The sequence below is a fragment of the Salvelinus alpinus genome, chromosome 7, assembly GCF_045679555.1.
Source record: "Salvelinus alpinus chromosome 7, SLU_Salpinus.1, whole genome shotgun sequence".
Classification (NCBI taxonomy): domain Eukaryota; kingdom Metazoa; phylum Chordata; class Actinopteri; order Salmoniformes; family Salmonidae; genus Salvelinus; species Salvelinus alpinus.
Window position 1 is genome coordinate 78,978,759 of NC_092092.1, and position 549,721 is coordinate 79,528,479.

The following is a 549,721-nucleotide window of genomic DNA, read 5'->3' on the forward strand; positions in this document are numbered from 1 at the left end:
AAGGGTATAAGGAAGGGAGTAACTTTCTGAAATTAATTGCAGCCTACAAATAACAGCAAACCTACAAATAACAGCCAACCTACAAATAGCAGCCAACAAATAACAGCCAACCTACAAATAGCAGCCAACAAATAACAGCCAGCCTACAAATACAGCCAACAAATAACAGCCAACCTACAAATAACAGTCAACCTACAAATAGCAGCCAACAAATAACAGCCAGCCTACAAATACAGCCAACAAATAACAGCCATCCTACAAATACAGCCAACAAATAACAGCCAACCTACAAATAACAGCCAACAAATAACAGCCAACTGTATAATGTGTTTTCCAGGCAATGTGTGCGTCCACCCTGGACTGTACTCTTGAAGAGGTGAGGCAGTATGGAGGTCCAGGGGACCACAGCCCCTCCATCGGCCTGGTGATTGATGGGCATACCCTGGGCATGGCTCTGGAGTCAGACCTGGTGGAGCGGTTTGTGGAGCTAGCTCGGCGCTGCCGCTCTGTGCTATGCTGCAGGGTCACGCCTTTACAGAAGAGCACCGTGGTTAAGGTGGTTAGGGAGAGACTGAAGGTCATGACCCTGGCTATAGGTAAGAGATCCCCAGGATTGATCCACGAGAAGTCAAGATAAGAAAGTGTAATGTATTGTAAACTAAAACAGTTCTGTGACCAAATGTTCCCCTTGAATGGTTTAGGTTTAGGAAGGGAATGTCTGTAGATATCCCCTTTAGTGTCTATAGTTTTGCGGTTTTAAAGTCAATCTAAGTGTAGCTGATCCTTTCTGTCTATCACCACTGGATTACTTCAGGAGACGGTGCGAATGACGTGAACATGATCCAAGTAGCTGATGTCGGCATCGGTATATCGGGACAGGAGGGCATGCAGGTTTGTGTCAGGGATTTTACTCTGAAGATTCTCTGACATAGCCTGGTCCCAGATCTGTTTGTGCTGTCTTGACAATGACCATATGATTTGACAAGACAGCACAAACACAACTGGGACCAGGATATGAAAGATTTTGATTCTCTGTCATTCTAAACTTAACCAAACACATATTGAAGGAGCTGTGTGCGTTTGATTCTCTCTCATTCTTAACTCAACCAAACACATATTGAAGGAGCTGTGTGTGTTTGATTCTCTCTCATTCATAACTCAACCAAACACATATTGAAGGAGCTGTGTGTGTTTAATTTGATGTAGGTTTTATTTGGATACATTCTAGTCCTCATTTGGACTAATCTTCCAAGAGTCCTTAACAAATTTTAACATTTAATTTAAAAATACAATCATGTTTTTCTGTTTATCTTCTGTCTCCAGGCTGTCATGGCCAGTGACTTCTCCATCTCCTGTTTTAAACACGTGAAGAAGCTTCTCCTGGTCCACGGTCACTGGTGTTACAGCAGACTGGCTAACATGGCCATTTCACCCCGTCCGTCCACCGCCAATGCATAACACCAATCTAAACACTCGTGTTGATAGGCGCCTGGTGTTGATAGGCGCCTTACAATCTCTTCCAAGTCATATATTCTTCTTCTTATTGGTTCAAGGCCCAGTAAGGACTTTGTGCCATTTCTAATCTGTCCCCCAGACCTATGTCAACTTCAACTTCTGGTACCAGTTCTACTGTGGTTTCTCTGGCATGGCCCTGATCCAAACCCTAACCCTTAACCCTATCCCTAACTCTAACCTTAACTCTATGTTCTATCCCCAGACCTATGTGAACATCCTCTTCTTGTACCAGTTCTACTGTGGTTTCTCGGGGACGTCCATGATTGACATCTGGCTGATAATCTTCTTCAACCTCTTCTTCACCTCCGCCCCGCCCATCATGTTCGGAGTGATGGACAGGAACTTTGCCACGGAGACGCTGCTGGGCCTCCCAGAGCTGTACAGGAGTGGCCAAGGGTCAGAGGTCAGTGTTTAAGGGGTTAGGGGTCAGAGGTCAGGGTGTCACAACTCATTTCTATTGGTGAGAAGATGCTTGCTGTGTCGATATTTGTGTCGGTGGTGAGACCCCAATGTGTAATATCTGTAAATAGATGAGTACTTTATTGCGTATCTCTTAAATGTGTGTCTCTGATTTCAGGGATATACAGTGATCCCTCGCCACTTCGCGGTTCACTTATCGCGGATTCGCTATTTCGCGGATTTTCATAATGCATTTTTTTTTTTTTTTGGTGCATTGTGCTCTGCATTCTGATTCGCTAAAAACTCACTCCCGCTTCTTGTATCAAAACATGCTACGAATTGTGCTATCATTTTGTCGTCTCGTGCAGTTATGTGTACGTACATAAAACAGCTTGGCAAATTTACATTAAGTTGGCCAAATTATCTTGTAATTTCGAACATCTCCTAAACCCATAATGTCGACGAAACGGCCTACACGTGAGTCACTGTATTTGTATACATGTAATAGTTGCTAATTGTAAAAAAAAAAAAAGTTTTCTATTTCGCGGATTTCACTTATCGCGGGTCATTTTCGGAACGTAACCCCCGCGATAAACGAGGGATTACTGTAATCACTTTACATTTTGGATCGCCATGCTGGACGCCTTCAATCAAAGTCTGGTTTGCTTCTTCATTCCATTTTGGGTAAGAATGACACTTGAAGAACTGTACAGTCACCTCTGATAGCTAGTATAATATGTCAATTTCAGTGGACAAAAACGTTTTCAAATATAATGAGTTAATAGTCATTTTTCCAGACCTACCATGGATCAGACATAGACATCTATACGTTTGGAACTCCTATTAACACCGTGTCTTTATTCACAATCCTTCTGCATCTGGCCATAGAGATCAACACCTGGGTGAGTCACATCTGGTTTTAGTGAGCGAGCAACATCTCTCAGCTATGGTCAAAATACTGTTTAATACACTCTATCTAACTTTTCATTCAGAACCCCATTCATATCTGTTATATCTATTCATACCCATTCATATCTGTTATATCTCTTCATAACCACCCATACCTGTTATATCTCTTCATAACCATACATTCATATCTGTTATAGCTGTTCATAACCACCCATACCTGTTATATCTATTCATAACCATACATTCATATCTGTTATAGCTGTTCATAACCACCCATACCTGTTATATCTATTCATAACCATACATTCATATCTGTTATAGCTGTTCATAACCATTCATATCTGTTATGTATATTCATAACCATGAATATCTGTTATATCTGTTCATAACCATCAATTCATATCTGTTATATCTATTCATAACCATCCATACCTGTTATGTCTATTCATAACCATCCATTAATATCTGTTATATCTATTCATAACCGTTCATATTTGTTTGTTGATCTTGTCTTGTTTACTTCTCTACCCATGTGTTATTGATAATCTATTAACCCATGTGTTATTGATAATGTATTAACCCATGTGTTATTGATAATGTATTAACCCATGTGTTATTGATAATCTATTAACCCATGTGTTATTGATAATCTATTAACCCCTATGTTATTGATAATGTATTAACCCATGTGTTATTGATAATATATTAACCCATGTGTTATTGATAATGTATTAACCCATGTGTTATTGATAATGTATTAACCCATGTGTTATTGATAAGGTATTAACCCATGTGTTATTGATAATGTATTAACCCATGTGTTATTGACAATGTATTAACCCATGTGTTATTGATAATGTATTAACCCATGTGTTATTGATAATGTATTAACCCATGTGTTATTGATAATGTATTAACCCATGTGTTATTGATAATGTATTAACCCATGTGTTATTGACAATGTATTAACCCATGTGTTATTGATAATGTATTAACCCGTGTGTTATTGATAATATATTAACCCATGTGTTATTTATCATGTATTAACCCCTATGTTATTGATAATATATTAACCCATGTGTTATTGATAATCTATTAACCCATGTGTTATTGATAATCTATTAACCCATGTGTTATTGATCATGTATTAACCCATGTATTATTGATAATCTATTAACCCATGTGTTATTGATCATGTATTAACCCATGTGTTATTGATCATGTATTAACCCATGTGTTATTGATAATCTATTAACCCATGTGTTATTGATAATATATTAACCCATGTGTTATTGACAATGTATTAACCCATGTGTTATTGATCATGTATTAACCCATGTGTTATTGATAATGTATTAACCCATGTGTTATTGATAATGTAATAACCCATGTGTTATTGATCATGTATTAACCCATGTGTTATTGATCATGTATTAACCCCTATGTTATTGTCTTATTGCTGCTCTAGACTGTAGTCCACTGGGTGATCATGCTGGGTAGTGTATCTCTGTACTTCGTGGTGACCCTGGTCTACAGTGCTGTGTGTATCAGCTGTAATCCACCATCAGACGCCTACTGGATCTTGCAGCAGTAAATGACTGACCCCATGTTTTACCTGGTCTGTGTCATCACTGCTGTGGTCGCCCTGCTGCCCAGTTAAACATAACATTACTGTAGTACTATATAGCATCTATATGTTAAACTGTACATCTACAACTGGTCATGCAGCAATAACAGATGGTCTACCTGGTCTGTGTCATCACTGCTGTGGTCCCCCTGTACATAGTAATGTACATTAAACTGTATATTACTATATAATTACTTTAGCATATATAGCTGTATTTAAATAGAAACCCTGAAGGGAGCTAGACTCTAGAAGGAAGTCGTACTAATTTGCACCATGAGTTCTGTGGTGGCACTGTTACTGCTACCTGGCTAGCAGACGGTTATGTTGGGATTCTAGCTATGCATTTATTTATTTACAAATGTATTTGTCTTGGATCCTCCCTGGACTCCCTAAACAAGTGTTGGCTAAGAGAGAGAGAGAGCGAGAGAGAATTGGCCTGAGATTAAATTAACTGAGTTGATCATGAAGAGCCCTTGATGACAATAATTTAGGGTCTCATTTCATTAGTTAAATTAACCCTTAGTGACAGTAATTCAGGGCCTCATTTCATTAGTTAAATTAGGCCTTAATAACAGTAATTCAGGGACAGGCCTCATTTCATTAGTTAAATTAGTCTTTAATGACAGTAATTCAGGGCCTCATTTAATTAGTTAAATTAGTCCTTAATGACAGTAATTCAGGGACAGGCCTCATTTCATTAGTTCAATTAGGCCTTAATAACAGTAATTCAGGGCCTCATTTCCTTAGTTAAATTAGAATATTGATATGTCTACATTTCTCTGTAGTCGGTGCAGATGCTGAAAAGATCAGGGGTGTGTCGCGGCTCAGTCAGCCTCTCTTCTCTCTCTTAGTCGAGGCCATGCCCCTGAACGAGCTTCATATTCAGTCTTGACACACACACACACACTAGTGCGGAGGCACACACACACACACACACACACACACACACACACACACACACACACACACACACACACACACACACACACACACACACACACACACACACACACACACACACACACACACACACACGCACGCACGCACACAGAACTCAGAACGAGCGTCATATTCACAGTGTTCACAATGCTCTGATTTACATCAAATGGGCACATATTTTATACTGGCCTGCTTTCCCTCCACCACCACCATTACCACACCATCTCTCTCTCAATTCAATTTCAATTCAATTCAATTTCAATTCAAGGGGCTTTTTTGGCATGGGAAACATGTGTTAACATTGCCAAAGCAAGTGAGGTAGGTAATATACAAAAGTCAAATAAACAATAAAAATGAACAGTAAACATTACACATACAGAAGTTTCAAAACAATAAAGACATTACAAATGTCATATTATATATATGCAGTGTTGTAACAATGTACAAATGGTTAAAGCACACAAGTTAAAATAAATAAACATAAATATGGGTTGTATTTACAGTGGTGTTTGTTCTTCACTGGTTGCCCTTTTCTTGTGGCAACAGGTCACAAATCTTGCTGCTGTGATGGCACACTGTGGAATTTCACCCAGTAGATATGGGAGTTTATCAAAATTGGATTTGTTTTCGAATTCTTTGTGGATCTGTGTAATCTGAGGGAAATATGTCTCTCTAATATGGTCATACATTGGGCAGGAGGTTAGGAAGTGCAGCTCAGTTTCCACCTCATTTTGTGGGCAGTGTGCACATAGCCTGTCTTCTCTTGAGAGCCATGTCTGCCTACGGCGGCCTTTCTCAATAGCAAGGCTATGCTCACTGAGTCTGTACATAGTCAAAGCTTTCCTTAAGTTTGGGTCAGTCACAGTGGTCAGGTATTCTGCCACTGTGTACTCTCTGTTTAGGGCCAAATAGCATTCTAGTTTGCTCTGTTTTTTTGTTAATTCTTTCCAATGTGTCAAGTAATTATCTTTTTGTTTTCTCATGATTTGGTTGGGTCTAATTGTGCTGTTGTCCTGGGGCTCTGTGGGGTGTGTTTGTGTTTGTGAACAGAGCCCTAGGACCAGCTTGCTTAGGGGACTCTTCTCCAGGTTAATCTCTCTGTAGGTGATGGCTTTGTTATGGAAGGTTTGGGAATCGCTTCCTTTTAGGTGGTTGTAGAATTTAACGGCTCTTTTCTGGATTTTGATAATTAGTGGGTATCGGCCTAATTCTGCTCTGCATCTCTCTCTCTCTCTCTCCCCCAGGTACACATACCGTGTGCTGATTAACACAGTAGCCCCCTCCCCCATCGTACGGGCTAGGCATCTGGAGCGACTGGACCCCACCACCAAGGAACAGTGGATCAGGAAGTGGAGGGGGCTCAGGGGAGAGAGCACATGGGGGGTGGGCCCAGGAACAGACCCAGAAATAGGAGCCTTCTCTGGGCAGTCAAAGTCACCACTGCCCCCACCATCATCCACCTTGGAACCTTTTTCCTCTGAGCACCATCCGGTTTGAGCTCCAACAACAACGAATTGAGACATCCCAGAAAGTGACATCATTATGAACGTCATCACCAAGAGATCGCTCAACCCCTTTCTGTCTTGAGAACCTGGGGGATCCTGGGAGAACCTGGGGGATTCTGGGAGAACCTGGGGGATCCTGGGAGAACCTGGGGGATTCTGGGAGAACCTGGGGGATCCTGTGAGAACCTGGGGGATCCTGTGAGAACCTGGGGGATCCTGGGAGAACGTGGGGGATCCTGGGAGACCTTGGGGGATCCTAGGAGAACCTGGGGGATCCTAGGAGAACCTGGGGGATTCTGGGAGAACCTGGGGGGTCCTGGGAGAACCTGGGGGATTCTGGGAGATCCAGGGGGATCCTGTGAGAACCTGGGGGATCCTGGGAGAACCTGGGGGATTCTGGGAGAACCTGGGGGGTCCTGGGAGAACCTGGGGGATTCTGGGAGAACCTGGGGGGTCCTGGGGGATCCAAGGGGAACCTTTAGTACATCACACACAGGAGCCTTGAAGAATGAATTATATTTATTACAATGTCATTTTGACAAAGATGGGACTGATTATCTATATATTGTTGAACTGGCTCATATCTGGATATGTGCTCCAGTGTGCAATAAGGATGATTAATGAAGTAATGTCCAAAAAGCTATATTTGTATAATGACGCAAAGTATCACCGCTTCTGTATATCTTCTGGTGTCAAATGACGTGTCAAGTTTCCATTGTAATTGAATACTAAAGTATACCACAGACAGAGAGGCACCTCTCATCACTCTCCACTTCCCCTCAGAACAAGGGAGGCACCACTCTCCTCTCTCCACTTCCCCTCAGAACAAGGGAGGCACCTCTCTCCTCTCTCCACTTCCCCTCAGAACAAGGGAGGCACCTCTCTCCTCTCTCCACTTCCCCTCAGAACAGGGAGGCACCACTCTTCACACTCTACTTCCCCTCAGAACAAGGGAGGCACCACTCTCCTCTCTCCTCTTCCCCTCAGAACAGGGAGGCACCACTCTCCTCTCTCCTCTTCCCCTCAGAACAAGGAGTCTCACTCTCCTCTCTCCACTTCCCCTCAGAACAAGGGAGTCTCCACTCTCCTCTCTCCACTTCCCCTTGGAACAAGCCTCCTTAGGAAACACATTAGCCTGTTACTCGACTGATGGTTTTCAGAGCACACTGATAACCCAATCAGTCTCGCCTCTCTCCCCACCCTGCACCTCCCACCCCATCCTTACGCTCCTCTCCAAAAAACCAACCTCCACTTTTCCAGAACAAAGCACTTAGTATGTTTTATTTAAAATTCCCCTGCCTCACCTAGGCTGCTCTGCGTCATTAATGGCTCCTTATTCCCTATATAGTGCACTACTTTTGGCACAGTATGGTCCCTGGTCAAAAGTAGTGGACTATATAGGGAATAGGGAGCTATTTGGGACACAGACAGACCTAGACAGCTGAGAGTAATTTGCTCAATGGATGGACGCTCCAAATCCCATCACCTCTCGCTCTGTGGCCACAGACACACCGTACCTTAACTCATGTGTCCCTGTCCAACTCCCAAGCTACCCATCATGACGTAGTTTGTTTATCATGATGTAGTTTGTTTGTAGTTTGTTGTAGTAGTTTGTTGTGTCCTCCTCCCAGAGTGCTAAGAACCTTGGCGTGATCCTAGACAACACCCTGTCGTTCTCAACTAACATCAAGGCGGTGACCCGTTCCTGTAGGTTCATGCTCTACAACATTCGCAGAGTACGACCCTGCCTCACGCAGGAAGCGGCGCAGGTCCTAATCCAGGCACTTGTCATCTCCCGTCTGGATTACTGCAACTCGCTGTTGGCTGGGCTCTCTGCCTGTGCCATTAAACCCCTACAACTCATCCAGAACGCCGCAGCCCGTCTGGTGTTCAACTTTCCCAAGTTCTCTCACGTCACCCCGCTCCTCCGCTCTCTCCACTGGCTTCCAGTTGAAGCTCGCATCCGCTACAAGACCATGGTGCTTGCCTACGGAGCTGTGAGGGGAACGGCACCTCCGTACCTTCAGGCTCTGATCAGGCCCTACACCCAAACAAGGGCACTGCGTTCATCCACCTCTGGCCTGCTCGCCTCCCTACCTCTGAGGAAGTACAGTTCCCGCTCAGCCCAGTCAAAACTGTTCGCTGCTCTGGCACCCCAATGGTGGAACAAACTCCCTCACGACGCCAGGTCAGCGGAGTCAATCACCACCTTCCGGAGACACCTGAAACCCCACCTCTTTAAGGAATACCTAGGATAGGATAAAGTAATCCTTCTAACCCCCCCCCCCTTAAAAGAGTTAGATGCACTATTGTAAAGTGGTTGTTCCACTGGATATCATAAGGTGAATGCACCAATTTGTAAGTCGCTCTGGATAAGAGCGTCTGCTAAATGACTTAAATGTAAATGTAAATGTAGTTGGTACACTGCAGATGGTGCATCATGTAGTGGCGTTTTCAGTTCACAGACATCGGTCCAAATGGCACCCTACTACTTTTGACCAGGGCCCTATCTGGTCAGAAGCAGTGGACTGTGTATGCATTAGGGTAACATTTGGAACACAGTTCATGTGTCTAGAATTTAGAACATTTAGGACACAGTTCATGTGTCTAGAATTTAGAACATTTAGAACACAGTTCATGTGTCTAGAATTTAGAACATTTAGAACACAGTTCATGTGTCTAGAATTTAGAACATTTAGAACACAGTTCATGTGTCTAGAATTTAGAACATTTAGGACACAGTTCATGTGTCTAGAATTTAGAACATTTAGGACACAGTTCATGTGTCTAGAATTTAGAACATTTAGGACACAGTTCATGTGTCTAGAATTTAGAACATTTAGAACACAGTTCATGTGTCTAGAATTTAGAACATTTAGGACACAGTTCATGTGTCTAGAATTTAGAACATTTAGAACACAGTTCATGTGTCTAGAATTTAGAACATTTAGGACACAGTTCACGTGTCTAGAATTTAGAACATTTAGAACAGTTATGTATAAAGGTGTCAGGATGAGAACACCAAATCGTAATAAGGCTGGCCTGTCTGAAATTCAATGTCAATTAATCTATATAGATTATTTTATAATTTACAAAAATAAACCCACATATATCAACAGATAGAATAAATATGACATTTTTACATTTGAGATTTGTACATGGGATGTGATCACCTGTATATGTAAAAATCAAAGCCAGAGAAACGTCATGGGAAGGAACATAGAAATGATCAAGTTCATGCTCAGCATTTGTGTAATTCAAGTGGCTTCTGGTGAAAAGGTCTAGCTGTGATTCCATTGGTCAAATTCATTATATTGCCTGTTTATATAACGTCCTGGCCTTCTCTACTGCTTCCTTCATAGAACGGCTCTGCTCTCTAGTGGCTGATGTGGGAATTGCAATAAGGTTATTTGAGAATTGGGACAATGTCACGGATGTTACATCTCATGTTTACTGATGGGGGTGTTACAATACTATACATAGCCCACAAACAACACACACCATGATTCATTCATTAACATTGTTGTGCATGGAGGCCGTTGCCATGGTAAAACTGACAAACGTGAAATCTCTGATCTGAGTGTATTTGATGCCATAGATCTACTACTGTAGCCTTTGTGTGGAATTGCTCAAATGTCTTATAATTACAATTAAACAGTCAACATTACAGTTCTCACTGAAAGAATTACAGGACCCATAGTAAATGGAAAATATTTAATTTATTTTTCATAACATCTTGAAAAGGTGAAATCCCCAGGAAATACAATATGAGGGAAACTAGGCCACATACGGTAGTATTGTATGGTGTAGCCAGACCATCACATTCCTTTATAAGCTCACATAAAACGCAGCTGCACAGGAGTTCTACATGCTGGTGTTGTTTTACATTTTCAGGAAGAATCAACAGATGCCAGGCCTCTAGGATCCCTTTTAGGTCAACATGGGGCCACACCTTACCATTAGATACGTTTGGTAATACAGTCATCATATAATACACCTGAATATTAGACAATTGTTGATAAAGCCTCCCCTTTTAATCAGATAAATATAAAACATATTTTCATTTGCAGACTTTTACATGCAAATATTATGATAATATTTGAGCCAGCAATATGTAGATGCACAAAGTAACTCAGTCCACAATGAACGTATTAAAAAACAGATGTATTTCAATTTGGTTGAATCAGAGCAACGAATTCCTAATAAACATGTTATAAAAAACCATGACTAATTTGTAATCATCCCCTCCTCCAGATCATCCCCAGGCTGGCCTCATCCCCTCCTCCAGATCATCCCCAGGTGGTCTGGCCTCATCCCCTCCTCCAGATCATCACCAGGCTGGCCTCATCCCCTCCTCCAGATCATCACCAGGTGGTCTGGCCTCATCCCCTCCTCCAGATCATCACCAGGCTGGCCTCATCCCCTCCTCCAGATCATCACCAGGCTGGCCTCATCCCCTCCTCCAGATCATCCCCAGGTGGTCTGGCCTCATCCCCTCCTCCAGATCATCACCAGGCTGGCCTCATCCCCTCCTCCAGATCATCACCAGGTGGTCTGGCCTCATCCCCTCCTCCAGATCATCACCAGGCTGGCCTCATCCCCTCCTCCAGATCATCACCAGGCTGGCCGGCCTCATCCCCTCCTCCAGATCATCCCCAGGTGGTCTGGCCTCATCCCCTCCTCCAGATCATCACCAGGCTGGCCGGCCTCCTCCCCTCCTCCAGATCATCCCCAGGTGGTCTGCCTCATCCCCTCCTCCAGATTCTCCCCAGGCTGGCCTCATCCCCTCCTCCAGATCATTACCAGGTGGTCTGGCCTCATCCCCTCCTCCAGATCATTACTAGGTAGTCTGGCCTCACCCCCTCCTCCAGATCATCCCCAGGCTGGCCTCATCCCCTCCTCCAGATCATCACCAGGCTGGCCTCATCCCCTCCTCCAGATCATCACCAGGTGGTCTGGCCTCATCCCCTCCACCAGATCATTACTAGGTAGTCTGGCCACACTAGAGAGGTGATAAAGCACAGACTGGAGAACACCACTCTGTGTTGTGCTGTGACACTGACCTACATACAGTAGTATTCCTGAAACCCAGACTGCAGAACATAACACCTAACAGGAAGAGGTTCGGTTATACACCCACCTCTCTTTGAAGCTGTATTATTGTGAATTGGGGACTTTTCTAGACATTTTCCAGAAATTAACCGAAACAACACAATAACTGTAAAGTAACACTGAGAAGGAACAACGTATCATTCCTTTTCCCTTTCCTATCATTTCTCCTGGAATGATGACACAAAGTTACAGTTAGAGACAAGGGGTTCTATTCAATCTGGAACGCTGAAGCATTAACCGCGTGATAGGACATTTAAAGGTCATTTCCCGACTGAGCCGACATATGCAGTGTTTACAGTGAATGCAGTCTACGCAACAACAAAAAGGAACATTGCCTTTTGAATTTCAATCACCTTGTGAAGCTGAACTTCCACGATGCGGATTGAATAAACCCCAAGTATAAACTGTTTGTCCTGGAACAGACGGACCCGGTTAAAGGACTCCCTCTTCGGATAGCCTTTAACATCTCTCTGTCGTCCAGGAGAGCATTATATCAGGACCCATGATGACATACAATCACATATAGAAGTTTCTGTCAATTGGTCTCTGTGGGTCTCTCTCTCCATCTCTCCATCTCTCCATCTCTCCATCTCTCCATCTATCTCAATTCAATTCAATGTAAGGGCTTTATTGGCATGGGAATCATATGTTAACATTCCCAAAGCAAGTGAAGTAGAGAATAAACAAAAGTGAAATAAACTATACAAATTAACAGTAAACGTTACACTCACAGAAGTTCCAAAATAATAAATGTCATGTTATGTCTATATACAGTGTTGTAACGTTGTGCAAATAGTTAAAGTACAAAAGGGAAAATAAATAAACATAAATATGGGTTGTATTTATGTATTTATAATGGTGTTTGTTCTTCACTGGTTGCCCTTTTCTTGTGGCAACAAACAGGTCACAAATCTTGCTGCTGTGATGGCACACTGTGGTATTTCACCCAGTAGATATGGGAGTTTATCAAAATTGGATTTGTTTTCAAATTCTTTGTGGGTCTGTGTAATCTGAAGGAAATATGTGTCTCTAATATGGTCATACATATGGCAGGAGGTTAGGAAGTGCAGCTCAGTTTCCACCTCATTTTGTAGGCAGTGTGCACATAGCCTGTCTTCTTTTGAGAGCCAGGTCTGCCTACGGCAGCCTTTCTCAATAGCAAGGCTATGCTCACTGAGTCTGTACGTAGTCAAAGCTTTCCTTAATCTCTGTCTCTCCATCCATCCATCTCTCTCTCTCTCTCTACCAGGTAGGCATCATAACAGGGTACCACATGCGTCCCAGGTGCTTGGACACCTCTGTGTGTATCTGTTCTATGTCACTAGAATTATAATCAGGCACCAGGACCTCCTCCATGATGGACAGCTGAGTTAGTCTCTTCCCACACATCTTCACAAACTCCACAAGCCTCTACAGGTGACCTCACACTCCCCGAGGCCAATGGCTTACAGGCTGTTATAGCGCTCAGCAATCCTGATCAGCTCCTCTTTACAGGAGGGGGGGGGGTGGGGGGGGATAAATGATATGCGCTACAATACCAGAAGATATCACTTGAAACCATTTTGTCAGGGATCGCGGGTTGTCGACAACGTGCCTTTTAAAGGCAATGTTACCACGTTCGCAAAGAACGCATTCACGGTAAACACCGCATATGTTGGCTTAAATATAAAACACTTTTTCCAAAGTGGTAAAACAAATAACATCTAATGGCGAAAGGTCCATTTTTAATCTCTATCAAATCATTTCCGGGTGACAATTAAGTACTTTACTGTGATTGTTTTCAGTAAAATTTATCAAAAAGAACAGCCTGGTCTCAGAGCAAAACATATTATATTTAACAATAATCTTTGCCACTCCTATTAGTGTGCTATGTTACTTTACATTACGCAACATTACATTGCCCTACATAAATCCGTGACACTCAAATTAGTATGATATGTTAAGTTTGGTATGACAGTAGGATACTTAAGGCATAAATTAAAGGAGGGCAGTAGGTTGGAGTGGATGGGAGGGCGTAAAATGCAAACGTTTAGCAACCCTAAGTTTGCGTGTTCGAATCTCATCACAGACTTTAGCATTTTAGCTAATTAACAACGTTGCAACTACTTCCTACATTTTAGCTACCTTGTCACTACTTAGCATGCTAACTAACCCTTCCCCTAACCCTAACCTTAACCCTTTAACGCGTTAACCCCTATGATCACTCGGCTACGCATGCCTCTCTCCCAAATGTCAATATGCAATGTCCATTGCTGTTTTGGTTAGTAATTATTGCCTTATTTCAATGTAGAGCCTCTAGCCCTGCTCAATACGCCTTAGTTAACCCTTTAGTTCCACCTCCCACACATGCGGAACCACCTCACGTGGTTTAAATTATGTTTCTAGAGACAATATCTCTCTCATCGTCACTCAGTGCATAGGTTTACCTCCACTGTATTCACATCCTACCATACCTTTGTCTGTACATTATGCCTTGAATATATTCTACCGTGCCAAGAAACCTGCTCCTTTTACTCTCTGTTCCGAACGTACTAGACGACCAGTTCTTATAGCCTTTAGCCGTACCCTTATCCTACTCATCCTCTGTTCATCTGGTGATGTAGAGGTTAATCCAGGCCCTGCAGTGCCTATCTCCACTCCCATTCCCCAGGCGCTCTCATTTGTTGACTTCTGTAACCGTAAAAGCCTTGGTTTCATGCATGTTAACATTAGAAGCCTCCTCCCTAAGTTTGTTTTAATCACTGCCTTAGCACACTCTGCCAACCCGGATGTCCTAGCCGTGTCTGAATCCTGGCTAAGGAAGACCACCAAAACCCCTGAAATTTCCATCCCTAACTTTAACATTTCCCGACAAGATAGAACTGCCAAAGGGGGCGGAGTGGCAATCTACTGAAGAGATAGCCTGCAGAGTTCTGTCATACTATCCAGGTCTGTGCCAAAATAATTTGAGCTTCTACTTCTAAAAATCCACCTTTCCAGAAACAAGTCTCTCACCGTTGCCATTTGCTATAGACCACCTTCTGCCCCCAGCTGTGTCTTGGACACCATATGTGAATTGATTGCCCCCCATCTATCTTCAGAGCTCGTGCTGTTAGGTGACCTAAACTGGGACATGCTTAACACCCCGGCCATCCTACAATCTAAGCTTGATGTCCTCAATCTCACACAAATTGTCAATGAACCTACCAGGTACAACCCCAAATTCATAAACACGGGCACCCTCATAGATATCATCCTAACCAACCTGCCCTCCAAATACACCTCTGCTGTCTTCAACCAGGATCTCAGCAATCACTGCCTCATTGCCTGCGTCCGTAATGGGTCTGCGGTCAAACGAGCACCCCTCATCACTGTCAAACGCTCCCTAAAACACTTCAGCGAGCAGGCCTTTCTAATTGACCTGGCCCAGGTATCCTGGAAGGATATTGACCTCATTCCGTCAGTAATGTAGAACCAGGAACAGATATAGCCCTTGGTTCACTCCAGACCTGACTGCCCTTGACCAGCACAAAAACATCCTGTGGCGTACTGCATTAGCATCGAATAGCCCCCGCGATATGCAACTTTTCATGGAAGTTAGGAACCAATATACACAGGCAGTTAGGAAAGCAAAGGCTAGCTTTTTCAAACAGAAATTTGTATCCTGTAGCACAAACTCCAAAAAGTTCTTGGACACTGTAAAGTCCATGGAGAATAAGAGAACCTCCTCCCAGCTGCCCACTGCACTGAGACTAGAAAACACTGTCACCACAGATAAATCCGTGATAATCAAGAATTTCAATAAGCATTTTTCTACAGCTGGCCATGCTTTCCACCTGGCTACCCCTACCCCGGTCAACAGTCCTGCAAACCCCACAGCAACTTGCCCAAGCCTCCCCCATTTATCCTTCACCCAAATCCAGATAGCTGATGTTCTGAAAGAGCTGCAAAATCTGGTCCCCTACAAATCATCCGGGCTAGACAATCTGGACCCTCTCTTTATAAAATGATCAGCCGAAATTGTTGCAACCCCTATTACTAGACTGTTCAACCTCTCTTTCGTATCGTCTGAGATCCCCAAAGATTGGAACGCTGCCACGGTCATCCCCCTCTTCAAAGGGTGAGACACTCTAGACCCAAACTGCTACAGACCTATATCTATTCAATCCCTGCCTTTCTAAGATCTTCGAAAGCCAAGTTAACAAACAGATCACCGACCATTTCGAATCCCACCGTACCTTCTCCGCTATACAATCTGGTTTCCGAGCTGGTCATGGTCAACGATATCATAACTGCAACCGATAAGAGACATTACTGTGCAGCCGTATTCATCGACCTGGCCAAGGCTTTCGACTCTGTCAATCACCACATTCTTATCGGCAGACTCAACAGCCTTGATTTCTCAAATGACTGCCTCGCCTGGTTCACCAACTACTTCTTAGTTCAGTGTGTCAAATTGGAGGGCCTGTTGTCGGGACCTCTGGCAGTCTCTATGGGGGTGCCACAGGGTTCAATCCTCAGGCCGACTCTTTTCTCTGTATACATCAATGATGTCGCTCTTCCTGCTGGTGATTCTCTGATCCACCTCTATGCAGACAACACCATTCTGTATACTTCGGGCCCTTCTTTGGACACTGTGTTAACTAACCTCCAGACAAGCTTCAATGCTTCAACCGATCGCTGCCCACACCTGCCCGCCCGTCCAGCATCACTACTCTGGACGGTTCTGACTTAGAATATGTGGACAACTACAAATACCTAGGTGTCTGGTTAGACTGTAAACTCTCCTTCCAGACTCACATTAAGCATCTCCAATCCAAAATTAAATCTAGAATCAGCTTCCTATTTCGCAACAAAGCATCCTTCACTTATGCTGCCAAACATTCCCTCGTAAAACTTACTATCCTACCGATCCTTGACTTCGGCGATGTAATTTACAAAATAGCCTCCAACACTCTACTCAGCAAATTGGATGCAGTCTATCAGAGTGCCATCCGTTTTGTCACCAAATCCCCATATACTACCCACCACTGTGACCTGTATGCTCTCGTTGGATGGCCCTCGCTTCATATTTGTCGCCAAACCCACTGGCTCCAGGTCATCTATAAGTCTTTGCTAGGTAAAGCCCCGCCTTATCTCAGCTCACTGGTCACCATAGCAGCACCCGTAGCACGCGCTCCAGCAAATATATTTCACTGGCACCCCCAAAGCCAATTCCTCCTTCGGCCGCCTTTCCTTCCAGTTCTCTGCTGCCAATGACTGGAACGAACTGCAAAAATCACTTAAGCTGGAGACTCATATCTCCCTCACTAGCTTTAAGCACCAGCTGTCAGTGCAGCTCACAGATCACTACACCTGTACATAGCCCATCAGTAAATAGCCCATCCAACTACCTCATCCCCATACTGTTATTTATTTTATTTATTTTGCTGCTTTGCACCCCAGTATCTCTACTTGCACACTCATCTTCTGCCCATCTATCACTCTAGTGTTTAATTGCTATATTGTAATTATTTCGCCACTATGGCCTATTTATTGCCTTATCTCCGTTAACCTACCTCATTTGCACACACTGTATATAGACTTTTTCTATTGTACTATTGACTGTATGTTTGTTTATTCCATGTGTAACTCTGTGTTGTTGTTTGTGTCGCACTGCTTTGCTTTATCTTGGCCAGGTCGCAGTTGTAAATGAGAACTTGTTCTCAACTAGCCTACCTGGTTAAATAAAGGTGAAATAAAATAAATAAAACCTTAACCCTAACCCCTAACCTAACAAAACATATCATTCTAAAGCAGTCGAATGTAATATTTTATACTTAACAGGTCAAAGTAAACTGGTGCGATCAAGAGGTAGGATACTATACGTCCTACAATTCAGATTGTACTGTACGACCACGATTACATTGGTAGATCAATGTAATGTAACCTAACGTAAAGTAACATACTTTAACATAGTAAATGGAGTGTCATTATTTTTGTAAAATATAATATTTATTGCTCTGAGACCAGGTTGCAAAGAAAGAAAAAATAGCTTTTTAGCAAAGAACAATTTTTCAAGCAGAATTTTGCTAGGACTTTCTAGGAGTGGTTTGAGTGGGGAGTGTAAAATTGAAAATGAGCTGTTACTGGCAGAGAAGTTTGGAATTCTCTTTCTTATTGGTCTATTAACTCATTTACCCCATGGTGATGTCACCATGGAAGGACAAAACTCCTCCCACCAAAACAGGCAGACATTTTCAAACAGCTCTTACACTTAAAGGGCATTATCATAATTTTCACCATTTGACAGCATTATTCCAACCTCATAGTGTTGATATACTGTATATCTAAAAAAAGAAAAGCACAGGAAATATAGTGTTTTACTGCACTGGCCCTTTAAAGACAAGATAAAGTGCCAAAACAAATAGCATCTAATGAGTAAAGACAATACAAGGTTACTAGACAAAAACATTATAAACATCATCTTTGCTCACGTTCCTGCCAAAGTACAGGTGTGTGACTGGAGTCTCTTCTCTGAAGAAGGGCTTGAACTCAACGTCATTAAACAGGAAGAAGTAAATAACGATGTTGACCTGAGGGGAGCTTTTATTTATCTTTATCATAAGTGGGGTTACAGGTACAAAAACAATCAAATAAATAAATGCATACAAAGATAACCTCCGACCCATGAATCCCCCCCCCCCCCCCCCCCGTGTCCCCATCAACCCACCCACCAGCCTACCCACCCACATCCTCCCTCCCCACCCAGAAACCATGCTATTTCGGTAGTTGGGTTTCCCAAGGGACTCCATAGGCCAGCATAGCTGACCTATATTGTGAATATAGAAAGAAGGAGTTGCCTGGTAATGTGATTGTATCTATCAAATCTTAGAATGTTCCATAGCCATTACTGTCCATGATATCGGTAAGGGGTAAGGGTATGGATTCCACATTTAGACCATTGGGGGGAGGCAAAAGGCCGCTCTCCAGATTCCAAGGCGTTATTGTGAAATATTGTAGTATGGGCATTCCGTTTTGATTCCCAGTTACATTGTTTTTTCAATTTTGAGCCGAATAGAAGTTGTGTGAGCAATAATAGGATCAAAGCGTAGTTTACATTGTTTAAGGGATATATCAATGGAGACCATCTCTTCCAGGACAATAGGAGACAGCATATTACATTGTTTAAGGGATATATCAGTGGAGACCACCTCTTCCAGGACAATAGGAGACACCATATTACATTGTTTAAGGGATATATCAGTGGAGACCACCTCTTCCAGGGCAATAGGAGACAGCATATTAGATTGTTTAAGGGATATATCAGTGGAGATCACCTCTTCCAGGGTAATAGGAGACACCATATTACATTGTTTTTGGGATATATCAGTGGAGACCACCTCTTCCAGGGCAATAGGAGACAGCATATTACATTGTTTAAGGGATATATCAGTGGAGACCACCTCATCCAGGGCAATAGGAGACAGCATATTACATTGTTTAAGGGATATATCAGTGGAGACCACCTCTTCCAGGGCAATAGGAGACAGCATATTACATTGTTTAAGGGATATATCAGTGGAGACCACCTCTTCCAGGGCAATAGGAGACAGCATATTACATTGTTTAAGGGATATATCAGTGGAGACCACCTCTTCCAGGGCAATAGGAGACAGCATATTTCTCTCTATACTCAGCCAGGGGGTAGAATAATCATGTCTAAACCAATTAAGGATGGGGCGAAATAGTAGAACCTGGAAATACAATTTAAAGTTTGGTACGAAGAGTCTTCCCAGGTCTTTCCCTCTTTGTAAATGTATTCACTTTATCTGGGATCGTTTACTTTGTCATATACATTTTTAAAGCGCACTATGGATTTTATCCCAATAGCTAAACGGGGAGACATGAGAAACAGTGAACTACAGAAATTCAACCCTGACAATATATTCGTTTTGACAATAGATATTCTGCCAGTTAAAGCAACTGGGATGTTAGTCCACCTACTGAGGTCGGATTGAATCGATTTCAGCATTTCTGGCAATGATTTCATCTAAAGAAGGAAATATCTCTACTCCCAAATATTAAAAATAGGAAATGATTGTGATTCCATAAGTAGAGATGGAGTCCTCCATCGGGGTCCTGAGAGGCAGTATGGCTGATTTGGTTAGAAGGAACTTTATAACTTAAGATGAATCTGAGTTTATCTATGATCGTTTGGAAGCGACAGAGATACATTGTCCTAGATGTAGTAAAATATCATCTGCGTATAAGGAGATGAAGTGATCAGTAGATTTGAGAGAAATCTGTGTTATTTCCTTCGATTGATGAATTGCCTGTGCCCGAGATTCCATCGATAATAATAATAGCAGCTTTATGCAAGTCAACCATCCTTAATCTGAGGTCTTCTGAGGTCTCTTTTGTTCCAGGCACGGTTCACATCAGGCAATGTTTTGTATAGGGCAGGGCAGCTCTAACCAACATCTCCAATCTCGTCTCATTGATTGTACTCCAGGTTAGCGGACTCCTGAACTCCAATTAGCTTTTGGAGAAGTCATTAGCCTAGGGGTTCACATACTTTTTCCAACTTACACTGTAAATGTTTAAGAAAAAATACAATAATTTGTGTGTTATTAATTTAAGCACACTATGTGTGTCTATTGTTGTGACTTAGATGAAGATCAGATCAAATTTGATGACCAATTTACACAGAAATCCAGGTCATTCCAAAGGGTTCACATACTTTTTCTTGCCGCTGTATATAACATGTAATATTGGGATGCAAACTTCAAATTGAATACATGGTATCTGACATGGGACAGTTGTCTTCTTTTTTTTAAGCCCATAACTATGTGTGTCAGGTAAACATCTGTCGTTCTGCCCCTGAACAAGGCAGTTATCCCACTGTTCCTAGGCCGTCATTGTAAATAAGAATTTGTTCTTAACTGACTTGCCTAGTTAAATAAAGGTTCAAAAAAGATAAATATTGTCACGTTCCTGACCTGTTTTCTGTTAGTTTTTGTATGTGTTAGTTGGTCAGGACGTGAGTTTGGGTGGGCAGTCTATGTTTTCTGTTTCTATGTTGGTTAATGGGTGACCTGATATGGTTCTCAATTAGAGGCAGGTGGTTTTCATCTCCTCTGATTGAGAATCATATTAAGGTAGGTGGTTTCACAGTGTTTGTTTGTGGGTGGTTGTCTCCTGTGTCAGTGTCTGTCTATGTTGCACCATACAGGACTGTTTCGGTTTGTTTGTTCATTTTGTTCGTTCGGTTTTTATGTAGTCATTTCCCTGTTCGTGCGTTCTTCGTGTTACATGTAAGTTCTTACGTCCAGGTCTGTCTACATCGTTTGTTGTTTTGTTAGTTATATCAAGTATAGTTCGTTTTCGTCTTCGTCTGTTTTGTTTAATAAATTATCATGTCTTATCACAACGCTGCGCCTTGGTTCAATCCATGCTCCTCCTCTTCGGATGAAGAGGAGAACCGTTACAAATATATATATATTCAAAGTAGATTTGTTTAAGGCTATCAAGAAACACACAATTAGTCAGCTGCAGTAAAAGGTTTATCATATTAATGAAATGTCAATATGTTCCAATACAGACCAGAGATATTACCCTTCTAGTCTATCAAACGCTAATACAGCCCAAGGAACAGTTGTTTCTGATGAAGCATCTAAGATACAGATGCAGGATTTTTTATTTATTTATCCATTATTTTACCAGGTAAGTTGACTGAAAACACATTCTCATTTACAGTAACAACCTGGGGAATAGTTACAGGGGAGAGGAGGGGGATGAAAGAGCCAATTGTAAACTGGGGATTATTAGGTGACCGTGATGGTTTGAGGGACAGATTGGGAATTTAGCCAGGACACCGGGGTTAACACCCCTACTCTTACAATAAGTGCCATGGGATCTTTAATGACCCCAGAGTCAGGACACCTGTTTAACATCCCATCCGAAAGATGGCACCCTACCCTGGCATTGGGATATTTTTTAGACCAGAGGAAAGAGTGCCTCCTACTGGCCCTCCAACACCACTTCCAGCAGCATCTGGTCTCCCATCCAGGGACTGACCAGGGCATCCCAGCTGCTCTTCTTGATGGAGTAGAAGAGTGTCTGACCAGGGCATCCCAGCTGCTCTTCTTGATGGAGTAGAAGAGTGTCTGACCAGGGCATCCCAGCTGTTCTTCTTGATGGAGTAGAAGAGTGTCTGACCAGGGCATCCCAGCTGTTCTTCTTGATGGAGTAGAAGAGTGTCTGACCAGGGCATCCCAGCTGCTCTTCTTGATGGAGTAGAAGAGTGTCTGACCAGGGCATCCCAGCTGCTCTTCTTGATGGAGTAGAAGAGTGTCTGACCAGGGCATCCCAGCTGCTCTTCTTGATGGAGTAGAAGAGTGTCTGACCAGGGCATCCCAGCTGCTCTTCTTGATGTTAAGACACTAGACAGATGTGAAAGCTAACTGTCTAACTGTCTCTGTGTTAGGACACTAGGCAGCTGTGACGTAGGGAGTAATTCCCTGGCTGTGACGTAGGGTGTAATTCCCTGGGTGTAATTCCCTGGCTGTGACGTAGGGTGTAATTCCCTGGCTGTGACGTAGGGTATAATTCCCTGGCTGTGACGTAGGGTATAATTCCCTGGCTGTAGTGTCACGTAGTGTCATGTTGTATAATGATCAGAGACAGGCGCAGGAATACGTAATAGGAGGTTTTATTATTCCACCCAAAAAGACAACATGTCATGAAAAAGGCATGGGGACGAAGCCCAAAAAGAACACGTATATAAAATACACAGGAATGTAACTGAACAAAAGAGCAGGTATAAACCTCGAATAATTACACAGGAGACCTACACGAGACCCGTAATAACACTACATGGGACGAGACCCGAAATAACAAGTGAACAATATACGTAGCATGAAAGCCGAAACAACAAAGCACAAGTACTCACAAGACCAACGGACATGGAACAATAACCAACAAGGACAATGGGGAACAGAGGGCACATATATACAATTACTAATCAGGGGAAATAGGAACCAGGTGTGTGTAATGAGACGAGACAGTCCGGGGTTGGTGGTATTGATCCAGTTCAGTGACACCTATAAGGCCGGTGACGTAGACCTCCGGAACTGGTGCACGGAATGAGCAGCAGTACTGGGGGGATCCATGACAGTACATGGGCCTCAGTCTGGCTCGGATGCCAAGGTGCCAGGGCCGGCTGATACCCCAACACACACTGGAAAGGAGTGAGGTTAGTGGAGGAGTGGCGGAGGGAGTTCTGCGCTTACTCAGCCCAAGGAAGAAAATCTGCCCACTCCCCTGGCCGATCCTGACAGTAACACCTCAGGAACCTGCCCACTTCCTGATTGACCCTCTCCACCTGCCTAATTAGCTTGAGGACGGTACCCGGAGGTGAGACTGACCGTGACCCCCAGGCGTTCCATGAATGCTTTCCATACATGTGAGGTGAACTGAGGACCACGATCTGACACAATGTCCTCTGGGATCCCGTAGTGCTGGAAGACTTGCGTAAAAAGTGCCTCCGCGGTTTGCATGGCCGACGGGAGCCCAGGCAGAGGAAGGAGGCGACAAGCTTTGGAACACCGATCCACAACGACGAGAACGGTGGTGTTCCCCTGGGAGGGGGGAAGGTGAGTGACAAAGTCCACCGAGAGGTGAGACCAGGGTCGTTGTAGAACCGGCATGGGAAGGAGCTTTCAATAAGGGAGGTGTCTGGGTGTCTTTGACTGAGCACAGATGAAGCAGGAAGAGACGTAAACCCGGGCGTCCCTAGACAAGGTGGGCCACCAGTACTTCTCAGACAGGCAGGCGATGGTACAGCTTATACCAGGATGACCCGACACAGGTGCCGTGTGCGTCCAGGTAAGAAGGCTCCATGTGCAGGGCCTGCCGTATGTCGGCGTCCACGTCCCACACCACTGGCGCAATGATGCGGAACGGAGGGATGATGGGGGTCTCCTCTCCCTGCCTCTCCTCTGCGTCATAGAGGCGAGACAGGGTATCCTCCTTCACATTCTTCGAGCCTGGCCTATGGGAAAGCGTGCACTGCCCCGACTCCTACTTCGGAGGCATCCACCTCAACGATAAAGGGGAGTGAGGGGTCAGGATATGCCAGCACGGGAGCAGTGGTGAAGCGTGCCTTCAGTGTCTCGAACGGCCTCTCCGCCTCCGCCGTCCAACGAAGCCGCTGGGGACCTCCTCTCAAACTGGGAGGTAAGAGGTGCGACCACCACTCTGAAGCCCTGGATGATCCTCCGGAAATAGTTGGCGAACACCAGGAATCGCTGGACTGCTTTCATGGAGTTTGGGATGGGCCATGACCTGACTGATGCGTTGCTCCTCCATCTCCACTCCCTCCGTGGATATGAGGTAGCCCAAAAAGGACACGGACCGCTGGAAAAGCAAACACTTCTCTTGTTTGACATATAGATCATGCTCCAACAGTCTTCCCAGCACAGGACCTGACTAATGAGAAATGCTGGACGCGGTCAGCAGAATAGACCAAAATGTGGTCTACATAAACCACTACGCCCCATCCCAGCATGTCCCGAAACACTCCGTTAACCTGTCTGGGAACCACTAGCCAACAGCCAATGAAATTGCAGGGCGCCAAATTCAATCAACAGAAATCTCATAATTCAAATTTCTCAAAAATACAAGTATTAGACACCATTTTAAAGATAAACTTTTCGTTAATCCAACCACAGTGTCCGATTTCAAAAAGGCTTTTCGGCGAAAGCACAACATATCATTATGTTAGGTCAGCAACTAGTCACAGAAAGCATACAGCCATTTTCCAACCAAAGAGAGGAGTCACAAAAAGCAGATAGAGATAAAATGAATCACTAACCTTTGATATTCTTCATCAGATGACACTCCCGGGACAACATGTTACACAATACATGTATGTTTTGTTCGATCAAGTTCATATTTATATCCAAAAACCTCAGTTTACATTTGGCTTTGCCTCCAAAACATCCCGTAATAAACTTTGATAAAAGATACAGGTATTATGCACAGAATTATAGATATACTTCTCCATAATGCAACCGCTTTGTCAGATTTCAAAAAAGTTTTACGGAAAAAGCAAACACTGCACTATTCTGAGTACGGCGCTCAGAGACCAAAACAAGCCAAACATATACCCGTTATGTTGCGGAGTCAACAGAAGTCAGAAATAGCATTATAAATATTCACTTACCTTTGATGATCTTCATCAGAATGCTCCCAGGAATCCCAGTTCCACAATAAATGTTTGTGTAGTTCGATAAAGTCCATCATTTATGTCCAAATACCTCCTTGTTGTTCACGCCTTGAGTTCATAAATCCAAATTCATGACGCGCGATCACTAGGTCCAGACGAAAAGTCAAAAAGTTACGTTACAGTCCGTAGAAACATGTCAAACGATATATAGAATCAATCTTTAGGAGGTTTTTAATAAAGGCCTGGAAGACTGAAGGAGCATTAGACAGGCCAAAAGGCATTACGAGATACTTGTAATGGCCCGTTGTCGTGGAAAAGGCCGTTTTCCATCCGTCGCCTGCACGAATGCGCACCAGATTGTAGGCGCTTCTCAAGTCCAGTTTTGTGAAGTACTGCACCCCGTGCATTTGTTCGATGATGGTTGGGGTGAGAGGTAAAGGATAGCTGAACTTAACTGTGGCTTTATGCAGTGTTCGATAATCAATGCAGGGGCGCAGTCTCCCATCTTTCTTCTTAACAAAAAAGAAGCTTGAGGAGAATGGTGACGTAGAGGGGCAGATAAAACCCTGCTGGAGGCTGTCCTGTATGTAGATCTCCATGACCTCGGTCTCTGCATAGGAGAGAGGATAGACTGTCACATGGGATGACGCTGGAGAGACGAAGCAGGTAAGGTGGGTCAAACATTTCATAAAGGACGGACATGGAACGAGACAGGAACAGCGTTAGCAAACAGGTAACACAAACAAAAGACAATCCATGCAGAAGCGAGGAACAGAGCTGGGGAACTGACAAATATAGGGGAGGTAATTAACAGATGATAAGTGAGTCCAGGTGAGTCCAATATCGCTGAAGCACGTGACGAGGGAAGGCAGGTGTGCGTAATTGATGGTAGGAGTGCGTGATGCAGGGCAGCCTGGCGCCCTCAAGCGCCAGGGGAGGGAAGAGTGATAGCAAACGTGACATAGACGTGTCCTCTCGGGAGGGCTGCGTCAGACAGCAGGTCAATGGCACAGTCCCAGGGGCGATGAGGAACAGTGCAGCCTGGGTCTTAGAGAAGATCCGGGTGTTCCTCCAGTGAATCCATTTGAGGGGCGTGGTCCGGACGTTCCATCGTAATGGTGTTGACAGACACCGCTAGACACATTGTCACGGATCCCCCCCAGTACTGCTGCTCATTCTGTTCACCAGTTCCAGAGGTCTACGTCACCGGCCTTCTAGGATTCACTGAACGGGATTCATTATCATCAACCCCGGACTGTCGTGTCTGATTACACACACCTGGTTCCCATTTCCCCTGATTAGTTTGTTATAAACTGTCCTCTCACTGTCAACTGCATTTATTTTCAGCAAACTTAACATGTGTAAATATTTGTTTGAACTTAAGATTCAACAACTGAGACATAAACTGAACAAGTTCCACAGACATGTAACTAACAGAAATGGAATAATGTGTCCCTGAACAAAGGGGGGGGGGGGGGGTCAATATCAAAAGTAACAGTCAGTATCTGGTGTGGCCACCAGCTGCATTAAGTACTGCAGTGCATCTCCTCCTCATGGACTGCACCAGATTTGCCAGTTCTTGCTGTGAGATTTTACCCCACTCTTCCACCAAGGCACCTGCAAGTTCCCGGACATTTCTGGGGGGAATGGGCCTAGCCCTCACCCTCCATTCCAACAGGTCCCAGACATGCTCAATGGTATTGAGATCCGGGCTCTTCGCTGGCCATGGCAGAACACTGACATTCCTGTCTTGCAGGAAATCATGCACAGAACGAGCAGTATGGCTGGTGGCATTGTCATGCTGCAGGGTCATGTCAGGATGAGCCTGCAGTAAGGGTACCACATGAGGGAGGAGGATGTCTTCCCTGTAACTCACAGCGTTGAGATTGCCTGCAATGACAAGAAGCTCAGTCCGATGACGCTGTGACACACCACCCCAGACCATGACGGACCCTTCACCTCCAAATTGATCCCGCTCCAGAGTACAGGCCTCGGTGTAAGGCTCATTCCTTCGACGATAAAAGCGAATCCGACCATCACCCCTGGTGAGACAAAACTGTGACTCGTCAGTGAAGAGCACTTTTTGCCAGTCCTGTCTGGTCCAGCGAAGGTGGGTTTGTGCCCATAGGCGACGTTGTAGCCGGTGATGTCTGGTGAGGACCTGCCTTACAACAGGCCTTCAAGCCCTCAGTCCAGCCTCTCTCAGCCTATTGCGGACAGTCTGAGCACTGATGGAGGGATTGTGCTTTCCTGGTGTAACTCAGACAGTTGTTGTTGCCATCCTGTACCTGTCCCGCAGGTGTGATGTTCGGATGTACCAATCCTGTGCAGGTGTTGTTACACGTGGTCTGCCACTGCGAGGACGATCAGCTGTCCGTCCTGTCTCCCTGTAGCGCTTTCTTAGGCATCTCACAGTACGGACATTGCAATTTACTGCCCTGGCCACATTTGCAGTCCTCATGCCTCCTTGCAGCATGCCTAAAGCACGTTCACGCAGATGAGCAGGGACCCTGGGCATCTTTCTTTTGGTGTTTTTCAGAGTCAGTAGAAATGCCTCTTTAGTGTCCTAAGTTTTCATAACTGTGACCTTAGTTGCCTACCATCTGTAAGCTGTTAGTGTCTTAACGACCGTTCCACAGGTGCATGTTCATTCATTGTTTATGGTTCATTAAACAAGCATGGGAAACAGTGTTTAAACCCTTTACAATGAAGATATGAGAAATTTTAGGGTTTTTGAAAAACAGGGTCCTGAAAAAGGGACGTTTCTTTTTTTGCTGAGTTTACATCCATCCACAAACTCTGAGGTTTCTTTATTCTTCAATTTTGAAACCTTTTTTTCTTAAATGGCATTAATCAAATGCATTAAAAGTGCTGTGACAACATGGCAACAGATGTTGTTCATGTGGCATGTTAAGAGTGTGTGAATAGAGTCTGAGGGTGGTCCGAGGGTGTGTGTGTTGCGGGAGGGGGGATGACTGGGATGGATTAAATGGGGTTCATCTTGTTAATAACATAATATTTTATATTTTAGCTAGCTATTTGTGTAGGTACCTATCAACGAAAAAAAAAATATTGAGAAAAAGCAAAATAATCGAGAAAGAGCTTTCAATCTGTCAATCCTTTCCGTATCTTTTTATTAAATATTTTTTTATGTTTAACTCACTTCTAGGTGTATTTGCCTGCAGATTTTTAGGGCTGTGCATTTTATTTTATTTTTGAAACTTGCATATAACTGTTTTGCAGCCACCACGCAGCCATTTTGTTACTCCATTGTAAAACTGAAAGCGCGAACCACCGCAATTCAACAAGGAAAGATGACTGGGAATATGGCAGAATATAAACAGTGTAGTTATTCCCTACGCAAGGCAATCAAACAAGCGAAATGCCGGTACAGGGACAAAGTGGAGTCGCAATTCAACGGCTCAGACACGAGACGTATGTGGCAGTGTCTACAGGCAATCACAGACTACAAAAAGAAAACAAGCCACGTCACGGACACCGACGTCTTGCTTCCAGACAAACTAAACACCTTCTTTACCCGCTTTGAGGATAATACAGTGTCACTGACGCAGCCCGATGCCTAGGACTGTGGGCCCCCCCTCTCCTTCTCCAGGGGCGATGTGAGTAAGACATTTAAACGCATTAACCCTCGCAAGGCTGCCGGCCCAGACGGCATCCCTAGCCGCGTCCTCAGAGCATACGCAGACCAGCTGGCTGGTGTATTTACGGACATATTCAAGTGCTCCCTATCCCAGACTGCTTTCCCCACATGCTTCAAGATGGCCACCATTGTTCCTGTACCCAAGAAGGCAAAGATAACTGAACTACATGACTTTCGCCCCGTAGCACTCACTTCTGTCATCATGAAGTGCTTTGAGAGACTAGTCAAGGATCATATCACCTCCACCTTACCTGCCAACCTAGACCCACTTTAATTTGCATACCGCCGCAATAGGTCCACAGAGGATGCAATCGCCATCACACTGCACACTGCCCTATCCCATCTGCACAAGAGGAATAGCTATGTAAGAATGCTGTTCATTGACTACAGCTCAGCATTCAACACCATAGTACCCTCCGAGCTCATCATTAAGCTTGAGGCCTTGGGTCGAAACCTCGCCTTGTGCAACTAGGTCCTGGACTTTCTGATAAGCCGCCTCCAGGTGGTGAAGGTAGGAAACAACATCTCCACTTCGCTGATCCTCAACACTGGGGCCCCACAAGAGTGCGTTCTCAGCCCCCTCCTGTACTTCCTGTTCACCCATGACTGCGTGGCCATGCACGCCTCCAACTCAATCATCAACTTTGCAGACGACACAACAGTAGTGGGCTTGATTACCAACAATGACGAGACAGCCTACAGGGAGGAGGTGACGTCACTCGTAGTGTGGTGTCGGAAAAAAACAAAGGAGATGATCATGGACTTCAGGAAACAGCAGATGGAGCACCCCCCTATCCACATCGACGGGACAGTAGTGGAGAGGGTGGAAAGTTTTATGTTCCTCTGCTTACATGTCACAGACAAACTGAAATGGTCCACCCACACAGACAGTGTGGTGAAGAAGTCGCAACAGCACCTTTTCAACCTCAGGAGGCTTGTCACCTAAAACCCTCACAAACTTTTACAGATGCAAAATTGAGAGCATCCCGTCAGGGCTGTGTCACCGCCTGGTACGGCAAATGCACCGCTCACAACCGCAAGGCTCTCCAGAGGGTGGTGCATTATGCACAACTTATCACCGGGAGCAAACTACCTGCCCTCCAGGACCTACAGCACCCGATGTCACAGGAAGGCAAAAAAGATCATCAAGGAGACCAACCACCCGAGCCACTGCCTGTTCAACCCTCTACCATCCAGAAGGCGAGGTCAGTACAGGTGCATCAAAGCTGGGACCGAGAGACTGAAAAAAAGCTTCTATCTCAAGGCCATCAGACTGTTAAACAGCCATCCCTAACACAGAGAGGCTGCTGCCTACATACAGACTCGAAATCATTGGCCACTTAATAAATGGATCATTAGTCACTTTAATAATGCCACTTAAATAATGTTTACATATCTTACATTACTCATCTCATATGTTTATATACTGTATTTTATACCATCTTGCCTATGCCGCTCGGTCATCGCTCATCCATATATTTATATGTACATATTCTTATTTCATCCCTTTAGATTTGTGTGTATAAGGTAGTTGTTGTGGAATTGTTAGATTACTTGTTAGATATTACTGCACTGTCGGAACTAGAACCGCAAGCATTTCACTACACTCGCATTAACATCTGCTAACCATGTGTGTGTGACCGATAACATTTGATTTGATTTGATATGAAGATGCCGCTGTAAGAGATGACATTCCTTTCCCATCACGGTTAGCAGAGTTGTATGCGGACTTTTGCTTCCTTTTTGTCCAGACCGGTAGCTATCTCATAGTTTTCCCATTGACAGAAATGTCCAGTTGTTGTATGTATCGCCCTTCATGTCCATAGGTTCTGGTACTGGAATTACTGGGTAAGCCATTGTTGTCCTTATTCTTATCTTTTGTGGCTGGTTAGCTAGTTGGCACGTCCCTTCCTACTTTTCATTTATCCATGTGTCATGTTGATGAGTCAAGGATTTACCTATTTGGTTCTGACTTCTGACTCCATGTTTTGTGTGGTGTTTGTTCTATACCAAACCAAGGTAATGTTGATTAGAAAGTCTGTACTTAAACATCACTCAATAGCGTGCATACAGCTCCATTCAGTGCATGGTAAGTCATGCCTAACTTGGAAAAGAATAGAATGGAATAGGAAAAAAAACATGTCTAAACCTAATTGCCACAATGTAATTTGCTTTTGTACAGCTGTGAACAACGTAGGCTACAAAATATGAACTATGCTAAAGGTATTCCCAGATCAGTGCAAATGAAGCGAAGGAGACAAGGATAGGAAACCAATGGATGAAACCAGTTTAGAATATTTAGAGGAACCAGTGGTGTAAAGTACTTCAGTAAAAATACTTAAAAGTACTACTTAAGTAGCTGTTGTGGGTATCTGTACTTTACTTTACTATTTATATATTAGACAACTTTGACTTTTACTCCACTACATTCCTAAAGAAAATAATGTACTTTCTACTCCATACATTTTCCCTGACACCCAAAAGTACTTGTTACATTTTGAATGCTTAGCAGGACAGGGAAATGGTCTAACTTACGCACTTAGAGAAAATCCCTAGTCAAGCGCTGTGAAATATCGTTTCAATAACCAAAATTGTTGTATTTACATGTATTTGTTGACTGTGAGTAAGTCCATCCCGATCTTGGACCATGGGAGGGGAGGGATTTGTTGGGGGGATGAGCGTCTCCTTTTGTCCTCCGTAATCCTTGGCCAGAAAAAAGCATCACGTACCTTTCTGAGACTGGCCTCTATGCCTGAGCGGCCAGAGTGTATTTTGTGTAGAAAGTCAGCACGTAACATGTCAGGGATGAAGACCCTGTTTCCTTTAAATATTGTAATATTTGTGTTGTGGGGAAATGATCAGGCAGGAGACGGGAGTACAGTTAGTTTCGTTTAGTCAAAACCTCTCGTGCTCTACAGCCCCCGGCCCAATAGTGTGCATGTGCATTTCCTTTTAGGTGTAGGAACATAACACTGCCGTAATACATTACTGCTTAGTAACAGCATGGAAACTAATATAAACAGATATAGATCCCAGATACTACAAATATCAGTCCATTTTCTGTGGTGAGCTCCTCTTTGTACGTCCAGAAATCTTTCCGTGTTTGACTCACAGCCTGTTTGGTTCCAGGCCATCCGTTGTTGATTTGTGTGTACAGAGCCTGAAACAGTGGGTCCTGGCAACAGTGTGCTTTGATTGACTCCATTGTCTTAGGTGAGATGAGGACATCACTGGTGTGATCCACCTGTTCCAGGTCAGTTGTGGCCAGGCCCATAGCGTAGACCGTGGCTGGTGTTTGCATTTGTCTGTGCTCTGTGGTTGATTGAGCTGTTCTGGACAGGAAGTCAGCTACATGTAGTTCTTGGCCTTGTTTCTATCGCACGTGGAGTTGGTATCTTTGTAGCCTTATCAACATTCTCTGCAATCGCTTGGGTGCTGTGAGTAGGGATTTCTTGAAGATTGTCTCAAGCGGTTTGTGGTGGCTGTGTATTGTGATAAACTCTCTGCCATGCAGATACTGGTCAAACTTGTCACATGCAAAAACAATGTATGGACATTCTTTCTCAATCTGTGCATATCTTTTTTGTTCTGTCTGAGTCAATATTCTGGAGGCAAATGCAACAGGTTGTCCTTTCTGCGCCCAAACCTGTCTCACTGGTATCACACTGCAGTGTGACTTCCTCATTCAGGTCATAGTATTCGAGCACTGGGAGTTGTGTGACTAACTGTTTGATAGTCTCAACTGCTGCATCATGCTATGTTATCCATGTCCAGTCATTGTCCTTGTAAGTCAGTCTTCTGAGCGGCTCACACACATCAGATAGTCGGGGCATGAATTTTGCAAGAGAGTTCACAAGCCCCAACAGCCGCTGTAGGGACTTGACGTCAGTCGGAGGACCCATGTTCTGAATGGCTGTTATTTTCTCTGGGTCAGGGTGAAGGCTCTTTGTGGTGAGAAGATGACCCATGTTCTGAATGGCTGTTATTTTCTCTGGGTCAGGGTGAAGGCTCTTTGTGGTGAGAAGATGACCCATGTGTGTCACACTCGGCAGCTTTAACCAGAGTTTATTTTTGTTGACATCTCTTGCTCTCTGCAGGAGAGCTGTGAGGTTTCTGTCATGATCTGCCATCGTCCTTTTCGGGTGTGTCACCACATCGACACAATAGAATGTCATCCGCGATCACACTCCTTTTAGTCCCTGTTCCTTCACACTGTTCAGCTGTGGGCTTGATTCCAAGTGGCATTCTCAGCCATCTATATCCACCTACAGGTGTCCAGGAACTTGTTAGATTGCTGCTCACTTCATCAAATTTGACTTGCCAATATCCATATTTGGCATCGAGTACTGAGAATACCTCTGCATTGGATATCTCTGGTAGCCGGGTGGCGCCTCTAAAGGGGGGGGTCTCCGGCGTCGGTCCTCACAGAATGCTGAAGCCATCATACGAAGCATCGGGGAGTGCTGACATTTCGGTTGGTGGGAACGTCATGTCCGGGGCCCGACACCGATGGAACCGGGGGTGCCTAAGTCAGCTCGTCAGGTTGTCACGCCCTAGCTGGCTCGAGAGGTTTCTTGCCCCGGTTGGCTTGGAAGGCGCCCATCCCACGTCAGGCCTCAGCCGGATCGTCAGGTTTTTACGTCCAGCCAGCTCGTCAGGCTGCTACGTCTCCGCCGGATCATCGGACTCCCACGCCTCAGCGGGATCAACAGGCCTTCATTCCTCAGCCGGATCGTCAGGCTCTCACGCCTCTGCCGGTTCGTTGGGGTTTCAAGCCCCCATCGGATTGTCCAGTGCACATGCCTCGGCCGGCCGTCAGGCTCGCCAAGGTGGGACGCCAGGTGCCACCCTAGAGGGGGTGGGGGGGGGGGGTGGTACTGTCATGCCTGCTCCCGCTCTTCCCCCCTGGCGCTCAAGGGCGTTAATTGTTAATTGTTGTTAATTGTTGTTTGTCTTTGTCTACCCGTGTGCTGAAGCTTTTCCTGTCCTGTTACCTGTCTGTTCCTTATTAAATGTTCAACTCCCGTACCAGCTTTTCATCTCTGGCGTCGGTCCTTACAGCATCTGGAAGTATGATCTCAGTAAGGCTTTGTTGAGTGCACTGGGGTCCATGTATAGTCATGGTTTATCAGGTTTTTCAATGACAACAATGTTGTTAATCCAGGGTGTAGGCTCTGTGACTTTCGTGATAATGTCTGCATTGTCCATTGAATGTACGGCCTTTGTGATCCTTCCCTTCAGGTATCTGTCTTGGTAGCTGCTGCACAGGCCTGGCTGCATTGTCTGCTTCTAGGTGTGGCTCTCCAGAAAGGCAGCCAAGCCCATCCAACACATCCTTGTACTTGGAGATGATCTCCTCACTTGTCATGATGACCTCAGTGGATGTGGTGCTTTGGGATGTTGACGTGATGTAACACATGGCTGGGGTTCACATGTAGTAGTCTGGGTCGTTCATATGTGTCAGCTGACAGCAGAGGAAGCTGGAATGTCTCCATGACCTGAAATTTGATAAGAAACATTTTTCCATCACGATCTGTTTTGAGATTGCATTCTCCTGTTGTCTTTATCAGTGTGTCGTCACATAGCTTGAGTGGAGCTTCGCTGGGTAGGAGAACTGGATTGACGTCTTGCATGACTTGCTGTAGGTCCCCATAGCTTATGACATTCACTGTTGATCCTGTGTCTAGTTGACATGTAATTGTATGGCTGGGGTCGTATGTCAATGGCTCATCACTGAGTGGAGCTAGCTTAAGGTTAATGAACCATTTTTTCCCCTTGCTTTCTACATATTTAACCTGTGAGATGTATCACATTGCCTCTGTTGTTTGGTCATTTGACTCATTATCTTCCTCTACTAGATTGAGTTGAGGTTTGTGTTGTGCTGGTTTACAAACTCTGGCAAAGTGGTTTGGTTTGCCACATGCTTTACAGGTGACACCGTATGCTGGGCATTTGGCTTTGGCAAGTACTGAACCACAGTAATGACAGGGTCAGTCGTTTGGCATTCTATGTTTGTTATTATCCCCTGTAAACTCTGTCTGTTTACTAAAATATGTTTTGTGTTTTGATTCTGAACATCGCTCACGGGAGGTATAATGAACAGTTTCGGGTCCACCTCCATACATTTTTCTGATTTGCCTTTGTGCTTGTTCACTTGAACGACACATCAATAGCTTTGTTCAGTGTGAGGTGAGGTTCTCTGAGAATGCTCTCTCAGCTATATTTTTGGGGCCTATGACAAGCCTGTCACGGACTAGTTCCTCTCGTAATGCGCCAAATTCACATGTCTGCTAGCTTCCTCAGATTTGCAATGTACTGCTCTGTTGTTTCACATTGACTTTGTTGACAAATATTAAACACGTACCTGTCATAGATCACGTTCCTGGATGGCTCAAACTGTTTCTGTAGCGCCTGAGTCAGTTCTCTCTGCTTCAGGCAAGATGGAGCCGACAGAGATGGTCGCCTCGCTTCTATTCCTTAGGAAACTATAATGTTTTTTATAATGTATTATTTCTTACATTGTTAGACCAGAAAAGCTTAAGTGTTGTTACATACAGCTGGGAAGATCTACTGGATATCAGAGCGATGTCAACTTACCAACATTACGACCAGGAATACGACTTTCCCGAAGAGGATCCTTTGTTCGCACCACCACCCAGGACATTGGATCTAATCCCAGAGGCCGACCCAAAACAACATAGCTGCAAAAGAGTTAAACGGAGCGGCCTCCTGGTCAGACATCAAAGGTGTACACACCACCCACCGCTTCCGAGTATATTACTCGCCAATGTCCAGTCTCTAGACAACAAGGTAGACTAAATTAGGGCAAGGGTTGCCTTCCAGAGAGACATCAGAGATTGTAACATTTTCTGTTTCACGGAAACATGGCTCTCTCGGGACATGTTGTCGGAGTCGGTAGAGCCCCCGCGTTTCATCATGCATCGCACCGACAGAAATAAACATCTCTCTGGGAAGAAGAAGGGCGGAGGTGTATGCCTCATGATTAACGACTCATGGTGTAATCGTAAAAATATAAAATGGCGCAGTAAAATAGCGCAGGGAGAAATGGCAGCAGTTTTACGGGCGCCCAACCAACTGTGCTATTATGTGGGGGTTTTTTGCGTTATTTGTAACTTATTTTGTATATAACCGTATCTTACGCGGAAAAAAGAGCTTCTGTATATCAGGATAGCGATCACTCACCTCGGATTAGACAAAGATTTTTTTCTACAACAGACGATGCACAAGACATTCTCCAAACACCCCACACAACCGACATCCCCGTTATTTGCAAGAGGAAGTGACGCAGGTACAGAGGACAAAGATCTGGATGCCTGGTCAGAACCCGGAGAAGGCGACTGGGAAATACTACTCACCAACGTGCAATCGTTGGACAATAAATTAGACGAGGTACGATCATGAATATCCTACCAATGGGACATCAAAACTGTAATATCCTATGTTTCACGGAATTGTGACTGAATGACTGAATGGATATTCAGCTAGCGGGATATACACTGCACCGGCAAGATAGAACAGCACACTCTGGTAAGACGAGGGGGGGCGGTCTGTGCATATTTGTAAACAACAGCTGGTGCACGAAATCTAAGGAAGTCTCTAGATTTTTCTCACCTGAAGTAGAGTATATTGTGATAAATTGCAGGCCACACTACTTGCTTAGAGAGTTTTCAGCTATACTTTTCGTGGCTGTTTATTTACCACCACAGACACATGCTGGCACTAAGACTCAGTCAGCTGTATAAGAAAAAAAGCTAACAGGAAACCACTCACCCAGAGGCGGCGCTCCTAGTGGCCGAAGACTTTAATGCAGGGACACTTAAATCAGTTCTACCAAATTTCTATCAACATGTTAAATGTGCAACCAGAGGGAAAACAATTCTAGATCACCTGTAGTCCACACACAGAGATATGTACAAAGCTCTCCCTCGCCCTCCATTTGGTAAATCCGACCACAACTCTATCCTCCTGATTCCTGCTGACAAACAAAAATTAAAGCAGGAAGCACCAGTGACTCGGTCCATAAAAAAGTGGTCAGATGAAGCAGATGCTAAACTACAGGACTGTTGCGCTATCACAGACTGGAACATGTTCCGGGATTCTTCCAATGGCATTGAGGAGTACACCACATCAGTCACTGGCTTTATCAATAAGTGCATCGAGGACGTCGTCCCCACAGTGACTGTACGTACATACCCCAACCAGAAGCCATGGATTACAGGCAACATTCGCACTGAGCTAAAGGGTAGAACTGCCGCTTTCAAGGTGCGGGACTCTAACCCGGAAGCTTACAAGAAATCCTGCTATGCCCTGCGACGAACCATCAAATAGGCAAAGCGTCAATACAGTGCTAAGATTAAATCATACTACACCGGCTCCGACGCTCATCTTATGTGGCAGGGCTTGCAAACTATTACAGACTACAAAGGGAAGCACAGCTGTGAGCTGCCCAGTGACTAGAGCCTACCAGATGAGCTAAATCACTTCTATGCTCGCTTCGAGGCAAGCAACACTGAGGCATGCATGAGAGCATCAGCTGTTCCTGACGACTGTGTGATCACGCTCTCCGTAGCCGACGTGAGTAAGACCTTTAAACAGGTCAACATTCACAAGGCTGCAGGGCCAGACGGATTACCAGGATGTGTGCTCCACTGACACTTTCAACATGTCCCTGATTGAGTCTGTAATACCAACATGTTTCAAGCAGACCACTATGGTCCCTGTGCCCAAGAACACAAAGGCAACCTGCCTAAATGACTACAGACCCGTAGCACTCACGTCCGTAGCCATGAAGTGCTTTGAAAGGTTGGTAATGGCTCACATCAACATCATTATCCCAGAAACCCTAGACCCAATCCAATTTGCATACCGCCCAAACAGATCCACAGATGATGCAATCTCTATTGCACTCCACACTGCCCTTTCCCACCTGAACAAAAGGAACACATGTGAGAATGCTATTCATTGACTACAGCTCAGCGTTCAACACCATAGTACCCTCAAAGCTCATCACTAAGCTAATGATCCTGGGACTAAACACCTCCCTCTGCAACTAGATCTTGGATTTCCTGACGGGCCGCCCCCAGGTGGTGAGGGTAGGTAGCAACACATCTGCCACGCTGATCCTCAACACTGGAGCTCCACAGGGGTGCGTGCTCAGACCCCTCGGGTACTCCCTGTTCACCCACGACTGCATGGCCAGGCATGACTCCAACACCATCATTAAGTTTGCAGACGACACAACAGTGGTAGGCCTGATCACAGACAACAACGAGACAGCCTATAGGGAGGAGGTCAGAGACCTGGCCATGTGGTGCCAGAAAAACAACCTATCCCTCAATGTAACCAAGACCAAGGAGATGATTGTGGACTACAAGAAAAGGAGGACCGAGCACACCCCCATTCTCATCGACGGGGCTGTAGTGGGGCAGGTTGAGAGCTTCAAGTTCCTCGGTGTACACATCACCAACAAACTAGAATGGTCCAAACACACCAAGACAGTCGTGAAGAGGGCACGACAAAGCCTATTCCCCCTCGGGAAACTAAAAAGATTTGGCATGGGTCCTGAGATCCTCAAAAGGTTCTACAGCTGCAACATCGAGAGCATCCTGACTGGTTGCATCACTGCCTGGTATGGCAATTGCTCGGCCTCTGACCGCAAGGCACTACAGAGGGTAGTGCGTACGGCCCAGTACATCACTGGGGCTAAGCTGCATGCCATCCAGGACCTCTACACCAGGCGGTGTCAGGGGGAGGCCCTAAAAATTGTCAAATACCCCAGACACCCCAGTCATAGACTGTTCTCTCTACTACCGCATGGCAAGCGCTACCGGAGTGCCAAGTCTCGGACAAAAAGGCTTCTCAACAGTTTTTACCCCCAAGCAGTGGTAGGACTGCTGCTACTCTCTGTTTGTCATATATGCATAGTCACTTTAACTATACATTCATGTACATACTACCTCAATTGGGCCAACCAGTGCTCCCGCACATTGGCTAACCGGGCTATCTGCATTGTGTCCCGCCACCCACCACCCGCCAACCCCTCTTTTTACGCTGCTACTACTCTCTGTTTGTCATATATGCATAGTCACTTTAACTATACATTCATGTACATACTACCTCAATTGGGCCAACCAGTGCTCCCGCACATTGGCTAACCGGGCTATCTGCATTGTGTCCCGCCACCCACCACCCGCCAACCCCTCTTTTATGCTACTGCTACTCTCTGTTCATCATATATGCATAGTCACTTTTTAACCATATCTACATGTACATACTACCTCAATCAACCTGACTAACCGGTGTCTGTATGTAGCCTCGCTACTGTATATAGCCTGTCTTTTTACTGTTGTTTTATTTCTTTACTTACCTATTGTTCACCTAACACCTTTTTTGAACTATTGGTTAGAGCCTGTAAGTAAACATTTCACTGTAAGGTCTACACCTTTGATATTCGGCGCACGTGACAAATATACTTTGATTTGATTTGAACTCAAGTCAAATGCGACCATATTATCTCCCAAGAGAATTCTCGTCGGTGATTGTAACTGCCGTGTATATCCCACCTCAAGCCAATTCCACATCGGCACTCAAGGAACTTCACTGGACTCTATGAAAACTAGAAACCATACATCCTGAGGCTGCATTTATTGTAGATGGAGATTTTAACAAAGCAAATTTGAGAACAAGGATACCTAAATTCTATCAGCATATTGATTGTAGCACTCGTGCAGGCAATACACTGGATCACTGCTACTCTAACTTCCGTGATGCATACAAGTGATCCATTCCCCGCTCTCCCTTCGGCAAATCCGACGACGACTCCATTTTGCTCCTACCGTCCTCTAGGCAGAAACTAAAACAGGATTTTCCCATGACAAGAACTATTCAACGCTGGTCTGACCAATCGGAATCCACGCTTCAAGATTTTTTTGATCAAGCGAACTGGGAAATGTTCCTGGCAGCCTCAGAGAATATTATTGATTTATATGCTGATTCGGTGACTGAGTTTATAAGTGCATTGGAGATGTTGTACCCACTGTGACTATTACAACCTACCCTAACCAGAAACTGTGGATAGATGGTGGCATTCGAGCAAAACTAAAAGCGGAAACAATCACATTCAACCATGGAAAGATGACTGGGAATATGGCCGAATATAAACAGTGTAGTTATTCTCTCCGCAAGGCAATCAAACAAGCAAAATGTCGATAAAGGGACAAAGTGGAGTCGCGATTCAACGGCTCAGACACGAGACAGAAATTACGGACTACAAAAAGAAAACCAGCCACGTCACGAACACTGACGTCTTGCTTCCAGACAAACTAAACACCTTCTTTGCCCGCTTTGAGGATAATACAGTGCCACCGACATGGCCCGCTACCATGTACTACTGGGCCCCCCTCTCCTACTCTGTGGCCGACGTAAATAAGACATTTAAACGCATTAACCCTCGCAAGGCTGCCGGCCCAGACGGCATCCATAGCCTTGTCCTCAGAGCATGCGCAGACCAGCTGGCTGGTGTATATTGTCAGACATATTCAATCGCTCCCTATCCCAGTCTGCTGTCCCCATGTGCTTCAAGATGGCCACCATTGTTCCTGTACCCAAGAAGGCAAAGATAACTGAACTAAATGACTATCGCCCAGTAGCACTCACTTCTGTCATCATGAAGTGCTTTGAGAGACTAGTCAAGGATAATATCACCTCCACCATACGTGCCACCTTAGACCCACTTCAATATGCATACCGCCCCAATAAGTCCACAGACGATGCAATCGCCATCACACTGCACACTGCCCTATCCCATCTGGACAAGAGTAATACCTGTGTAAGAATGCTGTTCATTGACTACAGCTCAGCATTCAACACCATAGTACCCTCCGAGCTCATCATTAAGCTTGAGGCCCTGGGTCGAAACCTCGCCTTGTGCAACTAGGTCCTGGACTTTCTGATAAGCCGCCTCCAGGTGGTGGAGGTAGGAAACAACATCTCCACTTCGCTGATCCTCAACACTGGGGCCCCACAAGGGTGCATTCTCAGCCCCCTCCTGTACTTCCTGTTCACCCATGACTGCGTGGCCATGCACGCCTCCAACTCAATCATCAAGTTTGCAGACGACACAACGGTAGTGGGCTTGATTACCAACAATGACGAGACAGCCTACAGGGAGGAGGTGAGAGCACTCGGAGTGTGTTGTTGGGAAAACAACCTCTCACTCAACGTCAACAAAACAAAGGAGATGATCATGGACTTCAGGAAACAGCAGAGGGAGCACCCCCCCCCCCCCCCACCCCCTATCCACATCGATGGGACAGCAGTGGAGAAGGTGGAAAGTTTTAAGTTCCTCTGCTTACCCATCACAGACCAATTGAAATGGTCCACCCACACAGACAGTGTGGCGAAGAAGTCGCAACAGCACCTTTTCAACCTCAGGAGGCTGAAGGAATATGGCTTGGCATCTAAAACCCTCACAAACATTTACAAATGCACAATTGAGAGCATCCTGTCGGGGCTGTATCACCGCCTGGTAGGGCAACTGCAACTGCACCGCCCACAACCGCAAGGCTCTCCAGAGGGTGGTGCATTATGCACAATGCATCACTGGGGGCAAATTACCTGCCCTCCAGGACATGTCACAGGAAGACCAAAAAGATCATCAAGGACAACAACCACCCGAGCCACTGCCTGTTCACCCCTCTATCATCCAGAAGGCAAGGTCAGTACAAGTGCATCAAAGCTGGGACCGAGAGACTGAAAAACAGCTTCTATCTCAAATCAAATCAAATCAAATTGTATTAGTCACATACACATGGTTAGCAGATGTTAATGCGAGTGTAGCGAAATGCTTGTGCTTCTAGTTCCGACAATGCAGTAATAACCAATAAGTAATCTAACCTAACAATTCCACAACTACTACCTTATACACACACACAAGTGTAAAGGGATAAAGAATATGTACATAAAGATATTTGAATGAGTGGTGGTACAGAACGGCATGGCAAGATGCAGTAGATGGTATAGAGTACGGTATATACATATGAGATGAGTACTGTAGGGTATGTAAATATAAAGTGGCATAGTTTAAAGTGGCTAGTGGTACATGTATTACATAAAGATGGCAAGATGCAGTAGATGATATAGAGTACAGTATATACATATGAGATGGGTAATGTAGGGTATGTAAACATTATATTAAGTGGCATTGTTTAAAGTGGCTAGTGGTACATTTTTACATAATTTCCATCAATTCCCATTTTTAAAGTGGCTGGAGTTGAGTCAGTATGTTGGCAGCGGCCGCTAAATGTTAGTGGTGGCTGTTTAACAGTCTGATGGCCTTGAGATAGAAGCTGTTTTTCAGTCTCTCGGTCCCTGCTTTGATGCACCTGTACTGACCTCGCCTTCTGGATGATAGCGGGGTGAACAGGCAGTGGCTTGGGTGGTTGTTGTCCTTGATGATCTTTATGGCCTTCCTGTGACATCGGGTGGTGTAGGTGTCCTGGAGGGCAGGTAGTTTGCCCCCGGTGGTGCGTTCTGCAGACCTCACTACCCTCTGGAGAGCCTTACGGTTGTGGGCGGAGCAGTTGCCGTACCAGGCGGTGATACAGCCCGACAGGATGCTCTCGATTGTGCATCTGTAGAAGTTTGTGAGTGCTTTTGGTGACAAGCCGAATTTCTTCAGCCTCCTGAGGTTGAAGAGGCGCTGCTGCGCCTTCTTCACAACGCTGTCTGTGTGGGTGGACCAATTCAGTTTGTCCGTGATGTGTACACCGAGGAACTTAAAACTTTCCACCTTCTCCACTACTGACCCGTCGATGTGGATAGGGGGGTGCTCCCTCTGCTGTTTCCTGAAGTCCACAATCATCTCCTTTGTTTTGTTGACGTTGAGTGTGAGGTTATTTTCCTGACACCACACTCCAAGGGCCCTCACCTCCTCCCTGTAGGCCGTCTCGTCGTTGTTGGTAATCAAGCCTACCACTGTAGTGTCATCCGCAAACTTGATGATTGAGTTGGAGGCGTGCATGGCCACGCAGTCGTGGGTGAACAGGGAGTACAGGAGAGGGCTCAAAACGCAACCTTGTGGGGCCCCAGTGTTGAGGATCAGCGGGGTGGAGATGTTGTTACCTACCCTCACCACCTGGGGACGGCCCGTCAGGAAGTCCAGGACCCAGTTGCACAGGGCGGGGTCGAGACCCAGGGTCTCGAGCTTGATGACGAGTTTGGAGGGTACTATGGTGTTAAATGCTGAGCTGTAATCGATGAACAGCATTCTCACATGGGTATTCCTCTTGTCCAGATGGGTTAGGGCAGTGTGCAGTGTGGTTGCGATTGCGTCGTCTGTGGACCTATTGGGTCGGTAAGCAAATTGGAGTGGGTCTAGGGTGTCCGGTAGGGTGGAGGTGATATGGTCCTTGACTAGTCTCTCAAAGCACTTCATGATGACGGGAGTGAGTGCTACGGGGCGGTAGTCGTTTAGCTCAGTTACCTTAGCTTTCTTGGGAACAGGAACAATGGTGGCCCTCTTGAAGCATGTGGGAACAGCAGACTGGGATAAGGATTGATTGAATATGTCCGTAAACACACCAGCCAGCTGGTCTGCGCATGCTCTGAGGACGCGGCTGGGAATGCCGTCTGGGCCTGCAGCCTTGCGAGGGTTAACACGTTTAAATGTTTTACTCACCTCGGCTGCAGTGAAGGAGAGCCCGCAGGTTTTGGTAGGGGGCCGTGTCAGTGGCACTGTATTGTCCTCAAAGCGGGCAAAAAAGTTGTTTAGCCTGTCTGGGAGCAAGACATCCTGGTCCGCGACGGGGCTGGTTTTCTTTTTGTAATCCGTGATTGACTGTAGACCCTGCCACATACCTCTTGTGTCTGAGCTGTTGAATTGCGACTCGATTTTGTCTCTGTACTGGGACTTAGCCTGTTTGATTGCCTTGCGGAGAGAATAGCTACACTGTTTGTATTCGGTCATGCTTCCGGTCACCTTGCCCTGGTTAAAAGCAGTGGTTCGCGCTTTCAGTTTCACGCGAATGCTGCCGTCAATCCACGGTTTCTGGTTTGGGAATGTTTTAATCGTTGCTGTGGGTACGACATCGTCAATGCACTTCCTAATGAACTCGCTCACCGAATCAGCATATTCGTCAATATTGTTGTTGGACGCAATGCGGAACATATTCCAATCCGCGTGATCGAAGCAGTCTTGAAGCGTGGATTCAGATTGGTCGGACCAGCGTTGAACAGACCTGAGCGCGGGAGCTTGTTGTTTTAGTTTCTGTTTGTAGGCTGGAATCAACAAAATGGAGTCGTGGTCAGCTTTTCCGAAAGGGGGGCGGGGGAGGGCCTTATATGCGTCGCGGAAATTAGTATAACAATGATCTAGGGTTTTTCCAGCCCTGGTAGCACAATCGATATGCTGATAGAATTTAGGGAGTTTTGTTTTTAGATTAGCCTTGTTAAAATCCCCAGCTACGATGAATGCAGCCTCAGGGTGTGTGGTTTCCAGTTTACAAAGAGTCAGATAAAGTTCGTTCAGGGCCATCGATGTGTCTGCTTGGGGGGGAATATATACGGCTGTGATTATGATTGAAGAGAATTCCCTTGGTAGATAATGCGGTCGACATTTGATTGTGAGGAGTTCTAGATCAGGTGAACAGAATGACTTGAGTTCCTGTGTGTTGTTATGATCACACCACGTCTCGTTAATCATAAGGCATACCCCCCCGCCCCTCTTCTTACCAGAAAGATGTTTGTTTCTGTCGGCGCGATGCATGAAGAAACCAGCTGGCTGCACCGACTCCGTTAGCGTCTCTTGAGTTAGCCATGTTTCCGTGAAGCAGAGCACGTTGCAATCCCTGATGTCTCTCTGGAATGCTACCCGTGCTCGGATTTCATCAACCTTATTGTCAAGAGACTGGACATTGGCGAGTAGTATGCTAGGGAGTGGAGCGCGATGTGCCCGTCTCCGAAGCCTGACCACGAGACCGCCTCGTTTGCCCCTTTTACGGCGTCGCACAGGGTCGCCGGCTGGGATCAGATCCATTGTATTGGGTGGAAGGCAAAACACTGGATCCGTTTCGGGAAAGTCATATTCCTGGTAGGAACGATGATGAGTTGACGTTAATCGTATATTCAGTAGTTCCTCCCGACTGTATGTAATGAAACCTAAGATTACCTGGGGTACCGATGTAAGAAATAACACATAAAAAAACAAAATACTGCATATTTTCCAAGGAACGCGAAGCGAGGCGGCCATCTCTTTTCGGCGCCGGAAGGCCATCAGACTGTTGAACAGCCATCCCTAACACAGAGAGGCTTCTGCCTACATACAGACTCGAAATTATTGGCCACTTAATAAATGGAACACCAGTCACTTTAATAATGCTACTTTAATAATGTTTACATATATATACTGTATTTTATACCATTTATTGCATCTTGCCTATGCCGCTCAGTCATCGCTTATCCACATATTTATATGTATGTAACAGTATAACTTTAAACCGTCCCCTCGCCCCGACACGGGCGCGAACCAGGGACCCTCTGCACACATCAACAACAGTCGCCCACGAAGCGTCGTTATCCATCGCTCCACAAAAGCCGCGGCCCTTGCAGAGCAAGGGGAAACCCTACTTAAGTCTCAGAGCAAGTGACGTAACTGATTGAAATGCTAGTAGCGCGTACCCGCTAACTAGCTAGCCATTTCACATCCGTTACACTCACCCCCCTTTCAACCTCCTCCTTTTCCGCAGCAACCAGTGATCCGGGTCAACAGCATCAATGTAACAGTATAACTTTACGTCGTCCCCTCGCCCCGACACGGGCGCGAACCAGGGACCCTCTGCACACATCAACAACGGTCGCCCACGAAGCATCGTTACCCATCGCTCCACAAAGGCCACGGCCCTTGCAGAGCAAGGGGAAACCCTACTTAAGTCTCAGAGCAAGTGACGTAACTGATTGAAATGCTAGTAGCGCGTACCCGCTAACTAGCTAGCCATTTCACATCCGTTACATGTACATATTCTTATTTCATCCCTTTAGATTTGTGTGTATTAGGTAGTTGTTGTGGAATTGTTAGATTACTTGTTATATATTACTGCACTGTCGGACCTCGAAGCGCAAGCATTTCACTACACTCGCATTAACATCTGCTAACCATGTGTATGTGACCGATAACATTTGATTTGATTTGATATGAAGATGCCGCTGTAAGAGATGACATTCCTTTCCCATCAGAGTTGCTATGCAGACTTTTGCTTCCTTTTTGTCCAGACCGGTAGCTATCTCATAGTTTTCCCATTGACAGAAATGTCCAGTTGTGGTATGTATCGCCCTTCATGTCCATAGGTTCTGGTACTGGAATTACCGGGTAAGCCATTGTTGTCCTTATTCTTATTTTTTGTGGCTGGTTAGCTAGTTGGCACGTCCCTTCCTACTGTGCATTTATCCATGTGTCATGTTGATGAGTCAAGGATTTACCTATTTGGTTCTGACTTCTGACTCCATGTTTTGTGCGGTGTTTGTTCTATACCAAACCAAGGTAATGTTGATTAGAAAGTCTGTACTTAAGCAGTACTGTGTAGCATGCATACAGCTCCATTCAGTGCATGGTAAGTCATGCCTAACTTGGAAAAGAATAGAATGGAATAGAAAAAAAACATGTCTAAGCCTATTCGCCACAATGTAATTTACTTTTGTACAGCTGTGAACAACGTAGGCTAAAAAATATGACCTATGCTAAAGGTATTCCCAGATCAGTGCAAATGAAGCGAAGGAGACAAGGATAGGAAACCAATGGATGAAACCAGTTTAGAATAGAGGCACCAGTGGTGTAAAGTATTTAAGTAAAAAATACTTAAAAGTACTACTTAAGTAGCTGTTGTGGGTATCTGTACTTTACTTTACTATTTATATATTAGACAACTTTGACTTTTACTCCACTACATTCCTAAAGAAAATAATGTACTTTTTACTCCATACAGGAAAATGGTCTAATTCACACAATTAAAAAGAAAATCCCTAGTCATCCCTCCTGCCTCTGATCTGGCGAACACACTAAACACAAAATGCTTTGTTTGTAAATGATGTCTGAGTGTTGGAGTGTGCCCCTGGCTACATTTAGAAAACAATTAGCTTAATATAAGGAATTTGAAATGATTTATACTTTTACTTTTGAGACTCAAGTATATTTTAGCATTACATGTACTTTTGATACTTAAGTATATTTAAAACCAAATACTTTTAGACTTTTACTCAAGTATGATTTTACTGGGTGACTTTCACTTTTACTTAAGTTATTTATATTAAGGTTTCTTTACTTTTACTCAAGTATGACGATGAGGTACATTTTCCACCACTGAGATGTACCCCTCAAGTTCATCACATGCAGCGGGCAGCTCATCCTCCTCTCTCTAGCGCAGGTCCCCCGCAATTTGAACCGTGTGACGTCACCATGAAAAACCATACACCGACACCCTAAACAAGGCATGTCAATGTTCTTGTATTTAGATACAAGCTGTAGTACAGCACTTGTTGCGGCTATAAGGAGACCACTAACTTGCTAGCAAGGAAACAAGCCAGGAAAGCCAACTTTCTCCACCCTTAACAACTCCGAATATCGGTTTTGCAACGTCAACAAGTTAGCTACATGGTTGTCTTCTAGTTAAACAGGTAAATATCTGAAAATGTTTTGTCTTGAAAATAACGTTTGTTTTAGCTACTTATAGCTATCTAGGTTTAGTAGCTAACAGCAGTTTGTTGGTGCTTGATTGGAAAGCAGATCCAAAGAATTAAAAGCTAGCTAGCCCTTGATCATGACATTTAGTGCAATTACATTACACATAGGAGTCATTGGATGAAGGCGTCTTCTTTATGGGGGAGTTTAGCCCCGAGGAAAAATCAAATCGGCTGCAACTGTGTTAAAACAGTGTACACGGTGTATTTTGCATTTGTGAAATTCTTTTTGATGTGATTTTAAAGTAGAGGGATTTAGCTATATTTCTAGAGCAGTACCGCAATTGAGAATCCATTCACGTTTAAATGGAATATTGGCTGTTTTGGCTTCCAGAGCCAATGCATCTTTAAAATGAACATGTAACAAACAAGCAATGTGAAATATATATTTAAATAACTAAAGTTGTTAGCTATGGTCCGAGTATTTTTATTTAACCACCTTTCGGTTACTAGTCCAACGCTCTAACCACTAGGCTACCCTGCCGCCCCGAGTAACGTAGGCTCCTTTAGTCCATTATTGGGCTAGCTATGCTAATATAATATAGCTATGATTAAAATACATATTGCACCTCATACGAAAATAAATTACTGAGCATTTGCTGTGGTGTCATAGTTTTCTATTAAGCCAATGTCAGTAGAAATGTAACTTATAGAAATGTAATTTTAATTTAAAGCAATTCTAAGAAGTTGTAGATCTGTTCTATGTGCGCTATTTCTTTACTGCCCGTCTTTAAAGTTAGGTTTTGCGTCTTTTGCTTTCGGTTTTGTACACCAGCTTCAAACAGCTGAAAATACAACAATTTTGGTTATTGAAAATATATTTCACAGTGCTTGTTTTGTCACAGAAACTATTATTTTAGTAACCAGGAAATCAAATCAAAAATCAAATAAAATCATACTTTATTTGTCACATGCGCCGAATACAACAAGTGTAGACCTTACGGTGAAATGCTTACTTACAAGCCCATAACCAACAGCGCAGTTCAAGAAGAGTTAAGAAAATATTTACCAAATAACCTAAAGTTAAAAGTAACACAATAACAATAACGAGGCTATTTACCGGTACCTTACAGGTTTAGGTCATTTGTACCTGGGTGATTCTGCAACTTCGGGCACTTTGGCCCGGCAAGCTTTCAGAAATTAAAATGTATTGAAACACCATTTTACCAGTATTATAATCGTGTTTGATTTGTCTATAAATAATATCTGATAATGGCTGCGATCGTACTATTCAGGAATTGATATATTTTCGTCATTTTTCTCAAACAGCCATAGACGAATGTCATTTCCATCACATCATTAAACATCCATTTTAGTTGAAAATGAAATATCACACAATTATTTTATAACACATTTTTTATACATTTGTACATTAACTTGCATTGAATATTATTTGAAGTGCTTTTTAAGGTTTTCCTAAAATGAAAAATCCAACACAACGCCTGACTGTATAACCTTGCCTTTGTGACAGCTGAAAATATTTATTTATCATAAAAAAAATAAGATATTTCCACCCAACCTTTTTGTCAGATTATGATAACAACCATATTATTTCCCTATCTAAAACAAATCAATCAATGTAAATTATACATAATATAATAATTTACCTAAAAATATGGGTGTGGTGGAAATGACATCTATGTAAAAAATAAAAAAAATGTATGAAAATAATATTTTATTGCCAACATTTTGAACAACAACCATTGTGGAACATGTAATTAATTTAAGAAAAAGTAATATTCCAAAAGTGGGCAGAGCTCAAGGAAGTAGGCCAGTGTTTTTGAGAGATACGCCCAGATTGCAGAGGGGTCATCCGCATAGAAGAGCTCAGTGAGCAAAGTGAAACGGTATTTTGAAACAATAAAATCCTTTTAAAGTTCTTCAGAGTTCCTTTCATTTTCTGTTTTGTCTTTGGGGAATCTTGTCTGTCTATTTTCTTCATCAGTTGATCATTCCTTTTTTTGTATTTCTCAGTTTTCCGTTAAGCTTTACCAGGTTTGGCATTTGTCATGCAAAGATCTCTATGTTTTTGAGCGACCTGTTCCAACCGTTTTCCTTCCAGCGAGTATTAGACTTCTCCTTCCTGCTGCAGATGATGAGGAAGGGGTTTCAGGGTGTTCATCAGGGCAGGTAAGTTAGGGGCAGGTATGAAGGCCTCATGTTCTGACTGCAAGTCATCTGGTGACTGAGGTGATGTGTTGCCTGATAGGTAGGTCTCCATTGCAACTGTTCTCTTTAAAGTCTGTCTTCTATTCCGTTGGTTACATTTCCATTGCCATCTCTTGCTTCTTTGTTCTCGCTTTGTAAGCTCAGAGATAGATATCACTTCTCCATTTTCTTTTTTCTTCCAGTATCTCTCCCTGTCTTTTTGCAGATGTTCCTGGTATCGTATAGGATCATTTTTTATTTTGTTTCTATATGTCTGTGACCTCTGTGCTGTTTTATGTGGCATCTTCTAAAAACAAATAAATACTACTTAAGTTTTCCAATTGTGCACACCTTGGAGCATTTTCTGGATTAAAGTAATTTAAAACATGATTAAATAAGCCTAAATAAAAAGTAAAAAGTAATAACATAATGGATTTTTGTCATTTCTACCACGTTCTGTCATTTCTACCACGTTCTGTCATTTCCAGCACAGTTAAGTTTGCGATGGAAATGACTGTGATGGAAATTATGCATATTTTTTTCTAAAATCCCCAAAATTGAGCCTGAGGACATAGAAGTTCTTGTAGTTGCAGAATTACCCACCTGTAGGTAGGGGTGAAGTGACTATGCATAGATAATAAACAGCGAGTAGCAGCAGTGTACAAAACAAATTGAGGAGGGGGGAGGGGTGTCAATGTAAATAGTCCGGTGGCCATTTGATTAATTGTTCAGCAGTCTTATGGCTTGGGGGTAGAAGCTGTTAAGGAGTCTTTTGGTCTTAGACTTGGCGCTCTGTTATCGTTCGGTAGCAGAGAAAACGCTTGGGTGACTGGTGTCTCTGACAATTTTATGCGCCTTCCTCTGACAAGCCTATTATATAGGTACTGGATGGCAGGAAGCTTGTTCCCAGTGATGTAGTGGGCCATATGTACTACCCTCTGTAGCGCCTTACGATCAGATGCCGAGCAGTTGCTATACCAGGCGGTGATGCAACCGGTCAGGATGCTCTCGATGGTGCAGATTTTGAATGTTTTGAGGATCTGGGGACCCATGACAAATCTTTTCAGTCTCCTGAGTATAGGAATAGGTTTTGTCATGCGCTCTTCACAACTGTCTTGGTGATGTGGACACCAAGGAACTTGAAACTCTCGACCTGCTCCACTACAGCCCCGTCGATGTTAATGAGGGCCTGTTCGGCCCACCTTTTCCTGTAGTCCACGATCAGCTCCTTTGTCTTGCTCACATTGAGGGAGAGGTTGTGGCAGAGCGATTTCAGCATATTGCAGCTTTAACGTTAGAAATGCCAATCCCAAAAATACTATTAAGCTACGTTACGCAAAGCTAATCAAAGGACTTTCATGCCATGGCTAGCTAACCTAGAGGAGTCCTATGATGTAACTTGTCTGAGGTCGATGTAGCTAGTCCTGAGAGCCATAGAGGTGTCCAAATTGTGCACACAGTGACCCACCTGTCTTGTCAGTGTCAGTCATGATCATCTATTATGGCTTGGGGGTACGGCTAGGATTCCATTCACTATATAAACATCCTTTATGTCATTATATGAATTATAACAAGAGATAGCTAACTAGGTATGTTCCTTGTAGCCAATGTTCCCTCTAAGCTGCATACGGGCATGCCGCTCCCCCGGGACTGCCGCACAGAAGAAATATCAGCATGCTCAGAGAAGCACGGGATTGAATTTCACTCAGTTGCACCCTTTAGTTAACACTATCAACGTTTCCCTTTACTGTGGAAATTGTGATCGAATCAACGTATTATTAGCCACTTTCAATGTAACATACCGAAAGAAACCAAACTATGCAAGACTTAGTATGCAAAACTAACTATGCAAGAGATTTTGTTGTAGGCAGAATGCATCGGCGTAGGATTCTATTGCATTGACAGGCACGACTCAGGCCTGTACTGTAAACAGACCAGTGCACCATAACCAATCAGAGCTGCGGTAGGCCTATATGTAAATAGACCATTGCTATATATGGATCTGTGCCATTCACTTTGAACTGGACTGTGTTTACAGCATGAGCGGCCGTCAGTAGATGCACTTGTTTTGAGATCAAAGCCAGAGTGTGTACATGTGTTCATATCTTTCGTATTAGCCCAGTTATAGATCATGTGTAGTCAACAATGGGGGGAGTGATTGCTTCCTACAAAATTTGTGCAATTCTAGACATCTTTGAAAAACAAGTCAGTGAAGGAGTTTTTTTTATGTCTTAAAGGGGTGTGGCTGCAGGGGCAGTATTGAGTAGCTTGGATGAAAGGTGCACAGCGGTGCCGAGAGTAAACGGCCTGCTCCTCAGTCATAGTTGCTAATATATGCATATTATTATTAGTATTGGATAGAAAGCACTCTGAAGTTTCTAAAACTGTTTGAATTATGTCTGTGAGTATAACAGAACTCATGGCGGGCAAAAACCTGAGAAAAAATCCAAAACGGAAGTGGAAATTATTAGGCTGGTCGATTTTCAACCAAGATCCCATTGAAATCACAGCAAGATATGAATGAGTTTTCACTTCCTACGGCTTCCACTAGATGTCAACAGTCTGTGGAACTTTGTCTGATGCCTCTACTGTGAAGGGGGGCCGAATGAGAGAGGAATTAGTTAAGTCTGCCATGACCTGACCATGCTTTCACCATGCGCCTTCACATAAGACGGAGCTCTGTTCCATCGCTCATCTGAAGTCAATGTAATTCTCCGGTTGGAACGTTATTCAAGATTTATGTTAACAACATTCTAAAGATTGATTCAATACATCGTTTGACATGTTTCTACTGACTGTTACTGAACTTTTGGACATTTCGTCAGCTTTTAGGGAATGCGTTTCGTGACTTTGGAATTGTTTACCAAACGCGCTAACAAATAATACTGGAGGCTGAGACAGGAGGGGTCGGGAGACACTGTGGCCCTGTCCGACGACAGGGCCAAGATACCCCCGGACAGGGCCAAGCAGGCAGGATTTAACCCCACTCACTTTGCCAAAGCACAGCCCCCACACCACTAGAGGGATATCTTCAATCACCAACTTACCATCCTGAGACAAGGCCGAGAATAGCCCACAAAGATCTCCACCACGGCACAACCCAAGGGGGAGCAGTAGACTACTTGACCACTGTTAAAACTAACTTAAAACCTCTTTGGGATAGGGGGCAGCATTGGGAAGTTTGGATGAAAAGCGTGCCCAGAGTAAACAACCTGTTACTCAGGCCCAGAAGCTAGAATATGCATATAACTAGTAGATTTGGATAGAAAACACTCAAGTTTCCAAAACTGTTACAATAATGTCTGTGAGTATAACAGAACTCATATGGCAGGTGAAAACCTGAGAAAAATCCAACCAGGAAGTGGGAATTCTGAGGTTTGTAGTTTAAGTGAATGCCTATTGAATATCCAGTGTCTGTGGGGTCAGATTGCACTTCCCAAGGCTTCAAGTAGATGTCAACAGTCTTTAGAAGTTGTTTCAGGCTTCTATTGTGAAAGGGGAGAGAATAAGAGCACTCAAAGCAAGTGGCTCAGCTGAAAGCCATGAGTTGTTTATCGCACGTGGCCGTGCGTGCGACATTCGTTCCCTTTCCTTTCTAATAAACGGTATTGTCCGGTTGAAACATTATTGAATATTTATGATAAAAACACCCTAAGGATTGATTAGGAACATCGTTTGACATGTTTCTATGAACTTTAATGGAACTTTTTTTGACTTTTCGTCTGGATGTGGTGCCCGCGCTTTGTGCATTTGGATTACTGGACTAAACGTGCAAACAAAAAGGAGGTATTTGGATATAAAGATGAACTTTATCGAACAAAACGAACATTTATTGTCTAACATGGAGACCTGGGAGTGCCATCAGATGAAGATCATCAAAGGTAAGTGATTAATTTTAACACTATTTCTGACTTTTGTGACACCTCTCCTTGGCTGGAAAATGTCTGTATGGTTTTGTGGCTAGGTGCTGTCCTAACATAATCGCATGGTGTGCTTTCGCCGTAAAGCCTTCTTGAAATCGGACACTGTGGTTGGATTAACAAGAAGTTTATCTTTAAAATGGTGTATAAGACTTGTATGTTTGAGGAATTTTAATTATGAGATTTCTGTTTGAATTTGGCGCCCTGCAATTTCACTGGCTGTAGGCCAGGTGTTCCGCTTGCAGAACCCCCTTCCCAGAAAGGTTAAAGCAGTGTTCACAGTAAACCCGTGCCAGAAGTTGCACATAATTTTAATCTAGTTCAGGTTTGTGCTCAGCAGTGCTAAAATTTGCTCAGTGATGAAAAACATTAGAGGGAACATTGCTTGTAGCTGCTTTTAGCAACGCTAGTATTTACAGCGCCTTCAGAAAGTATTCATACCCCTTGATTTATCCCACATTTTGTTGTTACAGCCTGAATTCAAAATAGATTATATTTTCTGGGGGAAAGGCACACACCTGTTTATATAAGGTCCCACAGTTGACAGTGCATGTCAAAGCCAAAACCAAGCCATGAGGTTGAAGGAATTGTCCGTAGAGACAGGATTATGTAGAGGCACAGATCTCGAGAAGGGTACCAAAACATTTTTGCAGCATTGAAGGCCCACAAAAACACAGTGGCCTCCATTTTTAAATGGAAAAAGTTGGCACCGTACACAACCCAAGGACATACCAAACACAGAACAGGCTTGGAGCAGAACAGGGTCAGCCTTGCCCTTGAAGCAGTTAGGTGGCAAAGTGCCTTACTCATGGCCACCAAGGCAGTAGGTGGATGGAGCCTGACGGGCAGTAGGGGATAGAGCCTGACGGGCAGTAGGGGGATGGAGCCTGACGGGCAGTAGGGGGATGGAGCCTGACGGGCAGTAGGGGATAGAGCCTGACGGGCAGTAGGGGATAGAGCCTGACGGGCAGTAGGGGGATAGAGCCTGATGGGCAGTAGGGGGGTGGAGCCTGACGGGCAGTAGGGGGATGGAGCCTGACGGGCAGTAGGGGGATAGAGCCTGACGGACAGTAGGGGGATGGAGCCTGATGGGCAGTAGGGGGATAGAGCCTGAAACCAAGGCAGTAGGGGATAGAGCCTGACGGGCAGTAGGGGGATGGAGCCTGACGGGCAGTAGGGGGATAGAGCCTGAAACCAAGGCAGTAGGGGATAGAGCCTGAAACCAAGGCAGTAGGGGATAGAGCCTGACGGGCAGTAGGGGGATGGAGCCTGACGGGCAGTAGGGGGATAGAGCCTGAAACCAAGGCAGTAGGGGGATAGAGCCTGAAACCAAGGCAGTAGGGGATAGAGCCTGACGGGCAGTAGGGGGATAGAGCCTGAAACCAAGGCAGTAGGGGGATAGAGCCTGACGGGCAGTAGGGGGATGGAGCCTGACGGGCAGTAGGGGGATGGAGCCTGACGGGCAGTAGGGGGATAGAGCCTGAAACCAAGGCAGTAGGGGGATAGAGCCTGACGGGCAGTAGGGGGATAGAGCCTGAAACCAAGGCAGTAGGGGGATAGAGCCTGACGGGCAGTAGGGGGATAGAGCCTGAAACCAAGGCAGTAGGGGAATAGAGCCTGAAACCAAGGCAGTAGGGGGATAGAGCCTGAAACCAAGGCAGTAGGGGATAGAGCCTGAAACCAAGGCAGTAGGGGGATAGAGCCTGAAACCAAGGCAGTAGGGGATAGAGCCTGACGGGCAGTAGGGGGATAGAGCCTGAAACCAAGGCAGTAGGGGGATAGAGCCTGACGGGCAGTAGGGGGATGGAGCCTGACGGGCAGTAGGGGGATGGAGCCTGACGGGCAGTAGGGGGATAGAGCCTGAAACCAAGGCAGTAGGGGGATAGAGCCTGACGGGCAGTAGGGGGATAGAGCCTGAAACCAAGGCAGTAGGGGGATAGAGCCTGACGGGCAGTAGGGGGATAGAGCCTGAAACCAAGGCAGTAGGGGATAGAGCCTGAAACCAAGGCAGTAGGGGGTGGCTCCTGAAAAAAAAGAAATTGTCTGCTCTTTCGACCAATCGATTGGTCGTAATGTTCAAACGCATATTGTTCCATGTGTAGACACATCCCACGTGTTTTAATCAAATCAACTAATCAACTGGTGCTTTAAGGACACTGTTTGATTAAATAATTAAGACACAAATGACTAGAGGGAGTACGATCGCAATTGATCTGATTGTGCAGAGCCGGGCTCAGACTTGCTGTGTAAAACATAAAAAATACTTCCAGTGACTGTGTGACTGGCACCCATTGTGTCTCTCCTCCCTGCTGCAGCGACCACCACTGAACATCAACAGTGTTTATGGCCGTGTTGCTGAAGCTGCAACATAATTACAGCCAAACTCCGAACACCGTAACACAAGGTAGAGGACGTGTCAATGGTTATCAATTTTTACTAAAGGGAGTACGACCGCAATTGATTTGATTGTGCAGAGCCGGGCTCACCTCTGTCTCCTAGAGATGAACGTACTTTGGTGCGAAAAGTGCAAATCAATCCCAGAACAACAGCAAAGGCAGTATGGGAAGATTCTGGAGGGAACGGGTACAAAAGTATGTATTTCCACAGTAAAACGAGTCCTATATCGACATAACCTGAAAGGCCGCTTAGCAAGGAAGAAGCCACTGCTCCAAAACGGCCATTAAAAAGCCAGACTACGGTTTGCAACTGCACATGGGGACAAAGGTTGTACTTTTTTGGAGAAATGTCCTCTGGTCTGATGAAACAAAAATAGAACTGTTTGGCCATAATGACCATCGTTATGTTTGGAGGAAAAAGGGGGAGGCTTGCAAGCCGAAGAACACCATCCCAAACGTGAAGCACGGGGGTGGCTGCACCATGTTGTGGGGGTGCTTTGCTGCAGGAGGGACTGGTGCACTTCACAAAATAGATGGCATTGTGAGGAAGAAAAATTATGTGGATATATATTGAAGCAACATCTCAAGACATCAGTCAGGAAGTTAAAGCTTGGTTGCAAATGGGTCTTCCAAATGGACAATGACCCTAAGCATACTTCCAAAGTTGTGGCAAAATGGCTTAAGGACAACAAAGTCAAGGTATTGGAGTGGCCGTTACAAAGCCCTGACCTCTATCCCAATAGAATATTTGTGGGCAGAACTGAAAAAGTGTGTGCGAGCAAGGAGGCCTACAAACCTGACTCAGTTACATCAGCTCTGTCAGGAGGAATGGGCCAAAATTCACCCAACTTATTGTGGGAAGCCTGTGGAAGGCTACCCGAAACATTTGACCCAAGCTAAACAATTTAAAGGCAATGCTACCAAATACTAATTGAGTGTATGTAAACTTCTGACCCACTGGGAATGTGATGAAAGAAATAAAAGCTGAAATAAATCACTCTCTACTATTATTCTGACATTTCACATTCTTAAAATAAAGTGGTGATCCTAACTGACCTAACACAGGGAATTTTTACTAGGATTAAATGTCAGGAATTGTGAAACTGAGTTTTTAAATGTATTTGGCTAAGGTGTATGTAAACTTCAGACTGTATAAAGCACAAGAAAAACATGTTTTTTTTAATCCACTGGACCTGTAACTGGCTTGGCATTCTATAGCAATGAATGATTATGGGAGGTTGTAGTAGTCTAGCATTCTCACTTAACATTAACCTGTAGTCAGAAATAATCTTGAAACAAACTCAGAATCTCCTGTTAGTCTGTCCTCACCGCTCTGTGATACTAGGATTGTTGGAGATTAGAAATGTTTCCCCTGTGTCTTCTCCACCCAGTGGTTCTAGACTCCCAGGAGGCCACGGTTCTCTACCTGCCATACCTCATCACCATCGACGACATCATCACCCAGATCGCCAAGGCCGGCTTCAAGGCCAAGCCCAAGTCCAAGTCCCGCCCCCTGCAGCTGTCCGTCAGCGAGATGGAGCGGTTGCTAAGCGCTGCCTCATTACCCACAGCGCCGGTGGATACTTCCACCAAGGATTCTGAGGAGTCCACAGACTCGGCCCAGACTACCCTCAGGGTGACGGGCATGCACTGCCGCTCCTGTGTGGTAAACATCCAGGATAACATCTCCAAGCTGGCTGGGGTGACCTCCATAGAGGTATTGTTGGAGAGAGAGAGCGCCTCCATCCACTACGACCCAGGGAGGGTGACTGTGTCTGGGCTACAGCAAGCCATCGAGGCCCTGCCACCAGGGACGTTTAAAACCCAACCCTGGAGCGCTACCTCTGGAGGTGTAAGCCCTACATCCACCACACCACCACCGTCGTCCCAGGCCGGCCTCTCCTCCACCCAGCCCTGCTACAGCCAGCCTCTGACGGCCACGGCCCTAATCCATATAGAGGGGATGACCTGTGGGTCCTGTGTTCAGTCCATCGAGGGGATGCTGTCTCAGAGGAAGGGGGTGCGGTCAGCCAAGGTGTCTCTGGCCAATCACAGAGGGGTGTTTGAGTACGACCCTCTCCTCACCCAACCAGAAGAGCTCAGGGAGGCCATAGAGGACATGGGATTTGATGCCTTCCTGCCTGGTGAGTTGATGGGCGGATTATATTCTTTTATCCTCCTTAACTAGGGTTTCAAATTTCAGTAAACATTCCATATGTTCCCAGGTTTTTCAGAGATCCTGGTTGGAGGATTCCCTCCTGATTCTAGGAATCCTACAACAGGAATTTCTGTCTTCAGTGAAGTTTCCGGAGTTTAGCAACACGACCCCTAATAATATCTCTAGCTGTGAAGGGAACAAATGAATCTGTCTCTGTTTGTAATAATATCTCTAGCTGTGAAGCGAAACAAATGAATCTGTCTCTGTTTGTAATATCTCTGTAACTCATGGAAACTTTCCAGAACAGTAGCTGGAGAACAGCCATAGAAAGCAGAATGCGAAATTGAAATGGTTATGAAACTCATTGTTGCTATGTTGTCCTTTTAGAAACCAACTCCCTGTTGACCGTCCCAGTTATCAGTCCCCCCTCGTCCTGCTCCCTGTCCCCTGAGCTGGACGCAGCACAGGGTGTTAAGGAGCCCCCGGACACCCTCGCTAAATGCTTCATCCAGATTGGTGGAATGACCTGTGCGTCCTGTGTGGCCAACATCGAGAGGAACCTGAGGAATAAACACGGTGAGAGGAGATGTGGGAATCAGGGTTATGTTCATTAGGGCATGATGTTTTTTGCAAATATTTTACTCTCTGTTTCAGTCCGTTTTATTTGGTAATAAACACAACTTGGTACTAACTACTGATGGGAACTATGGTGTAGTTGTATTAGGGACACTCGTTCTTTACAGTAGCTATCTGTCTTTCTGGGACAAACGTGTCATAAACAGTTGTAAACTGTGTCACTTTAAGATTTACGATGGCTGTTTTTAAGTAACATACTGTAGGAGGAATGTGGAACGTATTTAGGATGTTATGAAGACTTTGTACTTTTACCTGGTCATGAAACCCCTGGCATTTTTTAAAGGCATTTATCACGTGTATATATATATTAACTGTTGTCTCCACTGAGCATCAAACTCATGTATCAGTTTGGTAGGAAGGTGAATAAAATGTTCCATTTGTCTAACATTGTCCTGCGTTGTTCTGTGCAGGTATCTACTCTGTGCTGGTGGCCCTGATGGCTAGTAAGGCTGAGGTCCGTTATAACCCTGAGGTGATGGACCCTCTGAAGATAGCAGAGTATGTCAGAGAGTTGGGGTTCACTGCTTCTGTCATGGAGAACTATGAGGGTTCTGATGGAAGCCTGGAACTTGTGGTGAGTGTTCTGATTCTCATCAACACACCATAATGGTGAGGTCTTCTGTATGGTGTTCTGATTCTAATCAACACACCATAATGGTGAGGTCTTCTGTTTGGTGTTCTGATTCTAATCAACACACCATAATGGTGTCATCTTCTGTATGGTGTTCTGATTCTAATCAACACACCATAATGGTGTGGTCTTCTGTATGGTGTTCTGATTCTAATCAACGCACCATAATGGTGTCATCTTCTGTATGGTGTTCTGATTCTAATCAACACACCATAATGGTGAGGTCTTCTGTTTGGTGTTCTGATTCTAATCAACACACCATAATGGTGTCATCTTCTGTATGGTGTTCTGGATGAATCTCACAATCATGATGTTTATAAGGCTGGTGATATTTCCACTGGCATAAGCACTGCTTCTGTTAACTATTCCATAATCAAAGATCTCTTTATGTCTACACCATCCTAACTGGTCCTCGTCAAATCTAATTGTATTGGTCGCACACTTTTTATTTATTTTTTATTTTATTTAACTAGGCAAGTCAGTTAAGAACAAGTTCTTATTTGCAATGATGGCCAAACCCGGACGAGGCTGGGCCAATTGTGCGCCACCCAATGGGACTCGCAATCACTGCCGGTTGTGATACAGCCTGATACAGCCTGGAATCGAATCAGGGTCTGTAGTGACGCCTGTAGCACTGAGATGCAGTGCCTCAGACCGCTGCGCCACTCTTTAGCCCTGTTTACACATGTTTAGCGAAATGCTTGTTTTTCTTGGCTCCAACAGTGCAGTAGTATCTAATAATTCACAACAATACACACAAACCTAAAAGTAAAATAATGGAATTAAGAAATATATAAATATTAGTATGAGCAATGTCAGAGTAGCATTGACTAAAATACTGTAGAATAGAATACGGTATATACATATGAAATGGGTAAAGCAGTATGTAAACATTATTAAAGTGGCCAGTGATTCCATGTATATAGGGCAGTAAGGTGCAGGGCTGTGTTTTCCTCTAAACTGTGTGTTAACAGTACATTCTCCTCTCCGCCTCTCTCCAGGTCAGGGGAATGACGTGTGCCTCCTGCGTTCACAAAATAGAGTCCAGCCTGATGAAAGAGAACGGTATCGTCCACGCCTCTGTTGCCCTGGCAACCAACAAAGCCCACATCAAGTACGACCCGGAGGTGACGGGACCGAGAGACGTCATCAAACTCATAGAGGTACTTCATTTTGTTTTTCAATCATTCATTTATTTGTTTGTCCATTCGTTTGCCCATTCGTTTGTTCATCCAACACCCTCTCCTCTGCCCCAGGTTGTTGCTTTAAATGACAATGGGATATCAGTTTGCCCAGTCAGATTTGTTCATTCATTTTGTCTGTTTATCAGAACCTGGGTTTCGAGGCATCTCTGGTGAAGAGGGATCGCACAGGCAGTCACCTGGACCACAGCAGAGAGATCACACAGTAATGGAAGGGAATGGGAGGTGTGGGATAATGGGCTGTTTGGGATTTTACTCACTGGTTATTTAGACATCTCTTCTTCTTCATCTCTTCTCTTTTTTCTTCATCTCTTCTCCTCTTCATCTCTTCATCTCTTCTCCTCTTCTCTTAACACATATGGACCCAGAACTTAATGGAGCATCTGACCAATTACACAATACTTTAGTTCTGGGTTAACCGAGATGACTCTTTATCTCTGTCTGTGTCTGACTTACTGTCTGTCTCTGTCTGTCTGTTTCCATTTCCCTACCTCTCTCTTCTCCCAGATGGAGGAAGTCGTTCCTGGTCAGCCTGATCTTCTGTTACTCGTCTGTCTCCATGTCCGTACCACCTCCTCTCTCTCTCTTCTCCCAGATGGAGGAAGTCGTTCCTGGTCAGTCTGATCTTCTGTTACTCGTCTGCCTCCATGTCCGTACCACCTCCTCTCTTTCTCTTCTCCCAGATGGAGGAAGTCGTTCCTGGTCAGCCTGATCTTCTGTTACTCGTCTGCCTCCATGTCCGTACCACCTCCTCTCTTTCTCTTCTCCCAGATGGAGGAAGTCGTTCCTGGTCAGCCTGATCTTCTGTTACTCGTCTGTCTCCATGTCCGTACCACCTCCTCTCTCTCTCTCCTCCCAGATGGAGGAAGTCGTTCCTGGTCAGCCTGATCTTCTGTTACTCGTCTGCCTCCATGTCCGTACCACCTCCTCTCTCTCTCTTCTCCCAGATGGAGGAAGTCGTTCCTGGTCAGCCTGATCTTCTGTTACTCGTCTGTCTCCATGTCCGTACCACCTCCTCTCTCTCTCTTCTCCCAGATGGAGGAAGTCGTTCCTGGTCAGCCTGATCTTCTGCGCCCCAGTCATGGGGATGATGATCTACATGATCATAGTAGACCACCAGATCAGCACGTCTCACCAGCACAACGCCACCGCACAGGACCGGGAACACTACCACTCCACCATGTTCCTGGAAAGACAGTGGCTCCCAGGCCTCTCCATCATGAACCTGATCTCATTCATCTTCTGTGTCCCTGTTCAGGTAGGAGAGAAAGACAGAGAGGGAGAGAGAAATAGACAGAGGGAAGGCGATGTAGAGGGAGAGAAACACTATACTGTATATACAAAAGTAAGTGGACACCCCTTCAAATTAGTGGATTCGGCGATTTCATCCACACCCATTGCTGACAGGTGTATAAAATCGAGCACACAGCCATGCAATCTCCATAGACAAACATTGGCAGTAGAATGGCCTTACTGAAGAGCTCAGTGACTTTCAATGTGGCACCGTCATAGGATGCCACCTTTCCAACAAGTCAGTTCGTCAAATGTATGCCCTGTTAGAGCTGCCCCGGTCAACTGTAAGTGCTGTTATTGTGAAGTGGAAACATCTAGGGGCAACAATGGCTCAGCCGCGAAGTGGTAGGCCACACAAGCTCACAGAACGGGACCAACAAGTGCTGTAGCATGTAAAAATCGTCTGTCCTCGGTTACAACACTCACTACCGAGTTCCAAACTGCCTCTGGAAGCAACGTCAGCACAAGAACTGTTCGTTGGGAGCTTCATGAAATGGGTTTCCATGGCCGAGCAGCCGCACACAAGCTTAAGATCACCATGTGCAATGCCAACGTCGGCTGGAGTGGTGTAAAGCTCGCCGCTATTGGACTCTGGAGCAGTGGAAACGTGTTCTTTGGAGTGATGAATCACGCTTCACCATCTGGCAGTCCGACGAATGAATCTGGGTTTGGCTGATGCCAGGAGAACGCTACCTGCCCCAATGCATAGTGTCGACAGTAAAGTTTGGTGGAGGAGATATAATTGTCTGTGGCTGTTGTTCGTGGTTTGAGCTAGACCCCTTAGATCCAGTGAAGGGAAATCTTAACGCTACAGCATACAATTACATTCTAGATGTTTCTGTGCTTCCAAATTTATGGCAACAGTTTGGGGAAGGCCCTTCCTGTTTCAGCATGACAATGACCCTGAGCACAAAGCGAGGTCCATACAGAAATGGTTTGTCGAGATCATTGTGGAAACACTTGACTGGCCTGCAAGGAGCCCTGACCTCAACCCCGTCGAACACTTTTGGGATGAATTGGAATGCCGACTGCGAGCCAGGCCTAATCGCCCAACATCAGTGCCTGACCTCACTAATGCTCTTGTGGCTGAATGGAGGCAAGTCCCTGCAGCAACGTTCCAACTAGAGGTCGGCCGATAACCGATAATTGGAGGACCAAAAAAAGCCGATACCAATTAATCGGACTATTTCATCACATTCCCAGTGGGTCAGAAGGTAACATACACTCAATTAGTATTTGGTAGCGTTGCCGTTAAATTGTTTAACTTGGGTCAAACGTGTCGTATAGCCTTCCACAAGCTTCCCACAATAAGTTGGGTGAATTTTGGCCCATTCCTCCTGACAGAGCTGGTGTAACTGAGTCAGGTTTGTAGGCCTCCTTGCTCGCACACACTTCTTCAGTTCTGCCCACAAATGTTCTATAGGATTGAGGTCAGGGCTTTGTGATGGACACTCCAATACCTTGACATTGTTGTCCTTAAGCCATTTTGCCACAATTTTGGAAGTATGCTTGGTTTCATTGTCCATTTGGAAGACCCATTTGCGGCCAAGCTTTAACTTCCTGACTGATGTCTTGATGTTGCTTCAATATATCCAGATCATTTTCCATCATGATGCCATCTATTTTGTGAAGTGCACCAGTCCCTCCTGCAGCAAAGCACCCCCACAACATGATGCTGCCACCCCCGTGCTTCACGGTTGGGATGGTGTTCTTCGGCTTGCAAGCCTCCCCCGTTTTCCTTCAAACATTACGATGGTCATTATGGCCAAACAGTTCTATTTTTGTTTCATCAGACCAGAGGACATTTCTCCAAAAATCTAATCAAATCAAAGTTTATTTGTCACGTGCGCCGAATACAACAGGTGTAGACCTTACAGTGAAATGCTTACTTACAGGCTCTACCCAATAGTGCAACAAAGGTATTAGGTGAACAATGGGTAAGTAAAGAATTAAAAACAACAGTATAAAAGACAGTGAAAAATAACAGTAGCTAGGCTATATATAGTAGCGAGGCTATAAAAGTAGCGAGGCTACATACAGACACCAGTTAGTGAGGCTGATTGAGGTAGTATGTACATGTAGATATGGTTAAAGTGACTATGCATATATAATGAACAGAGAGTAGCAGTAGCGTAAAAGAGGGGTTGGTGGGTGGTGGGTGGCAGGAGACAATGCAGATAGCCCGGTTAGCCAATGTGCGGGAGCACTGGTTGGTCGGGCCAATTGAGGTAGTATGTACATATGTACATGAATGTATAGTTAAAGTGACTATGCATATATAATAAACCGAGAGTAGCAGCAGCGTAAAAGAGGGGTTGGGGGGGGGGGGGGGGGGGGCACACAATGCAAATAGTCCGGGTAACCAATCAGGAGTCTTATGGCTTGGGGGTAAAAACTGTTGAGAAGCCTTTTTGTCCTAGACTTGGCACTCCGGTACTGCTTGCCATGCGGTAGTAGAGAGAACAGTCTATGACTGGGGTGGCTGGGGTCCTTGACAATTTTTAGGGCCTTCCTCTGACACCGCCTGGTATAGACGTCCTGGATGGCAGGCAGCTTAGCCCCAGTGATGTCCTGGGCCGTACGCACTACCCTCTGTAGTGCCTTGCGGTCAGAGGCCGAGCAATTGCCGTACCAGGCAGTGATGCAACCAGTCAGGATGCTCTCGATGTTGCGGCTGTAGAACCTTTTGAGGATCTCAGGACCCATGCCAAATCATGCCCTCTTCACGACTGTCTTGGTGTGTTTGGACCATTCTAGTTTGTTGGTGATGTGAACACCAAGGAACTTGAAGATCTCAACCTGCTCCACTGCAGCCTCGTCGATGAGAATGGGGGCGTGCTCGGTCCTCCTTTTCCTGTAGTCCACAATCATCTCCTTAGTCTTGGATACGTTGAGGGACAGGTTGTTATTCTGGCACCACCCGGCCAGGTCTCTGACCACCTCCCTATAGGCTGTCTTGTCGGTGATCAGGCCTACCACTGTTGTGTCTCCACGTGCAGTTGACTTGACTACAATTGACTCAAATTATGTCAATTAGCCTATCAGAAGCTTCTAAAGCCATGACATAATTTTCTGTATTTTTCCAAGCTGTTTAAAGGCACAGTCAACTTAGTGTATGTAAACTTCTGACCCACTGGATTTGTGATACAGTGAAATAATCTGTCTGTAAACAATTGTTGGAAAAATGACTTGTGTCATGCACAAAGTAGATGTCCTAACTGACGTGCCAAAACTATGGTTTGTTCACAAGAAATGTGTGGAATTGCTGAAACACTTAGGTTGGAGTCATTAAAACTAGTTTATGTAAACTTCCGACTTCAACAGTAAGTATATGGATGAGCGATGGCCGAGCGGCATAGACAAGACATGGTATAAAATACAGTATATACACGTGATGAGTAACGTAAGATATGTAAACATTATTAAAGTGGCATTGTTTAAAGTGACAAGTGATACATTTATTACATCCAATTTTTAATTATTAAAGTGGCTAGAGATTTGAGTCAGTATGTTGGCAGCAGCCACTCAATGTTAGTGATGGCTGTTTAACAGTCTGACGGCCTTGAGATAGAAGCTGTTTTTCAGTCTCTCAGTCCCTGCTTTGATGCACCTGTACTGACCTCGCCTTCTGGATGATAGCGGGGTGAACAGGCAGTGGCTCGGGTGGTTGTTGTCCTTGATGATCTTTATGGCCTTCCTGTGACATCGGGTGGTGTAGGTGTCCTGGAGGGCAGGTAGTTTGTCCCCGGTGATGCGTTGTGCAGACCTCACTACCCTCTGGAGAGCCTTGCGGTTGAGGGCGGTGCAGTTGCCGTACCAGGCGGTGATACAGCCCGACAGGATGCTCTCGATTGTGCATCTGTAAAAGTGTGTCAAGGTTTTGGGTAACAAGCCAAATGTCTTCAGCCTCCTCTGAGGTTGAAGAGGCACTGTTGCGCTTTCTTCACCACACTGTCTGTATGTGTGGACCATTTCAGTTTGTCTGTGATGTGTACGACCAGGAACTTAACCTTCCACCTTCTCCACTGCTGTCCCATCGATGTGGATAGGGGGGTGCTCCCTCTGCTGTTTCCTGAAGTCCATGATCATCTCCTTTGTTTTGTTGACGTTGAGTGAGAGGTTGTTTTCCTGACACCATACTCCGAGTGCCGTCACCTCCTCCCTGTAGGCTGTCTCGCCATTGTTGGTAATCAGGCCCACTACTGTTGTGTTGTCTGCAAACTTGATGATTCAGTTGGAGGCGTGCATGGCCACGCAGTCATGGATGAACAGGGAGTACAAGATAGGGCTGAGTACACACCCCAGTGTTGAGGATCAGCTGAATGGAGACGTTGTTTCCTGCCTCCACCACCTGGGGGCGGCCCGTCAGAAAGTCCAGGACCCAGTTGCACAGAGCGGGGTTGAGACCCAGGGCCTCCAGCTTGATGATGAGCTTGGAGGGTACTATGGTGTTGAATGCTGAGCTAGAATCAATGAACAGCATTCTTACTAGAGGTCGACCGTTTATGATTTTTCAACGCCGATACCGATTATTGGGGGTCCAAAAAAAGCCGATACCGATTAATCGGCCGATTTAATAAAAATAAAGTATTTGTAATAATGACAATTACAACAATACTGAATGAACACTTATTTTAACTTAATATAATACATCAATAAAATCAATTTAGCCTCAAATAAATAATGAAACATGTTCAATTTGGTTTAAATAATGCAAAAACAAAGTGTTGGAGAAGAAAGTAAAAGTGCAATATGTGCCATGTAAGAAAGCTAACGTTTAAGTTCCTTGCTCAGAACATGAGAACATATGAAAGCTGGTGGTTTCTTTTAACATGAGTCTTCAATATTCCCAAGTAAGAAGTTTTAGGTTCTAGTTATTATAGGAATTATAGGACTATTTCTCTCTATACGATGTGTATTTCATATACCTTTGACTATTGGATGTTCTTATAGGCACTTTAGTATTGCCAGTGTAACAGTATAGCTTCCGTCCCTCCTCGCTCCTACCTGGGCTCGAACCAGGAACACATTGACAACAGCCACCCTCGAAGCAGCGTTACCCATGCAGAGCAAGGGGAACAACTACTCCAAGTCTCAGAGCGAGTGACGTTTGAAACGCTATTAGCGCGCACCCCGCTAACTAGCTAGCCATTTCACATCAGTAACACCAGCCTAATGCTTGAAGCATTGCGAAGAGCTGCTGGCAAAACACACGAAAGTGCTGTTTGAATGAATGCTTACGAGCCTGCTGGTGCCTACCACCGCTCAGTCAGACTGCTCTATCAAATCATAGACTTAATTATAACATAATAACACACATAAATACAAGCCTTAGGTCATTAATATGGTCGAATCCGGAAACTATCATCTCGAAAACAAAACGTTTATTCTTTCAGTGAAATACTGAACCGTTCCGTATTTTATCTAACGGGTGGCATCCATAAGTCTAAATATTCCTGTTACATTGCACAACCTTCAATGTTAAGTCATAATTACGTAAAATTCTGGCAAATTAGTTCGCAACGAGCCAGGCGGCCCAAACTGCTGCATATACCCTGACTCTGTTGCAAGAGAAGTGACACATTTTCCCTAGTTAAAAGAGAGGGAGGGAGAGAGAGAGATATCGACTGACAGGGAGGGAGAGACATATCGACTGAGTGGGAGGGAGGGAGGGAGAGACATATCGACTGACAGGGAGGGAGGAAGGGAGAGACATATCGACTGACAGGGAGGGAGGGAGGGAGAGACATATCGACTGACAGGGAGGGAGGGAGAGAGAGACATATCGACTGACAGGGAGGGAGAGAGAGACATATCGACTGACAGGGAGGGAGAGACATATCGACTGACAGGGAGGGAGAGACATATCGACTGACAGGGAGGGAGAGACATATCGACTGAGAGAGAGGGAGGTAGAGAGAGACATATCGACTGACAGGGAGGGAGGGAGAGACATATCGACTGAGTGAGGGGGGGGAGAGAGGGAGGGAGAGAGAGACATATCGACTGACAGGGAGGGAGAGACATATAGACGGAGAGAGAGACATATCAACTGAGAGAGAGGGAGGGAGGGAGAGACATATCGACAGAGAGAGGGAGGGAGAGACATATCGACTGACAGGGAGGGAGGGAGAGACATATCGACTGAGTGAGAGGGGGGGAGAGAGGGAGGGAGGGAGAGAGAGACATATCGACTGACAGGGAGGGAGAGACATATAGACAGGGAGAGAGAGACATATCAACTGAGAGAGAGGGAGGGAGGGAGAGACATATCGACTGACAGGGAGGGAGAGACATATCGACTGAGTGAGAGGGGGGGAGAGAGAGACACATCGACTGACAGGGAGGGAGAGACATATAGACAGGGAGAGAGAGACATATCGACAGAGGGAGGGAGGGAGAGACATATCGACTGACAGGGAGGGAGAGACATATCGACAGAGAGAGGGAGGGAGGGAGAGACATATCGACTGACAGGGAGGGAGAGACATATCGACTGAGTGAGAGGGAGGGAGGGAGAGACATATCGACTGACAGGGAGGGAGAGACATATCGACTGAGTGAGAGGGAGGGAGAGAGGGAGACATATCGACTGACAGGGAGGGAGAGACATATTGACTGAGAGAGGGAGGGAGGGAGAGACATATCGACTGACAGGGAGGGAGAGACATATCGACAGAGAGGGAGGGAGAGAGAGACATATCGACTGACAGGGAGGGAGAGACATATAGACGGGGGGAGGGACATATGGAGAGGGAGAGAGAAAGCAGTCACTAGGGCCGTATTCAAAGAGAGAGGGAGAGACATATCGATTAACAGGGAGGGAGGGAGAGACATATCGACTGAGCGAGAGGGAGGGAGAAAGCAGTCACTAGGGCCGTATTCAAAAGAGTGCAAGGTTATAGAACATTCAGATAGAAATATATTATGTAGAACAACAAGATTCTGTTGAATAGAATAGGTCACATCAGACTAAATAAGCCTGATTTTTAAAACAACACCCATCTTTCAAGTAACACAATACTTACTTAGATAATTATCACCATTTGTGACCCATGTGTGGAAGCCATTTTCAAATCAAACCTGAAATTAATATTTTTCCTGCTCTAACATTCCTCTCATTAGTTTTATGGCGGGCGCTACTTCTACACCCATGCCTACAAGGCCCTGAAACACAAAACAACCAACATGGACGTGCTCATCATGCTGGCCACCTCCGTAGCCTTCACCTACTCCGTGGTCATCCTCATGGTCGCCATGATAGAGGGGGCAAAGGTCAACCCCATCACCTTCTTTGACACGCCCCCCCTGCTCTTTGTCTTCATCTCACTCGGGCGCTGGCTGGAGCAGATCGCCAAGGTACTGGACCGCTATATCTTCTAGAAGATATGCTTCTACGTCTTTATAGTAACATACAGTTGTACTGGACCTATATATCTTCTAGAAGATATGCTTCTACGTCTTTATAGTAACATAACAGTTGTATTAGACCTATATATCTTCTAGAAGATATGCTTCTACGTCTTTATAGTAACATAACAGTTGTAGCTATAAAGCATGGTGTTAGTTCTGTAGCTAGAGTACGTCTCTTTAATGCTAAGTTATCCGTCTGTGTCATAGCTAAAGTTTTCTTTAATATAGCTATTGCAGCCTGCTCTGTCTCTCTCCTCCAGAGTAAGACGTCAGAAGCTTTGTCCAAGCTGATGTCCCTCCAGGCCAGCGAGGCCACAGTGGTCACTCTCAACATGGACATGTCTGTACTCAGGTACTTCACTGAAGATCTCCTGTTTCTAGACCTGGAATTGAATAGCCTGGGTGTTTCTGTTCTTAAACAAAACAGTTTCTGGCACTGAGATTAGGAATTGGATAGCCTGGGTGTTTCTGCTCTTAAACAAAACAGTTTCTGGCCCTGAGATTAGGAATTGGATAGCCTGGGTGTTTCTGCTCTTAAACAAAACAGTTTCTGGCCCTGAGATTAGGGATTGGATAGCCTGGGTGTTTCTGCTCTTAAACAAAACAGTTTCTGGCCCTGAGATTAGGAATTGGATAGCCTGGGTGTTTCTGCTCTTAAACAAAACAGTTTCTGGCCCTGAGATTAGGGATTGGATAGCCTGGGTGTTTCTGCTCTTAAACAAAACAGTTTCTGGCCCTGAGATTAGGAATTGGATAGCCTGGGTGTTTCTGCTCTTAAACAAAACAGTTTCTGGCCCTGAGATTAGGGATTGGATAGCCTGGGTGTTTCTGCTCTTAAACAAAACAGTTTCATGGACCTGAGATTTTGGATTGGAATAGCCTGGATGTTTCTGCTCTTAAACAAAACAGTTTCTGGCCCTGAGATTAGGAATTGGATAGCCTGGGTGTTTCTGCTCTTAAACAAAACAGTTTCTGGCCCTGAGATTAGGAATTGGATAAGGCAAGTTGTAGATATTTGTTACTATTTCAAGTGTTTTTAAGTTTAATTTCAATGTTTAATCAGAATGGACCCCAGGCTGACATTGAACAGCAAACCCTTTGAGACTTGGATACGGCATATAACCAGTGTATTATAAATCCGACTACATGCGGATCTCTCTGTCCATGTCAGTGAGGAGCAGCTAGATGTTGAGCTGGTCCAGAGAGGAGACGTGGTCAGGGTGGTGCCTGGAGGGAAGTTCCCCGTAGATGGGAGGGTCATCGAGGGACACAGCATGGCTGACGAGTCTCTCATCACAGGTGGGTTACAGTGGAGGATCAACTCTGACGATACTGGAGAAGATGCTTCTGAAGCTTCCTTTCCTCATTTCCTTAACACTACTTTGAAATGACTGTTTCTTCATGCACGGTTACTATTTCTCTGTGAAACTGTATTATTTATGTTGTGTTCCTGGCTAATGTCTCATCTCTGACGTGTTTTGTGTTCCTGGCTAATGTCTCGTCTCTGACGTGTTTTGTGTTCCTGGCTAATGTCTCGTCTCTGATGTGTTTTGTGTTCCTGGCTAATGTCTCATCTCTGACGTGTTTTGTGGTCCTGACTAATGTCTCGTCTCTGACGTGTTTTGTGTTCCTGGCTAATGTCTCATCTCTGACGTGTTTTGTGGTCCTGACTAATGTCTCGTCTCTGACGTGTTTTGTGTTCCTGGCTAATGTCTCGTCTCTGACGTGTTTTGTGGTCCTGACTAATGTCTCATCTCTGACGTGTTTTGTGTTCCTGGCTAATGTCTCGTCTCTGACGTGTTTTGTGTTCCTGGCTAATGTCTCGTCTCTGACGTGTTTTGTGTTCCTGGCTAATGTCTCGTCTCTGACGTGTTTTGTGTTCCTGGCTAATGTCTCGTCTCTGACGTGTTTTGTCTCAGGTGAGGCCATGCCAGTGACTAAGAAGCCAGGCAGCTCAGTGATAGCTGGCTCTATCAACCAGAACGGTTCTCTGCTCGTCAGTGCTACACACGTGGGCCTGGACACAAGCCTGTCTCAGATAGTTAAACTAGTGGAGGAGGCTCAGACATCTAAGGTGAGGGAGGTGGTGGTAATATGTTCATTTTGTGTAAATTATCTTCTGTTTCCTGGAGTTTTCGTTGGATAAGATATGTAGGTATTTGTCAATATGTGCTGTTTACAGAACTGACCCTGGCCAACACATGATAGAGGATTCTCCTCAGAATACAATTTTAACTGGTTCTGAGCTGGAAGAGCTTTACCTCTGTGACCTCTGACCTCTGCTTTAACATTTGACCTCTGACCTCTCCGCTGCAGGCTCCCATCCAGCAGTTTGCAGATAAGATCAGTGGTTACTTTGTCCCGTTCATCGTTGGGGTCTCTCTCCTCACTCTATTCGCCTGGATCCTCATTGGCTTTGTTGACTTTCCGCTGGTGGAGAAATACTTCCCTGTGAGTAACATGTACTATACTGATATCTGTGTAAAACCTTTACTATACAGATATCTATGTAAAACCTTTTCTATACTGATATCTGTGTAAAACCTTTACTATACTGATATCTGTGTAAAACCTTTACTATACAGATATCTGTGTAAAGCATTTACTATACTGATATCTGTGTAAAAACATTTACTATACAGATATCTGTGTAAAACCTTTACTAAACAGATATCTGTGTAAAGCATTTACTAAACAGATATCTGTGTAAAGCATTTACTATACTGATATCTATGTAAAACCTTTACTATACTGATATCTGTGTAAAACCTTTACTATACTGATATCTGTGTAAAACCTTTACTATACAGATATCTGTGTAAAACCTTTACTATACAGATATCTGTGTAAAACCTTTACTATACAGATATCTGTGTAAAACCTTTACTATACAGATATCTGTGTAAAGCATTTACTATACAGATATCTGTGTAAAGCATTTACTATACAGATATCTGTGTAAAGCATTTACTATACAGATATCTGTGTAAAGCATTTACTATATAGATATCTATGTAAAACTTTTACTATACAGATATCTGTGTAAAGTCTTTACAGAGGGTGTATTTCGCTAAATCATTCCACTTAAATCAGGTATTTACATCATTTTAATTGAAATCCTGTCTCCTCTTCGTGAGCGCAGTATGGGAAAGGCCTAGAGGGGAATCTGCCGACACCTGTCCACTTCCTGTTTAAACAATGGAGTCTGATCTAGTGGGGAATCTGCTGTCACCTGTCCACTTCCTGTTTAAACAATGGAGTCTGATCTAGTGGGGAATCTGCTGTCACCTGTCCACTTCCTGTTTAAACAATGGAGTCTGATCTAGTGGGGAATCTGCTGTCACCTGTCCACTTCCTGTTTAAACAATGGAGTCTGATCTAGTGGGGAATCTGCTGGTTCCTGTCCACTTCCTGTTTAAACAATGGAGTCTGATCTAGAGGGGAATCTGCTGTCACCTGTCCACTTCCTGTTTAAACAATGGAGTCTGATCTAGAGGGGAATCTGCTGTCAGCTGTCCACTTCCTGTTTAAACAATGGAGTCTGATCTAGTGGGGAATCTGCTGTCACCTGTCCACTTCCTGTTTAAACAATGGAGTCTGATCTAGTGGGGAATCTGCTGTCACCTGTCCACTTCCTGTTTAAACAATGTAGTCTGATCTAGAGGGGAATCTGCTGTCACCTGTCCACTTCCTGTTTAAACAATGGAGTCTGATCTAGTGGGGAATCTGCTGTCACCTGTCCACTTCCTGTTTAAACAATGGAGTCTGATCTAGTGGGGAATCTGCTGTCACCTGTCCACTTCCTGTTTAAACAATGGAGTCTGATCTAGTGGGGAATCTGCTGTCACCTGTCCACTTCCTGTTTAAACAGTTGAGGCTGATCAAAGGAAGGAAGCAAGGAGAGGAAATCAACATTAGACTATTGAAATGTAACCGAGACTGTTCCCCTGTTTCACTGTCTCTCTGTCTCCCTCTACAGGGCAATGATAAGAGCATCTCAAAGGCAGAAGCTGTGATCAGGTTTGCCTTCCAGGTCTCCATCACAGTGCTGTGTATCGCCTGCCCCTGCTCTCTGGGCCTGGCAACCCCGACAGCTGTGATGGTGGGCACGGGGGTGGGCGCTCAGAACGGTATCCTCATCAAGGGTGGGGAACCACTAGAGATGGCAAGCAAGGTGAGGGGGGAAGATACTACCAATCAGACCATAGTCGATCACTAATAATATCATATTGATAGTAAAAATCATTAGTTATGTTTGATAGTTGTGCCTCATGTTTGTAATCAGAACCTCTACTGCTTCTCGATCCGGGATCCTCCTCATCAAAAAAGCTGACTAGCATAGCCTAGCCTAACGCGACAGGGATATCATATAATATAATTTTCATGAAATCACAAGTCCAATACAGCAAATGAAAGATAAACATCTTGTGAATCCAGCCATCATTTCCAATTTTTTAAATGTTTTACAGCGAAAACACAATATGCATTTCTATTAGCTAACCACAACAGCCAAAGACTCAACCGCATATTTTCAACATGTTTCTACCGCATAGGTAGCTATCACAAAACCGACCAAATAGAGATATAATTAGTCACTAACCAAGAAACAACTTCATCAGATGACAGTCTTATAACATGTTATACAATAAATGTATGTTTTGTTCGAAAATGTGCATATTTGAGGTATAAATCATAATTTTACATTGCAGCTACCATCAAAAATATCACCAAAGCAGCCAGAATAATTAGAGAGCAACGTGAAATACCTAAATACTCATCATAAAACATTTATGAAAAATACATGGTGTACAGCAAATGAAAGATAAACATCTTGTGAATCCAGCCAATATTTCAGATTTTTTTTAAAGTGTTTTACAGCGAAAACACAATATAGCATTATATTAGCTTACAACAATAGCCAAACACACAACTGCATTTATTCACCGCATAGATAGCATTCGCAAAAACCAGCAAAATATATAAAATTAATCACTAACCTTGACCAACTTCATCAGATGACAGTCTTATAACATCAGTTTATACAATACATTTATGTTTTGTTCGAAAATGTGCATATTTAGAGCTGCAAACCGTGGTTATACATTGTGAATATGTAGCATCGATTCACCAGAATGTCCGGAGCTATTTTGGACACTCACCTAATCTGACCAAAGAACTCATCATAAACTTTACTAAAAAATACATGTTGGACAGCAAATGAAAGATACACTGGTTCATAATGCAACCGCCGTGTTAGATTTTTAAAAATAACTTTACCATAACAAACAGCTTGCGTTATAGCGAGACAGCGCCCGCCAAAATGGCGGAGAATAGGACTCAACATTTTACACAGAAATACGAAATAACATCATAAATTGTTCTTACTTTTGCTGAGCTTCCATCAGAATCTTGTACAAGGAGTCCTTGGTCAAGAATAAATCGTTGTTTGGTTTTAGAATGTCCTTTTCTCCTGTCGAATTCGTGCCACAATGCTTGCCAATGTTGATGACGTTCCCAGTTTCTCTCGACGCAAAGAACGTTGAATAAACTGATAGAACTTGGTTGAAAAACCTGCTTTACGATGTTATTATCACATGTATCAAATAAAATCATAGCCGGAGATATTAGCCGTGTATACCGAACGCTTATCATAAGACAATATGGAGGTGCTTCCCGCGCCTAGGTAGAGAAAGGAAATTCTGGACACGTCATTCCAAAAGCTCTTGTTCGACCTCAGATCAAGCTAGACACCCCATTCCACCTTCCACTGCCTGTTGACATCTAGTGGAAGGCGTATGCAGTGCATGCATATCCATAAATATAAGGCAATTCAATAGGCAGGCCCTGAAACAGAGCCTCGTTTTCAGATTTTTCACTTCCTGTCTGGAAGTTTGCTGCCAAATGAGTTCTGTTTTACTCACAGATATAATTCAAACAGTTTTAGAAACTTGAGTGTTTTCTATCCAATAGTAATAATAATATGCATATTGTATGATCTAGAATAGAGTACGAGGCCGTTTAAATTGGGCACAATTTTTCCCCAAAGTGAAAACAGCGCCCCCTATTAAGTTAACTGAGTGTATGTTTGTAAATCATCTGAGAATCGCTTTACAAATACTTCCCTTATTCCTACCTTGTTACAAAAAACGGTGTATTTTCCAGATCCAGACAGTGGTGTTTGATAAGACGGGTACCATCACCTACGGAGCTCCTAAAGTCATCCAGGTGAAGATTGTAGTGGAGGGGAACAGGATTCCTCGCTCCCGTCTGCTGGCCATCGTAGGGACTGCAGAGAACAACAGTGAACACCCGCTGGGAGCTGCCATCACCAAGTACTGTAAACAGGTGAGTCTGATTCCATTACCAATAACTGTAAACAGGTGAGTCTGATTCCATCACCAAGTACTGTAAACAGGTGGGTCTGATTCCATCACCAAGTACTGCCAACAGGTGAGTCTGATTCCATCACCAAGTACTGTAAACAGGTGAGTCTGATTCCATCACCAAGTACTCCAAACAGGTGAGTCTGATTCCATCACCAAGTACTGTAAACAGGTGAGTCTGATTCCATCACCAAGTACTGTAAACAGGTGAGTCTGATTCCATCACCAAGTACTCCAAACAGGTGAGTCTGATTCCATCACCAAGTACTCCAAACAGGTGAGTCTGATTCCATCACCAAGTACTGCAAACAGGTGAGTCTGATTCCATTACCAAGTACTGCCAACAGGTGAGTCTGATTCCATTACCAAGTACTGCCAACAGGTGAGTCTGATTCCATTACCAAGTACTGCCAACAGGTGAGTCTGATTCCATCACCAAGTACTGTAAACAGGTGAGTCTGATTCCATCACCAAGTACTGTAAACAGGTGAGTCTGATTCCATCACCAAGTACTGCAAACAGGTGGGTCTGATTCCATCACCAAGTACTGTAAACAGGTGAGTCTGATTCCATCACCAAGTACTGTAAACAGGTGGGTCTGATTCCATCACCAAGTACTGTAAACAGGTGAGTCTGATTCCATCACCAAGTACTGTAAACAGGTGAGTCTGATTCCATCACCAAGTACTGCAAACAGGTGAGTCTGATTCCATCACCAAGTACTGTAAACAGGTGAGTCTGATTCCATCACCAAGTACTGCAAACAGGTGAGTCTGATTCCATCACCAAGTACTGCAAACAGGTGGGTCTGATTCCATCACCAAGTACTGCAAACAGGTGAGTCCACCTGAACCTCAGTCCAACACCTGACAGGTAGGAGACTGGTTGTGAGTTGTCGTGAGTTGATCATTCCAAGTGTCTGGAAGACCTCCAAAATATTTGGGTCCTATCGGTCATTGTGGGTCCAGATAAAGTGTACTAATCTGTCTCTGTGTCTCTGTATTAGGAGCTGGGTACAGAGTCCCTTGGTGTGTGTGCTGAGTTCCAGACTGTACCAGGCTGTGGTATACGCTGCCAGGTCAGTAACACAGAGACCCTGCTGAGACAACATCAGGAGGACGGTGAAGACAACAACCAGGGAAACAGTATTCTGGTCCAGATCAGTGACTGCAGAACCAGGCCAGGATCACACCCCCTCATCATGGACGCGCCGCCTCTCCGTACGTACTGGGATATGTAGTCTAAGTGGAATAAGTACACAACCCTGAGTTACCCCTTATTGTCAGTTATTATTCAACATAAGGCCTTAAGATTCCCCTGTGTTTTCACTGCATTGATGAAATGCATACTATACATTCTGCCTACATTCTAGTCTACCCCCTTTTCCCCTTTCTGTTCCTCTATAGCCCTGGTGCAGACAGCATCCTACATGGTGTTGATGGAGAACCAGTAACCTCTCTCTGTGTTCCTCTATAGCCCTGGTGCAGACAGCATCCTACGTGGTGTTGATAGGGAACCAGTAACCTCTCTCTGTGTTCCTCTATAGCCCTGGTGCAGACAGCGTCCTACATGGTGTTGATGGAGAACCAGTAACCTCTCTGTGTTCCTCTATAGCCCTGGTGCAGACAGCATCCTACGTGGTGTTGATAGGGAACCAGTAACCTCTCTCTGTGTTCCTCTATAGCCCTGGTGCAGACAGCGTCCTACATGGTGTTGATGGAGAACCAGTAACCTCTCTGTGTTCCTCTATAGCCCTGGTGCAGACAGCATCCTACGTGGTGTTGATAGGGAACCAGTAACCTCTCTGTGTTCCTCTATAGCCCTGGTGCAGACAGCATCCTACGTGGTGTTGATGGGGGACCAGTAACCTCTCTGTGTTCCTCTATAGCCTGGTGCAGACAGCGTCCTACGTGGTGTTGATAGAGAACCAGTAACCTCTCTCTGTGTTCCTCTATAGCCCTGGTGCAGACAGCGTCCTACGCGGTGTTGATGGAGAACCAGTAACCTCTCTCTGTGTTCCTCTATAGCCCTGGTGCAGACAGCGTCCTACGTGGTGTTGATAGAGAACCAGTAACCTCTCTCTGTGTTCCTCTATAGCCCTGGTGCAGACAGCATCCTACGCGGTGTTGATAGGGAACCAGTAACCTCTCTGTGTGTTCCTCTATAGCCCTGGTGCAGACAGCATCCTACGTGGTGTTGATAGGGAACCAGTAACCTCTCTGTGTTCCTCTATAGCCCTGGTGCAGACAGCGTCCTACGCGGTGTTGATAGGGAACAGGGAGTGGATGAGGAGGAACGGACTAGAGATCAGACCTGATATAGACGAGACCATGGCTGAACATGAACGCAGGGGACGCACTGCTGTACTGGTGGCTGTCGACAGTGAGTTGTGTGTGTGTGTGTAGGACGCACATTAAGAACGACAGTGGCTCCCTATTTTCTACTGTCCTTGACCCCTAGGCACTAATACATCTACAAAGTTTGGATGGGTATTAGAAAAATTATAATAGCTTTGAGTACCGTCTAGTAGACTTCTAATATTATCAACACTAGCATAACATTCAGAATGCACGCCCAATATATTATCAACACTAGCATAACACTTAGAATACACGCCCAATATATTATCAACACTAGCATAACACTTAGAATACACGCCCAATATATTATCAACACTAGAATACACGCCCAATATATTATCAACACTAGAATGCACGCCCAATATATTATCAACACTAGAATACACGCCCAATATATTATCAACACTAGAATGCACGCCCAATATATTATCAACACTAGAATGCACGCCCAATATATTATCAACACTAGAATGCACGCCCAATATATTATCAACACTAGAATACACGCCCAATATATTATCAACACTAGAATACACGCCCAATATATTATCAACACTAGAATGCACGCCCAATATATTATCAACACTAGAATGCAGGCCCAATATATTATCAACACTAGAATGCACGCCCAATATATTATCAACACTAGAATGCACGCCCAATATATTATCAACACTAGAATACACGCCCAATATATTATCAACACTAGAATACACGCCCAATATATTATCAACACTAGCATAACACTTAGAATATACGCCCAGTATATTATCAACACTAGAATAACACTTAGAATACACGCCCAATATATTTTTAACGCTAGCATAACACTTAGAATACACGCCCAATATATTATCAACACTAGCATATAAACCCAATATATTATCAACACTAGAATACACGCCCAGTATATTATCAACACTAGCATAACACTTAGAATACACGCCCAATATATTATCAACACTAGCATATACGCCCAATATATTATCAACACTAGAATACACGCCCAATATATTATCAACACTAGAATACACGCCCAATATATTATCAACACTAGAATACACGCCCAATATATTATCAACACTAGCATAACACTTTGAATGGTAGTGTATATTGGGCGTGTATTCTAAGTTTGGGGTCACTTAGAAATGTCCTTGTTTTTGAAAGAAAAGCAAATTTTTTGTCCATTTAAAATAACATCAAATTGATCAGAAATACAGTGTAGACATTGTTAATGTTGTAATTGACTATTGTAGCTGGAAACAGCAGATTTTTTTATGGAATATCTACATAGGCGTGCAGAGGCCCATTATCAGAAACCATCACTCCTGTGTTCCAATGGCACATTGTGTTAGCTAATCCCGGTTTATCATTTTAGAAGGCTAAGCACAGCTGAAAATGGTTGTCCTGATTTAAAGAAGCAATAAAACTGGCCTTCTTTAGACTAGTTGAGTATCTGGAGCCTCACAAGTCCTCAACTGGCAGCTTCATTAAATAGTTCTCGCAAAACACCAGTCTCAGCGTCAACAGTGAAGAAGCGACTCTGGGATGCTGGCCTTCTAGGCAGAGTTCCTCCATCCAGTGTCTGTGTTCTTTTGCCCATCTTAATCTTTTCTTTTTATTGGCCAGTCTGAGATATGGCTTTTTCTTTGCAACTCTGCCTAGAAGGCCAGCATCCCGGAGTCGCCTCTTCACTGTTGACGTTGAGACTGGTGTTTTGCAGGTACTATTTAATGAATTTGCCATTTAAGGACTTGTGAGGCATCTGTTTCTCAAACTAGACACTCTAAAGTACTTGTCCTCTTGCTCAGTTGTGCACCGGGGCCTCCCACTCCTCTTTCTATTCTAGTTAAATATCTACGCCTATGTAGATATTCCATATAAAATCAGCCGTTTCCAGCTACAATAGTCATTTACAACATTAACAATGTCTATACTGTATTTATGATCAATTTGATGTTATTTTAATGGACAAAAAATTAGCTTTTCTTTCAATAATAAGGACATTTCTAAGTGACCCCAAACTTTTGAATGGTAGTGTATTGCTTCATTTTAAATTCTGGTATGGATATTGGAACATATCCTTAGGAGTTTCCAACGATTTAATCCATTGTGTAGCTGAATCTATAATCCACCTCTGTCTATAACCATTGTCTATCTGTCTATAACCACCCTCTCTCTCTCGGTCCCTCCCTCTCTCTCTCACCTACCTCTCTCGCTCTCTCTCTCGCACTTTCTCTCTCTCTCGCACTCTCTCTCTCTCGCTCTCTCGCTCTTCCTGTCTCTCGCTCTTCCTGTCTCTCGCTCTTCCTGCCTCTCGCTCTTCCTGCCTCTCGCTCTTCCTGCCTCTCGCTCTTCCTGCCTCTCGCTCTACCTGCCTCTCTCTTCCTCGATCTCTGCCTCTCTCTTCCTGTTTCTCTCTATCCCTCTCTCTCTGCGTAGGTCTGCTATGTGCCATGATAGCCATAGCAGACACGGTGAAGCCAGAGGCAGGTTTAGCGGTTCACACCCTGCAGGCCATGGGTCTGGAGGTGATTCTGATGACTGGAGACAACAGCAAGACAGCACGGGCCATCGCTGATCAGGTAGGGGACAGGACTGGATTGGCTTGGGATTGTTATGAATGTATGTATATAAACCAGGATATTCTTTAAAGATGAAAAGGAATGTTGTTTTGTAAGTCACTCTGGATAAGAGCCTCTGCTAAAGAACCCAAATGTGGTTTTATTGTGGCTTGTGAACTGTCATTTAGCTGTCTCTATCTCTCCTCCAGGTGAGAATCAGGAAGGTGTAAATGTGGTTTTATTGTGGCTTGTGAACTGTCATTTAGCTGTCTCTATTTCTCCTCCAGGTGAGAATCAGGAAGGTGTAAATGTGGTTTTATTGTGGCTTGTGAACTGTCATTTAGCTGTCTCTATTTCTCCTCCAGGTGAGAATCAGGAAGGTGTAAATGTGGTTTTATTGTGGCTTGTGAACTGTCATTTAGCTGTCTCTATTTCTCCTCCAGGTGAGAATCAGGAAGGTGTAAATGTGGTTTTATTGTGGCTTGTGAACTGTCATTTAGCTGTCTCTGTCTCCTCCAGGTGGGAATCAGGAAGGTGTAAATGTGGTTTTATTGTGGCTTGTGAACTGTCATTTAGCTGTCTCTTTCTCCTCCAGGTGAGAATCAGGAAGGTGTAAATGTGGTTTTATTGTGGCTTGTGAACTGTCATTTAGCTGTCTATCTCTCCTCCAGGTGGGAATCAGGAAGGTGTAAATGTGGTTTGATTGTAGGTTGTGAACTGTCATTTAGCTGTCTATCTCTCCTCCAGGTGGGAATCAGGAAGGTGTAAATGTGGTTTGATTGTAGGTTGTGAACTGTCATTTAGCTGTCTATCTCTCCTCCAGGTGGGAATCAGGAAGGTGTAAATGTGGTTTTATTGTGGCTTGTGAACTGTCATTTAGCTGTCTCTTTCTCCTCCAGGTGAGAATCAGGAAGGTGTAAATGTGGTTTTATTGTAGGTTGTGAACTGTCATTTAGCTGTCTCTCTGTCTCCTCCAGGTGGGAATCAGGAAGGTGTAAATGTGGTTTTATTGTAGGTTGTGAACTGTCATTTAGCTGTCTCTGTCTCCTCCAGGTGGGCATCAAGAAGGTGTTTGCAGAGTTGCTGCCGTCCCACAAGGTGGCCATGGTAGAGCAGCTGCAGCAGGCAGGGAAGAGGGTGGCAATGGTGGGTGACGGGGTCAACGACTCACCCGCTCTGGCCATGGCAGATGTTGGCATCGCCATAGGAACGGGCTCTGACGTGGCCATAGAGGCAGCTGACGTGGTGCTGATCAGGGTGAGGAGAAGAGGGCAAGACTGGGTGTATGGATGGATGTTTACCTGTCTGTCTGGTTAAATGTTAATATGTCTGTCTGATAATCTATACATGTTAATATGTCTGTCTGTCTCAGGGTTTCTGTTATCTGGTAATAGCTGGTTTTTGGCCAAAAAAATGAAATGAAAAATGAATAGCTGATGAATGAAATATTAATTGCCCGGGACGAAAGAAAAAAATCCCATTGCAAAATGATGCTTTTTAGCCTATTCATTGATGGAAATACCAATCGATGGAAATACATTTGACCGGGCATGCTTATTGGTCTATAGGTTCATTTGCATAATTTAGTAGAATTAAATTGGAGCTTCGTTAGTCGTTGTGTATCATATTCATCACAGCATGATGAGCGTAAATCTGTCAGACAGAGCGAGAGCAGCTGCTGCAGCTTCTCAAACAGCCCGTTCGTTGCTGCTGGAGTCAAACATGCTTTTTTATAAGTGCACAACAATTGGAAATGCAAATGTGTGTTAACCTGTTTATTTCTCAACTGGTAATTGAAGCTCGCTTTAAAGACCCTTGTTCCCTTCGGTCTCAACGTAGACTTTGATCTGAAGCCATTCTTGTGATTATTGTGCCATTGTAATTGTTTGTAAGCTTGTGTAGTCTAAAATGAATCTATCATCTATCATCTGAGCTCCTAGAGTGTGCGGCTCTCCTTTGTTTTCAAATTGAAGCTCGCTTGCCATTTAAAGTGTATAGACAACGGTAGGCAGACAGCAGTATACATTTTGAAAACATATACCTAATTGTTTGAAACCTGAACATTTTACTTCATATTATCCGGTATGTCTTACCTTGCTTCAAAGTAGCTTAGCCAAAATCCTACCATTATATATCATGGAGGAAATGATTTTATAAAGACTTCCATATGCCATTGAAGCCAGTAGCATTTTTCTCTCATGTTCTATTGGTTTTCAAATCAACTTTCTTTCATTGTCCGGTAGCCAAAGGCACAATCCTAGTCATATTAGCAACCCAGGCTAGTTGTTGCATCCTTAGATCTCCCTTCTTTCTAAGTTTCTCAGTCACATGAAACCGCTCACATGTAGAGGGCCTTTTTGACAACAGTGTTTTCCTGCTAACTGCATTATAGAATGCACATTCGCGTGTTGCCTACTGCCTTGTGTGCATTGCTGTGCTTATAATGTGAAGAAATAATAGTTGATGAACATTTTGATAATATAAACGTTCTGATCTGTTGCATCAGACTCGTTGCTTTTAAGCGTTTTATTTATGTAGTCTAGGCCTACTGGTTGTATGAATTTGGGATCTATCGTCCCACAACTGTCCCAGTCTGTTTGGAATAGGCTATTTATTTCTAGCACAGAACAACATGCTGACCAACAAAAATAGGTAAATGTTTCTACTATGGGGGATAGTAGATTGACAGGCTGGTGATTTAGCTGTTTGTTACTCGTCTTGTTGGCTGACAGTTGTTCTAACATCTTTAAAGTGCACATCAGAAATCAGTAAGAAGGAACGCATCCTGTTGGAATTCGGTAAGAAGGAACGCATCCTGTTGGAATTCGGTAAGAAGGAACGTATCCTGTTGGAATTCAGTAAGAAGGAACGCATCCTGTTGGAATTCAGTAAGAAGGGACGCATCCTGTTGGAATTCAGTAAGAAGGGACGCATCCTGTTGGAATTCAGTAAGAAGGGACGCATCCTGTTGGAATTCAGTAAGAAGGGACGCATCCTGTTGGAATTCAGTAAGAAGGAACGCATCCTGTTGGAATTCAGTAAGAAGGGACGCATCCTGTTGGAATTCAGTAAGAAGGGACGCATCCTGTTGGAATTCAGTAAGAAGGGACGCATCCTGTTGGAATTCAGTAAGAAGGAACGCATCCTGTTGGAATTCAGTAAGAAGGGACGCATCCTGTTGGAATTCAGTAAGAAGGAACGCATCCTGTTGGAATTCAGTAAGAAGGAACGCATCCTGTTGGAATTCAGTAAGAAGGGACGCATCCTGTTGCATCCTCAAATACAATCCTCAAATTGTTCTGTTAAAATGAATTACCATAATGTAAATGTGATTTCTGTCATTCTGAACACCGTGGGTAGACGCCCTAATCAGGTTAATTATTCTGAACACCGTGGGTGGACGCCCTAATCGGGTTAATTATTCTGAGCACCGTGGGTGGACGCCCTAATCAGGTTAATTATTATGAACACCGTGGGTGGACGCCCTAATCAGGTTAATTATTCTGAACACCGTGGGTGGACGCCCTAATCAGGTTAATTATTCTGAACACCGTGGGTGGACACCCTAATCAGGTTAATTATTCTGAACACCGTGGGTGGACGCCCTAATCAGGGTCAGGTACATTTCTCAAATGTCCGGTGAATAAAAAAGTTTTATTTTCCTAACGGAAACCGTGGTATGTCTGTCTGATAATCTCTACATGTCAACATGTCTGTTTCATCTCTACGTGTTAAGAAACGTACTCTCACTGTCAACTGCGTTTATTTTCAGCAAACTTAACATGTGTAAATATTTGTATGAACATAACAAGATTCAACAATTGAGACATAAACTGAACAAGTTCCACAGACATGTAACTAACAGAAATGGAATAATGTGTCCCTGAACAAAGGGAGGGTCAAAATCAAAAGTAACAGTCAGTATCTGGTGTGGCCACCAGCTGCATTAAGTACTGCAGTGCATCTCCTCATGGACTGCACCAGATTTGCCAGTTATTGCTTTGAGATGTTACCCCACTCTCCCACCAATGCACTTGCAAGTTCCCAGACATTTCTGGAGGGCATGGCCCTTGCCCTCACCCTCCGATCCAGCAGGTCCCAGACGTGGTCAATGCGATTGAGATCCGGGCTCTTCGCTGGCTAAGGCAGAACACTGACATTCCTGTCTTGCAGGAAATCATGCACAGAACGAGCAGTATGGCTGGTGGCATTGTCATGTTGGAGGGTCGTGTCAGGATGAGCCTACAGGAAGGATACCACATGAGGGAGGAGGATGTCTTCCCTGTAACGCACAGCGTTGAGATTGCCTGCAATGACAACAAGCTCAGTCCGATGATGCTGTGACACACCGCCCCAGACCTTGACAGACCCTCCACCTCCAAATCGATCCCGCTCCAGAGTACAGGCCTCGGTGTAACACTCATTCCTTCAACGATAAACACAAATCCGACTATCACCCCTGGTGAGACTAAACCGCAACTCGTCAGTGAAGAGCACTTTTTTCCAGTCCTGACTGGTCCAGCACCGGTGGGTGTGTGCCCATAGGCGACGTTGTTGCCGGTGATGTCTGGTGAGAACCTGCCTTACAACAGGCCTACAAGCCCTCAGTCCAGCCTCTCTCAGCCTATTGCGGACAGTCTGAGCACTGATGGAGGGATTGTGCGTTCCTGGTGTAACTCGGGCAGTTGTCGTTGCCATCCTGTACCTGTCCTGCAGGTGTGATGTTCGGATGTACCGATCCTGTCCAGGTGTTGTTACACGTGGTCTGCCACTGCGAGGACGATCAGCTGTCCGTCCTGTCTCCCTGCAGCGCTGTCTTAGAAGTCTCACAGTACGGACATTGCAATTTATTGCCCGGGCCACATCTGCAGTCCTCATACCTCCTTGCAGCATGCCTAAGGCACGTTCATGCAGATGAGCAGGGACCCTGGTCATCTTTCTTTTGGTGTCAGTAGAAAGGCCTAGGTTTTCATAACTGTGACCTTAATTACCTACCGTCTGTAAGCTGTTAGTGTCTTAATGACCGTTCCACAGGTGCATGTTCATTAATTGTTTATTGAACATGGGAAAGCATGGGAAACAGTGTTTAAACCCTTTACAATGAAGATCTGTGAAGTTATTTGGATTTTTACAAATTATCTTTGAAAGACAGGGTCCTGAAAAAAGGAAGTTTCATTTTTTGCTGAGTTTGTCTGCTAGTCTCTACACGTTAATGTGTCTGTCTGCCTCCCTGTCCTCTGTCTGCCTCCCTGTCCTCTGTCTGCCTCCAAAATTAGTTTTTATGAATTGCAAGATGTTATAGTAATGGTAAAGCTCACTCTATCATATACTACGTTTTTTTTCATCTCCCCCATCTCTCTTTCTCGCTCTTTCTCTTTCTTTCTCTCTCTCCCCATCTCTCTTTCTCCCCCATCACACGCTCTCTCTCTTTCCCACTGTCTCTCTACCCCCATCACTCTCTCTACCTCTCTCCACTGTCCACAGAATGACCTGCTGGATGTGGTGAGGAGTATTGACCTTTCCAAGGAGACCGTCAAGAGAATCAGGATCAACTTTGGGTTTGCTCTGGTCTATAACCTGTTCGGGATCCCTGTCGCTGCTGGTGTGTGCATGCCTTTTGGTCTGGTTCTGCAGCCATGGATGGGTTCTGCTGCCATGGCCCTGTCCTCTGTCTCGGTGGTGCTGTCCTCTCTACTACTCAGATGGTGAGTTACCAGACCAGGTGCCAGTTTACCAGCAAGCTGTTGTGTGTGTGTGTGTGTGTGTGTGTGTGTGTGTGTGTGTGTGTGTGTGTGTGTGTGTGTGTGTGTGTGTGTGTGTGTGTGTGTGTGTGTGTGTGTGTGTGTGTGTGTGTGTGTGTGTGTGTGTGTGTGTGTGTGTGTGTGGTGGGGGGGGGGAGTGGCTCTCCTAACCACCCTCTTCTTGCAGTTACTCTAAATCCAGAACTGATCTACAACTTGTAGTGTCTTAGTGTGTTATGGTTTCTGTTTGTATCTAACTCTCCTCTCTCTGTTTGTATCTAACTCTCCTGTTTCTGTGTGTATCTAACTCTCCTCTCTCTGTTTGTATCTAACTCTCCTGTTTCTGTGTGTATCTAACTCTCCTCTCTCTGTTTGTATCTAACTCTCCTCTCTCTGTGTGTATCTAACTCTCCTCTCTCCTCTCTCTGTTTGTATCTAACTCTTCTCTCTCTGTTTGTATCTAACTCTCCTCTCTCTGTGTGTATCTAACTCTCCTCTCTCTGTGTGTATCTAACTCTCCTCTCTCTCTGTTTGTATCTAACTCTCCTCTCTCTGTGTGTATCTAACTCTCCTCTCTCCTCTCTCTGTTTGTATCTAACTCTTCTCTCTCTGTTTGTATCTAACTCTCCTCTCTCTGTGTGTATCTAACTCTCCTCTCTCTGTGTGTATCTAACTCTCCTCTCTCTGTGTGTATCTAACTCTCCTCTCTCCTCTCTCTGTGTGTATCTAACTCTCCTCTCTCCTCTCTCTGTTTGTAGTTACACTAACTCTCCTCTCTCTGTTTGTAGTTACACTAACTCTCCTCTCTCTGTTTGTAGTTACACTAACTCTCTCCTCTCTCTGTTTGTAGTTACACTAACTCTCTCCTCTCTCTGTTTGTAGTTACACTAACTCTCCTCTCTCTGTTTGTAGTTACACTAACTCTCTCCTCTCTCTCTCTGTTTGTAGTTACACTAACTCTCTCCTCTCTCTCTCTGTTTGTAGTTACACTAACTCTCCTGTCTCTCTCTGTTTGTAGTTACACTAACTCTCTCTGTTTGTAGTTACACTAACTCTCCTGTCTCTCTCTGTTTGTAGTTACACTAACTCTCCTCTCTCTCTCTGTTTGTAGTTACACTAACTCTCTCCTCTCTCTCTCTGTTTGTAGTTACACTAACTCTCCTGTCTCTCTCTGTTTGTAGTTACACTAACTCTCCTCTCTCTCTCTGTTTGTAGTTTCACTAACTCTCCTCTCTCTCTCTGTTTGTAGTTACACTAACTCTCCTCTCTCTGTTTGTAGTTACACTAACTCTCCTCTCTCTGTTTGTAGTTACACTAACTCTCCTGTCTCTCTCTGTTTGTAGTTACACTAACTCTCCTCTCTCTCTCTGTTTGTAGTTACACTAACTCTCCTCTCTCTCTCTGTTTGTAGTTACACTAACTCTCCTCTCTCTCTCTGTTTGTAGTTACACTAACTCTCCTCTCTCTCTCTGTTTGTAGTTACACTAACTCTCCTCTCTCTGTTTGTAGTTACACTAACTCTCCTCTCTCTCTCTGTTTGTAGTTACACTAACTCTCCTCTCTCTCTCTGTTTGTAGTTACACTAACTCTCCTCTCTCTCTCTGTTTGTAGTTACACTAACTCTCCTCTCTCTCTCTGTTTGTAGTTACACTAACTCTCCTCTCTCTGTTTGTAGTTACACTAACTCTCTCCTCTCTCTCTCTGTTTGTAGTTACACTAACTCTCTCCTCTCTCTGTTTGTAGTTACACTAACTCTCTCCTGTCTCTCTCTGTTTGTAGTTACACTAACTCTCCTCTCTCTCTCTGTTTGTAGTTTCACTAACTCTCCTCTCTCTCTCTCTGTTTGTAGTTACACTAACTCTCTCCTCTCTCTGTTTGTAGTTACACTAACTCTCTCCTGTCTCTCTCTGTTTGTAGTTTCACTAACTCTCCTCTCTCTCTCTCTGTTTGTAGTTACACTAACTCTCCTGTCTCTCTCTGTTTGTAGTTACACTAACTCTCCTGTCTCTCTCTGTTTGTAGTTTCACTAACTCTCCTGTCTCTCTCTGTTTGTAGTTACACTAACTCTCCTGTCTCTCTCTGTTTGTAGTTACACTAACTCTCTCCTGTCTCTCTCTGTTTGTAGTTACACTAACTCTCCTGTCTCTCTCTGTTTGTAGTTACACTAACTCTCTCCTGTCTCTCTCTGTTTGTAGTTACACTAACTCTCCTGTCTCTCTCTGTTTGTAGTTACACTAACTCTCCTGTCTCTCTCTGTTTGTAGTTACACTAACTCTCTTCTCCCTCTCTCTGTTTGTAGTTACACTAACTCTCTCCTGTCTCTCTCTGTTTGTAGTTACACTAACTCTCCTGTCTCTCTCTGTTTGTAGTTACACTAACTCTCCTGTCTCTCTCTGTTTGTAGTTACACGAACTCTCCTGTCTCTCTGTTTGTAGTTACACTAACTCTCCTCTCTCTCTCTGTTTGTAGTTACACTAACTCTCCTCTCTCTCTCTGTTTGTAGTTACACTAACTCTCCTCTCTCTCTCTGTTTGTAGTTACACTAACTCTCCTCTCTCTCTCTGTTTGTAGTTACACTAACTCTCCTCTCTCTGTTTGTAGTTACACTAACTCTCCTCTCTCTGTTTGTAGTTACACTAACTCTCTCCTCTCTCTCTCTCTTTGTAGTTACACTAACTCTCTCCTGTCTCTCTCTGTTTGTAGTTACACTAACTCTCCTGTCTCTCTCTGTTTGTAGTTACACTAACTCTCTCCTCTCTCTCTCTGTTTGTAGTTACACTAACTCTCCTGTCTCTCTCTGTTTGTAGTTACACTAACTCTCCTGTCTCTCCCTGTTTGTAGTTACACTAACTCTCCTCTCTCTCTCTGTTTGTAGTTACACTAACTCTCTTCTCCCTCTCTCTGTTTGTAGTTACACTAACTCTCTCCTGTCTCTCTCTGTTTGTAGTTACACTAACTCTCTCCTGTCTCTCTCTGTTTGTAGTTACACTAACTCTCCTGTCTCTCTCTGTTTGTAGTTACACTAACTCTCCTGTCTCTCTCTGTTTGTAGTTACACTAACTCTCTTCTCCCTCTCTCTGTTTGTAGTTACAGTAACTCTCTCCTGTCTCTCTCTGTTTGTAGTTACACTAACTCTCCTGTCTCTCTCTGTTTGTAGTTACACTAACTCTCTCCTGTCTCTCTCTGTTTGTAGTTACACTAACTCTCCTGTCTCTCTCTGTTTGTAGTTACACTAACTCTCCTCTCTCTGTTTGTAGTTACACTAACTCTCCTGTCTCTCTCTGTTTGTAGTTACACTAACTCTCCTCTCTCTCTCTGTTTGTAGTTACACTAACTCTCTCCTGTCTCTCTCTGTTTGTAGTTACACTAACTCTCCTCTCTCTCTCTGTTTGTAGTTACACTAACTCTCCTCTCTCTGTTTGTAGTTACACTAACTCTCCTCTCTCTGTTTGTAGTTACACTAACTCTCCTGTCTCTCTCTGTTTGTAGTTTCACTAACTCTCCTGTCTCTCTCTGTTTGTAGTTACACTAACTCTCCTGTCTCTCTCTGTTTGTAGTTACACTAACTCTCCTGTCTCTCTCTGTTTGTAGTTACACTAACTCTCCTGTCTCTCTCTGTTTGTAGTTACACTAACTCTCCTCTCTCTCTCTGTTTGTAGTTACACTAACTCTCTCCTGTCTCTCTCTGTTTGTAGTTACACTAACTCTCCTCTCTCTCTCTGTTTGTAGTTTCACTAACTCTCCTGTCTCTCTCTGTTTGTAGTTACACTAACTCTCCTGTCTCTCTCTGTTTGTAGTTACACTAACTCTCTCCTGTCTCTCTCTGTTTGTAGTTACACTAACTCTCTCCTGTCTCTCTCTGTTTGTAGTTACACTAACTCTCCTGTCTCTCTCTGTTTGTAGTTACACTAACTCTCCTGTCTCTCTCTGTTTGTAGTTTCACTAACTCTCCTGTCTCTCTCTGTTTGTAGTTACACTAACTCTCCTGTCTCTCTCTGTTTGTAGTTACACTAACTCTCCTCTCTCTGTTTGTAGTTACACTAACTCTCCTGTCTCTCTCTGTTTGTAGTTACACTAACTCTCCTCTCTCTCTCTGTTTGTAGTTACACTAACTCTCTCCTGTCTCTCTCTGTTTGTAGTTACACTAACTCTCCTGTCTCTCTCTGTTTGTAGTTTCACTAACTCTCCTGTCTCTCTCTGTTTGTAGTTACACTAACTCTCCTGTCTCTCTCTGTTTGTAGTTTCACTAACTCTCCTGTCTCTCTCTGTTTGTAGTTACACTAACTCTCCTGTCTCTCTCTGTTTGTAGTTACACTAACTCTCCTGTCTCTCTCTGTTTGTAGTTACACTAACTCTCCTCTCTCTCTCTGTTTGTAGTTACACTAACTCTCCTATCTCTCTCTGTTTGTAGTTACACTAACTCTCCTCTCTCTGTTTGTAGTTACACTAACTCTCCTCTCTCTCTGTTTGTAGTTACACTAACTCTCCTCTCTCTCTCTGTTTGTAGTTACACTAACTCTCTCCTCTCTCTCTCTGTTTGTAGTTACACTAACTCTCCTCTCTCTGTTTGTAGTTACACTAACTCTCCTGTCTCTCTCTGTTTGTAGTTTCACTAACTCTCCTCTCTCTCTCTGTTTGTAGATACACTAACTCTCCTGTCTCTCTCTGTTTGTAGTTACACTAACTCTCCTGTCTCTCTCTGTTTGTAGTTTCACTAACTCTCCTGTCTCTCTCTGTTTGTAGTTACACTAACTCTCCTGTCTCTCTCTGTTTGTAGTTACACTAACTCTCCTGTCTCTCTCTGTTTGTAGTTACACTAACTCTCCTCTCTCTCTCTGTTTGTAGTTACACTAACTCTCTCCTATCTCTCTCTGTTTGTAGTTACACTAACTCTCCTCTCTCTGTTTGTAGTTACACTAACTCTCCTCTCTCTGTTTGTAGTTACACTAACTCTCCTCTCTCTCTCTGTTTGTAGTTACACTAACTCTCTCCTCTCTCTCTCTGTTTGTAGTTACACTAACTCTCTCCTCTCTCTCTCTGTTTGTAGTTACACTAACTCTCCTGTCTCTCTCTGTTTGTAGTTTCACTAACTCTCCTCTCTCTCTCTGTTTGTAGATACACTAACTCTCCTCTCTCTCTCTGTTTGTAGTTTCACTAACTCTCCTGTCTCTCTCTGTTTGTAGTTACACTAACTCTCCTCTCTCTCTCTGTTTGTAGTTACACTAACTCTCCTGTCTCTCTCTGTTTGTAGTTACACTAACTCTCCTGTCTCTGTCTTTGTAGTTACACTAACTCTCCTCTCTCTCTCTGTTTGTAGTTTCACTAACTCTCCTCTCTCTATCTGTTTGTAGCTACACTAACTCTCTCTCTCTCTGTTTTGTAGCTACACTCGGCCCAGCGCCGAGCTACTGAAGTCTCGTCTGGGCAGTCAGAAGAGACATGATGCAAGCCTATCAGATGTCAGCGTCCACATCGGCATGAGCGAGCTTAGCCGCCCCTCCCCCAAGTTGAGCTTATTTGACCGCGTCGCCAACTTCCAATCAAAGCACTCCCTCAACTGCATGGCCCTCAGCGAACGCGACAAATACTCATTGTTGGTGGGGGAGGCCCACTGCGAGGAGGAGTTTCTGAGGCTAGGTTAGTCTATGCTAACTTAAGCTTGGTTTAGCCATTATATGCTAAGCTAACTTAAGGTAGCGAAAGCTAGCCCATGCTAACTAAGTGGGTTACATAGGTTAATTTTCCCATCCATCTTTACAGGTGCCCCCAGGGCAGCATCTTTTGACTTGAAAAAGCCTTTCTGTTGCCCCTCGCCCTCTGTCTGACTGACAGTGTGCACTGCAATGGATGCCTGGGAGGGCTTCATGTTCACTACCGCTGCCAACATGTCTTTTGTCAATGGCTACAGAGGAAGGGATCTTACACTAGGGTTTATAGGATCTCTGGCTCTCTTTGTCCAGGGGTTTGAGAGTGTCTGTTGAAAGACGATGCAGGTGTAAGCCGCTAGGAAGATGAGCTGTCTTTTTCTATGTGTTTATAATATGAAGGTTTGCAGAGACTATCTTTGACATCTATCCAAAGACACTCTAAAATGGTGCCCCATGTTAAAGTGTACTTAATGTGAGTGCCTTTTTCAAAACCTTTTTCCTTCTGAGGGAGCAGAAGTGTAATAATTATTGCTGTTGTATATTATGATTATATAAGAGTATTTATATCAGCCTTATTTCAAAACTAAAAACAATTATCACAGTACTTATTTGTACTTATTTGTCATATATTTTCCTTGGAAAAGAAAGGAATGTTGTGGAGCATATACTAATGTCATTTGTCGTCTATATGTTTCCAACGTAAACATTGTTTTCGCAAATCAGGAAATATATACTGTATGTGAGCAATCATTTTAAGAATGTACAGTATGAAGTTTAAACTCTAAGGATCTCTTACTACAGAACACTTATGGAACCATGTGTACCAGTAAATGTTACTCCAAGTGTAGTCTCGCTCGCTCGCTCGCTCTCTCTCGCTCTCTCTCTCGCTCTCTCTCTCGCTCTCTCTCTCGCTCTCTCTCTCGCTCTCAAAGTCCAATGCCGCACTGAGCAGGCGTCTGCAGGAGGACCAGGGTTATTTGTACTGAATGTGTACGGTGATAAGGACACTGATTGGTAGACTACTATGCTGAAGTGGTCCAAATCCTGCCTGTACAATCACTGACAGTCTGCTCTACCAGTGCTGATCTAGCAGTGGTGTAAAGTACTTAAGTAAAAATACTTTAAAGTACTACTTAAGTAGTTATTTGGGTTACATATTTTATATTTTGGACAACTTTTACTCCACTTCATTCCTGAAGAAAATATTGTACTTTTTACTCCATACATTTTCCCTGACAACCCAAAGTACTCGTTACATTTTGAATAGTTATCAAAACAGAAAACTTGTGAAATTAGCACACTTATCAAGAGAACACGTGGTCATGCCTACTGCCTCTGATCTGGCGGACTCACTAAACAAGTGTGATCTTTTGTAAATAATGTCTGAGTGTCGGGGTGTCTGAGTGTCGGGGTGTCTGAGTGTCGGGGTGTCGGAATATCGGGGTGTCGGAATATCGGGGTGTCGGGGTGTTGGAATATCGGGGTGTCGGAATATCGGGGTGTCGGAGTGTCGGAGTGTCGGAGTGTCGGAATGTGCCCCTGGCTATCCGGACATTTTAAAAACAAGAACATGGTGTTGTCCTCTTTGCTTAATAATATAAGGAATTTGAAATTATTAATACTTTTACTTTTGATACTTAAGTATATTTTAGCAATTAAATGTACTTTTGATACTTAAGTATATTTAAAACCAAATACTTTTAGACTTTTACTCAAGTAGTATTTTACTGGGTGACTTTCACTTTTACTGGACTCATTTTCTATTAAGGATATCTTTACTTTTACTCAAGTATGACATTTGGGTCCTTTTTCCACCACTGTGATCTAGGGTCAGCCCCCCCCCCCCCCCCATCCATATCTGATTCATTATAATCTGAAAGGTTAAACTGATCCTAGATCACCACTCCAACTCTGAGACTTGTCTAGTTGATTGACAAGTCTGATTTACCACAGTCATGTATTGACTGAGTTTCTCATAGAACAGCAACGAAGAAGAATGGGAATTTCAGTTGAACTCCGTAATTGACTGGATTAGTAACAGCGGCTGAGTTAAACAGCCAATGGTCAGTTATTAAAAGTACGTTCTTCACTGTGAAGGAAACAACATGTGTTACATGGTGGAAGCAGTATATGATTGTGTGTGTGTGATGGGACATTTTGAAAACGTTTGTCAAATAATAAAATCTGCAAGTTGGCAAGAAAGCAGAGCCATTCTCCTTGTCTGGAGCATATTTCCTGCAACACAATCCTTCCTTCCTCTTGGTTATTTCTATGTGATGGATGTCATGGTACTGGGTCTCAGAGGGCACCAGGAAGACTTGGGTCAGTAACAACTGGGTCTCAGAGGGCACCAGGAAGACTTGGGTCAGTAACACCTGGGTCTGAGGGCACCAGGAAGACTTGGGTCAGTAACAACTGGGTCTGAGGGCACCAGGAAGACTTGGGTCAGTAACAACTGGGTCTGAGGGCACCAGGAAGACTTGGGTCAGTAACAACTGGGTCTGAGGGCACCAGGAAGACTTGGGTCAGTAACAACTGGGTCTCAGAGGGCACCAAGAAGACTTGGGTCAGTAACAACTGGGTCTGAGGGCACCAGGAAGACTTGGGTCAGTAACAACTGGGTCTGAGGGCACCAGGAAGACTTGGGTCAGTAACACCTGGGTCTGAGGGCACCAGGAAGACTTGGGTCAGTAACAACTGGGTCTGAGGGCACCAGGAAGACTTGGGTCAGTAACAACTGGGTCTGAGGGCACCAGGAAGACTTGGGTCAGTAACAACTGGGTCTGAGGGCACCAGGAAGACTTGGGTCAGTAACAACTGGGTCTCAGAGGGCACCAAGAAGACTTGGGTCAGTAACAACTGGGTCTGAGGGCACCAGGAAGACTTGGGTCAGTAACAACTGGGTCTGAGGGCACCAGGAAGACTTGGGTCAGTAACAACTGGGTCTGAGGGCACCAGGAAGACTTGGGTCAGTAACAACTGGGTCTCAGAGGGCACCAGGAAGACTTGGGTCAGTAACACCTGGGTCTCAGAGGGCACCAGGAAGACTTGGGTCAGTAACACCTGGGTCTCAGAGGGCACCAGGAAGACTTGCTAGAGACACTATGAAACACCCAAATGTGAAGCTAGCAGGACTAGAAGGATAGTAGATTGTAAGTCCTCTTCATTCATATGGCGGTCATGTTTGATCATGCCAGAAGGCTGCTTGTTAGTTGAACTAGTAGTGGCTTGTCATGTGTTTCATTCATCTGAGTTGCTGCACTTTCACTGTGAATGATGTCATCATGCAACACGATGTAGACACATACTGGTTCCTTCCTCATTAGATGCCAGTTTCATTGTGCTCTTATATGCATACCATAGTGTCAGTCAGCACATACAGTGGGGAGAACAAGTATTTGATACACTGCCGATTTTGCAGGTTTTCCTACTTACAAAGCATGTAGAGGTCTGTAATTTTTATCATAGGTACACTTCAACTGTGAGAGACGGAATCTAAAACAAAAATCCAGAAAATCACATTGTATGATTTTTAAGTAATTCATTTGCATTTTATTGCATGACATAAGTATTTGATCACCTACCAACCAGTAAGAATTCCGGCTCTCACAGACCTGTTAGTTTTTCTTTAAGAAGCCCTCCTGTTCTCCACTCATTACCTGTATTAACTGCACCTGTTTGAACTCGTTACCTGTATAAAAGACACCTGTCCACACACTCAATCAAACAGACTCCAACCTCTCCACAATGGCCAAGACCAGAGAGCTGTGTAAGGACATCAGGGATAAAATTGTAGACCTGCACAAGGCTGGGATGGGCTACAGGACAATAGGCAAGCAGCTTGGTGAGAAGGCAACAACTGTTGGCGCAATTATTAGAAAATAGAAGAAAATAGAAGAAGTTCAAGATGATGGTCAATCACCCTCGGTCTGGGGCTCCATGCAAGATCTCACCTCGTGGGGCATCAATGATCATGAGGAAGGTGAGGGATCAGCCCAGAACTACACGGCAGGACCTGGTCAATGACCTGAAGAGAGCTGGGACCACAGTCTCAAAGAAAACCATTAGTAACACACTACGCCGTCATGGATTAAAATCCTGCAGCGCACACAAGGTCCCCCTGCTCAAGCAGGCGCATGTCCAGGCCCGTCTGAAGTTTGCCAATGACCATCTGGATGATCCAGAGGAGGAATGGGAGAAGGTCATGTGGTCTGATGATTCAAAAATAGAGCTTTTTGGTCTAAACTCCACTCGCCGTGTTTGGAGGAAGAAGAAGGATGAGTACAACCCCAAGAACACCATCCCAACCGTGAAGCATGGAGGTGGAAACATCATTCTTTGGGGATGCTTTTCTGCAAAGGGGACAGGACGACTGCACCGTATTGAGGGGAGGATGGATGGGGCCATGTATTGCGAGATCTTAGCCAACAACCTCCTTCCCTCAGTAAGAGCATTGATGATGGGTCGTGGCTGGGTCTTCCAGCATGACAACGACCCGAAACACACAGCCAGGGCAACTAAGGAGTGGCTCCGTAAGAAGTATCTCAAGGTCCTGGAGTGGCCTAGCCAGTCTCCAGACCTGAACCCAATAGAAAATCTTTGGAGGGAGCTGAAAGTCCGTATTGCCCAGCGACAGCCCCGAAACCTGAAGGATCTGGAGAAGGTCTGTATGGAGGAGTGGGCCAAAATCCCTGCTGCAGTGTGTGCAAACCTGGTCAAGAACTACAGGAAACGTATGATCTCTGTAATTGCAAACAAAGGATTCTGTACCAAATATTAAGTTCTGCTTTTCTGATGTATCAAATACTTATGTCATGCAATAAAATGCGAATTAATTACTTAAAAATCATACAATGTGATTTTCGGGATTTTTGTTTTAGATTCCGTCTCTCACAGTTGAAGTGTACCTATGATAAAAATTACAGACCTCTACATGCTTTGTAAGTAGGAAAATCGGCAAAATCGGCAGTGTATCAAATACTTGTTCTCCCCACTGTACATCTAGCCATCCGGGAGGGGGTTGTGTGAGGAAGCCATCCGGGAGAGGGTTGTGTGAGGGAAGCCATCCGGGAGAGGGTTGTGTGAGGGAAGCCATCCGGGAGAGGGTTGTGTGAGGGAAGCCATCCGGGAGAGGGTTGTGTGAGGGAAGCCATCCGGGAGAGGGTTGTGTGAGGGAAGCCATCCGGGAGAGGGTTGTGTGAGGGAAGCCATCCGGGAGAGGGTTGTGTGAGGGAAGCCATCCGGGAGAGGGTTGTGTGAGGGAAGCCATCCGGGAGAGGGTTGTGTGAGGGAAGCCATCCGGGAGAGGGTTGTGTGAGGGAAGCCATCCGGGAGAGGGTTGTGTGAGGGAAGCCATCCGGGAGAGGGTTGTGTGAGGGAAGCCATCCGGGAGAGGGTTGTGTGAGGGAAGCCATCCGGGAGAGGGTTGTGTGAGGGAAGCCATCCGGGAGAGGGTTGTGTGAGGGAAGCCATCCGGGAGAGGGTTGTGTGAGGGAAGCCATCCGGGAGAGGGTTGTGTGAGGGAAGCCATCCGGGAGAGGGTTGTGTGAGGGAAGCCACCCGGGAGAGGGTTGTGTGAGGGAAGCCACCCGGGAGAGGGTTGTGTGAGGGAAGCCACCCGGGAGAGGGTTGTGTGAGGGAAGCCACCCGGGAGAGGGTTGTGTGAGGGAAGCCACCCGGGAGAGGGTTGTGTGAGGGAAGCCACCCGGGAGAGGGTTGTGTGAGGGAAGCCATCCGGGAGAGGGTTGTGTGTGGAAGCCATCCGGGAGAGGGTTGTGTGAGGGAAGCCATCCGGGAGAGAGGGTTGTGTATGGAAGCCATTAGTGATTGTATTTATATAAGTTGTATAATTCTTCTTGGAATAAACTGCTTTGACATTGGTTTTCTGTTTTATTATTTTTAGTTGAGAAACACAGGATCATTTTGTCACGTCACACCCAGTTGATTAGCTTTTTAAATGGTTAAAACATTCTTATTGTAGTAAAATTCACTGTGGTGGAAAAAGGCCTCTGCTGTGTCCAACCTTGACCAGTAGATGGCTGTAGGCAAGCAGTGGTTCTGCCTGTCTGGGTTTGAATGAGAGCAACGATTAAAGCTGAGGAAAATGTTATATTTATAGACTATTTCATATTTGATTATTTTGTTACATGGAGATGGAATAAACCATGTGATCTGACCAGGGGAAAAGCTAGTAAGGCTCTAGTCCTGCAGGACATCTACAGCACCCAGTGTCACAGGAAGGCCAAGAAGATCATCAAGGACCGCAGCCACCCGAGTCCCGATCTGTTCACCCTGCTTTCATCCAGAAGATCATCAAGGACCTCAGCCACCCGAGCCACGGCCTGTTCACCCTGCTACCATCCAGAAGATCATCAAGGACCTCAGCCACCCGAGCCACGGCCTGTTCACCCTGCTACCATCCAGAAGATCATCAAGGACCTCAGCCACCCGAGCCACGGCCTGTTCACCCTGCTACCATCTAGAAGATAATCAAGGACCTAGGCCACCCGAGCCACAGCCTGTTCACCCTGCTACCATCCAGAAGATAATCAAGGACCTCAGTCACCCGAGACACGACCTGTTCACCCCGCTATCATCCAGAAGGAGGAGACAGTACAGGTGCATCAAAGCTGGGACCGAGAGACTGATAAACAGCTTCTATCTCCAGGCCATTAGACTGTTAAACAGTCCCCACTAGCCGGCCTTCACACAGTACCCTGCCCTGAACCTTAGGCACTGTTACTAGCCGGCTACCACCCGGTACTCAACCCTGCACCTTAGAGACATTGAACACTGGTTACTTTAATAATGTTTACGTACTGTTTTACCCACTTCATATGTACACTGATTGTACAAAATATTATGAACACCTGTTCTTTCCATGACAGACTAACCAGGTGAATCCAGGGGAAAGCTATGATCCCTTATTGATGTCACTTGTTAAATCCACTTCAATCAATGTAGATGAAGGGGAGGAGACAGGTTGAAGAAGGATTTTTAAGCCTTGCGACAATTGAGACACGGATTGTGTATGTCTGCCATTCAGAGGGTGAATTGGCAAGACAAAAGATTGAAGTGCCTTTGAACGTAGTATGGTAGCAGGTGCCAGGTGCACCGGTTTGTGCCAAGAACTGAAACGCTGCTGGGTTTTTCACGCTCAACAGTTTCCTGTGTGTATCAGGAATGGTCCACCACTCAAAGGACATTCAGCCAACTTGACACAGCATTGGAGTCAACATGGGCCAGCATCCCTGTGGAACGCTTGACACATTGTAGAGTTCATGCCCCAACGGATTGAGGCTAGTTCTGACGTCAGAGGGGGGGGGTGCAACTCAATATTAGGAAGGTGCTTTTAAGGTTTTCTACACTCGGTGTATTATAAACTGGGTGGTTCGAGCCCTAAATGCTGATTGGCTAACAGCCGTGGTATACGACAAAACATGTATTTTTAATGTTCTAATTACGTTGGTAACCAGTTTATAATAGCAATACGGCACCTCGGGGGTTCGTGGTATAAGGCCAATATACCACGGCTAAGGGCTATGTCCAGGCACTCCCCGTTGTGTCGTGCGAAAGAACAGTCCTTATCCTTATACTGTCTATGCACACCATTTATAAAGATATTTCTTCATTTCATGTTTATTTTATTTGTTGTACTCTGTGTGTATTGTTGTGTTGCTAGATTAACGAATGGATGATGTATTGTTATTGTGTTGCTAGATATTAACGTATGGATGATGTATTGTTATTGTGTTGCTAGATATTAACGTATGGATGATGTATTGTTATTGTGTTGCTAGATATTAACGTATGGATGATGTATTGTTATTGTGTTCCTAGATATTGACGTATGGATGATGTATTGTTATTGTGTTCCTAGATATTAACGTATGAATGATGTATTGTTATTGTGTTGCTAGATATTAACGTATGGATGATGTGTTGCTAGATATTAACGTGCGGATGATGTATTGTTATTGTGTTGCTAGATATTAACGTATGGATGATGTATTGTTATTTTGTTCCTAGATATTGACGTATGGATGATGTATTGTTATTGTGTTCCTAGATATTAACGTATGAATGATGTATTGTTATTGTGTTGCTAGATATTAACGTATGGATGATGTGTTGCTAGATATTAACGTGCGGATTATGTATTGTTATTGTGTTGCTAGATATTAACGTATGGATGATGTATTGTTATTGTGTTGCTAGATATTAACGTATGGATGATGTGTTGCTAGATATTAACGTATGAATGATGTATTGTTATTGTGTTGCTAGATATTAACGTGTGGATGATGTATTGTTATTGTGTTGCTAGATATTAACGTGTGGATGATGTTATTGTGTTGCTAGATATTAACGTGTGGATGATGTATTATTGTGTTGCTAGATATTAACGTATGGATGATGTATTGTTATTGTGTTGCTAGATATTAACGTATGGATGATGTGTTGCTAGATATTAACGTGCGGATGATGTATTGTTATTGTGTTGCTAGATATTAACGTATGGATGATGTATTGTTATTGTGTTGCTAGATATTAACGTATGGATGATGTGTTGCTAGATATTAATGTATGAATGATATATTGTTATTGTGTTGCTAGATATTAACGTGTGGATGATGTATTGTTATTGTGTTGCTAGATATTGTCGTATGGATGATGTGTTGCTAGATATTAACGTATGGATGATGTATTGTTATTGTGTTGCTAGATATTAACGTATGGATGATGTATTGTTATTGTGTTGCTAGATATTAACGTATGGATGATGTATTGTTATTGTGTTGCTAGATATTAACGTATGGATGACGTATTGTTGTGTTGCTAGATATTAACGTATGGATGATGTATTGTTATTGTGTTGCTAGATATTAGCGTATGGATGATGTGTTGCTAGATATTAACGTATGGATGATGTATTGTTATTGTGTTGCTAGATATTAACGTATGGATGATGTATTGTTATTGTGTTGCTAGATATTAACGTATGGATGATGTATTGTTATTGTGTTGCTAGATATTAACGTATGGATGACGTATTGTTGTGTTGCTAGATATTAACGTATGGATGATGTATTGTTATTGTGTTGCTAGATATTAGCGTATGGATGATGTGTTGCTAGATATTAACGTATGGATGATGTATTGTTATTGTGTTGCTAGATATTAACGTGTGGATGATGTATTGTTATTGTGTTGCTAGATATTAACGTATGAATGATGTATTGTTATTGTGTTGCTAGATATTAGCGTATGGATGATGTGTTGCTAGATATTAACGTATGGATGATGTATTGTTATTGTGTTGCTAGATATTAACGTGTGGATGATGTATTGTTATTGTGTTGCTAGATATTAACGTGTGGATGATGTATTGTTATTGTGTTGCTAGATATTAACGTATGGATGACGTATTGTTGTGTTGCTAGATATTAACGTATGGATGATGTATTGTTATTGTGTTGCTAGATATTAGCGTATGGATGATGTGTTGCTAGATATTAACGTATGGATGATGTATTGTTATTGTGTTGCTAGATATTAACGTATGGATGACGTATTGTTGTGTTGCTAGATATTAACGTATGGATGATGTATTGTTATTGTGTTGCTAGATATTAGCGTATGGATGATGTGTTGCTAGATATTAACGTATGGATGACGTATTGTTGTGTTGCTAGATATTAACGTATGGATGACGTATTGTTGTGTTGCTAGATATTAACGTATGGATGACGTATTGTTGTGTTGCTAGATATTAACGTATGGATGACGTATTGTTGTGTTGCTAGATATTACTGCACTGTTTTTATTTATTATATTTCACCTTTATTTAACCAGGTAGGCTAGTTGAGAATAAGTTCTCATTTACAACTGCGACCTGGCCAAGATAAAGCAAAGCAGTGCGACACAAACAACCTCACAGAGTTACACATGGAATTAACAAGAGTACAGTCAATAACACAATAGAACAAATAGAGTCTATATACAGTGTGTGCAAAGGGCGTGAGGAGGTAAGGCAATAAATAGACCACAGTAGCGAAGTGTTGGAGATAGCAAAATGCTTATGTTTCTGCGATAAAATCTGCAAATCTGTACGCGACCAATTATCTTAGTTTTACTAATAAAAAACACAGTACAACTCTTTTGAGATTTAATTTGTTTTATTTCATCCAGTTTTGTCTAGACATTACAACATCCCAAATTTATCGCAAAAAAAACAACAATGAACTACTATTAACAGTATTTCATAATACCCTTTCTTAAAAATCCCCATTTAATTTATATTACAGTAAACTGTCATGACTTATTCCTTCCAGTGGATTTGTATCACTTTGGCTAGATTGACATTAAAGCAGATTGATTTGGCAGATAGGTAAATAACAATAAATGGCCTTCAGTCTAATAATTGTATTTTGTAATAATTAAGGTTTGTTCTTGAGGTTTAATACGTCAAGTTAAAGACTAAGGTGAAGAGACACGCGTGGTTGAAAAATATTCAGCTATTAGAATCCATTGTGCTTATCTCTCGCTAATTGTTGCTTTTTAAAGTTACATTCATCTATTTGATTAATGAATGTGCTTAAATAAATGTATAGGACTTTAAGTTTGAAATACTGAGAATTAGAAATGTGCAGTAGCTCAGATCAACCATCAAGCACAATATTGTGCTTTTTCCATGTTGTATTTTCCCAAACATAGCATTCAATGTTTTACATATGAGAAACACCAAGCAATGAACAACAGATGGTGAGACCGTGATTCAATCCGAGGCGTGTTATAGAGCAGCACACTTTAACGTCCTTTACACTTGAGCCAACGTGTGCAGTGTTTTAATGTGATCTCGGTGGAACGTCAGAGAAATTGCTTTTTTTTTTTTATATACCTAAAAAAGGTGCATTGTCAGTCCAATGCCACTGGCTCTATAACACGGCTTAGGTTGAATCACGGCCTAGATCTGCCGATGATACGTTCAACTACTGAAATACACAGAAACATCCATCGCTTCCTACTATCTGAAAGAACTTCTATAGCAGGATTCTCTTTGAAAAGACTTATATATATATAGAACCATATTAAGTCAATACTGTAGATATATATTTTTCCATACTTAAAACATTTAAAAACACCTTACAAAAACCACATAATGCGATGAACCAAGGACGATACTTTTATCAACCAAACGGAATGTTCACAATAATTATTTAAAACATTTTTTCAAAAAATTATATACTTCTATTTTATTTTCGGACAAACTCTGGAATAAACGGCATTGAAACTATCAATTTCTCTATTGTTTCTGTGTATACATCACTTTATTTTTTAATTTTTTAAAGGTACTGCTATTATCCAGAGTTGGTTTTGTCTGACGGTACCGCCACCAGTAGGGTTTTGCTACACTGATGTGTCTGTAGTCCAGAGTTTAACATCATTTGAGTGAATCTTCCAGCAGATCACATCATTCACTATTCCTTAAAATGTCACTGTCATATAGATTTTTTAAATGAGGGATTGACAAATATGCACAAGACATGCTGTGCTTGTATCTAGCCTGAGAGATGGTCTAGCTAGCCTGAGAGATGGTCTAGCTAGCCTGAGAGATGGTCTACCTAGCCTGAGAGATGGTCTAGCTAGCCTGAGACAGCAGAGTATCACCATAAAACATTTCATCAGCTCTTTGGCACATCGTTCAGCAAGGTCTGTGGGAGCCTCGTGACCGGGTTGCATTCAGAGCCGCAAGGTTTTGCTCTTTAACAAAGCGATTTGCCCCCCCTCCCTCACATATCAAACTGTAGACAGTATCTGTTGAACATAAGATTTTGTCATCGTTTTTTAAAACACAGCTGCTGTGGATGCCACCCCGAATGTAGCCCTGAAGTGACTATACAGACTAGTTGACTCGGGTCTGAAACGCACCTGTAACCAGCCATATGCCGTACTATCACACTGATGAGGAGTGGTTTGTTCATGCATGGTTTGGGAAGCAGAGTAAATAGTCTGGAATGAACATCAATTATATGAAGATATTGCCTCAAAAGCACCAGTAATATACGGAACAATGGCCATTGTAAACCAATATAAGATCTCACATTGTTAGAGGGAGTAAACCCTCGTCATGGAACCAATAGACACCATCCCAAACGGCACCCTATTATTCCCTACATAGTGCACTACTTTTTGCACCCTATTATTCCCTACATAGTGCACTACTTTTGGCACCCTATTATTCCCTACATAGTGCACTACTTTTGGCACCCTATTATTCCCTACATAGTGCACTACTTTTGGCCAGAGGATTTATGGGAATCGGATGCCATTTGGGACGCAGACCTGGCGAAGTTCACTCATTTGGCAAAATATGAATTCGTTCAAATGAACTGGACGTCATATTGTTATCCTCTGAAATGACACTAATATATTACTAGAGGTTGTGTATTGTTGAGATTTGGCAAATACTTGAACTGAATATTGGAGTAGGCATTATAGTTAGATTAAGAGTGACTAATACTGATTACTGCTATAGTTACTAATACAGGAATACAGACCCTGTTATTTTACCTGGTTCTCCACTGAACACAAACAACTGTTTTTAATATGAAAATGTTCTGGCAGCTAAATACAATCGCCCCCCCCAAAAAAAAAAATCTGACAAAAAAACTGTGGGAATAGAAAAACAAACAAATATCTATCTTAGAAGCCTCTCCTCTTACTGTACACAGACCCACTATAAACCACCATCATCACAGCTCCACAATATCTTTCATAACATAACAGTGACAAGGCAAACATCTCAAAAAGACTGAGGGAGACAGAGGGGAGGAGGGGGAGAGAGAGGGAGAGAGCAGAGAGAAGAGGGGGAGACAGAGGAGACAGAAGAAAGAGAGACAGAGACAGAAGAAAGAGGGAGAGAGAAGAAAGAGAGAGGGAGACAGAAGAGGGAGAGAGAAGAAAGAGAGAGGGAAAGAGAAGAGGGAAGGAGGGAGAGGAGACGGAGAGGGGAGATGGAACGAGAGAGCAGGCGGAGGGAGACAGAGAGGGGAGAGAATCAAGGGATTCTGTCTGAGGAGCAGAGGAGAGAAAAGAGGAGAGGATGAGAAGCAGAAGTGAACTTTGGCACACAGAATGAGGAGGGTTGTGGTGTCTGCCAGTAGAGCTGCTCTGAGGAAGGCTACTGTTGGGCTGGACACTCATAGTCCTTTATTGAAGTAGACCCTCTCCACACCGGGGTGGCTCACCCGGATCTTCTCCTGAAGCTCTGGCTCCAATCGGCTTACTGACATAGAGCTGGAGGAGAGAGAGAGGGACAAGAGAGATGAGAGAGAGAGCGAGCGATGGCCAGAGAGAAAAAGAGAGATGGGGAGACAATACAAAGTTATGCACCATTCCTGATCAACACAGCTGATCAACACAGCTAGCAATGATGGTTCACTCACCTCTTCTGGGGGAACAGTGCACAGCACAGTGGAGTGGCGAACACCAGGCTGAAAGACAAGCACACATAAGGGTCAGCAACACATCTACTATATAGAGCTAGACAGTAGATTAGATACCATAGCTATAATTCCTGACCCTTTCCAAGACACAATGTTGCTTTAAAACAGCTGTTGTGATATCTAAACGACACTGTACTTATGTTTACTTGATAGTTATGTCACGGTTGCTTCACAGCGTTTGTTTATCAACAGCCCAAATGGCGGTTTATCAACAGCCCAAATGGCGGTTTATCAACAGCCCAAATGGCGGTTTATCAACAGCCCAAATGGCGGTTTATCAACAGCCCAAATGGCGGTTTATCAACAGCCCAAATGGCGGTTTATCAACAGCCCAAAAGGCGGTTTATCAACAGTCCAAATGGCGGTTTATCAACAGCCCAAATGGCGGTTTATCAACAGTCCATTGCTGGCCACTTACCAGAATCCCACCAAGACCACTTGAATAGGTGCACTCATCCACGGGAACTTCTGAAAAGACCAGAAAACAATGAGACAAACAAAGGGATTACATTCCACTTCTCTGAAATAGCTTCCTCTGTTCTGTCCTATTTCCTCACACTCACTGATCACTGAAAGGGCTGGAGTGCTATAGGCAATATGCCTGAAGGCTATAGCTTAGTAGGCACCATTTTGTTTCTACCTATCCAGTTAGTTTGAATCAGGATGAGGAAATAGAGCGTTTGGATTTAGCCTGCTGACCGTGTCTAGAAGACTGCTACGGAGGGACTCGAAGGCTCACACAACACAGCGACAGGCCATTATATATACAGTGAGGGAAAAAAGTATTTGATCCCCTGCTGATTTTGTACGTTTGCCCACTGACAAAGAAATGATCAGTCTATCATTTTAATGGTAGGTTTATTTGAACAGTGAGAGACAGAATAACAACAAAAATATCCAGAAAAACGCATGTCAAAAATGTTATAAATGTATTTGCATTTTAATGAGGGAAATAAGTATTTGACGCCCTCTCAATCAGAAAGATTTCTGGCTCCCCGGTGTCTTTTATACAGGTAACGAGCTGAGATTAGGAGCACACTCTTAAAGGGAGTGCTCCTAATCTCAGTTTGTTACCTGTATAAAAGACACCTGTCCACAGAAGCAATCAATCAATCAGATTCCAAACTCTCCACCATGGCCAAGACCAAAGAGCTCTCCAAGGATGTCAGGGACAAGATTGTAGACCTACACAAGGCTGGAATGGGCTACAAGACCATCGCCAAGCAGCTTGGTGAGAAGGTGACAACAGTTGGTGTGATTATTCGCAAATGGAAGAAACACAAAAGAACTGTCAATCTCCCTCGGCCTGGGGCTCCATGCAAGATCTCACCTCGTGGAGTTGCAATGATCATGAGAACGGTGAGGAATCAGCCCAGAACTACACGGGAGGATCTTGTCAATGATCTCAAGGCAGCTGGGACCATAGTCACCAAAAAAACTATTGGTAATACACTACGCCGTGAAGGACTGAAAACCTGCAGCGCCCGCAAGGTCCCCCTGCTCAAGAAATCACATATACATGCCCGTCTGAAGTTTGCCAATAAACATCTGAATGATTCAGAGGACAACTGGGTGACAGTGTTGTGGTCAGATGAGACCAAAATGGAGCCCTCTGGCATCAACTCAACTCACCCTGTTTGGAGGAGGAGAAATGCTGCCTATGACCCCAAGAACACCATCCCCACCGTCAAACATGGAGGTGGAAACATTATGCTTTGGGGGTGTTTTTCTGCTACGGGGACAGGACAACTTCACCGCATCAAAGGGACGATGGACGGGGCCATGTACCATCAAATCTTGGGTGAGAACCTCCTTCCCTCAGCCAGGGCATTGAAAATGGGTCGTGGATGGGTATTCCAGCATGACAATGGCCCAAAACACACGGCCAAGGCAACAAAGGAGTGGCTCAAGAAGAAGCACATTAAGGTCCTGGAGTGGCCTAGCAAGTCTCCAGACCTTAATCCCATAGAAAATCTGTGAAGGGAGCTGAAGGTTAGAGTTGCCAAACGTCAGCCTCGAAACCTTAACGACTTGGAGAAGATCTGCAAAGAGAGTGGGACAAAATCCATCCTGAGATGTGTGCAAAGCTGGTGGCCAACTACAAGAAACGTCTGACCTCTGTGATTGCCAACAAGGGTTTTGCCACCAAGTACTAAGTCATGTTTTGCAGAGGGGTCAAATACGTATTTCCCTCATTAAAATGCAAATCAATTTATAACATTTTTGACATGCGTTTTCTGGATTTTTTTGTTGTTATTCTGTCTCTCACTGTTCAAATAAACCTACCATTAAAATTATAGACTGATCATTTCTTTGTCAGTGGGCAAACGTACAAAATCAGCAGGGGATCAAATACTTTTTCCCTAACTGTACACTGTCTCTAGTATAGCCACTTATCAAAAGGCTGACTGCCATCACAGATATGAGAAGGTAAGGCTGACTGCCATCACAGATACGAGAAGGTAAGGCTGACTGCCATCACAGATATGAGAAGGTAAGGCTGACTGCCATCACAGATACGAGAAGGTAAGGCTGACTGCCATCACAGATACGAGAAGGTAAGGCTGACTGCCATCACAGATATGAGAAGGTAAGGCTGACTGCCATCACAGATATGAGAAGGTAAGGCTGACTGCCATCACAGATACGAGAAGGTAAGGCTGACTGCCATCACAGATACGAGAAAGTAAGGCTGACTGCCATCACAGATACGAGAAGGTAAGGCTGACTGCCATCACAGATACGAGAAGGTAAGGCTGACTGCCATCACAGATATGAGAAGGTAAGGCTGACTGCCATCACAGATACGAGAAGGTAAGGCTGACTGCCATCACAGATACGAGAAGGTAAGGCTGACTGCCATCACAGATACGAGAAGGTAAGGCTGACTGCCATCACAGATACGAGAAGGTAAGGCTGACTGCCATCACATATGAGAAAGTATGGCTGACTGCCATCACAGATACGAGAAGGTAAGGCTGACTGCCATCACAGATACGAGAAGGTAAGGCTGACTGCCATCACAGATACGAGAAGGTAAGGCTGACTGCCATCACAGATACGAGAAGGTAAGGCTGACTGCCATCACAGATACGAGAAGGTAAGGCTGACTGCCATCACAGATACGAGAAGGTAAGGCTGACTGCCATCACAGATACGAGAAGGTAAGGCTGACTGCCATCACAGATATGAGAAAGTAGGTAAATATGCAATATGTGATCATACGTGAACAAACAAAATGCTAAATGATGTGAATAATACCTTCAGGAAGGCTTTCTTTTCCAAGGTGTTCATTAAAAATGGAGGGATAGCTGAAAAACAAAATAGTGAAATAAAATGTTAATCTTTTATAAATGTTTATTCATACATCATAATCAACCTATACAAACATTATCCTTCACCTGATAACATGGTGGATTTCAAGCTTTTATCATTTCCAGTGTATCATATGGAGTTGCCCGGTTGGAGTCACAGATCGCATGGGTTGCCAGATTGGTCCTAAAGCCTATTACGTAATACGTACCCATTCCAGGAGAGGCCATGAGGATTCTAGACACCACCACCTGGGAGATAGCCTGCTTAGCGGCGGTCGTTGACTCTCCTAACCGGTTATCGTTCTCGTCGGTTATCGGAATGCCATGTTTCAGTTCCCTGGACAAAAGTAGAAGAGAAGTAAATGTCTATTAAACTATTATCTTTCTGTTGAAAGACCTTATAGAAACTGACATTGATGATAAAGACCCTTTCTGTTGAAAGACCTTATAGAAACTGGCGTTGATGATAAAGACCCTTTCTGTTGAAAGACCTTATAGAAACTGGCGTTGATGATAAAGACCCTTTCTGTTGAAAGACCTTATAGAAACTGGCGTTGATGATAAAGACCCTTTCTGTTGAAAGACCTTATAGAAACTGGCGTTGATGATAAAGACCCTTTCTGTTGAAAGACCTTATAGAAACTGGCGTTGATGATAAAGACCCTTTCTGTTGAAAGACCTTATAGAAACTGGCATTGATGATAAAGACCCTTTCTGTTGAAAGACCTTATAGAAACTGGCGTTGATGATAAAGACCCTTTCTGTTGAAAGACCTTATAGAAACTGGCGTTGATGATAAAGACCCTTTCTGTTGAAAGACCTTATAGAAACTGGCATTGATGATAAAGACCCTTTCTGTTGAAAGACCTTATAGAAACTGGCGTTGATGATAAAGACCCTTTCTGTTGAAAGACCTTATAGAAACTGGCATTGATGATAAAGACCCTTTCTGTTGAAAGACCTTATAGAAACTGGCGTTGATGATAAAGACCCTTTCTGTTGAAAGACCTTATAGAAACGGGCGTTGATGATGAAGACCCTTTCTGTTGAAAGACCTTATAGAAACTGGCATTGATGATAAAGACCCTTTCTGTTGAAAGACCTTATAGAAACTGGCATTGATGATAAAGACCCTTTCTGTTGAAAGACCTCGTCCAAGTTGTGGAAAGAAAAATGTAAATAAGCGGTGAGTGATATATGCTTTAAAAAAAATAAAAATTTAAAGGAGAGAATTGAGCATTATAGAGATACCTAATCAACATTTCAAACATTTAACACGACATATTAGTAGAGAATTTAGAAGAAAAAACACTTTAAAACGCTGAATGCATATTTGCAAAGCCGTATTTTCAAACAGAAGGAGGTACAGGCTGGTTGGTCTTACCGTTGCCTCATGAGAGGGATGTTGATGCAGTTAGCAGCAGCAACAGCGGCGAAGGGAACTAACCTCCCTACGAGGGGAGATATGTGCTGCACAACGACAACAAAGGGGTGGAGTTAAACAGACAGACAGGAGTTGAATTGATCTATACGTTCTAATATCTTGCCGAAGCTTTAAAGCTCTTTGTGCATGTCACGATGGTTATGATGAGTGGCATCTGTTTCCACAATGGGAATACCGTATGAAATGCACAACATTTTCTCTCTCTTTCGACACATTGACTAACCAGCAAAGCAGGCAGCAGGCAAAATATGCAGACGACTTCTATTCGTGGTTACTATTCACTACTATTCACCACTATTCACTATTATTCACTACTATTCACTATTATTCACTGTTATTCACTGTTATTCACTATTATTCACTGTTATTCACTATTATTCACTACTATTCACTACTATTCCCTATTATTCACTGTTATTCACTACTATTCACTATTATTCACTACTATTCCCTATTATTCCCTATTATTCACTGTTATTCACTACTATTCACTGTTATTCACTATTATTCACTACTATTCCCTATTATTCACTACTATTCACTGTTATTCACTACTATTCACTGTTATTCACTACTATCCACTACTATCCACTACTATTCACTGTTATTCACTACTATTCACTATTATTCACTACTATTCACTATTATTCACTACTATTCACTATTATTCACTACTATTCCCTATTATTCACTATTATTCGTGGTTACTATGTACCTCTATTCACTATTTTGGACATGATAACTACTCATGATATGACTTGTGAGTAGCTTGTGAGTAGCTACGTTTAATAACACTCCCATGCGATGTGGTTGATGGTAAATGAATGACTGAGAACAGTGTTTCAGTGGGTTAATACCTTTGTTAGTGCATTTAGTCCTAGAGCCGTGGCTACTGCCCCTGTGGTAGCAGACACATAGGCTGTGCCAAGCTGACTGCAAACGAGAGATGCATTCATAAATTCACATAGGCATATTATCCAAACCACAAAATGTTACAGGGTTAAATAGGTATCAGAAACACACCAGACAAAAAACTTCCAGAGCAACATCAGCTAAAAAATGATATAGAACAGGCCAGATCCGGCCCGTTTATTCATTTAGACTGGCAGCCGTGGGCCAGATCCGGCCCGTTTATTAATTTAGACTGGCGGCCGTGGACCAGATCCGGCCCGTTTATTCATTTAGACTGGCAGCCGTGGGCCAGATCCGGCCCGTTTATTCATTTAGACTGGCGGCCGTGGACCAGATCCGGCCCGTTTATTCATTTAGACTGGCGGCCGTGGACCAGATCCGGCCCGTTTATTCATTTAGACTGGCGGCCGTGGACCAGATCCGGCCCGTTTATTCATTTAGACTGGCGGCCGTGGGCCAGATCCGGCCCGTTTATTCATTTAGACTGGCGGCCGTGGACCAGATCCGGCCCGTTTATTCATTTAGACTGGCGGCCTTGGGCCAGATCCGGCCCGTTTATTCATTTAGACTGGCGGCCTTGGGCCAGATCCGGCCCGTTTATTCATTTAGACTGGCGGCCTTGGGCCAGATCCAGCCTGTTTATACATTTACACTGGCCCTTTGATCAATCCTGATCATTAGTAAAAGATCTGAAAATAAATCCCCGTCAGAATCCGACGTTCTGTTCCAAAATGACAAGCACTACGGTGGATGTCTATAGTCTATAGTGTGGTTTCTATCACTACGGTGGATGTCTATAATGTGGTTTCTATCACTACGGTGGATGTCTATAGTGTGGTTTCTATCACTACGATGGATGTCTATAGTGTGGTTTCTATCACTACGGTGGATGTCTATAATGTGGTTTCTATCACTACGGTGGATGTCTATAATGTGGTTTCTATCACTACGGTGGATGTCTATAGTGTGGTTTCTATCACTACGGTGGATGTCTATAGTGTGGTTTCTAACACTACGGTGGATGTCTATAGTGTGGTTTCTATCACTACGGTGGATGTCTATAATGTGGTTTCTAACACTACGGTGGATGTCTATAGTGTGGTTTCTAACACTATGGTGGATGTCTATAGTGTGGTTTCTAACACTACGGTGGATGTCTATAGTGTGGTTTCTAACACTACGGTGGATGTCTATAGTGTGGTTTCTATCACTACGGTGGATGTCTATAGTGTGGTTTCTAACACTACGGTGGATGTCTATAGTGTGGTTTCTATCACTACGGTGGATGTCTATAATGTGGTTTCTAACACTACGGTGGATGTCTATAGTGTGGTTTCTAACACTATGGTGGATGTCTATAGTGTGGTTTCTAACACTACGGTGGATGTCTATAGTGTGGTTTCTAACACTACGGTGGATGTCTATAGTGTGGTTTCTAACACTACGGTGGATGTCTATAGTGTGGTTTCTATCACTATGGTGGATGTCTATAGTGTGGTTTCTATCACTACGGTGGATGTCTATAGTGTGGTTTCTAACACTACGGTGGATGTCTATAGTGTGGTTTCTAACACTATGGTGGATGTCTATAGTGTGGTTTCTATCACTACGGTGGATGTCTATAGTGTGGTTTCTATCACTACGGTGGATGTCTATAGTGTGGTTTCTAACACTATGGTGGATGTCTATAGTGTGGTTTCTATCACTACGGTGGATGTCTATAGTGTGGTTTCTAACACTACGGTGGATGTCTATAATGTGGTTTCTAGCACAATGTCGTATGTTGATTTTTTCTTCATATGAATTTGGCTCTAATGTTTGAACAATTTAAGCTACAAAAGTATGTGGACACCCCTTCAAATTAGTTGAGTCGGTTGACGGATGTATAAAATCAAGCACCCAGCAATGCAATCTCCATAGACAAACATTGGCAGTAGAATGAAGAGCTCAATGACTTTCAACATGGCACTGTCATAGGAGGCCAACTTTCCAAAAAGTCAGTTCGTAAAATTTCTGCCCTGCTAGAGCTGCCCCGGTCAACTGTGAGTGCTGTTATTGTGAAGTGGAAACATCTAGGAGCAACAACTTCTCAGCCGCTAAGTGGTAGGCCACACAAGCTCACAGAACGGGACCGCCGAGTGCTGAAGCCCGTAGCTCATAAAAAATGTCTGTCCTCGGTTGCAACACTCACTACCGAGTTCCAAACTCCCTCTGGAAGCAACGTCAGCACAAGAACTGTTCGTTAGGAGCTTCATGAAATGAGTTTCCACGGGTAAGCAGCCGCACACAAGCCTAAGATCACCATGCGCAATGACCACAACCCCCATCGAACACCATTGTGATGAATTGGATCGCCGACTGCGAGCCAGGCCTAAATCGCCCAACATCAGTGCCCGATCTCACAAATGCTCGAGGCTGAATGGAAGAAAGTACCCGCAGAGATGTTCCAATATCTAGTGGAAACCCTTCACAGAAGAGTCGATGCTGTTTAAGCAACAAAAGGGGGGGGCAACTCCATAAACAAAGGGGGGGAACAACTCCATATTGATGCAAATGTTCAACGAGCAGGTGTCCATATACTTTTGGTCATGTAGTGTATCGTTGTATTAAATTACTGAGATGCTCAGTTTTCAGATGATTTTCAAATGACCTAATTACTTTTAAGAGACATTTAATAAATAAATAAAAGGTGACCGGCGTTGTTTCCTTTTCAAATGTTCTGGTTGCCACCTCGACTCCAGCTGGTTGAGAACCCTCCAACTCTTTACTAATTACTTTTAGCAACATTTCATTTTAAGACAAGTTATGTATTGGTGTGTGCTTGGCTTTTTATATATATACAGAAGAATAATCACACATGGAAAATGTCCAGCCCCCTTGCAATCAAACTCTGTTTTTTTTTTACACACATCTGGCCCCTGTAAGAATATAAAAGTAGTTGAATATCCCTGATTTAGAAACTATAAAACCAACTTACTTGACTGAGAGAGGAGCATCTCCACTCCTATTGGTGTAGTTGACTATTGCATTGAAGGACTGATTGATCCACTGCCATAAGACTACAGCTGGAGTTGTCCTGAGAGGAGAGAGAGAGACTTCAATTAGACTACAGCTGGAGTTGTCCTGAGAGGAGAGAGACTTCAATTAGACTACAGCTGGAGTTGTACTGAGAGGGGGGGAGAGGAAGAGACACTATGGAACACAAAGCGTTTACTATCTCATCCTGGAATATACAAGGTCTGAGGTCATCTGCCTTTGGCCTAAAGAGCAGGAATCCAGACTTCATCAAAGAAATTAGAAATACAGACATTGTCATCCTACAAGAAAGATGGTATAAAGGAGATGGACCCACTGGTTGCCCTCTAGGTTATAGAGAGCTGGTAGTCACATCCACCAAACTACCAGGTGTGACACAGGGAAGAGACTCAGGGGGTATGCTAACTTAGTATAGAGCAGACCTAACTCACTGTATTAAATTCATCAAAACAGGAACATTTTACATCTGGCAAGAAATGAATAAGGAAATGATCTCAGATAAAAAATGTCCTCATGTGTGCTACCTATATCCCCCCAATAGAATCCCCATACTTTAATGAAGACAGCTTCTCCATCCTAGAGGGGGAGAGCAACAATTTCCAGGCCCAGGGACATGTACTAGTCTGTGGCGACCTAAATGCCAGAACTGGACAAGAACCTGACACCCTCAGCACACAGGGGGACAAACACCTACCTGGAGGTGACAGCATTACCCCCCCCCCCCCCCTCCCCCATATGCCCCCCTAGACACAACTATGACAACATAACCAACAAAAATGGGTCACAACTCCTGCAGCTCTGTCGCACGCTGGGTATGTATATAGTCAATGGTAGGCTTCGAGGAGACTCCTATGGTAACTACACCTACAGCTCATCCCTTGGCAGTAGTACTGGGCTCCCGAGTGGCGCAGCGGTCTAAGGCACTGCATCTCAGTGCTTGAGGCGTCACTACAGACACTCTGGTTAGATTCCAGGCTGTATCACAACCGGCAGTGATTGGGAGTCCCATAGGGTGGCGCACAATTGGCCCAGCGTCGTCCGGGTTTGGCCGGTGTAGGCCGTCATTGTAAATAATAATTTGATCTTAACTGACTTGCTTAGTTAAATAAAGGTTAAAAAATATGTATATAAAAAATACTGTAGATTACTTAATCGCTAACCTCAACCGAGTCTCTTACAGCGTTCACAGTCAGTCCTCTGACACCCCTATCAGACCACAGCAAAATCACACTCTACTTGAACAGAGCTATGCTCAATCATGAGGCATCAAAGCCAGAGGAACTTCACAGTATTAAGAAATGCTATAGATAGAAGGAAAGTAGTGTAGAAACTTACCAAAAAACTATTAGGCAAATTAAATCCCTTTTAGACAACTTCCTGGACAAAACATTTCACTGTAATAGTGAAAGTGTAAACTTGAAGTAGAAAACCTAAACAGTATATTTGACCTCTCAGCTTCCCTATCAAATCTAAAAATATCAAGCAGAGAACCTAAGAAAATTAACAATAATAACAAATGGTTTGATGAAGAATGCAAAAACCTAAGAAAGAAATTGAGAAACCTATCCAATCAAAAACAGAGACCCAGAAAACCTGAGTCAACGCCTTCACTATGGTGAATCACTAAAACAATACAGAAATACACTACGGAAAAATAAGGAACAGCACGTCAGAAATTAGCTCAATGTAACTGAAGAATCCATAGAGGAATCAAACCACTTCTGGGAAAATAGGAAAACTCTAAACAAACACGAAGAGTTATCTATCCAAATGGAGATGTATGGATAAACCACTTCTCCAATCTTTTCGGCTCTATAACAAAGAACAAACAGCAAAAACATACACATGATGAATTACAAATCTTATAATTGTCTATAAAAGACTACCAGAACCCACTGGATTCTCCAATTACATTGAATGAACTACAGCACGTCAGAAATTAGCTCAATGTAACTGAAGAATCCATAGAGGAATCAAACCACTTCTGGGAAAATAGGAAAACTCTAAACAAACACGAAGAGTTATCTATCCAAATGGAGATGTATGGATAAACCACTTCTCCAATCTTTTCGGCTCTATAACAAAGAACAAACAGCAAAAACATACACATGATGAATTACAAATCTTATAATTGTCTATAAAAGACTACCAGAACCCACTGGATTCTCCAATTACATTGAATGAACTACAGCACGTCAGAAATTAGCTCAATGTAACTGAAGAATCCATAGAGGAATCAAACCACTTCTGGGAAAATAGGAAAACTCTAAACAAACACGAAGAGTTATCTATCCAAATGGAGATGTATGGATAAACCACTTCTCCAATCTTTTCGGCTCTATAACAAAGAACAAACAGCAAAAACATACACATGATGAATTACAAATCTTATAATTGTCTATAAAAGACTACCAGAACCCACTGGATTCTCCAATTACATTGAATGAACTACAGGACAAAACACAAACCCTCCAACCCAAAAAGGCCTGTGGTGTTGATGGTATCCTATATGAAATGATAAAATATACAGACCACAAATTCCAATTGGCTATACTAAAACTCTTTAACATCATCCTTAGCTCTGGCATCTTCCCCAGACTTGTACATTTCCTCAGTGAAAACAATGTACTGTGTCAAATTGGCATTTTACCAAATGACCATACGACAGACCACGTATTCACCCTGCACACCCTTAAACAAACAAACCAAAACAAAGTCTTCTCATGCTTTGCTGACTCAATTTGGCATGAGGGTCTGCTATACAAATTGATAGAAAGTGGTGTTGGGGGAAAAAACATACAACATTATAAAATACATGTATACAAAAAAACAAGTGTGCAGTTAAAATTGGCAAAAAACACATTTCCTTCCGCAGGGCCATGGAGTGAGACAGGGATGCAGCTTAAGCCCCACCCTCTTCAACATATTTATCAACGAATTAGCAAGGACACTAGAACAGTCTGCAGCACCCGGCCTCACCCTACTAGAATCTGAAGTGAAATGTCTACTGTTTGCTGATGATCTGGTTCTTCTGTCCACAACCAAGAGGGGCCTACAGCAGCACCTAGATCTTCTGCACAGATTCTGTCAGACCTGGGCCCTGACAGTAAATCTCAATAAGACAAAATAATGGGTGTTAAAAAAAGGTCCAGTTGCCAGGACCACGAATACAAATTCCATCTAGACACCGTTGCCCTAGAGCACACAAAAAACTATACATATCTCTGCCTAAACATCAGTGCCACAGGTAACTTCCACAAAGCTGTGAACGATCTGAGACAAGGTAAGAAGGGCCTTCTATGCCATCAAAAGGAACATAAAATTTGACATACAAATTAGGATCTGGCAAAAAATACTTGAATCAGTTAGAGCCCATTGCCCTTTATGGTTGTGAGGTCTGGGGTCCGCTCACCAACCAAGAATTCACAAAATGGGACAAACATCAAATTGAGACTCTGCATGCAGAATTCTGCAAGAAATAACCTCTGTATAGAACGTAAAACCCCAAACATCTAAAAGGAAGTGATTTCCAAACCTTCCATAACAAAGCCATCACCTACAGAGAGATTAACCTGGAAAAGTCCCCTAAGCAAGCTGGTCCTGGGGTTCTGTTCACAAACACAAACAGAATCGACAGAGCCCCAGGACAGCAACACAATTAGACCCAAACAAATCATGAGAAAACTAAATTATAATTACTTGACACATTGGAAAGAATTAACAAGAAAACAGAGAAAACTAGAATGCTATTTGGCCCTAAACAGAGAGTACACAGTGGCAGAATACCTAACCACTGTGACTGACCAAAAATTAAGGAAAGACTATGTACAGACTCAGTGAGCATAGCCTTGCTATTGAGAAAGGCCACCTTAGGAAGACCTGGCTCTCAAGAGAAGGCTATGTGACAGGCTATGTGCACATTGCCCACAAATGAGGTGGAAACTGAGCTACACTTCCTAACCTCCTGCCAAATGTATGACCATATTAAAGACACATATTTCCCTCAGATTACACAGACCCACAAAGAATTCAAATACAAATCCAATTTTGATAAACTCCCATATCTATTGGGTGAAATATCACAGTGTTCCATCACAGCAGCAAGATTTGTGACCTGTTGCCACAAGAAAAGGGCAACCAGTGAAGAACAAACACCATTGTAAATACAACGCATATTTATGTTTATATATTTTCCCTTTTGTACTTTAACTATTTGCACATTGTTACAACACTGTATATAGACATATGGCATTTGAAGTGTCTTGTTATAACACTGTCATTCTAATAGAACAGTCTGGCAACACTGTCATTCTAATAGAACAGTCGCGTAACACTGTCATTCTAATAGAACAGTCTGGCAACACTGTCATTCTAATAGAACAGTCGCGTAACACTGTCATTCTAATAGAACAGTCGCGTAACACCGTCATTCTAATAGAACAGTCGGAAACACTGTCATTCTAATAGAACAGTCGCGTAACACAGTCATTCTAATAGAACAGTCGTATAACACTGTCATTCTAATAGAACGGTCGCGTAACACCGTCATTCTAATAGAACAGTCGGAAACACCGTCATTCTAATAGAACAGTCGTATAACACTGTCATTCTAATAGAACAGTCGTATAACACTGTCATTCTAATAGAACAGTCGTATAACACTGTCATTCTAATAGAACAGTCGTATTACACTGTCATTCTAATAGAACAGTCGTATAACACTGTCATTCTAATAGAACAGTCGCAGGAATCCAAGATGGCGTAGCAGTCGGACGTGTGTTTGTATTGTCCTGTATTGTCCTGTCGCGTGTAAATAGTAAATAGTAAATAGTCTTCGTATTTTTCGTATACATTTCGTATATATTTTAATTTCACTTTCCATCTAGGAACTGAATATACATTCCTACATTCCGCCTCACCCAATGTGGTACGGACCTGCTATTTTTTTTATACTTCAGAACCGTAACCCCAAGCAGAAGCTAGCCAGATAACTAGCTACTAGCTAGTAGTCAGTTAGCCACTGCTGCGGTCTTCACCCTCAACTCGGACACAGCCAGCTTCAATACCGGGCCAATACCTGCCAGTCTGCAAGCGCGATATCAACCCAGAGCATATAGGACTGCTTTTTCTCTACCACATCACCGGATTCCTGACGCAAGCTCTGGACAATTACACCGTATTATCACAGCTAGCTAGCTGCAACCGAGTGGCTACTACTGGCTAACACCTCTGTCCCGAAGCAAGCACCAGTTAGCCTTGAGCTAGCCTGGAGCTAGGCCCATCTGCCGGCTAGCTGAAGAGGTCTGCCAGCGAATTCTTGGGCTACAATACCAGCTACAAGCTAATTTAGCCATTTTTTTTTTGCCGCTGCTAGTAGCTTTTACCTTCTGCACAGACACCAGCCCTGTTATTAGCCTGGATATTACTCACCAATTTACCAGCATCGGACTGTCTCTCGACAACAACGCCGGATTCCTGCCGTAATCCCTGAGCCACTGCTTCTGATCCTCACAGCTAGCTTGCGGCTAGCGCAGCTAGCGCCACTGCCACGAAGCTAGCACCAGTTAGCAAACACAATTCTACAATTCACAACCTCTCTTTCGCCATCGCCATCTGGCTTGGATTCTCTGTCGACACAACCACGTCTGAGCAGACCCCCTCCGTCTGAGCAGACCACCCCCCGGGCTACTAACTTTAAACGCCGCGTGCTAGCTTAGTGGAGGCCTCCTCTGCTCCATCTACGGCTGCCCCCTGGACACTATGATCACTTGGCTACATAGCTGATGCATGCTTGACTGTCCATTAATTCACGGTACTCCATTCTGTTTATTTGTGTTTTATCTGTCGGCTCTGTGCTTTAACTCAGGATCTGTGTGTAGTTAATCCGACCCTCTCTGCCTAGTCGTCGCCATTTTTACCTGTTGTTGCTGTGTTAGACTAGCACCCTGTTATTGCTGCTGTTATCTTACCTGTTGTTTTAGCTAGCTCTCCCAATCAAGACCTGCAATCACTTTATGCCTTATTGTATGTCTCTCTCAAATATCAATATGCCTTGCATACTGTTGTTCAGGCTAGTTTTCATTATCATTGTTTTGGTTTGCAATGGACCCTGTAGTTCCACTCTCCGTACCTCTGATACCCCCTTTGTCCCACCCCCCACACATGCGGTGACCTCACCCATTGAGACCAGCATGTCCAGAGATACTACCTCTCTTATCATCACCCAGTGCCTGGGCTTGCCTCCGCTGTACCCGCGCCCCTCCATACCCCTGTCTGCACATTATGCCCAGAATCTATTCTACCACGCCCATAAATCTGCTCCTTTTATTCTTTGTCCCCAACGCTCTAGGCGACCAGTTTTGATAGCCTTTAGCCGCACCCTCATCCTACTACTCCTCTGTTCCTCGGGTGATGTGGAGGTAAACCCAGGCCCTGCATGTCCCCAGTCACCCTTATTTGTTGACTTCTGCGATCGAAAAAGCCTTGGCCTCATGCATGTCAACATCAGAAGCCTCCTCCCTAAGTTTGCCTTACTCACCGCTTTAGCACACTCTGCCAATCCTGATGTCCTTGCCGTGTCCGAATCCTGGCTTAGGAAGGCCACCAAAAATTCTGAGATTTCCATACCCAACTATAACACTTTCCGTCAAGATAGAACTGCAAAAGGGGGAGGAGTTGCAATCTACTGCAGAGATAGCCTGCAAAGTTCTGTCATACTTTCCAGGTCTATGCCCAAACAGTTCGAACTTCTAATTTTAAAAATGAATCTCTCCAGAAATAAGTCTCTCACTGTTGCCGCCTGCTACCGACCCCCCTCAGCTCCCAGCTGTGCCCTGGACACCATCTGTGAATTGATCGCTCCCCATCTAGCTTCAGAGTTTGTTCTGTTAGGTGACCTAAACTGGGATATGCTTAACACCCCGGCAGTCCTACAATCCAAGCTTGATGCCCTCAATCTCACACAAATCATCAAGGAACCCACCAGGTACAACCCTAAATCCGTAAACATGGGCACCCTAATAGACATTATCCTGACCAACCTGCCCTCCAAATACACCTCTGCTGTCTTCAATCATGATCTCAGCGATCACTGCCTCATTGCCTGTATCCGCCACGGGTCCGCGGTCAAACGACCACCCCTCATCACTGTCAAACGCTCCCTAAAACACTTCTGCGAGCAGGCCTTTCTAATCGACCTGGCCCGGGTACCCTGGAAGGATATTGACCTCATCCCGTCAGTTGAGGATGCCTGGTCATTCTTTAAATGTTACTTCCTCACCATATTAGACAAGCATGCTCCGTTCAAAAAATGCAGAACCAAGAACAGATATAGCCCTTGGTTCACTCCAGACCTGACTGCCCTCGACCAGCACAAAAACATCCTGTGGCGAACTGCAATAGCATCGAAGAGCCCCCGCGATATGCAACTGTTCAGGGAAGTCAGGAACCAATACACGCAGTCAGTCAGGAAAGCAAAGGCCAGCTTTTTCAAGCAGAAATTCGCATCCTGTAGCTCTAACTCCAAAAAGTTCTGGGATACTGTAAAGTCCATGGAGAACAAGAGCACCTCCTCCCAGCTGCCCACTGCACTGAGGCTAGGTAACACGGTCACCACTGATAAATCCGTGATAATCGAAGACTTCAACAAGCATTTCTCAATGGCTGGCCATGCCTTCCTCCTGGCGACTCCAACCTTGGCCAACAGCCCCGCCCCCCCCGCTGCTACTCGCCCAAGCCTCCCCAGCTTCTCCTTTACCCAAATCCAGATAGCAGATGTTCTGAAAGAGCTGGAAAACCTGGACCCATACAAATCAGCTGGGCTTGACAATCTGGACCCCCTATTTCTGAAACTGTCCGCCGCCATTGTCGCACCCCCTATTACCAGCCTGTTCAACCTCTCCTTCGTATCATCTGAGATCCCCAAGGATTGGAAAGCTGCCGCGGTCATCCCCCTCTTCAAAGGGGGAGACACCCTGGACCCAAACTGTTACAGACCTATATCCATCCTGCCCTGCCTATCTAAGGTCTTCGAAAGCCAAGTCAACAAACAGATCACTGACCATCTCGAATCCCACCGTACCTTCTCCGCTGTGCAATCCGGTTTCCGAGCCGGTCACGGGTGCACCTCAGCCACGCTCAAGGTACTAAACGACATCATAACCGCCATCGATAAAAGACATTACTGTGCAGCCGTCTTCATCGACCTGGCCAAGGCTTTCGACTCTGTCAATCACCATATTCTTATCGGCAGACTCAGTAGCCTCGGTTTTTCTAATGACTGCCTTGCCTGGTTCACCAACTACTTTGCAGACAGAGTTCAGTGTGTCAAATCGGAGGGCATGTTGTCCGGTCCTCTGGCAGTCTCTATGGGGGTACCACGGGGTTCAATTCTCGGGCCGACTCTTTTCTCTGTATACATCAATGATGTTGCTCTTGCTGCGGGCGATTCCCTGATCCACCTCTACGCAGACGACACCATTCTATATACTTCCGGCCCTTCCTTGGACACTGTGCTATCTAACCTCCAAACGAGCTTCAATGCCATACAACACTCCTTCCGTGGCCTCCAACTGCTCTTAAACGCTAGTAAAACCAAATGCATGCTTTTCAACCGTTCGCTGCCTGCACCCGCACGCCCGACTAGCATCACCACCCTGGACGGTTCCGACCTAGAATATGTGGACATCTATAAGTACCTAGGTGTCTGGCTAGACTGCAAACTCTCCTTCCAGACTCATATCAAACATCTCCAATCCAAAATCAAATCAAGAATCGGCTTTCTATTCCGCAACAAAGCCTCCTTCACTCACGCCGCCAAACTTACCCTAGTAAAACTGACTATCCTACCGATCCTCGACTTCGGCGATGTCATCTACAAAATAGCTTCCAACACTCTACTCAGCAAACTGGATGCAGTTTATCACAGTGCCATTCGTTTTGTTACTAAAGCACCTTATACGACCCACCACTGCGACCTGTATGCCCTAGTCGGCTGGCCCTCGCTACATGTTCGTCGTCAGACCCACTGGCTCCAGGTCATCTACAAGGCTATGCTAGGTAAAGTGCCGCCTTATCTCAGTTCACTGGTCACGATGGCTACACCCACCCGCAGCACGCGCTCCAGCAGGTGTATCTCACTGATCATCCCTAAAGCTAAAACCTCATTTGGACGCCTTTCCTTCCAGTTCTCTGCTGCCTGCGACTGGAACGAATTGCAAAAATCTCTGAAGTTGGAGACTTTTATCTCCCTCAACAACTTTAAAAATCTGCTATCCGAGCAGCTAACCGATCGCTGCAGCTGTACATAGTCCATCTGTAAACTACCCACCCAATTTACCTACCTCACCCCCCATACTGCTTTTATTTATTTACTTTTCTGCTCTTTTGCACACCAGTATCTCTTCTTGCACATGATCATCTGATGATTTATCACTCCAGTGTTAATCTGCTAAATTGTAATTATTCGATTTATTGCCTACCTCATGCCTTTTGCACACATTGTATATAGATTCTCTTTTTTTCTACCATGTTATTGACTTGTTTATTGTTTACTCCATGTGTAACTCTGTGTTGTCTGTTCACACTGCTATGCTTTATCTTGGCCAGGTCGCAGTTGCAAATGAGAACTTGTTCTCAACTAGCCTACCTGGTTAAATAAAGGTGAAATAAAAATAAATAAAAAATAACACTGTCATTCTAATAGAACAGTCGTATAACACTGTCATTCTAATAGAACAGTCGTATAACACCGCCATTCTAATAGAACAGTCGTGTAACACCGTCATTCTAATAGAACAGTCTGGCAACACTGTCATTCTAATAGAACAGTCGTATAACACCGCCATTCTAATAGAACAGTCGTATAACACTGTCATTCTAATAGAACAGTCGTATAACACTGCCATTCTAATAGAACACTCGTATAACACTGACATTCTAATAGAACAGTCGTATAACACTGACATTCTAATAGAACAGTCGTATAACACTGTCATTCTAATAGAACAGTCGTATAACACTGTCATTCTAATAGAACGGTCGTATAACACTGTCATTCTAATAGAACAGTCGTATAACACTGTCATTCTAATAGAACAGTCGTATAACACTGTCATTCTAATAGAATGGTCGTATAATACTGTCATTCTAATAGAACAGTCGTATAACACTGTCATTCTAATAGAACAGTCGTATAACACTGTCATTCTAATAGAACAGTCGCGTAACACTGTCATTCTAATAGAACAGTCGTATAACACTGTCATTCTAATAGAACAGTCGTATAACACTGTCATTCTAATAGAACAGTCGTATAACACTGTCGTTCTAATAGAACAGTCGCGTAACACTGTCATTCTAATAGAACAGTCGTATAACACTGTCATTCTAATAGAACAGTCGTATAACACTGTCATTCTAATAGAACAGTCGTATAACACTGTCATTCTAATAGAACAGTCGCGTAACACTGTCATTCTAATAGAACAGTCGTTTAACACTGTCATTCTAATAGAACAGTCGTATAACACTGTCATTCTAATAGAACAGTCGTATAACACTGTCATTCTAATAGAACAGTCGTATAACACTGTCATTCTAATAGAACAGTCGCGTAACACTGTCATTCTAATAGAACAGTCGTATAACACTGTCATTCTAATAGAACAGTCGTATAACACTGTCATTCTAATAGAACAGTCGCGTAACACTGTCATTCTAATAGAACAGTCGTATAACACTGTCATTCTAATAGAACAGTCGTATAACACTGTCATTCTAATAGAACAGTCGTATAACACTGACATTCTAATAGAACAGTCGTATAACACTGACATTCTAATAGAACAGTCGTATAACACTGTCATTCTAATAGAACGGTCGTATAACACTGTCATTCTAATAGAACAGTCGCGTAACACTGTCATTCTAATAGAACAGTCGTATAACACTGTCATTCTAATAGAACAGTCGCATAACACTGTCATTCTAATAGAACAGTCGCGTAACACTGTCATTCTAATAGAACAGTCGCGTAACACTGTCATTCTAATAGAACGGTCGTATAACACTGTCATTCTAATAGAACGGTCGTATAACACTGTCATTCTAATAGAACAGTCGTATAACACTGTCATTCTAATAGAACGGTCGTATAACACTGTCATTCTAATAGAACAGTCGCGTAACACTGTCATTCTAATAGAACAGTCGCGTAACACTGTCATTCTAATAGAACAGTCGTATAACACTGTCATTCTAATAGAACAGTCGCGTAACACTGTCATTCTAATAGAACGGTCGTATAACACCGTCATTCTAATAGAACAGTCGCGTAACACCGTCATTCTAATAGAACAGTCGCGTAACACTGTCATTCTAATAGAACAGTCGCGTAACACCGTCATTCTAATAGAACAGTCGCGTAACGCCGTCATTCTAATAGAACAGTCGCGTAACGCCGTCATTCTAATAGAACAGTCGCGTAACGCCGTCATTCTAATAGAACAGTCGCGTAACACCGTCATTCTAATAGAACAGTCACGTAACACCGTCATTCTAATAGAACAGTCGCGTAACGCCGTCATTCTAATAGAACAGTCACGTAACGCCGTCATTCTAATAGAACAGTCGCGTAACACCGTCATTCTAATAGAACAGTCGCGTAACACCGTCATTCTAATAGAACGGTCGCGTAACGCCGTCATTCTAATAGAACAGTCGTATAACCCCTTCATTATAATAGAACAGTCGGAAACACCGTCATTCTAATAGAACAGTCGTATAACACTGTCATTCTAATAGAACAGTCGTATAACACTGTCATTCTAATAGAACAGTCGGAAACACCGTCATTCTAATAGAACAGTCGTATAACACTGTCATTCTAATAGAACAGTCGGAAACACCGTCATTCTAATAGAACAGTCGTATAACACTGTCATTCTAATAGAACAGTCGTATAACACTGTCATTCTAATAGAACAGTCGTATAACACCGTCATTCTAATAGAACAGTCGGAAACACCGTCATTCTAATAGAACAGTCGTATAACACTGTCATTCTAATAGAACAGTCGTATAACACCGCCATTCTAATAGAACGGTCGTATAACACTGTCATTCTAATAGAACAGTCGTATAACACTGACATTCTAATAGAACACTCGTATAACACTGACATTCTAATAGAACAGTCGTATAACACTGACATTCTAATAGAACAGTCGTATAACACTGTCATTCTAATAGAACAGTCGTATAACACTGTCATTCTAATAGAACGGTCGTATAACACTGTCATTCTAATAGAACAGTCGTATAACACTGTCATTCTAATAGAACAGTCGTATAACACTGTCATTCTAATAGAATGGTCGTATAATACTGTCATTCTAATAGAACAGTCGTATAACACTGTCATTCTAATAGAATGGTCGTATAATACTGTCATTCTAATAGAACAGTCGTATAACACTGTCATTCTAATAGAACAGTCGTATAACACTGTCATTCTAATAGAACAGTCGCGTAACACTGTCATTCTAATAGAACAGTCGTATAACACTGTCATTCTAATAGAACAGTCGTATAACACTGTCATTCTAATAGAACAGTCGTATAACACTGTCGTTCTAATAGAACAGTCGCGTAACACTGTCATTCTAATAGAACAGTCGTATAACACTGTCATTCTAATAGAACAGTCGTATAACACTGTCATTCTAATAGAACAGTCGTATAACACTGTCATTCTAATAGAACAGTCGCGTAACACTGTCATTCTAATAGAACAGTCGTTTAACACTGTCATTCTAATAGAACAGTCGTATAACACTGTCATTCTAATAGAACAGTCGTATAACACTGTCATTCTAATAGAACAGTCGTATAACACTGTCATTCTAATAGAACAGTCGCGTAACACTGTCATTCTAATAGAACAGTCGTATAACACTGTCATTCTAATAGAACAGTCGTATAACACTGTCATTCTAATAGAACAGTCGCGTAACACTGTCATTCTAATAGAACAGTCGTATAACACTGTCATTCTAATAGAACAGTCGTATAACACTGTCATTCTAATAGAACAGTCGTATAACACTGACATTCTAATAGAACAGTCGTATAACACTGACATTCTAATAGAACAGTCGTATAACACTGTCATTCTAATAGAACGGTCGTATAACACTGTCATTCTAATAGAACAGTCGCGTAACACTGTCATTCTAATAGAACAGTCGTATAACACTGTCATTCTAATAGAACAGTCGCATAACACTGTCATTCTAATAGAACAGTCGCGTAACACTGTCATTCTAATAGAACAGTCGCGTAACACTGTCATTCTAATAGAACGGTCGTATAACACTGTCATTCTAATAGAACGGTCGTATAACACTGTCATTCTAATAGAACAGTCGTATAACACTGTCATTCTAATAGAACGGTCGTATAACACTGTCATTCTAATAGAACAGTCGCGTAACACTGTCATTCTAATAGAACAGTCGCGTAACACCGTCATTCTAATAGAACAGTCGTATAACACTGTCATTCTAATAGAACAGTCGCGTAACACTGTCATTCTAATAGAACGGTCGTATAACACCGTCATTCTAATAGAACAGTCGCGTAACACCGTCATTCTAATAGAACAGTCGCGTAACACTGTCATTCTAATAGAACAGTCGCGTAACACCGTCATTCTAATAGAACAGTCGCGTAACGCCGTCATTCTAATAGAACAGTCGCGTAACGCCGTCATTCTAATAGAACAGTCGCGTAACACCGTCATTCTAATAGAACAGTCACGTAACACCGTCATTCTAATAGAACAGTCGCGTAACGCCGTCATTCTAATAGAACAGTCACGTAACGCCGTCATTCTAATAGAACAGTCGCGTAACACCGTCATTCTAATAGAACAGTCGCGTAACACCGTCATTCTAATAGAACGGTCGCGTAACGCCGTCATTCTAATAGAACAGTCGTATAACCCCTTCATTATAATAGAACAGTCGGAAACACCGTCATTCTAATAGAACAGTCGTATAACACTGTCATTCTAATAGAACAGTCGTATAACACTGTCATTCTAATAGAACAGTCGGAAACACCGTCATTCTAATAGAACAGTCGTATAACACTGTCATTCTAATAGAACAGTCGGAAACACCGTCATTCTAATAGAACAGTCGTATAACACTGTCATTCTAATAGAACAGTCGTATAACACTGTCATTCTAATAGAACAGTCGTATAACACCGTCATTCTAATAGAACAGTCGGAAACACCGTCATTCTAATAGAACAGTCGTATAACACTGTCATTCTAATAGAACAGTCGTATAACACCGCCATTCTAATAGAACGGTCGTATAACACTGTCATTCTAATAGAACAGTCGTATAACACTGACATTCTAATAGAACAGTCGGAAACACCGTCATTCTAATAGAACAGTCGTATAACACTGTCATTCTAATAGAACAGTCGGAAACACCGTCATTCTAATAGAACAGTCGTATAACACCGTCATTCTAATAGAACAGTCCGTTACACTGTCATTCTAATAGAACAGTCGTATAACACTGTCATTCTAATAGAACAGTCGGAAACACCGTCATTCTAATAGAACAGTCGTATAACACTGTCATTCTAATAGAACAGTCGGAAACACCGTCATTCTAATAGAACAGTCGTATAACACTGTCATTCTAATAGAACAGTCGTATAACACTGACATTCTAATAGAACAGTCGTATAACACTGTCATTCTAATAGAACGGTCGTATAACACTGTCATTCTAATAGAACAGTCGCGTAACACTGTCATTCTAATAGAACAGTCCGTTACACTGTCATTCTAATAGAACGGTCGTATAACACTGTCATTCTAATAGAACAGTCGTATAACACTGTCATTCTAATAGAACAGTCGCGTAACACTGTCATTCTAATAGAACAGTCCGTTACACTGTCATTCTAATAGAACAGTCGTATAACACTGTCATTCTAATAGAACAGTCGGAAACACTGTCATTCTAATAGAACAGTCGTATAACACTGTCATTCTAATAGAACAGTCGCGAAACACCGTCATTCTAATAGAACAGTCGGAAACACTGTCATTCTAATAGAACAGTCGTATAACACTGTCATTCTAATAGAACGGTCGTATAACACTGTCATTCTAATAGAACAGTCGCGTAACACTGTCATTCTAATAGAACAGTCGGAAACACTGTCATTCTAATAGAACAGTCGTATAACACTGTCATTCTAATAGAACAGTTGTATAACACTGTCATTCTAATAGAACAGTCCGTTACACTGTCATTCTAATAGAACGGTCGTATGACACTGTCATTCTAATAGAACAGTCGGAAACACTGTCATTCTAATAGAACAGTCGTATAACACTGTCATTCTAATAGAACAGTCGGAAACACTGTCATTCTAATAGAACAGTCGTATAACACTGTCATTCTAATAGAACAGTCGTATAACACTGTCATTCTAATAGAACAGTCGTATAACACCGTCATTCTAATAGAACAGTCGGAAACACTGTCATTCTAATAGAACGGTCGTATAACACTGTCATTCTAATAGAACGGTCGTATAACACTGTCATTCTAATAGAACAGTCGTATAACACCGTCATTCTAATAGAACAGTCGGAAACACTGTCATTCTAATAGAACAGTCGTATAACACTGTCATTCTAATAGAACGGTCGTATAACACCGTCATTCTAATAGAACAGTCGGAAACACTGTCATTCTAATAGAACAGTCGTATAACACTGTCATTCTAATAGAACAGTTGTATAACACCGTCATTCTAATAGAACAGTCGGAAACACTGACATTCTAATAGAACGGTCGTATAACACTGACATTCTAATAGAACGGTCGTATAACACTGTCATTCTAATAGAACGGTCGTATAACACTGTCATTCTAATAGAACAGTCGTATAACACTGTCATTCTAATAGAACAGTCGTATAACACCGTCATTCTAATAGAACAGTCGGAAACACTGTCATTCTAATAGAACAGTCCGTTACACTGTCATTCTAATAGAACGGTCGTATGACACTGTCATTCTAATAGAACAGTCGGAAACACTGTCATTCTAATAGAACAGTCGTATAACACTGTCATTCTAATAGAACAGTCGGAAACACTGTCATTCTAATAGAACAGTCGTATAACACTGTCATTCTAATAGAACAGTCGTATAACACTGTCATTCTAATAGAACAGTCGTATAACACTGTCATTCTAATAGAACGGTCGTATAACACTGTCATTCTAATAGAACAGTCGTATAACACTGTCATTCTAATAGAACAGTCGTATAACACTGTCATTCTAATAGAACAGTCGTATAACACTGTCATTCTAATAGAACAGTCGTATAACACTGTCATTCTAATAGAACAGTCGTATAACACTGTCATTCTAATAGAACAGTCGTATAACACCGTCATTCTAATAGAACAGTCGGAAACACTGTCATTCTAATAGAACAGTCGTATAACACTGTCATTCTAATAGAACGGTCGTATAACACCGTCATTCTAATAGAACAGTCGGAAACACTGTCATTCTAATAGAACAGTCGTATAACACTGTCATTCTAATAGAACAGTCGTATAACACTGTCATTCTAATAGAACAGTCGTATAACACCGTCATTCTAATAGAACAGTCGGAAACACTGACATTCTAATAGAACGGTCGTATAACACTGACATTCTAATAGAACGGTCGTATAACACTGTCATTCTAATAGAACGGTCGTATAACACTGTCATTCTAATAGAACAGTCGTATAACACCGTCATTCTAATAGAACAGTCGGAAACACTGTCATTCTAATAGAACGGTCGTATAACACTGTCATTCTAATAGAACGGTCGTATAACACTGTCATTCTAATAGAACAGTCGGAAACACCGTCATTCTAATAGAACAGTCGTATAACACTGTCATTCTAATAGAACAGTCGTATAACACTGTCATTCTAATAGAACAGTCGTATAACACTGTCATTCTAATAGAACAGTCGTATAACACTGTCATTCTAATAGAACAGTCGTATAACACCGTCATTCTAATAGAACAGTCGGAAACACTGTCATTCTAATAGAACAGTCGTATAACACTGTCATTCTAATAGAACGGTCGTATAACACTGTCATTCTAATAGAACAGTCGGAAACACTGTCATTCTAATAGAACAGTCGTATAACACTGTCATTCTAATAGAACGGTCGTATAACACTGTCATTCTAATAGAACGGTCGTATAACACCGTCATTCTAATAGAACAGTCGGAAACACTGTCATTCTAATAGAACAGTCGTATAACACTGTCATTCTAATAGAACAGTCGTATAACACCGTCATTCTAATAGAACAGTCGTATAACACTGTCATTCTAATAGAACGGTCGTATAACACCGTCATTCTAATAGAACAGTCGTATAACACTGTCATTCTAATAGAACAGTCGTATAACACTGTCATTCTAATAGAACAGTCGTATAACACTGTCATTCTAATAGAACAGTCGTATAACACTGTCATTCTAATAGAACAGTCGTATAACACCGTCATTCTAATAGAACAGTCGGAAACACTGTCATTCTAATAGAACAGTCGTATAACACTGTCATTCTAATAGAACGGTCGTATAACACTGTCATTCTAATAGAACAGTCGGAAACACTGTCATTCTAATAGAACAGTCGTATAACACTGTCATTCTAATAGAACGGTCGTATAACACTGTCATTCTAATAGAACGGTCGTATAACACCGTCATTCTAATAGAACAGTCGGAAACACTGTCATTCTAATAGAACAGTCGTATAACACTGTCATTCTAATAGAACAGTCGTATAACACCGTCATTCTAATAGAACAGTCGTATAACACTGTCATTCTAATAGAACGGTCGTATAACACCGTCATTCTAATAGAACGGTCGTATAACACCGTCATTCTAATAGAACAGTCGTATAACACCGTCATTCTAATAGAACAGTCGTATAACACTGTCATTCTAATAGAACAGTCGTATAACACTGTCATTCTAATAGAACAGTCGTATAACACTGTCATTCTAATAGAACAGTCGTATAACACTGTCATTCTAATAGAACGGTCGTATAACACTGTCATTCTAATAGAACGGTCGTATAATACTGTCATTCTAATAGAACGGTCGTATAACACTGTCATTCTAATAGAACAGTCATATAACACTGTCATTCTAATAGAACAGTCATATAACACTGTCATTCTAATAGAACAGTCGTATAACACTGTCATTCTAATAGAACAGTCGTATAACACTGTCATTCTAATAGAACAGTCGTATAACACTGTCATTCTAATAGAACAGTCGCGTAACACTGTCATTCTAATAGAACGGTCGTATAACACTGTCATTCTAATAGAACAGTCGTATAACACTGTCATTCTAATAGAACGGTCGTATAACACTGTCATTCTAATAGAACGGTCGTATAACACTGTCATTCTAATAGAACAGTCGTATAACACTGTCATTCTAATAGAACAGTCGTATAACACTGTCATTCTAATAGAACGGTCGTATAACACTGTCATTCTAATAGAACGGTCGTATAACACTGTCATTCTAATAGAACAGTCGTATAACACTGTCATTCTAATAGAACAGTCGTATAACACTGTCATTCTAATAGAACGGTCGTATAACACTGTCATTCTAATAGAACAGTCGTATAACACTGTCATTCTAATAGAACAGTCGTATAACACTGTCATTCTAATAGAACAGTCGTATAACACTGTCATTCTAATAGAACGGTCGTATAACACTAACATTCTAATAGAACGGTCGTATAACACTTTCATTCTAATAGAACAGTCGTATAACACTGACATTCTAATAGAACAGTCGTATAACACTGTCATTCTAATAGAACAGTCGTATAACACTGTCATTCTAATAGAACGGTCGTATAACGCTGTCATTCTAATAGAACAGTCGCGTAACACTGTCATTCTAATAGAACAGTCGTATAACACTGTCATTCTAATAGAACAGTCGTATAACACTGTCATTCTAATAGAACAGTCGTATAACACTGTCATTCTAATAGAACGGTCGTATAACACTGTCATTCTAATAGAACAGTCGCGTAACACTGTCATTCTAATAGAACAGTCGTATAACACTGTCATTCTAATAGAACAGTCGTATAACACTGTCATTCTAATAGAACAGTCGTATAACACTGTCATTCTAATAGAACGGTCGTATAACACTGTCATTCTAATAGAACGGTCGTATAACACTGTCATTCTAATAGAACAGTCGCGTAACACTGTCATTCTAATAGAACAGTCGTATAACACTGTCATTCTAATAGAACAGTCGTATAACACTGTCATTCTAATAGAACAGTCGTATAACACTGTCATTCTAATAGAACGGTCGCGTAACACTGTCATTCTAATAGAACAGTCGCGTAACACTGTCATTCTAATAGAACAGTCGTATAACACTGTCATTCTAATAGAACAGTCGTATAACACTGTCATTCTAATAGAACAGTCGTATAACACTGTCATTCTAATAGAACAGTCCGTTACACTGTCATTCTAATAGAACAGTCGTATAACACTGACATTCTAATAGAACGGTCGTATAACACTGTCATTCTAATAGAACAGTCGTATAACACTGTCATTCTAATAGAACAGTCGTATAACACTGTCATTCTAATAGAACAGTCGTATAACACTGTCATTCTAATAGAACAGTCGTATAACACTGTCATTCTAATAGAACAGTCGTATAACACTGTCATTCTAATAGAACAGTCGTATAACACTGTCATTCTAATAGAACAGTCGTATAACACTGACATTCTAATAGAACGGTCGTATAACACTGTCATTCTAATAGAACGGTCGTATAACACTGTCATTCTAATAGAACGGTCGTATAATACTGTCATTCTAATAGAACGGTCGTATAACACTGTCATTCTAATAGAACGGTCGTATAACACTGTCATTCTAATAGAACAGTCGTATAACACTGTCATTCTAATAGAACAGTCGTATAACACTGTCATTCTAATAGAACAGTCGTATAACACTGTCATTCTAATAGAACAGTCGCGTAACACTGTCATTCTAATAGAACGGTCGTATAACACTGTCATTCTAATAGAACAGTCGTATAACACTGTCATTCTAATAGAACGGTCGTATAACACTGTCATTCTAATAGAACAGTCGTATAACACTGTCATTCTAATAGAACAGTCGTATAACACTGTCATTCTAATAGAACGGTCGTATAACACTGTCATTCTAATAGAACGGTCGTATAACACTGTCATTCTAATAGAACAGTCGTATAACACTGTCATTCTAATAGAACAGTCGTATAACACTGTCATTCTAATAGAACGGTCGTATAACACTGTCATTCTAATAGAACGGTCGTATAACACTGTCATTCTAATAGAACAGTCGTATAACACTGTCATTCTAATAGAACAGTCGTATAACACTGTCATTCTAATAGAACGGTCGTATAACACTGTCATTCTAATAGAACAGTCGTATAACACTGTCATTCTAATAGAACGGTCGTATAACACTGTCATTCTAATAGAACAGTCGTATAACACTGTCATTCTAATAGAACGGTCGTATAACACTGTCATTCTAATAGAACGGTCGTATAACACTGACATTCTAATAGAACGGTCGTATAACACTGTCATTCTAATAGAACAGTCGTATAACACTGACATTCTAATAGAACAGTCGTATAACACTGTCATTCTAATAGAACAGTCGTATAACACTGTCATTCTAATAGAACGGTCGTATAACACTGTCATTCTAATAGAACAGTCGCGTAACACTGTCATTCTAATAGAACAGTCGTATAACACTGTCATTCTAATAGAACAGTCGTATAACACTGTCATTCTAATAGAACAGTCGTATAACACTGTCATTCTAATAGAACGGTCGTATAACACTGTCATTCTAATAGAACAGTCGCGTAACACTGTCATTCTAATAGAACAGTCGTATAACACTGTCATTCTAATAGAACAGTCGTATAACACTGTCATTCTAATAGAACAGTCGTATAACACTGCCATTCTAATAGAACGGTCGCGTAACACTGTCATTCTAATATAACAGTCGCGTAACACTGTCATTCTAATAGAACAGTCGTATAACACTGTCATTCTAATAGAACAGTCGTATAACACTGTCATTCTAATAGAACAGTCGTATAACACTGTCATTCTAATAGAACAGTCCGTTACACTGTCATTCTAATAGAACAGTCGTATAACACTGACATTCTAATAGAACGGTCGTATAACACTGTCATTCTAATAGAACAGTCGTATAACACTGTCATTCTAATAGAACGGTCGTATAACACTGTCATTCTAATAGAACGGTCGTATAACACTGTCATTCTAATAGAACGGTCGTATAACACTGTCATTCTAATAGAACGGTCGTATAACACTGTCATTCTAATAGAACGGTCGTATAACACTGTCATTCTAATAGAACAGTCGTATAACACTGTCATTCTAATAGAACAGTCGTATAACACTGTCATTCTAATAGAACAGTCGTATAACACTGTCATTCTAATAGAACAGTCGTATAACACTGTCATTCTAATAGAACAGTCGTATAACACTGTCATTCTAATAGAACAGTCGTATAACACTGTCATTCTAATAGAACAGTCGTATAACACTGTCATTCTAATAGAACAGTCGTATAACACTGTCATTCTAATAGAACAGTCGTATAACACTGTCATTCTAATAGAACAGTCGTATAACACTGTCATTCTAATAGAACAGTCCGTTACACTGTCATTCTAATAGAACAGTCGTATAACACTGACATTCTAATAGAACGGTCGTATAACACTGACATTCTAATAGAACAGTCGTATAACACTGTCATTCTAATAGAACAGTCGTATAACACTGTCATTCTAATAGAACAGTCGCGTAACACTGTCATTCTAATAGAACAGTCCGTTACACTGTCATTCTAATAGAACAGTCGTATAACACTGTCATTCTAATAGAACAGTCGGAAACACTGTCATTCTAATAGAACAGTCGTATAACACTGTCATTCTAATAGAACAGTCGCGAAACACCGTCATTCTAATAGAACAGTCGGAAACACTGTCATTCTAATAGAACAGTCGTATAACACTGTCATTCTAATAGAACGGTCGTATAACACTGTCATTCTAATAGAACAGTCGCGTAACACTGTCATTCTAATAGAACAGTCGGAAACACTGTCATTCTAGGCAGGGTAGCCTAGTGGTTAGAGCGTTGGACTAGTAATCGAAAGGTTGCAAGTTCAAATCCCCGAGCTGACAAGGTACAAATCTGTCGTTCTGCCCCTGAACAGGCAGTTAACCCACTGTTCCTAGGCCGTCATTGAAAATAAGAATTTGTTCTTAACTGACTTGCCTAGTTAAATAAAGGTAAAATAAAAAAATAAAATAAAAATTCTAATAGAACAGTCGTATAACACTGTCATTCTAATAGAACAGTCGTATAACACTGTCATTCTAATAGAACAGTCCGTTACACTGTCATTCTAATAGAACGGTCGTATGACACTGTCATTCTAATAGAACAGTCGGAAACACTGTCATTCTAATAGAACAGTCGTATAACACTGTCATTCTAATAGAACAGTCGGAAACACTGTCATTCTAATAGAACAGTCGTATAACACTGTCATTCTAATAGAACAGTCGTATAACACTGTCATTCTAATAGAACAGTCGTATAACACCGTCATTCTAATAGAACAGTCGGAAACACTGTCATTATAATAGAACGGTCGTATAACACTGTCATTCTAATAGAACGGTCGTATAACACTGTCATTCTAATAGAACAGTCGTATAACACCGTCATTCTAATAGAACAGTCGGAAACACTGTCATTCTAATAGAACAGTCGTATAACACTGTCATTCTAATAGAACGGTCGTATAACACCGTCATTCTAATAGAACAGTCGGAAACACTGTCATTCTAATAGAACAGTCGTATAACACTGTCATTCTAATAGAACAGTCGTATAACACTGTCATTCTAATAGAACAGTCGTATAACACCGTCATTCTAATAGAACAGTCGGAAACACTGACATTCTAATAGAACGGTCGTATAACACTGACATTCTAATAGAACGGTCGTATAACACTGTCATTCTAATAGAACAGTCGTATAACACTGTCATTCTAATAGAACAGTCGTATAACACCGTCATTCTAATAGAACAGTCGTATAACACCGTCATTCTAATAGAACAGTCGGAAACACTGTCATTCTAATAGAACAGTCGTATAACACTGTCATTCTAATAGAACAGTCGTATAACACTGTCATTCTAATAGAACAGTCGTATAACACTGTCATTCTAATAGAACAGTCGTATAACACTGTCATTCTAATAGAACAGTCGGAAACACTGACATTCTAATAGAACGGTCGTATAACACTGACATTCTAATAGAACGGTCGTATAACACTGTCATTCTAATAGAACAGTCGTATAACACTGTCATTCTAATAGAACAGTCGTATAACACTGTCATTCTAATAGAACAGTCGTATAACACCGTCATTCTAATAGAACAGTCGGAAACACTGTCATTCTAATAGAACAGTCGTATAACACTGTCATTCTAATAGAACAGTCGTATAACACTGTCATTCTAATAGAACAGTCGTATAACACTGTCATTCTAATAGAACAGTCGTATAACACTGTCATTCTAATAGAACAGTCGTATAACACTGTCATTCTAATAGAACAGTCGTATAACACTGTCATTCTAATAGAACGGTCGTATAACACTGTCATTCTAATAGAACGGTCGTATAACACTGTCATTCTAATAGAACGGTCGTATAACACTGTCATTCTAATAGAACAGTCGTATAACACTGTCATTCTAATAGAACGGTCGTATAACACTGTCATTCTAATAGAACGGTCGTATAACACTGTCATTCTAATAGAACAGTCGTATAACACTGTCATTCTAATAGAACAGTCGTATAACACTGTCATTCTAATAGAACAGTCGTATAACACTGTCATTCTAATAGAACAGTCGTATAACACTGTCATTCTAATAGAACAGTCGTATAACACCGTCATTCTAATAGAACAGTCGGAAACACTGACATTCTAATAGAACGGTCGTATAACACTGACATTCTAATAGAACGGTCGTATAACACTGTCATTCTAATAGAACAGTCGTATAACACTGTCATTCTAATAGAACAGTCGTATAACACTGTCATTCTAATAGAACAGTCGTATAAAACCGTCATTCTAATAGAACAGTCGGAAACACTGTCATTCTAATAGAACAGTCGTATAACACTGTCATTCTAATAGAACAGTCGTATAACACTGTCATTCTAATAGAACAGTCGTATAACACTGTCATTCTAATAGAACAGTCGTATAACACTGTCATTCTAATAGAACAGTCGGAAACACTGACATTCTAATAGAACGGTCGTATAACACTGACATTCTAATAGAACGGTCGTATAACACTGTCATTCTAATAGAACAGTCGTATAACACTGTCATTCTAATAGAACAGTCGTATAACACTGTCATTCTAATAGAACAGTCGTATAACACCGTCATTCTAATAGAACAGTCGGAAACACTGTCATTCTAATAGAACAGTCGTATAACACTGTCATTCTAATAGAACAGTCGTATAACACTGTCATTCTAATAGAACAGTCGTATAACACTGTCATTCTAATAGAACAGTCGTATAACACTGTCATTCTAATAGAACAGTCGTATAACACTGTCATTCTAATAGAACAGTCGTATAACACTGTCATTCTAATAGAACGGTCGTATAACACTGTCATTCTAATAGAACGGTCGTATAACACTGTCATTCTAATAGAACGGTCGTATAACACTGTCATTCTAATAGAACAGTCGTATAACACTGTCATTCTAATAGAACGGTCGTATAACACTGTCATTCTAATAGAACGGTCGTATAACACTGTCATTCTAATAGAACAGTCGTATAACACTGTCATTCTAATAGAACAGTCGTATAACACTGTCATTCTAATAGAACAGTCGTATAACACTGTCATTCTAATAGAACAGTCGTATAACACTGTCATTCTAATAGAACAGTCGTATAACACCGTCATTCTAATAGAACAGTCGGAAACACTGTCATTCTAATAAAACAGTCGTATAACACTGTCATTCTAATAGAACAGTCGGAAACACTGTCATTCTAATAGAACAGTCGGAAACACTGTCATTCTAATAGAACAGTCGTATAACACTGTCATTCTAATAGAACAGTCGTATAACACCGTCATTCTAATAGAACAGTCGTATAACACCGTCATTCTAATAGAACAGTCGGAAACACTGACATTCTAATAGAACGGTCGTATAACACTGACATTCTAATAGAACGGTCGTATAACACTGTCATTCTAATAGAACGGTCGTATAACACTGTCATTCTAATAGAACAGTCGTATAACACCGTCATTCTAATAGAACAGTCGTATAACACCGTCATTCTAATAGAACAGTCGGAAACACTGTCATTCTAATAGAACAGTCGTATAACACTGTCATTCTAATAGAACGGTCGTATAACACCGTCATTCTAATAGAACAGTCGGAAACACCGTCATTCTAATAGAACAGTCGTATAACACTGTCATTCTAATAGAACAGTCGTATAACACTGTCATTCTAATAGAACAGTCGTATAACACTGTCATTCTAATAGAACAGTCGTATAACACCGTCATTCTAATAGAACAGTCGGAAACACTGTCATTCTAATAGAACAGTCGTATAACACTGTCATTCTAATAGAACGGTCGTATAACACTGTCATTCTAATAGAACAGTCGGAAACACTGTCATTCTAATAGAACAGTCGTATAACACTGTCATTCTAATAGAACGGTCGTATAACACCGTCATTCTAATAGAACGGTCGTATAACACCGTCATTCTAATAGAACAGTCGGAAACACTGTCATTCTAATAGAACAGTCGTATAACACCGTCATTCTAATAGAACAGTCGTATAACACTGTCATTCTAATAGAACGGTCGTATAACACTGTCATTCTAATAGAACGGTCGTATAACACCGTCATTCTAATAGAACGGTCGTATAACACCGTCATTCTAATAGAACAGTCGTATAACACTGTCATTCTAATAGAACAGTCGTATAACACTGTCATTCTAATAGAACAGTCGTATAACACTGTCATTCTAATAGAACAGTCGTATAACACTGTCATTCTAATAGAACAGTCGTATAACACTGTCATTCTAATAGAACGGTCGTATAACACTGTCATTCTAATAGAACGGTCGTATAATACTGTCATTCTAATAGAACAGTCGTATAACACTGTCATTCTAATAGAACAGTCGTATAACACTGTCATTCTAATAGAACAGTCGTATAACACTGTCATTCTAATAGAACAGTCGTATAACACTGTCATTCTAATAGAACAGTCGTATAACACTGTCATTCTAATAGAACAGTCGCGTAACACTGTCATTCTAATAGAACGGTCGTATAACACTGTCATTCTAATAGAACAGTCGTATAACACTGTCATTCTAATAGAACGGTCGTATAACACTGTCATTCTAATAGAACAGTCGTATAACACTGTCATTCTAATAGAACGGTCGTATAACACTGTCATTCTAATAGAACAGTCGTATAACACTGTCATTCTAATAGAACAGTCGTATAACACTGTCATTCTAATAGAACGGTCGTATAACACTGTCATTCTAATAGAACAGTCGTATAACACTGTCATTCTAATAGAACAGTCGTATAACACTGTCATTCTAATAGAACAGTCGTATAACACTGTCATTCTAATAGAACGGTCGTATAACACTGTCATTCTAATAGAACGGTCGTATAACACTGTCATTCTAATAGAACAGTCGTATAACACTGTCATTCTAATAGAACAGTCGTATAACACTGTCATTCTAATAGAACGGTCGTATAACACTGTCATTCTAATAGAACAGTCGTATAACACTGTCATTCTAATAGAACAGTCGTATAACACTGTCATTCTAATAGAACAGTCGTATAACACTGTCATTCTAATAGAACGGTCGTATAACACTGACATTCTAATAGAACGGTCGCGTAACACTGTCATTCTAATAGAACAGTCGTATAACACTGTCATTCTAATAGAACAGTCGTATAACACTGTCATTCTAATAGAACAGTCGTATAACACTGTCATTCTAATAGAACGGTCGCGTAACACTGTCATTCTAATATAACAGTCGCGTAACACTGTCATTCTAATAGAACAGTCGTATAACACTGTCATTCTAATAGAACAGTCGTATAACACTGTCATTCTAATAGAACAGTCGTATAACACTGTCATTCTAATAGAACAGTCCGTTACACTGTCATTCTAATAGAACAGTCGTATAACACTGACATTCTAATAGAACGGTCGTATAACACTGTCATTCTAATAGAACAGTCGTATAACACTGTCATTCTAATAGAACGGTCGTATAACACTGTCATTCTAATAGAACAGTCGTATAACACTGTCATTCTAATAGAACAGTCGTATAACACTGTCATTCTAATAGAACAGTCGTATAACACTGTCATTCTAATAGAACAGTCGTATAACACTGTCATTCTAATAGAACAGTCGTATAACACTGTCATTCTAATAGAACAGTCGTATAACACTGTCATTCTAATAGAACAGTCGTATAACACTGTCATTCTAATAGAACGGTCGTATAACACTGTCATTCTAATAGAACAGTCGCGTAACACTGTCATTCTAATAGAACAGTCGTATAACACTGTCATTCTAATAGAACAGTCGTATAACACTGTCATTCTAATAGAACGGTCGTATAACACTGTCATTCTAATAGAACAGTCGCGTAACACTGTCATTCTAATAGAACAGTCGTATAACACTGTCATTCTAATAGAACAGTCGTATAACACTGTCATTCTAATAGAACAGTCGTATAACACTGTCATTCTAATAGAACGGTCGTATAACACTGTCATTCTAATAGAACAGTCGCGTAACACTGTCATTCTAATAGAACAGTCGTATAACACTGTCATTCTAATAGAACAGTCGTATAACACTGTCATTCTAATAGAACAGTCGTATAACACTGTCATTCTAATAGAACGGTCGCGTAACACTGTCATTCTAATAGAACAGTCGCGTAACACTGTCATTCTAATAGAACAGTCGTGTAACACTGTCATTCTAATAGAACAGTCGTATAACACTGTCATTCTAATAGAACAGTCGTATAACACTGTCATTCTAATAGAACAGTCCGTTACACTGTCATTCTAATAGAACAGTCGTATAACACTGTCATTCTAATAGAACAGTCGTATAACACTGTCATTCTAATAGAACAGTCGTATAACACTGTCATTCTAATAGAACAGTCGTATAACACTGTCATTCTAATAGAACGGTCGTATAACACTGTCATTCTAATAGAACGGTCGTATAATACTGTCATTCTAATAGAACAGTCGTATAACACTGTCATTCTAATAGAACAGTCGTATAACACTGTCATTCTAATAGAACAGTCGTATAACACTGTCATTCTAATAGAACAGTCGTATAACACTGTCATTCTAATAGAACAGTCGTATAACACTGTCATTCTAATAGAACAGTCGCGTAACACTGTCATTCTAATAGAACGGTCGTATAACACTGTCATTCTAATAGAACAGTCGTATAACACTGTCATTCTAATAGAACGGTCGTATAACACTGTCATTCTAATAGAACAGTCGTATAACACTGTCATTCTAATAGAACGGTCGTATAACACTGTCATTCTAATAGAACAGTCGTATAACACTGTCATTCTAATAGAACAGTCGTATAACACTGTCATTCTAATAGAACGGTCGTATAACACTGTCATTCTAATAGAACAGTCGTATAACACTGTCATTCTAATAGAACAGTCGTATAACACTGTCATTCTAATAGAACAGTCGTATAACACTGTCATTCTAATAGAACGGTCGTATAACACTGTCATTCTAATAGAACGGTCGTATAACACTGTCATTCTAATAGAACAGTCGTATAACACTGTCATTCTAATAGAACAGTCGTATAACACTGTCATTCTAATAGAACGGTCGTATAACACTGTCATTCTAATAGAACAGTCGTATAACACTGTCATTCTAATAGAACAGTCGTATAACACTGTCATTCTAATAGAACAGTCGTATAACACTGTCATTCTAATAGAACGGTCGTATAACACTGACATTCTAATAGAACGGTCGCGTAACACTGTCATTCTAATAGAACAGTCGTATAACACTGTCATTCTAATAGAACAGTCGTATAACACTGTCATTCTAATAGAACAGTCGTATAACACTGTCATTCTAATAGAACGGTCGCGTAACACTGTCATTCTAATATAACAGTCGCGTAACACTGTCATTCTAATAGAACAGTCGTATAACACTGTCATTCTAATAGAACAGTCGTATAACACTGTCATTCTAATAGAACAGTCGTATAACACTGTCATTCTAATAGAACAGTCCGTTACACTGTCATTCTAATAGAACAGTCGTATAACACTGACATTCTAATAGAACGGTCGTATAACACTGTCATTCTAATAGAACAGTCGTATAACACTGTCATTCTAATAGAACGGTCGTATAACACTGTCATTCTAATAGAACAGTCGTATAACACTGTCATTCTAATAGAACAGTCGTATAACACTGTCATTCTAATAGAACAGTCGTATAACACTGTCATTCTAATAGAACAGTCGTATAACACTGTCATTCTAATAGAACAGTCGTATAACACTGTCATTCTAATAGAACAGTCGTATAACACTGTCATTCTAATAGAACAGTCGTATAACACTGTCATTCTAATAGAACGGTCGTATAACACTGTCATTCTAATAGAACAGTCGCGTAACACTGTCATTCTAATAGAACAGTCGTATAACACTGTCATTCTAATAGAACAGTCGTATAACACTGTCATTCTAATAGAACGGTCGTATAACACTGTCATTCTAATAGAACAGTCGCGTAACACTGTCATTCTAATAGAACAGTCGTATAACACTGTCATTCTAATAGAACAGTCGTATAACACTGTCATTCTAATAGAACAGTCGTATAACACTGTCATTCTAATAGAACGGTCGTATAACACTGTCATTCTAATAGAACAGTCGCGTAACACTGTCATTCTAATAGAACAGTCGTATAACACTGTCATTCTAATAGAACAGTCGTATAACACTGTCATTCTAATAGAACAGTCGTATAACACTGTCATTCTAATAGAACGGTCGCGTAACACTGTCATTCTAATAGAACAGTCGCGTAACACTGTCATTCTAATAGAACAGTCGTGTAACACTGTCATTCTAATAGAACAGTCGTATAACACTGTCATTCTAATAGAACAGTCGTATAACACTGTCATTCTAATAGAACAGTCCGTTACACTGTCATTCTAATAGAACAGTCGTATAACACTGACATTCTAATAGAACGGTCGTATAACACTGTCATTCTAATAGAACAGTCGTATAACACTGTCATTCTAATAGAACAGTCGTATAACACTGTCATTCTAATAGAACAGTCGTATAACACTGACATTCTAATAGAACAGTCGTATAACACTGTCATTCTAATAGAACAGTCGTATAACACTGTCATTCTAATAGAACAGTCGTATAACACTGTCATTCTAATAGAACAGTCGTATAACACTGTCATTCTAATAGAACAGTCGTATAACACTGTCATTCTAATAGAACAGTCGTATAACACTGTCATTCTAATAGAACAGTCGTATAACACTGTCATTCTAATAGAACGGTCGTATAATACTGTCATTCTAATAGAACAGTCGTATAACACTGTCATTCTAATAGAACAGTCGTATAACACTGTCATTCTAATAGAACAGTCGTATAACACTGTCATTCTAATAGAACAGTCGTATAACACTGTCATTCTAATAGAACAGTCGTATAACACTGTCATTCTAATAGAACAGTCGCGTAACACTGTCATTCTAATAGAACGGTCGTATAACACTGTCATTCTAATAGAACAGTCGTATAACACTGTCATTCTAATAGAACGGTCGTATAACACTGTCATTCTAATAGAACAGTCGTATAACACTGTCATTCTAATAGAACAGTCGTATAACACTGTCATTCTAATAGAACGGTCGTATAACACTGTCATTCTAATAGAACAATCGTATAACACTGTCATTCTAATAGAACAGTCGTATAACACTGTCATTCTAATAGAACGGTCGTATAACACTGTCATTCTAATAGAACGGTCGTATAACACTGTCATTCTAATAGAACAGTCGTATAACACTGTCATTCTAATAGAACAGTCGTATAACACTGTCATTCTAATAGAACGGTCGTATAACACTGTCATTCTAATAGAACAGTCGTATAACACTGTCATTCTAATAGAACAGTCGTATAACACTGTCATTCTAATAGAACAGTCGTATAACACTGTCATTCTAATAGAACGGTCGTATAACACTGACATTCTAATAGAACGGTCGTATAACACTGTCATTCTAATAGAACAGTCGTATAACACTGACATTCTAATAGAACAGTCGTATAACACTGTCATTCTAATAGAACAGTCGTATAACACTGTCATTCTAATAGAACGGTCGTATAACACTGTCATTCTAATAGAACGGTCGTATAACACTGTCATTCTAATAGAACAGTCGCGTAACACTGTCATTCTAATAGAACAGTCGTGTAACACTGTCATTCTAATAGAACAGTCGTATAACACTGTCATTCTAATAGAACAGTCGTATAACACTGTCATTCTAATAGAACAGTCCGTTACACTGTCATTCTAATAGAACAGTCGTATAACACTGACATTCTAATAGAACGGTCGTATAACACTGACATTCTAATAGAACGGTCGTATAACACTGTCATTCTAATAGAACAGTCGTATAACACTGTCATTCTAATAGAACAGTCGTATAACACTGTCATTCTAATAGAACGGTCGTATAACACTGTCATTCTAATAGAACAGTCGTATAACACTGTCATTCTAATAGAACAGTCGTATAACACTGTCATTCTAATAGAACAGTCGTATAACACTGTCATTCTAATAGAACAGTCGTATAACACTGTCATTCTAATAGAACAGTCGTATAACACTGTCATTCTAATAGAACAGTCGTATAACACTGTCATTCTAATAGAACAGTCGTATAACACTGTCATTCTAATAGAACAGTCGTATAACACTGTCATTCTAATAGAACAGTCGTATAACACTGTCATTCTAATAGAACAGTCGTATAACACTGTCATTCTAATAGAACAGTCGTATAACACTGTCATTCTAATAGAACAGTCCGTTACACTGTCATTCTAATAGAACAGTCGTATAACACTGACATTCTAATAGAACGGTCGTATAACACTGACATTCTAATAGAACAGTCGTATAACACTGTCATTCTAATAGAACAGTCGTATAACACTGATATTCTAATAGAACAGTCGTATAACACTGTCATTCTAATAGAACAGTCGTATAACACTGTCATTCTAATAGAACAGTCGTATAACACTGTCATTCTAATAGAACGGTCGTATAACACTGTCATTCTAATAGAACAGTCGCGTAACACTGTCATTCTAATAGAACGGTCGTATAACACTGTCATTCTAATAGAACAGTCGTATAACACTGTCATTCTAATAGAACAGTCGTATAACACTGTCATTCTAATAGAACAGTCGTATAACACTGTCATTCTAATAGAACACTGCTGCTCACTTGTAGAAGGTCATCATACAGCCAGTGATGGTCATGTTCATGGGGACCTGAGCCGACATGCGGCCAATCAGGATCATCTTCTCTCCGGTGTCTGGGTGGAAGGCTGAGTCAAAGATATACTTGGCTCGCCATAGCTCGTCCTCTGTCAGCCCGGGGGACATCACACCTTGCCTGGGGGAGAAGGGGGGGTTCAAAGACAAATAACAAGTGATTAGCTGAGCCTGTTTACTTAGTAGCTACACAAGTTTAAACAAAACCCTGTTGGTTGCACACAACCTATATTTGATCAACATTGTCCCAAATGTAACAGTGTAGAAGCCTTCAATCTCTTACCTAGCATCACTGCTCTGTGTATTCAATGTTGCATCATAGAATGCAACTATCTGTTGCCTTTCTGGTTAATCAATTGTTAATTAAGGGTAAACTGATCCTAGATCTATGCCAATAAGCCTGAGGTCAATTCTATCAGGAGCTCTCAGCTCAGTTATAGGTTGTTTCTATACAGCAGAACCAGGAGGAACCAGATCCCAGGAGAAACCATAACCCAGGAGAACCAAGAGGAACCAGAACCAAGGACAACTAGGGAGAACCAGAACCAAGGACAACTAGGGAGAACCAGAACCAAGGACAACTAGGGAGAACCAGAACAAAGGACAACTATGGAGAACCAGAACCAAGGGCAACTATGGAGAACCAGGAGGAACCAGAACCAATGACAACTATGGAGAACCAGAACCAAGGACAACTATGGAGAACCAGGAGGAACCAGAACCAAGGACAACTATGGAGAACCAGAACCAAGGACAACTATGGAGAACCAGAACCAAGGGCAACTATGGAGAACCAGAACCAAGGACAACTATGGAGAACCAGAACCAAGGACAACTAGGGAGAACCAGAACCAAGGACAACTAGGGAGAACCAGGAGGAACCAGAAGCAAGGACAACTAAGGAGAACCAGGAGAACCCATAACCCAGGAGAACTAGGCCCAACCAAGAGGAACCAGAACCAACATGAACTAAGGAGAACCAGGAGGAGCCAGAACCAATGAGAACTAGGGACAGCCAGGAGGAACCAGAACCAACGAGAACTAGGGATAGCCAGGAGGAACCAGAACCAACGAGAACTAGGGACAACCAGGAGGAACCAGAACCAAGGACAACTATGGAGAACCAGAACCAAGGACAACTAGGGAGAACCAGAACCAAGGACAACTAGGGAGAACCAGAACCAAGGACAACTAGGGAGAACCAGAACCAAGGACAACTAGGGAGAACCAGGAGGAACCAGAACCAAGGACAACTAAGGAGAACCAGGAAGAACCAGAACCAATGTGAACTAGGGAGAGCCAGAACCAAAGACAACTAAGGAGAACCAGGAGGAACCAGAACCAAGGACAACTAAGGAGAACGAGGAGGAACCAGAACCAAGGACAAATAAGATGAACCAGGTCGAACCGGAACCAATGTGAACCAGGAGGAACCGGAACCAATGACAACTAGGGAGAACCAGGAGGAACCAGAACCAAGGACAACTAAGGAGAACCAGGAAGAACCAGAACCAATGTGAACTAGGGAGAGCCAGAACCAAAGACAACTAAGGAGAACCAGGAGGAACCAGAACCAAGGACAACTAAGGAGAACGAGGAGGAACCAGAACCAAGGACAAATAAGATGAACCAGGTCGAACCGGAACCAATGTGAACCAGGAGGAACCGGAACCAATGACAACTAGGGAGAACCAAGAGGAACCAGAACCAATGTTAACTAGGGTGAACCAGGAAGAACCAGAACCAAGGACAACTAGGGAGAACCAGGCTCAGAATAAACTACCGGTAGTCACTGATGACTTTGTGTGCATTCTCTAGTTGTTCGTTGGTGAGCAGGACGTTGCGGGGGTCGGTAACGGTGAAGAAGTGTTTGGCCCGGCCCATAAACGTCCCTTGGTCCCATCGAGGCTCCTTGATGTTTATGGAGGTGGAGATTTCTGTCGTCATGGTTATCTGAAAGAACACAACAACATTGCAATAGCAAATATCAATTATTTTTTCCACCTTGTAAAACATTCACAACACAGACAAGTTTTATTGTCCCAGATGAGTTATCTACCGGCGCTCGACTAAAATTCATAAATTAGCCTAGCTACTGTCAGAGGTGGTGAAATTCATAACATCCTCCTGAATAAAAGCTTTGGAAAAACTGTAATAAGGTGTCCCTGTGTTAAGTTTCTTCCCACAAGATTAGTTCCTACAAGATTAGTTCCCACAAAGTGTGGCACTCACAGGAACAGTTCTAAACACCATTAAGTCAATGGCATCTGGGTCCCCAGTCCCAGACTTCCCCAGTCCCAGACTTCCCCAGTCTCAGACTTCCCCAGTCCCAGACTTCCCCAGTCCCAGACTTCCCCAGACTTCCTCAGTCCCAGACTTCCCCAGTCCCAGACTTCCCCAGACTTCCCCAGTCCCAGACTTCCCCAGTCTCAGACTTCCCCAGTCCCAGACTTCCCCAGTCCCAGACTTCCCCAGACTTCCTCAGTCCCAGACTTCCCCAGTCCCAGACTTCCCCAGTCCCAGACTTCCCCAGTCTCAGACTTCCCCAGTCCCAGACTTCCCCAGTCCCAGACTTCCCCAGACTTCCCCAGTCCCAGACTTCCCCAGTCCCAGACTTCCCCAGTCCCAGACTTCCCCAGACTTCCCCAGTCCCAGACTTCCCCAGTCCCAGACTTCCCCAGACTTCCCCAGTCCTAGACTTCCCCAGACTTCCCCAGTCCCAGACTTAGAGACAAGGGGAATAATGCAACACAAATCACAAAAAGCTCAACAAAAGGCCTTGACTATTGTATAACCTGGGACAAAACTAACCCTGAAACAGCATTACAGTTACTCTATTTCATTCTGAGACTAGAGTTGAGGAAAAACAGGTTTTTAGACATTTCTACAGAAAAAGGGAAAAGGGTCTGAATACTTTCCGAATGCACTGTATATTACTTACACATCAGCCAGAAATCACTCCTTTCTAGGTAACGTCTCTTATGTTACCACAAAATCATGTCACAATTGCCTGAGAGGAATGAAAAACCCAGAACACACCGTGATAAGTTCTTCTCAGGATTAATTTAGCAGGACAACAGTATATACAGTGATCCCTCGCCACTTCGCGGTTCACTTATCGCGGATTCGCTATTTCGCGGATTTTCATAATGCATTTTTTTTTTTTTTTTGGTGCATTGTGCTCTGCATTCTGATTCGCTAAAAACTCACTCCCGCTTCTTGTATCAAAACATGCTACGAATTGTGCTATCATTTTGTCGTCTCGTGCAGTTATGTGTACGTACATAAAACAGCTTGGCAAATTTACATTAAGTTGGCCAAATTATCTTGTAATTTCGAACATCTCCTAAACCCATAATGTCGACGAAACGGCCTACACGTGAGTCACTGTATTTGTATACATGTAATAGTTGCTAATTGTAAAAAAAAAAAAAGTTTTCTATTTCGCGGATTTCACTTATCGCGGGTCATTTTCGGAACGTAACCCCCGCAATAAACGAGGGATTACTGTATATCAGACAACTGATCCAGTATAATGTTCCTATAGAAACAGGCCTGGCTGACCTGACCCGGGTTTTGAAGAGCTAAATTTTACTGAACCTCACAATGGATGTTCTATTGATTCTATTAACCCGTTGTTACAATGTAACCCAGTCTGAACTAGATTCTATTAACCTGTTGTTACAATGTAACCCAGTCTGAACTAGATTCTATTAACCCGTTGTTACAATGTAACCCAGTCTGAACTGGATTCTATTAACCCGTTGTTACAATGTAACCCAGTCTGAACTAGATTCTATTAACCCGTTGTTACAATGTAACCCAGTCTGAACTGGATTCTATTAACCCGTTGTTACAATGTAACCCAGTCTGAACTGGATTCTATTAACCCGTTGTTACAATGTAACCCAGTCTGAACTGGATTCTATTAACCCGTTGTTACAATGTAACCCAGTCTGAACTGGATTCTATTAACCCGTTGTTACAATGTAACCCAGTCTGAACTAGATTCTATTAACCCGTTGTTACAATGTAACCCAGTCTGAACTGGATTCTATTAACCCGTTGTTACAATGTAACCCAGTCTGAACTAGATTCTATTAACCCGTTGTTACAATGTAACCCAGTCTGAACTGGATTCTATTAACCCGTTGTTACAATGTAACCCAGTCTGAACTGGATTCTATTTAACCCAGTCTGAACTGGATTCTATTAACCCGTCTGAACTGGATTCTATTAACCCGTTTTTACAATGTAACCCAGTCTGAACTGGATTCTATTAACCCGTTGTTACAATGTAACCAAGTCTGAACTGGATTCTATTAACCCGTTGTTACAATGTAACCCAGTCTGAACTGGATTCTATTAACCCGTTGTTACAATGTAACCCAGTCTGAACTGGATTCTATTAACCCGTTGTTACAATGTAACCCAGTCTGAACTGGATTCTATGAACCCGTTGCTACAATGTAACCCAGTCTGAACTGGATTCTATTTACCCGTTGTTACAATGTAACCCAGTCTGAACTGCATTCTATGTAACCCAGTCTGAACTGGATTCTATTAACCCGTTGTTACAATGTAACCCAGTCTGAACTGGATTCTATTAACCCGTTGTTACAATGTAACCCAGTCTGAACTGGATTCTATTAACCCGTTGTTACAATGTAACCCAGTCTGAACTAGAATCTATTAACCCGTTGTTACAATGTAACCCAGTCTGAACTGGATTCTATTAACCCATTGTTACAATGTAACCCAGTCTGAACTAGATTCTATTAACCCGTTGTTACAATGTAACCCAGTCTGAACTGGATTCTATTAACCCGTTGTTACAATGTAACCCAGTCTGAACTGGATTCTATTAACCCGTTGTTACAATGTAACCCAGTCTGAACTGGATTCTATTTACCCGTTGTTACAATGTAACCCAGTCTGAACTGGATTCTATGTAACCCAGTCTGAACTGGATTCTATTAACCCGTTGTTACAATGTAACCCAGTCTGAACTAGAATCTATTAACCCGTTGTTACAATGTAACCCAGTCTGAACTGGATTCTATTAACCCGTTGTTACAATGTAACCCAGTCTGAACTGGATTCTATTAACCCGTTGTTACAATGTAACCCAGTCTGAACTGGATTCTATTAACCCGTTGTTACAATGTAACCCAGTCTGAACTGGATTCTATTAACCCGTTGTTACAATGTAACCCAGTCTGAACTGGATTCTATTAACCCGTTGTTACAATGTAACCCAGTCTGAACTGGATTCTATTAACCCGCTGTTACAATGTAACCCAGTCTGAACTGGATTCTATTAACCCGTTGTTACAATGTAACCCAGTCTGAACTGGATTCTATTAACCCGTTGTTACAATGTAACCCAGTCTGAACTGGATTCTATTAACCCGTTGTTACAATGTAACCCAGTCTGAACTGGATTGTATTAACCCGTTGTTACAATGTAACCCAGTCTGAACTGGATTCTATTAACCCGTTGTTATAATGTAACCCAGTCTGAACTGGATTCTATTAACCCGTTGTTACAATGTAACCCAGTCTGAACTGGATTCTATTAACCCGTTGTTACAATGTAACCCAGTCTGAACTGGATTCTATGTAACCCAGTCTGAACTGGATTCTATTAACCCGTTGTTACAATGTAACCCAGTCTGAACTGGATTCTATTAACCCGTTGTTACAATGTAACCCAGTCTGAACTGGATTCTATTAACCCGTTGTTACAATGTAACCCAGTCTGAACTGGATTCTATTAACCCGCTGTTACAATGTAACCCAGTCTGAACTGGATTCTATTAACCCGTTGTTACAATGTAACCCAGTCTGAACTGGATTCTATTAACCCGTTGTTACAATGTAACCCAGTCTGAACTGGATTCTATTAACCCGTTGTTACAATGTAACCCAGTCTGAACTGGATTGTATTAACCCGTTGTTACAATGTAACCCAGTCTGAACTGGATTCTATTAACCCGTTGTTATAATGTAACCCAGTCTGAACTGGATTCTATTAACCCGTTGTTACAATGTAACCCAGTCTGAACTGGATTCTATTAACCCGTTGTTACAATGTAACCCAGTCTGAACTGGATTCTATTAACCCGTTGTTACAATGTAACCCAGTCTGAACTAGATTCTATTAACCCGTTGTTACAATGTAGCCCAGTCTGAACTGGATTCTATTAACCCGTTGTTACAATGTAACCCAGTCTGAACTGGATTCTATTAACCCGTTGTTACAATGTAACCCAGTCTGAACTGGATTCTATTAACCCGTTGTTACAATGTAACCCAGTCTGAACTAGATTCTATTAACCCGTTGTTACAATGTAACCCAGTCTGAGCTGGATTCTATTAACCCGTTGTTACAATGTAACCCAGTCTGAACTAGATTCTATTAACCCGTTGTTACAATGTAACTTAGTCTGAACTAGATTCTATTAACCCGTTGTTACAATGTAACCCAGTCTGAACTGGATTCTATTAACCCGTTGTTACAATTTAACCCAGTCTGAACTGGATTCTATTAACCCGTTGTTACAATGTAACACAGTCTGAACTAGAATCTATTAACCCGTTGTTACAATGTATCAGGTGTTGTATCCATCCAGTTCCAGCTTGCTGCAGATGTAACAGGGGACATTTTGAAACGCATGTCTCTGTCTGTAACCCGTTACACACACACACACACATCAGTCTGTTGCAAATATGACTTGTCGGTCACTCACAAACAACAAACAGTTGTTATAAATCTAACTTCCTCTGACAAATGTCAACCAGTCAGACTTCCTGTGGGTCAAATCCTATGCAACAATAGGCTGAAGGCCTAATACAAAGGCCGTGTTGATTTGATCATATTTGTTATGCCACTGTAAAATCTGAACTCTGAAAAGGGGCGGTTTCTCTTAACGCCTGCTGCGTTAGGTGGCCTTTGATCTAAAGACCTCTCTTCCAGCGCCACGTTTTAACCAAATCACTGGCCTTCATGGCTACATGTTAACCTATATTAGCTACATTGTAACGTTTTTCTTATGCTACAATGGTTGTTCCCAAAGCATAGACAGCCACACAGCTGCATAACATTGTGCAAGAACCAGCCAGCTCTGGTTTGAGAGAGGCTCCGTGAAATATAGCCTACAATATTTCTCACCATTTTGTCAGATGAACCGACCGTGCAAATGGATCCGGGCGAACAATATTACCATTGGCTGGATCGGATAAATTGATCAACCGAAGCAGACCAGCTTGATCTGTAGCTAATCACTGCATGTAGACCGTTACATCTGGATACCAAGTCAACGTCCAAAACCGTGCAAACGCCAAAATAAATGTAATATCTCCGCTAATAGCCTATTATTCAAAGCATATGTTTCAACTACAGCCCTAGATTTCTGCCTGCCACATCCTCAGATTCAGTCGTCTAGTTGCCCACTAGGCAGGCAGGCAGTAGAGCTATCCCTCTATCCCCTGTTAACCATCCAAACCAGATGCACGACTATAAAATAAGTGGTATCAAATTCCAACATGTGGAAACACGTGTTATGAAGGTATCCAGCCACTTACTGGACTAAAGCTCCGATCCTCGTCTGCCACAGTCACAGCAGTCTTCTGCCAGAGACGTCCCTGAATAGCGAGCTAGCTCAACGAAGCTAATTTGACAAGTATGCAGCGGCTACTCAGCACCAAAAGATACACAGCAGCGGGCACGAAGTTCCTTTCACAATAAAATCCCAACATTAAATAAATGCAAATAAACAGACCAAAATAATATAAATATCTCGATTTTTATTGGAGTCCAAATCATATAAATATAATATATTCTTGATCTAACCCCAAACATTTTCATGGCCAGATTTATCATAAATTAAAAGTCAATGTCAGCTAATACTTTTCTTCCTCAGACAAAGACTTTTATTAGCAAATTATTTTTGAGGTTTTTCTGTCTGCTGCGCCCCTGCCCAGTCATGTGAAATCCATAGATTATGGCCTAATTCATTTATTTCAATTGACTGTTTTCCTTATATAAACTGTAACTCACGAAAATCTTTGAAATTGTTGCATTTATACTTTTGTTCGGTATAATTGATGACAATAATACAATATAACTTTGAAAGTCATTCGCCTTTTTCCCTTTGAATTGTTTAGGCCTATCTCCATAAGCTTGCTTTAGTGGATATCAGAAGCAGAATCACTGTATTAAACACATCATCAATAGCCTTCCTATATATGAAGCAATATAAAAGTGCACTGATTACACAAGACTGTGGCTTGCTCCTTCTGTAGAAGAGGAAACACTACAAAGCCAACAAAAAGCTCTCAGGCTGCGTTTACACAGGTAGCCCAATTCTGATATTTGTTCCACTAATTGGTCTTTTGACCAATCACATCAGATCATTTCACATCAGCTCTTTTTCAGAGCTGATCTGATTGGTCAAAATACAAACGAGTGAAAAAATGATCAGAGGTGAAAAAATGATCAGAGTTGAGCTGCCTGTCTAAACGCATCCTTATATGGCCCATAACGGTCTGATACGGTTTGCTAGAGCTCATGGCTGCTTGTATTACTTGGCTTGTAGGTGAAATTTGCCATGAATGTTTCACTTTTGTCTCAGACAATGAGGGGAGGGGTAATGTTCAACTTCAAGGGCAGCGGAAGGAAAGCTGGTTTTCCAATAGTCAGCTCTTTTAACTCATAGCTAATGGATTGTGCAGTTGTAAATCAGTTGTAGCCTGGGCCTTTGATTTGACAAAATACAAATGAAATGGAACCATAGAGAAACATGAACTAACATATTATCAATCATATGTAAAATGCCCTCTAATAAACCTATCCACATTGTAATTTATCCACCCAATTTTTTACAGCCATTCAAATCGTAGGCCTATCTACTGGATATTAGACTATAGTGTAAAGGTAGTGCAATACAAAACAGTTCAAGAATTTAAGGACTTTTACTGCCATCTAGTGGTCCGTTTTGGGAGTACATGTGACTCATTCTCACTCAGAAGTAGAACAAAGCGTCAGCTGGTTAGTCATTTGTAATAGAGCCTCACAGTGGAGGTGTCATGATACCCATAAAACCTAGCGGTCAAACAGGGAAATTAGAATTTTAGAAATTCTTAAAATAAGGGCTGTGTTTCGTGTAGGCTTATCCTGGCGTCCCGTTTTGATAACCTTATAAATCTCTCTCGGACAAGGTGACTTTTATCAGTATATTCGGCTGTATATACTCTCAGATTCGAAAATGCTAATTAGCATCAAAGTAGACATCATGCAAGACTACAAATCCCTGCAAGCTCCTGCACATCATCTCTAGCTGACACCTTTGTTAACAGCTATTGTGCCAATTTAAAACTTGCACATGACAGTTCAGAATTGTCCATTTAAGGAAATTAAGCCAATTTATTAATTACTAAATTTAGCTAACATTAGAATCCAGAGATTCTTACCTTTGCTTCGATTCGCAGTCTCATCCAGATCATGGTATTTGTAGTTCTTTATGATAGCCACATTAGTAGCTAATTAGCGTTTCATTTTGGGGGGGTTAAATACAGGCGAATATATTGATATTTGTTGATAAGTCACCTTGTCCTAGAGAGATTTACACAGTTATCAAAACATCACCCCAGGGTAAGCCTACATGTAACACAGCCCTTATTTAAGGTGATTCTAAAATCCCCTATGGGAAAAATGAATGGTGGAAAAACAATTGGAACCATTTCCTTGTTTGTATGCTAGGTTTGATGGGTATTATGACTCATACTGTGGTACTCTATAGAAGTGACATTAGATGCCTGACCAGACCTCTCGCGCACGTCTGTCCACCTCGCGTGCATGTTGATTTTGTCCACCCAAACCAGACGCAATCAGGACACGCAGGTTGAAATATCAAAACTCACTCTGAACCAACTATATTAATTTGAGGACAGGTCGAAAAAGCAGTAAACATTTGATTTATTAATCCACAGATAAAAGGGTCAACTGAGTTTGTTTCTAGTAATCTCTCCTACTTCAGGGTTCTTCTTCTTTGGACTTTATATGGCGGTTGGCAACCAACTTTAAGGTGCATTACCACCACCAACTGGACTGGAGTGTGGACAACCGAGATCCAAGTTGTCTTGAAAGCACAATTATACAAATTAGTGCAACATTTATGGAACATCACAGGGCAGACAATTTTGCATGAGAGAATCTGGGCCCTGTTCAAATACACAAAAACATGTATTCTCTCTTCCCCTGCATTCCTAGGGACTCCTAAGTGGCGTAGTGGTTTAGAACACTGCATCTCAGTGCAAGAGGCGTCACTGCCGTACCTGGTTCATAATGCAGGCCGCATCACATCCAGCCGTGATTGTGAGTCCAATAGGGAGGCGCACAAATTGGCCCAGCGTTGTCTGGGTTTGGCCGGAGTAGGCCATCATTGTAAATAAGATTTTGTTCTTAACTGACCTGCCTAGTTAAATAAAAAACCTAGGGATCAAGGGACAACTTCTGAGAGTCGAGGGTCACAGTTTCAGCCATGCAGAAGTCAGATCAAAAATAATGCCTGTAAATCAGGAAATAAAACCACACAGGACAAAGCAAAGGAGCAACTTCAAACTTTATTGTATAGCAGAGACGTATCTATACTAAACAAATATATAAAGGCAACATGCAACAATTTTAAAGATTTCACTGAGTTACAGTTCATATAAGGAAATCAGTTGATTGAAATAATTAATTAGGCCTTAATCTATGGATTTCACGACTGTTCAGGGATGCAGACATGAGTGGGCCTGGGAGGGCATAGGTCCACCCACTTGGGAGCCATGTTCAGCCTATCAGAGTATTTTCCCCCCACAAAAGTGATTTATTACAGACAGAAATACTCCTCAGCACCCATCCCACCTCAGACAATCCCACAGGTGAAGAAGCCGGATGCGGAGGTCCTGGCCCGGAGTGGTTACACGTGGTTTGTGGTTGTAGGCCGGTTGGACGTACTGCCAAATTCGAGACGTCTGTGGCATTGTGATGTGTGACAAAACTGCCCATTTTAGAGTGGCCTTCTATTGTCCCCAGCACAAGGTACATCTGTGTAGTGATCATGCTGTTTAATCAGCTTCTTGATATGCCAGACCTGTCAGGTGGATGGATGGATAAAATGCTCACAGATTTTTGCACAACATTTTTGAGAAAAGGTTTTTGTGCATATGGAACATTTCTGGTATAATTTATTTAAACTCATGAAACATGGGACCAGCACTTTACATGTTGCGTTTATATTTTTGTTCAGTGTATAACAAGGGATATCATTTTGTACAGGTGTTCCTAACTGAAATAGATGTCAGACAGGTGAGTGACAGAAAAGCTATTTTTCTGGGGGTGAAATATAAAACAGAATGTAGTAGTTTGTCAGTGTCATGTGATAAAAATTAAATACAAAAGTGCAAACAGAAGAATTCAATTCCACCCAACGCCCAACCAACCCTGAAAACAACGATTTCAATTCACACGCACAAAAAAAAGCCATTGAATTTGTTCCAAAAAAATGTTGCAACATGTTTTACCGCAACCTTCCAGTTTGAGGTCATGATGAGTTTAGTTCTGGCGAACCATTCTATATCTTAATTACAGTCCTAACACAAGGGTTACATTTAAGCATTAATCTCAGCAGATGTATTCATTCAAAGTAGATCTTTTACCTGACAAAACCAGCAGGTACTGTGAGACTGTCTCCTTCCAAAATGGCACCCTTTTAACTATATATAGTGCACTACACAGCCACTGTAGTCTTTATAATGAAGAATCATTTTCAGAGACATAAATACAACATGCAGAGAGTAGGAAGTGGACTGTGGTGGGTGTAGGTTGTGTGGTCTTCTTTAAAGTTGAATCAGATTCCCCCCCCCCTCTCCATTTTTGCATTGTGAAATTATGGCACACATTTTGGTCCATGGATGCTTAATTTGTCACAACTCTATACCGATGGTCAGTTGCTCCCTTTTCCCCACCTTCTCCTTCACGTTGACTAAGAAGATTCTACAGCAATGCTTTACAAGCATTGTGATCTTTTACAGGAAGTAGTCAGGAGTGCGGCGGGTCACATGGGGCTCTCCTCTGCGAGGGGCGGGATCAAACTGAAGGCTGGACCGGAAACAAAGACAGTCACATTTATATCTGATATGACGCCTTGGAGCAATTTTAGATCTAATAGAGGGTTCGTTTTTATTATTTCAAGACAAGGAAGCTTCCTAACTCATTTATATACGCATAATAATTTCCAATGTTTGGAGTTTAACAATAAAGCTACAAGTAAAGCATTTTTTATTCTGAAGTGAATCGTTTTATTCTGAAGTGAATACTTACAAAGAGTACTTGAGTGTGTCATCCAGCTCCATGATGGCGGCCTGGTTTCCACAGCGATAGCAGTAATTGGGTGCACTGAAGATAGTCACTACGTTACGATCATGGCACCAGTTATAACCCTGTCAAAAACAAACACTCAGTAAACCAGAGGTACATCACGACACCAGTTATAACCCTGTCAAAAACAAACACTCAGTAAACCAGAGGTACATCCTGACACCAGTTATAACCCTGTCAAAAACAAACACTCAGTAAACCAGAGGTACATCACGACACCAGTTATAACCCTGTCAAAAACAAACACTCAGTAAACCAGAGGTACATCCTGACACCAGTTATAACCCTGTCAAAAACAAACACTCAGTAAACCAGAGGTACATCCTGACACCAGTTATAACCCTGTCAAAAACAAACACTCAGTAAACCAGAGGTACATCCTGACACCAGTTATAACCCTGTCAAAAACAAACACTCAGTAAACCAGAGGTACATCCTGACACCAGTTATAACCCTGTCAAAAACAAACACTCAGTAAACCAGAGGTACATCCTGACACCAGTTATAACCCTGTCAAAAACAAACACTCAGTAAACCAGAGGTACATCACGACACCAGTTATAACCCTGTCAAAAACAAACACTCAGTAAACCAGAGGTACATCCTGACACCAGTTATAACCCTGTCAAAAACAAACACTCAGTAAACCAGAGGTACATCCTGACACCAGTTATAACCCTGTCAAAAACAAACACTCAGTAAACCAGAGGTACATCACGACACCAGTTATAACCCTGTCAAAAACAAAGGAACAAGACAAAGTGCAAGTCTTGCGAAACTAAAACACATTACATCATGCAAACAGGACAAAGTATGCATTTTGGTTAAACATTTTATATAGAATTCGCAGTATTTTAAAGTAGAATAGACATCTTGGGACAAGGCTAGTCAAAACAGTTACGCTGTGGATCTTTGTGAATGCACGGCTTGATAAATTACCTTGCACTTTGCACTGAAGGGATTGGACATATTGTCACAATTCATTATGAAGAAACAGGAGAATACCAGCACGCTGTTTTTTCTGTTTAAACGTAGCAATGAGTCGACGACGGACCATCCTCATCAGACAAACTGGTGTACATTTTACATGGCATTTAATAAGTCCTTACAGGATGAAATGTGCCACTGTACCTCCATGACGAGCTGGTGAGCTCTGGAGACCAGGGTGAGTCCGTTAGCATGGTTGAAAGTCTCTGAGATGTCCTGTCCAAAGGTGTAGCCGGCACCGCGGGGAGAGATGCCCCAGCCACCACGGTCATCAGGGTCTGACCACAGCAGGTCACACATCGGACCCTGGAGGAGGGAGACGGTGGCCATGTTAGTAAGGTCAACAATACTGTGAACACTACATGATGTGAATAAGGTGGCCATATTGGTGAGGTCAGGCTGCAACAGAGTCACTACATGATGTGAATAAGGTGGCCATATTGGTGAGGTCAGGCTGCAAAACAGAGTCACTACATGATGTGAATAAGGTGGCCATATTGGTGAGGTCAGGCTGCAACACAGTCACTACATGATGTGAATAAGGTGGCCATATTGGTGAGGTCAGGCTGCAACACTTGGAGCGTCACCGCACGATGTGATGTCGTCGAAGGCGTTTTGTGTGTGCATATTACAACTGAGATGAGTAGTGACTGGTTGGCTGGTTGATAGATGAACTATCTGATATACAATGGTCAGGGCTTACAGACTCCAGTGGATGATCAATATCCACACTAGCATACTATGACACGCTACACAACTGGAAACGCTTCTCTCAACATGAACAAAACAGGGATCTCCTGGCCAGAGGCAAAAGCCCTCACACAGCAGTGAGTGAGGTGGAGAGCAGGGTGGAGAGCAGGGTGGAGACCCCTATGCTCCCAAGGGACCAAGAGGTTGAAGTCAAGTCAATACTATGAAACAACATATTGGGCATGCATTCTAACTAGCATGGTAGTATGAAGATTGGACGTCGTTTCTAGGAACGTGGAAGTGAGCTGACCTCATGAGGAACTTCCTGTAAGCGATCCAGCGCTCTGATGTGTTCCAATGTGTCTATTGAGGGGGACAGTCCACCGTGGAGACAGAAGATCTGCAGAGGAACAACATGTCAATTAGGACATTTCCATCTAAAAACGTGTGTGATTGGTAGAAACAAAGCAATCATTTAGGTTTACATGTCCATCTAACATCTTGGCCAGGTCGCAGTTGTAAATGAGAACTCGTTCTCAACTAGCCTACCTGGTTAAATAAAGGTTAAATAAAAAATTAAATAAATTGTGTTATTGTTATAAACTAAATCAGTAACAGATGCACGTGAACATTGTGTTGGGTTGTAAATGTCAAAATCAAATTACTTTTAAGACCTGTACAGCACATGGTTGCTGAATTGAATGGTTATGTAATAACATATAGTGGTAAAGAGTTCACTGCCACTACCTCGCTTTCCAATTGAGGAGCAAACTGAAGGAGAGAGAAGATTCAGCAACACTTGGGAGAACAACAGAATTCAATAAAAAAAAAAAAAGATTTTATTGCAAAAAGTAGAACCAACACGTTTCAGCTTTTGGCCTTCGCCAGGGCCTTCGTCAGGGCCTTCGCCAGGGCCTTCGCCAGGGCCTTCGCCAGGGTTTTGATGAAGGTCAAAAGCCTACAAGTGTTGGTTCTACTTTTCGCAATAAATAAGCTTTTTTTTAATTTATTTTTTAAATTCTGTTGTCCTCCCAAGTGTTGCTGAATCTCCTCTCTCCTTTATAACAGTGATACTAATAATACATTAGTTTTATATAGCGCTCTTCAAGGACACAAACAAAGACACTTGTGTAACATTTCCACTAATAAGTAAATATGTGATACATTAAAGCTGCAACATAACTTCTGGGGCGACCCGACCAAATTCACATAGAAATGTGAGTTATAGATCTCATTGAAACCAAGTCTAAGTGGTAGATTTGTTATATGTGCTCAATTTCTATGTTTCCTGTTCTTAAGTTTCCCTTTAGTGTCTTTTACTACTGACCGGCCGGGATTGGGAGTCACATAGGGCGGCGCACAATTGGCCCAGCGTCGTCCGGGTTTGGCCGTCATTGTAAATAAGAATTTGCTCCTAAATTTACTTGCCTAGTTAAATAAATTTAAAAAACTTTGGTTTTGTACACCAGCATCAAACAGCTGAAAATAAAATGTTTTTGGTTATGGAAAATATATTTCACAGTGGTTTAGATGGTACAATGATTCTCTACACAATGACTGCTGGTTGTGTCAAATAAACTGAAATTATAAACTGAAACTACTAGAATTTTAGCAACCAGGAAATGACGGAGCTATTTCTGCATAATGCACCTTTAACAACTAATATCTCACCTGGTTATCTACCAGGGCAGTGAGGGGCAGATAGTCAAATAAGTCTGTGAAGTACTTCCAGACGTTGGCGTTTCCGTATTTCCTTAAACACTCGTCGTAGAAGCCGTACACCTGGGTGATCTGTCTGCTCTCGTGGTTCCCTCGAAGGATTGTGATTCGCTCACGGTACCTAACCTGAGAAACAAAAATGATTAACACATCTCTGGATGGGACAACAAGCGCATAACACACATTACATTCACAGTGACTGCACATTCTGTTTTCGAGTCAACCAGAGATGGTTTAAGGTTGATAATGGCATTTACAGTAGCAGCAATAAATCTTATCCTGTGTTATATCAGTAGGCTGTCCTGTCCTCCATGTAAACCTACTGACCTCCTCTACCCGTTTGAGTTTAACCTTGCTGCTGTTTTTCCACTCGCAAAATAAAATAATTAAGCAATATCAGAGAGGAATCGGCCAAAGCTACTTCAAAGAGTATACTCTAACACAGGGATGGGCAGCTGGCGGCCTACGGGCATTTTGTTAGCCCGTTGATCAATCCCCCCCCATAAAATGTAAACACTTTTTTTTATTTTTTATTTAATGTTTTTTAAAGGAACTGATTCGGGGTCTCAACTTACTGTTGAGAATTACAAATGGTAAAATAAACAAGGTGTCTCTTCTAAATGTGGTTGTGCATCAGCAGTTTCTCTCTAGTTAGGTCAGTCACTGACAGTCACTCAATTAACCCACGTCAGCTACAAATGTTTAGATCGATAAGTTAGCTGGCTAGGCTATCTAAACTTGCAGTAATCACGGGTAACATTGATTTTGTTAGTCACTATCACTCAGATATAGCGAAGACAGAAATGTTTGCAGTTCACCCTATGGCAAAATGTGTAGATTTGCAGGAAGTTGGCTGCAAAAATGCTAATGATTCTCTCTGCCTCATGGCAAACTGAATAGAATTGCATGAAATGAATTATACAATTGCTAAATCTTTTCTCCACCCCATGGGAAAATGTGTAGAATTGCAGCAAACTTAGTTTAAAACGGCAACATTTTCTCTACACGTAAAGTGTAGAATTGCAGGAAATGTCTCTCCATTGTCAAGAGGGGAGCCGCTAAAATGTTTTGCTCGCAACATGTTACTTAGGGTCTCCGGAAGGCTAGGGCCACCTCTGACTGCATGTGTGGCTATGGATGTGGGTATACAAAGACCTGCAAACCACTGCTTGCCTGGCTAACCAAACGCTATGCCCACGGATGAGAGTTTTCCTCTGCAATGGGTCCGAGTACCTATACAACGATTTCTAGAACGGACAAAACCTTCTAACTGTTCTAATTGGTCCCAGAAACCGATGGGTTGGGCCAGAACCAGAACACAAGTGGGTAAAGTGGAGGTTTGAAAATTCATCATTGGTTTTGCTACTTTGATTGGTTAGAGATGATCCAATCGCTGATTACTTAGTTTTATACAACACTTCTCATTTTGACCTCACCACAAACGACTTCAATTATGGCAGCGAAATAATTCTGTTTGAGTCGTCAGGCAAGGCCACTGCGGCCCCTCGTGATGAATTTGGATTGTCCATCCCTGCTCTAAAACATTTGGCTATGTTTACCTTGAGAGATACCAGGAGGCTGACTGTCTCTACAGAGTAGTAGCCCCTGTCCACGTAGTCTCCCATGAAGAGGTAGTTGGTGTCCGGAGACTTCCCTCCGATTTTAAACAGCTCCACCAAGTCATGGAACTGGCCATGGACATCCCCGCACACGGTGACCGGACATCTCACCTCCTGCACATTAGACTCCTTCGTCAGGATCTCTTTGGCCTGGAAAGGAGGAGACGAGAAAAGAGTTTGGGGTTAGGGATTTAGAGTTAGAGGATGGGGGAAATCTGGGATACGGAGCGGGAGTTCAGATATTATTTCTGTGTTTGAGGATTTATAATTTTCAACCTCTACGGATTCGGTGACCCCCCCACGGGACGGTTGAGCTAACGTGTGCTAATGTGATTAGCATGAGGTTGTAAGTATAATGAACATGTTCCAGGACATAGACATGTCTGATATGGGCAGAAAGCTTAAATTCTTGTTACTCTAAATTGCACTGTCCAATTTACAGTAGCTATTACAGTGAAATAATACCATGCTATTGTTTGAGAGTGCAGTTATGAACTTGAAAATGTATCAATAAACCAATTAGGCACATTTGGGCAGACTTGATACAACTATTTTGAAGAGGAATGCAATGGTTCATTGGATCAGTATAAAATGTTGCACATACACTGCTCCCATCTAGTGGCCAAAATGTAAATTGCGCCAAAACTAGAATAATACATTGTGGCTTTTCTATAGCATTTCAAAAGATGGAACAAAACACGCATGTTTTTTTATTTGTATTATCTTTTACCAGATCTAATGTTATATTCTCCTATATTAATTTCCCATTTCCACAAACTTCAAAGTGTTTCCTTTCAAATTATATCAAGAATATGCATATCATTGCTTCAAGGTCCTGAGCTACAGGCAGTTAGATTTGGGTATGTCATTTTAGGCGAAAATTGAAAATCAGAGTCCGATCCTCAATTATAGTGGCTGATACCCAAGCGGCACACTTTGGAATTCAACTGCAACAAGCCAGAGCGGAATGTAAGAACAGCAAGGATATCAAACTGACATTTCCAAAAACATTTCTATAAAACATCATCAATACTCCTTACATCCTGCAATTAAACTACAGCACTGTCAATGTATGTCTGACAACTCCACAGTGAATGCAATGGCAATATGTAGCTTCGCCGCCATTTTCAGAATAATGTAGCTAGCTAGAGCATACAACAGTCAGTGGAGAAATTTACCGTGCTCGGACCAATGATAAAATTAAAATAGTTGTTTAACAGTTAGCTAATGCTCGCTGTCTAACATAGCTGGCAAACTAGCTTAACTAAGGGCTTGCAGGATCACACAAATTAAATGTGTTAAAATTACCTTCTCGCAAAGGGCTTTGACTTGATTTTCCGAGAGCTGCTTGCATTCGCCGAGTTGCTCAATCCACCCATCCAATTCCTTAGTGAATGACTTGTCGTCCATGTCTGGTTATATTTCAGCTAGCTAGTTAGGTTGAAAACCTATCGAAAACTAGTTTAGCGAATGCGTTCTCGTCATTCGCACTCGTTTTGCTTTCGTCGAAAATGAATGCACGATCTTGCTAGGTTACCGACTCTGTTTTAAATTGGTTCAAACCCTCGGCACTAGCTAACTACTTGTTAAGAATAAGCGATGCATGTACCTCAAGCTTATGTTAATATGAAAAAGCTAAAGAAATGCGTGGTGCAGTTGCAGAAAACTGGCTCTGTATGAAATTCCGTGGACCCAACCCAGCTTCTTTCCCGAGCAACAATCAATGAGGGAGTTCTATTACACTGGCCCGGGTTGAACCGGGCAATGGTCCCTCACGTTATCGGGAGGAGCGCCCAACTCAAATCAAACTGTAATCTGGGCCGCTTTGTCATGTTGCCAGAATCGTCCAGAAACATACATTTATTTTCCATAAATACATGTTTGAATTTTCAAACTAGGATTGGGACGTCAGATAAAGCTTTTTTAATCAAAACCAATCACCTTTGCATGTGGAAACACGGAATCCTACTCATCACATTTATTTAACTAGGCAAGTCAGTTAAGTCTTATTTTACAATGACGGCCTACACCGCCAAACCCTCCCCTAACCCGAACAACGCTGGGCAAATAGTGCGCCGCCCTATTGGATTCCCGCTCACGACCGGTTGTGACACACCCCGGGATCGAACCACTGAGATGCAGTGCCTTAGACCGCTGCGCCACTCGGGAGAGTAGTTAATTACGTCACTTTTGTTTTGATCCGACTTCTCCGTCGGCCAGAGCTGGGCACCTACCTGGCTCACGTTCGGGAGGCAGCACAGTTCTAAAACAATGCAATCACTTTTCACCCGATTAAAATTTCTCCCACCGGGGTAACCCGAGTCAGATAAACGAACCACCCTGGTTTTGCTGCGTTTACTTCATTGGCCGACCGACTTTACTGGCCCCCTTAATCTGGGTTTTTCTGCCACCGTGTGGTTGCGAATGGGAACTACATAGTGCTCTCGGTATCAAAATAATAAACCTATCAAAATAAATCCCATGAATATTGTGGAAAATAATGTAAATAGATATACTGCTAATCAAATGCTTAGGACTAATGTGCATTCACAGTGAATAAATACAATGGACTGGCTGGATTCAAGAACAACTATACAGAATTTGAGGCAGCGCCTCAGGTTTAAGACACACGCATGCGCATTGAGTTTCATCCCAGACAGCAGTAGGAGATCATGGTTTGTGCAATATTGGTTCCTTGGGACATCCCAACCCTGACGTTACCTTATTGAAGTTGACATTTAAAATGGTTAAGGTAAGGTTTAAGGTAAGTGTATGGGTTAAGGTTTATGGTATGGACGTCCCAAGGATTCCATATACCACTAACCATGAGAAAATGGCAGCATCTTCGAGGCATGGATGACATCAGGTAAGACATTAAGTATTTAACGTTTATTTTCTGTTGTAAAATAACATAGTTAGCTGAACCTCTTCACCTAAACCCTAGGTACATAGGCACTGAGTGCAGTTCGCGTCCACGATTACTTGTGTTTTGACCAGTCATTAGTTTTGACAGACGTGTCTGATACAATGTAGCAGTACCAACATTAATTGAATGAATGATGAAACTTGATGCAATGTAACAACCAGTGTTAGGGAAGTTACTCTGAAAATATAGTTTACTAACCCATCAATTACTTCAAACTGGAAGAAGTTAAGTTACCCTTAAGAAAATATAGTTTACTGCAATAAGTTACTTTAAGTTACTATCCTACAGCACAATACACAAAGGTTTTGTCTTGTCTTCCTCAGTGTTTGTATGACTTCCTACCAGTATTAAAATCTAGTTTACCAAGCTACCAATTACTTCACACTGGAAGAAGTTCAGCTACACTGAAGAAACAGAACTAAAGTTACTTTGAAACAGCAGTTCACTACATCCAAACTAACTTCGTGAAAAATGATCAAATCTAAAATGTAATTAACTACAAATTGCAAGAACATATCGCTCAGGAGTCGGATGTTTACACAATGTGTATTGTAGCCTATTAAAAATGACAACTATGTCTGATGTGTTAGTAAAACGTTTACTGTTGACAGGAGAACAAGAGGAGACAATAGGACGAGGTGGATAATTTTATAATAAGGCCGTTTAATCACATGTAAAGATATCTTAGTAAAATCTTGCAGCAAGGCTCTTTCAGTCTGACTCCTAGTGAATCGTCCGGGAAAGAGGCCAGTTTCCAGAAATGTACAGTACTATATAGACAACAAGCAAAGTAGGTAGATCTGCGAGTCCGGCCTTCCGATTGGTCGATCTGGGTCTTGGGTAGTCCTGATCAGGCCTGGTGTCCACGTTCCATTGGTTCCTGAGAGTTCTTTGTCCTGAGGTCCAACCATGGGTTGGGTGTGTCTGTGTGATTGTCATGGGGGAGGGGAATTGTGGGTGCCGTGTATATGTCCTATGTGTCCAGCATATGTCCAAGAGAAAGAGGGGGTGTGTATGTTGTGTCAACTTATAGGTAATGTTGAGAAGTTGTTAAAACAAGTTACCAATATCTAATACAATTTCTTACAGATGCCGGTGTTGTGCCGAAAATCCCCCCCTGACAGAATTCTCCCCTCTACATTTCATTGATCTTAGAAGCAGAAAGCATTGTTTATTTGTGTCCGTCAAGGCAGCTGTCAATGATCACGTTAGGCTGCGTTTCATATTTTTTTTTTATGGCGGTTTGATCGCGGGGGAGGTGCTAGTAATGTCTGCAGTTTTTGGTTTGGCTATTTGTTTCAAGTGTATTAGTCTATAAATAAATCTCTGCCAAAATTCGTCATCTCTCCCATGTCTTATTCGACTAGTAGTTGTTCTGAAATGTGTATTGCTTGCCTACATTTTACTCCCTCCTCTATGTTTTAATATAACACACATTTATTCATTTCATTTGCTTATCCTGACGTGAAGTTTGTTCTATAGAAAGTATTTGACTCTGATGTGTGCCAAAGAAAGTATGACTCGTGACAAAATTTAAGGACATTAGAAGGGGGGGGGAATTTCGGCTCTCAAGAAATTGGCCTTGCTGAAATGAAACGCAGCCTAACGTGATCGTTGACAGCTGCCTTGAAGGAAACAAATTAAAAAAATCTTTCTGCTTCTAAGATCAGTCAGTTGTAGGTTAAACTGACAATGGAGTGAAGAGCAGAAATCCCAACTAGCAAGCAAGTTGCAGCAATTAAGTATTGAGTGTGTGCGAGTTCACGCGAAGGGGGGTGAGAATTCTTGCCTACTTCACCCATATTTGATTTGATTTTAGCAAAAAAAGTAGTGTGTAGTTCCAGTAGTTAGCTACACTGCTACATTGCAAAAAAAAAGTAATTAACTACTGAAAACACTACCAAGATTTGAATTTGGTTCAACTACCACCAAGCTACTGCAAAATGTAATGATATTACTAGTTGAAATATTTGTAGTTCACTACTCGCCCACACTGGTAACAACCAACACTTCTACAGTTACTTGGTTTCTACGCCTAGTTTCTCACTCGCTGTCACCGGTAGCTAAATCAACGGCAGTTTTATCCAAGCAATGCTCTCTCTCTTCTCCCAGGGCCGTCAGTTCAGCACTTCACTGACCAGACAAGTTCTGGTCACGGTAAGCAAAGCAGAACATACAAGCTATTGGAAGGGCTCAACATTCCACAACAATTATGCAATGACGACTGACGACTTGAGAACAATGTTATGAAACACAGGCGTCTAGTCTAAAGATGTAGCCGTCACAGTCAAAAATAAGCAAAATATCTCAATATAATCCTGAAACTTCTAATGGGTACAATGATTTACCCTCTCTGCAACCTGTTTATCCCTCTTTATTTGGCCTCCCATCCAGGTGTATGGAGATGAGTGGCGCTATGCTCTCTTCTCAGCAGCCAGCCAGCAGGGCAGACCGTAGCAAGTGGAGAAAGAGCTGGTCACAGTGTCTGTAAGTCAGTCCCATTCATTTCCAACACACACACACACGGGAACCCCTGACTGTCATCTGTCCCATGAACCTGGATGCCTTTCTCTTTCAGACGACCCGGTTTCAGACTGGTATCCAGCTACTGCCCCATAGCTATACTAAACAGGCATTATTTCTGTTCCTCCGGGCCCTAGTCAAGGACCCCAAGCTATCTGGCATCATGGTGAATCCCCATGTTAAACGCGGTATCAAAGAGCACACCTTCACTGATGTCATGACCATCATCATCATCAACCTCCTCAGTGGGTAGCCAGCCTTATGTCACCTGTCTCGACAGACAGGTGAAAGAAAGATGGTGTTACAAAAGTTGTGTGTAATAACCGCGTAATGTGTAATAGTTGTCTTGTGTGGTGTTTATGTGCCTGTGTCTGAGGCCCTGATGTAGCCCTAACAGTAATTGCCCTAAGTAGTGTCGTGGAAATTCTACACAGGGACACTCAAAGTCAATTTTAAATGAATCATTGTTTATTAACAGCAAGCTGGAGAGGTTCCAACCAACTCAATGCACCATGTACACATGTCGATCAGGAGCTCCACCGGGTTAGTCCCGTTAGTTCTCTTATATACAGACAAGTTATATTTGCATGATTTAGCTTATTCATCATTCAGAATTAATTCATCACTAACATTTGGTTCATGCATGTGACAGACCAATACCTCACTAGGCTTCTTCTCTCCAAGCTGAGACCTTGAAACTGAGATATCCTTTCGTTCTGGGCGTACTGCCCAATTGCAGATACTGATAGTGAGGATTCGTTCAATCAGTCACTTGCATGAACACAGAAATAGGTTATTAGATAAGCACAAACATAAAATGTCCCATCGCAGGAGATAACTACATTTGTATTGAATTGAATTGAATATCTTTACTTCCATTCCTCAGATGTTATGGCTGATAACGACAGTCTGACGCTGATCTCTGACATCATCTCAGCCTTCAGCAAGATGATGAGTGCTCACCGTGGAGAGGTCCTCTGTACTGTCACCACCACACAGGTAGGAACTGACACACACACACACACACACACACCATCATTACACATATTTAATCTAATCCCAGATCAGCCAACTCAAGATGTACATTAATCCACACTAAAATGTAATTGACATGTTGTTTACATTTACAGAACTTAATAATTTGCAGATGAATTGTTTTCATTTATTTGACATGTTCCTAATCCTGTGTATCTTTCACAGCCTCTGGATGCTGCCAACCTCATAGACCTGAGAGTTGCTCTGAATGGTTTCCTGGCCAAAGGAGAGATGCTCAAGCTGGAGACTAAGGTAGGAACTAGGAACTCACAGAGGAGGCTACTGAATAGCTAATACTGAATAGACATAATAAGCCACAGTGGATGAAAGAATAATGGAATCAGTGTCCACCTACAGAATCAGAAACGTTGACATTTTAGGCTTACGTTTCCATTACCCCTGACTAAAATCCTCACCATAAAGTCTGCGAAATAAAGAGATGAATAGTGATTATGAGCTGGTTTGTACATGCTGCTACAAGTCTGAATGTCTTTTCTGTTCTCTTTCTGCCCAGTCTGACCCCTCCATCCTGGGTGGAATGACAGTCAGCATCAGGGACAAGTATGTGTACATGTCTACCGAGACTAAGATCCAGAAACTGACCAAGATCAGTAGGGAGACCTAAGAATTGGCATGGCTTGCATCCCAAATGGCACCCTATTCCCTATGTAGTGCACTACTTTTGACCAGGGCCCTATGTAGGGCAGGTAGCCTACCTGTAAGGGTGTTTAACTGGTGGCTGAGAAGTAAGACGCAGGAGAGACATAACTGTGTTTCCAACGGCGCAGTTTATTACAAAAACCCACCGGAAAACATAATAATACAAATCAATGGGTAACATAACCCGACGCACACCAGTACAGACGTACACACACACTACAATAAACAATCACCGACAAGGACAAGAGGGGAAACAGAGGGTTAAATACACACCAGTACAGACGTACACACACACTACAATAAACAATCACAGACAAGGACAAGAGGGGAAACAGAGGGTTAAATACACACCAGTACAGACGTACACACACACTACAATAAACAATCACCGACAAGGACAAGAGGGGAAACAGAGGGTTAAATACACACCAGTACAGACGTACACACACACTACAATAAACAATCACAGACAAGGACAAGAGGGGAAACAGAGGGTTAAATACACACCAGTACAGACGTACACATACACTTACAATAAACAATCACCGACAAGGACAAGAGGGGAAACAGAGGGTTAAATACACACCAGTACAGACGTACACACACACTACAATAAACAATCACAGACAAGGACAAGAGGGGAAACAGAGGGTTAAATACACACCAGTACAGACGTACACACACACTACAATAAACAATCACCGACAAGGACAAGAGGGGAAACAGAGGGTTAAATACACACCAGTACAGACGTACACATACACTTACAATAAACAATCACCGACAAGGACAAGAGGGGAAACAGAGGGTTAAATACACACCAGTACAGACGTACACATACACTTACAATAAACAATCACCGACAAGGACAAGAGGGGAAACAGAGGGTTAAATACACACCAGTACAGACGTACACATACACTACAATAAACAATCACCGACAAGGACAAGAGGGGAAACAGAGGGTTAAATACACACCAGTACAGACGTACACATACACTACAATAAACAATCACCGACAAGGACATGAGGGGAAACAGAGGGTTAAATACACACCAGTACAGACGTACACATACACTACAATAAACAATCACCGACAAGGACAAGAGGGGAAACAGAGGGTTAAATACACAACATGTAATTGATGGGATTGGAACCAGGTGTGATGGAAGACAAGACAAAACCAATGGAAAATGGAAAATGAAAAATGGATCAGCGATGGCTAGAAGGTCGGTGACGTCGACCGCCGAACACCGCCCGAACAAGGAGAGTGAACAACTTCGGCGGAGGTCGTGACACTAGCGGATAAGAGCATTGGGCCAATAACGGAAAGGTCGCTGGTTCGAATCCCCGAGCCGAATAGGTGATCAATCTGTCAATGTGCCCTTAAGCAATGCACGTAACCCTAATTGCACCTGTAAATCGCTCTGGATTAGAGGGTCTGCTAAATGACCAAAATGTAAATGTCTGAGACCAGGCTGAGGGAATAGAATAAATTTTGGATTTTTTTTTTTTTTTTTTTTTACATTTATGCATACTCAACTGGAACTAAGTTCTATGGACTCAATAGGGAATGAATGGGTAGTGGAACAATGTTAATGGGAAATGCTTATGTACAGTGCATTCGGAAAGTATTCAGACCCCTCGACTTTTTCCAAATTTTGTTACATTACAGTCTTATTCTAAAATAGATTAAATAAAACATGTTCCTCATCAATCTACACACAATATCCCATAATGACAAAGCGGAAACAGGTTTTTAGATATTTTTGCAAATGTATTAAAAATACAAAACATACCTTATTTACATAAGTATTCAGACCCTTTGTTATGAGACTAAATTGAGATCAGGTGCATCCTGTTTCCATTGATCGTCCTTGAGATGTTTCTACAACTTGATTGGAGTCCACCTGTGGTAAATTCAATTGATTGGTTATGATTTGGAAAGGCACACACCTGTCTATATAAGGTCCCACAGTTGACAGTGCATGTCAGAGCAAAAACCAAGCCATGAGGTAGAAGGAATTGTCTACAGCTCCGAGACAGAATTGCGTCGAGGCACAGATCTGGGGAAGGGTACCAAAAAATGTCTGCAGCATTGAAGGTCCCCAAGAACACAGTGGCCTCCATCATTCTTAAATGGAAGAAGTTTGGAACCGCCAAGACTCTTCCTAGAGCTGGCCGCCCAGCCAAACTGAGCAATCGGGGGAAAAGAGCCTTGGTCAGGGAGGTGACCAAGAACCCAATGGTCACTCTGATAGAGCTCCAGAGTTCCTTTGTGGAGATCAATCAATCAAATGTATTTATAGAGCCCTTCTTACATCAGCTAATGTACAAAGTGTTGTACAGAAACCCAGCCTAAACCCCCAAACAGCAAGCAATGCAGGTGTAGAAGCATGGGAGAACCTCCCAGAAGGAAAACCATCTCTGCAGCACTCCACCAATCAGGCCTTTATGGTAGAGTGGCCAGACAGAAGCCACTCCTCAGTAAAAGGCACATGACAGCCCTCTTGGAGGCAACTACCATGAGAAACAAGATTCTCTGGTCTGATGAAACCAAGAATGATCTCTTTGGACTCAAGTGTCACGTCTGGAGGAAACCTGGCACCATCCCTACTGTGAACCATGGTGGTGGCAGCATCATGCTGTGGGGATGTTTTTCAGCGGCAGGGACTGGGAGACCAGTCAGGGTCAAGGGAAAGATGAACGGAGCAAAGTACAGAGAGATCCTTGATGACACCTGATCCAGAGCGCTCAGGACCTCAGACTGGGGCGAGGTTCACCTTCCAACAGGACAATGACCCTAAGCACATAGCCAAGACAACGCAGGAGTGGCTTTGGGACAAGTCTTTGAATGTCCTTGAGTGGCCCAGCCAGAGGCCGAACTTGAACCCGATCGAACATCTCTGGAGAGACCTGAAAATAGCTGTGCAGCAACACTCCCCATGCAACCTGACAGAGCTTGAGAGGATCTGCGAAGAAGAATGGGAGAAACTCCCCAAATACAGGTGTGCCAAGCTTGTAGCATCATACCCAAGAAGACTTGAGGCTGTAATCGCTGTCAAAGTTGCTTCAACAAAGTACTGAGCAAATGGTCTGAATACTTATGTAAATGTGATATTTCTGTTTTTTATCTTTAAAACATTTGCAAAACTTTCTAAAAACCTGTTTTTGCTATGTCATTATGGGGTATTATGATGTCATTATGGGGTGTTGTGATGTCATTATAGGGTGTTGTGTATAGATTGAAGAGGGGAAGAATTTAAAAAAATCAATTTCAGAATAAATCTGTAACGTAACAAAATGTGGAAAAATCAAGGGGTCTGAATACTTTCCGAATGCACTGTATGTTATTGCTTGCCACCTTTGATCTTAACAGTACAAATTATTATTATAAAGCCAGTCTTTCTGTTGTCATGTTCATATTAAATATGATGTATTATAAAAATCGCTGGATTTGTTTGCTTGTTTGGTGTTGATTTGCAAAGCCAGAGTGAGGCTAGTTGAATTGTAGCCTCGTAAAGCCAGAGTGGTCGCATACACATGTTTAGCGACATTATTGCGAAATGCTTGTGTTCCTAGCTCCAACAGTGCAGTAATATCTAACATACACATTTAAAAGTAAAATAATGGAATTAAAAAATGTATAAATATTTAGAAGAGCAATGTCGAAGTCCAGATATCCAAAAGTTATTTCCGGCTGTATGTAATAATGCAAAGAACATTCTGGGCTAATAACGTGAGAAATAACGTACAAAATATAAAATACTTCAAAGTTGCTTAGGAGCCTGAAACAAGGCAGCCATGTCTATCAGCACCATCTTGACTTCTTGAATATTTGTATTTTATTTCACCTTTATTTAACTAGGCAAGTCAGTTAAGAACAAATTCTTATTTACAATGACGTCCTACCAAAAGGCAACAAAATGCCTTCTACTGGGGCTGGGATTAAAAAATTAAATATAGGACAAAACACACATCACGACAGAGACACCACTACACTGCATAAAGAGAGAACTAAGACAACAACAACAGCATGGCAACAAAACATGACAACAACATGGTAGCAACATGTCAACAACATGGCAGCAACACAACATGGCAGCGCAACAACAAGCTGGGGTGAAAGAGGAGCGATTTCGATAGAGGAAACCAAGTCTAGATTTAACTTTAGCCTGCAGCTTTGATATGTGCTGAGAGAAGGACAGTGTACTGTCTAGCCATACTCCCAAGTACTTGTATGAGGTGACTACCTCAAGCTCTAAACCCTCAGAGGTAGTAATCACACCGGTGGAGAGAGGGGCATTCTTCTTACCAAACCACATGACCTTTCTTTTGGAGGTGTTCAGAACAAGGTTATAAGGGCAGAGAAAGCTTGTTGGACACTAAGAAAGCTTTGTTGTAGAGCATTTAACACAAAATCCAGGGAGGGGCCAGCTGAGTATAAGACTGTATCATCTGCATATAAATGGATGAGAGAGCTTCCTACTGCCTGAGCTATATTGTTGAGCATGGGGCCTAGGATCGAGCCTTGGGGTTCTCCCTTGGTGACAGGCAGTCGCTGAGATAGCAGATGTTCTGACTTTATACACTGCAGTCTTTGAGAGAGGTAGTTAGCAAACCAGGCCAAAGACCCCTCAGAGACACCAATACTCCCACAAGAATGGAATGGTCTACCGTATCAAAAGCTTTGGCCAAGTTATTAAAAATAGCAGCATAACATTGCTTAGAATCAATGGCAATGGTGACATCATTTAGGACCTTTAAGGTTGCAGTGACACATCCATAACCTGAGCGGAAACCAGATTGTATACCAGAGAGAATACTATAGACATCAAGAAATCCAATCAGTTGATTATTGACACGTTTTCCCAACACTTTTGATAAACAGGGCAAAATAGAAATAGGCCTAGAACAGTTAGGATCAGCTTGATCTCCCCTTTTAAAGAAAGGTCCCACCGTGGCTGCCTTCCAACCAATGGGAACTTCCCCAGAGAGGAGAGACAGGCTAAAAAGGTCAGAGATGGGCTTGGCCATGATAGGGGCTGCAACCTTAAAGAAGAAAGGGTCTAAACCAAGGGTCTGACCCAGATGGTTTTTTGGGGTCAAGTTTAAGGACCTCCTTTAGCACCTCGGACTCAGTGACCACTTGCAGGGAGAAACTTTGTAGCAGGGCAGGGGAAATAGAGGGAGGAGCATCGGGTCTAGTCGCATTAGAAGGGATGGGAGATGAGGAAATGTTGGACGGGCAAGAAGGCATGGCGGAGTCAAATAGGAATCCGGACTTAATGAAGTAGTGATTAAAGAGCTCCGCCATGTGCTCCTTGTCAGTAACAACCACATCATCAACATTAAGGGACATGGGCAGCTGTGCGGAGGAGTTTTTTTTCTCCGGGTCTTTAACCATTTTCCAGAATTTCTTGGGGTTAAACTTTAAATGAACTAACTTTGGCCTTCTGGATAGCCTGAGTGCACTTATTTTTCATTTGCCTGAACGAGAGCCAGTCAGCCTGAGTATGGATGTGTCGAGCCTTTCGCCAAATGCAATACTTGAGGTGGTGTAACTCTGCCAGATCACGGTCGAACCAGGGGCTGAACCTGTTTTTAATTCTCATTTTCTTTATGTTTCTTAACATTACCACTGAAAATATTTAAAAAAAAAAAGAAGGTCCAGGTGTTTTCGACAGAGGAGATCAAGCTGATTCTAAACCAATTTACAGAGGCCAGTTCATGAAGGAAGGCTTACTCATTAAAGTTTTTTAGCAAGCGTCTATGACAAATCCGCACAGGTCATTTCACTGAGCAGCCATTACGAACACACGCTGTAAAGCAGTGATCACTAAGGTCATTACAGAAAACACCAGACTGATACCTCTCAGGATTATTTGTGTGGATAACATCAAGAAGAGTAGCATTTTCTGGGTGTTTGGAGTCATACCTTGTGGGATTGGTAATAATCTGAGAAAGATTTAGGGAGTCCCAATGCTTTAGGACTTGGTCAGGTGGTTTAAGCATGTCCCAGTTTAGGTCACCTAGCAGGACAAATTCAGACTTAGTGTAAGGGGCATGGAGAGAGCTTCAGGTAGGTAGGGTATGATGGTGGTGCTGATGGTGGTAACACACAGAAACAGTCAACAAAGAGCTATTTGAAAGTTTAATGCTTTAAACCAGCAAATCAAATTGTTTGGGGACAGACTTGGCGGAGACAACTGAGCACTGAAGGTGATCCTTGGTAAAGATTGCCACTCCACCAGCTTTGGCCGATCTATCTTGCCGAAAAAGGTTATAACCAGAAAGGTTAACATCAGTGTTCAAAACACTCTTCCTTCACCACGTCTCAGTAATTAGATTTTTTATTTAACCTTTATTTAACTAGGCAAGTCAGTTAAGAACAAATAATTTTTTACAATGACGGCCTAGGAACAGTGGGTTCGCTGCCTTGTTCAGGGGCAGAACAGCTCGGGTATTCAATCTGCCAACCTTTCGGTTACTGGCCCGATGCTCTAACCACTAGGCTACCTGCCGCCCCGGCAGTAATGGCCAACACATCTGGATTGGAGCTGTGAACCCACACTATCAATTGATCAATTTGAGGTAATAAACGTCTAGTGTTAACGTGTAGAAACCCCAGGCTTTTACTAGAGCAGAAATCAGTGAAGTAGATATCAGTGCACAAGTCAGAATTGGGGCTAGCAACAGTAGATGGGCCAGGGTGTACATGCACATTACATGCACACAAACATAGTCTGTTCCACGGTTGGGTAAACAAGCAAGTTCATAGTCAACAAAGCACGCAGGAGTCATGAGACAAATAGAATAAAGCACAAGAAAAAAATATAATGACTTGGGGCTAGCAATTGTAAATTCAAAGAGTCACCCACGCCAACAAGATATCTTGAGAGAGTAGCACTCTATGAGTCCAGTAGGCTGTAAAAGTCTGAGATAAAATCAATAAATAGTAGGTCTATACTAGCTTATTAAAGTGTTTCTGAGTAAGCTCACATAATAAACTTCACACGTTAATTAGCCTACCTAAAATTATGATCAGTCCAAATGTATGATACTTTACAGGAAAAACTGATCTGAGTTCTGTAAATTAGATTGCTTTCCCACTAACGTCAGGTCAATTCTAGTTAGATTACACGGTTTAGTAGATTAAGCAAGTTTTTAATCCTGTATTTAAATTAATCATTGTTATGCTATCACCTACTGAAAGTACAGTATTCATAAACCTCTGTTTCTAAAGGTTTCCACTAGTTACCACCACCACAAAGTCAAAATGGCCTATATCGTAAAAATTCATGAAAACACAAATTTGCTTTTTGGTCTTAATATAAGGTTGGGGTTAGGCATAAAGTTAATGTTAAGCAATGTGGTTAACATTTTAAGAAGATAAATTGTAGAAATAGGCGGGGTTTATGACTGTAGCTGTGGTAACTAGTGACGACCGTTTCTTAAACATCTGCGTTCATTTCCTGGACACAATGTCCACGATTTCAAAACCAGGATTACGAACGAAATGCATAATATTCCATATTTTTGATCACATTATGGCAGGATTACATGTTTTGTGTATTATTATTATTATTGTGAATGCCTTTATAGGGCTTCGTTTCCTTGAAGTCCCGCGCGCATGCGCTTTGATTCCCTTCTTTTTTATAAAAAAAATAAAATCGGACGAAAATGGCTACCTTTCTCATTTAAACCTCTGTCCTGGAAGATTAAATAAAGATGAAATACCCGACGCATAATGTAAACCAGGATCAAGTCAATATCCATGGACTATAGGTCGTAGAATGCATCCGTTTGTATCATGATGTTGTGGCGGTCAAGAATGGAAAATCTATCCGTTTCATATTTAACCCATTGCATTCTATGATCCGCCTACAAATTAGGTTTGTGATTTTCTCGTTTTTATGTTCTCAAAATGTACTTGCAAATGCAGCAGTCTTATTCGTGTATTGCATTGTAGTAGCGCCCATTGCCTCATTATACAGCTGTTGTATTTTGGGGTTTGTAAACGCATAATAGCGAGACACTACTTACTGTATGTTGCATATTGCATTAGCACCGGATATGGTTTTGCAACACAATAGCCTGTTCGAATTGCACTAGATGTTAGCAAATAGAATAGATACTTTATAACATTTATCACTTAGTGTTGTGATGTGCATCACCAAATTAGGTTGTTATTTTGTTTATGTATGTGTGTGTGTGTGTGTGTGTGTGCGATTATGTGTGTGTTTATGTGCATGCACGTAATTCTGTGTCACACATACCAATGCTGAACCTGTTTACCTTTCATGTGTACCCCCTCAACAGAAAATGATGCACCAAGTCACTAGCAGCAGCAATGACTATTGCATGAGTGGCCTTGCAGAGGAATGTCAACACCCAACCAGCCACTTTGACTTATGCAGCTCGCAATCCAACAAATTCTACCCTTCGCCCCCACCCCCTACTCTACAGCTGCCTCGCCCTAACCTACCCCCTCTTCCACAGGGCATGCACAAACCCATGCCGTGTCAAATGCAACAAGAGACCCAGAATGAGTTCCACGCTCAGACAGTGAGGATCCGAGGGCCCGGTGAGGCTCCAACTGGGCCAGAGAGCTCCAAGAAAAAGAAAGGAAGTGTCGTCAAGTCCGGCCGTAGAGGGAGACCCTCGGGGACCACTAAGTCAGCCGGTTACCGGACAAGCACCGGACGTCCGTTGGGGACCACGAAAGCTGCGGGGTTCAAGACCAGTCCCGGCAGGCCTCTGGGTACGACCAAAGCGGCGGGCTACAAGGTTAGCCCTGGCAGGCCTCCTGGTAGCATCAAGACTCTGGCTCGGCTGAAGAAACTGGAGTATGGGAGCTGTGATGGTACCAAGAAACTAGACTTCAGTAACTGCGGCGGCGGAGCCAAGAAACTGGACTATGCCAGCTGCGAAGTGGCACCTTTCCCTTACACCCTGATGCAGAAACGAGGCTTGCGTGAGCCTACTGGCAAAGTGGAGGAAACTAACGAGTAGTTATGCCTGCGTCTCTTATCTATTGCCTAGAGCTCATATTTGAGTGCTTGTCCTAAAGGATGTTGATGACCAGAAGGGACTCGTGTAGCCAAAATATGGGTTGACTTTTGGATAGGTCTGGCACTGGCTACCTACGAATGGCTCCTCCTCTCTTCCATGTACTCTGCTGACATCTTCACCATTTAATCTGTCCCTATCCAAAGACTGAAATCACTCTCTTTTTTTTTCTCAATAAGTTTGTTATCTTATTTTACAGAGATTGCATGATGAGACATATAATAAATACAATCAATATACTTTAACTAAACAGGAATGAGAGAAATATCCTACTATTGTCATAATCTGTTCAGATTGCTAGCTGTCTGGAGAAGGGTTGTTGTTTTGTTCAAATGTTTAAATATCTGATTTGTTTTATTCATCTTTTTACGTTACGCTCTGGTATAATGTGCTTTATTATTAGTAGTCTTCTTGTCCTTCTGATGTTTTCCACATTGAAAATGCATCGGAGTAGAAAACAACACAAAACAAACTAGCAAAACGTGAATCTTAAGCTTCTCCCAGAGTGCATGTGGCTGTGTTGTCTGGTATGACATGTATTTCATTTGTGTTTATATGCAGCATTATGAGACATGGGGCTGGATTCAATGCGATATATAACATTGTTATAACACCGTTTCTGTCATTTCGCTTGAACTGTGCATCTGAAAACCTCTCATCATACTTCTTTGACGACATGTTATTTCTACCACTTTGTGAATATCAATAGTTTTGTCTTCTCAAATTAATGTATTATTCTTTGTTCTTACACGGTAACTATCACTTGATAAAAGCAAACCCAGAATGAAATGTTGTTATGCTGTTGAGTAGGAGCTATAATTTTTGAGAGAAAATGCTATGTGGTGGAGTATGTGTAACGATATTGTAATGTATGTATGACCCCCCCCAAAAAAAATAATAATAATGAAATGGTCATTCCAAAATGATCATATTGTCTTGACTGATATTTTAATGGTGTATAGTGTATTGACAATAGTATAGACAATTGTGTTTGTAAATTACAGACAAAGACCTATGTACATCTTATCATATCATGGGATCCAGGTCCCACTATGGGCCAGTGGACCCCACCTTTATAAAACACTGATTGCATGTCCAACTACCCTTCAAGATAAATATAAGGAATTCTGTTTTAATCCTGACATTCACATCCTATAATGTTTCTTAGAAGACATATGTACATAAACATGGGTATAGTGTATTACATGGGCCTAGAATTACATATGGCCTGTATTGTGAATCTCATAGAACTGAGAAACCAATATTGAATGAGGAAAAAAAGAACAAGACATTTCATATAATTTCAACATAAAAACATTGGGCCACTTTGGGGGAAAAAATCCAATCAAATGTTCTTATTGTCTGGGCCCCTGACATTGCATGTGCCTTTTCTTCGCTCTACGGTCTCCTGAGTGACGGCCTCGCAAGGTTACAAATCGGCAGATTGGTCATCAATGAAGAGCAGCTTGCCTATCAGGTAATATGATTAATTAGAATTGGCTATAAAATAATGTCTGTAGCCTATTTGACAACTGTCATTTCGATGTAGCAGTTGTGTGCATTGTGCAAAGCGAGTTTATTACAGTTGCGGTAGGCCACCACTGCAAGTATGGCGAGCCTTTTGTGTGGCACTATGCAAGGCGCATTCTCCTTATATGCTGCTGTTATTTCAATGCGAATTTATTGCAGGATACGTGGGGAAAACTGATAGACATTTAGCCTAAATAACAATATTCTATTACATTGCACCTTATTGACAGCATGATGTCAAGGGGTTCGACTTAATTTGGGGCTTTGCCCCCACCATTGACATGTTTATTGCCGCCGACATGTTTTCTCTGCTGTCAGGCAATATGGCGCATAGTCTATTTTAAAACGTTGACCAGGCCTCATCCGCGTGCGCCGTTTTCCCGTCGAGCACATTCGAACTATTGATCCGTATTCGTTGTGGCCACAGATTCGTCTCTATCTTTCTGCTATCCAAAATGGAGGAAACAAGTTACGCCTTTGTTGGGATAAGGAAACCAATAGCGCAATGGTTTATCAGTGTGGCATACCCTCCCCTCACATAAACCCATAATAAATCATCTTATATTATCTAGCCGAGGGTTTCATGTATGTTGGCTAAAACACATGAGGGGATATAGTAGCCTACATCATAGCCCCCGCTTTTATTTGAGATGGTGCACCTGGATTTGTCAGCGTGACTGTAGAGTAGTGTGCTCTAGTGACTGAGGACTGATAGGGTGAGAGAGTACCCGGCCCGATGTGCTGTGAGCTGTGATCGGATCCGCGGCTACGCGGACGGGGGGGTTGGGTGGCTGTGCCCATTGGTTGCTCAGCTCTGCTCGCCAACACAGCCAGTTAGTCGAACAGGGTTTGTTTTAACATAACCAGAGGCACAATTCGACAGCCCGCAAAACAATCATGTAGTAAATATGAAATTGTAATTGCTAGGTACCAAGGTGGTATAGGCTACACTGACTTTTGATACACAAAATGGAAGGCTTTAATTCTATTTTGTCCATTGGTGAGTCTGTTTTGTTAAGGCCGACGCTGATGAGATAGTACAGGAGGTGAAGGGGAGAGAATGAGAGCTGTGGGTCTTTCTTGGCCTACTACTGCTGGGATTGTGCAGATCCGCTTTCACAAATCGAAAAAAACATACGCTTCATGCCCCAATCTGAAAGACCCGCAGTTGGTTTTATTGTGACCGACCTCCAAATGGTAAGATTCTTGCGTTTTTTAATTCAGACGATGTTTTTAAACGTTTTGAACCGCCCTTTTGTGAGTTAGAATGGATGCTTCCTATGTCGGTTTATAGGCTCTGTGTAGACTACTTGTGTGAACCATTCTGTATGATGGCTTTGACTGTATTGACTCCCCTACAGTGAGGCAGGCTGTCAGCGTGAGCAATGTTGCACACTTCTATCATTTTTGTGTTCGCGATCGTTCTATTTTGATAACAAAAACAGAACGAGTAGATATGATTCGATTTTGTGAACGGGGCAGAGCACACCGGTCGCTCGCTGTGTTTTCCTGATCTTTTTGTCTTCTCTGCTGCAACTACGGACGGCCTTCAGAGGGGAAGCCATGCAATGTCGTCTTATTAGTGTAGGCTATGCGGTGCATGGCGGTAGTCTTTCTTTCTGTTATTGTCGCGTGGAATGTGAGTTGTTATTTACAGACAGACAGTATGGTTTATGTAAATTCTTGCGTTTTTTAACACTTGTTTTGTAACATTGTAGCAATTTCAAACAGTGCATGAGCCTGAATCATATGAATTGACCACACTGTAGCTGGATAGGAAAAACGTGGTTGTTTACTAGAAGACTTACCTTTTTGTAACCTCGACCACCCTAACGTGCATTTCCTTTTACTATGACAGGAAGGAGCCATGACAACATGAATCGGTCATACAGACGGGCTGTTCGGGGCTGCTCAGGCTCAGCATCAGCCACAGTGTACAGCTCAGGCCAGCCAGAGCTGAGGCCCCCCAATGGCCTCTCAGTTTCTGCCACTTCCTATGGAAACCACTGTAACAGCAGCACCAAACATGGTTCAACAGACCAACCGTCGGTGGCCATGCAACTGTCAACCTCCTCCCTCAAACAGGCACCTAGCTACTTGTATAACCAGGCAGAGAAGGAGAGGCCCCACTGCTACAGTCCTCTGCTGAGGCTCCAGGACCTCTCCACTATGGTACACAGACCTGGGTCTGATCTGGGACCCGGGCCCCAGCCTAAGGATCTCGACACCAGGAACCATTTGCACTCTCACAGCCCAGTGGGAGGCTCTAGTTTTGGGGCTCCCCTGGTCCGACTGCCCCCCTCTCCCGGTAACGAGGAGACAGAACCCTACGAGGATTCCATGCGGGATCAGAACGGTTTCTCTCCTGTTAGTTCTGATAGTTTGGAGCGCTGCTCTCCTATCCCCAATGGATACCTGCATTTCGAGTCCACCTTGTTTGACAGTGGGGACAGGGAGGATGAGGACGAGGAGGAAGAGTTGGTACCTTTTCAACAACACTCTTCTAAGTCTGCCAGAGACAGAACGGTCACAGACTCTAACACCACTTCTGGTTCAGGGGTAGGCCATAACAGCACATACAAACCCTCTGTTCTCAACCTGATGTCTAAGAGTCTATCTGAACTGGACCCTACTCTGAGCCCCAGTGCCCTGCCTGACATGTCCATGGGGGATGGCTGGAGTATGGACCAGGACTCTGACAGTGACAGTGAGATGACAGGAGACACACTTGACAATGGTCTCATCTCACCTGTTGGAACCAACTCTAATGTGAGTTCCCTCTCTTACTGATAATCGTAATAATAATAATAATAACCCTTGGGGCAGATGCATCCTGGGTAGCTCTCAAAAGATATCTGATCTTATCTGACGTTATCTACAGTTCTGTATACTGTGTAATCTTCCGGAACAGTATTTGTCAAGGAGCCATTCTTATTTTATCGTTTAGATTTTGCATACACTATATGCCGATCGACCATGTTTGACATTTGGAATTTTAGATTCTAAAAAGTTTTGAACTGTCAAAGGGATGATCCTATACATGTAGTAACGTCTTTGTTTTTGTTCAGCCCAACAGCCCAAAGAAGAAGCCCCTCCCAGCAGTGCAGTACTTGGAGGGAGATCTGGTCTGGGCCAAGTTCAACCGCCGCCCCTGGTGGCCTTGTAGAGTTACCATAGATCCACTGGAGGGGATATACACACACATGAAAGGTGGGAAGTTGTATTATTGGTGTTGGATCTAAACGCATCACAAGGTTGTCAGGGCATAAAGCCTTGATTTAAAAGTGGGAAGGAAGGGAAGCTGTCCTCTGGGTTCTGTGGGGGAAGGAAGGGAAGCTCTCCTCTGGATCTGTGGGGGAAGGAAGGGAAGCTCTCCTCTGGGTTGTGTGGGGGAAGGAAGGGAAGCTCTCCTCTGGATCTGTGGGGGAAGAAAGGGAAGCTCTCCTCTGGGTTGTGTGGGGGAAGGATAGGATGCTCTCCTCTGGGTTCTGTGGGGGAAGGAAGGGAAGCTCTCCTCTGGATCTGTGGGGGAAGGAAGGGAAGATCTCCTCTGGATCTGTGGGGGAAGGAAGGGAAGCTCTCCTCTGGGTTATGTGGGGGAAAGAAGGGAAGCTCTCCTCTGGGTTATGTGGGGGAAAGAAGGGAAGCTCTCCTCTGGGTTCTGTGGGGGAAAGAAGGGAAGCTCTCCTCTGGGTTCTGTGGGGGAAAGAAGGGAAGCTCTCCTCTGGGTTCTGTGGGGGAAAGAAGGGAAGCTCTCCTCTGGGTTCTGTGGGGGAAAGAAGGGAAGCTCTCCTCTGGGTTCTGTGGGGGGAAGAAGGGAAGCTCTCCTCTGGGTTCTGTGGGGGAAAGAAGGGAAGCTCTCCTCTGGGTTCTGTGGGGGGAAGAAGGGAAGCTCTCCTCTGGGTTCTGTGGGGGGAAGAAGGGAAGCTCTCCTCTGGGTTCTGTGGGGATATAACAGCAAGAAAGATCCACCTTGATCGGATACATGTTGTTGATTTTCACTCCAAAGTTGACATAGCTTGTGGTATATAGCATGGGGAGCCATCCTCAGACAGTTATCTATAAACTCCTTCAACTCAATGTATCAGCTCTCAGCTCTCAGCCTGACAGCTTACTTCATCTTTGTGTAATGGCCAGCAGAATCTTAGAATCTTTTGAGCCCTGTTCTTTTGATCTAGTTAATATCATCATTTACCATTCATAATATTTATATCAATGTTGAAACAAGTTGTCCTTTGTGTTTTCTGTTGTTCCAGTCCTCAGTCGTCCGTGTCGTATGTATTACGTGGAGACTCTGGGGGAGATGGCAGAACATGCCTGGGTACCTGGGACAGTTACCTACCCCTTCACAGGAGGAGAGCAGTTTACAGACCTGCCTGTGCTGAGACGGAGAGGGAAACAGAGGGAAAAGGACTACAAATACACAGTAACTAACTACAGACAACTGTCAACTTCTGTTGCTTTTCATTTAGATCGCATTGTGTGTTGCTGTTAATAGTGACATGTTTCAAGTCCCAAATCGCTTTTGTTGTTGTTAAGGTGCAGAATAGTTTCATTGCATGTCTCACAAAACATATCTGGAAGATTATACTCTAATACTGTCTATTCCACAAACTCCGTATAATTTAGAAATAACTGTCTGTGACAGTTGGTCGCTTTTCTCCTGATGGCAATCATCTCTCCCCTGTAGATACCCAAGCGTCTGTTTGAGTCGTGGAAAGTCGGTGTGCTGGAAGCTGAGTTTCTCCTACCTGACCTGCTGAAGAATACTGCTGTCTCTTCTTCCATGCCCTCTAACAGTGAAGAGCGGGTGTCCTTTCCACTGCCTGATGAAAAACCATCCGAGGCACCCTCTTGTTCCTCCTCTATGCTCACTGCACCCCCCTCCCTCAGCCCTACCCCCAACAGAAACAAACATCCCCCTGCTGCCAACCTGACCGTAGCGAACGACAGTAGCAGCAAAAAGAAACCCTGCCAGAAGAAGAAGAGGAAGAGGAAGGGTCTGGCGGAGATCTTTGGTCATATAACTAGAAGTCCCACAGAGTCACTAAGCATCCTAGACCTGGCCAACCAAATGCCTGCTGCCTCAGCTGATCCACTGAAAGAAGAAGATCCCAAGGACTCTCCATACGCAGACCTGGATTCTGTACCAACCATTGTGCGTCCCAAACGGTCTGAGAAACCTGCTAAAGAAGACACAGAGAAACCGTCTGAACCCTCAAAAGAGGAGGCAGAGAAAGGGGGCAATAAGGAGCGGGGTACTTCTCCTGAAAAGGCCAAAGACAGGCATGTGGTCATGGTGGTTCCTAGGCATGTAGTTCCCGTCTCCCCATCCTCATCCCCAAACATTTTAGTAAACAAATCCCTTTTCAATCACAGAACTACAAAAACCACAAATGTTTTACAGTCAAAACAGAAGTTGGGCAGCTCTTCTGAACTGAAGAATAAAAATGCTCTTGATAAGCCCTCTCTGCAACTCCCTTCCAGCAGACGTCTGATGACCAGGGCCCTGAAAGCAGAGGAAGAGACAGATCTCAAAGAGGCTCTGCTGGCCTCAAGCCAAAACTTGACAAAGGATAGGCTTAATGTGCATTCTTCTGATGATGATGATGTGAGCGATATTGTTCAGATCAGAACAGAGTCATCTACTAGCAGGGATTCTTCACCAGACAAAACCAGATCCTCTGCTAGCTCTCCTAAAAAACAGCCCGAGTCTGATTGGAAGCAGCACCTCCACAACGGCTCGTGGAAAAACTCAGAAGATGTGACTCCAGGGTCCAGTAAGCCTGTCATAACCCCTATTAAGGTCAAGGAAGAGAACATTGTCTCAGACATATCCTCCTGTTCTTCCCCCAGCTCCTCTCTCTCTCCCATGGACACTTTCCAGGATATCAAGGAGCTGTCGTTCAAATCCCTAGTGAAGGAGGAGAGCGACTCTGGGGACTCTAACACTAATTTTAAACCTGAGCCTAATTACAAGTTCAGTACTTTCCTGATGCTCCTGAAGGACATGCATGATACCAGGGAGAAAGAGGGCAAGCCCCTGACCATGCCTCCCTCGCCAGACCTCATCCAGGAGGAACCCATGGTCATAGCCACTGTCCAAGCACCAGACGACACCTTGAACACTGCTGCTGGCGGGGACTGGACACCAACAGGGACCAAAATCCAAAACGGCCAGCATGCGAGCTCGCCAACACCCAAGAGCACACCGGCCAAACCCAAGTCCAAAACTAAACCCATCATGAAAAACGACACATACAAACTTGAAGGGAAAACGGTGCTGGCTCAGATGGTGGCGAACGCAGTGGTGAAGCAGCAGCGGAGGAAGCAGAGGCCACCAGCCAAGCTCAGGGCAATCATCGGTGGTCTCTCTCCCGAGTTGGCCGACCTAGCCTCGGGGAGGGAGTTTGTCTCTGGGCACACTGACCTGGCTGAGCCTGGCCTCAGCCCCCCTCCTCTTCCTTCTGTCCCCTCCGCTGCTGACTCCTCATCCTACCTCGACAAGAGCCCGGGTACCAAAGTGGCCCCTAAGAAGCGCTGGCAGACGTTTGCGCAGCAGGGGCCAGTGAAGCCTGGGCAGGATCCAGGGATCCTGGGTGGGGTGGCCTCACCGCAGGGGCTTGCGGAAGTGAATGGGGACAGCCAGGGAGGCACACCAGACCCCATCAGCTCCCCTGGTCTAAACCTGGGGATGGAGAAGCAAGATGACACATCAGGTAAGACTTGAATGGGTTTCAGTACCAGCAGTGTTTTATGTTAGCTTTTTATTTTATTTTTAGAGATTTATTTGATTTATCGATTATTTATTCCCACAGCACATTCTGAAAACAAACGGCTGAGGAAACCCAGCAAAAGACTGCTGGAATCCACAGAGGAGGAACAATTCTTTTCCCCGAATAAAAAAATAAAGAAACCTCTGGAATCTTCCAAAACCCCTCTGAGACATTCTTCAGCCCCAGCACTGCTAATGTTCACCTCTACACCCAGCCCCACCCCTGGCCCTACCTCTGGTGAGCCAGCCAGCCCCACCCCTGGCCCTACCTCTGGGAAGCCAGCCAGCCCCACCCCTGGCCCTACCTCTGGGGAGCCAGCCAGCCCCACCCCTGGCCCTACCTCTGGGGAGCCAGCCAGCCCCACCCCTGGCCCTACCTCTGGGGAGCCAGCCAGCCCCACCCCCGGCTCTACCTCTGGGAAGCCAGCCAGCCCCACCCCTGACCCTACCTCTGGGGAGCCAGCCAGCCTCACCACTGGCCCTACCTCTGGGGAGCCAGCCAGCCCCACCCCTGGCCCTACCTCTGGGGAGCCAGCCAGCCCCACCCCTGGCCCTACCTCTGGGGAGCCAGCCAGCCCCACCCCTGACCCTACCTCTGGGGAGCCAGCCAAAACCAAGGCCCTAGCAGGGCTGAAACATAGTCTGTCTCAAGATGTCCTCCACCGTGTTATAGAATCATTATCCAAACAACCCCCAGCAGTGACCTCTTTCTCTACTGACTCATCATCCGATGGGACAAACCCTCCTCTGCCCTCTGGTAAGCAGACAGTCAAATGTTTTTTTTCTCCAAAAACATCTCTCATACGGCAGTGCTGTCTTATGTAAAGCAAGAGGCAGATATATTATATTGGGGAAAGTAGTTATGATAATGAAAACAAATCCTCCTCATATTTTCAGATACAGTAGATTTGGGGTATTTAAATGTCTGGTCATTCCCCAGCCCCAGTATCCCTGGAGAGGAAGAGGCCGAGGAAGCCGTCTCACAAGGTCCTGGAATGCACCATAGAAGAAGTGTCAGTCAGTCCTCCAAAGAAGAAGGAGTTTAAGAACCAGAGTGTACAGACAGAGGTGAAACCAGAAGTCAGGGACACTCAGGTAAGGCTGAATGAACTAATCAACAGCCATATTAACAGATCTATACTGCTACAGTACCACTCTGAAACTGGTCTAATTACAGTACCAGTCAAATGTTTGGACACACCTACTCATTCCAGGGTTTTTCTTTGTTTTTACTATTTTCTACATTGTAGAATAATAGTGAAGACATCAACACTATGAAATAACACATGTAGTAACCAAGAAAGTGTTAAACAAATCAAAATATATGTTATATTTGAGGTTCTTCAAAGTAGCCACCCTTTGCCTTGATGACAGCTTTACACACTCTTGGCATTCTCTGAACCAGCTTCATGAGGTAGTCACCTGTAATGCATTTCAATTAACAGGTGTGCCTTGTTAAAAGTTAATTTGTGGAATTTCTTTCCTTCGAATTGCATTTGAGCCAATCTGTTGTGACAAGGTAAAGGTGGTATACAGAAGATAGCCCTATTTGGTAAAAGACCAAGTCCATATTCTGTCAAGAAAAAGCTCAAATAAGCAAAGAGAAACAACAGTCCATCACTACTTTAAGACATGAAGGTCAGTCAATCCAGAAAATTTCATGAACTTTGGCACTTCAAGTGCCATCCCAAAAACCATCAAGCGCTATGATGAAACTAGCTCTCCTGAGGACCGCCACAGGAAAGGAAAACACAGAGTTACAGTGCCTTGCAAAAGTATTCACCCCCCTTGGTGAATACTTGGAAAAAATGGAAAAGTGGTGTGTGCATATTTATTCACCTCCTTTGCTACGAAGCCCCTAAATAAGATCTGGTGCAACCAATTACCTTCAGAAGTCACATAATTAGTTAAATAAAGTCCACCTGTGTGCAGTCTAAGTGTCACATGATCTGTCACGTGATCTCAATATATATACACCTGTTCTTAAAGGCCCCAGAGTCTGCAACACCACCAAGCAAGGGGCACTATGAAGACCAAGGAGCTCTCCAAACAGGTCAAGGACAAGGATGTGGAGAAGTACAGATCAGGGTTGGGTTATAAAAAAAATATCAGAAACTTTGAACATCCCACGGAGAACCATTAAATCCATTATTAAAAAATGGAAAGAATATGGCACCACAACAAACCTGCCAAGAGAGAGCCGCCCAACAAAACTCACGGACCAGGCAAGGAGGGCGGTAATCAGAGAGACCAAAGATAACCCTGAAGGAGCTGCAAAGCTCCACAGCGGAGATTGGAGTATCTGTCCATAGGACCACTTTAAGCCGTACACTCCACAGAGCTGGGCTTTATGGAAGAGTGGCCAGAAAAAAATAAGCAAACATGTTTGGTGCTCGCCAAAAGGCATGTGGGGGACTCCCCAAACATATGGAAGAAGGTACTCTGGTCAGATGAGACTAAAATTTAGCTTTTTGTCCGTCAAGGTAAACGCTATGTCTGGCGCAAACCCACCTCTCATCACCCCGAGAACACCATCCCCACAGTGAAGCGTGGTGGCAGCATCATGCTGTGGGGACGTTTTTCATCGGCAGGGACTGGGAAACTGGTCAGAATCGAAGGAATGATGGAGGGGGCTAAATACAGGGAAATTCTTGAGGGAAACCTGTTTCAGTCTTCCAGAGATTTGAGACTGGGACGGAGGTTCACTTTAAGGCAGGACAATGACCCTAAGCATACTGCTAAAGCAACACTCGAGTGGTTTAAGGGGAAACATTTAAATGTCTTGGAATGGCCTAGTCAAAGCCCAGACCTTAATACAATTGAGAATCTGTGGTATGACTTAAAGATTGCAGTACACCAGCGGAACCCATCCAACTTGAAGGAGCTGGAGCAGTTTTGCCTTGATTAAAGGGCAAAAATCCCTGTGTCTAGATGTGCCAAGCTTATAGAGACATACCCCATGAGACTTGCAGCTGTAATTGCTGCAAAAGGTGGCTCTACAAAGTATTGACTTTGGGGGGTAAATAGTTATGCACGCTCAAGTTCTGTTTTTTTGTCTTATTTCTTGTTTGTTTCACAAATAATATTTTGCATCTTCTAAGTGGTAGGCATGTTGTGTAAATCAAGTGATACAACCCCCCCCCAAAATATATTTTAATTCCAGGTTGTAAGGCTACAAAATAGGAAAAATACCAAGGGGTGTGAATACTTTCGCAAGCCACTGTACCTCTGCTGCAGAGGATAAGTTAATTCGAGTTAACTGCACCTCAGATATTGCAGCCCAAATAAATACTTCACAGAGTTCAAGTAACAGACACATCTCAACATCCACTGTTCAGAGACTGCATGAATCAGGCCTTTATGGTCAAATTGCTGCAACGAAACCACTACTAAAGGACACCAATAATAAGAAGAGACTTGCTTGGGCCAAGAAACACGAGCAATGGACATTGGACCTGTGGAAATCTGTCCTTTGGTCTGATGAGTCCAAATTTGAGATTTTTGGTTCCAACCGCCATATTTTTGTGAGACGCAGAGTAGGTGAACGGATCTCTGCATGTGTGGTTCCCACCGTGAAGCATGGAGGAGGAAGTGTGATGGTATGGGGGTGCTTTGCTGGTGACACTGTCAGTGATTTATTTAGAGTTCATGGCACACTTAACCAGCATGGCTACCACAGCATTCTGCAGCAATACACCATCCCATCTGGTTTGGGCTTATTGGGACTATCATTTGTTTTTCAACAGGACAATAACCCAAAACAAACCTCCAGGCTGTTTGGGCTATTTGACCAAGCAGGAGAGTGATGGAGTGCTGCATCAGATGACCTGGTCTTCACAATCACCCGACCTCAACCCAATTGACATGGTTTGGGATGAGTTGGAACGCAGAGTGGAAAAGCAGCCAACAAGTGCTCAGCATATGTGGGAACTCCTTCAAGACAGTTGGAAAGCATTCCAGATGAAGCTGGTTGAAAGAATGCCAAGAGTGTGCAAAGCTGTCATTAAGGCAAAGGGTAGCTACTTTGAAGAATCTCAAATATAAAATATATTTTGATTTAACACCTTATTTGGTGACTACATGATTCCATATGTGTTATTTCATAGTTTTGATGTCTTCACTATTATTCTACATTGTAGAAAATAGTAAAAATAAAGAAAAACCCTTGAATCAGTAGGTGTGTCCAAACTTTTGACTGGTACTCTATGTCATTTCTATAACAGGTTAAGTCTGTGAAGAAAGACGTGCCTGTATCCAGCTTGACAACTCCAGAGAGCATGGTTTCTCTGCAGGCATCCTCCCCTGCCTGGCCCTCTAGCCCTACGGTGCTCCTCACCCCCAAGGAAGAGACCGAGAAGATCAGTCCTGGGGTGGGAGGAGAGAGCCACACCAACGGAGAGAGAACACCCAAACCTGAGGTCAGCATTAACACCTTTTTCAACCTGTGTGAAAAGATGACTAGTTTCATTCTATGATGTCAGCATTCACCTGAGGTACAATTGTACCAGTGCTGTAAAACAGGGTGCTAAACCCCTACACCTTAACCAATATTTTGTGTAATAACACCTCTCCTCCAGGTGTTCTCTCCTGGTCTGAATGTCAGTTTCTCCCTACCTGGCGAAGGGTCCCTGGTCTCCAGCACTAAGAGGAACACAGGAGAGAAAGGAGGAGCTGCGTCCATGAAGGAGAATGTCTGTCAGGTAGGTCAACCAACAACATGCCACAACCTTTCTATTTTGTAGAGGCAGGAACAGTCAAAATAGCTCTCACGTTTTATTTCCAGGCTTTCTCACATTAGTTCAGAAATAACTGTTCCCAATAGCCGAGTGATGAATTAGATTTGGGAGTATCGTAACACAAGACTAAAATGTGTGTGTGTGTGTGTCTTGCAGGTGTGTGAGAGGACAGGTGAGCTGCTGCTGTGTGAGGGCCAGTGCTGTGGGGCGTTCCACCTGCAGTGTATCGGCCTATCAGAAACCCCTAGAGGGAAGTTCATCTGTTGTGAATGCACTAAAGGTGAGTCTCTACCTATCCCTGTACACATGTCTGTCCATTTCCATTTGACTCATTTAGCAGACGCTCTTATCCAAAACAACCTACAGGAGCGGTTTACGGTTTAGTGCCTTGCTCAAGGGCACATCGACAAATTTTTCACCTATTCGGCTCGGGGATTCGAACCAGCAACTTTTCGGTTACTGGTCTAACGCTCTTCACCGCTAGACTACCTGGCACCATTCTAATCTTACAGGAGCCATGTACACCTGGTGCAGCCTCACCTATACACATATTCACCTTGGCTTAACACTGCTATTGAGTTCTTACACCTGTGACTTGATACTGCCATGCTCATAGACGTTATCTCTGCATCTGACAGAGGTATTCTGTTTCTATACCCACAATGTACAGTTGAAGTCAGAAGTTTACATATACTTAGGTTGGAGTCATTAAAACTCGTTTTTCAACCACACCACAAATTTCTTGTTAACAAACTATGGTTTTGGCAAGTCGGTTAGGACATCTACTTTGTGCATGACACAAGTAATTTTTCCAACAACTGTTTACAGACAGATTATTTCACTTATAATTCACTGTATCACAATTCCAGGGGGTCAGAAGTTTACATACACTAAGTTGACTGTGCCTTTAAACAGCTTGGAAAATTCCAGAAAATTCTGTCATGGCTTTAGAAGCTTATGATAGGCTAATTGACATAATTTGAGTCAATTGGAGGTGTACCTGTGGATGTATTTCAAGGCCTACCTTCAAACTCATGCTTGACATCATGGGTAAAACAAAAGAAATCAGCCAAGACCCCAGAAAAAAAACTTGTAGAACTTCGCAAGTCTGGTTCATCCTTGGGAGCAATTTCCAAACGCCTGAAGGTACCACGTTCATCTGTACAAACAATAGTACGCAAGTATAAACACCATGGGACCACGCAGCTGTCATACCGCTCAGGAAGGAGATGCGTTCTGTCTCCTAGAGATTAACGTACTTTGGTGCGAAAAGTGCAAATTAATCCCAGAACAACAGCAAAGGACCTTGTGAAGATGCTGGAGGAAACGGGTACAAAAGTATCTATATCCACAGTAAAACGAGTCCTATATTGACATAATCTGAAAGGCCGCTCAGCAAGGAAGAAGCCACTGCTCCAAAACCGCCATAAAAATGTCAGACTACGGTTTGCAACTGCACATGGGGACAAAGATCGTACTTTTTTGGAGAAATGTCCTCTGGTCTGATGAAACAAAAATAGAACTGTTTGGCCATAATGACCATCGTTATGTTTGGAGGAAAAGGGGGATGCTTGCAAGCCGAAGAACACCATCCCAACCGTGAAGTATGGGGGTGGCAGCATCATGTTGTGGGGGTGCTTTGCTGCAGGAAGGACTGGTGCACTTCACAAAATAGATGGCATCATGAGGAAGGAAAATTATGTGCATATATTGAAGCAACATCTCAAGACATCAGTCAGGAAGTTAAAACTTGGTTGCAAATGGGTCTTCCAAATGGACAATGACCCCAAGCATACTTCCAAAGTTGTGGCAAAATGGCTTAAGGACAACAAAGTCAAGGTATTGGAGTGGCCATCACAAAGCTCTGACTTCAGTCCTATAGAACATTTGTGGGCAGAACTGAAAAAGCGTGAGCGAGCAAGGAGGCCTACAAACCTGACTCAGTTACACCAGCTCTGTCAGGAGGAATGGGCCAAAATTCACCCAACTTAAAGTGTGATGCTTGTGGAAGGCTACACGACACGTTTGACCCAAGTTAAACAATTTAACGGCAATGCTACCAAATACTAATTGAGTGTATGTAAACTTTTGACCCACTGGGAATGTGATGAAAGAAATAAAAGCTGAAATAAATCGTTCTCTCTTCTATTATTCTGACATTTCACGTTCTTAAAATGAAATGGTGATCCAAACTGACATAAGACAGTGAATTTTTACTTGGATTAAATTTCAGGAATTGTGAAAAACTGAGTTTAAATGTATTTGGCTAAGGTGTATGTAAACTTCCAACTTCAACTGTATGTAAGCTGCTTTGGTGTATCACAAAGCTAAGAGTGTATCTTTTCCATTGCAGGTGTCCACACATGCTTTGTGTGTAAGAAGTCTGGCGACAGTGTGAAGAGGTGCATGGTGCCTGTATGTGGGAAGTTCTACCACAACAAGTGTATCCTGAAACACACACCCACCCAGCCCCAGAATAAAGGGGTTCGCTGCTCCCTCCATGTCTGTCTGCCCTGCCACATCACCAACCCCCTCAAACCCTGCAGTTCCAAAAGTAGGTTCCAGTTCCACTCTGTTTGATAGAACCAGGGGTAAAGTAGAATTAATTTCTACCCGGTACGAGACCTCCTATATGTGCATGCTTGCACCAACATTTGTGCACTAACTCAATAGGATTTCTGTGGGCGTAGTCGTAAAGATATGTCATTTAACTTTTAAAATGTATTACCCTTTTATTGTGGCATAAACACAACCAATCATGAGGTTTTCATCTGATTGTCAAACAATCACTTCAAAGGTCTCCTTTACTAGGCTACCCCCACATGTTCATCCACTCGCAACATTCAGTGTTTCCAGCCTCCAAACTGCCGTGAGTGGAAATACACATCTGTTACACAAATATATTTGGCGATTGTCATTAGGCCGGAATTTATGTTTGTACTGCTGTCCGCGTGTCTCTGTGTCGGCCACTCATTTCTTGCCTTGGCATAATGTGAGTGTTCTCGTCGAACCACATCGCGTTTTGGAGCGTAGGCTCTACCTCCCGTTTTCTAGTCCATTTGCTCGTTTTTTTTTATGCCTCTGACATGAGGTAATGATCACGTGGTGTAATAGCCTACAGTTTTCTTGACATTTTCTTTGACTATTGTGATTGGCTCATGTTTTACTGGTACGGCGTACCCACTATTTATTTTCCCGGGACACAACACCGGACCGCCTTACCTTCACCCCTGGACACAATAGAAATAGACCTAGGCTATAGGTTTAGAATTGGATGTGACACAATTTAGATTTGTGTGATTTATTATCATGTTTTTTTATGGGATGGAAAACCGATTGCTACAGTAGAATTGAAACATATCAAGTGGGCTGAAAATCTTGGTCCTCCAATCACATTACAGGTTATCTACAAACATTACTGCAGATTGTCTGTTTGTCTTGGATGGGATCCTAGATTCGAATCAAATTTTATTTGTCACATGCGCCGAATACAACAAGTGTAGACCTTACCGTGAAATGCTTACTTACAAGCCCTTAACCAACAATGCAGTTCAATAAAGTTAAGGAAATATTAACTCAATAAATTAAAGTGGGAAAAAATATATATGTAGAGAAAAAGTAACACAAGAAAATACCAAACAATAACGAGGCTATATACATGGGGTACCGTGTCAATGTGCGGGGGTACAGTTTAGTCAAAGTAATTTGTATAGTTCTGTTGGGGGAAAGTAGTTATGATAATGAAAACAAATCCTCCTCATATTTTCAGATACAGTAGATTTGGGGTATTTAAATGTCTGGTCATTCCCCAGCCACAGTATCCCTGGAGAGGAAGAGGCCGAGGAAGCCGTCTCACAAGGTCCTGGAATGCACCATAGAAGAAGTGTCAGTCAGTCCTCCAAAGAAGAAGGAGTTTAAGAACCAGAGTGTACAGACAGAGGTGAAACCAGAAGTCAGGGACACTCAGGTAAGGCTGAATGAACTAATCAACAGCCATATTAACAGATCTATACTGCTACAGTACCACTCTGAAACTGGTCTAATGACAGTACCAGACAAATGTTTGGACACACCTACTGATTCCAGGGTTTTTCTTTATTTTTACTATTTTCTACATTGTAGAATAATAGTGAAGACATCAAAACTATGAAATAACACATATGGAATCATGTAGTAACCAAGAAAGTGTTAAACAAATCAAAATATATGTTATATTTGAGGTTTTTAAAAGTAGCCACCCTTTGCCTTGATGACAGCTTTGCACACTCTGTCATTTTTATAACAGGTTAAGTCTGTGAAGAAAGATGTGCCTGTATCCAGCTTGACAACTCCAGAGAGCATGGTTTCTCTGCAGGCATCCTCCCCTGCCTGGCCCTCTAGCCCTACGGTGCTCCTCACCCCCAAGGAAGAGACCAAGAAGATCAGTCCTGGGGTGGGAGGAGAGAGCCACACCAACGGAGAGAGAACACCCAAACCTGAGGTCAGCATTAACACCTTTTTCAACCTGTGTGAAAAGATGACTAGTTTCATTCTATGATGTCAGCGTTCACCTGAGGTACAATTGTACCAGTGCTGTAAAACAGGGTGCTAAACCCCTACACCTTAACCAATATTTTGTGTAATAACACCTCTCCTCCAGGTGTTCTCTCCTGGTCTGAATGTCAGTTTCTCCCTACCTGGCGAAGGGTCCCTGGTCTCCAGCACTAAGAGGAACACAGGAGAGAAAGGAGGAGCTGCGTCCATGAAGGAGAATGTCTGTCAGGTAGGTCAACCAACAACATGCCACAACCTTTCTATTTTGTAGAGGCAGGAACAGTCAAAATAGCTCTCACGTTTTATTTCCAGGCTTTCTCACATTAGTTCAGAAATAACTGTCCCCAATAGCCGAGTGATGAATTAGATTTGGGAGTATCGTAACACAAGACTAAAATGTGTGTGTGTGTCTTGCAGGTGTGTGAGAGGACAGGTGAGCTGCTGCTGTGTGAGGGCCAGTGCTGTGGGGCGTTCCACCTGCAGTGTATCGGCCTATCAGAAACCCCTAGAGGGAAGTTCATCTGTTGTGAATGCACTAAAGGTGAGTCTCTACCTATCCCTGTACACATGTCTGTACATTTCCATTTGACTCATTTAGCAGACGCTCTTATCCAAAACAACCTACAGGAGCGGTTTACGGTTTAGTGCCTTGCTCAAGGGCACATCGACAAATTTTTCACCTATTCGGCTCGGGGATTCGAACCAGCAACTTTTCGGTTACTGGTCTAACGCTCTTCACCGCTAGACTACCTGGCACCATTCTAATCTTACAGGAGCCATGTACACCTGGTGCAGCCTCACCTATACACATATTCAGCTTGGCTTAACACTGCTACTGAGTTCTTACACCTGTGACTTGATACTGCCATGCTCATAGACGTTATCTCTGAAATCTGACAGAGGTATTCTGTTTCTATACCCACAATGTATGTAAGCTGCTTTGGTGTATCACAAAGCTAAGATTGTATCTTTTCCATTGCAGGGATCCACACATGCTTTGCGTGTAAGAAGTCTGGCGACGATGTGAAGAGATGCATGGTGCCTGTATGTGGGAAGTTCTACCACAACGAGTGTATCCTGAAACACACACCCACCCAGCCCCAGAGTAAAGGGGTTCGCTGCTCCCTCCACGTCTGTCTGTCCTGCCACATCACCAACCCCCTCAACCCCTGCAGTTCCAAAAGTAGGTTCCAGTTCTACTCTGTTTGATAAAACCAGGGGTAAAGTAGAATTCATTTCTACCCGGTACGAGACCTTCTATATGTGCATGCTTGCACCAACATTTGTGCACTATTAACTCAATAGGATCTCTGTGGGCGTAGTCGTAAAGATATGTCATTTAACTTTAAGGAGCAGTTCTCTCTCTGTGGGTCTAACCCCAAGAAGTTCTGGAAAACGGTTAAAGACCTGGAGAATAAATCCTCCTCCTCACAGCTGCCCATGTCCCTTCATGATGATGATGTGGTTGTTACTGACAAGAAGCACATGGCTGAGCTCTTTAAATCACCACTTCATTAAATCGGGATTCCTATTTGACTCCGCCATGCCTCCTTGCAGGTCCAACATGTCCTCATCTCCAACCCCTTCTAATGCGACTAGTCGCGATGCTTCTCCCTTTTTTCCCCCTGCAACAAAGTTTCTCCTTGCAGGCAGTCACTGAGTCCGAGGTGCTAGAGGAGCTCCTTAAACTTGACACGAAAAAAACATCTGGGTCAGATGGTTTAGACCCTTTCTTCCTAAAGGTTGCAGCCCCTATCATCGCCAAGCCCATCTCTGACCTTTTTAGCCTGTCTCTCCTTTCTGGGGAGGTTCCCATTGCTTGGAAGGCAGCCACGGTTTGTCCTTAATTTAAAGGGGGAGATCAAGCTGATCCTAATTGTTATAGCCTATTTCTGTTTTGCGCTGTTTCTCCAAAGTGTTGGGAAAACGTGTCAATAATCAACTGACTTGCTTTCTTGATGTCTATAGTATTCTCTCTGGTATGCAATCTGGTTTCCGCTCAGATTATTGGTGTGTCACTGCAACCTAAAAGGTCCTAAATGATGTCACCATTGCCCTTCATTCTAAGCAATGTTGTCCTGCTATTTTTATTGACTTGGCCAAAGCTTTTGATACGGTAGACCATTCCATTCTTGTGGGCTGGCTAAGGAGTATTGGTGTCTCTGAGGAGCCTTTGGCCTGGTTTGCTAACTACCTCTCCCAAACAGTGCAGTGTATAACGTCAGAAAATCTGCTGTCTCAGTCACTGCCGGTCACCAAGGGAGTACCCCAAGGCTCGATCCTAGACCCCACGCTCTTCTCAATTTACATCAACAACATAGCTCAGGCAGTAGGAAGCTCTCTCATCCATTTATATGCAGATCTTGGTCTTATACTCAGTTTGCCCCTCTGCGAATTATGTGTTAAATGCTCTATAACAAAGCTTTCTTAGTGTCCAACAAGCTTTCTCTACCTTTAACCTTTAACCTGTTCTGAACACCTCCAAAACCTACTGCAGCCCTCATCCTCCACATACAACTCACATTCTGTTAAAGGTCCCCAAAGCACACACATCCTTGGGTCTCTGTTATTTTCAGTTCGCTGCAGCTAGAGACTGGAACGAGCTGTGAAAAACACTCAAACTGGACAGTTTTATCTCAATCTCTTCATTCAAAGACTCAATCATGGACACTCTTACTGACAGTTGTGGCTGCTGTGTGTGATGTATTGTTCTCTACCTTCTTGTCCTTTGTGCTGTTGTCTGTGCCCAATAATGTTTGTACCATGTTTTGTGCTGCTACTGTGACAGGTTAAAGGAAATACTAATAGCCTGTTATACATTAAAAAGTATTAGTAAGTTCATAGTATGTGAGGATCTTAAAACATCTAAGGTTAAGAAGATCATGCATTCAGTATTAGTTGATAGATTGATAACATTTATATAATTGTGTTAAAATCCGTCAAGCATACAAAGGGTACGAATTGTGAGAGGAATGTGTAAACGTTATGTTGATTACTTTATGTTGTCGTGGGTAAAAGTGTTAATCTGTGATCTACTAAATGCTCTTAATCTATGAGCCTGAGATCGATTGCTCTGGTCTCCACTCAAGTTCACGGAGAAATCGCGGTCTTTTTCTCATTGCACTAAAAGTTTTAATGAGTAAACATTCCATATCACACTCGTGATTTTTTCCCCCCCTTTTTCAGGGGTGTAACACTACCGTGTTGTGTTACCATGTTGTTGTTATATTGTGTTGCTACCATGCTGTGTTATGTGTTGCTGCTATGCAATGTTGTTGTCTTAGGTCTCTCTTTATGTAGTGTTGTCTCTCTTGTCATGATGTGTGTTTTGTCCTATAATTATTCAACAACAACTTTTTTGGTCCCAGCCCCCGTCCCCACAGGTGACCTTTTTGCGTTTTGGTAGGCCATCATTGTAAATAAGAATGTGTTCTTAACTGCCTAGCCTAGTTAAATAAAGGTGAAATAATAAATAAAACCGTTGTTCAGCCACGACACATTGAAACATAAAATATTACAGTTTTTAATGTTCCGTTGGTAGGATCGTCTTAATCGTAGATCGTCCAGTTTGTTTTCCAATGATTGCGCGTTGGCAAATAATACGGAGCGAAGTGGTGGTTTACCTCCTCGTCTGCAATTCTTACCAGGCACTGCGCCCTCCTCCCCCTTTTCCTACGCCTTTTGAGGGGGATTTGTGCCATGTCTTGACAAAGGAGTATATCCTTAAAGGAAAATAGCTTCGCCCAGTTCAAGGTGAGTTATCGCTGTTCTGATGTCCAGAAGATCTTTTCGATCATAAGACGGTAGAGACGGTAGCAGCAACATTATGTACAAAATTAGTTACAAACAATGCAAACGAACACAATGGCGCAGTTGGTTAGGAGCCCGTAAAACGTCAGCCATCCCCTCCGTTTCCATTATATACAGATCTAACATGGCTGTAGAGATGCTTGGTGTGTGTGTGTGTGTGTGTGTGTGTGTGTGTGTGTGTGTGTGTGTGTGTGTGTGTGTGTGTGTGTGTGTGTGTGTGTGTGTGTGTGTGTGTGTGTGTGTGTGTGTGTGTGTGTGTGTGTGTGTGTGTGTGTGTGTGTGTGTGTGTGTGTGGTTTTTGACCTGTGTTCCACTTCTAGGTCGTCTGACCCGCTGCGTGCGCTGCCCTGTTGCGTACCACGCAAACGACTACTGCATGGCGGCAGGCAGCATTGCCCTGGCCAACAACAGCTTCCTTTGTCCAAACCACTTCACCCCCCGCAAGAACTACAAGAACCACGAACACATCAACGTCAGCTGGTGCTTCGTCTGCTCAGAAGGTTGGTGACTGGTTGGGTTGCTTTTGGATGGTTGATTGATTGGTTGGGTGTTTTCAGTGTTGAAGAGTCCATTATGCAAGGGTTGGTGGTATTATTAGAGGTAGAGTAATAATTTGAGTGGGAGTGTGGTGGAAATCATATGTGGATGACTTATGCTCCTCACAGAGTAAAAAAGGTTGAAGTGAAATAAAGCATTGTGCCTCCCCATCCTGAGGTCATTGGGTCACATCTGGGTGACTTGTTGTCTGAGCTGCACCTCCTCCTTTCTCCCTGCAGGGGGCAGTCTGCTGTGTTGCGAGGCCTGTCCTGCTGCCTTCCATCAAGAGTGTCTGAACATCGAGATGCCCGAGGGGAGCTGGTTCTGCAACGACTGCAAGGCCGGGAAGAAACCACACTTCAAGGACATCCTCTGGGTTAAAGTGGTAAGATTCAGGTAAGAATCACTGTTCTCTAGAAACAATATCCATGCTTTTGGTCAGAACCAACTGAGTGACACTTTTCTCCCGTGTCAACGTATAAAATAATATCTTGATCAGTTCCTGAAATCCAGTCATATTGTTATTGATCAGAATCTCTGTGTGTATAATCCTCATCTACACTGAGTACACCAAACATTAGGAACACTTTCTAATATTCAAATCAAATCAAATCAAATTTTATTAGTCACATACACATGGTTAGCAGATGTTAATGCGAGTGTAGCGAAATGCTTGTGCTTCTAGTTCCGACAATGCAGTAATAACCAACAGTAATCTAACCTAACAATTCCACACTACTACCTTACACACACACACAAGTGTAAAGGGATAAAGAATATGTACATAAAGATATATGAATGAGTGGTGGTACAGAATGGCATGGCAGATGCAGTAGATGGTATAGAGTACGGTATATACGTATGAGATGAGTACTGTAGGGTATGTAAACATAAAGTGGCATAGTTTAAAGTGGCTAGTGGTACATGTATTGCATAAAGATGGCAAGATGCAGTAGATGATATAGAGTACAGTATATACATATGAGATGGGTAATGTAGGGTATGTAAACATTGTATTAAGTGGCATTGCTTAAAGTGGCTAGTGGTACATTTTTACATAATTTCCATCAATTCCCATTTTTAAAGTGGCTGGAGTTGAGTCAGTATGTTGGCAGCGGCCGCTAAATGTTAGTGGTGGCTGTTTAACAGTCTGATGGCCTTGAGATAGAAGCTGTTTTTCAGTCTCTCGGTCCCTGCTTTGATGCACCTGTACTGACCTCGCCTTCTGGATGATAGCGGGGTGAACAGGCAGTGGCTTGGGTGGTTGTTGTCCTTGATGATCTTTATGGCCTTCCTGTGACATCGGGTGGTGTAGGTGTCCTGGAGGGCAGGTAGTTTGCCCCTGGTGATGCGTTCTGCAGACCTCACTACCCTCTGGAGAGCCTTACGGTTGTGGGCGGAGCAGTTGCCGTACCAGGCGGTGATACAGCCCGACAGGATGCTCTCGATTGTGCATCTGTAGAAGTTTGTGAGTGCTTTTGGTGACAAGCCGAATTTCTTCAGCCTCCTGAGGTTGAAGAGGCGCTGCTGCGCCTTCTTCACAACGCTGTCTGTGTGGGTGGACCAATTCAGTTTGTCCGTGATGTGTACACCGAGGAACTTAAAACTTTCCACCTTCTCCACTACTGACCCGTCGATGTGGATAGGGGGGTAGGGGGGTGCTCCCTCTGCTGTTTCCTGAAGTCCACAATCATCTCCTTTGTTTTGTTGACGTTGAGTATGAGGTTATTTTCCTGACACCACACTCCGAGGGCCCTCACCTCCTCCCTGTAGGCCGTCTCGTCGTTGTTGGTAATCAAGCCTACCACTGTAGTGTCATCCGCAAACTTGATGATTGAGTTGGAGGCGTGCATGGCCACGCAGTCGTGGGTGAACAGGGAGTACAGGAGAGGGCTCAGAACGCACCCTTGTGGGGCCCCAGTGTTGAGGATCAGCGGGGTGGAGATGTTGTTACCTACCCTCACCACCTGGGGGCGGCCCGTCAGGAAGTCCAGGACCCAGTTGCACAGGGCGGGGTCGAGACCCAGGGTCTCGAGCTTGATGACGAGTTTGGAGGGTACTATGGTGTTAAATGCTGAGCTGTAATCGATGAACAGCATTCTCACATGGGTATTCCTCTTGTCCAGATGGGTTAGGGCAGTGTGCAGTGTGGTTGCGATTGCGTCGTCTGTGGACCTATTGGGTCGGTAAGCAAATTGGAGTGGGTCTAGGGTGTCCGGTAGGGTGGAGGTGATATGGTCCTTGACTAGTCTCTCAAAGCACTTCATGATGACGGAAGTGAGTGCTACGGGGCGGTAGTCGTTTAGCTCAGTTACCTTAGCTTTCTTGGGAACAGGAACAATGGTGGCCCTCTTGAAGCATGTGGGAACAGCAGACTGGGATAAGGATTGATTGAATATGTCCGTAAACACACCAGCCAGCTGGTCTGCGCATGCTCTGAGGACGCGGCTGGGAATGCCGTCTGGGCCTGCAGCCTTGCGAGGGTTAACACGTTTAAATGTTTTACTCACCTCGGCTGCAGTGAAGGAGAGCCCACAGGTTTTGGTAGGGGGCCGTGTCAGTGGCACTGTATTGTCCTCAAAGCGGGCAAAAAAGTTGTTTAGCCTGTCTGGGAGCAAGACATCCTGGTCCTCGACGGGGCTGGTTTTCTTTTTGTAATCCGTGATTGACTGTAGACCCTGCCACATACCTCTTGTGTCTGAGCTGTTGAATTTCGACTCGATTTTGTCTCTGTACTGAGACTTAGCCTGTTTGATTGCCTTGCGGAGAGAATAGCTACACTGTTTGTATTCGGTCATGCTTCCGGTCACCTTGCCCTGGTTAAAAGCAGTGGTTCGCGCTTTCAGTTTCACGCGAATGCTGCCGTCAATCCACGGTTTCTGGTTTGGGAATGTTTTTATCGTTGCTGTGGGTACGACATCGTCAATGCACTTCCTAATGAACTCGCTCACCGAATCAGCATATTCGTCAATATTGTTGTTGGACGCGATGCGGAACATATTCCAATCCGCGTGATCGAAGCAGTCTTGAAGCGTGGATTCAGATTGGTCGGACCAGCGTTGAACAGACCTGAGCGCGGGAGCTTGTTGTTTTAGTTTCTGTTTGTAGGCTGGAATCAACAAAATGGAGTCGTGGTCAGCTTTTCCGAAAGGGGGGCGGGGGAGGGCCTTATATGCGTCGCGGAAATTAGTATAACAATGATCTAGGGTTTTTCCAGCCCTGGTAGCACAATCGATATGCTGATAGAATTTAGGGAGTTTTGTTTTTAGATTAGCCTTGTTAAAATCCCCAGCTACGATGAATGCAGCCTCAGGGTGTGTGGTTTCCAGTTTACAAAGAGTCAGATAAAGTTCGTTCAGGGCCATCGATGTGTCTGCTTGGGGGGGAATGTATACGGCTGTGATTATGATTGACGAGAATTCCCTTGGTAGATAATGCGGTCGACATTTGATTGTGAGGAGTTCTAGATCAGGTGAACAGAACCACTTGTGTTCTTGTGTGTTGTTATGATGATCACACCACTTCTCGTTAATCATAAGGCATACCCCCCCGCCCCTCTTCTTACCGGAAAGATGTTTGTTTCTGTCGGCGCGATGCATGAAGAAACCAGCTGGCTGCACCGACTCCGTTAGCGTCCCTTGAGTTAGCCATGTTTCCGTGAAGCAGAGCACGTTGCAATCCCTGATGTCTCTCTGGAATGCTACCCGTGCTCGGATTTCATCAACCTTATTGTCAAGAGACTGGACATTGGCGAGTAGTATGCTAGGGAGTGGAGCGCGATGTGCCCGTCTCCGAAGCCTGACCACGAGACCGCCACGTTTTCCCCTTTTTCGGCGTCGCACAGGGTCGCCGGCTGGGATCAGATCCATTGTATTGGGTGAAAGGCAAAACACTGGATCCGTTTCGGGAAAGTCATATTCCTGGTAGGAACGATGATGAGTTGACGTTAATCGTATATTCAGTAGTTCCTCCCGACTGTATGTAATGAAACCTAAGATTACCCGGGGTACCGATGTAAGAAATAACACGTAAAAAAACAAAATACTGCATATTTTCCAAGGAACACGAAGCGAGGCGGCCATCTCTTTTCGGCGCCGGAAAGAACTATTGAGTTGCCGCTAGTGTTTTTATTGTGGCCGTATTACCCCGACACTGATTGGAGCTCCCAGAGTGTTCTGACAGAACACAGCACACTGATTGGCACTCCCAGAATGTTCTGACAGAACAGGGCACACTGATTGGCGCTCCCAGAGTGTTCTGACAGAACACAGCACACTGATTGGAGCACCCAGAGTGTTCTGACAGAACACAGCACACTGATTGGAGCTCCCAGAGTGTTCTGACAGAACACAGCACACTGATTGGAGCTCCCAGAGTGTTCTGACAGAACACAGCACACTGATTGGAGCTCCCAGAGTGTTCTGACAGAACACAGCACACTGATTGGAGCACCCAGAGTGTTTTGACAGAACACAGCACACTGATTGGAGCTCCCAGAGTGATCTGACAGAACACAGCACACTGATTGGAGCTCCCAGAGTGATCTGACAGAACACAGCACACTGATTGGAGCTCCCAGAGTGTTCTGACAGAACACAGCACACTGATTGGAGCTCCCAGAGTGATCTGACAGAACACAGCACACTGATTGGAGCTCCCAGAGTGTTTTGACAGAACACAGCACACTAATTGGAGCTCCCAGAGTGATCTGACAGAACACAGCACACTGATTGGAGCACCCAGAGTGTTCTGACAGAACACAGCACACTGATTGGAGCTCCCAGAGTGTTTTGACAGAACACAGCACACTGATTGGAGCTCCCAGAGTGATCTGACAGAACACAGCACACTGATTGGAGCACCCAGAGTGTTCTGACAGAACACAGCACACTGATTGGAGCTCCCAGAGTGTTTTGACAGAACACAGCACACTGATTGGAGCACCCAGAGTGTTCTGACAGAACACAGCACACTGATTGGAGCTCCCAGAGTGTTCTGACAGAACACAGCACACTGATTGGAGCACCCAGAGTGTTCTGACAGAACACAGCACACTGATTGGAGCACCCAGAGTGTTCTGACAGAACACAGCACACTGATTGGAGCACCCAGAGTGTTCTGACAGAACACAGCACACTGATTGGAGCACCCAGAGTGTTCTGACAGAACACAGCACACTGATTGGAGCTCCCAGAGTGTTCTGACAGAACACAGCACACTGATTGGAGCTCCCAGAGTGTTCTGACAGAACACAGCACACTGATTGGAGCACCCAGAGTGTTCTGACAGAACACAGCACACTGATTGGAGCTCCCAGAGTGTTCTGACAGAACACAGCACACTGATTGGAGCACCCAGAGTGTTCTGACAGAACACAGCACACTGATTGGAGCTCCCAGAGTGTTCTGACAGAACACAGCTTGGGCTGTTTTGGTGACCCTATTACCACCACACCGGCGGTCCCGAGTGTCATGAAGTCAGTCAAATTCCACGTGACTGTTGAGTCACGGTAATTAGGCTTCTCCAAGCTCTGATGCAGCTGATGGTCATTAGTAGCCTACCAAACTTGCTAACTGCCAGGTACTCAGCATTAGTGTCCCTCTAATCACTCTGACATCAATGCAAATGTAACCGAAAATCTAATCAAACACCATGAGAGCCAATGAGCTCTTGTTGCTCAACATTTCTATAGGCTATGCAATTGCGTGAGAAAACAAAGTGATGGCCTCTATTAAAAAGAGGAGGATCCTATAAGCTTTCTATAGGCTAGGCCTACTATATTTATTTTTCAACTTTACTAATATTAAGCACATTGCTTCTCTTTACAACAGGAGTATAGCCTACCTGGCTGGCATGAAAATGAACCACGGGAGAAACGCCCTCCATTCGCTATTTAAATGCGTAGATGACATCTATTTTTCCCCTGCCCCTGTTTCGAGACAGGTGCATGATAATGGTCCATTCTAGGTCAAAATAATTTTCACACATACAGTACCAGTCAAAAGTTTAGACGCACTTACTCATTCAAGGGTTTTTCATAATTTAACTTTTTTCTACATTGTAGAATAATAGTGAAGACGTCAAAACTATGAAATAACACATTTGGAATCATCTCGTAACCAAAAAAGTGTTAATCAAAATATATTTGAGATTCTTCAAAGTAGCCACCCTTTGCCTTGATGACAACTTTGCACAATCTTGGCATTCTCTTAATTTTCACCATAAAAATGCCCCTTTATAATAAAAGCATTACATGCATAATTGCATTTGCTTTCACTTTTGATAATGGTGTTTTCGCGCTAATGAAACATTTGTGCTTATAGCCTACTGCCGTGTGCACATTGCTGCGCTTATAATGTGAAGTAGCCTAATTGTTAATCAACATTGCGTAAAAAAAGTTTTTTGATGCTAGTGGTTGTATTAATTTGGGATCTATCGCATCCCACAACTGTCCCAGACTATTTTTGGAATATGTATTTCTCGCACAGTATAGAATGGGTCGACTTTTGTACTATGGAGCATAGTAGATTGACATAGGTTCGTGCTTTTGCTGTTCGTTAGGTCACTCATCTTGTTGGCTGACGAAAAGTAAATGTGGACAGTTCTTCCAATATCTTCAATATGCACCTCGGAATTGGATAACGACGTGCACAGTTGCGTCCCCAATGTGTCGGTCTTAACTTGTAGCCTGTGAGAAAGACCTGATCACCTGATGGAGAGATGTGAGTGAGAGATGATTTGGAGCGCGCATCACTCAGGGAGAAGGGAATTATAATTATTATATTCAGCCCAAGGGCTCAACGGCCACTAGCCGCAAAAGGCATGGATTTTCTTTAGGGGGCATTAACTGTATTATTGTGATGGTGTATATTAAATAGATTTATTAGACTTGAAAAAAACAAAAAACATTATTTAACCTTTTATTTAAATGTAGATGTTCCAAAGGTGCGCATCAGAGGCTTGTATGCATGGAGGCCTGGAGATGCTAAACATGTTTGTTAATTAACGGTAAATTACAGTGAGATCGGTAGTCTTTAGCATGACAATAACCGGCGTACAAAATGTCATGACTTCCACAGCCCTTGTAGCACCCCCTTCTTTTGCCCTCAGAACTGCCTCAATTTGTCGGGGCATGGACTCTACAAGGAGTTGAAAGTGTTCCACAGGGATGTTGGCCCTTGTTGACTCCAATGCTTCCCACAATTGTGTCAAGTTGGCTGGATGTCCTTTGGGTGGTGAACCATTCTTGATAAACACAGGAAACTGTTGAGTGTGAAACCCAGCAGTGTTGCAGTTCTTGATACAAACCGGTGCGCTTGGCACCTGCTACCATACCCTGTTCAAAGGAACTTAACTTTTGTCTTGCCCAGTCACCCTCTGAATTGCAGACATACACAATCCATGTCTCAAGGCTTAAAAATCCTTCTTTGACCTGTCTCCTCCCCTTCATCTGCACTGATTGAAGTGGATTTAACAAGTGACATCAATAATGGATCATAGCTTTCACCTTGATTCACCTGGTCAGTCTATGTTATGGAAGAGCAGGTGTTCCTAATGTTTTGTATTCACAATATATCATGTAAAATCTCCTTTCCTTTGTTCAGGTGGTGGCCTGCGGAGGTGTGTCTTCCTAAGAACATCCCAGAGAAGATCCTCCGTATGAAACACGAGGTGGGGGAGTTCCCTGTTCAGTTCTTTGGTTCTAAGGACTACGCCTGGACCTATCAGGCCAGAGTCTTCCCTTACATGGAGGGAGATGCCAACAACAAGGACAAGATGGGGAAGGGTTGTGACGCCATCTACAAGAAAGGTTAGAAAGAAACCTCCTTTACCTGGTTATAATAGAATATATAACAAACAATAGACTTCATTTTAGAAAGAAATGCCAAAGAGCCTTTCCTAAGTCTTAAACAACAGAGATGTTTCCAGGTACCACATGGCAGGGCTGAAAGCTTACCATTTGAGATATATTAGCTAGCTGATAAATCTAACTTCCGTTTCCTTTCAGCTCTGAATGAAACAGCTGAGCGGTTTATAGCGCTTCAGGCTGAGAAGGAGATGAGACAGCTTCAGGAGGACAAGAGGAATGACAAGAAACCTCCTCCCTACAGACACATCAAGGTACCGCCCCTTTAAACCTTCTCCCTACAGACACATCAAGGTACCGCCCCTTTAAACCTTCTCCCTACAGACACATCAAGGTACCGCCCCTTTAAACCTCCTCCCTACAGACACATCAAGGTACCGCCCCTTTAAACCTTCTCCCTACAGACACATCAAGGTACCGCCCCTTTAAACCTCCTCCCTACAGACACATCAAGGTACCGCCCCTTTAAACCTCCTCCCTACAGACACATCAAGGTACCGCCCCTTTAAACCTCCTCCCTACAGACACATCAAGGTACCGCCCCTTTAAACCTCCTCCCTACAGACACATCAAGGTACCGCCCCTTTAAACCTCCTCCCTACAGACACATCAAGGTACCGCCCCTTTAAACCTTCTCCCTACAGACACATCAAGGTACCGCCCCTTTAAACCTCCTCCCTACAGACACATCAAGGTACCGCCCCTTTAAATCTTCGCCCTACAGACACATCAAGGTCCCGCCCCTTTAAACCTCCTCCCTACAGACACATCAAGGTACCGCCCCTTTAAACCTCCTCCCTACAGACACATCAAGGTACCGCCCCTTTAAACCTCTTCCCTACAGACACATCAAGGTACCGCCCCTTTAAACCTCCTCCCTACAGACACATCAAGGTACCGCCTCTTTAAACCTTCTCCCTACAGACACATCAAGGTACCGCCCCTTTAAACCTTCTCCCTACAGACACATCAAGGTACCGCCCCTTTAAACCTTCTCCCTACAGACACATCAAGGTACCGCCCCTTTAAACCTTCTCCCTACAGACACATCAAGGTACCGCCCCTTTAAACCTTCACCATGCATAATTCACACACAAGTTTGAATTGCATCCGCTTATCTCAAGTGCTTATTCTTCTCAGGTGAACCGACCAATTGGCAAGGTCCAGATCATCACGGCGGACCTATCGGATGTGCCGCGCTGTAACTGCAAGGCGTCTGATGAGAACCCGTGTGGCATTGACTCAGAGTGTATCAACCGCATGTTGATGTATGAGTGCAACCCTCAGGTGTGTTTGGCAGGGGAGAGGTGTCTGAACCAGAGTTACACCAAGAGACAGTACACCCAGGTGGAGATCTTCAGGACCTTGTCACGAGGCTGGGGGCTACGGGGCGTCTCCGACATCAAGAAGGTACAGACTAGGGCATCAAACTACAACACAAAACAGTTCCCCTTGTGTTTGTTTTGTTTAGAGAACCTTGTCCCACTACAGTTGTGCATGGCTGCCTACATAATTATCCCCTTGTGGGATAAATCAAGTATTTTCAATTCAATTCCAAGGCTCTTTTTACCTGCTTATCCTTGAATATCCTGTTTTAAGATGTGGACATACAGTAGTATATTTAGCCTCCATACCGCTGTGTCTGGTGTAAAAGGGGTTGTGTATCAACTGGATTATAACCTGAGTCTGTGCTCTCCTCCCTCTCTCTCAGGGTGCATTTGTGAATGAGTACGTGGGGGAGGTGATAGACGAGGAGGAGTGCAGAGCCAGGATCAAACATGCTCAAGAGAATGACATCTGTAACTTCTACATGCTCACTCTGGACAAGGACCGGATCATAGACGCTGGACCCAAGGGGAACCAGGCGAGGTTCATGAATCACTGCTGCCAGCCCAACTGTGAGACCCAGAAGTGGACGGTAAACGGAGACACCAGGGTGGGGCTCTTTGCCCTGGAGGACATCCCCAAAGGTCAGAGGAAGTACTAACAAACCTACTGGAGCCCGGTTCCATTTCTGTAACTAACTCCTGGGGCCCGGTTCCATTTCTGTAACTAACTCCTGGAGCCCGGTTCCATTTCTGTAACTAACTCCTGGGGCCCGGTTCCATTTCTGTAACTAACTCCTGGGGCCCGGTTCCATTTCTGTTACTAACTCCTGGAGCCCGGTTCCATTTCTGTAACTAACTCCTGGAGCCCGGTTCCATTACTGTAACTAACTCCTGGGGCCCGGTTCCATTTCTGTAACTAACTCCTGGGGCCCGGTTCCATTTCTGTTACTAACTCCTGGAGCCCGGTTCCATTACTGTAACTAACTCCTGGGGCCCGGTTCCATTTCTGTAACTAACTCCTGGAGCCCGGTTCCATTTCTGTTACTAACTCCTGGAGCCCGGTTCCATTTCTGTTACTAACTCCTGGAGCCCGGTTCCATTTCTGTAACTAACTCCTGGAGCCCGGTTCCATTACTGTAACTAACTCCTGGAGCCCGGTTCCATTACTGTAACTAACTCCTGGGGCCCGGTTCCACTTCTGTAACTAACTCCTGGAGCCCGGTTCCACTTCTGTAACTAACTCCTGGAGGCCGGTTCCATTACTGTAACTAACTCCTGGGGCCCGGTTCCATTTCTGTAACTAACTCCTGGAGCCCGGTTCCATTTCTGTTACTAACTCCTGGAGCCCGGTTCCATTTCTGTTACTAACTCCTGGAGCCCGGTTCCATTTCTGTAACTAACTCCTGGAGCCCGGTTCCATTACTGTAACTAACTCCTGGAGCCCGGTTCCATTACTGTAACTAACTCCTGGGGCCCGGTTCCACTTCTGTAACTAACTCCTGGAGCCCGGTTCCACTTCTGTAACTAACTCCTGGAGGCCGGTTCCACTACTGTAACTAACTCCTGGAGCCCGGTTCCATTTCTGTAACTAACTCCTGGGGCCCGGTTCCATTTCCATTCCTCAGGCACTAGGGCTTGTGACCAAAAGTATCTTTGTAATTTGTAAAGCTACCTGTACAGAACCTGGCAGTGTGTTTTTATTTGTGTGCAGGTGTGGAGCTGACCTTCAACTACAACCTGGAGTGTCTTGGTAACGGGAAGACGGTGTGTAAATGTGGAGCGCCCAACTGTTCCGGGTTCCTGGGGGTCCGACCAAAGGTAAGGCTCTGAGACTGACAAATGTCAACATACAAAACATTTGAATTTATCTAAAAAGATCTACAGTAAGTGCTTTTAGTTGTTTACTGTGTGATGATGAGTTATACCATAAAAAGTAAAGGTAGACTGGTGAATATAGCAGTCTAAAGGTAGACTGGTGAATATAGCAGCCTAAAGGTAGACTGGTGAATATAGCAGCCTAAAGGTAGACTGGTGAATATAGCAGCCTAAAGGTAGACTGGTGAATATAGCAGCCTAAAGGCAGACTGGTGAATATAGCAGCCTGAAGGTAGACTGGTGAATATAGCAGCCTAAAGGCAGACTGGTGAATATAGCAGCCTAAAGGTAGACTGGTGAATATAGCAGCCTAAAGGTAGACTGGTGAATATAGCAGCCTAAAGGCAGACTGGTGAATATAGCAGCCTAAAGGCAGACTGGTGAATATAGCAGCCTAAAGGCAGACTGGTGAATATAGCAGCCTAAAGGTAGACTGGTGAATATAGCAGCCTAAAGGTAGACTGGTGAATATAGCAGCCTAAAGGTAGACTGGTGAATATAGCAGCCTAAAGGTAGACTGGTGAATATAGCAGCCTAAAGGTAGACTGGTGAATATAGCAGCCTAAAGGTAGACTGGTGAATATAGCAGCCTAAAGGTAGACTGGTGAATATAGCAGCCTAAAGGTAGACTGGTGAATATAGCAGCCTAAAGGTAGACTGGTGAATATAGCAGCCTAAAGGTAGACTGGTGAATATAGCAGCCTAAAGGTAGACTGGTGAATATAGCAGCCTAAAGGTAGACTGGTGAATATAGCAGCCTAAAGGTAGACTGGGGAATATAGCAGCCTAAAGGTAGACTGGGGAATATAGCAGCCTAAAGGTAGACTGGGGAATATAGCAGCCTAAAGGTAGACTGGTGAATATAGCAGTCTAAAGTAATGGCCTGTGTGTACGTGTGTCTGTCTCCCAGAACCAGCTGTCTAAAGCACGGGAAGGAAGGGAACTAAAGGAGGGCAAGAAGAAGGTTCTGGTGAAGAAGAAGCCTCAGCTGGAGGTGACGAAGGAGAGGGAGGACGGGTGTTTCAGCTGTGGGGACGGAGGACAAATCGTGTCCTGTAAGAAGCCAGGATGTCCCAAGGTCTACCATGCAGACTGTCTCAACCTGGCCAAGAGACCTGCAGGTGAGTGAAGGGGCGAGAAACCACCTCCCCCATGGAAAGTCTTTGACACAAAATGGCTGTTATATTGTGTGTGATTTTGTATGGGACTTGCCTGTAGATTTTTGTGTCATTAGAACTCATCAGCAAGGGATTTGGACATGGGGTGGGGTGTGTAACTTCCCACTGGGCACTCAACGACATTTCAATGTGGATATTTACGTCATATTTGGTTGAGACGTTGATCAATGAGATTAAAACCTATATTCACCCACTCAAAAATAATGTAGTTGAATTTCCTATGTGTTTATCACTATGCTTTCAACCATCTCAAAGCACAACCAGCTTTATATGATTACATAAGAATAAATATGTAGTTACAGTATTCTCAAAATGTGGCCATAAATGTTTTACTCATTTTAAGGTCGAATTTTACATTAGTTTGTAAGATAGCCATAAAGATATTCTCTGGTACTTTTGTATACTGTTTAGCCAGTAGTTCTGAAAGTCCAGCATGTCATTGCTCTCTCGCTCTACTGTCATTGCTCTCTCGCTCTACTGTGCCATTGCTCTCTCGCTCTACTGTGCCATTGCTCTCTCGCTCTACTGTCATTGCTCTCTCGCTCTACTGTGCCATTGCTCTCTCGCTCTACTGTGCCATTGCTCTCTCGCTCTACTGTCATTGCTCTCTCGCTCTACTGTGCCATTGCTCTCTCGCTCTACTGTGCCATTGCTCTCTCGCTCTACTGTGCCATTGCTCTCTCGCTCTACTGTGCCATTGCTCTCTCGCTCTACTGTGCCATTGCTCTCTCGCTCTACTGTGCCATTGCTCTCTCGCTCTACTGTGTCATTGCTCTCTCGCTCTACTGTGTCATTGCTCTCTCGCTCTACTGTGTCATTGCTCTCTCGCTCTACTGTGTGTGCGTCTTGCTAGCTGTCACTCAAATGGTGAGGGGCTGGAGCTAATTGGCTGAAACTCAAAATGCTAGGGTGTTGGTCCACTTGAGGGTAAATGTAGGGAGAATTTCAGAAAACAGTCGCATTCAAACTAGGGATTTCGTGGCTAATTCAGGTAAAACAGTAATTTTGCTAATAGATTATGCATGTATAAACTACACATTGACACATCCAGCTCAAAGCGTGAGGTTAAAAAAAAAATAAAAAAAATACTTACTAGTCGCCAAAGTACCGGAGCATGTCTTTAACTAATATTGAATTGTGTTTGGTTGACAATGCAACCAAATATCAACATTTTAAAGGACATATATCTACGTTTTGGAAAGTTTTATCTGAGCCGCTGGCTTAATCCCATTCATGATTGAGTTGGAGACATGAATCCAACATATAATCTGGTAACTTGTTGAGAAGTTAATTAATAGGCTATTTATTGTATTTTTAAAAGTGAATTTGAAATGTGTTGAGTTGTGAACACAACCAAATATCAACATTTTGAAGGACATGTCTCTTCTGCTTGGATAGTTCCATCTGTACCACTGATTTAGTCTGGCCTTTAATTCTTTCAACTTTGATTTTTGGTTGAGATGGAAACGTGAATCCAACATATCATTTATTCATTTGTAGACCAACTGGAATTAAAGCCAGACTGTCAGTGGCACAGATGGAATTATACAAACAGAAGATGCATCTCCTTTAAATGTTCATATTTGGTTGCTTTGACAACCAAACACAATTCAATATCATTAAATATGAAATCAACCAGAGCTTGAAACCCTAGGCCTATTGTATTGTCTATTTGTAGTTGATTTAGTACATCGGAGAAGGAAAGAAGTCATTTTAGTAGTTTTTGCTTTTTGTTCAAGCCTCAAAGCTGGAGTTTCCTGAAGGACTGTAAGGATCTGTGGTACAGGAATGTGTCTGATGATCTCTGTTGTAACACTGATTCTGTGTCTACTCTAAGGCCGTTGGGAGTGCCCCTGGCACCAGTGTGACATCTGCGGTCATGAGGCGGCCTCCTTCTGTGAGATGTGTCCCAGCTCCTTTTGCACGCAGCACCGTGAGGGCTTGCTCTTCATCTCTAAGATAGATGGGCGGCTCGCCTGCAACGATCACGACCCCTGTGGACCCGAGCCCCTGGAACCAGGGGAGATCAGGGAGTACGTACCTCCTGGGGGCATGCCTCTCCCCCACCCCCTGGGTCTGGTCCCACCCAGGCCTGGTTCCACCACTGCTGGTTCTATCCCCTCCACAGCTGCCCCAGATCTGACCCAGGACTCGCTACTGCCCCCTACAGGGAGCTTGTTCCTCAACACCTCCCAGAACTCCAATACCTCCTCCTACGGACCCCCTAGCAGTCCCTACATGTCTGATAGTCAAATACTGCACTTCTCCCTTCCTTCTCCCCCCTCCTACAAGGACGTGAAAGAGGAGGAGGAGAATGGAGAGCTGGAAGACGGACAGGTGGGTGGATTAGAAGAGGATGCAGAGGAGGATGAAGAAGAGGACGAGGAGGAAGGAGAGGCGATGGAGGTAGTTGAGGAGGAAGATGAGCAGTATGAGGGCAGACTAGGAGAGGAGGAAGGGGGAGATGTGTATGACACCTGGGGGGACTACATGGAGGAGGAGCCAGACGATGAGGGGGAGGTAGAGGAGGAGGATTGGGGAAGGGTGGAGGATGAAGAGAAATGAACTCTGTTTACATCCCTCCCCCTTGTCTTCCATTCCTTCTTCCATCTCTACGAAAATACTTTTTCTCTAGCTCTCATCTCTCTAGTGACATTCTGATGGACTGACAATGAGAAAGAGATTGTCCTGGTGGTGCCAAGCGAAATACGAAGCTGCCTTTGTGTTCGCACTGCATTGCCTTCCTATGCCCAGCATAGCACAGTGTGGGATATAAACTGCTGTGCTAAGGGGCTGGGAGGACTGCTCTGGTCAGCCTCTGGTCCATCTGTTGTATGTTATTAGTATCTGCTCTGGTCAGCCTCTGGTCCATCTGTTGTATGTTATTAGTATCTGCTCTGGTCAGCCTCTGGTCCATCTGTTGTATGTTATTAGTATCTGCTCTGGTCAGCCTCTGGTCCATCTGTTGATATGTTATTAGTATCTGCTCTGGTCAGCCTCTGGTCCATCTGTCGTATGTTATTAGTATCTGCTCTGGTCAGCCTCTGGTCCATCTGTTGTATGTTATTAGTATCTGCTCTGGTCAGCCTCTGGTCCATCTGTCGTATGTTATTAGTATCTGCTCTGGTCAGCCTCTGGTCCATCTGTCGTATGTTATTAGTATCTGCTCTGGTCAGCCTCTGGTCCATCTGTTGATATGTTATTAGTATCTGCTCTGGTCAGCCTCTGGTCCATCTGTCGTATGTTATTAGTGACTGGTGCTGTTTTTCTTCTCTTAAAAGTTTACATTTTAGTTTTATTTTACAATTGGAAAACAAAAAAGGATCGGCAGCCTCACTCAGCCACACCCTGACTATACCGGACATGTTGCGTGTGTGACCATTGCAAAATAAATGTACAAATTCAATATTTTCATCCACACTGCTTGCGCGCGTCAACTAACGTCTTTGATGCCAAGCGCTGAAATAGAACTTGGTTCTATTTGAGACACGCTGTAAATCTCACGTCTCCTGTCTCCTTATTGATTTACATGATGATACAACCCCACGTGTTTGCTTGAAAGGAGAAACCTGGAGATATTAATCAAAGATAACTTACTAGGTTTTCCTTTTTATTTGTGGATTATACGCCGGAATGGAGATACACACAATTGTTGTATGACCTGGGTCAAGGTTCTCCAAAGGACCACCTAAGAATGGGAACACACATGCATGAGAAGGTAAAATAACAACCCACTGTTCATCTTCCAGGACAAACTAGCTAACAACAGCTATCCAACTTATTGTCCATGAACGTTTCATGTGTATTTTGACCTGTCCCAAAATGAATATAGTTGGATCACAGTTGGTTTTGTTATTTTAACCTGCATGTCATGTTCGCGTCTATCAAATGAGGAGAGACAAACTTATCACACAAGTCAGAGTTATACTTAAACTACATCTTTAATAATAAGAGCTTTGCAATGACTTTCAACAATTCACAATTTCTAATGATCCATTGAGGGTGATAAAACAAAAGTGCAAAGATTTTTTATTGCCAAGATACACCCCTTTCAACCTATATGACGAACAACAGATACATAGAATGGTCACAAGGTTAAGATTTGTATGAAAGATATCTATAATACATAGCAGACAGCATCTGCTGTGTCAACAGTTTTCATTGTATAGACCAGTGTCTGGCCCTCCTACTCCAAACTGGAACCATCTCTTCCTGATACGGTATAGAGCACAAACATTAACTCATGTTATCTGGAATGCTCTTTAGGTTTTATCACCCAAAGACATCGTAAATCTCCTCCGTCAGTGTTATCTCATAGAGGCCCTCCTCAGTATAACACACACACAATAGTTCACAGAACACTCTATTCTGTCGAATAAAACAACCATTATAATGCAATACAAGCATTATAACATAATCTTGCAATTTCCCTGACACCAGTTATCAAGAATAATGAACGATATGCTCTCAATGATCACTGATTATAAAACGGCATAACCAACTTCTGGTTTGGATATATAACTGTGTTACAAATCAACTCAATCTTGAAATCTAAAGTGCATCTCTTGTAAACGGTAAAGAAAACACTTTTTGTCTACAGCGAAAGATTATGATGATAAAACTCTCAATCCATAATTAAGATCCCAGATTGTTCATTATGTTAAGATGGTTATGGCTGGACAAACAGAAACATTCCAAGAGTTCAGAACATCACTCCTGTTAGTTGTGTGTACATCAATGTTTTGACCTTACTTTATGGCTTTAGGTTACCGTTCCATCCACAGAATTAGAACAAATTCTAGTTCTTTGATTCCATCACCATGTTCCATCATCATAGGTCATTCAATGATCACATCTGGTAGAAAAATGTGTTGTCTGTTTGGGAGATGATGCGAAAGTTTATATCGTGAGTGAACGTGGTGTATGTTTGAGTGCACGCACTTGTCTGCTGTTGTAGAATAAAGAACAGTGTTTTTGAGTTTTAAAAAGTAGAGTTTTATACTTCTGAATTGACTGTTGTGGTGCTGTAAACATTTAACACAAACCCCTTAGTATATAGACTGCATCGTCTCGCTGAAGGCTGGTTGTCTGCATCACTAAAATACATGGTTTATCATCTCTGTTGGTTAACTGAAGAGCCAAGCAGAATGTGTCATGTTTTCTGTCATAACTAATGTTGATTCATCGGGCAGCTTTTCCAACAAGATGGTTTATCATCACAATGAAGCTGTGAAGCGTTCTGAAACTTCTCCACATTCTAGAAAGGTTGTTCCCGAGACCTTCAGTTCATACATTTTGTGTAATGTTCTGCTGTATATGTTCGGCATTCGAACATGTAGCAGCACACTTCCAACGCACAAAACACACGGGTCCAGTTTGTTTGGTTGCTGGTTATGGTTAAATTCCATGAAATAACAAACCTTCCCATGAGTCTCATCTAATGCTTTTTAAATGAAATTAGAACATTTTCATGAATTTTACAATTTGGTTAAATTGATGTTTAGAATTTAGAATGTCAACATGAGAATCACTGGACAATTGGCCTTAAAATTCTGAATATTCAGCCTTTTAATACAATCAATTGGGTCCAACACCAACTAAATGACAACATGATGTACTGAATTCCCTAACAGAAGCACTACCATTTTTACATGGCTTGCCTAATAATGTGTCAACAAATATTTCTGCCTCACTCTTGACTTGACATCCAGGCAGAGAAATATATATATATGTTTTGGTTGGCTAGTTTTGTATGTATCAAACCTATATTATTTTTTTTCCCTTTTTTTTTTCTTTCCGTTTTGTGATGATGATGTTTGCCAACGGGTCTACTTCGAAGAGTTCTCTGGACCCTCCTGTTTTTTTTTTTGAGAGAGATGAAACACAGAAATAGATTTTCTGAAGAAACATGGGATATGTTTATTGCTGCCATGTTGAGAAGACTCATGAACTGAACTGTACTCCTTTGTGTATAAAAAAATATTGTAAGTAAAGTTTCACAATAGAACATTTTGTTTTTGTAATTTTTTTAAGGCTCACTTTTTCTTCCCTTTTGAAAAAAGAAAAGCAGATAAGCTGAAAATATTTGCTGATTTACTTATTTTTTAATTATTAAATTAATCATTATTAAAAGGACAAATGTGTCATTATAAACTTTCGACTCAGTGGCGAACACTTCATACAACTATCTGGCTCAGCGCAACCGCAACGGTTTGGAGAAGTCTTATGCAAAGAGTATGGATATACTGACAAGATACATGTCTCTCCGCCCTAACAATGGGAGTTGTTGTCCACAAAGCGACACGACGTGCTGTCTCCTTTTTTTATGAATATTTGATGAAGGTTGTTGACGTCAACCGCCTGTATTCAATGGCGACATACGCTATCCCACGAGCCTAATGACATGAATATGCATAGCCATCCAGACAACGCCGATATAAAGTGTTTTTTATCAAAGTTGCCGGGATGTCACGTGTCCTACTTATATCAATACACTCGTAAGATCTTAAGCCTTACGAAACTTCTATTCGATCAAATAAACCTTACGTAGCAAATAATCCATATTTTTTTTGTTGTTGACCTAATTCTACCTCTACCGTACAAAAACCCTTGCATGGTGGGCGAAACAACGAAAAAACGCCAACTGATGGAGGGAGACCGATTTTGCACCGAGTTGGCACTCTCTTCCGCTTTCTGTCTGCCTGAAGTTGAAATTAATATGACGTCACTTCCTGGTTTGTGAAATAGGGACGTTCATGTTGGAAACACAAGTCGATAGCCAGGAAATCTAGTCTAGGTCTCTAAAGTTCTCTAATTTTGGTGATCCTGTCAAGGTAAGCAAAACATGCATTTTATCTAGAGTGAGTTGTACGGTCTAGTTTTGTCGTCATACCTTCGTCGCCAAAGTTAGCTAACCAGCCTGCCAACAACCTTTTTGTTTTTGTCAATAACTTCAAGCCAGCTAGTTCCACCATCAACCACATATCCCTACAAGGATATGTAGCACTTAATGAAATCCACGTATTCGTTTAATGGTAGCTAGGTGACTCATCCAGCTATGTGGGTTTAGAGCTTGAGGCAGTCACATCATACACGTACTTGGGAGTATGGCAAGACGGTGCACTGTCCTTATCTCAGCACATATCAAAGCTGCAGGCTTAAGTTAAATCTAGACTTGGTTTCCTATTTTTATTGACTTGGCCGAAGCTTTTAATACAGTAGACCATTCCATTCTTGTGGGCTAAGGAGTAATGGTGTCTCTGAGGGGTCTTTGGCCTGGTTTGCTAACTACCTCTCCCAAACAGTGCAGTGTATAAAGTCAGAAAATCTGCTGTCTCAGCCACTGCCTGTCACCAAGGGAGTACCCCAAGGCTCAATCCTAGGCCCCACGCTCTTCTCAATTTACATCAACAATATAGCTCAAGCAGTAGGAAGCTCTCTCTCATCCATTTATATGCAGATGATACAGTCTTATACTCAGCTGCCCCCTCTGCTAATTCTGTGTTAAATGCTCTACAACAAAGCTTTCTTAGTGTCCAACAAGCTTTCTCTACCCTTAACCTTGTTCTGAACACCTCCTGCATATCAGAGAAGACATCGCTAAGCTGAGTCCAGTCATACATGTTACAGTTGAAGTTGGACGTTTACATACACCTTAGCCAAATACATTTAACCTAAGTTTTTCACAATTCCTGACAATTAATCCTAGTAAAAATGCCCTGTGTTAGGTCAGTTAGGATCACCACTTTATTTTAAGAATGTGAAACGTCAGAATAATAGTAATAGATTTATTTCAGCTTTTATTTCTTTCATCACATTCCCAGTGGGTCAGAAGTTTACATACACTCAATTAGTATTTGGTAGCATTGCCTTTTAAATTGTTTAGCTTGGGTCAAATGTTTTGGGTAGCCTTCCACAAGCTTCCCACAATAAGTTGGGTGAATTTTGGCCCATTCCTCCTGACAGAGCTGGTGTAACTGAGTCAGGTTTGTAGGCCTCGTTGCTCGCACACACTTTTTCAGTTCTGCCCACAAATGTTCTATAGGATCAATACCTTGACTTTGTTGTCTTTAAGCCATTGTTCCACAACTTTGGAAGTATGCTTGGGGTCATTGTCCATTTGGAAGACCCATTTGCGACCAAGCTTTACCTTCCTGACTGATGTCTTGAGATGTTGCTTCAAAATATCCACATAATTTTCCTTCCTCATGATGCCATCTATTTTGTGAAGTGCACCAGTCCCTCCTGCAGCAAAGCACCCCCACAACATGATGCTGCCACCCCTGTGCTTCACGGTTGGGATGGTGTTCTTCGGCTTGCAAGCCTCCCTCTTTTTCCTCCAAACATAACGATGTTCATTATGGCCAAACAGTTCTATTTTTGTTTCATCAGACCAGAGGACATTTCTCAAAAAAGTACGATCTTTGTCCCCATGTGCTGTTGCAAACCGTAGTCTGGCTTTTTTATGGCGGTTTTGGAGCAGTGGCTGCTTCCTGGCTGAGCGGCCTTTCAGGTTATGTCGATATAGGACTCGTTTTACTGTTTCCTCCAGCATCTTTACAAGGTCCTTTGCTGTTGTTCTGGGATTGATTTGCACTTTTCGTAGCAAAGTATGTTAATCTCTAGGAGACAGAACGCGTCTCCTTCCTGAGGGGTATGACGGCTGCGTGGTCCCATGGTGTTTATACTTGCGTACTATTGTTTGTACAGATGAACGTGGTACCTTCAGGCGTTTGGAAATTGCTCCCAAGGATGAACCAGACTTGTGGAGGTCTACAATTTTATTTTCTGAGGTCTTGGCTGATTTCTTTTGGTTTTCCCATGATGTCAGGCAAAGAGGCACTGAGTTTGAAGGTAGGCCTTGAAATACATCCACAGTTTGACATGTTTCTACGACCTTTACGGATACTATATGGAATTTTCGTCAAGCCTTGATGACTTGCCTAAGGCTGTGGAATACTGAACATAACGCCCCAAACAAATTGAGTTTTTTTTATATAAAAAAAATCTTTATCAACAAAAGGAACATTTATTGTGTAATTGGGAGTCTCGTGAGTGCAAACATCCGAAGATCATCAAAGGTAAGCGATTAATTTTATTGCTTTTCTGGCTTTCGTGACCAATCTACATGGCTGCTAGGTGTTCTTAATGTTTTGTCTAGTGATCGATAAACTCGGATTGCTTTCGCTGTTAAGCATATTTTCAAAATCTGACACGATAGGTGGATTAACAACAAGCTAAGCTGTGTTTTGCACTTATTGCACTTGTGATTTCATGAATATAAATATTCTTAGCAATTTTTTTTAAATTTGGCGCTCTGCAATTAAGCGGTTGTTGTTGATAAATGATCCCGCTAAAGGGATCCGTGCATCAAGAATTGCAACTTCCACAAGTTAATCTGATCAAGGGCTTCATTGCCAAAATCCCGAAGTATCCCTTTAAGTATGTGAACATGTTTTTACTCCAACCTCGTGAAAGTGACAAACGGACACGTTTTCATTTTCGTCAACAACGCTTTTTTTATTGAAGTAGTGCCTTGTTTTAACGGCGCAGTTCAGTGCGACACGACCGTTAGACCCGATATGATGTGTTTCTGCACATGACCTTAGCAAGCTAACGTCGCCATGACATCGCCTACAAGTGTGATCTGGGAATTCTATTGGAGAACAAGTTTCTACATGTCTTCATACTAAACCATATTTGTTCATTTATTTCTCAATATCTCCCAGGAGAATTAGTGGTATACCCCAACTTCTCCCCATGTTTTAGGCTCATAAAATGGTATCCATAAAGCTGGCATCCTAATGCCAATGTTCTTCATAGTTAGTTTAGGAAAGTGATTGTATGGAACTAAACACACGTCCTCTCCTCCCCTCATCTCCTCCATCTCTCCAGTCTTTGTGTGGGTTGGCCAATGATAAGGGCTCTGAGGTGCACCTCCAGGCCGACCCCACCAAGCTGGAGCTGCTGCACCAGTCCTTCCAGGTCAGAAGGATGTTTTCAAGGACAAACGGAAGTAGACTATCCTGGATAAGGTACAGAATAAATACACTGCACTCCATCCTCGCCAGCCTCTTTTTGTCATTAGAGACCAAAGATTTCAATTCACATTTTCAATGTAAATAAACAAGAAAGTTGTGTAGCCCATAAAAGTGTCATCAATGTACTAAACATGAATTCAAATTCCTCATACAGCAGGGTTTGGATTAATTCCACCAATTCAGTTCCCTCTCCCTGTAAAATTATATTTAATTCCATTCTAATTCCAGGTCAGTCTATGAATTCAATCTCTCAATTCCAATGTTAGGTAAAATTCCAAGAATTCAGTTCCCAATTCAATATTATCCCAAACAGAAATTCAATTCCCTCACGGTTCAGTCACTGTTTAGACAGCCTAGCCATACTAGAAAAATAGAAATACAAATAGAAATATTTTTATTAAAATCCTGCCATCTATTTCATTAATTCCTTTTAACTGGGAAATGTACAAATATTGCATTTCAATTCCAAAGATTAAATGTTTTTAATATTCAAACTAAAACAAGTCTAATTTATATTTGGATTCTCCAAATCCATTACTTAAAGATTGAATTCAATTTGAATTTCAACAATGTAAATTATTCACTTTGAATTGACCCCCCCCCCCCAACCCTGTCATACATTAGTTAATGGTATAACTGAATAACTGTTTCATTCTTGTTAGTTGAGGGTCCTACTGAATACCTGTTACTCCTGTGTGTTCTGTGTCTCAGTATGGGGGTGAGGAGCACCTGGATGCCCCTCCCCCAGAAAGCTGCTGCTGGCCCAGACTGAGAACTACGTGGAGTACAGTCGTCACGGTGCCATGCTGAAGGGACCGGAGAAGGCTGTGGCACGCTCCAAATACGAAGAGGACGTACTCCTCCAGAACCACGCGGTGAGGCGTCTAGAACCGACTAACCCCGTAGAGATGAGCACAGTCAGAACGGTCTTCGGTTAGACAGGAACCTTTTGGAGTGTTCTTGAACAGCCCCCTCGTGGAGGAGCACAGTCCGAACGGTCTCCGGTTAGACAGGAACCTTTTGGAGTGTTCTTGAACAGCCCCCTCGTGGAGGAGCATAGTCCGAACGGTCTCCGGGTAGACAGGAACCTTTTGGAGTGTTCTTGAACAGCCCCCTCGTGGAGGAGTCTAAAAATAAAGTCTAAAAATAGTAAAGGACAGTATTAATACTGTACAGTAGCATCTATTCAGATAAGCATACTTAAAGTGGTTTCTGTTTTGTTTTTTTGTTGCCTTGCAGTGTATTTGGGGGTCATAATGGAGAGAGAACTGCTGGGGCTTCAAGTGCTGCCACTCCATGGTCAAACAGAGCTACTGCACCGGAGAGGCTGGCATCAAAACTACGCTCCGTATTCTACTATTCATCAGTCATGTTTGAGCCGATTATCAACACTGTTTTTTGTGGGGGATGAGATGATTGACAGGTGTCTCCCCGTATAGAGCTCCTCAGCCTGTGTTCCGTTTGAGGAGGAGGAGCCGAAGACTCTACTGGAAGACGCTAAAAGAAAAGAAGAAGCAGAAGAAGAAGCAGGGCTCAGCCAGCAGCGACTCGGATGAGGAGGAGAAGAAGAAACAGAAACTGAACCAGGTGAACTTTGACTTGCGTGCATGCCCATGTGTTTATGTACATGATATTAGGTAGTCAGACCCCTTGGCCTGCGTGTATTCCTACCTGACTATATCTCTCTCTCTCCCCGGCTCGCTCGCTCGCTCTCTCTCTCTCCCCGGCTCGCTCGCTCGCTCTCTCTCTCTCTCTCCCCGGCTCGCTCGCTCGCTCTCTCTCTCTCTCCCCGGCTCGCTCGCTCGCTCTCTCTCCCCGGCTCGCTCGCTCTCTCTCTCTCCCCGGCTCGCTCGCTCGCTCTCTCTCCCCGGCTCGCTCGCTCGCTCTCTCTCCCCGGCTCGCTCGCTCGCTCTCTCTCCCCGGCTCGCTCGCTCGCTCTCTCTCTCTCCCCTTCTCGCTCGCTCGCTCTCTCTCTCTCCCCGGCTCACTCGCTTTCACCCTCTCTCGCTCGCTCACCCTCTCTCGCTCGCTCACCCTCTCTCGCTCGCTCGCCCTCTCTCGCTCGCTCGCCCTCTCTCGCTCGCTCGCCCTCTCTCTCTCGCTCGCCCTCTCTCTCTCTCTCTCTCTCGCTCGCCGTCTCTCTCTCGCTCGCCCTCTCTCTCTCGCTCGCCCTCTCTCTCTCGCTCGCCCTCGCTCGCCCTCTCTCTCTCGCTCTCTCTCTCGCTCGCCCTCTCTCTCTCGCTCGCCCTCTCTCGCTCGCTCGCCCTCTCTCTCTCGCTCGCCCTCTCTCTCTCGCTCGCCCTCTCTCTCTCGCTCGCCCTCTCTCTCTCGCTCGCCCTCTCTCTCTCGCTCTCTCGCCCTCTCTCTCTCGCTCGCGCCTCTCTCTCTCGCTCGCCCTCTCTCGCTCTCCCGCTCGCCCTCTCTCGCTCGCCCTCTCGCCCTCTCTCGCTCGCCCTCTCGCTCTCTCGCCCTCTCGCTCGCCCTCTCTATCTCTCTCTCTCTCGCCCTTCTCTCTCTCGCCCTCTCTCCCTCTCTCTCTCGCCCCCTCTCTCTCTCGCCCTCTCTCTCTCGCCCTCTCTCTCTCTCTCTCGCCCTCTCTCCCTCTCGCCCTCTCTCTCTCGCCCTCTCTCCCTCTCTCTCTCGCCCTCTCTCTCTCTCTCGCTCGCCCTCTCTCTCTCTCTCGCTCGCTCTCTCTCTCTCGCCCTCCCTCTCTCGCCCTCCCTCTCTCGCCCTCCCTCTCTCGCCCTCCCTCTCTCGCCCACCCTCTCTCGCCCTCCCTCTCGCTCGCCCTCCCTCTCGCTCGCCCTCCCTCTCGCTCGCCCTCTCTCTCGCTCGCTCTCTCTCTCGCTCGCCCTCTCTCTCTCTCGCCCTCTCTCTCTCTCGCCCTCTCTCTCTCTCGCCCTCTCTCTCTCGCCCTCTCTCGCTCGCCCTCTCTCGCTCGCCCTCTCTCTCGCTCGCCCTCTCTCTCTCGCTCGCCCTCTCTCTCTCTCGCTCGCTCTCTCTCTCTCGCTCGCCCTCTCTCTCTCGCTCGCCCTCTCTCTCTCGCTCGCCCTCTCTCTCTCGCTCGCTCTCTCTCTCGCTCGCCCTCTCTCTCGCTCGCCCTCTCTCTCGCTCGCCCTCTCTCTCTCGCTCGCCCTCTCTCTCTCGCTCGCCCTCTCTCTCTCGCTCGCCCTCTCGCTCGCACCCTCTCTCTCTCTCGCACCCTCTCTCTCTCTCGCACCCTCTCTCTCTCTCTCACCCTCTCTCTCTCTCGCTCACCCTCTCTCTCTCTCTCTCTCGCTCTCCCTCCCTCCCTCTCTCTCTCTCGCTCACCCTCTCTCTCTCTCTCTCGCTCACCCTCTCTCTCTCTCTCTCTCTCGCCCTCCCTCTCTCTCTCTCTCGCTCACCCTCCCTCTCTCTCTCTCTCGCTCACCCTCCCTCTCTCTCTCTCGCTCACCCTCCCTCTCTCTCTCTCGCTCACCCTCCCTCTCTCTCTCTCTGTCTCGCTCGCCCTCTCTCGCTCGCCCTCCCTCTCGCTCGCCCTCCCTGCCTCTCTCACTCACCCTCCCTCGCTCACCCACCCTTCCTCTCGCTCTCCCTCTCTCTCTCTGTCTCGCTCTCCCTCTCTCTCTCTGTCTCTCTCTCTGTCTCTCTCTCTGTCTCACCCTCCCTCGCTCTCTCTCTCTCGCTCACCCTCCCTCTCTCTCTCTCTCTCGCTCACCCTCCCTCTCTCTCTCTCGCTCACCCTCCCTCTCTCTCTCTCTGTCTCGCTCGCCCTCTCTCGCTCGCCCTCCCTCTCGCTCGCCCTCCCTGCCTCTTTCACTCACCCTCGCTCACCCACCCTTCCTCTCGCTCTCCCTCTCTCTCTCTGTCTCGCTCTCCCTCTCTCTCTCTGTCTCACCCTCCCTCGCTCTCTCGCTCGCCCTCCCACTCGCTCTCCCTCCCTCTCGCTTTCACTCTCCCTCTCTCACCCGCCCCCCTTCCTCTCTCGCTCATCCTCCCTCTCGCTTTCACTCTCCCTCTCTCGCCCTCCCCCTTCCTCTCTCGCTCACCCTCCCTCTCGCTTTCACTCTCCCTCTCTCACCCGCCCCCCTTCCTCTCTCGCTCATCCTCCCTCTCGCTTTCACTCTCCCTCTCTCGCCCTCCCCCTTCCTCTCTCGCTCACCCTCCCTCTCGCTTTCACTCTCTCCCTCTCTCGCCCGCCCCCTTCCTCTCTCGCTCACCCTCCCTCCCTCTCTCGCCCTCCCCCTTCCTCTCTTGCTCACCCTCTCTCTCGCTTTCACTCTCTCCCTCTCTCGCATTGCCTCCTGCTCTCGCTCCCCCCTCGCTCGCTCGCTCGCTCCCCTCTCTCTCTCTCTCTCCGCAGGTTCTGGCTGCAGAGGACGTGCGTCTGAAGCAGGTAGAGGAGATGATGAAGGTGGATGAGAGGAAGAGGAAGTACAACAGCCTGCAGGAGATCAAGGAGCCCACGGAGGAGGAGATGGAGGCCTTCAGGATGAAACGCTCCAGGGAAGACGACCCCATGGCCAACTTCCTGGAGCTGGGACAGTGATGAGGACGACCCCATGGCCAACTTCCTGGAGCTGGGACAGTGATGAGGACGACCCCATGGCCAACTTCCTGGAGCTGGGACAGTGATGAGGACGACCCCATGGCCAACTTCCTGGAGCTGGGACAGTGATGAGGACGACCCCATGGCCAACTTCCTGGAGCTGGGACAGTGATGAGGACGACCCCATGGCCAACTTCCTGGAGCTGGGACAGTGATGAGGACGACCCCATGGCCAACTTCCTGGAGCTGGGACAGTGATGAGGACGACCCCATGGCCAACTTCCTGGAGCTGGGACAGTGATGAGGACGACCCCATGGCCAACTTCCTGGAGCTGGGACAGTGATGAGGACGACCCCATGGCCAACTTCCTGGAGCTGGGACAGTGATGAGGACGACCCCATGGCCAACTTCCTGGAGCTGGGACAGTGATGAGGACGACCCCATGGCCAACTTCCTGGAGCTGGGACAGTGATGAGGACGACCCCATGGCCAACTTCCTGGAGCTGGGACAGTGATGAGGACGACCCCATGGCCAACTTCCTGGAGCAGGGACAGTGATGAGGACGACCCCATGGCCAACTTCCTGGAGCTGGGACAGTGATGAGGACGACCCCATGGCCAACTTCCTGGAGCTGGGACAGTGATGAGGACGACCCCATGGCCAACTTCCTGGAGCTGGGACAGTGATGAGGACGACCCCATGGCCAACTTCCTGGAGCTGGGACAGTGATGAGGACGACCCCATGGCCAACTTCCTGGAGCTGGGACAGTGATGGAGACGACCCCATGGCCAACTTCCTGGAGCTGGGACAGTGATAGGGACAACCCCATACTCTATGCTCGCCCCGACCTACAGTATACCCTCCACTCTCTCATCCCACCCCTATACCCTCTCCTCTCACCCTCTACCCTACCCTCTCCTCCCAGCCCTGTACCCCCTACCCTCTCCTCTCCTTCCAGCCCTGTACCCTCTACCATCTCCTCTTTTACCCTACCCTCTGCTCCCAGCCCTGTACCCCCTACCTTCTCATCCCAGCCCCGTGCCCTCTACCATCTCCTCCTTTACCCTACCCTCTGCTCCCAGGCCTGTACCCCCTACCCTCTCATCCCAGCCCTGTACCACCTACCCTCTCCTCCCAGCCCTGTACCCTCTACCGTCTCCTCCTCTACCCTACCCTCTGCTCCCAGCCCTGTACCTCCTACCTTCTCATCCCAGCCCCGTGCCCTCTACCATCTCCTCCTTTACCCTACCCTCTGCTCCCAGGCCTGTACCCCCTACCCTCTCATCCCAGCCCTGTACCACCTACCCTCTCATCCCAGCCCTGTACCCTCTACCGTCTCCTCCTCTACCCTACCCTCTGCTCCCAGCCCTGTACCCCCTACCCTCTCATCCCAGCCCTGTACCCCCTACCCTCTCATCCCAGCCCTGTACCCCCTATTGTCTCCTCTCAACTCAACTTGGAGCCAACCATCTCTCTTCATTTCATGTTTAACCCTCAAGTCTACTTTTCCTCAGAAGATCATTGTAGTCAGTTTATATTATTAAGTCTATTCATGTGGTAAAAATGTTGTTTTCTTTCATATTTGTAAATATAGAATGAACTTTCAAAGGAGCGTATATTCAATAAACAGCCTGACTTCTCTTGGTTATCTCAGACATTTGGTGTAATAAAGACATTTTGTAGAAAACCAAATTGTATTCCCATTTGGTTTGTGAATTATTTTCTCAGTATGCACTGAAAAATAAAGAAGACTTGTCATATCACTGAAAGTATGGGTGATGTAAGAGCTGCATAAAGAAAATAAGTTGGCTAACACTTTTGGTACCTAAGAAGTGCCAAGCACTGCAGACAAATGGTTGCTATTAAAATATTTAGCTTGGCCCATTTATTTATTTAACTAGGCAAATCAGTTAAGAACACGGGTTTGTGCTTGTCTCCTCAGTGAAACCTAAAACAGAACAGGGGGGCTCCTCTACATGCATAATCATCCGATTCACAAACCACAATACATGTCAACGGTCCCCATCTCTCTAGAAGAGTTCTACATTAACTGGTTCTTTGCATGCCCATTATTATGAGGGCTCAATCACAACTTTAGCATGTGTTTTAGTTTGTCATGCATTTATTCTGTGAAGCATTGCACACCGTGCTTCCACCCTTGTCTTCCAGCTGTGAGATCTTGATGGCTTTTCTCCGGTTCTTGGCACGGTGTCTGGACACATCTGGTAATCCTAAATAGTGCACTTATACTTAATTCAACTCACTTTTTTGCATGGGGCTGCCTTGTATGATGTTTGTTTTCCTATTTCTCAGTTTATGTTGATAACCTGTGAAATTGACGGTATACCGCCGATCAAAACATCCCATAATGCAAGTTGGCCCCTTGGCACAACTGTCAGTTGAGATTTCACATAATAACTGGTGGGGAAAAAGAAGCAAAACCAATACATTCAGCTTCATCTTAGACTTAGATTACATTATTTATTGACATTACTGGGGTTGTCAGAGAGTAAGGTTGTTGAGTTGGTTGAAATGAATTACCTCATGGTGAAAGTATTTTTTGGCAGAGAGAGAGCTATTGCTGCAACAGGGTGGATGTTCATGTTTTGCGTTTGGGGTTCAAATACGCACAGGATTTCTTTACAATACTGTACGTCAAAGATGGTATTTCGATCTGATATTGGAGTATTATGTAGGCGGTAAGGTTGTGCTTCCGTTCTGTGGAACTGAAAGGGTTGGGCAACGCATAAAAATGCTGCTATTTATCAAGTTTATCTCTTCAGTTGGTGAGTAGCCTACATGTTTTCTCTGCATGTTCCCTAACGATGGCATAACGTGTGAGAGATGTTCCCTAACGATGGCATAACGTGTGAGAGATGTTCCCTAACGATGACATAACGTGTGAGAGATGTTCCCTAACGATGGCATAATGTGTGAGACATCGAGAGAAACTCTCCATTACGCACAACACTTTGTTTTATAGTTGAACGGCAATGATATACACATTTAATTAAGACACAGCTAACATACTTTGTTGTTTAACTGTATTTTTCAGCAATGTTTACTCTGTGTTTTGATTTGTAGACGTCATTTGAATGTACGTCAATTAACATAGCCTTATCGGCACACTGCCTCATAAATATTTATGAAATCTCCGTTTTGGTCAGCGTACCTCTGGCTGATGACAGCAGTGTGTTTGGGCTATAAGCCAGCCGTGTAATGCATCGGTGCTGTTTTGGTCAGCGTACCTCTGGCTGATGACAGCGGTGTGTTTGGGCTATAAGCCAGCCGTGTAATGCATCGGTGCTGTTTTGGTCAGCGTACCTCTGGCTCATGACAGCAGTGTGTTTGGGCTATAAGCCAGCTGTGTAATGCATCGGTGCTGTTTTGGTCAGCGTACCTCTGGCTGATGACAGCGGTGTGTTTGGGCTATAAGCCAGCTGTGCAATGCCTCGGTTCTGATGATCTCTACAACCACAACTTTCCAACGGATGATTCCTAAATGCCTCCCTTATCTTTTCAGCTACTACCATGCTCCAGCTGTCTCTGATGGTGTGTTTACTATCCATCACTACCTCCCAGTCCCAGTTCCAGACTACACACCCCTTGTACAAGAAGGGCCACAACATCACCATCCATTCCTCCCAGCTGGTGTGTAGTCTACCCGGCCCTCAGGGGCCCGGTGGCAACCCAGGGGCCCCCGGATCTCCAGGGACTATGGGTCCCATGGGTACCCCAGGGAAGGATGGCCTGGATGGGGAGGATGGAGAGAAGGGGAAGAGGGGTGACAGAGGTAAGCAGGGATGGAGAGAAGGGGAGAGTGGTGACAGAGGTAAGCAGGGATGGAGAGAAGGGGAGAGTGGTGACAGAGGTAAGCAGGGATGGAGAGAAGGGGAGAGTGGTGACAGAGGTAAGCAGGGATGGAGAGAAGGGGAGAGTGGTGACAGAGGTAAGCAGGGATGGAGAGAAGGGGAGAGTGGTGACAGAGGTAAGCAGGGATGGAGAGAAGGGGAGAGTGGTGACAGAGGTAAGCAGGGATGGAGAGAAGGGGAGAGTGGTGACAGAGGTAAGCAGGGATGGAGAGAAGGGGAGAGTGGTGACAGAGGTAAGAAGCATAATGGAAGCATCCCAGGTAGTAGCCTGGCCTGGGTCTGAAACCGAGTACTGTAGTACAACTCAAGGCTGAGTTAGTTAGCCCACTGAGCTGAATCCTACAATATAGGCATTACCTGTTAGCCCACTGAGCTGAAGCCTAGAGGCATTACATTTAGGAGCTAACATGAGTCTTTATGTCTCAGGCAAAGTTTCTCGTCACGCTAACCACTTTACCAATCTAAAAGTCCTTGATATTGCTTCCTGTGTTAGCTATAATGTTGTGTTACAATGCAGTACACTGTATTGTGAGCTGTCTGGTGTAAATATATGAATGTAAAATAACCATGACCTGTCTGTCTCTTTCTGATCTTTAGGTGAACAGGGGAGGTCTGGGAACCCAGGTAAACCCGGGGTTAAAGGTCGTGAGGGCGTGGTGGGCAAGCATGGACCCCGAGGGCTGAAGGGCGCGCGTGGGGCCCCAGGTCTGGCCGGGCTGGGGGGCACCAAGGGGGAGATGGGGGATGCAGGTGAGACAGGGGCTCCTGGGGGCTGTAACTGTGGCACCAACTCAGCCCGCTCCGCCTTCTCTGTTGCCATGACCAAGAGTTACCCCAAAGAGCGTCTCCCAATCCGGTTCAAACGTATTCTACTCAACGAAGGGAACCACTACAATGCCACGACTGGGAAGTTTGTCTGCTCTGTCCCTGGAGTCTACTACTTCACTTATGACATCACATTGGCCAATAAGCACTTGGCGATCGGGCTGGTGCACAACGGGCAGTACAAGATCAAGACGTTTGACGCCAACACTGGGAACAATGATGTGGCGTCCGGTTCCACGGTTCTCCGGTTAGAGCGTCAAGACCAGGTTTGGCTGCAGATCTTCTACTCTGAACAGAATGGTCTGTTCTATGACCCGTTCTGGACAGATAGTCTGTTTACCGGGTTCCTGATCTATGCAGACCAGGAGTATCTGAACGAAGTGGACAGGAAAGCCAATGAGGATTCATCACCTTCATCCTGATGGGATGAACTACAATGGCACCAGTTTTGCTTCCTTGCCCATTTGGGTAGAAAATTCTGTCTGTCATCATTGAAATCATAGCTCAGTCTATTTATACTCAGTTTGGGTCAATGATACAATTCACTTTTTTTTAGAGAACATTTTAATAGGCCTACTATTATCTTTGCATATTATTGAAAAAGCTATTCCCTATATTGACACCAGGTGGCACTGAAGTCGTCTGTTGCCCAGTAAATACTCATTGCTTATTGTTTATGAACAGAATTGCATTGCATGTTATGATTTATTGGATTGTTAATGGTGGAGGGAAATGAGGGAAAGGATTTTATTTTCACATTCAATCATTTTTGGTGCTGTTTATATTCAGCAATAAGGAGATGTTCCTACCTGCAACTAACCCTCTCTGTCTAAATTACATGAGAATGCACTGTTAGTGTTACATGTTATTAAAAATAGTTTATTTTGTGTTATAAATCATATTATAGTAAATTTTACAATGTGTTAAAGGAAAAAAAAATGTTCACACGTACCTAGAGAAAGTTGATAAAGTTATTTGCAATAAAACTTGATTTAATCATCTCTACAGTACTATCCGTTTTTAAAATGCCAGATTTTGTGAAGTTTTTCATATCTAAGAGAGACATGTTCAGTTTAACTGAAATCAATTAGAGAAAGAGTTATTGCCGTAGTTTTAGTCACGGGTTTTTGGACTACATTTCCCATCTCACACTCGGTGTTTCGCGTACGCAGGTTCACTAGCTCCGTATCGACCCCAACAGCAGCTGGGGCAGCCAACCACTTTGTTGAACGGGAACTCGTTAGAAAGAGACGATCGTGGAAAAATCGTTGGAAAAGTGTAAACAGACTAGAAAACAGCGGAATTAAACTGTTCTGAAGCATTGTTACTTTGTCACCCGAATAACGGAAACCGTCGTCGCTTTTCGCCGGTACCGAGGATAACACAAAACTTCCCAAAGAGGAATTCTCTCATTCAGGATGTCGGAGTGAAACAAAGAGGTCTGAGTGTATTCCTGTCGGAAAGGGTGAGCGGCACATGCGATCATGGAAATGTCGCGAATTTAGAAGTTGATTAAATGTGTGTGTCAAGGATTTAATGCGGTCAATATTCACGTGCGATCTTTGTTAAGTTTGAGTTATAGGCCTATAAATAAAAGAGTATTAGAAACGAAAGACCGGTACACTTTTCTGTTAAAAAAACACTGTTGGAGAAACCGTCTCGTCTCGTGGTGTTGACACCGCTGAATGACAGTCTTGACAATTTTTCCCATGATCAAAGTATTGTTTTCTTTTCTCATAAGGAAATTTGTGACAAAGTAGTAATTTGTTGTTTGTTGTTAGGACTACAACCAAAAGTTACTTTGTTAACCTAGCGCTATAATTCCCATCCATTTCGTTTTTTTCCACTGCAGGGGGGCATTTAAATCACACCCACATGCACGGGGGAATGCAGTGCAGTACCATAGTCCAATATTGTACTAAAGGAGCCTAACGTTACTCCTTAGTCCAAGGACCTTACATACTCTGTTTAAAGGGCGAATTGGCTCTGACAGCCAAAACAGTTAACACTGCATCTAAATGTAAATCAATTGCGGTACGGTTCTAGAAACATAAATCCCTATACTTTAATATCACATCAAAATAATTTGACAAACGCTAAATACACACTTAGTGTACACGGTTTTTAACACAGTTGCAGCCAACCGTATTTTTCAGTGACAAGTTTATGGCGCATGTCTTCCGTTTACAAACAGGTTCGGAGATGCAGATAGCTATTTAGCACAGGTAGTCCACTCTGTCTTCCGTAAACAAGCGCTGTAACATGGAAATATGGCCGTGTGGGAACCCTAACCCTATAAAGGTGTGTATCAATTTAACATTTAAAAAATGTATATATTTCTCGCAGATCTGAAAAAAAATGATCCTTATGCTTCCAGAACCGTACAGCAAGCGAAGCGTGTTAATGTTCAGACGTCACGGCTTTTAACAACCCCCCCCCCCTTCCTGCATAATGTAGTGGAACCGAGAGTCATGATCAAGGGCGATGCAGTGCCAGTGACATGTCTAAGCTTACCAAAGAGCAGCCGACTATTTTGAATAGTTTTCCAGAATTTTGCTTTGTAAACATTTCGGAAGGCTATATGGTGTGTTTTATTTGATCAAATGCTGATCTTTAACTGCAATCGATTTTCAATTGATTCCTTAATGTATATAAAGGGCATGTCACCCCGCACAACCCACTCACCTCTAGGATTTGATTTGTTATTACTTCATAGTGCAAGTTACATTGAAAAGATGAAATGTATTTTTTCCTAGAAATCAACAAATTTGTTGCTTTGCTGGAACTTCCTCTCTCTTATAAAAATAGATGTTTTAAGAGTTGTGATCAGACACCAACAACCATAACATACAGCCAGGATGTCTCTTGACTTAGCCCACATTGCTGTGTGTCTGCAGGGTTGAACTTCATCCTTGTGGCCTTCTCTGAATGGGAAAGATGGAAAGGGAATTACAATGGTGGAAAGGACAGCTAGCAGAGGATATCCATCAGTCCCTTCGCATCAAGGTAAGACCAGTCAGTCATAGAATCAGAATGAATAGACTATAGAATTTAGAATGAATAGAATTCTGAATTCCGATTCTATGAATCCAGTTCGCTGGGTCTCCTTGGTTCATTCCCTGAGTTCCACTTTCCTCTTATCATCGCCACATGTGATAAGAATCTCAACTGCATGTTGAAATAGGTATTATGGGGATGTTCTTAATGCCAGGGAGAAAGTTTTGAGTTTGGTGGCCTGCAGATCACCTGTGCTTAAATGCAGTTTAACCTAAACAAGACGGCAACTAATCTAGGTAGCCTAGCGGTTAAGAGCATTGGGCCAGTAACGGAAAGGTAGCTGGTTCGAATCCCCGAGCCGACCTTGTAAACCAAATCTGCCGGTGTGCTCTTTGTGCAAGGCACTTAACCATAATAGCTCATCTATGTCGTTCTGGATAAGAGGTAAAATGTATGTTTTCTTGTTCACCTAGTGTTGTGCATTTATAAAAATAAAGATCCAAGCCATAAGTGCCTTGATAGCCACTCAACTCATACATTTAGCTATATTACACTGTGTAGTTAATGTTGGCAGATATAATTACATGACTGTCATCTATTTGGAAGTGATCTAATTTAGATTACATAGAAGGGCTGAGACTCATTAATTGGCTGATACAGTAATTAGGCAAACCTCCAGCATGATTATATTTTTTACTGTGTGTCCCTTTTAATGGCAGCATCTGTCACTGGACTGCAGTCTTCTTGTAGGGAGTAAGATTATCACAGCTAATTTGATTCTATGTAGGAGGGACAATATGAAGTAGGGGTTTGTGTGTGTGTGTGTCTACGCACACGTCACGTGTAGGGGGAGTATTTGGATAGTAGATGGCACTGTTGCAGGCAGCTGCCCCCGCTCTGTTACAATCGGGCAGTCTCATTACAAGTCATTCACTTAGCCTACCACAGTCATTTTATTTACTCATGTCTGACTCACTATGAGTTGGAAGTCTGTAACCAGGGGGTATGACGTCTGTAACCAGGGGGTATGACGTCTGTAACCAGGGGGTATGACGTCTGTAACCAGGGGGTATGTAGATTAGGGCCTCCCTTCTGATTTATTCTGACTACCCCAACCCTTCAACCAATCAGCAGACCAAGGACAAAAAGTCTGTGTAAATAAGCATTTATGCTGAATGTAACTTGTCCAGTGTCTTTGAAAGCCAAAACAACGCCCCAGACATAAACCCTATTTCTAAATACTTGTAGCCCATCAGCAGGCTAGTCTGCTCCTCTCTGCATCCAGAGTCCCCTGCCTTCCACTGCGGTTCCCCACAATGCTCCTGAACCCCCAGACAGACAGATGGACCAGAGGCAAGGCACGCAATGAGGGGGGCGGAGAAGAGAGGAGAACTCAAGGCGGGGGTGGTGTTTTACGGGGGTTTCTGTGTCTAACACTTTTTAATGTTTTGTCCTTCAGATTCCTTTAGCTGCCTATCACCTTAGTGATCACCATTGTTTCTGTATCGCCTACATAGAACAAACTCAACAGATAATTGATGAAACTCACAGATTAAATATGTGTGAGGCACACGTGTGCCATAGATTGTGGTCCTCAGTACGTTGGTCATGCTGACAGACGCTACGGCGTCAGTGTCCAGTAAAGATTAGGTTTACGGGTGGGGTAGTGTTTGTTGTTTGGACAACCCTTAGGGAAGGGAAGTAGGCTCTCTGTCTCTGAAGTAGACAACAATAGTAACCTGTATTTTTAGTATGGGTGGATGTTTTTCGTGTGCCTTTAACAGCAAACTACAAACTGGTACAGCACTACGTAAAAAGATTAATCCATCCCTTATTTAATATGATATTAAATAAATCCACATTATAAAGCCCTTGTTTGTTTTGTTTTTTTAGATCAAATATCCATCTATGTGTGGTATGAAGAAGAAACAACGCTTTTATTGAAAAACCAAAGCAACTCTAATTTTCTAAGCCTGTTTTAGGATAGAGACAGACTCATAAAGCATTAAAGGCAGTACATTTGAGGGAGAAGAAGTCTGTTTTTAGCTCTCCCCTTGTCAAATGCATCTTTAAGCAGAAGGCTCCACCCCAAGGACACTCCTCTATTCCCCTATGCTACAGTATATGGTTGACTAGGAGGACACTGGGTGCGTCCTTGGGGTGTGTTTTAAAACAAACAAACAAAGAAAGGAACCCTGTTCACAAAATAGTGCACTACTTTTGACCAGAGCCCGATTCCCTATATAGTGCACTACTTTTGACCAGAGCCCGATTCCCTATATAGTGCACTACTTTTGACCAGAGCCCTGTAGTTCAATAGTAATGTCTTCTCTTCTAATTTTGTCCTTTGAAACACCAGCTGCTAATTGAACATGAATGGGAGATGTGCTAGGGGTTTAACATAACCCCTACTGCTGAACCCCCATGCCTCCTTACCACCCCTCCCCTTGGGGAACCCTGTCTCCAGGGACATTCCGGTTTCACGTCTGTACAACATTATCGGAATCCATGCTCCATGACTGTTTTGATCAATTGGACTGGAATATGTTGGGAATAACATCAATAAACATGCCAACTTAGTCACCGGATTCATGACAAAAAAATGTGTAGATTATGTGATACCAATGGTGTCTTTCAAAATGTACCCAAATCGAAAACTATGGATTGATGGCAGCCTTGTCAGGAAACTGAAGGAGAGAGATGCTGCTTATGAACACGGCAAGGTGACCAGGGGACAATTGTATGGTTAATTAAACAGTACAAATACGACCTACACAGATCGATCAAGATGACGAGACACAAGTATAGAGACAAAGTGGAGGAGCAATTCAGCGGGTTGGATACAAGGTGCATGTGAAATGGTCAAACTACACAGACACCACGGTGAAAAAGACAGCGACTCTTTAACCTCAGGAGGCTGAAGAAAATCAGCCTGTCCCCTGTCCTCCGTGTTCTACAGAAGCACCATCAAGAACATACTGTCTGGCTGCATCACATGTTCTACAGGAGCACCATCAAGAGCATACTGTCTGGCTGCATCACGTTCTACAGGAGCACCATCAAGAGCATACTGTCTGGCTGCATCACATGTTCTACAGGAGCACCATCAAGAACATACTGTCTGGCTGCATCACATGTTCTACAGGAGCACCATCAAGAGCATACTGTCTGGCTGCATCATATGTTCTACAGGAGCACCATCAAGAGCATACTGTCTGGCTGCATCACGTTCTACAGGAGCACCATCGAGCATACAGTCTGGCTGCATCAAAGCCTGGTACGGCAACTCCACCGCCGCTGACCGCAAGGCACTACAAAGGGTGGTACGCTCAGCTGAACGCCCCATTGGGTGCACACTGCCTTCCCTCCAGGACACCAACAACACCAGGTGTCGCAGGAAGGCCGTGAAGATCATCAGGGACACCAGCCCCCCGAGCCACAGCCTGTTCTCCCCGCTTCCATCACTCAGACACGGGCAGTACAGGAGCGTCATGGCAAAACTGACTGGCCAATAGCTTCTACCCCCCCAGACCATTAGGCTTCTGAATAGCCACCACTAGTCAGCTACCCCCCCCCCCCCCCCCCTTCCCGCTCTGCTCCCCCAACAGGCTTCTACCCTGCCCCCACCGCAATGGACATTTATCATGCTGAATAGCCACCACTACTTCTTACAGCCACCACTACTTCCTGTTCTCCTCCCCATGGGGAACCCTGTCCCCTATATTAATGTTATAACCCATATTAATGTATTGGAACATGTGTTAGAACCTCTGTTAGGACCTATATTCATGTGTTAGAACCCATAGTAATGTGTTAGAACCTATATTATGTTAGAACCTATATTAATGTGTTGGAACCTGTGTTAGAACCTATATTAATGTGTTAGAACCTATATTAATGTGTTAGAACCTATATTAATGTGTTAGAACCTGTGTTAGAACCTATATTAATGTGTTAGAACCTATATTAATGTGTTAGAACCTCTATTAGTGTGTTAGAACCTGTGTTAGAACCTATATTAATGTGTTAGAACCTATATTAATGTTAGAACCTGTGTTAGAACTTATATTAATGTGTTAGAACATGTTAGAACCTGTATTAATGTGTTAGAACCTGTATTAATGTGTTAGAACCTATATTAATCAAATCAAATCAAATCAAATTTTATTAGTCACATACACATGGTTAGCAGATGTTAATGCGAGTGTAGCGAAATGCTTGTGCTTCTAGTTCCGACAATGCAGTAATAACCAACAAGTAATCTAACCTAACAATTCCACAACTACTACCTTACACACACACACAAGTGTAAAGGGATAAAGAATATGTACATAAAGATATATGAATGAGTGGTGGTACAGAACGGCATGGCAAGATGCAGTAGATGGTATAGAGTACGGTATATACATATGAGGTGAGTACTGTAGGGTATGTAAACATAAAGTGGCATAGTTTAAAGTGGCTAGTGGTACATGTATTACATAAAGATGGCAAGATGCAGTAGATGATATAGAGTACAGTATATACATATGAGATGGGTAATGTAGGGTATGTAAACATTATATTAAGTGGCATTGTTTAAAGTGGCTAGTGGTACATTTTTACATAATTTCCATCAATTCCCATTTTTAAAGTGGCTGGAGTTGAGTCAGTATGTTGGCAGCGGCCGCTAAATGTTAGTGGTGGCTGTTTAACAGTCTGATGGCCTTGAGATAGAAGCTGTTTTTCAGTCTCTCGGTCCCTGCTTTGATGCACCTGTACTGACCTCGCCTTCTGGATGATAGCGGGGTGAACAGGCAGTGGCTTGGGTGGTTGTTGTCCTTGATGATCTTTATGGCCTTCCTGTGACATCGGGTGGTGTAGGTGTCCTGGAGGGCAGGTAGTTTGCCCCCGGTGGTGCGTTCTGCAGACCTCACTACCCTCTGGAGAGCCTTACGGTTGTGGGCGGAGCAGTTGCCGTACCAGGCGGTGATACAGCCCGACAGGATGCTCTCGATTGTGCATCTGTAGAAGTTTGTGAGTGCTTTATGTGACAAGCCGAATTTCTTCAGCCTCCTGAGGTTGAAGAGGCGCTGCTGCGCCTTCTTCACAACGCTGTCTGTGTGGGTGGACCAATTCAGTTTGTCCGTGATGTGTACACCGAGGAACTTAAAACTTTCCACCTTCTCCACTACTGACCCGTCGATGTGGATAGGGGGGTGCTCCCTCTGCTGTTTCCTGAAGTCCACAATCATCTCCTTTGTTTTGTTGACGTTGAGTGTGAGGTTATTTTCCTGACACCACACTCCGAGGGCCCTCACCTCCTCCCTGTAGGCCGTCTCGTCGTTGTTGGTAATCAAGCCTACCACTGTAGTGTCATCCGCAAACTTGATGATTGAGTTGGAGGCGTGCATGGCCACGCAGTCGTGGGTGAACAGGGAGTACAGGAGAGGGCTCAGAACGCACCCTTGTGGGGCCCCAGTGTTGAGGATCAGCGGGGTGGAGATGTTGTTACCTACCCTCACCACCTGGGGGCGGCCCGTCAGGAAGTCCAGGACCCAGTTGCACAGGGCGGGGTCGAGACCCAGGGTCTCGAGCTTGATGACGAGTTTGGAGGGTACTATGGTGTTAAATGCTGAGCTGTAATCGATGAACAGCATTCTCACATGGGTATTCCTCTTGTCCAGATGGGTTAGGGCAGTGTGCAGTGTGGTTGCGATTGCGTCGTCTGTGGACCTATTGGGTCGGTAAGCAAATTGGAGTGGGTCTAGGGTGTCCGGTAGGGTGGAGGTGATATGGTCCTTGACTAGTCTCTCAAAGCACTTCATGATGACGGAAGTGAGTGCTACGGGGCGGTAGTCGTTTAGCTCAGTTACCTTAGCTTTCTTGGGAACAGGAACAATGGTGGCCCTCTTGAAGCATGTGGGAACAGCAGACTGGGATAAGGATTGATTGAATATGTCCGTAAACACACCAGCCAGCTGGTCTGCGCATGCTCTGAGGACGCGGCTGGGAATGCCGTCTGGGCCTGCAGCCTTGCGAGGGTTAACACGTTTAAATGTTTTACTCACCTCGGCTGCAGTGAAGGAGAGCCCGCAGGTTTTGGTAGGGGGCCGTGTCAGTGGCACTGTATTGTCCTCAAAGCGGGCAAAAAAGTTGTTTAGCCTGTCTGGGAGCAAGACATCCTGGTCCGCGACGGGGCTGGTTTTCTTTTTGTAATCCGTGATTGACTGTAGACCCTGCCACATACCTCTTGTGTCTGAGCTGTTGAATTGCGACTCGATTTTGTCTCTGTACTGAGACTTAGCCTGTTTGATTGCCTTGCGGAGAGAATAGCTACACTGTTTGTATTCGGTCATGCTTCCGGTCACCTTGCCCTGGTTAAAAGCAGTGGTTCGCGCTTTCAGTTTCACGCGAATGCTGCCGTCAATCCACGGTTTCTGGTTTGGGAATGTTTTAATCGTTGCTGTGGGTACGACATCGTCAATGCACTTCCTAATGAACTCGCTCACCGAATCAGCATATTCGTCAATATTGTTGTTGGACGCGATGCGGAACATATTCCAATCCGCGTGATCGAAGCAGTCTTGAAGCGTGGATTCAGATTGGTCGGACCAGCGTTGAACAGACCTGAGCGCGGGAGCTTGTTGTTTGAGTTTCTGTTTGTAGGCTGGAATCAACAAAATGGAGTCGTGGTCAGCTTTTCCGAAAGGGGGGCGGGGGAGGGCCTTATATGCGTCGCGGAAATTAGTATAACAATGATCTAGGGTTTTCCCAGCCCTGGTAGCACAATCGATATGCTGATAGAATTTAGGGAGTTTTGTTTTTAGATTAGCCTTGTTAAAATCCCCAGCTACGATGAATGCAGCCTCAGGGTGTGTGGTTTCCAGTTTACAAAGAGTCAGATAAAGTTCGTTCAGGGCCATCGATGTGTCTGCTTGGGGGGGAATATATACGGCTGTGATTATGATTGAAGAGAATTCCCTTGGTAGATAATGCGGTCGACATTTGATTGTGAGGAGTTCTAGATCAGGTGAACAGAATGACTTGAGTTCCTGTGTGTTGTTATGATGATCACACCACTTCTCGTTAATCATAAGGCATACCCCCCCGCCCCTCTTCTTACCGGAAAGATGTTTGTTTCTGTCGGCGCGATGCATGAAGAAACCAGCTGGCTGCACCGACTCCGTTAGCGTCCCTTGAGTTAGCCATGTTTCCGTGAAGCAGAGCACGTTGCAATCCCTGATGTCTCTCTGGAATGCTACCCGTGCTCGGATTTCATCAACCTTATTGTCAAGAGACTGGACATTGGCGAGTAGTATGCTAGGGAGTGGAGCGCGATGTGCCCGTCTCCGAAGCCTGACCACGAGACCGCCTCGTTTTCCCCTTTTTCGGCGTCGCACAGGGTCGCCGGCTGGGATCAGATCCATTGTATTGGGTGGAAGGCAAAACACTGGATCCGTTTCGGGAAAGTCATATTCCTGGTAGGAACGATGATGAGTTGACGTTAATCGTATATTCAGTAGTTCCTCCCGACTGTATGTAATGAAACCTAAGATTACCTGGGGTACCGATGTAAGAAATAACACATAAAAAAACAAAATACTGCATATTTTCCAAGGAACGCGAAGCGAGGCGGCCATCTCTTTTCGGCGCCGGAAGTTAATGTGTTAGAACCTCTATTAGAACCTGTGTTAGAACCCATATTAATGTGTTAGAACCCATATTGTGTTAGAACCTGTGTTAGAACCCATATTAATGTCTTAGAACCTATATTAATTCTCTCTCTCCACCTACCTTCTCCTCCTCTCCTTCCTTTTCTCTCCATCTTCCTCATCCTCTCCCTCTAGGAGTTAAAGCTGCCTGTGTACCGGGCCCACTCCCCTCAGATAGGGATGCGTCGGTACTTTGCGGACCTGCTGGCCATACTGTCGAACCGCTACCAGCTGTGTCCTACAGCCAGACACCTCTCTGTCTACCTACTGGACCTGTTCATGGACCACTACGATGTAGCCGTCAAACAGCTCTACGTCATCGCTCTGTCCTGCCTGCTCCTTGCCAGTAAGTACCATGAGTCTTTACAGAATAATGCTCTGTCAGTTTCCTTCAGCTGACAGTGGAATTCAAGTCAAATCTAATGTTATTGGTCACATACACATGTTTAGCAGATGTTATTGCGGGTGTCGTGAAATGGTTGTGTGCCTAGCTCCAACAGTGCAGTAGTATCTAACAATACACACAAATCTAAAAGTAAAATAATGGAATTAATAAATATTAGGACGAACAATGTCGGAGTGGCATTGACTAAAATACAGTAGAATAGAATACAGTATATACATATGAAATGAGTAAAGCAATTTGTAAACTAATATGTGACGAGTGTTCCGTTATTAAAGTGGCCAGTAATTCCATGTCTGTATATAGGGCAGCAGCCTCTAAGGTGCAGGGTTGAGTAACCAGGTGGTGGCTATTTAACAGTCTGATGGCCTTGAGATAGAAGCTGTTTATCAGTCTCTCGGTCCCAGCTTTGATGCACCTGTACTGACCTTGCCTTCTGGATGATAGAGGGGTGAACAGGCAGTGGCTCTGGTGGTTGTTGTCCTTGATGATCTTCTTGGCCTTCCTGTGACATCGGCTGCTATAGGTGTCCTAGAGGGAAAGTAGTTTTCCCCCGGTGATGCGTTGTGCAGACTGCACCACCCTTTGGAGATCCCTGTGGTTGTGGGCGGTGCAGTTGCCCTACCAAGCGGTGGTACAGCCCGACAAGATGCTCTCAATTGTGCATCTGTAAAAGTTTGTGAGGGTTTTAGGTGACAAGCCAAATTTCTTCAGCCTCCTGAGGTTGAAGAGGCGTTATTGCACGTTCTTCACCACACTGTGTGGGTGGACCGTTTCAGGTTCAGTGACGTGTACGCTGAGGAACTTGAAGCTTTTCCCCTTCTCCAAATTTCCTTTGTTAAAATCCGCAGTTACAATAAATGCTGCCTCCAGGATATGTGATTTCCAATTTGCATAAAGTCCAGTGTAGTTCCTTGAGGGCCATCGTAGTATCGGCTTGAGTGGGAATATACACGTCTGTGACTACAACCAAAGAGAATTCTCTTGGGAGGTAATACGGTCGACATTTGATTGTGAGGTATTCTAGGTTGGTTGAATCAAAAGGACTTGAGTTTCTGTACGTTGTCACAATCAAACCATGAGTAGTTAATCATGAAACATACACCACAACCTTTCTTCTTCCTGGAGAGTTCTTTATTCCTGTCTGCATGATGTACTGAGCCCAACTGGCTGAATGGACAGGGACAGTATATCTGGAGAGAGCCATGAGTCTGTGAAACAAAGTATGTTACTGTCCCTGATGTCTCTCTGGAAGGAGATCCTCGCGCTGAGCCTTTGTCTACTTTATTGTCCAGAGACTGAACATTAGCGGGTAATATACTCGGAAGTGGAGGATGGTGTGCACACTTCCTGAGTTGGACTAGAAGTCCACTCCGAATACCTCTTCTCCGCCGGTGGCGTCTTGGAGCAGCCTCTGGGATGAGTTCAATTGCCCTGGGTGTGTACGAACAAAGGATCCAATTCAGAAAAGTCGTAATGCTGGTGACTGACCGCTGCTCTGATATCCAAAAGATATTTCCTGCTCTATGTATTAACGCAAAAAAAACATTCTGGTCTAAGAAATAACAGACAAAACAACAAAATACTGCAAAGTTGCTTAGGATCTAGAAGCGGAGCTGCCATGTCTGTCAGCGCCATCTTGTTCTCGCAGCACATTTCTTAAACTGTTGAATGGTTATATGAAGTTATAACACACTCTGTTCCCATCCAGTACCTTCAGTGATCATTTACTCCAGTTTCCAGACGATGGATGGCTGCAAAACCCTATATCGTTTGTGGTGCTGTGCCTTTTCACATTGTTTAGCTAGAAGCCCAGTCTGTCTGTGACTTGGTGAGGATTAGCCTACACCTGTGTCGGTACGTCTTCATGCACATAGCTTTGATCCTACCTTTGATAACGTGTCTGGGGGGGGTTTTGTCTTTAGTCGTTCCTGATGGCACCTCGTCTAAATGAATGTCCTACGCAGCAAAGCGTATGAAACCCACTAGAGCAGGAATAACGACATAAAGGAACCTTGGACCTGGGCTTTGTCAGATAGCTGATTGTGATCTTGGAGTCAGATTATATACCATGATCTAGGCTTCTACTGCTGTTACTATGTGTAGGTGTAGTTGCTGTAAGTGGGTCTGTGTGTGTGTGTGTGTGTGTGTGTGTGTGTGTGTGTGTGTGTGTGTGTGTGTGTGTGTGTGTGTGTGTGTGTGTGTGTGTGTGTGTGTGTGTGTGTGTGTGTGTGTGTGTGTGTGTGTGTGTGGTGATTAACGGCTAGTCTGTGAGTCTGTACATTAACACAGCTCACAGAGCATCATGGGTAATTACACTAATGATGCCATCAAACTGTGAGTCTGGGACGGGGCCCGCTCACTGGGGAGACGTGTGTGTGTGAGGCTTCGGGGAGCTCGTAGAGTTTACTGGAAGACTAAATGAAAAGATGAAAATATATCGACCAAAAATCCTGTTAGAGGATTCTCTTACTAGACGAATGAATGGAATCTTTTGATTGCTTCTTTCAGTGAGAGAACAGAGTCAGACTCTAGGGAGCAGCTCTGTGTGATTGATGAAGGCTTGAAAGGGCTGTTTGATTCAAGGTTGTCCTGATTGAGTTTGCTGTTTAATCTCCTGAGGTGCTGGAATCTGGCCTAATTAATTAACTCAACTTCTCTGACTGGTTGGTTGTTCAGTACTCCGGTCCTGCTGGGTTTCAGGTCTGATGCCAGCTTTGCTCTGGGCTCGTTCTGTGTGTCCCAAATGGCACCCTATTCCCTATGTAATGCACTACTTTTGACCTGCGTCCTATGGGCCCTGGTCCAAAATAGTGCACTATATAGGGAATAGGGTTGTTGTTTGGTACATAGACTTTTGAAAGGAACACATTGTCTTTGTTAAAATTCCACGGGCTTCTGCGCTAGGTTAATTAATCACACTCTCCATTGTACCTCTCAACAGTCAGCACTTAATCCTGTTAGCCTATTGGAAGTATTTCTCCATCTCTCTATCGCTCTCTGGTCTCTCTCCTCCACCTCTCTCTCTCTCCCTGTGTTTGAACGATGTGTGTGTTTTCATAGACATTCACAGAAAGCAAGGTAAAGAAAATTGTGGTTCCATGGTATTTGTGTGTGTGGTTTTGTATTTGTCCGTGTTCCATTTGCGAGAGGAAGGAAATGGAGTGTCCCAACTTCTTCTTCCCAGTCACAACCACAGGGTCAGGAGACCTATTGTATAAAGTCCTTCTGCGCATTTAACATCCTTTCATCAAAGCCTTTTTCCTAAAGGAATTCTTACCCTTCGAATTGTCGGATCATTTCAATGGTGCTCGTAGATGCCAAAAGTCTAGACACCCCATTGGCCCCAGTCAACTATTTGGTGTTCACATCAACCAACAAACTATCAGCCTGATCACCAACAACAATGAGAGAGCTTATAGGTGGTGTGGTGCCAGGATAACAACCTCTCCCTCAATGTGAGCAAGACAAATGAGCTGATCATGGACTACAGGAAAAGGAGGGCCGAACACGCCCCGTTAACATCGGCGGGGCTGTAGTGGAACGGGTCGAGAGTTTTTCAAGTTCCTTGGTGTCCACATCACCAACAAACTATCATGGTCCAAACACGTCAAGACACACCTCAGGAGACTGAAAAGATTTGGCATGGGTCCCCAGATCCTCAAAGTTCCACAGCTGCACCATCGTGAGAATCCTGACCGGTTGCATCACCGCCTGGTATGGACACTGCTCGGCTGTAAGGCGCTACAGAGGTTAATGCGTACATCACTGGGGCCAATTATCCTGCCATCCAGGAGCTAGATACCAGGCGGTATCAGAGGAAGGCCCCAAAAAGTTGTCAAAGACTGTTCTCTTTGCTACCGCACGGCAAGCGCTATCGGAGCACAAAGTCTAGGTCCAGAAGACTCCTTAACAGCTTCTACCCCCAAGCCTGCTCAACAATTAATCAATTGGCCACCTGGACTATTTGCATTGACCCCCCCCCCATGCACAGTGGCCCAGTGACTTCCAACATGACTCTTCTTGGCATCCCTCTCTTCTGTCCCTGAAGTCAGACCACTCAGCTCTGCTCTGCATAGCAGCTATTTGTTCTCACTAATGAAATCATAGACTTGTGACTTGCTCTCTCTCACACACACACACACACACAATTCAAGGGCTTTATTGGCATGGGAAACATTGCCAAAGCAAGTGAAATAATTAAATAAAGATTACACTCACAAAAGTTCTAGTACAAAAGGGAAAATAAATAACCCTAAATATGGGTTGTATTTACAATGGTGTTTGTTCTTCACTGGTTGCCCTTTCCTTGTTGCAACAGGTCACAAATCGTGCTGCTGTGATGGCACACTGGTATTTCACCCAATAAATATGGGAGTTTATCAAAATTGGATTTGTTTTTGAATTATTTGTGGGTCTGTGTAATCTGAGGGAAATATGTGTCTCTAATATGGTCATACATTTGTCAGGAGGTTAGGAAGTGCAGCTCAGTTTCCACCTCATTTTGTGGGCAGTGTGCACATAGCCTGTCTTCTCTTGTGAGCCAGGTCTGCCTACAGTGGCCTTTCTCAGTAGCAAGGCTATACTCACTGAGTCTGTACGTAGGCAAAGCTTTCCTTCATTTTGGGTCAGTCACAGTGGTCAGGTATTCTGCCACTGTGTACTCTCTGTTTAGGGCCGAATAGCATTCTAGTTTGCTATTTTTTTGTTCATTCTTTCCAATGTGTCAAGTAATTTATCTTTTTGTTTTCTCATGATTTGGTTGGGTCTAATTTATGTTTCTGTCCTGTGGCTCTGTGGGGTTTGTTTGTTTGTTGATGGCATAGAGGACCCTCCTTGCCTTGTCTCTCAGATCGTTCACAGCTTTGTGGAAGTTACCTGTGGCGCTGAAGTTTAGGCCGAAGTATGTATAGTTTTTTTTTTTGTGTGCTCTAGGGCAACGGTGTCTAGATGGAATTTGTGGTCCTGGCAACTGGACCTTTTTTGTCTCTCTCTCTGCAGTCAGTGAGTTTGGCTATTTGTATTTATTTTTTCACAGTGTAGTGGCATCTACATTTAAACATTGTTGCCTGATGAGATCAGAAGTGGTGTCTTTCCAATAGATATACAGCACTATGTTCATGCAATCTCAATGAGGTCAGATCATGTTGTATTGTAATATCTCTGTCTGTTCCCTCAATGAGGTCAGATGGCAGTTGACAGTTAGTTCTAAGCTGTGTATTATTCAGGATGTCTCCCATGCTGCTGTCCTGCTACATGGAGCCTAGTAGCTGTAACCCTGTGGTATGCTGCTGGTGCATTGGTTGAATGGGTTCAGTGGGTGGGTTTGAATGTTTTCTAATGGTTGTCTGGATGGTGTGTGTGTGCCGGCTGTGGATGACCTGCAATAAGTTGGCTAACGGTTTGTGTTACAGAGAAGGGGCTTTAAAAAGAGCAGCTACATCCCATCCAACCCACACACACTGCAGCAGGCCTGCCTGGGGGCACGAGGGTTGGGAGGGACTGTGTGTGTGTGGAGGGAGAGGGCCACCTGCCATATGCTCCCTGAGTCAGGCCCAAACAAAAGCCCGTCAACAGGAGCAGCCGGCCAGCCAGCCCTGGCCCAGGGTGGGGGAGGGGTGCAGCGACATGGGGGTGGAGGTTGTCGTGTGTTTTGTCTGTGCAATTGTGTATTTATGTGACTGGCTGCAAGCGAGGTTGACATGTAGAGGCTTCTACTTAGTATCTTATCTGACTAGAACTCCATTCAGATGGCTTTATCCCCGACCATAGCCCCTCTGCTAGGATCAAATCAAGTTTATTTTATATAGCCCTTCGTACATCAGCTAATATCTCTAAGTGCTGTACAGAAACCCAGCCTAAAACCCCAAACAGCAAGCAATGCAGGTGTAGAAGCATGGTGGCTAGGAAAAACTCCCTAGAAAGGCCAAAACCTAGGAAGAAACCTAGAGAGGAACCAGGCTATGAGGGGTGGCCAGTCCTCTTCTGGCTGTGCCGGGTGGAGATTATAACAGAACATGGCCAAGATGTTCAAAATGTTCATAAGTGACAAGCATGGTCAAATAGTAATCAGGAATAAATGTCAGTTGGCTTTTCATAGCCGATCATTAAGAGTTGAAAACAGCAGGTCTGGGACAGGTAGGGGTTCCATAACCGCAGGCAGAACAGTTGAAACTGGAATAGCAGCAAGGCCAGGTGGACTGGGGACAGCAAGGAGTCATCATGCCCGGTAGTCCTGACGTATGGTCCTAGGGCTCAGGTCCTCCAAGAGAGAAGGAGAGAATTAGAGAGAGCCAAGAGGTTGGAGTGTTTCAGATGGCCTTATCCTCCACCGTAGCCTCACTGCTAGGAGTGTTTCAGATGGCCTTATCCTCCACCATAGCCTCACTGCTAGGAGTGTTTCAGATGGCCTTATCCTCCACCATAGCCTCTCTGCTAGGAGTGTTTCAGATGGCCTTATCCTCCACCATAGCCTCTCTGCTAGGAGTGTTTCAGATGGCCTTATCCTCCACCATAGCCTCTCTGCTAGGAGTGTTTCAGATGGCTTTATCCTCCACCATAGCCTCACTGCTAGGAGTGTTTCAGATGGCTTTATCCTCCACCATAGCCTCTCTGCTAGGAGTGTTTCAGATGGCCTTATCCTCCACCATAGCCTCACTGCTAGGAGTGTTTCAGATGGCCTTATCCTCCACCATAGCCTCACTGCTAGGAGTGTTTCAGATGGCCTTATCCTCCACCATAGCCTCACTGCTAGGAGTGTTTCAGATGGCTTTATCCTCCACCATAGCCTCTCTGCTAGGAGTGTTTCAGAATGCATTATCCTCCACCATAGCCTCTCTGCTAGGAGTGTTTCAGATGGCCTTATCCTCCACCATAGCCTCACTGCTAGGAGTGTTTCAGATGGCCTTATCCTCCACCATAGCCTCACTGCTAGGAGTGTTTCAGATGGCCTTATCCTCCACCATAGCCTCTCTGCTAGGAGTGTTTCAGATGGCCTTATCCTCCACCATAGCCTCACTGCTAGGAGTGTTTCAGATGGCCTTATCCTCCACCATAGCCTCACTGCTAGGAGTGTTTCAGATGGCCTTATCCTCCACCGTAGCCTCACTGCTAGGAGTGTTTCAGATGGCCTTATCCTCCACCGTAGCCTCACTGCTAGGAGTGTTTCAGATGGCTTTATCCTCCACCATAGCCTCACTGCTAGGAGTGTTTCAGATGGCTTTATCCTCCACCGTAGCCTCACTGCTAGGAGTGTTTCCTCTGAGTCTCATTCACCTCGTCAGGGCCCAGGCAGAGACTGGGCAGGGGCCCCTAAAGCACCTCTACCCCCCCCCCCCCCTTCCACCTCCACCCCTGGGGGCGCAGAAAAGAGCTGAGCGGTGCTTCAAAGAGATGCCGACCGCTGATGTTTAACAGGGAGGAATTGGAAGGGGGGGCATGCAGAACGGGACATGTTTGAATTGAACCTCTCGATATGTAGATTAACAGGGGGACTCCCGCAGTTTCTCCTCCCCTCTCTTTCTGTCTGTCTCTCTGATGCTTGATTGTAATTATGAGATAATTAATCTGTGGTCTGATAATTAATGGAATTATGAGTTGACGGTAAAATGGCTGTGATCTACGACAGTGATTTCTTCAATGCTGCTTTTTTTCCCTTCCCACGAAATGTAGGCTAGTTTTATTATTTAATGTCATTAGATTTTGATTTAATGCCATTGATGTATTATTTAAGGACTTTGTGTTCTGGTTCTATAGAGGTCTTTTGTTTCTTACACAAATACCAGGCTAGGACTGAAATGTCATGATGCCATTTGTTATTGATTAGTGTTTCACTTTGGGGGGGGGGGGGCTATGATTGCCAGAGGCAAAGTATGAAGGGGGGGTCACCATTTCCCCCACAACCCCTCCTTTCTTCCCCTCTTCCTCGCCACAAAAGTGTTCCAGACCCCTAGGCCTTGGACAGGAGATCAGAGGGCCGAGGATTCTTCCTGGTCACACAAGCGTTAGGCACTTGAGGTCAGAGGTCAGTATGCGTCTACATTGTGTTAACCGGCAGAGCCTATAGGACGAACACACTCATTGGGGGGGGGAGTTTGTGGTGGAGCTGTGACCAATTTCATCTGAATGAAAGACGAGCCGGCAAATTAGAGGGAGGGGGAGGGAGAGATGGACTTCAGAATAATTTTGTTGTGTTACAGCCTGAATTTAAAATGAATTCAATCGCAGTTTCATGTCACTGGCCTACACACAATACCCCATAAGTGTAGTTATGTTTATCAACATTTTTACAAACTAGCAAATGAAAAGCTGAAATGTCTTGAGTCAATAAGTATTCAAGCCCTTTGTTATGGCAAGCCTAAATAAGTTCAGGAGTAAACAGGTGGTTAACAAATTGCATGCATTCACTCTGTGCGCAATAATAGTGTTTAACAAAGACAATGTTGAACCCCACACACACACAATTATCTGTAAGGTCCCTCTGTCGAGCAGGGATTTAAAAACACATTCAATCACAAAGACCAGGGAGATTTTCCAATGCCTCGCAAAGAAGGGAACCTATTGGTAGATGGGTAAAAAATTATAAAGCAGACCTTGAATATCCCTTTGATCATGGTGAAGTTATTAATTACACTTTGGATGATGTATCAATACACCCAGTCGCTACAAAGATACAGGTGTCCTTCCTAACTCAGTTACCGGAGAGGAAGGAAACCGCTCAGGGATTTCACCATGAGGCCAATGTTGACTTTACAACAGATGCAGAGTTTAATGGTTGTGATAGGAGAACACTGAGTATGGATCAACAACATAGTCGTTACTCTACAATACTAACCTAAATGACAGAGTGAAAAGAAGGAAACCTGTACAGAATAAAACCTATTCCAGAACATGCATCCTGTTTGCAACAAGGTACTGGAGGAATACTGCAAAAAAAAATGGCAAAGCAATTCGATTTTTGGCCTGAATACAAAGTGTTATGGGTATGCTTGTAGGACTGGGGAGTTTTTCAGGATAAATAAAGACACGAAATGGAGCAAAGCACAGGCCAAATCCTAGAGGAAAACCTGGTTGTCTGCTTCCCACCAGACACTGGGAGATGAATTCATCTTTCAGCAGGACAATAACCTAAAACACAAGGCCAAATATACACTGGAGTTGCTTACCAAGAAGACTGTGAATGTTCCTGAGTGGCCGAGTTAGATTTTCAAGTAAATTAAAGTGAAAACTGTATGTCAAGACCTGCAAATGATTAATACACTTCAGTGAGCTCTTTTCAGGATAATCTATAAGAATTTGAGTCTTATTACCAATTCATTCTGAAAGGCAAAGTGCATTGTAAGTATAGGAATGTTTGTCCACAATAAGCGTAAGGTTGTTATGTGTGATTCTTGTGTTTTGGTTCTGTTATGGTCCTAAATGACCGAGAAGGATTCTGAAAAGAATAATGGGCACATGTTGTACAATCCAGGTGTGAAACGCTTAGATTTACCCAGAAAGACTCACAGCTGTAATCACGGCCAAAGGTGTTTCTACCAAGTATTACTCGGGTGTGAATACTTATGTAAAATATAAATCTAAACTTATTTTCACTTTGTCATTATGTGGTATTGTGTGTAGATGGTTGATGAAAAAAGTATATATAATATATTCTGAATTCAGCCTGTAACAAAACGTGGATTAAGTCGAGGGGTATGAATACTTTCTGAAGGCACTGTACCTATTAGGCTTGAGAAATGGGGTTGGTGGATGTTGAGTAGGTATTTGTAGTTTGATCCAGGCTGTATCACATCCGGCTGTGATTGGGAGTCCCATAGTGCGGCGCACAATTGGCACAGCGCTGTCCGTGTTTGGCCAGGGTAGACCGTCATTATAAATAAGAATTTTTTTCTTAACTGACTTGTCTAGTTAAATAAAAAAACACTTGAGTGTTGAAGTGTGTTCTTTTTAGATTGAATCATCTACGTCTAGTTTTTATAGGCAAGCAGCGCTAAAATAGTTTCCCCACTTCTCATAAACTCCTTCAGAAGAGGTGATTTGTTTTAATGAAGAGTGCAGTGACCGGATCTAGCAGTGTGGTCATTCATAGAAATCAATAAAGTCTGTCTCGGGGGGTGAGGTAGAAACACCATAAGAGTAGTCTCCTTTCTGTGACTTTAATGAAGACCGGAACTGTAGTCTCCTCTCTGTGACTTTAGTGAAGAGCATTTTCAGGTTTCTACACTCCTTTAGCAGTAGTCTAATACCCCCCCCCCAGCAGGTTCTCAGGTTTATTCACTCCTTTAACAGTAGTCTAATACCCCCCAGCAGGTTCTCAGGTTTCTACACTCCTTTAGCAGTAGTCTAATACCCCCCCCCAGCAGGTTCTCAGGTTTATACACTCCTTTAACAGTAGTCTAATACCCCCCAGCAGGTTCTCAGGTCTCTACACTCCTTTAGCAGTAGTCTAATACCCCCCCCCCCCCCAGCAGGTTCTCAGGTTTCTACACTCCTTCAGCAGTAGTCTAATACCCCCCAGCAGGTTCTCAGGTCTCTACACTCCTTTAGCAGTAGTCTAATACCCCCCCCCCCCCCAGCAGGTTCTCAGGTTTCTACACTCCTTCAGCAGTAGTCTAATACACCCCCCAGCAGGTTCTCAGGTTTCTTCACTCCTTTAGCAGTAGTCTAATACCCCCCCCCCCCAGCAGGTTCTCAGGTCTCTACACTCCTTTAGCAGTAGTCTAATACCCCCCCCCCCCCCCAGCAGGTTCTCAGGTCTCTACACTCCTTCAGCAGTAGTCTAACCCCCCCAGCAGGTTCTCAGGTTTCTACACTCCTTTAACAGTAGTCTAATACCCCCCAGCAGGTTCTCAGGTCTCTACACTCCTTTAGCAGTAGTCTAATACCCCCCAGCAGGTTCTCAGGTCTCTACACTCCTTCAGCAGTAGTCTAATACCCCCCAGCAGGTTCTCAGGTTTCTACACTCCTTTAACAGTAGTCTAATACCCCCCCCCCCCCCCAGCAGGTTCTCAGGTTTATACACTCCTTTAACAGTAGTCTTAATACCCCCCAGCAGGTTCTCAGGTTTCTACACTCCTTTAGCAGTAGTCTAATACCCCCCAGCAGGTTCTCAGGTTTCTACACTCCTTTAACAGTAGTCTAATACCCCCCAGCAGGTTCTCAGGTTTCTACACTCCTTTAACAGTAGTCTAATACCCCCCAGCAGGTTCTCAGGTTTCTACACTCCTTTAACAGTAGTCTAATACCCCCCCCCCCCCCCCAGCAGGTTCTCAGGTTTATACACTCCTTTAACAGTAGTCTAATACCCCCCAGCAGGTTCTCAGGTCTCTACACTCCTTTAACAGTAGTCTAATACCCCCAGCAGGTTCTCAGGTTTATACACTCCTTTAACAGTAGTCTTAATACCCCCCAGCAGGTTCTCAGGTTTCTACACTCCTTTAGCAGTAGTCTAATACCCCCCAGCAGGTTCTCAGGTTTCTACACTCCTTTAACAGTAGTCTAATACACCCCCCAGCAGGTTCTCAGGTTTCTACACTCCTTTAACAGTAGTCTAATACCCCCCCCCCCCAGCAGGTTCTCAGGTTTCTACACTCATTCAGCAGTAGTCTAATACCCCCCAGCAGGTTCTCAGGTTTATACACTCCTTTAACAGTAGTCTAATACACCCCCAGCAGGTTCTCAGGTTTCTACACTCCTTTAACAGTAGTCTAATACCCCCCCCCCCAGCAGGTTCTCAGGTTTCTACACTCATTCAGCAGTAGTCTAATACCCCCCCCCCCCCCCCCCAGCAGGTTCTCAGGTTTCTACACTCATTCAGCAGTAGTCTAATACCCCCCAGCAGGTTCTCAGGTTTCTACACTCCTTTAACAGTAGTCTAATACCCCCCAGCAGGTTCTCAGGTTTCTACACTCCTTTAACAGTAGTCTAATACCCCCCCCCCCAGCAGGTTCTCAGGTTTCTACACTCCTTTAACAGTAGTCTAATACCCCCCCCCCCCCAGCAGGTTCTCAGGTTTCTACACTCCTTTAACAGTAGTCTAATACCCCCCCCCCCCCAGCAGGTTCTCAGGTTTCTACACTCCTTTAACAGTAGTCTAATACCCCCCAGCAGGTTCTCAGGTTTATACACTCCTTTAGCAGTAGTCTAATACCCCCCAGCAGGTTCTCAGGTCTCTACACTCCTTTAACAGTAGTCTAATACCCCCCCCCCCCAGCAGGTTCTCAGGTTTCTACACTCCTTTAACAGTAGTCTAATACCCCCCCCCCCAGCAGGTTCTCAGGTTTCTACACTCCTTTAACAGTAGTCTAATACCCCCCCCAGCAGGTTCTCAGGTTTCTACACTCCTTTAACAGTAGTCTATAACCCCCCCCCCAGCAGGTTCTCAGGTTTCTACACTCCTTTAACAGTAGTCTAATCCCCCCCAGCAGGTTCTCAGGTCTCTACACTCCTTTAACAGTAGTCTAATACCCCCCAGCAGGTTCTCAGGTTTCTACACTCCTTTAGCAGTAGTCTAATACCCCCCCCCCCAGCAGGTTCTCAGGTTTATACTCTCCTTTAACAGTAGTCTAATACCCCCCCAGCAGGTTCTCAGGTTTATACACTCCTTTAACAGTAGTCTAATACCCCCCCCCCCCCAGCAGGTTCTCAGGTTTCTACACTCCTTTAGCAGTAGTCTAATACCCCCCAGCAGGTTCTCAGGTTTCTACACTCCTTTAACAGTAGTCTAATACCCCCCAGCAGGTTCTCAGGTTTCTACACTCCTTTAACAGTAGTCTAATACCCCCCCCCCCCCCCCAGCAGGTTCTCAGGTTTATACACTCCTTTAGCAGTAGTCTAATACCCCCCAGCAGGTTCTCAGGTCTCTACACTCCTTTAACAGTAGTCTAATACCCCCCCCCCCCAGCAGGTTCTCAGGTTTCTACACTCCTTTAACAGTAGTCTAATACCCCCCCCCCCCAGCAGGTTCTCAGGTTTCTACACTCCTTTAACAGTAGTCTAATACCCCCCCCCCCCAGCAGGTTCTCAGGTTTCTACACTCCTTTAACAGTAGTCTAATACCCCCCAGCAGGTTCTCAGGTTTATTCACTCCTTTAGCAGTAGTCTAATCCCCCCCAGCAGGTTCTCAGGTCTCTACACTCCTTTAACAGTAGTCTAATACCCCCCCCAGCAGGTTCTCAGGTTTCTACACTCCTTTAACAGTAGTCTATAACCCCCCCCCCAGCAGGTTCTCAGGTTTCTACACTCCTTTAACAGTAGTCTAATCCCCCCCAGCAGGTTCTCAGGTCTCTACACTCCTTTAACAGTAGTCTAATACCCCCCAGCAGGTTCTCAGGTTTCTACACTCCTTTAGCAGTAGTCTAATACCCCCCCCCCCCCCCCAGCAGGTTCTCAGGTTTATACTCTCCTTTAACAGTAGTCTAATACCCCCCCCAGCAGGTTCTCAGGTTTATACACTCCTTTAACAGTAGTCTAATACCCCCCCCCCCCCAGCAGGTTCTCAGGTTTCTACACTCCTTTAACAGTAGTCTAATACCCCCCCCAGCAGGTTCTCAGGTTTCTACACTCCTTTAACAGTAGTCTATAACCCCCCCCCCAGCAGGTTCTCAGGTTTCTACACTCCTTTAACAGTAGTCTAATACCCCCCAGCAGGTTCTCAGGTTTCTACACTCCTTTAGCAGTAGTCTAATACCCCCCCCCCCCCAGCAGGTTCTCAGGTTTATACTCTCCTTTAACAGTAGTCTAATACCCCCCCAGCAGGTTCTCAGGTTTATACACTCCTTTAACAGTAGTCTAATACCCCCCCCCCCCCCAGCAGGTTCTCAGGTTTCTACACTCCTTTAACAGTAGTCTAATACCCCCCAGCAGGTTCTCAGGTTTATTCACTCCTTTAGCAGTAGTCTAATCCCCCCCAGCAGGTTCTCAGGTCTCTACACTCCTTTAACAGTAGTCTAATACCCCCCCCAGCAGGTTGTCAGGTTTCTACACTCCTTTAACAGTAGTCTATAACCCCCCCCCCAGCAGGTTCTCAGGTTTCTACACTCCTTTAACAGTAGTCTAATCCCCCCCAGCAGGTTCTCAGGTCTCTACACTCCTTTAACAGTAGTCTAATACCCCCCAGCAGGTTCTCAGGTTTCTACACTCCTTTAGCAGTAGTCTAATACCCCCCCCCCCCCAGCAGGTTCTCAGGTTTATACTCTCCTTTAACAGTAGTCTTATACCCCCCCAGCAGGTTCTCAGGTTTATACACTCCTTTAACAGTAGTCTAATACCCCCCCCCCCCCCAGCAGGTTCTCAGGTTTCTACACTCCTTTAACAGTAGTCTATAACCCCCCCCCCAGCAGGTTCTCAGGTTTCTACACTCCTTTAACAGTAGTCTAATCCCCCCCAGCAGGTTCTCAGGTCTCTACACTCCTTTAACAGTAGTCTAACCCGCCCCCCAGCAGGTTCTCAGGTTTATACACTCCTTTAGCAGTAGTCTAATACCCCCCCCAGCAGGTTCTCAGGTTTCTACACTCATTTAGCAGTAGTCTAATACCCCCCAGCAGGTTCTCAGGTTTCTACACTCCTTTAACAGTAGTCTAACCCCCCCCCCCCAGCAGGTTCTCAGGTTTATTCACTCATTCAGCAGTAGTCTAATACCCCCCCCCCCCCCCCAGCAGGTTCTCAGGTTTATACACTCCTTTAGCAGTAGTCTAATACCCCCCAGCAGGTTCTCAGGTCTCTACACTCCTTTAACAGTAGTCTAATACCCCCCCCCCCCCCAGCAGGTTCTCAGGTTTCTACACTCCTTTAACAGTAGTCTAATACCCCCCCCCCCCCCCAGCAGGTTCTCAGGTTTCTACACTCCTTTAACAGTAGTCTAATACCCCCCCCCCCCAGCAGGTTCTCAGGTTTCTACACTCCTTTAACAGTAGTCTAATACCCCCCAGCAGGTTCTCAGGTTTATTCACTCGTTTAGCAGTAGTCTAATCCCCCCCAGCAGGTTCTCAGTTCTCTACACTCCTTTAACAGTAGTCTAATACCCCCCCCCCCCCCCAGCAGGTTCTCAGGTTTCTACACTCCTTTAACAGTAGTCTAATACCCCCCAGCAGGTTCTCAGGTTTATTCACTCCTTTAGCAGTAGTCTAATCCCCCCCAGCAGGTTCTCAGGTCTCTACACTCCTTTAACAGTAGTCTAATACCCCCCCCAGCAGGTTCTCAGGTTTCTACACTCCTTTAACAGTAGTCTATAACCCCCCCCCCCAGCAGGTTCTCAGGTTTCTACACTCCTTTAACAGTAGTCTAATCCCCCCCAGCAGGTTCTCAGGTCTCTACACTCCTTTAACAGTAGTCTAATACCCCCCAGCAGGTTCTCAGGTTTCTACACTCCTTTAGCAGTAGTCTAATACCCCCCCCCCCCAGCAGGTTCTCAGGTTTATACTCTCCTTTAACAGTAGTCTAATACCCCCCCAGCAGGTTCTCAGGTTTATACACTCCTTTAACAGTAGTCTAATACCCCCCCCCCCCCAGCAGGTTCTCAGGTTTCTACACTCCTTTAGCAGTAGTCTAATACCCCCCAGCAGGTTCTCAGGTTTCTACACTCCTTTAACAGTAGTTTAATACCCCCCAGCAGGTTCTCAGGTTTCTACACTCCTTTAACAGTAGTCTAATACCCCCCCCCCCCCCCCCAGCAGGTTCTCAGGTTTATACACTCCTTTAACAGTAGTCTAATACCCCCAGCAGGTTCTCAGGTTTCTACACTCCTTTAACAGTAGTCTAATACCCCCCAGCAGGTTCTCAGGTTTATTCACTCCTTTAGCAGTAGTCTAATCCCCCCCCCAGCAGGTTCTCAGGTTTCTACACTCCTTTAACAGTAGTCTAACCCGCCCCCCAGCAGGTTCTCAGGTTTATACACTCCTTTAGCAGTAGTCTAATACCCCCCCCAGCAGGTTCTCAGGTTTCTACACTCATTTAGCAGTAGTCTAATACCCCCCAGCAGGTTCTCAGGTTTCTACACTCCTTTAACAGTAGTCTAACCCCCCCCCCCCCAGCAGGTTCTCAGGTTTATTCACTCCTTTAGCAGTAGTCTAATACCCCCCCCCCCCCCCCAGCAGGTTCTCAGGTTTATACACTCCTTTAACAGTAGTCTAATACCCCCCAGCAGGTTCTCAGGTTTATACACTCCTTTAGCAGTAGTCTAATACCCCCCCCCCCCCCCCAGCAGGTTCTCAGGTTTATACACTCCTTCAACAGTAGTCTAATACCCCCCAGCAGGTTCTCAGGTTTATTCACTCCTTTAACAGTAGTCTAATTCCCCCAGCAGGTTCTCAGGTTTATTCACTCCTTTAACAGTAGTCTAATACCCCCCCCCCAGCAGGTTCTCAGGTTTATACACTCCTTTAACAGTAGTCTAATACCCCCCAGCAGGTTCTCAGGTTTATACACTCCTTTAGCAGTAGTCTAATACCCCCCAGCAGGTTCTCAGGTCTCTACACTCCTTTAACAGTAGTGTAATACCCCCCAGCAGGTTCTCAGGTTTCTACACTCCTTTAACAGTAGTGTAATACCCCCCAGCAGGTTCTCAGGTCTCTACACTCCTTTAACAGTAGTGTAATACCCCCCCAGCAGGTTCTCAGGTTTCTACACTCCTTTAGCAGTAGTCTAATACCCCCCAGCAGGTTCTCAGGTTTCTACACTCCTTTAGCAGTAGTCTAATACCCCCCAGCAGGTTCTCAGGTTTATACTCTCCTTTAACAGGAGTCTAATACCCCCCAGCAGGTTCTCAGGTTTATACTCTCCTTTAACAGTAGTCTAATACCCCCCAGCAGGTTCTCAGGTTTCTACACTCCTTTAACAGTAGTCTAATACCCCCCAGCAGGTTCTCAGGTTTATACTCTCCTTTAACAGTAGTCTAATACCCCCCAGCAGGTTCTCAGGTTTATACACTCCTTTAACAGTAGTCTAATACCCCCCAGCAGGTTCTCAGGTCTCTACACTCCTTTAACAGTAGTCTAATACCCCCCCCCCCCCAGCAGGTTCTCAGGTTTCTACACTCCTTTAACAGTAGTCTAATACCCCCCCCCCCCCCCCAGCAGGTTCTCAGGTTTCTACACTCCTTTAACAGTAGTCTAATACCCCCCCCCCCCCCAGCAGGTTCTCAGGTTTCTACACTCCTTTAACAGTAGTCTAATACCCCCCAGCAGGTTCTCAGGTTTATTCACTCCTTTAGCAGTAGTCTAATCCCCCCCAGCAGGTTCTCAGGTCTCTACACTCCTTTAACAGTAGTCTAATACCCCCCAGCAGGTTCTCAGGTTTCTACACTCATTCAGCAGTAGTCTAATACCCCCCCCCCCCCCCCCAGCAGGTTCTCAGGTCTCTACACTCCTTCAGCAGTAGTCTAATACCCCCCAGCAGGTTCTCAGGTTTCTACACTCCTTTAGCAGTAGTCTAATACCCCCCAGCAGGTTCTCAGGTTTCTACACTCCTTTAACAGTAGTCTAATCCCCCCCAGCAGGTTCTCAGGTCTCTACACTCCTTTAGCAGTAGTCTAATACCCCCCAGCAGGTTCTCAGGTTTCTACACTCCTTTAACAGTAGTCTAATACCCCCCAGCAGGTTCTCAGGTTTCTACACTCCTTTAACAGTAGTCTAACCCCCCCCCCCCCCAGCAGGTTCTCAGGTTTATACACTCCTTTAGCAGTAGTCTAATACCCCCCAGCAGGTTCTCAGGTCTCTACACTCCTTTAACAGTAGTCTAATACCCCCCCCCCCAGCAGGTTCTCAGGTTTCTACACTCCTTTAACAGTAGTCTAATACCCCCCCCCCCCCCCCCCAGCAGGTTCTCAGGTTTCTACACTCCTTTAACAGTAGTCTAATACCCCCTCCCCCCAGCAGGTTCTCAGGTTTCTACACTCCTTTAACAGTAGTCTAATACCCCCCCCCCCCCCCAGCAGGTTCTCAGGTTTCTACACTCCTTTAACAGTAGTCTAATACCCCCCCCCAGCAGGTTCTCAGGTTTCTACACTCCTTTAACAGTAGTCTAATACCCCCCCAGCAGGTTCTCAGGTTTATTCACTCCTTTAGCAGTAGTCTAATACCCCCCCCCAGCAGGTTCTCAGGTTTCTACACTCCTTTAACAGTAGTCTAATACCCCCCAGCAGGTTCTCAGGTTTCTACACTCCTTTAACAGTAGTCTAATATCCCCCCCCCCCCCCCCAGCAGGTTCTCAGGTCTCTACACTCCTTTAGCAGTAGTCTAATACCCCCCAGCAGGTTCTCAGGTTTCTACACTCCTTTAACAGTAGTCTAATACCCCCCAGCAGGTTCTCAGGTTTCTACACTCCTTTAACAGTAGTCTAATACCCCCCAGCAGGTTCTCAGGTTTCTACACTCCTTTAACAGTAGTCTAATACCCCCCCAGCAGGTTCTCAGGTTTCTACACTCCTTTAACAGTAGTCTAATACCCCCCCCCCCAGCAGGTTCTCAGGTTTCTACACTCCTTTAGCAGTAGTCTAATCCCCCCCAGCAGGTTCTCAGGTTTCTACACTCCTTTAACAGTAGTCTAATACCCCCCAGCAGGTTCTCAGGTTTCTACACTCCTTTAACAGTAGTCTAATACCCCCCCCCCCCCCAGCAGGTTCTCAGGTTTATACACTCCTTTAGCAGTAGTCTAATACCCCCCCCCCAGCAGGTTCTCAGGTTTCTACACTCCTTTAACAGTAGTCTAATACCCCCCCCCCCCCAGCAGGTTCTCAGGTTTATACACTCCTTTAACAGTAGTCTAATACCCCCCAGCAGGTTCTCAGGTTTCTACACTCCTTTAACAGTAGTCTAATACCCCCCCCCCCCCCACAGCAGGTTCTCAGGTTTCTACACTCCTTTAACAGTAGTCTAATACCCCCCCCAGCAGGTTCTCAGGTTTCTACACTCCTTTAGCAGTAGTCTAATACCCCCAGCAGGTTCTCAGGTTTATACACTCCTTTAACAGTAGTCTAATACCCCCCCCAGCAGGTTCTCAGGTTTATACACTCCTTTAACAGTAGTCTAATACCCCCCAGCAGGTTCTCAGGTTTATACACTCCTTTAGCAGTAGTCTAATACCCCCCCCCCCCCCAGCAGGTTCTCAGGTTTCTACACTCCTTTAACAGTAGTCTAATACCCCCCAGCAGGTTCTCAGGTTTATACACTCCTTTAACAGTAGTCTAATACCCCCCAGCAGGTTCTCAGGTTTATACACTCCTTTAACAGTAGTCTAATACCCCCCCCAGCAGGTTCTCAGGTTTCTACACTCCTTTAACAGTAGTCTAATACCCCCCAGCAGGTTCTCAGGTTTCTACACTCCTTTAACAGTAGTCTAATACCCCCCCCAGCAGGTTCTCAGGTTTATACACTCCTTTAGCAGTAGTCTAATACCCCCCCAGCAGGTTCTCAGGTTTATACACTCCTTTAACAGTAGTCTAATACCCCCCAGCAGGTTCTCAGGTTTATTCACTCCTTTAGCAGTAGTCTAATACCCCCCCCCCCCCCCACAGCAGGTTCTCAGGTTTATTCACTCCTTTAACAGTAGTCTAATACCCCCCCAGCAGGTTCTCAGGTTTCTACACTCCTTTAGCAGTAGTCTAATTCCCCCAGCAGGTTCTCAGGTTTATTCACTCCTTTAACAGTAGTCTAATACCCCCCCCCAGCAGGTTCTGAGGTTTATACACTCCTTTAACAGTAGTCTAATACCCCCCAGCAGGTTCTCAGGTTTATACACTCCTTTAGCAGTAGTCTAATACCCCCCAGCAGGTTCTCAGGTCTCTACACTCCTTTAACAGGAGTCTAATACCCCCCAGCAGGTTCTCAGGTCTCTACACTCCTATAGCAGTAGTCTAATACCCCCCAGCAGGTTCTCAGGTTTCTACACTCCTTTAACAGGAGTCTAATACCCCCCAGCAGGTTCTCAGGTCTCTACACTCCTTTAACAGTAGTGTAATACCCCCCAGCAGGTTCTCAGGTTTCTACACTCCTTTAGCAGTAGTCTAATACCCCCCAGCAGGTTCTCAGGTTTATACTCTCCTTTAACAGTAGTCTAATACCCCCCAGCAGGTTCTCAGGTTTCTACACTCCTTTAACAGTAGTCTAATACCCCCCAGCAGGTTCTCAGGTTTATACTCTCCTTTAACAGTAGTCTAATACCCCCCAGCAGGTTCTCAGGTTTATACACTCCTTTAACAGTAGTCTAATACCCCCCAGCAGGTTCTCAGGTTTCTACACTCCTTTAGCAGTAGTCTAATTCCCCCAGCAGGTTCTCAGGTTTATTCACTCCTTTAACAGTAGTCTAATACCCCCCCCAGCAGGTTCTCAGGTTTATACACTCCTTTAACAGTAGTCTAATACCCCCCAGCAGGTTCTCAGGTTTATACACTCCTTTAGCAGTAGTCTAATACCCCCCAGCAGGTTCTCAGGTCTCTACACTCCTTTAACAGTAGTGTAATACCCCCCAGCAGGTTCTCAGGTTTCTACACTCCTTTAACAGTAGTGTAATACCCCCCAGCAGGTTCTCAGGTCTCTACACTCCTTTAACAGTAGTGTAATACCCCCCCAGCAGGTTCTCAGGTTTCTACACTCCTTTAGCAGTAGTCTAATACCCCCCAGCAGGTTCTCAGGTTTATACTCTCCTTTAACAGGAGTCTAATACCCCCCAGCAGGTTCTCAGGTTTAGACTCTCCTTTAACAGTAGTCTAATACCCCCCAGCAGGTTCTCAGGTTTCTACACTCCTTTAACAGTAGTCTAATACCCCCCAGCAGGTTCTCAGGTTTATACTCTCCTTTAACAGTAGTCTAATACCCCCCAGCAGGTTCTCAGGTTTATACACTCCTTTAACAGTAGTCTAATACCCCCCAGCAGGTTCTCAGGTCTCTACACTCCTTTAACAGTAGTCTAATACCCCCCCCCCCAGCAGGTTCTCAGGTTTCTACACTCCTTTAACAGTAGTCTAATACCCCCCCCCCCCCCAGCAGGTTCTCAGGTTTCTACACTCCTTTAACAGTAGTCTAATACCCCCCCCCCCCAGCAGGTTCTCAGGTTTCTACACTCCTTTAACAGTAGTCTAATACTCCCCAGCAGGTTCTCAGGTTTATTCACTCCTTTAGCAGTAGTCTAATCCCCCCCAGCAGGTTCTCAGGTCTCTACACTCCTTTAACAGTAGTCTAATACCCCCCCCAGCAGGTTCTCAGGTTTCTACACTCCTTTAACAGTAGTCTAATACCCCCCAGCAGGTTCTCAGGTTTCTACACTCATTCAGCAGTAGTCTAATACCCCCCCCCCCCCCCAGCAGGTTCTCAGGTCTCTACACTCCTTCAGCAGTAGTCTAATACCCCCCAGCAGGTTCTCAGGTTTCTACACTCCTTTAGCAGTAGTCTAATACCCCCCAGCAGGTTCTCAGGTTTCTACACTCCTTTAACAGTAGTCTAATCCCCCCCAGCAGGTTCTCAGGTCTCTACACTCCTTTAGCAGTAGTCTAATACCCCCCAGCAGGTTCTCAGGTTTCTACACTCCTTTAACAGTAGTCTAATCCCCCCCAGCAGGTTCTCAGGTCTCTACACTCCTTTAACAGTAGTCTAATACCCCCCAGCAGGTTCTCAGGTTTCCACACTCCTTTAACAGTAGTCTAACCCCCCCCCCCCAGCAGGTTCTCAGGTTTATACACTCCTTTAGCAGTAGTCTAATACCCCCCAGCAGGTTCTCAGGTCTCTACACTCCTTTAACAGTAGTCTAATACCCCCCCCCCCCAGCAGGTTCTCAGGTTTCTACACTCCTTTAACAGTAGTCTAATACCCCCCCCCCCCCCCCCAGCAGGTTCTCAGGTTTCTACACTCCTTTAACAGTAGTCTAATACCCCCTCCCCCCAGCAGGTTCTCAGGTTTCTACACTCCTTTAACAGTAGTCTAATACCCCCCAGCAGGTTCTCAGGTTTATTCACTCCTTTAGCAGTAGTCTAATCCCCCCCAGCAGGTTCTCAGGTCTCTACACTCCTTTAACAGTAGTCTAATACCCCCCCCAGCAGGTTCTCAGGTTTCTACACTCCTTTAACAGTAGTCTATAACCCCCCCCCCAGCAGGTTCTCAGGTTTCTACACTCCTTTAACAGTAGTCTAATACCCCCCAGCAGGTTCTCAGGTTTCTACACTCATTCAGCAGTAGTCTAATACCCCCCCCCCCCCCCAGCAGGTTCTCAGGTCTCTACACTCCTTCAGCAGTAGTCTAATACCCCCCAGCAGGTTCTCAGGTTTCTACACTCCTTTAGCAGTAGTCTAATACCCCCCAGCAGGTTCTCAGGTTTCTACACTCCTTTAACAGTAGTCTAATACCCCCCAGCAGGTTCTCAGGTTTCTACACTCCTTTAACAGTAGTCTAATCCCCCCCAGCAGGTTCTCAGGTCTCTACACTCCTTTAGCAGTAGTCTAATACCCCCCAGCAGGTTCTCAGGTTTCTACACTCCTTTAACAGTAGTCTAATCCCCCCCAGCAGGTTCTCAGGTCTCTACACTCCTTTAACAGTAGTCTAATACCCCCCCCCCCCCCCCCCAGCAGGTTCTCAGGTTTATACTCTCCTTTAACAGTAGTCTAATACCCCCCCAGCAGGTTCTCAGGTTTATACACTCCTTTAACAGTAGTCTAATACCCCCCCCCCCCCCCAGCAGGTTCTCAGGTTTCTACACTCCTTTAGCAGTAGTCTAATACCCCCCAGCAGGTTCTCAGGTTTATACACTCCTTTAACAGTAGTCTAATACCCCCCAGCAGGTTCTCAGGTTTATACACTCCTTTAACAGTAGTCTAATACCCCCAGCAGGTTCTCAGGTTTATTCACTCCTTTAACAGTAGTCTAATACCCCCCCCCCCCCCCCAGCAGGTTCTCAGGTTTATACACTCCTTTAACAGTAGTCTAATCCCCCCCAGCAGGTTCTCAGGTTTATACACTCCTTTAGCAGTAGTCTAATACCCCCCCCAGCAGGTTCTCAGGTTTCTACACTCATTTAGCAGTAGTCTAATACCCCCCAGCAGGTTCTCAGGTTTCTACACTCCTTTAACAGTAGTCTAACCCCCCCCCCCCCAGCAGGTTCTCAGGTTTATTCACTCCTTTAGCAGTAGTCTAATACCCCCCAGCAGGTTCTCAGGTTTATACACTCCTTTAACAGTAGTCTAATACCCCCCAGCAGGTTCTCAGGTTTATTCACTCCTTTAGCAGTAGTCTAATACCCCCCCCCCCCCCCCCCAGCAGGTTCTCAGGTTTATTCACTCCTTTAACAGTAGTCTAATACCCCCCAGCAGGTTCTCAGGTTTCTACACTCCTTTAGCAGTAGTCTAATTCCCCCAGGAGGTTCTCAGGTTTATTCACTCCTTTAACAGTAGTCTAATACCCCCCCCCCCAGCAGGTTCTGAGGTTTATACACTCCTTTAACAGTAGTCTAATACCCCCCAGCAGGTTCTCAGGTTTCTACACTCCTTTAGCAGTAGTCTAATTCCCCCAGCAGGTTCTCAGGTTTATTCACTCCTTTAACAGTAGTCTAATACCCCCCCCAGCAGGTTCTCAGGTTTATACACTCCTTTAACAGTAGTCTAATACCCCCCAGCAGGTTCTCAGGTTTATACACTCCTTTAGCAGTAGTCTAATACCCCCCAGCAGGTTCTCAGGTCTCTACACTCCTTTAACAGTAGTGTAATACCCCCCAGCAGGTTCTCAGGATCTACACTCCTTTAACAGTAGTGTAATACCCCCCAGCAGGTTCTCAGGTCTCTACACTCCTTTAACAGTAGTGTAATACCCCCCCAGCAGGTTCTCAGGTTTCTACACTCCTTTAGCAGTAGTCTAATACCCCCCAGCAGGTTCTCAGGTTTCTACACTCCTTTAGCAGTAGTCTAATACCCCCCAGCAGGTTCTCAGGTTTATACTCTCCTTTAACAGGAGTCTAATACCCCCCAGCAGGTTCTCAGGTTTATACTCTCCTTTAACAGTAGTCTAATACCCCCCAGCAGGTTCTCAGGTTTCTACACTCCTTTAACAGTAGTCTAATACCCCCCAGCAGGTTCTCAGGTTTATACTCTCCTTTAACAGTAGTCTAATACCCCCCAGCAGGTTCTCAGGTTTATACACTCCTTTAACAGTAGTCTAATACCCCCCAGCAGGTTCTCAGGTTTATACACTCCTTTAACAGTAGTCTAATACCCCCCAGCAGGTTCTCAGGTCTCTACACTCCTTTAACAGTAGTCTAATACCCCCCCCCCCAGCAGGTTCTCAGGTTTCTACACTCCTTTAACAGTAGTCTAATACCCCCCCCCCCCCCCCAGCAGGTTCTCAGGTTTCTACACTCCTTTAACAGTAGTCTAATACCCCCCCCCCCCCAGCAGGTTCTCAGGTTTCTACACTCCTTTAACAGTAGTCTAATACTCCCCAGCAGGTTCTCAGGTTTATTCACTCCTTTAGCAGTAGTCTAATCCCCCCCAGCAGGTTCTCAGGTCTCTACACTCCTTTAACAGTAGTCTAATACCCCCCCCAGCAGGTTCTCAGGTTTCTACACTCCTTTAACAGTAGTCTATAACCCCCCCCCCAGCAGGTTCTCAGGTTTCTACACTCCTTTAACAGTAGTCTAATACCCCCCAGCAGGTTCTCAGGTTTCTACACTCATTCAGCAGTAGTCTAATACCCCCCCCCCCCCCCCAGCAGGTTCTCAGGTCTCTACACTCCTTCAGCAGTAGTCTAATACCCCCCAGCAGGTTCTCAGGTTTCTACACTCCTTTAGCAGTAGTCTAATACCCCCCAGCAGGTTCTCAGGTTTCTACACTCCTTTAACAGTAGTCTAATCCCCCCCAGCAGGTTCTCAGGTCTCTACACTCCTTTAGCAGTAGTCTAATACCCCCCAGCAGGTTCTCAGGTTTCTACACTCCTTTAACAGTAGTCTAATACCCCCCAGCAGGTTCTCAGGTTTCTACACTCCTTTAACAGTAGTCTAATCCCCCCCAGCAGGTTCTCAGGTCTCTACACTCCTTTAACAGTAGTCTAATACCCCCCAGCAGGTTCTCAGGTTTCCACACTCCTTTAACAGTAGTCTAACCCCCCCCCCCCAGCAGGTTCTCAGGTTTATACACTCCTTTAGCAGTAGTCTAATACCCCCCAGCAGGTTCTCAGGTCTCTACACTCCTTTAACAGTAGTCTAATACCCCCCCCCCCCAGCAGGTTCTCAGGTTTCTACACTCCTTTAACAGTAGTCTAATACCCCCCCCCCCCCCCCCAGCAGGTTCTCAGGTTTCTACACTCCTTTAACAGTAGTCTAATACCCCCTCCCCCCAGCAGGTTCTCAGGTTTCTACACTCCTTTAACAGTAGTCTAATACCCCCCAGCAGGTTCTCAGGTTTCTACACTCATTCAGCAGTAGTCTAATACCCCCCCCCCCCCCCCAGCAGGTTCTCAGGTCTCTACACTCCTTCAGCAGTAGTCTAATACCCCCCAGCAGGTTCTCAGGTTTCTACACTCCTTTAGCAGTAGTCTAATACCCCCCAGCAGGTTCTCAGGTTTCTACACTCCTTTAACAGTAGTCTAATACCCCCCAGCAGGTTCTCAGGTTTCTACACTCCTTTAACAGTAGTCTAATCCCCCCCAGCAGGTTCTCAGGTCTCTACACTCCTTTAGCAGTAGTCTAATACCCCCCAGCAGGTTCTCAGGTTTCTACACTCCTTTAACAGTAGTCTAATCCCCCCCAGCAGGTTCTCAGGTCTCTACACTCCTTTAACAGTAGTCTAATACCCCCCAGCAGGTTCTCAGGTTTCTACACTCCTTTAGCAGTAGTCTAATACCCCCCCCCCCCCCCCAGCAGGTTCTCAGGTTTATACTCTCCTTTAACAGTAGTCTAATACCCCCCCAGCAGGTTCTCAGGTTTCTACACTCCTTTAACAGTAGTCTAATACCCCCCCCCCCCCCAGCAGGTTCTCAGGTTTCTACACTCCTTTAGCAGTAGTCTAATACCCCCCCAGCAGGTTCTCAGGTTTCTACACTCCTTTAACAGTAGTCTAATACACCCCCCAGCAGGTTCTCAGGTTTCTACACTCCTTTAACAGTAGTCTAATACCCCCCCCCCCCCAGCAGGTTCTCAGGTTTCTACACTCCTTTAACAGTAGTCTAATACCCCCCAGCAGGTTCTCAGGTTTCTACACTCCTTTAACAGTAGTCTAATACCCCCCAGCAGGTTCTCAGGTTTATACACTCCTTTAACAGTAGTCTAATACCCCCAGCAGGTTCTCAGGTTTCTACACTCCTTTAACAGTAGTCTAATACCCCCCCCCCCCCCCAGCAGGTTCTCAGGTTTCTACACTCCTTTAACAGTAGTCTAATACCCCCCAGCAGGTTCTCAGGTTTATACACTCCTTTAACAGTAGTCTAATACCCCCCCAGCAGGTTCTCAGGTTTATACACTCCTTTAACAGTAGTCTAATACCCCCCCCCCCCCCAGCAGGTTCTCAGGTTTCTACACTCATTTAGCAGTAGTCTAATACCCCCCAGCAGGTTCTCAGGTTTCTACACTCCTTTAACAGTAGTCTAATCCCCCCCCCCCCAGCAGGTTCTCAGGTTTATTCACTCCTTTAGCAGTAGTCTAATACCCCCCCCCCCCCCCAGCAGGTTCTCAGGTTTATACACTCCTTTAACAGTAGTCTAATACCCCCCAGCAGGTTCTCAGGTTTATACACTCCTTTAACAGTAGTCTAATACCCCCCAGCAGGTTCTCAGGTTTATTCACTCCTTTAGCAGTAGTCTAATACCCCCCCCCCCCCCCCCACAGCAGGTTCCCAGGTTTATTCACTCCTTTAACAGTAGTCTAATACCCCCCCAGCAGGTTCTCAGGTTTCTACACTCCTTTAGCAGTAGTCTAATTCCCCCAGGAGGTTCTCAGGTTTATTCACTCCTTTAACAGTAGTCTAATACCCCCCCCCCCAGCAGGTTCTGAGGTTTATACACTCCTTTAACAGTAGTCTAATACCCCCCAGCAGGTTCTCAGGTTTATACACTCCTTTAGCAGTAGTCTAATACCCCCCAGCAGGTTCTCAGGTCTCTACACTCCTTTAACAGGAGTCTAATACCCCCCAGCAGGTTCTCAGGTCTCTACACTCCTTTAACAGGAGTCTAATACCCCCCAGCAGGTTCTCAGGTTTCTACACTCCTTTAACAGGAGTCTAATACCCCCCAGCAGGTTCTCAGGTCTCTACACTCCTTTAACAGTAGTGTAATACCCCCCAGCAGGTTCTCAGGTTTCTACACTCCTTTAGCAGTAGTCTAATACCCCCCAGCAGGTTCTCAGGTTTATACTCTCCTTTAACAGTAGTCTAATACCCCCCAGCAGGTTCTCAGGTTTCTACACTCCTTTAACAGTAGTCTAATACCCCCCAGCAGGTTCTCAGGTTTATACTCTCCTTTAACAGTAGTCTAATACCCCCCAGCAGGTTCTCAGGTTTATACACTCCTTTAACAGTAGTCTAATACCCCCCAGCAGGTTCTCAGGTTTCTACACTCCTTTAGCAGTAGTCTAATTCCCCCAGCAGGTTCTCAGGTTTATTCACTCCTTTAACAGTAGTCTAATACCCCCCCCAGCAGGTTCTCAGGTTTATACACTCCTTTAACAGTAGTCTAATACCCCCCAGCAGGTTCTCAGGTTTATACACTCCTTTAGCAGTAGTCTAATACCCCCCAGCAGGTTCTCAGGTCTCTACACTCCTTTAACAGTAGTGTAATACCCCCCAGCAGGTTCTCAGGTTTCTACACTCCTTTAACAGTAGTGTAATACCCCCCAGCAGGTTCTCAGGTCTCTACACTCCTTTAACAGTAGTGTAATACCCCCCCAGCAGGTTCTCAGGTTTCTACACTCCTTTAGCAGTAGTCTAATACCCCCCAGCAGGTTCTCAGGTTTCTACACTCCTTTAGCAGTAGTCTAATACCCCCCAGCAGGTTCTCAGGTTTATACTCTCCTTTAACAGGAGTCTAATACCCCCCAGCAGGTTCTCAGGTTTATACTCTCCTTTAACAGTAGTCTAATACCCCCCAGCAGGTTCTCAGGTTTCTACACTCCTTTAACAGTAGTCTAATACCCCCCAGCAGGTTCTCAGGTTTATACTCTCCTTTAACAGTAGTCTAATACCCCCCAGCAGGTTCTCAGGTTTATACACTCCTTTAACAGTAGTCTAATACCCCCCAGCAGGTTCTCAGGTTTATACACTCCTTTAACAGTAGTCTAATACCCCCCAGCAGGTTCTCAGGTCTCTACACTCCTTTAACAGTAGTCTAATACCCCCCCCCCCCAGCAGGTTCTCAGGTTTCTACACTCCTTTAACAGTAGTCTAATACCCCCCCCCCCCCCCAGCAGGTTCTCAGGTTTCTACACTCCTTTAACAGTAGTCTAATACCCCCCCCCCCCCCCAGCAGGTTCTCAGGTTTCTACACTCCTTTAACAGTAGTCTAATACTCCCCAGCAGGTTCTCAGGTTTATTCACTCCTTTAGCAGTAGTCTAATCCCCCCCAGCAGGTTCTCAGGTCTCTACACTCCTTTAACAGTAGTCTAATACCCCCCCCAGCAGGTTCTCAGGTTTCTACACTCCTTTAACAGTAGTCTATAACCCCCCCCCCAGCAGGTTCTCAGGTTTCTACACTCCTTTAACAGTAGTCTAATACCCCCCAGCAGGTTCTCAGGTTTCTACACTCATTCAGCAGTAGTCTAATACCCCCCCCCCCCCCCCCAGCAGGTTCTCAGGTCTCTACACTCCTTCAGCAGTAGTCTAATACCCCCCAGCAGGTTCTCAGGTTTCTACACTCCTTTAGCAGTAGTCTAATACCCCCCAGCAGGTTCTCAGGTTTCTACACTCCTTTAACAGTAGTCTAATCCCCCCCAGCAGGTTCTCAGGTCTCTACACTCCTTTAGCAGTAGTCTAATACCCCCCAGCAGGTTCTCAGGTTTCTACACTCCTTTAACAGTAGTCTAATACCCCCCAGCAGGTTCTCAGGTTTCTACACTCCTTTAACAGTAGTCTAATCCCCCCCAGCAGGTTCTCAGGTCTCTACACTCCTTTAACAGTAGTCTAATACCCCCCAGCAGGTTCTCAGGTTTCCACACTCCTTTAACAGTAGTCTAACCCCCCCCCCCCCCAGCAGGTTCTCAGGTTTATACACTCCTTTAGCAGTAGTCTAATACCCCCCAGCAGGTTCTCAGGTCTCTACACTCCTTTAACAGTAGTCTAATACCCCCCCCCCCAGCAGGTTCTCAGGTTTCTACACTCCTTTAACAGTAGTCTAATACCCCCCCCAGCAGGTTCTCAGGTCTCTACACTCCTTTAACAGTAGTCTAATACCCCCCAGCAGGTTCTCAGGTTTCTACACTCCTTTAACAGTAGTCTAATCCCCCCCAGCAGGTTCTCAGGTCTCTACACTCCTTTAACAGTAGTCTAATACCCCCCCCAGCAGGTTCTCAGGTTTCTACACTCCTTTAACAGTAGTCTATAACCCCCCCCCCAGCAGGTTCTCAGGTTTCTACACTCCTTTAACAGTAGTCTAATACCCCCCAGCAGGTTCTCAGGTTTCTACACTCATTCAGCAGTAGTCTAATACCCCCCCCCCCAGCAGGTTCTCAGGTCTCTACACTCCTTCAGCAGTAGTCTAATACCCCCCAGCAGGTTCTCAGGTTTCTACACTCCTTTAGCAGTAGTCTAATACCCCCCAGCAGGTTCTCAGGTTTCTACACTCCTTTAACAGTAGTCTAATACCCCCCAGCAGGTTCTCAGGTTTCTACACTCCTTTAACAGTAGTCTAATCCCCCCCAGCAGGTTCTCAGGTCTCTACACTCCTTTAGCAGTAGTCTAATACCCCCCAGCAGGTTCTCAGGTTTCTACACTCCTTTAACAGTAGTCTAATCCCCCCCAGCAGGTTCTCAGGTCTCTACACTCCTTTAACAGTAGTCTAATACCCCCCAGCAGGTTCTCAGGTTTCTACACTCCTTTAGCAGTAGTCTAATACCCCCCCCCCCCCCCCCAGCAGGTTCTCAGGTTTATACTCTCCTTTAACAGTAGTCTAATACCCCCCCAGCAGGTTCTCAGGTTTATACACTCCTTTAACAGTAGTCTAATACCCCCCCCCCCCAGCAGGTTCTCAGGTCTCTACACTCCTATAGCAGTAGTCTAATACCCCCCAGCAGGTTCTCAGGTTTCTACACTCCTTTAACAGGAGTCTAATACCCCCCAGCAGGTTCTCAGGTCTCTACACTCCTTTAACAGTAGTGTAATACCCCCCAGCAGGTTCTCAGGTTTCTACACTCCTTTAGCAGTAGTCTAATACCCCCCAGCAGGTTCTCAGGTTTATACTCTCCTTTAACAGTAGTCTAATACCCCCCAGCAGGTTCTCAGGTTTCTACACTCCTTTAACAGTAGTCTAATACCCCCCAGCAGGTTCTCAGGTTTATACTCTCCTTTAACAGTAGTCTAATACCCCCCAGCAGGTTCTCAGGTTTCTACACTCCTTTAACAGTAGTCTAATACCCCCCCCCCCCAGCAGGTTCTCAGGTTTATACTCTCCTTTAACAGTAGTCTAATACCCCCCAGCAGGTTCTCAGGTTTATACACTCCTTTAACAGTAGTCTAATACCCCCCAGCAGGTTCTCAGGTTTATACACTCCTTTAACAGTAGTCTAATACCCCCCAGCAGGTTCTCAGGTCTCTACACTCCTTTAACAGTAGTCTAATACCCCCCCCCCCAGCAGGTTCTCAGGTTTCTACACTCCTTTAACAGTAGTCTAATACTCCCCAGCAGGTTCTCAGGTTTATTCACTCCTTTAGCAGTAGTCTAATCCCCCCCAGCAGGTTCTCAGGTCTCTACACTCCTTTAACAGTAGTCTAATACCCCCCCCAGCAGGTTCTCAGGTTTCTACACTCCTTTAACAGTAGTCTATAACCCCCCCCCCAGCAGGTTCTCAGGTTTCTACACTCCTTTAACAGTAGTCTAATACCCCCCAGCAGGTTCTCAGGTTTCTACACTCATTCAGCAGTAGTCTAATACCCCCCCCCCCCCCCCCCAGCAGGTTCTCAGGTCTCTACACTCCTTCAGCAGTAGTCTAATACCCCCCAGCAGGTTCTCAGGTTTCTACACTCCTTTAGCAGTAGTCTAATACCCCCCAGCAGGTTCTCAGGTTTCTACACTCCTTTAACAGTAGTCTAATCCCCCCCAGCAGGTTCTCAGGTCTCTACACTCCTTTAGCAGTAGTCTAATACCCCCCAGCAGGTTCTCAGGTTTCTACACTCCTTTAACAGTAGTCTAATACCCCCCAGCAGGTTCTCAGGTTTCTACACTCCTTTAACAGTAGTCTAATCCCCCCCAGCAGGTTCTCAGGTCTCTACACTCCTTTAACAGTAGTCTAATACCCCCCAGCAGGTTCTCAGGTTTCCACACTCCTTTAACAGTAGTCTAACCCCCCCCCCCCCCCAGCAGGTTCTCAGGTTTATACACTCCTTTAGCAGTAGTCTAATACCCCCCAGCAGGTTCTCAGGTCTCTACACTCCTTTAACAGTAGTCTAATACCCCCCCCCCCCAGCAGGTTCTCAGGTTTCTACACTCCTTTAACAGTAGTCTAATACCCCCCCCCCCCCCAGCAGGTTCTCAGGTTTCTACACTCCTTTAACAGTAGTCTAATACCCCCTCCCCCAGCAGGTTCTCAGGTTTCTACACTCCTTTAACAGTAGTCTAATCCCCCCCAGCAGGTTCTCAGGTCTCTACACTCCTTTAACAGTAGTCTAATACCCCCCCCAGCAGGTTCTCAGGTTTCTACACTCCTTTAACAGTAGTCTAATACCCCCCAGCAGGTTCTCAGGTTTCTACACTCATTCAGCAGTAGTCTAATACCCCCCCCCCCAGCAGGTTCTCAGGTCTCTACACTCCTTCAGCAGTAGTCTAATACCCCCCAGCAGGTTCTCAGGTTTCTACACTCCTTTAGCAGTAGTCTAATACCCCCCAGCAGGTTCTCAGGTTTCTACACTCCTTTAACAGTAGTCTAATACCCCCCAGCAGGTTCTCAGGTTTCTACACTCCTTTAACAGTAGTCTAATCCCCCCCAGCAGGTTCTCAGGTCTCTACACTCCTTTAGCAGTAGTCTAATACCCCCCAGCAGGTTCTCAGGTTTCTACACTCCTTTAACAGTAGTCTAATCCCCCCCAGCAGGTTCTCAGGTCTCTACACTCCTTTAACAGTAGTCTAATACCCCCCAGCAGGTTCTCAGGTTTCTACACTCCTTTAGCAGTAGTCTAATACCCCCCCCCCCCCCCCCCAGCAGGTTCTCAGGTTTATACTCTCCTTTAACAGTAGTCTAATACCCCCCCAGCAGGTTCTCAGGTTTATACACTCCTTTAACAGTAGTCTAATACCCCCCCCCCCCCAGCAGGTTCTCAGGTCTCTACACTCCTATAGCAGTAGTCTAATACCCCCCAGCAGGTTCTCAGGTTTCTACACTCCTTTAACAGGAGTCTAATACCCCCCAGCAGGTTCTCAGGTCTCTACACTCCTTTAACAGTAGTGTAATACCCCCCAGCAGGTTCTCAGGTTTCTACACTCCTTTAGCAGTAGTCTAATACCCCCCAGCAGGTTCTCAGGTTTATACTCTCCTTTAACAGTAGTCTAATACCCCCCAGCAGGTTCTCAGGTTTCTACACTCCTTTAACAGTAGTCTAATACCCCCCAGCAGGTTCTCAGGTTTATACTCTCCTTTAACAGTAGTCTAATACCCCCCAGCAGGTTCTCAGGTTTCTACACTCCTTTAACAGTAGTCTAATACCCCCCCCCCCCCAGCAGGTTCTCAGGTTTATACTCTCCTTTAACAGTAGTCTAATACCCCCCAGCAGGTTCTCAGGTTTATACACTCCTTTAACAGTAGTCTAATACCCCCCAGCAGGTTCTCAGGTTTATACACTCCTTTAACAGTAGTCTAATACCCCCCAGCAGGTTCTCAGGTCTCTACACTCCTTTAACAGTAGTCTAATACCCCCCCCCCCCCAGCAGGTTCTCAGGTTTCTACACTCCTTTAACAGTAGTCTAATACTCCCCAGCAGGTTCTCAGGTTTATTCACTCCTTTAGCAGTAGTCTAATCCCCCCCAGCAGGTTCTCAGGTCTCTACACTCCTTTAACAGTAGTCTAATACCCCCCCCAGCAGGTTCTCAGGTTTCTACACTCCTTTAACAGTAGTCTATAACCCCCCCCCCCAGCAGGTTCTCAGGTTTCTACACTCCTTTAACAGTAGTCTAATACCCCCCAGCAGGTTCTCAGGTTTCTACACTCATTCAGCAGTAGTCTAATACCCCCCCCCCCCCCCCCCAGCAGGTTCTCAGGTCTCTACACTCCTTCAGCAGTAGTCTAATACCCCCCAGCAGGTTCTCAGGTTTCTACACTCCTTTAGCAGTAGTCTAATACCCCCCAGCAGGTTCTCAGGTTTCTACACTCCTTTAACAGTAGTCTAATCCCCCCCAGCAGGTTCTCAGGTCTCTACACTCCTTTAGCAGTAGTCTAATACCCCCCAGCAGGTTCTCAGGTTTCTACACTCCTTTAACAGTAGTCTAATACCCCCCAGCAGGTTCTCAGGTTTCTACACTCCTTTAACAGTAGTCTAATCCCCCCCAGCAGGTTCTCAGGTCTCTACACTCCTTTAACAGTAGTCTAATACCCCCCAGCAGGTTCTCAGGTTTCCACACTCCTTTAACAGTAGTCTAACCCCCCCCCCCCCCAGCAGGTTCTCAGGTTTATACACTCCTTTAGCAGTAGTCTAATACCCCCCAGCAGGTTCTCAGGTCTCTACACTCCTTTAACAGTAGTCTAATACCCCCCCCCCCAGCAGGTTCTCAGGTTTCTACACTCCTTTAACAGTAGTCTAATACCCCCCCCCCCCCCAGCAGGTTCTCAGGTTTCTACACTCCTTTAACAGTAGTCTAATACCCCCTCCCCCCAGCAGGTTCTCAGGTTTCTACACTCCTTTAACAGTAGTCTAATCCCCCCCAGCAGGTTCTCAGGTCTCTACACTCCTTTAACAGTAGTCTAATACCCCCCCCAGCAGGTTCTCAGGTTTCTACACTCCTTTAACAGTAGTCTATATACCCCCCCCCAGCAGGTTCTCAGGTTTCTACACTCCTTTAACAGTAGTCTAATACCCCCCAGCAGGTTCTCAGGTTTCTACACTCATTCAGCAGTAGTCTAATACCCCCCCCCCAGCAGGTTCTCAGGTTTCTACACTCCTTTAGCAGTAGTCTAATACCCCCCAGCAGGTTCTCAGGTTTCTACACTCCTTTAACAGTAGTCTAATACCCCCCAGCAGGTTCTCAGGTTTCTACACATCTTTAACAGTAGTCTAATCCCCCCCCAGCAGGTTCTCAGGTCTCTACACTCCTTTAGCAGTAGTCTAATACCCCCCAGCAGGTTCTCAGGTTTCTACACTCCTTTAACAGTAGTCTAATCCCCCCCAGCAGGTTCTCAGGTCTCTACACTCCTTTAACAGTAGTCTAATACCCCCCAGCAGGTTCTCAGGTTTCTACACTCCTTTAGCAGTAGTCTAATACCCCCCCCCCCCCCCCCCCCAGCAGGTTCTCAGGTTTATACTCTCCTTTAACAGTAGTCTAATACCCCCCCAGCAGGTTCTCAGGTTTATACACTCCTTTAACAGTAGTCTAATACCCCCCCCCCCCCCAGCAGGTTCTCAGGTTTCTACACTCCTTTAGCAGTAGTCTAATCCCCCCCAGCAGGTTCTCAGGTTTCTACACTCCTTTAACAGTAGTCTAATACACCCCCCAGCAGGTTCTCAGGTTTCTACACTCCTTTACAGTAGTCTAATACCCCCCCCCCCCCCCCAGCAGGTTCTCAGGTTTCTACACTCCTTTAACAGTAGTCTAATACCCCCCAGCAGGTTCTCAGGTTTATACACTCCTTTAACAGTAGTCTAATCCCCCCCAGCAGGTTCTCAGGTTTATACACTCCTTTAGCAGTAGTCTAATACCCCCCCCAGCAGGTTCTCAGGTTTCTACACTCATTTAGCAGTAGTCTAATACCCCCCAGCAGGTTCTCAGGTTTCTACACTCCTTTAACAGTAGTCTAACCCCCCCCCCCCCCCCCAGCAGGTTCTCAGGTTTATTCACTCCTTTAGCAGTAGTCTAATACCCCCCCCCCCCCCAGCAGGTTCTCAGGTTTATACACTCCTTTAACAGTAGTCTAATACCCCCCAGCAGGTTCTCAGGTTTATACACTCCTTTAACAGTAGTCTAATACCCCCCCAGCAGGTTCTCAGGTTTATTCACTCCTTTAGCAGTAGTCTAATACCCCCCCCCCCCCCACAGCAGGTTCTCAGGTTTATTCACTCCTTTAACAGTAGTCTAATACCCCCCCAGCAGGTTCTCAGGTTTCTACACTCCTTTAGCAGTAGTCTAATTCCCCCAGCAGGTTCTCAGGTTTATTCACTCCTTTAACAGTAGTCTAATACCCCCCCCAGCAGGTTCTCAGGTTTATACACTCCTTTAACAGTAGTCTAATACCCCCCAGCAGGTTCTCAGGTTTATACACTCCTTTAACAGTAGTCTAATACCCCCCAGCAGGTTCTCAGGTCTCTACACTCCTTTAACAGGAGTCTAATACCCCCCAGCAGGTTCTCAGGTCTCTACACTCCTATAGCAGTAGTCTAATACCCCCCAGCAGGTTCTCAGGTCTCTACACTCCTTTAACAGTAGTGTAATACCCCCCAGCAGGTTCTCAGGTTTCTACACTCCTTTAGCAGTAGTCTAATACCCCCCAGCAGGTTCTCAGGTTTATACTCTCCTTTAACAGGAGTCTAATACCCCCCAGCAGGTTCTCAGGTTTATACTCTCCTTTAACAGTAGTCTAATACCCCCCAGCAGGTTCTCAGGTTTCTACACTCCTTTAACAGTAGTCTAATACCCCCCAGCAGGTTCTCAGGTTTATACTCTCCTTTAACAGTAGTCTAATACCCCCCAGCAGGTTCTCAGGTCTATACACTCCTTTAACAGTAGTCTAATACCCCCCAGCAGGTTCTCAGGTTTCTACACTCCTTTAACAGGAGTCTAATACCCCCCCCCCCCCCCCCCCCAGCAGGTTCTCAGGTTTATACACTCCTTTAACAGTAGTCTAATACCCCCCAGCAGGTTCTCAGGTTTATACTCTCCTTTAACAGGAGTCTAATACCCCCCAGCAGGTTCTCAGGTTTATACTCTCCTTTAACAGGAGTCTAATACCCCCCAGCAGGTTCTCAGGTTTATACTCTCCTTTAACAGGAGTCTAATACCCCCCAGCAGGTTCTCAGGTTTATACTCTCCTTTAACAGGAGTCTAATACCCCCCAGCAGGTTCTCAGGTTTATACTCTCCTTTAACAGGAGTCTAATACCCCCCAGCAGGTTCTCAGGTTTATACTCTCCTTTAACAGGAGTCTAATACCCCCCAGCAGGTTCTCAGGTTTATACTCTCCTTTAACAGGAGTCTAATACCCCCCAGCAGGTTCTCAGGTTTATACTCTCCTTTAACAGTAGTCTAATACCCCCCAGCAGGTTCTCAGGTTTATACTCTCCTTTAGCAGTAGTCTAATACCCCCAGCAGCACACCTGGGAAGAGAGAGGACATGACTACATCCTGCTGTTTTACCTCTCTCTCTGGGCGCTCTCTACAGCCTCTCAGCACACGTCCACAGGGCCGATGCGCAGCCCCAGTGCTCCTGAGGGAGGTTAGTTTCTGAAGAGGACAGACATGCACTTGGTTCAGCAGAGGAAGCACTGACTAGACTCTCTCTCGCTCTTCAGATAGGATCGTTGAGCAACCTACTGACAGCAGAGGAATGCACCCTTTCTTTTTTTTTCTCACACAGCGCGTAGATTAGTCACTGTGTTCATCTTGTTGACATGAAACAGGACAGGTTGTTCTTGTAATTAACATAAACGCTCAAAAGCAGCTTGCAGTACTAAATCACCTTTTGTTTCTATGACTTCTACCTATTTTCAGAAATGTAATTGCAGTTGAAATAGTTTGTTGTATCCCTTGTTAAACACACACCCAACCAACAGCCAATGCAAGTGGTAAACCAAAGAGCCATCACAATGAGAAGACTGACAACACAATGTCACAACCGGTCCCCTAACCATACCAGGATGTAAGAGGTGGTTTTGTAGAGATGATGGGGGGGGGGGGGGTGTATATTCATGGCCATTTTATGGCTGTGGACAGACTAGACAGACAGACTAGACTACTGGCCTATAGGATATGAGTGTGAATGGGAAAGTGTAGCCTGAGACTGGGTCTAGGCTGGAGTGGGCCGGCCCTATGCTAAAGCAACTGGAGTAGTGGGTGGGAGTGAACAGAACAGCAGTAACTGTTTCCTGTTCTGGTTGTGAGACTCCATTACAGCCTATGTGTTAACTGCCTCCTGAGGCCTGCTATATCCTGCTGGGGTGATTGGCTGCTGGCTGGGCTCTCTCCTACAGGGTTAATGGCAGGCTGCGGCATCAGCAGTAAAAATCACACTTGAAAGAGCCCATATTTATTTATATATATATATATATTACACACACACACACACACACACACACACACACACACACACACATTGGTTCAGCTGGTCTTAAGACGACTAGGAAGGGAATTATAAAGGGGGGTTAATGGGGAAAGAGGGAGAGGAGGGTGGGAATTAGAGGGGGTGGCTGATGTTTTACGTGCTCCTAACCAACTATGCTGAACTGCACTGTTGGTTAAGGTCTTGTAAAGTAAGCATTTCACGGTAAGGTCTACACTTGTTGTATTCAGCGCATGTGACTAAAGTTTGATTTGAAAGGGGGGGGGGGGGTAAATGGAGAGTGATGAAATTGCAACATAGTGTGGGAAACAGTGCGAGGCAAGGAAAAACCAAGGAGTAGTGTGGTGGAGGGGGGGGCAGACGTAGCCAGGCAGGCCTGTTCAGATGGTCCTCACACCAGCTACATCAAACCTCCCGTCCCTCCAACTCTCCTGTCTTTGTTGCCATGACGTTAGTGCTGTGATCCGTGGTATGTTGACAAGGCTTGTCCATAGACTGTTAATCCAAGCTGTTGGGTTTTAGGACTTCAATAATACGGTAGTTGTGACAGGCACGTTCCTTCCCAACACTGTGAGTGAGATCAGATGTGAATGTAACCTAGTCCATTCTTTGTTTTTGAACAATGTTCTGTTGTGTGTCTGTACCTAGTACTCTACACATGGGTATTGTACACATTTCCTGAACATACATGTATCTTCTGTAGATAGTCGGCCTAGTTGTTAACCTTATCTCCCTCATATCAGTTCTCTGTGCCATGAGGGTGCCACGTGTGCCCATGTCAGCGCCTCACTCCCAGTTTTCCTGCTGAAACAGGTTTATAGGAGAACCGAGAGGCTTAATAGGTGTTTTTAGGGAAAAGTGCCCGAGTACCCGGACTCCTCACTCCTTCTCACCCTCTTTCTTCCCCCCTTCTCACCCTCTTTCCTCCCCCTCCTCACTCCTTCTCGCTCTCTTTCCTCCCCCCTCCTCACTCCTTCTCAGCATCCCGGAGTCGCTTCTTCACTGTTGATGTTGAGACTGGTGTTTTGCGGGTACTATTTAATGAAGACTGGGGTTTTGCGGGTACTATTTAATGAAGACCGGGGTTTTGCGGGTACTGTAATGTACTCAGACCCCTTGAAAAAGTCAAGGGGTCTGAGTACTTACCGATGGCACTATCTACCTCAGTTACCTCGTACCCCTGCACATCAACTCTGTACTGGTTATTGTTACTCATTGTGTATTTATTATTACGTGTTTTGCTTTTCTATTATTTTAATATTTGTATTTCTCTCTGCATTGGTGGGAAGGGTTGGTAAGTAAGCATTTCACGGTTTAGTCTACACTGAAGCATGTGACAAATACAAAGTAGTGTTTTATTAGGAAAGGTTTTTGTGTAGGCTACCTTCTAAAACTCTCTCTGCCCTGTAGGTAAGTTTGAGGAGAGGGAGGATCGTGTACCTAAGTTGGAGCAGCTCAACTCCCTGGGCTTCATGTGTTCTCTGAACCTTGTTCTCAACAAGAGAGACCTCATCAAGATGGAGCTGCTGCTGTTGGAGACGTTCAGCTGGAACTTGTGTATGCCCACCCCGGCCCACTTCATAGACTACTACCTCCAGGCCTCGGTGCAGGAGGGAGACCTGTACAACGGCTGGCCTCTCTCCTCCCTCTCCAAGACCAAAACCTTTATGGACAAGTACACACACTACTTCCTGGAGGTGTCACTGCAAGGTGAGGGGTGATGGAGGGAGGGAGGGAAGGAGAGGTGATGGGTGGGGTGAAGGAATGAGAGCACAGGAGAAAGGTGAAAGCGAGAGAGAGGAGGGATTGAAGGAGAGGTGATGGGTCGGGTGAAGGAATGAGAGCACAGGAGAAAGGTTAAAGCGAGAGAGAGGAGGGATGGAAGGAGAGGTGATGGGTGGGGTGAAGGAATGAGAGCACAGGAGAAAGGTGAAAGCGAGAGAGAGGAGGGATTGAAGGAGAGGTGATGGGTCGGGTGAAGGAATGAGAGCACAGGAGAAAGGTGAAAGCGAGAGAGAGGAGGGATGGAAGGAGAGGTGATGGGTGGGGTGAAGGAATGAGAGCACATAAGAAAGGTTAAAGCGAGAGAGAGGAGGGATGGAAGGGAGAAAAACAGAGGGACAGTTATGAAATATATGTAGACTCATGTGCTTGTCACAAACTAACAGTCTGATTGGCTGTGTTCCTCTAGACCACTACTAACAGTCTGATTGGCTGTGTTCCTCTAGACCACTACTAACAGTCTGATTGGCTGTGTTCCTCTAGACCCCTCTACTAACAGTCTGATTGGCTGTGTTCCTCTAGACCACTACTAACAGTCTGATTGGCTGTGTTCCTCTAGACCACTACTAACAGTCTGATTGGCTGTGTTCCTCTAGACCACTACTAACAGTCTGATTGGCTGTGTTCCTCTAGACCACTACTAACAGTCTGATTGGCTGTGTTCCTCTAGACCACTACTAACAGTCTGATTGGCTGTGTTCCTCTAGACCACTACTAACAGTCTGATTGGCTGTATTCCTCTAGACCACTACTAACGGTCTGATTGGCTGTGTTCCTCTAGACCACTACTAACGGTCTGATTGGCTGTGTTCCTCTAGACCACTACTAACAGTCTGATTGGCTGTGTTCCTCTAGACCACTACTAACAGTCTGATTGGCTGTGTTCCTCTAGACCACTACTAACGGTCTGATTGGCTGTGTTCCTCTAGACCACTACTAACAGTCTGATTGGCTGTGTTCCTCTAGACCACTACTAACAGTCTGATTGGCTGTGTTCCTCTAGACCACTACTAACAGTCTGATTGGCTGTGTTCCTCTAGACCACTACTAACAGTCTGATTGGCTGTGTTCCTCTAGACCACTACTAACAGTCTGATTGGCTGTGTTCCTCTAGACCCCTCTACTAACAGTCTGATTGGCTGTGTTCCTCTAGACCACTACTAACAGTCTGATTGGCTGTGTTCCTCTAGACCACTACTAACAGTCTGATTGGCTGTGTTCCTCTAGACCACTACTAACAGTCTGATTGGCTGTGTTCCTCTAGACCACTACTAACAGTCTGATTGGCTGTGTTCCTCTAGACCACTACTAACAGTCTGATTGGCTGTGTTCCTCTAGACCACTACTAACAGTCTGATTGGCTGTGTTCCTCTAGACCACTACTAACAGTCTGATTGGCTGTGTTCCTCTAGACCACTACTAACAGTCTGATTGGCTGTGTTCCTCTAGACCACTACTAACAGTCTGATTGGCTGTGTTCCTCTAGACCACTACTAACAGTCTGATTGGCTGTGTTCCTCTAGACCACTACTAACGGTCTGATTGGCTGTGTTCCTCTAGACCACTACTAACAGTCTGATTGGCTGTGTTCCTCTAGACCACTACTAACAGTCTGATTGGCTGTGTTCCTCTAGACCACTACTAACAGTCTGATTGGCTGTGTTCCTCTAGACCACTACTAACAGTCTGATTGGCTGTGTTCCTCTAGACCACTACTAACAGTCTGATTGGCTGTGTTCCTCTAGACCACTACTAACAGTCTGATTGGCTGTGTTCCTCTAGACCACTACTAACAGTCTGATTGGCTGTGTTCCTCTAGACCACTACTAACAGTCTGATTGGCTGTGTTCCTCTAGACCACTACTAACAGTCTGATTGGCTGTGTTCCTCTAGACCACTACTAACAGTCTGATTGGCTGTGTTCCTCTAGACCACTACTAACAGTCTGATTGGCTGTGTTCCTCTAGACCCCTCTACTAACGGTCTGATTGGCTGTGTTCCTCTAGACCCTTCTACTAACGGTCTGATTGGCTGTGTTCCTCTAGACCACTACTAACGGTCTGATTGGCTGTGTTCCTCTAGACCACTACTAACAGTCTGATTGGCTGTGTTCCTCTAGACCCCTCTACTAACAGTCTGATTGGCTGTGTTCCTCTAGACCCCTCTACTAACAGTCTGATTGGCTGTGTTCCTCTAGACCACTACTAACAGTCTGATTGGCTGTGTTCCTCTAGACCACTACTAACAGTCTGATTGGCTGTGTTCCTCTAGACCACTACTAACAGTCTGATTGGCTGTGTTCCTCTAGACCACTACTAACAGTCTGATTGGCTGTGTTCCTCTAGACCACTACTAACAGTCTGATTGGCTGTGTTCCTCTAGACCCCTCTACTAACAGTCTGATTGGCTGTGTTCCTCTAGACCACTACTAACAGTCTGATTGGCTGTGTTCCTCTAGACCACTACTAACAGTCTGATTGGCTGTGTTCCTCTAGACCACTACTAACAGTCTGATTGGCTGTGTTCCTCTAGACCACTACTAACGGTCTGATTGGCTGTGTTCCTCTAGACCACTACTAACAGTCTGATTGGCTGTGTTCCTCTAGACCACTACTAACAGTCTGATTGGCTGTGTTCCTCTAGACCACTACTAACAGTCTGATTGGCTGTGTTCCTCTAGACCACTACTAACAGTCTGATTGGCTGTGTTCCTCTAGACCACTACTAACAGTCTGATTGGCTGTGTTCCTCTAGACCACTACTAACGGTCTGATTGGCTGTGTTCCTCTAGACCACTACTAACGGTCTGATTGGCTGTGTTCCTCTAGACCACTACTAACGGTCTGATTGGCTGTGTTCCTCTAGACCACTACTAACAGTCTGATTGGCTGTGTTCCTCTAGACCACTACTAACAGTCTGATTGGCTGTGTTCCTCTAGACCACTACTAACAGTCTGATTGGCTGTGTTCCTCTAGACCACTACTAACGGTCTGATTGGCTGTGTTCCTCTAGACCACTACTAACAGTCTGATTGGCTGTGTTCCTCTAGACCACTACTAACAGTCTGATTGGCTGTGTTCCTCTAGACCACTACTAACAGTCTGATTGGCTGTATTCCTCTAGACCACTACTAACGGTCTGATTGGCTGTGTTCCTCTAGACCACTACTAACGGTCTGATTGGCTGTGTTCCTCTAGACCACTACTAACAGTCTGATTGGCTGTGTTCCTCTAGACCACTACTAACAGTCTGATTGGCTGTGTTCCTCTAGACCACTACTAACAGTCTGATTGGCTGTGTTCCTCTAGACCACTACTAACAGTCTGATTGGCTGTGTTCCTCTAGACCCCTCTACTAACAGTCTGATTGGCTGTGTTCCTCTAGACCACTACTAACAGTCTGATTGGCTGTGTTCCTCTAGACCACTACTAACAGTCTGATTGGCTGTGTTCCTCTAGACCACTACTAACAGTCTGATTGGCTGTGTTCCTCTAGACCCCTCTACTAACAGTCTGATTGGCTGTGTTCCTCTAGACCACTACTAACAGTCTGATTGGCTGTGTTCCTCTAGACCACTACTAACGGTCTGATTGGCTGTGTTCCTCTAGACCACTACTAACGGTCTGATTGGCTGTGTTTCTCTAGACCACTACTAACGGTCTGATTGGCTGTGTTCCTCTAGACCACTACTAACGGTCTGATTGGCTGTGTTCCTCTAGACCACTACTAACGGTCTGATTGGCTGTGTTCCTCTAGACCACTACTAACGGTCTGATTGGCTGTGTTCCTCTAGACCACTACTAACAGTCTGATTGGCTGTGTTCCTCTAGACCACTACTAACAGTCTGATTGGCTGTGTTCCTCTAGACCACTACTAACGGTCTGATTGGCTGTGTTTCTCTAGACCACTACTAACGGTCTGATTGGCTGTGTTCCTCTAGACCACTACTAACGGTCTGATTGGCTGTGTTCCTCTAGACCACTACTAACAGTCTGATTGGCTGTGTTCCTCTAGACCACTACTAACGGTCTGATTGGCTGTGTTCCTCTAGACCACTACTAACAGTCTGATTGGCTGTGTTCCTCTAGACCACTACTAACAGTCTGATTGGCTGTGTTCCTCTAGACCATGCGTTCCTGAGTTTCCGGCCGTCTCAGGCGGCAGCAGCATGCGTAGCGGCGTCTCGTATCTGTCTCCAGATTTCTCCGAGCTGGACCACGTCTCTACACCTACTGACTGGATACACCTGGGACCACCTCACACACTGCATCAAACTCATGCTGCTGTAAGTCTCTCACACACACACACACCTGGGTCCACCTCACACACCTGGGTCCTCCTCACACACCTGGGGCCACCTCACACACCTGGGGCCACCTCACACACCTGGGGCCACCTCACACACCTGAGCCACCTCACCTCACATTAAGTCTCTCTCATACAGGACAGACACACCTGAGACCAGTTGAATGCTTGTATGCAAAGACCTGATCATATCCATTTGACCGAGCTGATCTCCATGTTAATTCTCTCATTGCTCATGTAGGTTAACTGTAAACACATGACAATCCACTGTCACCGTCCTCAGATGATAACACACGTCTTGTTCTACCTCCCCGTCTGTCTCTCCTCCACAGTGCCCATGACAACGATGTGAAGGAGGCCAACAAACCCAAATCCACCCCTCCGTTGTCTTGCTCCTCCTCTCTCCAGTCCCACCCTCCTCCCTCCCACCTCTCCCCGGTCCAGAGACCAGCTACCTCCTCCAACCCCCAGCAACTCCTCTTCCAGCCTGGCCCAGTGGGCTTCCCTCACCTCTCCCAGCACTCCCCATCCCTGTCCCAGCTCCACGCGCTAGCTGACTCCCAGGCTTTGGGGCCTGCTGTGGTCAACATGTCCCAGGACATCCTTCAAAGCCACAGGATGGGGCTGCTCACTGGGGCCAACACCATGACCTCCACAGCAGGGACCTTCCCCTCCTATCCTAGCCTGACTTCGGGGCTGCAGCCTGGGGCTCGGGTGGCACCGCTGGCCTTGCAGGGCCCCATCTCCATGCAGGTAGCCTTGGCTGCGGAGCCGCGACACTGCCTCAGTATGGCCTACAGCGGAGGGTACCTGGGGGGCGTGGGCCCCCACCACACCTTCACGTCAGCGGGCTGCTTCGATAGGTGACGCCAGGAGACGGAGGAGAGGATGAACAGCAAACCGCCCCGAGCCAGGGACAGGGAGCGCTCCAATCCTCTTCCTTCACTACTTCCTCCTCCTCTCCGCTCCCTGGCAGACCTCCTCTCCATCTCCGTCAGCACCCCGTCCCCCTCCTCGGCCGCCCCCCGCCCTGCGCCCCCCACCCTCAGACAGAGACGGCGAGAAAGACGGCTAAAACACAAGCAAAGGTCAAAGGGCACCGATGACCCCGTAGAGGTCATCACACTGACATGACACCTGATGTCACTGACTGATGTTGAGCGCTGTGTTCCGATCACGTCACAGGAACATGATTCCAAGGCAGAAGCATTAACCCACTGTAGAATGGTCACAGTATGTCCCTGGTTAAGAGGCTGTTATCACTGTGAACCAGAGGCTATGCAGCATGATTCCTCCTCAGTGCCCCCTGTGTTTCGACCAGAGTGATGTCTGTCTGTGAATTCAGATGAAGTGCTGCTGGGTCTCTCACTGTAATCCAAAAATATCAACTCAACTGAAGACGAGAAATAGGCCAGTAAAGTGACATATTGAGCTGCTGACTTGGGAACAGTGGTATGAAGTGTTATAAGTAGACATACCAGTGAATTGAAGAGGCTGTGTCACTTGTTTTGTCAGCCTTATATCACTCTTATGCCAGTGAATAAAGGGATTATGTCACTCGTCACTAAGTGCTCCAGGGACATTCTGAGAATTCCTACCCAAAATCCTCTCTGGCTGGGGAGGGGAGGCCACAGAGTTCATTGTTCTGTCACAGCAGGGGAAATCCATAGTTTTAACATAGCTGTCATGTTTTGACTTTCTCTTCTTTCATCCTTCTCCCTTCCTCCCTCCTTGTCACCTCTCCTTACAGCCTTTATTCTCCCTTCCTCCCTCCTTGTCACCTCTCCTTACAGCCAACAAGTCTCGTAATGAGGGTTAAAAAGTGAAGCTTTGTTTCTCACGTCCCTCCACTCAGACTTCAAGTGGAAGTGAACTGACATGGAATGCTCATGATAAAGGAGACTTGGAAACTAGAATGATAGAATGATTAAAATAGAATGATTGGCATTCTAATTCTATGCTTAGAACTTTGTTGAAGTAGACAATGAAATGCTGCTGCCTTCTATTAGAAGTGATGGTTCTGTGTGAGCTGAAGACTTGTTTCCATGAACCACAGCGTATATCAGGGACTTGATTTAACGGATTACTTGAATACGATGCCATTGAAACGTGCCGTAGCTTTTTATTTATATTGACACATTTATTCATTGTTGCTTTATTTTGTATTCTTTGGTTAAGTAAGTTTAGTTTGAGTTCTTTTTATACCAGTGTGTAAACAGCCTATAAACATTGTTCATTTGTAATGTTTTTTTCTGTGCCCTTGTATAACTGTATATTCAGGCTCAGGTTAGGCTGAGAATATCCAATCAGCCGTCTCCTTATTGCTGAGGTTACCCGATCAGCTGTCTTCTTACTGTGTCCTAATGAGTGTGTTTTAAGTAGATATTAGCATGGCACCCAGGAGGGTTTCTCACTTATCTACCTCTCTGAGGAAGAGGACCTGAATTTTTAAATGACAAGCTATATAAACAAACACTAAGTTTGCATCCTGGTAGAATCCGTGACCTTGCAGACGATGAAACACACAGCCCATCTGCAGCTTGTCATTACTAATTGCTTCCCACATTTCCAGCACTGCATTTCCCAAACTTCTACTTCCTGTTGGAACGTAAACACATCCAGATTCCCCTTCTGGGTCTCGCTGGTTACCGTGGCGATGGCCCAAAAAATCTAAATTGGGCTCACTCAGAAGGAGAGTTAGTTGGAACGTTATAGAATGTTTAGATAGAAATGTGCTATTTAGATCAGCTATGGGTATCTGTTGTGTAGAGCAGGGAATAATGGAAGCTCTATAAATCACATTTCTATCTGCAACGGTGTAAACTTCTGGTCCTATTCTCTGTCCATATGCTTTTGAATGTGTATGTTTTTACTATGGTTGTACCTTGTCCCCAGCAGTTTTCAGACTTGAACTATGCTGATACTACTAAGGCTGTGTTCTGCTTCTCAGAACATTTTCTATATAGGTTTTTATGTTCTGATTCTCAATGTTCTAGGCTTAGATATCAGAGATTTATTTAATTGAACGCTGTATGAAGCTTGCTTAAGCAAGTTATCTGTCAAGCATCTGAAATGTGTCTAAACCTTTTTATAGCATGAACATACCTTACTGTAGTCTAGATAGTAATTTACTAGAAATGGAATGAAGGGCTTACTAGAGAACTGTATGTTGTTACTAGCAACCAAATATCTTTCTGCCTGATCTCTTCTGAACTATGTCAATCTACCCAGACCCACTCACTGTACGGCCATCACTACTTTTTATAGACAAAGGGATTCTGCCTTTTTTTGTTAACTACAGTTTGTTATTTTACATTCCTATTATTTTAAGTGTATTTTATTTACTCCTGTTCTTCCTGTGTTTAATAAAGATGGATGCAGTCGGTGTGGAGTACTGGGTCATATTCATTAGGCACCAAACGGAAGAAAACGGACAAACGGGGAGGGACTATATTAACTTGTCCAATAAGAAAGCGTTTTTTTTCTGTTGCAAAACGTTTTGCTACGGTGTGACCTAATGAATACGACCCTGTTTTAGATTTTAAAAACTCGGTCTTCCCTCACTAAAAAGCTACTTCTCGCTGAGGTCTCAAGGTGCAATATGTTTTTGTTGGTAGAACCATAGCAATAGATTGACTCCTATTTCTCCGGCTAGAAGTCTTCTCTCACAGCCGTCACTGTCTTGTGTATAGCCCTCACCACTGGTTCATCTTTTATAACTTCATTTTTTGACATTATTGTGTGATTTGACTCGACGTTGATCCTTGCTGCCAGAAAGCCGAGAGCTCTGAACACTATGTTGCATATTGCAGCCTTGATTGGTGTCCTGTACGTGTTGCTATAGCGATACTGTGCATGTTTCTATGTCCACAGAACTGTGCTGAGAAACACACACACACAACCACACTACTTGTCCAATGAAATGACACCAGAAATGTCCCACGTCTATTTTTGTAAAGCTGTTTTTGTAGTCTTTGTTGAAGTGACACAGAGATAAGTTTCTTTTATCAGATGAGCCGTTGAAATAAACAACAAAAATGAACTAAATATCTTCACTCCGTCGGTGTGTTTTTTTGTTTGATATTTAGGCTATTTGATTATCGTTTACAAGTTATTGTATGGTTTTGAAATATGGGCATGGCCTTACTGAAACAATGCTGCTTCACAATGGCACCCTATTGCCTAAATGACTCTGGTCAAAAGGAGTGCGCTATATAGGGTATTTATTATGGATCCCCATTAGCTGCTGCCAAAGCAGCAGCTACTCTTCCTGAGGTCCAGCAAGATTAAGGCAGTTTATACAATTTTTAAACATTACAATACATTCACACATTTCACAACAAACTGTGTGCCCTCAGGCCCCTACTCCACCACCGCCTATCTACAGTTCAAAATCCATGTGTATGTATAGTGCGTATGTTATCGTGTGTGTAAGTGTCTGCCAATGTTTGTTGCTTCACAGTCCCCGCTGTTCCATAAGGTGTTTTTTTTCTGTTTTTTTAATATCTAATTTTACTGCTTGTGTCAGTTACTTGATGTGGAATAGAGTTCCATGTAGTCATTACTCCCTGTAGTACTGTGTGCCTCCCGTAGTCTGTTCTGGACTTGGGGACTGTGAAGAGACCTCTTGTGGCAGGTCTTGTGGGGTATGCTTGTGTGTCTGAGCTGTGTGACAGTAGTTTAGACAGACAGCTCGGTGCATTCAACATGTCAATACCTCTCATAAATACAATTAGTGATGAAGTCAATCTCTCCTCCACTTTCAGCCAGGAGAAATGGACATGCATATTATTAATATTAGCTCTCTGTGTACATCCGAGGGCCAGCCATGCTGCCCTGTTCTGAGCCAATTGCAATTATCATTTGGGACGCACAAATATCTTACACCGATCCAATCATGTCAGGCCATTGACATGTTTCATGGAAGAAGGAAAACGTTCAACAGTACATTTTCACATTATTCAAACAGGACCTTGGCCTAGCTGACTGAAAACCGAGGGGGAGGAATATAAAAAGTGTCCCACGGACATTTCTCTACAAATCAACTCTTCTTCTCTTCAGGCCTCACACTCCACCCACCCGTCTCATTCAGAGTGGTCTGTGTTCTATGGCATTCTGTCATAGAGGCCCATTCATCACTCACTATCAATGACGCGTGTGTAGTGAATATGAACACACATTTAGCACACACTGTTGTCACACAGTGACACACATTACCATCCGATTAAATCCTTCCAAAATAATTGTGCAATGTAGAAATGCAGATATACTATAGCTTCCCATGGGATCAGTAGATTATCATCGGAGGATAATGTAGTGAGATCACTTAGCAGGAGTCACCAGCCACACAGCCCATCTGTAGAGACTAGTGCAGTGGGGGTGGGATGTGAAGCCTTGAGCACATATAAAAAAACACCATGGCTCCTTCAGTTACCCCAGCCTTCCATAGTGCTGTTGGAGGATGTGGTAGTCAGTTCAAGGTCTGGTGGGGTGGGAGGTATGGTGGGGTGGGGTGGGAGGTATGGTGGAGGTATGGTGCAGTGGGAGGTATGGTGGGGTGGGGTGGGGGGTATGGTGGGGTGGGAGGTATGGTGGGGTGGGGTGGGAGGTATGGTGCAGTGGGAGGTATGGTGGGGTGGGGTGGGAGGTATGGTGGAGGTATGGTGGGGTGGGAGGTATGGTGGAGGTATGGTGGGGTGGGAGGTATGGTGGAGGTATGGTGGGGTGGGAGGTATGGTGGAGGTATGGTGGAGGTATGGTGCAGTGGGAGGTATGGTGGAGGTATGGTGGGGGTATGGTGCAGTGGGAGGTATGATGGGGTGGGGTGGGGTGGGAGGTATGGTGGAGGTATGGTGGGGTGGGAGGTATGGTGGAGGTATGGTGGGGTATGGTACAGTGGGAGGTATGGTGGAGGTATGGTGCAGTGGGAGGTATGGTGGGGTGGGGTGGGGTGGGAGGTATGGTGGAGGTATGGTGGGGTGGGAGGTATGGTGGAGGTATGGTGGGGTGGGAGGTATGGTACAGTGGGAGGTATGGTGGAGGTATGGTGGGGTGGGAGGTATGGTGGAGGTATGGTGAAGGTATGGTGGGGTGGGAGGTATGGTGGAGGTATGGTGGGGTGGGAGGTATGGTGGAGGTATGGTGGGGTGGGAGGTATGGTGGGGTGGGAGGTATGGTATGGTGGGGTGGGGTGTGGTGCAGTGGGAGGTGGGGTGCAGTGGGAGGTATGGTGGGGTGGGAGGTATGGTGGGGTGGGGTGGGGTGGGGTGCAGTGGGAGGTATGGTGGGGTGGGAGGTATGGTGGGGTGGGGTGTGGTGCAGTGGGAGGTATGGTGGGGTGGGGTGGGGTGCAGTGGGAGGTATGGTGGGGTGGGGTGCGGTGGGAGGTATGGTGGGGTGGGAGGTATGGTGGGGTGGGGTGGGGTGCGGTGGGAGGTCTGGTGGGGTGGGAGGTATGGTGGGGTGGGGTGCAGTGGGAGGTATGGTGGGGTGGGGTGCAGTGGGAGGTCTGGTGGGGTGGGGTGCAGTGGGAGGTATGGTGGGGTGGGAGGTATGGTGCAGTGGGAGGTATGGTGGGGTGGGAGGTATGGTGGGGTGGGGTGCAGTGGGAGGTATGGTGTGGTGGGGTGCAGTGGGAGGTCTGGTGGGGTGGGAGGTATGGTGGGGTGGGGTGGGAGGTATGGTGGGGTGGGGTGGGGTGGGAGGTATGGTGGAGGTATGGTGGGGTGGGAGGTATGGTGGAGGTATGGTGGGGTGGGAGGTATGGTGGGGGTATGGTACAGTGGGAGGTATGGTGGAGGTATGGTGGAGGTATGGAGGGTGGGAGGTATGGTGGAGGTATGGTGGGGTGGGAGGTATGGTGGAGGTATGGTGGGGTGGGAGGTATGGTGGGGGTATGGTACAGTGGGAGGTATGGTGGAGGTATGGTACAGTGGGAGGTATGGTGGGGTGGGGTGGGAGGTATGGTGGAGGTATGGTGGGGTGGGAGGTATGGTGGAGGTATGGTGGGGTGGGAGGTATGGTGGGGGTATGGTACAGTGGGAGGTATGGTGGAGGTATGGTGGGGTGGGAGGTATGGTGGAGGTATGGTGAAGGTATGGTGGGGTGGGAGGTATGGTGGAGGTATGGTGGGGTGGGAGGTATGGTATGGTGGGGTGGGAGGTATGGTATGGTGGGGTGGGAGGTATGGTGGGGTGGGAGGTATGGTGGGGTGGGAGGTATGGTATGGTGGGGTGGGGTATGGTGCAGTGGGAGGTCTATTTAGTTGTAGACTACTAGGCCTGTATTCCATTAGAATTCATTCTGCACTGTAGGCCTGGACAAATGACAAACGGCGTGATTTAAATCCCCTCCAACACTGACTGACATAAATGTTAACAGTTTGTTGATAATTCTGTGACTGCCCAGTTTATAAAACCAGAAATTTGAGTAGAGTGGCCAAACCACTCATTTTAAAATGTAATCCGTTACAGTTACTGTTTAGGCCTAACCTGTGCAAAATTGTGTAATCGTTGTAATATATTTTTGGATACCCAAAAATCAGTAACATAATGTCATTACTTTCATACCCAGACGTCTTCAGACATTGTCGTTTTTGAAGATGTGTCCACAGATGTTTTAAGACGTATTAAAACACATTTCTAAGAAGACATTCAATGCAATACTATGGGACATGTCTCAAGACATGTATTATTTAGACAGCACCTAACAACATTGTATGTATATATTTTATGTATATATATTATTAAATAATGATAACAATAATACAAAATATTCAAGAAACATAATAACTATACAATGATTGAGAGAGAAGGAGAGAGAGAGAGACCTGAACCCTGAGAAGAGAGAATATCTCTCTGGTTGGACAACCTCATGTGTAGCGTTCTCAGTGTCCAGGCTACTCTTTTACATTTGAATTCAAAGCATTATGAGAAAAGGCAAACAAAACATAATTCAAATACATGTGAGGATCAACTCTGGCCTGCACTCATATTCATGTTCATAAAGTTTGGAACTTAGGAATGTTCAACATATCAAATTCACAGAACATTCTTTAGTCACCGACAGTAGATGCAAGTCTCAAACCAACAGTCTGTCAAACCTGGAGGATTTACAATCAGATTTTCAACTTGTTGTAAGCAAGCAAAGCATTTGAATGGATAATATATGTTAGTCCAGAATAACATTTTGTCAATATTAAGAAATATGTTTTGACATCTTGTTTAAGCACTGCCATAATGTTATATTGAAGACTCTGTTTAGCTAGCTAGGTAACGACTGTCATTATCTCAGCTAAATGAATAAAACATCTCTAAATCCAGGTTGTTACGTTTTTACTGTTGCCTTTGACGCCAAACTGCGGTCAGGTTAAGATCCTGGTGAGGACGACAAGCATGTAGGTGAGCTTCCCTGAGACGATTTCTGACAATTTGTGCAGGAATTCTTTGGTTGTGCAAACCCACAGTTTCATCAGCTGTCCGGGTGGCTGGTCTCAGACGATCCCGCAGGTGAAGAAGCCGGATGTAGAGGTCCTGGGCTGGCGTGGTTACATGTGGTCTGTGGTGGTGAGGCCGGTTGGACTGGACGTACTAGCAAATTCTCTAAAACGATGTTGGAAGCAGCTTATGGTAGAGAAATGAACATTATCTGACAACTCTGGTGGACATTCCAGCAGGCAGCATGCCAATTGCACGCTCCCTCAAAACCTGAGACATCTGTGGCATTGTGTTGTGTGACAAAACTGCGAATTGTTGAGGGGCCTTTTCTTGTACCCAGCACAAGGTGCATCTATGCAATGATAATGCTGTTTAATCATATTCTTGATATGCCACATCTGTCAGGTGGATGGATTATCTTGGCAAACGAGAATTGCTCACTAACAGGGATGTAAACAAATTTGTGCATAACATTTCTGAGAAATAAACTTTTTGTGTGTATGGAACATTTCTGGGATCTTTTATTTCAGCTCATGAAACATGGCACCAACACGTTACATATTTTGTTTCTATATCTACAGTACCAGTCGAAAGTTTGAACACACCTACTCATTCAAGGCTTAAATTTTTTCTTTATTTTTACTATTTTCTACATTGTAGAATAATAGTGAAGACATCAAAACTATGAAATAACACATATGTAATAACCTAAAAAGTGTTAAACAAATCAAAATATATTTTAGATTTTAGATTCTTCAAAGTATATAAATGCCTTAAGGCATTTATATACAATAAAAATTATGACATTACATTTCCTAACACTTTCCACCAGGGGCGCAACTTTGGTTTTATTCTAAGAATCTGTACATTCTGTGAATGTTGATCTATTCTATAATCTGTACATTCTGTGAATGTCGATCTATTCTATAATCTGTACATTCGGTGAATGTCGATCTATTCTATAATCTGTACATTCTGTGAATGTCTATTCAATAATCTGTACATTCTGTGAATGTCGATCTGTTCAATAATCTGTATATTCTGTGAATCAATCAATCAATCAAATTGTTTTATAAAGCCCTTTTCACATCAGCTGATGTCACAAAGTGCTGTACAGTTTAAAACCCCAAACAGCAAGCAATGCAGGTGTAGAAGCATGGTGGCTAGGAAAAACTCCCTAGAAAGGCCGGAACCTAGGAAGAAACCTAGAAAGGAACCAGGCTATGAGGGGTGGCCAGTCCTCTTCTGGCTGTGCCGGGTGGAGATTATAACAGAACATGGCCAAGATGTTCAAATGTTCATAGATGACCAGCATGGTCAGACAATAATAATCACAGTGGTTGTAGAGGGTGCAACAGGTCAGCACCTCAGGAGTAAATGTCAATTGGCTTTTCATAGCCGATCATTCAGAGTTAGAGACAGCAGGTGCGGTAGAGAGAGAGTACAAAACTGCAGGTCCGGGACAAGGTAGCACGTCCAGTAAACAGGTCAGGGTTCCATAGCCGCAGGCAGAACAGTTGAAACTGGAGCAGCAGCATGACCAGGTGGACTGGGGACAGCAAGGAGTCATCAGTCCAGGTAGTCCTGAGGTATGGTCCTAGGGCTCAGGACCTCCGAGAGAAGAGAGAGAGAAAGAGAGAGCGAAAGAGCGAGAGAGAATTAGAGGGAGCATACTTAAATTCACACAATGTCTATCTATTCTAAAATCTGTACATTCTATGAATGTCTATCTATTCTATAATCTTACATTTACATATCACATCTATTGAGAAATAATCTCATAGTTAAATGTGCTATTTGTATTTCACTGTTCTTATGTTCTTGAACATCAGAGGTATGCTGCAAGTGTTGATTAAGTTTTCTGTAAGTAAATATGTTCAACTGTTTTAAACTGTTTTAAACTGTCCTTGAACATCAGAGGTATGCTGCAAGTGTTGATTAAGTTTTCTGTAAGTAAATATGTTCAACTGTTTTAAACTGTTGTTTTCTAAAGTTTGTCCTAGAAATGAGTAAGTGATTGCCAAATCACTACAAGACAAAGTAAGTAAGCAACTGAACCATAGAAATACTATTTATAGAGCCTTGAAACATCTTTAAATAATCTTTACTGATATGTCTTAAGACTTCTCAAGACATGTCTTAAAATGTCTTAAGTAGTCTCAAGACATGGTGATGGCTGGGTTTGTTCAGTTACTTTTGGATTACTTCCCACTGAAGAGGCATTAGAAGTGACAAAAAGGATCCATAAAACGGATTTGGTGTGTCATCATAGTGGTTTATTTGACTTGTGATCAGATTTGTTCAGGTGGAACAAACTTAACCTTGAGTGTTTTATCAATGTTGAACTGAATGTCATTGAGAAAAGTAATCCAATACGTATTTTTTGTAACTGTAAATGATTACATGTAGTCAGTTACTATCCAACCTTGGGCGCGACCTTGTGGTGGGCCGTCACAGCAGGAAGTCAGGAACGCTTCAAAGGATCATAAACTGATGTAATGGCACCATCTAGTGGAGAAAGAGAGAAACCTCAGTGGCGCCATTTGCAAAGTTGTGAACATTTGCATACTTCGAACGTTTCAACTATACGCATCCGCTGATTGTTCGTTTTCGTTGGCTTTTTAACTATGTGCTCGTCTATGATTGACAATAGTACGTTTTAGCAACTATAAAAACGTTCCATACAACGTTGAAAGCGATAATCAAACAATTTTTTTGGGGGGGAACTTTGAAAGGTAACAATGAAAATATAATTCCCATATAGAAGGTAATTTCAACAACAACAAAAAAATAGGACACGGTCAAAGTTCTTGAGAAGTAACATAGGAACCATTTTAGTGGGAGTTGCTGTTTCCTACCCGGATCAGGAACATGGTTATCCAGGATCCATGGTGTCTTACATAGGCCGAGTGAGCAAAATGAGAGGTTTTTGTACATTTATCAGCAGGCCACTGCTTTTCTTATTTCTTCACTTTACTCTAGTGCAATGCGATATAACAGACGGCAATGCAGAGCACTTAAAGCGTGAGCATTCGCTCATGAAACCGTACCAGGGTAAGTACGCTAACGGCATGTGAAATCGGTAGCTTAGTTAGCTAGCTAACTGTTATCTTGTTAGAAACGTTAGCTGCTAAGTCATACTACACTGAACAAAAATATAAACGCATCATGTAAAGTGTTGGTTTCACGAGCTTAAATAAAATATCCCAGAAATTATCCACACGCACAAAAAGTTTGCACACATTTGTTTACATCCCAGTTAATTAGTATTTTTCCTTGGCCAAGATAATCCATCCACCTGACAGGTGTGACATATCAATACGCTGGTTAAACAGCATGATCATTTGACCATTTGACCATGCTTGTCACTTATGAATATTTTGAACATCTTGGCATAGTTCTGTTATAATCTCCACCCGGCACAGCCAGAAGAGGACTGGCCACCCCTCATAGCCTGGTTCCTCTCTAGGTTTCTTCCTAGGTTTTGGCCTTTCTAGGGAGTTTTTCCTAGCCACAGTGCTTCTACACCTGCATTGCTTGCTGTTTGGGGTTTTAGGCTGGGTTTCTGTACAGCACTTTGAGATATCAGCTGATGTACGAAGGGCTATATAAAATAAACTTGATTTGATTGATTTTGATCATTACACCGATGCACCTTTGTGCTGGGGACAGGAAAAGGCCCCTCAAATTGGCAGTTTTGTCACAAAACACAATGCCACAGACGTTTCAAGGGAGTGTGCAATTGTCACTTTTCATGAGGCAAATGGTCACACCAGACACTGACAGGTTTTCTGATTCACACCCCTACTTTTATTTTTTTAAAGGTATTTGTGACCAACAGACACATCTGTATTCCAGTCATGTGAAATCCATAGATTAGGGCCTAAGGAATTTATTTCAATTGACTGATTTTCTTATATGAACTATAACTCAGTAAAATAGTGTGCAACTGCAGCCTGCAATTCGGGGCGTACCTGTATCTGCAGGAACGCACCCCCTCGAGCATCCCATTGGTTCCTTCATGAACACTCTTAACTAGCACAGTGTTGCCCCCGCCTGTTGTGTACCCGAGAACATTGCCTGCTAGCTACTCTGGTACACAGCAGGTGGGAGGCGGGGGTGACACTGTGTACTAGTAGCACAGTGTGCTAGCTTGCTAGTTAGCTAGCTAACATATGGTGTTGGATTTTTATTTATTTATAACTAACCCAAGATAGACCACAGCCTGTTTTCAATTTGAGCAAATTAATCGTGGTGACGAGCTTGTGAGAGCCTATTGGCATGTTTTTATGATGTTTTTGCATATTTCCGTTAGGGCAGTGCGCAATAACTCAATTCGCCCTTACACTCATTTTAAACAAAAATAAATAAAACCATGGCAAAGGGAAAAGTCTACAAAACTTAGTCCACTCTGTTCATAACAGATTTTAGTTTTGGAAACAGAAACTGTATTGTTAGAGAAATGTTTAATTGATGAGAAAAGTAGCAGAATGTCGTCCAAAATCCATCTCTATCTTGTCCCCCTGCTGGCCCCTGGGCTTCCTCTCACCACCATATTTGGTAGTGAGTGGAAACGCGAACTGGATATTTCACATTTATACATCCGGTAAAATATCAGTCTCATTGTTCTACCTGTGGTGTCGCCTGCTGTGTACCGGACTCCTCCTCAGGACTAGCTGGCTAAGCTAGCATAGTGTATTTCGCGCACCGTCATTAACAGTTCCCGACAGGCGGGGGCGAAGGACACTACCGGTGTATACTAGTTATAGCTAGCTACCATGGTCGCCCCCGTCATTAATTGTTTATGGTTCATTGAACAAGCATGGGAAACAGTGTTTAAACCCTTTACAATGAAGATCTATGAAGTTATTTAGAACGGTCATTAAGACACTAACAGCTTACAGACGGTAGGCAATTAAGGTCACAGTTATGAAAACTTAGGCCTTTCTACTGACTCTGAAAAACACCAAAAGAAAGATGCCCAGGGTCCCTGCTCATCTGCATGAACGTGCCTTAGGCATGCTGCAAGGAAGCATAAAGGACTGCAGATGTGGCCATGGCAATAAATTGCAATGTCTGTACTGTGAGACGCCTAAGACAGCGCTACAGGGAGACAGGACGGACAGCTGATTGTCCTCGCAGTGGCAGACCACGTGAAACAACACCTGCACAGGATCGGTACATCCGAACATCACACCTGTGGGACAGGTACAGGATGGCAACAACAACTGCCCGAGTTACACCAGGATCTCACAATCCCTTCATCAGTGGGCACAAACCCACTGTCGCTGGACCAGACAGGACTGGCAAAAAGTGCTCTTCACTGACGAGTCGTGGTTTTGTCTCACCAGGGGTGATGGTCGGATTCGTGTTTATCGTTGAAGGAATGAGCGTTACACCAAGGCCTGTACTCTGGAGCGGGATCGATTTGGAGGTGGAGGGTCCGTCATGGTCTGGGGCGGTGTGTCACAGCATCATCGGACTGAGCTTGTTGTCATTGCAGGCAATCAACGCTGTGCGTTACAGGGAAGACATCCTCCTCCCTCATGTTGTACCCTTCCTGCAGGCTCATCCTGACATGACCCTCCAGCATGACAATGCCACCAGCCATACTGCTCGTTCTGTGCATGATTTCCTGCAAGACAGGAATGTCAGTGTTCTGCCATGGCCAGCGAAGAACCCGGATCCCATTGAGCACGTTTGGGACCTGTTGGATCGGAGGGTGAGGGCTAGGGCCATTCCCCCCCAGAAATGACCAGGAACTTGCAGGTGCCTTGGTGGAAGAGTGGGGTAACATCTCACAGCAAGAACTGGCAAATCTGGTGCAGTCCATGAGGAGGAGATGTACTGCAGTACTTAATGTAGCTGTTGGCCACACCAGATACTGAATGTTACTTTTGATTTTGCCCTCCCCCCTTTTGTTCAGGGACACATTATTGCATTTCTGTTAGTCACATGTCTGTGGAACTTGTTCAGTTTATGTCTCAGTTGTTGAATCTTGTTATGTTCATACAAATATTTACACATGTTAAGTTTGCTGAAAATAAACGCAGTTGACAGTGAGAGGACGTTTCTTTTGTTGCTGAGTTTACAAAAAATTGTGGATTTGGCTATTTCAGCCAGGGTGTATAAAATCAAGCACACCGCCATGCGATCTCCATAGACAAACATTGGCAGTAAAATGGCCTTACTGAAGAGCTCAGTGACTTTCAACGTGGCACTGTCATAGGATGCCACCTTTCCAAGGAGTCAGTTCGTCAAATCTCTGCCTTGCTAGAGCTTCCCCGGTCAACTGTAAGTGCTGTTATTTTGAAGTGGAAACGTCTAAAAGCAACAACAGCTCAGCCACGAAGTGTGTCCTCGGTTGCAACACTCACTACCAAGTTCCAAACTGCCTCTGGAAGTAACGTCAGCACAAGAACTGTTCGTCGGGAGCTTCATGAAATGGGTTTTCATAGCCGAGCAGCCACACATGAGCATTACCAAGCTTCGGCTGAAGTGGTGTAAAGCTCGCCGCCATTGGACTCTGGAGCAGTGGAAATGCGTTCTCTGGAGTAAGGAATCACACTTCACCGTCTGGCAGTCCGACAGACGAATCTGGGTTTGGCTGATGCCAGGAGAACACTACCGGCCCGAATGCATAGTGCCAACTGTAAAGTTTGGTGGAGGAGGAGTAATGGTCTGGGGCTGTGTTTCATGGTTCGGCCCCTTAGTTCCAGTGAAGGGAGCTCTTAACCTTACAGCATACAATGACACTCTAGACAATTCTGTGCTTCTACCTTTGTGGCAACACTTTGGGGAAAGCCCTTTCCTGATTTCAGCACGACACTGTCCCCATGCACAATGTGACGTCCATGCAAAAATGGTTTGTTGTTCAGTTTGGAAGAACTTGACTGGCCTGCACAGAGCCCTGACCTCAACCCCATCAAACACCTTTGGGATGAATCGCCGACTTCGAGCCAGGCCTAATCGCCCAAGATCTGTACCTGACCTCACTAATGGTCTTTTGGCGGAATGGAAGCAAGTCCTCGCAGGAATGTTCCAACATCTAGTAGAAAGCCTTCCCTGAAGAGTGAAGGCTGTTAATAGCAGCAAAGGGGGACCAACTCCATAATAATGCCCATGATTTTGGAATGAGATGTTCGACGAGCAGGTGTCCGCATACTTTTGGTCATGTAGTGTATGAAGAGGGGTTCTTCGCCGCTACCCTCCCTTTCTGCTGTTATGCCAATTGTCTAAATCTGTTGTGGTTGTAATACAAATTATTTAAGTCAAGTGTACAAGTTCAGCAGATACTTCAGCTAGCTAGTTAACGTTAGCTAGCTACTTTATTTTGTCTAGTTGGAACTCATGCAAGTCTCAACTACATTTTTTTGTTGTTTTGGAAGGTGTGGTGTAGATTTGAGGTGGACGGAGTCAGGTCCAGTTCTGGGCTTTGGGGGGTAGCCCTAGCCCTAGCCCTGGTCGTCACTAGTTACCACAGCCACAAAGTCAGACATATATTTGCTCTACTGATCCATCAATTATTCGTTGATTTATTAGTAAAACCAACTGTTATACAGTGCATTCAGAAAGTCTTCAGACCCCTTGACTTCTAGATATAGTTACATTACAGCTGTATTCTAAAATGTATATTTTTTTCTCATCAATCTACACATAATGCTTGATAATGACAAAGTGTAAACAGTTTTTTTTTGAAAGTTTAGCAAATTTATAAAAACAAAAATACCTTATTTACATAAGTATTCAGACCATTTGCTATGAGACTCAATTGAGCTCAGGTGCATCCTGTTTCCATTGATCATCCTTGAGATTTTTTCTACAACTTGGTTGGAATCTACCTGCGGTAAATTCAATTGATTGGACATGATTTGGAAAGGCACACACCTGTCTATATGAGGTCCCACGGTTGACAGCGCATGTCAGAGCAAAAACCAAGCCATGAGGTCGAAGGAATTGTCCATAGAGCTCTGAGACAGGATTGTGTCGAGGCACAGAACTGGGGAAGGGTACTAAAACATGAATGCAGCATTGAATGTCCCCAAGAACACAGTGGCCTCTATCATTCTTAAATGGAAGAAGTTTGGAGCCAGCAAGACTCTTCCTAGAGCTGGCCGCCCGGCCAAACTGAGCAATCTGGGGAGAAGGACCTTGGTCAGGGTGGTGTCCTATAACCCGATGGTCACTCTGACAAAGCTCCAGAGTTCCTCTGTGGAGATAGGAGAACCTTCCAGAAGGACAACCATCTCTGCAGCAGTCTACCAAATCAGGCCTTTATGGTAGAGTGGCCAGACTCTACGGTAAAAAAAAAGAAAAAGACGTCCTGCTTGGAGTTTTCCAAAATGTATTAAAGGACTTTCCGACCATGAGGAAAGTGATTCTCTGGTCTGGTGAAAAAAAGATGGAACTCTTTGGACTGAATGCCAAGTGTCACGTCTGGAGGAAACCTGGCACCATCCCTATGGTGAAGCATGGTGGTGGCAGCATTATGGTGTGGGGATGTTTTTCAGCGGCAGGGACTGGGAGACTAGTCAGGATCAAGGGAAAGATGAACGGAGCAAAGTACAGAGAGATCCTTGATGAAACACTGTAAGGTCCTGAGCAGGTTAAGGGTAAACTCCATCCTAACCCCACTATACAGGGGAAACTCCATCCTAACCCCACTCTATACAGGGGAAACTCTCCATCCTCACCCCACTCTATACAAGGGGAAACTCTCCATCCTAACCCCACTCTATACAGGGAGAAACTCTCCATCCTAACCCCACTCTATACAGGGGAAACTCTCCATCCTCACCCCACTCTATACAGGGGAAACTCTCCATCCTAACCCCACTCTATACAGGGGAAACTCTCCATCCTCACCCCACTCTATACAGGGGAAACTCTCCATCCTCACCCCACTCTATACAGGGGAAACTCTCCATCCTCACCCCACTCTATACAGGGGGAAACTCCATCCTAACCCCACTCTATACAGGGGGAAACTCTCCATCCTAACCCCACTCTATACAGGGGGAAACTCTCCATCCTAACCCCACTCTATACAGGGGAAACTCTCCATCCTAACCCCACTCTATACAGGGGAAACTCTCCATCCTAACCCCACTCTATACAGGGGAAACTCTCCATCCTAACCCCACTCTATACTCATCCTAACCCCACTCTATATATAGGGGAAACTCCATCCTAACCCCACTTACATACTCTTTATTTGTATGTATTTTAAAAGGCTAATTGATCATTAGAAAACCCTTTTGCAATTAAGTTAGTGCAGCTGAAAACTGTTGTTCTGAATTAAAGAAGCAATAAAACTGGCCTTTAGACTAATTGAGTATCTGGAGCATCAGCATTTGTGGGGTACGATTACAGGCTCAAAATGGCCAGAAACAGACCTTTCTTCTGAAATTGTCCGTCTATTCTTGTTCTAAGAAATGAAGGCTATTCCATGCGAGAAATTGCCAAGAAACTGAAGTTCATCTACTTCCGGCGCCGACAGAGATGGCCGCCTCGCTTCGCGTTCCTAGGAAACTATGCAGTATTTTTGTTTTTTTACGTGTTATTGCTTACATTGGTATCCCAGGTAATCTTAGGTTTTATTACATACAGTCGGGAGGAACTACTGGATATAAGAGCAACGTCAACTCGCCATCATTACGACCAGGAATACGACTTTCCCGAAGCGGTGAGCGATGCTCACCGCTCCCGAGCATACTACTCGCCAATGTGCAGTCTCTTGACAACAAGGTTGATGAAATCCGAGCAAGGGTAGCATTCCAGAGAGACATAAGAGACAGTAACGTTCTTTGCTTCACGGAAACATGGCTCACTCGAGACACGCTATCGGAGTCGGTACAGCCAGCTGGTTTTCTTCACGCATCGCGCCGACAGAAACAAGCATCTTTCTGGTAAGAAGAGGGGTGGCCTTATGATTAACGAGACGTGGTGTGATCATAACAACATACAGGAACTCAAGTCCTTCTGTTCACCTGACTTAGAATTCCTCACAATCAAATGTTGACCGCATTATCTACCAAGAGAATTCTCTTCGATTATAATCACAGCCGCATATATTCCCCCCAAGCAGACACATCGATGGCCCTGAACAAACTTTATTTGACTCTATGTAAACTGGAAACCACATATTCTGAGGCTGCATTCATTGTAGCTGGGGATTTTAACAAGGCTAATCTGAAAACAAGACTCCCTAAATTCTATCAGCATATCGATTGTGCAACCAGGCTGGTAAAACCCCGGATCATTTTTATTCTAACTTCCGCGACGCATATAAGGCCCTCCCCCGCCCTCCTTTCGGAAAAGCTGACCACGACTCCATTTTGTTGCTCCCAGCCTATAGACAGAAACTAAAACAGGAAGCTCCCGCGCTCAGGTCTGTTCAACACTGGTCTGACCAATCTGATTCCACGCTTCAAGATTGCTTTGATCACGTGGATTTGGATATGTTCCGCATTGCGACTACGCTGATTCGGTGAGCCAGTTTATTAGCAAGTGCATCGGCGATGTCGTACGCACAGCAACTATTAAAACATTCCCAAACCAGAAACCGTGGATTGATGGCAGCATTTGCGCAAAACTGAAAGCGCAAACCACTGCTTTTAACCAGGGCAAGGTGACCGGAAACATGACTGAATACAAACAGTGTAGCTATTCCCTCCGCAAGGCAATCAAACAAGCTAAGCGTCAGTATAGAGACAAAGTAGAGTCGCAATTCAACGGCTCAGACACGAGGTATGTGGCAAGGTCTACAGTCAATCACGGATTACAAAAAGAAAACCAGCCCCGTCGCAGACCAGGATGTCTTGCTCCCAGACAGACTAAACAACTTCTTTGCTCGCTTTGAGGACAATACAGTGCCACTGACAAGGCCCGCTACCAAAACCTGCGGACTCTCCTTCACTGCAGCCGACGTGAGTAAAACATTTAAACGCGTTAACCCTCGCAAGGCTGCAGGCCCAGATGGCATCCCCAGCCGCATCCTCAGAGCATGCGCAGACCAGCTGGCTGGTGTGTTTACGGACATATTCAATCAATGCTTATCCCAGTCTGCTGTTCCCACATGCTTCAAGAGGGCCACCATTTTTCCTGTTCCCAAGAAAGCAAAGGTAACTGAGCTAAACGACTACCGCCCCGTAGCACTCACTTCCGTCATCATGAAGTGCTTTGAGAGACTAGTCAAGGTCCATATCACCTCCACCCTACCTGACGCCCTAGACCCACTCCAATTTGCTTACCGCCCCAATAGGACCACAGACGACGCAATCGCAACCACACTGCACACTGCCCTAACCCATCTGGACAAGAGGAATACCCATGTGAGAATGCTGTTCATCGATTACAGCTCAGCATTTAACACCATAGTACCCTCCAAACTCGTCATCAAGCTCGAGACCTTGGGTCTCGACCCCGCCCTGTGCAACTGGGTACTGGACTTCCTGACGGGCCGCCCCCAGGTAGTGAGGGTAGGTAACAACATCTCCACCTCGCTGATCCTCAACACTGGGGCCCCACAAGGGTGCGTTCTGAGCCCTCTCCTGTACACCCTGTTCACCCACGACTGCGTGGCCATGCACGCCTCCAACTCAATCATCAAGTTTGCAGACGACACTACAGTGGTAGGCTTGATTACCAACAACGACGAGACTGCCTACAGGAAGGAGGTGAGGGCCCTCGGAGTGTGGTGTCAGGAAAATAACCTCACACTCGACGTCAACAAAACAAAGGAGATGATCGTGGACTTCAGGAAACAGCAGAGGGATCACCCCCCTATCCACATCGACGGGACAGTAGTGGACAGGGTAGTAGGTTAAGTTCCTCGGCGTACACATCACGGACAAACTGAATTGGTCCACCCACACAGACAGCGTGGTGAAGAAGGCGCAGCAGCGCCTCTTCAACCTCAGGAGGCTGAAGAAATTTGGCTTGTCACCAAAAGCACTCAAGAACTTTTTACAGATGCACAATCGAGAGCATCCTGTCGGGCTGTATCACCGCTTGTTACGGCAACTGCTCCGCCCACAACCGTAAGGCTCTCCAGAGGGTAGTGAGGTCTGCACAACGCATCACCGGGGGCAAACTACCTGCCTACCATGACACCTACACCACCCGATGTCACAGGAAGGCCATAAAGATCAAGGACAACAACCACCCGAGCCACTGGCAGTTCCCCCCGCTATCATCCAGAAGGCGAGGTCAGTACAAGTGCATCAAAGCAGGGACCGAGAGACATAAGCTGTTTTTCAATCTCAAGGCCATCACACTGTTAAACAGCCACCACTAACATTGAGTGGCTGCTGCCAACATACTGACTCAACTCCAGCCACTTTAATAATGGAAAAATTGATGTAAAAAATGTATCACTAGCCACTTTAAACAATGCCACTTAATATTTACATACCCTACATTACTCATCTCATATGTATATACTGTACTCTATGCCATCTTTATGTAATACATGTATCACTACACACTTTAAACAATGCCACTTAATGTTTACATACCCTACATTACTCATCTCATATGTATATACTGTACTCGATACCATCTACTGAATCTTGCCTATGCCGTTCTGTACCATCACTCATTCATATATTTTTATCTACATATTCTTCATCCCTTTACACTTGTGTGTATAAGGTAGTAGTTGTGGAATTGTTAGGTTAGATTACTCGTTGGTTATTACTGCATTGTCTGAACTAGAAGCAGAAGCATTTCGCTACACTCGCATTAACATGTGACAAATAAAATTTGATTTGATGAATGCTGTGTACTACTCCCTTCACAGAACAGCGCAAACTGACTCTAACCAGATTAGAAAGAGTGGGAGGCCCCGGTGCACAACTGAGCAAGAGGACAAGTACATTAGTGTCTAGTTTGAGAAACAGACGCCTCACAAGTCCTCAACTGGCAGCTTCATAGTACCCGCAAAACACCAGTCTCAACGTCAACAGTGAAGAGACAACACCGGGAGAGTTGCAAAGAAAAAGCCATATCTTAGACATACCAATAAAAAGAAAAGATTAAGATGGGCAAAAGAACAAACACTGGACAGAGGAACTCTGCCTAGAAGGCCAGCATCCCGGAGTCACTTCTTCATTGTGTACACTGTATTCCTGATCAATTTGATATTATTTCCTTTTCTTTCAAAAACAAGGACCTTTTTAAGTGACCCCAAACGTTTGAACGGTAGTGTACATGGTACTTTTATACACAGTATTACATGATAGGAAATACAGTTTGACATACACATGTAGTGATATGTCAATATAAGCACCCCCCCCCCCCCCCCATAGGATCTTTAGTGACCACAGAGTTTGGACACCTGTTTTTAAAGTCCCATCTTCAATTTTATTTAGTAACATTTAATTTGTGTATTTTATTAGGATCCCCATTACCTGTTGGTCCACATGAAACATGACGTAATACATAACATTAATAGACAATAACAGCTCAAGGACACAACTACATCAATTAAAAATATATAATATAGGCTATTTTCATCCCTTTCATGGGTAGCTTATCAGAGATAAACATAATATGGAAAAGAGCACACCAGGCTTGATTTAAAAAATATATATACATTCAGCAGTTCATTAATCGGTTGGTGTGTAATTGGGGTTGAAGCTACAAACACCTAGGTTTGGCTCTCATCTCTTCCAGACTTTTGGGAGGGTGGACATTGCTTACATCCGCTATGACAGGCTCAATGTCCCCCGCAATGTCCCCACGGCAGCTTTCATGGCTGGGATCAGTTCTTTCCTCTTCTGGTGCACAGCTTCAGGATACTATTTTTGTTCGTTTGAAAGATTCTTCACCAGCCTCCTAAGTGGCGCAGCGATCTAAGGCACTGTATCGCAGTGTTACAGTATCACTACAGCCTGGGGTTTGGGTTAGGGAAGTGTTTGGCCGGGGGGTGCTTTACTTGGCTCATCGCCCTCTAGCAACTCCTTGTGGCGGGCCGGGCGCCTGCAGGCTGACTTCGGTCATCAGTTGAACGGTGTTTCCTCTGACACATTGGTGCAGCTGGCTTCCGGGTTAAGCGAGCGGGTGTTAAGAAGCATAACGGGCATAGCGGGCATAACTCAACCTTCACCTCTCCCGGGCCCGTTGCAGCGATGAGACAAGATCGTAATAATGAAATTGGGGAGAAAAAAGGGGGTGGGTTTAAAAAATAAATAGATTCTTTACCTGTGATAGAGCGACTCAACTGTACTCCCACCGGCTTTGGTCTTTGTCATGGTAGCAACGTAGGTTACGTTGTTACTCCACGCGGTTCCAGACAGGGCAGGTCACAGGGAAGATTCTAAACCACAAACAGCAGGGATCTAGACAGCCACAAGCCCGGGACAATACACGGTCCCAGCCACAATGGCTGACCGTTCAAGCCCTCAAGAAAACCCTGCTAGCTGCTACACCAAACAGGTCCTTAGACCCGGCCTTGGTCGGCAGGATCACTGGACAGATAGTAGCAGTCCCAGCAACTGATGCCAAGCGCGTCGCAGGATCCAAACTCAAAAGGTAACTAGCTACTAAGAAACTTTTCAATGGACATTCAACATTTTCCAAAACCACAAACCGAGCTCTCCCTCGTTCCTCGTTTAACAGGAAGTGACGTTGTTAATTAGTACTTTAACATTTTATTAAAATGAAATGTAAAGTTGTAAAAAGTGTATGGTATAAATTACTGATTTGTCATTGAACTTACTGCCTTCATTTCAGCAGCATGTTTCTTGTTTGTGTGGTGGCATACATATGTCTAAGCTAGCTACCTCATTTTAGATGAGAGTAGCAACAGTTGTCTGCTAGTTATCTAATACAGAAAAGACAACGTACCCTTTTAGCCCAAAACTGATTTCTCAATGTTATTCATTTTAGTGACGTTGCCAAGTCTTGTTCCCGAATGTATTTGCTACTTGAACTTGAGATATGCCAATTTGAAAATGAGGGTGCTCGGTGGGCCTTCTGACTTTGTGGCTGCGGTAGCTAGTGACGAACCCTAGCCCTTGATCATGACTCTGTTCCAATACATAGGGTTAGGGGTAGTGTTCCCACATGGCCATATCTCCATGTTACAGAGCGTGTTTGCGGAAGACCGATGGAAGACAGAGCCTGCTAATTAGCCATCTGGCTCGGGAACACCTGTGTGCAACGGAAGAATGCCTCCAGAAATGTGTTGTTTAAAATACTGTCGGGCTTCAACTGTGATAAAGCAGGTTAAAAACAGTGTGGATATTTTGATGTGATATGAAAGTAAAGTTATGAAAGTTATGTTTCTAGAACCGTATTGCAATTGAGAATCGATTGACATTTTAGATGGGAGTATTTGGCTGCCAGAGCCGGTCTACCTCTGAAGATAACATAAGGTCCCTGGACTTTGAGGAGCAACGACAGGCTCCTCAGCTTTGGCTAGGCTTGGGGTAGCCGACTCAACTACGTTTAGTCAGCTGGGCTAAGGATTCATCTTATTCATGACTCCAATTCCATTGCATTACATTGCCCCCTTGAGTTCTCCAGAGCTGGGCTAGGGGTGGCAATGAGTCATTGATGCACAACGGAATTATTCACGTTCTTCTCTCATGTGTCCCTGAAATCCTGCTTGACTCTTCACCAACATGTTGTACAGGTGTTGGAAGCAGCCCATCCAGTCAGTGGGACTTCTGGGGGAGCACGCTAGTCACCAGCTCCTATGTGCGCCTGACACCTGATGAGAGAAGTAGACAGGGATCCATATGGAACACAGTGGTGAGTAAGGAACTAGCTTCTAGGAAATGTATTCTGTTAGGCTTTACAGACAGATACACAAACAAGAGTCCACTCCCAAATCCATTATAGCTTGATTGGAGAATATCTACATTTTGAACTGAATAGGTCCAATTGATGGTTGAATTGATGATCCAATGTCATTTTCCTTTCACTGTGCAGCCTGTTTATCTGAAAGACTGGGAGATGCACGTGCAGTACAAGATCCACGGGTCGGGGAAGAAGAATCTCCATGGTGACGGCATCGCCATCTGGTACACGAAGGAGAGACTTCATCCAGGTAATGTATCATCTTGCCAAAATAACATCTTTGTCATCAATCACTTCCTCATTCCATTACAAAGCTTTGGCAATCAAATTAGTAGACAATGTGATGTGGTAGCACTGGGTTGCATTTGCCGTAAGCACTTCATGTCTCAGTCATGTGCTCATCATATCTCACCTCTTTGCCTTCCATTCAGGCCCAGTCTTTGGAAACCAAGATCATTTTGTTGGCCTGGCTTTATTTGTGGATACCTTCCGCAATGATCTCCATGGGATGGATGTAAGTGCAGCGATCTGACTGGTTGACTTGACGTGATTCTTCCCTTTGCAGGGTCTGTGTTTGGCAGCAATGCTAAGTTCCACGGCCTCGCCCTTTTTATAGACACGTACCATAACGATGAGGCAGCTGACGTGAGTTGATGCAGCTACATTTATCATTATTGTCCTGCGTTTCATGTCAATGTGATGGATGGATTTTAAATGTGAAGTATTTTCTTTTTGACTTTCTTTGTTATTTTGTCATATGAAGTTTTTTTTTTTGTTGCTTTCTGAGAAGGACTTTTTTTGTAACACAATGAACATCACCTTTTAATATGCCACATTCGGCTTATTACACATGTTTTAATTACATGTACAAATATTTTTTGGGGCATCACAGCCTAAGATGGATTGATTGGTAACTGAGTCAGGATTCGGATCAAATAATTGATTGACGATGTCTATTTTTGACGAGCATTTCTCCAGTTTTCTGTCCTTACATCCCTTGATTCCCACTAGCGTTCCTTCCCCTACATCTATGCCATTGTGAATAATGGTTCTCTGCCCTATGACCATGGGAATGATGGACGTACCTCTGAACTGGGAGGCTGCTCTTCTGAGATCAGGAACAAAGACCATGACACCTACCTGGCCATCCGTTACTCCAAAGGTAGACTCACGGTAGGAATCCCTTTTTTAAATTATATAAGTTACTCTAGTTCAGACATCTTGGATTGGTTTCCTAAACATAGATGAGGCTGAACCTAGTCCTGTATTAAAAGGCATTGTTAATGGAGATGCTCCTTGGAGAATTCTCTTTGGTCCAGGATTATGTTTAGTCTTTGTCTGGGAAACTGGTCTCATGGTTTATGAAATTGGTGAATTTCAATGTTATGGAGTATCTGTTATGTACTCGACATGTTACAGTTCTATTCAAATAATGGCACCATTCTGATCTCTACAGGTGATGATTGACATTGATGATAAGAATGAATGGAAAGAGTGCATTGACATCGGGGGTGTCCGCCTCCCCACGGGGTACTACTTTGGGGCTTCTGCCGCTACAGGAGATCTCTCTGGTAGGTTGGGTCAGGGTGGATTAAATAGACTGATTCTTGCTCCAGGGGATCTCTGGTAGGTTGGGTCAGGTTGTGGAGACTGATTCTTGCTACAGGGGATCTCTGGTAGGTTGGGTCAGGTTGTGGAGACTGATTCTTGCTACAGGGGATCTCTGGTAGGTTGGGTCAGGTTGTAGAGACTGATTCTTGCTACAGGGGATCTCTGGTAGGTTGGGTCAGGTTGTAGAGACTGATTCTTGCTACAATGGATCTCTGGTAGGTTGGGTCAGGTTGTAGAGACTGATAAGTGCTACAATGGATCTCTGGTAGGTTGGGTCAGGTTGTAGAGACAGATTCTTGCTCCAGGGGATCTCTGGTAGGTTGGGTCAGGGTGGATTAAATAGACTGATTCTTGCTCCAGGGGATCTCTGGTAGGTTGGGTCAGGGTGGATTAAATAGACTGATTCTTGCTACAGGAGATCTCTGGTAGGTTGGGTCAGGTTGTAGAGACGGATTCTTGCTACAGGGGATCTCTGGTAGGTTGGGTCAGGTTGTGGAGACTGATTCTTGCTACAGGGGATCTCTGGTAGGTTGGGTCAGGGTGGATTAAATAGACTGATTCTTGCTACAATGGATCTCTGGTAGGTTGGGTCAGGTTGTGGAGACTGATTCTTGCTACAGGGGATCTCTGGTAGGTTGGGTCAGGTTGTAGAGACTGATTCTTGCTACAGGGGATCTCTGGTAGGTTGGGTCAGGTTGTAGAGACTGATTCTTGCTACAGGGGATCTCTGGTAGGTTGGGTCAGGGTGGATTAAATAGACTGATTCTTGCTACAGGGGATCTCTGGTAGGTTGGGTCAGGGTGGATTAAATAGACTGATTCTTGCTACAGGGGATCTCTGGTAGGTTGGGTCAGGGTGGATTAAATAGACTGATTCTTGCTACAGGGGATCTCTGGTAGGTTGGGTCAGGTTGTAGAGACTGATTCTTTCGAGATGTAGATCTAAATAAATGTAGGTCTCTAGAACACAAAGGTAAAAACTGCACACTGAGAAAGATAATGACTGACCTTGATTCAATTATTATTATTCATTTTTTTATCACTGCAGAAGAGTACACACAGATTGAACCAATTACTACTCGTATTCCGACTTTGTCAGTTGTACATCTGAAGTCTATGGGGATTTATGCTAACACAACTCTCATGTTACAGATAACCACGACATCATCTCTATGAAGATGTATCAACTGATGGTGGAACACACACCTGATGAGGACAGTCTGGACTGGACCAAGATTGAGCCAAGCGTTAGCCTGCTGAAGTCCCCCAAAGGTAGGTAGATTTGATTTGATTTTATAAAGAAAAGCCATTTCCGTTCTAATCAAATAGACAAAGTTTGTATTCTATTTGACCACAGTCAGGTATTTGTCATCTTACTGTAGATCATATACGGTAGGTGAGGAGGCATGTTAGAGGAAGAGTTAACCGTGATCATTCTTTCATTTTCTCTTTCACAGACAACATTGATGATCCTACTGGTAACTTCCGAAGCACGCCGCTTACTGGCTGGAAGGTCTTCCTGCTTCTGCTATGTGCTCTACTGGGAATTGTAGTTTGTGGTGTTGTAGGGGCTGTAGTCTTTCAGAAGCGCCAGGAAAGAAACAGGAGATTTTACTAAGAGGAAAAACATATTTCTGTATGTGAGAGGTATTTGTGAAATTGACTGTTGCGAAGAATGTGTTGTTGAATCTCTATTCTAAGTGAATTTTCTAAAGATTGTACAAATGTTTATATCTGCTGAAGCGCTGTGATAAGTCAGTTATGGTATCATTCAAATTTTTGTGAAAACCATGACTAATGGTTGCTACCATGTGTCTGAGTGACCTTTGACTTTTTGATGGAGGCAGTTTAGCATTTTTGTTTTTATTTACCTCTTCCTCTGTTATTTTTGCTTTCACAGTGCAGGGGATAATTGCTGTTGAATTATTGTTTATTTGGATCGATCTGTAAAACACTAATTAGTTAAATAACAACTTTCAAAAGAGATTATTTTCACAACATGTTCAGTATAAGCTTTTTGTACCATTGGGTTCTGATTGGGCTAGTTTAGATGGGTAAATGGGATTTTATTTCGTTTTTAACTGACTGCTTTTGACTTTGGGTTCAATGTGATTGCTGCACTTCTGATGCTGATATGCTAAGGCTTCCTTATCTGGCCTTTGCCATTTTCTTTCTCCATGTGTGAAGTTTTCTTTGCTGACTTAGACAATAATATTTTTGGGTGAACAACTCCCCCAACTACCATATCCACACCGTCACATGGCCTATATGAAGAATAATTTGGCTACTAATAATGCAACGATTGATTTATACAGACTAGTTACATTTTAGGTTCTGATGTTATTATACCATGTGGGTGTTGGGAAGGATTTCAACGTTCTCATTTTTGGTGAAGCCTACTGGAGGCTTTACAAATCACTACTGTGAGATTGCACCACCTTTCTCATCTTGCATTAAATCGATGGGAATTGTGTGTTTGAAAAGCTGCTTATACACTGATTATTTGAGTGGGAATATCTCTTTAATGTGTTTTGAATGATTCAAACTGAACAAGGCCATTGTTGAGTTTATCCTGTAAGACTCAATAAAACTGGTCTCCCCAAATGAGTAAACTCTGCATCTTCTAATGTGTAGTCTAATGCTTCCATATCATTTGGTATGTGTGACAGACAGTACACGTTTGCCCTGGACTTCTTCGAGCAAAGCTCTACTACTGATTCAACTTATTGATGTCTAAATTGAAGACCATGATCAGTTAATTATTTTCATTCCTTTTGTTAGTTTTGGGTTGAAACAAACCCCTGCACAGTGCATACCGGAAGAACATTACTTAGAACTACAATAACCACAAGTCTAACTCGAGTGTTGATTGGACGATGGTAAGCGATAGGTTACGTGGCATTGGTGTCTGCGCAGACTCGAATCACAACATCCGTCCTCTAACCGGCTGGAAGATGGTGGCAGTCAAAATGCGGTCTTGTGTTTTGTCAGTTTTGCTTTTGAACGTTTATTACACATTTGTTTCCTCGCTGTACTTTCACATCGGGGAGACTGAGAAGAAATGCTTCATAGAGGAAATTCCGGATGAAACGATGATCATCGGTCAGTGTCTTGTGGCCATTGGGATTGCTATGCTAGTTAGCCTTGGGAAGTCAGCTAACAGCTAGCGAGCTAGTTTGCTAATTCGATAATTCGTCAAACTAGCATCCGAATTCGAGTTAGCTAACATTTACCCAGCAATCTAGTTAGTTAGCTAGTTATTTAGACAGCCAACATTAAACTTGTCTGTAGAGGGGGCTGTGAACTTTTCAGTTGGCAGACTTGGATAGCTAGCTACTCATTCATGAGCAGGCTAACCAGCTAGCTAACGTTAGCTATACAAATAAAGTTTATTGGTTGCGTACACATATTTGTAGAAGTTATCGCATGTAGAGCGAAAATCGTATGTTTCTAGCTACAACAATACAGTAATACCTAACAACAAAAACAAGCAGACACCTGTCATTGATGTCCTCACCTAGCTAGAACTGTAATATTGGAAATACGTTACGCATACTTTTGATACTTTAATAAATAAACCATGTAACTACATATTTTACTGTCGTACCATCCATATACTGTTTGACATACTGTAGGTCTTGCCCAGAAACAACCCCTGGCCCGAACAGTTTACCCCCTAACTAAGCACTTGTAAGGATAGGACCGGTAGAAGCAATCATTGGCTGGCATGTGTAAACAATTGTATTTTCTCTTTTTAGGAAACTATCGTACACACTTGTACGACAAGCAGAAAGAGGAGTACCTACCTGCCACACAGGGTCTGGGGATGTTTGTTGAGGTGAAAGACCCTGATGAGAAGGTAGGATGCTACACTTTGCAACTAGTGTCATTCACTTCATATGGTATTCTGTGAGAGAGAGACTTGTGAGAACAATCATGACCCAAGCTGCATTGAATTGAATAGTGATGATACTGAAAAAGTTTTGCTCTCTGTGTGTTTTCCTGTCTGGACTCTAGGTGATCCTGTCTCGTCAGTACGGCTCAGAGGGAAGATTCACCTTCACCTCTCACACCCCAGGAGAACATCGGATCTGCCTTCACTCCAACTCTTCCAAGTTTGCCCTTTTCGCTGGAGGAATGCTTGTAAGTACATTAGTGTGACAAATGTGGGGGAAAAAGCTATTGCACCCACAATATGCATATGAACTGTTGGTCAATAAGAACAGTTGATGGCAGGGATGCAGGGGGGGGGGGGGGGTGTAAGAGTAGAGGGTAAAAAATGTAATACCTACATTGATTCTCCTCTCAATTGCTGTGAACCACCCTTTTTTCCCTCAGAGAGTTCACCTGGACATCCAAGTGGGAGAGCACACCAATAACTATGCAGAGATTGCAGCCAAAGACAAGCTGACAGAGCTGCAGCTGAGAGTGAGACAGCTGGTGGAGCAGGTGGACCAGATCCAGAAGGAGCAGAACTATCAGAGGGTGAGTACATCAGCTGTCCTGCTGAGTAAAGCCCTGGACACGCCGGTAGTGTTTGCCGGCCGGGACTACTTAGCACCTCTGAACAGAGTGCCAGCTGTAATTTGCTAATCAATTCTAGATGTAGAAAAATGCTCAAGTAATGTCAGTCAGACGCGTACTGGCGGATGGTCCCTAAAACACACCGAGCGGGATGAACGCGCGACTGCCATTTGGTGCGATGTTTTCTCCTTCAAATACAATGAAATGTCTGTTCAGGGCAACCTTAAGACATTTGCTAAATTGCAAATAGACCTCAAGCCCACATACTCTAGCCACTCCTGTAGATCTGAGGGGATTGGATAGATATTAGCATGTGAGTAACAGCTTACTATAGTCTTCTGAATGGCTGGGTGGAAATATCACCATATTGCTTCCACCTATCCAATCCTGTCAGATCTACTAGTGAATAGATTCAGGAAATTCATTGCCTTTGCTTGTGTGCTACTATTTGTATTTTATAAAAGCTTTGCTATGTCTCCTTCAGTACCGTGAGGAGCGCTTCAGGCAGACCAGCGAGAGCACCAACCAGAGGGTTCTGTGGTGGTCCATCGTTCAGACATTGATCCTTGTGGCCATTGGCTTCTGGCAGATGAGACACCTCAAAAGTTTCTTTGAGGCCAAGAAATTAGTGTAAACCTGCACTCTCATATTGTTCTTTCTGAGTCCGGGTTGGGGATCAAATCAGTAAATTCAGGAAGTTAACTTAAACACTATTCTTGAATTGAAAATTCCCCCATTTTGTTTTCTGAGGCATTTTTCATTAATCAATTCAATTTGAATGAACTTCCTGAATTGATGTGTATTGAATACAACCCTGGTCTGAATGCAGTAGTTAAACATCAGTGAGAATGTGTGTTTACTCCCAGAAATATGTGTACAGACGGGTGAGGTTACCGTTCTATCAGTGAAAACCCAGTAAGTTTTTATTTTGAGAGGGCTCTGCTTTTGGATTTTTAAGACCCTTTTGTGACTTTGATATTCCCCATCTCTGTTTCTGTAAGAACACTGTTTGCAATTGGTTGTATTTATGATCCTCTACTGTATGCTATATGTTTTACATTTGGCTGGGGGAAAATGATATTGTACTATCGATATCAAACATGGTTTTGTACTATTGATAATATCAAACATTGTTAAAACCACTTCTGTATTTTTTTCACCTCATAAACCCCCTCCCCCCGACATCCCAGAAGATATTTCTGTAGCACTGTTTGTGACTAGAATGCCTGTCAGTCATATAACAGGCCGCATCTCTTCTCTCAGCATAACAGGTTTGTTTTCAAACTGATTAGACATTGTTCTCACTCTACATGCATTGTAATGGGTTTTTTGTTACTGGCAGAGAGAGAGCACCTATTTTGGTTTAGAGCCATACAACAGAAATGGTGACTTGATTTATGAAACTTATTTTTGGTCATGTGTGCATACTAATCTTTACATTTTTATTTAGCTTCAAATGAATGTACGTTTCAACCCCTGATGTATTTAGTTGTTGGCCGTGGTCTGTGTGTTTAGAAACAGAAAGACATCCAGAATATGCAGATTTTTTAAATTGAAGATCTTGAAAATTGGGAACCTTCTCCTTGTCTTGTTAACCAGTATCCGTTTTCGCAAAGCACCTCGGAGTAGATGTGCTGATCTGGTATCTGCTACCCCTTGTTATTCATTTTGATTTAAAAGGAGAAACTGATCCTAGATCATCACTTGTACTCTGAGACGCTTTCTGAATATGGGCTCTGTTCGTGTTTTATTTATAAAGCTGGAAAGTGAGATAAGAAACATGACATTTTGGTTTAAAGGTTGGTGCTAGAGTGTCTGATGTTAATATGGTAGTTTCATGGAAAACTTTGACATACCAGCTATGCATTTGCTGAAGTACGAAAGCAGTTCACACAGTTTTTCCCTAACTTGCTGAATAAACTGCCAAAGATGTTCCCTTATCACAATCTACTGGCTTGATGGTGGTCAAGTGAACATTGGTTGTTTTTTAATCTGTACTGCATATCTAAGTGAACCTAGAGGGTCTGGTTTGTCCATTTCTTTTCTGCAAATACTCAGGTAGAGTTTTGAAGACACTGATTTAATTCAATTTGATTAAGTAAAGAATTGTTGTCCAGGTTAACAGGTTTGCTCCAGTTCTCATGTACAAGGAGTTGATTTGTGTGTAAACATCCATTGTACACTTGAAAAGTACTTAGCCAGAAAGCAGTCCTTGCTTCTTGTCACTCACAAAACAATTTGAACTACACTGGATCGTATTTTTGTTCAATTAATCTGTTTTTTGTTTTTCCTTAATAATTACCCAAACTGTTCCGTATTGGGAAAAAAATGTTTTTTGGGGGCATTTATATGGTTAGATACAGTATCAGAGATTTCGAGTATGATTTGAATCAATTGGTACTGGTTTGTTTTGGAAGGTGGGGGTTTTAATTTTAGATTGTGAAAATGTGTATAAATTGCACAAAAAAATAAAGTTGTCACAAATGGCTAGCCATCTTGAATGACTGTTTTCCACCGACACTTTGCCCAACAACAATATTAGATCAGACGTGGGTCCATCCATAGGGAATGTGTTCTATATTTCCTTAAATGCATAGGAACGTTCAGTCTTTATAACGTGTTTCCCCCGGAGCAATATCGTAGGCGGACCTTTAAAATTCAGGTGTTGATATTTTCTTGAGTAGAAGCTCTTTAGCGAATTATTTCAATGTAACTTTCGTATGGTAGTGTGTGAAACACAGTTAATTATTGAAACAAATTATATTTGTATAGTTTGTTGCTAGACTTTTTTGTTTCCCTAAATCCACGTGTCTCACCACAGAACAATCTTTGGTCTCATTGTGCAGTAGGACATGGATAGGAACAACATTTCCTTGCTCTGCTATGTTGCAACGTGTACACCCGGGGCGTCGTCATTACGCCGATTCTGTTGCAAAACGTTTCTTAAACAGAATGAAACGAGGCGGGACCAACCTTAATTTGTCCAATAGAAACTCTCGTTTTAGTTGCTAAACGTTCTGCAACTGTTTAGACTAATGATTACACCCCTGCTAGCAGTGAGCAGCAATGTCGCTCTGTTATTAGCCAGCGTCAAGCCAAAGCTTTGCCAATGTAATAAGAACATTGGCACGGCATTTCACGTTCAGTAACCAAAGGCTTAATGTGATATTTCGAGGAAGAATATGACAAGAACATCAGTTGGACATCAAAATAATCTGACTGCAAAAGGAGAGAGCCAGGAATAATGGAGAAGTTCGGTTGTAGAATCACGACGACATTCTCTGTTTCATGAGGAGCTACTGTCAAAATCGGGGGAATAGCATAACTGGATTTTTCTGTGAAATCTTGAAGCTGTTGTCATTTGCAACCTCAAAAATGATGTATTCATCAAGAAGGAAACCAGTCCTCTATTTCAAAGAAGACAAAAGGTAAAACATAACGGTAGCCCTGATGTTCACAATGATCATGTCCTATGATTAGTCTAGATGAGTGAACCAACATTAGCAAGCTAGTAAATGTTTACTTTTTATCTACTAGCTAGGCCTATGTGAATCATACCAATACACTACTAATGTTACTGTAGGTACACTAAAGCCTAAATCTCTGGCTATTACATTGGGACAATAGCCTATTTCTTTAAAAACGTTTAAGAATGCAGCTGGTGTAAATGGATTGCAGTCAGATGTTTAAGATGGTTGAAATATTTCTTAGTATTGTTCAACCGAGTAGTTGATGACAATAGAAGAAGAGAGTAATCAGTGAGTAGTTGACTACAATAGAAGAAGAGAGTAATCAGTGAGTAGTTGACTACAATAGAAGAAGAGAGTAATCAGTGAGTAGTTGATGACAATAGAAGAGAGTAATCAGTGAGTAGTTGACTACAATAGAAGAAGAGAGTAATCAGTGAGTAGTTGACTACAATAGAAGAAGAGAGTAATCAGTGAGTAGTTGATGACAATAGAAGAGAGTAATCAGTGAGTAGTTGACTACAATAGAAGAAGAGAGTAATCAGTGAGTAGTTGACTACAATAGAAGAAGAGAGTAATCAGTGAGTAGTTGATGACAATAGAAGAAGAGTAATCAGTGAGTAGTTGATGACAATAGAAGAAGAGAGTAATCAGTGAGTAGTTGACGACAATAGAAGAAGAGAGTAATCAGTGAGTAGTTGACTACAATAGAAGAAGAGAGTAATCAGTGAGTAGTTGACTACAATAGAAGAAGAGAGTAATCAGTGAGTAGTTGATGACAATAGAAGAAGAGTAATCAGTGAGTAGTTGATGACAATAGAAGAAGAGAGTAATCAGTGAGTAGTTGACGACAATAGAAGAAGAGAGTAATCAGTGAGTAGTTGACTACAATAGAAGAAGGGAGTAATCAGTGAGTAGTTGATGACAATAGAAGAAGAGTAATCAGTGAGTAGTTGATGACAATAGAAGAAGAGAGTAATCAGTGAGTAGTTGACTACAATAGAAGAGAGTAATCAGTGAGTAGTTGATGACAATAGAAGAAGAGAGTAATCAGTGAGTAGTTGACTACAATAGAAGGAGAGTAATCAGTGAGTAGTTGACTACAATAGAAGAAGAGAGTAATCAGTGAGTAATTGATGACAATAGAAGAAGAGAGTAATCCGTGAGTAGTTGACGACAATAGAAGAAGAGTAATCAGTGAGTAGTTGACTACAATAGAAGAGAGTAATCAGTGAGTAGTTGATGACAATAGAAGAAGAGAGTAATCAGTGAGTAGTTGATGACAATAGAAGAAGAGAGTAATCAGTGAGTAGTTGACGACAATAGAAGAAGAGAGTAATCCGTGAGTAGTTGACTACAATAGAAGAAGAGAGTAATCAGTGAGTAGTTGACGACAATAGAAGAAGAGAGTAATCAGTGAGTAGTTGATGACAATAGAAGAAGAGAGTAATCAGTGAGTAGTTGACGACAATAGAAGAAGAGAGTAATCCGTGAGTAGTTGACTACAATAGAAGAAGAGAGTAATCAGTGAGTAGTTGATGACAATAGAAGAAGAGAGTAATCAGTGAGTAGTTGACTACAATAGAAGTGTGTTGCTCTCAGATTTTGTTCTGTGAAATAATGTTGGTGGATAGATTTTTTTGTTTGATTTCTGGTAAAATTGTGTGATAGTATTATAAACCAGCCATTCCTTACAATCTAGACGAATCTAGACGTAGCCATTGCATACAGTGTGTATGGGTTTGGTTGTGCAAGCGTTTAGTGTACAATACTTATGCCTAGCTGAGTTAATGCTACTAAACCTCTCACTTGGTCAGTTTGTGGTTCAGGTGTGTAACATAACACTGATTGACTGCACTACATTGCTGAATGAGACTGGCTGTTCTACTTTCAGATTCTGGTCTGGGAAATGCACAGTCTACAAACTATTTTGTCTGTGTATGGTGCTGGTGCTGGTCTCCCTCCTATGGCTCCAACTCAGCTGTACAGGAGACATGAGCCGGGTTGTAGTGGATGACGGACGCATCCCCCATCAGCCTTGTCCCCTGGAGAGACAGGCATCCGCTGCGGACGACCCTTCCTGGGGTCCTCACAAGCTGGCTCTTCTGATACCTTTCAGGGAGAGGTTTGAGGAGCTGCTGGTGTTTGTCCCCTTCATGCACACCTTCTTGAACAACAAGAAGATACTGCATAAGATCTTCGTAATTAACCAGATGGATCACTATCGGTAAGTGATGGAAGACGTTATGTTGCCTTGTTAGTCATTAGGCCTACAACAGAAGTGCTGTTATTGTCTAATCTGAAGGCCACAATATATTCTGTTCTATTCTATTTTAGTCCAGTGGTTGTTGATGAATTCTGATTGGCACAGGGGAACTATAGTCTGGATGTGTGCCTCGTTGATTTGCACCTTACCAATGAAATATTGACTCCTCCTGGCAGTAAATAATGTGTTCCACCCTTATCTCACCACAGGTTCAACAGAGCCTCTCTCATTAACGTTGGTTACACGGAGAGTGGTAACGACACTGATTACATCGCCATGCATGATGTGGACTTGTTACCTCTGAATGAAGCTCTGGACTATGGTTTCCCAGAGGAGGGCCCTTTCCACGTGGCCTCACCAGAGCTGCACCCCCTGTATCACTACAAGACATACGTGGGAGGAATCCTGCTGCTCACCAAACAGCATTATCACATGGTAGGGTAGCCTATTGTTAAGATAATCATTCATTATCAATAATAATAGACAGCACTTCAGAGCTCCAGTACATTAAATTCATTATTTACACATTCTAATCAAATTTTATTAATCACATCCACCAAATACAACTGGTGTAGACTTTACAGTGAAAAGCTTGCTTACAAGCCCCTCCCAACAATGCAGAGTTTAAAAATAAAATAGTAACACATGAGGAATGATATAAAATACACAAGAATAGAGCTATATACAGGAAGTACCTGTACCAGATCAATGTGGAGCTATATACAGGAAGTACCAGATCAATGTGGAGCTATATACAGGAAGTACCAGTACCAGATCAATGTGGAGGGTATTTGAGGTAGATATGTACATGAAGGCAGGGTAAAGTGACTAGGCATCAGGATAGATAATAATAAGGTATTTGAGGTAGATATGTACATGAAGGCAGGGTAAAGTGACAAGGCATCAGGATGGATAATAATAAGGTATTTTAGGTTGATATGTACATGAAGGCAGGGTAAAGTGACAAGGCATCAGGATAGATAATAATAAGGTATTTGAGGTAGATATGTACATGAAGGCAGGGTAAAGTGACAAGGCATCAGGATAGATAATAATAAGGTATTTGAGGTAGATATGTACATGAAGGCAGGGTAAAGTGACTAGACATCAGGATAGATAATAATAAGGTATTTGAGGTTGATATGTACATGAAGGCAGGGTAAAGTGACTAGGCATCAGGATAGATAATAATAAGGTATTTGAGGTAGATATGTACATGAAGGCAGGGTAAAGTGACTAGGCATCAGGATAGATAATAATAAGGTATTTGAGGTAGATATGTACATGAAGGCAGGGTAAAGTGACTAGACATCAGGATAGATAATAATAAGGTATTTGAGGTTGATATGTACATGAAGGCAGGGTAAAGTGACTAGGCATCAGGATAGATAATAATAATTGTACGATTGTGCCGGGTGGTGGTGTGCTGTTTTTAGCCGTGTCATGTTCTGTGTTCCTGAAGTGCAACGGCATGTCCAACCGGTTCTGGGGATGGGGGAGAGAAGACGATGAATTCTACAGGAGACTAAGAAGTGCTGGATTACAGGTAAACCAGAACTGTCCTTTACATGTCACAAAGAGACAGAGATAGCTGGCTAATCCCTTAAATTACTCCAAAAGAATGACAAGCCAATGACTGATAAGCATCAGTATCTGACACATCTACCTCCTTATTACATCTACCTCCATATTACATCTACCTCTATATTACATCTACCTACATATTAGGAAAACTCCAGAGTACGTCTGCAGTAAAAGAAACAGCTGCCGCCACGTCTCTAAATACTATGAATAATATAATCAATCTGTCATGTTCTGTTTGCCAGCTCTTCAGGCCCAGTGGGATAAAAACAGGGTATAAAACCTTTCGCCACATCCATGACCCTGCCTGGAGGAAGAGAGACCAGAAGAGAGTGGCTGCACAGAAACAGGTAGAGATGCATTCACTGGACACCTACTACCGTGATGTATTGCTATGTGTTGCATTCTCAGATAGACAGATACTGGATTTATCTCTTTGGTTGTATTTCCAATCACACTACTGACATGATGGTTTTCTCTCCTCGTTTTTGGAAGGAACAATTCAAGGTTGACCCTGAGGGCGGGCTGACTAACTTGCAGTACAAGGTGGAGTCGAGACAGGAGCTGACTATTAGTGGAGCCCCTGTCACTGTCCTCAACACCAAACTGGAGTGTGACACAGACAAGACTCCCTGGTGTCTGCTGAACTAAGATGGCCCCCGTGATAGACCTATGCTGCCTCTCATCTGGGTTATGTTCATTGTCCACCAAACGGAATAAAACAGACTAAAACAGGGAGGGACTACCTGAGCTTCTGGAATGAGAAACACTTGTTTTTGTGTGCCCTAATGAATATGACCCTGGTGCTACAGAGGGGGGATGTTTCCCCTACCCGATGTGTCTGGAAGACATGATAAAAAATAAAATGTAGATTATTATTTTAAAAATGTATCAAACAACCGCATCAGAAGACATGGGTGCCATCTTCTGGACGACCCAGAGAAGAGGCTTTGGCCTTTGACCTCAGCAACGCCTTCCCTCATTGGAGAGATGGAATGTATTTATATTGAACTAGCTATATGATGTCATCCTTTAGAACTGTATGTCTAACTTTCATTCAGAACTGTGAGTGATTGGATCTGTGAGTGACTGGATCTGTGAGTGACTGGATCTGTGAGTGACTGGATCTGTGAGTGACTGGATCCGTGAGTGACTGGATCTGTGAGTGACTGGATCCGTGAGTGACTGGATCTCATGCAGGCCTAACTTCAGGGGCTTTGAACTACAGACACTTTGCCAATATTGACGATACATGAAAGGAAAGGTGTACTGGGGCCTGTTGCACAAAAGTAGAATTAAGACATCCGGGATAAATGACTCAGCTGAGCTCAATGAAGCCAAAACATGTGCGTCCAGGCTTAATTGGTTGCACAAAGACCAAGCCAGGATGAGCAGACACGGATTCATTAAGCCAGGTGAAACCAATCCTGGATAGGTGCGCGCTCACGGCTCACTCAAATAGACCCCGCCACAGATCACAGATTAACTGATTTACCATGGCAACTAGAGCCGCGTACTTTTCCCCGTCGGAAGCACAAATCCTCATGGAGGCATACGAGGAGGTAAAAGATATAATTAAGAAGAAAGGCAACACCGCCACAGTGATAAAGCAAAGAGAGAAAGCGTGGCAAAGTATTGCAGACCGCCTGAATGCGTAAGTAGTGCACAATTACACACTCACCGCTCCGCTGAAACATCACAATAACAATTCAAATATTTAATTCACATCTCCAAAAATGCAGTTGTACTGTAATTATGAAACGGTTACATTTTTAATTGAAATGCACTGCAGATATGAGTGAAATTGTGTAAAGTAACTCCATCACACTGTATAAAGCTATGATAAATTTTTTGATATTTTTACTGAAAACAAGACAAAAATACCAAGTAATTTTTTGCAGTGTGACTCCATTAAATGTGTGTGTGTGTGTGTGTGTGTGTAGATTAAACATGAACGGGCCAAAACGGACATGGCAGCAGGTCAAAATCAAATACAAGAACATTCTGCAGAATGGTATGGTCCCTGACTAATATTTAACAAAGCACAAGCATATATTGTACCCAGAAGGTGCCTGCTCACACATTGTCTGTACTGTTTTAGCAGTGAAAAAGAATACCCACAGACAAGGCACGGGTGGTGGGTCACCAAAGGCTGACCTTACCCCAGCAGAGGACATGGCCTTGGAGCTAAATAAAGGCAGGCCCGTCTTAGAGGGGATCCCTGGGGGGAAAGAGACGAGCATAGGTTCCTCCCAAGATGCCACCCGCTTCATTCAAGGTATGTCCTTCCATCTCTACATGGGATACAACCACATTCATATTGAATCAATTTGGACTGTCTGACTTTGGTTTACCTATTGCCTTGCAGTGTCTGGCAGCACTGTGTTCCTGTTAGAGCCACCAGCACAAGCACCAGACGATGCTGATCCAGTGAGTACTCCATCAAAGGCATACTGTAGGCCTGGCATGTCTTGTCTACTAGCTTCAATATGAATCCGATTAAATGTGATAGGGTGAAGGCCCCAGTGCAGCAGCAACAGCACATGATGGAGACGATGATGAGGAGGAGACCATCTCTCTGGATTCCAGAAGGCATGAGGTATCATGTTAAGACTGTGAAAGTACTATTTACTCTACAATGGTGAGGAGTCCTCATCAAAATCAAAAAATCTAATTTCTTTTACAGGACCCAGATGCTATACAGTGGGAAAACCAGCCTGGCAACATAGTGCGTATTAATAAAAGGACACCACATCCTGCCAAATTCCAGCTGCGCTAATTGTATTGTGTTCACAGAGCTCACAAGCTATCAGAAAGTTGTATGGCAACCACCTCCGGCGCCAAATAGAACTGGCAGACATAGACATTCAGTACAAGAAGAAAAAGATGGAAAATCTTGCACTGGAGTCCGAAATAAAAAAGAGGACAATTAGGAAACTGGACCTTGAAATAAAAAAACTTGAGAGGGAGGTGAGATATGCCTTCAATGTACACTGTATGCTAACTGTAACACAAATGTATTAATCATTATTTTTCTTTCCTCCCCCAGCTCCAAGAAGATGACACAGCTCAAAATAAAAATTAGGTATATTCTCGTAAAGTCAAGTGAGCCATGACATATGAGCTCTTATTGTGAGCACACAGGACGGTGGCATCTTTCTAAGGTTTTTTTTATTTTCCCAGCAATCAGTACAACCAAGTCATCGTTATAAGGCATCGCCCTCTTTTGCCCACCCCCCCAGCACCAGGTGTGGCCACTAGCCTATATGAAGGCCCAAAATTGTGTGTTCCTTTCTGCTCTGACAATGGCATGCCCATTCGTGCGAGATGTGGTGGATGAAGAAGCACTTGTGCTGAGGAGAGCCTTCAGGCGAGAAAGGGTCTTCAGGGACCGGTTGGACCCACTGGCCTTCCCTGATGACCATCTATATGAAAGATACAGGTTTTCTGCAGATGGCATCAGGTATCTATGCAGACTACTGGGTCCCAGGATTAAGCACCGCACTGCACGGAGCCATGCACTGAGTGTGGAGCAAATGGTTTGTGTGGCCTTGCGCTTTTTTGCTAGTGGAGCCTTCCTGTACTCAGTGGGGGATGCAGAACAGCTGAACAAGGCCACAATTTGCCGCACAATAAGGAGTGTGTGTCTGGCTATCAAAGCATTAGCAGATGTCTTCATCTCCTTCCCTGGCCACAGAAGACTCTGTGACATCAAAGAGGAGTTCTATAGGATTGCAGGTAAGAGGATCTACAAATTACAGGACAACTGTTAACACATAGTAGGATACTCATTACTTTGTGTGACAGGTTTCCCCAATGTCATTGGTGCAGTGGACTGCACACACATAAGGATAAAAGCCCCCTCAGGTGCCCATGAGGCCGATTTTGTGAATAGGAAATCCTTTCACAGCATTAATGTTCAGGTGAACATAACTTTTTGATATTGTCCATTGACGAACACTCTGCATTGCCAGTGATGTGCATTGATTGGTGTAATATTCCTCATCTTATGATTTCAGATGGTCTGCAATGCTGACTGTGTGATCAGCAATGTTGTGGCAAAATGGCCTGGCTCAGTCCATGACTCCAGAATCTTTCGGGCCTCTGAAATCTATCAGTGCCTATCACAAGGTAAGCCACACAACCCCTATTTATAACCATCATGGCTGTGTCAAGAATATCACTGTGTTTATCAAATCAAATCAAATTTTATTAGTCACATACACATGGTTAGCAGATGTTAATGCGAGTGTAGCGAAATGCTTGTGCTTCTAGTTCCGACAATGCAGTAATAACCAACAGTAATCTAACCTAACAATTCCACACTACTACCTTACACACACACACAAGTGTAAGGGATAAAGAATATGTACATAAAGATATATGGATGAGTGGTGGTACAGAACGGCATGGCAGATGCAGTAGATGGTATAGAGTACGGTATATACATATGAGATGAGTACTGTAGGGTATGTAAACATAAAGTGGCATAGTTTAAAGTGGCTAGTGGTACATGTATTGCATAAAGATGGCAAGATGCAGTAGATGATATAGAGTACAGTATATATACATATGAGATGGGTAATGTAGGGTATGTAAACATTGTATTAAGTGGCATTGCTTAAAGTGGCTAGTGGTACATTTTTACATAATTTCCATCAATTCCCATTTTTAAAGTGGCTGGAGTTGAGTCAGTATGTTGGCAGCGGCCGCTAAATGTTAGTGGTGGCTGTTTAACAGTCTGATGGCCTTGAGATAGAAGCTGTTTTTCAGTCTCTCGGTCCCTGCTTTGATGCACCTGTACTGACCTCGCCTTCTGGATGATAGCGGGGTGAACAGGCAGTGGCTTGGGTGGTTGTTGTCCTTGATGATCTTTATGGCCTTCCTGTGACATCGGGTGGTGTAGGTGTCCTGGAGGGCAGGTAGTTTGCCCCTGGTGATGCGTTCTGCAGACCTCACTACCCTCTGGAGAGCCTTACGGTTGTGGGCGGAGCAGTTGCCGTACCAGGCGGTGATACAGCCCGACAGGATGCTCTCGATTGTGCATCTGTAGAAGTTTGTGAGTGCTTTTGGTGACAAGCCGAATTTCTTCAGCCTCCTGAGGTTGAAGAGGCGCTGCTGCGCCTTCTTCACAACGCTGTCTGTGTGGGTGGACCAGTTCAGTTTGTCCGTGATGTGTACACCGAGGAACTTAAAACTTTCCACCTTCTCCACTACTGACCCGTCGATGTGGATAGGGGGGTGCTCCCTCTGCTGTTTCCTGAAGTCCACAATCATCTCCTTTGTTTTGTTGACGTTGAGTATGAGGTTATTTTCCTGACACCACACTCCGAGGGCCCTCACCTCCTCCCTGTAGGCCGTCTCGTCGTTGTTGGTGATCAAGCCTACCACTGTAGTGTCATCCGCAAACTTGATGATTGAGTTGGAGGCGTGCATGGCCACGCAGTCGTGGGTGAACAGGGAGTACAGGAGAGGGCTCAGAACGCACCCTTGTGGGGCCCCAGTGTTGAGGATCAGCGGGGTGGAGATGTTGTTACCTACCCTCACCACCTGGGGGCGGCCCGTCAGGAAGTCCAGGACCCAGTTGCACAGGGCGGGGTCGAGACCCAGGGTCTCGAGCTTGATGACGAGTTTGGAGGGTACTATGGTGTTAAATGCTGAGCTGTAATCGATGAACAGCATTCTCACATGGGTATTCCTCTTGTCCAGATGGGTTAGGGCAGTGTGCAGTGTGGTTGCGATTGCGTCGTCTGTGGACCTATTGGGTCGGTAAGCAAATTGGAGTGGGTCTAGGGTGTCCGGTAGGGTGGAGGTGATATGGTCCTTGACTAGTCTCTCAAAGCACTTCATGATGACGGAAGTGAGTGCTACGGGGCGGTAGTCGTTTAGCTCAGTTACCTTAGCTTTCTTGGGAACAGGAACAATGGTGGCCCTCTTGAAGCATGTGGGAACAGCAGACTGGGATAAGGATTGATTGAATATGTCCGTAAACACACCAGCCAGCTGGTCTGCGCATGCTCTGAGGACGCGGCTGGGAATGCCGTCTGGGCCTGCAGCCTTGCGAGGGTTAACACGTTTAAATGTTTTACTCACCTCGGCTGCAGTGAAGGAGAGCCCGCAGGTTTTGGTAGGGGGCCGTGTCAGTGGCACTGTATTGTCCTCAAAGCGAGCAAAGAAGTTGTTTAGTCTGTCTGGGAGCAAGACATCCTGGTCTGCGACGGGGCTGGTTTTCTTTTTGTAATCCGTGATTGACTGTAGACCCTGCCACATACCTCTTGTGTCTGAGCTGTTGAATTTCGACTCGATTTTGTCTCTGTACTGAGACTTGGCCTGTTTGATTGCCTTGCGGAGAGAATAGCTACACTGTTTGTATTCGGTCATGCTTCCGGTCACCTTGCCCTGGTTAAAAGCAGTGGTTCGCGCTTTCAGTTTCACGCGAATGCTGCCGTCAATCCACGGTTTCTGGTTTGGGAATGTTTTTATCGTTGCTGTGGGTACGACATCGTCAATGCACTTCCTAATGAACTCGCTCACCGAATCAGCATATTCGTCAATATTGTTGTTGGACGCGATGCGGAACATATTCCAATCTGCGTGATCGAAGCAGTCTTGAAGCGTGGATTCAGATTGGTCGGACCAGCGTTGAACAGACCTGAGCGCGGGAGCTTGTTGTTTGAGTTTTTGTTTGTAGGCTGGAATCAACAAAATGGAGTCGTGGTCAGCTTTTCCGAAAGGGGGGCGGGGGAGGGCCTTATAAGCGTCGCGGAAATTAGTGTAACAATGGTCTAGTGTTTTTCCAGCCCTGGTAGCACAATCGATATGCTGATAGAATTTAGGGAGTTTTGTTTTTAGATTAGCCTTGTTAAAATCCCCAGCTACGATGAATGCAGCCTCAGGGTGTGTGGTTTCCAGTTTACAAAGAGTCAGATAAAGTTCGTTCAGGGCCATCGATGTGTCTGCTTGGGGGGGAATGTATACGGCTGTGATTATGATTGACGAGAATTCCCTTGGTAGATAATGCGGTCGACATTTGATTGTGAGGAGTTCTAGATCAGGTGAACAGAACGACTTGAGTTCTTGTGTGTTGTTATGATGATCACACCACTTCTCGTTAATCATAAGGCATACCCCCCCGCCCCTCTTCTTACCGGAAAGATGTTTGTTTCTGTCGGCGCGATGCATGGAGAAACCAGCTGGCTGCACCGACTCCGTTAGCGTCCCTTGAGTTAGCCATGTTTCCGTGAAGCAGAGCACGTTGCAATCCCTGATGTCTCTCTGGAATGCTACCCGTGCTCGGATTTCATCAACCTTATTGTCAAGAGACTGGACATTGGCGAGTAGTATGCTAGGGAGTGGAGCGCGATGTGCCCGTCTCCGAAGCCTGACCACGAGACCGCCACGTTTTCCCCTTTTTCGGCGACGCACAGGGTCGCCGGCTGGGATCAGATCCATTGTATTGTGTGGAAGGCAAGACACTGGATCCGTTTCGGGAAAGTCATATTCCTGGTAGGAACGATGATGAGTTGACGTTAATCGTATATTCAGTAGTTCCTCCCGACTGTATGTAATGAAACCTAAGATTACCCGGGGTACCGATGTAAGAAATAACACGTAAAAAAACAAAATACTGCATATTTTCCAAGGAACGCGAAGCGAGGCAGCCATCTCTTTCCGGCGCCTGCGCAGTAAGGTAGTTTATGAGGTAGTAATGATGAAATTTTGTGTTGACAGGTGAATTCTCTGGTGTGTTGCTGGGAGACAGGGGGTATGGCTGCCAGCCTTTTCTCCTGACACCTTTCACAGACCCCCAGGAAGCACAGCAGGCCTACAACCATGCCCATGCCAGGACCAGGGCCAGAGTTGAAATGACCTTTGGCCTCCTGAAGGCACGCTTTCACTGCCTTCACAAATTAAGGGTCAGCCCTGTTAGGGCATGTGATATTACTGTGGCTTGTGCTGTCCTCCACAATGTGGCCTGCCTGAGGAAGGAGAGGGCCCCCAGAGTGCCACCAGCCATGGACTGGGACAATCCGGCAATCTTCCCTGATGACGACAGTGGTCGGCTGCTGAGGGACCAATATGTGTTGAATTATTTTAGTTAGTATGTGTGCTTTCAATTTTGGTTAAATATGTCCTGCGGTGGCAGAGGAATTTGGGTTTTTTTGGGTTCGTTTTTTGACGAATTTGGCCTCTTATGATGTTTGTGCGGTATACTGTGTGTAATACAAGGCTGCAGGGAGGCTACTGCATCCATTCATTTGTCTGTTCAGTTGATGTGTATGGATTTGTCCTGCATTTATTTTAGTGTGCAGACATGCAGGGTGTGTTATATACAGACCTTTGAATGTGTATGTATCATTTTGTATAATATGCTTGGATTCTGTGCTTTCCATCTTGTAGAGTCACTGTGACTTCAGTTTCGAAAGGAGCTGATGGTTTACCTGCTTTGTTTTGTCCTTATTCAATAAAGGAACATAATGTTACACATTGTGTTTTTATATTCATATGGAATGTGTATTTGTTTATATGACAGAGTACTAGGGCCACACTGAAGAAAAAGGATAAAGTCATAAATTTATGAGGCTGGTTCTTTCTGCAGAAAAGCTACATATTGTTTTTACAGTTTTGATACTTATGACAATGTGATACTTAATATTCTGGCACATCAGCATGTCTTTGTTTATGAAACCATACTGAAGTACAATTTCACGAAATGCCCCACATCTGTCATTTTAACAACTGTCCTCCTTTAAAACAACTGGTTACAATATTATGACTTGTGTTTTTTTCCCCTCTGTGGCCCTAATATTCTATCATTTTATATATAGCCTTATAGTCTATGGGAAACTGTAAATTATCTAATGATAGCAACATCATCTAAAAATCATTTTTTATCCAAAATCATTGAAATTAATGATCACAAACGTTTAAATAATAACAGTGGGTCTAGTTATATGTGATAACAATGTATAGTGAGCAGTGAAATAACTATTGGTTTCCATTTGTGGTGACTGCTGACTGACATTAGGGATGAGATTAAATAGATCCTGGAATTTAGCCTGGTCTGGAGCAGGCTAGCTCCACAGAATAAATCTCCATGGTAATTTATACCATAACATATCCTCCTGCCCCCTATCCATCTTTAGTGCAACCGGATTACGGATCAATTGAGCCAGGATCACCAAGATATCCTGGCTTAATCCCTTATCCTAGTTTTGTGCAACAGGCCCCTGAAATAATAAGCAATGGCCTTTGTATCTGTTTGTTTGTTTATTTATTTTTACCCTTATTTTACTTGGTAAGTTGACTGAGAACACATTCTCATTTACAGCAACGACCTGGGGAATAGTTACAGGAGAGAGGGGGGATGAATGAGCTAATTGGAAGCTGGGGATGATTATGTGGCCATGATGGTTTGAGGGCCAGATTGGGAATTTAGCCAGGACACCGGGGTTAACAGCCATACTCTTACAATAAGTGCCATGGGAACTTTAGTGACCACAGCGAGTCAGGACAACCATTTAACATCCCATCTGAAAGACGGCACCCTACACAGGGCAATGTCCCCAATCCTACTCTGAACCCAGGATATAGGCCTAGCCTCCTACTATGAACCCAGGATATAGGCCTTCTGTACTAAACCCAGGATATAGGCCTTCTGTACTAAACCCAGGATATAGGCCTTCTGTACTAAACCCAGGATATAGGCCTTCTGTACTAAACCCAGGATATAGGCCTTCTGTACTAAACCAAGGATATAGGCCTAGCCTTCTATACTGAACCCAGGGTATAGACCTAGCCTCCTACTATGAACCCAGGGTATAGACCTAGCCTCCTACTCTGAACCCAGGATATAGGCCTAGCCTCCTACTATGAACCCAGGATATAGGCCTAGCCTTCTATACTGAACCCAGGATATAGACCTAGCCTTCTATACTGAACCCAGGATATAGGCCTAGCCTCCTACTATGAACCCAGGGTATAGACCTAGCCTCCTACTCTGAACCCAGGATATAGGCCTAGCCTCCTACTATGAACCCAGGATATAGGCCTAGCCTTCTATACTGAACCCAGGATATAGGCCTAGCCTCCTACTATGAACCCAGGATATAGGCCTAGCCTTCTATACTGAACCCAGGATATAGGCCTAGCCTCCTACTATGAACCCAGGATATAGGCCTAGCCTTCTATACTGAACCCAGGATATAGGTCTAGCCTTCTGTACTGAACCCAGGATATAGGCCTAGCCTCCTACTATGAACCCAGGATATAGGCCTAGCCTTCTATACTGAACCCAGGATATAGGTCTAGCCTTCTGTACTGAACCCAGGATATAGGCCTAGCCTCCTACTATGAACCCAGGATATAGGCCTAGCCTTCTATACTGAACCCAGGATATAGGTCTAGCCTTCTACTATGAACCCAGGATATAGGTCTAGCCTTCTGTACTGAACCCAGGATATAGGTCTAGCCTTCTATACTGAACCCAGGATATAGACCTAGCCTTCTATACTGAACCCAGGATATAGACCTAGCCTCCTACTATGAACCCAGGATATAGGTCTAGCCTTCTGTACTGAACCCAGGATATAGGTCTAGCCTTCTATACTGAACCCAGGACATAGACCTAGCCTCCTACTATGAACCCAGGATATAGGTCTAGCCTTCTGTACTGAACCCAGGATATAGGTCTAGCCTTCTATACTGAACCCAGGATATAGGCCTAGCCTTCTACTATGAACCCAGGATATAGGCCTAGCCTCCTACTATGAACCCAGGATATAGGCCTAGCCTTCTGTACTGAACCCAGGATATAGGCCTAGCCTCCTACTATGAACCCAGGATATAGGCCTAGCCTTCTATACTGAACCCAGGATATAGACCTAGCCTCCTACTATGAACCCAGGATATAGGTCTAGCCTTCTGTACTGAACCCAGGATATAGGTCTAGCCTTCTATACTGAACCCAGGATATAGGCCTAGCCTCCTACTATGAACCCAGGATATAGGCCTTGCCTTCTATACTGAACCCAGGATATAGGCCTAGCCTTCTGTACTGAACCCAGGATATAGGCCTAGCCTCCTACTATGAACCCAGGATATAGGTCTAGCCTTCTATACTGAACCCAGGATATAGGCCTTGCCTTCTATACTGAACCCAGGATATAGACCTAGCCTCCTACTATGAACCCAGGATATAGGCCTAGCCTCCTACTATGAACCCAGGATATAGGTCTAGCCTTCTATACTGCTGTGTTTTCTTTTCTACTGATTACTGTGTCTATATTTTAGTTTTGACTGATATTTTTTGCTACTTGATATGCAATTCGCTTGTATTTTTTTCTAATAAACCTTTGGCCTATAGACGAGAAATGGTGTACAATAATTTTCAAATAGAAAATGCTGTGTCCAAAACAGAAAGTGTGGATTATTTAATGAACAAACTGCAAATAGCTATACATAAATATATAATCTAAATTGACTAATTCTAATATACTCGGATGACAATAGTGTGATGGACACAAGACTGCAGGTATAGCCCCAAACTGAGCGACTAATGCATTATGGGCCACTACAGTCTGTTAATTCGTTTTCCATGAGTAAAGAAGTCGCTCCAGGCATACTGGCCCTCACTTAACCAGGTATTATGTTCCTAGAAGCCAGGTGTGTAGCGGTAAAAGCTTAAAGTCAGACCCAACACTGACATTCTTCTCCCTAATTGACCTTTATGGACTCGAGCTGACAGAGACAGGAAATGTTTGTGCGCGAGAGTAAATAAATCAGACCGCCCGGAGAGAGAGACAGCAATTATAGGCGCGCAAAACGTTCCCCAATTTGAGCCTAAATATGCTTCAAGGTTAAATTGCAATTAGGTAGTAGATGGAAGTTTTCATTATGTAGATATTACAAAATAATACACGTGAAATTAATAAATATTATATAATTAACTATAATAAAGTTATAGTAATTCGGGGTACATTTTAAAAATCACATTGTTGAATTGAAATAAAACACATTTTTGCAAATAGGTAATTATGAAAAATAGAAGGCCTTATATATTTTTTAAATTAAAACAGATATCATCAATTCTTTCCCAGATCTCATTTGAACGTAACATCAATATTATCTTTAAAAGCCACTAGAGGGCGCCATCAACATCCACTAGTGTGCATTGACCACATCAATAGAACTCCCCCAGATTAACCAATTCATTCACTTGACATCATTAATTTACCACCAAATTAAATGTAAATTAAAATAAATGATTAAGCCAGCAGATGACATGACAAAACTATGTCTGTCAACTTTACCTTTGACCGTTGTACTTAACTAAGGCTATACTGTAAGTATTTGAATTAATAAAGTTATGAATAAAATACTGAATTAATATCATAAACGAAGATGCATATTTAAGGGGACTGTTTCCATTCCTCATTCGATGTACTGAAACTATAAATGTAATCTGTAATGACCTGATGTGTCGATGAATGTTCCATTCATCAGAGTTCTGTCCTTTACAGTTTACTATATAGAATAACGTAAATGGCAGGCATTTCCTATAACGCATCCCATTTCTGTTCCTTCCTGAATAGAGTAACCTCATTCCTTGTAAAAGGGACTTAACTCCAGTTAGCTGATTCAAGGCAGACCATGCAGGGGGACAATAGTCACATTTTAACTCGGCTTTACACCCCTGCGTGCCTACAAAAACTCCAACTGCTTAATCCCTCTTTTCAGACCAGCAAAATCTATCATTAATTGCCAGAGGCAAAATTAATAGTTGTTAATGGCCGCCTGAATCAAAGGCTCCGGGGCTAGATCTGCCAGTTAAACCTATTAATTCTATACAGGGGGACTGGGCGGTATAGGATTGGTATAGGGGACAAGAGGGGTGGAGACAACTCCTTTGGGTCTCACTGGGCTCTTTGGCCCTTGGTGGTTCACATCAGCTTCCACAGGAGCAGATCATGAAAGATGGAAGCAGGGGGGCTTTTGTGGTTCGTCCCTGATTATTTCTCCCCTGAAAGGACTGACATATGTCCTGGGTTCCTGGGACTGGCTGAGTCTCTGATCTACTGGTACCCCCCCACCCCCCACCCCCACCCTCTTCTCCCTCAACAACATCTAAGATGGTAACTACCAAAAGAGGGAGGGAAGGTACCCTGGACATAACATAAAGAAGCAATATTTCCCAGACCTTTGACCTTAGTAAAAAAAATAGTTGACCTATTCTGTTAAGTACTTAATTTAGGAGACCTATAGGTCTATTCTGTAAAAAACGGTCATTTTGCAGACCAATGTACAGTGCATTCACAAAATATTCAGACCCCTTGACTTTTTCCACATTTTGTTACATTACATCCTTATTCTAAAATGCATTAAATTGTTCCCCCCCATCAATCTACACACAATACCCGATAATGACAAAGCAAAACACACCTGTATTTGGGGAGTTTCTCCCATTCTTATCTGCAGATCCTCTCAAGCTCTGTCAGGTTGGATGGGGATGGGGAGCATCGATGCACAACTATTTTCATGTCTCTCCAGAGATGTTCGATCGGGTTCAGGTCCGGGCTCTGGCTGGACCACTCAGGGACATTCAGAAACTTGTCCCGAAGCCACTCCTGTGTTGTCTTGGCTGTGTGCTTACAGTTGTTGTCCTGTTGGAAGGTGAACCTTCGCCCCAGTCTGAGGTCCTGAGCGTTCTGGAGCAGGTTTTCATCAAGGATCTCTCTGTACTTTGCTTCGTTCCCTCGATCCTGACTAGTCTCCCAGTCCCTGCCACTGAAAAAAATCCCCACAGCATGATGCTGCCACCACCATGCTACACAGTAGGGATGATGCCAGGTTTCCTCCAGACGTGACACTTGGCATTCAGGCCAAAGAGTTCAATCTTGGTTTCATCAGACCAGAGAATCTTGTTTCTCATGGTTCGAGAGTCCTTTAGGTGCCTTTTGGAAAACTCCAAGCAGGCTATCATGGGCCTTTTACTGAGGAGTGGCTTCCGTCTGGCCCCTCTACCATAAAGGCCTGATTGGTGGAGTGCTGCAAAGATGGTTGTCCATCTCCACAGAGGAACTCTAGAGCTCTGTAAGAGTGACCATCGGGTTCTTGGTCACCTCCCTGACTAAGGCCCTTCTCCCCCTATTGCTCAGTTTGGCCGGGAGGCCAGCTCTAGGAGTCTTGGTGGTTCCAAACTTCCATTTAAGAATGATGGAGGTCACTGTGTTCTTGGGGACCTTCAATGCTGCCGAAATGTGTTGGTACCCTTCCCCAGATCTGTGCCTCGACACAATCCTGTCTCGGAGCTCTACGGACAATTCCTTCGACCTCATGGCTTGGTTTTTGCTCTGACATGCACTGTCAACCGTGGGACCTTATATAGACAGGTGTGGGCCTTTCCAAATCATGTCCAATCAATTGAATTTACCACAGATGGACTCCAATCAAGTTGTAGAACCATCTCAAGGATTATCAATGGAAACAGGATGCACCTGAGCTCATTTTTGAGTCTCATAGCAAAGGGTATGAATACTTATGTAAATAAGGTATTTCTAAAAACCTGTTTTTGCTTTGTCATTATGGGGTATTGTGTGTAGATTGATGAGGATTTTTTTCCATCCATTTTAGAATAAGGCTGTAACGTAACACAATGTGGAAAAAGGGAAGGGGTCTGAATACTTTCCCGAATGCACTTTAAAAGAGTTTCAGTCCACAGTGGTTTTGGACACCTTGATAAATAAAAACAAATCATAGTAAACCTCAGAGATATTTTGTAGTTAATCCCTAGAATTATCATGTTTAAATTGTTAGAAGTGGCTTTAAAGGTTTGGACTAGTCTGATCTTTGACCTAGAATTAAATTGATCAATCAACCTACAGGTGCCACTGTCAGCTATAGGATACATTACCAGAATAATTTTTGTGTGAAAACCTTTTCTATTGTTTTCTATTAGGAGGCTAATTTCCTAGATTTTAGGGACCATTTGGGGGATGACGAGACGACATAGGGCATAATAAACTTGTTATAAGTAAGTTATAATTACTAAATCATTAACAAGAAAATTCTTCAAATTATGTTTCTTCTGATTTAATATAATATCACTTTGCAACATTGAAATAAACGCATATCGATAGGCTATTAGTCACAAGTAATTTCAATAAAGCAGAAGCCACTCCACTTAGATTTACAAAATGGCTGTTATGCTAGGCTACACGGTCCTATCTGCGCATGCCCACCACACCTATGTCAGCGACAGTTGAGGGCAGGTATTGAGTCTGACGAGTGACAGGCTTTTTGTCAAGGGCTTAGCCTACTGATCCTGGCTCCTAGTACAGCACAGTCCAACATTTATTTCCAGGAGTGATGAGACTGAGACAAGAGCCAGACTGTCATAAACATAATCACAGACTAATAAATCTGACGCTGCAGTGGTATCTAGAACCGAAACTTGATTTTTGGCAGATTGTTAAAGCAGAGAAATCCGGTCGATAACCTACTGAAGACAAGGTTCGGAGACAAGTGAACTTACTCTACAGGAAACCCGCTTCCAGAGGTCCACGGATATAGGCAACACGATTTGCACGCGCAAGGGACTGCGAGTTATGGATTTCCCGGGAACTGTTCTACTTCTACTGCTGTGAGGTTTTCTTCTGCATCACCTGTTTTATAACTGTGTTATTGAATATACCATTAGAAATATATAAACTATAGCCTATTTTTGATCATGTACCAACATAGTAAGAAATGTTTTACCATCGAATCCCTTGTTGGGAAAGACGTGAACTCTTCGACTAACGGGGACGAACCCATCAGACCCACAGCGCTGAGGTTCATGGAATCAATTCACCCGGCGCCTTTTGGGAGTTGTTTCCAGAACTCCGGCAGGACTTTATACGGCAGTCCAGACATGATGTTCCCTGACCCGGGTACACACACAGGGAACTCCGGTCTGCCCCTGCATCCCCTCCAGCTTCCATCTCAGCCTTTCTTCAACCCGCATCAGAGAGACACGTTGAATTTCTACCCGTGGGTTCTTCGAAACAGATATCTCGGTCACAGGTTCCAAGGTAAGCGAACAGGTTCTTTAATTTAATGAATATTAACAACGTTATTTTCAATAATATCATATGTTTGGGCATATTCTTGCATATCCTTGCATGATTGATAAAGAAACATATAGGGATATATTATGCACGAGCTAAATTACAACGAATGTACGCATCAGAAATGAGAACTCAGTCTAGTTGACTGATGGAAGAAATGTCCTTATTGATCCCTGAACATGCAACATGTTGTTAGGGATGGTATTTCATTCAGGGTACAAATCATGTATTAAAAGGGTAAAGCAACAAAAACAGGACCAAAGCAAATGATTAAAACTACTGAAATCTGTTTGGAGATGGAAAAGTTTCAACATCCAACTATAATTTTTTACTATTTATATTTCAAGTCATTTTGCTTTTTAAATTAGGTCTATGCATTATTGGTACATTTCAGAGATTGGACGCATTTAAATAAACGTAAAAACATCGCACCCAGGATTTGCACCCGCCCGTAGCTTAAAACAACTTTTTAAAAACCTATAACATTTCAGTAGTTTAATTTTGTACCATTAATAAATGTTTTAATTCAAGTAGACTATATTGTTTATTTTTATTCATTTAAAATGCACATCAAAATCATTGCACTTTCTTATAATGTATGTTCCCAAAAAGTTGTTAGGAGATCAATAGTCTAATATGTTGAATAATAATACTAGGGTAAATTAATTGTGATTTAAATGTGTAAGCTCTATGCAATTATACAAATAAAATAATATAAAATAAGAACAATATTTATCTAACAAATAGGCCTATAATGAATATTTTTTCCCCCTTTTGCCTACCCATTCGTTTTAGGTTTTGCATTATTCAGAATGTTAATTATAAGCAGCGGTGGAAAAAGTAACCAATTGTCATACTTGAGTAAAAGTAAAGATACCTTAACAGAAAATGACTCAAGTAAAAGTCACCCAGTAAAATACGACTTGAGTAAAAGTCTAAAAGTATTTTGTTTTAAATATATTAAATATGCTTGAGGTATCAAAAGTAAATGTAATTGCTAAGATATGCTTAAGTATCAAAAGTAAAATTATAAATCATTTCACATACCTTCTATTAAGCAAACCAGACGGCACGATTTGTCTTGTTTTTCAAATGTACGGATAGCCAGGGGGCACACTCCAACACTCAGACATCATTTACAAACGAAGCATCTGTGTTTAGTGAGTCCCCCAGATCAGAGACAGTAGGGATGACCAGAGATGTTCTCTTGATACGTCTGTGAATTAGACCGTTTTCCTGTCCTGCAAAACATTCGAAATGTAACGAGTACTTCTGGTTGTCAGGGGAAATATATGGAGTAAAATGTACATCATTTTCTTTAGGGATGTAGTGAAGTAAAAGTAGTCAAAAATATAAATAGTAAAGTACAGATACCTCTCCCTAAAAATACTTATATGGTACTTTTACTTAAGTACTTTACACCACTGATTATAAGGATTTTTGTTTCTCAAATATTTAGATATAATTAACTAATAATTATTTAATATGAAAGTTATTTTAATGAAAAGTAACAAGAGACAGGAATATTGTAATATTATTAGTTTATAATAATATTATAGTATTATTACAAATAAAAACAGCAATAATAAACAATAAACAAATAATAACAATAATAATAATACTATTTCATTCAATTCATTTGCTTTGTGTTCTACTTTAGATTTAAAGGCTGCCCATTTCTGATAAGACAATAACTATTTGAAAATGGACCAGCTTTAGCAACCAAACAAAGCCATGAGAAAAATGGAATATTGGAAAATCTCAGTATTCAGTGACCAAAACCTTAAATCTTCTTATTCAAGCTATTTGCAGTGCATATATGCAAGAAATGGTGAACATCCTTACTAACTGATGCTGGGTGGTCTTCAAAAACAAAGCAATTTGTTAAACCAGACAGATCGATAACTTTCAACGCTCATCTCGTTGACTCAGTGGACAGCAGTGGTTAGCCACATCAGGTGTGCTCTCAGGTATGTTACACTCTGACCAGTCAGCCCAGGGCCGTATTCACAGTGTCTCAGAGTAGTAGTGCGGATCTAGGATCAGTTTAGCCTTTTAGATCATTAATGAATAAGATTATGAAGACAAAGGGGGGGAATCTGATCCTAGATCAGCACTCCACCTCTTTACCAGGTAACCTTCAGGGTGTACCTCAGTCAGGTAATCAGTGGGAGTCAGAGGTTACTGTCACTGTTGCTCAGATCAGGAGCTCAAATAAAGTGTTGTTTACAGACACAGCAGATCCACTCACTGATGGTGTCCAATAACCATGAAAACTAGTGTTTAGACAAGGCTAACTACAGACCGGAGGAGTGAGAGGAGAGGATTAGCCATCATGACTGTCACTTACTGTTAGAGATGGATGGATGGATGGGAGATTGATTTTCTTTCTTACTCCCCCACTTCCTGAGAGGTTGAGAGATAGAGATAGAGGTTGACAGAGAGAGAGAGAGAGAGAGAGAGAGGTTGAGAGAGAGATAGAGGTTGACAGAGAGAGAAAGGTTGAGAGAGGTTGAGAGAGAGACATCATTACAACACTGTATATATACATAATATGACATTTCAAATGTCTTTATTCTTTTGGAACTTTTATAAGTGTAATGTTTAGAGTTAATTGTTTTTGAATTGAGAGATAGAGAGATTGAGAGAGAGAGAGAGGTTGAGAGAAGTTGAGAGAGAGAGGTTGAGAGAGAGAGAGAGGTTGAGAGAGGGAGAGAGAGAGGTTGAGAGAGGATGAGAGAGAGAGGTTGAGAGAGGTTGAGAGAGAGAGGTTGAGAACAGCACAATATAAACAGGATCTTAGGTCCTACACATGTAAGCACTTATTTATATTGGGGTACATTTCAGTGTGTAGCCTTTGGGGTACATTTCAGTGTGTAGCCTTTGGGGTACATTTCAGTGTGTAGCTTTTGGGGTACATGTCAGTGTGTAGCCTTTGGGGTACATTTCAGTGTGTAGCCTTTGGGGTACATTTCAGTGTGTAGCCTTTTGGGTACATTTCAGTGTGTAGCCTTTTGGGTACATTTCAATGTGTAGCCTTTTGGGTACATTTCAGTGTGTAGCCTTTGGGGTGCATTTCAGTGTGTAGCCTTTGGGGTACATTTCAGTGTGTAGCCTTTGGGGTACATTTCAGTGTGTAGCCTTTTGGGTACATTTCAATGTGTAGCCTTTTGGGTACATTTCAATGTGTAGCCTTTGGGGTGCATTTCAGTGTGTAGCCTTTGGGGTACATTTCAGTGTGTAGCCTTTTGGGTACATTTCAATGTGTAGCCTTTGGGGTGCATTTCAGTGTGTAGCCTTTTGGGTACATTTCAGTGTGTAGCCTTTTGGGTACATTTCAATGTGTAGCCTTTGGGGTGCATTTCAGTGTGTAGCCTTTAGGGTGCATTTCGGTGTGTAGCCTTTGGGGTACATTTCAGTGTGTAGCCTTTTGGGTACATTTCAATGTGTAGCCTTTGGGGTCCATTTCAATGTGTAGCCTTTGGGGTGCATTTCAGTGTGTATGGGATTGTTATCACCAGGAAGGAAGGCAGACAGTAAAATTCATCTCATGGTCTGATGGTCTGGAGGTTTGCTTTGACACATTTTGGGTGTTGAATGCCAGGAGATATGTGTTGGAAGTTAATTTATAGGATAACTGCATTGTAAACATTATTTTCCAGACATATTGGATAGTTCATAGAATGCTCCTCTTCTTCTTGTCGTTTAGTCCTTTTTGTTTATAACCAGACAGAAAAACAAACAATCAATCAATCAACCAACCACAGTCAGATAAAGATGGACTGCATGAGGAGGATAAACATTATCATTATTTGCATAATCCTAATATAGTAGATTATAATTTTTGTATTGATGGTTTCCTTTTCATATTCAAGAGAAAGAAAAAACTATTATTTCTCTATACGTATACTTTATATGGAAAGACCATCCTCCCCCCTACTTTATATTGAAATAGACCATCCTCCCCCTTATTTACCACCATCCTTCCCCCTTATTTACCACCATCCTCCCCCTTATTTACCACCATCTTCCCCCTTATTTACCACCATCCTTCCCCCTTATTTACCACCATCCTTTCCCCTTATTTACCACCATCCTCCCCCTTATTTACCACCATCCTCCCCCTTATTTACCACCATACTCCCCCTTATTTACCACCATCCTTCCCCCTTATTTACCACCATCCTTTCCCCTTATTTACCACCATCCTCCCCCTTATTTACCACCATCCTCCCCCTTATTTACCACCATCCTCCCCCTTATTTACCACCATACTCCCCCTTATTTACCACCATACTCCCCCTTATTTACCACCATCCTTCCCCCTTATTTACCACCATCCTCCCCCTTATTTACCACTATCCTCCCCCTTATTTACCACCATACTCCCCCTTATTTACCACCATACTCCCCCTTATTTACCACCATACTCCCCCTTATTTACCACAATCCTCCCCCTTATTTACCACCATCCTTCCCCTTATTTACCACCATACTCCCCCTTATTTACCACCATCCTCCCCCTTATTTACCACCATACTCCCCCTTATTTACCACCATACTCCCCCTTATTTACCACCATCCTTCCCCCTTATTTACCACCATCCTCCCCCTTATTTACCACTATCCTCCCCCTTATTTACCACCATACTCCCCCTTATTTACCACCATACTCCCCCTTATTTACCACCATCCTTCCCCTTATTTACCACCATCCTCCCCCTTATTTACCACCATCCTCCCCCTTATTTACCACCATCCTCCCCCTTATTTACCACCATACTCCCCCTTATTTACCACCATACTCCCCCTTATTTACCACCATCCTTCCCCCTTATTTACCACCATCCTCCCCCTTATTTACCACTATCCTCCCCCTTATTTACCACCATACTCCCCCTTATTTACCACCATACTCCCCCTTATTTACCACCATCCTTCCCCCTTATTTACCACCATCCTTCCCCTTATTTACCACAATCCTCCCCCTTATTTACCACCATCCTCCCCCTTATTTACCACCATCCTCCCCCTTATTTACCACCATCCTCCCCCTTATTTACCACCATCCTCCCCCTTATTTACCACCATCCTCCCCCTTATTTACCACCATCCTTCCCCCTTATTTACCACAATCCTTCCCCCTTATTTACCACCATCCTTACCACCATCCTTCCCCTTATTTACCACCATCCTCCCCCTTATTTACCACCATCCTCCCCCTTATTTACCACCATCCTCCCCCTTATTTACCACCATCCTCCCCCTTATTTACCACCATCCTCCCCCTTATTTACCACCATACTCCCCCTTATTTACCACCATCCTTCCCCCTTATTTACCACCATCCTTACCACCATCCTTCCCCTTATTTACCACCATCCTCCCCTTTATTTACCACCATCCTCCCCCTTATTTACCACCATCCTTCCCCTTATTTACCACTATCCTCCCCCCTTATTTACCACCATCCTTCCCCCTTATTTACCACCATCCTTACCACCATCCTTCCCCTTATTTACCACCATCCTCCCCCTTATTTACCACCATCCTCCCCCTTATTTACCACCATCCTCCCCCTTATTTACCACCATCCTTCCCCTTATTTACCACTATCCTCCCCCCTTATTTACCACCATCCTTCCCCCTTATTTACCACCATCCTTACCACCATTCTCCCCCTTATTTACCACCATCCTCCCCCCTTATTTACCACTATCCTCCCCCCTTATTTACCACTATCCTTCCCCCTTATTTACCACCATCCTCCCCCCTTATTTACCACCATCCTCTCCCCTTATTTACCACCATCCTTCCCCTTATTTACCACCATCTTCCCCCTTATTTACCACCATCCTTCCCCCTTATTTACCACCATCCTTCCCCTTTATTTACCACTATCCTCCCCCTTATTTACCACCATCCTTCCCCTTATTTACCACCATCCTCCCCCTTATTTACCACCATCCCTCCCCCTCATTTACCACCATCCTTCCCCCCATCCTTCCCCTTATTTACCACCATCCTCCCCCTTATTTACCACCATCCTCCCCCTTATTTACCACCATCCTCCCCCTTATTTACCACCATCCTTCCCCTTATTTACCACTATCCTCCCCCCTTATTTACCACCATCCTTCCCCCTTATTTACCACCATCCTTACCACCATCCTTCCCCTTATTTACCACCATCCTCCCCCCTTATTTACCACCATCCTCCCCCCTTATTTACCACCATCCTTCCCCTTATTTACCACCATCTTCCCCCTTATTTACCACCATCCTTCCCCCTTATTTACCACCATCCTTCCCCTTTATTTACCACTATCCTCCCCCTTATTTACCACCATCCTTCCCCTTATTTACCACCATCCTCCCCCTTATTTACCACCATCCCTCCCCCTCATTTACCACCATCCTTCCCCCCATCCTTCCCCTTATTTACCACCATCCTCCCCCTTATTTACCACCATCCTCCCCCTTATTTACCACCATCCTCCCCCTTATTTACCACCATCCTTCCCCTTATTTACCACTATCCTCCCCCCTTATTTACCACCATCCTTCCCCCTTATTTACCACCATCCTTACCACCATCCTTCCCCTTATTTACCACCATCCTCCCCCTTATTTACCACCATCCTCCCCCTTATTTACCACCATCCTCCCCCTTATTTACCACCATCCTTCCCCTTATTTACCACTATCCTCCCCCCTTATTTACCACCATCCTTCCCCCTTATTTACCACCATCCTTACCACCATTCTCCCCCTTATTTACCACCATCCTCCCCCCTTATTTACCACTATCCTCCCCCCTTATTTACCACCATCCTTCCCCCTTATTTACCACCACCCTCCCCCCTTATTTACCACCATCCTCCCCCCTTATTTACCACCATCCTTCCCCTTATTTACCACCATCTTCCCCCTTATTTACCACCATCCTTCCCCCTTATTTACCACCATCCTTCCCCTTTATTTACCACTATCCTCCCCCTTATTTACCACCATCCTTCCCCTTATTTACCACCATCCTCCCCCTTATTTACCACCATCCCTCCCCCTCATTTACCACCATCCTTCCCCCTTATTTACCATCATCTTCCCCCTTATTTACCACCATCCTTCCCCCTTATTTACCACCATCCTTCCCCCTTATTTACCACCATCCTTCCCCCTTATTTACCACCATCCTTCCCTCTTATTTATCATCATCCATCCGACTGCCTCCATATTCATCCATCTAGGGTTAGAATGAGAGATTGGCCCCCACCACTACCCAGTGTGTAGCTTACTGCTGACAAGACCAGTCTTGTTGGTGCCAGGGGACTGGTGTTACTGGTGATGAACACAGCTCTCTGGCTGGCGCTGCCATCTGCTCCCTGGTAGTCATGTTGGAGGCATGTTCCCCCATGTTCCCCCACCCGCTGACTACAGGCCAAAGTGTTGAAGGCTCATCCTCTGGAGGGTATTCCCTCTGTTGCTGGGGCTGAGCCACCCTTACAGTCTAGGGTTAGTATTCACAAAGAGTCTCAGAGTCGGAGTGTTGATTTAGGATCATGTCGCCCAGTACATATTATTATATTTATTATGATCTATAAGGATAAACTGATCCTAGATCAGCACTCTTACTGAGCATTAGTGGTCAGCCTGGTGAGTTCTTCCTCCAGTCTCAGTCTTCTCCAGAGGGATTTGAGTGGAGGTTACGCCATACGACAGATGATGCCAGTCTGACTGTCTATCTGAGTGGCTAAACCACCAGCCAGAACCAGCATGGAAAGAGATCAGGGTGCCTTGTGAGCATCAGGCGACAAGTGGCTAATCTGCCCTTGAATTCCATCCTGCTAGCTAACGTTCAAAGAGCAGGGGTCTCCAACCTTTTCTAACATGTCGCGAGCTACACATTTTTTTCCTAGCCATTAAATAGGCACAATCTTCTCTTCTCCTCTGCAGCTCTTCCCCAGGTCTTTAGTGTTCCACATAAAATAGTGCACTATGTTTTCTTCCCAATATATCTGGTAAAATAAGGGTTAATAAACAACTCTAAGGTGGGCCCTATAAAATCTTTATATTTTCCCAAATTCTGTTTTCTCAGTTAAATTTTTCCTGGTTTTTGATTACTATTGTTTTTCACTCTCAAAAGTACAATTGTTCATAGAGAAACAACGAAATTGGATGTTCTGAGTGCATGTCAATGGTGAAATCACATCAGAAGACCATTTTTTTTAGGCCCTGAAGAACACATTAGGATTTATGAGTGTAATTCCCCTTTAATTGCGCGTCTGGCTCTTTAATTGCGCATCTAGCGAGTGAGGAATGTGCGATATAATTTGCCGGTCGAGTGATGGTTCTAATGCCAAAGTTAACAAATGACAAATAATAGATACAAATGATTTACTTACTCGTGATATACTTCTGCCAGGTAAGACTACTTTGCAGTTAACATTTAATTGAGACCGTTTTGGGGAAATTATTTCTGTAATCCCACTAGATGGTTATCACATTAAATGGCCACACACGGAGTGATAGACAAACGCGCACACCACACAGACCGACAGGGGCAATATTGCTGGAAATTAATTGGCAGATATGGTGTTAGGTTTGTATTTTTTAAGCCAATAGTGGCTAACCAGGGGTGGGATAATGTCAATGTTGCGTCAATTAGAGAGTAGCTGGGAGCTTGCACTGTCTGATGCTTGTGAGATTTGCTAATGACAGTTTGCAGTGGAACACACAAAAATTACATGTACTTTCAGAATTGTTTGGCAAGCTACTCATAGGTGATCTGGTAGCTACTCATAGGTGGGCGGTGAGCTACTGGAGACCCCTGACAGACTGACCAGGTGAACCCTTATTGATGTCACTTGTTAAATCCACTTCAATCCGTGTAGATGAAGGGGAGGAGACAGGGTAAAAAATGATTTTTCAAGCTTGTTTAGACAACTGAGACATGGATTGTGTATGTGAGCCATTCAGAGGGTGAATGGGCAAGACAAAAGATTGAAGTACCTTTGAACGGGGTATGGTAGCAGGTGCCAAGCGCACCGGTTTGTATCAAGAACTGCAACACTGCTGGATTTTTCATGCTCAACAGTTTCCTTTGTGTATCAAGAATGGTTCACCACCCAAAGGACATCCAGCCAACTTAATTAACACAACTGTGGGAAGCATTTAAATGAATATGGGCCGGCATCCCTGTGGAACGCTTTCTACACCTTGTAGAGTCTATGCCCTGAGGAATTGAGGCTAGTTCTCTGGACATAAGGGGAGGGGTGCAACTTAATAGGATGGTGTTCTTAATGATTTGTCCACTCAGTGTATATATATTAATCTGTGCATGGGGGGAAAACATTGTTATAGCATTGTTTTGAGTAGAAGGTGTAGTCGCTTTTTTGTTGTTGTCTTGTAATAAGCCACCAATACCCATACAAGCCGAGGAAACCTACTATTAGCTACTATTACCATTTGCTATTACCATTTGCTATTACCAGGTGCTATTACCAGGTGCTATTACCAGGTGCTATTACCAGGTGCTACCTGCAAATAATGTGTTGCTGCCTTGCTATGTTGTTGTCTTAGGTCTCTCTTTATGTAGTGTTGTGTTGTCTCTCTTTATGTAGTGTTGTGTTGTCTCTCTTTATGTAGTGTTGTGTTGTCTCTCTTGTCGTGATGTGTGTTTTTTTAGTCCTATATTTTTATTTTATTTTTGTATTTTTAATCCCAACCCCAGCCTCCTGCGGGGACGGGGGTTGGTTGGCCATCATTTTAAATGAGAATTTGTTATTAACTGACTTGACTAGTTTAAATAAAATAATAAGAAAGACTGCTATTAGATTAACTGGATGTCGGACTCTATCAAACTCTTCAACACCTCTTCATGTGTAACTCAGAACCGTTGTCTGTGAGTAGTGCAGCAGGTCATATCAGACCTGCTAGAAAAGATATGAAGAGTTGACCATAAGCGCATATGTTATGCTAGGGAAGAAATACATGGTTGTTTCCACAGACAGTGCTTTCATTTAACTCATTTAACTGTCTGTAGTAGAGAGTATCAGGTCAGTTTCTAACTTGGTTTATATTAGCGTGACATTATCATAATTTTTTGTTTTTTGTAGACTTAATGTTTCATCATAGCAATATCACAACAAGGTATTTCCATAGTACATGTAGTCCTATATTCAGTACACCTTTTGGTCGCTTTCAAAGCTTGTGTACCATAGCATCAGTATTTGCTAGTCCAAGGTCATGGTCAGTTTGATGGCTTCCGTGTATCCATCTCCTTTCGTAGATGCTCCATCTTCGGTCCATGTTTTGCATGTGAATGAATGTGGCTGGACACTGTAGCCCTGCTGTTGCTGATTTCATTCATTTGGTTTGACAGACTCCTCATTGCTCACAGCTTTCGGTGCACACACTGTCTCTCAACTGCCGAGCTGTAACCGACTTTTGCGTACACGTGTTTGAGGTTATATTTGTGCTGCAAGGTTCTTTTCAAGCCAGGCACAACCTTTTCATGTGGCGGTCAAATAATTTATTGATGGATTTGCTTATGTAAAATATTTAGTTTTTTTATGTGTCATTTTAATAAACGAACCCTAATCCTGGGAGGGCAGATGTTGGGCCTGTGGCGAGAAGAAAGTCATGTACACAATGAAACTGAAAGACAAGGACATTTTACTATTGCCCTATGTTGAATGAAGTCAGGTTTGTTCATACGATTCAATTTGCTTAATTGCACAACACTTCGTCTTCACAACAATTGTTTTTTGCATTTTCCCAGCCCGAGATATTTACGTGTGATGTCATATGAGGCGTTACTGAACACTTAGGTTTCATGCTCAGCGATGAATACACTAAAGGCCCTACATGTATACAAATGAGGTTAATGTCACAATATAGAGAGGTGAAGTCCCTGAACTGCTCTACAGTGGTAGAATACCCCTCTAGTTCTGAATGAACCTGTCGTCCACAGTGGTAGAATACCCCTCTAGTTCTGAATGAACCTGTCGTCCACAGTGGTAGAATACCCCTCTAGTTCTGAATGAACCTGTTGTCCACAGTGGTAGAATACCCCTCTAGTTCTGAATGAACCTGTCGTCCACAGTGGTAGAATACCCCTCTAGTTCTGAATGAACCTGTCGTCCACAGTGGTAGAATACCCCTCTAGTTCTGAATGAACCTGTCGTCCACAGTGGTAGAATACCACTCTAGTTCTGAATGAACCTGTCGTCCACAGTGGTAGAATACCCCTCTAGTTCTGAATGAACCTGTCGTCCACAGTGGTAGAATACCCCTCTAGTTCTGAATGAACCTGTCGTCCACAGTGGTAGAATACCCCTCTAGTTCTGAATGAACCTGTCGTCCACAGTGGTAGAATACCCCTCTAGTTCTGAATGAACCTGTCGTCCACAGTGGTAGAATACCCCTCTAGTTCTGAATGAACCTGTCGTCCACAGTGGTAGAATACCCCTCTAGTTCTGAATGAACCTGTCGTCCACAGTGGTAGAATACCCCTCTAGTTCTGAATGAACCTGTTGTCCACAGTGGTAGAATACCCCTCTAGTTCTGAATGAACCTGTCATCCACAGTGGTAGAATACCCCTCTAGTTCTGAATGAACCTGTCGTCCACAGTGGTAGAATACCCCTCTAGTTCTGAATGAACCTGTCGTCCACAGTGGTAGAATACCCCTCTAGTTCTGAATGAACCTGTCGTCCACAGTGGTAGAATACCCCTCTAGTTCTGAATGAACCTGTCATCCACAGTGGTAGAATACCCCTCTAGTTCTGAATGAACCTGTCGTCCACAGTGGTAGAATACCCCTCTAGTTCTGAATGAACCTGTCGTCCACAGTGGTAGAATACCCCTCTAGTTCTGAATGAACCTGTCATCCACAGTGGTAGAATACCCCTCTAGTTCTGAATGAACCTGTCGTCCACAGTGGTAGAATACCCCTCTAGTTCTGAATGAACCTGTCGTCCACAGTGGTAGAATACCCCTCTAGTTCTGAATGAACCTGTCGTCCACAGTGGTAGAATACCCCTCTAGTTCTGAATGAACCTGTCGTCCACAGTGGTAGAATACCCCTCTAGTTCTGAATGAACCTGTCGTCCACAGTGGTAGAATACCCCTCTAGTTCTGAATGAACCTGTCGTCCACAGTGGTAGAATACCCCTCTAGTTCTGAATGAACCTGTCGTCCACAGTGGTAGAATACCCCTCTAGTTCTGAATGAACCTGTCATCCACAGTGGTAGAATACCACTCTAGTTCTGAATGAACCTGTCGTCCACAGTGGTAGAATACCCCTCTAGTTCTGAATGAACCTGTCATCCACAGTGGTAGAATACCCCTCTAGTTCTGAATGAACCTGTCGTCCACAGTGGTAGAATACCCCTCTAGTTCTGAATGAACCTGCCATCCATAAGTCATGAATGAAATAATGGGAATCAGTATTGAAACTAGACAATCTAGTTCTGGACGTTTTAATTGAGTCTAGCCTAAGAGAAGTGTTCACAAAGTTTTATGGAATAAATCACTTTAAATTACAGTACTATTAAAACGCAATACACGTGATTCATGTCTTTGTTACGTTTTGCACGACGAAGCAATGTCCTAATTAAAGTATCTTATTTTGAAACACTTTGATCTGAATAGCAAAGATACGTTTCTCTCACAATGAACATATGCTTATACAGACCCTCTGTATGTTCTCGATGGGCCGTGACCAATGTTCTCTCAACAACCAAAAATTCCCGGCACTGAGCAAATTTCAGGTCTGCTGAGCGGAAACTTGAATGTTGTGAAAATTCTGTGCAACTTTCAGCGCACGTTTACTGTGAACACTGAGGCTGTACCCTCTTTAAGTTAGTGTTAACAGTGGTCAGGTAGTCTACTGTGGCTATTTGATCATAATGTAGGCCTAACAGAGTGGCCTACCATTCAAAAACAATGGAGAAAATGCACCCCATAACATTTTAACATGGAATTAGTTGTTCTATCATTCAGTAAACAGTAACAGACAATGTGTGGTGTTCAGTGTAGGCCTACATTCCATGAGACTTTTGAAATAAACATGCAGGGCTTGACATGAACCTGTTTATCCACTTGTCCTTCAGACAAGGAGGTGACTGAAAATGTTGTGTTGTTTGATGCAAGAAACCACTTTACAAAATAAAATGCATCATTATTCCCATACCATTATTACAGAGAATCAGACAAATTGTGCTTCCCTCTGCCTTTTCGCTACTTAGCTTATCCAAGCCTGTCTCAAAATACAACACTGCCCCTTTAAGACAAAAAGCTCTTTACCTGACTGGCTTTTCAAAGATGTGTAGAAATGTACACGTTTTGTAGGAAGCAGTCACTCCCCCATTGCTGACTACAAATGATCTGTAACTGGGCTATTAACACACTAACCAGCAAAGGATATGAACAGAATGTGCACACATGGCTACATGCAGCTGTCCCTTTGATCTCAAAACAAGCACATCTACTCATAACCGCTCATGCTGTTAACACAGTCCAGTTCAAAGTAAATGGCACAGATCTATATATGGCAATGGTCTTTTTGCATATAGGCCTACTATAGCTCTGATTGGTTATACCGCACCTATCTGTGTAGAGTACGGGCTGAGTCATGCGTGTCACTGCAATAAAATCCTACTCCGATGCGTTCTGCCTACAACAAAGTCTCTTGCATAGTTAGTTTTGTTTCAGTATGTTGCATTGAAAGGGGCTTATATTGCATTGATTTCGATCACAATTACCACAGTAAAGGGAAACGTTGATAGTGTTAACTAAGGGGGAAAACTCTAGAAAGTTGAGTGAAGTTCAGTCTCGTGCTTCTCTCGGTAGGCTCATATTTATTCTGCCAGTAGTCCCAGGGGGAGCTATTAGAGGGAATATTGGTCATGACCATGATAAATCAGGGAGATGTTTCTTCTTTCAAATGTATCTCTCTGTGTGGTGTGTGTGTGTGTGTGTGTGTGTGTGTGTGTGTGTGTGTGTGTGTGTGTGTGTGTGTGTGTGTGTGTGTGTGTGTGTGTGTGTGTGTGTGTGTGTGTGTGTGTGTGTGTGTAACCAATAGGCTCGTTGTTGAAAGTCCGTCCCTTTATCTGTCACCAGTTCAGATTGTTCTGGAGATGGATGTCGTCCATGGTGGCTGAACCAACATGTCACTATGTACATTTTGCAACGCTGCTATTTCCTAACTGTGATGACATTCAACGCTGCTATTTCCTAACTGTGATGACATTCAACACTACCGTTTAATAACTGTGATGTCATTCAACGCTGCTATTCCCTAACTGTGATGTCATTCAACGCTGCTATTTCCTAACTGTGATGTCATTCAACGCTGCTATTTCCTAACTGTGATGTCATTCAACGCTGCTATTTCCTAACTGTGATGACATTCAACACTACCGTTTAATAACTGTGATGTCATTCAACACTGCTATTTTCTAACTGTGATGTCATTCAACGCTGCTCTTTCCTAACTGTGATGTCATTCAACGCTGCTATTTCCTAACTGTGATGTCATTCAACGCTGCTATTTTCTAACTGTGATGTCATTCAACGCTGCTATTTCCTAACTGTGATGTCATTCAACGCTGCTATTTCCTAACTGTGATGTCATTCAACGCTGCTATTTCCTAACTGTGATGACATTCAACACTACCGTTTAATAACTGTGATGTCATTCAACACTGCTATTTTCTAACTGTGATGTCATTCAACGCTGCTATTTCCTAACTGTGATGTCATTCAACACTACCGTTTAATAACTGTGATGTCATTCAACGCTGCTATTTCCTAACTGTGATGTCATTCAACGCTGCTATTTCCTAACTGTGATGACATTCAACACTACCGTTTAATAACTGTGATGTCATTCAACACTGCTATTTTCTAACTGTGATGTCATTCAACGCTGCTCTTTCCTAACTGTGATGTCATTCAACGCTGCTATTTCCTAACTGTGATGTCATTCAACGCTGCTATTTTCTAACTGTGATGTCATTCAACGCTGCTATTTCCTAACTGTGATGTCATTCAACGCTGCTATTTCCTAACTGTGATGTCATTCAACGCTGCTATTTCCTAACTGTGATGACATTCAACACTACCGTTTAATAACTGTGATGTCATTCAACACTGCTATTTTCTAACTGTGATGTCATTCAACGCTGCTATTTCCTAACTGTGATGTCATTCAACACTACCGTTTAATAACTGTGATGTCATTCAACGCTGCTATTTCCTAACTGTGATGTCATTCAACGCTGCTATTTCCTAACTGTGATGTCATTCAACACTACCGTTTAATAACTGTGATGTCATTCAACGCTGCTATTTCCTAACTGTGATGTCATTCAACGCTGCTATTTTCTAACTGTGATGTCATTCAACGCTGCTATTTCCTAACTGTGATGTCATTCAACGCTGCTATTTCCTAACTGTGATGTCATTCAACGCTGCTATTTCCTAACTGTGATGACATTCAACACTACCGTTTAATAACTGTGATGTCATTCAACACTGCTATTTTCTAACTGTGATGTCATTCAACGCTGCTATTTCCTAACTGTGATGTCATTCAACGCTGCCATTTCCTAAATGTGATGACATTCAACACTACCGTTTCCTAAATGTGATGACGTTCAAATGTGATGTGTAATGCATACAGTATATCATCTCCTTAATGATAAATCCGTCGACATACTAGAACAAGCATGTGGAATGAGGCGTGGTGGCATTGTGAAATGGAGGATGATATCACAACCTAACATTAGTAACTTTTACATGTACATGAATCAATTACTCACGTTATGGGAAAGTGTCATGAATGATGAGTCAAGTGAAGAAGCCCATCGGGGCACATTGATATGGCTGATACTGACCTAGAGAGCAGCATGCAATGTGTTTCGACACTGATGCCCTCCTTAGCAGCATGCACTACGTATCAACACTGAAGTCCTCCTTAGTCAGTGCTTTGCCCTCTTTTTGAAGTGTAATTGGACCAGCTATTAATCACAAAACAACACCATAGCCTACGAACAAAAAACACTTAGTACAAACCATTAGTATCAGTTTGCTGAGTTGTACAACAGTTAGTGTACAACAGTTAGTATACTCTAGCTTATCTCTTTACACATACAACGAGAGCTGCTACGGTGTCATTCCTGTCTGTCAACCCTAAGTCTAACCCTCCACTTCCTCTCTCTCCTCTCCTCTCTCCAGGTGAGGACAGCAGCCCAGAGAACCTGCTCCTTCATGGGCCTTTTTCCCGCAAGCCGAAGCGCATCCGGACAGCCTTCTCCCCCTCACAGCTCCTCAGGCTGGAGCGGGCCTTTGAGAAGAACCACTATGTGGTGGGAGCAGAGCGGAAGCAGCTCGCCAGCGGCCTCTGCCTCACCGAGACACAGGTGAGTGGTGAGGGGGCACAGCGATCTTGAACGCACCCGTAACATGTTTTCTAACGCGCTCTAAACCCCTAGGGGTTGAAAGCCAATTTATGCTCGATCAGAAAATGTGGTTGAAGGCTCTGTATGGAGGGTGTGACGCGATTACGGAGCCACGAGGCTTGCAGATCGTGCTCCTTACCGCATCGCTGTGCGCCTCCCAAATGTTTTAACAATGCGAAGGGCTCTGCATAGCTCCGCATTGACATGATTGCTTGACGGTATGTGAGGGCGGCAGGTCCTGTATAAACACAAACTCATTTCCTTGACAACATCATTCACAACAGCTCTGCACTGACTTCAGAGGCCGTTTCGCAGTAAATGCTGTACGGACACGGCAGAAGTCGGATTTACCATGCACAGCCTTTAAGGCATGGCTGCATTCCAGAGCGCTGAAACGGATATGAGTAGACTCGTAGTCAGAACTCCACAACACCCTCTCAACCAACGTATAGCAAAACCAGGTTTCTCCACCACACGATGTTTGTCCTACAGTAGCTATGGGGATGGGCAAGGTGATGCCAATAACTCATGTAGTTAATTTCACAATTATTATTAATGACCTAATTTCTCTAATCACATCAGAAACACGCTGCTAACCAACAGCAATTCAGGCTTTTCGCAATCATCTCATGCAATATATCATGCATTGGGAATACAGTATTGCGATGTGCTGAACTTTTAATTTCAAAAGAATTAGGCCAATTATTGAATCAAGCTTGTAAATAGGATATAAAAATGACAACCAAACAATGCCTGAAAATTAATTTAAAAATATGATGCTCTTTGCACGGCAAAAAGCTGTAAAGAACGACAGTATGTGAAGCCTTAGGCAAGCGATGTTTGGCAGTGTTATAGAAAGAAAATGGAAGCAGTAACAGTTTTACACCCTGTGAAATATTGTCTTGGCAAAATCATTGTTGCTATGACACTTTGAAAAGAAGCTTCGCTTAAAAATCATAGGGCAGATACATGCAGACACTTTGCGTTATTATTCTATAACTAGAAAAGGTACGTTTACTAAAGAAAATGTGTGTGCTTGCTTCAGCTGTCTCAAAGTATTTCACGGAAGTGGAAGAAGGAGTTGTAGTAGTTTTTACAACAAGCACACTTCTATATTTCACCATTGTTTCTTCCAGTACTAAACGTGATGTCTCTCCTTTCTCTCCCAGGTAAAGGTTTGGTTCCAGAACAGGAGGACGAAGCACAAGAGACAGAAGCTGGAGGAAGAGTCACCTGAGTCGCAGCAGAAGAGGAAAGGAAGCCAGCACGTCAGCCGCTGGAGGGTGGCTACGCACCAGGGCAGTAGCCACGAGGACATCGATGTCATCTCAGAGGACTGACGTACGTCGTTGTCACCTTGATTGAACCGTCATAAATCATTCAACATGAACGCACACTGAGCGACTGCTGACTGACTTGTGTCTGAATATGGGCAGTCTGTGTGCTCTTCTGAACACCTGATTTGATTTGACCTTTGACACCACCTGTTGTTGATCAAACAGATGAACAACTTTAATGAAAACGATCAGAATGACTTCTTCATGTTGGACAAAAGAACTCTTGTTTGATCGTTAAAGAGACAGATCTGACATTTTGTAGCTGAAGGGTTTTTAACCCAAGTTTATCATGTTATTACACAGCTCCGGCTGCTGTAAACGTGGTGGATATCTGCATTTGGTCTATGTTGCTTGCCGTAGTAGCACAAACTACTGAAGAGAGAATGTTTGACTTGGAGGAATTGTTCAGTACAGTTTGTTACTCTATTGTCTACCTGAACTTGAGATTGTCCTTACTCACATTTAACAAAACATCATTATTGTTTTAGCGTTTTCAGTTTGTTGATGTGTATCTGTACAATGCTAAATATGCACAATATGTTTGTGGTAAAAAATAAGCCATTGGTATGATAGCTATAGAGGAACCTGCTGTTTCAGTTTAGGATTTTGTTTGTCTTAATTATAGTCTTTAGACCAGTCCCACTGAAAAGTAGGTAACCCCCACTACAGACAATAAATCATACTGATGCCATGTTACCCTGAAATATGTTTTTGATTCTCACATTGGAATAGTTTGGACAATTTAAAGTGTAAGTATTTATACAAATTTAAAAAAAGGTATTCTATGCATCTTTTGTCCTTGTTTTGTTTCCTCTGGATTTAAAAAAGGCTATTTTTGTCTAGTTTGTTACTTACTTTAAATTCATTCCACGTTTGCTTTTGCCTTTGACAAATATTTGATAAATTATATTGAGACCATGTAGAATGTACATTACAACTTGTCCACAAGAATGACAAGAAAAACAAATGTACCTCAATACTACATTTATTTCAGCAACCGTTACCATTCCTGAGATATCATGTTACGTAGCACTTCGTAGTGGAATATACATTTGCATTTGTTTTAAATAGATTAGAAATAATGCATTGTAAGTAGGAATCTTTCTTTTGACCTATTTCTCCCGAGAGTGAACGTTTTTGTACTTTCTGTGTGTGGTCAGATGACTTTGGAAAATAAAAACATCTACCGATATTTATTATGTGCGAGTATGTCTAAGCGTTAATTTTCGAACCTATTTTCAACATCCTATAATTGTCGACATGTCATCACTTCAAACTACAAACACATATCGGTTAAATGACACAGAACTTGAAAAGTTAATTTGATACACAACGATTTGTTATTGGTTATTTGGTCTACACCTTTGTAGAACAGCTGTTAATCTTTTTTTTGTGAGCTGCAGTTGAATAATCTTAGCTACACGTCAAGGCATCAGCGTATATTTGTTAAATTAAATATATATTTTAAATAAAGTACAGAAGGCCTAGCATAGCCTATATACAGAGCCGTGGTTATAGTTTATACATCTTTATCTTGTGTTATTTTTAAAAATATATTATCCATAAGAAACCCCAATGGTCTGTTGCCTGTGTTTTACTGATATTTATTCAGTTTGCGGAAAGCCTTCATTATTAGGCTTATCCTAAATTATACATAGGCTATAATAGGGTTATTAACAATTAGCGTAGATGACTTTTTGACGAAAACATAAAACATAAGGAGGTTATTTAGACGGCAGTAGGCCTATTACGTTTGGGCCAATCCCTTTTCAATGTATTCTTCGTCTGGACTTGTGCATATAGGCCTAACATGGATAGGTTGCGATTGGTGCATGGTCAAACGCGAGGACAAGTTCAAAGAGACACGAAACAACGCACTCTGTTCCGTCTCGTGCTCTTCAAAATACACTTTTCACCAGAAATATTATTGTGCCAGAGATGCTTTTCTTTCAGGCCACACCGAAGGTCATATGCAACACTTACAACCGAAAAATTAGAGAATGACAAATATAATTGATTAGGCTAGGCTAATCGTTGGGAAAATATTAAAAGCCATACTTTCAGCAGAGTTTCAAAAAAGGTACGTCAGAAACAGAAGCATTTTTAAATTCCGAATAATGACGTACATGATATATATGATATGCTGCTATGTGAAAACAACTTCACTTCTCCGATATGCCGACACATGTGAGGAACCTTGTTTTGGAATTACGTCAAGACACCGTCGATACAGCTCGGATAGAGACTATCATAGCGAGAGAGACATGATCAACCAGCAACAGGTCAATACCCGTCCCTGCTATTATTACTAATACAACATGACCCCCTTACTAAAACGGCTTTCTTTGAGCAATAGAGACAAGTCTTGCGTGAGCCATTAATAGTTATTAGTTTATTTCGAGTCATTACTGTAGCCTGATCAAACAGCGTATAAGCCTAAAGTATGTGTTTTATTTGGACAATAGATGACCATTAGCCTACCCTGGAACAGAACAGAAAGAATATGGAGTACAATATAGTTTGCTTATTCCTTACTTATTTGGTAACATGTATATCAATAGAGTATAATCAGTGATATATGGAGCATGGACCTCTGAGTGGTCAATCATTTAGGGTCATTGTTCTTAAAACTCAAATTGTCCCTAATTTCATTCTACGTTTTATTCTATTCTATGTCACCATTGTAGTGTTTGATAATCAGCTTGTATTAATGTAGATCGATTAAACATTGCTTGTAGGTTCTCTGCTGGCCTTCGGTTCTGTTTTACCAGCTGGAAAATTTATTCATATCACCTTTATGCATTGTGATTTACACCTACTAATTCTTCAAGCCCCGAGCAATTGAGAGGTGTTAGATTTCGGTCATTTTCATCACCTTTTTTTTTTTACAATAGACAGCCTCATTATCGGCAGATAGGCACATAAACTGTGAACAAAATGTAGGAGCAAACTACTCAAATTCTCGGTAATTGGGGCTGAATATTTTTTCCGGGTTCAATTACGTACTCAATTACGTACATTCATGGATGCTAGGATTTTGTTGTTAAATTGATACCGCTGTTTCTGTTCTGCTTGATGTATAAATCGAATGCAAACAAGCTCTCTTTTAGTAATCCTAAATAATCTTATTGGTACTGTTGGAATGGGGATTAATCTATAGTATATTTAGTATATAGTATAGTAGCCTATATAGTATAGTTTATTATATTATAGTATAGCATAATATAGTACAGTAAAGTAAAGTATAATATTGTATTGTATAGAGGTACAGTACAATATAGTAGAGTATGTTGCAGTACAGTATAATATTGTATTGTATAGTACAGTATAGTATACTACAGTATATTATATTACAGTATATTATAGTACAGTGCAGTATGGTATGGCATTATATTGTATAGTACAGTACAGTATACTGTATTATAGTATATCATAGTATAGTATTGCATTGTATAGTATAGTAGTATATTAGTATATTATATTATAGTATTGCATAGGTTCATGGTATAGTAGGCATAATCTACAATAGATTATAGATTTGAAGATTGTAGATTATTTAATAGTAGATTTATTATAGTATTTTCCAGAGCCATATGTGAGCCATATATTTAGAGAGTTGGGACAACTTATTATAGTGTGTTCCAGAGCCATATATTTAGAGATTTGGGACAACTTTTAGAAAAAAATTCTAATTCTAGAAATTCAGTTACTTAGCATTGTTAAAAAATTCTTATGGATCGGACCCTTTCTTTCAATTTTCGCCTAAAATGACATACCCAAATCTAACTGCCTGTAGCTCAGGACCTGAAGCAAGGATATGCATATTCTTGATACCATTTGAAAGGAAACAATTTGACATTTGTGGAAATGGGAAATTAATGTAGGAGAATATAACACATTAGATCTGGTAAAAGAAAAAAACACGCGTTCTTTCAATTTTTTTGTGTGTCATCTTCTTTGAAATGCAAGAAAAAGGCCATAATGTATTATTCCAGCCCAAGCGCAATTTATATTTTGGCCACTAGATGGCATCAGTGTATGTGTAAAGTTTATACTGATCCAATGAACCATTGTATTCCTGTTCAACATTTTGTATCAAGACTGCCTAAATGTGCCTAATGGGTTTATTAATAACTTTAAGTTCATAACTGTGCACTCTTCTCAAACAATAGCATGGTATTCTTTCACTGTAATAGCTACTGTAAATTGGACAGTGCAGTTAGATTAACAAGAATTTAAGCTTTCTGCCAATATCAGATATGTCTATGTCCTGGGAAATGTTCTTGTTACTTACAACCTCATGCTAATCGTATTAGCCTACGTGAGCTCAACCGTCCCGAGGGGGACCCACCAATCCTGTAGAGGTTTTAAATATTCCCCATGTTATGTTAATGGAGAACTAACATGGCTGCCATACAATGTTGTAGTGTCATGCAACTAGAGTTGAGACCTATAGAATTAAATATTAGTACTCTAGAACTAGAGTTGAGACCTATATAATTAAATATTAGAACTCTAGAACTAAAGTTGAGACCTATATAGTTAAATATTATTACTCTAGAACTAGAGTTGAGACCTATGTAATTAAATATTAGAACTCTAGAACTAGAGTTGAGACCTATATAATTAAATATTATTACTCTAGAACTAGAGTTGAGACCTATGTAATTAAATATTAGAACTCTAGAACTAGAGTTGAGACCTATATAGTTAAATATTATTACTCTAGAAATAGAGACTAAAACTGTAGTGATAGAACCAGAGAACGACATAGGACTGATAATCAGAGACCCTAATAGAAGAGGTAGAAGGGGATATTTACTGTCAAGCTAACAGACGTCATGCATTGCAACAGTCAAATCCGTAGCATTTCCAGTAAGTTTCATATGAGTCAGTTGCGTGGTATATGAGCTATGAGTGTTCTTCTACGTGGTACTCACTCGCTGATTGAAAGATGTAATTCATCTCTATTACTAATTAGTGACTGACAGTCCCATGAGGCTCCATTATGAGACCCCTGTTTATCTGGATGTCAAAGACAAAGACCGCTCACATTGACATGACATAGATGGAAACGTTCCCTTTACCCTTTTTCAAGTTAAACCCCCCCCCCCCCCCCCAACTGTTCTTTCTTATTCAATAATTCTCAAACATTAGGCTTAAAGTAAACACCATAAAGTGAGAAGAAGTGTGCTTCCTTTGTTGAAAGCCAGACAAGCGTTATCAAGGGTTGTGTGAAGATGAATATGCCTTACATTACAGTGTAATAGTGTTTTGAAACCTGGCGGAAGTGTAGGCTATTAGTAGCAGTCGTTATAATGACCTGAGTGATAGCATTAATCAGACAACTACACAACCTACAGTACCTCTGTGTGTGTATGAGTTAGTGTGTGTGTGTGTGTGAGTGTGTGAGTGTGTGTTAGTGCATTGTAAAAAATAATTCGCTACCTAGAACCATGTGAGTAACCCAACTCAAAGTACAGTGCCTTCAGAAAGTATTCATACCCTTTGTGTAACGATATTCGTCTTCAGATGAAGAGTAGTCATCGGATCAAAGCGCAGCGTGGTAAGTGTTCATGTTAATTTATAAAAAACAGAGCACTAAACAAAATAACTAAGAGAATGAAACGAAACGAAACAGTCCTATCTGGTACAGACACAAAGACAGAAAACAACTACCCACAAAACACAGGTGGAAAATGGCAACCTAAATAGGCTCCCCAATCAGAGACAACGAGAAACAGCTGTCTCTGATTGGTAACCAATTCAGGCCACCATAAACCTACATACCCCTAGACCATACAAAATCCCCATAGATAAACAAAAACCCTAGACAAGTCAAAAAACTCTAGACAATACAAAAACTAAACAAACCACCCTTGTCACACCCTGACCTAACCAAAAAATAAAGAAAACAAATATAACTAAAGTCAGGGCGTGACACTTATTCCACATTTTGTTGTGTTACAGCCTGAATTCAAAATGGATTAAATATCTTCCGGCGCCGAAAAGAGATGGCCGCCTCGCTTCGCGTTCCTTGGAAAATATGCAGTATTTTGTTTTTTTATGTGTTATTTCTTACATCGGTACCCCAGGTAATCTTAGGTTTCATTACATACAGTCGGGAGGAACTACTGAATATACGATTAACGTCAACTCATCATCGTTCCTACCAGGAATATGACTTTCCCGAAACGGATCCAGTGTTTTGCCTTCCACCCAATACAATGGATCTGATCCCAGCCGGCGACCCTGTGCGACGCCGTAAAAGGGGCAAACGAGGCGGTCTCGTGGTCAGGCTTCGGAGACGGGCACATCGCGCTCCACTCCCTAGCATACTACTCGCCAATGTCCAGTCTCTTGACAATAAGGTTGATGAAATCCGAGCACGGGTAGCATTCCAGAGAGACATCAGGGATTGCAACGTGCTCTGCTTCACGGAAACATGGCTAACTCAAGAGACGCTAACGGAGTCGGTGCAGCCAGCTGGTTTCTTCATGCATCGCGCCGACAGAAACAAACATCTTTCTGGTAAGAAGAGGGGCGGGGGGGTATGCCTTATGATTAACAAGACGTGGTGTGATCATCATAACAACACACAGGAACTCAAGTCATTCTGTTCACCTGATCTAGAACTCCTCACAATCAAATGTCGACCGCATTATCTACCAAGGGAATTCTCCTCAATCATAATCACAGCCGTATATATTCCCCCCCAAGCAGACACATCGATGGCCCTGAACGAACTTTATCTGACTCTTTGTAAACTGGAAACCACACACCCTGAGGCTGCATTCATCGTAGCTGGGGATTTTAACAAGGCTAATCTAAAAACAAAACTCCCTAAATTCTATCAGCATATCGATTGTGCTACCAGGGCTGGAAAAACCCTAGATCATTGTTATACTAATTTCCGCGACGCATATAAGGCCCTCCCCTGCCCCCCTTTCGGAAAAGCTGACCACGACTCCATTTTGTTGATTCCAGCCTACAAACAGAAACTAAAACAACAAGCTCCCGCGCTCAGGTCTGTTCAACGCTGGTCCGACCAATCTGAATCCACGCTTCAAGACTGCTTCGATCACGCGGATTGGAATATGTTCCGCATTGCGTCCAACAACAATATTGACGAATATGCTGATTCGGTGAGCGAGTTCATTAGGAAGTGCATTGACGATGTCGTACCCACAGCAACGATTAAAACATTCCCAAACCAGAAACCGTGGATTGACGGCAGCATTCGCGTGAAACTGAAAGCGCGAACCACTGCTTTTAACCAGGGCAAGGTGACCGGAAGCATGACCGAATACAAACAGTGTAGCTATTCTCTCCGCAAGGCAATCAAACAGGCTAAGTCCCAGTACAGAGACAAAATCGAGTCGCAATTCAACAGCTCAGACACAAGAGGTATGTGGCAGGGTCTACAGTCAATCACGGATTACAAAAAGAAAACCAGCCCCGTCGCGGACCAGGATGTCTTGCTCCCAGACAGGCTAAACAACTTTTTTGCCCGCTTTGAGGACAATACAGTGCCACTGACACGGCCCCCTACCAAAACCTGCGGGCTCTCCTTCACTGCAGCCGAGGTGAGTAAAACATTTAAACGTGTTAACCCTCGCAAGGCTGCAGGCCCAGACGGCATTCCCAGCCGCGTCCTCAGAGCATGCGCAGACCAGCTGGCTGGTGTGTTTACGGACATATTCAATCAATCCTTATCCCAGTCTGCTGTTCCCACATGCTTCAAGAGGGCCACCATTGTTCCTGTTCCCAAGAAAGCTAAGGTAACTGAGCTAAACGACTACCGCCCCGTAGCACTCACTTCCGTCATCATGAAGTGCTTTGAGAGACTAGTCAAGGACCATATCACCTCCACCCTACCGGACACCCTAGACCCACTCCAATTTGCTTACCGACCCAATAGGTCCACAGACGACGCAATCGCAACCACACTGCACACTGCCCTAACCCATCTGGACAAGAGGAATACCCATGTGAGAATGCTGTTCATCGATTACAGCTCAGCATTTAACACCATAGTACCCTCCAAACTCGTCATCAAGCTCGAGACCCTGGGTCTCGACCCCGCCCTGTGCAACTGGGTCCTGGACTTCCTGACGGGCCGCCCCCAGGTGGTGAGGGTAGGTAACAACATCTCCACCCCGCTGATCCTCAACACTGGGGCCCCACAAGGGTGCGTTCTGAGCCCTCTCCTGTACTCCCTGTTCACCCACGACTGCGTGGCCATGCACGCCTCCAACTCAATCATCAAGTTTGCGGATGACACTACAGTGGTAGGCTTGATTACCAACAACGACGAGACGGCCTACAGGGAGGAGGTGAGGGCCCTCGGAGTGTGGTGTCAGGAAAATAACCTCACACTCAACGTCAACAAAACAAAGGAGATGATTGTGGACTTCAGGAAACAGCAGAGGGAGCACCCCCCTATCCACATCGACGGGTCAGTAGTGGAGAAGGTGGAAAGTTTTAAGTTCCTCGGTGTACACATCACGGACAAACTGAATTGGTCCACCCACACAGACAGCGTTGTGAAGAAGGCGCAGCAGCGCCTCTTCAACCTCAGGAGGCTGAAGAAATTCGGCTTGTCACCAAAAGCACTCACAAACTTCTACAGATGCACAATCGAGAGCATCCTGTCGGGCTGTATCACCGCCTGGTACGGCAACTGCTCCGCCCACAACCGTAAGGCTCTCCAGAGGGTAGTGAGGTCTGCAGAACGCACCACCGGGGGCAAACTACCTGCCCTCCAGGACACCTACACCACCCGATGTCACAGGAAGGCCATAAAGATCATCAAGGACAACAACCACCCAAGCCACTGCCTGTTCACCCCGCTATCATCCAGAAGGCGAGGTCAGTACAGGTGCATCAAAGCAGGGACCGAGAGACTGAAAAACAGCTTCTATCTCAAGGCCATCAGACTGTTAAACAGCCACCACTAACATTTAGCGGCCGCTGCCAACATACTGACTCAACTCCAGCCACTTTAAAAATGGGAATTGATGGAAATTATGTAAAAATGTACCACTAGCCACTTTAAACAATGCCACTTAATATAATGTTTACATACCCTACATTACCCATCTCATATGTATATACTGTACTCTATATCATCTACTGCATCTTGCCATCTTTATGTAATACATGTACCACTAGCCACTTTAAACTATGCCACTTTATGTTTACATACCCTACAGTACTCATCTCATATGTATATACCGTACTCTATACCATCTACTGCATCTTGCCATGCCGTTCTGTACCACCACTCATTCATATATCTTTATGTACATATTCTTTATCCCTTTACACTTGTGTGTGTGTATAAGGTAGTAGTTGTGGAATTGTTAGGTTAGATTACTTGTTGGTTATTACTGCATTGTCGGAACTAGAAGCACAAGCATTTCGCTACACTCGCATTAACATCTGCTAACCATGTGTATGTGACTAATAAAATTTGATTTGATTTGATTTGAAATAGATTTTTTCTCACCTCATAATGACAAAGTGAAAACATGTTGTTAGAAATAATATCCATAAATATCTAATTTACATGAGTCAATACATGTTAGAATCACCCTTTTGCAGCGATTACAGCTATGAGTCTTTCTGGGTAAGTCTGAGAGTTTTCCACACCTGGATTGTACAATATTTGCCCATTATTATTTTCAACATTCTTCAAGCTCTGTCAATATAAGGGCACAAGGCGAGACCCAGATGCAGACAAGGCATGACGTGGTACTCATAATGTCCCCTTGCTGTGTTGAATGCTGTATTCCACTCATCTCCTTCGCGTATCCGAACCAGGGGGTAAGCATTCCCGAAGGTCCAGCTTGGAAAAAATGGTGGCCCCCTGGAGTGGTTCAAAAGCTGAGGAGAGGAATGATAGGGGGTAACGATTCTTAATCGTAATGTCATTTAGACCCCGGTAGTCAATGCACGGACGCAGGGTCTTGGCCTTCCTCTCCACAAAGAAAAACCCTGCACCGGCAGGAGATGCAGACGGACGGACCCAGTAGCCAGAGACTCCTCTATGTACTCCTCCATGGCCTTGGTCTCCGGGCCGGATAGAGAATATAGCCGACCACGAGGTGGTGTGGTGCCTGGGAGGAGATCAATGGCACAATCATAAGGACGGTGCAGGTGAAGAGAAGTAGCCCGTGCTTTGCTGAAGACCTTCAGGAGGTCGTGGTACTCTGTGGGGACGGCAGAGAAATCCGAGACTTGACTTAAGCCCTGTGGAGACCGTCCCTGTGGAGACCGTCACCCTGTCAGGGTGACAGTCAAATTGGTTGTTGATCATTGCTAGACAACCATTTTCAAGTCTTGCCATAGATTTTCAAGCAGTTTTAAGTTAAAACTGTAACTTGGCCACTCAGGAACATTCACTGTCATCTTGGTAAGCATCTCCACTGTATATTTGGCCTTGTGTTTTAGGTTATTGTCCTGCTGAAAGGTGCATTCATCTCCAGTGTCTGGTGGGAAGCAGACTGAACCAGGTTTTCCTCTAGGATTTTGCCTGTGCTTAGATCCATTTCCTTTATTTTTTATCCTGAAAAACTCCCCATTCCTTAACGATTACAAGCATACCCATAACATGATGCAGCCACCACTATGCTTGAAAATATGAAGAGTGGTACTCAGTAATGTGTTGTATTTGTCACGCCTGCTCCCGCACTCGCTCTCTGGCACTCAAGGGCGCCAGGCTGCCCTTCATGACGCACACCTGTCACCATCATTACACGCAGCTGCACAATATTGGACTCATGTGGACTCCATTACTTTGTTGATTGCCCCAGTTGTATCTGTCTGTCTGTTCCTCCGTTGGTTCCCCGTGTCAGCATTGATGTTGTTATTTTTTCCCCTGTCCAGACGCTGTTCCTGTTCTGTTTCATGTCCGTTGTTTATTAAATGTTCACTCCCTGTATTTGCTTCTCGTCTCCAGCTTCGAAATCCCCACAGAATGCTGACACCACTAAAGGAAGCATCAGGGAGTTTTGGATTTTTGTTTTGGTTAGTGACGTTAGGTACGGGTGCCGTCGCCAATGGAACCGGGGGTGCCTCAGCTAGCTCGTTGGGCTTCCATGCCTTAGCTAGCTCGAAAGGTCATCCTGCCTCGGTGGGCTCGGCAGGCGCCCACCCCACCTCATGCTTCAGCCGGCCCATCAGGCTCCCACGCCTCAGCCGGCTCGTCAGGCTCCCACGCCTCAGCCGGATCATCAGGCTCCCACGCCTCAGGCGGATCATCAGGCTCCCACGCCTCAGCCGGATCATCAGGCTCCCACGCCTCAGCCAGCTCTCCAGGCTGCCAGGCCTCTGCCAGCTTGTCGGGCTTCTAAACCTCAGCCAGCTTGTCCAGCGCCCATGCCTCGGCCATTTAAAACAGCACCAGACCATTATTCCTCCTCCACCAAACTTACAGTTGGCACTATGCATTGGGACAGGTAGCGTTCTCTCGGCATCCACCAAACCCAGATTCGTCTGTCGGAATGCCAGATGGTGAAGCGTGATTCATCACTCCAGAGAATGCGTTTCCACTGCTCTAAAGTCCATTGGTGGCGAGCTTTACACCCCTCCAGCAGACGCTTGGCATTGCACATGTTGATCTTAGACTTGTGTGCAGCTGCTTGGGAATGGAAACCCATTTCATGAAGCTTCCAACTAACAGTTATTGTGCTGAAGTTGTTTCCAGAGGCAGTTTGGTACTCGGCAGTGAGTGTTGCAACTGAGGACAGACGATTTTCACGCTCCATGTACTTCAACATTCGGCGGTCCAGTTCTGTGAGCTTGTGTGGCTTACCACTTCGTTTGACAAATTTACTTGTTGGAAAGGTGGCATCCTATGACGGTGCCACGTTGAAAGTCACTGAGCTCTTCAGTAAGGCCATTCTACTGCCAATGTTTGTCTATGGAGATTGTATGGCTGTGTGCTCAATTTTATACACTTGCCAGCAACGGGTGTGGCTGAAATAGCCAAATCCACAAATTTGAAGGGGTGTCCACATACTTTTGTGTGTATATATAGTGTATATCCTGATTACCTAGTCACGTTAACCCTACCTATATGGACAAATGACCTCGACTAACATCATGGGAAAATCAAAAGAAATCAGCCAAGACCTAAGAAAAAAAATTGTAGACCTCCACAAGTCTGGTTCATCCTTGGGAGCAATTTCCAAACGCCTGAAGGTACCACGTTCATCTGTACAAACAATAGTAAACACCATGGGATAAACACCATGGGACCACGCAGCCGTCATACCGCTCAGGAAGGAGACGCGTTCTGTCTCCTAGAGATGAACGTACTTTGGTGCGAAAAGTGCAAATCAATCCCAGAACAACAGCAAAGGACCTTGTGAAGATGCTGGAGGAAACAGGTACACAAGTAGCTATATCCACAGTAAAACGAGTCCTATATTTACATAACCTGAAAGGCCGCTCAGCAAGGAAGAAGCCACTGCTCCAAAACCGCCATAAAAAAGCCAGACTACGGTTTGCAACTGCACATGGGGACAAAGATCGTACTTTTTGGAGAAATGTCCTCTTGTCTGATGAATCAAAAATAGAACTGTTTGGCCATAATGACCATCGTTATGTTTGGAGGAAAAAGGGGGATGCTTGCAAGCTGAAGAACACCATCCCAACCGTGAAGCATGGGGTGGCAGCATCATGTTGTGGGGATGCTTTGCTGCAGGAAGGACTGGTGCACTTCACAAAATAGATGGCATCATGAGGGAGGAAAATTATGTGGATATATTGAAGCAACATCTCAAGATATCAGTCAGGAAGTTAAAGCTTGGTCGCAAATGGGTCTTCCAAATGGACAATGACCCCAAGTATTCTTCCAAAGTTGTGGCAAAATGGCTTAAGGACAACAAAGTCAAGGTATTGGAGTGGCCATCACAAAGCCCTGACCTCAATCCTATAGAACATTTGTGGGCAGAACTGAAAAAGTGTGTGCGAGCAAGGAGGCCTACAAACCTGACTCAGTTACACCAGATCTGTCAGGAGGAATGGGCCAGATTTCACCCAACTTATTGTGGGAAGCTTGTGGAAGACTACCTGAAACGTTTGACCCAAGTTACAATTTAAAGGCAATGCTACCAAATACTAATTGAGTGTATGTAAACTTCTGACCCACTGGGAATGTGATGAAATAAATAAAAGCTGAAATGAATCCTTCTCTCTACTATTATTCTAACATTTCACATTCTTAAAATAAATTGGTGATCCTAACTGACCGAAGACAGGGAATTTTTACTAGGATTAAATGTCAGGTATTGTGAAAAACTGAGTTTAAATGTATTTGGCTAAGGTGTATGTAAACTTCCGACTTCAACTGAATATTCTGTATCTTAGTCTATGCCGCTCTGACATTGCTCATCCATATATTTATATATTCTTAATTCCATTCCTTAGATTTGTGTGTATTGGGTATATGTTGTGAAATTGTTAGATAGTACTGCACTGTCGGAGCTAGAAACACAAGCCTCATTATTGCTACTTTATAGTGTTACTATTTCCTTTTTTATTCAGCAAATATTTGTCTTACTTTTTAACTCTGCATTGTTGGGAATGGGCTCGTAAGTAAGCATTTCATGGTAAAGTCTACATCTGTTATATTCAGAACATGTGACCAATACAATTTGATTTGATTTGATTGTTGAGCACAGCACAGTAAACTGCAGCATTACAGGATAATGAATTAGCCTCTGTCATAAAGATTGGTGTACATGACCTTGTTGATGGTGGGAATGGCTTGTCTCATTATTGAATGTCAATTTGCTGGACGGGTGTGATATCCGTCCATCGTGATGAAATACACCTCATAGCACAACAAACTGCTTAATACTATTACAGAAATATATTTTTATTTCCTTAAACATGCAAACATCATTGTGTAAAAGCCAAACATTTTGGGATTACCCACAATCCTCTAAAAAACAGAGACAAGTGGCACTATTAACTACTCATAACTTGCAAAAACTTTAGAATTCTATATGAGCACAACACAGCACAATAAATCAAGTGTTTTTTACTCAACTTGTCTGACTGCTATTTCATTTTATTATTTCAAGTATTACATACTGGAGTCAAGTAATAACTACTTATTTAATATGTGTTACATTGACTTTAAAATAATAATAATCATCATAACTTGTAAAAATCTATAATTTTTAGATGAGCAGAACACACTTTTAAATAAAGTAATATTTACTCAATAACCTAATATTTGTTAAGGACTCATTAAACATTAAGTGATAGAACATCTGATTGACTAGTGAGTATCACTTATATGATGTGAGTTCTACAGGCAGTTGGAGATGTTTGAGTAACCACTACTCAATTGCTTTAATGAGTTAGGCAATTACTTTTTATAATGTGTATGTGTGTGATAATTATTGTGTTATTGATCAAAATGAGAATAATTCTTAACAAGTTTCCTGTGTTCCTCTTTTAGTACTGATTTTATAATCTAGCAAATATTTAAGTGCAACAATTAAAATTAATCAAACTATATAATTCCTCCTAAGACCTAGTAGTTATACACTTCTGTACACGTGATTAATTGCTGTTATTGATGCACTTAAAGTCCTTGCTAGATTACAAAACCAGCACTGCAGTAGAGGCAAGAGAGCGTGATGTTAGTTGTGTTTGGATTATGTAGCATGAGCTGCTATTGAAATCTGTCAGGGTAATGGGTTTTTAACCCTTTACCCTGCTAACTTATCTTAACCCTTTACCCTGCTAACTTATCTTAACCCTTTACCCTGCTAACTTATAAAGTAATTGCCTAACTCATTAAAGCAATTGAGTAGTGGGTTTAACCCTTTACCCTGCTAACTTATCTTAAGATAAGTTAGCAGGGTAAAGTGTTAAGATAAGTTAGCAGGGTTAAGATAGGTTGACTGCTTGACTTATTCATTTTTAGCTCCTAGTTGCTGAAGACAGTAAATGGTTAAGTTGTCAGCATTGTTGAGTGTCTGTACAAAGAGATGACAAGAGATGACAAGCCCTGCAACCCCATAAATTTTCAGCCCCAAGTCTTCGCCACCGTGTTACGGAGTGGAAGGATTCCCTGACACGTGACAGTTCCACCACTGCCATATCATTCTTACTGCCTTTATCCATATTCAATGTATTGTATGAATATACACTGTATGTATCATCGTTTTTTAAACTTTTGGTAGGTCGTTTGTCTAAGAGGAATTGCACAAAATGCACATTTTGCATACAGTATACATTAAAGGTTAATGCAATCCTTTCGTTAGTGTATAAAACAATCTATTATGGATTTGATTCGACTTTAAGAGTAGAATCATGCTTTGTGATGTCTGACTTTGACTGAAGTAATTCAGGGAATTTTTATGTGATTGACAGGGCTGATGATGAAGGCGAGTGTAATGATGGGTGTCTAGAGTTATGTTGAGACAGGAGAGATGGGTGGGCAACATGCAACCGATGGGTGTCATGACTTGACGAAGGGAACTTCCAGAATAGTTTGGATTTCTTGTAGTGCGTTCAAAACGTCTAACCTTGGAGCAGTGGTGGGCCTTTTATGGGTCAACCTTAATCACAGACCATATAGACACGGATGAGGATCGATACACTTTGGGGTGGCAGGTAGCCTAGTGGTTAGAGCGTTGGGCCAGTAACCGAAAAGTAGCTAGATTTAATCTCCGAGCTGACAAGGTAAAAATCTGTCGTTCTACCCCTGAACAAGGCAGATAACCCACTGTTCCCTAGGACGTCATTGTAAATAAGAATTTGTTCTTAACTGACTTGCCTAGTTAAATATACGGGAGTTGAATAAAGACAGTTTGACCTTGTTGGTTTTGGGGATTTGGAGCCTCAGAAAGCTAGACATAACACGCCTTTTGATAAGTTCAACTTTTTATTTAGACAATCTGATTTGATCAAGAGAAGTGGCATGATCATACATAACCAATTATAGATATAGGACATAAGATATTAGTTCTTTATCAAATCAAACTTTTATTGGTCACATACACATGGTTAGCAGATGTTAATGCGAATGTAGATAAATACTTATGCTTCTAGTTCCGACAGTGCAGTAATGTCTAACAAGTAATCTAACAAATTCACGACTACCTTATACACACAAATGTAAAGGGATGAATAAGAGTATGTACATATAAATAAACTATGCAAAAAAAAGAAACATCCCTTTTTCAGGACCCTGTCTTTCAAAGATAATTAATAAAAATCCAAATAACTTCACAGATCCTCATTGTAAAGGGTTTCAATACTGTTTCCCATGCTTTCCCATGTTCAATAAACCATAAACAATTAATGAACATGCACCTGTGGAACGGTTGTTAAGACTCTAACAGCTTACAGACGGTAGGCAATTAAGGTCACAGTTATGAAAACTTAGGACACTAAAGAGGCATTTCTACTGACTCTGAAAAACACCAAACGAAAGATGCTCAGGGTCCCTGCTCATCTGCGTGAATGTGCCTTAGGCATGCTGCAAGGAGGCATGAGGACTGCAGATGTGGCCAGGGCAATACATTGCAATGTCCGTACTGTGAGATGCCTAAGACAGTGCTACAGGGAGACAGGACGGACAGCTGATCGTCCTCGCAGTGGCAGAGCACGTGTAACAACACCTGCACAGGATCGATACATCCGAACATCACACCTGCAGGAAATGTACAGGATGGCAACAACAACTGCCCGAGTTACACCAGGAACGCACAATCCCTCAATCAGTGCTCAGACTGTCCGCAATAGGCTGAGAGAGGCTAGACTGAGGGCTTGTAGGCCTGTTGTAAGGCAGGTCCTCACCAGACATCACCGGCAACAACGTTGCCTATGGGCACAAACCCACTGTCGCTGGACCAGACAGGACTGGCAAAAAGTGCTCTTCACTGACGAGTTGCGGTTTTGTCTCCCCAGGGGTGATGGTCGGATTTGCGTTTATCGTCGAAGGAATGAGTGTTACACCGAGGCCTGTACTCTGGAGCGGCTTTGATTTGGAGGTGGAGGGTCTGTCAAGGTCTGGGGCGGTGTGTCACAGCATCATCGGACTGAGCTTGTTGTCATTGCAGGCAATCTCAACGCTGTGCGTTACAGGGAAGAAATCCTCCTCCCTCATGTGGTATCCTTCCTGCAGGCTCATCCTGACACGACCCTCCAGCATGACAATGCCACCAGCCATACTGCTGGTTCTGTGCATAATTTCCTGCAAGACAGGAATGTCAGTGTTCTCCCATGGCCAGCGAAGAGCCCGGGTCTGAATCCCATTGAGCACGTCTGGGACCAGTTGGATTGGAGGGTGAGGGCTAGGGCCAATCCCCCCAGAAATGTCCGGAAACTTGCAGGTGCCTTGGTGGAAGAGTGGGGTAACATCTCACAGCAAGAACTGGCAAATCTGGTGCAGTCCATGAGGAGCAGATGCACTGCAGTACTTAATGCAGCTGGTGGCCACACCAGATACTGACTGTTACTTTTGATTTTGACCCCCCCTTTGTTCAGGGACACATTATTCCATTTCTGTTAGTCACATGTCTGTGGAACTTGTTCAGTTTATGTCTCAGTTGTTGAATCTTGTTTTATTCATACAAATATTTACACATTAAGTTTGATGAAAATAAACGCAGTTGACAGTGGAGAGGACGTTTCTTTTTTTGCTGAGTTTATATGGATGAGCGATGGCCGGGAGGCAAGATACAGTAGATGATATAGAATACAGTATATACATATGACATGAGTAATGTTGGATATGTAAACATTATTAAAGTGGCGTTATTTAAGATATTATTTATTTATGCTAAGTCCCCCGGGCAGGTTCCATACCATCCCATTAATCCTGCCTGTCTTGATACCTTGCGGCATAGCATCACGCGAGACAGGCACCTCCTCCACCACATGTCCAGCTAGATTTGTAGCTCTGAAATTGCCGCTGTGGATGTGATGATACCATGTCAAGAGTGGATGTGATTTACAACCTAAATGATGTAATAATTACAGGTTGGCACGACCCGGGGAGCTAGTTAGCTGCTTTTTACAGACTGGAAGGGCCTGTTTCTTTGCCTGACACCTGTTTAGTCTGCAGTCATATGCTACAGGGTACTAGAGAAAAGGACAGCAGCTCTAACCAATTATAGAGTGCTGCCAGTCAGACCCAGATTGTAATTGATTGGTTTTATGAATCAGAAGAAGAGGCTTTAAAGATGCATTATGGAATTCTTGTATAGTTTCAGCCAGTAGGTGTTGCCCACGAGCCAAAAAGGCGGTCCCTTTTTTTTCTTCATCAGATTGTGCGCTACCTCATCCGTTAGTACGCTATGACCTGCAAAATGTTTATTTTGTCTGTTATAATTTTCCAATTCGTACTATATGTTACGAATTAGTTGTGCTTAAGGGTCCTGGAGTGCGTTTTTAATTAAAGTGTAATGAATGATGAAAATATATTTTTAAAAAATATGCCACTTTGTGGAAAAATCAGGAAGAATCTATTCTAAATGTTCAGCGAAATAATGATTGGATTTGATTGTGTCTGTGTGTTTGTTGATGAGTCTTCCATCTCCACAGGCGCACTGTCTTAAGTTGACAATAAGCTCAAGTATAAAGTATAGACAAAGACTTGTGATCAGACTAACACCATTCAGACGTATCAAAACATGTTCATCACTGCCATTAAAACAACCACGATCTGTTTACACTACACACACCACACAGACTGACAGTCATTTTAGCTATCGCAAAGGGTTCAGTACCATATGTAACTGACATTTTGGATTGACCCGGAATGACACAACCAGATAGACACGTGTACTTAAGTGCTATCTCAACGTAAAGGCTAGATATAATGATGTTTTGAATACAAACACCCAGCTATTTCTCACCCTGACAAACATGTCTTATAACGCTTTCAGACATGATAAAGGTGTGTTTACTATCATTGAAAAAAACACTGATTGGATTAGAATGAATCACCCTTAGCAACCCTTAATAACACCTGCTGTTGGAAAACTCTGTAGAACCCGGATCTGTGGTTCCTCCAAACACACGGAAAGCCACAGTTTAAAGTAGACTATTCTTTCTTTTCTCCTATTCAAATGTATTTAGTTCTGTCCATGAGCTGTTCTTGTCTATTGATGTTCTGTAATTATGTCATTCTGTATTATGTTTCATGTTTCGTGTGTTGCTTTTGCAACAGCTAATGGGGATCCTAATAAAATACCCCCCAAAATACTTATATTACAGTAATACAATGTTATCTGTTCCTAATGTATCCATGGTATAGGTCAGACTGGGTCCTAAAGTTTCTCATACAGTAGCCTACTATTGGCCATGCCAGACCAAATACTTGTTTGCAATCACAACTCTGAGAAACAGACACTCTCACTTTTGGCTCAGACCTTGACTGACAGTTGATTAGTTGAGGACGTTGTCTGTTATACCAGCAGTTCTGCGTGTCTTTTAAGCAGACTTAAAACTAATTAAGTCAATGCTATAAGATTTTTAGCCAAAGCCACTTTGTGCGTTATGTTCACTGTGGTGGGGTGTAAAAATACCACAGCTATTACTGTATCATATCTAGCTGATGATTAATAAACATTGATGAGAGCCTTCTCTTCCCCTGCCAACGCCTCTCCTGCAGACTCCAACGTTAAAGTGGCAATCTGTGATTCGAAAAAACAAAGCGACCACATTTTTTTTTTGTAATCAGCTGAGGGAGGGGTCTGGAGAAATGAAACCACTCACAAATTCATAGACGGAGCTATGGTTGCCAGGACTGACTATCCATGCGATTTATTATTATTATTATTTTATTTATTAATATTTGTATTATTATATACAATATTTGGGGTTATGTTGTGGGTAGGACATTTGAACTTAGCTCATGAGGCATTATAAGTTATATTCTTCAAGAATCAATGGCTATACATCATTAATTTAAAAGTCCAAAAAACGGATGTACCAATCCCGGATTGCCCCTTTAAACTGACACACTTACCCATTAGCGCTTATTCCCTACATCACAGACAGACAGATAGACAAAGACAGACAGCGAGAATCAACACTCGACAGCAGGTTTCGTCCGATGTGATCGCGCATCTCTTGTTTGTGTTCTGTTCATTACTATTTAAAGGGACCGGCCTGTTTCTCAGTTCCTTGTTCTCCTTTTCGTTCCTCTGGCCTATAAGGGCCTTGTTATATTCTATATCTTGTATATAGAAGCCACTGACAATGATGCTAATCCTTTGATGGATGTAGAAGACGGAAGTCGAAATCTTTGGTAATTTTTTGATGATCTGATTTAACCATTATCTTAAACAGGAAATCAAGACAGAAGTAAAATAATGACTTGTACTCCCATCAGATGACCCATAGACTGTATAGGTCTACCCATGATGGAGATTCAGGATTAGGGAGGGTATAGGCCTACCCATGATGAAGATTCTGGGTTAGGGATGGTATAGGCCTGCCTACCCATGATGGAGATTCAGGGTTAGGGTTGAACCATGAAGCTAGGCTTAGAGTTAGGGTTAGATTTAACAGGCTGGAATGGAGCTCCACCCCCTAATAGACAGGAGAGACAGGAGAGAGGGTGAGAGGGTGAGACAGGGGAGAGGGTGAGACAGGAGAGAGGGTGAGACAGGAGAGAGGGTGAGAGGGTGAGACAGGGGAGAGGGTGAGACAGGAGAGAGGGTGAGACAGGAGAGAGGGTGAGACAGGAGAGATGGTGAGAGGGTGAGACAGGGGATAGGGTGAGACAGGAGAGAGGGTGAGACAGGAGAGAGGGTGAGATGGTGAGACAGGAGAGAGGGTGAGACAGGAGAGGGGTGAGACAGGAGAGAGGGTGAGAGGGTGAGACAGGAGAGAGGGTGAGACAGGAGAGGGGGTGAGACAGGAGAGAGGGTGAGAGGGTGAGACAAGAGAGAGGGTGAGCCAGGAGAGAGGGTGAGACAGGAGAGAAGGTGAGACAGGAGAGAGGGTGAGACAGGAGAGAGGGTGAGACAGGAGAGAGGGTGAGAGGGTGAGACAGGAGAGAGGGTGAGACAGGTGAGAGGGTGAGACAGGTAAGAGGGTGAGAGGGTGAGACAGGAGAGAGGGTGAGATGGTGAGACAGGAGAGAGGGTGAGACAGGAGCGGGGGTGAGACAGGAGAGAGGGTGAGGAGGTGAGACAGGAGACAGGGTGAGACAGGAGAGAGGGTGAGAGGGTGAGACAGGAGAGAGGGTGAGACAGGAGAGAGGGTGAGAGGGTGAGACAGGAGAGAGGGTGAGCCAGGAGAGAGGGTGAGACAGGAGAGAGGGTGAGAGGGTGAGACAGGAGACAGGGTGAGCCAGGAGAGAGGGTGAGACAGGTTCTTGGTTGATTCACTGCAGGTGGTTGATGATGTGAGTTCTGGTAAAGTTCTGAAGACAAGGTTCTCTACTGTGTTATTAATTCACAGACATACCACACACACAGGCAACTGTAAGTTATTCATGGCTGTAGGCAGAGGCTTGTTCCACTGCTGTCTAGTCAGGCCTTTGTTGGGTAGCTGTCTTTGGTCTTTTTAGGTGGTATGATTGGGATAAAACACCACCTCATCATCACGTTGTGGTTTCTTTTTTTTATCAATGTTAAAATGTGAGGAGGGGTAAAAGCACCTAGCTATCTTAGATATGGAAAGAATTTGCATTTGCCCCAAGTGGGTATTGACTTAGAATGTTCAAAGTAGATAGATCATGAGATATGGTGTGAGAGAGTTTTCTTTTGTTAATACCCAATACCTGTTTCACAACGCTCACTAATTGCTGCTTTAAGCAGGCGAGGAGAGAACATTTTAATGGCAGGCTTGCAGGTTAAACTAACAGTCAACACTCACAGTGTCACAAATGGCACCCTATTCCCTTTTTACAGTGAACAACTTCTTCTGACCAGGACCTATTTGGGAGGCAGCTATCATTCCAAAAGAGAAGAGCCCGGTATTCCCCTTTTAACCTACCTACATTAGCTACCTTATCTACAGTAGCTACCTTATCTACATTAGCTACCTTATCTACAGTAGCTACCTTACCTACATTAGCTACCTTATCTACAGTAGCTACCTTATCTACAGTAGCTACCTTATCTACATTAGCTACCTTATCTACAGTAGCTACCTTATCTACAGTAGCTACCTTATCTAGTAGTGTTATTATTCTGTCATTTTGTTTAATGTTGTCTGATGAAAATGAACCCTTAAACATTGTAATCTCTGAAGGTAAATTGACACGGTAAAGCTGGGCTTTAGACTCATGGCTGAATCATGATACACAGTAGAATAGAATAGAAACTACTGGAAGTCAATATTGCTATTCATAATATTAGGGTTACATTTATTCAAAGCCCAGCTTTACCGTATCAATTTACCTTCAGAGATTATAATCATTAAGGGTTCTGTTTCATTTTAAGGGTTCATGTCAAGGGTTCAAGGGTTCGTTTTCATTTATAGGGTTCATGTCAAGGGTTCAAGGGTTCGTTTTCATTTAAAGGGTTAATGTCATGGGTTCAAGGGTTCGTTTTCATTTTAAGGGTTTGTGTCAAGGGTTCAAGGGTTCGTTTTCATTTTAAGGGTTCATGTCAAGGGTTCAAGGGTTCATTTTCAACTCCATTTGGAATTATGTGGTGGTACAGTGTAAATAACAAATCCCAGGTAGAGTGATTTCCAGAGCTTCTATGATATATAAATTACTGAGTTGGTGACTAAATGAAAAAACAAACTGAAGTAATAATTGTCTCAAAACAAACCTCATTAAATAAGCATATAACAAATACCCGGAAGCCTATTGAGATCTCAATTAGTATTTTGGCATCATTTCACTATTCTTTCCCAGAAATGTCATCTTCATCGTTTATACTCCGAGCAGCGCTAATTAATTTTCCCTCTAAACAGGATGATTTTTATTCAAATGAGGTAGGCTTCCTCCTTAGCACACCTGTGCTGCATGAGCTTCTTAATTAAAAGTGGAATCCTGTAAATTTTTACATCCGCAAGCAGACAGTGGTTATGTTACCAAATATTGAGCAAGGTAGTAGTGTGTTAATTAATGTTATAACGAGAGGAGACAACGGGTTCAACGTCAGCTCATTAGCATAAAGTGCAACAACACAAAGCCATACCTGGCTGTGAGTCTCCAATACAGGCTGGGTTCTAACACTCAACACTTGGAGCTCCGCCATATGGGCGGGGCTTATACTTTTTTGCACTATTCTATTTGTCCGTCAAGCCAGGCAAGCTCAATCACAGAATAAGCACAGATAAAACACAGATAACGTAATTGAAATATAGACATTATTTCAGATAGTATTTGGACCCAGGTCTGGTGAGCATCTATCCAATATCCTCAGAGTTGTTGGAGGGCTCTCTGGGTAATATAACCTGAGCAGTGCTCTGTTGTTGTGTTGTACACTGAGGCCTTTATAATACCACTAGGAGCTATTTCAGCCACACCCGTTGCTTATATGTGTATAAAATCGAGCACACAGCCATGCAATCTCCATAGACAAAAACATGGTAGTAGAATGGCCTTACTGAAGAGCTTAGTGACTTTCAACGTGACACTGTCATAGGATACCACCTTTCCAAGCCAGTTAATCAAATTTCTGCCCTGCTAGAGCTGCCCCGGTCAACTGTAAGTGCTGTTATTGTGAAGTGGAAATGTATAGGAGCAACAACGGCTCAGCCGTGAAGTAGCTGGCCACACAAGCTCACAGAACGGGACCACCAAGTGCTGAAGCTCATTGTGTGTAAAAATTGTCAGTCCTCGGTTGCGACACTCACTACCGAGTTCCAAACTGCCTCTGGAAGCAACGTCAGCACAATAACTGTTCATCGGGAGCTTCATGAAATGGGTTTCCATGACCGAGCAGCTGCACACAAGCCTAAGATCACCGTGCGCAATGCCAAGCGTCGGCTGGAGTGGTGTAATGCTCGCCACAATTGGACTCTGGAGCAGTGTAAATGCGTTCTCTAGAGTGATGAATCCCGCTTCACCATCTGGCAGTCCGACAGACAAATCTGGTGATGGTGGTGGTGATGGTGGTGGTGGTGGTGATGGTGATGATGATGGTGGTGATGGTGGGGGTGGTGATGATGGGGTTGGTATGATGGTGGTGGTGGTGGTGGTGGTGATGGTGATGATGATGGTGGTGATGGTGATGATGATGGTGGTGATGATGGGGGTGGTGATGGTGGTGATGGTGGTGGTGATGATGGTGGTGATGGTGGGGGTGGTGATGGAGGTGGTGATGATGATGGGGGTGGTGATGATGGGGGTGGTATGATGGTGGTGGTGATGGTGGTGATGGTGGTGGTGATGGTGGTGGTGATGGTGGTGGTAGGGGTGGTGATGATGATGGTGGTGATGATGGTGGTGGTGAATGTGGTGGTGATGATGGTGGTGGTGGTGATGGTGGGGGTTGTGATGATGGTGGTGGTAGAGGTGGTGATGATGGTGGTGGTGATGATGGTGGTGATGATTGTGATGGTGATGGTGGTGGTGGTGATGGTGGTGATGGTGGTGGTGATGATGGTGGTGGTGGTGATTGTGGTGGTGATGGTGGTGGTGTTGATGATGGTGGTGGTGGTGATTGTGGTGGTGATGATGGTGGTGGTGGTGATGGTGGTGGTGATGATGGTGGTGGTGGTGGTGGTGATTGTGGTGGTGATGGTGGTGGTGTAGATGATGGTGGTGGTGGTGATTGTGGTGGTGATGGTGGTGGTGATGGTGGTGATGATGGTGGTGATGATTGTGGTGGTGATGGTGGTGGTGGTGGTGATGCTGGTGATGGTGGTGGTGATGATGGTGGTGGTGTTGATGATGGTGGTGGTGATGGTGAGGGTGGTGGTGGTGATTGTGGTGGTGATGGTGGGGGTGGTGTAGATGATGGTGGTGGTGGTGATTGTGGTGGTGATGGTGGTGGTGATTGTGGTGGTGATGGTGGTGGTGATGGTAGTGGTGATGGTGGTGGTGGTGATGGTGATGATGGTGGTGGTGATTGTGGTGGTGATGTTGGTGGTGGGGGTGGTGTTGATGGTGAGGGTGGTGTAGATGATGGTGGTGGTGGTGATTGTGGTGGTGATGGTGGTGGTGATGGTGGTGATGATGGTGGTGGTGAGGGTGGTGTAGATGATGGTGGTGGTGGTGATTGTGGTGGTGATGGTGGTGGTGATGGTAGTGGTGATGGTGGTGGTGGTGATGGTGATGATGGTGGTGGTGATTGTGGTGGTGATGTTGGTGGTGGGGGTGGTGTTGATGGTGAGGGTGGTGTAGATGATGGTGGTGATGATGGTGGTGGTGGTGATGGTGGTGGTGATGATGGTGGTGGTGGTGATGGTGATTGTGGTGGTGATGATGGTGGTGGTGGTGTAGATGATGGTGGTGGTGATGGTGGTGGTGATGATGGTGGTGGTGATGGTAGTGGTGATGGTAGTGGTGGTGATGGTGATGATGGTGGTGATGATGGTGGTGGTGATGGTGGTGGTGATGGTAGTGGTGATGGTGGTGGTGGTGATGGTGATGATGGTGGTGGTGATTGTGGTGGTGATGTTGGTGGTGGGGGTGGTGTTGATGGTGATGGTGGTGGTGATTGTGGTGGTGATGGTGATGGTTGTGATTGTGGTGGTGGTGATGGTGGGGGTGGTGGTGATGGTGGTGATGGTGGAGGTGGTGGTGATGGTGGGGGTGGTGATGATGTTGGGGGTGGTGATGATGGTGGTGGTGATGGTGATGGTGGTGGTGGTGGTGGTGATGATGGTGGTGGTGATGGTGGTGGTGATTGTGGTGGTGGTGGTGATGGTAGTGGTGGTGGTGGTGGTGATGTTGGGGGTGGTGATGATGGTGGTGGTGATGGTGGTGGTGGTGATGGTGGTGGTGGTGATGGTGGTGGTGATGGTGGTGGTGGTGGTGATTGTGGGGGTGATGGTGGTGGTGGTGATAGTGGTGGTGGTGGTGGTGTTGGTGGTGGTGGTGGTGGTGATGGTAGTGGTGGTGATTGTGGTGTTGATGGTGGTGATGGTTCGGGTGGTGGTAATGGTGGGGGTGGTGGTGATGGTGGGGGTGGTGATTGTGATTGTGGTGGTGATGGTGGTGATGGTGGGGGTGGTGGTGATGGTGGTGATGGTGGAGGTGGTGGTGATGGTGGGGGTGGTGATGATGTTGGGGGTGGTGATGATGGTGGTGGTGGTGATGGTGGTGGTGGTGATGGTGGTGGTGATGGTGGTGGTGATGGTGGTGGTGATGGTGGTGGTTGTGATTGTGGTGGTGATGGTGGTGATGGTGGGGGTGGTGGTGATGGTGGTGATGGTGGGGGTGGTGGTGATGGTGGTGATGGTGGAGGTGGTGGTGATGGTGGGGGTGGTGATGATGTTGGGGGTGGTGATGATGGTGGTGGTGATGGTGGTGGTGGTGGTGGTGGTGGTGATGATGGTGGTGGTGATGGTGGTGGTGATTGTGGTGGTGGTGGTGATGGTAGTGGTGGTGGTGGTGGTGATGTTGGGGGTGGTGATGATGGTGGTGGTGATGGTGGTGGTGGTGATGGTGGTGGTGATGATGGTGGTGGTGATGGTGGTGATGGTGGTGGTGGTGGTGATTGTGGGGGTGATGGTGGTGGTGGTGATAGTGGTGGTGGTGGTGGTGTTGGTGGTGGTGGTGGTGGTGATGGTAGTGGTGGTGATTGTGGTGTTGATGGTGGTGATGGTTCGGGTGGTGGTGATGGTGGGGGTGGTGGTGATGGTGGGGGTGGTGGTGAATGTGGTGGTGGTAGGCATAGGGGTGATGGGTATTTTTTTAGAGATGAAAGTAGGTGAAGAAGTCTGGTGCTTGTCCATTGACACAGTAAAATGCAGGGCTTGTATTCAACAAACATCTCAGAGTAGGAGTGCTGATGTAGGATCAGGTCCCCATGTCCATGTAATCTTATTAATTTTGATCTAAAATGCTAAACTGATCCTACGTCAGCACTCTTACTCTGGAACTCTATGTTAATACAGGTCCAGATATCATTTTTTCCCTTCCAAACTGCTCCAGTCCTTTAACACTATAGCTTCAGCTTCCCCCACCGTGCATCCTTTAACTCTGTAGTTTCAGCTTCCCCCACCGTGCATCCTTTAACTCTGTAGTTTCAGCTTCCCCCACCGTGCATCCTTTAACTCTATAGCTTCAGCTTCCTCCACAGTGCATCCTTTAACTCTGTAGCTTCAGCTTCCTCCACCGTGCATCCTTTAACACTATAGTTTCAGCTTCCCTCACCGTGCATCCTTTAACACTATAGCTTCAGCTTCCCCCACCGTGCATCCTTTAACACTATAGCTTCAGCTTCCCCCACCGTGCATCCTTTAACACTATAGCTTCAGCTTCCTCCACCGTGCATCCTTTATCTCTGTAGCTTCAGCTTCCTCCACCGTGCATCCTTTATCTCTGTAGCTTCAGCTTCCCCCACCGTGCATCCTTTAACTCTATAGCTTCAGCTTCCCCCACGTGCATCCTTTAACTCTATAGCTTCAGCTTCCCCCACCGTGCATGTTAAGCAGCAGGAGGAGCTGGTAGGATGTTCCCAGCCCCACATCCTGCAAATTAGCAGCTCCATTACCATCCATTTCCCTTCTGTAGTTTGGACAGCAGATGGTTAAACATCCTAAAGAGGATGGCCACGGACACAGTGGTTGAACAAGAATGGCCGTCTGGGACACCTCAGATTCAAAACAACCTAGAGGTAGTTATTACAAGGAAGGATTACCCAAATTCTCCCTGCATGCTCTGTTAACTTTTCCCTTTGTCGTCTCTCGACTAGTGACAGTCAGAGAAGTGCTCTCAACATGGCCTCTTACAGGTACACTAGTGACAGAGAGAAGTGCTCTCAACATGGCCTCTTACAGGTACACTAGTGACAGAGAGAAGTGCTCTCAACATGGCTTCTTACAAGTACACTAGTGACAGAGAAGTGCTCTCAACATGGCCTCTTACAGGTACACTAGTGACAGAGAGAAGTGCTCTCAACATGGCCTCTTACAGGTACACTAGTGACAGAGAGAAGTGCTCTCAACATGGCCTCTTACAGGTACACTAGTGACAGAGAGGTGCTCTCAACATGGCCTCTTACAGGTACACTAGTGACAGAGAGGTGCTCTCAACATGGCCTCTTACAGGTACACTAGTGACAGAGAGGTGCTCTCAACATGGCCTCTTACAGGTACACTAGTGACAGAGAGAAGTGCTCTCAACATGGCCTTTTACAGGTACACTAGTGACAGAGAGAAGTGCTCTCAACATGGCCTCTTACAGGTACACTAGTGACAGAGAGGTGCTCTCAACATGGCCTCTTACAGGTACACTAGTGACAGAGAGAAGTGCTCTCAACATGGCCTTTTACAGGTACACTAGTGACAGAGAGAAGTGCTCTCAACATGGCCTCTTACAAGTACACTAGTGACAGTCAGAGAAGTGCTCTCAACATGGCCTCTTACAAGTTGTACAACTGAGTGTATTAGGTCTATGTGACTCCTTCCTATACCAGGATATTCTGACTTAGTTTAACACAGACACAATAAGGTCCTGGATACTGGTTTGATGTAACAGCTAGTTACATCAAACTCAAGTCAAACATCTGTTGTGTCAAAAGCTGACTGTGAACCAGGCCATCAAAGAGTATAAGTGTATAGTCACTTAAACTAAGTAGGCTACAAGACTGCCTGTACAACACAGAGTTAAATCGATGCATTTATAAAAGTTGTAATCATAAGCATATGTACCAAAATCTGTTCTGTTATTTCGAGGCGCGCTAATCACCAAGCAGAAAGCTACATTTCTATGGTCTCGTCTGTAAAAAAAAACGTATGAATCTGGAAGGATTTCACAGCTAATAATTCATAAGCGCTTGCTAATCTCACTCTAGGAGTCTAATTAACGCATCATTAAAAGCATAATTCAGATAATTATAATTTCTCACGTTTTAAATGAGAGCGCCACAGAGCCGGGTAGAGAAGGGAAGGATAGGTGTCTAGCCGAGCTGGAGCCAATTTTTGGGGGTGGCTGAAACAGATTCTAAAGTAAAAAGGGGTGGGAGGGTGAGAAAACAAGCAAGGTTGTGTTTACCAGACAAGAAAAGCTCAAGAATACAAGGCCTGAACAGAGCAGACGTTTATTGTTTTAGAAGTGGATCCGTCAAAGCAAGTGATTCCTAATGTAGCAGAGTGATGCTGTTACCCTAGATTAAGCAGATGACTTTTTATTTTGAAGGAGTTGTGCAGAGGACATTCATTTTGAAGGAGTTGTGCAGAGGACATTAATTTTGAAGGAGTTGTGCAGAGGACATTAATTTTGAAGGAGTTGTGCAGAGGACATTAATTTTGAAGGAGTTGTGCAGAGGACATTCATTTGGAAGGAGTTGTGCAGAGGACATTAATTTTGAAGGAGTTGTGCAGAGGACATTCATTTGGAAGGAGTTGTGCAGAGGACAATAATTTTGAAGGAGTTGTGCAGAGGACATTAATTTTGAAGGAGTTGTGCAGAGGACATTCATTTGGAAGGAGTTGTGCAGAGGACATTCTTTTGGAAGGAGTTGTGCAGAGGACATTAATTTTGAAGGAGTTGTGCAGAGGACATTCATTTTGAAGGAGTTGTGCAGAGGACATTCATTTTGAAGGAGTTGTGCAGAGGACTGGGTCAATTGTTCACTTCAAGAGGTGATTCATTTATTTTGTATTATTTACATTCTATGTGTACGATTTTATCTGCTGTCATTTCATTGGATGTTAAAGCACTACAGTGTATTAGCTCATGTTTAAAAGTGTTTAATGTCAGGTTTGATAGGGTTTCCTTGGTTGGTTTGGTCCATTTATAATGTCAGGTTTGATAGGGTTTCCTTGGTTGGTTTGGTCCATTTATAATGTCAGGTTTGATAGGGTTTCCTTGGTTGGTTTGGTCCATTTATAATGTCAGGTTTGATAGGGCTTCCTTGGTTGGTTTGGCAATTTATAATGTCAGGTTTGATAGGGCTTCCTTGGTTAGTTTGGTCCATTTATAATGTCAGGTTTGATAGTGCATCCTTGGTTGGTTTGGTCCATCTGTTTGGTCCTGTTGCTTCCCCTTTTATCGTCCTCTCTTGTCTTCCTATCCCTGGGAGAAGGTACAGTATGTTGTCCTCGGCTCCTCTATTTTTAAGTGTCAAATATGTAAATGCTCTTTAAGTGGGAGAATTGTTTTGTCATTTGTATGAATATATTTTGCTGTAATTATCATTGTATATAATTATTTCTAACGCACGAGCATGTTTCAAAAGTTTATTTAGCTTACTATCAGTGTTAGCAGCGCAGCCTGTTGAGTACCATGGTGCATTGTTGCCATGTACTTAGTGGTTGCTATGCCCGGACAGGTGCGTCATACCTGACACTGTAACCTGTTTTTGTCAACTCTCTGCAGGCATGTTTTAATATAATTTATAAAAAGGATTGCAAATAATAACTTTTATATTTAATTTTATACTATAGCATATGTACAGTTGAAGTCGGAGGTTTACATACACCTTAGCCAAATACATTTAAACTCAGTTTTTCACAATTCCTGACATTTAATCCTAGTAAAAATTCCCTGTCTTACGTCAGTTAGGATCACGATTTTATTTTAAGAATGTGAAATGTCAGAATAATAGTAGAGAGAATGATTTATTTCAGCTTTTATTTACTTCATCACATTCCCAGTGGGTCAGAAGTTTACATACACTCAATTTGTATTTGGTAGCATTGCCTTTAAATTGTTTAACTTGGGTCAAACATTTCGGGTAGCCTTCCACAAGCTTCCCACAATAAGTTGGGTGAATTTTGGCCCATTCCTCCTGACAGAGCTGGTGTAACTGAGTCAGGTTTGTAGGCCTCCTTGCTCGCACACACTTTTTCAGTTCTGCCCACAAATGTTCTATGGGATTGAGGTCAGGGCCACTCCAATACCTTTACTTTGTTGTCCTTAAGCCATTTTGCCACAACTTTGGAAGTATGCCTGGGGTCATTGTCCATTTGGAAGACCCATTTGCGACCAAGCTTTAACTTCCTGACTGATGTCTTGAGATGTTGCTTCAATATATCCACATAATTTCCCCTCCTCATGATGCCATCTATTTTTTGAAGTGCACTAGTCCCTCCTGCAGCAAAGCACCCCCACAACATGATGCTGCCACCCCATGCTTCACGGTTGGGATGGTGTCTTCAGCTTGCAAGTCTCCCCCTTTTCCTCCAAACATAAAGATGGTCATTATGGCCAAACAGTTCTATTTTTGTTTCAACAGACCAGAGGATATTTCTCTAAAAAGTACGATCTTTGTCTCCATGTGCAGTTGCAAACCGTAGTCTGGCTTTTTTATGGCGGTTTTGGAGTAGTGGCTTCTTCCTTGCTGCGCAGCCTTTCAGGTTCTGTTGACATAGGACTCGTTTTACTGTGGATATAGACACTTTTCTACCTGTTTCCTCCAGCATCTTCACAAGGTCCTTTGCTGTTCTTCTGGGATTGATTTGCACTTTTCGTAGCAAAGTACGTTCATCTTTAGGAGACAGAACACATCTCCTTCCTGAGCGGTATGACGGCTGCGTGGTCCCATGGTGTTGCATACTATTGTTTGTACAGATGAATGTGGCACCTTCAGGCATTTGGAAATTGCTCCCAAGGATGAACCAGACTTGTGGAGGTCTACAATTTTTTTCTGAGGTCTTGGCTGATTTCTTTTGATTTTCCCATGATGTCAAGCAAGGAGGCACTGAGTTTGAAGATAGGTCTTGAAATACATCCACAGGTACACCTCCAATTGACTCAAATCATGTCAATTAGCCTATCAGAAGCTTCTAAAGCCATGACATAATTTTCTGGAATTTTCCAAGCTGTTTTAAGGCACAGTCAACTTAGTGTATGTAAACTTCTGACCCACTGGAATTGTGATACATTGAATTATAAGTGAAATAATCTGTCTGTAAACAATTGTTTACTTGTGTAAAAAATTACTTGTGTCATGCACAAAGTAGATGTCCTAACCGACTTGCCAAAACTATAGTTTGTTAACAAGAAATTTGTGGAGTGGTTGAAAAATGAGTTTTAATGACTCCAACTTAAGTTTATGTAAACTTCAAACTTCAACTGTATTGTGGTGTGCTAGGTGCACGGCATTTGTGCACCACAATACATTTTTGTGAGTGCTCTCTCATCTGTCTATCCTTGGGAGAAGGTGCGCAAGAGCTGACACTGAAACCGGTTGTCAACTCTGCAGGCGGCAAAATAAATCCCCACAAATCACTCCAGTTCTCAGTGATGTTATTTCAGACACAGAACAAACAAAACATCGATATTTTGGGTCCATGGCCAGGAAACTCCTCAGAACTTAATCCCATTGAGAACTTGTGGTCAACCCTCAAGAGGTGGGTGGACAAACAAAAACCCACAAATTCTGACAAACTCCAAGCATTGATTATGCAAGAATGGGCTGCCATCAGTCAGGATGTGGCCCAGAAGTAAATTGACAGCATGCCAAGGCGGATTGCAGAGGTCTTGAAAAAGAAGGGTCAACACTGCAAATATTGACTCTTTGCATCAATTTCATGTAATTGTCAATAAAAGCCTTTGACACTTATGAAATGCTTGTAATTATACTTCAGTATTCTATAGTAACATCTGACAAAAATATCTAAAGACACTGAAGCAGTAAACTTTGTGAAAATTAACATTTGTGTCATTCTCAAAACTTTTGGCCACGACTGTACAATGCGATACTCGTGATAATTTTAATGAGGAAGAAAATGACTTAGCCTACTGTATATTTGAACACCATCGCAAAAGCTTCACTAGTCGGCGTCTTCCCAATTAAGTAGCACAGTTTTATTGTTTGGCTACTTGAAGAGAATTAACGCCTATGACTCACAGCCCACCTCTTCCAAAGCATTGTGGGAAAAGTGTGTATCTAATTGTGTATAACATCCTGGCACTTAAACCATACATTTGTTTTTACATGGACATTAAAAAAACAATATTTTCGCACACTGAGAATGTGTTTTTTCCCCCCACCATTCATTCATTTCGATAGCACATCCCCATGTCTAATTGATCAGCTGTTGTCAAAGCCAAAGTGACTATGACATCACGGCATTTAAAGTATTCTCGATTTTCAAAATGTCGCATTCTATTAAACTTTATGTGTTCACATACTCAAAAGGCCTACTATTTAGGATGCAAGTAAAGATTTCCTACAGTGGAGGTGTCATAACACCCATAAAACCTAGCGGTCAAACAGGGAAATGGTTCCAATTGTTTTTCCACCCTTCAGTTTTTCCAATAGGGGATTTTAGAAACACTTAAAATAAGGGCTGTGTTTCGTGTTGGCTTACCCTGGCGTGACGTTATATATTGATAAGTATTTCTAAAATCCCCTATAGGAAAAAAGAATGGTGGAAAAACGATTGGAACCATTTCCTTGTTTGACCGCAAGGTTTTATGGGTATTATGACTCATACTGTGGTACTCTGTGGGTATTGGGACACAGCCAGTGTCTCTTTGCTGTTGAGGTGCTTCCATTGTCAGGCCTAAGGCCATGTCTCTTCCTCTGTGCTGTGGTAGGTGCAGTAATGATCAGGATGATATTGTTTCAGCTACTTCTCTTTAGATTGTACAGTATTAAAGTGCTACTTTTGTTACAAGGTGGAAAGGTGACAGGTTCTAGGTGCGGTATTGAGCAGGAATCAGGAAGCAGATGTGTCCGGTTCTAGGTGTAGTATTGAGCAGGCAGAAGGAAGCGGAGGTGACAGGTTCTAGGTGTGGTATTGAGCAGGCAGAAGGAAGCGGAGGTGACAGGTTCTAGGTGTGGTATTGAGCAGGCAGAAGGAAGCGGAGGTGACAGGTTCTAGGTGTGGTATTGAGCAGTGTGAAGCTGAGGTGACAGGTTCTAGGTGTGGTATTGAGCAGGCAGAAGGAAGCGGAGGTGACAGGTTCTAGGTGTGGTATTGAGCAGGCAGAAGGAAGCGGAGGTGACAGGTTCTAGGTGTGGTATTGAGCAGTGTGAAGCTGAGGTGACAGGTTCTAGGTGTGGTATTGAGCAGTGTGAAGCTGAGGTGACAGGTTCTAGGTGTGGTATTGAGCAGTGTGAAGCTGAGGTGACAGGTTCTAGGTGTGGTATTGAGCAGTGTGAAGCAGAGGTGACAGGTTCTAGGTGTGGTATTGAGCAGTGTGAAGCTGAGGTGACAGGTTCTAGGTGTGGTATTGAGCAGTGTGAAGCAGAGGTGACAGGTTCTAGGTGTGGTATTGAGCAGTGTGAAGCTGAGGTGACAGGTTCTAGGTGTGGTATTGAGCAGTGTGAAGCAGAGGTGACAGGTTCTAGGTGTGGTATTGAGCAGTGTGAAGCTGAGGTGACAGGTTCTAGGTGTGGTATTGAGCAGTGTGAAGCTGAGGTGACAGGTTCTAGGTGTGGTATTGAGCAGTGTGAAGCTGAGGTGACAGGTTCTAGGTGTGGTATTGAGCAGTGTGAAGCTGAGGTGACAGGTTCTAGGTGTGGTATTGAGCAGTGTGAAGCTGAGGTGACAGGTTCTAGGTGTGGTATTGAGCAGTGTGAAGCTGAGGTGACAGGTTCTAGGTGTGGTATTGAGCAGTGTGAAGCAGAGGTGACAGGTTCTAGGTGTGGTATTGAGCAGTGTGAAGCTGAGGTGACAGGTTCTAGGTGTGGTATTGAGCAGTGTGAAGCTGAGGTGACAGGTTCTAGGTGTGGTATTGAGCAGTGTGAAGCAGAGGTGACAGGTTCTAGGTGTGGTATTGAGCAGTGTGAAGCTGAGGTGACAGGTTCTAGGTGTGGTATTGAGCAGTGTGAAGCTGAGGTGACAGGTTCTAGGTGTGGTATTGAGCAGTGTGAAGCTGAGGTGACAGGTTCTAGGTGTGGTATTGAGCAGTGTGAAGCTGAGGTGACAGGTTCTAGGTGTGGTATTGAGCAGTGTGAAGCAGAGGTGACAGGTTCTAGGTGTGGTATTGAGCAGTGTGAAGCTGAGGTGACAGGTTCTAGGTGTGGTATTGAGCAGTGTGAAGCAGAGGTGACAGGTTCTAGGTGTGGTATTGAGCAGTGTGAAGCAGAGGTGACAGGTTCTAGGTGTGGTATTGAGCAGTGTGAAGCAGAGGTGACAGGTTCTAGGTGTGGTATTGAGCAGTGTGAAGCTGAGGTGACAGGTTCTAGGTGTGGTATTGAGCAGTGTGAAGCTGAGGTGACAGGTTCTAGGTGTGGTATTGAGCAGTGTGAAGCTGAGGTGACAGGTTCTAGGTGTGGTATTGAGCAGTGTGAAGCAGAGGTGACAGGTTCTAGGTGTGGTATTGAGCAGTGTGAAGCTGAGGTGACAGGTTCTAGGTGTGGTATTGAGCAGTGTGAAGCTGAGGTGACAGGTTCTAGGTGTGGTATTGAGCAGTGTGAAGCTGAGGTGACAGGTTCTAGGTGTGGTATTGAGCAGTGTGAAGCTGAGGTGACAGGTTCTAGGTGTGGTATTGAGCAGTGTGAAGCAGAGGTGACAGGTTCTAGGTGTGGTATTGAGCAGTGTGAAGCTGAGGTGACAGGTTCTAGGTGTGGTATTGAGCAGTGTGAAGCAGAGGTGACAGGTTCTAGGTGTGGTATTGAGCAGTGTGAAGCTGAGGTGACAGGTTCTAGGTGTGGTATTGAGCAGTGTGAAGCTGAGGTGACAGGTTCTAGGTGTGGTATTGAGCAGTGTGAAGCTGAGGTGACAGGTTCTAGGTGTGGTATTGAGCAGTGTGAAGCTGAGGTGACAGGTTCTAGGTGTGGTATTGAGCAGTGTGAAGCTGAGGTGACAGGTTCTAGGTGTGGTATTGAGCAGTGTGAAGCAGAGGTGACAGGTTCTAGGTGTGGTATTGAGCAGTGTGAAGCTGAGGTGACAGGTTCTAGGTGTGGTATTGAGCAGTGTGAAGCTGAGGTGACAGGTTCTAGGTGTGGTATTGAGCAGTGTGAAGCAGAGGTGACAGGTTCTAGGTGTGGTATTGAGCAGTGTGAAGCTGAGGTGACAGGTTCTAGGTGTGGTATTGAGCAGTGTGAAGCTGAGGTGACAGGTTCTAGGTGTGGTATTGAGCTGCAGAAAGCAGAGGTGACAGGTTCTAGGTGTGGTATTGAACAGGCAGCAGAGACACACAAACCATACAAAGAAACAAAACAGGGACACAGGAAGCAATGCAGCCCAAGAGGCAGTTTTTCAGTTTCTGAAGAGCTCACTTCAAATACAATAGCCATTTGTTTTTACCAAAATAAGTCATCACCTGCTCTGTCAAAAACATGTGCTGCACCATGCCTCCAGACTTCATTCACTTCCTGTGGGCGGCCTCCAAGAAACACAAAACGGGGGTTTAAATACATGCAGCTCAAGTCACATGACCAGGCATGCAAATCTGTCACAGCTATGCAGTGGCGAACTGTCATTCAGGGCGGGTGGGGAAGAGCCCCACCTGTTTGAGCCGCCCCAACTGTGTAGCTAAAATATATAATTATATATATATATACAGTACCAGTCAAATGTTTGGACACACCTACTCATTCCTGTCACGTTCCTGACCTATTTCTGTTAGTTTTTGTGTGTTAGTTGGTCAGGACGTGAGGTTGGGTGGGCATTCTATGTTTTCTGTTTCTGTGTTGGTTTTGGGTTACCTGGTATGGCTCTTAATTAGAGGCAGGTGTTTGGCGTTCCTCTAATTAAGAGTCATATTTAGGTAGGCGTTGTCACAGTGTTCGTTGTGGGTGATTGTCTCCTGTGTCAGTGTTTGTCGCACCATACGGGACTGTTACGGTTTGTTCATTTCATGTAGGCTATTTTTCCCTGTTCGTGCGTTCTCGTGTTTATGTATGTTCGTCGTTTTGTTATTTTGTAAATTTGAAAGTGTTTGTGTTTTCGTGTTGCCATCATCGTATTTATAATAAAGATGGCTTATTTCCCTCAAGCTGCATTTTGGTCTGAAGATCCTTCTCTCCTCACCTCGTCCGAGGATGAGGAGAGCGTCACCCGCTACAGAATCACCCACCAACACGCTAAGACCAAGCGGCAAGGGAAAACGAAACGGAGTAAGGGACAGGAGAGAAAGGAGCAATGGACATGGGACGATGTTTTGGATGGAAAGGGTTGCTACACTTGGGAGGAGATCCTGGCTGGGAGGGATCGCCTCCCATGGGAACAGGTGGAGGCATTGAGGAGAGCAGAGGCTACCTGGGAGAGGAACCGGAGCTATGAGGGAACGCGTCTGGCACGGAAGCCAAAAAAGCCCGTGAGTAATTCCCAAAAATTTCTTGGGGGGGGGCTAGGAGATAGTGGGCCAAGGGCAGGTAGGAGACCTGCGCCCACTTCCCAGGCTTACCGTGGAGAGCGGGAGTACGGGCAGGCGCCGTGTTACGCAGTAGAGCGCACGGTGTCTCCTGTACGAGTGCATAGCCCAGTGCGGGTTATTCCACCTCCCCGCACTGGTAGGGCTAGATTGAGTATTGAGCCAGGTGTCATGAGGCCGGCTCAACGCGTCTGGTCTCCAGTGCGTCTCCTCGGGCCGGCATACATGGCACCTGCCTTACGCATGGTTTCCCCGGTTCGCCTACATAGCCCGGTGCGGGTTATTCCACCTCCCCGCACTGGTCGGGCAACCGGGAGTATTCAACCAGGTAAGGTTGGGCAAGCTCAATGCTCAAGAGTGCCAGTACGCCTCCACGGTCCGGTATTTCCGGCACCACCTCCCCGCCCCAGCCTAGTACCTACAGTGTCTACACTACGCACTAGGCTACCAGTGCGTATCCTGAGCCCTGTTCCTCCTCCACGCACTCTCCCTGTAGTGCGTGTATCTAGCCCGGTGCCTCCAGTTCCGGCCCCACGCACTAAGCTACCAGTGCGTCTCCAGAGCCCTGAACCCACTGTATCTTCTCCCCCTACTAATCCTGATGTGCTTGTCCTCAGCCCGGTGTCACCAGTGCCGGTACCACGCATCAGGGATAGAGTAGGCTTTGAGAATACAGTGTGCCCTGTTCCTGCTCCCCGCACTAGTAGGAAGGTGCTTATCATTAGCACGGTGCCTCCAGTTCCGGCACCACGCACCAGGTCTACAGTGCGCCGTATCCGGCCAGAGCCATCCGTCTCACCAGCGCCATCTGAGCCATCCGTCTCCCCAGCGCCATCTGAGCCATCCGTCTCCCCAGCGCCATCTGAGCCATCCGTCTCCCCAGCGCCATCTGAGCCATCCGTCTCCCCAGCGCCATCTGAGCCATCCGTCTCCCCAGCGCCATCTGAGCCATCCGTCTGCCAGGAGCCTGCAAAGCCGCCCGTCTGCCATGAGCCTGCAAAGCCGCCCGTCTGCCATGAGCCTACAGAGCCATCCGCCAGACAGGAGCCGCTAGAGCCGTCAGCCAGACAGGATCTGCCAGAGCCGCCAACTAGACAGGATCTGCCAGAGCCGCCAACCAGACAGGATCTGCCAGAGCCGCCAACCAGACAGGATCTGCCAGAGCCGCCAACCAGACAGGATCTGCCAGAGCCGCCAACCAGACAGGATCTGCCAGAGCCGCCAACCAGACAGGATCTGCCAGAGCCGCCAACCAGACAGGATCTGCCAGAGCCGCCAACCAGACAGGATCTGCCAGAGCCGCCAACCAGACAGGATCTGCCAGAGCCGCCAACCAGACAGGATCTGCCAGAGCCGTCAGAGAGCCATGAGCAGCCAGAGCCGTCAGAGAGCCATGAGCAGCCAGAGCCGTCAGAGAGCCATGAGCAGCCAGAGCCGTCAGAGAGCCATGAGCAGCCAGAGCCGTTAGAGAGCCATGAGCAGCCAGAGCCGTCAGAGAGCCATGAGCGTCGAGAGCCGTCAGCCTGCCATGAGCGTCGAGAGCCGTCAGCCTGCCATGAGCGTCGAGAGCCGTCAGCCTGCCATGAGCGTCGAGAGCCGTCAGTATGCCATGAGCGTCGAGAGCCGTCAGCCTGCCATGAGCGTCGAGAGCCGTCAGCCTGCCATGAGCGTCGAGAGCCGTCAGCCTGCCATGAGCGTCGAGAGCCGTCAGCCTGCCATGAGCGTCGAGAGCCGTCAGCCTGCCATGAGCGTCGAGAGCCGTCAGCCTGCCATGAGCGTCGAGAGCCGTCAGCCAGCCATGAGCATCGAGAGTCGTCAGTCAGCCATGAGCTGCCCTTCAGCCTGAAAAGGCTAGATACCCAGAACTGCCCATCAGTCCAGAGCTGTCTCTCTGTCCGGAGCTGCCTTTCAGTCCGGAGTTGCCCCTCTATCCTGATCTCCCTCTCTATCTTTATCTACCTCTATAGTCTTATCTATCCCTCTGTCTTGGTTTATCTCTCTGTCCCGGTATTGTCATTATTAGATTTGTTATTAGGAGGATTTTGTGGGGGAAGTAAGAGGGTGGACATTCTTGAAGGGAGGGGGCTAGGATGGATTATGGTGGGGTGGGAACCGCGCCCGGAGCCTGAGCCACCACCGTGGTTAGATGCCCACCCAGACCCTCCCCTAGACTTTGTGCTGGTGCGTCCGGAGTTCGCACCTTGTGGGGGGGGTACTGTCACGTTCCTGACCTATTTCTGTTAGTTTTTGTGTGTTAGTTGGTCAGGACGTGAGGTTGGGTGGGCATTCTATGTTTTCTGTTTCTGTGTTGGTTTTGGGTTACCTGGTATGGCTCTTAATTAGAGGCAGGTGTTTGGCGTTCCTCTAATTAAGAGTCATATTTAGGTAGGCGTTGTCACAGTGTTCGTTGTGGGTGATTGTCTCCTGTGTCAGTGTTTGTCGCACCATACGGGACTGTTACGGTTTGTTCATTTCATGTAGGCTATTTTTCCCTGTTCGTGCGTTCTCGTGTTTATGTATGTTCGTCGTTTTGTTATTTTGTAAATTTGAAAGTGTTTGTGTTTTCGTGTTGCCATCATCGTATTTATAATAAAGATGGCTTATTTCCCTCAAGCTGCATTTTGGTCTGAAGATCCTTCTCTCCTCACCTCGTCCGAGGATGAGGAGAGCGTCACCCGTTACAATTCCAGTGTTTTTCTTTATTTTTTAAACTATTTTATACATTGTAGAATAATAGTGAAGACATCAAAACTATGAAATAACACATATGGAATCATGCAGAAACCCAAAAAGTGTTAAACAAATCAAAATATATTTTATATTTGAGATTCTTCAAAGTAGTCACCCTTTGCCTTGATGACAGCTTTGCCTTGATGACACTTGGTCCCTTTCCCCATCAGAACTTAGCCTACTGTTTTGACTTGGTGGTGCACATAGTTTATAGTCTGTTTTAGAGAAATGTCGTCATCGAATATTGTAGGAGCTTTCATTGTCTGTTTATATGCCCCATTTATTTATTCTACGGTTCTGACTTGGTATACAGGGAGAATACTGTAAGAACAGCCCATTTTCTGAGTTCTGTCGCTGTACATTTCAAAAGTGCTGAACAAATAGTTATATTGACTATGTCCGTCCTAGCTCGCTCATTAATGTCTTAATCAAAATTACGGATTGCCTCTTATCAGCTCGTCGTCCCCTTATGCCATAGTTTGTACATCTCAATTGTCAGTAAAAACCACATTAGTTTAAGCAAGTCAGCCATATCAGGTATGTATTTTTAAAAGGCAGTAAATGAGGCTGAATGAACTGTTTCGCTGCCAGACAAGGCTCCGCTGATAGCCAGGTATAACGGTGGTACTGCTGTTGGGACTGCTGCTGGGACAGCTTCACGTAGGCCCTAACAGTTTGTGGGCACCATTATAGTCCAATTAATGTATTGTTTAGTGTTGTGTAGTGGCTTTGCTGGCATGCATCGAAAAACATTTTGGTTGAGTTTGCCCCAACAAGATTTACATAATAAAATCGCCACTGAACCTGTGACACTTCAGTATTATAATTGTTTAAGATGTAGACGCAGGCTATTTACTTTCCAGATATCATTTGCATATTGGTCCCTGATTTATAGTGTTTGTATTATGCCATCACAAGTTGTGGTGGTGGTGTGATCGTCAACTCAACAGCTGTTTCCCATGATGCACAGTGGCAGTCGTCCAAATCAATTATTCCACTTCCACCCTCAATTCTGTATCACTCATCAGACGTGTGAAAAGGTATCAACCTCACTCTGCTGTCCTGTTACCTCCAGATGCATCACACACCACATGGACTGTGGGACACAGCCTGGATGAGTCACACAAATGGCACCCTTTTCCTTAGTTAGTGCTTATATAGCCTGATAGGCCCTGGTCAAAAGTAGTGTACTATAAAGGGAAAAGGGTGCCATTTGGGATACAGATTCCTGTCTGTCTGGAAGGAAGTTGCATCCGCCTCCTGTTGTCTGTATGGGACCTTGGTGTTGTACTCTAACACCCCCACAGCAGACAGTGTGGTTAAATACCTTCTTACACCAATTTCCCCTCTGAAAATAACACATCTTCAGAAACCTACAATCAGAAAGTTAATTTTTATCTCCATTCCTACTTATTGGTATGTATAAATACCTCTACTACCTAACTATACCTCTACTACCTAACTATACCTCTACTACCTAACTATACCTCTACCTACCTAACTATACCTCTACTACCTACCTAACTATACCTCTACTACCTACCTAACTATACCTCTACTACCTAACTATACCTCTACCTACCTAACTATACCTCTACTACCTACCTAACTATACCTCTACTACCTAACTATACCTCTACTACCTAACTATACCTCTACTACCTAACTATACCTCTACCTACCTAACTATACCTCTACTACCTACCTAACTATACCTCTACTACCTAACTATACCTCTACTACCTAACTATACCTCTACCTACCTAACTATACCTCTACCTACCTAACTATACCTCTACCTACCTAACTATACCTCTACCTACCTAACTATACCTCTACCTACCTAACTATACCTCTACCTACCTAACTATACCTCTACTACCTAACTTTACCTCTACTACCTATCTATACCTCTACCTACCTACCTAACTATACCTCTACTACCTAACTATACCTCTACCTACCTAACTATACCTCTACCTGCCTAACTATACCTCTACCTGCCTAACTATACCTCTACTACCTAACTATACCTCTACCTGCCTAACTATACCTCTACCTACCTAACTATACCTCTACCTACCTAACTATACCTCTACCTACCTAACTATACCTCTACTACCTAAATAGACCTCTACCTACCTAACTATACCTCTACCTGCCTAACTATACCTCTACCTGCCTAACTATACCTCTACCTACCTAACTATACATCTACCTACCTAACTATACCTCTCCCTACCTAACTATACCTCTACTACCTACCTAACTATACCTCTACCTACCTAACTATACCTCTACTACCTAACTATACCTCTACTACCTACCTAACTATACCTCTACTACCTACCTAACTATACCTCTACCTACCTAACTATACCTCTACTACCTACCTAACTATACCTCTACCTACCTAACTATACCTCTACTACCTAACTATACCTCTACCTGCCTAACTATACCTCTACTACTTGCCTAACTATACCTCTACCTACCTAACTATACCTATACCTATACCTACCTAACTAACTATACCTCTACTACCTACCTAACTATACCTCTACCTACCTAACTAACTATACCTCTACTACCTACCTAACTATACCTCTACCTACCTAACTATACCTCTACTACCTAACTATACCTCTACCTACCTAACTATACCTCTACTACCTAACTATACCTCTACTACCTAACTATACCTCTACTACCTACCTAACTATACCTCTACTACCTACCTAACTATACCTCTACTACCTAACTATACCTCTACCTACCTAACTATACCTCTACTACCTAACTATACCTCTACCTACCTAACTATACCTCTACTACCTAACTATACCTCTACCTGCCTAACTATACCTCTACTACCTAACTATACCTCTACCCACCTAACTATACCTCTACTACCTAACTATACCTCTACCTACCTAACTATACCTCTACTACCTACCTAACTATACCTCTACTACCTAACTATACCTCTACTACCTACCTAACTATACCTCTACTACCTAACTATACCTCTACCTGCCTAACTATACCTCTACTACCTAACTATACCTCTACCTACCTAACTATACCTCTACCTACCTAACTATACCTCTACTACCTACCTAACTATACCTCTACTACCTAACTATACCTCTACTACCTACCTAACTATACCTCTACTACCTACCTAACTATACCTCTACCTGCCTAACTATACCTCTACCTACCTAACTATACCTCTACTACCTAACTATACCTCTACCTACCTAACTATACCTCTACCTACCTAACTATACCTCTACCTACCTAACTAACTATACCTCTACTACCTACCTAACTATACCTCTACTACCTAACTATACCTCTACTACCTAACTATACTTCTACCTACCTAACTATACCTCTACCTACCTAACTATACCTCTACTACCTAACTATACCTCTACCTACCTAACTATACCTCTACCTGCCTAACTATACCTCTCCCTACCTAACTATACCTCTACCTACCTAACTATACCTCTACTACCTAACTATACCTCTACCTACCTAACTATACCTCTACCTGCCTAACTATACCTCTACCTACCTAACTATACCTCTACCTGGCTAACTATACCTCTACCTGCCTATCTAAACCTTCACCTGCATACTGTAGATGTGGGTGGTGTATAATGAAGAAAGAAATATAACTTTTAACTATTTCTGAAACTTTCTTCTGATTGGCTTTAGAGCTGAAACCAGTCTATTGTCTCTCCCACCGTCACACCTGGCGCTGCTCTGGAGGTGAGATTTTCGCCACCTCAGGTGTGGAGAAATTGTCGCTTCTTTTCTGTCACCCCCCCTTTTTCCAAAACAACACAAGTGTGCTGTATAACAACCGATACAAACAAACTGTGAATTACAACAAGAAGAACTGAAGTTTGGTAGAAAAGAGAAAGTTATTTTAACATTCATGGATGTGTGACTGTTTCCTAAAATGGACACCGTACATCTGAAATGTTGTATTATAAGGAACAGGATACATTCTGTGTAGTCAGGCTTGTATTTCTTTATTGTCATTCTCTTCTACCTAGACAGGGGAAGAGCCGTGACAAGAAATCCTGTGGCCTCTCTGACACATCTATCTTGGGGAACCTGTCGTAAGGTGGGGAGGTCGACCGGGAGAGCACCCTGGAGCAGACCGGGAGTCTCAGAGTCCTTCTCTCCCCGCTGGCCTCTCCTGAGTCCAACCTGTAGCGGAGACGCCTCAGTCTGGAAAGGAAGGAGGACCTGAAAGAGACCCTTCTCCCCCTCCCTTGGGATTGGGAATGTTGAAACGGGAACATTTGGAATTTACTGGAAGTCTGAGTCCCGATGGTGCTCCCTGCTGTAGATGTCTCCTCCAGGGGAACCTGACGGGAGCTGTGTCCTCGTCCTGGGTCCAGCAGATACTCCCTGGCCTCCTGGCCATCCTCCAGGTCTCCAGTCTCAGAAGTGAGGATGGATGCAGGGAAATAGGATACTGGTCTGATGTTATTGCTGCACTCTGGGTTGGGTAGATGGAAGGGAAAGAGAGAAGGTGGGAAAGAGAGTTTTCCACTTGTCTATTGTCTGGATGTAATTCTGGTGATCTCTCTGTTTTCTGTCCTCCACCAGAGCTCAATGCTTTAATGCAAAACACACTACACTACTGTCCCTCCTCATCAAATGATATGAAAGTATACAATTACAGAAGTGATCAAGCAAATCTATTTTTACAAACATTTTTTTGACTGACAAATACTTTCTAAGAGACAAAACCATACAAAGACATCATACCAGCTGTAGTGATGCTGACGCAGTCTGGGCTGTCTGCTGGTACAGATGGTGGTGGAACTGAGTCCAGCACTTCAGAATTCTCCTCTCCACAAGATGGATGGTTTGGCTCCCAATGCTTTACCACCGGCTGCACACACAATGGACACAGTACTCAACACACCAACCCCAACACAATGGAGAGGGCCAGTCACTCACTACTCAACACACAAACCCCCAACACCATTCTATTCTATTCTAGAACTGCCGTCATGTTCCTGTCTTAAAGGACTGACCTGAACAGAAGGTGGTAAGCAGTGTGTGTCACTCTCCCAGCTGATGTGGCTCTTGGTGCAGATGGAGGAGGAGGGTTGGAAGTGGGATTGGGAGTGAGGCTGGGTGAGGGAGTGGGAGGGAAGGTTGGAGGGCTGGGAGAGGCTTGTGGAGTGGGAGAGAATGGTGCAGGGTTGGGAGTGGGAGAGGGAGAGGGATTTGGTCTGGGTGAGGGGTTGGAAGTAGGTCTGGGTGAAAGGTTGGGAATGGGTCTGGGTGACAGGTTGGGAGTAGGTCTGGGTGACAGGTTGGGAGTGGGTCTGGGTGACAGGTTGGGAGTGGGATGGAAGGCAGCTACGCTCTGTGTACAGCCTGAAAGACACTTCCACATGTCCGCGCTTCTTTAGCTTCTTCCTCGGCTCAGAATTGAGGACAAACCACCTGCAGAAGAAAACACAATACGTGTTTCTTGCTCTTCTTTTGTGAGTAGTTCACAGATCACAGCTTTAAACGTATGTTTTGAATGAGCTATAGAGATATCATCTCTACAGCATACAGTATGCCACCAGATTGGGTACATCATATACATTACATCCTGTACATTACATTTGATATATTACTGGTCCTCTGTAGCTCACTACGTAGAGCATGGCTCTTGCAACACCAGGATAGTGGGTTCGATTACCGGGTCCACCCATATGTAAAAAATGTATTCACGCATGACTGTTTATTGCTTTGGATAAAAGGTATATATTTACATTACATCAGTTGAAATCAGTTTTTCTCAACTCACTCTTTGTCCCCGTCCTTCTTCTTGACAACATCCTCCAGCCTGAAGCTCACAGTACCCAGGAACTTATCAGGCAGGGCCAGTATGGAGCGTCGGTGGTGGATAGTCAGGGTCAGGGCAGCGGCGGTGGCATCCCGGGGGGCCGAGGAGGGCAGGGGGAAGGTGAGCTCACAGTTCCAGTGGGGGGTCAGGGTATCGTGGATGACAGGGGTGGTGATTCTCCTCTGCCCCAGCTGGAGGATAGCGTAAGGGTTGCTGCCCCCATGAAAGGTCTTAGCTCTGAGGCCAGTGGCCCTCAACACAGTCACAGCCAGGTGGGAGGGGGGACCTTCACTGTACACTGAAGTCACTGCCAGACTGGCCTGTGCTCTGCTACCCTCACTCTCCACCACAGGACCTGATGACATCCTGCAGGGGATGAGGGTTAGAGTTAGGGTCAGGAATCCTACTGTATGTACAGTATCTTATAACTCATCATTCCAAATTGTGAATCAATCTGTGTTATTATTATTCTGTCTCGTCTTAGTTCTGTTTTCATTCCTGTGTTTGCCTCCCCCATCAGCCGATGCTGAATGACTCCGGAACTATAATTATCAGTAATTATCAGGAGTTAGTGATGTCATAATGGATGTTCTTAAGAAGGAAGATTCTCCATGGTTCTACCTGAGGTCTAATATTCTGTCTTCATTGAGTAATAGGAATATTAATAGCTTTCTGTTCTCATACACACCATCCCAAGACTGATATATTTTTGATCCATAGATAACAATCTCCAGCTCTTGTGAGTTTTGGTTAACCAGTTGCCACAACATTGTCTTGAACAACCTCTGAAAACATCACTTCAAAATCACCTGCTGATTGAAATATGATTTCAGGAATTAGGTTGTAACTTGTAAACAGTAATTAGTCATACCAGTTTCATGTCCATCTGTCTCTTAACTAAATGGTGTAGCCACAAAAAGAAAGTTAAACCTCACACTGCATCACACGAATACACTAATTAGTTGCTAGTGAAGCTGTTGAAAGAACGAGGCATTTTGGATATAACAGACGGGATACAGCAGAAAACCTTCCATCCTGTTTCACATTGTTTGGAAACCTACAGTAGATTTGATAATAGTTCACTGGTTGTGTTTATGTGTTAATAAACACCTCGGCTGGCCAGGCACTGCAATATTGCATACCTGATGCCCTTCCCAATCCTCCCGTTTATAAATGTGTCTTTGTCAGTGTGATCTTATAGTAGTAGTAGGCTCTGTATGTGTGACAAAATCCCCCCACCCCTCCCCTCCCCTCCTGTCCCAGTCCTAATCTTGGAGCAGAACCCTGCCAAGCCATTTAAACCGGAAGAACACTGGTCTGTTGTGGTTGGATGACGCTCAATGATCAAATCTCAGACCGACATAGTAAGAAGGAAAAAGCAAAATGAGCGTTTAGGCGCCAGTGTGAATTGCCTTTCGCACCAGACAGATTTTCGTCTCCCCATTATGGTTCCAGCTAGCGTTCTTAGTGCTGTGCGTTGTGTGGATTGCACATGCTCCCCCCTGTCTAATGAGGCAGCATTAGCCAGAGAGAAGCAGTAATTAGACCAAGCGTCAGAGACGAGGAGTCAGGGACAGATGGCATGCAAAGACAAGTCTCTCTCTACCCTTTCTCCTCAGACTTCTTGTCCCACTCTCAGAAGGGAGACAGACGTGTCACTTGTCATTCTAACCTGCAGTTTGTCATCTGTTGATGGTAATGTAAGGGTGTACGATGAGATGGTATGTGAGTAATTACTCGCTTGTCTTGTCTGTATTTTTATATGCTTAGCCTGTTCAAGAAAACTGCGGTATGTGTAAAGTATAGGCCTGCTGTTTGTACATTAGGGTGCAGTCTGGAAATGCAACATTTCTAGCTGTAGTGAGGTGTTGATTGGCAGCGATCAATCATGAATTTTGAGAATACATTTTCCAGTAGCTAAACACATTTCTCTCTCAGGTGTTATTGACACTGATTCCTAATGAACAAAAAGTATCAGTCTGTGATTCAGGTTTCTTCACCAGTTCAGTTGAGGGAAGTCTCCGTTAATAACACATGCTCTGTGACAGCTCTACTGAATCCTGTTAGAAGTCTCTAGTTTTGACTGTACATAATGAGCCAACCCGGGATCTGCCCTGCGTCCCAAAATGGCACCCAATTCATAGGGTCCTGGTCAAAATAAGTGCACTATGTAGGGAATAGGGTGCCATTTGGGACACATCCCGGGACACTTCAACGTGTGTTTTATTAGTGCATTGTTTATGGTAATTTATTGTTCATGTATTGAAATATTGCAACGTGTTCTGAGTTCGCCCCGTAGCACATTGAGTTAATTAGACTGTTCAGAATTGTGTTGGCGGAAAAAAATAGAAGAAGTGAGTGGAATGTTGTTGACAGCCAATCAACATCTCACTTCTCTACAGAACAGTGTAAATACTATGACAAATGAATGTATGACAAAATATTGCAAGCCATGCATGTTGATTGCATCATTATCATATAATTGCGGATTCATGGGAATCACACCAATAACAAAACTACTTGAACTTCCGTAGAAGACATTTACTTTATTCAATAAAACTGTTTGTACTGATGATACAAAGGTCATATCAATGTCTAATGTAAAGAGCTGTATATAACTAGAATAAATCTAACCCTAGCTTCATGTCACCTAATAATCCCCAGTTTTCAATTGGCTCATTCCTCCCCCTCCTCTCCCCTGTAACTATTCCCCAGGTCGTTGCTGTAAATGAGAATGTGTTCTCAGTCAACTTACCTGGTAAAATAACGGATAAATAAAAATAAATACAAAAATGTCCAAACACCGGCTCAACCCAAACCCTAGACATTACCCTAACACCAACCTTAACCCTAGACATTACCCTAACACCAACCCAAACCCTAGCCAATACCCTAACACCAACCTTAACCCTAGCCATTAACCTAACACCAACCTTAACCCTAGACATTACCCTAACACCAACCTTAACCCTAGACATTACCCTAACACCAACCCAAACCCTAGCCAATACCCTAACACCAACCTTAACCCTAGCCATTAACCTAACACCAACCTTAACCCTAGACATTACCCTAACACCAACCTTAACCCTAGACATTACCCTAACACCAACCTTAACCCTAGCCATTAACCTAACACCAACCTTAACCCTAGACATTACCCTAACACCAACCTTAACCCTAGCCATTACCCTAACACCAACCTTAACCCTAGACATTACCCTAACACCAACCTTAACCCTAGACATTACCCTAACACCAATCTTAACCCTAGACATTACCCTAACACCAACCTTAACCCTAGACATTACCCTAACACCAACCTTAACCACAGACATTACCCTAACACCAACCTTAACCCTAGCCATTACCCTAACACCAACCTTAACCCTAGACATTACCCTAACACCAACCTTAACCCTAGCCATTACCCTAACACCAACCTTAACCCTAGACATTACCCTAACACCAACCTTAACCCTAGACATTACCCTAACACCAATCTTAACCCTAGACATTACCCTAACACCAACCTTAACCCTAGACATTACCCTAACACCAACCTTAACCACAGACATTACCCTAACACCAACCTTAACCCTAGACATTACCCTAACACCAACCTTAACCACAGACATTACCCTAACACCAACCTTAACCACAGACATTACCCTAACACCAACCTTAACCACAGACATTACCCTAACCCCAACCCTAACCCTGAGACTAAAACTGTAATAAGTTAATTGTTTATGTGGAATTCTGATAGATACAATTGAAGTTGGAAGTTTACATACACCTCAGCCAAATACATTTAAACATTCCTGACATTTAATCCGAGTAAACATTACCTGTCTTAGGTCAGTTAGGATCACCACTTTATTTTAAGAATGTGAAATGTCAGAATAATAGTAGAGAGAATGATTAATTTCAGCTTTTATTTCTTTCATTACATTCCCAGTGGGTCAGAAGTTTACACACACACTCAATTAGTATTTGGTAGCATTGCCTTTAAATTGTTTAACTTGGATCAAACGTTTCAGGTAGTCTTCCATAAGCTTCCAACAATAAGTTAGGTGAATTTTGGCCCATTCCTCCTGACAGAGCTGGTGTAACTGAGTCAGGTTTGTAGGCCTCCTTGCTCACACATGCTTTTTCAGTTCTGCCCACAAATGTTCTATGGGATTGAGGTCAGGGCTTTGTTATGGCCACTCCAATACACTGACTTTGTTGTCCTTAATCCATTTTGACACAACTTTGGAAGTATGCTTGGGGTGATTGTCCATTTGGAAGACCCATTTGCGACCAACCTTTATTTCCTGACTGATATCTTGAGATGTTGCTTCAATATATCCACATAATTTCCCCTCCTCATTATGCCATCTATTTTGTGAAGTGCACCAGTCCCACCTGCAGCAAAGCACCCCCACAACATGATGCTGCCACCCCCGTGCTTCACGGTTGGGATGGTGTTCTTCGGCTTGCAAGCCTCCCCCTTCTTCCTCCAATCATAACGATGGTCATTATGGCCAAACAGTTCTATTTTTGTTTCATCAGACCAGAGGACATTTCTACAAAAAGTACGATCTTTGTCCCCATGTGCAGTTGCAAACCGTAGTCTGGCTTTTTATGGCAATTTTGGAGCAGTGGCTTCTTCCTTGCTGAGCAGCCTTTCAAGTTATGTCGATATAGGAATAGATACTTTTGTACCTGTTTCCTCCAGCATCTTCACAAGGTCCTTTGCTGTTGTTCTGGGATTGATTTGCACTTTTCTCACCAAGTACGTTCATCTCTAGGAGACAGAACACGTCTTCTTCCTGAGTGGTATGACGGCTGCGTGGTCCGATGGTTTTTATACTTGTGTACTATTGTTTGTACAGATGAACGTGGTACCTTCAGGCATTTGGAAATTGCTCCCAAGGATGAACCAGACTTGTGGATGTCTACATTTTTCTTTCTGAAGTCTTGGCTGATTTCTATTGATTTACCCATGATGTCAAGCAAAGAGGCACTGTGCTTGATGGTAGGCCTTGAAATACATCCACAGGTACACCTCCAGTTGACTCAAATGATGTCAATTAGCCTATCAGAAGCTTCTAAAGCCATGGCATCATTTTCTGGAATTTTCCAAGCTGTTTTAAGGCACAGTCAACTTAGTGTTTGTAAACTTCTGACCCACTGGATATGTGATAAGTGAAATAATCTGTCTATAAACAATTGTTGGAAAAATGAATTAGAGTAATTAAGTAGATGTCCTAACCGACTGGCCAAAACTATAGTTTGTTAACAAGAAATGTGTGTAGTGGTTGAAAAACGAGTTTGAATCACTCCAACCTAAGTGTATGGGAACTTCCGACTTCAACTGTACATAGCTCATGCACCGGGTCCCCCTAGCTGTCCTTGTCTCAGGGGTGAACCTGGTCCTCCTAGCTGTCCCTGTCTCAGGGGTGAACCTGGTCCTCCTAGCTGTCCCTGTCTCAGGGGTGAACCTGGTCCTCCTAGCTGTCCCTGTCTCAGGGGTGAACCTGGTCCTCCTAGCTGTCCCTGTCTCAGGGGTGAACCTGGTCCTCCTAGCTGTCCCTGTCTCAGGGGTGAACCTGGTCCTCCTAGCTGTCCCTGTCTCAGGGGTGAACCTGGTCCTCCTAGCTGTCCCTGTCTCAGGGGTGAACCTGGTCCTCCTAGCTGTCCCTGTCTCAGGGGTGAACCTGGTCCTCCTAGCTGTCCCTGTCTCAGGGGTGCTGGATGGAGGGTTTTCAGAAGACATCCATGGGTTCTCACACAATCACAGCACACCTTAACAGGAAGACTTTAGGGATTCTCTCACACACACACACACACACACACACACACACACACACACACACACACACACACACACACACACACACACACACACACACACACACACACACACACACACACACACACACACACACACACACACACACACACACACACACACACACACACACACACACACACACACACACACACACACACACACACACATCTCTCCAGCCTCCAACAGCACCTAAATGAAGGAGCAGTTCACACTGCAGCACACTCCCTCCATTTCGCACCTTGACTGAAGCCTTCTGAATCAGCACACTGAGGATTCAATGATCCCTGTGCGTGTGTGTGTGTGTTTAATTGTCCCTCCCTTAATCCCCTCCGGAGAGGCCTTCCAGATCCTGACAGCCTTTCTTTCTTTGGCTTTCTAGTGTTGCATTTTTTCTTCCCTCTTTGTCACTGCTCCTCCACCCTCCCTCCCTCCCTCCCTCCCTCCCTCCCTCCCTCCCTCCCTCCCTCCCTCCCTCCCTCCCTCCCTCCCTCCCTCCCTCCCTCCCTCCCTCCCTCCCTCCCTCCCTCCCTCCCTCCCTCCCTCGCTCCCTCCCTCCCTCCCTCCCTCCCTCTCTCCGTCCGTCCGTGAGCAGTTCAGTCAAATTCTTATAGTCTACATATCCTTATAGTCAACATATATTTATAGTCTACATATTCTTATAGTCTACATATACTTATAGACTACTTATTATTTTATCCTTCATTCAATATCAATGTAGATTATATAAGGGACAATCCATGCCTTAAATTATGGAGATCTTTACATTTTTCAGTTAAGTGTCTGCACCTGCTGTCCTTTCAAATTCAAATCCAAATGTTTCAGGTGGGGATTTAGGTTCCTGCAAGGACCCCCACCAACATTTACAGTAAGGGTCGTGATTCACTGCAAGGGTTGGGGAACTCAGTAACAGTCCCATGTAGCTCAGTTTGTAGAGGATGGTGCTTGCAGCGCCAGAGTTGTGGGTCTGATTCCCACGGGGAACCAGTATTAAAAACATGATTAAAATGTATGCAGTCGCTCTGGATAAGAGAGTCGGCTAAATGATGTAGACTATAAGAATATGTAGACTATGAGAATATGTAGACTATAAGAATATGTAGACTATAAGAATATGTGGACTATAAGAATATGAAGACTATGAGAATATGTGGACTATAGGAATATCTTGAAGGCTATAAGAATATGTGGACTATAAGAATATGTAGACTATAAGAATATGTGGACTATAAGAATATGAAGACTATGAGAATATGTGGACTATAGGAATATCTTGAAGGCTATAAGAATATGTGGACTATAAGAATATGTAGACTATAAGAATATGTGGACTATAAGAATATGAAGACTATGAGAATATGTGGACTATAGGAATATCTTGAAGGCTATAAGAACATGTAGACTATAAGAATATGTGGACTATAAGAATATGTGGACTATAAGTGTCACGTTCTGACCCTAGTTATTGTGTTAATCCTTTGTTTTGTTGGTCAGGACGTGAGCTGGGTGGGCATTCTATGTGTTGTGTTTCTATGTTGGGTTTAATGTGTTGCCTGATATGGTTCTCAATTAGAGGCAGGTGTTTGACGTTTCCTCTGATTGAGAACCATATTTAAGGTAGGCTGTTCTCACTGTTTGTTGGTGGGTGATTGTCGCTGTGTCTGTGTTTTGTTGCACCACACGGTACTGTCTCGTTCGTTCATTCGTTTTTCCTGTTCGTGCGTTCTTCGTTTTATGTAGTTCTCATGTTCAGGTCTGTTTAGTTCGTTTTGTTATTTTGTATTTCTAAAGTGTGCTTCGTCATCATTATTCTTTTCTCTATTAAATTCATTATGTATTCATCACCCGCTGCGCCTTGGTCCGCTCATTCACTACAAGACGACCGTTACAATAAGAATATGTAGACTATAAGAATATGCAGACTATAAGAATATGCAGACTATAAGAATATGTAGACTATAAGAATATGTTGAAGGCTATAATATTATGTAGACTATAAGAATATGTTGAAGGCTATAATATTATGTAGACTATAAGAATATGTTGAAGGCTATAATATTATGTAGACTATAAGAATATGTTGAAGGCTATAATATTATGTAGACTATAAGAATATGTTGAAGGCTATAATATTATGTAGACTATAAGAATATGTTGAAGGCTATAATATTATGTAGACTATAAGAATATGTTGAAGGCTATAATATTATGTAGACTATAAGAATATGTTGAAGGCTATAATATTATGTAGACTATAAGAATATGTTGAAGGCTATAAGAATATGTTGAAGGCAAGCTGTATTGGGTGCAGATGACTGATGTGCTCGCTCTTTTGTCTTTATTTTATTTTTATTTTTATTTATTTAACCTTTATTTAACTAGGCAAGTCAGTTAAGAACAAAGGTGTACAGACGAGGAGGCATACAAAGGTATGTCAATGGGTATGTTTGTAAGGATCGACGCTGGTAGACGAGAAGCAGGTACAGGGTACATTTAACACTCGAGCGCCAGAGATGGCGAGCCGGAGCAGGCGTGTTATGCAGATCACATGTACCATCCTCCCTTACCTCTTCAATGAATATCCCATAGGCCTCTACAATATGGACGAGGTATGTATAATTTTCATTCAGATTTACCACAAGAAACAAGGTATGAATACTGTCATGTGCATGTTTTTTTTAAACATCTGTATAATAAAAAAAAAAAAATTGTGATTCATAGACTTCACCCTCCCTACACCTCTGATGAATATAACATGAAACCTGTTCTATCACCGTGCACTGCAAAATCATTCTGGCTATGGATACGGAAAACAACACATTAACATCAGCACGCCAGAGGATAGATTTGGGGCTCTGTTGGAAGTTTAACTCATATGTTGATGTTTTTATTCTGCTTTGTCACTAAAATCATAATAAACAGTGACAACTAAAATATTGTGTTATTGTTGTTATAGTTGTTATAGTTGTTATAGTTGTTATAGTTGTTATAGTTGTTATTGTTGTTTTAGTTGTTATAGTTGTTATAGTTGTTATAGTTGTTATTGTTGTTATTGTTGTTTTAGTTATGGTTGTTGTTATAGTTGTTATAGTTGTTATGGTTGTTATGGTTGTTATTGTTGTTATTGTTGTTATTGTTGTTATAGTTGTTATAGTTGTTATTGTTGTTTTAGTTGTTATAGTTGTTATAGTTGTTATAGTTGTTATTGTTGTTATTGTTGTTTTAGTTATGGTTGTTGTTATAGTTGTTATAGTTGTTATAGTTGTTATAGTTGTTATTGTTGTTTTGTTGTTATTGTTGTTATTGTTGTTTTGTTGTTATTGTTGTTATTGTTGTTATGGTTGTTATGGTTGTTGTTATTGTTGTTATTGTTGTTTTGTTGTTATTGTTATGGGTATTATTATTAATAATAATAATAGTCACTGACCTATTATTATTAATAATAATAATAGGGATGGAAAGGGGGGGGTAGTTCAAAAATGAACCCCAAAAGGTTCTTCAAAACGTTCTTCGATCAACTTATAGGGGTTCCCTCACAGTTTCAATTTGAAGAACCCTTAAAGGATACTCCAGGAATCTTTTCTTTTTAGAAGTGTACACGCTTCAGCACTCGGTGGTCTCGTTCTGTGAGCTTGTGTGGCCTACCACTTCGCAGCTGAGCCATTGTTGCTCCTAGACATTTCCACAATAACAGCACTTACAGTTGACCGGGGCAGCTTTAGCAGGGCGGAAATTTGATGACCTGACTTGTTGGATAGGTGGCATCCTATGATGGTGCCACGTTGAAAGTCACTGACCTCTTCAGTATTGGCCATTCTACTACCAATGTTTGTCTATGGAGATTGCATGGTTGTTTGCTCGATTGTCAGCAACGGGTGTGGCTGAAATAGCCTAATCCACTAATTTGAAGGTGTGTCCATATACTTTGGCCATGTTGTGTATGTGTACTTACGACTGTGGTGTGGCGGTACCAATACCAGTGTGTGATCATCAGCTCCTGGGACTGCAGGAGGTGTGTGTGTGTGTGGGTACCAGTGCCCACTACCCAGAGTGCCATGCGGCAGCAGGGCCTGCCCAGCCCGCTCAGCTTTGGCACCTCAGCTGCCAGCCAGGCCTGCTGATGAAGAGAATGTATGTGTGTTTGTGTGATGAAGAGAAGGTGTGTGTGTGTGTGTTTGTGTGATGAAGAGAAGGTGTGTGTGTCTGTGTGATGGAGAGAAGGTGTGGAGTGAGAGTTAGTATCTGATAATGAAGCTACCTTGTTGTCACCACAGATTATTCGCTCAGGGCCTTCCGTTGAAGGAGTCTGCCTGCTGCAGAGCACCAGCAAGCGCATGCACACACACTCACACACCAGTCTCCACCACGCCCCCCTCCACCACCCCGGGGCTTGGCACCTCTAGCAGGGACAGGAAGGTATTTGTACCATGCTCCCTTCAATCACCACCCAACGCCCAGATCCTGCTGTTCACTGCAAATAATAGTATTTTGCCTGATGACTGATTTGAGATTTTCCATTTTCCCCCATGTTTTTTCTTTCTACCTTTCTTCAGTGTTCCGTAGTGTCTCCAGTGTTCCGTAGTGTCCCCAGTGTTCCGTAGTGTCCCCAGTGTTCCGTAGTGTCCCCAGTGTTCCGTAGTGTCCCCAGTGTTCCGTAGTGTCCCCAGTGTTCCAATGTGTCCCCAGTGTTCCAATGTGTCCGTAGTGTTCCCAGTGTTCCGATGTGTTTCCCAGTGTTCCGTAGTGTCCCCAGTGTTCCGTAGTGTCCCCAGTGTTCCGATGTGTTCCCAGTGTCCCCAGTGTTCCGATGTGTTCCCAGTGTTCCGTTGTGTTCCGTAGTGTTCCCAGTGTTCCGTAGTGTACCCAGTGTTCCGTAGTGTTTCCCAGTGTTCCGTAGTGTACCCAGTGTTCTGTAGTGTCCCCAGTGTGCCGTAGTGTCCCCAGTGTTCCGTAGTGTACCCAGTGTTCCGATGTGTACCCAGTGTTTCGTTGTGTTCCCAGTGTTCCGTTGTGTTGCCAGTGTTCCGATGTGTTTCCCAGTGTTCCGATGTGTTCCCAGTGTTCCGTAGTGTTGCCAGTGTTCCGATGTGTTTCCCAGTGTTCCGTAGTGTTGCCAGTGTTCCAATGTGTTTCCCAGTGTTCCGATGTGTTTCCCAGTGTTCCATAGTGTTGCCAGTGTTCCGATGTGTTTCCCAGTGTTCCGTAGTGTTGCCAGTGTTCCAATGTGTTTCCCAGTGTTCCGATGTGTTTCCCAGTGTTCCGATGTGTTTCCCAGTGTTCAGTAGTGTTGCCAGTGTTTCAATGTGTTTCCCAGTGTTCCAATGTGTTTCCCAGTGTTCCAATGTGTTGCCAGTGTTCTGTAGTGTTGCCACTTTTCCAATGTGTTTCCCAGTGTTCCGATGTGTTTCCCAGTGTTCCGTAATATTGCCAGTGTTCTGTAGTGTTGCCAGTGTTCCGATGTGTTTCCCAGTGTTCCGATGTTTTGCCAGTGTTCCGATGTGTTTCCCAGTGTTCCGATATGTTTCCCAGTGTTCCGTAGTGTTGCCAGTGTTCCGTTGTGTTGCCAGTGTTCCGATGTGTTTCCCAGTGTTCCGATGTGTTTCCCAGTGTTCCGTAGTGTTGCCAGTGTTCCGATGTGTTTCCCAGTGTTCCGTAGTGTTGCCAGTGTTCCAATGTGTTTCCCAGTGTTCCGATGTGTTTCCCAGTGTTCCGATGTGTTTCCCAGTGTTCTGTAGTGTTCCCAGTGTTCCGTAGTGTTGCCAGTGTTCCAATGTGTTTCCCAGTGTTCCGATGTCTTTCCCAGTGTTCCGTAGAGTTGCCAGTGTTCTGTAGTGTTGCCAGTGTTCCGATGTGTTTCCCAGTGTTCCGATGTGTTTCCCAGTGTCCCGTAGTGTTGCCAGTGTTCCGATGTGTTTCTCAGTGTTCCGATGTATTTCCCAGTGTTCTGTAGTGTTGCCAGTGTTCTGATGTGTTTCCCAGTGTTCCAATGTGTTTCCTACTGTTCCGATGTGTTTCCCAGTGTTCCGATGTGTTTCCCAGTGTTCTGTAGTGTTGCCAGTGTTCTGTAGTGTTCCCAGTGTTCCGATGTGTTTCCCAGTGTTCCGATGTGTTTCCCAGTGTTCTGTAGTGTTCTCAGTGTTCCGATGTGTTTCCCAGTGTTCCGATGTGTTGCCAGTGTTGCCAGTGTTCCGTAGTGTTCCCAGTGTTCCGATGTGTTGCCAGTGTTCCGTAGTGTTCCCAGTGTTCCGATGTTTTTCCCAGTGTTCCGATGTGTTGCCAGTGTTCCGTAGTGTTGCCAGTGTTCCGTAGTGTTCCCAGTGTTCCGTAGTGTTGCCAGTGTTCCGTAGTGTTTCTCAGTGTTCCGATGTGTTTCCCAGTGTTCCGTAGTGTCCCCAGTGTTCCGTAGTGTCCTCAGTGTTCCGATGTGTTCCCAGTGTTCCGTTGTGTTCCGTAGTGTTCCCAGTGTTCCGTAGTTTACCCAGTGTTCCGTAGTGTTTCCCAGTGTTCCGTAGTGTTCCCAGTGTTCAGTAGTGTTCCCAGTGTTCAGTAGTGTACCCAGTGTTCCGTAGTGTACCCAGTGTTCCGTAGTGTCCCCTGTGTTCCGTAGTGTCCCCAGTGTTTCGTTGTGTTCCGTAGTGTACCCAGTGTTCCGTAGTGTACCCAGTGTTCCGCAGTGTTTCCCAGTGTTCCGTAGTGTTGCCAGTGTTCCGTAGTGTTGCCAGTGTTCCGTAGTGTTCCCAGTGTTCCGTAGTGTTGCCAGTGTTCCGTAGTGTTTCTCAGTGTTCCGATGTGTTTCCCAGTGTTCCGTAGTGTCCCCAGTGTTCCGTAGTGTCCCCAGTGTTCCGATGTGTTCCCAGTGTTCCGTTGTGTTCCGTAGTGTTCCCAGTGTTCCGTAGTTTACCCAGTGTTCCGTAGTGTTTCCCAGTGTTCCGTAGTGTTCCCAGTGTTCAGTAGTGTTCCCAGTGTTCAGTAGTGTACCCAGTGTTCCGTAGTGTACCCAGTGTTCCGTAGTGTCCCCTGTGTTCCGTAGTGTCCCCAGTGTTTCGTTGTGTTCCGTAGTGTACCCAGTGTTCCGTAGTGTACCCAGTGTTCCGCAGTGTTTCCCAGTGTTCCGTAGTGTTGCCAGTTTTCCGTAGTGTCCCCAGAGTTCTGTAGTGTTCCCAGTGTTCCATAGGGATGTGATCCGCCCACTTCCCCTTCACTAATTGCCTTTTTAATGGGACTGCCTGTTCCTTGTATCACCCATTCACCCGCTCAAGCGCTATTAGTACCCAACATTAGACCACTTCTACCAAATCAAATGATACCTGACCCTTGGGTCCTGGATCACAGACGGGACAGATCGCAGACTAGACTGCGGGGGAAGAAAAAACAATAACAACTTTGTTTTGAAGTGTCCATCCATCCCACCAGAGAAGCGGATCATTTGAAGAAAACCATATGCACCGGCATCTGCTTTCTCGTGACTTCTAGCAAACTGAACGGCAGAGTATCTACAGAGTCTAGAGAAGCGCTGTGCGCCGAGCCACTGTTTTTAAATGGAATAGCCATCTGTCTCTCTTTTCTTCGGCAGCGAGAGCTTTTCTTGGCACGGAGGGACAAGCCACTCTTCCACGACTTTCTGAAATAAAGCAGTCTCCACAGACAAGTTAAATGGCAACTGCTCATCCAACTATAGTCCCCAAAATTTGAGAGAAAACAGGCAACATTGGAAGTAAAATATGTGGGACATTGTAAAGTGGACAAAATACAGAAATCTTTATTCGTTTATTTGTTTTATTTCACCTTTATTTAACCAGTTGAGAACAAGTTCTCATTTACAACTGCGACCTGGCCAAGATTAAGCAAAGCAGTGCGACAAAAACAACAACACAGAGTTACACATAAACAAACGTACAGTCAATAACACAATATAATTTTTTTTTACAGTGTGTGCAAATGTAGAAGAGTAGGGAGGTAGGTAGTTCTCATTGTAGACAGATCTCATTGTAGACAGATCTCATTGTAGACAGATCTCATTGTAGACAGATCTCATTGTAGACAGATCTCATTGTAGACAGATCTCATTGTAGACAGATCTCATTGTAAATTGAACAAAATACAGATCTCATTGTAAAAAGGGTCCAGATATGGTGCTTATGACACTGCCAGCATATGAAATCAACTGAATATTATCCGACACACATGGCTTATGCACTGTTCTGTTCACACCACGAAGTTCGTCTGACCATTAGCCCTATTCATGTTAAAAATACTAGGAAAATGGCGGCGTATAATTTCGGCATTAGTACGTGGCGGCAGGTAGCCTCGGCAGGTAGCCTCGGCAGGTAGCCTCGGCAGGTAGCCTAGCGGTTAAGAGCGTTGGGCCAGTAACCATAATAATAATTTGGTGGGTGCCTATATTTGTCCTATTTCACACACGTACAAGTGTGTATTAATAAGTATGTGTGAAAGGTCGCTGGTTTGAATGCCTGAGCAAACGAGTTGAAAATTCTGTCGATGTGCCCTTGAGCAAGGCTCCTCTGGATAAGAGCGTCTGCTAAATGACTTAAAACGTAAACGTACGTAATACACTCAATACAATTCAACCTCACTTTTCATCCCCACACCACTCCACCCAGATTGTCCCTAATTCCACAAAAGGAAATGGAGTTAAACACTGGAGAGGAAATGAGAGGAGAAGTTAAATCAAAGCTTTCATCTCTGTCTCTTTTCAGGGTTATAATGGCTAGCTGCTAATGAGGGCGACGTCTGTAGCTTGGACTGAATGGGAGAGGAGGGACTCTTGAGAGCCTGCTTCACTCTGTCTATTTAACTGTCTGTGTTCAAGCTAGACAATACACGCTGTACGTGACATGAAATGCATATAGTGGGTTAATGTGTAATTCAGTGTACTGGAAATGGTGGTTGGTGGGGTTGATAGTGAGTCCACGTTGCAATCCCTCGATTAGATAGTAAAGATGTCCCATTCCACTGACCTCCCTGTAGTTTAGTTACTATAATAGATATCTTAATAGCTCTACTAACAGACTCAACTTTTATATTTTTTGTTAAATAGCATAGTCCCGAAAGCTTTTTTTTTTTGAACTGCTTTTCCAAGCTTTGTTGGCATTGATAACTCTGCTAATGACAGTATGAATACGGGAATGTTCCACTCACCTTCAGGGCAGAGAGGAAGTGACCAATTCAAGCTTTTACTAATTGATGAAAATAACACCCTGAGCCCCCTGTCACGGCCCAGTAAAGGAGTGAGGTGTTGTGAGAGTCGGGGCTGACAGGGGGCTCCTGCAGGTGCCTATTGTGTGTACTCACCATGAGAGGTTTAGTTTAGGAGTTGGAGGGGAGGCGACTCTCCATAAGGGGTTTAAGAGTAGGAGGGTAGGAGGGGAGGCGACTCTCCATAAGGGGTTTAAGAGTAGGAGGGTAGGAGGGGAGGCGGCTGGTTTGAACACGACCACTAGAAAAGAACCAGGGTTGGATTAGCTTGTTCCCATCGGTATGGGGCTATTCGTTTGGTAACGTCATTAGATGGCATTAAAGCGTTTCGCTTTTTCTTCCTTTATTCCCTCCAAACTCCCACAATGCCATTGGGGATTAGTTGACTAGGAGCTTTAATTAACAGACTGCAGTTTATCTATATTGATTGGACCGCAAAATGATGTTATTCCTTAGCTGCCGTTTGCTTTGATGGACTAGGAACTCGGAACAAGAGAGGACAAACGGATTAGTTACACCTTATAAAAAAAGATGTTCAACTTTTTCTCCTAACAGATGAAATGTAAAAAAAAAACTGACTGTGAATTTACATGAACTGTAAACTGAAATGTTGGAACTGTCTTTTTTCCAGTGATCCAGAATTCTCAACTACTGCCCTTCCTTGACATCGTATTATCCATACAGTTTCAAAGAAATGACAACTTCTGCGATGGTAATATTTTATCACATACACATGAACTGGTTCTGTGAGAAGGGAACCTTCTCCGCATCCCTCACAGAACAGTAACAGTATAACAAATCACTCAGCGGTATACTTTCTAAAGCCTCAGTTATATTTATTTACAGAACAAAAAGTACTGGATGCTTTGCTAACAATACACAACAAGAAATCCAAAGGGCCGACCAATAGGATCCCAGTTTGCTTATGAAGTGTGCGGCTCCCATCATTGTTTGCTCAGTAACCCATATTTTTTATTCAACATTGTTATCAGGAAATATTCCAAAAACCGATGGAAATCAGCTGTTGTGCTGGATGAGGAGAGTAGAGATCTTCATCATTATCATTATTTTAAGGCTTCCTTGTCTAGCTAAGATTCTAGAATCCTTGGTAAATGTACAACTTTGCTCTTTTTCTTCTTCTCAGAAATGTATTTTGAATGTAAACCAATCAGGGTTTAGGCCTGGGCATAGCACTATTACAGCAACCACTTTAGTTGTTAATGATCTTGACACTAAAATGAAATGTACTGTTTTGTTTGTGGACCTGTCAAAAGCTTTTGATACTGTTGATCATGCTATGTTATTGAATACTTTGTCCTCGATAGGCCTGAGGTCTGACACCTGTTCATGGTTTAACGACTATCTTAGTGATAGAACTCAGGTCATTGTGATTTATGGGGTTAAGTCTCTGAATATCTTGAAACATATAAAGGTGTACCATAGGGGTCGATTTTGGGAACGATTCTCTTCAAATATACACTACCGGTCAAAAGTTTTAGAACAGCTACTCAATCAAGGGTTTTTCTTTATTTTTACTATTTTCTACATTGTAGAATAATAGTGAAGACATCAAAACTATGAAATAATACATATGGAATCATGTAGTAACCAAAAAAGTGTTAAACAAATCTAAATATATTTTATATTTGAGATTCTTCAAATAGCCACCCTTTGCCTTGATGACAGCTTTGCACACTCTTGGCATTCTCTAGCTTCATGAGGTACATTTACATTTACATTTAAGTCATTTAGCAGACGCTCTTATCCAGAGCGACTTACAAATTGGTGCATTCACCTTATGATATCCAGTGGAACAACCACTTTACAATAGGTAGTCACCTGGAATGCATTTCAATTAACAGGTGTGCCTTCTTAAAAGTGAATTTGTGGAATTTCTTTCCTTCTTAATGCGTTTGAGCCAATCATTTGTGTTGTGACAAGGTAGGGGGGTATACAGAAGATAGCCCTATTTGGTAAAATAGGGGCGGCAGGTAGCCTAGTGGTTAGAGCGTTGGACTAGTAACCGAAAGGTTGCAAGATCGAATCCCCGAGGTGACAAGGTAAAAATCTGTCGTTCTGCCCCTGAACAAGGCAGTTAACCCACTGTTCCTAGGCTGTCATTGAAAATAAGAATTTGTTCTTATCTGACTTGCCTAGTAAAAAAAAGACCTAGTCCATATTATGGCAAGAACAGCTCAAATAAGCAAAGAGAAACGAAAGTCCTTCAATTACTTTAACCTTTCACGAGTATCAACCCCGGATCCGGGAGCACCCCCCACCCCCCACACACTGATTAGCATAGCTAGCATAGCTTCAGAAGTAGATAGTAGCATCTAAATATCATTAAATCACAAGTCCAAGACACCAGATGAAAGATACAGATCTTGTGAATAAAGCCACCATTTCAGATTTTTAAAATGTTTTACAGGGAAGACAAAATATGTAAATCTATTAGCTAAACACGTTAGCAAAATACACCACTATTCTAACTCCATCAGTTTCTTACTCCTTCAGGTGCTATCACCAATTCGGCTCAACTAAGATATTGATATCCACTAACCAAGAAAAAACCTCTTCAGATGACAGTCTGATAACATATTCATGGTATAGGATAGTTTTTGTTAGAAAAAAGTGCATATTTCAGGTAGAAATCACAGTTTACAATTGCACCCACCATCACAAATCGACTAGAATTACTAGATAGAGCAACGTGTATGACCAATTTACTCATCATAAAACATTTCATAAAAATAGACAAAGCATAGCAATGGAAAGACCCAGTTCTTGTGATTTCAGACCATATTTCAGATTTTCTAAGCGTTTTTCAGCGAAAACACAATAAATCGATAAGTTAGCATACCACATGAACAAACGTTACCAGAGCATCGATTCCAGCCAAAGAGCGCTATAACGTAATCACCGCCAAAATATATTAATTTTTTCACTAACCTTCTCAGAATTCTTCCGATGACACTCCTGTAACATCATTTTACAATATACATATACAGTTTGTTCGAAAAGGTGCATATTTAGCCATACAAAACCGTGGTTACACAATAAAAATACTAGGAAATCAAGCCTCAATATGTCTGACGTCATCTATCAGAGTGATCTAGTTTAATTGAAAGCTAATCATATACTTGACTAAAAAATACAGGGTTGACAGCAATCGAAAGACAAATTAGTTCTTAATGCAACCGCTGATTTACATTTTTAAAATTATCCTTACTTTTCAATACAGGGTTGGCCAAGTGAAGCTATACCAAACAAAATGGCGAAATATGCGTTTAAAATATTTCGACAGAAACACGATTTATCATATTAAATATTGCTTACTTTGAGCTGTTCTTTCATCAGATTCTTGGGCAATGTATCCTTTCTATGTTATAAACGTCTTTTGGTCGATAGATGTCCTCTGTCCTTCGAAATGTCCACCACCAACGACCGACACCCTAAAACGTGTCCAAACTTTCAGTTTGCACGACAAATAAATTCCTCAGAATCGCACTAAACGGATATAAATTGATATAAAACGGTTCAAATTCACTACATTATGATGTTTTTAACAACTATAACGACTGAAAACATGACCGGAGAAATATTGCTGGTTAGAAAAAGATTTGGAACGAGGCAGGTCCGATGGCCTTCACGCTTGAGGCGCACGTTGAGAAAGGGGGGTCTCTGTACATTTTTGTCATTTATAATGGCTGTGAACGTCCCATCGATTTCATTGAAAACGTGATGACGTACAGACACCCAGAGGAAGACGTAGGCAGTGTCGGTTTCTTCATAGCATTCACTGTGGCCTTATAAACAGACCCCAGATCAGAGGTAAAAATTTCTGAAATCTGAACCCTGTCATGAAAAGTGCTGTAGAAATTGTTCTGTACCACTCAGAGACAAAATTCCAACTTCTATAGAAACTAGAAGGTGTTTTCTATCCAATAATAACAATAATATGCATATTGTACGATCAAGAATTTAGCACGAGGCAGTTTAATTTGGAGACACAAATATGCTAATGCGGAACAGCACCCCCTATAGTTGCAAGAATTAAGACATGAAGGTCAGTCAATATGGAAAATATCAAGAACTTTGAAAGTTTCTTCAAGTGCAGTTGCAAAAATCATCAAGCGCTATGATGAAACTGGCTCTCATGAGGACCGTTCATTAGAATTACCAGCTTCAGAAATTTCAGCACAAATAAATGCTTCACAGAATTCAAGTAACAGACACATCTCAACATCAACTGTTCAGAGGACAATGTGTGAATCAGGCCTTTATGGTCACATTTCTGCAAAGAAACCACTACTAAAGGACACCAATAATAATAAGAGAATTGCTTGGGCCAAGAAACACGAGCAATGGACATTAGACCGGTGGAAATTTGTCCTTTGGTCTGGATTCCAAATTGGAGATTTTTGGTTCCAACCGCTGTGTCTTTGTGAGATGCAGAGTAAGTGAAAGGATGATCTCCGCATGTGTGGTTCCCACCGTGAAGCATGGAGGAGGAGGTGTGATGGTGTGGGGGTGCTTGGCTGGTGACACTGTCAGTGATTTATTTAGAATTCAAGGCACACTTAACCAGCGTGGCTACCACAGCATTCTGCAGTGATATACCATCCCATCTGGTTTGGGCTTAGTGGGACTATCATTTGTTTTTCAACAGGACAATAACCCAACACACCTCTAGGCTCTGTAAGGGCTATTTGACCAAGAAGGAGAGTGATGGAGTGTTGCATCAGATGACCTGGCCTCCGCAATCACCCAACCTCAACCAAATTGAGATGGTTTTGGATGAGTTGGACCACAGAGTGAAGGAAAAGCAGCCAACAAGTGCCCAGCATATGGCATCCTTCAAGACAGTTGGAAAAGCATTCCAGGTGAAGCTGGTTGAGAGAATGCCAAGTGTGTGCAAAGCTTTCATCAAGGCAAAGGGTGGCTATTTGAAGAATAAAATATATTTAGATTTGTTTAACACTTTTCTGGTTACTACATGATTCCATATTTGTTATTTCATATTTTTGATGTCTTCACTATTATTCTACATTGTACAAAATAGTAAAAATAAAGACAAACCCTTGAATGATTAGGGGTTCTAAAACTTTCCTTTGTTTTGATCTTTTCCACAGTCTGGCTGGACCCACATTTTCAGAAATATGTCTACACATGATATTAAAATGTGTCTTATATCCATCCGCAATGTGTCCAGATTTCTTGGTCCTTTCCTGTATGCAAATTATTGGCCGGCTATTCTTTCAAAAAATGATATTCAAGACATTGATCCAATAAGTCAATGGTGCCACCCAAAGGTGGGATAATGTTGATTTCAATGGTTTCACGATCCAGATTTGTCTACACTTGTAAGATCCAGACACAATGGGTCCCTGATTACCTCCGGAGATGGTCAAGAAGATCTGATCACAATCAGATCACAATGTGTCTTTAAATCATCTAGACCTACAGTATCTGAAAATGTGGGCAGAGTCAGAATGTGGACAAGATGAGGACAAAGGATGCTGGTTATAACCAGGTATAAATGGGGTTTAAGAGGTCATTGATCCTGGAACTAATTTCCACCTCCACTAACACCCTCCTTCATCCAAACCAGAACAGGCCACCAACATTCCCTTTAATTCAGACCAGATCAGGCCACTAACGTCTTCATTCATTCAGACCAGATCAGGCCACTAACATCCTCATCCATCCAGACCAGAACAGGCCACTAACGTCCTCATTCATCCAGACCAGATCAGGCCACTAACGTTTTCATTCATCCAGACCAGAACAGGCCACTAACGTCTTCATTCATTCAGACCAGAACAGGCCACTAACGTCCTCATTCATCCAGACCAGAACAGGCCACTAACGTCTTCATTCATCCATCCAGACCAGAACAGGCCACTAACGTCTTCATTCATCCAGACCAGAACAGGCCACTAACGTCTTCATTCATTCAGACCAGAACAGGCCACTAACGTCCTCATTCATCCAGACCAGAACAGGCCACTAACGTCCTCATTCATCCAGACCAGATCAGGCCACTAACGTCTTCATTCATCCAGACCAGATCAGGCCACTAACGTCCTCATTCATCCAGACCAGAACAGGCCACTAACGTCTGCATTCATCCAGACCAGAACAGGCCACTAACGTCCTCCTTTATCCCTCTAGTACTAGTGTGTAATTAAGACATGATTAAGAAGCTGGTCCTGATGAATGCCAGTCTAAGTGTCCCCTGCTGTGTAGCTGTTGAGCCCAGCAGGGAGAATTTAATTGATCCAGACTAATCAGGAACAGAGAATTAAAACAGTCACAGTTGTTTGGGAAGGAAAAGGAGAGGAAAGGAGGGAAAAAGGAGGACAAATGTCCATTATTACAACGACAGAACCGGCCGAAGGCAAGTTTTTAGGATCCTGCATGAATTAATGAGGAAGGAGAGAAGACACACAAGGCCCAGGCCAGACCCAGGCCAGACCCAGACCAGACCCAGGCCAGACACAGGCCAAATCCAGGACAGACGCAGGCCAGACCCAGACCAGACCCAGGCCAGACCCAGACCAGGCACAGGCCAGACCAAGGCCAGATGCAGGCCAGATGCAGGCCAGACCCAGGACAGACCCAGGCCAGACCCAGTACAGACACGTGTCAGCTTGGTTGTCAAGGCACTGTTGGCCAAAATAAATAGTCCACTGGTTGTTTTTGTCTCTGCTGTGAAGACTCAACCACTTGACATGTAAGGTTTCTGGGCACTTGTTACATTTTAGGCCATCATATGAATTACACCGGTTGGTCCACTCAAGAATTAGACATAATCTCTAAAGACACAGGCAGTATGTTCATTTAATGCAATATGCTGTGGCGAATTGCTTAGAGTGTAAATTGACGCCTACAATTATCACCTACAATTATCACAGGCATATAAACTGCTAATTAGCGCTAGGCAGATTTAGACATATAATATCGTTCCATATGCTGTCGCTGACTGGCTTCAGATGTCCTTGCCAACATTACAACCCTACCTATTAACAACATTATCATGCTGCTTAGGCAGTGTAATAAGCACTAACAAATCAGATGATTTATCAAAAGTGAAAATGAGTCCCTGTACATTTATAACTTCATTTGAAATCAGAAAAAAGTGTCCCTAAACTGCAACCCTACTGTCACTAAACTAAGCAGTACAGGGACAGGTGTTTTGGGATATGGCTAAAAGTACTCGTCTCTCTCTCTCTGTAGATAATTGTAGCGTGGCTAATGACTGATGCCAAGCTGCTTAGACAGATGGTGCTATGGTGGTCGCAGGACAGACAGTTGCTGCTCTGCTCTCTTTGGAAATATCAGAAGCCTTAAAGTCATTTCAGTAGCCTTAAAGGGGGGAAGAGAGAGAGAGAGAGCAGGAGAGCTGTGTGTGTGTGGTGTGTGTGTGTTTGTCTCAGTATTTACTGTCTGTAGGGAGCGTCATTGACATTTGCTATCTGAATGACGACTAAATGAGGAATTACATATAATACTGCAGGTGTAAACAAACTCTTATTGGGAAAACACTGCATTTTTAATTGCTGTTTTTGAAATTAAATTACATACAACTGTGACTTTAAATGTATGTAAATTATGATATGATAATTTTTGTGACATTTATTAAAATGGTTTATCACTTTCAATGTTTCCTAGAGGCACAATTGAGGCGACTGTATCTCTTTGGTACGTTAGTGAATAATTAGAATGGGATAATTGTAGAACGCTGTGCAGCCAATAACATGTTTGGAGTGCATTAATTTAATATCCTCTACGGGATCGGTGTATCTAAACCGTTACGGTTGTTGCTAACGTGCGCTAATGTGACTAGAATGACAGCCAACTTTCCAGGATATAGACATGTCTTATATGGGCAGACAGCTTAATTTCTTGTTAATCTAACTGCACTGTCAAATTTACAGTAGCTATTACAGTTAAAAAATACCATGCTATTGTTTGAGGAGAGTGCACAACAACAAAACACTTTTATCACGGCAATTGGTTTGATAAGTTCACCTCTGAAGTTAAATAATGTACTTACATTCAGTAATCTTGCTCTGATTTGTCATCCAGAGGGTCCCAGAGATAAAATGTAGCATAGTTTATTTGATAAAATCAATTTGTATATTCAAATGTAGGAACTGGGTTCTACATTTTGAACCCCTGCTGTCTCAACAGTGAATCATGACCTTTACTGTAAATGACCCTTACTGTAAATGACCCTTACTGTGAACAAACGAGAAATTCAAGGTCTATTACATTTTTACACATATACATATAAACCAATATCAACCAAGCAATCCCCCCCTCACAAATCCCACCTCAACCTACCTATAATAGGTCTGTGGTCACCTACACCCTCGAACCTTCACCTCTCTACAGTAGGCCTGTGGTCCCCTCCACCCTCTATCACTCGACAATATGTATGTGGTCACCTACACCCTCCATCTCTCTACAGTAGGTCTGTGGTCCAATCCACCCTCCACCCTCCATGCTCCAACTCTCTACAGTAGGTCTGTGGTCCAATCCACCCTCCACCCTCCATGCAACAAACTCTCTACAGTAGGCCTGTGGTCCCCTCCAACCTCCACCTCGGTACAGTAGATCTGTGGTCCACTCCACCCTCCAACCTCTACAGTAGGCCTGTGGTCCCCTCCCCCCTCCACCCTCCACCTCTCCACAGTAGGAGTGTGGTCTCCTCCACCTCCTCCACCTCTCTACTATAGGTCTGTTGTCCTCTCCACTCTCCACCTCTCTACTATAGGTCAGTTGTCCTCTCTACCCTCCACCTCTCTACAGCAGGTCTGTGGTCCCCTCCACCCTCCACCTCTCTACAGTAGGTCTGGGGTCTCTCCACCCTCCACCCTCAACTCTCTACCCTCCACCTCTCTATAGTAGGTCTGTGGTCCCCTCCACTCTCCACCTCTCTACAGTAGGTCTGTGGTCCCCTACACCCTGCACCTCTCTACTGTTGGTCTGTGGTCCCCTCCACCCTCCACCTCTCTACTGTTGGTCTGTGGTCCCCACCACCCTCCACCTCTCTACAGTAGGTCTGTGGTCCCCTCCACCCTCCACCTCTCTACAGTAGGTCTGTGGTCCCCTCCACCCTCCACCTCTCTACTGTTGGTCTGTGGTCCCCTCCACCCTCCACCTCTCTACAGTAGGTCTGTGGTCCCCTCCACCCTCCACCTCTCTACAGTAGGTCTGTGGTCCCCTCCACCCTCCACCTCTCTACAGTAGGTCTGTGGGCCCCTCCACTCTCCACCTCTCTACAGTAGGTCTGTGGTCCCCACCACCCTCCACCTCTCTACAGTAGGTCTGTGGTCCCCTCCACCCTCCACCTCTCTACAGTAGGTCTGTGGTCCCCACCACCCTCCACCTCTCTGCTGTAGGTCTGTGGTCCCCTCCACCCTCCACCTCTCTACTGTAGGTCTGTGGTCCCCTCCACCCTCCACCTCTCTACTGTTGGTTTGTGGTCCCCTCCACCCTCCACCTCTCTACAGTAGGTCTGTGGTCCCCTCCACCCTCCACCTCTCTGCTGTAGGTCTGTGGTCCCCTCCACCCTCCACCTCTCTACTGTTGGTCTGTGGTCCCCTCCACCCTCCACCCTCCACCTCTCTACAGCAGGTCTGTGGTCCCCTCCACCCTCCACCTCTCTACTGTTGGTCTGTGTTCCCCTCCACCCTCCACCTCTCTACTGTTGGTCTGTGTTCCCCTCCACCCTCCACCTCTCTACAGCAGGTCTGTGGTCCCCTCCACCCTCCACCTCTCTACTGTTGGTCTGTGTTCCCCTCCACCCTCCACCTCTCTACTGTTGGTCTGTGTTCCCCTCCACCCTCCACCCTCCACCCTCCACCTCTCTACTGTTGGTCTGTGGTCCCCTCCACCCTCCACCTCTCTACTGTTGGTCTGTGGGCCCCTCCACTGTGGCAGTCATACTTGGAGAGAGGAGACTGATGCTGAAACAGCTCTCCTATGTGTGAAGCCTACTCTATGATGGTAATTGTGACCCACGGGCGCTGTGTGAAGGCTTGGTATAATTATCCCTGTAATTGTCTCGTATTTTGTAAAGTGCCAGATCATTTAATTCATGATTAACACTTCTCACCTCCAACGGCCGAAGGCTCTAGTCAAGCTCACCTCTGTTCCCTTGTGGGGCTGTGAGGGACTCAACAGTGCTGTGCCCCAAACGGCATCCTGTTCCCTATGTAGTGCACTACTTTTGACCAGGGCACACAGGGCACTATATAGGGAATAAGGTCGCATTTAGGATGCTTAAGCATGAGTCCTCTCTCTCTCTCTCCCTGAGTGACACAGCTAAATGGGAAAAAAATCACTCTCCCATCTGTGGCTTCTGTGTGGAGACTAGTCTCTGTAGACGATAGCTCATCACGGATACAGGCAAATGCACGCACACACACACACGCGCACACACGCACGCGCATGCACGCGCACGCACGCGCACGCACGCACGCACGCACGCACGCACGCACGCACACACACACACACACACACACACACACACACACACACACACACACACACACACACACACACACACACACACACACACACACACCATTACCATGTTCCATTACAAAGGTTTCTGTTTAGCGTTGGTGATGTTTGTGGAAAGAGTTGACAGAGTCGCTTTTCATTTCGGTCACAGTCAGTTCTCACATCTTTGATTCCCTAATCCTCCCTGTGTTTGCAGAGGGTGACGGGCGTGATGACTTCCCACTGTCTGTGCTCAATAGGGCCTGCTGGTTTCTAGTGAGGCTTGTAGCATAACCACAAATGAAAGTATTATACTGAGCCGGATCTCACAGCTCTCTCCTCTGGACTTTTACTTTATTTTTTACTGCGCTCATCCAGGGTGAAGCAGCCAGCCAGACACCCAATCACAATACAACAGTTATGACAGAAAACTAAGAGGTGGTGTGTATTGTCTCTGCCCCATCTCAACCTGTCTGTCTGACCTGTCAGTCTCAACCTGTCTGTCTCAATCTGTCTGTCTCAACCTGTCTGTCTCAACCTGTCTGTCTCAACCTGTCTGTCTCAATCTGTCTGTCTCAACCTGTCTGTCTCAACCTGTCTGTCTGACCTGTCTGTCTCAACCTGTCTGTCTGACCTGTCTGTCTCAACCTGTCTATCTGACCTGTCTGTCTCAACCTTTCTGTCTCAACCTGTCTGTCTGACCTGTCTGTCTCAACCATTCTGTCTGACCTGTCTGTCTGACCTGTCTGTCTCAACCTGTCTGTCTGACCTATCTGTCTGACCTATCTGTCTGACCTGTCTGTCTCAACCTGCCTGTCTGACCTGTCTGTCTCAACCTGTCTGTCTGACCTGTCTGTCTCAACCTGTCTGTCTGACCAGTCTGTCTCAACCTGTCTGTCTGACCTGTCTGTCTCAACCAGTCTGTCTGACCAGTCTGTCTGACCAGACTGTCTCAACCGTCTGTCTCAACCTGTCTGTCTCAACCTGTCTAACTGACATGTCTGTCTGACCTGTCTGTCTCAACCTGTCTGTCTGACCTGTCTGTGTCAACCAGTCTGTCTGACCTTTCTGTCTGACCTTTATTTCTCAACCTGTCTGTCTGACATGTCTGTGTGACCTGTCTGTCTCAACCTTTCTGTCTGACCTGTCTGTTTTAACCTGTCTGTCTCAACCTGTCTGTCTCAACCTGTCTATCTAACCTGTCTGTCTCAACCTTTCTGTCTCAACCTGTCTGTCTGACCTGTCTGTCTCAACCTTTCTGTCTGTCTGACCTGTCTGTCTGACCTGTCTGTCTCAACCTGTCTGTCTGACCTATCTGTCTGACCTATCTGTCTGACCTGTCTGTCTCAACCTGTCTGTCTGACCTGTCTGTCTCAACCAGTCTGTCTGACCTGTCTGTCTCTACCCCATCTCAAACTGTCTGTCTGACCTGTCTGTCTCAACCTGTCTGTCTGACCCATCTGTCTGAACCGTCTGTCTAACCTGTCTTTCTCGACCTGTCTGTCTCAACCTGTCTGTCTGACCTGTCTGTCTGACCTATCTGTCTGACCTGTCTATCTCAACCTGTCTGTCTCAACCTGTCTGTCTGACCTTTCTGTCTCAACCTTTCTGTCTCAACCTGTCTGTCTCAACCGGTCTGTCTGACCTGTCTGTCTGACCTGTGTGTCTCAACCTGTCTGTCTCAACCTGTCTGTCTGACCTGTCTGTCTCAATCTGTCTGTCTCAACCTGCCTGTCTGACCTGTCTGTCTCAACCTGTCTATCTGACCTGTCTGTCTGATCTGTCTTTCTCAACCTGTCTGTCTATCTGACCTGTCTGTCTCAACCTGTCTGTCTCAACCTGTCTGTCTCAACCTCTCTGTCTCAACCTGTCTGTCTGACCTCTCTGTCTCAACCTGTCTATCTCAACCTGTCTGTTTGACCTATTTGTCTCAACCTGTCTGTCTTAACCTGGGGTCAATATTCTCTCAACACAATGTCTTTCTGCAGCATGGGGTCAATATTCTCTCAACACAATGTCTTTCTGTTGCATGGGGTCAATATTCTCTCAACACAATGTCTTTCTGTTGCATGGGGTCAATATTCTCTCAACACAATGTCTTTCTGCAGCATGGGGTCAATATTCTCAAAACACAATGTCTTTCTGTTGCATGGGGTCAATATTCTCACAATGTCTTTCTTTGCTTATTTCATCTTGTCTTTCTACTATCACGGTATATAAATGTTGAAGTTTCGAAGTCTTCGATGTAGAAAGACGAGAGCAAATACAATACCAAGATACAACGTATGATTGAAAGGAAGAAAGAAAGAAAGTATAGTATATATTTGTATATAAAGTATATACAAAGAAAATATAGTATATATTTCTATATAAATTATATAGAAAGAAAGTACATCCTAAGTATGACGTGCGTGTAATGCAATCCTCAATTTAGACTGGTACCTTGGAATTATCCAGTTGCACAACCATGTCACAATATTATCTTAAACCTCTTTAAAACTTCTCTTGAAGCAATGATATGCACATGTCACCATATTATCTTAAACCTCTTTAAAACCTCTCTTGAAGCAATGATATGCACATGTTACCATATTATCTTAAAACCTCTTAAGGATCGGAACCTTAAAAAAAAAAAAGTGCCTAAAAATGACATACCCAAATCTAACTGCCTGTAGCTCAGGACCTGAAGCAATGATGTGCATATGTCACCATATTATCTTAACTAAGCCGACAAGAGAGAAGTGTTGGGGCAAAACGATGATTGAGCCTTGAGCAAGAGAACTGAGACGGTTGTGTTTTCTTCTCCAGCTAATCTGTCAGTTATGAATTGTCAGACACCAAACCACCTGACATTGAAGGGTTTTTAATTTTAAACATGACTTGCTAAACAGTTGATAGTCTGTTGATGTTGAGGTAAATAGTGCAAGTTTGGGCCTGGGATGACAGCTCTACGAGCCAGCCAAAGTATTCATGATACAATTGTATTTAAGATAATCTCAGTGTGATTAAGATCCCTTCATGGCTAAGTAACATCTAGGTTTCCCCGTAATCTGTGGCTGGATTTATTCAGCAGTCATTTCATATGTTTGACCAAACGTCAGAGCTTTGGCGTCATACAATTGAGGAAGATGTTTGGTCTATAAATTGGGAACGCTTAAGACATTATCTCACGTTGTTAAATATCTGCTACTGTTAAAAGTTAAGATTCTATAATGACTAGGTGTGAGACTATGCCACCAGACTAGAATGTGAATACATACATCCTAATATAAAGCCTCATTCTCAGTAGTGTGGCCTTTGGAACAGAGTTACAGTCTATCCAAAGGAATACCATAGCTTCATTATGACAAAAGAATGACAGGCGTGATCAAATGCTAGGTTCAACAAAGTCTCAAGCCAACAACATTGTGGTATGTTATATTTCGTTTTATTGTGTTTATTGATACCTAAATGACTTCCTGTTATCCTGTTCTGTCAAAAAGGTTTTGACAGAATTATTTAATTTTTGTTGCTTTCACTCCAGAACATAGGTGTGTGTTAGGCAGTTTAGGGTTGGTCTAGATAGATAATTGACACCGTGGCATACTACCATCTCTGCTAAAGTTTCTAAAAAAAAACATGCTATTGACGCACAACATGTAATTTTAGGGCAGAGTTAGACACACCAATACGTTAGTGTACACAAGCAACTTCTCCAATCAGACCCTATTGAATAAAGTGTACAGATCTGCCCACAATGTTGAAATCTACATTAGCAACAAGTTCCCAAACTGTCGGTCGGGGGCAGGGGTCCAGGTGGGGAGCGGGATGACGTTTGAGCATTGCATTGCAAAATAAATAGTATATTATATATTTTAATACAATTTTCAGGATAGAAAAATAATTTCAGTGTAAACGTAAATGACTAAATGTCACGGCTGTCTTCGTCCTCCTCATCTGAGGAGTAAGAAATGTCGGACCAATACGCAGCGTGGTAAGTGTTCGTCATTTTAATGGAAAACTGAACACTACAAAACAACAAAGTGACAACCGTGAAGCTAATGAACAATCGTGCTGACAAAAACACTACACATAGACAATCGCCCACAACCCACAATGACAAAACAGGCTACCTAAATATGGTTCCCAATCAGAGACAACGAAAAACACCTGCCTCTGATTGAGAACCATATCAGGCCAAACACATAGAAATAGACAAACCAGACATACAACATAGAATGCCCACTCAGATCACACCCTGACCAAACAAAACATAAAACATACAAAGCAAACTATGGTCAGGGCGTGACACTAAAACCAAATAGAAAGTAGGTAGAAAACATAATATACCTATTTATTATCAACAATAGCCTATAATCTTGGAGAATTTACAATCAACTAAATAAAAGCTAGACAGTCAGGCTCCCATTGATGTTGTTATAAAATGTTTTAAGCATAAAAAGACACAACATTAGCCATGTCAAAATGTGCAGAATCGCAGGAAATTAGCTTTCAAACTGCAACATTTTATCTCAGCTCCAGGGCAAGACGTGTGGAATCGCAGAAGGTTCGTTTTCAAACTGCAACATTGTCCCTCTGCTGCCAAGATAATATTTTCTATTTATTCTTTGATCTGTGTATGTTTTTGTGTATGTTGTTTTTTCACCGTTCAACCCTCATGGTGGACTCAAAAGACACCTCAATTGCTGGGTCACGAAGCAAAAAAAAGTTTGTGAACTCCTGCATTATGCTAACATAACATCTCTGTTTTGATCAGTGGCAAGTGGCAACCATAGTCTATATTTGTCTCAGTCAAATATGTGTATGCTGAGGTACATGTGATCGCTACTACGTGCATTCAGGGATACTAGCTAGGTTTCCGTCCAATTGGCGACAGATTTTCATGCGATTATTCAAAATCTGCATTAAAAACAATGTGCGGATAAAATTAGGTGATGAGGTAGTGCACACAGAAGTATGACTTTACTCTGATAAAAACTGTGGATGGACATGTGGTTATTGTCACTGAAATATGTGGATTGGGCACAAAAATAGGGGGGAAAATGCAACCAAAAAGGCACCCTATGCCCTATGTAGTAGTAGTAGTGTAGTGTAGTGTTGTATTTGTGTTGTTGTGTTGTGTAGTGTTGTGTTTGTGTTGTTGTGTTGTGTAGTGTTGTGTTTGTGTTGTTGTGTTGTGTAGTGTTGTGTTTGTGTTGTTGTGTTGTGTAGTGTTGTGTTTGTGTTGTTGGGTTGTGTAGTGTTGTGTTTGTGTTGTTGTGTTGTGTAGTGTTGTGTTTGTGTTGTTGTGTTGTGTAGTGTTGTGTTTGTGTTGTTGTGTTGTGTTTTGTAGTGTTGTGTTTTTTGTTGTTGTGTAGTGTAGTGTTTGTGTTGTTGTGTTGTGTAGTGTAGTGTTTGTGTTGTTTGTGTTGTGTTGTGTAGTGTAGTGTAGTGTAGTGTAGTGTTTGTGTTGTTGTGTTGTGTAGTGTAGTGTTTGTGTTTGTGTTGTTGTGTTGTGTTGTGTAGTGTAGTGTTTGTGTTGTTGTGTTGTGTAGTGTAGTGTTTGTGTTGTTGTGTTGTGTAGTGTTGTGTTTGTGTTGTTGTGTTGTGTAGTGTAGTGTTGTGTTTGTGTTGTTGTGTAGTGTAGTGTTTGTGTTGTTGTGTTGTGTAGTGTAGTGTTGTGTTTGTGTTGTTGTGTAGTGTAGTGTAGTGTTTGTGTTGTTGTGTTGTGTAGTGTAGTGTTTGTGTTGTTGTGTTGTGTAGTGTAGTGTTTGTGTTGTTGTGTTGTGTAGTGTAGTGTTTGTGTTGTTGTGTTGTGTAGTGTTTGTGTTGTTGTGTTGTGTAGTGTAGTGTGGTGTAGTGTTTGTGTTGTTGTGTTGTGTAGTGTTGTGTTTGTTGTTGTGTTGTGTAGTGTAGTGTTGTGTTTGTGTTGTTGTGTTGTGTTGTGTAGTGTAGTGTTTGTGTTGTTGTGTAGTGTAGTGTAGTGTTTGTGTTGTTGTGTGGTGTAGTGTAGTGTTTGTGTTGTTGTGTAGTGTAGTGTTTGTGTTGTTGTGTTGTGTAGTGTAGTGTTTGTGTTGTTGTGTTGTGTTGTGTAGTGTAGTGTTGTGTTTGTGTTGTTGTGTTGTGTTGTGTAGTGTAGTGTTTGTGTTGTTGTGTTGTGTAGTGTAGTGTTTGTGTTGTTGTGTTGTGTAGTGTAGTGTTTGTGTTGTAGTGTTGTGTTGTGTAGTGTAGTGTTGTGTTTGTGTTGTTGTGTAGTGTAGTGTTTGTGTTGTTGTGTTGTGTAGTGTAGTGTTTGTGTTGTAGTGTTGTGTTGTTTGTGTTTGTGTGTTGTGTTGTGTAGTGTAGTGTTGTGTTTGTGTTGTTGTGTTGTGTAGTGTAGTGTTGTTGTGTAGTGTAGTGTAGTGTAGTGTTTGTGTTGTGTAGTGTAGTGTAGTGTACTATGTAAGGAACAGAGTGCCATTTGGGATGCAGTCAGGTAAATAGACATCTTAGGAAACGATTTGAGGCCGCATCATGTCGCAACTGGGCTTACCCTCACCTGGCATACGCCTCCCCCCCGTCCAATACCTTTCACTACAATCATCAACTCACCACTGTAAAATACCTGTCATTAAAGAGTAGTTTCTGTTGCTGGCTCTGCACGTATTGGGTCATTTCCATACTTCTGTAGGAACACACCACCTCTAATGGACTAGCTGGAGGTACTGTCCAAAAGGTTTCTTAACAGCTTCTACCCCCTAGCCATAAGAGTCCTGAACAGCTAATCAAATGGCTACCCGGACTATTTGAATTGTCCCCCCCCCTCCACTCTACGATGCTGCTACTCTCTGTTTATTATCTATGCATAGTCACTTCACCTCTACCTGCATGTACACATTACCTCAATTACCTCGACTAACCTGTACCCCCGCACATTGACTCTCTACCGGTACCCCCTGTATATAGTCTCGCTATTGTTATTTTACTGCTGCTCTTGAATTCTTTTTTATTTTTCTATTTTCCTAATAACTTTTTTTCTTGGTTTATTTTTTAAAATTATTATTATTTTTACTTCAGTTTATTTTTAGTAAATACTTTTTCTTAAAACAGCATTGTTGGTTCAGGGCTTGTCAGTAAGCATTTCCCTGTAAAGGTCTACTACCCCGTTGAATTCGTTGCGTGTGAACAATAAAGTTTGATTTGATTGTCTGTGAATGCGTCCCAAATGGGACCCTATTACCTTTTAAAGTGACTACTCTTGACCCCTATGCTATGGGCCCTGATCAAAAGTAGTGCACTACATAGGGAATGCGGTTCCATTTGAGAAACAGCCATTTGTCTGTGGATTTATAGGAAGGTGTCTCTGTTAAATATATCATTATTTTCACATTTCCTTCCGGTCTGATTCAGCCTTTCTCTCCACACAGCTAGGCCTGGAGCAGGGGGTAGGGGGCTGGGGGCGGACAGCAGAGTCGAGCAGCAACTGATGGAGGACGGAGAGCAGAGGGACTGGCTGGGAGAGAGGCCTTATCTGATCCAGACCAAATTGGGAAGGGAAGAGACACCTGTGGAATTCTGGAACTATATATTACCACCTAAGTAGCCATAAACCCAGAGTTAGTGTTATACCTGACAAGGCAATCTGTGACAGCTTCAGGCATCATCCCCTTAGCTCCCCAGAGTGGAAAAGAAGGTTTTATGTGGCAGACGTGAGTAGGCTGCTTAGCTTAAATGACATTTGGACAAACAGACAAATACATATTTTAAAAATAAATACTGGACCGACAGACATCAACATTATGCAAGAGACCTATACATTTTTTAAATAATAATAATAATGGTAACACATTCTTCTGCAGTATAACTATAATGAATAACTATTTTGCTGTAGTTGTCATGGCACCTAGTGGCAGCCTAGGCAGAGAGCTCATGTAAATTCTGTACATATTTAATCATTTTTTATAATTTTTATGTCAATATTTTTCTACTTTTTATTTTTCAATAGCTAAATGAGTGCAGATCAAGTCTTATATCATGAATTGGATTCCTCCCCGTAAAGTTATGAAGATTAGCATTGTCAACAAGCTAGCTAATGCTAGCTAGCCAGTGTTTGTTTGAATTTGAATTACACCTACTGACTTCAGGTTGGTTTTCACCAAGCACTCCAACAGACTGGATCTAGAAGCACCCCAACAGACTGGATCTAGAAGCACTCCAACAGACTGGATCTAGAAGCACCCCAACAGACTGGATCTAGAAGCACCCCAACAGACTGGATCTAGAAGCACTCCAACAGACTGGATCTAGAAGCACTCCAACAGACTGGATCTAGAAGCACTCCAACAGACTGGATCTAGAAGCACCCCAACAGACTGGATCTAGAAGCACTCCAACAGACTGGATCTAGAAGCACTCCAACAGACTGGATCTAGAAGCACTCCAACAGACTGGATCTAGAAGCACTCCAACAGACTGGATCTAGAAGCACTCCAACAGACTGGATCTAGAAGCACTCCAACAGACTGGATCTAGAAGCACCCCAACAGACTGGATCTAGAAGCACTCCAACAGACTGGATCTAGAAGCACCCCAACAGACTGGATCTAGAAGCACCCCAACAGACTGGATCTAGAAGCACCCCAACAGACTGGATCTAGAGCACCCCAACAGACTGGATCTAGAAGCACTCCAACAGACTGGATCTAGAAGCACTCCAACAGACTGGATCTAGAAGCACTCCAACAGACTGGATCTAGAAGCACTCCAACAGACTGGATCTAGAAGCACCCCAACAGACTGGATCTAGAAGCACCCCAACAGACTGGATCTAGAAGCACTCCAATAGACTGGATCTAGAAGCACCCGAACAGACTGGATCTAGAAGCACTCCAACAGACTGGATCTAGAAGCACTCCAACAGACTGGATCTAGAAGCACTCCAACAGACTGGATCTAGAAGCACTCCAACAGACTGGATCTAGAAGCACCCCAACAGACTGGATCTAGAAGCACTCCAACAGACTGGATCTAGAAGCACTCCAACAGACTGGATCTAGAGCACCCCAACAGACTGGATCTAAAAGCACTCCAACAGACTGGATCTAGAAGCACTCCAACAGACTGGATCTAGAAGCACTCCAACAGACTGGATCTAGAAGCACTCCAACAGACTGGATCTAGAAGCACTCCAACAGACTGGATCTAGAAGAACTCCAACAGACTGGATCTAGAAGCACCCCAACAGACTGGATCTAGAAGCACTCCAACAGACTGGATCTAGCTACTGTTGTGGCCTATGTTTATTTTTAAATGACTTCTTGTTGCTTATTTAGCTTATCAAGCGCTTTGAGATTTTGTTATGATTATTATTACTATTATAACATGATTATTATGCATTATAACACTTGCCATGAGCATTGTCTTATGATCACCATAATGACTCTATGGGGCTGTCTCCTACTACCAGTCTCTATGGGCCTGTCTCCTACTACCAGTCTCTATGGGTCTGTCTCCTACTACCAGTCTCTATGGGTCTGTCTCCTACTACCAGTCTCTATGGGCCTGTCTCCTACTACCAGTCTCTATGGGTCTGTCTCCTACTACCAGTCTCTATGGGCCTGTCTCCTACTACCAGTCTCTATGGGTCTGTCTCCTACTACCAGTCTCTATGTGTCTGTCTCCTACTACCAGTCTCTATGGGTCTGTCTCCTACTACCAGTCTCTATGGGTCTGTCTCCTACTACCAGTCTCTATGGGCCTGTCTCCTACTACCAGTCTCTATGGGTCTGTCTCCTACTACCAGTCTCTATGGGTCTGTCTCCTACTACCAGTCTCTATGGGTCTGTCTCCTACTACCAGTCTCTATGGGCCTGTCTCCTACTACCAGTCTCTATGGGTCTGTCTCCTACTACCAGTCTCTATGGGCCTGTCTCCTACTACCAGTCTCTATGGGTCTGTCTCCTACTACCAGTCTCTATGGGCCTGTCTCCTACTACCAGTCTCTATGGGTCTGTCTCCTACTATCAGTCTCCTGGGCTCTCACTTCAGAGACTGTATCTGAATAGAACACACCATATCACAGCTCCTCTGGCATGCTCTCTAGGCCAGATCATCATTCTTCAACCTGGTCTTGGAGCTGGATCTGCCAGATACACACCCAGCCTGTCAGAAGACTGGCACTTTCATCTACCTGGTTTACCTGCTGGCCCAGGTTGAAAGGCTGTTTATTTGACACCTAATGTGTTGACAGGTGTCAGGGCCTAGAAGACCGCCTCTACCTTTGTCTTCCCCCAGCCAGAGGGAAGGAGTGAAGGATGCATCTCCTCCTCCTCCTCCCGAAGGCCCCAGGGTGTTCCTGTGGTGGCGTATGTTTCCAGTTGTCTCCCAGGAGGGCGTGGGGCTTTAACCAGCCCAAACGGGTCCCCGGAGGAACAGCATTACACCTTAAACACCTCAGTGCTCCTGCTCTGTTTGTTTTGCAGCTGGTCTTTATGTTGATGACTTGTTTGTTTGTCTGTCTGTCCTCTCGATTGTTTCAACGCTGTTGTATTTGAAGGAAGGAAATGTCTTTTGTTTGATGAATTAGAAAAACATGAACGCTTAAAAACACGCCAGGCTTAGTTATCTTTTCTTCTTTTGTCATTATGTTTCATAAAGTTTAATAAAGTTTAATATCTTGTAATTGGCATTACAAAATGTAATTGCCATTTCTCATAATGTCAAATGTCTAGCATAATGTCACATTATATTGCATTGACTAAATGCCATTGTCATGATTTAATAACTTGTTACGTAATCCTCTATGTCAATCCTGTACAGGTGTTCATATGAATTGTCGCAGAAAAAAACCCCACATACATTGACGTAATGACGGTTTACTTCCAAACTGTTTCTAATGCCTGGGAGCTGAAAAGCGTCTGACAGACAGAGTGAGTGAACTCAAATGAATGATGAGTCTCTCTGTGATGTTGCGCACGCAGAATGATGAGGTGCAAGACGTGTCTCTGTGATGTTGTCACAGACAGAATGTGGTCAGGCCATGTATATCACTGTTCTGAGGGAAGTGGCACTTACAGTGCATTCGAAAAGTATTCAGACCCCTTGACTTTTTCCACATTTTGTTACGTTACAGCCTTATTCTAAAATTGATTAAATTGTTGTTTTCCCTCAGCGATCTACAGACAAAACTCCATAATGACATCACAAAACTCCATAATGACATCACAAAACTCCATAATGACATCACAAAACTCCATAATGACATCACAAAACTCCATAATGACATCACAAAACTCCATAATGACATCACAAAACTCCATAATGACATCACAAAACTCCATAATGACATCACAAAACTCCATAATGACAAAGCAAAAACAGATTTTTAGAAATGTTTGCAAATGTATTAAATATAAAATAACTGCAATTATACACTTACATAAGTATTTTTTTTTTTTATTGAATATCTGAAACATACAATATACTTGCAGTGAAGCCGATTCACTACGTCATACCAGTCATCCAACCGACTCCCATTCAGAGCGACACACAGAAGCATCCAGGGTCAATGCCCTGCTCAAGGCCACGTTGACAGATCTCCCACCAGGCCAAAAAACGGGAACCCAAACCCTCCAAGATCCCCCCCACAGTTCCCCAATAGCTGTCCCTCAACCATTCGAGAAGCCTCCCACAAGAATACTTTAAAAAAAGAAAGAAATACAATTAATTCCATTCCCCCAAGAACCCCAACAACCAAGAAAATGAACTAAAGAGAAAAAAGAAGACAGAAGAACAGCAAACAACAATGCAAAAAATAAATCAAATTAAACAACTAAAAAACAAAGGACATCAAGAACAACTAAAATAATCACAGCAATGCCAACTGTATATGTTTGTGTGTATGTCTGGCACTATTACATGTATGTCTGTGTTCTTGTATGCGTTTATTTGAACGAGAGTGTGTGTACATGCATGTGTACAAACACCTGCTCGGCATCAGCCTCAGGCAAACCGACATTAGCTGTAAAAACACTGCCCCTCATTGTCATTTAAACATACTTTTTATTATGTTTTATTTTAATTTAATTTTTTACTTTGACCATAATTCTATCTCCCCCTACAGCAACTCCACTCCCACTTGTCTCCAATTCCACATCCCAACCCTCAGCTTCCCTCAGCCCATTCCACCTATCATTGCTGGGCACCTCTTCGGATTTCTATGCAACACATATCTTTCAACTATGCTGTGATGTTTAACGTACAATTTCAATCTATCTAATCGAATAGAATCCACAGATTGCGAGTTGAAGATAAATACTTTTACTAAGAGTATTAATATATTAGTAATTGACTGATCCGGTCTCTCCAGATCTCCTAACAGTACTATTTCTAGTGTCAAGTTTAGATCAATGTTATACATTCTCAGCCATTCCTGAACCTGAGACCAGAAACAGGCTACCTGAGGGCAATACCAAAATAAATGGTCTAATGATTCTCTATCCTCATGTATCGGATGTGAAATGGCTAGCTAGTTAGCGGTGGTCCGCGCTAATAGCGTTTCAATCGGTTACGTCACTCGCTTTGAGACCCTGAAGTACATTTACATTTACATTTTAGTCATTTAGCAGACGCTCTTATCCAGAGCGACTTGCAGTAGAGTGCATACATTTTTATAAAAATTTTTACATACTGAGACAAGGATATCCCTACCGGCCAAGAGCAGACGCTCTTATCCAGAGCGACTTACAGTAGAGTGCATACATTTTATTACATACTGAGACAAGGATATCCCTACCGGCCAAACCCTCCCTACCGGCCAAACCCTCCCTAACCCGGACGACGCTATGCCAATTGCGCGTCACCCCACGGATCTCCCGGTTGCGGCCGGCTGCGACAGAGCCTGGGCGCGAACCCAGCCCAGCCTGGGCGTGAACCCAGAGACTCTGGTGGCGCAGCTAGCACTGCGATGCAGTGCCCTAGACCACTGCGCCACCCGGGAGATCTAAGTAGTGGTTCCCCTTGCTCTGCAAGGGCCGCGGCTTTAATGGAGCGATGGGTAACGACGCTTCGTGGGTGTCAGTTGTTGATGTGTGCAGAGGGTCCCTGGTTCGCGCCCGAGTCGGGGCGAGGGGACGCCATAAAGTTAAAACTGTTACACTCACAGCAAAATCTGCAGAGCTTGATGATTTGATGCCCCAAATATTGAACATTTTGTTGGTGGCAAGAATTCTATATAATAATTTTAGCTGAAAAGCATGAAGTCTTGAATCTTGCTTTGTTTTATATATCAACTCAAACACCCTGTACCGTGGAATCGGTACATCAAAAATCTCTTCCCAACTATTTTGCAATCCGTATGGCACAGTTGTCAACATCCTGGTCCTCAAATGAAAATGGTATACTTTCCTATTTATGTTATTTTTATTCCTCCGCCAGTTTTGATCCTTTATATTGGGCAGACAGACCCTCCTCCCGCTGCCACCTGCCTCCTCCATTTTTCGGGTAATGCTGTAATCAATTGGTTGTACACTTGGATTTAGCAAACCTTCCTGTACAATATCTGATAACTCCATGAAGGACATAACGCTACCATTACAATTTACAATATCATTTAAGAACAAAATACCATTTTCAAACATCTTTCCCATAAATACAGGTATTTTATCAACCAGCACATTTGAGTTCAGCCATAATATTTGTTCTATCTTTTCAGGGGGATGAAATTTAAATTGTAACCAGCTCTGCAATGCTTGTTTGAAAAAGAGAGATAGTTTGAAAAAAGTATCATTTTCAATTAATCGAAAATGAGACATGGCAATCTGTACAAAGGCAAAAAGGCAATTTTTAAACAATGGATGAGCTTTTCTTAGTAATCTACTTGAGAATCATTTAGGGTTCAAGTAAAACTTTGGAATAAGTGAAACTTTTAGAGAGAGGTGGAGTGGTTTTATATTTAATAATCTCAACCCAACCAATTCATAATATAGATAGGCACGTGTTATTTTGTCTGGTTTAGCGTCCCAGATAAAGCGAAATATTTTGCTCATATGATTTGAAAAACAGATCATCAGGAGTAGGCAGCGCCATAAGTAAGTGAGTAAACTGAGATATGACTAAGGAGTTAATCAGGGCAATTTTTCCATAAATAGACAGGTACTTACCTCTCCATGGTTGCAGGATCTTGTCTATTTTTACAAGTTTTCTATTGAAATTCGTTATGGATAGGTTATTTATATATTTTGTGATATGAATACCAAGTATGTCTACGTCACCATCAGCCCATTTTATAGGTAAACTGCAGGGTAATGTTAATTTTTTATTTTTTAAAGATCAAATACGTAATATTGTACACTTATCATAATTAGGTTTTAGTCCAGAGAGTACAGAGAAGTTATCTAGATCTTCAATGAGACATTGCAGGGATCTAGCTTGACTTAATATAAAACTTGAGTCATCTTGAGCAAATGGACACCTTTATTTTTAAGCCATGGATTTGTAATCCTCTAATGTTATTGGATCTGATTTTAAAAGCTAGCATTTCGATGGCCATAACGAATCGATATGGTGACAGCGGACACCCTTGTTTAACTCCTCTTGACAATTCAAAACTCTCTGAGAAGTAGTCGTTATTTACTATTTTACACATGGGGTTGCTATACATTATTGTTACCCATTTTATAAGAGAATCACCTAAATTTAAAAAATCCAGGCATTTATAAATAAAATCCAGTCTTACTTTATCAATTACCTTTTCAAAATCTGCTATAAATACCAGGCCCGGCTTCTTAGATGTTTCATGATGTTCTATTACTTCTAGCAGTTGTCGTATATTATCTCCAATGTATCGTCCAGTAAAAAACCTGTCAGATCAGGATGAACAATACCTGGTAAAACCTTTTTAATTCTGAGTGCTATGCATTTCGCTAGTATTTTTGCATCACAACATTGAAGTGTAAGGGGCCTCCAGTTTTTTAGATAGACTGGGTCTTTATATTTGCCATCTGGGTCTTGTTTTAATAATAGAGAAATCAGACCTTCCTGCTGAGTACCTGACAGACTACCATTTGTATAGGAGTAGTTAAAACAATCTGACAATGGAGCTTTAAGTATATCAAAAAAGTATTGATATACCTCTACCTGTATGCCATCAACCCCTGGGGTATTTCCAGACTGAAAGGATTTGATAGCCTCAAAAATGTATTCCTCTGTAATTTTTCCTTCACACTGATCTTTCTGTACATTTGTTAATTTTCCATTTTTTATATTATTTGTAAAGAATTCCTTACCGTAATCTTCCTTCTGTGGAAGAGGATGAAACGGAAAAGAAAATATCTGCCCCAAAATGTTACTCTTTTAAAATATCATTCGGAGAATCATTGATGACTCCGTCTTCAGTTACGAGTTTCCGCAAATAATTTTTGTTAGTGTTCCTGTATTGGAGATTCAGGAAGAATTTTGTGCATTTTTCTCTATATTCCATCCAGTTTGCTTTATTTTTGTAATAGATTACATTAGATTGTTCTTGAATAAATTCCTCAAGTTCTTTTTGCTTTTCCTCTAACTTATTTTGTATCTCTGTAGTATCGTTTTTATTGCTATTTACCTGTAGTATTAGTTAATGGATTTCCCTTGTTAGTCTTGTCTCTTTAGCCAGAAACTGCTTTTTTATTATTGATGAATATTGAATTGAATGACCTCTGGAGGTAAATTTAAAGGTATCCCAAACAATAAGGGGATTTGCTGAACCTATACTACTCTGGAAAAATTCAGTTATAAATGATTTTGTCTTAGTTAAAAATAAGTTGTACTCCAGTAAACTGTGATTAAATTTCCAATATCCCCGTCCACGTGGAAAATCTATAAGAGTTATGTGAAGGCCAATTAGATGATGATCCGATCGCATTCTGTCTCCTATTAAAACGTTTTAAACCTTTGATGCAAGAGAGAAAGAGACAAGAAAGTGGTCAAGACGACAAGCTTGATTAAGTCTCCTCCATGTATATCTCACTAGGTCGGGTCTTTTTAGTCTACAAATATCCACTATTTCTAATGTGTCCTTAATATTTGTGATTTCCTTAAGGGCACAGTGATGATAGTTTGTAGAGTGATTACCTTTACGGTCCATTGAGGTACTTAACACTGTGTTATAGTCTCCTACCATAATGATTTCATCATTTGTTGCCTGTAAGTTCAATAAATTGGTATAAATATTTTCGAAGAAGTACGGATCATCCTGATTTGGAACATATAGATTAATGAGCCAAATCTCTTTTTCGTCCACTTTCACATTAAAAAAGATCCACCTTCCTTGCGAATCATTCCTGACTATTTGCACATTCAAATAGACATTTTTGTTAATTAATATCATCCCACCTTTTGAGTTCCTTTGTCCATGACAGAAAATTATTTCACCACCCAATTCCTTTTTCCATGCAACTCCATCTAAGGATGGATGAGTGAGTTTCCTGTAAACAGTACATGTTATATTCCTTTTCTTTTCGCCACGTAAAGACTGATCTTTTTTTATAATCTGCTAAACCGTTACAATTATAACTGGCTATACGTATTTCACCCCTTACCATAACTAGATACTATTCTTAGTCTAAATTTACCATAATTAGTGCTTGTAAAGTTACTACCATCAGAGGTATTATGACGGTCAAAACTAGAACTTTCTAATGTCTGATATTTTGAATTCAAGAAATAGGTTCTATCAATATTTGTTTTATTCCCTTGCCTGTTTGCCTGTGAGCCAATGCCACAGATGTTAGAAATTTGAGACAAGATATTATGTGTGTAGTAAATCTGAGTAGGTTGATGCGTATTATATTGGATGTGATTTAGTGAAAGTGTGTACGATGTCTGTATAAGAGTAAGACTATAATGTGTGCTGTCCAAATAAATAATAACCCTGCCAATTTACATGGTTGAGTTTCTATGTGTGTAACATGTAGTGGGTATAGCCTTAACATTCATGATGATAATAGTAATCCATATCGTATCACTGTCAAAGTTGCATCCTAATTACATAATTGAAAAACACATCCAAGCATTTCCATAGCAATTGACGTTTCACATGATCATGAAAAAGGCCTTGCATTACTCTAGAAACGGCTTCACTACAGTACAAATGTATTCCGTACAATATGTTATTATTCCCTAATGCACCTATTCTGATATCTTCAACGTGCTTGTTGTAAACATATATAAACTTGTAGACAAATACATAAAAAAGATAGACAAACAAGAAACACATTAAATTATAGAACAGTTTGACAATGGAGAGAGGTGAGAGAGGGAGAAGAGAGAAGAGAAGAGAAAAGAAAAGAGAAAGAAGAGAGCGAGATTAGGTGTGTGTGTTTATGTATAAGTCTGTATGTGTAAGTGAGCATGTAATTGAGTAGGTGTGTGTTCATATCCACTTCATAGTGTTCAGATATTTTTACAGTTCTCATACATTATTTTTTTCGGAACCTGAAGTCCCGGTAGAATCTAGTACAGCCATGGTGTTATGGAGCTGTCTCGGAATAGCTGTCCATCTGTAAAGAGTTTGTCCACAATGAGAAAGGCACGCTTACCCTTCTCCCTCTGTTGCCGCTGTACCGGAAACAGTCTCAAACGACTTTGTTTATCTCCCTTGGAAATTGGTCATTGAGACTGAATTTGATCCCTTTAAGCTCCTTCCCCTGCTTTTGATCAGCTCCTTTTGTTGGTAGTGTTCAAATTTTGCGATGATCGGTCGGGGACCCTTGGTCTTATCGCTCCGAGCTTCAAGTCTGTGTACTTGCTGGAAAGCCAACTTGTTTACAGTCTCTTTAGGAAGTTTAAAGGCGGATTGCATGAATTCTCTGATCACTCCCTCTGGATTATTGGATGCGTCCTGAGGAATCCCAGAAAAAAATAGATTTTCACGCATGCCACGACTTTGTATGTCTGGTAGTGACTCCTTCATCACCCTGTTTTCCCTGAGTAGACAATCCATGTTGGAATCGTGGATTTTAACCTTGACTGTGAGTGCCTTGTTATCTCCTTGGAGCATCAGAATTTCACTCTGGCTAAACTCCAAACTCCCCCTCAGCCCTGCTACCTCCTCACACAATTTTTCCAGTGTTGTATGAATTCAAGCCAGAGCACTAGCCTCTACTTCAACGGTAAGTAAATCGTCGGTGTCTGTAGATGAATCCGTTTTTCTTTTTTTTGTCGGGTAAAAGTTACTTTGTGAGGTAGTCAGATCTTTCCATAATGGAGTATGTTGTTCCTCCATAGCGTAAAGCTGTTGGTACTCGTTGATTTCCCCCAGGATCTCCTTAGTATCCAGGTTGGCTTTTTACTGTAACCAGATGTTTTACGAAAAAATAACAATGAGTCTTTCCCAGGACGACGACAGGTGTCTCTAGTACAGCCAGCTAGCACTCGCGGAATCCACCTACTCAGACCCTTTACTTAGTACTTTGTTGAAGCACCTTTGGCAGCGATTACAGCCTCGCGTCTTCTTGGGTATGATGCTACAAGCTTGGCACACCTGTATTTGAGGAGTTTATCCCATTGTCCTCTGCAGATCATCTCAAACTCTGTCAGGTTGGATGGAGAGCTTTGCTGCACAGCTATTTTCAGGTCTCTCCAGAGATGTTTGATCAGGTTCAAGTCCGGGCTCTGGCTGGGCCACTCAAGGACATTCAGAGACTTGTCCCGAAGCCACTCCTGCGTTGTCTTGGCTGTGTGCTTAGAGTAATTGTCCTGTTGGAAGGTGAACCGTCACCCCAGTCTGAGGTCTTGAGCACTCTGGAGCAGGTTTTCATCAAGGATCTCTCTGTACTTTGCTCCGTTCATCTTTCCCTCAATCCTGACTAGTCTCCCAGTCCCTGCCGCTAAAAAACATTCCCACAGAATGATCAAATAAAATTGTATTAGTCACATGCAGGTGTAGACCTTACAGTGAAATGCTTAGTTACAAGCCCTTAACCAACAATGCAGTTAAAAAAAATATGGATAAGAATAAGAATTGCTCAGCTCAAGGAAGAGTCTTGGTGGTTCCAAACTACTTCCATTTAAGAATGATAGAGGCCACTGTGTTCTTGAGGACCTTCAATGCTGCATTCATTTTTTAGTACCCTTCCCCAGATCTGTGCCTCGACACAATCCTGTCTCAGAGCTCTACGGACAATTCCTTCAACCTCATGGTTTAGTTTTTGCTCTGACATCCACTGTCAACTGTGGACCTTATATCGACAGATGTGTGCCTTTCCAAAGCATGTCCAATCAATTTAATTTACCGCAGGTGGACTCCAATCAAGTTGTACAAACATCTCAAGGATCACCAATGGAAACAGGATGCACCTGAGCTACATTTACGAGTCTCATAGCAAAGGGTCTGAATGCTTATGTAAATAAGCTATTTCAGTTGTTTTATTTTTTTAAACTAAATTAGCAAACATTTCTAAATACCTGTTTTCACTTTGTCACTTGGGTATAGTGTGTAGATTGATGATGATGATGATGATTTAATCAATTTTAGAATTGACGTAAACAAAATGTGGAAAACGTCAAGGGGTCTGAATATTTTCTCTGATTTACCCACAAGGCCTCAGGCAGGCCAGTCACTTCAGATGACAGCTTTCATTTTCAAAATGACTTTCAGTATCTATATACTGTACATCTGTGATAGACTAGTGGGGAGGAAACCTCTGTATATGTGTGAGTAATGGGAAATATGTTGTGAGATGGTTTAGACATGGTCTGGGAATCAATGTGGAAGGTCATGCCATGCACCACTGTCCTCTCAACTATCTCCAAGCATAGTGTCTCACTGGAGGCAGTGTCCTCTCAACTACCTCCAATCATAGTGTCTCACTGGAAGCAGTGTCCTCTCAACTACCTCCAATCATAGTGTCTCCTTGGGTGCAGTGTCCTCTCAACTACCTCCAATCATAGTGTCTCACTGGGTGCAGTGTCCTCTCAACTACCTCCAATCATAGTGTATCACTGGAAGCAGTGTCCTCTCAACTACCTCCAATCATAGTGTCTCACTGGGTGCAGTGTCCTCTCAACTACCTCCAATCATAGTGTCTCACTGGAAGCAGTGTCCTCTCAACTACCTCCAATCATAGTGTCTCACTGGAAGCAGTGTCCTCTCAACTACCTCCAATCATAGTGTCTCCTTGGGTGCAGTGTCCTCTCAACTACCTCCAATCATAGTGTCTCACTGGGTGCAGTGTCCTCTCAACTACCTCCAATCATAGTGTATCACTGGAAGCAGTGTCCTCTCAACTACCTCCAATCATAGTGTCTCACTGGGTGCAGTGTCCTCTCAACTACCTCCAATCATAGTGTCTCACTGGAAGCAGTGTCCTCTCAACTACCTCCAATCATAGTGTCTCACTGGGTGCAGTGTCCTCTCAACTACCTCCAATCATAGTGTATCACTGGAAGCAGTGTCCTCTCAACTACCTCCAATCATAGTGTCTCACTGGGTGCAGTGTCCTCTCAACTACCTCCAATCATAGTGTCTCACTGGAAGCAGTGTCCTCTCAACTACCTCCAATCATAGTGTCTCACTGGGTGCAGTGTCCTCTCAACTACCTCCAATGATAGTGTCTCCTTGGGTGCAGTGTCCTCTCAACTACCTCCAATCATAGTGTCTCACTGGGTGCAGTGTCCTCTCAACTACCTCCAATCATAGTGTCTCACTGGGTGCAGTGTCCTCTCAACTACCTCCAATCATAGTGTATCACTGGAAGCAGTGTCCTCTCAACTACCTCCAATCATAGTGTCTCACTGGGTGCAGTGTCCTCTCAACTACCTCCAATCATAGTGTCTCACTGGAAGCAGTGTCCTCTCAACTACCTCCAATCATAGTGTCTCACTGGAAGCAGTGTCCTCTCAACTACCTCCAATCATAGTGTCTCCTTGGGTGCAGTGTCCTCTCAACTACCTCCAATCATAGTGTCTCACTGGGTGCAGTGTCCTCTCAACTACCTCCAATCATAGTGTATCACTGGAAGCAGTGTCCTCTCAACTACCTCCAATCATAGTGTCTCACTGGGTGCAGTGTCCTCTCAACTACCTCCAATCATAGTGTCTCACTGGAAGCAGTGTCCTCTCAACTACCTCCAATCATAGTGTCTCACTGGGTGCAGTGTCCTCTCAACTACCTCCAATCATAGTGTATCACTGGAAGCAGTGTCCTCTCAACTACCTCCAATCATAGTGTCTCACTGGGTGCAGTGTCCTCTCAACTACCTCCAATCATAGTGTCTCACTGGAAGCAGTGTCCTCTCAACTACCTCCAATCATAGTGTCTCACTGGGTGCAGTGTCCTCTCAACTACCTCCAATGATAGTGTCTCCTTGGGTGCAGTGTCCTCTCAACTACCTCCAATCATAGTGTCTCACTGGGTGCAGTGTCCTCTCAACTACCTCCAATCATAGTGTCTCCTTGGGTGCAGTGTCCTCTCAACTATCTGACTGCAGTAACTGTGGTGTTAGAGGCAGAAGAGGGTTCTCTTCAGTCACTATGGTGTTAGAGGCAGAGGAGGGTTCTCTTCAGTCACTATGGTGTTAGAGGCAGAAGAGGGTTCTCTTCAGTCACTGTGGTGTTAGAGGCAGAAGAGGGTTCTCTTCAGTCACTATGGTGTTAGAGGCAGAAGAGGGTTCTCTTCAGTCACTATGGTGTTAGAGGCAGAAGAGGGTTCTCTTCAGTCACTATGGTGTTAGAGGCAGAAGAGGGTTCTCTTCAGTCACTATGGTGTTAGAGGCAGAAGAGGGTTCTCTTCAGTCACTATGGTGTTAGAGGCAGAAGAGGGTTCTCTTCAGTCACTATGGTGTTAGAGGCAGAGGAGGGTTCTCTTCAGTCACTATGGTGTTAGAGGCAGAAGAGGGTTCTCTTCAGTCACTATGGTGTTAGAGGCAGAGGAGGGTTCTCTTCAGTCACTATGGTGTTAGAAGCAGAGGAGGGTTCTCTTCAGTCACTATGGTGTTAGAGGCAGAAGAGGGTTCTCTTCAGTCACTATGGTGTTAGAAGCAGAGGAGGGTTCTCTTCAGTCACTATGGTGTTAGAAGCAGAGGAGGGTTCTCTTCAGTCACTATGGTGTTAGAGGCAGAGGAGGGTTCTCTTCAGTAACTATGGTGTTAGAAGCAGAGGAGGGTTCTCTTCAGTCACTATGGTGTTGGAAGCAGATAAGGGTTCTCTTCAGTCACTATGGTGTTAGAAGCAGAGGAGGGTTCTCTTCAGTCACTATGGTGTTAGAGGCAGAGGAGGGTTCTCTTCAGTCACTATGGTGTTAGAAGCAGAAGAGGGTTCTCTTCAGTCACTGTGGTGTTGGAAGCAGAGGAGTGTTCTCTTCAGTCACTATGGTGTTAGAAGCAGAAGAGTGTTCTCTTCAGTCACTATGGTGTTAGAGGCAGAAGAGGGTTCTCTTCAGTCACTATGGAGATCGAGGCAGAAGAGGGTTCTCTTCAGTCACTATGGTGTTAGAAGCAGAAGAGGGTTCTCTTCAGTCACTATGGTGTTAGAGGCAGAAGAGGGTTTTCTTCAGTCACTATGGTGTTAGAGACAGAAGAGGGTTCTCTTCAGTCACTATGGAGATCGAGGCAGAAGAGGGTTCTCTTCAGTCACTATGGTGTTAGAGGCAGAAGAGGGTTCTCTTCAGTAACTATGGAGATCGAGGCAGAAGAGGGTTCTCTTCAGTAACTATGGTGTTAGAGGCAGAAGAGGGTTCTCTTCAGTCACTATGGTGTTAGAGGCAGAAGAGGGTTCTCTTCAGTCACTATGGTGTTAGAGGCAGAAGAGGGTTCTCTTCAGTAACTATGGTGTTAGAGGCAGAAGAGGGTTCTCTTCAGTCACTGTGGTGTTAGAAGCAGAGGAGGGTTCTCTTCAGTCACTATGGAGATCGAGGCAGAAGAGGGTTCTCTTCAGTCACTATGGTGTTAGAAGCAGAGGAGGGTTCTCTTCAGTCACTATGGAGATCGAGGCAGAGGAGGGTTCTCTTCAGTCACTATGGAGATCGAGGCAGAAGAGGGTTCTCTTCAGTCACTATGGAGATCGAGGCAGAGGAGGGTTCTCTTCAGTAACTATGGAGATCGAGGCAGAGGAGGGTTCTCTTCAGTAACTATGGAGATCGAGGCAGAGGAGGGTTCTCTTCAGTAACTATGGAGATCGAGGCAGAGGAGGGTTCTCTTCAGTAACTATGGAGATCGAGGCAGAGGAGGGTTCTCTTCAGTAACTATGGAGATCGAGGCAGAGGAGTGTTCTCTTCAGTAACTATGGAGATCGAGGCAGAGGAGGGTTCTCTTCAGTAACTATGGAGATCGAGGCAGAGGAGGGTTCTCTTCAGTAACTATGGAGATCGAGGCAGAGGAGGGTTCTCTTCGGTAACTATGGAGATCGAGGCAGAGGAGGGTTCTCTTCAGTAACTATGGAGATCGAGGCAGAGGAGGGTTCTCTTCAGTAACTATGGAGATCGAGGCAGAGGAGGGTTCTCTTCAGTAACTATGGAGATCGAGGCAGAGGAGGGTTCTCTTCAGTAACTATGGAGATCGAGGCAGAGGAGGGTTCTCTTCAGTAACTATGGAGATCGAGGCAGAGGAGGGTTCTCTTCGGTAACTATGGAGATCGAGGCAGAGGAGGGTTCTCTTCAGCTTTGTGTGTGTGACATAAGTCAGCTCAGACACTCCTACTGAGTAGATTAGATTTGATTAGATACACTTCATTATATTCTTCTTGCAGTGTTTTGAAACAAAATAGGACAATACAGGACATAAACAATCAAACAGGACAAGACCACACAGTGCATTGTTGGGTACTGTCTTCTTCATCCTATTGTAGAAGTGTATTGTGCTCCACAAGAGCTCATAGTCCATAAAAACCAAGAGGAGGAAGATCTCTGCTGGAACAGTCATAACGGGCTCATGGACTTCCTGTTTCCTTAATAATCAGCCCCTATCATTGATCAAGGTGTAGCCTATTGTCATTGGGGATGTCATGTGGAACGCTATTGAATAACCACATTCTTCACCATGAACCAAAATTATTCTAGACATAGGAATATGATTCCAGAATAGATCTAGAAATGTCAGAAGTTGCCATTTAACTATAATACGCCATTGTAGTGACATAATTAATATGTCGTGTTAGACTACATGTCACTTCTATGGTAAAGTAGCTGATACTTGATGTGCAGATTTTAGTATAAGTCTACCTGAAGGAATAGGTACTGTAGGGTTATCATTGACCAAGTAGATAGTTTTGGTGTCAAATATTCAACAGTATATTTTGAGAATGGCATCCATTCATTGACGACATCCCACAGACTGTATATCTTTGTTCCAGACCCCAACCAACTGAAATTAGCCAAGGGGCTCTTAGTGAGGCCTACTCAACACTTAAGCAATACTTTATGTGTTGTTGTCGAGGACAAATTGCTCCAGGAGGTGTAGTACCATAAACTAAACTCTATTACTCTGACATGTTCTTGCCTGTATGAGAGCTATGCCAAAAATGTCATAACTCACTCTATCCCAGGGATAAACCAACGGCATAGCGTTATACCAGGGATGAGGCAGTCGGCAGATGAAACAGACACAAATAACTCACGTTCAGGATCTAATCTACACTAATCTAATCTAATCTACACTGTTAATCTGTGTGTGTAATGAATGTGTCATTACTTGTGTGTCATGGAATCTCCAGTGACTGACAGAACAGTAGAAGTGTTGGCAGGTTATTCTGACAGACAAATTAGAGGGCAAATATAATTAATTCCTCATTGTTCAGGCTTGCATTTTGAGAGTTTTTACAGTAATAAGATTGAAGTATATTTTATGTTGTACAGTATGTCGTACAGTATGAGCCTAATATCAAGGGAAACATCTTATTTGTATCCCTATAACCAATTTTGTTGTATTACGGTTTGAATGTCTATCAGTTATTCAATGTAAGTTTTCTTCTTGTAATGAATTAATATGACATGTTAATAATGTGACATATCAAAACATCCAAACCCCAAATGATCTTCTTCAGTGTTACATGATCTGCTAGGGCCGGTTCTGCCATAGGACTGATGTACAGACACGGAGTGACATGCACCTGGAACAGAGTGGGATTGGGTTTCATTGTAGGGCAGGCAGCGCTGCCTCCAAGCCTGTTGTTTATATATACAGTGTAACTGACTTGTTCAAGCGATTAATCTGCCTCATTTGATGGGACGGCTAAACAAACAACACCACTGTCTCTTATCTGATGGAAGCTAACTATGATCAGTCTCTTATCTGATGGAAGCTAACTAGGACCACAGTCTCTTATCTGATGGAAGCTAACTAGGACCACAGTCTCTTATCTGATGGAAGCTAACTAGGACCAAAGTCTCTTATCTGATGGAAGCTAACTAGGACCACAGTCTCTTATCTGATGGAAGTTAACTAGGATCAGTCTCTTATCTGATGGAAGCTAACTAGGATCAGTCTCTTATCTGATGGAAGCTAACTAGGATCAGTCTCTTATCTGATGGAAGCTAACTAGGACCACAGTCTCTTATCTGATGGAAGCTAACTAGGACCACAGTCTCTTATCTGATGGAAGCTAACTATGATCAGTCTCTTATCTGATGGAAGCTAACTATGATCAGTCTCTTATCTGATGGAAGCTAACTATGATCAGTCTCTTATCTGATGGAAGCTAACTATGATCTGTCTCTTATCTGATGGAAGTTAACTAGGATCAGTCTCTTATCTGATGGAAGCTAACTATGATCAGTCTCTTATCTGATGGAAGCTAACTAGGACCACAGTCTCTTATCTGATGGAAGCTAACTAGGACCACAGTCTCTTATCTGATGGAAGCTAACTAGGATAAGTCTCTTATCTGATGGAAGCTAACTAGGACCACAGTCTCTTATCTGATGGAAGCTAACTAGGACCACAGTCTCTTATCTGATGGAAGCTAACTAGGACCACAGTCTCTTATCTGATGGAAGCTAACTAGGACCACAGTCTCTTATCTGATGGAAGCTAACTAGGACCACAGTCTCTTATCTGATGGAAGCTAACTAGGACCACAGTCTCTTATCTGATGGAAGCTAACTAGGACCACAGTCTCTTATCTGATGGAAGCTAACTAGGACCACAGTCTCTTATCTGATGGAAGCTAACTAGGACCACAGTCTCTTATCTGATGGAAGCTAACTAGGACCACAGTCTCTTATCTGATGGAAGTTAACTAGGATCAGTCTCTTATCTGATGGAAGCTAACTAGGATCAGTCTCTTCTGATGGAAGCTAACTAGGATCAGTCTCTTATCTGATGGAAGCTAACTATGATCAGTCTCTTATCTGATGGAAGCTAACTATGATCAGTCTCTTATCTGATGGAAGCTAACTATGATCAGTCTCTTATCTGATGGAAGCTAACTATGATCAGTCTCTTATCTGATGGAAGCTAACTATGATCAGTCTCTTATCTGATGGAAGCTAACTATGATCAGTCTCTTATCTGATGGAAGCTAACTAGGATCTGTCTCTTATCTGATGGAAGTTAACTAGGATCAGTATTTTATCTGATGGAAGCTAACTAGGATCAGTCTCTTATCTGATGGAAGCTAACTAGGACCACAGTCTCTTATCTGATGGAAGCTAACTAGGACCACAGTCTCTTATCTGATGGAAGCTAACTAGGACCACAGTCTCTTATCTGATGGAAGCTAACTAGGATCAGTCTCTTATCTGATGGAAGCTAACTAGGATCAGTCTCTTATCTGATGGAAGCTAACTAGGACCACAAGATTCCAGTTGTAATGAGACCTCTAGTTTTCCATCTCAGGAATTCACTTTGACTCATGTTGCAAGGACAAACAGCACATACACATGTGTATATGAACATTATATTAACCACATACATTGAATACAACACAAATGAACATTAGTATTTTGAACAAAGTAAGCAGATGTAAATCATATTTGGAGATGTAAAATCTGAATGGCCCGTATGTCCAAAGTACATTTGAGTAATTTGTAAATGTAGAAAGCAGAAGATGGGGTTGGACAGGAGGGTGCGAGGCAGACCATCTGTACATGGAGCCCTGCCTACAAGACCAATTGGCTCTGGGTGAGGTGGTATAGTAGGACCTGCTAGTGCTGAATGGCTGGTCATGTCTGAACAGGGTTGGTGTTAGTGAATTCCTGTCATTTCTCAACAGGGTTGGTGTTAGTGAATTCCTGTCATGTCTGAACAGGGTTGGTGTTAGTGAATTCCTGTCATGTCTCAACAGGGTTGGTGTTAGTGAATTCCTGTCATGTCTCAACAGGGTTGGTGTTAGTGAATGGCTGGTCATGGCTGAACAGGGTGGGTGTTAGTGAATGGCTGGTCATGTCTGAACAGGGTTGGTGTTAGTGAATGGCTGGTCATGTCTGAACAGGGTTGGTGTTAGTGAAAGGCTGGTCCTGTCTGAACAGGGTTGGTGTTAGTGAATGGCTGGTCCTGTCTGAACAGGGTTGGTGTTAGTGAATGGCTGGTCCTGTCTGAACAGGGTTGGTGTTAGTGAATGGCTGGTCATCTCTGAACAGGGTTGGTTTCTTTATTTTTACTATTTTCTACATTGTAGAATAATATTGAAGACATCAAAACTATGAAATAACACATATGGAATCATGTAGTCACCCCAAAAAGTATAATCAAGGCAAAGTAGCCACCCTTTGAGGACAGCTTTGCACACTCTTGTCATTCTCTCAACCACCTTCATGAGGTAGTCACCTGGAATGCATTTCAATTAACAGGTGTGCCTTCTTAAAAGTTAATTTGTAGAATGTATTTATTTCTTATTTCTTTATTTCATTTGAGCCAATCAAATGTGTTGTGACAAGGTAGGGGTCGTATACAGAAGTCCAAGTCCATATTATATATATATTATATCAAGAACAGCTCAAATAAGCAAAGAGAAACGACAGTCCATCATTACTTTAAGACATGAAGGTTAGTCAATGCGAAAAATGTCAGGAACTTTGAAAGTTTCTTCAAGTGAAGTCCCAAAAACCATCAAGCGCTATGATGAAACTGGCTCTCATGAGGACCGCCACAGGAATGGAAGACCCAGAGTTACCTCTGCTGCAGAGTATAAGTTCATTAGAGTTACCAGCCTCAGAAATTGCAGCCCAAATAAATGCTTCACAGAGTTCAAGTAAGACATATCTCAATATCAACTGTTCAGAGGAGACTGCGTGAATCAGGCCTTCATGTTTGAATTTATGCAAAGAAACCACTACTAAAGGACACCAATAATAAGAAGAGACTTGCTTGGGCCAAGAAACAAAAGCAATGGACATTAGACTGGTGGAAGTCTGTCCTTTGGTCTGATGAGTCCAAATTTGAGATTTATGGTTCCAACCGCCGTGTCTTTGTGAGACGCAGAGTAGGTGAACGGATGATCTCCGCATGTGTGGTTCCCACCGTGAAGCATGGAGGAGGAGGTGTGATGTGGTGGTGCTTGGCTGGTGACACTGTCTGTGATTGATTTAGAATTCAAGGCACACTTAACCAGCATGGCTACCACAGCATTCTGCAGCGATACGCCATCCCATGTGGTTTGGGCTTATTGGGACTATTATTTATTTTTCAACAGGACATGTACCCAAAACACACCTCCAGGCTGTGTAAGGGCTATTTGACCAAGAAGGAGAGTGATGGAGTGCTGCATCAGATAACCTGGCCTTCACAATCACCCGACCTCAACCCAATTGAGATGGTTTTGGATGAGTTGGACCGCAGAGTGAAGGAAAAGCCCTCAACAAGTGCTCAGCATATGTGGGAACTCCTTCAAGACTGTTGGAAAAGCATTCCAAGTGAAGCTGGTTGAGACAATGCCAAGAGTGTGCAAAGCTGTCATCAAGGCAAAGGGTGGTTACTTTGAATAATCTCAAATATAACATACATTTTGATTTGTTTAAAACTTTTTTGGTTACTACATGATTGCATATGATATTTCATAGTTTTGATGTCTTCACTAATATTGTACAATGTATAAAATAGTAAAAATGAAGGAAAACCCTGGAATGAGTAGGTGTGTTAAAACTTTTGACTGGTACTGAATGTACAGTGCATTCTGAAAGTATTCAGACCCCTTGACTTGTCAAAACTTTGTTACATTACAGCCTTATTCTAAAATGTATTAAATTGTTATTCCCCCCCTCATCAATCTAAACGCAATAACAAAACCTAACAGGTTTTTAGATATTTTTGCAAACTTATTCAAAATACAAAACTGAAATATCACATTTACATAAGTATTCAGACCCTTTACTCAGTACTTTGTTGAAGTACCTTTGGTAGCGATTACAGCCTCGAGTCTTCTTGGGTATGACGTTACAAGCTTGGCACACCTGTATTTGGGGAGTTTCTCCCATTCTTCTCTGCAGATTTCAGGTGTCTCCAGAGATGTTTGATCGGGTTCAAGTCCGGGCTGTGGCTGGGTCACTCAAGGACATTCAGAGACTTGCCTTGAATCCACTCCTGCGTTGGCTGCGTGCTTAGGGTCATTGTTCTGTTGGAAGGTGAACCTTCGCACCAGTCTGAGGTCCTGAGCACTCTGGAGCAGGTTTTCATCAAGGATCTGTCTGTACTTTGCTCCGTTCATCTTTCCCTCGATCCTGACTAGTCTCCCAGTCCCTGCCGCTGAAGAACATCCCCACAACATGATCCTGCCACCACCATGCTTCACCATAGTGATGGTGCCAAGTTTCCTCCAGATGTGACGCTTGGCATTCAGGCCAAAGATTTCCATCTTGGTTTCATCCGACCAGAGAATATTGTTTCTCATGGTCTGAGAGTCCTTTAGGTGCCTTTTGGCAAACTCCAAGCGGGCTGTCATGTGCCTTTTACTGAGGAGTGGCATCCGTCTGGCCCCTCTAGTATAATGGCCTGAATGCTGCAGAGATTGTTGTCCTTCTGGAAGGTTCTCCCATCTCCACAGAGGAACTCTAGAGCTCTGTCAGATTGACCATCGGGTTCTTGGTCACCTCCCTGACCAAGGCTCTTCTCCCCCGATTGGTCAGTTTAGCCAGGCAGCCAGCTCTTGGAAGAGTCTTGGTGGTTCAAAACTTATTCTATTTAAGAATGATGGAGGCAACTGTGTTCTTGGGGAACTTTAATGCTGCAGACATTGTTTGGGACCCTTCCACAGTTCTGTGCCTCGACACAATCCTCTCAGAGCTCTACGGACAATTCCTTTGACCTCATTGCTTTATTTTTTGCTCTGACATGCACTGTCAACTGTGGGACCTTATCTAGACATGAGTGTGCCTTTCCAAATCATGTTCAATCAATCAAGTTGTAGAAACATTTCAAGGATAATCAATGGAAACAGGATGCACCTGAGCTCAATTGCGAGTCTCATAGCAAAGGGTCTGAATACTTGTGTACATACGGTATAATTTAATTTTATAAATGTGCTAACATTTCTAAAAACCAGTTTTTCCCCTGTCATTATGGGCTATTGTATGTAGATTGAGGACAGAAATGTATTTAATACATTTTAGAATAAGGCTGTAACATAACAAAATGTGGAAAAGTGAAGGGGTCTGAAAACTTTCCGAATGCATTGCAATTTTCTTCTAATTTATTTGTGATGTGTTTTTCATTGTATGCTTTGGCCATCAATTCCTAAGATGAAACATACCGGGTCTTCAAATGAACATTTCAACCAAGCCCATGGAGATAATTATTTGCAGAGTTGCATTTTTGTCTGAATTTGAAATGGAAAATATATTTTTTTAAATTGCCAAAATCTACTAAAACCCTAGGAGGGTAGAGAACAGGTAGAATACAGTGTGTGTGTGTGTGTGTGTGTGTGAGTGAGTCAGTGAGTGAGAGAGAGAGGAGAGAGAGTGAGAGAGTGAGAGAGAGAGGAGAGAGAGGAGAGAAGAGAGAGAGAGAGAGAGGAGAGAGTCGCGATTACTACACCTTCTTTCCCTCAAAGCTGTTTTCCCCAGGGTGCAATTTTCACCTTTTTTGTTCTAAGCAAAATGCGCTGAAAAACACCTCAGTTGCCACAAATAGCAGTTGGTAATTACCTACAGAAATTTGCATGAGGTTTTTAATTCTTAATTCCCCACTTGGTAATTTAAGGGTTATCGCATTGCCTGTAATAAAATAATCAAAATTGTAAAAAGACACTAGGAGTGTATTCACATGTTATTAATCAGGCATGAAGACAGAGCAGAGGTAATGGAAACATTTTCAGTAGTATGTTAATGAATATGGGAATATGCTTCTATTTCTGAGCAATTAGCAAATGATGAGGCAGGGTCAGGTATTGTACTAAATTCATGGAGCTAATAATGCACAGAGGGACCAAGACAATTCAGGTGTGTTCAAAACACGGCCATGACACCAGACACAGCACCTCGTTCCTCTTTCTTCTCCACCTCCCCAGGAATATTAACCATAGAGCTGTCTCTGTCATGACTCCGTTTCAACGGGATGCATTGTGGGTGTTTGGCTTGGTGGTTATAGTAAATCAGACGTTGTTATTTTAACCTCTAACAAATCAACAAAAGGCAATTCATGGGAGAAAAAAAAAATGTTAAAAGAAAAAATGAAAGTGAGGAGGTAACTCTTAGCCAAAGGACAGGTCACTGTTTCCGCATTCACAGGTTCAGCCTCCAGTCTAGGGTTAGTTGTCATGCTAGCTAGACTGTGTGTGTCTGTGTGCAGATGGGGTTGACATGCTCCTCATTGTGACTGGGAGTTGTAACAGGATGCTGCATTATTGCTAGGGTGCCATTTGGGAGGCAAAACGCAGAAAGGTGTTCCCCCAGGTGACTGTGAAAAGCCCTGGGAACTGGGTGACACCACAGCCGGGGGTTTGACCTGCAGTTAGCGTGGAGCCCCACCAGGTATTGTCCTGGCTTGTCAAACATCCATTGACATAGTGATCCTTTTACATCCGCTGAGCGAACGGTTCCGCTGCTGGCCGCAACAAGACAGAGAAGGGGGTGAGAGGGGTGAGGGTTGTCCCACTTTCACCGCTTCTGCTCTCCATCAGCCCTGAGCAAAGCACTGGGGGGAGGGGGGGGGGGGGTTCTAGGTTCAAGCACCAGGGTGCAAAAGTCACCAATGAATGTGTCAATCAGCTTCACCTTTGTGGTTGTTGTTAGTCCCATCCGACACCTTCTCAAATCACCTCATTATAAACACACAGTGAGAGTGGATGAGGAGGTCATGGCTGCAGGGTAAATTATTTCATAAATTAGGAACTAATTAACCTTTTTTATATTATAAAGTGACTATACCCTAAAAAGCATTATCATCACAGTCTCTTTTCTGCACTTTCACACATTTTCACATTGACTAGACAAATACATAAAATGTTCATTATTTCATTGTGACAGCCTTTTTCTTTCAGTGAAAACATACTGGAGAAATCAAATAAAAGGTGACAGAAAATAAAGCAGAACAGGACACAGCCAAAGTAATACTCATCAACTACTCTTTCCATACAACTGTCCTGTTCTGCCCCCTAGCGTTTATCACAGTGCATTACACACAGTATGGAAAAATTACTTAACACTAAAATCATTTTTTTTTTTTATCTGAGAAGAGACTGACACATTTCACACAAACACAAAGTACAGTGGTTCAGATACAGATGTTTATTGAAACTCAAGCTCTCTCTCTCTCCTCTTAGATCTCTCCGCGGCCTTTGTGGATAAGAGCGTTGGCTAAATTAAAATGTCAATGTAAACAAACAATGTAAAACCCAGGAGTAAACAAGAGTAAACAAAAATATTTTTTACAGCAACCTCTCTCATATTTAGTACTAGTAAAATACTGATTAAAAGTGCTAGTGCTTCAGAAGAAATGCAAATTAAAAACACTGAGAAGTGCTTTTGGTTCTTTGTAACTTAAAAAAAAGTCACAAAAATACCCATTGTCCTCATCTGCAAAAATAAAAATAACCATGGCAATCCATTTCCCATATTGTATGAAACAAAAAAGTAAAACATATCCTTAATACAAAAGCAGTTGTCTAAAGTAACTGTTTAAATTGTATATACTGCAACATTTACTCCATATTCAGTGACGTAAAACTTTGACAGACATCGTAATAGTGTCTCAGGAAGAAGGTAGATTAAAAAAAAGATGTAGCTACTAGCTACGTACTACATGATTGAATATCTGCCTCTCCAACTGCAATTCAAACCATCAAAGTGAACACTTTGCTTGCCCCTACGAGGGTGAAATCGTTCCATGTGATTTCCTAGCCTAGTTGCTGATCCGTTGGTACTGTCAAGGACCAGGCTATTCCTTATGGAGGAGAGAAACTCTGATCTACTGTAGATCTACTCTATATCAGCTGAACAGCAGGGTGTCAGTTAAGTCCAACAGGGCATGGCTGTGCCCAATGCCCCCCCCCCCCCCAAAAAAAACTGTCCTGTGGTATGAATACCATACTGCTACAGAAACATTATGTACTGTAAGGCACAGCAGGTATAACACTGGAAGAAAAAAATAATCTAAATTTTTTGGCATCAGGTTCCATCAAACATGTGACTATAGCCCTTTGTAAAGGTACCTGGACTTTGGTTGTCAAAGTAGGATTACAGTAGGGTTCCAAAAGTCCTGAAACGTTCCCAAAATCCCCAGATCTTTCAGAAATTTGACTTGAAGAATTCCAGGTTTGAGAAATCCCTCCTTGCATATTGCTACGTCCTAATTCTTGGAATCCTCCAAATCAGGGATTACTGAAAAAAAAACATTTTAGAAATTTGGGAAAGTTAACGGATCCATGCTTGCAACCCTACACAGGATTAAGACAGAAGTAACCGATTGTCCTGTTCGGTCTGGGTGGATCAGCTGGGGGAGATCTCAGACACTATGGGGAAGGATGGGAAGGTAGAACAGGAGTCTCTGTGCTTCAGTTTAAACATGAGTTGCTCTTTCTCCTGTGTGAGCCTCTGACAGAGACCTGTCTGCCTGTCTAACGTCCCTTGGAGGTCCTGGTGCTCCTTGGAGAGCTGCCTACAGACAGGAGCACAGGGAAGGACAAATATTAGAAGACACGCATACAGTGCATTAGGAAAGTATTCAGACCCCTTGACTTTTTCCACATTGTTACATTACATCCTTACTCTAAAATTGATTAAATAAATGTTTTTCCTCAATGTACACACAATACCTCATAACGACACATTTTTGCAAGTGTTTTTAAAACAAAAAACAGAAATACCTTATTTACATAAGTATTCAGACCCTTGCTATGAGACTTGAAAGACACACATCTGTCTATATAAAGGTCCCACAGTTGACAGTGCATGTCAGAGCAAAAACCATGCCATGAGGTGGAAGGAATTGTCCGTAGAGCTCCGAGACAGGATTGTGTTGAGGCACAGATCTGGGGAAGGGTACCAAAACATGTCTGCAGCATTGAAGGAAGAACACCGGCCTCCATCCTTCTTAATGGAAGACGTTTTGGAACCACCAAGACTCTTCCTAGAGCTGGCTGCCCGGCCAAACTGACCAATCGGGGGAAAAGGGCCTTGGTCAGGGTGGTGACCAAGAACCTGAGATGGGTGAATCTTCCAGAAGGACAACCATCTCTGCAGCACTCCACCAATCAGGCCTTTATGGTAGTGGCCAGATGGAAGCCACTCCTCAGTAAAAGGCATGACAGCCTGCTTGGAGTTTGCCAAAAGGCACCTTAAAGGACTCTCAGACCATGAGAAACAAGATTCTCTGGTCTGATGAAACCAAGATTGAACTATTTGAACCAGGCATCGCTCATCACCTGGCCTATACCATTCATACAGTGAAGCATGGTGGTGGCAGCGGTGATGTTCTTCAGTGGCAGGGACTGGGAGACTAGTCAGGATCGAGGGAAAGTTGAACGGAGCAAAGTACAGAGAGAGCCTTGATGAAAACAGTTATGCTCTACAGCACTCAGGACCTCAGACTGGGGTGAAGGTTCACCTTCCAATAGGATAACAACCCTAAGCACACAGCCAAGACAACACAGGAGTGGCTTCGGGACAAGTCTCTGAATGTCCTTGAGTGGCCCAGCCAGAGCCCGGATTTGAATCCAATCTCTGGTGAGACCTGAAAATAGCTGTGCAGCGACGCTCCCCATCCAACCTGACAGAGCTTGAGAGGATCTGCAGAGAAGAATGGGAGAAACTCCCCAAATACCAGGTGTGCCAAGCTTGAAGCATCATACCCAAGAAGACTCAAGGCTGTAGTCGCTGCCAAAGGTGTTTCAACAAAGTACTGAGTAAAGGGTCTGAATACTTATGTAAAATGTGTTTTTGCTTCATCACTATGGGGTGTAGATTGATGAGGGGGAAAAAACAATTTAATCAAATTGTAGAATAAGGCTGTAATATAACAATGTGGAAAAAGTCAAGGGTCTGAATACTTTCAGAATGCCCTGTATTCCATTGATAGTTTGACAGGAAGACATTCATAATGAGCGAGAAAAAAAACTAATCTGTAGCAAAGTAGATTTTATAAATATTTTGCTGACCTAAAATCACTGTTCATCAAAATTCTACAAGTGTAAAGGCATTGCCATAAGTAGAAGTAGCACCAAAAACTCATCCAGCATCTATATACTTTAATATAAGAGGAAATTACACAAGTTTCTATGGTGAAATTTATCTTTTACACTAAAGTACTGGAAACTGCCACAACTTGCTTCCTTTAAGAAATATTCTCACCACTTTCTCCACCAAGTGGCACCACATTCACATCTTATGTAAATGCAAAAGCCATTTGCTAATTTTAAGTTTGTTTGAACAGATATTAAGTTTGCTTGTTCTATATCTATTTGTTTGTTCTATATCCTTCTATATCTATTTACAGCCTTGTTGCCATGTAGTCTTCTACAATGTGACTTCCTGGTACAGACCTAACAACGTTAACTCCAGGGAAACAGACTGTTACCCACAGCTCCAGGGAAACAGATTGTTACCCACAACTCCAGGGAAACAGACTGTTACCCACAACTCCAGGGAAACAGACTGTTACCCACAACTCCAGGGAAACAGACTGTTACCCACAACTCCAGGGAAACAGACTGTTACCCACAACTCCAGGGAAACAGACTGTTACCCACAACTCCAGGGAAACAGACTGTTACCCACAACTCCAGGGTAACAGACTGTTACCCACAACTCCAGGGTAACAGACTGTTACCCACAACTCCAGGGTAACAGACTGTTACCAACAGACAGAGATGGTGTGGATATCTGATAAGCAGCAGTTCTTACTGTACAAGGCTTTGATGGTTGTCAATCCGAACTCTCAGGTCCTCGTTCTGCTGTAAAACATTTATCACCTGGTCTTCCAGAGACAGATTCTTCTCCACCTGACGTGATAGAAATACAAAGTTAGGTGGTGAAGACCTGTTATTTTACCTGAAATGCAACAAAACTCAACGTTTATATCCCAGGACAAATTAGCTAGCAAGTGCCAGCTAGCTAAACAGGGCAAATTAGCTAGCAAGTGCCAGCTAGCTAAACAGGGCAAATTAGCTAGCAAGTGCCAGCTAGCTAAACAGGACAAATTAGCTAGCAAGTGCCAGCTAGCTAAACAGGACAAATTAGCTAGCAAGTGCCAGCTAGCTAAACAGGACAAATTAGCAAGCAAGTGCCAGCTAGCTAAACAGGACAAATTAGCAAGCAAGTGCCAGCTAGCTAAACAGGACAACTTAGCTAGCAAGTGCCAGCTAGCTAAACAGGACAACTTAGCTAGCAAGTGCCAGCTAGCTAAACAGGACAACTTAGCTAGCAAGTGCCAGCTAGCTAAACAGGACAACTTAGCTAGCAAGTGCCAGCTAGCTAAACAGGACAAATTAGCTAGCTAAACAGGACAAATTAGCTAGCAAGTGCCAGCTAGCTAAACAGGACAAATTAGCTAGCAAGTGCCAGCTAGCTAAACAGGACAAATTAGCTAGCAAGTGCAAGCTAGCTAAACAGGACAAATTAGCTAGCAAGTGCAAGCTAGCTAAACAGGACAAATTAGCTAGCAAGTGCAAGCTAGCTAAACAGGACAAATTAGCTAGCAAGTGCAAGCTAGCTAAACAGGACAAATTAGCTAGTAACTGCAAGCTAGCTAGTTAAATTGCCATAAATGTTTAATGCTTTTCGACCTGTCCCCAAATTAATATAATTGGTTCAGAGTTTGTTTTGATAGTTCAATCTGCGTGTCGTGAAGGCGTTTGGTGTCGGGGGGAAATACATTTGCGCGTGGTTTGGGTACGGTGTCAGACTTCTATAACCTAGAGTATTTTTTGACAGTGCAGAGCACCTAAGATTTCTTGTTTCTGTTTTTTTCCTCTGTAAAGTATATTGAGACTGTGATGATGCACTTTAAATAAACTTTGACTAGGAGAAATCTAAGAGTCAGGTGCCTGGACTAGTCTGTCAGCCAGTCCAAGTCCCAGTCAACTTACCAGAACCTGCATCTGTAGCAGTTTGTTCCCCTGCTCCTGAATACGTTCACTCTTCATCTCAATGACAAACAGCAGACTCTCCTGCTCCTGCTCCCAGAATGGCCCAGGACTGCCATGGGCCTGGAGAGAGAGAAGGGGAGAGCGAGAGAGAGACAGAGAGAAGGGGAGAGCGAGAGGAAGCCAGAGAGAAGGGGAGAGCGAGAGAGAAGGGGAGAGCGAGAGAGCGAGAGAGAAGGGGAGAGCGAGAGAGAAGGGGAGAGCGAGAGAGAAGGGGAGAGCCAGAGAGAGAAGGGGAGAGAAGGAGAAGGGAGAGAAGGAGAGGAGAGAGAAGGAGAGGGAGAGAAGGAGAGAGAGAGGAGGAGAGTGTAAAATTAACAGCATACTAATGCGACCTGGAGACCAGATGTCTAAAACAACAGTCCAACTAAGTGAACTGGCTATGGGATCATACACAAGCCACGCAGAAACAGGCACACTGTGCAGACGCACACACATACACACCTGAATGTTCCGCTGCAGGTCCTTCTTGAAGGTAGACTCGTCAACTCTCTTCTTTAACTCATTGTACACGTGGAGCTCTGTAGTCAGCTCCTCTACCTCCTCCTTTAAAAGAAAACCAACTGGTCAGTTCTGTACTTCTTCTTACACAGTTAGAAGGTAAGGGGTACTGTATAGACCACAGTACATCAAACAGGAGATACAAACTGATCAAGTTAGAGAGACAACTAAACACACATACCTTCAACACTTTCTCTGCTGCCTGGTGTGTCTCTGTCAGCCGTTTTCTCTCTTCACTCTGTATCCTCTGCCGTTCTGTGGGGGATAATAGGGATTCTATATGTAGTTCTACGGGCCGGGATAACATCAGTCAATGATTATTCATTCTCATTCCAGTTCCAACACAATCCACATGGTTATTCCATCTACATACAGAAGTTACTTCACATGCTCTAGTCTTGCCTTCCAGCTGTCTCTCGTGCTGCTCTGCAGTCCTCTGGCTCTTCTCCCCGTAGACAATAGTCAGGTCAGAAGCCGTCTCTGTTTTCACCTGGAGATGATCAACAACACAAGTACAGGGTTGAAGCCATGTACATCCACACTTGTCATAGGAGCTAGACAAAGTGAAAACCAAATATAAAAACAGTGAGATCTTTGTTACATAAACAAAACAAGTGTATAATACCAGATGACCTGGTCTACCAAGTGTAAAATACCAGATGACCTGGTCTATCAGGTGTAGAATACCAGATGACCTGCTCTACCAGGTGTAGAATACCAGATGACCTGCTCCACCAGGTGTATAATACCAGATGACCTGCTCCACCAGGTGTATAAAACCAGATGACCTGCTCTACCAGGTGTAGAATACCAGATGACCTGCTCCACCAGGTGTATAATACCAGATGACCTGCTCCACCAGGTGTATAATACCAGATGACCTGCTCCACCAGGTGTATAATACCAGAAGACCTGCTCCACCAGGTGTAGAATACCAGATGACCTGCTCCACCAGGTGTATAAAACCAGATGACCTGCTCTACCAGGTGTAGAATACCAGATGACCTGCTCCACCAGGTGTATAATACCAGATGACCTGCTCTACCAGGTGTAGAATACCAGATGACCTGCTCCACCAGGTGTATAATACCAGATGACCTGCTCCACCAGGTGTAGAATACCAGATGACCTGCTCCACCAGGTGTATAATACCAGATGACCTGCTCCACCAGGTGTAGAATACCAGATGACCTGGTCTACCAGGTGTAAAATACCAGATGACCTGGTCTACCAGGTGTATAATACCAGATGACCTGCTCCACCAGGTGTAGAATACCAGATGACCTGCTCTACCAGGTGTAAAATACCAGATGACCTGGTCTACCAGGTGTAAAATACCAGATGACCTGCTCTACCAGGTGTATAAAACCAGATTACCTGCTCTACCAGGTGTATAAAACCAGATTACCTGCTCTACCAGGTGTATAAAACCAGATGACCTGATCTACCAGGTGTATAAAACCAGATGACCTGCTCTACCAGGTGTATAAAACCAGATGACCTGCTCTACCAGGTGTATAAAACCAGCATGTGTTCATTATCGCCAATAGCTGTACAATATATGACTTGATATCATCATGTTACTGTGATGCTCTGGTTATTCTGCCTTCAGTCGCGCCGATTTCAAGCTGCACATCCCTGGAAACATGGGCAGTGTCCCTGGAAACACGGGCAGTGTCCCAAATGCCACCCTATTCCCTATGTAGTGCACTACTTTAGACCAGAGCCCTTAGGGATTATATAGGGAATAGGGTGCAGCCACTGAGACCTCAACTCAAAAGGCTAACCAAGTTCTTTGTGTAAGACACTGTGCAAGACACTGTGCAATCCTGCTGGAGGAGCAGATTGACTTGTTCTGATCAGCTTAGTAATAATATGCTGTAGTAGTGGCTTTGTGGCTCACACTAATTAAACACTAATGCCCTTTTCATACTATCGTGCCAACTGTCCTGCGTTGGCATGGATATTTTATTTTCACATTGTCCTCTCCAATAATGGTGGACATGCTGTATAGTCAGGCCAGCACAGTACAGTTGGCTAAGCTCTGCTCAGTGTGGAAAGGGAAGATAGTGAATGTAAATATTTATAGGGTTGATGGTGAATGTAAATATTTATAGGGTATATAGTAGATGGTGAACGTAAATGGTACAGGGTATATAAACTCAGCAAAAAAAAAAAAGTCCTCTCACTGTCAACTGCGTTTATTTTCAGCAAACTTATTAGCATGTGAAAATATTTGTATGAACATAACAAGATTCAACAACTGAGACATAAACTGAACAAGTTCCACAGACATGTGACTAACAGAAATGGAATAATGTGTCCCTGAACAAAGGGAGGGTCAAACTCAAAAGTAACAGTCAGTATCTGGTGTGGCCACCAGCTGCATTAAGTACTGCAGTGCATCTTCTCCTCGTGGACTGCACCAGATTTGCCAGTTCTTGCTGTGAGATATTACCCCACTCTTCCACCAAGGCACCTGCAAGTTCCCCGGACATTTCTGGGGGGGGAATGGCCCTAGCCCTCACCCTCCGATCCAACACGTCCCAGACGTGCTCAATGGGATTGAGATCCGGGCTCTTCGCTGGCCATGGCAGAACACTGACATTCCTGTCTTGCAGGGAATCACGCACAGAACGAGCAGTATGGCTGGTGACATTGTCATGCTGCAGGGTCATGTCAGGATGAGCCTGCAGGAAGGGTACAACATGAGGGAGGAGGATGTCTTCCCTGTAACACACAGCACTGAGATTTCCTGCAATGACAACAAGCTCAGTCCGATGATGCTGTGACACACCGCCCCAGATCATGACGGACCCTCCGCATCAATCCCGCTCCAGAGCACAGGCCTCGGTGTAACACTCATTCCTTCGACAATAAACGAGAATCCGACCATCACCCCGGTGAGACAAAACTGCAACTTGTCAGTGAAGGGCACTTTTTGCCAGTCCTGTCTGGTCCAGCGACGGTGGGTTTGTGTCCATAGGTGACGTTGTTGCCGGTGATGTCTGGTGGGGACCTGCCTTACAACAAGCCCTCAGTCCAGCCTCTCTCAGCCTATTGCGGACAGTCTGAGCACTGATGGAGGGATTGTGCGTTCCTGGTGTAACTTGGGCAGTTGTTGCCATCTTGTACCTGTCCCACAGGTGTGATGTTCGATGTACCGATCCTGTGCAGGTGTTGTTACACGTTGTCGGCCACTGCGAGAACGATCAGCTGTCCATCCTGTCTCCCTGTAGCGCTGTCTTAGAAGTCTCACAGTACCGACATTGCAGTGTATTGCCCTGGCCACATCTGCAGTCCTCATGCCTCCTTGCAGCATGCCTAAGGCACGTTCACACAGATGAGCAGGGACCCTGGGCCTCTTTCTTTTGGTGTTGTTTAGAGTCAGTAGAAAGGCCTCTTTAGTGTCCTAGGTTTTCATAACTGTGACCTTAATTGCCTACCGTCTGTAAGCTGTTAGTGTCTTAAGGACCGTTCCACAGGTGCATGTTCATTAATTGTTTATGGTTCATTGAACAAGCATGGGAAACAGTGTTTAAACCCTTTACAATGAAGATCTGTGAAGTTATTTGGATTTTTACTAATTATCTTTGAAAGACGTTTCTTTTTTTGCTGAGTTTAGTAGGTGGTAGATGGTGAATGTAAATGGTATATATTAGATGGTATATGGTGAATGTAAATTGTACAGGGCATATAGTGGATGGTGAATGTAAATATTTACAGGGTATATAGTAGATGGTATATGGTGAATGTAAATGGTACAGGGATATAGTAGATGGTGAATGTAAATGGTACAGGGATATAGTAGATGGTGAATGTAAATGGTACAGGGATATAGTAGATGGTGAATGTAAATGGTACAGGGATATAGTAGATGGTGAATGTAAATGGTACAGGGATATAGTAGATGGTGAATGTAAATATTTACAGGGATATAGTAGATGGTGAATGTAAATATTTACAGGGATATAGTAGATGGTGAATGTAAATATTTACAGGGATATAGTAGATGGTATTTGGTGAATGTAAATGGTACAGGGATATAGTAGATGGTGAATGTAAATATTTACAGGGATATAGTAGATGGTATGTGGTGAATTGTCCAGGGCATTTTTTATTTATACCAGGTAAGTTGATTGAGAACACATTCTCATTTACAATAACAACCTGGGGAATAGTTACAGGAGAGAGGAGGGGGGATGAATGAGCCAATTGGAAGCTGGGGATGATTAGGTGGCCATGGTGGTATGAGGGCCAGATTGGGAATTTAGTCAGGACACCGGGGTTAACAGCCCTAGTCTTACAATAAGTGCAATGGGATATTTAATGACCTCAGAGTCAGGACACCTGTTTAACATCCCAACCGAAAGACGGCACCCTTACACAGGGCAATGTCCCCAATCACTGCCCTGGGGCATTGGGATATTTTTTTTAAACCAGAGGAAAGGCTGCCTCCTACTGGCCCTCCAACATCACTTCCACTATCATCTGGTCTCCCATCCAGGGCCTGACCAGGACCAACCCTGCTCAGCTTCAGAAGCAAGCCAGCAGTGGGATGCAGGGTGGTATGCTGCTTGCCGATGGTATATGGTGAATGTAAATGGTACAGGGTATACAGTGAATGTAAATGGTACCGGTATATAGTAGATGGTAAACGGTATATGAAGGGCTGGAGGTAAAAGCGAGCTGAGGTTTAGGGAAGTGGGCTAGCAGTGAGCTGAGGGCAGTGGGCTAGCAGTGAGCTGAGGGCAGTGGGCTAGCAGTGAGCTGAGGGCAGTGGGCTAGCAGTGCGCTGAGGGCAGTGGGCTAGCAGTGCGCTGAGGGAAGTGGGCTAGCAGTGAGCTGAGGGAAGTGGGCTAGCAGTGAGCTGAGGGAAGTGGGCTAGCAGTGCGCTGAGGGAAGTGGGCTAGCAGTGCGCTGAGGGAAGTGGGCTAGCAGTGCGCTGAGGGAAGTGGGCTAGCAGTGCGCTGAGGGAAGTGGGCTAGCAGTGCGCTGAGGGAAGTGGGCTAGCAGTGAGCTGAGGGAAGTGGGCTAGCAGTGAGCTGAGGGAAGTGGGCTAGCAGTGAGCTGAGGGAAGCGGGCTAGCAGTGAGCTGAGGGAAGTGGGCTAGCAGTGAGCTGAGGGAAGTGGGCTAGCAGTTACTATCTACCTTCTCAGTGATACGGTGGTCAAGATCACACTTAAGGTAGTAGTGGATTGATGGTCTACAATAAGTGGGCTAAAAGATGACCCATCAATTTGGTTCCTGGCTACCCATCCATTTGGTTCCTGGCTACCCATCCATTTGGTTCCTGGCTACCCATCCATTTGGTTCCTGGCTACCCATCCATTTGGTTCCTGGCTACCCATCCATTTGGTTCCTGGCTACCCATCCATTTGGTTCCTGGCTACCCATCCATTTGGTTCCTGGCTACCCATCCATTTGGTTCCTGGCTACCCATCCTATCTATCCATTTGGTTCCTGGCTACCCATCCATTTGGTTCCTGGCTACCCATCCTATCTATCCATTTGGTTCCTGGCTACCCATCCATTTGGTTCCTGGCTACCCATCCTATCTATTCATTTGGTTCCTGGCTACCCATTCTATCTATCCATTTGGTTCCTGGCTACCCATCCTATCTATCCATTTGGTTCCTGGCTACCCATCCTATCTATCCATTTGGTTCCTGGCTACCCATCCTATCTATCCATTTGGTTCCTGGCTACCCATCCTATCTATTCATTTGGTTCCTGGCTACCCATCCTATCTATTCATTTGGTTCCTGGCTACCCATCCTATCTATTCATTTGGTTCTTGGCTACCCATCCATTTGGTTCCTGGCTACCCATCCTATCTATCCATTTGGTTCCTGGCTACCCCTCCTATCTATCCATTTAGTTCCTGGCTACCCATCCTATCTAGCCATTTGGTTCCTGGCTACCCATCCTATCTATCCATTTAGTTCCTGGCTACCCATCCTATCTATCCATTTGGTTAGAATTAAAATTCATCTTCTGTGGTCTAAGGGTCACCTACCTTCTCAATGATGTTGTGAACCAGAGCTCTCTATGGGGTTAGATACCTTCTCAATGATGTTGTGAACCAGGACACAGAGCTCTCCTTGGGTTGGGTATTTTAGTAGCTCCTCCCTCTCCTGGGTCCCAGAGGCAGACAGCACCTCCCTTAGGATCTTCAGCTGCCACTCATAGTGACCCAGCTGCTTCTCCGTTTCTAGACCCACGTTCAGCTCCTCCAGAGGGACTTTACCTGGAGCAGGGGATACCAGGGTTGTATTCAGTAGGTAACAAACAGGGAGGGAATACCTGAACATGTCCAATAACAAAAAGTATTGTTCTACATGGCAAAATTCTACGTTCGCTGTGTTACGATGTACCTGAACACGACCCGTGGCTGTGGTTATCAAGGCAAAAACATTGCTAGAATGCTCAGAAAGAAATATATTATGTAGACATGTAGGATAAGAAATCACGTCAGTTCTATTCACATGTCTATCATGTATATTGTACCGTATGCTCCACAGGCTTTGCCTACTGCTTAGTACTGAGTACTGTGTGATTGAGCCATTCCCATAATGTAGTTGGCAGAGGGGTTGAACCAAACCAGACCTGGCTGCAACCTTTACTGGTCAGACTAGACTCAGTACAACACCAGTAGAATATACTACAACACCAGTAGAATATACTAACTCAATCTGTCTGACTATAAAATACTTAGAGCTACTCTGATATGTATAAGGAGGGGGGGGGGGCTCCAGTTCAACTTCTGAGGAACTCAGACTAGTTTGGTGAACCACGTTCCGAGTGATGATTGACCTTGCTGACACATGGAGACTTGTGTTAGCTCTCAGAGTTAATGCCTTAGGTTTTAGCTCAGCAGGCTAGGCCAACACAGCCTTGTTCACTCAGGCACTTGTTGAAGGCATGACCCTGAGACCCATAATTACATGATCACAGAGAACACACCAAGTACAACAGAGTACACACCAAGTACAACAGAGTACACACCAAGTACAACAGAGTACACACCAAGTACACAAGACCTGTTGAGGATTCTAATGCAGACAGCACAGTGTTGTCACATCAGTGTTTCCAAGGCCATCGAAGCGTTCAAAACTGACTGGTTGAAATTAGGTCATTATGATGTCACTTTAAAAATCAGTAATTCCAACCAGTTTCTGGGTGTAGTGACATCATTTCAACCCACCGGGATCATGACAAAGTGTGTGTCATTTAAAACATTCAGATATTTTATGCCATTTAGCAGACGCTAAGTGACTTAGTCATGCATGCATACATTACTACGTACAAGCAGCCCAGGGAATCACACCCACAATCCTGGCGTTGCGAGCGCTATCCTCTACAAACGGAGCCCTACTGGAGCCCAGTTATTATGTACAGGTTATTAGTGGGCCTAATAATAAAAGAGGATTTTATAACGAGTCAATAGGCAGTGTGATGTGTAAATCCCTCTGCATCAGAGATGTGATAAAGACAACACAGCAGGAGGAGGAGTCACAGTGTCAGTCTACAACAGGAGAGGAGGAGGAGTTACAGTGTCAGTCTACAACAGGAGAGGAGGAGGAGTCACAGTGTCAGTCTACAACAGGAGAGGAGGAGGAGTCACAGTGTCAGTCTACAACACGAGAGGAGGAGGAGTCACAGTGTCAGTCTACAACAGGAGAGGAGGAGGAGTCACAGTGTCAGTCTACAACACGAGAGGAGGAGGAGTCACAGTGTCAGTCTACAACACGAGAGGAGGAGGAGTCACAGTGTCAGTCTACAACACAACAGGAGAGGAGGAGGAGTCACAGTGTCAGTCTACAACACAACAGGAGAGGAGGAGGAGTCACAGTGTCAGTCTACAACACAACAGGAGAGGAGGAGGAGTCACAGTGTCAGTCTACAACACAACAGGAGAGGAGGAGGAGTCACAGTGTCAGTCTACAACACAACAGGAGAGGAGGAGGAGTCACAGTGTCAGTCTACAACACAACAGGAGAGGAGGAGGAGTCACAGTGTCAGTCTACAACACAACAGGAGAGGAGGAGGAGTCACAGTGTCAGTCTACAACACAACAGGAGAGGAGGAGGAGTCACAGTGTCAGTCTACAACACAACAGGAGAGGAGGAGTCACAGTGTCAGTCTACAACACAACAGGAGAGGAGGAGTCACAGTGTCAGTCTACAACACAACAGGAAGCCACACCCCTCACCTCCTTCTCCATCTTGACTGTTGTTGACCTCTTTCACAGTCTTCTCTTCCTCTTTCACTTTGTTTTTCCTCTACAAGGAGAAAAAAAGAGATTGTATTCCTACATCAGACACACTACGACAATCAACATATTACAGATAAATAAGAACAAGAAGTAAATTCTTTTTTTATTACTTCAGTTAATTTTAGTAAATACTTTGAAAACACTTTTTCCCCCCCTTAAAACTACATTGTTGGTTAAGGGCTTGTAAAGTAAGCATTTCACTTGTATTCGACGCATGTGACAAACAAAATTTGATTGAATACATACAAAACATACAATTTTGTATGTTTTGAAGTGCGAGGGACGCCAGAACTTGTTGTTCGTAAACTGTATCAGGGTAAGATCTTATGTAAAGCTTCTGATTGGTGCTTGACCCATATGGCTCTCTCACAGGGAGTCATTAGTACCCACATGACTGGAAATGAATCATTAGTTTGTTCAAAAGTTACATAACATGTCCATGCTACAGTTTTATGATTCAACAGCTGACCTGGGTCTTCATACTACTTGTACAATGGTTATTTACTTCAAACTGATCATACCAGTACTTATGGAGTCTTAATAAACATTTCTGCATTAGATACATTACGTTGTTGTAGAATAACCTATACTAGTTGAGCATTGACATCTACACTAAGGAGTTACAGTAAGGTCAATCATTGTTTTGGTAATAGGGCAATTCCATGGTAATGGAATTACGCTGAGACTCACATTTTTCCCCATTAAAATGTATACCAAAAATAAATACATTTGATTTCAAAGTTGAACAAACCATAGAACTATATACACAAGGACTACTTACAAAAACACATTTACAGGAAGAACATTTTACCGTAATTATCTTATCGCAGTTCTTCCAGTAAATGGAAAATGTGTTTTGTTTGTTTAACTGTGTAAATTGTTCAAAGTAGTCTGTGCATAGAGTTGCATGGTTTGTTAAACTCTGAAATCAATGATTTTTGTTAAAAATACAATTTTAAACAGGGAAAACCCAGTCTGAGCCTAATTCCTTTAACGTGGTATTGCCCAATACCAAATATGAGCCAAGCTTGGGAAAATAACTGTTTGAAGCAGTCGGTGACTCCTCTATACCAACAAAACTGTCAAACAATACCAAGGTTCCTGACATTACTAGGAGACCAGATCACACAACATTACATTGTGTCCTGTCCTGACTGTGTAGAGACTGAAGAGTTAAGTCTGTGCAGACTGTAAAAAACAAACAGACCAGATAGGGGCAGTAAAATGTGTTGTTTTACAGGATCAGTCATAGTAGTACAGTACTCCTGTAACACTTTAGTTTTAAGTGACTTGTTCAAGGCATGATTGGCATATTTTTTCACTTTGTCAGCTCGGGTATTCGAACCAGCGACCTTCCCGTTTACTTGCCCAACGTTTTAACCGCTAGGCTACCTGCTGCCCTGCCGTCCATGGAGACCAGCCAGCTTCTGACCTCCTCCCACAACACAACGTTATCCCCACCACCACTGTACAAACACATAGAAACTCCAAGCAGCATGGCGTAAAAGCTTTATTTGTGCCTGGAAAACAGATTGGGTGTCCTAAATGCCATCCTTTTCCCTAGAGAGTTCACTACAAAGGGTACAGTGTGTCATATGGGTCGCAGGTCCAATAAATACCATGTTCCTTCTCACCAACCTGGCTGCTCTAATAAATACCATGCTCCTTCTCACCAACCTGGCTGCTCTAATAAATACCATGCTCCTTCTCACCAACCTGGCTGCTCCAATAAATACCATGCTCCTTCTCACCAACCTGGCTGCTCCAATAAATACCATGTTCCTTCTCACCAACCTGGCTGCTCTAATAGTCCAATAAATACCATGTTCCTTCTCACCAACCTGGCTGCTCTAATAGTCCAATAAATACCATGTTCCTTCTCACCAACCTGGCTGCTCTAATAGTCCAATGAATACCGTGTTCCTTCTCACCAACCTGGCTGCTCTAATAGTCCAATAAGAAAAGTGACTCCAGAAAGACACTGTAGAGACCAGTACAACATGATGTTTGATGGGCTTTAAATCTCAAGAAAAGGATCTTAACATGATGTTTGATGGGCTTTAAATCTCAATAAAAGGATCTTAACATGATGTGATGGGCATGCGTTTTATTACCTGCTTTAAATCTCAGTTAAGGATCTTAAACACACAAGTCCAGGGGCACATGTTGAGGTGGGGTTGGAAAGGCTCTCTTTAACACGACTATAAATCACACCTTCTCTTCTTTCTCAGGCTGTACGCCCCAAATGGGACCCTATTTCCTATGTAGTGCACTACTTTTGACCAGGGCCCATAGCAGTTCACTACAGAGGGAATAGGGTGCCATTTGGGACAGAGATCCGGTCTCCCTAGTCTTTTTAAACATTGGAGAAACTTCAACGTCGAGTTATGTCTTTACTGACTAAACGCACAGGGAACATCCTAGCCCCATGGCAGACTGTAGCCTACACCGGACTCCTAATGTTTACAAGTTCCTCCTGGCCCTAGAGTTAAGGTTAAGATTGAATGTTTTGTGACTTTTGTGAGAAATATCTAGTCCAGGTATGCTCTCACAAGAGTTGAAATAAACTTTCCAAGAAGAGTGCAAAATGTCAACAACAACAAAAAAAGTGAATAAAGAACTGGCCCGTCAAAGGTACACACATAGGGGACAGACATGAACCATCGGCTGATAGAACTAGAAAAACAGCCCCCAACTCAAAGGAAATTCAGAAAACTAAAACCACATCTTCAATACAACAAAGGACATTCAGACTTAGTTAAAGGACATTTAATTTAGACTGTGGTTGAGTCTTTCAAGCAGAGAAACACATGTTCCGTGATATGCCATTAACACTTGGCTGAGGAGGAGTCTCTTCATGTGGCATTTGCATCATGGTCCATATGGAGCCCCATATTGCTGTGTGTGTGTGTGTGTGTGTGTGTGTGTGTCTCTCCAGGCTTCTCTTGTAGAGCCCTCTCTAGCAGACCTTCACACTTCTCCAGTTGCCTACGTCAACCAGCCAAACAGATGGTTTTGTGATCTGCTCTGTAGACGCTGCAATACAGCTCGCCAGTGGCTTGGTTTGCAGTAACCTCTTAACTACTTATTTTTTTTGTTGTAGAATAAAAAAATGTTTCTATCTCAAGGAGTGTATGTCAAACACCACCATTGAGAAATGAAGAAATCCACTCACAGAGAATCTTGACTAATCAATCAAAGGATACCCGCTGTTTTTAACTGTGTAAGTGGTCTCAATGTGTGACTGTTTGATGCATTGCCAGATGAGTTGAAGGGGGAAATAAATTTAACTCAATGATTAATCAATCTAGTCTCTCTCTTCAACGCCTCCTGGAAGTGCTACAATCTGGGGTATCATTTCTGGATGGTAATATAAGCCTGTGCCACTGGTTGTAAATGTCAGAGGCAGTACTAGTACATCTAACTGTAGCCTACTTATAATACATTTAACTGCATGTTAATTATTACACTTTCCATATCCTCAGGTCACTTCTTTCCTATCACAAAACAGTGCAATTTGTAGTTATCAGTAGTCGTCACAGGAAACATCAACTGAATTTGTGCACTTAAGTAGAAAAACCCAACAACTCGTATGATCAGAAAGTAAAAAAAAAAAAAACGAATTCACTGACTATGTAGGCTACAGGGTGTCAATCAATTAATACAATGTATAATTTACTGGTGATGATGATCATACAATGTATCACCACCAGTAACTGTCGATGTCTGGTCAAACCTGTAACTTCCTATAATTAATGCGGAAGAATGACGTCAGATTAGTTCCCTGCACTGTTACGTTTGACAAGTAGAGTTTGAAACCGTGGGAAAGTCAATCTCAGAGGATAGACATCTTTTAAATTATTTTCAGCACATCTGTTTCCAATTAAAACTTTGAGAAAACTCTGCACAAATTGACTGATAGAATACATCACGCGTTGCAAAACACGGATGTTAATCCCCATGAATAAAATCCACTAGAGATTAACGCATGTGGGAAATGAGTCTATAAACTAACAAACTATTTTACTTGATCGATTAAAAAATAATAATCAACACGCCTGTGTTGTGCTACGAATCTGTTCGACAATGGGAAGCTACAATAACAAAACACCACTTGGTTACTTAATTAATATCCTAGATTATTTCACAACAAAGGTGAATAAATACCGTTTTCTTGCAAATTCTGCCTCGCACCTTGCTGTGGCTGCAACCCATGCCTGCCCCGCGTCCTCTCGTCAACCCTACCAGTCCTTGTCTAGAGTTACCAACTCTCAAATACCAACTCTTCTGAACACTGCGCCTCGCCGGGCTGTGGTGCTCACTCTCACTCACAACAACTCACTCAACTCGACCAGATGGGCGGTTCTCTTTAAAAATCCAAAACACTGATCTTAAAACAAAGTGAACCGACCCACGTTCTAGAAGGGGAAACAGGGTGTAGATCAGTGGATTGCCCATCCTGTTACGCAACATTGAGGCTTGTGCGTGTTTCAAATCTATCGATTTGACATTTTACCGTAATACACCGAATACAAGCCCCATCAGATTTACATCACACATAATAGGTTACCTAATCATAGGTTTCATGCATGGATTATTTTTCCTATTGCCTACAAGCTTTTTAATTATATCAGGCCTATAATGTGCCCAATAATATTGAATTCTCACTGTAGTAAGATACAAATAAAGAACTGTAAAATTGATCTGAATCTGTCATTTTGTTTATAATACATGTTGGGGAAGAGTCCATGTGAAAGACACAGTAGATACATCCCTCCATCCATCCAGGGAGGAAGTGCTGTCAGAAGGAAATGGGCCATGTTTTTACTTTACAGACTAACTCTGTCTCTGAGGAGAAAGGTAATGTTGATCTTACAGAGAGGGGTAGCCAGCTGTAAAGACTCCATATCAAAGCCTTGCCCCTGTAGGCTGCACATAGCCCTGTGGGATAACTTACCAACCTGCAACATTTCATCCTGTCGCATAGCTAAGAATTATTGTTGCCCTCATGATTTACAAATCCAATCAAATTGTATTTGTCACATGCTTCAGTGTAGACGAACAGTGAAATGCTTACTTACGGTCTTTCCCAACAATGCAGAGAAAAATAAAATAGAGATTTAATAGGAAAAACATAATAATAAAAGTAATAATAAATACACAATGAGTAACGATAACTTGGCGATATACACAGGGTACCAGTACCTAGTCCACAGGTAATTGAGGGAGATTTTTATTTATTTACTTAACTAGGAAAGTCAGTTAAGAACAAATTCTTATTTTCAATGACAGCCTAGGAACAGTGGGTTAACTGCCTTGTTCAGGGGCAGAACGACAGATTTTTACCTTGTCAGCTCAGGGATTTGATCATGCAACCTTTCGGTTACTAGTCCAACGCTCTAACCACTAGGCTACCCTGCCACCATGTACATATAACTAGGTATGTGATAAGTTTTAAAAAAAATAGTGCAAAAAGGGTCAATGCAGAGAGTTAAATAGTGAACCAAATAGCTAGCCTGACTAACTATGTAGCAGTCCTATGGCTTGGGGGTAGAAACGGTTCAGGGTAGTGTTGGTTCCAGACTTACAGTACGTAAGTGTATTCAAGACAACTGGTTGATATGAACAAAAGGAACAGACAACGGATGCTGGAATGTTTGAGTTATTGTCAAAACCCCACCCGTTCTAAAGATGGTATAAGTCTTACATATCCAAGGCCTTCTTCAATAACAACATTCATTTCCAGAGGTTCAGGAAATCAGAGGTCTGATCTCTCACAGCGTCACGAAGGGGGGGGGGGGGGGGCTAAATTACCTATATGTATGGAATGTATGGATGTGTGCGTGCGTGTGGACTTGCACACAGAATGTAAACTACTGGGCAGGTTGGCAGTGTCACATGAAGAGCTCTGCTCTGATTGGCTTTTAGCTGACAATCACATTTCCCAAAGGTGACATCATGGGTTAAATGCAAAACTACAAGAGGTTAAACAGATATGACTCTGAAAGTTGGCACTCTTACAAAAATACATTTCCCTGCAATTAATTATTTCAATGATTTCAACATTGAACAAAGAGATTTTATCTCATAGATAAAACTCAGACAAATACGACTCTGAAAGTTGGCCCCACTTACAAAATACCTATATTATCTCAATCAACATTACATTATTTCAACTTTGAACATATTAGAGACAGTCTCTCTTGCAAAACAGAAGACAAACAAAAAGTTGCATAAAAACAATAAAAGTGTGTAGAGCAATGGATTCCAATGTCTTTGTTTACTCTGACACACCATCTGTCTTCTCCACAACCATTGTTTCTTTACTCTGACACACCATCTGTCTTCTCCACAACCAGTGTTTCTTTACTCTGACACACCATCTGTCTTCTCCACAACCAGTGTTTCTTTACTCTGACACACCATCTGTCTTCTCCACAACCATTGTTTCTTTACTCTGACACACCATCTGTCTTCTCAACATCCCGTATTTCTTTACTCTGACACACCATCTGTCTTCTCCACAACCAGTGTTTCTTTACTCTGACACACCATCTGTCTTCTCCACAACCAGTGTTTCTTTACTCTGACACACCATCTGTCTTCTCCACAACCAGTGTTTCTTTACTCTGACACACCATCTGTCTTCTCCACAACCAGTGTTTCTTTACTCTGACACACCATCTGTCTTCTCCACAACCAGTGTTTCCTTACTCTGACACACCATCTGTCTTCTCCACAACCATTGTTTCTTTACTCTGACACACCATCTGTCTTCTCCACAACCAGTATTTCTTTACTCTGACACACCATCTGTCTTCTCCACAACCAGTATTTCTTTACTCTGACACACCATCTGTCTTCTCCACAACCAGTGTTTCTTTAATCTGACACACCATCTGTCTTCTCCACAACCCGGCAATGAGTTCACTGAAACAGTGAGTCTAGTTTACACTGATCATAGATGTGGTACCTCTACAGTACTGATCATAGATGTGGTACCTCTACGGTACTGATCATAGATGTGGTACCTCTACAGTACTGATCATAGTTGTGTCATCTCTACAGTATTAAGGCCAGATCAACCGTAAAAATCGCCAAAACTTTCATTTTTGTCAAAACTCAGTCTATTTGTGGGTTAGTGAGCTCTAATCCCACATAAAAAGATGGAGCAGTGGTTCGTTGAGAACTGTGTGTGTGAACAGTGAAACTGTTCAGTAACAGTAGCAGCTGCAGTGTCTCAGGTACACCACTGGACCTATAGAACCCGTACACACCACTGGACCTATAGAACCCCGTACACACCACTGGACCTATAGAACCCGTACACACTACTGGACCTATAGAACCTGTACGCACCACTGGACCTATAGAACCCGTACACACCACTGGAACTATAGAACCCGTACACACTACTGGACCTATAGAACCTGTACGCACCACTGGACCTATAGAACCCGTACACACCCCTGGACCTATAGAACCCGTACACACCCCTGGACCTATAGGCCTCGTACACACCACTGGACCTATAGAACCCGTACACACCCCTGGACCTATAGAACCTGTACACACCACTGGACCTATAGAACCCGTACACACCACTGGACCTATAGAACCTGTACACACCACTGGACCTATAGAACCCGTACACACCCCTGGACCTATAGAACCTGTACACACCACTGGACCTATAGAACCCGTACACACCACTGGACCTATAGAACCCGTACGCACCCCTGGACCTATAGGCCTCGTACACACCACTGGACCTATAGAACCCGTACACACCCCTGGACCTATAGAACCTGTACACACCACTGGACCTATAGAACCCGTACACACCACTGGACCTATAGAACCCGTACGCACCACTGGACCTATAGAACCCGTACGCACCCCTGGACCTATAAACCATCCTGGTCCCAGATCTGTTGGCGCTGTCTTGCCAACTAATGTTTGTGCAGTGTGACAATGACCATAGGAGTTGGCAAAGCAGCACAAACAGATCTGGAATCAGGCTAGCCTCGATAAGGCCTCTGGCAAGAGGAAAGAGATCATCTGGAAGGGTCATTGTCATTGGTAGGCCTAATCATTTATCTGACAAAGAGGGCCTCAATGGACACTGGAAAGAGGGAGGAGAAGGGAGGTGACATCCTTCCTTTATCATTACTAGAGCACAAGGACAGGAAATGATGACTTTCCCAAAGTGAAGGTGGAAAAGAAGGATGAAAAAAAAAAAAAAAGATTGTCGGGCCATGACTTTTTAATACCAATCCTATAGTCATATGCTTAGGGTGCTGATCACTTTGAAGACAATGTGTATTAGGATGGAATACTTCCAAATAGTTAAGGAACAGTAGACTAAGACTATCTAGTTCATTGTATGTGTGAATAGGGCATTTTATGTAAGAGCCAATAACTGTTTATACATGCTGGATATTTAGTTTCCCCACATAGACTCACGGTATAAACTTTCACCAATGTGTAAGAGTTTATAAGTAGATGTGAACCTCCATATCCACCATGCATGAACAGTTACTATCTTTTAACAAATACAATGAATTCAAGTCTTAAGCCAAATATTTAGTTTTCAGTAGTAGTCTACTGTAGCCTAATACACATTGTCTTCAAAGTGATCAGCAGTAGAGTGTATTTTTCTAGGACTTGGCATTTGGAAAGTCATGCCCCAGGGAATGTGATTGTGGAGGCATAAAGGTCTTTGCATAATAAACCCTCATAAAGCTGAAGCACGATATGAGGGTAGGAGGGTAGGAGGACCAGACATCAGGAGGGTAGGAGGACCAGACATCAGGAGGGTAGGAGGACCAGACATCAGGAGGGTAGGAGGACCAGACATCAGGAGGGTAGGAGGACCAGACATCAGGAGGGTAGGAGGACCAGACATCATGAGTCCACATCACCAACAAACTAACATGGTCCAAGCACACCAAGACAGTCGTGAAGAGGGCACGACAAAACCTATTTCCTCTCAGGAGACTAAAAAGATTTGGCATGGGTCCCCATATCCTCAAAAAGTTCTACAGCTGCACCATCGAGAGCATCCTGACCGGTTGCATCACTGCCTGGTATGGCAACTGCTCAGCATCTGACCGTAAGGCGATATAGACAGTAGTGCGTACAGCCCAGTACATCACTGAGGCCAAGCTTCCTGCCATCCAGGACCTCTATACCAGGCGGTGTCACAGGAAGGCCCTAAAAATGGTCAAAGACTCTAGCCACCCTAGTCATAGACTGTTCTCTCTGCTACGGCTCGGCAAACGGTACCGGAGCATCAAGTTTAGGTCCAAGAGGCTTCTAAACAGCTTCTACCCCCAAGCCATAAGACTCCTGAACATCTAATCAAATGGCTATCCAGAATATTTGCATTGCCCCCCCCCCCCCCCCCCCATTTACACTGTTGCTGCTCTCTGTTATTATCTATGCATAGTCACTTTAATAACTCTACCCACATATACATATTACCTCAAATACTTCGACTAACCGGTGCCCCACATATTGACTCTGTACTGGTACTATAAGGGCACAAGGCGAGACCCAAATGCAGACACAGGAGGCAGAGGATTGAGCTCCGATATTTATTATAACAAACGGGTGGGCAAAAGGTAGGTCGGGGACAGGCGAGAGTTCATAAACCCTGTCAGAGTCCAAACAGTACAAGGGGATAGGTAGGCTCGAGGTCAGAACAGGCAGAGTGGTCAGGCAGGCGGGTTCGGCATCAGGACAGGCAATGGTCAAAACCAGGAGGGCTAGGAAAAAACAGAGACTGGGGAAAAGGAGCTAGGAGAACCGCTGGTCCTGGCACAGAGAGACAGGAAACACAGGGATAAATACACTGGCACAGAGAGACAGGAAACACAGGGATAAATACACTGGCACAGAGAGACAGGAAACACAGGGATAAATACACTGGCACAGAGAGACAGGAAACACAGGGATAAATACACTGGCACAGAGAGACAGGAAACACAGGGATAAATACACTGGCACAGAGAGACAGGAAACACAGGGATAAATACACTGGCACAGAGAGACAGGAAACACAGGGATAAATACACTGGCACAGAGAGACAGGAAACACAGGGATAAATACACTGGCACAGAGAGACAGGAAACACAGGGATAAATACACTGGCACAGAGAGACAGGAAACACAGGGATAAATAAACTGGCACAGAGAGACAGGAAACACAGGGATAAATACACTGGCACAGAGAGACAGGAAACACAGGGATAAATACACTGGCACAGAGAGACAGGAAACAGGGATAAATACACTGGCACAGAGAGACAGGAAACACAGGGATAAATACACTCGCACAGAGAGACAGGAAACACAGGGATAAATACACCGGGGATAATAAGCGACACCTGGAGGAGGTGGAGACAAGCACAAGGACAGGTGAAACAGATCAGAACGTGACAGGTACCCCCTGTATATACAGTTGAAGTCGGAAGTTTACATACACCTTAGCCAAATACATTTAAACTCAGTTTTTCACAATTCCTGACATTTAATCCTAGTAGAAATTCCCTGTCTTATGTCAGTTAGGATCACCTCTTTATTTTAAGAATGTGAAATGTCAAAATAACAGTAGAGAGAATGATTTATTTCAGCTTTTATTTATTTCATCACATTCCCAGTGGGTCATAAGTTTACATACACTCAATTAGTATTTGGTAGCATTGCCTTTAAATTGTTTAACTTGGGTCAAACGTTTCAGGTAGTCTTCCACAAGCTTCCCACAATAAGTTGGGTGAAATCTGGCACATTCCTCCTGACAGAGCTGGTGTAACTGAGTCAGTTTTGTAGGCCTCCTTGCTCACACATGCTTTTTCAGTTCTGCCCACAAATGTTCTATAGGATTGAGGTCAGGGGTTTGTGATGGCCACTCCAATACCTTGACTTTGTTGTCCTTAAGCCATTTTGCCACAACTTTAGAAGTATGCTTGGGGTCATTGTTCATTTGGAAGACCCATTTGCGACCAAGCTTTAACTTCCTGACTGATGTCTTGAGATGTTGCTTCAATATATCCACATAATTTTCCTCCCTCATGATGCCATCTATTTTGTGAAGTGCACCAGTCCCTCCTGCAGCAAAGCACCCCCACAACATGATGCTGCCACCCCTGTGTTTCACGGTTGGGATGGTGATCTTCAGCTTGCAAGCCTCCCCCATTTTCCTCCAAACATAACGAGGGTCATTATGGCCAAACAGTTCTATTTTTGTTTCATCAGACCTTTCTCCAAAAAGTACGATCTTTGTCCCCATGTGCAGTTGCAAACCGTAGTCTGTTTTTTTTATGGCGGTTTTGGAGTAGTGGCTTCTTCCTTGCTGAGCGGCCTTTCAGGTTATGTCGATATGGGACTCGTTTTACTGTGGATATAGATACTTTTGTACCTGTTTCCTCCAGAATCTTCACAATGTCCTTTGCTGTTGTTCTGGGATTGATTTGCACTTTTCGTACGAAAGTACGTTCATCTCCAGGAGACAGAACGCGTCTCTTTCCTGAGCGGTATGATGGCTGCGTGGTCCAATGGTGTTTATCCTTGCGTACTATGCACAAAGTAGATGTCCTAACCGACTTGCCAAAACTATAGTTTGTTAACAAGAAATTTGTGGAGTGGTTGAAAAACAAGTTTTAGTTTAGTTTAGTTTTTTCAACCTAAGTGTGTATAAACTTCCGACGTCAACTGTAGCCTCGCTGTTGTTATTTTACTGCTGCTCTTTAATTATTTGTTACTTTTATTTTTATACATTTATTTTTTGGTATTTTTCTTAAAACTGCATTGTTGGTTAAGGGCTTGTAAGTAAGCATTTCACTGTAAGGTCTACACCTGTTGTATTTGGTGCATGTGACAAATAAAACTTGATTTGATACTGCACTACTTTTGACCAGGGCCCATAGGGGAATAGGGTACACTACTTTTGACCAGGGCCCATAGGGGAATAGGGTGCACTACTTTTGACCAGGGCCCATAGGGGAATAGGGTGCACTACTTTTGACAAGGGCCCATAGGGGAATAGGGTGCACTACTTTTGACAAGGGCCCATAGGGGAATAGGGTGCCATTTGGGAAGGATCCATTGTTCTCGGAGACTGAGTGAGAACTCTCTGGAAGGGTAACACATTGTTTAATATTTCCCTCTGGTCACAACAGAGGACCCAGCTTCCTGTACACAGTGTTTTATAATTCCCTCTGGTCACAACAGAGGACCCAGCTTCCTGTACACAGTGTTTAATATTTCCCTCTGGTCACAACAGAGGACCCAGCTTCCTGTACACAGTGTTTAATATTTCCCTCTGATCACAACAGAGGACCCAGCTTCCTGTACACAGTGTTTTATAATTCCCTCTGGTCACAACAGAGGACCCAGCTTCCTGTACACAGTGTTTTATAATTCCCTCTGGTCACAACAGAGGACCCAGCTTCCTGTACACAGTGTTTTATAATTCCCTCTGGTCACAACAGAGGACCCAGCTTCCTGTACAGTGTTTAATATTTCCCTCTGGTCACAACAGAGGACCCAGCTTCCTGTACAGTGTTTAATATTTCCCTCTGGTCACAACAGAGGACCCAGCTTCCTGTACAGTGTTTAATATTCCCCTCTGGTCACAACAGAGGACCCAGCTTCCTGTACACAGTGTTTAATATTTCCCTCTGGTCACAACAGAGGACCCAGCTTCCTGTACAGTGTTTAATATTCCCCTCTGGTCACAACAGAGGACCCAGCTTCCTGTACAGTGTTTAATATTTCCCTCTGGTCACAACAGAGGACCCAGCTTCCTGTACAGTGTTTAATATTCCCCTCTGGTCACAACAGAGGACCCAGCTTCCTGTACAGTGTTTAATATTTCCCTCTGGTCACAACAGAGGACCCAGCTTCCTGTACAGTGTTTAATATTCCCATCTGGTCACAACAGAGGACCCAGCTTCCTGTACAGTGTTTAATATTCCCCTCTGGTCACAACAGAGGACCCAGCTTCCTGTACAGTGTTTAATATTTCCCTCTGGTCACAACAGAGGACCCAGCTTCCTGTACAGTGTTTAATATTTCCCTCTGGTCACAACAGAGGACCCAGCTTCCTGTACACAGTGTTTAATATTTCCCTCTGGTCACAACAGAGGACCCAGCTTCCTGTACACAGTGTTTAATATTCCCCTCTGGTCACAACAGAGGACCAAGCTTCCTGTACAGTGTTTAATATTCCCTCTGGTCACAACAGAGGACCCAGCTTCCTGTACACAGTGGTTAATATTTCCCTCTAGTCACAACAGAGGACTCAGCTTACTGTACAGAGTGAAGGCGTACTGGAGCTCTTGAGCACCGAGCCTGCCCAACCTTACCTGGTTGAATACTCCCCTTAGCCCGGCCAGTGCGGTGAGGTGGAATAACCCGCACTGGGCTGTGCTGGCGAACGGGGGACACCATGCGTAAGGCTGGTGCCATGTACACCGGCCCAAGGAGACGCACTGGAGACCAGATGCGTTGAGCCGGCTTCATGACACCTGGCTCGATGCCCACTCTAGCCCGGCCGATACGGGGAGCTGGGATGTACCGCACCGGGCTATGCACACGTACAGGAGACACCGTGTGCTCTTCCGCATAACACGGTATCTGCCCGTACTCTCGCTCTCCACGGTATGCCCGGGAAGTTGGCGCAGGTCTCCTACCTGACTTCGCCACACTCCCCTTTAGCCCCCCCCCCCCAATAAATTTTTGGGGCTGCCTCTCTGGCTTCCAGCCACGCTTCCGTGCTGCCTCCTCATACCACTGCCTCTCGACTTTAGCTGCCTCCAGCTCTTCACGAGGGCGGCGATATTCTCCAGCTTGAACCCAGGGTCCCTTACCGTCCAGAATTTCCTCCCATGTCCAGGAGTCCTGTGTACTTGGCCGCTGCCGCTGCTGTCCCTTGCCACGCTGCTTGGTCCTTTTTTGGTGGGTGGTTCTGTAACGGCAGATTTCCTTCTCTTCGTCTGAAGAGGAGGTGTAGCAGGGATCGGACCAAGACGCAGCGTAGTTAGTGTCCATGTTTTAATAATAAACAACTGAACAAGACACAATACAAAATAACAAAAGTGAATCTAACCGAAAACAGTCCTATCTGGTGCAATGAACCCAAAGACAGAAGACAACCACCCACAAACTCCAACACAAAACAGGCTACCTAAATATGGTTCCCAATCAGAGACAATGACTAACACCTGCCTCTGATTGAGAACCATATCAGGCCAAACATAGAAATTGGAAAACTAGACACACAACATAGAATGCCCACTCAGCTCACGTCCTGACCAACACTAAAACAACGAAAACACAAAAGAACTATGGTCAGAACGTGACAGGAAGTTTATAGACATGAGGGAAGGGTACATACAGGAAGTTTATAGACGTGAGGGGAGGGTACATACAGGAAGTTTATAGATATGAGGGGAGGGTACAAACAGGAAATAGAATATACATGCAGGGCTTACAGGAAATCATAAGCTGTTAAACACTAACAGTTTGCAGGAGTAAACAGAACTTGTAAACTCTTCTTGCTTTCTATTTCATATCTTTGTTATAGGGGAAGGAAGACTGTGAGAGTTATAAAACACAACTTGTGTCCAAACAGTAATCATTATTATTATTACTGTGCTCAATTGCTAGCTATAGAAAACAGACTGGGCCTCTCAAATGAGGCATCTGCTCTGAGACATATTTTGAGAAGGAGAGAGAGGGAGAGATGGAGGGGAGAGCGAGAGCTATAGAGAGAGAGAGAGAGAGAGAGGCTACAGAGCACCTGGACATCTGTTAGTGTAAAGTGAATTGGAGTACACCCTGTAAACATCAGGAACTAGGACACAAAGAGTGGATTTCCAACTGCAGACTGACTGGTCAACATCAGAAAGATTAGGTACTAACATATCCATCATGTATTCAACGTTTAACCTCTAGTGCCATCCTGTGGCCATCCTGTGAAACTGCAGAGATTCAAATTCTGGACACCTTGATTGCGCAATACACTAATGCATTTCAGAAAACAAAAGACTTACCAACATATAGGATTTTATTTTATTGAAAAAAAAAATAAGAAGTTTTTACAGTGAAATATTGACCAACATATTACAGCATGTCATTTCTAAGTAATCAAGGTGCAATTTTTCGTGTTGATTCCTTAATTAAGACTTCTATACTTGATAACCATTTCATTAGAATTATTATTTAAGGTAGGAAGTGCACTTACATTCCTTACAACACTTTAATTGGTTATAGAATAGGATTAGCCTATTGGTACAGTGTTATACGAGGGAAGGAATTGATTGGCTGCTTTCATTCCATTTCCCTTTGAAACATCACACAGTCCCACCTGATTCGCAGATCTCATTTCCAGCATGTCTATTTAGGCACTTTGAACATGTCAACAATAAAACACCTTCAGAAAAAAACAGATCAATACACCATCAACAGGAAGAACAACATATTCCCAGGGGTTGTAAAATCAGAAGTATCACCACTAGAAACAGGAAGTAGCATTACATTTACATTACATTTAAGTCATTTAGCAGACGCTCTTATCCAGAGCGACTTACAAATTGGTGCATTCACCTTATGACATCCAGTGGAACAGCCACTTTACAATAGTGCATCTAAATCTTTTAGGGGGGGGGGGGGGGGTGAGAAGGATTACTTTATCCTATCCTAGGTATTCCTTAAAGAGGTGGGGTTTCAGGTGTCTCCGGAAGGTGGTGATTGACTCCGCTGTCCTGGCGTCGTGAGGGAGTTTGTTCCACCATTGGGGGGCCAGAGCAGCGAACAGTTTTGACTGGGCTGAGCGGGAACTGTACTTCCTCATTACGACCCATCGAACCAAAAATGATGACACAGTAAGCATCAGCTAGAAACGACTGTCACAATTAAAAACTCCTAAAACTACTAGTCATGTGACCAGTACCTTACCCAGGGTAAAAGCCGATGACCAATAGAAGCATACCCACAGCCATTCACCCTTGAGAAGAAATCTAATAAAAATAATTCTGTATAAAAAAGACAGTGTAAAACATTATGAAAAAGAAACATACTGGTTATGACAAGTTCATAGCAGTACAGTAGGAAGGCATGCAAAAACTTAACTGTTTTACCTGAAAGTGAGTCTGAATTGTATCCTAAACTACAGTACCACTACAGTAGCAGCTCAGTTACTGCTTGTTTGGTACAGGGCCAGTATCCACAAAGCATTTTAGAGTACTGATCTAGGATCAGGTCCCCCCCCCCCTCTTATTCATTACGACTGTAAAGGTGAAACTGATCCTAGAGCAGTTTAATTGGCGGTTTGATGAGATGAGAGCAGAAGTTCCCTTCAGAATAAAGAAGACAAAATGTCAGTACACCAGCTCATTGAATGGTACATAATGTTTCCTGTATCCACCATTTAATTAGAGTGGGCAGAGAAGGTAATTTATCCACCATTTAATTAGAGTGGGCAGAGAAGGTCATTTATCCATCATTTAATTAGAGTGGGCAGAGAAGGTCATTTATCCACCATTTAATTAGAGTGGGCAGAGAAGGTCATTTATCCACCATTTAATTAGAGTGGGCAGAGAAGGTAATTTATCCACCATTTAATTAGTGGGCAGAGAAGGTCATTTATCCACCATTTAATTAGAGTGGGCAGAGAAGGTCATTTATCCACCATTTAATTAGAGTGGGCAGAGAAGGTCATGTATCCACCATTTAATTAGAGTGGGCAGAGAAGGTCATTTATCCACCATTTAATTAGAGTGGGCAGAGAAGTTAATGTATCCACCATTTAATTAGAGTGTGCAGAGAAGGTCATGTATCCATCATTTAGTTATTAGAGTGGAAAGAGAAGGTAATTTATCCACCATTTAATTAGAGTGGAAAGAGAAGATCATTTATCCGTTGTTTAGTAATTAGAGTGGACAGAGAAGGTGATTTTGAGGCAGCCCAGTTCTTTCTCCATAGCTCCCAGCACTCCTTGTACTCTGTAGTGTCCGTTGGTCAGCCAGTAAGGCAGGTCAATGTCAGGGAGGTAGAAGTCTGACTCTGGTAGTGTGTATACCCCCTTAGAACAGACAGGAAATAGAGGTTTCAACCAATACACTTCCACTTCGTCCCAAATGGCATCCTATACCCTATATAGTGCACTACTTATGACCAAGGCCCATAGGGCTCTATTCAAAGATAGTGCACCTTGGTCAAAATATATACAGGGATAAGGTGTCATTTGGGACACAGCCTTTGAGCGACGCATGTTTTACTGTATAGAAAAGGTATGCACCCTCAGGAGAGAGAAAATAGGTTATTTGAACACAATAGACATTGAGTAAACAGAAAAAACGTATCCTTGAGGAAAAACAGAATGAGTACTGAGCAACAGAACAGAGTTAAGCGCAAATGTTCAAAACATTAAGAGAACGTTTTGTTGTTAGTCTAGCTGCTGTTCAACAAACAGCACTCTGTTACCAATCATTCACAGTGCCATCAATGGACATTCACTACATTGCTCTGATGAGGATATGAAAGAGGGAAGTAGACTAAGCAGTAACCACTGAATAACAGGTACTTTCCACAACACAAACCATGTAGGAGGGTTGTGTTCAAAAGGCACCAAATGGACGAAAATGGACAGATATGCCTATAGAGGGACCAGGAACGCCCATGTCTATAGAGGGACCAGGAACGCCCATGTCTATAGAGGGACCAGGAACGCCCATGCCTATAAAAGGACCAGGAACACCCATGCCTATAGAAGGACCAGGAACGCCCATGTCTATAGAGGGACCAGGAACGCCCATGTCTATAGAGGGACCAGGAACGTCCATGCCTATAGAGGGACCAGGAACGCCCATGCCTATAGAGGGACCAGGAACGTCCATGCCTATAGAGGGACCAGGAACGCCAATGCCTATAGAGGGACCAGGAACGCCCATGCCTATAGAGGGACCAGGAACGTCCATGCCTATAGAGGGACCAGGAACGCCCATGCCTATAGAAGGACCAGGAACGCCCATGTCTATAGAGGGACCAGGAACGTCCATGTCTATAGAAGGACCGGGAACGCCCATGTCTATAGAAGGACCGGGAACGTCCATGCCTATAGAAGGACCAGGAACGTCCATGCCTATAGAAGGACCAGGAACGCCCATGCCTATAGAGGGACCAGGAACGCCCATGCCCATAGAAGGACCAGGAACGCCCATGTCTATAGAAGGACTAGGAACGCCCATGCCTATAGAAGGACCAGGAACGCCCATGTCTATAGAGGGACCAGGAACGCCCATGCCTATAGAAGGACCAGGAACACCCATGCCTATAGAGGGACCAGGAACGCCCATGTCTATAGAAGGACCAGGAACGCCCATGCCTATAGAAGGACCAGGAACGCCCATGCCTATAGAAGGACCAGGAACGCCCATGTCTATAGAGGGACCAGGAACGCCCATGCCTATAGAAGGACCAGGAACGCCCATGCCTATAGAGGGACCAGGAACGCCCATGCCTATAGAAGGACCAGGAACGCCCATGTCTATAGAGGGACCAGGAACGCCCATGCCTATAGAGGGACCAGGAACGCCCATGTCTATAGAAGGACCAGGAACGCCCATGCCTATAGAAGGACCAGGAACGCCCATGTCTATAGAAGGACCAGGAACGTCCATGCCTATAGAAGGACTAGGAACGCCCATGCCCATAGAAGGACCAGGAACGCCCATGCCTATAGAAGGACCAGGAACGCCCATGCCTATAGAAGGACCAGGAACGCCCATGCCTATAGAAGGACCAGGACCGTCCATGTCTATAGAAGGACCAGGAACGTCCATGTCTATAGAAGGACTAGGAACGCCCATGCCTATAGAAGGACCAGGAACGCCCATGTCTATAGAGGGACCAGGAACGCCCATGCCTATAGAGGGACCAGGAACGCCCATGCCTATAGAAGGACCAGGAACGCCCATGCCTATAGAAGGACTAGGAACACCCATTCCTATAGAAGGACCAGGAACGCCCATGCCTATAGAAGGACCAGGAACGCCCATGTCTATAGAGGGACCAGGAACGCCCATGCCTATAGAAGGACCAGGAACGCCCATGTCTATAGAGGGACCAGGAACGCCCATGTCTATAGAGGGACCAGGAACGCCCATGCCTATAGAGGGACCAGGAACGCCCATGCCTATAGAAGGACTAGGAACGCCCATGCCTATAGAAGGACTAGGAACGCCCATGCCTATAGAAGGACTAGGAACGCCCATTCCTATAGAGGGACCGGGAACGCCCATGTCTATAGAAGGACCGGGAACGCCCATGCCTATAGAAGGACTGGGAACGCCCAAACCTATAGAGGGACCGGGAACGCCCATGCCTATAGAGGGACCGGGAACGCCCATGCCTATAGAGGGACCAGGAACGCCCATGCCTATAGAAGGACTAGGAACACCCATGCCCATAGAAGGACCAGGAACGCCCATGTCTATAGAAGGACTAGGAACGCCCATGCCTATAGAAGGACCAGGAACGCCCATGTCTATAGAGGGACCAGGAACGCCCATGCCTATAGAAGGACCAGGAACGCCCATGCCTATAGAGGGACCAGGAACGCCCATGTCTATAGAAGGACCAGGAACGCCCATGCCTATAGAAGGACCAGGAACGCCCATGCCTATAGAAGGACCAGGAACGCCCATGTCTATAGAGGGACCAGGAACGCCCATGCCTATAGAAGGACCCGGAACGGCCATGCCTATAGAGGGACCAGGAACGCCCATGCCTATAGAAGGACCAGGAACGCCCATGTCTATAGAGGGACCAGGAACGCCCATGCCTATAGAGGGACCAGGAACGCCCATGTCTATAGAAGGACCAGGAACGCCCATGCCTATAGAAGGACCAGGAACGCCCATGTCTATAGAAGGACCAGGAACGTCCATGCCTATAGAAGGACTAGGAACACCCATGCCCATAGAAGGACCAGGAACGCCCATGCCTATAGAAGGACCAGGAACGCCCATGCCTATAGAAGGACCAGGAACGTCCATGTCTATAGAAGAACCAGGAACGTCCATGTCTATAGAAGGACCAGGAACGTCCATGTCTATAGAAGGACTAGGAACGCCCATGCCTATAGAAGGACCAGGAACGCCCATGTCTATAGAGGGACCAGGAACGCCCATGCCTATAGAGGGACCAGGAACGCCCATGCCTATAGAGGGACCAGGAACGCCCATGCCTATAGAAGGACTAGGAACGCCCATGCCTATAGAAGGACCAGGAACGCCCATGCCTATAGAAGGACAAGGAACGCCCATGTCTATAGAGGGACCAGGAACGCCCATGCCTATAGAAGGACCAGGAACGCCCATGCCTATAGAAGGACCAGGAACGCCCATGCCTATAGAAGGACCAGGAACACCCATTCCTATAGAAGGACCAGGAACGCCCATGCCTATAGAAGGACCAGGAACGCCCATGTCTATAGAGGGACCAGGAACGCCCATGTCTATAGAGGGACCAGGAACGCCCATGTCTATAGAAAGACCAGGAACGCCCATGCCTATAGAAGGACCAGGAACACCCATTCCTATAGAAGGACCAGGAACGCCCATTCCTATAGAAGGACCAGGAACGCCCATGCCTATAGAAGGACCAGGAACGTCTATGCCTATAGAGGGACCAGGAACGTCCATGCCTATAGAAGGACTAGGAACACCCATTCCTATAGAAGGACCAGGAACGCCCATGCCTATAGAGGGACCAGGAACGCCCATGCCTATAGAAGGACCAGGAACGCCCATGTCTATAGAAGGACCAGGAACGCCCATTCCTATAGAAGGACCAGGAACGCCCATGGCTATAGAAGGACCCGGAACGCCCATGCCTATAGAGGGACCAGGAACGCCCATGCCTATAGAAGGACCAGGAACGCCCATGTCTATAGAGGGACCAGGAACGCCCATGCCTATAGAGGGACCAGGAACGCCCATGTCTATAGAAGGACCAGGAACGCCCATGCCTATAGAAGGACCAGGAACGCCCATGTCTATAGAAGGACCAGGAACGTCCATGCCTATAGAAGGACTAGGAACACCCATGCCCATAGAAGGACCAGGAACGCCCATGCCTATAGAAGGACCAGGAACGCCCATGCCTATAGAAGGACCAGGAACGCCCATGCCTATAGAAGGACCAGGAACGCCCATGCCTATAGAAGGACCAGGAACGTCCATGTCTATAGAAGAACCAGGAACGTCCATGTCTATAGAAGGACCAGGAACGTCCATGTCTATAGAAGGACTAGGAACGCCCATGCCTATAGAAGGACCAGGAACGCCCATGTCTATAGAGGGACCAGGAACGCCCATGCCTATAGAGGGACCAGGAACGCCCATGCCTATAGAGGGACCAGGAACGCCCATGCCTATAGAGGGACCAGGAACGCCCATGCCTATAGAAGGACTAGGAACACCCATGCCCATAGAAGGACCAGGAACGCCCATGTCTATAGAAGGACTAGGAACGCCCATGCCTATAGAAGGACCAGGAACGCCCATGTCTATAGAGGGACCAGGAACGCCCATGCCTATAGAAGGACCAGGAACACCCATGCCTATAGAGGGACCAGGAACGCCCATGTCTATAGAAGGACCAGGAACGCCCATGCCTATAGAAGGACCAGGAACGCCCATGCCTATAGAAGGACCAGGAACGCCCATGTCTATAGAGGGACCAGGAACGCCCATGCCTATAGAAGGACCAGGAACGCCCATGCCTATAGAGGGACCAGGAACGCCCATGCCTATAGAAGGACCAGGAACGCCCATGTCTATAGAGGGACCAGGAACGCCCATGCCTATAGAGGGACCAGGAACGCCCATGTCTATAGAAGGACCAGGAACGCCCATGTCTATAGAAGGACCAGGAACGTCCATGCCTATAGAAGGACTAGGAACACCCATACCCATAGAAGGACCAGGAACGCCCATGCCTATAGAAGGACCAGGAACGCCCATGCCTATAGAAGGACCAGGAACGCCCATGCCTATAGAAGGACCAGGAACGCCCATGCCTATAGAAGGACCAGGAACGTCCATGTCTATAGAAGAACCAGGAACGTCCATGTCTATAGAAGGACCAGGAACGTCCATGTCTATAGAAGGACTAGGAACGCCCATGCCTATAGAAGGACCAGGAACGCCCATGTCTATAGAAAGACCAGGAACGCCCATGCCTATAGAAGGACCAGGAACACCCATTCCTATAGAAGGACCAGGAACGCCCATTCCTATAGAAGGACCAGGAACGCCCATGCCTATAGAAGGACCAGGAACGTCTATGCCTATAGAGGGACCAGGAACGTCCATGCCTATAGAAGGACTAGGAACACCCATTCCTATAGAAGGACCAGGAACGCCCATGCCTATAGAGGGACCAGGAACGCCCATGCCTATAGAAGGACCAGGAACGCCCATGTCTATAGAAGGACCAGGAACGCCCATTCCTATAGAAGGACCAGGAACGCCCATGCCTATAGAAGGACCCGGAACGCCCATGCCTATAGAGGGACCAGGAACGCCCATGCCTATAGAAGGACCAGGAACGCCCATGTCTATAGAGGGACCAGGAACGCCCATGCCTATAGAGGGACCAGGAACGCCCATGTCTATAGAAGGACCAGGAACGCCCATGCCTATAGAAGGACCAGGAACGCCCATGTCTATAGAAGGACCAGGAACGTCCATGCCTATAGAAGGACTAGGAACACCCATGCCCATAGAAGGACCAGGAACGCCCATGCCTATAGAAGGACCAGGAACGCCCATGCCTATAGAAGGACCAGGAACGCCCATGCCTATAGAAGGACCAGGAACGCCCATGCCTATAGAAGGACCAGGAACGTCCATGTCTATAGAAGAACCAGGAACGTCCATGTCTATAGAAGGACCAGGAACGTCCATGTCTATAGAAGGACTAGGAACGCCCATGCCTATAGAAGGACCAGGAACGCCCATGTCTATAGAGGGACCAGGAACGCCCATGCCTATAGAGGGACCAGGAACGCCCATGCCTATAGAGGGACCAGGAACGCCCATGCCTATAGAAGGACTAGGAACGCCCATGCCTATAGAAGGACCAGGAACGCCCATGCCTATAGAAGGACAAGGAACGCCCATGTCTATAGAGGGACCAGGAACGCCCATGCCTATAGAAGGACCAGGATCGCCCATGCCTATAGAAGGACTAGGAACACCCATTCCTATAGAAGGACCAGGAACGCCCATGCCTATAGAAGGACCAGGAACGCCCATGTCTATAGAGGGACCAGGAACGCCCATGTCTATAGAGGGACCAGGAACGCCCATGTCTATAGAAAGACCAGGAACGCCCATGCCTATAGAAGGACTAGGAACACCCATTCCTATAGAAGGACCAGGAACGCCCATTCCTATAGAAGGACCAGGAACGCCCATGCCTATAGAAGGACCAGGAACGTCTATGCCTATAGAGGGACCAGGAACGTCCATGCCTATAGAAGGACTAGGAACACCAATTCCTATAGAAGGACCAGGAACGCCCATGCCTATAGAGGGACCAGGAACGCCCATGCCTATAGAAGGACCAGGAACGCCCATGTCTATAGAAGGACCAGGAACGCCCATTCCTATAGAAGGACCAGGAACGCCCATGTCTATAGAAGGACCAGGAACGCCCATGCCTATAGAAGGACTAGGAACACCCATGTCTATAGAAGGACCAGGAACGCCCATTCCTATAGAAGGACTAGGAACACCCATGTCTATAGAGGGACCAGGAACGCCCATGCCTATAGAAGGACCAGGAACGCCCATTCCTATAGAGGGACCGGGAACGCCCATGCCTATAGAGGGACCAGGAACGCCCATGCCTATAGAAGGACTAGGAACGCCCATGCCTATAGAAGGACCAGGAACTCCCATGCCTATAGAAGGACTAGGAACACCCATGTCTATAGAGGGACCAGGAACGTCCATGCCTATAGAGGGACCAGGAACGCCCATGCCTATAGAAGGACCAGGAACGTCCATGCCTATAGAGGGACCAGGAACGCCCATGCCTATAGAAGGACCAGGAACGCCCATTCCTATAGAGGGACCGGGAACGCCCATGCCTTTAGAGGGAGCAGGAACGTCCATGCCTATAGAGGGACCAGGAACGTCCATGCCTATAGAGGGACCAGGAACGCCCATGCCTATAGAAGTACCAGGAACGCCCATTCCTATAGAGGGACCGGGAACGCCCATGTCTATAGAGGGACCAGGAACGCCCATTCCTATAGAGGGACCGGGAACGCCCATGCCTATAGAGGGACCAGGAACGCCCATGCCTATAGAAGGACCAGGAACGTCCATGCCTATAGAGGGACCAGGAACGTCCATGCCTATAGAGGGACCAGGAACGCCCATGCCTATAGAAGGACCAGGAACGCCCATTCCTATAGAGGGACCGGGAACGCCCATGTCTATAGAGGGACCAGGAACGCCCATGCCCATAGAAGGACCAGGAACGCCCATGTCTATAGAGGGACCAGGAACACCCATGCCTATAGAGGGACCAGGAACGCCCATGCCCATAGAAGGACCAGGAACGCCCATGATAATTTTTAATTGCAAAATTGTTTAAAATGATTGTGCCCTTATGAACACGACCACAAACTCGAGACTCACAGCTTGCAAGGGTCAGTGGCAGGGGATGGACTACAGTATAGACTCACAGCTTTAAAGGGACAGCGGCAGGGGATGGACTACAGTATAGACTCACAGCTTTAAAGGGACAGTGGCAGGGGATGGACTACAGTATAGACTCACAGCGTTAAAGGGACAGTGGCAGGGGATGGACTACAGTATAGACTCACAGCTTTAAAGGGACAGTGGCAGGGGATGGACTACAGTATAGACTCATGTAACAGTATAACTTTAGTACGTCCCCTCGCCCCGACACGGGCGCGAACCAGGGACCCTCTGCACACATCAACAACAGTCACCCACGAAGCGTCGTTACCCATCGCTCCACAAAAGCCGCGGCTCTTGCAGAGCAAGGGGCAACACTACTTCTAGGTTTCAGAGCAAGTGACGTAACCGATTGAAATGCTACTAGCGCATACCCGCTAACTAGCTAGCCATTTCACATCCGTTACACTCACCCCCCTTTCAACCTCCTCCTTTTCCGCAGCAACCAGTGATCCGGGTCAACAGCATCAATGTAACAGTATAACTTTAGACCGTCCCCTCGCCCCGACACGGGCGCGAACCAGGGACCCTCTGCACACATCAACAACAGTCACCCACGAAGCGTCGTTACCCATCGCTCCACAAAAGCCGCGGCTCTTGCAGAGCAAGGGGCAACACTACTTCTAGGTTTCAGAGCAAGTGACGTAACTGATTGAAACGCTATTAGCGCGTACCCGCTAACTAGCTAGCCATTTCACATCCGTTACACTCACAGCTTTAAAGGGACAGTGGCAGGGGATGGACTACAGTATAGACTCACAGCTTTAAAGGGACAGTGGCAGGGGATGCCGTAGGTGTGAAGAGGTTCAGGACAGTCCTGTCCTGGCGGTATCAGCTGGTTGAGCAGGTCACAGCCGTCTGTGTAATGACAGCTCCCTATCTCTTCCAGACATGGGATCTTGACCCAGAACCCTGCCACCTCCTTCTCCAGCGTCACATTCACCTAAGAGAGAAATATATAGGGCCAGTTAAGTGGGATGTCTGGAAAAACATGGAAGGCTACAGTAACAGTACACCTATCCACAAGGTAGGCCATCACAAGGTTACATTTACCTATGGACAAAATACTGTTATTTAACTACAGTTTGACTGTTGACTGGCCAATTTGCATCCTAAATAGGGCCAGGGTGTTATGAAAAACAAAGTATCAATAAAATAAAACGTGTCAATAAACTATATTTTATAGTTGTACCACCAAGCTTGGTCAAGTTACCTAAGAGGAGAAAATAGGACCAGTGCCATGGTGTTTTAAAGCCTTGTCTAATGCCACGCTATTCTTGACTTGAACATTGAGCCCTAGTCGTTTACAGCAAAGAAGAAATCAAATCAAATCAAATGTATTTATATAGCCCTTCGTACATCAGCTGATATCTCAAAGTGCTGTACAGAAACCCAGCCTAAAACCCCAAACAGCAAGCAATGCAGGTGTAGAAGCACCTGTTATATTCTTCCCTTGCAATGATGTCACCATTGGAATTCTGCAATGTTAGAAATCATTTGGGGTAGGCTATTACTGCCCTACCAAGCTAAAACGCTGTAACTGCTCATTTGGTCAAAAATGAGTTCATGTCATTTTTGCTACATTAAATACATGCTTAATCATGTGGACAAGTAACCTGCCTCTATTGTATTGTCTTTTGGAAAAAATGGGGGTCATCAAATCAAATCAAATCAAATGTATTTATAAAGCCCTTCTTACATCAGCTGATGTCACAAAGTGCTGTACAAAAACCCAGTCTAAAACCCCAAACAGTAAGCAATGCAGGTGTAGAAGCACGGTGGCTAGGAAAAACTCCAGAGAAAGGCCAAAACCTAGAAAGAAACCTAGAGAGGAACCAGGCTATGAGGGGTGGCCAGTCCTCTTCTGGCTGTGCCGGGTGGAGATTATAACAGAACATGGCCAAGATGTCATGTTAGCAGTACCTGCATACTGTGAAACCAAGGTAAATAAAATACATTTTTCTCAGTTACACGCTATGAACAGTTACCGCCTTTTTACTTGGTAGGGAAGGAAAATTATAATCTGGCACTGTGATCTAAGTAATTGATTTCCAAGAAGAACAGTTAAGTCACAATTCTATGCATTGCTTCAACTAAAGCAACTCAAGTTCAGGAACAACAGAATGTCTAGTACGTGAAAGCAGTCTGTTGCAAAAACTTCCAAAATGCAACAATGTTACATTGGTGCATTCCTGATCAGAACATTGCCCACACCACTGCCAATGCCATCCCTTCTCTTGTGAACTCTACATTGTATGGGTGAGCATTGTATCAGGAAGTATACTGTACATTTTATATCTATTTGGGTCATCAGTGCAGCAGAGCGGGGTTTATGTGGTGAGCTGCTCACATGAAGCTCATGGGATCAGTGAGTCAGACAAACCTGCCCCAGGCAAGTTTCTACCTGTTTAACAACACAGCACCCAGAAGCACCCAGAGCCACCCAGAACTACCCAGCGCCCCCCAGAAGCACTCAGAGCCAACAATAGACACACACAGACAAAGTGGAATAGGCTCTCACCTGTCTGAATAGGCCTACAGACTGAAATGGCTAAGTAACAGCTTTCAATTCTGTTGGCAAGTTTTTCAGGAAGAACTGATTTATTAGGGCTATAGTGTGTACAACTGGCTTTTACTGTGACCATTTTTATCCACGAAGAGCCTATTCATTCTATATACATGTATATATTAAAAAGACAGGCAATATCATATGCCTATCTCAAAAACTAATGGTTGGTTAATTACATTCACTAGCTACCAGCGCTGTAAAGTCCTTAAGTAAAAATACTTTAAAGTACTACTTAAGTAGTTTTTTGGGATATCTGTACTCTTGATATTTTTGACTACTTTTACTTCGCTACATTCCTAAAGAAAATTATGTACATTTTACGCCATACATTTTCCTTTAGCAGGACAGGAAAATTGCCTTATTCACACACTTATCAAGAGAACATCCTTGGTCATCTCTACTGCCTCTGATCTGGCAGACTCACTAAACACATGCTTTATTGTAAATGATGTCTGAGTGTTGGAGCATGTCCCTGGCTATCCGTTAATTAAATAAAACAAGACAATTATTCCATCTGGTTTGCTTTATATTAGCAATTTAAAATTATTTATACTTGTACTTTTACTCTTGATACTTAAGTATATTTTAGCAATTACATTTACTTTTGATACTTAAGTTAAGTATATTTAAATCCAAATATTTTTAGACTTTTACTCAAGTAGTATTTTACTGGGTCATTTTCACTTTTACTTGAGTAATTTTCTATTAAGGTATCTTTACTTTTATTAAGTATGACAATTGGGTACTTTTTCCACCACTCCTGGCTACCTAAACAAATCAGTATACTTCATAAGAAATCAAATAGCATTCAAGATCTCATTTGAGCATTTTAGGAGGAGACCCTTGGTGCATGCTTAGTACTAACAGCGAGGGGAGCGGCCAGCTCGACCGTTGTGTTCCCGGACGCACTGGCCGTCAGGTCCCCTGGAACTGTGATGGGATCCGGGGACAGGGCTAGGGTCTTCAGAACCGCTGGGTCGTCTGGCTTACCGCAGTTCTCCCATGAGAACCCAAAGATCTGTGCAATAGCATTGAATAGTCTATGTTACTATACCATACATAATGAATTGATAGCGTAGGTTACTGAACAACATTTGAATACATTTAAAGATATTTCACTCGCCTTTGCAGAATATGCCGTGCGCGTTTTCTCGAAATCCAAAGCACCATTCACCTGCATTACAATGCATAGTGTTATCACAGCAGCAATACAGTTCTTCATTGTGCTAATCTACTCTACAGCAGAACTATAAATAATTACGGTTAATTAAAATAACAGCAGAAATCGCTTAAACTAAGATTGTGCACGTTGAAAAGGAATCGGTAATGACTGTGTCATAACACTTTGTGAGGCGGTGCGGTAAAGATTTGTTTTCACGTTTCAGTCCCACTTCCGTGTTTATCAACGCAAACTGGACGCTCCATAAAGCGGGCACAAATGTCAACGGCCAAATCTTAATTGTATCCTCGCCTCCTCGCTCCTCTCTCCTTCTTCTCAAAACCCATTGTAGGAAAAGGTCAGATGGGCGGGACCTCTGGCTCTCTCATCCAATGGGGTTTGAGAAGGAGGCGAGGAGAGAGAGGACGCGAGGAGGACACAGTTGAGATCTTCCCACAGTCAGAAGTTTATTTACCAGATGTGTTAGTTTTCGTAATCAATTTAATCCCTCACTTGATACCTCCAATCAGGAAATTGGTCTTTATTCTTTAGATTGATCAATTGTGATACAGGCTTTTGTGAACAAATCTAATTCATAGCCTGTCCGCCGCATAAAGACAATTCAGTGGTTGCCAGATTTAGTTCTAAGTACAGTAGCCAAACATCTCAGCAAAACTGCCATCCATTAGTATCCAATCCAGGTTCCAAAACAAGCATTTAGCATTGCAGCTAAACCAATGGGATAGACTTCAATCAATCAATCACATGTATTTATAGAGACCTATTTACAACAGCAGTTGTCACAAAGGCCTACAAAGAAACCGAGCCTAAAACCCACGAGAGTAAGCAACGCAGATGTAGAGGCTTAATTGGTTGCTAGGCTGAGGCACTGTATTTTGAAGACAACGTTTACACCTATCTAGGTAGCTGGTCTATAGTTACAGTAGCAGACTTGTCTACGGGCATCTTGTTCTACAGTACTGTATATCTGCTTCCCACCACCAGATGGAGGTGTTGTCTTTATTTCCTCACCTCCCTGTGAACACCATGGCATGGCCTCAAATCCCAGTGAACACCATGGCATGGCCTCAAATCCCACTGAACACCATGGCATGGCCTCAAATCCCACTGAACACCATGGCATGGCCTCAAATCCCACTGAACACCATGGCATGGCCTCAAATCCCACTGAACACCATGGCATGGCCTCAAATCCCACTGAACACCATGGCATGGCCTACTCTCAGAGATTTGACATCGTAAACAATGCTGAAAGCAAAGTCCAGCAGTGACTTGCACAAGTTGTTTTGAATTTTACATTTTAAAATCTTTTCAGTGTTATTTTCTGATGTTATAACACTATAGTAGTGCTTTTGTCAGTCATAAGTCGCTCTGGATAAGAGCGTCTGCTAAATGACTTAAATGTAAATGTAATATAGCCTATACCTAGTCTGTCATATAGCCTATACCTAGTCAGTCATATAGCCTATACCTAGTCAGTCATATAGCCTATACCTAGTCAGTCATATAGCCTATACCTAGTCAGTCATATAGCCTATACCTAGTCAGTCATATAGCCTAAATGTCATGCATTGACAACATTTATCCCAGATAGGAAAGTGATTGTAAAAGTTCTACAAGCTGACCAGGTTAATATTCTGCAGATGCATTAAGATATTTCTTGCAATGCAGCTCATGCAAATAGCCATTGGAGGAATGCAACATGCAGCGTCCTCTACACACTCGCTGATTTAAATGTATTCTGGTGGGACAGATAATAACCCTGAGACAGCATAGTGACAGGGCTGGTGGGACAGATAATAACCCTGAGACAGCATAGTGACAGGGCTGGTGGGACAGCTAATAACCCTGAGACAGCATAGTGACAGGACTGGTGGGACAGATAATAACCCTGAGACAGCATAGTGACAGGGCTGGTGGGACAGATAATAACCCTGAGACAGCATAGTGACAGGGCTGGTGGGACAGCTAATAACCCTGAGACAGCATAGTGACAGGACTGGTGGGACAGATAATAACCCTGAGACAGCATAGTGACAGGGCTGGTGGGACAGATAATAACCCTGAGACAGCATAGTGACAGGGCTGGTGGGACAGCTAATAACCCTGAGACAGCATAGTGACAGGGCTGGTGGGACAGATAATAACCCTGAGACAGCATAGTGACAGGGCTGGTGGGACAGCTAATAACCCTGAGACAGCATAGTGACAGGGCTGGTGGGACAGAAAATAACCCTGAGACAGCATAGTGACAGGGCTGGTGGGACAGCTAATAACCCTGAGACAGCATAGTGACAGGGCTGGTGGGACAGCTAATAACCCTGAGACAGCATAGTGACAGGACTGGTGGGACAGCTAATAACCCTGAGACAGCATAGTGAATGGGCTGGTGGGACAGCTAATAACCCTGAGACAGCATAGTGACAGGACTGGTGGGACAGCTAATAACCCTGAGACAGCATAGTGACAGGACTGGTGGGACAGCTAATAACCCTGAGACAGCATAGTGACAGGGCTGGTGGGACAGCTAATAACCCTGAGACAGCACAGTGACAGGACTGGTGGGACAGCTAATAACCCTGAGACAGGATAGTGACAGGACTGGTGGGACAGCTAATAACCCTGAGACAGCATAGTGACAGGACTGGTGGGACATCGTAAACAATGCTGAAAGCAAAGTCCAGCAGTGACTTGCACAAGTTGTTTTGAATTTTACATTTTAAAATCTTTTCAGTGTTATTTTCTGATGTTATAACACTATAGTAGTGCTTTTGTCAGTCATATAGCCTATACCTAGTCTGTCATATAGCCTATACCTAGTCAGTCATATAGCCTATACCTAGTCAGTCATATAGCCTATACCTAGTCAGTCATATAGCCTATACCTAGTCAGTCATATAGCCTAAATGTCATGCATTGACAACATTTATCCCAGATAGGAAAGTGATTGTAAAAGTTCTACAAGCTGACCAGGTTAATATTCTGCAGATGCATTAAGATATTTCTTGCAATGCAGCTCATGCAAATAGCCATTGGAGGAATGCAACATGCAGCGTCCTCTACACACTCGCTGATTTAAATGTATTCTGGTGGGACAGATAATAACCCTGAGACAGCATAGTGACAGGGCTGGTGGGACAGATAATAACCCTGAGACAGCATAGTGACAGGGCTGGTGGGACAGCTAATAACCCTGAGACAGCATAGTGACAGGACTGGTGGGACAGATAATAACCCTGAGACAGCATAGTGACAGGGCTGGTGGGACAGATAATAACCCTGAGACAGCATAGTGACAGGGCTGGTGGGACAGCTAATAACCCTGAGACAGCATAGTGACAGGACTGGTGGGACAGATAATAACCCTGAGACAGCATAGTGACAGGGCTGGTGGGACAGATAATAACCCTGAGACAGCATAGTGACAGGGCTGGTGGGACAGCTAATAACCCTGAGACAGCATAGTGACAGGGCTGGTGGGACAGCTAATAACCCTGAGACAGCATAGTGACAGGGCTGGTGGGACAGATAATAACCCTGAGACAGCATAGTGACAGGGCTGGTGGGACAGCTAATAACCCTGAGACAGCATAGTGACAGGGCTGGTGGGACAGATAATAACCCTGAGACAGCATAGTGACAGGGCTGGTGGGACAGCTAATAACCCTGAGACAGCATAGTGACAGGGCTGGTGGGACAGCTAATAACCCTGAGACAGCATAGTGACAGGACTGGTGGGACAGCTAATAACCCTGAGACAGCATAGTGAATGGGCTGGTGGGACAGCTAATAACCCTGAGACAGCATAGTGACAGGACTGGTGGGACAGCTAATAACCCTGAGACAGCATAGTGACAGGACTGGTGGGACAGCTAATAACCCTGAGACAGCATAGTGACAGGACTGGTGGGACAGCTAATAACCCTGAGACAGCATAGTGACAGGGCTGGTGGGACAGCTAATAACCCTGAGACAGCACAGTGACAGGACTGGTGGGACAGCTAATAACCCTGAGACAGGATAGTGACAGGACTGGTGGGACAGCTAATAACCCTGAGACAGCATAGTGACAGGACTGGTGGGACAGCTAGTAACCCTGAGACAGCATAGTGACAGGACTGGTGGGACAGCTAATAACCCTGAGACAGCATAGTGACAGGACTGGTGGGACAGCTAATTACCCTGAGACATCATAGTGGCAGGACTGGTGGGACAGTTAATAACCCTGAGACAGCATAGTGACAAGACTGGTGGAACAGCTAATAACCCTGAGACATCATAGTGGCAGGACTGGTGGGACAGCTAATAACCCTGAGACAGCATAGTGACAGGACTGGTGGGACAGCTAATAACCCTCAGACAGCATTGTGACGGGGCTGGTGGGACAGATAATAACCCTGAGACAGCATAGTGACAGGACTGGTGGGACAGCTAATAACCCTGAGACATCATAGTGGCAGGACTGGTGGGACAGCTAATAACCCTCAGACAGCATTGTGACAGGACTGGTGGGACAGCATAGTGACAGGGCTGGTGGGACAGCTAATAACCCTGAGACAGCATAGTGACAGGACTGGTGGGACAGATAATAACCCTGAGACATCATAGTGGCAGGACTGGTGGGACAGCTAATAACCCTCAGACAGCATTGTGACAGGGCTGGTGGGACAGCTAATAACCCTCAGACAGCATAGTGACAGGGCTGGTGGGACAGATAATAACCCTGAGACAGCATAGTGACAGGGCTGGTGGGACAGATAATAACCATGAGACAGCATAGTGGCAGGACTGGTGGGACAGCATAGTGACAGGGCTGGTGGGACAGATAATAACCCTGAGACAGCATAGTGACAGGGCTGGTGGGACAGCTAATAACCCTGAGACAGCATAGTGACAGGGCTGGTGGGACAGATAATAACCCTGAGACAGCATAGTGACAGGGCTGGTGGGACAGCTAATAACCCTGAGACAGCATAGTGACAGGGCTGGTGGGACAGCTAATAACCCTGAGACAGCATAGTGACAGGACTGGTGGGACAGCTAATAACCCTGAGACAGCATAGTGACAGGGCTGGTGGTACAGCTAATAACCCTGAGACAGCATAGTGACAGGACTGGTGGGACAGCTAATAACCCTGAGACAGCATAGTGACAGGGCTGGTGGGACAGCTAATAACCCTGAGACAGCATAGTGACAGGACTGGTGGGACAGCTAATAACCCTGAGACAGGATAGTGACAGGACTGGTGGGACAGCTAATAACCCTGAGACAGCATAGTGACAGGACTGGTGGGACAGCTAATAACCCTGAGACAGCATAGTGACAGGAATGGTGGGACAGCTAATAACCCTGAGACAGCATAGTGACAGGACTGGTGGGACAGCTAATTACCCTGAGACATCATAGTGGCAGGACTGGTGGGACAGTTAATAACCCTGAGACAGCATAGTGACAAGACTGGTGGAACAGCTAATAACCCTGAGACATCATAGTGGCAGGACTGGTGGGACAGCTAATAACCCTGAGACAGCATAGTGACAGGACTGGTGGGACAGCTAATAACCCTCAGACAGCATTGTGACAGGGCTGGTGGGACAGATAATAACCCTGAGACAGCATAGTGACAGGACTGGTGGGACAGCTAATAACCCTGAGACATCATAGTGGCAGGACTGGTGGGACAGCTAATAACCCTCAGACAGCATTGTGACAGGACTGGTGGGACAGCATAGTGACAGGGCTGGTGGGACAGCTAATAACCCTGAGACAGCATAGTGACAGGACTGGTGGGACAGCTAATAACCCTGAGACATCATAGTGGCAGGACTGGTGGGACAGCTAATAACCCTCAGACAGCATTGTGACAGGGCTGGTGGGACAGCTAATAACCCTCAGACAGCATAGTGACAGGACTGGTGGGACAGATAATAACCCTGAGACAGCATAGTGACAGGGCTGGTGGGACAGATAATAACCATGAGACAGCATAGTGGCAGGACTGGTGGGACAGCATAGTGACAGGGCTGGTGGGACAGATAATAACCCTGAGACAGCATAGTGACAGGACTGGTGGGACAGCTAATAACCCTGAGACAGCATAGTGACAGGGCTGGTGGGACAGCTAATAACCCTGAGACATCATAGTTACAGGGCTGGTGGGACAGCATAGTGACAGGGCTGGTGGGACAGCATAGTGACAGGGCTGGTGGGACAGCTAATAACCCTGAGACATCATAGTTACAGGGCTGGTGGGACAGCATAGTGACAGGGCTGATGGGACAGCATAGTGACAGGACTGGTGGGACAGCTAATAACCCTGGGACATCATAGTTACAGGGCTGGTGGGACAGCATAGTGACAGGGCTGGTGGGGCAGTATAGTGACAGGGCTGGTGGGACAGCTAATAACCCTGAGACAGCATAGTGGCAGGGCTGTTGGGACAGCTAATAACCCTGAGACAGCATAGTGGCAGGGGTGGTGGGACAGCTAATAACCCTGAGACAACATAGTGACAGGGCTGGTGGGACAGCTAATAACCCTGAGACAACATAGTGACAGGGCTGGTGGGACAGCTAATAACCCTGAGACAGCATAGTGACAGGACTGGTGGGACAGCTAATAACCCTGAGACAGCATAGTGACAGGACTGGTGGGACAGCTAATAACCCTGAGACAGCGTAGTGACAGGGCTGGTGGGACAGCTAATAACCCTGAGACAGCATAGTGGCAGGGCTGGTGGGACAGATAATAACCCTGAGACAGCATAGTGACAGGGCTGGTGGGACAGCTAATAACCCTGAGACAGCGTAGTGACAGGGCTGGTGGGACAGCTAATAACCCTGAGACAGCATAGTGACAGGGCTGGTGGGACAGCTAATAACCCTGAGACAGCATAGTGACAGGGCCTGTGGGACAGCTATTAACCCTGAGACAGCATAGTGGCAGGGCTGGTGGGACAGCATAGTGACAGGGCTGGTGGGACAGCTAATAACCCTGAGACAGCATAGTGGCAGGGCTGGTGGGACGGCTAATAACCCTGAGACAGCATAGTGACAGGGCCTGTGGGACAGCTATTAACCCTGAGACAGCATAGTGGCAGGGCTGGTGGGACAGCTAATAACCCTGAGACAGCATAGTGACAGGGCTGGTGGGACAGCTAATAACCCTGAGACAGCATAGTGACAGGGCTGGTGGAACAGCTAATAACCCTGAGACAGCATAGTGACAGGGCTGGTGGGACAGCATAGTGACAGGGCTGGTGGGACAGATAATAACCCTGAGACAGCATAGTGACAGGGCTGGTGGGACAGATAATAACCCTGAGACAGCAGAATGACAGGGCTGGTGGGACTTCTAATAACCCTGAAACAGCAGAATGACAGGGCTGGTGGGACAGATAATAACCCTGAGACAGTCTTCCCTCTGCATGTGTATATGCAGCAGAAGTATCAGAGCAGGTCATGTCCCTGTCTCATAGGCTATTCTCAGCTTCATGCCACTATGGGTGAAACTACTTTAGCATGTCTAGATCCGGAAATTAAATGGGAATAAAAGTATGTTTTCAAGTAAGAATGTAACACCATGTACTAGGGATGGTAGGGCTGTAACACCATGTACTAGGGATGGTAGGGCTGTAACACCATGTACTAGGGCTGGTAGGGCTGGTAGGGCTGGTAGGGCTATAACACCATGTACTATGGCAGGTAGGGCTGGTAGGGCTGGTAGGGCTGTAACACCATGTACTAGGGCTGGTAGGGCTGTAACACCATGTACTAGGGCTGGTAGGGCTGGTAGGGCTGTAACACCATGCTAGCTGAGGGCTGGTCAGGGCTGGTAGGGCTGTAGACACCATGTACTAGGGCTGGTAGGGCTGTAACACCATGTACTAGGGCTGGTAGGGCTGGTAGGGCTGTAACACCATGTACTAGGGATGGTAGGGCTGTAACACCATGTACTAGGGCTGGTAGGGCTGTAACACCATGTACTAGGGATGGTAGGGCTGTAACACCATGTACTAGGGCTGGTAGGGCTGGTAGGGCTGTAACACCATGTACTAGGGCTGGTAGGGCTGTAACACCATGTACTAGGGCTGGTAGGGCTGGTAGGGCTGTAACACCATGTACTAGGGATGGTAGGGCTGTAACACCATGTACTAGGGCTGGTAGGGCTGGTAGGGCTGTAACACCATGTACTAGGGCTGGTAGGGCTGTAACACCATGTACTAGGGCTGGTAGGGCTGGTAGGGCTGTAACACCATGTACTAGGGCTGGTAGGGCTGTAACACCATGTACTAGGGATGGTAGGGCTGTAACACCATGTACTAGGGCTGGTAGGGCTGGTAGGGCTGTAACACCATGTACTAGGGCTGGTAGGGCTGGTAGGGCTGTAACACCATGTACTAGGGATGGTAGGGCTGTAACACCATGTACTAGGGCTGGTAGGGCTGGTAGGGCTGTAACACCATGTACTAGGGATGGTAGGGCTGTAACACCATGTACTAGGGATGGTAGAGCTGGTAGGGCTGTAACACCATGTACTAGGGATGGTAGGGCTGTAACACCATCTACTAGGGCTGGTAGGGCTGTACTAGGGATGGTATATCTGGTAGGGCTGTAACACCATGTACTAGGGCTGGTAGGGCTGTAACACCATGTACTAGGGCTGGTAGGGCTGGTAGGGCTGTAACACCATGTACTAGGGATGGTAGGGCTGTAACACCATGTACTAGGGCTGGTAGGGCTGGTAGGGCTGTAACACCATGTACTAGGGCTGGTAGGGCTGGTAGGGCTGTAACACCATGTACTAGGGATGGTAGGGCTGGTAGGGCTGTAACACCATGTACTAGGGCTGGTAGGGCTGGTAGGGCTGTAACACCATGTACTAGGGCTGGTAGGGCTGTAACACCATGTACTAGGGCTGGTAGGGCTGGTAGGGCTGTAACACCATGTACTAGGGCTGGTAGGGCTGTAACACCATGTACTAGGGCTGGTAGGGCTGTACTAGGGATGGTATATCTGGTAGGGCTGTAACACCATGTACTAGGGCTGGTAGGGCTGTAACACCATGTACTAGGGCTGGTAGGGCTGTAACACCATGTATTATGGCAGGTAGGGCTGTAACATCATGTACTATATCCTCATATTTCTACTGCTGTATCATCAAACTAACTATCTAAATTGGTCTCAGAAATGGCTAATATATGAATGTTATCTGATGTTAGCAAGGTCTTGATTTCTTGAACCTATTGCTACATATATTTAATATGGGCTATTTACAGCCCTTTCCTGGGTAAGTTATCAGAGATAAACATAATATGGAAAAGAGCAAACAAAGCAAGATTTAAAAAAACATATATTCAGCAGTCCATTAATCAGTTGGTGTGTGGAAGTGTGTGTGCTGTGGGGTTGAAGCTACGAACCCATAGGCTTGGCTCTCATCCCTACCAAGCTGTTTGGGAGGGAGGGTGAACAATGATCCTGTGATGTAGCAGATGTAAGAAATGTCCCCACGTGCTGTGGCAGCTTTCATAGCTGGGATCAGTTATTTTCCTCTTCTGGTGCACAGCTTCAGGATAGTCCATCTTGAGGAAGATATAGGCTCCTCTCAGGTTCTTAGCTCTTTCCAGAACAGTTACCTTTCTCCTTGAACCTCAAGAACTTGACCACTATCGGCCTGGGCCTGTCGCCTGGGCCGGTGGAAGGTTTTCCGGTCCTGTGGGAACACTCCACCTCAATCTTCCTGTAGTTCATCTTCAGTTTCTCCGAGATCATTTCCCTCACTTTGTTTGCTGGTAGGGCTGAAAGGGCTGGTAGAGATGGAAGGTATGGTAGGATGTATGCTGGTAGGGTTGGTAGAGCTAGTACAGATGGTAGGGATGGTAGGATGGTAGGTATGGTAGGGATGGTAGGGATGGTAGGATGGTAGGTATGGTAGGGATGGTATGGATGGTAGGATGGTAGGATGGTAGGTATGGTAGGGATGGTAGAGATGGTAGGGATGGTAGGTATGGTAGGATGGTAGGATGGTAGAGATGGTAGGGATGGTAGGTATGGTAGGATGGTAGAGATGGTAGGGATGGTAGGTATGGTAGGATGGTAGGGTTGTAGGCTGGTAGGGTTGGTAGGGCTAGTACAGATGGTTGGGATGGTAGGGCAGGTAGGGCTGGTAGGGATGGTAAGGATGTTTGCTGGTTGGCCTGGTGGTGCTGGTAGGGATGGTACGCTGGTAGAGTTCGTAGGGATGTATGATGGTAGTGCTTGTAGGCTGTTAGGGTTTAAAGGGATGGTAGGGCTGGTAGATTTCGTAGGGATGTATGATGGTAGGGTTGGTAGGGATGGTATGCTGGTAGGGATGATAGGGATGTATGCTGGTAGGGCTGTTGGGCTGGTAAGGTTGGCGAGTGTTGTAGGGATGGGAGGGCTGGTTTGGCTGGTAGGGCTAGTATGGCTGGTAGGGATGGTAGAGATGTATGCTGGCAGGGCTGGAATGGCTGGTAGGGATGGTAGGGATGGTAGAGATGTATGCTGGCAGGGCTGGAATGGCTGGTAGGGATGGTAGGGATGGTAGAGATGTATGCTGGCAGGGCTGGAATGGCTGGTAGGGATGGTAGGGATGGTAGAGATGTATGCTGGTAGAGCTGGTTGGGATGTATGCTGGAAGGAATGGCAGGGATGTAATCTGGTAGGGCTGGTAGGGATGGTAGGGCTGGTAGGGCTAATAGGGATGGTAGGGCTGGTAGGGCTAATAGGGATGGTAGGGCTAATAGGGATGGTAGGGCTGGTAGGGCTGGTAGGGCTAATATGGGTGGTAGGGCTGATAGGGATAGGGATGGTAGGGCTGATAGGGATGGTAGGGCTGATAGGGATGGTAGGGCTGATAGGGATGGTAGGGCTGATAGGGATGGTAGGACTGATAGGGATGTTTGCTGGTAGGGCTGGTAGGGGAGATGTATAAAGGTATTGCTGGTAGGCTTGGTATGGCAGGTTGGCCTGGTAGTGGTGGCAGGGCTGGTAGGGCTGGTAGGTCTGGTTGGGATTGTAGTGCTGGTAGGGATTTATGCTGGTAGGGTTGGTAGGGATGTTAGGGCTTGTAGGGATATTAGCGATGGTACGGATGTATGCTGGTAGGGATGGTAGAGAAGTTAGGGCTGGTTTGGATCTTAGGAATGATAGGGATTGTAGGGCTGGTAAGGAGTTTTGCTGCTAGGGCCGGTAGGGCTAATAGGACTGTTAGGCTTGGTAGGGATTCATGCTGGTATGACTGGTAGGGATGGTAGGGCTGGAATGACTGGTATGGATGGTAAGGATGTATGCTGTTGGTGCAGGCGGGGCTGGTAGTGGGTCTAGGACTGTTAGGGATGGTAGGGCTAGTAGTGATGGTAGGGCTGGTAGTGATGGTAGGGCTGGTAGTGATGTAAGCCTGTTGGAATGGCGGGGATATATTCTGGTAGGGATAGTAGGGTTGGTAGGGATGGTAATGGTGTATGATGGTAGGAAATATATGATGGTAGGGATGTATGATGGTAGGGATGGTAGGAATGGTAGTGATGTTTGATGGTAGGGATGGTAGGAATGGTAGTGATGTTTGATGGTAGGGATGGTAGGATTGGTAGGGATGTTTGATGGTAAGGATGTTTGATGGTAGGGGTGGTAGGAATGGTAGGGATGGTAGGATTGGTAGGGATGTTTGATGGTAGGGATGGTAGTGATGTTAGGGATTGTAGGGATTGTAGTGATGTATGATGGTAGCGATGGTAGGGTTGGTAGGGATGGTAGGTATGGTATGGATGGTAGGATTGTAGGGATGTTTGATGGTAGGGATGGTAGGGATGGTAGGATTGGTATGGCTGGTAGGGATGGCAAGGATGGTAGTGATGGTAGGGATGGTAGGAATCGTAGGGATGGTAGGGATGTTGGATTGTAGAGATGACATGGATGGTAATGATGATTGATGGTAGATATGGTAGGGATGTTAGTGAAGTTTGATGTTAGGGATGGGATGGATGGTAGAGATGGTAGGGATGGGATGGATGGTAGCGATGGTAGGGATGGGATGGATGGTAGAGATGGTAGGGATGGGATGGATGGTAGGGATGTTTGGTGTTTGATGTTAGGATTGGTATGGATGGTAGTGATGGTGGAGATGGTAGTGATGGTAGGGCTTGTGGTTCTGGTAGGGATGGTAGTGATGGTAGGGCTTGTTGTGATGGTAGGGATGGAAGTGATGGTAGGGCTTGTGGTGTTGTTTGGGACGGTAGGGATGGTAATGATGGTAGGGCTTGTAGTTATGGTAGGGATGGTAATGATGGTAAGGCTTGTAGTGATGGTAGAGCTTGTAGTGATGGTAGGGATGATAGTGATGGTAGGGATGATAGTGATGGTAGGGATGGTAGGGCTTGTAGTGATGGTAGGGATGGTAGTGATGGTAGGACTTGTAGTGATGGTAGGGATGGTAGTGATGGTAGGGCTTGTAGGGATGGTAGTGATGGTAGGACTTGTAGTGATGGTAGGGATGGTAGTGATGGTAGGACTTGTAGTGATGGTAGGGATGGTAGTGATGGTAGGGATGGTAGTGATGGTAGGGCTTGTGGTGTTGGTTGGGATGGTAGGGATGGTTTGATGGTAGTGATGTATGATTGTAGGGATGTTTGATGGTAGGGAGGTATGTTGGGAGGGATGGTAGAGTTGTATGTTGGGTGGGATGGTAGAGTTGTATGTTGGGAGGGATGGTAGGGAGGTATGATTGTAGGGATGGTAGGGAGGTATGATTGTAGGGATGGTAGGGAGGTATGATTGTAGGGATGATAGGGAGGTATGATTGTAGGGATGGTAGGGAGGTATGATTGTAGGGATGGTAGGGAGGTATGATTGTAGGGATGGTAGGGAGGTATGATTGTAGGGATGATAGGGAGGTATGATTGTAGGGATGGTAGGGAGGTATGATTGTAGGGATGGTAGGGGGGTATGATTGTAGGGATGGTAGGGAGGTATGATTGTAGGGATGGTAGGAGGTATGATTGTAGGGATGGTAGGAGGTATGATTGTAGGGATGGTAGGGAGGTATGATTGTAGGGATGGTAGGGAGGTATGATTGTAGGGATGGTAGGAGGTATGATTGTAGGGATGGTAGAAGGTATGATTGTAGGGATGGTAGGGAGGTATGATTGTAGGGATGGTAGGAGGTATGATTGTAGGGATGGTAGGAGGTGTGATTGTAGGGATGGTAGGAGGTATGATTGTAGGGATGGTAGGAGGTATGATTGTAGGGATGGTTGGGAGGTATGATTGTAGGGATGGTAGGAGGTATGGTTGTAGGGATGGTAGGAGGTATGATTGTAGGGATGGTAGGAGGTATGATTGTAGGGATGGTTGGAAGGTATGATTGTAGGGATGGTAGGGAGGTATGATTGTAGGGATGGTTGGGAGGTATGATTGTAGGGATGGTAGGGAGGTATGATTTTAGGGATGGTAGAAGGTATGATTGTAGGGATGGTAGGGAGGTATGATTGTAGGGATGGTTGGGAGGTATGATTGTAGGGATGGTAGGGAGGTATGATTGTAGGGATGGTAAGGATTTATGCTGGTAGGGTTGGTAGGACTGGTAGGACTGGTAGTGATGGTAGGGCTGGTAGGGCTGGTAGGGTTGGTAAGGCTTGTAGTGATGGTAGAGCTTGTAGTGATGGTAGGGATGATAGTGATGGTAGGGATGATAGTGATGGTAGGGATGGTAGTGATGGTAGGGATGGTAGTGATGGTAGGGATGGTAGGGATGGTAGTGATGGTAGGGATGGTAGGGATGGTAGGGCTTGTAGTGATGGTAGGGATGGTAGTGATGGTAGGGCTTGTGGTGTTGGTTGGGATGGTAGTGATGGTAGGGATGGTAGTGATGGTAGGGCTTGTAGTGATGGTAGGGATGGTAGTGATGGTAGGGCTTGTGGTGTTGGTTGGGATGGTAGGGATGGTTTGATGGTAGTGATGGTAAGGAGGTATGATTGTAGGGATGATAGGGAGGTATGATTGTAGGGATGGTAGGGAGGTATGATTGTAGGGATGGTAGGGAGGTATGATTGTAGGGATGGTAGGGAGGTATGATTGTAGGGATGATAGGGAGGTATGATTGTAGGGATGGTAGGGAGGTATGATTGTAGGGATGGTAGGGAGGTATGATTGTAGGGATGGTTGGGAGGTATGATTGTAGGGATGGTAGGGAGGTATGATTGTAGGGATGGTAGAGTTGTATGTTGGGAGGGATGGTAGAGTTGTATGTTGGGAGGGATGGTAGGGAGGTATGATTGTAGGGATGGTAGGGAGGTATGATTGTAGGGATGGTATGGATGGTAGGGAGGTATGATTGTAGGGATGGTAGGGAGGTATGATTGTAGGGATGGTAGGGAGGTATGATTGTAGGGATGGTTGGGAGGTATGATTGTAGGGATGGTAGGGAGGTATGATTGTAGGGATGGTAGAGTTGTATGTTGGGAGGGATGGTAGAGTTGTATGTTGGGAGGGATGGTAGGGAGGTATGATTGTAGGGATGATAGGGAGGTATGATTGTAGGGATGATAGGGAGGTATTATTGTAGGGATGGTTGGGAGGTATGGTTGTAACGATGGTAGGGAGGTATGATTGTAGGGATGGTAGGGAGGTATGATTGTAGGGATGGTAGGGAGGTATGCTAGTTGGGCCGATATGACTGGTAGGGATTGTAAGAATTTATCCAGGTAGGGCTGGTAGCGATGTATCGTGCTTGGGCTGGATGAGATATATCCAGGTAGGGCTGGTAGGGATGTACTGTAAGAGCACAGTTCTATCTAAGTTTTTATAGTTTATACAGGACTAAGCCTATAAAATCAACATTGGCTAATCAGATTCCCAGGCTGACGTAGACCTGTATGAGTTATGTTGGAGCTGTACCAATTCTATGATGTTATCAAACAGTCATCTCTCTCTCTCATTCGATCCAGACAGACGGTAGGACAGGGTGCACCAGACAGACTCCTCTCTCTGGCATCACCAAGTGTGCGTCCAAAATGGCACCCATGTTCCCTTACTTCCCTATGATTGCATAATACTACAAGGCTCTGGTAAAAAGTAGTGCACTAAATAAGGAATAGGGTAGCAGTTGGGACGCATCACCAAATCTTTCTTCCTTTGATTGTCTGAGCTGATTTTCCATCAATCGTGTCTCTCCTCGTCTTCCCTCCCTCTCTCTGTCTCAGACATTAAACTGTGTGAAGAGGATTTAACAAAACATCTTTCTCCCATCTCTTTAGACTCGGTCCTGTCTCTATCACCTTGGTTCAGCTGTGAAGCCATGCTGTGAAGCCATGCTGTGAAACCACGCTGTTGAAGCTATGCTTTGAAGCCATACTGTTGAAGCCACGCTGTGAAACCACACTGTGAAACCACGCTGTTGAAGCCATGCTGTGAAGCCATGCTGTGAAGCCATGCTTCTTTATACTGTGGCCTTTACTGTCTTTTGAGTACCTCTGTATCAGTATTGTGGTGAAAGCTTCCTTCACATGTTTCTGAAACCTCATACGACAGGTTATTCCTAGTGTGTCAGTCCATATAAAACACACTTCCTGTCATTATTACCCTTGTAACACTGTTTCATGTTGCGTTATGCACATGAAGGGAGGTGCTTGGAAGGTTCTGATGTCGTTCCATATCAAAACTGCACATATTGAAGTTGGAGTCCTCTTGTTATATTCCTGGCCGGTCTATCACAGTAAAACTGTCATGTTTTGTCTTTGATCATCATGTCTTGTCCCTGTGCTTCCCTCTGCTGGTCTTATTAGGTTCTTTCCCTCTTTCTATCCCTCTCTCTCCCCCTCCCTCTCTCCCTCTCTCGCTCTCTCTCTCTATCGTTCCGTTCCTGCTCCCAGCTGTTTCTCATTCTCCTAACGACCTCATTTACTCTTTCACACCTGTCCCCTATTTTGCCCTCTGATTAGAGTCCCTATTTCTCCCTCTGTTTTCCGCTTCTGTCCTTGTCGGATTCTTGTTTGATGTTTGCTGTTCTGTGTCCTTGTTCCGCCCTGTCGTGTTTTTGCCTTCTTCAGATGCTGCGTGTGAGCAGGTGTCTATGTCAGCTACGGCCTGTGCCTTCCTGAAGCGACCTGCAGTCTGTGGTCGCGTCTCCAGTCGTTCCTCTCTACTGACGAGAGGATTTCAGTTTCCTGTTTTGGATTTACCTTTGATAATATCCAGGAGAATCATTGTTTGTTTAATACTGGAATAAAGACTCTGTTTCTATTACGTCGCTTTTGGGTCCTCATTCACCAGCATAACAGAAGAATCCGACCAAGATGGACCCAGCGACTATGGATTCTCTCAACACTGCCGTCGAGTTCCAGGGAGCAATGCTCGGCAGACACGAGCAGGAATTGTTTGCTGCTCGTCATGCCGTTGAGACCCTGGCCGCTCAGGTCTCCGATCTCTCTGGACAGTTTCTCAGTCTTCGTCTCGTGCCACCAGCTACTTCCTGGTCTTCCGAGTCTCCGGAACCTAGGGTTAATAACCCACCATGTTACTCTGGGCAGCCCACTGAGTGTCGCTCCTTTCTCACCCAGTGTGATATTGTGTTCTCTCTCCAGCCCAACACGTACTCAAGAGAGAGAGCTCGGATCGCTTACGTCATATCACTCCTTACTGGTCGGGCTCGGGAGTGGGGCACAGCTATCTGGGAGGCAAGGGCTGAGTGTTCTAACGATTATCAGAACTTTAAAGAGGAGATGATACGGGTTTTTGATCGTTCAGTTTTTGGGAAGGAGGCTTCCAGGGCCCTGGCTTCCCTATGTCAAGGTGATCGATCCATAACGGATTACTCTATAGAGTTTCGCACTCTTGCTGCCTCCAGTGACTGGAACGAGCCGGCGTTGCTCGCTCGTTTTCTGGAGGGACTCCACGCTGAGGTTAAGGATGAGATTCTCTCCCGGGAGGTTCCTTCCAGCGTGGACTCTTTGATTGCACTCGCCATCCGCATAGAACGACGGGTAGATCTTCATCACCGAGCTCGTGGAAGAGAGCTCGCGTTAACGGTGTTTCCCCTCTCCGCTTCTCAACCATCTCCTCCCACCGGCTCAGAGACTGAGCCCATGCAGCTGGGAGGTATTCGCATCTCGACTAAGGAGAGGGAACGGAGAATCACCAACCGCCTTTGCCTCTATTGCGGTTCTGCTGGACATTTTGTCATGTCATGTCCAGTAAAAGCCAGAGCTCATCAGTAAGCGGAGGGCTACTGGTGAGCGCTACTACTCAAGTCTCTCCATCAAGATCCTGTACTACCTTGTCGGTCCATCTACGCTGGACCGGTTCGGCTGCTTCCTGCAGTGCCTTGATAGACTCTGGGGCTGAGGGTTGTTTTATGGACGAAGCATGGGCTCGGAAACATGAGATTCCTCTCAGACAGTTAGGGAAGCCCACGCCCATGTTCGCCTTAGATGGTAGTCTTCTCCCCAGTATCAGATGTGAGACACTACCTTTAACCCTCACAGTATCTGGTAACCACAGTGAGACCATTTCCTTTTTGATTTTTCGTTCACCTTTTACACCTGTTGTTTTGGGTCATCCCTGGCTAGTATGTCATAATCCTTCTATTAATTGGTCTAGTAATTCTATCCTATCCTGGAACGTTTCTTGTCATGTGAAGTGTTTAATGTCTGCTATTCCTCCTGTTTCTTCTGTCCCCTCTACTCAGGAGGAACCTGGTGATTTGACAGGAGTGCCGGAGGAATATCATGATCTGCGCACGGTCTTCAGTCGGTCCAGAGCCAACTCTCTTCCTCCTCACCGGTCGTATGATTGTTGTATTGATCTCCTTCCGGGGACCACTCCCCCTCGGGGTAGACTATACTCTCTGTCGGCTCCCGAACGGAAGGCTCTCGAGGATTATCTGTCTGTTTCTCTCGACGCCGGTACCGTGGTGCCTTCTTCCTCTCCCGCCGGAGCGGGGTTTTTCTTTGTTAAGAAGAAGGACGGTACTCTGCGCCCCTGCGTGGATTATCGAGGGCTGAATGACATAACGGTTAAGAATCGTTATCCGCTTCCCCTTATGTCGTCAGCCTTCGAGATTCTGCAGGGAGCCAGGTTCTTTACTAAGTTGGACCTTCGCAACGCTTACCATCTCGTGCGCATCAGAGAGGGGGACGAGTGGAAAACGGCGTTTAACACTCCGTTAGGGCATTTTGAATACCGGGTTCTGCCGTTCGGTCTCGCTAATGCTCCAGCTGTCTTTCAGGCATTAGTTAATGATGTACTGAGAGACATGCTGAACATCTTTGTTTTCGTTTACCTTGACGATATCCTGATTTTTTCACCGTCTCTCGAGATTCATGTTCAGCACGTTCGACGTGTACTCCAGCGCCTTTTAGAGAATTGTCTCTACGTGAAGGCTGAGAAGTGCGCCTTTCATGTCTCCTCTGTCACATTTCTCGGTTCTGTTATTTCCGCTGAAGGCATTCAGATGGATCCCGCTAAGGTCCAGGCTGTCAGCGATTGGCCCGTCCCTAAGTCACGTGTCGAGTTGCAGCGCTTTCTCGGTTTCGCTAATTTCTATCGGCGTTTCATTCGTAATTTCGGTCAAGTGGCTGCCCCTCTCACAGCTCTGACTTCTGTCAAGACTTGCTTTAAGTGGTCCGGTTCCGCCCAGGGAGCTTTTGATCTCCTCAAGAAGCGTTTTACATCCGCCCCTATCCTTGTTACTCCTGACGTCACTAAACAATTCATTGTCGAGGTTGACGCTTCAGAGGTGGGCGTGGGAGCCATTCTGTCCCAGCGCTTCCATTCTGACGATAAGGTCCATCCTTGCGCTTACTTTTCTCATCGCCTGTCGCCATCGGAACGCAACTATGATGTGGGTAACCGCGAACTGCTTGCCATCCGCTTAGCCATAGGCGAATGGCGACAGTGGTTGGAGGGGGCGACCGTCCCTTTTGTCGTTTGGACTGACCATAAGAACCTTGAGTACATCCGTTCTGCCAAACGACTTAATGCACGTCAAGCTCGTTGGGCGTTGTTTTTCGCTCGTTTCGAGTTCGTGATTTCCTATCGCCCGGGAAATAAGAACACCAAGCCTGATGCCTTATCCCGTCTCTTTAGTTCTTCTGTGGCTTCTACCGACCCCGAGGGGATTCTCCCTGAAGGGCGTGTTGTCGGGTTGACTGTCTGGGGAATTGAGAGACAGGTTAAGCAAGCACTCACTCACACTGCGTCGCCGCGCGCTTGTCCTAGTAACCTTCTGTTCGTTCCTGTCTCTACTCGTCTGGCTGTTCTTCAGTGGGCTCACTCTGCCAAGTTAGCTGGCCACCCCGGCGTTCGGGGTACGCTTGCTTCTATTCGCCAGCGGTTTTGGTGGCCTACTCAGGAGCGGGACACGCGCCGTTTCGTGGCTGCTTGTTCGGACTGCGCGCAGACTAAGTCAGGTAACTCTCCTCCTGCCGGTCGTCTCAGACCGCTTCCCATTCCTTCTCGACCATGGTCTCACATCGCCTTAGACTTTATTACCGGTCTGCCTTCGTCTGCGGGGAAGACTGTGATTCTTACGGTTATCGATAGGTTCTCTAAGGCGGCACATTTCATTCCCCTCGCTAAGCTTCCTTCCGCTAAGGAGACGGCACAAATCATCATTGAGAATGTGTTCAGAATTCATGGCCTCCCGTTAGACGCCGTTTCAGACAGAGGCCCGCAATTCACGTCACAGTTTTGGAGGGAGTTCTGTCGGTTGATTGGTGCTTCCGTCAGTCTCTCTTCCGGGTTTCATCCCCAGTCTAACGGTCAAGCAGAAAGGGCCAATCAGTCGATTGGTCGCATATTACGCAGCCTTTCGTTTCGAAACCCTGCGTCTTGGGCTGAACAGCTCCCCTGGGCTGAGTACGCTCACAACTCGCTTCCTTCGTCTGCTACCGGGCTATCTCCGTTTCAGAGTAGTCTTGGGTACCAGCCTCCTCTGTTCTCGTCCCAGCTCGCCGAGTCCAGCGTTCCCTCCGCTCAGGCTTTTGTCCAACGTTGTGAGCGCACCTGGAGGAGGGTCAGGTCTGCACTTTGCCGTTACAGGGCGCAGACTGTGAGAGCCGCCAATAAACGTAGGATTAAGAGTCCTAGGTATTGTCGCGGTCAGAGAGTGTGGCTTTCCACTCGTAACCTTCCCCTTACGACAGCTTCTCGCAAGTTGACTCCGCGGTTCATTGGTCCGTTCCGTGTCTCTCAGGTCGTCAATCCTGTCGCTGTGCGACTGCTTCTTCCGCGACATCTTCGTCGCGTCCACCCTGTCTTCCATGTCTCCTGTGTCAAGCCTTTTCTTCGCGCCCCCGTTCGTCTTCCCTCCCCCCCCCCCCGTCCTTGTCGAGGGCGCACCTATTTACAAGGTACGGAAGATCATGGACATGCGTTCTCGGGGACGTGGTCACCAGTCTTTGATCATCATGTCTTGTCCCTGTGCTTCCCTCTGCTGGTCTTATTAGGTTCTTTCCCTCTTTCTATCCCTCTCTCTCCCCCTCCCTCTCTCCCTCTCTCGCTCTCTCTCTCTATCGTTCCGTTCCTGCTCCCAGCTGTTTCTCATTCTCCTAACGACCTCATTTACTCTTTCACACCTGTCCCCTATTTTGCCCTCTGATTAGAGACCCTATTTCTCCCTCTGTTTTCCGCTTCTGTCCTTGTCGGATTCTTGTTTGATGTTTGCTGTTCTGTGTCCTTGTTCCGCCCTGTCGTGTTTTTGCCTTCTTCAGATGCTGCGTGTGAGCAGGTGTCTATGTCAGCTACGGCCTGTGCCTTCCTGAAGCGACCTGCAGTCTGTGGTCGCGTCTCCAGTCGTTCCTCTCTACTGACGAGAGGATTTCAGTTTCCTGTTTTGGATTTACCTTTGATAATATCCAGGAGAATCATTGTTTGTTTAATACTGGAATAAAGACTCTGTTTCTATTACGTCGCTTTTGGGTCCTCATTCACCAGCATAACAAAAACTGTCAACCTGTTGAGGAAATGTCACCCCATGAGTCAGACAGATAGTATCACAGTATAACTGTCAACCTGTTGAGGAAATGTCAGTTCATGAGTCAGACAGATAGTATCACAGAATAACTATCAACCTGTGGAGGAAATGTCAGTTCATGAGTCAGACAGATAGTTTATTAACTGTAATGTGACATCATGAGTCAGACTGTCACGTTCGCTGTCTTCAAACTCCCTGTCATAGATGAGCCAAGGCGCAGCGTGCATGTAATTCCACATTTATTTTAATCGTAGTGAAACCTTCACAAAAAGAACAGGTAAACAGAAACAAACGTGACGCAACCGTGGCGCACACAAACACACACAGAAAATAAATAATTACCCACCACATTAGTTGGGAAAAAGGCTGCCTAAGTATGATTCCCAATCAGAGACAACGATAGAGAGCTGCCTCTGATTGGGAACCATACTCAAAGAAAAAAAACAAAGAAGTAGAAAACAAAGAAATAGAAAACATAGAATGCCCACCCAAATCACACCCTGACCTAACCAAATAGAGAAATAAAACGGCTCTCTAAGGTCAGGGCGTGACACAGACAGATAGTTTATTAACTGTAATGTCAGTGTGATAAAGCATAAGTCTTGGTGGGGAGGATAATTGTTAATTTATTCATATGGTTTGCATTGATTACATTTCCCTCACCTTCACCTTTGATGAAACGTTGGAAAATATTTTGAAAAAATGTCACTCTGACTTTGTTTGTGTTTATATGCGTGTGTGTGTGTGTGTGTGTGTGTGTGTGTGTGTGTGTGTGTGTGTGTGTGTGTGTGTGTGAGAGAGAGTTTGTGTGTGTGTGTGTGTGTGTGTGTATATGAGAGAGAGTTTGTGTCTGTGTGTTTGTGTGTGTGTATGAGAGAGAGTTTGTGTCTGTGTGTGTTTGTGTGTGTGTGTGCGTCTGTGTGTGAATGATCTGATATAGTTAACCATATTTAATTTCATTTGTATTATCTGCACTGAAGTTGCACCACTGTTGTCTGTGGGGGAGTGGCAATCTTTACCTAGGATCACCTTCAGTGCTCGGCTGTCTCCACCATGTCTGTCCAAACAATTTTGATTTGCTGATTTTAAGCATTACATTTTCAAATAGCTCTTTGTTGACTGTCGCTGGGTGTTATCGTCCTCCATCAGCACCGGCCTATGCCCTCACTAACCTAAGCTCTCTCCTGGCCCCTTACACTAAGTCTGAATTTGTCCTGCTAGGTGATCTAAACTGGGACATGCTTAAACCACCTGACCAAGTCCTAAAGCAATGGGACTCTCTAAATCTTTCTCAGATTATTACCAATCCCACAAGGTATGACTCCAAACACCCAGAAAAGGCTACACTCCTCTATGTTATCCTCACAAATAATCCTGAGAGGTATCAGTCTGGTGTTTTCTGTAATGACCTTAGTGATCACTGTTTTACAGCCTGTGTTCGTAATGGCTGCTCAGTGAAAAGACCTGTCCTGATTTGTTGTAGACGCTTGGTAAAAAAACTTTAATGAGCAAGCCTTCCTTCATGACCTGGCCTCTGTAAATTGGTATAGAATCAGCTTGATCCCCCTCTGTCAAAAATGTTTGGACCTTCTTTTTTGATATTTTCAGTGGTAATGTTAACAAACACGCCCCATAAAGAAAATAAGAATTAAAAACAGGTTCAGCCCCTGGTTCGACCGTGATTTTGCAGAGTTACTCCACCTCAAGATTTTGATGAAAGGCTCGGCACACGCATACTCAGGCTGACTAGCTCTCGTTCAGGAAAATGAGAAATAAGTGCACTCAGGCTATCCGGAAGGCCAAAGTTAGTTACTTTAAGGAGCAGTTCTCTCTCTGTGAGTTTAACCCCAAGATGTTCTGGAAAACGGTTAAAGACCTGGAGAATAAACCCTCCTCCTCACAGCTGCTCATGTCCCTTAATGTTGATGATGTGGTTGTTACTGACAAGGAGCACATGGCTGAGCTCTTTAATCACCACTTCATTAAGTCAGGATTCCTATTTGACTCCGCCATGCCTCCTTGCCCGTCCAACATTACCTCATCTCCCATCCCTTCTAATGCGACTAGTCGCGATGCTTCTCACTCTTTGTCCCCTCTTCCGCTACAGAGTTTCTCCCTGCAGGCAGTCACTGAGTCTGAGGTGCTAGAGGAGCTCCTTAAACTTGACCCCAAAAAAACATCTGGGTCAGATGGTTTAGACCCTTTCTTCCTAAAGGTTGCAGCCCCTATCATCGCCAAGCCCATCTCTGACCTTTTTAACCTCTGCCTTCCCATTGGTTGGAAGGCAGCCACGGTCCGTCCTTTATTAAAGGGGAGATCAAGCTGATCCTAACTTGTTATAGGCCTATTTCTATTTTGCCCTGTTTATCAATAATGTTGAAAAACTTGTCAATAATCAACTGACTGGCTTTCTTGATGTCTGTAGTATTCTCTCCGCTCCTCTTTCACCCCAGCTGCCAAACTAACCCTGATTCAGATGACCATCCTACCCATGCTAGATTACGGAGACATAATTTCTAGATTGGCAGGAAAGGGTGCTCTTGAGCAGCTAGATGTTCTTTACCATTCTGCCTTCAGATTTGCCACCAGAGCTCCTTATAGTACACATCACTGCATCACTCTATACTCATCTGTAAACTCTGTCATCTCTGTAGATGACCCACTGGTTGATGCTTATTTATAAAACCCTCTTAGGCCTCACTCCCCCCTATCTGAGATATCTACTGCAGCCCTCATCCTCCACATATAACACCCGTTCTGCCAGTCACATTCTGTTAAAGGTCCCCAAAGCACACACATCCCTGGGTCGCTCGTCTTTTCAGTTCGCTGCAGATAGCGACGGGAACGAGCTGCAAAAAACACTCAAACTGGACAGTTTTATCTCAATTTCTTCATTCAAAGACTCAATCGTGGACACTCTTACTGACAGTTGTGATTGCTTTGCGTGATGTATTGTTGTCTCTACCATGTGTTGTCATGTTGTGTTGCTACCATGCTGTGTTGTCATGTGTTGCTGCCGTGCTATGTTGTTGTCTTAGGTCTCTCTTTATGTAGTGTTGTGTTGTCTCTCTTGTCATGATGTGTGTATTGTCCTATATTTTTATTTAATTTATTTACATATTTTTTAATCCCAGCCCCCAACCCTGCAGGAGGCCTTTTGTCTTTTGGTAGGCCGTCATTGTAGGTAAATAAAGGTTAAATAAAATAAAGAGTTCAAACAGGTCATAATAGCAAGCATGGCTCTCTGTAGGTTAAATGGACCAGTACAGCCCAGGTTGGCTCTCTGTAGGTTAAACGGACCAGTACAGCCCAGGTTGGCTCTCTGTAGGTTAAATGGACCAGTACAGCCCAGGTTGGCTCTCTGTAGGTTAAATGGACCAGTACAGCCCAGGTTGGCTCTCTGTAGGTTAAACGGACCAGTACAGCCCAGGTTGGCTCTCTGTAGGTTAAATGGACCAGTACAGCCCAGGTTGGCTCTCTGTAGGTTAAACGGACCAGTACAGCCCAGGTTGGCTCTCTGTAGGTTAAATGGACCAGTACAGCCCAGGTTGGCTCTCTGTAGGTTAAACGGACCAGTACAGCCCAGGTTGGCTCTCTGTAGGTTAAACGGACCAGTACAGCCCAGGTTGGCTCTCTGTAGGTTAAATGGACCAGTACAGCCCAGGTTGGCTCTCTGTAGGTTAAACGGACCAGTACAGCCCAGGTTGGCTCTCTGTAGGTTAAACGGACCAGTACAGCCCAGGAGAGTAAGACAAGGGAACCTATTTCAACATGACAGAGAGTAAGACGGGAACCTATTTCAACATGACGGAGAGTAAGACAGGGGAACCTATTTCAACATGACGGAGAGTAAGACAGGGGAACCTATTTCAACATGACGGAGAGTAAGACAGGGGAACCTATTTCAACATGACGGAGAGTAAGACAGGGGAACATATTTCAACATGACGGAGAGTAAGACAGGGGAACCTATTTCAACATGACGGAGAGTAAGACAGGGGAACCAATCTCAACATGACGGAGAGTAAGACAGGGGAACCTATTTCAACATGATGGAGAGTAAGACGGGAACCTATTTCAACATGATGGAGAGTAAGACGGGAACCTATTTCAACATGACGGAGAGTAAGACAGGTGAACCTATTTCAACATGATGGAGAGTAAGACGGGAACCTATTTCAACATGATGGAGAGTAAGACGGGAACCTATTTCAACATGATGGAGAGTAAGACGGGAACCTATTTCAACATGATGGAGAGTAAGACGGGAACCTATTTCAACATGACGGAGAGTAAGACGGGAACCTATTTCAACATGATGGAGAGTAAGACGGGAACCTATTTCAACATGATGGAGAGTAAGACGGGAACCTATCTCAACATGACGGAGAGTAAGACAGGGGAACCTATTTCAAAACGAAAACGTGACACTATGACAGACACAGACGATTTAATACCACCGGGAATGGTAAAGGTCGAAACCCATCTGTTAAAATCAATAAATGACAAACTGGACATACTTGAACTAGTCAGTAAGGATATAAAAGAGTTGAAGGCCTCGAGATGAGTGACGAAAAAGCTGCGACATTGGAGAAAGACACAAACAAGCTAAAAGGGACACTCAATAAGATTGAAACCGAAGTGAATGAACTTAAAAAGGAGAACATCGTTCTGAGAGAAGCCTTACATGACATACAGACTAGATCCATGAGAGAGAATCTGCTACTTACAGGTATCCAAGAGAAAGAAGGAGAAGTTCCTGAATCTGTAGTTAGAGAGTTCCTCCTTACAGCGCTTCAGATCCCATGTTAAGCTATCGACAAAATCCAACTCGAACGTGTACACCGCTTCGGACAGAGAGGGCAGAGGTATGAACGCCCAATCGTTGCGAAATTTGCTTTCTTTAAAGATAAAATAATGGTTAAAAGCCTGGGTGAAAGACTTGCTTGCACGAAAATAGGCATGAATGACCAGTTCCCGAAGGAAATTACAGAACCGTGTAAAGTTCTATATCCAATATTCAAGAAAAATAGATTGAAAGGGGAAAGAGTAGCTCTAGTAGTCGATAAACTATATATTGATAACCAATTATTCAGAGACACAAAGACCACTCCATGTCTATTCCAAAAATTACAAAGTTCTTATAGAGGAGACAAATAATGAAACAAACAATACTAGCCATGGTATGAATTGCAATGATACCAAAACATATATAGCTTTTCTATCTATCTTCAAATATAACTGATTGGAACACAAAAGCACTAATTCCACATGGCAGAGATGAAAACACAGCAGACAGAAGGCTCAGTATGTGGGTATGTGTGGATGTATTGATGAAAACACAGCAGACAGAAGGCTCAGTATGTGGGTATGTGTGGATGTATTGATGAAAACACAGCAGACAGAAGGCTCAGTATGTGGGTATGTGTGGATGTATTGATGAAAACACAGCAGACAGAAGGCTCAGTATGTGGGTATGTGTGGATGTATTGATGAAAACACAGCAGACAGAAGGCTCAGTATGTGGGTATGTGTGGATGTATTGATGAAAACACAGCAGACAGAAGGCTCAGTATGTGGGTATGTGTGGATGTATTGAGATGGATGGTGTGTGTTTTATGGTGTTTGGGAAAGTGTGGCGTTAAGTGAGTGAGAAAGGAAACGGATGCATATCCCAGAACCAATGTATGTCTGTGAGCAGGGGTTGTGAGAGAACTTTCAATGTTGTGCAGATGAGGGATATACATTTTATAATGAATTATACATCTTATAGATTTATTTATTTATTGTCCTATCATGGTGGAACTGCATTTTAAAATAAATTATACATCAAATGTATTTATTTATGGTCCTATCTTGATGGAACGGTCCACAACCCTAAACCTTAGACACCCACCTGAACAACCCAGATACTGAGAAGTCCCTATCTGTTTTATGGGCCTGCTGTAAGCGGTCTGTATGCAGCCATAATGTGGTCAGAGACCTTCTAGAGCAGCACCGCCCCCTCAAGATTCTGATCCTGCCTGGCAGGGTTGGTCCTGCAGAGCCAGAGCCCCCTGAAGGGAGAGTATCATATACAAAGGAATTCTCAAAGCTGCTAATGAGAACCTTGATGACCTTGTACCTAGCCGGTGGGGATTCCCAGGCAGTGGCATTGTTGGCTACACTAGCTGCAGTAACCCATGGGGAGGGGGTCACACTCGGACATGGGGGCATATTAGAGGAGAGGGGGCATATTATTGTGGCCCTGGTGGCACAAAATCAAAGGTCTGACTGCACGGAGATGCTTGGGAATATGGTCACTACGGGGGACCATGTTGTGGGGGTTTCAGGGGAAAGTGGTATATCTCTGAGATAGTGACAATCTGACTCTATGGTTGTTGTGGTGGAAAGGGGTTGCGTGTGTGTGTGTGTGTGTGTGTGTGTGTGTGTGTGTGTGTGTGTGTGTGTGTGTGTGTGTGTGTGTGTGTGTGTGTGTGTGTGTGTGTGTGTGTGTGTGTGTGTCCCACAGCTGTTGCGAGGGAGTAAAATATGTTAGGGACTATATAGGATGAATCACAATAATTGTTTGCTAAAATAATAATTGCTTGCCATACTGTAATGTTGGTAATGGTGGGACTGATAAGAGATAAAATTCCTTTGCATAAACTGCCTACATTACTACAAATATTAATAGCTAATTATAGAAAATAAGATAAACAGGAATATTTAAATATATATATATATTTTAATAGCTATATATAATACAAATAGAGGTGAGGGCGATGGAAATGCATTTGGCTGTTGTTCTACTTCTGTTCTGTGGGTGGCTCTGTGTGCTCTTATCGAAGGATGGGTCCCGGTCTCTCCGGGGCTTTGGGATCCGTGGGGTCGGGTGTGGTCTGCCGGGCATCGGGATGACAACCCAATTCAGGATGAGGAGGGGTTTTAGCGGGTGGAATAGTGGGGACCAATTGGAGGTTTACTTAGTAGCAATGCAAATATCATAGTACAGCTATATAGACACTCAATCATCATTTTACTTTTTAATGGTACGTTTACAAACATATATTATGATAAATAGAATTGAAAGTGGTGAAATAAGTATAGCCAGTTATAATTGTAATGGCTTAGTAGATAATAAGAAAAGACAATCAGCAGTTACCTGGCTAAAAGAGAAGGAATATAATATATATTGTTTACAGGAAACTCATTCAACAGTTTTAGATGAAGTTTTGTGGAAAAATAACTGGGGGGGGAAATATACTTCTGTTATAGGCAAAGAAATTCAAAAGGGGCGATGATATTAACTAAAAGTAACTGTGACGCAAATGTGCAAATTGTCCAAACAGATCCTGAAGGTAGTATGGATTATTTTAAATATGTTATTGGACAATAAACAGATATGGCTTATTAACCTATACGGTCCAAATAATGATGATCCAAGCTTCTTTGAAAATATATATAAAAATGTATAATCTCTACAAGCAACACTAGACTCTATTATTATGGTGGGGGATTTTAATACAGTTTTAAATACCCCTATGGACCGGAAAGGAAATCACACTACAAACTATCACCCTCAGGCACTTATGGAAATCATGAATGTCATGGATATATTGGAATTAGTGGATATATGGAGGCTTAAATACCCTGACCTAGTGAGATATACAGTTGAAGTCGGAAGTTTACATACACTTAGATTGGAGTCATTAAAAGTCGTTTTTCAACCCCTCCACAAATTTCTTGTTAACAAACTATAGTTACGGCAAGTCGGGTTAGGACATCTACTTTGTACATGACACAAGTAATTTTTCCAACAATTGTTTACAGACAGATTATTTCACTTATAATGATTTGAAATTGTAATAAAGCCCAAGGATGCATGATAAACAGAGTCCAGTCTCTAAGACAGAGGAGGCTGCATGATAAACAGAGTCCAGTCTCTAACACGGAAGAGGCTGCATGTATATACATGTCAACATAATCAATTACAAAGACAAAAGTGGCCTGAACAAGCATCTTTCTAGTCATAAGCAGGAAGCAAGCCTTGTTACGAAAATAAAAACCCAATTTCAATTTAAGCTTCCTCGCAAGATTATCCACATGAACTTTAAAGGACAACTTGTCATCCAACCATATACCTAGGTATTTGTAGGATGACACTTTTTCAATGGATAAGCCACCAGAAGTGACAATGCTAACCTTCTCTGGCTGATTGCGAGCTCTGGTAAAGGTCATGAATTTCATTTTTTTTGTACATTCAAGACCAGTTTGAGACCATAAAGGGAGGCCTGTAGTGACTGAAAAGCAGTCTGGAGCTCTTCAACAGCCTGAAACAGAGAAGGAGCACATACATTTTGGGGCTCCCGAGTGGCACAGCGGTCTAAAGGCACTGCATCTCAGTGCAAGAGACATCACTACAGTCCCTGGTTCAAATCCAGGCTGTATCACATCCGGGCATGATTGGGAGTTCCACAGGGCGGTGTACAATGGGCCACGTGTCATTTGGGTTTGGCTGGAGAGGCCGTCATTGTAAATAACATTGTGTTCTTAACTGACTTGCCTAGTTAAATAAAGGTTCAATCAAATAAAAATATATGACTTTATCATCTGCATATGCAGTGCATTCAGAACCATTGACTTTTTCCACATTTTGTTACGTTACAGCATTATTCTTAAATGGATTAAATCGTTTTTTCCCCTCATCAATCTACACACAATACCACATAATGACGAAGCAAAAACTGTAAAAAAAAAAAACTGAAATATGACATTTACATATGTATTGTATTCAGATACTTTACTCAGTACTTTGTTGAAGCACCTTTGGCAGCAATTACAGCCTCGAGTCTTCTTGGGTATGACGCTACAAGCTTGGCACACCTGTATTTGGGGAGTTTCTCCTATTCTTCTCTGCAGTTCCTCTCAAGCTCTGTCAGGTTGGATGGGGAGCGTCGCTGCACAGGTATTTTTAGGTCTCTCCAGAGATGTTAAATCGGGTTCAAGTCCGGAATCTGGCTGGGCCACTCAAGGACATTCAGAGACTTGCCCTGCAAGCCACTCCTGTGTTGTCTTGGCTGTGAGCTTAGGGTCGTTGTCCTGTTGGAAGGTGAACCTTCGCACCAGTCTGAGGTCCTGAGTGCTCTGGTGCAGGTTTTCATCAAGGATCTCTCCTTTCATCTTTCCCTCGATCCTGACTAGTCTCCCAGTCCCTGCCGCTGAAAAACATCCCCACAGCATGATGCTGCCACCACCATGCTTCACTGTAGGGATGGTGCCAGGTTTCCTCCAGACTTGACGCTTGGCATTCAGGCCAAAGAGTTCAATCTTGGTTTCATCAGACCAGATAATCTTGTTTCTCATGGTCCTTTAGGTGCCTTTTGGCAAACTCCAAGTGGGCTCTCATGTGCCTTTTACTGAGAAGTGGCATCCGTCTGGCCACTCTACCATTAAGGTCGGATGGGTGTAGTGCTGCAGAAATGGTTGTCCTTCTGGAAGGTTCTCCCATCTCCACAAAGGAACTCTGGAGCTCTGTCAGAGTGACCACCGGTCAAGGTCATCTCCTTGACCAAGTTCCTTCTCACCCGATTGCTCAGTTTGGCTGGGCGGCCATTTCTAGGAAGTGTCTTGGTGGTTCTGAACTTCTTCCATTTAAGAATGATGGAGGCCACTGTGTTCTTGGGGACCTTCAATGCTACAGAATTTTTTGGTACCATTCCCCAGATCTGTGTCTCAAAACAATACTGTCCCGGAGCTCTACGGACAATTTCTTTGACCTCATGGCTTGATTTTTGCTCTGACATGCACTGTCAACTGTGGGACCTTATATAGACAGGTGTGTGCCTTTCCAAATCATGTCCAATCAATTTAATTTACCATAGGTGGACTTCCATCAAGTTGAAGAAACATCTCAAGGAAGATGAATGGAAACAGGATGCACCTGAGCTCAATTTCTGATAGCAAAGGGTATGAATACTCATGTAAATAAGGTATTTCTGTTTTTGATTTTTTTTTTATACATTGGCAGACCTGTTTTCGCCTTGTCATTATGGGTTATTGTGTGTAGATTGATGAGAAAAAAATGCATATTCAACCCATTTTAGATTAAGACTGCAACATTACAAAATGTGCTAAAAGTAAAGGGGTCTGAATACTTTCCGAATGCACTGTAGATGCAACTTGCTGGTTGCATCCCATTTCCCTAAAACTTGAGAACAACACAGGGGCTAAAATAGAACCCTGGGGCACACCCTTAATTAATCTCAAGAACACTAGACTTGTGATTGTCAGTATATACACATTGTGTTCTGTCAGAAAGATAGTTCCTAAACCAATTTACTGCCCCTTCACTGAGACCAATGTTTCCGAGTCTGGCTAGCAACAATTCATGGTCAACTGAATCAAAGGTCTTTGATAAATCCACAAACAGAGCAGCACAATGTTGCTTTTTATCAAGTGCATAATGATGTCGTTTGCCACTGCCATAGCTGCAGGTGTGGTGCCCCGATCTAAAGCCAGACTGTACCCTGTTCAGTATGATCTTTTCAATTAACAAGTTTTTTAACCGTGAGTTCACTAGGGATTCATAGACTTTGGCCAGGACAGGGAGTTTAGAGATAGGACCATAGTTATTAGCATCTGAGGGAATTCCACCCTTTAGCAGTGGGAGGACGTAAACTGATTTAGAAATGCTGGGTATGGAATTGGTCAAGAGACTCAAGTTGAAAATGTGAGCCACAGTAATAATACCAGCTGCTATTTTTAAGAGGTAGGGGGTGCAGGTTGTCTGGACCTGCAGACATTTTACGGTCTATTGCCTTTAGTGCTTTATAGACCTCAGCATAAGAAACAGGCTCAAAGTTAAAATGGTTCATAAGGGCCTATATCATAGTTGACTGTAACAGAGCTTACATTAGAGGCCTGGGCCCAACCATTATCAACAACTGAATCAGCAGATATGAAGGACATTTTATCTTTTATTTCATCTCATGAAACATGGGACCAACACTTTACATGTTGTGTTTATATTTTTGTTCAGTATATATCAGTGAATGATAATCTGACTTCACCATGTATATCCCTAATTCATAATCTGACTTCATCATGTTTGAATCTGACTTCACCATCTATATCCCTGAATGTTAATCTGACTTCACCATCTATATCCCTGAATGTTAATCTGACTTCACCATCTATATCCCTGAATGTTAATCTGACTTCACCATCTATATCCCTAATGTTAATCTGACTTCACCATCTATATCCCTAAATGTTAATCTGACTTCACCATCTATATCCCTGAATGTTAATCTGACTTCACCATCTATATCCCTGAATGTTAATCTGACTTCACCATGTATATCCCTAAATGTTAATCTGACTTCACCATGTATATCCCTAAATGTTAATCTGACTTCACCATCTATATCCCTGAATGTTAATCTGACTTCACCATCTATATCCCTGAATGTTAATCTGACTTCACCATCTATATCCCTGAATGTTAATCTGACTTCACCATCTATATCCCTGAATGTTAATCTGACTTCACCATCTATATCCCTAATGTTAATCTGACTTCACCATCTATATCCCTAAATTTACTAATCTGACTTCACCATCTATATCCCTGAATGTTAATCTGACTTCACCATCTATATCCCTAAATGTTAATCTGACTTCAATGTGTATATCCCTGAATGTTAATCTGACTTCACCATCTATATCCCTGAATGTTAATCTGACTTCACCATCTATATCCCTGAATGTTAATCTGACTTCACCATCTATATCCCTGAATGTTAATCTGACTTCACCATCTATATCCCTAATGTTAATCTGACTTCACCATCTATATCCCTAAATGTTAATCTGACTTCACCATCTATATCCCTGAATGTTAATCTGACTTCACCATGTATATCCCTAAATGTTAATCTGACTTCACCATGTATATCCCTAAATGTTAATCTGACTTCACCATCTATATCCCTGAATGTTAATCTGACTTCACCATGTATATCCCTGAATGTTAATCTGACTTCACCATCTATATCCCTGAATGTTAATGTTGACTGAAAGGGCAAGGGGAGAGGGGATGGGAAGGGAAAGAATCTGTGATAAACATTAGGAGCTCCTAGCCCTGAGGCACAGGTCAGGGCTTTGGGGTGTTCCTATGTTTTGACTTCCAACATAAAGAACTCCGATCATAGTTTTAACTGTAGATATTCTGCCTTTTCATATGACCATTTATACCAGATTAACTACAGTACAGACTGGTTTTGTGTAATCTCAAAGACTGTCCACTTTTACTAGAAAATGTACTGTAAAGTACAACAGCTGAGATATGACATATCTAGCCCACTAGCCCGGTGTGTAGTGAAGAGAAGGGGCTGTGAAACCAGATGGATACAGAGAGAGAGGGGGGGGAGGTGTTAGGGCATAAAAAGCAGGTTTTCCAGCCAGAGGCTATGTCTAATCTGTTAGTGGTGTTTATAAATCAACATTTACAGTGCTGGTAGTTTTACAGATTTGTTTCTCTCTTCCTCTCTCTCTTGCTCTCTCTCTATCTCTCTGTCTCTCTGTCAATTCAATTCAAGGGGCTTTATTGGCATGGGAAACGTGTTAACATTGCCAAAGCAAGTGAGGTAGATAAAAGTGAAATAAACAATAAAAATGAACAGTAAACATTAAACATACAATAGTTTCAAAAGAATAAAGACATTACAAATGGCATATTATGTCTATATACAGTGTTTTAATAATGTGCAAATGGTTAAAGTACAAAAGGGAAAATAAATAAGCATAAATATGGGTTGTATTTACAATGGTGTTTGTTCTTCACTGGTTGCCCTTTTCTTGTGGCAACAGGTCACAAATCTTGCTGCTGTGATGGCACATTGTGGTATTTCACCCAGTAGATATGGGAGTTTATCAAAATTGGGTTTGTTTTCGAATTCTTTGTGGATCTGTGTAATCTGATGGAAATATGTGTCTCTAATATGGTCATACATTGGGCAGGAGGTTAGGAAGTGCAACTCAGTTTCCACCTCATTTTGTGGGCAGTGTGAACATAGCCTGTCTTCTCTTGAGAGCCATGTCTGCCTACGGCGGCCTTTCTCAATAGCAACGCTATGCTCACTGAGTCTGTACATAGTCAAAGCTTTCCTTAAATTTGGGTCAGTCACAGTGGTCAGGTATTCTGCCACTGTGTACTCTCTGTTTAGGACCAAATAGCATTCTAGTTTGCTCTGTTTATTTGTTAATCCTTTCCAATGTGTCAAGTAATTATCTTTTTGTTTTCTCATGATTTGGTTGGATCTAATTGTGCTGCTGTCCTGGGGCTCTGTGGGGTGTGTTTGTTTGATATTTTTGCAGAATTCTGCATGTGGAGTCTCAATTTGGTTTTTGTCCCATTTTGTGAATTCTTGGTTGGTGAGCGGACCCCAGACCTCACAACCATAAAGGACAATGGGTTCTATGACTGATTCAAGTATTTTTAGCCAGATCCTAATTGGTATGTTGAATTTTATGTTCCTTTTGATGGTATAGAATGCCCTTCTTGCCTTGTCTCTCAGAACGTTCACAGCTTTGTGGAAGTTACCTGTGGTGCTGATGTTTAGGCCAAGGTATGTATAGTTTTTTGTGTGCTCTAGGGCAATGCTGTCTAGAGGGAATTTGTATTTGTGGTCCTGGCGCCTGGACCTTTCTTGGAACACCATTATTTTGGTCTTACTGAGATTTACTGTCAGGGCCCAGGTCTGGCAGAATCTGTGCAGAATATCTAGGTGCTGCTGTAGGCCCTCCTTGGTTGGTGACAGAAGCACCAGATCATCAGCAAACAGTATATATTTGACTTCAGATTCTAGTAGGGCGAGGCCGGGTGCTGCAGACCCCCCTCTTTCTCTCCCACCTCTCTCTCACCCCCCCCTCTCTCTCCCTCGCTCTTTCTCTCACCCCTCTCTCTCTCGCTCTCTCTCTCTGTCTCTTTCTCTCACCCCCTCTCTTTCTCCCCTCTCTCTCTCTCTCTCTCTCTCTCTCTCTCTCTCTCTCTCTCTCTCTCTCTCTCTCTCTCTCTCTCTCTCTCTCTCTCTCTCTCTCTCTCCCAACCTCTCTCTCACCGCCCTCTCTCTCACCCCCTCTCTCTCTTCCCCCCTCCTTCTCCCCCCTCTCTTTCTCTCCCCCTCTCTCTCTCACTCCCCCTCTCTCTCCCCCCTCTCGCTCTCTCTCCCCCCTCTTATCGCTCTCTCTCCCTCTCTCTCTCTCTCTCTGTCTCTTTCTCTCACCCCCCTCTCTTTCTCTCACCCCTCCTCTCTCTCTCTCTCTCTCTCTCTCTCTCTCTCTCTCTCTCTCTCTCTCTCTCTCTCTGTCTCTTTCTCTCACCCCCCTCTTTCTCTCTCACCCCCCTCTCTCTCTCACCCCCCTTTCTCTCCCTCTCTCTCTCTCTCTCTTTATTTTCACTTTCTCTCTCTCTCTCTCTCTCTCTCTCTCTCTCACCCCCTCCACCCTCTGCAGTCATGTTGGACAATAGAGAGATGTGGATCAGTTGGATGTACCCATAGATGGTTACTGCAACCTGCTGAGACAAGAAGAAAATACAAGGTGTGTGCATGAACTAGTTATTAATAAGTATGTGAGTGTGTACCTACTGTAAGAACATGCTTGTGTGTGTAGTTCATGGCCCCTGGGGGCCTCAGGAGACTGCTGTAAGTACATGCTTGTGTGTGTAGTTCATGGCCCCTGGGTGCCTCAGCAGACAGGAGGATGTCTGTCTATCTACACCACAGTCCCTCTCTACATTCTTTCTTATCTGTTGTGTGTTGCCTCTCTTCTCTATATTACCAGTGTTACAGCACCACCTCTCAGCCAGACAGACTCTTCTCTATATTACCAGTGTTACACCACCACCTCTCAGCCAGACAGACTCTTTTCTATATTACCAGTGTTACACCACCTCTCAGCCAGACAGACTCTTCTCTATATTACCAGTGTTACACCACCACCTCTCAGCCAGACAGACTCTTCTCTATATTACCAGTGTTACACCACCACCTCTCAGCCAGACAGACTCTCTCTATATTACCAGTGTTACACCACCACCTCTCAGCCAGACAGACTCTTCTCTATATTACCATTGTTACACCACCACCTCTCAGCCAGACAGACTCTTCTCTATATTACCAGTGTTACACCACCACCTCTCAGCCAGACAGACTCTTCTCTATATTACCAGTGTTACACCACCACCTCTCAGCCAGACAGACTCTTCTCTATATTACCAGTGTTCACCACCACCTCTCAGCCAGACAGACTCTTCTCTATATTACCAGTGTTACACCACCACCTCTCAGCCAGACAGACTCTTCTCTATATTACCAGTGTTACACCACCACCTCTCAGCCAGACAGACTCTTCTCTATATTACCAGTGTTACACCACCACCTCTCAGCCAGACAGACTCTTCTCTATATTACCAGTGTTACACCACCACCTCTCAGCCAGACAGACTCTTCTCTATATTACCAGTGTTACACCACCACCTCTCAGCCAGACAGACTCTTCTCTATATTACCAGTGTTACACCACCACCTCTCAGCCAGACAGACTCTTCTCTATATTACCAGTGTTACACCACCACCTCTCAGCCAGACAGACTCTTCTCTATATTACCAGTGTTACACCACCACCTCTCAGCCAGACAGAATCTTCTCTATATTACCAGTGTTACACCACCACCTCTCAGCCAGACAGACTCTTCTCTATATTACCAGTGTTACACCACCTCTCAGCCAGACAGACTCTCTCTATATTACCAGTGTTACACCACCACATCTCAGCCAGACAGACTCTCTCTATATTACCAGTGTTACACCACCACCTCTCAGCCAGACAGACTCTTCTCTATATTACCAGTGTTACACCACCTCTCAGCCAGACAGACTCTTCTCTATATTACCAGTGTTACACCACCACCTCTCAGCCAGACAGACTCTTCTCTATATTACCAGTGTTACACCACCACCACTCAGCCAGACAGACTCTTCTCTATATTACCAGTGTTACACCACCACCTCTCAGCCAGACAGACTCTTCTCTATATTACCAGTGTTACACCACCACCTCTCAGCCAGACAGACTCTTCTCTATATTACCAGTGTTACACCACCACCTCTCAGCCAGACAGACTCTTCTCTATATTACCAGTGTTACACCACCACCTCTCAGCCAGACAGACTCTTCTCTATATTACCAGTGTTACACCACCACCTCTCAGCCAGACAGACTCTTCTCTATATTACCAGTGTTACACCACCTCTCAGCCAGACAGACTCTTCTCTATATTACCAGTGTTACACCACCACCTCTCAGCCAGACAGACTCTCTCTATATTACCAGTGTTACACCACCACCTCTCAGCCAGACAGACTCTTCTCTATATTACCAGTGTTACACCACCTCTCAGCCAGACAGACTCTTCTCTATATTACCAGTGTTACACCACCACCTCTCAGCCAGACAGACTCTCTCTATATTACCAGTGTTACACCACCACCTCTCAGCCAGACAGACTCTTGTCTATATTACCAGTGTTACAGCACCACCTCTCAGCCAGACAGACTCTTCTCTATATTACCAGTGTTACAGCACCACCTCTCAGCCAGACAGACTCTTCTCTATATTACCAGTGTTACACCACCACCTCTCAGCCAGACAGACTCTTCTCTATATTACCAGTGTTACACCACCACCTCTCAGCCAGACAGACTCTTCTCTATATTACCAGTGTTACACCACCACCTCTCAGCCAGACAGACTCTCTCTATATTACCAGTGTTACACCACCTCTCAGCCAGACAGACTCTTCTCTATATTACCAGTGTTACACCACCACCTCTCAGCCAGACAGACTCTTCTCTATATTACCAGTGTTACACCACCACCTCTCAGCCAGACAGACTCTTCTCTATATTACCAGTGTTACACCACCTCTCAGCCAGACAGACTCTTGTTTATATTACCAGTGTTACACCACCTCTCAGCCAGACAGACTCTTCTCTATATTACCAGTGTTACACCACCACCTCTCAGCCAGACAGACTCTTCTCTATATTACCAGTGTTACACCACCTCTCAGCCAGACAGACTCTTGTTTATATTACCAGTGTTACACCACCCACCACTCAGCCAGACAGACTCTTCTCTATATTACCAGTGTTACACCACCACCTCTCAGCCAGACAGACTCTTCTCTATATTACCAGTGTTACACCACCACCTCTCAGCCAGACAGACTCTTCTCTATATTACCAGTGTTACACCACCACCTCTCAGCCAGACAGACTCTTCTCTATATTACCAGTGTTACACCACCTCTCAGCCAGACAGACTCTTCTCTATATTACCAGTGTTACAGCACCACCTCTCAGCCAGACAGACTCTTCTCTATATTACCAGTGTTACACCACCACCTCTCAGCCAGACAGACTCTTCTCTATATTACCAGTGTTACACCACCACCTCTCAGCCAGACAGACTCTTCTCTATATTACCAGTGTTACACCACCACCTCTCAGCCAGACAGACTCTTCTCTATATTACCAGTGTTACACCACCACCTCTCAGCCAGACAGACTCTTCTCTATATTACCAGTGTTACACCACCACCTCTCAGCCAGACAGACTCTTCTCTATATTACCAGTGTTACACCACCTCTCAGCCAGACAGACTCTTGTTTATATTACCAGTGTTACACCACCCACCACTCAGCCAGACAGACTCTTCTCTATATTACCAGTGTTACACCACCACCTCTCAGCCAGACAGACTATTCTCTATATTACCAGTGTTACACCACCACCTCTCAGCCAGACAGACCCTTCTCTATATTACCAGTGTTACACCACCACCTCTCAGCCAGACAGACTCTTCTCTATATTACCAGTGTTACACCACCACCTCTCAGCCAGACAGACTCTTCTCTATATTACCAGTGTTACACCACCTCTCAGCCAGACAGACTCTTCTCTATATTACCAGTGTTACACCACCACTTCTCAGCCAGACAGACTCTTCTCTATATTACCAGTGTTACACCACCACCTCTCAGCCAGACAGACTCTTGTCTATATTACCAGTGTTACACCACCACCTCTCAGCCAGACAGACTCTTCTCTATATTACCAGTGTTACAACACCTCTCAGCCAGACAGACTCTCTCTATATTACCAGTGTTACACCACCTCTCAGCCAGACAGTCTCTTCTCTATATTACCAGTGTTACACCACCACCTCTCAGCCAGACAGACTCTTCTCTATATTACCAGTGTTACACCACCACTCAGCCAGACAGACTCTTCTCTATATTACCAGTGTTACACCACCACCTCTCAGCCAGACAGACTCTTCTCTATATTACCAGTGTTACACCACCACCTCTCAGCCAGACAGACTCTTCTCTATATTACCATTGTTACACCACCTCTCAGCCAGACAGACTCTTCTCTATATTACCAGTGTTACACCACCACCTCTCAGCCAGACAGACTCTTCTCTATATTACCAGTGTTACACCACCTCTCAGCCAGACAGACTCTTCTCTATATTACCAGTGTTACACCACCACCTCTCAGCCAGACAGACTCTTCTCTATATTACCAGTGTTACACCACCACCTCTCAGCCAGACAGACTCTTCTCTATATTACCAGTGTTACACCACCACCTCTCAGCCAGACAGACTCTTCTCTATATTACCAGTGTTACACCACCACCTCTCAGCCAGACAGACTCTTCTCTATATTACCAGTGTTACACCACCACCTCTCAGCCAGACAGACTCTTCTCTATATTACCAGTGTTACACCACCACCTCTCAGCCAGACAGACTCTTCTCTATATTACCAGTGTTACACCACCACCTCTCAGCCAGACAGACTCTTCTCTATATTACCAGTGTTACACCACCACCTCTCAGCCAGACAGACTCTTCTCTATATTACCAGTGTTACACCACCACCACTCAGCCAGACAGACTCTTCTCTATATTACCAGTGTTACACCACCACCTCTCAGCCAGACAGACTCTTCTCTATATTACCAGTGTTACACCACCACCTCTCAGCCAGACAGACTCTTCTCTATATTACCAGTGTTACACCACCTCTCAGCCAGACAGACTCTCTCTATATTACCAGTGTTACACCACCACCTCTCAGCCAGACAGACTCTCTCTATATTACCAGTGTTACACCACCACCTCTCAGCCAGACAGACTCTTCTCTATATTACCAGTGTTACACCACCTCTCAGCCAGACAGACTCTTCTCTATATTACCAGTGTTACACCACCACCTCTCAGCCAGACAGACTCTTCTCTATATTACCAGTGTTACACCACCACCACTCAGCCAGACAGACTCTTCTCTATATTACCAGTGTTACACCACCACCTCTCAGCCAGACAGACTCTTCTCTATATTACCAGTGTTACACCACCACCTCTCAGCCAGACAGACTCTTCTCTATATTACCAGTGTTACACCACCACCTCTCAGCCAGACAGACTCTTCTCTATATTACCAGTGTTACACCACCACCTCTCAGCCAGACAGACTCTTCTCTATATTACCAGTGTTACACCACCACCTCTCAGCCAGACAGACTCTTCTCTATATTACCAGTGTTACACCACCACCTCTCAGCCAGACAGACTCTTCTCTATATTACCAGTGTTACACCACCACCTCTCAGCCAGCCAGACTCTTCTCTATATTACCAGTGTTACACCACCACCTCTCAGCCAGACAGACTCTTCTCTATATTACCAGTGTTACACCACCTCTCAGCCAGACAGACTCTTCTCTATATTACCAGTGTTACACCACCACCTCTCAGCCAGACAGACTCTCTCTATATTACCAGTGTTACACCACCACCTCTCAGCCAGACAGACTCTTCTCTATATTACCAGTGTTACAGCACCACCTCTCAGCCAGACAGACTCTTCTCTATATTACCAGTGTTACAGCACCACCTCTCAGCCAGACAGACTCTTCTCTATATTACCAGTGTTACACCACCACCTCTCAGCCAGACAGACTCTTCTCTATATTACCAGTGTTACACCACCACCTCTCAGCCAGACAGACCCTTCTCTATATTACCAGTGTTACACCACCACCTCTCAGCCAGACAGACTCTCTCTATATTACCAGTGTTACACCACCTCTCAGCCAGACAGACTCTTCTCTATATTACCAGTGTTACACCACCACCTCTCAGCCAGACAGACTCTTCTCTATATTACCAGTGTTACACCACCACCTCTCAGCCAGACAGACTCTTCTCTATATTACCAGTGTTACACCACCTCTCAGCCAGACAGACTCTTGTTTATATTACCAGTGTTACACCACCCACCACTCAGCCAGACAGACTCTTCTCTATATTACCAGTGTTACACCACCACCTCTCAGCCAGACAGACTCTTCTCTATATTACCAGTGTTACACCACCACCTCTCAGCCAGACAGACTCTTCTCTATATTACCAGTGTTACACCACCACCTCTCAGCCAGACAGACTCTTCTCTATATTACCAGTGTTACACCACCTCTCAGCCAGACAGACTCTTGTCTATATTACCAGTGTTACACCACCCACCACTCAGCCAGACAGACTCTTGTCTATATTACCAGTGTTACACCACCCACCACTCAGCCAGACAGACTCTTCTCTATATTACCAATGTTACACCACCACCTCTCAGCCAGACAGACTCTTGTCTATATTACCAGTGTTACACCACCACCTCTCAGCCAGACAGACCCTTCTCTATATTACCAGTGTTACACCACCACCTCTCAGCCAGACAGACTCTTCTCTATATTACCAGTGTTACACCACCACCTCTCAGCCAGACAGACTCTTCTCTATATTACCAGTGTTACACCACCTCTCAGCCAGACAGACTCTTCTCTATATTACCAGTGTTACACCACCACTTCTCAGCCAGACAGACTCTTCTCTATATTACCAGTGTTACACCACCACCTCTCAGCCAGACAGACTCTTGTCTATATTACCAGTGTTACACCACCACCTCTCAGCCAGACAGACTCTTCTCTATATTACCAGTGTTACAACACCTCTCAGCCAGACAGACTGTCTCTATATTACCAGTGTTACACCACAACCTCTCAGCCAGACAGACTCTTCTCTATATTACCAGTGTTACACCACCACCTCTCAGCCAGACAGACTCTTCTCTATATTACCAGTGTTACACCACCACCTCTCAGCCAGACAGACTCTTCTCTATATTACCAGTGTTACACCACCACCTCTCAGCCAGACAGACTCTTCTCTATATTACCAGTGTTACACCACCACCTCTCAGCCAGACAGACTCTTCTCTATATTACCAGTGTTACACCACCTCTCAGCCAGACAGACTCTTCTCTATATTACCAGTGTTACACCACCACCTCTCAGCCAGACAGACTCTTCTCTATATTACCAGTGTTACACCACCACCTCTCAGCCAGACAGACTC

At 44.1% G+C, this 549,721-nt stretch overlaps 15 protein-coding genes, 1 long non-coding RNA gene and 2 pseudogenes across 35 annotated transcripts; 13 read left to right on the plus strand and 5 right to left on the minus strand.

Moving 5' to 3' along the window:
* Positions 1 to 6,995, plus strand: part of LOC139581942 (phospholipid-transporting ATPase VB-like) — a 152,872-nt pseudogene extending 145,877 nt beyond the window's left edge.
* Positions 6,996 to 47,311: 40,316 nt separating this feature from the next.
* LOC139581723 (copper-transporting ATPase 1-like) lies at positions 47,312 to 94,303 on the plus strand. Its single transcript, XM_071411786.1, has 20 exons — positions 47,312 to 47,540; positions 57,459 to 58,211; positions 58,613 to 58,801; positions 59,272 to 59,435; positions 60,494 to 60,655; positions 60,823 to 60,899; positions 61,730 to 61,952; positions 69,113 to 69,346; positions 69,661 to 69,752; positions 70,572 to 70,699; positions 71,320 to 71,474; positions 71,717 to 71,851; positions 73,380 to 73,574; positions 75,563 to 75,745; positions 76,790 to 77,003; positions 78,019 to 78,165; positions 80,586 to 80,728; positions 81,761 to 81,964; positions 86,192 to 86,412; positions 91,832 to 94,303. The coding sequence occupies exons 2-20, from the start codon at positions 57,602 to 57,604 to the stop codon at positions 92,088 to 92,090; spliced, it is 3,735 nt and encodes a 1,244-aa protein (XP_071267887.1). The 5' UTR covers positions 47,312 to 47,540; positions 57,459 to 57,601; the 3' UTR covers positions 92,091 to 94,303.
* Positions 94,304 to 102,255: 7,952 nt separating this feature from the next.
* On the minus strand, positions 102,256 to 155,190 carry LOC139581724 (sideroflexin-1). 6 transcript variants are annotated; one of them, XR_011676274.1, is made up of 12 exons: positions 154,638 to 154,974; positions 149,247 to 149,416; positions 147,414 to 147,584; positions 114,252 to 114,350; positions 111,220 to 111,295; positions 110,303 to 110,388; positions 109,128 to 109,255; positions 108,866 to 108,915; positions 106,023 to 106,072; positions 105,545 to 105,592; positions 104,670 to 105,395; positions 102,256 to 104,637 (listed from the first exon to the last, which is right to left on the minus strand). XR_011676274.1 is itself a non-coding variant. In XM_071411788.1 (11 exons), the coding sequence occupies exons 2-11, from the start codon at positions 149,408 to 149,410 to the stop codon at positions 105,299 to 105,301; spliced, it is 969 nt and encodes a 322-aa protein (XP_071267889.1). In that variant the 5' UTR covers positions 149,411 to 149,416; positions 155,051 to 155,190; the 3' UTR covers positions 102,256 to 105,298. The 6 variants fall into 6 exon arrangements, 4 of the variants coding, with proteins under 4 accessions (XP_071267889.1, XP_071267888.1, XP_071267891.1 ...); XR_011676275.1 differs by having other exon boundaries at positions 102,256 to 103,678; positions 103,721 to 105,395; XM_071411788.1 differs by lacking the exon at positions 154,638 to 154,974 and adding an exon at positions 155,051 to 155,190 and having other exon boundaries at positions 102,256 to 105,395.
* A 2,881-nt stretch (positions 155,191 to 158,071) lies between these two features.
* LOC139581725 (serine/threonine-protein phosphatase 2A catalytic subunit alpha isoform-like) lies at positions 158,072 to 166,707 on the minus strand. 2 transcript variants are annotated; one of them, XM_071411792.1, is made up of 7 exons: positions 166,214 to 166,707; positions 164,846 to 165,055; positions 163,239 to 163,412; positions 161,878 to 161,967; positions 161,022 to 161,183; positions 159,834 to 159,952; positions 158,072 to 159,611 (listed from the first exon to the last, which is right to left on the minus strand). In XM_071411792.1, exons 1-7 carry the CDS (start codon positions 166,313 to 166,315, stop codon positions 159,539 to 159,541), a joined length of 930 nt encoding a protein of 309 aa, XP_071267893.1. In that variant the 5' UTR covers positions 166,316 to 166,707; the 3' UTR covers positions 158,072 to 159,538. The 2 variants fall into 2 exon arrangements, with proteins under 2 accessions (XP_071267893.1, XP_071267894.1); XM_071411793.1 differs by lacking the exons at positions 158,072 to 159,611; positions 159,834 to 159,952 and adding an exon at positions 159,972 to 160,624 and having other exon boundaries at positions 166,214 to 166,657.
* Positions 166,708 to 167,578: 871 nt separating this feature from the next.
* LOC139581726 (ATP synthase subunit O, mitochondrial-like) lies at positions 167,579 to 175,490 on the plus strand. Of its 2 annotated transcripts, none has more exons than XM_071411794.1 (6): positions 167,579 to 167,771; positions 169,944 to 169,988; positions 170,226 to 170,897; positions 171,241 to 171,353; positions 171,555 to 171,641; positions 171,904 to 175,490. In XM_071411794.1, the coding sequence occupies exons 3-6, from the start codon at positions 170,867 to 170,869 to the stop codon at positions 172,012 to 172,014; spliced, it is 342 nt and encodes a 113-aa protein (XP_071267895.1). In that variant the 5' UTR covers positions 167,579 to 167,771; positions 169,944 to 169,988; positions 170,226 to 170,866; the 3' UTR covers positions 172,015 to 175,490. The 2 variants fall into 2 exon arrangements, with proteins under 2 accessions (XP_071267895.1, XP_071267896.1); XM_071411795.1 differs by having other exon boundaries at positions 170,226 to 170,318.
* Positions 175,491 to 179,683: 4,193 nt separating this feature from the next.
* Positions 179,684 to 182,047, plus strand: LOC139581728 (UPF0461 protein C5orf24 homolog). The gene is made up of 2 exons (XM_071411799.1): positions 179,684 to 179,944; positions 180,372 to 182,047. The coding sequence occupies exon 2, from the start codon at positions 180,375 to 180,377 to the stop codon at positions 181,062 to 181,064; it is 690 nt and encodes a 229-aa protein (XP_071267900.1). The 5' UTR covers positions 179,684 to 179,944; positions 180,372 to 180,374; the 3' UTR covers positions 181,065 to 182,047.
* Positions 182,048 to 182,525: 478 nt separating this feature from the next.
* Positions 182,526 to 221,297, plus strand: LOC139581727 (histone-lysine N-methyltransferase, H3 lysine-36 specific-like). Of its 2 annotated transcripts, none has more exons than XM_071411797.1 (25): positions 182,526 to 182,598; positions 184,510 to 185,420; positions 185,720 to 185,861; positions 186,908 to 187,077; positions 187,342 to 189,370; positions 189,470 to 190,183; positions 190,367 to 190,521; positions 193,650 to 193,844; positions 194,004 to 194,126; positions 194,319 to 194,442; positions 196,516 to 196,716; positions 197,975 to 198,129; positions 198,448 to 198,642; positions 198,802 to 198,924; positions 199,113 to 199,236; positions 199,678 to 199,878; positions 202,826 to 203,005; positions 203,282 to 203,438; positions 210,647 to 210,852; positions 211,051 to 211,163; positions 212,050 to 212,319; positions 212,621 to 212,879; positions 213,949 to 214,055; positions 215,023 to 215,233; positions 217,128 to 221,297. In XM_071411797.1, exons 2-25 carry the CDS (start codon positions 184,527 to 184,529, stop codon positions 217,853 to 217,855), a joined length of 7,776 nt encoding a protein of 2,591 aa, XP_071267898.1. In that variant the 5' UTR covers positions 182,526 to 182,598; positions 184,510 to 184,526; the 3' UTR covers positions 217,856 to 221,297. The 2 variants fall into 2 exon arrangements, with proteins under 2 accessions (XP_071267898.1, XP_071267897.1); XM_071411796.1 differs by lacking the exon at positions 182,526 to 182,598 and adding an exon at positions 183,375 to 183,848.
* Positions 221,298 to 224,913: 3,616 nt separating this feature from the next.
* On the plus strand, positions 224,914 to 231,530 carry LOC139581943 (pre-mRNA-splicing factor SLU7-like; annotated as a pseudogene).
* Positions 231,531 to 231,967: 437 nt separating this feature from the next.
* Positions 231,968 to 235,562, plus strand: c1qtnf2 (C1q and TNF related 2). 2 transcript variants are annotated; one of them, XM_071411802.1, is made up of 3 exons: positions 231,968 to 232,089; positions 233,388 to 233,657; positions 234,334 to 235,562. In XM_071411802.1, exons 1-3 carry the CDS (start codon positions 231,981 to 231,983, stop codon positions 234,981 to 234,983), a joined length of 1,029 nt encoding a protein of 342 aa, XP_071267903.1. In that variant the 5' UTR covers positions 231,968 to 231,980; the 3' UTR covers positions 234,984 to 235,562. The 2 variants fall into 2 exon arrangements, with proteins under 2 accessions (XP_071267903.1, XP_071267904.1); XM_071411803.1 differs by lacking the exon at positions 231,968 to 232,089 and adding an exon at positions 232,290 to 232,650.
* A 177-nt stretch (positions 235,563 to 235,739) lies between these two features.
* On the plus strand, positions 235,740 to 293,367 carry LOC139581729 (cyclin-J-like). Of its 2 annotated transcripts, XM_071411801.1 has the most exons (7): positions 235,740 to 236,026; positions 236,756 to 236,862; positions 237,459 to 237,567; positions 245,388 to 245,598; positions 284,642 to 284,941; positions 289,141 to 289,300; positions 289,653 to 293,367. In XM_071411801.1, the coding sequence occupies exons 3-7, from the start codon at positions 237,490 to 237,492 to the stop codon at positions 290,185 to 290,187; spliced, it is 1,284 nt and encodes a 427-aa protein (XP_071267902.1). In that variant the 5' UTR covers positions 235,740 to 236,026; positions 236,756 to 236,862; positions 237,459 to 237,489; the 3' UTR covers positions 290,188 to 293,367. The 2 variants fall into 2 exon arrangements, with proteins under 2 accessions (XP_071267902.1, XP_071267901.1); XM_071411800.1 differs by lacking the exon at positions 236,756 to 236,862.
* A 6,642-nt stretch (positions 293,368 to 300,009) lies between these two features.
* Positions 300,010 to 301,042, minus strand: LOC139581733 (uncharacterized). The gene is made up of 2 exons (XR_011676276.1): positions 300,614 to 301,042; positions 300,010 to 300,263 (listed from the first exon to the last, which is right to left on the minus strand). It is a non-coding gene; the product is annotated as an uncharacterized lncRNA (long non-coding RNA).
* On the plus strand, positions 300,375 to 317,789 carry LOC139581731 (vesicular integral-membrane protein VIP36-like). 2 transcript variants are annotated; one of them, XM_071411805.1, is made up of 8 exons: positions 300,375 to 300,809; positions 313,396 to 313,514; positions 313,695 to 313,812; positions 313,994 to 314,076; positions 314,574 to 314,735; positions 315,019 to 315,133; positions 316,325 to 316,444; positions 316,630 to 317,789. In XM_071411805.1, exons 1-8 carry the CDS (start codon positions 300,644 to 300,646, stop codon positions 316,788 to 316,790), a joined length of 1,044 nt encoding a protein of 347 aa, XP_071267906.1. In that variant the 5' UTR covers positions 300,375 to 300,643; the 3' UTR covers positions 316,791 to 317,789. The 2 variants fall into 2 exon arrangements, with proteins under 2 accessions (XP_071267906.1, XP_071267905.1); XM_071411804.1 differs by lacking the exon at positions 313,994 to 314,076 and adding an exon at positions 314,128 to 314,207 and having other exon boundaries at positions 300,573 to 300,809.
* Positions 317,790 to 318,083: 294 nt separating this feature from the next.
* LOC139581732 (transmembrane emp24 domain-containing protein 9-like) lies at positions 318,084 to 322,186 on the plus strand. Its single transcript, XM_071411806.1, has 5 exons — positions 318,084 to 318,274; positions 318,931 to 319,031; positions 319,190 to 319,315; positions 319,511 to 319,657; positions 320,181 to 322,186. The coding sequence occupies exons 1-5, from the start codon at positions 318,127 to 318,129 to the stop codon at positions 320,328 to 320,330; spliced, it is 672 nt and encodes a 223-aa protein (XP_071267907.1). The 5' UTR covers positions 318,084 to 318,126; the 3' UTR covers positions 320,331 to 322,186.
* A 152-nt stretch (positions 322,187 to 322,338) lies between these two features.
* LOC139581734 (beta-1,4-galactosyltransferase 7-like) lies at positions 322,339 to 327,901 on the plus strand. 2 transcript variants are annotated; one of them, XM_071411809.1, is made up of 6 exons: positions 322,339 to 323,124; positions 325,058 to 325,390; positions 325,639 to 325,864; positions 326,892 to 326,975; positions 327,256 to 327,360; positions 327,506 to 327,901. In XM_071411809.1, exons 1-6 carry the CDS (start codon positions 322,985 to 322,987, stop codon positions 327,659 to 327,661), a joined length of 1,044 nt encoding a protein of 347 aa, XP_071267910.1. In that variant the 5' UTR covers positions 322,339 to 322,984; the 3' UTR covers positions 327,662 to 327,901. The 2 variants fall into 2 exon arrangements, with proteins under 2 accessions (XP_071267910.1, XP_071267909.1); XM_071411808.1 differs by having other exon boundaries at positions 327,256 to 327,359; positions 327,502 to 327,901.
* Positions 327,902 to 328,437: 536 nt separating this feature from the next.
* LOC139581735 (myb/SANT-like DNA-binding domain-containing protein 4) lies at positions 328,438 to 331,749 on the plus strand. 3 transcript variants are annotated; one of them, XM_071411812.1, is made up of 10 exons: positions 328,438 to 328,664; positions 328,954 to 329,024; positions 329,112 to 329,288; positions 329,379 to 329,440; positions 329,523 to 329,609; positions 329,697 to 329,738; positions 329,807 to 329,980; positions 330,060 to 330,095; positions 330,194 to 330,748; positions 331,030 to 331,749. In XM_071411812.1, the coding sequence occupies exons 1-8, from the start codon at positions 328,507 to 328,509 to the stop codon at positions 330,093 to 330,095; spliced, it is 807 nt and encodes a 268-aa protein (XP_071267913.1). In that variant the 5' UTR covers positions 328,438 to 328,506; the 3' UTR covers positions 330,194 to 330,748; positions 331,030 to 331,749. The 3 variants fall into 3 exon arrangements, with proteins under 3 accessions (XP_071267913.1, XP_071267912.1, XP_071267911.1); XM_071411811.1 differs by having other exon boundaries at positions 329,807 to 330,095; XM_071411810.1 differs by having other exon boundaries at positions 329,807 to 330,748.
* Positions 331,750 to 342,308: 10,559 nt separating this feature from the next.
* LOC139581736 (homeobox protein EMX1-like) lies at positions 342,309 to 362,121 on the plus strand. Its single transcript, XM_071411813.1, has 3 exons — positions 342,309 to 343,080; positions 359,362 to 359,546; positions 360,755 to 362,121. Exons 1-3 carry the CDS (start codon positions 342,738 to 342,740, stop codon positions 360,923 to 360,925), a joined length of 699 nt encoding a protein of 232 aa, XP_071267914.1. The 5' UTR covers positions 342,309 to 342,737; the 3' UTR covers positions 360,926 to 362,121.
* Positions 362,122 to 465,003: 102,882 nt separating this feature from the next.
* Positions 465,004 to 483,055, minus strand: LOC139581737 (coiled-coil domain-containing protein 69-like). Of its 6 annotated transcripts, none has more exons than XM_071411819.1 (9): positions 482,854 to 483,055; positions 478,603 to 478,666; positions 476,447 to 476,631; positions 470,783 to 470,870; positions 470,562 to 470,668; positions 470,324 to 470,425; positions 469,823 to 469,942; positions 468,639 to 468,736; positions 465,004 to 466,395 (listed from the first exon to the last, which is right to left on the minus strand). In XM_071411819.1, exons 1-9 carry the CDS (start codon positions 482,872 to 482,874, stop codon positions 466,227 to 466,229), a joined length of 954 nt encoding a protein of 317 aa, XP_071267920.1. In that variant the 5' UTR covers positions 482,875 to 483,055; the 3' UTR covers positions 465,004 to 466,226. The 6 variants fall into 6 exon arrangements, with proteins under 6 accessions (XP_071267920.1, XP_071267917.1, XP_071267918.1 ...); XM_071411816.1 differs by having other exon boundaries at positions 482,827 to 483,054; XM_071411817.1 differs by having other exon boundaries at positions 478,597 to 478,666; positions 482,854 to 483,052.
* Positions 483,056 to 493,726: 10,671 nt separating this feature from the next.
* Positions 493,727 to 507,437, minus strand: LOC139581738 (ganglioside GM2 activator-like). Its single transcript, XM_071411822.1, has 4 exons — positions 507,141 to 507,437; positions 506,883 to 507,035; positions 504,209 to 504,391; positions 493,727 to 495,749 (listed from the first exon to the last, which is right to left on the minus strand). Exons 1-4 carry the CDS (start codon positions 507,237 to 507,239, stop codon positions 495,591 to 495,593), a joined length of 594 nt encoding a protein of 197 aa, XP_071267923.1. The 5' UTR covers positions 507,240 to 507,437; the 3' UTR covers positions 493,727 to 495,590.
* Between the last annotated feature and the right edge of the window lie 42,284 nt (positions 507,438 to 549,721).

What these genes read in the sequence shown, in the direction of transcription:
- LOC139581732 (XM_071411806.1), top strand. Translation starts at nt 318,127, where the DNA reads ATGGTGGCAGTCAAAATGCGGTCTTGTGTTTTGTCAGTTTTGCTTTTG. An exon ending in TGAAAGACCCTGATGAGAAG is followed by an intron (nt 319,032 to 319,189) that starts GTAGGATGCTAC and finishes TCTGGACTCTAG; the next exon opens with GTGATCCTGTCTCGTCAGTA. An exon ending in AGGAGCAGAACTATCAGAGG is followed by an intron (nt 319,658 to 320,180) that starts GTGAGTACATCA and finishes TGTCTCCTTCAG; the next exon opens with TACCGTGAGGAGCGCTTCAG.
- LOC139581723 (XM_071411786.1), top strand. Translation starts at nt 57,602, where the DNA reads ATGGAGCGGTTGCTAAGCGCTGCCTCATTACCCACAGCGCCGGTGGAT. An exon ending in ATTTGATGCCTTCCTGCCTG is followed by an intron (nt 58,212 to 58,612) that starts GTGAGTTGATGG and finishes TTGTCCTTTTAG; the next exon opens with AAACCAACTCCCTGTTGACC. An exon ending in TGTACTGGTGGCTGTCGACA is followed by an intron (nt 78,166 to 80,585) that starts GTGAGTTGTGTG and finishes CTCTCTGCGTAG; the next exon opens with GTCTGCTATGTGCCATGATA.
- LOC139581735 (XM_071411810.1), top strand. Translation starts at nt 328,507, where the DNA reads ATGGCAACTAGAGCCGCGTACTTTTCCCCGTCGGAAGCACAAATCCTC. An exon ending in ATTGCAGACCGCCTGAATGC is followed by an intron (nt 328,665 to 328,953) that starts GTAAGTAGTGCA and finishes GTGTGTGTGTAG; the next exon opens with ATTAAACATGAACGGGCCAA. An exon ending in TGGATTCCAGAAGGCATGAG is followed by an intron (nt 329,610 to 329,696) that starts GTATCATGTTAA and finishes TTTCTTTTACAG; the next exon opens with GACCCAGATGCTATACAGTG.
- LOC139581726 (XM_071411794.1), top strand. Translation starts at nt 170,867, where the DNA reads ATGTACACATGTCGATCAGGAGCTCCACCGG. An exon ending in TCGATCAGGAGCTCCACCGG is followed by an intron (nt 170,898 to 171,240) that starts GTTAGTCCCGTT and finishes TCCATTCCTCAG; the next exon opens with ATGTTATGGCTGATAACGAC. An exon ending in GTACTGTCACCACCACACAG is followed by an intron (nt 171,354 to 171,554) that starts GTAGGAACTGAC and finishes TATCTTTCACAG; the next exon opens with CCTCTGGATGCTGCCAACCT.
- LOC139581729 (XM_071411801.1), top strand. Translation starts at nt 237,490, where the DNA reads ATGGGAAAGATGGAAAGGGAATTACAATGGTGGAAAGGACAGCTAGCA. An exon ending in GTCCTGCCTGCTCCTTGCCA is followed by an intron (nt 245,599 to 284,641) that starts GTAAGTACCATG and finishes TCTGCCCTGTAG; the next exon opens with GTAAGTTTGAGGAGAGGGAG. An exon ending in CCTGGAGGTGTCACTGCAAG is followed by an intron (nt 284,942 to 289,140) that starts GTGAGGGGTGAT and finishes GTGTTCCTCTAG; the next exon opens with ACCATGCGTTCCTGAGTTTC.
- LOC139581738 (XM_071411822.1), bottom strand. Translation starts at nt 507,239, where the DNA reads ATGAAGAACTGTATTGCTGCTGTGATAACACTATGCATTGTAATGCAG. An exon ending in GCACGGCATATTCTGCAAAG is followed by an intron (nt 507,036 to 507,140) that starts GCGAGTGAAATA and finishes GCTATTGCACAG; the next exon opens with ATCTTTGGGTTCTCATGGGA. An exon ending in AGCTGGCCGCTCCCCTCGCT is followed by an intron (nt 504,392 to 506,882) that starts GTTAGTACTAAG and finishes TTTCTCTCTTAG; the next exon opens with GTGAATGTGACGCTGGAGAA.
- LOC139581731 (XM_071411805.1), top strand. Translation starts at nt 300,644, where the DNA reads ATGGTGTCTTACATAGGCCGAGTGAGCAAAATGAGAGGTTTTTGTACA. An exon ending in GAAGGAGAGACTTCATCCAG is followed by an intron (nt 313,813 to 313,993) that starts GTAATGTATCAT and finishes CCTTCCATTCAG; the next exon opens with GCCCAGTCTTTGGAAACCAA. An exon ending in CCTGCTGAAGTCCCCCAAAG is followed by an intron (nt 316,445 to 316,629) that starts GTAGGTAGATTT and finishes TCTCTTTCACAG; the next exon opens with ACAACATTGATGATCCTACT.
- c1qtnf2 (XM_071411802.1), top strand. Translation starts at nt 231,981, where the DNA reads ATGCATTTATTCTGTGAAGCATTGCACACCGTGCTTCCACCCTTGTCT. An exon ending in ACGGTGTCTGGACACATCTG is followed by an intron (nt 232,090 to 233,387) that starts GTAATCCTAAAT and finishes TTATCTTTTCAG; the next exon opens with CTACTACCATGCTCCAGCTG. An exon ending in GGGGAAGAGGGGTGACAGAG is followed by an intron (nt 233,658 to 234,333) that starts GTAAGCAGGGAT and finishes TCTGATCTTTAG; the next exon opens with GTGAACAGGGGAGGTCTGGG.
- LOC139581736 (XM_071411813.1), top strand. Translation starts at nt 342,738, where the DNA reads ATGTACCAACATAGTAAGAAATGTTTTACCATCGAATCCCTTGTTGGG. An exon ending in TCTCGGTCACAGGTTCCAAG is followed by an intron (nt 343,081 to 359,361) that starts GTAAGCGAACAG and finishes TCCTCTCTCCAG; the next exon opens with GTGAGGACAGCAGCCCAGAG. An exon ending in TCTGCCTCACCGAGACACAG is followed by an intron (nt 359,547 to 360,754) that starts GTGAGTGGTGAG and finishes TTTCTCTCCCAG; the next exon opens with GTAAAGGTTTGGTTCCAGAA.
- LOC139581734 (XM_071411808.1), top strand. Translation starts at nt 322,985, where the DNA reads ATGAGGAGCTACTGTCAAAATCGGGGGAATAGCATAACTGGATTTTTC. An exon ending in TATTTCAAAGAAGACAAAAG is followed by an intron (nt 323,125 to 325,057) that starts GTAAAACATAAC and finishes TTCTACTTTCAG; the next exon opens with ATTCTGGTCTGGGAAATGCA. An exon ending in CCAAACAGCATTATCACATG is followed by an intron (nt 325,865 to 326,891) that starts GTAGGGTAGCCT and finishes GTGTTCCTGAAG; the next exon opens with TGCAACGGCATGTCCAACCG.
- LOC139581725 (XM_071411792.1), bottom strand. Translation starts at nt 166,315, where the DNA reads ATGGACGACAAGTCATTCACTAAGGAATTGGATGGGTGGATTGAGCAA. An exon ending in TCAAAGCCCTTTGCGAGAAG is followed by an intron (nt 165,056 to 166,213) that starts GTAATTTTAACA and finishes CCTCCTTTCCAG; the next exon opens with GCCAAAGAGATCCTGACGAA. An exon ending in GACACACTCAAGTACTCTTT is followed by an intron (nt 159,612 to 159,833) that starts GTAAGTATTCAC and finishes TTTCCGGTCCAG; the next exon opens with CCTTCAGTTTGATCCCGCCC.
- LOC139581724 (XM_071411787.1), bottom strand. An exon ending in TGTATGATGACCTTCTACAA is followed by an intron (nt 114,351 to 147,413) that starts GTGAGCAGCAGT and finishes CTCTCCTCTCAG; the next exon opens with GACAACTCCAGCTGTAGTCT. An exon ending in GCACTGTTCCCCCAGAAGAG is followed by an intron (nt 105,396 to 105,544) that starts GTGAGTGAACCA and finishes TCTCTCCTCCAG; the next exon opens with CTCTATGTCAGTAAGCCGAT.
- LOC139581728 (XM_071411799.1), top strand. Translation starts at nt 180,375, where the DNA reads ATGATGCACCAAGTCACTAGCAGCAGCAATGACTATTGCATGAGTGGC.
- LOC139581727 (XM_071411797.1), top strand. Translation starts at nt 184,527, where the DNA reads ATGAATCGGTCATACAGACGGGCTGTTCGGGGCTGCTCAGGCTCAGCA. An exon ending in TGAAGGAGAATGTCTGTCAG is followed by an intron (nt 198,925 to 199,112) that starts GTAGGTCAACCA and finishes TGTGTCTTGCAG; the next exon opens with GTGTGTGAGAGGACAGGTGA. An exon ending in CTGTTGTGAATGCACTAAAG is followed by an intron (nt 199,237 to 199,677) that starts GTGAGTCTCTAC and finishes TTTCCATTGCAG; the next exon opens with GGATCCACACATGCTTTGCG.
- LOC139581737 (XM_071411814.1), bottom strand. Translation starts at nt 482,874, where the DNA reads ATGGGTTGCAGCCACAGCAAGGTGCGAGGCAGAATTTGCAAGAAAACG. An exon ending in TTCACAACATCATTGAGAAG is followed by an intron (nt 470,871 to 476,446) that starts GTATCTAACCCC and finishes GATCATCTCCAG; the next exon opens with GTGAAAACAGAGACGGCTTC. An exon ending in CAGCAGAGAAAGTGTTGAAG is followed by an intron (nt 470,426 to 470,561) that starts GTATGTGTGTTT and finishes TTTCTTTTAAAG; the next exon opens with GAGGAGGTAGAGGAGCTGAC.